This window comes from Staurois parvus, unplaced genomic scaffold (assembly GCF_062004578.1).
Source record: "Staurois parvus isolate SC_StPar_1 unplaced genomic scaffold, SC_StPar_1.0 ptg001316l, whole genome shotgun sequence".
Taxonomy (NCBI): domain Eukaryota; kingdom Metazoa; phylum Chordata; class Amphibia; order Anura; family Ranidae; genus Staurois; species Staurois parvus.
This window is the reverse complement of record NW_028319112.1, coordinates 2,040,899-2,617,614: the sequence shown is the minus strand read 5'-3', so window position 1 is coordinate 2,617,614 and position 576,716 is coordinate 2,040,899. Positions and strand designations below refer to the sequence as shown.

The 576,716-nt window shown below is 42.4% G+C and overlaps 3 protein-coding genes and 1 long non-coding RNA gene across 11 annotated transcripts; 2 read left to right on the top strand and 2 right to left on the bottom strand.

The window, feature by feature from the left end:
* The first annotated feature begins 23,861 nt into the window (after positions 1-23,861).
* NAA30 (N-alpha-acetyltransferase 30, NatC catalytic subunit) lies at positions 23,862-60,877 on the top strand. The gene is made up of 4 exons (XM_089661140.1): positions 23,862-24,493; positions 51,451-51,574; positions 55,174-55,229; positions 58,723-60,877. Exons 1-4 carry the CDS (start codon positions 24,023-24,025, stop codon positions 58,858-58,860), a joined length of 789 nt encoding a protein of 262 aa, XP_089517266.1. The 5' UTR covers positions 23,862-24,022; the 3' UTR covers positions 58,861-60,877.
* Positions 60,878-119,453: 58,576 nt separating this feature from the next.
* Positions 119,454-178,415, bottom strand: CCDC198 (coiled-coil domain containing 198). 3 transcript variants are annotated; one of them, XM_089661137.1, is made up of 7 exons: positions 162,805-163,224; positions 154,846-154,931; positions 148,289-148,375; positions 139,513-139,611; positions 134,578-134,755; positions 131,137-131,353; positions 119,454-119,732 (listed from the first exon to the last, which is right to left on the bottom strand). In XM_089661137.1, exons 1-7 carry the CDS (start codon positions 163,010-163,012, stop codon positions 119,729-119,731), a joined length of 879 nt encoding a protein of 292 aa, XP_089517263.1. In that variant the 5' UTR covers positions 163,013-163,224; the 3' UTR covers positions 119,454-119,728. The 3 variants fall into 3 exon arrangements, with proteins under 3 accessions (XP_089517263.1, XP_089517264.1, XP_089517262.1); XM_089661138.1 differs by lacking the exons at positions 119,454-119,732; positions 162,805-163,224 and adding exons at positions 163,563-163,652; positions 177,947-178,415 and having other exon boundaries at positions 130,509-131,353; XM_089661136.1 differs by lacking the exon at positions 119,454-119,732 and having other exon boundaries at positions 130,509-131,353; positions 162,805-163,219.
* On the top strand, positions 177,971-323,639 carry LOC149437096 (uncharacterized). 2 transcript variants are annotated; one of them, XR_016308183.1, is made up of 5 exons: positions 177,971-178,299; positions 306,737-306,868; positions 322,631-322,725; positions 322,870-322,942; positions 323,052-323,639. It is a non-coding gene; the product is annotated as an uncharacterized LOC149437096 (long non-coding RNA). The 2 variants fall into 2 exon arrangements; XR_016308182.1 differs by having other exon boundaries at positions 177,974-178,317.
* Positions 201,522-575,593, bottom strand: SLC35F4 (solute carrier family 35 member F4). Of its 5 annotated transcripts, none has more exons than XM_089661131.1 (8): positions 573,325-575,593; positions 316,497-316,676; positions 289,331-289,625; positions 272,661-272,880; positions 223,675-223,800; positions 220,878-221,070; positions 207,789-207,878; positions 201,522-201,941 (listed from the first exon to the last, which is right to left on the bottom strand). In XM_089661131.1, exons 1-8 carry the CDS (start codon positions 573,425-573,427, stop codon positions 201,700-201,702), a joined length of 1,449 nt encoding a protein of 482 aa, XP_089517257.1. In that variant the 5' UTR covers positions 573,428-575,593; the 3' UTR covers positions 201,522-201,699. The 5 variants fall into 5 exon arrangements, with proteins under 5 accessions (XP_089517257.1, XP_089517258.1, XP_089517259.1 ...); XM_089661132.1 differs by lacking the exon at positions 573,325-575,593 and adding an exon at positions 365,780-365,938; XM_089661133.1 differs by lacking the exon at positions 573,325-575,593 and adding an exon at positions 365,521-365,687.
* Positions 575,594-576,716: the final 1,123 nt, after the last annotated feature.

Genomic DNA, 576,716 nt, shown 5'->3' with positions numbered 1-576,716 from the left:
ATATGCGCTATAAACAAAAAAATACCAAAAAACAGTATTTTTTAACTTTTTGTTATAAAACATATCCAGTAAAAACACTTAAAGCGGAGGTCCACCCAAAAGGGGAAGTTCCGCTTTAAAGATTGGTCACCCGCTCCTCATTAAGGATTGGCACCTGTGGGGGGCAGGGGGGGAGCGGGTACTCGAATTTGACAAGTATCCACTCCCACTTCTGCCCCCATAGCCTAGGCGATCGGAAGTGGAAGGTTTCCTCCCTCCCTGTAGTCTTTTGGGACACATGACAGGTCCCAGAAGACTACAGGACCATTCAGGAAGTGCAGTGCTACTCGCGCAAGCGCAGTGGGCACCCGGCTGTGAAACCACAAGCTGTCACAGCCAGGTACCCACACTGAAGATGCCGGCGTATATATACTAGAATATTATTTTTTTTTAATACTAGTAATGGCGGAAATCAGTGACTTATAGCGGGACTGCGGCAGGCATTCTGACACTGGGGGGGAACTGAGGCAGGAAGGGGTTAACATCTGGGGTGATCAATGGGTTAATTGTGTGCTGTTTTACTGTGTGCTGTGTGTGTTTCACATTATGTGCTGTTTTACTGTGTAAGCATGCTGCTTGGGATTGCTGTGCTATACAGAGCAATACCAAGCAGCGTGCTGCTGCTGCTGACAGAGGAGAGATCTGTATTGTTTACATACAGACCTCTCCCCCATCAGTGTTCCTCGGCGTTCGCTGGTTGCTGGTAGGGAATCTCCGGCCAGGACCCGGTGAATGACAGCTTTAGCCACCAATGGAAGCGTGGGTAGGGCAGCCTGCACGCACCCCCTATCCAGAAATACAAAATCACTTTTATATATGTGATGTTGCGCAGCCCTGCCACCCTATAGCAGTAGTTCTGCTGTAGGACAGCCGGCAAGCTGTTAAAGAATAAAAAAAAATGTGCATTGGGCAGCACAGTGGCTAAATGTTTAGCACTTACGCCTGGCAGTACTAGGGTCGTTGGTTCGAATCCCAACCACGGCACCGCCTGCCTGGAGTTTGCATGTTCTCCTTGTACCTGTGTGGGTTTCCTCCAGGTACTCTGGTTTCCTCCCACACTCCAAAAAAATGCTGGTAGGTTAATTGGATCCTGTCTAAATTGGCCCTAGTATGTGTATGTATGAATGTAAGTTAAGGACCTTAGATTGTACACCCCTTGAGGGTTAGGGACTGATGTGAATGTTCAATATATACTGTATGTAAAGTGCTGTGTAAATTGACAGTGCTATATAAGTACCTGAAATAAATAAATAATACTTTTTTTTTTTTTTTTTAGGAGCCTGGAAAATATTGCACCAGTGACCAGATCGCTGGTGGCATGCAGGACTCTTGCAGCCTATCATTATAATCTGTCTGCCAATACATTGAATGGGTAGGCAGGTACACTCTGACAAGAACAGCTCCGTGGTAGTTCATTGAGAACTACAAGCCATCAGCCACAAAGATGTTGGTAATTGAAGTGCATTCATTTACAGATGTCTGTGAAAGAATGATGCGGCTGTGTGGCGGCTCGCGTCCGATCATGCATAAGTACCCCAGAGCAAGCAGCAAGGGCCTTTAATATCACTTTAAACCAAATGACCCTTTGTTTAATCAGAATACAATAAAATTCCTTTTTACAGGTTAGGATTTTTCATTAGGCATAATAGGCTGTGTCAAAAGTTTTCTTTTTATCCTTTGCACTTTTCATACATTTTGATGTCTCATCATTAGGAGAAATACAGTAATCATATTTATACATTTTCACTATTTTCTAAGCCAGATAAAAATCAGTTAAACAACTAAAAAATCCGACTCTGCTCTTTTCTATCTAAAAATTGATATCTAGAGATTGTGATACAGAACACAGGATTGCACGCTGACACGTCACTCTACAGCCTGCTGCATGGGGGCACTAGAGAGACACCTGTGAAGCCATACACAAAGCATGCAGGGTATTGTAGTTTCCGCCTTGCAGCTGTCAGAAGAATGCAAGTGACAAGTCTAATAGGATGGCGAGCACATGTCACAGCGTGAAGCCATATTTGTAATTACTTCCTTCCCACATAACTACAGCCTGCTATTAGATTCTGCAATAGTAACTCATGTCAACCTAAAAACATGTGTGGCATGCCATATACTCAAAGTAGTGAAATAAAATAGTGTGTCACTTATGCTGTGCTCTGTTCTGCATATATAAGCAATAAAACAAATGATCTGTCCAGTTTTGATTTGAACTAATTATTGCCTCACACAGATCACTGTCAGCCATGGATTGTAAAGTAGAAGCAGCTACGTAGGAACTGTAAGTCCCATCATGTCCCAACAGTTCTGGAACCACAAGTCAAAGAGTACTCTGACAGTGGTACCTCCCCAGCTCCTAAGGTACTTATCTCTGTCCTAAGGCCCTGAGCCCAAATCGCATGGTAATCGCAGCACAACGTGCTGCATGCGTTTGGGTGCCATTATCACTTAATAGCACCCCAAACGCAATATGATTCTGCCATGCGGCAAAATGCGCCTTTAAAAATTGTGCAGGGCTTGTCACCAAAAAGGAGAAGGAGCTTCTTTATGGGTGACAAACACATAGGGCAGCCCGTTCAAGTGAATGAACTGGCCCCTAAGCAAGACGCAAAACTGAGCGTGAATCGCTCTAGGAAAATCGTGTAACAAGAAAGCACATTTCTGCTACACAATACGAAAATACAAGGGCCTAAGTGTTCTGTAACTTTACTATGAGGTGATATTTAAAAGTTTTGAGACTAGCTCTGTTTACAAGAAAGTACTTTATCTACGTTTACACACTATCACCTTCAAAATACAGCAATACAGCACCCCTTGAAGACGTCATTCATGACGAAACTAGTAGGGCTTACTGGATGCTGACGTTTGTGGAGAAAATTAAGTCACGAGCGCTGTAGTGAGTGTACGGGGAACAGGAGACTGTTATACCATTTGCTGTTTTATGCTGTTATACTGGTGTCGGTGAAGACACCCTTTTTGTGAGTGTAAATCTTTATTAAATTGTTGGATACTTTTATAAAAAAACTGGCTGCACCATGATTTTTCTCTTTCATTCCCAAACATGACCTCGGTGGAGAGATATAAAAAGAGAGAGTGATATAATGCTCCTGGAACCATTATATTGAGTGGTGGATACCTACCTTATGGATGAATGTGTAGCTATTGATCATCACACCTGAGAAGTTGATTCATTGCATCTGCTCCCAGAGCAAAAAGCGTTTTTTGCTGATCTAGAGATTGATCAGCATGGAGCTCTGGTGAGTTACCCAACTTTACTTTTGGTGGTGGATTTTGGCACAATTTCTTTGAGAGCACCTGAATTTGAAAAGGATTTGTTTGGACATTTGAAGACATTCAGAATTGGACATTTTTGTTTTTTTTTTATATTCACAAATTTAATTATTTAAATTACTTATGTTTTGCACATAATTTTGATACTTTTTGATATTAATTGATAATAGATATATATATTTTTTGCACTAATGTTTCTACACTAAATTAGGAATAGTTTGTGGTTTTAGCGCATTCCTTGATTTAAGTTATAACATCTTGATGTTTGCGTACTGTTTGTGCTGTACTCATGAGATGAACTTGTACCTTTATTTACTTTTTGATTATAACACTTACCTTTTTATATATTAAAGCCTTTAAAGGATAATGCACTAGGCCAGTGTGCCCTTTGTTTGTTTATTATTATTACATGTTCAAATCACACTTGAGGATTGCCTGGACTGTTCTGTATGACACACCAACAATGGCAGCAATGTTGTGGATTGTTCTCCAACAATCATCATGCACAAGTTGCTGAATGGTTTCAACATTTTTGGAGGTTGAGCTCATTGAAGGTCTTCCCGATCTCTCGTCATCGTCCACTGATGTTCTTCTGCTCTTGAAGCACGCATGCCACTCAAAACACTTCCAACGACTCATTGCAGCATCACCGTAAACTTGCCGAATCGTGACAAACATCTCTGTGGCAGATTTGCCCAGTTTCACACAGAATTTCACGTTTGCTCTTTGTTCTAACTTGCTGTCCATGATGAAATAGCAGACGTGGTAATGCACAAGGTCAGAAGAGCACCAGTTGCACAGCTCCCAATGTACAATAATGTCTTTTGCCACACTGACTTATGAAGGTCAGTGCTCCCTGTGACTGTGTGTGCAGCCTTGCACTGCCATCTGTTGGCGTGTTAAAAAACTAGTCTTGAAACTTTTTGATATCACCTCCTATCCTTTGCAAAGTGGCTCAATATTTAGCACATTTGCCTTGAAACTCTGATCCTCAGTTCAAATGCAAGCCAGGAGTATGCATGTTCTCCCTCTGCACACTGTCTTTGTTTGGGGACACGTACCCTCATGACTGTCAAATTGGAATCAGTGGCTGTGTGTGTGCAGCTACAGCGTCTGTACTGCATGCATGCAAATGCATGGAAAACCTGTGCAGGCAAAAACAGCCCTTCACATAAATGTACAGATAGGTACACCAGTGTGAATGAGGCCTTAAAATTACCCTCAATTTTTAAAGTTCTTTCAGCAACGGATTTAATCACTTATCAAGTATGCCGGCCCTTTATCCTTGCCTATATCCCAGTTGAGGCTGGTGCCATGACTGATGACCCAGGTTTCCGGTTTCAGGGTGGCTCCTTTTACTTTCAGCTTCCTATGGAACCAACCTTTAATGCAGGGACTAAGGTTGTGTCTCCGTACACTATGTGCATCAATAGAAATTTACAGCCCTACGGTGGCAAGGCACTCCCCTGCTCCTCCCCCATCCCTTCTCCTAGCTAACAGTTAATGGTTAAACAGCTAATGGTTCTGTCCAATGTTAACTTTTAACTATGAAGACGAGAAGTTCAGTGAAGTAGCAATGGGTGAGCTGTTGCCATCAGCATTGAAAATTGTATACTGTGCATGCTGGGGTAATTTGAACAAAAGGTTTATTGGGAAATGTTTATTTTATTGTGCTCAATGTATTAACCACATCATGATCGCCTTATAGCAGATATACTGCTAAAAGGCGGCAGGGGTGCGCAAAATCACGTATATACAGTTGTGTTCAAAATAATAGCAGTGTGTTGAAAAAAGTGAATAAAGCTTAAAATCCTTCTAATAGCTTTTATTTCCATACACACAAATGCATTGGGAACACTACAAATTCTATTCCAAATCAAAACATGAAGAAAAAAATATCAAATTTGTGTTGTTCCTCTAAAAAAAATTGAAGAAAAGTGAATATTAGACTGTTCAAAAAAATATCAGTGTTTGTATTCTTCTTTACAAACTCAAACATTCACTATATAAACTGAAAAATGTTTGAAGATGTTGCTTTCCTTTGAATCACTTAATGAATATTTAGTTGTATAAGCACTGTTTCTGAGAACTGCTGTACATCTGTGTTGCATGGAGTCAACCAACTTCTGGCACCTGTGAACAGGTATTCCAGCCCAGGATGATTGGACTACATTCCACAGTTCTTCTCTATTTCTTGGTTTTGCCTCAGAAACTGCATTTTTGATGTCACCCCACAAGTTTTCTACTGGATTAAGATCCGGGGATTGGGCTGGCCACTCCATAACGTCAATCTTGTTGGTCTGGAACCAAGATGTTGCACATTTACTGGTGTGTTTGGGGTCGTTGTCTTGTTGGAACACCCATTTCAAGGGCATTTCCTCTTCAGCATAAGGCAGCATGACCTCTTCAAGTATTCTGATATATTCAAACTGATCCATGATCCCTGGTATGCAATAAATAGGCCCAACACCGTAGTATGAGAAACATCCCCATATCATGATGCCTGCACAACCATGCTTCACTGTCTGCACAGTGTACTGTGGCTTGAATTCAGTGTTTGGGGGTCGTCTGACAAACTGTCTCCGGCCACTAGACCCAAAAAGAACAACCTTACTTTCATCAGTCCAAAAAATGTTGTGCCATTTCTCTTTAGGCCAGTCAATTGGCAAATTGTAACCTCTTCAGCACATGTCTTTTTTTCAACAGTGGGACTTTGCGGGGGCTTCTTGCAGATAGCTTGGCTTCACATAGGCGTCTTCTAATTGTAACAGTACTCACAGGTAACTTTAGACCTTCTTTGATCTTCCTGGAGCTGATTGTTGGCTGAGTCCTTGCCATTTTGGCTATTCTTCTATCCATTTAAATGGTAGTTTTTCGCTTTCTTCCACGTCTTTCAGGTTTTGGTTGCTATTTTAAAGCATTTGCGATCATTTTAGCTGAGCAGCCTATCATTTTCTGCACTTCTTTATATGTTTTCCCCTCTCCAATCAACTTTTTAATCAAGGTACGCTGTTCTTCTGAACAATGTCTGGAACGACCCATTTTCCTCAGAATTTCAGAGAGAAATGCACTGTAACCAGCATGTACAACATTTGCTGCCGTCCTTCCTTAAATAAGGGCAATAATTGCCACCTGTTTTTCAAAGAATGAATGACCTCACTAATAGAACTCCACACTGCTATTATTTTGAACATGCCCCTTTTAATTAGTGATTCAATTACACAGAATCAGCAGCATGCATGTCATGACTGTTGGGTCTGTTGGATTTCTATTACTCTACTACACCTGCTAGTAAATTATTTGCCATGTAGAAATATCATTTCTACCAAAAACAGTGATTGATCAGGTTAGTGATGTCTGACTGCTATTATTTTGAACACAACTGTATGTGATTTTGTATTTTCGGGTAGGGGGCACACGCAATCTGTGCGTGCGTGCCCTACCTGTGCCGCCGTTCGGTGGCTGGTGATTACCGAGGATCTCCGACAGGGAGTTGGGCTGGTTTCTTTACTAACAGTCCTCCTCCCTGTCGGCTCAGGCACACTGCTCTGGATGGCTGTGCAAAGCATAGCCATCCAAAGCAGTGTGCTTACAGTGAAGTACCAACACACCGCCCCCTAGTAAAACACTCCCAGCACACAGTTAACCCTTTGATTGTCCCTCATGTTACCCCCTTCCTGGCCAGTGCCATTAGTACAGTGTCAGTGCTTTTTTTTGCAATTATCACTGTATTGGTGTCATTGGGGATGTCATCAGTGTCACCAAGTCAGTTCCCCCCAGTGTCAGAATGCCCGCTGCAGTCCTGCTATAAGTCGCGGATTTCTGCCATTACTAGTGAAAGAAAAAAAAAATCCAGTATATATACCGCCATTTATAAATGCTATAACTTTCACGTAAACCAATTAATTTACACGTATTGGGATTTTTTTTTTCTAGCAAAGACATGTAGCAGAATAATATTGACAATATGATGCAGCGCTAAATATACAGCTGGCTGGTGGATATACCCACCCTATATAATGGAAAGTAACATAAAAACCATACGATACAATATTCTACATATGGTGTTAGATCTAATCGGATCTGATTCAGTGATAAACAAGTGATAATCAGTGCAAAGTAAGAGGTTCTATAGAACCTAAATAGGTGGTATAAATTTACTTCCCTTCTAGGGATTGATTAAAGCAGAAATAAACGTGATACAACCACAGTGAATCCCTATACAGGGATAAATGCTACCACATAGGTGATACGTGCAATGACCCGTATTAAAACAAACCACAATAACACATAACAGTCCATATGAAACTTTCAAAATGCTGCATGGTCACTCCAGCCATGCGTTTTCATGCGTGCTCCTGTGTTTGGTGAGAAAGTGAAGTGAGAATCCTACACAGCAGGCATGCACGCTCACTTTCCCGTTGCGACCCGCTAGGGACACAACGCCTTTTGGATCACCCTGGATCCTGCTCGCAATCTCCGGGTGGGACAGGCTCCACAGCCCCTACTGGTCTCTCCTTCACTCCCTCTTACACCTCCATCCACAGGCGTCAGTATGTAAGCTCATTAAAGCACATCATATGGGACCATAAAACAGACTCCATAGTGTAATACTGTTGTTTATTGCTAAAATAGGATAAAAATCACCAAAGTGCCCACTCACATTTCTGTAGAAATCAACAGGCTTTTTACACCACTGACATGGGTGTACTGGATGCACCCTGGTGTACCAAGATGGCGCCTACTGGAAGTGCGTCACCATGTTGCCTCTACGTGTTACGCCACGCCCACGTGGCTTCCTCTGGATGGCGTCATGGTGCTTAAAGCTAATATATATAGGGGAACCAGGACGATGATTGGTTGGCCAATGCATTTCAGGCCTGGTTCGGAAAAAAAAATACAAAATCCAATGCAGTTTGCATTTTGTCCGTTTCGCAGTTCGCAGTTTTTTGCAGTGTGCTTTGCATTTTTGCATGTGCGTTTCTAGCAAGTTTTTTTATGCATTTTTTTGGGGGGGGGCAACGTGTTGCTGGGCAGATTAAAAACACAGATCAAGACTCCATTCACATTAGGGCATTTCAAATCATGGGTGGAACCCCTGCGATTCTGCCTGTGATTTAAAAATGCGCTGTGAAAATGTGTGATCGCATGTTCAGGTGCTATTCATTTCAATAGCACCTGATAATGCGGTGTGTTTTTACCATGATGGCTGCACTTTTTTACCAGCAACAAACGCGCCACAATTGCGCAAAGGTTCCGACCATTTTTGGGTGTCACATGTGCCATGAGTTTGTGTAATCACAGCACATTTGTTGTGCAGAAAAACGCACCATGATCGCGGCAAAAACACCTTGCATTTTCAGGTGTCATTGAAATGAATAGCACCTGAACATGTTTTTGTGCGGTTTCACATTTTCACAGCACATTTTCAAATCGCCGAATTTGAAAAGCCCTAGTGTGAATTTGAAAAGCCCTAGTGTGAATGGAGCCTTAATCTGTGTTTTTAATCTGCCAAGCAACAAGTTGGCCAAAAAAAAAAACATTCAAGAAAACTTAAAATGCATCAAAAACGTGCATGCAAAAAAACAAAAAGTACTCAAACGGACAAAATGAAACAGCCTTAGTGTGAACTAGGTCTGAAATGCATTGAAAACGCTTTAAAACACGTGTTACATTTTTACATATGTGTTTTGTGGTTTTAACCTGCCCAGCAACCAGTTGGCCAAAAAAAAAAATGTAAAAATGCAAATTGCATAAAAAAAGTGCCTAAAACGTGCGTGCAAAAATACAAAAAGCACTACAAAATGCAAAACTGCATTGGCGTAAACCAGGCCTGAAATGCACTGAAAAATGCAGCATAAACACACGTGCTGCTGTTTTGATGCGGTTTCTGAGTCACATGACCTATGAGAAACACACCCTAAACTTGGTAAAATCACGGGTGAAATTGTGGTAAAATTTTGGGTAAAATCGCTGCAAAATGGTGGTTAAAACTGTGGAAAAATAGTGTGTAAAATTGCAGCAAAATTCTGGGTAAAATCATGGCAAAATTCAGAGTAAAATTGCATCAAAATCGCAGGTTAAATTATGGCAAAAACCGGAGTTAGACTGGTAACTCTATTTTCAGGAGTCTTCCAGGACAGCCCATGCAACTTAGAGCTCCTCCCATGGAACAGGAAACACGTTACCCCACATAGAATAAAAGGCGGTCCTCCAGGCTCCAGCCTCAGTAAATCTCAAGTACCGAAGGACGGACCTGAAAAACACAGCACAACATAGCATAACATAATGCATCGGGTGGAAATCCAGCTGTCTTGGAAGACTTCTGGAAATAGAGTTACCGGTAAGTCTAACTCGGTTTTTCCCAAGTCGTCTTCAAGGACAGCTCATGAGACGATAACCAAGAACTTACCAACCTAGCGTGGGACCACTGCCTGGAGGACCTTACGTCCCAATGTTTGCTCCTGACTGTTCAGGAGATCCTCCCGGTAGTGCTTGATAAATGTTGAGAAGCTCGATCAAGCTGCCACCTTACAAATTTGATCCGGGGAAGCACCAGCTCTCTCTGCCCAGGACATTGGTAAGGCCCTACTGGAATGTGCATTAATGAAAGGCACCGATAGCCCCCTTGTCTGGTAGCAACAAGAAATGGCTTGCTTGATCCATCTGGCAATAGCTTGCTTAGAAGCCTGAAAACCTCGACATTTGCCGGCAAAGAGGATAAATAGAGCATTAGACCTTCTGAATTGTTTGGATACCCCTAAATAATGCAAGAAACATTTCCTTGCATCCAGCCGACTGAAATGTTCTTCCCTTTCATTAGAGGCAGAGACACAAAAGGAGGGTAGCACAATGTCTTGTGACCTGTGAAAAGTCGTGGCTACCTTCGTAAAAAAACCCAGGTCTGTTATTAGAATAATACTGTCATCAAAAACATGCATGAAAGGTTCTCTGATTGATGGAGCTTGCAGCTCACTTATTCTACGAGTTGTACTGATAGCCACCAAAAAAAACTGTCTTCCACAAAAGTAGTTTAATGGAAGCTTCTGTCAAAAGTTCAGACAGACTGGACGTCAACACCTGTAAAACTAAAGATCCCAAGAAGGGCAGGACTTTGAAGGCACCAGTCTCATTCTAGCTACTGATTTAAAGAAGTGGGAAACTGTAGGATCTCCCAGGAGGGAAACTTTCAGAAAAGCTCCCAAGGCTGCTGCCTGTACCTTTATGGTGCTCAAAGATAGTCCCTTGTCTACACCCTCCTGAAAGAAATCTAAGATTATCTGAATGGAAGTCTCTGTATACCCCATCTCCGTCATCCAATTTTTTTTCCAAATCTTAAAATAGATGGCTCTGGTAACCAGCTTACGATAGTTGATCAACGTCTGGACTACCGTATCCGAAAAACCTTCCTGTTTTAACAACTGCTCCTCAGGTACCACGCTGAGAGGTTTAACATGTCCAAGGCTGGACAACGAACCACCCCCTGTGACAAAAGATCCTCCCTTGCTGGGAGCATCATTGGAGGGCAAACTGTTAGAGATTTCAGGAGGGCGAACCAAGGGCGTTTCGGCCAATGTGGCACTATCAGGATGAGATCCAACTTCTCCAGCTAAAATTTTCGAATTACTGCTGGGACTAATCTGAAGGGGGGAAAAACGTAACCCACGGATTTGCCAGAGCATTTAAGGCCACTGCTGCAAACCCTGAATTCATAGAGAAAAATCTCTGAACCTTCGCGTTTGCTTGAGAGGCAAACAGGTCTATATCTGGTTGGCCCCACATATCCATGAACCAAGAGAAAACCTCTTCAGCCAGCGACCATTCCTCCTCGCGCACCGCCTGAAGACTTAGAAAATCAGCCAATACATTTTGGGAACCCTTCAGGTGTAAGGCCTAAATTGATGCTAGATTTACCTCTGCTCACATCAAGATCTTCTTTGCAATTGCCTGCAGTCACGGACTTCTGGTTCCTCCCTGTTTGTTGATATAAGCCACCGTCGTACTGTTGTCTGAGAGGATTTGAAAATGATGACCCTTCAGTTGCACCTGAAAACTTATCATTGCCTTTTCCACAGCCAAGGGTTCCTTTTGGTTTGAGGAATATCTGGCCTCATACCTTGACCACTGGCCCTGGGTCAACCTTTCTTGTGTGTCCCCCATCCCCATGAGGAGGCATCTGTCATTATCGTTCAGGAAACCGGCCAGACCCACTCTAGCCCTTTGGAGACATGTGCCTCCGTTCTCCACCACCAGAGACTGCTTGTATCTTCTTGGAAGGAGAACTCTGAGGTCTAGGGTATCCCTTGACCCATCCCAGGCTCTGAGAAAAAAAAAGCTGTAGAGACCTTTGGTGAAAACGGGCCCAAGGTACTGCTGGAAAACATGCTGTCCTAATACTGACAAAATCTCCCTCAGGGGAACCGGAAATATTTGATTGCAGCTGCGCTACCCGGTACGTCACTTTGTCTAGTTTGTCTGCAGGAAGAAATACTTTTTGAGTCTATGATGTACCCCAAGAATCTTATCTACTGACATGGCTCCAGATTCGATTTTTCCCAATAGATCACCCATCCTAGTGCCTGAAGGTGATTCTGGGTAAACTTTAGATCTATCCACAACTGCTCTACGGAGGGAGCTGCTAATAGGAGATTGTCTAAATAAGAAACTATCAAAATTTCCCTTAATTTTAGTGGAGCCAGAGCTTCTCCCAGGACTTTGGAAAAAATCTGTAGGGCTGAAGACGGCCCGAAAGGGAATGCTCTGCACTGCCAGTGCAGAACTTTCTCCTTCAGCCTGATGCCCATTCTCAGGTACCTCTGACAAGAGGGATGAATGAGTACATGCAGGTATGCATCCTTCAGCTCTAAGGTCACCATAAAACAACCCTGCCACAGGATGTTCCTGAGAGAGTATATTGACTCCATACGAAAATGTTTGTACTTTACTGACTTGTTGAGTGGGTGCATATTCAAGATCAGGTGAAATTTGCTTGAGGGTTTTTTCACCATGAAAACGTGAGAATAAAACCCCTGACTCCTCTCATCCTTCTCAACTGGGACTAAGACCCTCTGATCTACCATTATTATTATACATCTCGCCTATTTGCAAGCACAATGCACTTATCTTCTCCCGATTCCGAGGAAGATTCGTGATCAAGAATCTTTGGAGGGGCAAGGTATCGAATTCCAGCCTGTACCCCTGACTTATCAGAAGAAGGAAAAACAGACTAGAGATGATAGACTCCCAAAGTGGGAGGAAGGCCTCCCATCTTCCTCCCACTGGGAGGAAGGAGTCATTGGGACTAAGAGGAGGGTTGTGGAGGATAAAAACAAGATTCCTCCTTTAGCCTTACCTTTGTTGCCCGCTCAACACTTCCTTGGCCTGGCCTATTACCTTGTTTGGCTTGCTGCCTTTGTCCACGAAAAAGTCTCATAAAGCCCTGCGTTCCTTTCTTTTCAGGGAAGGCCTTCTTCTTATCAGCCATGCGCTGTAGCGCCTCCTGCAAACTGGGACCAAACAGGTTATCTCCAGTAAAGGGCACCACACGCAATCGAGCCTTGGAGGCGGAATCACCGGACCAAGTTTTAAGCCAAAGTGATCTCCTAGCGGAATTTACCAGAGCTGATGATCTAGCTGCCATTCTTACTGCTTCCGCAGAAGAGTCTGCTGGAAACCCAACAGCTTTAAAGAGCATAGGGAAAGACCTTAAAATCTGGATGTACCACCACTTAGGTGAGACTTCAGCTGAGACAGCCAGAAGTCCAGATTTCTGGCTACACATGTAGAAGCAAGGATGTTTGTGTAATGCTCTCACCACCGCCGGAAACCAAAAAATGGCGCTCCCGCGTCACTTCCGGTTCAGGCGTCACTTCCGGTCACCATACAGCCTTAGCTGACGCGTTTCGTCACTTCCGACTTAGTCATAGGGATCCCTATGACTAAGTCGGAAGTGCCGAAATGCATCAGAGGAGGCTGTACGGCGACCGGAAGTGATGTAGGAGCGCCATTGTTTGGGATCCGGCGGTGGTGAGAGCATTACACACGCATCCCACTACAGTCTATTTAACAGGCATTTTTATGAGTTTCTCTTGTGAGTGGCTGTCTATTCATTTTAATAAAAGGTGTTATTAGTACTACACCATTGGAGTTTGTCTCTTATCTTTACATGCAGTGGTGTATTTAGGTTTTGTGCTGCACTAGGCAACACAAAAATCAGATGCCCCCCCCTCCCACAGATTGAGCCTGACATTGAACAGCAACACACCTGCCCCCACACCTGAGGGAGCCTTGCACTAACACACACCCCCCCCCCGACGAGAGAGAGAGAAAGACACTCACTTTCACAGCTCCAGACGTCCCTGGGAATGAGAGTCAAGCAGCCCGAAGCCTCTCTCGGATCCTACCTGGTGCGCATGCCGTAAGTGTCCCATCTTCTATCCTTTCTTCCAGGGAGCAGTGCTGCCCCCCCTGAAAAGTGCCGCCCTAGGCAAATGCCCTTTTGCCTTGTGGTAAACACACCCCTGTTTACATGGTTATTACATCTGGTGGAAAGGAATAAGGAGACTAGTGGAGATGTTGGAGCTCATATATTAATGCTGTATTTGGAGATTTACAAGCAATACATGCCGACTATGAGAGTGGAAGGCATGTAGGTTCGGTGGGTGCATACCCAAAAGGGTGTTTGAGCACATGGTGGTTTTGGTTTTGGGAGCATTAGAAGAATATCACATTGCAACTGATATCTATGTTTCATTATGGAAGTTCACATTTTATTTTTAAAGTTTATTATATGTTTATATGTATTTTCACAGAGCCACTGAGCTGTTTATGTATATTTGCAAATAACCTGCTCTGAAACTCCCCCTGACTCTCCACATATTTAACCCAACATAACAAAGGTGAGGTAATTACCTTGTGCATAAATCAACATAGTAAGGTGTCCTTATTCTATCCTTGATATGAAAAAATGCAGTTCGTCTGGTCCGCTATGAGTGCCAACTTCACATACAGTTGTGTTCAAAATAATAGCAGTCTGACATCACTAACCTGATCAATTACTGTTTTTGGTAGAAATGATATTTCTACATGGCAAATAATTTACTAGCAGGTGTAGTAGAGTAATAGAAATCCAACAGACCCAACAGTCATGACATGCATGCTGCTGATTCTGTGTAATTGAATAAGGGCAATTATTGGAAGGCAGCAAATGTTGTACATGCTGGTTACAGTGCATTTCTCTCTAAAATTCTGAGGCAAATGGGTCGTTCCTGACATTGTTCAGAAGAACAGCGTACCTAGATTAAAAAGTTGATTGGAGAGGGGAAAACATACAAAGAAGTGCAGAAAATGATAGGCTGCTCATCTAAAATGATCACAAATGCTTTAAAATGGCAACCAAAACCTGAAAGACGTGGAAGAAAGCGAAAAACTACCATTTGAATGGATAGAAGAATAGCCAAAATGGCAAGGCCAACAATCAGCTCCAGGAAGATCAAAGAAAATCTAGTTACCTGTGAGTACTGTTACAATTAGAAGACGCCTATGTGAAGCCAAGCTATCTGCAAGAAGCCCCAGCAAAGTCCCACTGTTGAAAAAAAGACGTGCTGAAGAGGTTACAATTTGCTAAAGATCACATTGACTGGCCTAAAGAGAAATGGCGCAACATTTTGTGGACTGATGAAAGTAATATTGTTCTTTTTGGGTCTAGTGGCCGGAGCCAGTTTGTCAGACGACCCCCAAACACTGAATTCAAGCCACAGTACACTGTGAAGACAGTGAAGCATGGTTGCACAAGCATCATGATATGGGGATGTTTCTCATACTACGGTGTTGGACCTATTTATCGCATACCAGGGATCATGGATCAGTTTGAATACATCAGAATACTTGAAGAGGTCATGCTGCCTTATGCTGAAGAGGAAATGCCCTTGAAATGGGTGTTCCAACAAGACAACGACCCCAAACACACCAGTAAACGTGCAACATCTTGGTTCCAGACCAACAAGATTAACGTTATGGACTGGCCAGCCCAATCCCCGGATTTTAATCCAATAGAAAACTTGAGAGGTGACATCAAAAATGCAGTTTCTGAGGCAAAACCAAGAAATAGAGAACTATGGAATATAGTCCAATCATCCTGGGCTGGAATACCTGTTCACAGGTGCCAGAAGTTGGTTGATTCCATGCAACACAGATGTACAGCAGTTCTCAGAAACAGTGCTTATACAACTAAATATTAATTAAGTGATTCAAAGGAAAGCAAAATCTTCAAACATTTTTCAGTTTATATAGTGAATGTTTGAGTTTGTAAAGAAGAATACAAACACTGATATTTTTTTGAACAGTCTAATATTCACTTTTCGCCAATTTTTTTAGAGGAACAACACAAATTTGATAAATTTTTCTTCATGTTTTGATTTGGAATAGAATGTGTAGTGTTCCCAATACATTTGTGTGTATGGAAATAAAAGCTATTAGAAGGATTTTGAGCTTTATTCACTTTTTTCCAACACACTGCTACTATTTTGAACACAACTGTACATGAATGTATATACAGTGCATTTACTCATATTTTATATATTTAATTATATCTATGATACACACATTTTATATGCCTACAGCAAGGTCAGATTTTTTTTGGAAATTTTTGATAAGGGTGTCTTATCCCTTCCTCAAAGGGGAATCTTCTTTTGAGGCTGTTGGAGAAAAAAGCTTGTGTCCTGGTTCCTTCCATTCCAATTCAATAGCCACGTTCATGGATTTATGGACAGGAAAAACCTTGCACTTGTTACCCTGAAGACCCTCGTACGTTAAGTCATGTCTGGAGGGCTGGACCCTGTCTTCTTCTATTTCTAACGTTTCGTAAAGGGCTTTCAGCAAGTCATCTACTTCATCCAGAGAGAGCTTGTATCTCGATGACCTAACACCCAAGATCACTCCCTCCTCTTCCCCTATCCTCAATTTCCAAAGATGATGAGGAGTTCACCCCCGAAGCTCTATCTAGGACCTCCCGCCTGGATTTAACCAGTGTAAGGGTCTTGGCTGTGGAAGGGCTGGCTTCCTCTGAGGAAAGGGGAGGTGGGGTTGGCTATTTAAAATCCTCCAACGGAGTCTTGAAGGAACTGAACATGGTTACCAACTTGTTCTTTACTGACAACAGCAATTTGACACAAGCTGAGGTAGATTTCTCCTTGACAAGACTATAAAGGGCTTGCTCCAAGTAGATCCCAATGTGGCCGCACAAACTGCACATTTTCTTCTCTTGGGGCCAGGGTCTGGACCCTTGTCCTGAGCTTTAGTCTACAAAATAACAGCAGAAAAGAAAAAAGGACCCCATAAATCTTACTAGACAACACACCTTGTGCTCTAGCAAAAAGGAGGAAATGTGTTTTGTTTAAAACAGCCTACCACCCAAGGAGCTGTAAGTGACAGGATAAAACCTACATAGGCATACATGTGGGAGCCCACCCCATTGTATTTACCTGTGAGGAGCTGGTGCTTTCTTGCCCAGAATCAACCCACGCTAGAGATGCAGCCATGGGAGGATCAAAAGCCACAATCCTTTCCATTCCAGCCTCTGCTCTTGAAGACTGCTGCACCAGCAGACCGACCAATTTGCCCTGTGCATTAGATGGGGATCGGAACTGGCATCACCAGCACCCGGAGATGACCTTACCCACCGCCAGAAGTGATGTCACTACAGCTTCCAGAACCAGCATGGAACACAGAGGCCACACCCCCCCACTGCACGGGGAAGAAGCCTGGGCAGAAGCGGAATCCAGCCACCACTGCTGCCCCATGACACGATCTCCGAAACCCCAGGTAAGCGCCTCTTCCTCCACAGGCAGGGGGACACTAGTCAAGGGAGGCCACCACCGCTCCGGCCCTGGGAAGGGACAGACTGTCTCCAAACACCCCTAGAGGAGAGTGCTGCTGGGCTAGAAGGCAGGGAATCTCAAGTGAAACTCCCCCCCCCCCCCAACTGAGCTTCCAACTGGCCCTGGGGAGAGGATTTTTCCCTATGGTTCCAGGAAACATGTTACCCCCGTCCAGCGGCAACACTATTATGAGGCTGGAGCCTTCGAGGACTGCCTTTTATTCTCTGTGGGGTAACGTGTTTCCTGTTCCATGGGAGGAGCTCTACATCTTATGGGCTGTCCTGGAAGACGACTTGGGAAATTCCAGGTAAAATTGCAGCAAAATTCCAGGCAAAATCGCATGTAAAATCATAGGTAAACTTGTGGCAAATCAGGGATAAAAATGCTGCAAAATTGCAGGTAAAATCGCTGCAAAATCCTAGGTAAAATAGCAGCAAAATCATGGGTAAAACTGAGCTTTTGGTGGCCATTATTTTCCTATCGGCAAACTGCCGATAACACTATTTTTGTCCATTGATGTACCGATGCATGCCTAGTATGTACACTGTTACTAGCAGAGGAGGTGCAGAGACTCCTAACTGAAGCTATGAGAGGTGGGACAGACCCAAAGTGTCCTAAGCTGTCATTCTTAGAACACTGCCTGGGTGGGAGGTACAGAGCAGGAGTCTGACTCCGCCCACTTCAGTGAGCAGGGAGGAAATACATCACTGCTTCCTGGAGGAAGAACTACAGAAGCGATGTGCCAAGACCAGCGGATGGGGATATAGGAGGAATAGCAGCCATCGGTCTTACAAACAGGAAACCACAGGGGATTAATGGTTTTATTTGAACATCATCAGCTTATTTCAGAGCAACTACTAAGAGAACCAGAGGAAGGAGGACATAATCAGTGAAGGTAGGAGATCAGCAGCAAGGACATGGATAAATGTTTTTGCCCAGAGTTCTGCTTTAAGCTGTGGACCAGTGCACACTGGCATTCACATTTTTCCAACTACTTGCTTATCCTTTTAAAGAGTACTGTGTGGTGAGAAATATGGAGGTTGCCCATGCTGACCTCCCTCTGAAATTGTTCATCTACAAGTTTTGAGTGCCGCAGTACTAACTAATCCAGATCCAGCACTGCTTGGCAATGTGCTAGCTGCATGTTCAATCTGTGTCAGTGATTCAGATTTTAGCTATTGGAGTAGCGACATCCATGTTACTGCCCTCAGTCAGACAGCAGGCCGACCCTAGTCTGAAAGACTAGTTTTCCATCAGGTCTGCCTTCCTTTTGATTGACATCAGACAGCAGTGGGAAAATTCCAAAGCTTCTACAGAGCCCAATAGTGGCTATAAAGACTGCTCACTGCTGTCATCTGTCAATCACAAGAAAGGAGGACCTGATGGGAAACTTGGAATCCCCATCAGCCCCCCCTCTTCTCTCCAATAACTTGTCTCTACGCTATAGATAGATCGAATCTCGCCTGGTTCAGCAGGGACAGCCCAAGATTCAATCCAAAATATAAAGTTCTATGGCACAACCCTGGTCCACATGGGACATAGGAACTAATTCAATGTACAAGTCCAAACTTCTAAGAGTCCATAAAATAATTATGCACAAAATAGGCAGCTCCACCAAGAAGACTAGAATGGATCTGTTCTGTATAGAGAAGAAAAAGCACAAGGGGGCACCTCTAAATACAGCATAAAACGCTTGCACTCACATGTGTGGATGACTAGAGCACTCAGTCTTTTTCTGCCATCACTTTTGTATGTTTCTGTTCACTAGGTTCACTTCCTTAGGCCACTGTTGGTCAGTCCTGACCACTGCACACTGGGAACATCCCACAAGAGCTGCAGTTTTAAAGCTGCTCTGACCCTGTCTACCCATTACAATTTTACCCTTGTCAGAGTCACTCAAATCCTTATGCTTGCCCATTTTTTTTTGTTTCTACAACATCAACTTCAGGGACAACATGTTCACTTGCTGCCTTAGAATACTTTCACACTAATCTGTTTTCCTTCTGTTTTTGCGCTAAAAAAAGCAGAAGAAAAATGCGTGACTATTAATTACCATGGAACTGTTCACACTGGTCAGTTGCGGGTCCCTTGCTTTTTTTAAAATCCTGCTAGCTGCTTTTCTAGTGCTTGTTTGGTCTGGTAAGAAAAAAAATGCACCACAAAAGCATCCCTCCATTGAAATGAATGGAAATCGCATCAAAAACGCAACACACCTGGTGGAAGTGGTCAAGCCCAGGTTTACAGAATTGCATGACAAGGGAAATCACATTATATTGAATGGTGCCCTTCTAATCAATGTGACTCAGCACAGCGTGATTTTGGAAAAGGTTCCTGGTGGACTTCAGTGCAATTTCAGCCCCATAGACTTCTATGTTATCTTACAGAACTCGCATCAGCATAGACTCATTGCTATGCAACTTTGATGAGTGTTTTTTTATTTAACCCTCACCTCTCCTCCCAGGTCATCCTTCATACATGGATTTTTATACAGCTGTGATTTTGGATCCTTCCTTCAAGATCGACCCTTGCTTGATTGATCGATCATTCCTTCCTTTGATCAATCAAGCTTTCCTTCAATGGTCCGGTTGACCCTTCCTTTGATCCATTCATCTTTCCAGCGATTGACGGACCTTTGCTTTGAACGATCATTCCTTCCTTCGCTGGTTCGACCCTTCCACCCATCGATGGAATCTTCCTTCAATTGGTCAATCCTTCCTTCGATTTATTGACCCTTTCTTCGATTGACCCTTCCTTCCTTCAGTCTATCCTTCCTTCAATTGTTTGACCCTTCCTTCAGTCAATCAATACTAGATCTCTCTGCTGCCTTTGATACTATTGTCTACCCGCTCCTTCTCAATAAACTCCACTGCCTTGGTCTCCGAGATTCAGTTCTACCATGGTTCTCCTCCTACCTATCGCAGCGTTCCTTCAGTGTTACCTATAACTCTGTCTCCTCCTCTCTACTTCCTCTTTCTGTAGGGTCCCTCAAGGCTCTGTTCGTGGACCCCTTCTCTTCTCTATCTACACCTCCTCTCTTGGTCACCTGATAACCTCCCATGAATTCAAATACCACCTGTATGCCGATCACACCAAATCTCTCTACTCCTCACTTCACTCCTTCAGTCTCCTCTTGCATCACTAACTTACTAAGGTGTCCTTTTATGACACAGAGAATAGCTGCGATTCAACAGATCTCAGCTATTCTCTGGTCATTCACAGTTTATGACACTCAGGAGATCATGTCAGCCCTTCTCTGGAGATCTGTGTTCTCCCTCCAGATTCTCCAGCCCAGAGCTGGAGAATCAGAGGGACCGAAAACTAAGCAGAGATAGTTTACCTCTGTTTAGTAAACTGATCTTTTATTATAATCTCGAGAGATTATAGTAAAATGAGCCGTTTTTCAGAGTTTGTAGACCGTTTTCCAGCGTTTGGAGATCGTTCTCCCTTCGTTCGGAGAACTGCTTCATAAACTGCATTCACAGGAGAACTGTGTTCTCCGAGAATGCCGGAGAACTGAGCAGCGATCTATTACCGCTGGTTCATAAACGGACACCATACTGACACATCAGCATGGATGCTGCACCACTTCCTTGAACTAAATCTCTCTAAAACCCTCCCCCTCGTGCACTCCTACATGACTTTTCCATCAAGATCAATAATACAACTATCAGTCCCTCCCCTCAAACCAGGGTGCTAGGTGTAATCCTAGACTCTGACCTATCCTTTTGGCCTCTAATCCAATCACTGTCAAAAGCTTGTAGATGTCACCTCCGTAACATCTCTAAAATTCGCCCCTTTTTACCAATGAAACCACCAAGCTACTTGTTCACTCCCTTGTTATCTCTCACCTTGATTATTGCAACTCCCTTCTCATAGACCTATCTCTCCATAGGGTATCCCCTCTTCAGTCTACCATGAATGCTGCTGCCAGGATCATGTACCTTACCAACTGCTCAGTGTCTGCGAGCCCTCTCTGCCTCTGCCAATCCCTCCACTGGCTTCCGATTGCCCAGCAAATTAAATATACTAACAACAATATACAAAGCCAGCCACAACTCTGCCCCGAGCTACATCTCCAATCTTATCTCCAAGTATCACCCAAACCATCCTCCCCACTCCTCTCATGATCTCCTGCTCTTAAGCTCCCTTGTTTCCTTCTCCCATGCTTGTCTCCAGGACTTCTCCAGAGCCTCTCCTTTCTTTGGAACTCTCTACCTCAATCTGTCTGGCTATCCCCTACTCTGGCTGCCTTTAGGCAATCCCTGAAAACTCATTTCTTCAGGGAAGACTATCATGCCTCTGAATAGACATTTATCACTTTTATCAGCACATCCCCCACAGTTATAACCTTTTGTACCACTTGCCCCACTCTACTAGATTGTAAGCTCTTATGAGTAGGGCCTTCTTGATCCTCGTTTTAATTGTATTGCAACTGGACTGTTTCCCTTTACATTGTAAAGCACTGCGCACCATGTTGGCGCTATATAAATCTGGAATAATAATAATAATCAATCAGCCCTTCCTTTGATCTAACTTTCCTTCTAACGGTCGAACCTTCCTTCAATCAATCCTTCCATCAATTATTCCTTATTTTGATCAATCAATCCTTCCTTCCTTCAATGGCCCGACCCTTCCTTCGACTGATCGAACCTTCCTTCAACTGATCCTTCCTTTGATCGATCAACCATTCCTGCCTTTGATTGGACCGACCCTTCCTTCGACTGATCGATACTTCCTTCAACTGATCCTTCCTTTGATCAATCGACCCTTCCTTCAACTGTTCCTTCCTTTGATCGATTACATTACATCGAGTTTATATAGCGCCAAAGGGTTTGCTCAGCGCTGTACAATAGAGGGGGGGACAATACATGAAACATTACAGCAACTACAAACAGCACACGAGGGGTTATAGGGCCCTACTCTTTCGAGCTTACAATCTAGGAGGGAGGGGGTAGTGGTACAGGAGGAAGTGGCTTTGGGGGATGGAGTGGTAGGAGGAATGAAGGAGAGCAGCAGTTAGGTGAGGGTGGGGTAGGCTTCCCTGAAGAGGTGGGTTTTCAGGGAGCGCCTGAAGGTGAGGAGGGAAGGTGACAGTCTGATGGATTGGGGTAGTGAGTTCCAGAGGATGGGGGAGGACCTGGAGAAGTCTTGCAGACGTGCGTGTGAGGAGGAGACCAGGGAGCAAGATAGAAGGAGGTCCTGTAAAGAGCGAAGGGTACGGGTAGGGTGGTACCTGGGAATCAGGTTGGTGAGGTAGTTAGGGACAGTGTTGTGAATGGTTTTGTAGGTCAGAGTGAGTAGTTTGAATTTGATGCGTTGGGCGATAGGGAGCCAGTGGAGGGATAGGCAGAGGGGGGTGGCAGAGGTGGAGCGGTTGGTGAGGTGGATGAGTCTAGCCACTGAGTTCAGGATGGTCTGATCAACCCTTCCTTTAATTGATCAACCCTTCCTTCAATCAATCGATCCTTCCTTCGATTGATCATTCCTTCCTTCCTTTGATGGATCATCCCTTCCTTTGATCGATCCTTCCTTTGATGGATCAACTTTTCCTTCAATCGGTTAATTGATCCTTCCTTTGATCGATCAATCCTTGTCTCCTTCAATTGACCTTTCCTTCTTTCCATTTATCCTTCCATCGATCGATCCTTCAATTGATCAACCATTCCTTCCTTCGATCAACCCTTCCTTCAATCGACTGATCGACTCCTCCGTTAAATGACCAAGGGATCGATTGTTTGAAGGAACGATTGAAGGAAGGATCAACACGGCTTCAGTTTCGAACCTAGCCTTAGGCAGCAAGGATGAGGTGAGGTTTAAAAAAACACTCATCCATCAAAGTTGCATAGTAATGCTTCTGGAAATCACATGACAATCGCATTAGAATAGTGGGAATTGTTCTGGGTAAAACACAATGCAAATGCATCATGCTTTGTGTAAATTTAACACAACGTGCCAAAAACACATATGCGTTTGTGATACAGAACAGTCGGAAAGTAGCCCAATACATCCCACTAACATTCAGAAGCCATGGTAACCAGAAAATCCATGTTATTCATGTTGCTAGTCAGGGTCCATAATGTTCTGGCTTTGGCCTCTGTTTAGATCCTGCATACTGGGAATGGGCCTTCCCACTTGTGATTTGTAATAAGCGATTTACACGTATTTCCACGTCACGCAGGGGGCAGCCGATTCACTTCAGTGGGCTGCCCTACGTCAGTTTGTCACCCAAAAGAAGCCCTGCTCCTTTCTGTGCGCCGTGCAATTTTTGAATGCGTGTTTTGCCGTGATTCTGCTGTGCAACAATTGCGACAAAATAGCACTGCATTTAGGGAGCCATTAAGTGCGCATTTTAACGTGGTTTGGATTTGTGGGCACAATCATGGCGACTCCAAGGTGTGAATGAGGCCTTAGGTGCTACCCTCCAAATTCCACAGGCCCCCCAGATATGACTACACCATGACCAGGCCCGGCCTCCCCTGTATTGGGCCCCCTCCTTAGTGAAATGACACTAAAGACGACTGTAAGTCCCAGCCACCCTCTCCAGGACTTCAGGCCTAGTAGCCGCACACAGCAAGGAGACAGCCGGCCGTTGCCATGACACCTAGGAGGAGTCTACCAGTGCGGCTCCAGCCTCCTGACTTCCCCCCACCGCCCGGAGGCCCCGGCCCAGCGCTGCCGGAAGTGTCGTAAAAAGCTGTGTGCCGGCGGCAGCGCTTTACGGGCGCGGGTGAAACGGGGCGAGTGTGCGGGGCCAGGGATGAGGGCGGCCCGCGCTGTGCGACTATAAGGAGCCCCGTTGGTCTCTCCTCAGGATGGCGGACGCACCGACTGGGCCCGGAGTGCTCTCCCATTACCCTAGGGCCGGCCTGGCCCTGCCGGGGGAGCAGCAGGAGGAGGAGGACGGCGGAGAGGAGGAGGAGGAAGGTCGGGAAGACACGCCGGTTGGGAACGACGCCTCAGAGGGCCCCAAGGGCCACCGCCGCCGCCATCACCCCCCTCACCGCCAGCTCAACGGCCTGATCGGGCCCGACCTCCGGCACCTCAAGAGCCTGCAGAGCAAACTGCCCCCCGACCCACGGACTGCCGCCCCCAATGGACTGGCCGAGGAGGCCCTGCCTGCCCTGCTCTCCGCCTGCACCGTGCACGACATCCGCTACGAGCGCTACGAGTCCGAGCTCCAAATGCCCGACATCATGAGACTCATCACCCGGGACCTGTCCGAGCCCTACTCCATCTACACCTACCGCTACTTCATCCACAACTGGCCGCAGCTCTGCTTCCTGGTAAGTGGGCACCACAGGTCCCAGCATTCCCACTGTGTACAGACAGGGGACTGCTGCACTGCAACCAGAGGGACTACAGGTCCCAGCATTCCCACTGTGTACTGACAGGGGACTGCTGCACTGCAACCAGAGGGACTACAGGTCCCAGCATTCCCACTGTGTACTGACAGGGGACTGCTGCACTGCAACCAGAGGGACTACAGGTCCCAGCATTCCCACTGTGTACTGACAGGGGACTGCTGCACTGCAACCAGAGGGACTACAGGTCCCAGCATTCCCACTGTGTACTGACAGGGGACTGCTGCACTGCAACCAGAGGGACTACAGGTCCCAGCATTCCCACTGTGTACTGACAGGGGACTGCTGCACTGCAACCAGAGGGACTACAGGTCCCAGCATTCCCTCTGTGTACTGACAGGGGACTGCTGCACTGCAACCAGAGGGACTACAGGTCCCAGCATTCCCTCTGTGTACTGACAGGGGACTGCTGCACTGCAACCAGAGGGACTACAGGTCCCAGCATTCCCTCTGTGTACTGACAGGGGACTGCTGAACTGCAACCAGAGGGACTACAGGTCCCAGCATTCCCTCTGTGTACTGACAGGGGACTGCTGCACTGCAACTAGAGGGACTACAGGTCCCAGCGTTCCCCCTCCTGTACAGAGCAGGGTCCACTATGTTTACAACTAGGGGGACTACAGGTCCCAGCGTTCCCCCTCCTGTACAGAGCAGGGTCTACTACATTTTTACCTAGAGGGACTACAGGTCCCAGCGTTCCCCCTCCTGTACAGAGCAGGGTCTACTACACTTACAACTAGGGGGACTACAGGTCCCAGCATTCCCCCTCTGTACTGACCAGGACCTACTGCACTGCAACTAAAGGGACTGCAGGTCCCAGTATTCCCTCTGCCCTGAATTCTACAACTAGGGGACTACAGGTCCTAGCACTTCTCACCAAGCCAGATCTAAAATCCCAATGTGTCTGTAGATACTTCATCCACTGACTGCAGCTCTGCACCCTGGTAAGTACTGTCCTTATAATATGGGGGACTTTATTCCCAGCATTCATGTCACCTAAACAGGGCCTACTATACAACAGCTGTGGCAGCATGTCTTCCTGGTAAGTCCTGTCATTGTATTCTGCCAGGGGAACTACAAATCCCAGCATTCCTGTTGCCAAGCTTACTACCCCTATATGTACAGATGCTTTCTCCACTACAGGTGTGTTCTATATGTTCTTGCATTGAGTCTGTTGGTCAAGGCAGATCAAGACAGCTCAGCAGACATGGGGTGTAAGTGAGTTGTTTGGTAAGTCCTAGTATACTTGTATCTGATATTCCATCTACGATTGGTTGCAGTCCTGCTAAGTGCTTTTATTGTACCCTGCTGCCGGTGAACTACAAGCCCCAGCATAAACTGTCGGCTAGCCATGGTCATTGTATGCTTGGTCTAAATGCTTTGGCACTATCACTTATCCAGGTGAACTACAAACCCCAGCATAAACTGTCGGCTAGCCAAGCTGTACCTGTATGCTTAGTGTAACAAGGCAAAACTTTTTTTTTTTCTTCCATTTTTTTTGATTTTTTTTTTTTTTTTTTTTTTTTTGCCATCTGGGTCTCATTGGGGAGATTTCCCTTCTTGTCCTAAAACAGGAAGTGAAAGGAAATGCCTCCATAGTGCGGGAATTCCGGGGTGTCGCCAGAACTAGTGTCCCTATGGGAAGATTCTATTAGTGTTCTGAAGTCAACACAAAATGTGATTTCTTTTTTTTCTTTTTTTCATTCTGTTTCATTGAGAACTGTAAACTGGACAAATTGTGACACAGCGATAAAACCTGACAAGCGGTATGATCCCTCTCCTCTCTATCCAAAACTAAAGAATTGCCTTTAGTTACACTTTAATCCATCTACATCTGGCAGTGGGGCTGCTTCCTGGTAGGTCCTGCCATTGTATTAAATTGTTTGGATAGTCCAAGCCTTAGCATGTCATCACCTAGTCATGGCTAGGTACTACACCCATATATATATATATATATATATATATATATATATATATATATATATAGAATCTTTATCCAAAGCTGGCTGCTGCACTTGTGCCTGGTAAGTCCTAGGATGGTAACGTATGGCAGCTGCACGTCCCAGCATGTCCTGTAGACTGTGCCATCCCTGTACAGATGCGTCATCCCTGGATAACTATATTTACGTGTATATTTTAGTTTGATTTTAAACACACCTGTGTTGTGCCTGTGGAAGGTAATAAAATCTTTCACTTTATTTGCGTTCCTGCAACTTGTACTTTCCCACCATTCCTTCACTGCACTGTATCCTCAAAGGAGAGAAGTTGCTGCTTCCACAGAGCGGAGGACTCTCTCCTGTGACAACTTTGGGTGCCATGCTTCAGCACTGTCATGTGGGGGAAGAGGACTGAGGCACATGTTCCCCTATACCCAGAGGTACCAAGTGTTTCCCTTTCTATCTGGCAGCTGAGTTGAGTATGAAGGAACAAAGTGAAAAGAAGTACCGTATATGATCTCCTTCAGGAGCTGGCAATAAAGTGAACCTGTGTCTTTTATGCTGCATGGGTAAAGCAAAGCTGCAGGCCTCCTCCATACCATACTGTGCATTACCGCAATGCACTTTGGGCGAGATTATGGCAAACCACAACTACAGAGTGCTCCAGCACTGGTATCTGGTTGTGCTTTCTCTGCAATGTCTGCACCTTGAAGATGAATGAATGGGGGACCTACCTGTGTGTGTGTGTGTGTGTGTTGTCAGCCTAATTAAAATGAGTGGGCTGCCTAACACAACGCATGTCAATTCACAGAAGCACACATATTGCAGTGCACTGTGTTATGGTGTGAATGGATCCTAAGTTGAAGCTGACCTTCACACCATCATCGTTGCATCGTTCTATCCCCTCAACTCAAGTTCTCATTTATACTTGTGACTGGGAAGCAGTAAATACCAGCGTTTGAGCTATGTTTTTACCACCTCCTAACTGCTGTCCCTTTTAAACTGCAAAGGGAGTAGAGGGGGTATACACATGTAACAAAATGATCCCCCTGTCCCACAGGGTGGGCAGTGCTGCCTGCTGAAAGTGGCCCATTTTACCTGAATGGGCAGATGTGAAGGTTTTCAGGGGTTAAAACAGGTGATGAGGTATTGACATAATGCTTATCAAATGCCACCACAGCTCATGCTTCACAGGGCATTGCAAGTGTAAACTAGCCTTAGGGGAAAAAGGATTTCTTTTTTTATGCTTCTTCCTTTTTTGATTTCTAAGATCTTATTGGTTGGAAACATTTAGACCTGGTTCACACTGATTAATTCTATGCAGATCAGATCTGATAGTCAGTAAAATTCAATGGGAAGTGGGGCGGGTCCGAGCCTCTGTCTATGGACGCAGGCAGCGTGGCTGGAGATAAAGCCTGTACAAGTACCCCCATAGCAAGTGGCTTTCCATTGGGGCAATCGAGGAGGTGGGGGAACACAAGACAAGGAGGTTTGGGGCTGCTCTTTGCAATACCATTGCACAGAGCAGGTAAGTGGAACATGTTTATTTAAAAAAAAAAAAAAATGAAAGGATAGCTTCAAGAGTTCGGAAAAGTGCATCACACTGCATGGAAACTGTAGAGCTGTAGATTCTTCTTTACAATTCCAAAAATGTTTATGTAAAATCTACATAAAAACAGAATGCAATGATTTGCGAATATCAAACCCATATTTTATTCACAACAGAAAACATCCAATATTTGAATGGAGAAAATGTACTATTTTAACCACTTGCCATCATTTGAATACTTTGTCCCTTCGGGAGGACGTCATATAGCAACTTTCCCGGATCGCACTTTGCTCATGCCTGCAGGGCTGCGCTGTGGCGAAATCTGTCACCGGCCATGTACCTCAGACCCAGCCGATGACAGATCTGTGTACCGGCCCCGTTGCCAATACCATGTGACTTGCTGTGACCAATCACAGCAGGTCACATGACAGTTGTATACAATGGATGGCTTTCTTTCACGTCATCCTTTTGTATACAAGTGTGTCTAGCTGTGAATGGTCACAGCGATCACATGCACAGGCTGGGCCAATTACAGCCAATCTGTGTCATGTGATTAGCCATGGCTAATCACAACAAAACCTGAATTAATCGATTTTTCATTCAGTTAAATGCTTGCGTTCTAGCAAATTCTTTCTATAAGCGAGCCTTTCAGCAGGAAAATGCTAAACTACATACTTCATCTGACAAGAGCATGGCTTTGTAGTAGAAGATGCTGCAGTCTAGACTTTTCACCAATTGAATATTATTGGCTCATCTTAAAAGTAAAGATCTGACAAGACCAAGGACTGTTGAGCAGTTAGAATCCTATATTAGGCAAGAATGGGACAACATTCCTCTCCCATACCTCAAGCATCTGGTCTCCTCCATTCCATGTTTAGAGTGTTGTTAAAAGAAGAGGGGATACTACTCTGGTAAACATGGCCCTGTCCCAACTCTTGAAATGTGTTGCTGCCATCATTTTCAAAATTACCTTTTTTTTTTTTTTTAGCTTATTTTCTCAGCTTAAAGATTTGATGTTTTTTATTGTGAATGAAATGTTGGGTTTATGAGATATGTAGATCATTGCATTCTGTGCTTTTATCTAGATTTTACCTAGCATCCCAACTTTTTTGGAGTTGAGGTTGTAGTGTACTAGGCAACTCGGTAAGACAGAGGTGCTGAGTGTTCAGTCAGTTGGGGGCCACTGCTAGCAATGCTCTTGGCACATCCCAGGAAGTGACTAAAATCCCAGAAGAATAAATATTTTTATCTTTCTCGACAAAATTTAGGAGTATTTTGTGTCCAGTCGGTGTTGAATGTTACGAAAGTCACAGATCTCTGTGTCTATGCTAAGAGAGAACCCCCTACATGCACTGGGTATAGAAAAGAATCTCCCTCTTTTAAATCCCATTTTGTCGCTTTGCAGCCTGAAATGAAGATACACTATTTTTGTTTTACCAAGCTGAAGTTACAACCTATAACATCCCAAGTAACGCCAACATGTCAGGGAAAAAAAAAATTTCAAAAACCGAATCGCTGAGCAGGGAAAAACAAAATTGTAAACGCAGTCAGGTGTAGCTAATCACCTTTTCAATGGCACACAAAGCCATTTGACTTTCAACTTAATTTTGATTAGCTCAGCATGAAAAGAGCTTTTCTGGAGCATTTCAGTCCTTGCTAGTGCAACTGAAGCGACAACTATGGGTGGCAAGGCACTGTCAAAAGATCTCTGGGATAAAGTTGTGGACAGGCACAAGTCAGGAGATGGATAAAAAAAAAAAAAGTTCAAAGGCTTTCTCAATGCCTAGAAGCACAATAAAGTCTATTAAGAACTGGGAAGGTATTTGGTACAACACAAAGCCTCCCTGGATCAGAACATTGCTCCAAACTGGATGAAAGCCAGGTGGAAACTGGTCAGAGAGGCTACCAAGAGGCCTACAGCAACTCTGAAGCACTTGCAGTAGTTTATGACAAAAAGTGGTCACTGTGTGCATGTGACAACAATATCACAAATTCTCCGCAAATGTGGATGGGAGGGTTGCAAGAAAAAAGCTGCTCCTCAAGAGAGGCCACGTGCAGTCATCTCTGAGCTTTGCCAAAAACACACCCTGAATATTCTGAGGCCACATGGAAAAAGGTGTTCTGGTCAGAGAGACTAAAATTGAATTTTTTGGCCTCAACGCTAAACGATATGTCTGGCGGAAATCTAATCCAGCTCACCATCCAAATGACACCATTCCTACAGTAAAGCACAGAGGTGTTAATATCCTGTTATGGGGATGTTTCTCTGCAGCAGGGATTGGAGCACTTGTCAGTATAGAAGGAAAATGGATGGGGCAAAATATTGTCAAATTCTTGAGGAAAATCTGCTACCCTCTGTCAGAAAGTTGTCAATGGGAAATAGGTTTACCTTCCCGCATGACAATGACCCAAAGCACACAGCAAAAATGACCACACAGAGGTTGGAGAAAAGGGTGAATGTCCTTGCATGGCTTAGTCAGAGCCTCAGAGTCAGAGCCCAGACGTGAAAGGACTTGAAGAGTGCAGTCCACAAACAGTCACCATTAATTTTTACTGAACTTGAGTAGTTCTGCAAGGAAGAGTGGGCAAATATTGCAAAGTGTAGATGTGCAACGTTAGTAGAGACAACCCAACAGACTAAAGCATGGAATTAAACCAAAAGGCAGTTCAACAAAATACTGACAAGGGGGTAATCCCTTTTCCAACTCATTGATTTCTGGTTTTTGATTTTTTTTTTTTTTTTTTTTTCCTGTCATTTCGGTTTTACAGCTTTTACTTGGATGTTCTGGGTATACAGCTGGATAAAACAAAAACTGTCTGTCTTCATTTCAAAGCAACAAAATGTGACTATTTCAAAGGGGGTGATTCTTTCTATACCAACTATATGTTACATCTGTACTTTAACATGTTCATCATTCTGTTTCCTGGTAGGTCTTATTCCATACTGCTGTGAAAATAAAGGTCTCTGCATATACTGCCCCTTGTGTGCTGCTTGTGTGGTGTTTTTAAAAGTGGGGAAAAAAAGGGGAAAAATTGGTCTTGGAAGGGAAGTCTGAGTCTGCATTTAGTGCACAACAGTGAGGCCAATTGCTGGGGCTGACTGCTTTCACATTGCAGTGGGGAAAGGGGGTGCTTGCTTAGCCCTGTGAAGTATTGACTTTGAGAGAGAAGAAACTTGTACTGGATTTTCAGGGGCTCAGGTGGCAGATTTAAGGCTAGGGGAATATGCACAGGGTAGGAGTAGGCATCTTACAATTTATCTTGAAAGTCTTGTGTTTTTGAACAGTTTGTGCCTGACTGCTCTTAGGTTGGAAGGTTGCCACTCTTAAATACTAACTTCATGGAAGTCACTGGGCCAAAGCATTGCCGTATGAGATTAAAGTAGATGTGTTTTTTGAGTAGGTCCCCCTTTTGCTGCCAAAACCGCCCCGACCTGTCGATACAAAAACTCCAAAGGAACATCCACGTTGCCCCAAGTATCACACTGACTCTGCTGTCATGCCTTCTTCCCATAGTGCACCCTGGCACCATCTCTTCCCCAGGTGGGTGACCTCCATGCACCCAGCCAACTACATGATGTAAAAGAAAACTAGATTCCTCAGACTTGGCCACCTTCTTCCATTGCTTCAAGGTCCAGTTCTGATGTTCATGTATCCGTTCTGGGCACTTTTGGCTGTGGACATGTGTCAATGGGGGCACCCTGACTGGTCTGCAACTACTCAACCCCATCCCCATCTAGAATGACCTTTTTCATAGGGATGCACCAAAATTTTGGCCACCGAAACATATCGGCTGAAAATAGCCCATCGGCATTTAGCGATACGGGTGCCGATACAAGAGACTGTGTACTGCAGACGTGAGGGGGGGGGGGGGGGGGGGGGGCGGGGGCAGCGGAGGAGAAAGGCAGGAGAGGAGCAATGTATACAGTGACTGGCTATCACTATATCAGTGCTGGTTTTTAAATGTAATTACCAGCTTCCCCCCCCCCCCAGCTAGAAGAATCGTATCCTTTTTAGTTTCTTTCCCAAGATAAAAGAAACCGTTTCCTTTAGCACCGGAGAAAGTGACAGATAATTCTGGGAGCGATAGTGAAGGAAAAAAAAAAAGCCTGCAATTGCATTTTAAAATTGGCACCAACATATAGTGACAGCCAGTGAGGGAGCCTCTCTGTATACACTGCTCCTCTCCTGCCCCCTCCTTGCACACACACTGCCCCTCCTACAAAGAGGACCTGTCACTCATATGCTATCACATAGGGCAGGGCTTGAAAAAGCCGCTTGCCAAATGCGAGGAGAAATTCTCGAGCGGCGAGCACAGATGATGGAGCGGCTGTGCTCCAAGCCTCATTGTGAAGCACAGTTCCAGTTTCCGGCTTCTTCGGCACTGCCGCTGAGGGGACAGGAGCAGGAGAGGTCCGCTCTCCTCCGCTGAGAGGAGACACCCTCTCCACCGCCACGGGGACTCAAGGAGTAAGTACTGTATACATGTCATATCACTATAATGGAGTACAGGGGAGGGGGGATATACATTACTGTATACATGTCATATCACTATAATGGAGTACAGGGGAGGGGGGATATACATTACTGTATACATGTCATATCACTATAATGGAGTACAGGGGAGGGGGATATACATACTGTATACATGTCATATCAGTATAATGGAGTACAGGGGAGGGGGATATACATTACTGTATATATGTCATATCACTATAATGGAGTACAGGGGAGGAGGATATACATTACTGTATACATGTCATATCACTATAATGGAGTACAGGGGAGGGGGACATACATTCCTGTATACATGTCGTATCACTATAATGGAGTACAGGGGAGGGGGGATATACATTACTGTATACATGTCATATCACTATAATGGAGTACAGGGGAGGGGGATATACATACTGTATACATGTCATATCAGTATAATGGAGTACAGGGGAGGGGGATATACATTACTGTATATATGTCATATCACTATAATGGAGTACAGGGGAGCTGGGATATACATACTGTATACATGTCATATCACTATAATGGAGTACAGGGGAGGGGGACATACATTCCTGTATACATGTCGTATCACTATAATGGAGTACAGGGGAGGGGGGATATACATTACTGTATACATGTCGTATCACTGTAATGGAGTACAGGGGAGGGGGGATATACATACTGTATACATGTCATATCACTATAATGGAGTACAGGGGAGCTGGGATATACATACTGTATACATGTCATATCACTGTAATGGAGTACAGGGGAGCTGGGATATACATTACTGTATACATGTCATATCACTATAATGGAGTACAGGGGAGCTGGGATATACATTACTGTATACATGTCATATCACTATAATGGAGTACAGGGGAGCTGGGATATACATACTGTATACATGTCCTATCACTATAATGGAGTACAGGGGAGCTGGGATATACATACTGTATACATGTCATCACTATAATGGAGTACAGGGGAGGGGGATATACATTACTGTATACGTCATATCACTATAATGGAGTACAGGGGAGCTGGGATATACATTACTGTATACATGTCATATCACTATAATGGAGTACAGGGGAGGGGGATATACATACTGTATACATGTCATATCACTATAATGGAGTACAGGGGAGGGGGATATACATACTGTATACATGTCATATCACTATAATGGAGTACAGGGGAGCTGGGATATACATTACTGTATACATGTCATATCACTATAATGGAGTACAGGGGAGGGGGATATACATTACTGTATACGTCATATCAGTATAATGGAGTACAGGGGAGGGGGATATACATACTGTATACATGTCATCACTATAATGGAGTACAGGGGAGGGGGACATACATTACTGTATACATGTCGTATCACTATAATGGAGTACAGGGGAGGGGGGATATACATTACTGTATACAGTTTTATATTTTGGACTCTTTATTCTAAAAAAAAAAAAGTAATTTCATAAGCTTTAAGGTGGTGTGGTTGGGGGCGGGGTGGGGTTGGAGGCAGACCTGGGCAAGGTTGGGTGGGGCAACTGGTGGAGAGTAAGGTTTGTGCCTGGCTAGTAGGTCTAGACTCGAAATTTTAAGCCCTGACATAGGGGACTATTTGTCCCCTATGTGTTAGTAATAAAATAAGTTTAAAAAAATGTGTGTGTGTGTGTGTATGTGTGTATATATATATATATATATATATATATATATATATATATATATATATATATATATATATATAATTGAAGCCTCTCCACCCCCACATACGCAGATGGTTCGGTTTTTGGCCACATGCATTCTGAATTTTTGGTATCGGTTTTGGCATACAATTTTCATTTCGGTGCAGACCAGGAACATCCCACAGAAGCTGAAGTTTTGGAGTTGCTCTGACCCAGCTATCTAGTGATTACAATTTTTGGTCACAGTTGCTCAAATCTGTTTACTGTGTTTTCTGTTTCCTATGTATCTGCTTCAGGGACAAGGTGTTAACTTGCTGCCTAATGTCTCGCCCACTGTCAGATGCTACTGTAGTGGTGATGATGCAATAGCTGATCACTGTGTGTAATATATATTACGAAGGGCGTTCAAGTCAATTGGGACTTTTAATTGTACAGGTATAAAAAGGGATGCTAATGTGGCACTACTACACGTAGTAGTAAGTGGCAAGTGTGTCCTGTTACTGATAGGTGGTGCACATGTTGTGGGGCAGTCCAGAAGCTAAGATGACAGCCAACTGTGTTAGTGCATGCATGGTGCCCAATGACAGCTGTGATGACACAGGCAGGCTGGGGCAATTTTCCCTCCTAGCAGAGGTGATGTCACCACACCTGGTAATAGTGACAGACTGTAATCCTCCCTCTCCAGGAGGAAAAAAAAGGCATGAAGCTGGGACGGGGAAGAGTGTGCTGATTGGGAAGGGTGGGGGCACTTGCCGTCCGAGGACTCTAGTTCTCAGCTTCGTGTAAGGTTAGACTGCACTGCTGGTGGCTGCGTGTCATCATTGTGTTTGGGAAGGAGGAGGAAAGGACATGTGGAAGTAGCCGGGACCGAACCGGGGCAGCAGTGCAAATGCATTCATGACTCATTTTCCTTCATCTACTGTAAAACTATGCTCGGTGATGCTGCCATATGTTGTAACTTTGTCTTTTACAATACTGTATAAATGTTGTGGGTTTTTTTTTTTTTTTTTTTTTTTTTTTACATCCTTTAAAACCTTTTTCTGTGTAATTTGTGCCCCTAAGGTCCCATTGCCAAGAGGGTTTCTCCACTGTTTTCTTATAGGATGATGGAACTTCTTGTATCACGCCCATTTCTCTTTCCAGTGTCTGGCAGTAGTCATTTGTTTGACAGGGACCTGGTTTAATTTGGGGGAGAAGTCAAGGTACATGTAAGGCCTTCATTTAGGATTCAAGGTGCTGCTTAGGAATTCTGGATTGATTGAAATACTTAGAGGCACTTTTGCAGTGTATTGGACACTTTCTAGTATCTTTGGTCAAACCTTTTAAACTTTCCTAGCTTTTTTAGGGAGGATAACTATGCAGCTTGCTGAAAATCCATTTTTAACCTGAGGTGCTGTGTTGGTACTGAAAGGAATCTGGTAAGAATTCAAAATTTTTAAGATGCACCTCTGGAAGCACAGTTGTTAATTTATTTTCGTAAATCTCACCAGTCTGCATTAACCACTTGTCTTCTGGCCATTATATATAAATGGCTGGGCAGTGCATCCTAAGTGGGCAGGAAGCTGGTTTAAAAATGGCCTTTCCTTTTTTAGGGTCTCGTGCTTGCCAGAGATTAAAATGTGATTGGACAATTCATTAGATGGTGTAGATCAATGGTGGTATAGAACCAGTGAGCGTGGCTCTGTACCGCAAGACAGCTGTGCCCAATCATGTTGGTTTACAGTGGATGCAGTTACCATCAGCTTTAACACAGTGATCGCTGTGCGAGATGAAAAGGAAGTTCCTGATACCAGACAACACTCAATTTAAAATAAAAGTGTAACCAATACCAAAAACCTACACCCCAACACAGTATATTTTGGCTGCATCTGGTCTGACCTAATTGTATATTAACCCCTCATTGTCCTTAGTCCACACATCTAGACTTTAACCCTTCATCTTCATCCTCCCTCTGTGTATGACCTGTACATTTGATGAATGTAGTGCATCATCCCCAAACTTCATTTTCTATTCCCCCCTCCAATCCAGCATGTATGCTCATTTCCAAAAAAAAGTGGTAAAAACCATCACCTTGGGATGTCCACTTATGGGGGAAAAAAAGCGGTAATTTTGTGGGTTTTCATACCATTCTGGCATGTTTTATAGTAGAAAGCAAGGGAAACAGTTTTTTTTTTATGTCAAACGTCTTTCCTTTTTTTTTATGTAGTAAAAAAAAAAGTTATCAAATACCACCTAAAGAGACCTTGGTCTGTCTTATAAAAGTGTGTGTGTGTGTGTGTGTGTGTGTGTGTGTGTGTATATATGTATGTATGTATGTGTGTGTGTGTATATGTATATATATATATATATATATATGTGTATATATGTGTGTGTGTGTGTATGTATATATAATTTTTTTCATTTGGGTACAGTGTTGCATTTTGAAGTACAGTAGTACGGTTCCATGAAAAAGTATTAATTTTTAATTTTTTCTACATTTTGTCATGTTACAACCAAGAACGTTCATGTATTTTATTGGGATTTTGTATAATAGACCAACGCAAAGTGGCACATAATTGTGAAGTGGAAGGAAAATAAGCGTTTTCAAAAGTTTCACAAATATCTGAAAAGTTTGGTCAATAAAATATTTGTTTTTTGGTTGTAATGTGACAAAATGTGGAACATTTCAAGGGGTATGAATACTTTTTCAAAGCACTGTAATTGTTAAAGTATCACAGCACTGAAAGCTAAAAAATGGACTGGACAGAAAGGGAGTGTAACATTCCAGTCCTCATGTGGTTAAAGATGTACATTCAGATTAAAAAGTAGAAGATGCCTTTTTATCTGGTCAGTGTGGCAGAGTTGTTAATACTTTGTCATATGTGTCATAAAAGTATCAGACGTTCATCATAAATGCTTGTATGCATGTAATGTTCAACCCAAACTAAAATGGGTTAACAAACAGTATTTTTGTAAGTATCTGTTAGGGTGTGTAAAGACAGCTATTTAATAAGCTGCCCAAGCCCCACCAGGCTGTCCACCCTAGTTGTACTGCACACAAAAATACAACCATCTATTTGCCAGAAGGCCTTATTCACAGTGTCTCTGTAGGCTTAGTACACACACTTTTGGTCATGTTAATGATGTGTATGCAGTGTGTTTAGGGGAGGGGGGTGTGGGTTTTTTTTTTTTTTCCCCCTTATGCAGTTGCAGCATGGTAAAAGGTTTATGGCAAGTTCAAAATTGCCTACCAAGCACCTGAAATACCAGATGATTGACCCCTTTCAAAACCCTGGTATCATGTGGAGGTAGGCCAGGTTTTGAAGAAATCTTTGGGGGTGACTCAATATTGGCTTGAGAATTCCCCTTTTTTGTTTTTCGCTTTATGAATTAATTAATGCACGGTAGCAATTTATGACTAATTCCTTCTGTCCTAATCGGCCATCTGTTAATGGTTTTTATTGAAATAAATTAGTTAACAAATAGATTTCAAATGAAGCAGCCTTGAATAGTTTGCAGTTTACAAATTAAAGCTTGTTCATGCAGGTGCTGGTTATAGCATTAAATGTTTCCCATATATCCATAGTTATGTTTCCTAATGTTGATGTTTTCCTCTTTGCAGTTACAATGAAGGTGGTTTTGAATTTGGAAAGCTGTAAGAACTGGTAATCTTACTGCCATTTCTAAGTGTTTTTCGAAACCTATGACTAATATTCAGAATTTGTGTGACTGTGTATATCTACAGTACATGTACAGTACTGTGCACAAGTCTTAGGTGTGAAAAAAAAATCTCTGTCTCTGTTCTTGAGGAAAGTTTATTTAGGTATGATAAATTCTGGTAAACCTCTAACTGACCAAAAAAATGGAAGAGGATCAGCAAGCAGTGAGTGATTTGATAGCCCTATTGGATGAGAGAGGTGAGTATAGTGAGGATGATGATGACACTGAGGTTTCTGATGTTTGGAAGAGGAAAGCTAATCTAAAGATACATTCTACAATAATGCCCCAAATTAAGGAAAATAAATGGTTGGGTCTTTCTGGACTTAGTCCAGGAAGACCTAACCAAGGGAAAATGAGATATTAAAACTCCTGATAACCTCACTTCTGCACAGAGACTAGCTTTACAGGAAATAAAAGAAGCAAAAAACATAGTAATTAAAAAGAGTAACAAGGGGTAATGTGGTTCTCCTCTCAGAGTAACTATAAGCAAAATTCACAGTGCTTTTAGAAATAGAGGTGTTCATAGTTTTATTTTTTTATTTAACAATATGAAAAGTAAATTAACAAAATAAAAATCCAAATCATTATTTAATGTGACCACCCTTTGCCTTCAAAACCGCAACAATTCTTCTAGACATGCTTGCACGCAGTTTTTGAAGGAACTCAGCAGGTAGTTGTTCCAAACATCTTTGAGAACTAACCACCAATCTTCTGTGGATGTAGGCTTCCTCAAATCCTTCTGTCTTCATGTAATCACAGACAGACTCCATGATGTTGACATCAGGGCTCTGTGGGAGCCAAACCTTTACTTGCAGGACTCCTTATTCTTCTTTACATTGAAGATGGTTCTTAATGACATTGGGGCATTGGCTGTATGTTTGGGGCCAGTCACACACCTCCCTGATGGTATGTCATGATGGATAAGCATCTACCTGTATTTCTCATCATTGAGGACCCCATTAATCCTAACCAAATCTCCAACTCCATTTGCAGAAATGCAGCCCCAAACTTGCAAGGATACCTCCACCATGTTTCACTTTTGCCTGTAGACACTCATTATTGTACCGTACTGCAGCCCCATTTCCTATGTTTTCATGCACTAGACAGGGAAAAAAGGTTTAGTGACTCAACTATGCATGAAAACATAGGACATGGGGTGCAATAAAATGGCAGGACTGATGAGTCAGAACTTTTAACTTTTTGGCCATAGCAGAAGGCAGTTTGTTTGCCAAAGTGTACGAGAGCAGTACAATAGTGAGTGTCTACAGGCAACAGTGAAGCATTTTGGAGGCTCCTTGCAAGTTTGGGGCTGCATTTCTGCAAATGGAGTTGGAGATTTTTTTTTTCTTTTTTTTTTTAAGGTATTTACCAAAACCTATTCAAGCAATAGTTCTATATGGGTTGAAAGTGCGCACACTCAGGTTTAATTTGAGGGTATGTACATCCAAATTGGAGGAAGGGTTTAGGAATGACAGCTCTTATGAATAGCCATCCCCCCCCCCCTTTTTTTTTTTTTTTTTTTTTTTTTTTTTTTTTTTTTTCCAAGGGACCAGAAGTATTTGGACAATTGAATCAAAAGCTGTTTCATGGCCAGGTGTGGGCTACTCCTTTCATTATTTTTTCATCAATTAAGCAGGTAAAAGGTCTGGAGCTGATTCTAAGTGTGGTATTTGGAATCTATTGCTGTGAACCTACATCATGCATTCAAAGGAGCTGTCCATTCAAGTGAAACAAGTCATTGTAAGGCTTCAAAAACTAAACATCCATCAGAGAGATAGCAGCAACATTAGGAGTGGCCAAATCAACAGTTTGCTACATTCTAAGGAAAGAAGAACGCACTGGTGAGCTCAGCAGCATAAAAAGGCAAGGACGTCCATGGAAGACAACAGTGGTGGATGATCGCAGGATCCTCTCTATGGTAAAGAAAAACCCATTCACAACATCCAGACAAATGAAGGACACTCTCCAGGAGGTGGGCGTGTAATTGTCAAAGTCTACAATCAAGAGAAGACTTCACAAGAGCAAATACAGAGGGTTCACCACAAGGTGCAAACCATTCATGAGCCTGAAGAATAGAAAAGCCAGATTAGACTTTGCCAAAAAAAATCTAAAAATAGCCAGACAAGTTCTGGAAAAGCATTCTTTGTACTGATGAAACTATGATTAATCTGTACCAGAATGACGGGAAGAAAAAAGTGTGGAGAAGGCTTGGAACAGCTCATGATCCAAAGCACACAATGTCATCTGTAAAACATGGTGGAGGCAGTGTGATGGCATGGGCGTGCATGGCTTCCAGTGGCACTGGGTCATTGGTGTTTGATGTGACAGAAGCAGCTGGATGAATTCTTCAGTGTTTAGAGATATACTGTCAGCCCAGATTCAGCCAAATGCAGCAAAGTTGATTGGACGGCGCTTCACAGTACAGATGGACAATGATCCAAAACACACTGTAAAAGCAACCCAGGAGCTTTTGAAGGGGGAAAAAAAGTGAAATATTCTGCAATGCTCGAGTCAATCACTTGATCTCAACCCAATTGAGCATGCATTTCACTTACTGAAGGCAAAACCAAATGCAGAAAGACCCACAAACAAATACTGAAGACAGCTGCAGTTAGAGCCTGGCAAAGCATCAGAAAGGAGGAAACCCAGGCTTTGGTAATGTCCGTGGGTTCCAGACTTCAGGCAGTCATTGTCAGTAAATACTCAAAATATTAAAAATGAAAATTTTTATTCGTTTTTCCAATTACAGTTGAGCCCCTGAAAATGGAGGGACTGCGTATAAAAATGGGTGCAGTTCCTAAAATTTGTACTTGATATTTATGTTCAACCCCTTGAATTAAAGCTGAAAGTCTGCACTTCAAATTAGTTTGGATTGTTTCATTTTAATTTACTCTGGTGGCATACAGAGCCAAAAGTATGAAAAATGTGCCCGTGTCCAAATATATATGGACCTAACTGGGTGTGTGAAATGGGGGTTGGTTAGCTCAGAAGTGTTTTCGAGCGTTTTTAAAGCAAGTCTACTTCAGTCAAAACTGTATTTAAGGGCATGGCAGCCCATGCAGGGGTTTCCGGTTCACTCGCAAACATCATTATTACAAAAATGCTGAACCACCTGGCTCTCCTGTCAGCAGTACTGCTGCTCTCTTGTCTTCCCGACCATGGCTTTTCAGGCTCACAACACCTCATTTCATAGGCCCACGTCTGGCCTCTGGATAGGGTCCTCCCAACACCCCTGCTCTCCCAATCTTGAGACTTTACAGATCCCCCTCCTGAACTCTGTAGTTGCCTCAGCTCTTGGCCTTTTTGACGATCTGCTGAGCTGTTCCAATTCTCCCAGTCCTGCGGATAAGGGAATTTTTCCAACATGGAATCTTGGCTCTCATGCAAGATCACCATTCCTGACTGGAGCACACCTCACACAAAGGCTCTCTCTCCCATTGGAAGCCACTGCACTGATTTCTCATCAGTCCTTTTATTATAATTATGCACCTGCGCACACACATCTTGCAGGTTTTCAACATAACCTGTACACTAGTTTGGAGATTTTGTGTCTTGGGAAGGTGGAAACCACTAAACTACAAAGCCCAATCTGGGAATACCAAATCTGGAGAAAGCTGTAAAAACAGTTTTCACCGCTCAAAAAGTAACATTTTGTATGGGACACTATATTACAAAATACTCCCATAAATGTGGGCCATTGATTGTGTGCGCAAATTAACGAATCTGGTTTGCAAAGTATTTTTCCTAACATTCACTCAAGACCATGTTGCAAAAATGAATACACCCTAATGAAAGTCTTAGGAGCAAAGCTAAATTTTAGACACAAAAAATCCTAATTAACCAGAATTCAGATACAGGTGAGTCCTATTCATTAAACAGGTGTCCAGCAGACAGTTGATTGTAAAAGGGCATTACTTAACAAAGAAAACTCCTTCCCATTTCAGGCTGTCAGCAATGGCACCACATGGAAGAGAAATGTTACAAGGCCTGAGAAAGAAAAAATAATTTCTTTACACAAGGTGAAGGCTACAAGAAGATCAGCAAAGCTTTACTTATCAGTCAGAATACTGTAGCAAAAGTGATAGAAAAATTTAACAAAGATGGAACTGCAACCATTTTATAGAGATGTCCAGGCCGTCCACGGACATTAACACCTCGACCGGAACATCTTCTGATGAGAAGGGCTGAAGAAAATCACCATGCAAGTTCACTGCAGTTTACTAAAGAAATAGCCAAACTGGGGTGATTGTTTCCCATGGCACAATACGGCTTATGCTGCAGAGGAATAGCATGCATGGGTGTCATCCACGAAGAAAGCCTGTCCTAAGCTCATGCACAAAAAACAATCCGCCTAGAATTTTGCCAGGGTCCATGCTGAAAAACTACTGGGACTCTGTACTCGGGAATGATGAGAGCAAGATAAATGTTTTTTGGAATTGTTGGCTTTAAAACGGTGTGGCGTCGCAAAGGTGAGAAGTACAAAGAAAAATGCGTGGTGGCAATGTCCTTCTGTGGGTCTGCATGAGTGTTGGGGAGCTGCATTTCATTGATGGTGTCATGAATTAACACGTCCTGCTCTATATTGAAAATGATCTAAAACACACATCTAAGGCCACTGTTTGCATTTGTGAAGAACAACAGGGTGATTCAGTGGCTAAGTACACTATATTGCCAAAAGTATTGGGACACCTGCCTTTACATTCACATGAACTTTAATGGCATCCCAGTTTTACTCCGTAGGCTTCAATCTTGAGTTGGCCCACCTTTGCAGCTATAACAGTTTCTACTCTTCTGGGAAGGCTGTCCGCAAGGTTTAGGAATGTGTCTATGGGAATGTTTAACCATTCTTCCAGGAGTGCATTTGAGGTCAGGCACTGATGTTGGACGAGAAGGCCTGGCTCGCAGTCTCCGCTCTTATTTATCCCAAAGGTGTTCTATCGGGTTGAGGTCAAGACTCTGTGCAGGCCAGCCAAGTTCCTCCACCCCAAACTTGCTCATTAAAGTCTTTTTATGGACCTTGCTTTGTGTACTGGTGTGCAGTCCTGTTGGAACAGGAAGGGGCCATCCCCAAACTGTTCCCACAAAGTTGGGAGCATGAAATTTGTCCAAAATGTCTTGGTATGCTTACGCTGTCAGAGTTCCCTTCACTGGAACTAAGGAGCCAAGCCCAAGACACTACTACATCCAACGCTTTACTTGGCGGTTGTACAGTTTGGATGCAGCTGCTCGGCCATGGAAACCCATTTCATGAAGCTCTCTATGCCCTGTTGTGCTAATATGAAGACCACATAAAGTTTGCAGGTCTTTAGCTATTGACTCTGACAATTGGCGACTTCTGTGTGCTTCAGCATGCACTGACCCTGCTCTGTCATTTTACGTGGCCTACCACTTCGTGGCTGAGTTGCTGTTGTTCCCAGTTGCTTCCACTTTGTCATAATCCCACTAAAAGTTGACCGTGGAATATTTAGTAGCAAGGAAATTTCACGGGTGGACTTATTGCACAGGTGGCAACCTATCGCGGTACCACGCTTGAATTCACTGACCTGAGCGCCCCATTATTTCACAAACATTTGTAGAAGCAGTCTGCATGCCTAGGTGCTTGCTTTTATTTACCTGTGGCCATGGAGGTAATTGGAACACCTGAATCCAATGATTTGGAGGGGTGTCCCAATACTTTTGGCAATATAGTGTATGTCTCCTGATCTAAACCCAAACAAGCACCTATGGAGAATTCTGAAGAGACAAGTTGAGCATCACTTCTCCATCCAGGCTCCAAAAGAGGTCATACTTGAAGAATAGAAAGATTGATGTTGCAACATGTCCTCAATTTGTTCATTCCATGCCTAGAAGACTTGGTGCTGTTCTTACAAATCATGGAGGTCATACAAAATACTAGATATAGTAGTTTGTTTTTGTGGGTGTATTCATTTTTGCATCAACTAATTTGAGTAAAACCTGAAGATTTTGTAATCTGAGTTATTTTACTAACCTTACTTTCATGTAATGAGCTAAACAAATGTTCTATAAAACTCAGGTTTGTTAAATTTTCATGTTCATTGAGATATTAAATTCTTACTTTTCAAAAAGGGGTATACTTTTTTTTTTTTTTTTTTTTAAGCTGAGCGCTGTGTGAAAAGTTCACTTCTAAGACGTGGCCAGAATAAATTGTTCTGTCCAATGAAATGAATTGGTCACACAAGCACCTGATGCCTGAAAACGCGCCTTAACTCTTATAAAAGCTTTAGACACTTTTACAAGAGCCAATAGGAGGAGCGTTTTTAAACCCTTCTGTGTACATGAGACCTAAAGCTTAACCCACATGGGTTTACAGAAGCTACAGCATTTAGTCTGTATTAGTTTTTCTTTTTCAGACCAAGTCCAGGAAAAATACATGTTGAACTTGCCAAAATTCCAGTGTCCTTGTGATTTTTCTGTGCCCTGAACTGATGTATTAAACAATGTTATCAGTTTTCCCAGCTATCTGTGGACTACAGTACACTTCAATATACAGTGGAGATGAGTAGAGACAGGGTTAATGGTCCAAATCAGGAGAGCAGCCTAGTGACATCCAAGTTTCCCTCCCCTCCAAAGATATAGTGGAGTGAGTGACCGTTGCCACCTAGGGCAGCAAGTTTATTTACTAGATTACCAAGTGGAATATGGGGAAAAACTAATGCAGCCACTACATCAAGGACTGATACATTTTTGGTTATGAGGTTTAGATTTGCTTTAAAGGTTAAGTCCATGTTTTATACCATGTCTCACATTACATCTTTCCTGAAAACCTAAAACATTTCCCCAACAGACCCTCCAGACACACATACACAAATCGTAGGGTACATACTCCAGCAGAATCCTTTTTTTTTTTTTTTTTTCTTTATTAAATTGGCGTTGCTCTGACCGCACAGCCACATCATCCAGACCTAGCATTGTTTACAAAGACCATGTTCCATCTCCACTGCAGAAAGCATCGCTGATCCCTCCTTTCTTTTTTTTTTTTACTCCTCCAGCCAAGTCCCTACACTTTTTTTTTTTTTTTTTTTGTACAGATCTGAAGCTGGGAGAAAACTTTGCCAAAGCCTATGTGTTGCAGCAACGATGCACTTTTTGTGAATGCAATACTCTGCAGGCTTCATTGCAAAAAAAAGGCTATCTATACATACCCTTGCACATATTTACAAATTACTGTTTTTTTTGTTAACCCAATTTAGCATGGGTTGAACATTATATGCACGCAAGTGTTTGTCATGTGTCATAAAATATCAGTACTTCATCATAAAAATACAACTCTGCAGTATAAGGGCATTCTAAACACTCCCAAAGTTACTAACCTTATTACCATTGGGGGCTAAGAATATGCATGTATCATACATACTAGGGGGGTACAACTGGGGGAATCAATGGTGGTGAAGGATCTGGGGGTTCTGGTAGATCACAAGCTTAATATTGGCATGCAATGCCAAGCTGCAGTTTCTAAAGCGAGCAAAATCCTCTCTTGTATTAAAAGAGGTATAGACTCCAGAGAGAGAGATATCATATTACCCCGGTACAAATCATTAGTAATACCTCATCTGGAACATGCAGTTCAGTTTTGGGCACCAATTCACAAAAAGAACATTGGGGAACTGGAGAAAGTACAGAGAAGGCCAACCAAACTGATAAGAGGCATGGAGGAGATCCGCTATGAGGAAAGACTAGAGGAACTGAATTTATTCTCTCTTGAGGAGATTAAGGGGGGATATGATCAACATGTATAAATACATCAATGGTTCATATAGTAAACTCGGTGTAGAGCTATTCACCTTGAGGTCATCACAGAGGACAAGGGGGCACTCTTTACGTCTGGAGGAAAATAAATTTAATCTCCAATCATGGAAAGGTTTCTTCACAGTGAGAGCTGTGAAAATGTGGAATTGACTCCTTCAACAGTTGGTTCTGGCCAGCTCAGTGGATTGCTTCAAAAAAGGCCTGGATTCTTTTCTAGATACACAGAATATAACTGGATACTAACATTTATAGGTAAAGTTTATCCAGGGAATATCCAATTGCCTCTCGGGGGATCAGGAAGGATTTTTGTTTTTCCCCAGCAGGAGCAAATTGGATCATGCTTTGCTGGGGTTTTTTGCCCTCCTCTGGATCAACTGTGGATACAGGATTGTAGTGTGTGTTGTCTTTTTTTTTTTTTTTTTTTTTTTTTTTTTTTCAGCCAGACTAACTATGTAACAATTACACACTGACCCACTAAAGGCATCTTGTACTTGAATATTCCTTTTCACATATCACATCTTTCGAGCTGCTGAGACATGCTAGAGCATGTGGGAGTAAAAAAAGCAGGGGGCTAGCTTGCCTATGATAACCTACATCAGCCACATGAGAGCAAAATATACAATTTGTTTGGGGTTTCCTGTTTGTGTTCCATTTTGTTGGTTGAAATATTGCCGTTCTTCTGAAGTTTACTGCTTTAAATTGACAATGTGCCGCCAGTTTTATAGTGTATTGCCAGAAGTGATATGTAACTTAGTGATGAAGTCATTGGCGTTTCTTATTTATTATTCCCAAAGCTGCCCAGGGATAGTCCTAAATCAGCAACCCGTGAGTTAGAAATATATGGCCATAGATAAAAGTTAAATTTTATGCTCTAGTATTTTCATTTTTGTAGGAAACTACAAGGTGGTATCAAAGTTTCGAGAACATGCTAACCGCTGACAGCAGAAGGCTGTGTGCAGTCACAGGGAGCACCAATCTTCATAAGTCAGTGTGTTAAAAGACCTCGTCCTGTGTACATCGGTAGATGTGCAACTGGTGCTGTGCATTACCACGTCCATTTCATCATGGACAGCAAGTGAAGTCCCAGGCGCTGACAACCCACGCCACACTATGCTAAAACAACAAAACAAAACTGGCTCCTCTTTAACTTTTTTTAGCTAGCTTTTAGGTTCAAAGCAAATTTTGTCAAGCCCTGGTTTATTCATATGCTAATGACTCTGCCGATTGCCATATGAATATGTCCCTCTTCCCACATGAAAACACTGTGCCCAGGCTTGTCATGAGACTGAAAAATCCCAGAGTGTCTTCTCAGTTCTTTATGCCAAGAACACGACCCAAGATGTGTGTGGCTGTGAGTTTTTCTTTACAAAAACTACAACGTTCACTTTCAGGATATTAGGATTAGTTACACTATTGTCACAATTTCCAGGTGTGTCAGAGGTTGCTGAGGGGACCCATCACAATATTGCTGTGGGGCCCCAAGTGTTGTGGTTATGTGCTTCAATTTGTGATATGGAGCAGGACCTGTTTTATGTGAGCTGTGGTACAATGACAGTCTGCAAAATGAATATGTTTCCTACCACACCATGCCTCAACACAGAAAAATGTGTTCTGTTGTGCATGGCCCCTAAAGTTTAGGAACATTATGATTTTGCTTTCTTGTTTTTACATTAAATGTTGCAGCTCTCCTAAAATCGTAATGTTCTGATACATTGCTATGATGGACAACTTTAGACCAAAATGGCATTTATTGATATTTAATCCCTCTTAATAACCTGCTGTTCCCTCACCTGTAACCAACCAGACTGTCCACTCATGGCCTAACTGGAGTCTTGTGTGCCAGAAGTGCAACTATGAAATATTCAATTAAACAGAAAATTGTTTTTTGCTGATTTATTGCACATGAATAGTGTTCACATTTCTGCTTGTAATAAGGTTACAGTCCATCAGTTTTACGCCCATTGTGATGAACAGAGAAGCTTTTCAAAATTTGTCCGAAAGTACATCCAGGAGCTCCGTAAACTGCTGTTGCTCCTAAGTCAATGGTGCAATTCCTCTCCTAAAGCCCTGTTCCATCCAAACCAAGTTTTTTTTTTTTTTTTTTTTTTTTTTTTTTTTTTTTTTTTTATTTAGTTTCAGATTGAATGGGGGAAAGGTTAGAACTTTTTGTTTTAAATTTGTTTGTCCCCATAGAGGAAACCTCCCATCCTGTTTAGCACCTACACTCTTTACCAAGGGTTATGGTTCCAGTTCCTAAGCATTAATTCCACCCACAGTCCACATTTCGTTCACCCACTTTACCAGTGGGTGCGCCCAAATCACACCCACTTTCCAGACCCCACTTTTAAAAAGTGATTATTGCCTTTACTAGTTACTGTACATGTGCAATAATTAAAAAAAAAAAAAAAAAAAAAAAGTTATTCTGTGATCCTGGGACATGGACCAGGGCACAGCATTGGCAATACAGAGTGCCAAGATGCAGGACTGTCCTGTCAAATCTGGGATGTTTGGCATGTATACACCATCACCTAGACAGTGAGAGAAATATTCCTGTTGAGGACCCACAGCAGTACCATCCTTCCAGAGGTTCTATATTTTCTTTACTGCAGTGTGCTTGTATGCTTCATGGTGTCATCTCCCTAACTTCATGTTGTCTTACACTTGTCAAACAGGAAGGAAGTGAAGATAAAGATTTTCCAGATGGGGACTAAAAACTAAAATAAAAATTTGGGCTTTGTGTGTGGAGGTTTTTTTTCCCTCCAATTAAAGACTGACTTGCTTGTTTTCTGTTTAAAGTGGCCCTATCACTGCCTGGAAAGAAGGTGGTGGGGAGCTGGACTTTGACAGCTCTGACAAATGGGGGTATTCCCCAGTGCAGTCCAGAGCATATATAGAAGGATGAGATCACCATAAATTTAAAGTAAGTCCAGAAAAATGTTTAATTCTCAAAAAAAAGGTCCAATGATGTTTTGATGGCTCACCAGTCGTCCTTCATGTACCGCACCTACAGCTCAATACACCATCCATACATGTCAGTGAGTTGCCTGTGAATGTGTGAGGAACAATGCTTCAAGGGACATGTAGTCCTGGGCAGGAGAAGGAAGTGATTTAAAGTGATTCTAAAGGCAAAAGTTGTTTTTGTTTTGTGGGTTTTTTTTTTTTCTTTTCTTTTTTAACCTTTTCTATAGGGGCACTCTCTAACTGTACTTTGCAGCTTGCTATGGGGGTACTCTGAAGGCAGGAGGAGCCAGAAGCGTCTTTGGGGGACCCCAGAACAGGAGAATCTGGGTTGCTCTGTGCAAAACTTTTGCACAGGGCAGGTAAGTATGACAATTTTTTGTTGTTTAAAAAAATAAAAATAAAATCACTGTAAGGGCTCTGTGCAGGGGAGATCAGCATCTGAACCCAGAGAAGCTGGATGTGATATAAGGCATAACAATTAAAGAAGACCTCCAGGCAAATTGTTTTTTCCCATGCAGTGGGTCTGTGTCCGCACTGCATGGGTTAACTGCTAGTTTTGTCCAGGGGCGCAAGGAAAAGCTATACTTAACCAATCCTCCAGAAAACCATGCTTCCCCCACGTCCAGCGGTACACTGTTCCTGCTGTTTACACATCCAGAGCCGGTCTATGGACGTGATGACGTCAAGAACAAGACTGCTAGCGTGCCGGGGGCAGGAGCGGTGGGGACCGGTTTTGCACTCTGAGGATCTGAAGATTTAGGCAAGTATACCTCTGCTGTGCAATTCCCTAGACAAAAACGAGCAGTATACCCATGCAGTGTGGGCACAGCACAGGGAACTAAAAATTTTGCCCTGAGTTCTTTAAAGTTTTCTATTCTGCTCTTTTGAATTCTGTCACTGTGGTGAAAAGCAAACGTTGATTTGATCCCACTAATTAGAAATTTGAAGGAACATTCTTAAAACAAAAAAAAATTTACTAAAAATTTGTGGTGTGTGGGTTTTTTTTTTTCTTTACATACTGTATTAACTGAATTATACACCACCAAACTTTTTTCTGAGGTTTTTATCCAATTAATTGAAACCTTAATCGGCCAACTAATCAATTATGATAATAATTGTTAGTTGCCACCCTAATACATTCTTAAGATATCACAATATACAGCAAACAAAATCAAGTTTAGAAAAGATCTACCTTTTATCAATAAATAGCCATCCTTGAGCTCCAGTCCAGTGTATTATTTAGTCTTTGTGAAAGTCTACAAACTATGGTGTGTGTATACTTAAAAATGTATCAGTCCTGTTGTACTGACTGCTTGTCTTAATTCTTGAAGCCCTAAAATGCCAGGACAGTACAAATGCCCCCCCCCCCCCAAATTACCAAATATTTGAAACTGAATACTTTTTGTTTTTCACATAGTTGTCATTTTAACAGGTTATTTCTCACACACAGCAAGGGCATACTTACAATTACGCCTCCAAAACATATTCTGCTGTGAGTATGAAGATATCATATGTGAGACGTTTTCACAGCCTAGATGCATAGAGGGGTCCAATGCGCCATGGGCTCTCAGGAAAAAACACATTCATCTACTCCTCCTGAGTATGGCAATACCACATGTATGAAGCTTTCACAGTCTAGCCACATAGAGGGGCCCAAAATCCAAGGAGCACCTTCAGACCTTCTAGGGGATAAATCTTGCGTTTAATTTCCTGACTACCTATTATGTTTTGGAGTCCCTGGAGTACCAGAACAGTAGAAACACCCACCAAATTACCACATTCTAGAAAACAAATGCCCCTAAGTATTTTTAGGAGGCATTGGTTTTATCTTTTGAAAACTACAGATGTTGCTCTGGGTTTTTGGGAACTGCAGAAAGAAAGGGAGAATTCAGTTGTTTTCAAGTTAATACAATATTTTTCATATACAGCATCCTTAGAATTGCTCTCCAAAACCCTTTCTGCTACTCCTGAGTATGTGAGAGACTTTTTCACTTTCTGGACTGATTATATACCAGACATTGTTGGCTGAGTGCAAAATCTGGTGCAGCTCTGTTTAGAAACCACTCAGTTTCCAGTTTTTTTTTTTTTTGGCCAAAGCTTCATTAAACAAGCTGAAGTTAGTAGCTGATTGGCTACCTGCCATGCACAGCTGCACCAGATTTTACTCACTCCAGTTTTAGTAAATCAACCCCATTTGTATCTTACAAATCAACAAATTTTATCAAAACCAATGTATTGTAATAGTGGCCTCCTATATGAGTGGTCATGGAATATAGCTCCGTGTAGCATCCACTATAGCAGTCACAGTTCCTAGTCTACTGACACAAGGCTGCCCTCAGGAATATCGTGTTCCACTGACCAGGAAGTACAGGAGGATGAAGAAAGGAAGCACAAAAGTCCCTGTGGTTCCAGGAGTGCAGTTGTCTGCGGGGGATGATTTTAAAACTGCTTGTGAGGCTACTCATAGGAGGTGGTACTTTTGATTAATGGGGCACATAGTCCAGAGGAGGAAATGGAATTGTGAGCATAGATAAAAATGGAAGTTCTGGAAAGCGGCGCATAGTGACTAAGAGGCTGTGTCTGCAATAGCTTTGATAAGTGTTTCTGGATGTTTTTTTTTGAGGAATAATTTATAAAGTTCTGCAACATTTGTGAATGATGATGTATTTAAAAAAAATAAAACATAAGGCCATTGTATTATAACTTTGTGTTTTAGCTATTGTGCCTACACAATTCTAAAACCTAAATGTTTGCAATGTTTGTTTTTCAGGCCATGGTTGGAGACGAGTGTGTAGGTGCCATCGTCTGCAAGCTGGATATGCACAAAAAGATGTTTCGCCGAGGTTATATAGCCATGTTAGCAGTGGATTCAAAGTACAGAAGAAAGGGCATTGGTAGGTCAATTGTATTGGATTATCCCTTAGAAATAAAATGAAGGCATTTCTGCCCAGGTTGGGGGAGACATTGGATGCCCAGAAATTGAAGGGGTAATGATGGAGTAGAGATGAGCTGTAGTATACACAAATTCAGTTGTCACTATTATTTGGCACTGTATTTGCATATTGTGCAATGGGGTGTTTGGATTAAGCCCCCATGCATTTTAAATAGACTCTCAAACACACACATTAACGGCACCCCAAATGCAGATTGCAAATGCAGTATTTACATCCGCAGCAGAAGATAGTGTTTTGAACGCAGGATAGGAAACTCACCGAAGGTGCCTTTTGTCGCACAGCGTTTTAGTTTGAACTGGCCTTAAAGGAGTAGAAGCTGTTTATTTGGCAAGAGGGAATTATTTACATTGTAACCCCACAGGTTTTGACTCAACACCTTACTAATATTAGTGGGAAATCCCCCTGCACTCCACAGAAAAATATAATAATATATAATACAGTGCCAGCTGCTATCACCTCTTCCCTATACCCCAGAAAATACGTAAAAATCAATCAAAATGGTGAAGCGCTATGCTTAAAATCATCAATATGATTATAAAGTGCAATAGATGGATAGATAAATAAAATATAAAATCATACTGTAATATTCTATGTGCAATACTATAAATGATGTGCCACTAACAAAGTCCCCATATCTCAAATATAAATCATATAAAAAATTGGAATGAACATGATATAAACAAGTGTAATATGAATCAAAAATATAATGCAGCAGTAATAAATACAATTTCAGTGATACAGTGTAAATAAACCACACTTGTGATAATGTGCAAACACTTATTAATTATATCTGATATGCCAATCAAACGGCTAACCAGACCAACCATGTGAAATAAATCAGTGATGTGCCACTCAATCTACTCAAACAAAGTGACTAGTGATTCAAAATATATATATATATATATATTCATATTCACAAAAATGCAGTCCACAATAAAAGTGCAAACCAATGTGTACAAACAATTTGTGTGCAAATAAGGTGCTTCACTTCTCCACTGCAAGCTTGGTGTGTGCTCCGGTGACACTCTAGTGTATCCTTAAGTGGCTAGAGTGCCTCCTCCTTAATTCGACCCCTAGGGGCCACAGCTCATTTGGTTAACAGATGTTCCACACCTGGAGGGATCTCAAACACCTGGCTCCACTAAGACTCCACTGACAGAACTGGTACTCCTCTACACATATGATCAGCGTAGTTGGACTCAGACACATACGGTGATTACCAAGGCCATAGAGGGATACACAAAGGAGATCTCCATAGTGTAATGCTGTTTATTTTAGATACCATATAACGCCAAAAATAAACACTCACATTTGTACAGGTACAGATCAGCGGTGTCCCATGTGCTATGGGTGTACTGTGGGACAGTGGGTGTATAAAGATGGCGTGAACTGGAAATACGTCAGCGCGCACCGCACAGCAAGCTCCCAGCACAATGACTGGGGTGTCAACGGGAGCCCAGGGTCCTGTTCTAACAATTGGAACCCAGAACTCTTGATTCTGGGTCACCTGATCGCTGTGATTGCCTCTAATCACAATGATCAGTCACTGTGAAGCCCGCCCCCCCCTTGTTTTCTCTTTTTGAATGGAGGAGAGAGATGCATTGTATCTCTCTGTCCTTTTCAGAGCGAAAAAAAACAAACCTGTAAAAGAAAAATTAAAAAAAATAATAAATAAAAATCTAGGTCTGTGCCAGGGTTAGTGTTTGGGTCAAGTGTCCGGGTCACATTTGTGGGTTTTTTTTTATTTATTTTTTTTTTTTTGGGTCAGGGTTTTTTCTTAAATTAGTATCCATGTAAATTCATGGCAGGATTTAAAAAGGGAAAAAAAAAAAAAGCAAATTGCACACTATTTGTTTTTGGGCTTGCTACGTGTACAAACGACTAACATACACATATGTGGTATTGCTGCGATCGTCAGAAGCAGGAAAAATAATTTTGGGTTGTTCTTTGGTGGTAGGTTATGGTAGTAGCAGGAAATATACAGCTAAATTTAAACAAAAGATGTATTTGTGTTTTTTGTTTTACTATTTTGGACCAGTTTTCCTTTGGTAATAAAAAAAAAAAAATCAGATATCCATTACCGTTTACCACCAAATGAAAGCCCAATTTGTCCTGAAAAAAGCAAGGTATAAGCCACTTGGATGCACAAAGTAGTGGTGATATGTACGGTTTTGCGAACACATGTCAAAATTGCAAAATTGTGCTTGGGGATTAAGATTTGTTTTACCCTTAGGCACGAAGGGGTTAAGGAGCCTGCAGAGCATTCCATCCCCAATCAGCAAATTGTGGGTGCAAAGTCAGTCTCCTGCAAACTCTCAGGATAGCTGTCTGCCTGTATCTCATGGGTAGGCACTTATTTGAGATCAGGAAGATCAATGAATTAGGAGAGCGCTCACCAGTGCCCTCGTAATTCATTGAGAGCTATTGGCAGTCATCCACAATGGATGATGGTACTTGTAGTCTGTTCTCTCACAGAAAACTGTGAATGAATGATGCAGTTGAGTGGGCAGATCCTGCATGGCTGTGCTATTTTCAAAATTGTGAGGGGGTGCTGGGGCAAGATCCCCTGCCTGCTATCACAGGAAGGGGGGTGCACGCTGACCATACATCTTACACCCAAAATACAGTCGTAATGAAACATGTTCAGAAAGGTGAGCGTCTGCTATTAATGTTGTATGTATAGTCAAACTTTTTTTCTTATTGGTTATTGTGGAATGGGTAGAAAGGCTTTCAGGTGTTTAATTGCCATCTGCGTCCCTGCTGGGAAAAGATTCATCCTCTTTGTCCTGGTGCCAATTATTGGCTGTGCCAAATGATATAAAACGGCAGTCGCAATACAAAGCCTTACACCAGCTTTCTGTCACTTTTTAAAATAGTTTGTTTGATCCAAGCTGGTCCAAACGAATGATTACCTACACTAAAAGTTGCACCCGTCTGAGCACTGTATAAACTGTGTGTGGCATTAGCTATGTACAGTATACTGCGCTGTGTACCGGCAGTGATATGGTAACTTCCTGTCTCGCTCCCAGGACTAAGCTGAGTTTAAGTGCTGCATAGCCATTCCCAGGAAGCCTCGTATTTTCTGAATGAATACAAGGCTTCCTTTGATTGGCTGAGGTGATGACGCAAGCTGTCCAACTGTACCTAAATTTTCATATTCCATAGGCACAATTCATGGCCTGTGTATATATAATGAACAGATATCATTGTTCATTTACTGAATTTGAAGGTGTATGGCACTTCATTCATATATGACTGATCAGTGTTTATCAGCCATTCAGTGGACATGTGTCCAGTGGGTTAAATTCCTGCAAACATGGAATGAAATCAAGCCTCTGTTAGGGTATCTGCCTCTGATCCACTGACCGTTGCCAACGGGATGGAACAAACTCCTAGTGTTGCGGGAAGCATCCTATGTGACATCATCTCTGATGCACTATATAAAATATGAAGTCACGTCTGATAGACTATAAATAATATGAAATCCACTTTTGACTTCATAGCTAAAGTTAACTATATTTTTCATTTTATTATTTCAGGTACAAATTTGGTTAAGAAAGCTATTTATGCCATGGTTGAAGGGGATTGCGATGAGGTAAGACCTGTCATTGACTAGTTCAGTTTTATATTGACCATGTTATTGTTACGAAATATTTGAATTGAGTGGTTAGACCTGTGGAGGGGCTTTTCTGATATACCATCCGCTTTAGGGATACCTCTACCTAGGTTAGAACTCCATAAATCGCTTCTAAAACACAAGTGTTTTAAGTAGACAAGTTCTCAAACCGTCCTACACCGTCTTAAACAAGGGGCGGTCAGTTCTGGCTGAATATTTTGCTCAACTTTATTTTGCTTTGACATTTCTTACCCTACCCAGTGCATCAGCACTCCTGACTGTACCCTGCCCATTTTGTCAACACCCCCCCTTCCTATGGTTGAGTACATGGACTGAAATCGGCACTGCTGCCTTACTTTAACCACATCCTTGCCACGTTATATCCAAATGACGTCTACAGCACGGTTTCCAGATCTGGGAGGACATCATATGACGTCCTCCCAGAATGTACCCTTCCACACGCCCCCAGCAGCGAGCGCTCAGTGATCTCCATGACACAGCTGATCACGTCATGAGGTAAAAAATCCAATCACAGCAGCCTTTTACCACGTGATCAGTAAATACAGTTGCTGGTTATCGCCAACACTTTCCTCACGCTGTGACTGCTTGAGGAAAGTACTGCCGATAACCGGCAGTTGTCACAGAGCAGATCAGTGCAGCATCATCTGTGCCTCATCAGTGCAGCCTCATCAACTCACATCAGTGAAGCAGAAAATTACCTGTTTGCAAAATTTTATAATAGAAACAAAACTTTTTTTTTTTTTTCTTTTATAGTGCAAAAAATAAAATTCCCAGTGGTGATTAAATACCACCAAAAGAAAGCTCTATTAGTGTGGGGAAAAAAATATAAAAATTTCATATGGATACAGTGTTGCATGACTGCAATTGTCATCTAGTGCAGTGTTTTTCAACCTTTTTTGTGCAAAGGCACACTTTTTTCATGAAAAAAATCACGAGGCACACCACCATTAGAAAATGTTAAAAAAATTTATTGAAAAACTTTTTGACTTGAGGGCCGCAATGGGTTCATATATTGGACCCGGGGGCCGGACCAAGAGTAGATGAATGATGTGTATGTGTCATCCATAGTAAGTATAGTAATATTCCCCCATAGTAAGCATAGTAATTCATCCCCCCTATAGTAATTCATCCCCCCTATAGTAATTCATCCCCCATGTAGTAATTCATCCCCCATAGTAATTCATCCCCCATATTAAGTCCCCAAGCCCCCCCCCGTGTCAATTCACTTACCTTTGCTCCGCGCGTTCCTCTCGCCGTTCCGGCGTAGCATGAAAATCTGTCTCCTATGAGGATCTGTCCCCTTTGACGTATCTGCGCATGTGCCAGTTTCAGGCATTAGCAGCCGATCGGCGATCTCCGGCACATGCGCAGATACGTCGAGGGGGACAGATCATCCTGACAGTATCACGCTCCGCGGGCCGGATTAAAAGGTCCGCCGGGCCGTATACGGCCCGCGGGACGTAGTTTGCCCATTGCTGTTAGAATGATTGGTCTATTTGTGAGCCGAGGCCACATGTTACGGATGAAATTGCAATTTTTCCCACGGCACACCAGACAATATCTCACGGCACACTAGTGTGCCGCGGCACAGTGGTTGAAAAACGCTGATCTAGTGTGCAACAGCGCTGAAAGCTGAAAATTGGCCTGGGCACTAAGGGGGTAAAAGTGCCCGGTAGGCAAGTGGTTAAACACCCACTTAATCCGTAGCATGATTTGTTTATGTATGGTTATGGTGGGCAGCATGGAAATGAGGAAAGCTTTGTGAGATTGGTGCACTGATCAAGTATTGACAGCCAGTTGGTGCACCTGCCTTATGGTCTTTGGTAGCATGGACACAGCCAACATCCTGTCAACAATTTGAGATGCTTCTGATATAATTTGGAAAACGATAACAGGCTCATTTAGCCTACAGCTGGCCTCCTTTTTCACCTGCCTTGAGTGGGTTTTGCAGCGTTCTGATAGGACTGCAAAACTTTTTTGACACACTTGCCTGTCAGCACAGGCCTTTGCACAGATTCTGGTTATGGCACCAGCACATACATGAGGACAGCCCAGTATCATCCAGCCTATTTCTTGAGAGCCAAAGTGTATCATCGCAGCAGCATGAGCTCAGTACTTTTGGTTAGCATGACACTATCCTGAAGGAAGGTCCACCCAGAAGAGGACGGTCCCATGCAGTGGTGTATTTAGGTTAGGGCAGCACAAAAATCGGATGTCGCCCCCCCCCCAATCCCTGGCAGAGAGAGCCTGACACCTGCGACAGACAGACACTCGCCTTCACAGTTCTGGACATTCCTAGGAATGACAATTGGGCTCTGCATACACCATCAAGCAACCCGCAACCTCTCTCGGATCCCTCCTGGTCCCCATGCCGCATATGTCCCTTCTTCCAGGGGGCAGTGCTGCCCCTCTAAAAAATGCCGCCCTAGGCAAATGCCTTGTGGTAAATACGCCTCTGGTCCCATGGACTCAGCAGGCTGGCCAGAAGACTACAGGAAAAAGTTAAGTATTTTTTGGGTGAAGAGTAGTTGAGCTGGGCCTTTAAAAGGCTGAGAATTGCATCTTGCAGCTTCTCACCACCGGGTGTAAAGCAGGGGTGTCAAGCTCCATTTCATTGCATCAGCATTATGGTTGCCAGTTGTGACTGTAGGACTATAAATCTCCTCTTTATCATATTAAATAAACGTCTCTGCATTCAGTTATTGCTGGCTTTAGTAATGCCTTAAGAATTAAGCTGTGAAGGGCAGGTGGAGACTGGCATTGAGCCCATTCAAACGAATGTAGGAGATGAAGCAAGTCTGAAAAGTCGCACACGGCTGTATTATTCACAGGAAACGTTATTGGAGAACATGGTTCTGCTATAGTGTTCTGTCTGCTGTCACCAGTGAAGTTGTGGATGATACCAGCATTGTGCGACCCTCCTCTTCAACTGGCATAAAATTGGAGTATTCGCAGAATTCTAATCAGATGCAGATGTCTAGAACCCCCATCAGAACACAAAAGTTCCCTACCCTCCCTCACATCAGTTCACCCCCCCTTCCCCACTTACCTTGTGCCGGGGGTGGAGCTGGGAAACAAAGTGTGAGGTCTTGAGGCAGGTCAGAGGAAGGCTGGAGTCAACTTGCTGGGTTTTCTGAATGCTGAGACCAGGGGAGGCAGAGATGAGGGAGTGCTGCAGCTGCACAGAGGCACAGGATCTGTAGTTGTAGTTCTGTGGTTCCTCTCAGCTTCCGACTGCTGAGACGAGGGGGGGTGCCACAGCTGCAGGAGAGGTGCAAGGGCCACATGAAATGGCCAGATTTGGCCTGTGGGCCTTTTGTTTGTCACATGCTGTGTAAAGTCAGAATTGTTTTAGTTGGGAATGTCTTAAATGTTGGCTGAATAATTCATTTTTTCCTTTACTCTTTCAAACAAATTCTGATTGCCTGCTTTCTTGTTTATTTTAAAACAGGTTGTCCTTGAAACAGAAATCACAAACAAGTCTGCTTTGAAACTTTATGAAAATCTTGGTTTTGTGCGAGATAAACGCCTGTTCAGATACTATTTAAATGGAGTTGATGCACTGCGTCTTAAACTGTGGCTGCGTTAAAACAAGCATCGAGGAACAAATCCCCAGCCGTCATTCGTTCAGGACCTTACTTCCATGCAGCTGTCCTGTCAATATCCCGTTTTGAGTGTCGCACATATTTGTTGCACTAAGGCATGGCGTGTGTCCTGAGTTCAAACCGAACCTTTCGATAACCATCAAGAAGAACTTTAATTTGGTACCAGCGAGAAGTGCCAGTTGCTAGCCAAGACATATTCATTCATTTTGCAAATCTACTGACTGTGTTATATTAAAACAAAATGAACATTTTATCAGAGAACCTATGTGAGAACTGTAATCTTAAGGTCTTGTGGGGGAGGGGGGGAGAAATTACAGCAGCCATTGTAAGTGAATAATATATAATTGCTAATGTTGCATACAAACCTTGCCATAGTTTTCTGAGAAAAGCTTTGGAAAAGAAAACATTTTTGGTTTTATTTTTTGAATTTTCCATTCTTGAAATATTGGTACCTCGAATAATAATTGGAGGAGAACAAAAAAATGTTAAATGTTTAAAATAAGGGGTGTTAATTAAGTCTGACAGTGCCTGTAAAAAAAAAAAAATAAATAAAACAAAGTGTTTCCTTCCCCCTCCGGTAAAATGCATGCTTACCATGATGTAATCTTTCTTTGCGTCTACAAAGGAAATCCATATTTGATTTTATTTAAAATTATGGAAGTAAATTATTTCAAATTTTTATATTTTGAAATTTTTTTTTCCTTGTCCTTTTTGACTTCAAATTTTTTTTTTTTTTTTTGTTTACGTTGAGAAAGTGTAAGCTATCTTGGTAATTAATCTGATCATTAGCTGCTAAAAAGGAAACCTTATTAAATCTACGCTGGTTCCAAATGCACTTTTCTTTAGGAGCGAGGGATTTTAAAGAAAATATTGTAAATTGGTATGATTTTATTTAAAACAAACTAAAGCTCTACTATATTGTTTCTCTTATATATATTTTTTTTTTTTTCTTGTCCGTTTTTTTTTTTTTTTTTTTTTTTTTTTTTTTTGCATCCTGTACCAAAATAATTTAAAGCCTCTTTAATACTTGATCTAGGAAATAAAATAAATTATAATGCAGCTAAACACTTGATTTTTCAAGGGAGGAAATATTTACGGATGCAGGGTTTCTAGTCATATTGTGCATGAACAATTTTTGGAAGAAAAAAGTTAATTATACTCTTGATGGGAATCTGTTAAAGTAAAACCCCTTTTATGATTAGGGGTTTCGTTAAAGCATCCTCTTCTGGACTCAGTTACTGTATACAGGGCAGGAGGTTTAGCCACAGAGTTGGTATACTTCACATGGGTTGGGGAACAGTGGCTTTAGATGCCTAATTACACAGGTCCTATTCTTTGACAGATTCCCTTTTAAGTCAGTTTTGTAGTATTTGTACTTTGTCCATATAGATTCTCTGTGGCAAAAATCTTTATGGAGTTAATTCCTTCCAGTCTTTAGATCATTGTTACATTGGCCTTACTGCTGTATTACAACTTTCTATTTTTTTTTTTTTTAATATATATATATATATATATGAAATGTGAAAATCATTTCCCAATACAAGTTTGTAATATTTCTTTGTGTGTGACTTAAATTTTCGTAAAATTATTCCCATTTTTTTTTTTTTTTTTTTTTTTTTTTTTTTTGCCTCACTACAATAACTGGCAAGTAAATATCAGAATATCAGCTGTTCTTTTATAGGGGCTTATTTGGTTAACAGGTATAACTTCTTTATGTCAGTCCACAAAATGTCCACAAAATAATGCACATGTGCAAATTTGCATTTTCATTCTCAAGCCTCTGAGGCTGTTTTCTATGGTGTGCTGCAGTCTAAGTGCTCCAGGGTGCATTTGGCATTTACCATTTTGAAATAATTTTTTTTTTTTTTTTTTTGTGTGGGTTTTTTTTTTTTTTTCTTTTCTTTTAGGCTTGTTGCGTGTCCAGCTTTGGTTGACTTGTCTACAACGGAGTTTGTACTGTATGTTAGTGTCTTGAATAAATCATGGAATACAATCATTTCACACCTTGCTGACAGAGTACAATCACTTTGGTTGTTCGCTTTAAAAGTCTTCGGGGTTTTTTTTTTTTTTTTTTTTTGGATAGCTCTGTAATGTCCTGGGATTTTAAAGAAGAACATTACAGTTTTTTATATTAAAGACTGTCTTGGAGATGCCATTATAATTAAAAAAAAAAAAAAAATTCTTTCTATGCCCATGTTTAAAACTGAACTGGCCACCAATTAGTGCAGTTATGGGTACGTTACATTCTTTAAAGCGGAACTAAAGTCTGCAGAATACTCGCTGCTTTTCCAGTAATGCTGCCTTTGGATCCCTTGCCTGCTGCTGCTGTCTGCTCCCAGGGCTTCTTCAGGCTGTTGGGTTTTCTACCTCCTCATTGGCTGGCGGGAATGATGTGACCCCCCTCATTCATGTGCACAGTCTTTGATCCTGGTACTGTGCCGAGATTGTATGCTGAGCTGTGCATGGGCAGCTGAGTGGTACATTCAAAAGACTGAACAGGCAGGTAAGGTGTGTGTTTTTGTTTTGTTTTTTTTACTGGTAAAAAGTTTTTTTTTTTTTTTTAGACTTTTTTTGTAATAAAAATTAAAGTAAAATATATGCAAACACACACAACACCTTGCATATACATCATTAAACCGCTAAATGGAGTTGGGCACAATATGAATGTCTGTGTATGGACCACAGGGTTGCTGCATCATCGCCAATCTAATCTTCTCAGAGCGAGCAAATCGTGTATGCAGGCCTAAGCCAACACAGTTATCCCAAGCAAAAATTACCAACTTTTATATCAGAGTTGTGCAGATTCAATTGCCATTTTCTCCTAGTAAGGCCAACAAAAAACAAAAGCACCTCATAAAGAACCCTTATGGCGTGGTTTACCCTTTAGGTGTTCCTGTGCTTGACTTAGTGCTGTCTTGTAGGGACTTGGGCATACTAGGGCTACTCACATGGGATAAAACACCACTGGCCAAAAGGTAGGTTATAACCTAAGCTGGAAGTCATGGATAATACTGTACTATGAGACTACTGTTCACGGATTACATTACTCCATGCTGACAGCTCAGTAGAAGTCTTAATACAGAAGCACACAACATATAGCAACACTGAATGTCAGCTCCATGGGATGTTTATAGCAACGTAAGTGACTACAGCACAGAAAACTTGCATTGGTTTTTCCATTAAGAGGCAGACACATCACATATTCCAATGAGTACCTACCAGCTGTATTCTTTAGTGGAGTTATTTGCCTGTACCTATATCTGGGTAAGACTATACATGGACTAATTGTCTGCTATAAGTGAAGGGTTGAGTATCCACTATATAGCAATTAGACGTGTACACCCCCCATGATGAAGGTCCTTGTATGCAAGTAACCATCTTTTGTAATTCGCAACAAGGATTACAGCAATTTGGCTCCTGGGGGTGACTACGACATGGCTAGTGATACAATACCCACAGCGTAGTGTCATCTATCAGCGCTGTCCATCTGGAGCTATCTATATGTTGCTAGATTAATCATACTCTGTTCTTGTAGAGCTAGTAGCTTAGCACCAGTGGTCATTTTTATCTGTGACACACCATTTGGCAAAAATACCCTGCGTGGCCTGATGGCATCTCTGAACTACTTGCTGCAAGATCCATCACATATTGGCCTGGAACACCCACGGGATACATGGGCAAAGTTGGAGGGTGACGGTTTTGGAACAGTAGTTTCATAGTACTTGTAGTATCCAATACTATTTGGGGTTTGGTATCCCAATGAAGAAATTCAACCTTTCCAGGTCTTCTATTGGGAGAAAGAGGATACCATATGACACCAAACCTTCATTTTGTGATAAGACATACAGCCGTTATGTCTTGCTTTAAATTGTTTTTGATGATGTACTTGATTCTAATAATATGTAATAATGTATTTTGTAATTGTAACCCAGCCAAAGGTTATAATTGCATTTAAAGTCCCATTTTCTAGATTTGGGGGTTCGCTTTGCTTTCTATAGAATCACAATGTTGGCAATAATTGACTTCACTGGATGGATTTCTAGTTAAAGTCCCTACATGATGGCACTAAGTCAAGTGGACAAGGCACAGGAGCACCTAGAAGAAACTTCGCCCTAAGAGTTCTTTATGAGGTGCTTTTTGTTTTTCCTTAGCCCTTCTAGGAGAAAACGCCAATTACATCTGCACAACTATGATATAAATGCTGGCCTGGGATAACATTGTTGGCCACTTAAGGCAGCATACACCATTTGCTCTATCTGAGAGGATTAGATCGGTGGTGGTGCAGCAACCCTGTGGTCCATACATGGACATCCATATGGTGCCTGATACCATTTAGCTGTTTTTTAATGATTTATATGAAAGGTTTTTGCTTTTATTTTCTTTTTTAGACTTTTTTTGTAATAATAAAAATTAGACTTTTTACCAGTAAGGACTATTAAGGTCCTTTTAAGCCATGCTTCGCACCAAAAGTAACTATCTTTTTTGCTTTGGCCTCTCTGCTGAAGAATACATCTTGTATGTTCCCCCTAGTTACGTTGACAGTACTGTTGGCATACCATCAATATATTTCAGCATTTTTTTCTATTGATAATAAGGGTTTTTGTTTGTTTTTTTATTGTAGAGGAGAAATATGCCTCCTTTGCAATAAAAAGCTGCTTGCTAATGTTTTATTCACTTTAGTTCTACTTTAGTATATAGTATTTAGTCATACCTAGTATAACTAGTTAAATCTTTTTAGATTGGTTCTCTATAATCCCCTACCCAAGAGTGGTAACCTCATCTATGGGGTAATGCACCTTCATGGTATTGGATTGGTGACCAAGCCAAACTGGTTAACTGCAAGGGCAGACTGTAAAATTACAAAGCTGCACTAGGCTGACGGGTGCTTGGATGAACGGGACTGCAAATTGTTTATGTATTTATAGCTTTTTTTATATGGTGCACACATGGTTTTTAGTCACTTTATGCATTTCTCTACATTAGAGGAGCTATTGTACTCACCTCACTGGTGGCCTTTGTCTACTGCCTTCACTCCGTTCATGCGCTCCAGCCTCTGCTCCTCTCTGGTTCCAACCTCTGGCTCTTTCATCACGGCTTTGAACTGCTGTCATTTAGGGGTCAGTAAAAAAACACAGCACACAATGGGGAAATGGGAACCCTGGAAGTGTCAAATACTGAAAAGTTGAAAAGTCTGGTGGAGGCTGCAGTGCTGTAATGAAGTGGAGGTAAGAGACAGGTCACTGAAAAGGGATAAAATAGTTCCTGTTTTGAAGGAACTGCCACGTAGGATTTTTTGTTCTTTAGCAAAATGACACGGTTGTTTTAACATTCATTTGTTCATAAAAAGTGTATTACAATGAAAAGAAAAATGTATTCTATTGCAGATTAACAGTTCTTAGCAGTGGTGTCTGCATTTATCATAAAAGGAAAAAAATGTTGCTGTAACTGCTTTAAATGGAAAGCCAGGCTTTTCCTAGCCATGCTTAAACCTGCTCCATACACCCCCACCCCAGATCTCCTATCCCTAACTACCCTGTGAAAGGACTAGCGGCCTTTTCTCAGAGTGGTCTAGTCATGTGATCCCTCCAGTGGCTGGCTTCAGGGGAGAGGAGAGCTCACAACAGTGATTGAGGTGTGTGGTGATGACAACCATAGGCTTGCTATGGGGCTTCTGTTGTTGACTGTGCCTCCTCTCCCCTGAAGCTTCCTGTGATCGGACCATAGAGTCATGGATGGATGGGGGGAGTTTGCTTTGAATAATAAAAATGAATTGAATATCGTTTTTGGTTTGTGGCGTTCAGATGCAGTCTAGTTACACTTCAACTTCTTTAAATTTTCTGGCATCTTGCTCTCATACTGCCATTTTGACAGACTGGTCTCAAGAATGTCATTTCATGTCAGACTGATAATTACATGTTGTTTTTTTGCACTACCTTAAGCCAGTTCAATGCTGAAGTTCTCAGTAGTGCAGTGCTCCTCCTGTGCATAATTGGTGTGGCCCGTAGCATCCAAAGCCTTCCATTTTCAAAACTTCTCTGGAATCTGGCTGCAGACGGTGACACTTCTCCTTCCCTCTAGTTTTTATACACAAAGGAGAATGTGTCCAGCATCCACTGTACAGAGTCCTTTTCTAGCTCTGACATATCTTTAGTGCTACAGTAACCTACAAAGCACCATGTTTCCTTTAGCACTGAAGGTCTACATAACATTTTTAAGCGGGTTTGTTTACTGTGTGAGCTGTTCAATAAAATTTTTTCTTTTATACAGTATGTTCTGTGCTCTAGAAAAGCTTTTGTTTCATTTTGTATTTGCACATTTGCTGCCTGCCTTATGCTAGCCATGCACGGGTTGAACAAAATAAATCAATAGATTTCCCTGTCCACACTAAACGGTGTGGATGGAGGACTCTCTCCTGCCAGGTCTGGTTCTAAAAATACCCAAACAGCAACTCTACCTGCCTGGGTGCATTCCTTGTTCGGTTGAGAATTTTCCACCCAGCATCTTCAGCATTGCTATCCACAGCTTAAATTTTGACCATCTCAACCGGGATTGCCTGAAATTTGAGCCCTGTATGGCCAGCATTAGATATTGGTATTACCTGAAATGTTGGAGACTACATTTTTAAGAAATATTATTATTTTTTTTTAATTCATTACTAGACATATGCACGCCGGGAATTTGTGTTTCCTGACAGACTCCATGGCAGCATATATATCAAATACTTACTGTAATTTTCCTCTCCCAATGGACTCCAGTGCAGTATATATATGGATTTAGCCCTGCCCTCTCCAATCCTTTAGGACCCCAATCCCATAAATGTTTGCTCAGAGCCAGAGGCTTTGTTCCTTTTTTGTCCTTCATCTAGGACCCAGTGTGTTTTGAAATCTTACTTTGTTCTTCTTCTCAGGATGACCACATTTGTGGCCAAGGCCTAGTGGCTCAGAATGCAAACCTCTTTGGGAGACATGAGGAGATGAGCCCCTTGTCAGTTCCAGTGGCCCGCCATCTATTAGCAGGGTGGAAAAAGGGCGGAAGGATGCAGTGCCATGAAGAACTAAGTCCCTGCCATTGGCGGGCAAACGGCAATTTGGGCGAATAGCCCTTCTATTAGCAGGTGGCCATGTAACGGCCTTTACGGATGCTGCAGTCTCACTATTCCAGGCAGGCTTGGGCAAGTGCTGTGGTATTGGTGATTTATATTTTGCCTTTTTTTTTTTTTTTTGTTCTTTCTCTCCAAGGCAGCAGTCTGTGTGTGTTTTTTGTCTTTCTTTTGTCTGCTCTGAGTCTGTTTTTTCCCTGGCTCTAGCATTTTGACCTCTCATGGTGGCTGGAGTGCATCTTCTCTCCACGCCATTGCTTCTTGTTCCAGCTGGCCCCCTCTGATGTACAGCGCATGAGCGGTCTTTGGCCGAGAGCGAGGCCTAGTTCACCCATGTTTGGTGTGGTCAAAATGGCAGCGGCTACGTGTGATTGCCATGGAGTGGCACCAGGGTTCCGGCACATGTGCGCTGCGGCAACATCAGCACCGGCGTGGAATTTAAGCAACTGTCAGAGCTGTTATATTGGGATTCCTTGCGGGCTTCATGCAGCAGCTTCCCCAGGTGCTGTGGTCTCCTCTATGAGGTATGTGCTGGCTATTCACCCTCCCTGTGATCTGCTTGCTGTGGCCTGATGCATTTTATTCATGCCTTTGATCCTATGTCCCTGCAGCCTGGTTCACCTGTAAAGCTGACCTTATCATGGATGTGTCACCGCCTCCTTGTGGCTAGCCCTTGTGCAGCAGGTATGAGTGGGTCCTTTTTAACCCTTAATCTTCCTTGCTTGCCAGACTCCCCCATTAGTTTTTTGTTTGTTTTTTAACTCTGTCTTTCCTGTTTGATTAACATTATACGGCATGTGATGATGGAGCTTTCCTAGGTCGTAACATCGTCACTGCTCCTCCAGATCTGGATGCCACAGGTCACCATCTAGATCCATTCGTCACAAGAGAAGTTCCTCCAGGCACCACACTCACCACCATTCCAGCCACTCTGAAGGGAAAGCGTGTTGGGCATGTGGGGATGTAGGTCCCTCAGGGCAAGTCGCTGTGTGATCCATGTTATGCCTGAACGGTTGGTGAAAGAGAAGGTGTCAGTCAACAAGTGGGAGTCTCTGGTCAGGCGGATGGTTCAAGAGTCCCTTAAGGAACTGGGTACTAGTTACACCTGTAGCCCATCGGCCAGTCTGGTATGTTCCCCTCCTAAAGACCTTCAAGACATGCTGGACCCTTCCCAGCCGAGTCACTCATCGGTCAAGACCTTAGACAGCGAGGCAGAGGGTGAGCTTTCCTGTGTGGATTTTGATTTCCCCTGGTTTCACCTCTAGTGAAAGCAATCAGAGGAGCCTTGAAGTGGGAAGAGCCTGTGAAGTCTCCCTCCAAGCAAAGAAAAATTTTCAAGCATCTCAAAAAGGAGCGTTCAGATTTCCCACACCTTGAGGAACACGGCGAGATCAGTACTGAAGAGTGGAGCTAGGTTGACAGGAAGCCCTCCTTCCTAAGCAAGACTCTATCCTTTCAAGGACGAGGATATAAAGCATTTAGGGTCTGCCCCCCTGATAGATGCAGCCCTGATGAGGTTAAACATGTCACCCTTCCTCTTGAGGATGCGGTGTCCTTTAAAGACATCCTGAAGAGGCAAATTGATAGTGATCTGAAACGGATTTACATGGCAGCAGGTATGGCCTGCAAGCCAACTCTGGCCCTCGTAGCCATGCGCAAAGCAATGGAAGTTTGGACGGATGTTGTGGATACGGTTCTGAGGAGCATCTTGGAAGAGGTATCCAGGAATGAAGCCATTCAGGAATTGAAGCTAGTGTCTACTTTCCTGAGTGAAGCCTCCTGGTTGAAGCCTCTATTGACATTATCTGCTTAGTGGCACAGGTTATACTTTCCTCAGTTAAAGCCAAGTGGGCACTTTGGCTTCGGCCATGGTTGGCCGATCCTGCCTCTAAACAAGCATGGCGAATGAATTCCCTTTGAGGGCTCTTCACTGTTTGGTGAAAACTGGACAGTATTATAGCCCAAGCCACGGGTGGGAAGCCTGGGTTCTTGCCCCAGGACCGGCGTCTGCTAGGCAGGAAGAGGGTGCAGCCCAGAAGACAGGGCTCAGAACGTGGGATGTGTGCTTTTACAAGCCAGGTCATGAATTTAAGAGAAACTGAAAGAGAAATCAGTCATCCTTTCAGAAGTCATCAAAAAGCTTGACCTCAGGTGGCCAGGAAGCCACTAAGTCTTTTTGTGATTGACCAGGCATACCAGGTGCATGTCATCTCCGCTTCTGGCATGTCTGGGCGGCTTCAATCCAGGACTTTTGGACTATAAAAGCAGTCTCTTCAGGGCATGCTTGGACATTCAGAAGTCTCCTTCATCTCAGGTTCATTCCCACAGCCTTACCGCACTCCACGGAGAAGAAACAATTCCTCTTATCTCTTATCCTGCATGGATTCTCTATTAGTTCATGGTGCTGTCGTGTTAGTACCACAGTGCAAAACGTTTAAGGGTATGTACTTGCCCCTCTTCATAGTTCAGAAGAAAAACTGTTCGCGGAGAGCCATCTTAGACCTCACACATCTGAACTCCTTCATCAAGAAGGAAAAATTCAAAATGGAAACCCTGTTCACAATTCAACAAACAGTACAGCCAGGGGACTGGATTCTGTCTATAGACCTGAAGGAAGCCTATTTACATGTGCCCATAGCGGAAGGTTTCCAGAGGTTCCCTCAGTTTGCTGTAGGTCAACTCCATCTCCAGTTCACATCTCCCCTTTGGGCTTTCGACATTTCCTTGTGTGTTTCCAAAGTCTTGCTAGCTGTTGTGGCCCTGATCAGAACAAGAGACATGCACCTGCACCATTATCTGGGTGACCTGCTCCTGCTACCTGGGACAGAGGGCAGCTGCTGGAGCACAGGGCTCAAGTCATCCTAACATTTCTCTGGTTCGGGTGGCCGTTTAACCTGACAAAGAGCCACCTGGAGCCCATGCAGTCTCTGGTGTTTCTCAGGCTCATTTCGATAGTCAGAGCTATCATCTTTCTGTCCTTTCCAGTGTCTGGAGATTCCAGTCATCCGGAGCAGGATTCTACTAACCATGTCCTCCTCACATCTTCAAGACCTTCAGTTATTAAAAATCATCGGCACCATGGTGGCCTCAGCATTCATGTTAAAGTGCGCACACTAGAGGATACGAACCTTCCAGAAGGGTTTTCTTCAGCAGTGGAGTCTATGAAACGTGGACCAGGTTATCTACATTACTCTGACTGTGAAGTAGAGTATTCCTTGGTGGCTGTTATGAAAAAAATCTACTCAACTGCCACTTGATTCCCTCCATTCCCTGGGTCACAATCACAACAGATGCCAGTAACACTGGATGGGGTGCTCTCTGCCTGTCAGAAATAGTTCCACACCGATGGAGTTTTTTCCTTCTCACAAGACCGTTTCAAATGCTCTGGAACTACGGGCAGCATTCTGAGCTCTTCGAGCCTTCCAGCATCTAATGCATGGGAAACCAGTTCTCCTAAGGTTAGACAATACCACGGCGGTCTCCTACATACAGTGGGGAAAATAATTATTTGATCCACTGCCCATTTTGTAAGTTTGCCCACTTACAAAAAAATGAAGGGTCTATAATTTATATCATAGGTGTATTTTAAATGATAGAGACAGAATATCAACCAAAAATCCAGAAAAAAAAAACATGATACAAATGTTATAAACTGAGTTGCACTTCAGTGAGTAAATCCCCAAGCAAAAAATGATTTAGTACTTGGTGGATAAACCCTTGTTGGCAAGCACAGAGATAAGACCTTTGTTGTAGTTGGTTATCAGGTTTGCACACATCTTAGGTGGGATTTTGGTCCACTCTCCTTTACAGATTTTCTCTAAATCCTTAAGGTTTATTGGCTGTCGCTTGGCAACTCAAAGTTTCAGCTCCCTCCATGAATTTTCCACAGGATTAAGGTATGGAGACTGGCTAGGCCACTTCATGATCTTAATGTGCTTCTTCTTGAGCCACTCCTTTGTTGCCTTGGTGGTGGGTTTTGTGTCACTGTCATGCTTGAAGACCCATCCTTGACCCATCTTCAGTGTTCTGGCTGAGGGAAGAAGGTTCTCATTCAAGATTTTACAAGACATGAGTTACCAATGGTTTGTTTGGTGATTGTGGTCCCAACTGCCATGAGATCATTCACAAGCTCCTCCCATGTAGTTCTGGGTTGATCCCTCGCTTTTCTCCACATAACGAGTTGTTGTTAGGCGCACCTTCATAAATTGACAGGACTAATCTGTGTACCACGTGAGCACATAGCCAGTCGGTGAGAGCCAGAATTATTGTTGGTTGGTAGGGGATAAAATACTTATAAATTGAGTTTCCGTTCAGTGAGTAAAATAACATTTGTGTCATGAGCTTTTTTCTGGATTTTTGGTTGATATTCTGTCTCTATCATTTTAAAATACACCAATAATAAAAAAAAATATAGACCCTTCATTTCTTTGTAAGTGGGCAAAGAAGGGGATCAAATAATTATTCTCTCCACTGTAAAAAGGCAGGCTGAGATCGCAATCTGACCCTCATACGGGAGGAAGAGCTGATCATGTCCTGGGCTCAGAAAAAACCTATCCAGTATATTGGCAGTGCATGTTCCCGGAGTCCAGAACTCTCAAGTGGATTTTCTATCCTGAGTCCAACTAGATAACAATGAATGGTCTCTCCATGTGGGTGTCTTCAAGTGGATTGTGACCCTTGGAATCAGTCCAGAAGTCAACCTGTTTGCTTCTCCATGCAACAGCAAACTAGAGAAGTATTACACGAGGAATCACGTGCCCGATGAAGGGGTCCTGCGAAACTCCGAAACGTGGCCTTGCTGTAACTATGTGATCGTTCATGTCATATTCCTGATATGTGCCTGCTGTACCATGTGCTTGTATGAAAAATATCCTGTTCTGTTTGTATTGCTTCCTGTGTGTGAAATCCCTGGTGTTCCTGTAAGTCTCCCTGCTTTACTATTAAAAATTGACCACACTAGGAAGGTGAGCACAGCATGGTCACTTTTCTAGCCATGATGTGTGCTAATCCATTGATCAGGCATGTACTGACATGCCCCCACACACATAGCCATGCACTAGGAAGACCATTGAGTTGCTGTTTCTCCTCTCTGAGCTCCTTATGCAGCTATGAACAGAGGAAATGTGATCATTTTTATAAAAGGGGAAAAAAAGGTAATGATAATATTTTTTATATATATATACACATGTTTTGTCTTTCATTTCTATTTTAAACTGCATTGGTTGTTCCACAAGGTGAGGGTTTACAGGTACTCTAAGAAAGAAAAAAAAAAAGGAGTAGCTGAGCCACGCCTACACTGATTAAGTTCTCTTGGTCTCTGGACAACACATAATATAAGTTGGCCTTAACCTCCTGCCTGAAAATAATAGTTGCTTGGCTGTCTCACCTGCTCCCCAGTCACTGACCTACGACAACTATGCAGCCAGTCCTGATCGCTCTACTTGTTCTGGTTTAGTGACCCAAAATAATTGAAGATGACAGCTCAGCAGCTCGCATTTTCTGAATCAAGGTCAAAACTAGCAACCTATTTTTTTTTGTTTTGTTTTGTTTTTATTAAGGGGAGTTTCAGTTGCCAGGCACCATTTTGTGAATTTTTTTTTATCAATCTAGCCTACATCCTCTGTGCGCAAAGCTCTTTTTCTCATATAGGAAAGGTTGAAGACACTATGCCAATAGCCATATGGATATTTCCTCTGCTGGAGATTCATTGACCAGCTCCCCAGTCACTTACTAGCCTAGGGGCAGAGAAACAGCAGAGACTGAGAGCTAATCAAATCCGTCTATAGCTGGCAGGTGAAATTGACATTAGTGGGGCAATGTAATGATCAAAGATTAGCCAACACTGGGAACCTAACTATAAACTGTATTAGCAGCATAAAGTGGTTGTAAAGGATCAAGGTTTTTTTTACCTTTGTGCATTCTATGCATGACGGTAAAAACCTTCTGTGTGCAGTAGCCCCCTTAATACTTACTTGAGTCCCCTCTGGATCCAACAATGTACATGAGAGCCTGGCTGTCCGGGGACTCTCCCTCCTAGTTGGCTGAGACAGCAGTGGGAGCCATTGGCTCCTGCTGCTGTCAATTACAGCCAGTGATCCAATGAGGAGAGAGAGGGGGCAAGGCCAAGTCGCGGCTCTGTGTGTGAATGGACGCATAGAACAGTGGCTCGGGATTGAGCCTGCTTGGGTGCTGAGGGCAATAGGCAGGAGGGAGGAGCCAAGAGCGCCTCCTTTTTTCCCTCCTTCCTTGTTTCCTTCCTTTTATCCCCTTCTTTTTTTCCCTCCTTCCTTTCATTCCTTCCTTCTTTTCCTCCTTTCCCTCCTTCCTTCTTTCCCTTTTACTTTCCATTTTTATTTCCCTCCTTCTTTCTTTCCCACCTTCCATCTTTCTCTCTTTCTTTCCTTCCTTCTTTTCCCTCCTTCCTTCTTTCCCTCTTTTTTTCCCTCTTTCCCACCTTCCATCTTTCTTTCTTTCTTTCCTTCCTTCTTTTTTTCCCTCCTTTTTTTTCTCTCCTTCCTTTTTTCCCTCTTTTTTCCCTCCTTCTTTCTTTCCCTCCTTCGTTGTTTCCCTCTTTCTTTTCCTCCTTCTTTCCCTCCTTCTTTCTTTCCCTCTCTTTTTTCCCTCCTTTTTCCCCCTCCTTCCTTGTTTCCCTCCTTTTTTCCCTTTTTTCCCTCCTTCCTTCTTTCCCTCCTTCTGACCTGGTGACCTACTGATACGGGTGGCGGAACTCTTTCTCCCCTTCTTTCTCTTTCTCCCTTTCTCTCTCTCTCTCTCCCTTTCTATTTCCCCCTCTCTCTGTTTCTCCCTTTCTTTCTCCTCCATTTCTTTCTATTTCACCCTCTCTCCCTTTTTTTCCATTTCTCTTTCTCTCCCTTTCTTTCTATTTCTCCATCTCTCCCTTTCTTTCTATTTCTCCCTCTCTCTCTCTTTCTCTCCTTTCTTTCTCTTTCTCCCTCTTTCTCTTCTTTCCCTCCTTCTTTCTTTCCCTCTTTCTTTCTCTCCTTCATTATTTCCCTCCTTCCTTCTTTTTCCCTTCTTCCTTCTTTCCTTCCCTTTTTCCCCCTCCTCCCTTCCATTTTTTCCCCTCCTTCCTTCCATTTTTTTCCTGTAAAAAAATTATAAAATATAAAATTGTAAAAAATTACATAGAAATAAAAACCTACTGACACTAGTGGCAGAACTAACAGGGTCACAAAATTTGCTCTTGCTACCGGGCCCTAGATTTCCGCAACTGGGCTCCGAGGAAAGGGTCCCTGGGCTTGGGGCTGCTCAATCTAAAATGCCCGAGCCTATTTTTTGATTTTTTTTTTGTCGCATACCGGGCCTGGTCATAAGCTTCTAATGTTGGCCTTGAAATGCCAGGATAGTAGTAGCAATCCCCCAAATGACCCCTTTTTGGAAAGTAGACAGTTCAAGTTGGGATGCACCGAAATTTCGCAGCTGAAACATTTCAGCTGAAAATACCACTATCGGCCCTTGGCCGATATGAAAATATGCATTGATACAGGTGCAGAAAATAGCCCCGACCCTGCCACCCCGCCTCTGCTTTCCGGTGGTTCTCACCTTACCTGAGAACCCATCCAACAGTCCCAGTGTTGGGAATAGAGATCCGTGAAGAAAAGTTGGTCTCCACTCATCTCTATGCCCTTTGAGGACTGGAGCGATGTCATTACGTCATGACATCTGTGGCTGGAGGACACATTGGGAGGACACAGCAGGAGGACATAGGGGGATCGCAGGACAAGGTAAGGATCGGGGGATCGCAGGACAAGGACTACAGTGTAATCCCGAGTGTGGCGCTTATGGTACTGTAAATTAACCCAGAGTCACACTTGGGATTACCGCCAGGGAGGTTAAAGGAGAAGTTCACTTTCCATAACATGTTAAATGTTACACCCATATGCAGACATATAGTGTAACATTGGAACTCCACAGTGATCAACACACCACCACCAACACTGACACAGATCAGCAGGCACTAGAAGAGCAGACTGTGGGATCATTGCATATGTGATGGATGTCCGGTCAGCCGAATCACATACACACAGACACGAGACATCAGAGTCAGACATTACCTTCCTCCACAGGTGTAGCCCTGCCTCCGCTGATGAATGGGAAGAGAACGGCTGGAACTCTACAGTGATCCTCAGCTGCCAGCCAGCTTGCAGTAAGGGACTGAGTCTGAGAGGAATATTGGAGGGAGCAGCAGTTCAGCTTCTACACTGGCCCCAGACACCCGACATCTTCCTCTGTCCTTTCTTCCTCCTCTCTGCTGCCCCTCCTCTCAGCTGGAGGATCATTAATGACGTAGCAGTGTCCCATACAGAGAGATTGTCTGCCTGTGCTGCACCCAGGCATCTCTAGGTGGCAGTGCACCCTAGGCGGCCACCTAGTTTGCCTAGTGGAAGCACCGACCCTGCCGATGCTTCCTGGAAGCTGATTGTTGTTTTTTTTTTTTTTTACATCCAATGGAAATGCCACAATGCAACCACAAACCTAGCATTTTGGCTTGTGATTGCAGTGCAGCCCTATTCACTTCAATTGGCAAGGCCCCTAATAAGGCAGGAGAACTGGTCCTCCTATACCGGGCCCCATAAGTTCAATAGGGGAGCTCAGGCACTTGACAAGCAGGAGGGCTGGTTCTACTGCTTTACCAGCCTAAAAACAAAATCTCAAACAGGGAGCGCTTCTAGAGCAGGCAGTTGTGTAATCCAAACATGAAACAATGTACCTTCCTCACCATTTTCATTAGCTGTCACTTGTTTGACAGGACAGCATAGTGCTGTAGTTAGAAGTCTGATGTAAAACTCACCAGCACACACAGTCCTAGATGCAGCCTGAATGCTGGTCTGTGTCAAGTGACAGTTAATGAAGATGGTGAGAACATTACATTGTTTCATGTTTGGGTTACATAAATGGCTACTCTAAAACGCTCCTTATTTTATAGTTATTTGATTGGTATTGTTTCTTTGGATTTGTCTGGTGCAGCTGCTGAACAAAAAGGGTCAACATTATCTGGCAACGTCATCTCTAGGCCGGTTTTAGCTCTTCACTGTACACTCCCAGCTCCCCTGCAAAACACAGGTTATTTATATATAGATTTTGCTATATATATGTTGAATAACTGCCATATTGGTGGCCCTGGTAACAGGAATAAATGTGTTTTATATCTGATAAAGTATTCTCAACATATAAACACTGTGCATTCTTTGTTTTATTCTATGAAACAGATCCCCCTGCAATGCAGCCGACTTCTCCTCCTCTACTTCACTCCCAGTTTTCAGCTGCTGCAGGAGGAGCCACAGGGGGATTGGTTACAGGCATTGCAACAGGGGGTATCATTTCTGCCATTGAGCACGAAGCAAAGCATCATAACCATGGCATGTGTACCCTCCCAGCTGCTGCTTCTGCAGCTAAAAGAGATAGAGGTTGGGGGGCGGTAGCACTGGGTTTTACGGCCCCCAAATGCACAGGTCCTAAGAGCTTATTCACATAGGTACATACTAGGTGGTTTGTTCATGTGGTTGAAGCCACCTGCTACTCTATGGGAACAAAGCAACTGTACAAACACAACCACAGGTCCTAATTTGACAGATGTGGGTGAGTGACCCCGAATGCACACTGTCTGTGTTCAGGGCCATACACCTGCATCCACATGCCTGTCAAATTAGGACCTGAGGCTGTGTTCATACAGCTGCTCTGCCCCCATAGTGTAACATAGGCTGCCTGCACACAGCTCCAGGTGGCTCCAACCACATAAACAAACTGCTGATTCACAATATACAGGCCACAGCACCATATGAATAAGCCCCAAGAACTCATTCACCCTAGGTGCACACCTATGGGTTTTCCGCAGTGTTTTGCAGAAATGCACTACAGTCCATTTAACGTGATTTCCTATGGGACAGGTTCACATTTCCACGTTTTCACCCAGTGCGTTTTTTGGAAAAGGTCAGGGACTTTCTTAAGAGCAAAAAGTTGCATTTTTGGTTCTATAGACTTCAATGGGAATGCTGGAGAAAAGCATGTAGTGCATTTTTGCTACGTTTTAAATCTGCCTTGCAGCAAGGAAAAAAAAGCGCAAAACACATAAAAAATGCATCAAAAACACATATGCAAAAACTCTAAACACACTGCACAAACAGATCAAACACAAACTGCATAGGTCTGAGCTTAGGCTTACACACAGAGCTTTATTTTTTGACTCATTACAGATTTAGCAGGAATTTTGTAAGTTATGTTGTGTTTGTATCTGCTAATAATGATTTCAGTGTATTTTTAGTGAAAATATTGTTTTGATATTATCTGGGGGGCGTCAGGTAGGCTGTATGGGGCCCTGTGATTTCTAACAGCAGCCCTGTCAATGGGTGTTGTTTTGTGACCCTGATGGGCTATACATTTTGCTGCACTGTGTGGCAAAGTATCAAGGTCACTGCATATGTATAGCTATGTCCAGCTGCCTTTTCAGCTTACGTAGGCAGGACAGGGGGCAGTAAAACCATAGCTCAGCCTTCTATATGTACCTCTCATAGATTGCAAGTGTAAATGAGCCCTTAGAGCAGGGGTCTCCAAACTTTCAAAACAAAGGGCTGGTTTACTCTACTTCAGACTTTAGGAGGGCCGGAGGGCCCAGTGGAAGTAGAAAATGTCCCAGCGTCAGTAGGAGTAAAAAAAATGACATTGTGCATGTAGTCAGTGGAAGGAGGAATAATGCCCAGTCATTGGTATCAGTGGGATGAATAGTGCTCCATTATTGGTGTCAGTGGGATGAATAGTGCCCCATCATTGGTGACACTGGGAGGAATATTGCCCCATCATTGGTGACACTGGGAGGAATATTGCCCCATCAGTGTCTGTGGGATGAATAGTGCTCCATCATTGGTATCAGTGGGAGGAACAGTGCTCCATCATTGGTATCTGTGGGAGGAATAGTGCCCCATCATTGGTGACAGTGGGATGAATAGTGCCCCATCATTGGTGACAGTGGGATGAATAGTGCCCCATCATTGGTGACAGTGGGATGAATAGTGCCCCATCATTGATATTACTAGGAGGAATCGTGCCCCATCATTGATATTACTAGGAGGAATAGTGCCCCATCATTGGTATTAGTTGGAAGAACAGTGCCCCATCATTGATATTACTAGGAGGAATAGTGCCCCCATCATTGGTATTAGTTGGAAGAACAGTGCTCCATCATTGGTATTAGTTGGAAGAACAGTGCTCCATCATTGGTATTATTAGGAGGAATAGTGCCCCATCATTGATGTTACTAGGAGGAATAGTGCCCCATCATTGTTTTTAGTTGGAAGAACAGTGCCCCATCATTGATGGTACTAGAAGGAATAGTGCCCCATCATTGGTATTAGTTGGAAGAACAGTGCCCCATCATTGGTATTAGTTGGAAGAACAGTGCTCCATCATTGGTATTAGTTGGAAGAACAGTGCTCCATCATTGGTATTAGTTGGAAGAACAGTGCTCCATCATTGGTATTAGTTGGAAGAACAGTGCTCCATCATTGGTATTAGTTGGAAGAACAGTGCTCCATCATTGGTATTAGTTGGAAGAACAGTGCTCCATCATTGGTATTAGTGGGAGGAATAGTGCCCCATCATTGGTCCTAGTGGGAGGAATAAGTGCCCCATCATTGGTCTTAGTGGGAGGAATAAGTGCCCCATCATTAGTGTTAGTGGTAGGAATAGTGCCCCATCATTGGTGTCAGTGGGATGAATAGTGCCCCATCATTGGTAGCAGAAGAAGGAATAGTGCCCCATCATTGGTAGCAGAAGAAGGAATAGTGCCCCAACCTTGGTATTAGTTGGAGGAATAGTGCCCCGCCCTTGGTATTAACGTAGTTGGAAGAATAGTACCTAATTGTTTATATCAGTGAGAGGAATTGTGTCTCATCATTGATGTCAGTGGAAGGAAAAATGCTCCATAGTTGGTGCCAGTGGAAGAAATGGAGTCTCCTTGTTTGTGTCAGTGGGAGGAATAGTACCCCGAGGGCCAAATAGAGGCAAGCAAAGGACCGTAGTTTGGAGACCACTGCCGTAGAACTCAAAGCTCCTTTTGCTGCATGTGCTGATCATTTTCTACCACTAGGAGGCGACATACTCCACAGTCTAGTCCTTTCCCCATAATGCAATCTCTGCGGCATTATAATCTTGTTACAGAACAAACTAAAAAAAAAACTAGTAATAACAGGGAAACACAATTTAGAGCCGCTTGCAAATATCTGTACAGAGTGTAATTATATCAGACAGTTTGGGCCATAACAAAAGCTTAGATTTACACCTTTCCATTTCATGACGGAAAAAGAATATTTATAATTTCCATACAGACAACAAGGATGATACAAACCAAGGCCGTTACACTGATATCTATTTTCTAAATGTACTGCTGAATGGAATAGCACTCCTTTTCATGAAGGAACCAAATCCTTTACAATTTGTGAATTCTTCCATTATGGCCTTTTATTAGGGGAACATTTATTTATTTTAGTCTGTTGAAAGAGAATTAAAAAGAAAAAGGAACGCCTGTCCTGAATGCCCTGGGGGTGATACTACTTACACAATTTAAGATTTCTTTTTATTTTAGTAGTAGATAGGTGTGTGTTAGTGATTGTGTATCTGGGAGTGACACTGCAAACAAAAATACATATCTTTGTCACTACATTCCAAACTGTGCAAGACATTGAGGTACTAAGATGCAATACACAGTCAGCCAGAAGTAACAAAAAAATCAGAGTAGAAGATAGTCACTTTTTGAGAAAATAAAAATTTTGGTGATCCTAAAAAAACCTGTAATGAGATACATGAAATGTGTAAGCTGGATGGAATGCGTTGAGTACTGTGTTAGTCTTCCCTTGGATAAAAAGATTCTATGACAGGACATAGGACATCCCTGGCATGACTTCTTTAACCACTTGCCCTCCTAAGGATTTACCCCCCTTCCTGACCAGGCCATTTTTTGCGTTACGGCACTGAGTTACTTTAACCTCCCTAGCGGTCTGATTATGTCAGTATTTCTGTGCTCAAAGCGGTACATTTTTTTGCATGGAAATATGTTGTTTTTTTATTGCAGGCCTGTAATTCTTAGGAATAACTCACTGAAATCTGTCTGAACAAGAGTCTAGTAAACATCCCAGATATGATAAAATTTGAAACACGAAATCATAAATTATAATATAATAAATAATAATAAAAAATAATAATATAATAACTAGAAAAGCTACAGTTTCTGGGGAAATTGTGTGAAGTGTTCTTGCCTCCACCAGTAGTCTACAACTGGAGTGGGAGGAATAACTGGGTGGAGTGGCTTGAGTAACTGCTGTGTGGTTGGAGTGGCTGGAGTAACTGTGAAAAGGTTGGACTGGGCAGAGTGACTTTTGTCACTCTGCTGCCTGCTCACACACCTGGGTTCCTATGGCAACGCACTCTACAGCAAGGGCAGATAAGAGCAGTTAAAAACAAACTGCTCCAACTTGCTCACTTCACTGGCGGTTGGCATCTTCAAACAGTTGTAGTTTAAAAATTATAAATTCTACACTGAAGAGCTTTATATTGTGAGAATCACAAGACCTAGACCTACAGTTTGATGTATAGTATGTCTCTGAAATATTAAAAATGAAGGCACAGCCGCAATTTAGAAATTGCCCTTCAAATTTGAGGTGGCTAGAGTGGAGTTTCAATGAATGTCAATGGGCGGCGTGAGTTGCAAACAAATGGTCATATTGTGAAAACTATCAGGACTATGGTTTAGCCGTGGACATTTTTAGTGGCAGCAGGGATAGTTGAACGTTTTGATATAACATTTGTGTAGGTGGGCTTGAAAATGAGGGAGTGATGGCAGTTTAGAAATCATGTCCTGATTTTTCAGCTCACACTCTAGCTTTTGTCAGCTCCCACTCTAGTTTTGAACATTCTGCCATTCATTCCTATGGGACCAATTTCACCATAAAAACGCCGATATTTCGTGAACCATTCGGCGAAACGTTCCACAAAGTAATAGCACACCAATCGGGAACAATCCGCACGTTTCGGTATATTACTGTCTATGTAGTGTAATAACTGTGGGAGGAGTTAGGGTGGTAAATTTGGCTATAATAATAAGAATATATATGTGAGATAACAGTAAGTGGTCTTGCCATGCAAGAACACTTAATACATTTATTTCAATAATATAATCAAACCAAAAACACTGAAATTTGAAATATAGCGCCAAGTTCGCACATCACTGAGCAAGTCGCAAAATCGTTTTCAGTGTCTGATGATGAATTTCCCCACAAATCATTATCACTTAATTCTGCAAGTAGTTCTAATTTACTATCACTGTTCTCTAGCTGGTCTAAAACCGCTTTTGACCTAAAGGGACGCTTTTTGGACTCCATGGACGTTTCTCAGTTTCCAGGCAGAAAGAACAGTAAAAGTGCAGGCAGGGCGCAGGACAAAGCACTCGGGACAAAATGTATGTGAAATGGTTTGATACAGTAATGTTTTACTATGTGATTTTAGTGTATTAGTGAATGTCACTTTTTAAAAATTTTAATTTTCCCGCCGGTTTTGTCCTCCATACGTCCCGACGCTCGCAGGGACCAAAACCCGGACGGATGCCGGCATCGGCCGGAGGAGATGGCTGCAGTGCTGTCTTGTCTACAGCTTTCCTGTGCAGCCTGTTGCTCTGCCTCTGGCTATGGTTACCAACCCGGTTTGTCTTACATGCGCTCAGGAATGAATATGGCATATGTCTCTATATTTGGTATGTGTATAAATGTTTCAGAGTCTTTATTATTTGTTTTTTTAACATAGTTGCGTCTCTGGTAACAGAAAATTTCTCGATGAAGCCAAACCAGGCGAAACATGTAGAAGTTAACATCTGAGGTGATGTAGCTCAAGTGATGGATCCTATATTGTATTTTATTTATCCAGTCTTTTGGACTGAAATGTTTTTGTGCTTTTTGTTTTACCTATGGACTGCAATACAATATAATTTTAACAGCTATAGCTGCTTTATTGTTGGAACTGTTACAAGTCTTACTTCATTTGGCGATAATTGTACTCAATGTATGGGATGTGGTCAGGACCAGTGCTTCCACTAGGCAAACTATGCGGCTGCCTAGGGCACCCTACCACCTAGGGGTGCCTGGGCGCAGCTCAGGCCTGCACTTTCTCAGTGTGGGACGCCGCCATATCATGGCTGATCCTTCAGCTGAGGGAAGGGGCAGCAGAGGGGAGGAAGCAAGGATAGAGGAAGATGTCGGATGTCTGGAGCCAGTGTAGCAGCTGAGCTGCAGTTACTTCCAGTGTTCCTCTTAGACTCAGTCCCTTACTGCAAGCTGGCTGGCGGCTGCTGATCACTGTGGAGTTCCAGCCCTTCTCCTCCCATTAATCAGCGGAGGCGGAACTGTGCCTGTGGAGGAAGGTAATGTCTGACTCTGATGTCTCGTGCCTGTGTGAGTGTGACCTGGCTAGCCGGACATCCATCACATGTGCAAAGTGTCAGTGAGTGATGACATCATCATGATCCCACAACCCGCTCTTCTAGTGCCTGCTGGGCCTGCTGATCTGTGTCAGTGTTGATGGTGGTGTGTTGTTTCGGATCTATCACTATGTGGGATCGCTCAGTTCAGCTGCCTGCCGCTGTCACAGCATTTTATCCCCCCCCCCCCCCCCATTGCCTTGGGAATTCCAGCCTGGGATCTGTCAGAGTGTGGATCCATCATCCTCCACTCACTGCAACTGTCACCCTGCCACTGCCAGCCACAGATACAGTCCATCCGTGACACTGATGTTGTCTTTAATATTGGTGCTGGTGGCATCTCATGGCACTTATTTTTGCCAATTAAAAGAAATGTAGCAGTTTCATGTTTTGTTGATTTAATATTTTCTACTTTTTGTTTTTTGTTTTTTTTGGGGGGAGGGGGTGCAAGTAGTTGGCCTTGCCTAGGGCACAAAATAGTCTAGCACCGGCCCTGGATGTGGTGTCCATTGACCTTCCCGCTACACAACACAGAATAAAGTAAAAGAAGCTTGAAAAAATAAAACTGATGTAGCCTGTAGCCACCACACCAAGGACTAGTAAGCTGCATTCTAATACATTTTTATTTTGCATTTAGATACACTTTAACCACTTGACCTCTGGAAGGTTTTACCCCCTTCATGGTCAGGGCTATTTTTTTCTATTCGGCACTGCACTACTGAATTGGAAATTGCTCGGTCATGCAACCCTGTATGTAAATTAATTCCTGGAGACACAGAGTAGCCTATAGCAGTAATACCTCTTCTATGAAGCGCTCCTTGTGCTTGTAGGAGCCTGTAAGTCTACACTGTATTGCTTGTGTGAAGAACGACCTTCTTGATGACCAGTACCTCTCAGTCTGAACAAGTTATATCATTTGGCATTCAAGCAGTGCCAATGTGTAACCTCAGTGTAATTCACCTTTCCATGTTGGGTACCATTGGTAAACGTTGCCTACAGGATACACTGAAATCCTTGTGTAAACCGGTTTGGCTCACGCTGCTCTCCCGCCCTACTTGTGTCTTGGCAGCCTTTCAGCCTTCTAATCTCTAATGTGAATATAGAGCAGGTGCACAAGAAGAGTGGAGCACTATGCTGAGAGATCCAGCTCTGATGTATAGTGCTGTATATCTGAACTTTGAGGATGAACTAGTCCACTGTGAATACAGCTACTAAAGACCGTCATGACTTGTTTTAAAGTTAATTTAAAGTTGTTCTAAAGGCTGCATTCTCTGCAGTAAGGTAAAAAAACTTCAGCTGTGTGCAGCCCCCCCCCCCCTTTACTTACCTGACCCTAATCTCGATCCAGCGACGTGCACGAGAGCAGAGGCTCTCTTAGATATCTCCCTCCTCATTGGCTCAAACACAGCAATTGGCAGTGAGAGGAGAGCAGGGGGGTGGGGCTGAGCCATGGTCTGTGTGTCTATGGACACACATAGCGTGGTTCGGAAATGAGCATGCACAGGTGCTCCAATGCAAGCAGCTTGCTATGGGGGCACTCAGTGGGGGGGGGGGAGGAGTGCTGGAAGGGACCCCAGAAGAGCAGGTAAGTATAACGTGTTTGTTTGCTTTTTTTATTTATTTTTTTATTGAATGTTTACAATCACTTTAATGATTGTGAAAAATATATAATTATTTGAATGTCAATAGCTTAGCCACAGGTTCTCTTTCAGGTCTAATGAACAGAGCTGTGTGAAATTTATGGCATTGACTCTCTGACTGCTAGCATGCTTATGATCCCAAAATCTGATCAAGACCATTCCTCTTGGGCAATTACAGGCCAATTTCTCTTATTAACATCGACATGAAAATCCTAACTAAAATTGTAGCTATTCGTTTGAATTCTTTCCTTTCTCGTCTGCTTAAGAAAGATCAGGTGGGTTTTGTCCCCCATAGACAAGCGGGGGACGCCATCATACGCATTCTGCAGTTACAACATCTGGCTCATACTTGCAAAATTGATATGATGCTCTTATCCTAGGACTGCAATAAGGCTTTTGACACTTTATCCTGGCCTTACCTCATGTCGGTCCTTCATCATTTTGGTTTCGGACCCTTGTTTCTGCATTCGATTTCTTTGCTATATACATGCCCCCAAGCAAAACTCAAATATTACGGTTTTGAGTCTCCAACGTTCCCGATTGGTAGGGGTACTAGACAGGGTTGCCTGCTTTCCCCCATACCATTTATTTTGGCTTTAGAACCCCTGTCAGAAGTCATTCGTATGCATCCTGATATTAAGGGAATGGATGTAGCCGGTTCTCAGCATAAATTATCCCTGTTTGCTGACGATATATTGTTGTCAGATACGAATCTGGGAGTTACTCTGCCAAACCTACTCACGGTTTTGGTTTCCTTTGCTGCTCTCTCAGGCCTTCATGTCAACCCTGCCAAATCTAAGGCCATGTCGGTTACCCTTTCACCGTCGGTATTGGCAACTCTGCAACATTTGTTCCCTTTTCAATGGCTCTTGGCCTTGCCGTATTTAGGGATTAAACTCACTCCGACTTATGAAGGACTTTATTGGGCTAATTTCCCCGCGGTTTTTAAGGATTTGACAGCGATGTTGTTCTCCTGGACTCACTTTCCATTTTCATGGTTTGGTAGAATCAATGCAATTCGCATGACTTATCTTCCCGAATTATTGTACGTGTTTTGAGTTTTACCAGTCCTTGTTCCTTCACATATATTGCGCATTCATCAGCGGAAACTTCTGTCTTTTATCTGTGGCTCCACTCGACCCAAAATCACAAATAGATTTTATTTGCCCGCAAAAACTGAGGGAGGACTGTCTGTCCCGAATCTTCAGGCTTACTATTTGGTGGCTAATATTGCTATTTGGTGGCCTTAGATTTAGCTCATCTTCATGCATCTTGCAATAGTCCCTTGTGGGCTACTGTAGATCTGATGGACTCCCACCCAATACCACTCATTTCTTTGCCGTGACTTCCCCCTATTTATCGCCCTTCACCTCTTAGTCCAATGATGACGCACACTCTTCGACTTTGGGGTTCTATTAAATATTCCGCTGGTCTCATTTCCGCCTATCTGCCTTTGCTGCGTTTGCTCCATAATCCATTATTTCCCCCAGGCCATGACAATCCCGGACAGTTTGCATGGTGGCTAGCCCATGGCTTCCACGACGTACATTCTTTGCTCTCTCCCACTCAGATACTCACCTTTGAGACTCTGCATTCCTCTTATGATATCCTGTTGCGGGAGCACTTTGGTTACCTTCAATTCCGCCACTTTATCAATACATTAATACTGGCGCATTCGGGACCCTACAGGTTGACCCCCTTTGAAAGTCAGTGCAGACATAGACCCCATGCTCTGGACTTAATCTCTCTTTTCTACTCCACTATTAATTCTTATAGAATGCCCCCGGTTCGTTCTTATCATCAGCATTGGCAGTCGGAACTCGGGGGAAGTCTGGATCAGCAAGACTGGTGGATCATGATCCAAGCATTGTCTAAATGTTCAAGGAATGTTATTATTTTAGAAAAGGCCTATAAGGTCCTTTATAGATGGTATTAAACGCCTGCCCGTCTGGCTTGTTTTATCCCCGCATACTCCCCGACTTGCTTTCGGGGTTGTCAACAAATACGCACCATGTTCCATATTTGTTGGACTTGCCCCAAGGTTTGCAGACTGTGGATCAGGGTTTATGCCCTTCTCTGCACTATGTTTCACACAAACATTAAGCGCAACCCGTATGAGGCGCTATTATTTAAATCATTAGTGGGCCTACTTCGTCCTGAGCGGCAGCTGGCATCGCATCTATTCATGGCTACCAAACTAACGATTGCGAGGGCTTGGAAGACCCCTCTCCTCAGCTTCGAAGCAGTCAAAAATCGGATTAATTTTATAATGGTTAATGAGAAACTGACGCCTATGCTGTTTGACTCCCAAACAAAGTTTCTGCAGACCTGGCGTCCCTGGCTTGATATAGCCCAAATGTCGAGATTTGACCAGACCCCTTTGTCGATATAAGATTTATTTTATTTTTTTTCTTTTTCCGTTGCGATCCCCTGGAACCCTTTCTTTGTCTTTTGTCTCTTTTTTCTTTGTTTCTCTCTTTCTCTTTTCTGTTCAGCCTGTTTTCATGATATTTGCGCTGATTGTAACTTTTGTTTTAAGTACTGTACCAGCAATACTATATGTACCTGTTGGATTTCATTGGGAGTCCTGGGTGAGGAGTACTAATGTGCATCCAGCGAGGCTCCATGTTCTATTTTTCCTGCCTTCTGTATGCGGATTTTGTGATAATCTTTTATCTTAGTTTATTAATTCATTGGTCTCTAATTGTCTGCCATTTTTGCAACTATTTTGTTTTATTTTCCCTCTTCGTATGCTGCACTTGTGTACTCAGTTTGTTTCCTTGTCTATATATCAGTGCATTTATTGTATTATTCATCAGAAACTTTTATGTTTTATTTTTGTTGGTCAGTGCTTCTGTTTATGACTGTTTCTCTGATGTTATCTATTCTACAATAAAATTCATTGTAAAAGAAATTTATGGCATTTACGTACTGTACCTATCATGTTCTTTTTTTGTTTCTGTGTTCTTGTCCGAGGGATTGCCCTCACTTCTTTTCACTCTGAGCACGCAGGAAATGAGGGAAAATATGCCCAATGGGAATAAAGGCAATACAAACTTACAAAAGTACTATCTTCAAACAAACATTAACATTCCTAACTGTCTTTTGTGCACTACAAAACAACTATTATAAAAAAAAGAAAGAGAACGAATGCAGCCACCACATCTAAGAACTGGTAAGCTCTAATATATTACATTATTGGTTTTGGGTTTAGATACGCTTTTTGTCACTGTTAAAAACTGAGAAAACCGTTCCACCTTAAAGGGTTACTAAACCCAGGACCCTGCATTCACTATATCCGATCTTCCACATTACACACAACATGGAAATACAATTATTTTAGTAATTATAAACTGCTAAATACCTTTTCCCATCAGCAGTATATATCAGTCTAGTGACTTTTTCATGTGTCCAGCCGAGTATTGGTTAAAGATTGTAGGAGGAGTTTTCATTCACCTCTGACTGTCCTATTAGGCTGCATGACCCCTGGCCTCTGTCTGGACAGTGCTGATTGGCCCTGTGCTGATCACATGCACCCTCCCATAAAAAAAAAAAAAAAAAAAAAAACTTTCTATGAATACATAACAAACTGAGCAATGCAGAGTGCCTCCTACAGCTCTGTACTAACAGCAGGACAGGAGACAGTAGAAAAAGTGAAAACAGGACCAAACATCCTTTTTACACAGTGGGAAGGATTAACCCCTTAGGTTCCACAGTGAGTATAACAAGCATGCTTTACCGCATATACAGACTGATTTTACTGTTGTGGGTTTAGTAACACTTTAAATGATCTTTGCTTTGCAAAGTGTCAATATTGTGCTGATGCAGACCTTTGAAGGCATCCATAAGGGTTTGCATACATAGGTACTTACAGTATGCATAAGTCTCTGTTGCTACAGGCCACTGTTGACAGGCTTGTGACAGAGGCCCTAATAGCCTTGCAGTCTTAAAGTCTTGTAGGCCCACAAGTGCTTTATGATAAATAGAGCCCAAAATACAATTGCATATATTCTGCTTGGCCTGTGTTTAAATGTTTCTACAAGCATTTACACTTGGAGGACGTTTCAGAGGTTCCTGGTAAATGGGGCCTGTAGATGGAATTGCTGCGCTCATTTGTTATAATTATTTGCTGCTGTACAGATGAATAATCAATTTTCTCTGTGCTACCCTTGGTAATTGCTCTGTGTTAAAGTGGCAAGTGAAATCCAAGGTCTTTGAAAACAATTTTAAACTCTAATTAATGTTTTTGTTCAATGATCTGGTTGGAGGACATGAAATGTATTTTTTTTTGATTATCAATTGATAATGTTTAGTGTTTAGACATGATGACATGATGGTGTTTAGATAGATAGATAGATAGATAGATAATGTAGCGCTACCCTCTTGAGGGCTACTGTGTTTCTGGGTCCCCCTAAGCTTCGCACAGCCATGTAACGCATTTTCCACACACTTGCATCCACAGTTAGTGAACAGTCCATGAGTTTGGTTTTTGTTATTTTATTAGGGAAAATAACTTGGATAGGGTAATAGGGATTATCGGATGCCCAACTTGACTAAATCAATGCATGGGGACAACTTCCTTCCTATTTACAGAAAAAGATCCTGAACTGTTCTTGAATGTGGTCAGTCTTTGCAGATCAGTAGCAAAAGCCCCTTACTGGTGAGAGGAGCCCCTCTGAAAGTTAGCACAGATTGTTGCAAACTACATACAAAGGTATCTCCTCTTCCCTGTAGAACTGCTTTCAGCTCCACAGCCTGCAGACACGATCAACCCTCCTGGCTGCTCTAAAGATCTCCCAGGACAAGGATAAAGGGATAAGCACAGCGCTGTCCTTTAAAAGCTTGCTACATGTGGAAGTTTCTCCCCTTGTGAATCCCTGGGTGTGCTGTTGTACTCATGCTGTCCTCCTTGCTCCCGCTGCTCTCAGGCAATGATCCTGTTCATATCGTGATGCTGAATGGATCTTCCTGAGCCAGCCTGAGACCAGCATGGAAGCCAAGCCCCCCCAGACATTGGCGATCCCTCCCAGGCCACCGACTGCCTCCTCAACATTTCATCTTCTACCCGACTATCCTGCTGGCATGACTCTCCCATATTTATGGGTTAGCTTTACCACACTACCAGGGCCTCCAAACCTGAGATTGGTTAGACTCCCATAAACATGCAGATTTAGGTCTCCACCCCTTCCGCCCACTGGCTTCTGGAAGCTTCCATGGTCCTCCAGAACCAGGTGGAGGCAACAGAGTCCCAACCTGCTGAGTCAACCAGCCTGACCTACAGTAACCCGATCTAATTACAGACTCACACTGTGATGGGAGTGACTTTTGGGGGTGGGGGGACCCCTGTATCATCTACCCAAATCCCTCTTATGTCTAAGGCACCCTGTGCCTGTTAGGGGGTACAGGGTGAAATGTTCTAATATGGGTGTGGGGGTTGTCCATTGTTCATTGCCATGTGGTTGTTCCATTGTTCATTGTTCACTGCCATGTGCTGCATCCCATTGTTCTGTGTCTTGGTTTGGTGAGGGGTGTTTCCTGCAGCCCTTCCCCCTGCTGGGAGGGCCTGATGTGTTTCCTGTTCCTGGTTGTATTTCCCCGCCCTGTGTATATATCTTGTGTTTGTGTACAAATAAAGCAGCTGACTTCCTATCTTAAGAAGAGTCTGGTGCTGTCTTATTTCCTGCATGATCGGCGGTGGTGTCTGGGGATTTGTGTTCGGACAGGGAAGCTGGAGTCTAACGGAAATTCCCAAGTGCGGTCTGGGTCCGGTTCCGTTACACACACAATTACCATGGTTCTTACCACAATAACGACCTACACTAACACTAGTAGCACACTAGAGGATGTCATAGATGTCAGGATGTCATAGATAGATAGATAGATACACCCTGTTCCAAATTATTATGCAAATTATTATGTAAATTCTATTTAAGTGTCACAAAGATTAAATATTTTGTTTTTCAGTTTAACTCATGGATGGCATTGAGAAAGATTTCTGCCAGATCCATGCATCGGTTCAAGAGAGTAGCTGCTAAAATACCATTACATAGCAGCAAACAGATATTTGAAGCTGCTGGTGCTTCTGGAGTCCCACGGACATCAAGGTGTAGAGTCCTCCAGAGTCTTGCAACTGTGCAAAAACCTTCTATTTGGCCACCACTAACCAATGCTCACAAGCAGAAACGGCTGCATTGGGCAGAAAAATACATGAAGACTAATTTTCAAACAGTCCTGCTCACTGATGAGTGCCGTGCAACCCTGGATGGTCCAGATGGATGGAGTAGTGGATGGTTGGTGGACGGCCACCCTGTTCCAACAAGGCTGCGACGTCAGCAAGGCGGTGGTGGAGTCATGTTTTGGGACGAAATCATGGGAAGAGAGCTGGTCGGCCCCTTTAGGGTCCCCGAAGGTATAAAGATGACCTCTGCAAAGTATGTGTAGTTTATGACTGACCACTTTCTTCCCTGTTACAGAAGGAAGAACTATGCTTTCCATAATAAAATCATCTTCATGCATGACAATGCACCATCTCATGCTGCAAAAAATACCTCTGCATCAATGGCTGCTATGGGGATAAAAGGAGAGACCTCAATCCTATTGAGAACCTTTGGAGCATCCTCAAGCAAAAGATCTATGAGGGTGGGAGGCAGTTTACATCCAAACAGCAGCTCTGGGAGGCTATTCTGACATCTTGCAAATAAATTCAAGCAGAAACTGTCCAAAAACTCACAAGTTCAATGGATGCAAGACTTGTGAAGCTGCTATCAAATAAGGGGTCCTATGTTACAATGTAACGTAACCTGTTAAAATGTTTACAAAGTTAAAATGTTGTTAAAAGTTTGATTGAAATGGCTTTTGATTTCAGTAAATATGCTGCAAACACAACAAATGACAATTTTCAGTTCTTTACAACCTATAAAGTGTTTTGAAACTTACTGTGCGTAATAATTTGGAACAGTGCATTGGAAGTGTTTTATGTTTAACAAAAATCCTGTTATCATTAGGAGTAGAGATGAGCGAATCGAACTTGGCGAAGTGGAATTCGTTTCGAAGATCAGGAAAAATTCGATTCGCGCCGAATCCGAAAATTAGCAAACTTCGGATGCACGAATCGAATTTTCCCAAAAATGGCGGCGACATGTGTAGCGACGGAGCGGGGATCTCTGGGAAGGCGCGCAGACAAGGCGCGCTGACCCATAATGCATTCATTCATGACATGTGATCGCATTAGCCAATCAGCAGCCAGCCAGCCAGCACTGTGTAATGGTGGAGCTATAAATTGCGGCCATCTTACAATTCTCCATTAGCCTCCAGTCATTCAAGAGAGACAGACCTGTCTGTATTAGGGACAGAGTTAGGGCCAGAGAGACTTTAGGGCCACAGAATCGTTACTTAGGGACACAGAATCGTTATTTAGGGACACAGAATCGTTACTCAGGGACACAGAATCGTTACTCAGGGACACAGAATCGTTACTCAGGGACAGACACAGAATTGTTACTCAGGGACACAGAATTGTTACTCAGGGACACAGAATCGTTACTGAGGGACACAGAATCGTTACTGAGGGACACAGAATTGTTACTCAGGGACAGACACAGAATTGTTACTCAGGGACAGACACAGAATTGTTACTCAGGGACACAGAATTGTTACTCAGGGACACAGAATCGTTACTGAGGGACACAGAATTGTTACTCAGGGACACAGAATTGTTACTCAGGGACACAGAATTGTTACTCAGGGACACAGAATTTTTACTCAGGGACAGACACAGAATTGTTACTCAGGGACAGACACAGAATTGTTACTCAGGGACACAGAATTGTTACTGAGGGACACAGAATTGTTACTGAGGGACACAGAATCGTTACTCAGGGACACAGAATCGTTACTGAGGGACACAGAATCGTTACCCAGGGACACAGAATCGTTACTGAGGGACACAGAATCGTTACTCAGGGACACAGAATTGTTACTCAGGGACACAGAATTGTTACTCAGGGACAGACACAGAATACTCAGGGACACAGAATCGTTACTCAGGGACACAGAATCGTTACTCAGGGACACAGAATCGTTACTCAGGGACACAGAATCGTTGAATTAAAGAGTATGTCAGACAACACGCAGAGGAGTGGCAGAGGAGGCAATGTTTCAGGAGCGAGCAGACGTGGCAGCAGAGGAAGGGGTCGAGGCAGCACTAGTCGCAGCCAGAGGCCAGTGCTCCCGGTGTCATCCAGCGGTCGTGTCTCCACCGACAACCCTGCCGTCATCGATTGGTTGGCTCGGTCGTCTTCCTCTTCCCAGGTCACCTCTGACACCTACAGCCAACGGTCGGTGGGTACGTCAGACACAACCGTTAGTTGGCATGGCCCGGGAGCAAGCCCACTGAAATCACGTGTCCTCTACCTGCCCCTGTCCTTTGGTGTTCCCTCACCAAGCGAAGTATCGCATGCTGTGGGCTCAGCCCCACTGTACAGTGAGGAAGAGCTAACAGAGGGCGGTCAGGAACGGGGGGAGACATCCGCCTCTTCAGCAGCCAGGCGAAGAAGTACTGGCGAGGAGAGTGGCTCGGTAGCCGGTCTAGAGACAGGTCTGTCTCCTGACCCACACGCAGCCGAGGGGGCTAGTAGTGAGGCGGAGACCCTAATTGATGATGATGAGGCTGATCGCACTTGGCAGCCTCGTCGTCATCAGGCTATTGCTTTCGCATCATCAGGAGAAGAGGGTGCCAGCTTGGCAGCGAGCAAAACAGTCGGTGGGTTGCCCAGGAGGCAGCAGGGTCGCAGCAGTGTCAGTGGAGGCAAACGGCCACGGAGTAGAGCACCAGCTCCACTGCAGCCTACCACCACGGCCAGTAGTGGTGCCGGTGTGCACGGAGGAAGTAGCAGTCAGCCAGTGAGGAGTAGCGGGGGCAAAGTTTCCTACTCGGCGGTGTGGCAATTTTTCGTCAAGCCGCCCGAGGAAGTAAACGTAGCCGTATGTCGACTATGTGGCCAGAAAGTCAAGCGTGGCCAGGGGGCCCATGTTGGGACTACAGCGTTGCGTCAGCATATGCAGCGTCGCCATTCGGTGGCCTGGGAAAACCGTGATAAAGATACGGCGGTTCTGCCTGCCCCAGCCCCCGCTCCATCACCCGCTCCGTTACTTGCTCCGTCACCCGACGTCAATCGCCCTCTATCAGCCAGTCAAGGCTCCAACACCTCTGCTGAGGGGAGTTGTCACTCGTTGGCATCTTCCGCTCGTTCAGATGCTCCTTCTCCTGCTACTCCTCTTCACGGATTCCGTCAGCAGTCTTTCTTGGAATCCGTTTCCAAGAGACAACAGTTTGCGAGCACGCACCCGACGGTGCAGAAGCTGAACGTCCTCCTGTCCAAGTTGCTGGTGCTGCAGTCCCTCCCTTTCCAAGTGGTGGACTCAGAACCTTTCCGAGAAATGATGGCTTGTGCCGAGCCGCGGTGGAGAGTGCCAAGCCGGCATTTCTTCGCCAAAAAGGCAGTGCCAGCCCTGCATTCACATGTAGAAGAGATGGTGGGCCAGTCTTTGAGCATGTCAGTCTCTGCCAAAGTGCACGGCAGCGCCGACGTGTGGAGCTGTAACTACGGTCAGGGACAGTACATGTCATTTACGGCCCACTGGGTGAACGTGGTGCCGGCACAGCCGCACCAGCAACTTGGACAGGTCACGCCGCTTTTGCCTCCACGTTTGCACGTCCTTGGTCCAGCAAAGATGTCCGCCTCTACCACCTCTTCTTCCGCCGTGTCCTCAGCCGCCACCCCCGTGCCAAGTCCCATTACCCGACCGGCATATCACATGTGCAGGGCGCAACGGTGTCACGCTGTGCTGCACCTGGTATGCCTTGGCAAACGTAGTCACACAGGGGAGGAACTTCTGAGTGTAATGAACAGAGAAATCAACAGATGGCTGTCTCCGCGCAAACTGAAAATCGGAACCATGTTGACCGACAACGGAAAGAACATGGTGTCTGCTCTGCGTCAAGGAAGGTTGTGCCATGCGCCATGCATGGCTCACGTGTTCAATCTGGTTGTCAAGCGGTTCCTAAAATCCACCATCCCACTGCAAGACATCCTTAAAATGTCACGTAAACTTTGCATGCATTTCAGCCATTCCTACACCGCAAAGCACACCCTCCTTGAGCTGCAGCGGCAGAACGGAATTCCACAGCATCGCCTGATCTGCGACGTTGCAACAAGGTGGAATTCAACCCTACATATGTTAGACCGCCTTTACGAACAGCGAAAGGCCATCACCGATTTCCTGATGTTACAAGCGGATAAAGGTACTCCCCTGTGTAACTTAGATGTCAGCCATTGGCAGCTCATGCGTGACACCTGCCGCTTGCTCAGGCCCTTTGAGGAGGCCACGCTATTCGTGAGTCGGCAGGACTATGGGATGAACGACGTCATTCCTCTGTTGCACGTCCTGGAACAAATGCTGTTAACAATGGCTGGTCAGGGTGCGGTAGACGTGGCGCACAGATCTCAACGCCACATGACCCCTGTGGGGGCAGGACAGGAAGAAGAGGAGGAGGTAGAGGAGGACATTGGTGCTCAGGAATTATTGAGTGAAATGGGTGGTTTTTCCACTCAGCGGACAGGAGTGGAGGAGCAGGAGCATCTGGTAGAGGAGGAGGAGGAGACAGAGGACCCAGACGCACCATGGCAGTATGCTGTGGAGATGGAGGCAGGGAGTCCCTCGCATTCCTTGGCACAAATGGCCCATAGCATGCTCGGTTGCTTGCGTAGCGACAGCCGAATAATAACCATCAGACAGAGGGATGACTTTTGGCTGTCCACCTTGTTGGACCCTCGCTACCGTTCAAAAATGGTGGCCTTTTTCACACCTGCTGAGAGGGAGGCCAAAATAACGTACTATAAAAACTACCTATGTAGTCAGTTGGTCTCTGCCTTTCTGCGCCAACGTCCATCCTCATACACTGTGGGCCCTGTGCGCTCGCGTTCCGCTGCCATGGCAGCAGGGGAGGGGTGGGGTGGTAGGAGCAGTGGCAGCTCCACCAGCAGCGGCTGCCTCAGTCTGCAGTCGATGATGAGTAGCTTTCTTCACCAGCGCAGTGAGGAAACTACTAACCAGCCGCAGCAGCAGCAGCATCAGGTGAACCTGGAGCAGGACCTCAAACAACAGGCTTGAGCCTACTTGGACAGCACCCTGCCAACCGAGGTAGACAATCCCCTTGACTACTGGGCAACGAAACTTGACCTTTGGCCCCAACTAGCTGAATTTGCCCTTGAAAGGCTGTCATGCCCGTCCAGTAGCGTGGCATCGGAGCGTGTGTTTAGTGCGGCAGGAGGTATTGTAACTCCGCGGAGGACACGACTGTCCACCCAAAGTGTGGAGAGACTCACGTTTGTGAAAATGAATCAGGCGTGGATTAGTCTGGATTTCAAACCACCAGTTCCTGACACAACTGACTAAATCCGCCATGAATCATGCCCCAAACATGTTATTTTTAACATAGGCCTCTGTATGGCCTTCAATTTAAGCTGCTTACGCTTCGCCACTCTGCCATGGGCCCCTGTACCGCCTCCTCTTGCTGCTGCCAGGTCCAGAGTGTGTCATGGGTCCCTGTACGGCCTCCCATTGCTGCTGTCTCCATCGCCACACTCTGCCATGTGCCACTTTCAGGTCTCCTCACACTGCTGGTGGGTTCCATTTTGTCATAGGGTGCTGGCAGATTACGGGCCTCCCATTGCTGCTGCCAGGCCCGTAATCTGCCATGGGCCCCCGTACCGACTCCTCATGCTGCTGCCATGCCCGTAATCTGTCATGGGCCCCTGTACCGCCTCCTCATGCTGCTGCCAGGTCCAGAGTGTGTCATGGGTCCCTGTACGGCCTCCCATTGCTGCTGCCAGGCCCGTAATCTGCCATGGGCCCCCGTACCGACTCCTCATGCTGCTGCCAGGCCCGTAATCTGTCATGGGCCCCTGTACCGCCTCCTCATGCTGCTGCCAGGTCCAGAGTGTGTCATGGGTCCCTGTACGGCCTCCCATTGCTGCTGTCTCCATCGCCACACTCTGCCATGTGCCACTTTCAGGTCTCCTCACACTGCTGGTGGGTTCCATTTTGTCATAGGGTGCTGTATGGCCTCCCATTGCTGCTGCCAGGCCCGTAATCTGCCATGGGCCCCCGTACCGACTCCTCATGCTGCTGCCAGGCCCGTAATCTGTCATGGGCCCCTGTACCGCCTCCTCATGCTGCTGCCAGGTCCAGAGTGTGTCATGGGTCCCTGTACGGCCTCCCATTGCTGCTGTCTCCATCGCCACACTCTGCCATGTGCCACTTTCAGGTCTCCTCACACTGCTGGTGGGTTCCATTTTGTCATAGGGTGCTGGCAGATTACGGGCCTCCCATTGCTGCTGCCAGGCCCGTAATCTGCCATGGGCCCCCGTACCGACTCCTCATGCTGCTGCCAGGCCCGTAATCTGTCATGGGCCCCTGTACCGCCTCCTCATGCTGCTGCCAGGTCCAGAGTGTGTCATGGGTCCCTGTACGGCATCCCATTGCTGCTGCCAGGCCCGTAATCTGCCATGGGCCCCCGTACCGACTCCTCATGCTGCTGCCAGGACCGTAATCTGTCATGGGCCCCTGTACCGCCTCCTCATGCTGCTGCCAGGTCCAGAGTGTGTCATTGGTCCCTGTACGGCCTCCCATTGCTGCTGTCTCCATCGCCACACTCTGCCATGTGCCACTTTCAGGTCTCCTCACACTGCTGGTGGGTTCCATTTTGTCATAGGGTGCTGTATGGCCTCCCATTGCTGCTGCCTCCACCGCCACACTGTTGCTCCACACTCTGGTTTTGGCCCCGTGACTGCCCAAATGAGTGAAGTGTGCGGTGATTCTAAGATCGACGGCACTCATCTGCATGTCATACTGACTGACAGTATTATTTCTCTTCCCCAGCAGACTCCAAGGGCATTTAAATTAAAGGTACAGTGTTCTGCACTAATATAAAGGCTCTCTGAAGCCTAGAAACACCCTTTTTATAAGTTAAATTCGCAGCGAATATATTCGACTCGAATCGAATTTATTCCGCGAATTCGCCGAATCAGCCGAATTGAATTTTTAAATAATTCGCTCATCTCTAATTAGGAGGTTTGTTCAATAAAATTTGAATTGTACTCTTAATAGTTGATAACATGAGAATTATGCAGACTGTTATTTACATCAATTATTTAGGTAAATGAGAAAAATATCATTTGCATAATAAATTGAAACAGGGTGTAGATAGATAGATAGATAGATAGATAGATAGAATGCATTCTGGAATGCAGAGGCCCACATTCACATCAGTGTCCCCTTCACATCAAAGCCCTCCTTGCACATCAGAGTATCCCCCTCAAAAGAGGGTTCCCCTTTGCACTTCAGAATCCCCCTTTCATATCAGAATCCCCCTTTCATATCAGAAGCCCCCTTTTTAAAAGGGGCCCATCTTCACATCAGAGCCCCCATTTACATCAGAGCACTCTATCCATTAGAATCCCTTCCAATCAGAGCCCCCAGTCCATTAGAGTTTACCCTCCATATCAGGCTCCCTCTTCACATCAGAGCTCCTTCTCACACCAGAGTCCCCCCTTGCACATTGAAGTGCCCCTCAGTCATCCGAGTCCCCCTTCACAACAGAGCCCCACCTTGCACATCAGAACCCCCCTTTACATCAGAGCCTCCTTCACACATCAGAACTCCTTTTACATCAGAGCTTCCATCATATCAGAATCATCCTTTACATTAGTGACCCTCCCTTGCACATCAGAGTCCCCTCTGGAACACCAGAGCCCTCCCCTTCACATTAGACCTGCTCCCTTGCACATCAGCTGCAGCTCATTTATATGCAAATCCCAGAGCTCATTTGGTGTGTTTTGGTGTGTTGGGGGGCAGACAGTTCTTCCTTAGGGGAAGAAAGTGGCTCCTAGTCTGATGCTGGAGAGGAAGCATTGAAAGAGCTGAGAACAAGAGGTGAAATGCTGTTCACTCACGCTCTGTATCCACACTGACACCCAGGCACGGAGGATCCTCTAGAGGGGTCTGTTACTCCACTCCCTTATACCAACTTGATTGCATATATACCCCCACTGACTAGCAGTATAGGTACAATATTACTGACCACTGCACTCTGTACCCAGCTCTGTATCTTACATAATCCTTCTATGTATACACTTTTTTGTGCATTTTACTCCTGACAACTGCACTCTGTATGCTAAATTGTAGATTATGCTCATGACCACTGCACTGTATACACATTGTTGTACATTACACTCATGACCACTGCACTTTATGCGCAATGTTGTACATTATACTCCTGACTTCTGCACTGCAAACACTATGTTGTACTTTATACTCCTGACTTCTGCTCTGTATAACCAACGTTGTACATTATACTTCTACCCCCTTACACTGTATACACTATGTTTTACAGTAAAATTCTGATCCCTGCATTGTAAATGCATTGTTTTACATTATATGCCTGACCCCTACACTGTATATGATATGTTGTAAATTATACACCTTACCACTTGTCAGGAGTTGTGTCATTACCTGGGCCACCTGCTGGTGGCACTGTTGTTCCTGGAGTGGAAGGGTGCAGTTCCAGCAGGTGTCTCTCAGCAGCCAGGCTTTCCAAGTAATTGGGCTACATCTGGCATAGGCTGCTGGGAGGTATTTAACCACTTGCCCTCCTGAGGATTTACCCCCCTTACTAACCAGGCCATTTTTTGCAATACGGCGCTGCGTTACTTTAACGGACAATTGCACGGTCATGCAATGCTGCACCCAAATTAAATTTATGTCCTTTTTTCCCCACAAGTGGAGTTTTCTTTCTGTGGTATTTGATCGCCTGTGCATTTTTTATTTTTTGCGCTATAAACAAAAAAATGCCAACAATTTTCAAGAAAAAAAACAATATTTTTGACTTTTTGCTATAAAACATATCCAATAAAAAAGTTAAATCAAATTTCGTCATAAATTTAGTCCAAAAATGTATTCTGCTACATGTCATTACTAAAAAAAAATCCCAATACGTGTAAATTAATTGGTTTACATGAAAGTTATAGTGTTTACAAATGGCGGAATATATACTGGAATTTTTTTTATATACTAGTAATGGAAGCGATCAGCGACTTATAGCGGGACTGCGGCGGGTATTCTGAAACTGGGGGGGGAACTGAATAACTGTCACTGACATCCCCAGTGACACTAATACAGTGATCAGTGCTAATAAAAAGCACTGACACTGTACTAATGGGAAGGAAGGGGTTACCATGAGGGGCGATCAAAGGGTTAACTGTGTGTGCTTTACTGTGTGCTGTGTTTACCAGGGAGGCATGCTGAACAATACAAAGCAGTGTGCTGGAGCTGACAGGGGAAAGAACTGTATTATTTACATACAGACCTCTCCCCATCAGTGATAGTCGGCGATCGCCGGGTGCCGGCGTGGAATCTCCGACCAGGACTCGGGGATTGACAGCTGTAGCCGCCAATGGCCCCCTACCCGAAAATACAAAATCACGTATATATACGTGATTTTGTGCAGCCCTGATGCCCTGTAGCAGTATTTGTGCTATAGGGCGGCAGGGAAGTGGTTAAGGCTGCCCATAATTGAGGTTCAGTGCTTCACATATGTGCGGGCTGCATTTTGCACGGGCACAAGAGCCCATTCATTTGAATGGACTCCCGTGCCCCGTGACACCCATGGAAGAAGTCCCTGCATTTCTTCTGAAAAAGCAGCCCCGGTTCCCAGTACGGTTGTGTTTTCCAGTGCAGGTGGCGTGCCATTAGAACTAATGGCACCCACCCACGGGTCCGCATTCCTCTCTGCGGGTGGTGCAGCTGCATGGATTTTCGTGCCGATCCGCAGCAGCACCATCCGCACATAAGTGAACCTTGCCTTATTCCTGCAAGCCGTGTCCCTGCCTGAGTCTGATCCTTGAACCTGACCCTGAGACCTGCTCCCTGTATCCTGCTTCCAGCTCCCAGTACCTGGCTCCCTGCTCCCCTGGTCTCCTGTCCCTGTCCTGACCTTGTCTTGTTCATGTGTGTTCCCTCCATTTTATACAGTCATGGCCGAAATTGTTGGCACCCTTGATATTTTTCCTGAAAATCAAGTATTTCACACAAAAAAGGTATTGCATTAACACATGTTTTGCTATACACATGTTTATTCCCTTTGTATGTATTGGAACAAATATAAAACAGAGGCAGAAAAGCAAATATGACATAATGTCACACAAAACCCCAAAAATGGGCTGGACAAAAGTATTGGCACCCTTAACTTAATATTTGGTTGCACACCCTTTGGAAAACATAACTGAAATCAGTCGCTTCCTATAACCATCAATAAGCTTCTGACACCTCTCACCCGGAATTTTGGACCACTCTTCCTTTGCAAACAGCTCCAGGTCTCTCTTATTGGAAGGACACCTTTTCCCAACAGCAATTTTAAGATCTCTCCACAGGTGTTCAATGGGATTTAGATCTGGGCTCATTGCTGGCCACTTCAGAACTCTCCAGCGCTTCTTTGCCATCCATTTCTGAGTGCTTTTTGACGTATGTTTGGGGTCATTGTCCTGCTGGAAGACCCAGGATCTTGGACGCAAACCCAGCTTTCTGACACTGGGCCCTACAGTGCGACCCAAAATCCTTTGGTAATCCTCAGATTTCATGATGCCTTGCACACAGTCAAGGCACCCAGTGCCAGAGGCAGCAAAACAACCCCAAAACATCATTGAACCTCCACCATATTTTACCGTAGGTACTGTGTTTTGTTCTTTGTAGGCCTCATTCCGTTTTCGGTAAACAGTAGAATGATGTGCTTTACCGAAAAGCTCTATCTTGGTCTCATCTGTCCACAAGACGTTTTCCCAGAAGGCTTTTGGCTTACTCAAGTACATTTTGGCAAACTGTAGTCTTGCTTTTTTATGTCTCTGTGTCAGCAGTGGGGTCCTCCTGGGTCTCCTGCCATAGCGTTTCATTTCATTTAAATGTCGACGGATAGTTCGCGCTGACACTGATGCTCCCTGAGCCTGCAGGACAGCTTGAATGTCTTTGGAACATGTTTGGGGCTGCTTATCCACCATCCGGACTATTCTGCGTTGCAATCTTTCATCAATTTTCCTCATCCGTCCACGACCAGGGAGATTAGCTACAGTGCCATGGGTTGCAAACTTCTTGATAATGTTGCGCACTGTGGACAAAGGCAAATCTAGTTCTCTGGAGATGGACTTGTAACCTTGAGATTGTTGATATTTTGCCACAATTTTGGTTCTCAGGTCCTCAGACAGTTCTCGTCTCCTCTTTCTGTTGTCCATGCTTAGTGTGGCACAGACAGACACACAATGCAAAGGTTAAGTGAACGTCTCTCCTTTTTATCTGCTTTCAGGTGTGATTTCTATATTGCCCACACCTGTTACTTGCCCCAGGTGAGTTTACAGGAGCATCACATGCTTGTAACATTCTTATTTATCCGCAGTTGTGAAAGGGTGCCAATACTTTTGTCCAGCCCATTTTTGGAGGTTTGTGTGACATTATGTCGAATTTGCTTTCTTTCCTCCCTTTTTTTGTTTTGTCCCAATACACACAAAGGGAATAAACATGTGTATAGCAAAACATGTGTTAATGCAATACGTTTCGTGAGAAATACATGATTTCCTGGAGAAATATCAAGGGTGCCAACAATTTCGGCCATGACTGTATATACTGTAATTAGTTAGGTTTGATTTGGGGTTTTGTGTTTATTTTTCACTTGCATTGTTTATGCTTTACTGGTGTTGGCAGTGTGTCATTTGTCTTAATAAACTCATTTTAACCTTATTCAGCCTGGTTCCTGATTCCTCAAGGTACAGCCCACTGATCTGATCACCCTTGCTGGATGACTGTGGTATCCCTGACACCACTGCACTATATGCACAATATTGTACATTATTGCCCTGACCCCTGCACTGTATACTGTATGTTGTACATTATATTAGCCCTGGTTCAAACAACTGCGGCTCTGTGACCTGCATTTTGCATGGGCACTGCAGCCTCTTCCTTTGAAGCAACTGCTGTGCTCCTGAAAATGCAGGGATAAGGTCCCTATATCATTTTTGAAATAGCAGCCTTCACAGAAACCACAAATGCAGTGCGGTTCTTAGTGCAGGAAGCGGCTGCTGCGATTTTCAGTGTGTGCTGGTGCCATTAGAATTCATGGCATTCACACTCATCTCCTGCATTGTTCTGTGTGGTTGTTTGCGGCTGCTGGAACAGGTGCGGACCTGCAGCAGGAACCACCCACACAAGTGTCAAACTAGCCTTAAGCTGGGTGACTGCTTTTATTACACAGGGTTTTTGCTACCTGCAGAAAGCTTTAAGGGAATTGTAAACAATCCTACCTGTATCTTCTGTTTTTCAGCTGCATAGGATTTGCTTTGATCATGTCGTTTCATGGTGTCATTTGTTGCCAGTAAAGAAGTAAATCTTCACATTCCTGTGTCAGTGGTTTCTCTTTGTGTAGAAACATGAAACATTCAGCGTGGCACACTGCACAGACTAGAGCATGAATTCTGTCTGTAGTCTGAGAACTGACATTTCAAGTGAAAAAAACTACATATCCCACAATCCCCGGCTCTCCCAGTCTAGTGCTAGTGCAAATGACAGTTACATAATAAATAGATCTGACACAGAAATTTAATAGAGCAATCTATAGAGATGCTTTGTTACCCAGAACAAGACGTTGTCTTGTCTCTTTGGTGAATAGGGACAGCTTATCATCCATGGCACCACAAACATGTGAGCCTATTATTACAAGATCAAGGCAAACAAACAGCACAGGCAGTATATCTATACTAATACCTATTTAAAACTATATAAATATTTGAAATGATACAATGCCTTTACCCATCAGCAGCCACAACAGGTATCTCAGTTCTCACTAAAAATGTCAGTGTCAAATGATGTTTTCTATTCTGCCAAATGTGTTTGCAGTGTAAGACCCCTTCCACATGGGGTGATTAGCTGAATGCCCCATGCAGGGCCATCTTTTTTACTGGCACAGAGGTGCACAGGTGTTGCAAGCATCTCAGTGTCAGCAGTCCTATAGATGTCTATTGGGACATGCAGCTGTGCCCCAATGTGTTGGACCCAATTGCTACCTGGGTACATCTATGGGACTGCCATCACGGGGTTCCACGCAACACCTATGCAGCACCGTGCCATAACATACAGCCAAGCACAAGGCATGCAACTAATCGCCCCGTGTGAACGGGGTCTAATTTGTGTTTATCACTGTTTTGCTATTGAACAATACAGTTGCATTTCTGTCCTTATTATGATAAATTTTCCTGTATATACAGTATTTTAAAATTAAATTTTACAAACGGTTAACAGTGTGCCTCTTGTAGAACCGTGCCCATGTTAAAGGAATGCCATTTCACTAATTAAAGTACATTCTCTACCTACAATGACTTGCTGGACACATAGCAAAAAACGGTGTTTCGGAATTATTTTTTTTTTTAAATGTTTGCAACTGTGGTATGGGGGAACTAGTGGCTCACCTATCCTCTTCCTATGTGAGAATCAGTACCTGGTGATTGGCTGCTCAGGCAACCAGCACTGGAGATTTCTACTTTCAACTTACAGCGAGCTTCTTTATTTTGTTCCCATAGATGAATGAAGTAACAGTGGAATGAAGGGAAAGTATAAGCTGCTACAGAAGGCAGCATTAGAGTGACCCTGTTGCTTTTCCCTATATTGGCCTAGTACAGGTTAATTTAGGGGTTAAGTCACATTGTGGCCTTTTCCAATAGTGTTTGGGAATTTTATTGCCAGTTCCAGCCTATGCCAAGTTTCCACGCAGATGCCAGGTCTAAACATACAGTGCATTCAGAAAGTATTTTGACCCCCTTCAATTTTGTTATGTTGCAGTCTGATACTACAGTTGTTTAACCATCTCCCACCCGCCATATAATGAAATGACGGGCGCAAGGCGGTTCTCTTGTTCTGGGAGGACGTCATATGATGTCCTCCCACTCTAACCGCACATGCACGGCTTCGGGGGCGTGCAGCGTGGCGATCGGCAGTGCGCTGTGTCCCTAGGACACAGCGGATCACCGATCAACGGAAAGAGCCAAAGATGTCGGCTCGGTCATGTGATCAGCTGTGTCCAATCACAGCTGATCGCATATAAATAGGGAAATGCTGGTTATCGGCATTTCTCTCCTCACAAGCTGTCACGCTGACAGCTTGTAAGGAGAGGAGAGAAAGTAATCGGCATTCCTCAGAGGGGACATCTGATAATGATCAGTATGCCCTGATGATCAGTGTAGCCCCAGCAGTGCCACCTGTCAGTGCTCATCAATGCCACCTGCCAGTGCCCATCAGTGCCACATCAATGCCACATATCAGCGCCTACCAGTGCAGATCAATGCCACATATCAGTGCCCATCTGAGCTGCTTTTCAGTGTCACCTATCAGTGCCAGTCAGTACCACCTATCAGTGCTGCCAATCAGTGCCACCTATCAGTGCCAGTCAGTGCCGCCTATCAGTGCCAGTTAGTGCCACCTATCAGTACGCACCAGTGCTGCCTATCAGTGCCACCTAACAGTGCTGCCTATCAGTGCCACCTAACAGTGCCAGTCAGTGCCGCCTATCAGTGCCACCTATCAGTGCTGCCTATCAGTGCCATATGAGTGCTGCCTTTCAGTGCCCATCAGTGATGCCTGTCAATGCCCATCAGTGCCACCTACCAGTGCCACCTCATCAGTCCCCATCAGTGCAGCCTATCAGAGCCCATCACTGCAGCCTCATTAGCGCACATCAGTGTAGGAGAAAAATCACTTATTTACAAAATTTTATAACAAAAACTAAGAAAAAAAGTTTTTTTTTTTTCAAAATTTTCAGTTGTTTTTGGTTTGTTTAGCAAAAAATAAAAAAACCCAAAGGTGATTAAATACCACCAAAAAAAAGCTGTATCTGTCTCAAAAATGATAAAAATTTCATATGGGTACAGTGTTGCATGACCACGTAATTGTCATTCAAAGTGTGACAGCGCTGAAAGCTGAAAATTGGCCTGGGCAGGAAGGGGGTATAAGTTCCCTGTAGGCAAGTGGTTAAACTCATTTTTTTCTCATTAATCTAAGCCCAATAATGACAAATTTTGTCAATAATGACAAATGACAAAAACGACAACTTTTGAAACTTAGCTCAGGTGCCACCCATTTCTCTTGATCGTTGCTGAGATCTTTCTACACAATGATTGGATTCCACCTGCGGTAAATTAAATTGATTGGACATGATTTGGAAAGGCACACACCTCTCTATAAAGGGCCTCACAGCTGACTATGCATACTGTATCAAAAGCCATGAGGTCAAAGGAACTGCCTGCAGAGCTCAGAGACCGTATTATTGCAAGGCACAGATTTGGGGAAGGCTACAAAAAAAAATGTATCTGCACTGAAGGTTCTCAAGAGCACAGTGGTCTCCATAATTCTCAAATGGAGGAAATTTGGCACAACCAGGACTTCCGAGATCTGGTTGCCTGGACAAACTGAACAATCGGGGAGAAGGACCTTAGTAAGTGAGGTGAGGTGACCAAGAACCCGACTTTGTCCAATCTCCAGAGATCCTGTGTGGAGATTGAACAAAGTTCAAGAAGGGCAACCATCACTGCAGCCCTCCACCATTCTGGGGTTTATGGCAGAGTCGCTAGATGAAAGCCTCTCCTCAGTGCAAAACACATGAAAGCCCACTTGGAGTTTGCAAAATATTTCATCAAAACACCACTTCGAAATGTCTGAATTCAAAGCAAGATTTTACTCCAAACATTACTTAGGTATTAAAGTCAACATGAATTGGGGTCACACATCTCCCTTTTCATCAGGTCTACAACATAGCACGAAGAATGTAAAAAAATAGTCATTTAGATATGACGTGCTGTGTTTATAAGGATGTTAGGTGCATCATTTTGGAAGTGTTGTACTTGTGGGATATGTGTCTTGTGATTGTTGGATGTTGGGGTGGGGTTGGCAGAAGGCTTTCTTCTTCCACCAGGGTCAATGAGTTAAAAGCTACATCTCTGTAAATCTGTAACCAGGGAGCTTTTTTTTCTGCTTAGCATAAAAAAAGATATGTAAAAAAAATGAAACCCTCAATAGCATGCCCACAATTCCTCTGGTTACATTTTTCATTATGAGAAGATTGGAATCTCTCTGATTACATTGCTGGCTCTAGGCTTTTGTTCTACCAGTGTTTACAATTCGATGGAAACTGTGAAAATGTATTAATCTTAGCGTCACACCATGCCTAATGGGTACACAATTTGGGAGATGAGTACATAATAAATGTAGTTATTTTTTTTAGTGCTTGGGGCAGTGCACTTCTGTACGCATAAAGAATAATATTGATTAGACAGGGATGTTAATCGATTTTTTTGTTTGTGAATCTTCACCCTCACTGCAGATAAATATAATACCTTCACACATGCTGTTGTAGGCCAATGCTGCAATGCTCAGTAAATACAATTCCTATTCGGAGGAAATTTCCAAACAATAAAAAAATCTCTAATATCGTTAGTGGAGGGGCCCCATGTATGCAATACACCAGTAAGGAACAACAGGCTCCCTGTTGATGATACAGTGGCATCCTACCAGGATAGAACCATTTATTTAAAGCCCAATTCCTAGTTCCTTTCCCTGCACATTGTATTGTTTTGTTGTTTTACATACATTCAAGGCTGTGGATAAGAGTAGAGATGAGCGAAGTATTCAAAAATTCGATTCGACTGATTCGGCGAATTCGTGGAAAAATTTCGATTCGAGTCGAATATATTCGCTGTGAATTTAACTTAAAAAAGGGTGTTTCTAGGCTTCAGAGAGACTTAATATTAGTGCTGAACACTGTACCTTTAATTTAAATGCCCTTGGAGTCTGCTGGGGAAGAGAAATAATACTGTCAGGCAGTATGACATGCAGATGAGTGCCGTCGATCTTAGAATCACCGCACACTTCACTCATTTGGCCAGTCACGGGGCCAAAACCAGAGTGTGGAGCCACAGTGTGGCGGTGGAGGCAGCAGCAATGGGAGGCCATACAGCACCCTATGACAAAAATGGAAACCACCAGCAGTGTGAGGAGACCTGAAAGTGGCACATGGCAGAGTGTGGCGATAGAGACAGCAGCAATGGGAGGCCGTACAGGGACCCATGACACACTCTGGACCTGGCAGCAGCATGAGGAGGCGGTACAGGGGCCCATGGCAGATTACGGGCCTGGCAGCAGCATGAGGAGTCGGTACGGGGGCCCATGGCAGATTACAGGCCTGGCAGCAGCAATGGGAGGCCGTACAGGGACCCATGACACAATCTGGACCTGGCAGCAGCATGGGGAGGCGGTACAGGGGCCCATGACAGATTACGGGCCTGGCAGCAGCATTTGGAGTCGGTACGGGGGCCCATGACACACTCTGGACCTGGCAGCAGCATGAGGAGGCGGTACAGGGGCGCATGACAGATTACGAGCCTGGCAGCAGCAACTTGGACAGGAGGACGTTCAGTTTCTGCACCGTCTGGTGCGTGCTCGCAAACTGTTGTCTCTTGGAAACGGATTCCAAGAAAGACTGCTGACGGAATCCGTGAAGAGGAGTAGCAGGAGAAGGAGCATCTGAACGAGCGGAATATGCCAACAAGCGACAACAGGGGCCCATGACAGATTACGGGCCTGGCAGCAGCATGAGGAGTCGGTACGGGGGCCCATGGCAGATTAGGGGCCTGGCAGCAGCTATGGGAGGCCCGTAATCTGCCAGCACCCTATGACAAAAAATGGAACCCACCAGCAGTGTGAGGAGACCTGAAAGTGGCACATGGCAGAGTGTGGCGATGGAGACAGCAGCAATGGGAGGCCGTACAGGGACCCATGACAGACTCTGGACCTGGCAGCAGCATGAGGAGGCGGTATAGGGGCCCATGGCAGATTAGGGGCCTGGCAGCAGCTATGGGAGGCCCGTAATCTGCCAGCACCCTATGACAAAAAATGGAATACACCAGCAGTGTGAGGAGACCTGAAAGTGGCACATGGCAGAGTGTGGCGATGGAGACAGCAGCAATGGGAGGCCGTACAGGGACCCATGAGAGACTCTGGACTTGGCAGCAGCATGAGGAGGCGGTATAGGGGCCCATGGCAGATTAGGGGCCTGGCAGCAGCTATGGGAGGCCCGTAATCTGCCAGCACCCTATGACAAAAAATGGAACACACCAGCAGTGTGAGGAGACCTGAAAGTGGCACATGTTTGGGGCATGATTCATGGCGGATTTAGTCAGTTGTGTCAGGAACTGGTGGTTTGAAATCCAGACTAATCCACGCCTGATTCATTTTCACAAACGTCAGTCTCTCCACACTTTGGGTGGACAGTCGTGTCCTCCGCGGAGTTGCAATACCTCCTGCCGCACTAAACACGCGCTCCGATGCCACGCTACTGGCCGGGCATGACAGCCTTTCAAGGGCAAATTCAGCTAGTTGGGGCCAAAGGTCAAGTTTCGTTGCCCAGTAGTCAAGGGGATTGTCTACCTCGGTTGGCAGGGTGCTGTCCAAGTAGGCCTAAGCCTGTTGTTTGAGGTCCTGCTCCAGGTCCACCTGATGCTGCTGCTGCTGCTGCTGCTGCGGCTGGTTAGTAGTTTCCTCACTGCGCTGGTGAAGAAAGCTACTCATCATCGACTGCAGACTGAGGAAGCCACTGCTGGTGGAGCTGCCACTGCTCCTACCACCCCACCCCTCCCCTGCTGCCATGGCAGCGGAACGCGAGCGCACAGGGCCCACAGTGTCTGAGGATGGACGTTGGCGCAGACAGGCAGAGACCAGCTGACTACATAGGTGGTTTTTATAGTACGTTATTTTGGCCTCCCTCTCAGCAGGTGTGAAAAAGGCCACCATTTTTGAACGGTAGCGAGGGTCCAACAAGGTGGACAGCCAAAAGTCATCCCTCTGTCTGATGGTTATTATTCGGCTGTCGCTACGCAAGCAAGCGAGCATGCTATGGGCCATTTGTGCCAAGGAATGCGAGGGACTCCCTGCCTCCATCTCCACAGCATACTGCCACGGTGCATCTGGGTCCTCTGTCTCCTCCTCCTCCTCCTCTACCAGATGCTCCTGCTCCTCCACTCCTGTCCGCTGAGTGGAAAAACCACCAATTTCACTCAATAATTCCTGAGCACCAATGTCCTCCTCTACCTCCTCCTCTTCTTCCTGTCCTGCCCCCACAGGGGTCATGTGGCGTTGAGATCTGTGCGCCACGTCTACCGCACCCTGACCAGCCATTGTTAACAGCATTTGTTCCAGGACGTGCAACAGAGGAATGACGTCGTTCATCCCATAGTCCTGCCGACTCACGAATAGCGTGGCCTCCTCAAAGGGCCTGAGCAAGCGCAGGTGTCACGCATGAGCTGCCAATGGCTGACATCTAAGTTACACAGGGAGTACCTTTATCCGCTTTTAACATCAGGAAATCGGTGATGGCCTTTCGCTGTTCGTAAAGGCGGTCTAACATATGTAGGGTTGAATTCCACCTTGTTGCAACGTCACAGCATGAGGAGTCGGTACAGGGGCCCATGGCAGATTACGTGCCTGGCAGCAGCAATGGGAGGCCCGTAATCTGCCAGCACCCTATGTCAAAAAATTCAACACACCAGCAGTGTGAGGAGACCTGAAAGTGGCACATGGCAGAGTGTGGCTATGGAGACAGCAGCAATGGGAGGCCGTACAGGGACCCATGACACACTCTGGACTTGGCAGCAGCATGAGGAGGCGGTATAGGGGCCCATGGCAGATTAGGGGCCTGGCAGCAGCAATGGGAGGCCCGTAATCTGCCAGCACCCTATGTCAAAAAATTCTACACACCAGCAGTGTGAGGAGACCTGAAAGTGGCACATGGCAGAGTGTGGCGATGGAGACAGCAGCAATGGGAGGCCGTACAGGGACCCATGAGAGACTCTGGACCTGGCAGCAGCATGAGGAGGCGGTATATAGGGGCCTATGGCAGATTAGGGGCCTGGCAGCAGCTATAGGAGGCCCGTAATCTGCCAGCACCCTATGTCAAAAAATTCTACACACCAGCAGTGTGAGGAGACCTGAAAGTGGCACATGGCAGAGTGTGGCGATGGAGACAGCAGCAATGGGAGGCCGTACAGGGACCCATGAGAGACTCTGGACCTGGCAGCAGCATGAGGAGGCGGTATATAGGGGCCTATGGCAGATTAGGGGCCTGGCAGCAGCTATGGGAGGCCCGTAATCTGCCAGCACCCTATGTCAAAAAATTCTACACACCAGCAGTGTGTGAGGAGACCTGAAAGTGGCACATGGCAGAGTGTGGCGATGGAGACAGCAGCAATGGGAGGCCGTACAGGGACCCATGACAGACTCTGGACCTGGCAGCAGCATGAGGAGGCGGTATATAGGGGCCTATGGCAGATTAGGGGCCTGGCAGCAGCAATGGGAGGCCCGTAATCTGCCAGCACCCTATGTCAAAAAATTCTACACACCAGCAGTGTGTGAGGAGACCTGAAAGTGGCACATGGCAGAGTGTGGCGATGGAGACAGCAGCAATGGGAGGCCGTACAGGGACCCATGAGAGACTCTGGACCTGGCAGCAGCATGAGGAGGCGGTATATAGGGGCCTATGGCAGATTAGGGGCCTGGCAGCAGCTATGGGAGGCCCGTAATCTGCCAGCACCCTATGTCAAAAAATTCTACACACCAGCAGTGTGTGAGGAGACCTGAAAGTGGCACATGGCAGAGTGTGGCGATGGAGACAGCAGCAATGGGAGGCCGTACAGGGACCCATGAGAGACTCTGGACCTGGCAGCAGCATGAGGAGGCGGTATATAGGGGCCTATGGCAGATTAGGGGCCTGGCAGCAGCTATGGGAGGCCCGTAATCTGCCAGCACCCTATGTCAAAAAATTCTACACACCAGCAGTGTGTGAGGAGACCTGAAAGTGGCACATGGCAGAGTGTGGCGATGGAGACAGCAGCAATGGGAGGCCGTACAGGGACCCATGAGAGACTCTGGACCTGGCAGCAGCATGAGGAGGCGGTATATAGGGGCCCATGGCAGATTAGGGGCCTGGCAGCAGCAATGGGAGGCCCGTAATCTGCCAACACCCTATGTCAAAAAATTCTACACACCAGCAGTGTGTGAGGAGACCTGAAAGTGGCACATGGCAGAGTGTGGCGATGGAGACAGCAGCAATGGGAGGCCGTACAGGGACCCATGAGAGACTCTGGACCTGGCAGCAGCATGAGGAGGCGGTATATAGGGGCCTATGGCAGATTAGGGGCCTGGCAGCAGCTATGGGAGGCCCGTAATCTGCCAGCACCCTATGTCAAAAAATTCTACACACCAGCAGTGTGTGAGGAGACCTCAAAGTGGCACATGTTTGAGGCATGATTCATGGCGGATTTAGTCAGTTGTGTCAGGAACTGGTGGTTTGAAATCCAGACTAATCCACGCCTGATTCATTTTCACAAACGTGAGTCTTTCCACACTTTGGGTGGACAGTCGTGTCCTCCGCGGAGTTACAATACCTCCTGCCGCACTAAACACGCGCTCCGATGCCACGCTACTGGCCGGGCATGACAGCCTTTCAAGGGCAAATTCAGCTAGTTGGGGCCAAAGGTCAAGTTTCGTTGACCAGTAGTCAAGGGGATTGTCTACCTCGGTTGGCAGGGTGCTGTCCAAGTAGGCCCAAGCCTGTTGTTTGAGGTCCTGCTCCAGGTCCACCTGATGCTGCTGCTGCTGCTGATGCGGCTGGTTAGTAGTTTCCTCACTGCGCTGGTGAAGAAAGCTACTCATCATCGACTGCAGACTGAGGCAGCCGCTGCTGGTGGAGCTGCCACTGCTCCTACCACCCCACCCCTCCCCTGCTGCCATGGCAGCGGAACGCGAGCGCACAGGGCCCACAGTGTCTGAGGATGGACGTTGGCGCACAAAGGCAGAGACCAACTGACTACATAGGTGGTTTTTATAGTACGTTATTTTGGCCTCCCTCTCAGCAGGTGTGAAAAAGGCCACCATTTTGGAACGGTAGCGAGGGTCCAACAAGGTGGACAGCCAAAAGTCATCCCTCTGTCTGATGGTTATTATTCGGCTGTCGCTACGCAAGCAACCGAGCATGCTATGGGCCATTTGTGCCAAGGAATGCGAGGGACTCCCTGCCTCCATCTCCACAGCATACTGCCACGGTGCGTCTGGGTCCTCTGTCTCCTCCTCCTCCTCCTCTACCAGATGCTCCTGCTCCTCCACTCCTGTCCGCTGAGTGGAAAAACCACCCATTTCACTCAATAATTCCTGAGCACAAATGTCCTCCTCTACCTCCTCCTCTTCTTCCTGTCCTGCCCCCACAGGGGTCATGTGGCGTTGAGATCTGTGCGCCACGTCTACCGCACCCTGACCAGCCATTGTTAACAGCATTTGTTCAAGGACGTGCAACAGAGGAATGACGTCGTTCATCCCATAGTCCTGCCGACTCACGAATAGCGTGGCCTCCTCAAAGGGCCTGAGCAAGCGGCAGGTGTCACGCATGAGCTGCCAATGGCTGACATCGAAGTTACACAGGGGAGTACCTTTATCCGCTTGTAACATCAGGAAATCGGTGATGGCCTTTCGCTGTTCGTAAAGGCGGTCTAACATGTGTAGGGTTGAATTCCACCTTGTTGCAACGTCGCAGATCAGGCGATGCTGTGGAATTCCGTTCTGCCGCTGCAGCTCAAGGAGGGTGTGCTTTGCGGTGTAGGAATGGCTGAAATGCATGCAAAGTTTACGTGACATTTTAAGGATGTCTTGCAGTGGGATGGTGGATTTTAAGAACCGCTTGACAACCAGATTGAACACGTGAGCCATGCATGGCGCATGGCACAACCTTCCTTGACGCAGAGCAGACACCATGTTCTTTCCGTTGTCGGTCAACATGGTTCCGATTTTCAGTTTGCGCGGAGACAGCCATCTGTCGATTTCTCTGTTCATTACACTCAGAAGTTCCTCCCCTGTGTGACTACGTTCGCCAAGGCATACCAGGTGCAGAACAGCGTGACACCGTTGCGCCCTGCACATGTGATATGCCGGTCGGGTAATGGGACTTGGCACGGGGGTGGCGGCTGAGGACACGGCGGAAGAAGAGGTGGTAGAGGCGGACATCTTTGCCGGACCAAGGACGTGCAAACGTGGAGGCAAAAGCGGCGTGACCTGTCCAAGTTGCTGGTGCGGCTGTGACGGCACCACGTTCACCCAGTGGGCCGTAAATGACATGTACTGTCCCTGACCATAGTTACAGCTCCACACGTCGGCGCTGCCGTGCACTTTGGCAGAGACCGACATGCTCAAAGACTGGCCCACCATGTCTTCTACATGTGAATGCAGGGCTGGCACTGCCTTTTTGGCGAAGAAATGACGGCTTGGCACTCTCCACCGCGGCGCGGCACAAGCCATCATTTCTCTGAAAGGTGCTGAGTCCACCACTTGGAAAGGGAGGGACTGCAGCACCAGCAACTTGGACAGGAGGACGTTCAGCTTTTGCACCGTCGGGTGCGTGCTCGCAAACTGTTGTCTCTTGGAAACGGATTCCAAGAAAGACTGCTGACGGAATCCGTGAAGAGGAGTAGCAGGAGAAGGAGCATCTGAACGAGCGGAAGATGCCAACGAGCGACAACTCCCCTCAGCAGAGGTGTTGGAGCCTTGACTGGCTGATGGAGGGCGATTGACGTCGGGTGACGGAGCAAGTAACGGAGCGGGTGATGGAGCGGGGGCTGGGGCGGGCAGAACCGCCGTATCTTTATCACGGTTTTCCCAGGCCACCAAATGGCGACGCTGCATATGCTGCCGCAACGCTGTAGTCCCAACATGGGCCCCCTGGCCACGCTTGACTTTCTGGCCACATAGTCGACATACGGCTACGTTTACTTCCTCGGGCGGCTTGACGAAAAATTGCCACACCGCCGAGTAGGAAACTTTGCCCCCGATACTCCTCACTGGCTGACTGCTGCTTCCTCCGTGCACACCGGCACCACTACTGGCCGTGGTGGTAGGCTGCAGTGGAGCTGGTGCTCTACTCCGTGGCCGTTTGGCTCCACTGACACTGCTTCCACTGACACTGCTGCGACCCTGCTGCTGTCTCCTGGGCAACCCACCGACTGTTTCGCTCACTGCCAAGCTGCCACCCTCTTCTCCTGATGATGCGGAAGAAATTGCCTGATGACGACGAGGCTGCCAAGTGCGATCAACCTCCTCATCATCAAGTAGGGTCTCCGCCTCACTACTAGCCCCCTCGGCTGCGTCTGGGTCAGGAGACAGACCTGTCTCTAGACCGGCTACCGGGCCACTCTCCTCGCCACTACTTCTTCGCCTAGCTGCTGAAAAGGCGGATGTCTCCCCCCGTTCCTGACCGCCCTCTGTTAGCTCTTCCTCACTGTACAGTGGGGCTGAGCCCACAGCATGCGATACTTCGCTTGGTGAGGGAACACCAAAGGACAGGGGCAGGTAGAGGACACGTGATTTCAGTGGGCTTGGTCCCGGGCCATGCCAACTAACGGTTGTGTCTGACGTACCCACCGACCGTTGGCTGTAGGTGTCAGAGGTGACCTGGGAAGAGGAAGACGACCGAGCCAACCAATCGATGACGGCAGGGTTGTCGGTGGAGACACGACCGCTGGATGACACCGGGAGCACTGGCCTCTGGCTGCGAATAGTGCTGCCTCGACCCCTTCCTCTGCTGCCACGTCTGCTCGCTCCTAAAACATTGCCTCCTCTGCCACTCCTCTGCATGTTGTCTGACATACTCTTTAATTAAACGATTATGTGTCCCTGAGTAACAATTCTGTGTCCCTGAGTAACAATTCTGTGTCTGTGCGAGTAACAATTCTGTGGCCCTAAGTAACAGTTCTGTGGCCCTCAGTAACAATTCTGTGTCCCTGATTAACGTTTCTGTGGCCCCAAGTAACAGTTCTGTGGCCCTCAGTAACAATTCTGTGTCTGTGCGAGTAACAATTCTGTGTCTGTGCGAGAAACAATTCTGTGGCCCTAAGTAACAGTTCTGTGGCCCTCAGTAACAGTTCTGTTTCCCTGAGTAACAATTCTGTGTCTGTGCGAGTAAGAATTCTGTGTCTGTGCGAGTAACAATTCTGTGGCCCTAAGTAACAGTTCTGTGGCCCTCAGTAACAGTTCTGTGTCCCTGAGTAACAATTCTGTGTCTGTGCGAGTAACAATTCTGTGTCTGTGCGAGTAACAATTCTGTCTGTGCGAGTAACAATTCTGTGGCCCTAAGTAACGGTTCTGTGGCCCTCAGTAACAGTTCTGTGTCCCTGTGTAACAATTCTGTGTCTGTGCGAGTAACAATTCTGTGGCCCTAAGTAACAGTTCTGTGGCCCTCAGTAACAATTCTGTGTCCCTGATTAACGTTTCTGTGGCCCCAAGTAACAGTTCTGTGGCGCTCAGTAACAATTCTGTGTCTGTACGAGTAACAATTCTGTGTCTGTGCGAGTAACAATTCTGTGTCTGTGCGAGTAACAATTCTGTGGCCCTAAGTAACGGTTCTGTGGCCCTCAGTAACAGTTCTGTGTCCCTGTGTAACAATTCTGTGTCTGTGCGAGTAACAATTCTGTGGCCCTAAGTAACAGTTCTGTGGTCCTCAGTAACAATTCTGTGTCTGTGCGAGTAACAATTCTGTGGCCCTAAGTAACAGTTCTGTGGCCCTCAGTAACAATTCTGTGTCTGTCCCTGAGTAACAATTCTGTGGCCCTAACTAAAGTTTCTGTGGCCCTAAGTAACAATTCTCTGGCACTCAGTAACAATTCTGTCTGTCCCTGAGTAACAATTCTGTGGCCCTAATAACGTTTCTGTGGCCCTAAGTAACAATTATCTGGCACTCAGTAACAATTCTGTCTGTCCCTGAGTAACAATTCTCTGGCACTCAGTAACAATTCTGTCTGTCCCTGAGTAAAAATTCTGTGGCCCTAAGTAAAGTTTCTGTGGCCGTGAGTAACAATTCTCTGGCACTCCGTAACAATTCTGTCTGTCCCTGAGTAACAATTCTCTGGCACTCAGTAACAATTCTGTCTGTCCCTGAGTAAAAATTCTGTGGCCCTAAGTAAAGTTTCTGTGGCCCTGAGTAACAATTCTCTGGCACTCCGTAACAATTCTGTCTGTCCCTGAGTAACAATTCTCTGGCACTCAGTAACAATTCTGTCTGTCCCTGAGTAAAAATTCTGTGGCCCTAATTAAAGTTTCTGTGGCCCTAAGTAACAATTCTCTGGCACTCAGTAACAATTCTGTCTGTCCCTGAGTAACAATTCTCTGGCACTCCGTAACAATTCTGTCTGTCCCTGAGTAACAATTCTCTGGCACTCAGTAACAATTCTGTCTGTCCCTGAGTAAAAATTCTGTGGCCCTAAGTAAAGTTTCTGTGGCCCTGAGTAACAATTCTCTGGCACTCCGTAACAATTCTGTCTGTCCCTGAGTATGAATTCTGTGGCCCTAACTAGCGTTTCTTTGTCCCTAAGTAACAGTTCTGTGGCCCTGAGTAACAATTCTGTGTCTGTGCGAGTAACAATTCTGTGGCCCTAAGTAACAGTTCTGTGGCCCTCAGTAACAGTTCTGTGTCTGTGCGAGTAACAATTCTGTGTCTGTGCGAGTAACAATTCTGTGGCCCTAAGTAAAGTTTCTGTGGCCCTCAGTAACAGTTCTGTGTCTGTGCGAGTAACAATTCTGTGTCTGTGCGAGTAACAATTCTGTGGCCCTAAGTAAAGTTTCTGTGGCCCTAAGTAACAATTCTCTGGCACTCAGTAACAATTCTGTCTGTCCCTGAGTAACAATTCTCTGGCACTCAGTAACAATTCTGTCTGTCCCTGAGTAAAAATTCTGTGGACCTAAGTAAAGTTTCTGTGGCCCTGAGTAACAATTCTCTGGCACTCCGTAACAATTCTGTCTGTCCCTGAGTAACAATTCTCTGGCACTCAGTAACAATTCTGTCTGTCCCTGAGTAAAAATTCTGTGGCCCTAAGTAAAGTTTCTGTGGCCCTGAGTAACAATTCTCTGGCACTCCGTAACAATTCTGTCTGTCCCTGAGTATGAATTCTGTGGCCCTAACTAGCGTTTCTTTGTCCCTAAGTAACAGTTCTGTGGCCCTGAGTAACAATTCTGTGTCTGTGCGAGTAACAATTCTGTGGCCCTAAGTAACAGTTCTGTGGCCCTCAGTAACAGTTCTGTGTCTGTGCGAGTAACAATTCTGTGTCTGTGCGAGTAACAATTCTGTGGCCCTAAGTAACAGTTCTGTGGCCTTCAGTAACAATTCTGTGTCTGTGCGAGTAACAATTCTGTGTCTGTGCGAGTAACAATTCTGTGGCCCTAAGTAAAGTTTCTGTGGCCCTAAGTAACAATTCTCTGGCACTCCGTAACAATTCTGTCTGTCCGAGTAACAATTCTCTGGCACTCAGTAACAATTCTGTCTGTCCCTGAGTAACAATTCTCTGGCACTCAGTAACAATTCTGTCTGTCCCTGAGTAAAAATTCTGTGGCCCTAAGTAAAGTTTCTGTGGCCTTGAGTAACAATTCTCTGGCACTCCGTAACAATTCTGTCTGTCCCTGAGTAACAATTCTCTGGCACTCAGTAACAATTCTGTCTGTCCCTGAGTAAAAATTCTGTGGCCCTAAGTAAAGTTTCTGTGGCCCTGAGTAACAATTCTCTGGCACTCCGTAACAATTCTGTCTGTCCCTGAGTAACAATTCTCTGGCACTCAGTAACAATTCTGTCTGTCCCTGAGTAAAAATTCTGTGGCCCTAATTAAAGTTTCTGTGGCCCTAAGTAACAATTCTCTGGCACTCAGTAACAATTCTGTCTGTCCCTGAGTAACAATTCTCTGGCACTCCGTAACAATTCTGTCTGTCCCTGAGTAACAATTCTCTGGCACTCAGTAACAATTCTGTCTGTCCCTGAGTAAAAATTCTGTGGCCCTAAGTAAAGTTTCTGTGGCCCAGAGTAACAATTCTCTGGCACTCCGTAACAATTCTGTCTGTCCCTGAGTATGAATTCTGTGGCCCTAACTAGCGTTTCTTTGTCCCTAAGTAACAGTTCTGTGGCCCTGAGTAACAATTCTGTGTCTGTGCGAGTAACAATTCTGTGGCCCTAAGTAACAGTTCTGTGGCCCTCAGTAACAGTTCTGTGTCTGTGCGAGTAACAATTCTGTGTCTGTGCGAGTAACAATTCTGTGGCCCTAAGTAAAGTTTCTGTGGCCCTCAGTAACAGTTCTGTGTCTGTGCGAGTAACAATTCTGTGTCTGTGCGAGTAACAATTCTGTGGCCCTAAGTAAAGTTTCTGTGGCCCTAAGTAACAATTCTCTGGCACTCAGTAACAATTCTGTCTGTCCCTGAGTAACAATTCTCTGGCACTCAGTAACAATTCTGTCTGTCCCTGAGTAAAAATTCTGTGGCCCTAAGTAAAGTTTCTGTGGCCCTGAGTAACAATTCTCTGGCACTCCGTAACAATTCTGTCTGTCCCTGAGTATGAATTCTGTGGCCCTAACTAGCGTTTCTTTGTCCCTAAGTAACAGTTCTGTGGCCCTGAGTAACAATTCTGTGTCTGTGCGAGTAACAATTCTGTGGCCCTAAGTAACAGTTCTGTGGCCCTCAGTAACAGTTCTGTGTCTGTGCGAGTAACAATTCTGTGTCTGTGCGAGTAACAATTCTGTGGCCCTAAGTAAAGTTTCTGTGGCCCTCAGTAACAGTTCTGTGTCTGTGCGAGTAACAATTCTGTGTCTGTGCGAGTAACAATTCTGTGGCCCTAAGTAAAGTTTCTGTGGCCCTAAGTAACAATTCTCTGGCACTCAGTAACAATTCTGTCTGTCCCTGAGTAACAATTCTCTGGCACTCAGTAACAATTCTGTCTGTCCCTGAGTAAAAATTCTGTGGCCCTAAGTAAAGTTTCTGTGGCCCTGAGTAACAATTCTCTGGCACTCCGTAACAATTCTGTCTGTCCCTGAGTAACAATTCTCTGGCACTCAGTAACAATTCTGTCTGTCCCTGAGTAAAAATTCTGTGGCCCTAAGTAAAGTTTCTGTGGCCCTAAGTAACAATTCTCTGGCACTCAGTAACAATTCTGTCTGTCCCTGAGTAAAAATTCTGTGGCCCTAATTAAAGTTTCTGTGGCCCTAAGTAACAATTCTCTGGCACTCAGTAACAATTCTGTCTGTCCCTGAGTAACAATTCTCTGGCACTCAGTAACAATTCTGTCTGTCCCTGAGTAAAAATTCTGTGGCCCTAATAACGTTTCTGTGGCCCTAAGTAACAATTCTCTGGCACTGAGTAACAATTCTGTCTGTCCCTGATTATGAATTCTGTGGCCCTAACTAGCGTTTCTTTGTCCCTAAATAACGATTCTGTGGCCCTCATTAACAAGTCTGTGTCCCTGAGTAATGGTTCTCTGTCCCTAAGTAACTTTTCTCTGTCCCCAATTATCGTTTCTGTGGCCCTAACTCTGTCCCTGTCCCTAGTACAGAGCGGTCTGCCTCTGTTCAATAACTGCAGGCAAATGAAGAATTCCAAAATGGCCGCTATTTATAGCTCGACCATTACACAGTGCTGGCTGGCTGGCTGCTGATTGGCTGATGCGATCACATGTAGTTGAGGAATGCATTATGGGTCAGCGCGCCTTGTCTGCGCGCCTTCCCAGACATCCCCGCTCCGTCGCCGCACATGTCAGCCGCCATTTTCTGAAAAATTTCGATTCGCGCGTCCGAATTAGGCTATTTTTCGGATTCGGCACGAATCGAAATTTTTCCGATATTCGACTCGAATTCCACTTCGGATACTTCGATTCGCTCATCTCTAGATAAGAGGGTACCACCAGTCCTCCTGTACAGGGCCCATGCCAGCAGGGCACCCCATACAGCTGGGTGAATTGGATGTGGGCAGAGAGGGTGATGGACATGGCAGGGGGACAATTACTGGAACTGATCCCCTGTACGGCTCTCTCTGCAGCAACTGAAAGCTGGCTTCTTCTCCTCTCCCTCCAACTGGGATTCAGCTGCTGCAGAGGGAGCCATACAGGGGATTGGTTTCAGTAATTGCCCCACCACCCTCCCACCATACATTTCCAGCGCCCCTGCAGTGCTGCTGGCTTCCCTCCTCTCCTTCCCATCGGCAGCTGCAAGCACACAATACAATTCTTCAGGATGGAGAGTGGGGGAAGGGTCTGGTAAACACTGTATGTCACATTTACCAGCCTCTTCCTTTCCTGAATGAACACAATGAGTGATAGACACTGATCACTCACTGTGTTCATTCAGAACTGAAACATAGTAAACTGTGCTTTTTTTGGGGGGGGGGGGGTGGCTGTATGGGGCCCTGTGGTTTCTAACAGTAGCCCTGCATACATGACCCATGATTCTTGACCCGTCAGCTTCCTCTGGGTGGAGTACGACAGCATGAGGCAGCGATTATAATTACCTACACCTCTGGTTGATTACATCAGAGGACTACAGTGGTGGAGCCATGAATACATGAAGGCCAACTCCTATTTTTATTGAGGATGGATGTCATTTACTCTGGAAATAGGTTGGCAGCTATTGATCTCAGCTGACTTTCTGTAGGGAACATCACCTGGGACAAGAAGAACATTCCAGTGAAAAGTGAACTCTCAGCAAATTATAAAATACACCATTTAGTATTGATTTAAATAATAATTTATTTTTTTTTACATTCAGTTATCAAGGCTTAGTGAATTAATTCTGAAAGTCCAATCTCTTAGAGAATGTGGGTTCACTGGAAAGAGATTATTTGCTGTACCGATGAACCTGTTAAATGGTCATCAAGATTAACCTTCCAGTTTTGGCAGGAGCAGAGGATATAGTCGCCACCCCCTCCCCCCCACCTAAGCCCTGGATAGCCAAGTAAATGGTAGGGGTAGCACAGGTAGGGGTGTCACTGAAAACTGTCATCTTGGATAAAGTATTAATCCTTTATAAAGTCATCTTGGATAAAGTATTAATCTTTATCCAAGATCTTTATCCAAGATGCATCATCTGAATATCTCTTCTTTCACCTATGGTGCTTTCAGCATCCACCTCACTTAGACTCATCTATAACCATGTCCATATTATTGTGCTTTATTATTGTCTCACCTAATTTATGAGCTGATCTAATGCAGGCCATAGACGGGTCGAAAATCGGCCCATTTTTCTTTTAAAAAAATGAAAAATCGGTCGTTCAAGCGGGCGATGTTACCAGCAACAGTAAAAAAAATCAGCCGATTTTCATCCCGTCTACAGCCGGCAAAAAGTGTCCCTGCAGAGAGCTCCGCTATTTCTTTGACAGTTCCTTGACATTTATAGTGGTTGCAACAATGTATCTATTTGTATCCATTTAGGATACAGATGGTTGCAACAATGTATCTATTTGTTTCCAAATAAAAACATCTGTATCCTAAATGGATACAAATAGATACATTGTTGCAACCACTATAAATGTCAAGGAACTGTCAAAGAAATAGCGGAGCTCTCTGCAGGGACACTTTTTGCCGGACTGGAATTCCTCTTCTGCTTCATCCTCTTCTTCTTCTTCCTCTTCTTCATCTTCTCCATCCTCTTCTTCTTCATCCTCTTCTTCTTCATCCTCTTCTTCTTCATCCTCTTCTTCCTCTTCTCCTTCATCCTCTTCTTCTTCTTCATCCTCTTCTTCTTCTTCCTCTTCCTCTTCTCCTTCATCCTCTTCTTCATCCTCTTCTTCCTCATCCTCTTCTTCATCCTTCTTCGTCTTCCTTCTTTTTCTTCTTCCTCCTTCTTCCTCTTCTTCATCCTCTTCTTTTTTCCTCTTCTTTTTGTCTTCCTCTTGCAGGTCACTGCTCATGCACAGATTTTTTTATCGGTAAAAGATCGGCTGATTTGCCCATCATTGCCGCGAAAATCAGCCAATCGGCAAAATCGGCCGATTTTTTTCCAACTTTACCGATAAAAAAAATCTGCCAAAATACCGAAAAACAGCCGAACATTTAGCCCGCTAACGATCCGAAAATCGGCCGATTTTATTTTCGACCGAAAAATCGGCCGATTTTCGACCCATTTATGGCGTGCATTAATCTTTACAACTCTGCCCTCCTGCTCTCTTGTAGTCTGGCTTTGGTGTGAGAAGTCTGCTAGCCATGTGTCCCTTATGAAATCCTAATTGGTTAATTGACAAGTACTACCCCCACCCATCTCAGTAAAAAATTTAGATTGACTTTATGGAGAAGCTCAGGCAGGGGTAGCAAGTGCAGGAGTGACACTGGCCACTTTCATCTTGGATAAAGTATTGCACTTCATCTAAGGCAGCCCAGCTTCTATCATTGACCCTGACTCCTGTCCTCTCCTTATTTCTGTACTCATCAGCCTCTGCTAATTCTGAACCCACATGCTAAGAAAGCCTCCAGGACACTGGCGCATGTCCCTTCAAATAAACCACACAATTAGTGTATTACCTCCCTTACCCTTCTGCTTCTCTTAATGTCTGGTAATATATACCCAATTCCCAGGCCTCTATGACTTAACTTTGACCAACACACCCAGAACCCCCCATCCTCTGACAGCAGCCACAATCCACACAATTTAGTTTCTATACCTCTTCTCTCCTTTTCCTGTGCCCTTTGGAAGGTCGGCTCTGTCTGTAACAAACTCACCTCTGCCCATAACCTTTTAATAACCAACTCCTGTAACCAGTTGCCCTCCTGAGGATTTACCCCCCCTTAATGACCAGGCCTCTTTTTGCTACTCAGCACTGCACTAATTCAACTGATAATTGCGCGGTCATGCAATGCTGCACCTAAACGAAATTTATGTCCTTTTTTTCACACAAATAGAGCTTTCTTTCGGTGGTAATTGATCACCTGTGCGCTTTTTATTTTTCACGCTATAAACAAAAAAAGACAAAACATTTTGAAGAAAAACAATATTTTTTACTTTCAGCTATAAAAAATATATAGTAAACTCAAAGTTGGTTATAAATTTAGGCCAAAATGTATTCTGCTCCATGTTTTTGGTAAAAAAAAATCCCAATAAGTGTATATTGATTGCTTTGTGTGAAAGTTATAGCGTCTACAAACTATGGTATAGATACTGCAATTTATGCCATTTTTTTGCTATACAGCGCTGCACTAGTTTAACGGACAATTGTGCGGTCATGCAATATGGTACATAAATGAAATTTATGTCCTTTTTTTCACACAAATAGAGCTTTCTTTCGGTGGTATTTGATCGCCTGTGCGGTTTTTATTTTTTGCGCTATAAAAAAAAAAAAGGCTGACAATTTTGAGAAAAAAAAACAATATTTTGGACTTTTTGCTATAAAACATGTACAGTAAAAAAAATGTTAAAATCAAATTTAGTCATAAATTTCAGCCAAAATGTATTCTGCGACATGTCTTTGCTAAAAAAAAAAAAACCCAATACGTGTAAATGAATTGGTTTACGTGAAAGTTATAGCGTTTACAAATGGCGGTAGAGATACTGGGATTTTTAATTTTTTTTATACTAAAATGGCGGCGATCAGCGACTTATGACGGTGATCAGCGACTTATGGCGGTGATCAGCGACTTATGACGGTGATCAGCGACTTATGGCGGTGATCAGCGACTTATGGCGGGACTGCGGTGGACATTCTGACACTGGGGGGAACTGACTTGGGGTCACTGACATCCCCAGTGACACCAATACAGTGATCAGTGCAAAAAAAAAACACTGACACTGTACTAATGGCACTGGGGAGGAAGATGTTAACTTTTTTATTTACTGAAAGGGTTAACTGTGTGAGGGGGATTGTTTTACTAGGGGGCGGGGGGGTGTATTGCGGGGGGGGGGGGGACATCTGATCGGGAGAGATAAACTCTTCTCTCCTGCTCAGCATGTCAGGAGCTGACAGGGAACTGACAGAGAGCAGAGCTACTGCAGCCCTGCTCTCTGTCAGTGATTGCCGCTAATCGGCGGGACACAGCCGGTAACGACCGGCTGTGACCTGGCAACTGACATCCGCGGCCGTGATCGGCAGGACAGGTAGGGCGGTGGCGCGCCTCGAGTGCGCCCCCTACCTGTTTTGCAAACACACGTTTTAAAACGTGGTTTTGCCCAGCCGTGCTGCCCTGCCAACGTATTTCTACAGTGGCTGGGCGGCATGTGGTTAAAGTGGTTGTAAACCCTTACATATGCCCAGTGAAGTGACTGGCCTCAGGTGATACACAGAGATGAAATCTGCATAAGCTGTACCTGTTTATCTGCAGTCTTCTCTTCTCTATGTCTGTTCAAAGTCCAGAATTTATAACGCTTGTCTGAGCTGTCAGAAAGAAAGGGGACAGAGAACTGAAATTACATTCTGCAGAGCTCAGTGAAGAGAGCTCTGAGAGTTGATTGGAGGGAAGAGTGAAGGGGGGGGTGCCCTTCACACTTCACACAGGAACAAAGCTGAGGCTGTCAATCTCAGGCTGCGCCCTTCCCTATCACTATTTTTCTCTTGGTGTCAGGAAAACATTTTAGAAGTGATATATGCTGATAGCAGAGGAACAAAGCAGCAGAGAGAGATGACACTTAACTCAACTAATTGAGACAAGCACACACTACAGAGGGATATACTTATTACATTATATATTTCATTTCTGATGTTTATAACCATTTTAACCTACTTGCTATCACTGAAACCTGGCTTCAAGAATCTGCCTCTGCCTCTGTTGCTGTTAGCCTAACATCCTCTTTAGGCCTATAACAATGCAAACATGCTTCTACACACTCTTGACCTTCTTCCCTTGGCCTTCTCTACCTTTGCACTTGTCAGGGGTCATCAGCAGAGATGACCAGATATATGTAGCTACATACAGAAACTGGGACCAGACCATGTATATCTATTTCTTTAAAGTGAGATATATTTACAGTGAACAATAAACACACACCAACAGTAATAAACATGAAAATGCATGAAGGTCAGAACTGAACAACCAAAATACAGAAACCTAACAACTAACTAAATATATAAATATATACAAGTGTGAAATATGCAAAGCAGGGAAAACCTAGAGGAGCAGATGTGAAGGGGGGAAACAAGACTGAGAAAGGAGGAACAGGGTACAAGGCATCAAGGTACTGGATACAGGGCAAGAGTAAGATCAAGAGTTAATGATCTGAATCTAGCAGCAACACGGCAAACAGGGTACAAGGCAGGAGCAGCCAAAACACTGAGGCAAGTTGTCATAGCAGAAGTGGAACTTATGTACCCTCCCAGCAGATTTGGCCAGGTGGAGCTGATTGCTGGAAGACACCCACTGGTGGACACTAAAACTGCAGCTTTCCGCCCAGGAAAGCACAGTGCCACCAGCAGGTGAACCAGGTTGTGAGAGTTCACTTACCTTAAGGAGCGGCCTCCAGGCACTCCACCATGCCCCCAATGCCGGGGTCTGGAGGCTGACTGAGTACCTCACCTCCAAGGTCTAGAGGCTGACTGAGTACCCCACTGCTGGGGTCTGGAGGCTGACCGAGTACCCTACCTTTGAGGTTTAGAGGCTGACTGAGTACCCCGCCACCGGGGTCCAAAAACTGGCTGGGATCCCTGTTGGTCAGATACGTAAGGAGAGCCAACACTGAAAGCTTATAATTCTTTAATGCAGCATGAATCCCAATGCTGGGATTCTGAAGGCAACCTGAAGGGTTAACACCGGAGTCCTTTGCCCATACAGATACTCTGACACCAGGGTGTCCCATTACAGCTGGACCATCTCCATCTCTGATGCTAGAGACAGCTCAACTTTTTACCTGCCACTCAGGTCTACCCAAATGCATAGGTTACCCAACCCAGGTCCCCAAATGGACCAGTGATCGCAGAAATAACATCTGTGTCAGGACAAGGTTTGTTTGGAACTCTGCCCTTCCCCAGAGCATAGGAATGGACCCCATCAGCAGGCAGCATGTACTATAGTAGGAATGGACCTCATCAGCAGATAGCATGTACTGTAGGAGGAATGTACCCCATCAGCAGGCAGCATGTACTGTAGGAGGAATGGACCTCATCAGCAGATAGCATGTACTATAGAAGGAATGGACCCCATCAGCAGGCAGCATGTACTGTAGGAGGAATGGACCCCATCAGCAGGCAGTATGTACTGTAGGAAGAATGGACTTCATCAGCAGATAGGATGGAATTTGGAACTGGCTGAATAACGGTTGTGGCAGCAGTGGATAGTGGCAGGATTGAATGGGCAGGAGAAAACTGTTTCTTTTTAGATACTGGAGTCCTGCAAGCAGCTGCATGGCACTGACCAGAGTGTACTGCTGATGGTGGAACAATGGTAACAGTATTGGGAGGCTTAGAGGAAAGGGTAATAGAAGTCTGCAAAGCTGGTATGGGTAACGGTACTGCAGGGGGAGCCTTCAATGGATCACATGCAGGGGAACTGATAGTGTGGTTACTGATAGAGGAGGTAAAGAACACTCACTAGCAGCTGCGGTTGCTAAAAGTAAAGGAAGACATTCTTGATGTTTAGCAGCAGATCTGGGAATCATCTAACCCTTAGGATAGGATCTCCGACCAGGCCTGGAGGAGAGGCTGAACCAGGATCAATTTGCCTTTCACTTGCTCGGGGCGCACAGCAGTAATACAATCTAACAGCACCTGTTGTGAACAGGCTGAATACTGCAGGGAAAAGGAACCTGTACAATGTTTCAGTAGCCATCCCAAAAATCCAGCCTGAAACCTAGAAAATGAAGGAGTGGAAAGATCATGGCCCTGAGAGGTGAGCGGAAATAACAGAACAGACCCAGATCAAAGGCTATACTTCACTGAGTGAGAATCTGCCCTCATCAACTAAAGCCTGTGCTGTCAGAATGCTTCCCAACAGTTCCATGTCAGTGCGGTCCCACCACAAATCTTCATTTCCTTCTGCAAATTTGCACACAAACAAAAAACCTGCACTGGAAGCATCCCGACTCAAAGCAAATAGTTTCCAGCTCCCAGGTGTAACTGATCTGGTCACTGGTGGGTGTCAATGTTATGTAAGGGGCAGGGGTGGACTGACCATTTGGAAACTCGGGCACTTCCCAAGGGCCCGGGTCAGTAGGGGGCCCCATGAGATGCCCCTGGTATCTTTTTCATTGGCTTTTTTGAGTTTGGGCAAGGACAGAGGGGCCCCATGATCCCCTATTGCCCGGGGGCCCCATGAGTTGTCAGTCCGCCCCTGGTAAGGGGTCAGCAGCAGGGATGACCAGATAAATATAGCTATACACAGAAACTGGGACCAGACTATGTATATCTATATATTTAAAGTGAGCTTCATTTACACACATCAACAGGAATAAACATGAGAATGCATGAAGATCAAAACTGAACAACCAAACAACCAAAATACAGAAACCTAACAACTAACTAAATATATACAAATATATACAAGTGTGAGATATGCAAAGCAGGGAAAACCTAGAGGAGCAGATGGGAAGGAGAAACAAGACTGAGAAAGGAGGAACAGAGGACAAGATTAAGATCAAGAGTTAGGGATCTGATTCTGGCAGCTACACAGCTAAACAGGGTACAAGGCAGGGGCAGCCAAAATACTGACGCAGGGAGTCATCCCAGTAGTACCCTCCCAGCAGATGTGGCCAGGTGGAGCTGATTGCTGGAAGACACCCACTGGTGGACACTAGCGCCACTATCAGGTGAACCAGGTCACGACACCACTCCTTTCAACTTCTCCAACAATTATTTTCCCATTTCTTATCACTGCCTTAGACTACCTCTTTGATGAACTCTCACTCCTCTCCTGCCCTAAAAGATAAACAAACGTGACCAGCGCTCCAGTCTTCATATAACCAAGAAGATGCCAAAATGCCAACCGAAGAGGTGCAGCCCTTCTAAGATCGGAAATCTGAGCACTAGTGAAAAAGAACAGACAAGGGCGCACTCTCATCGTGCATTACAGTGGTAAAAAACGTGTTTATTGAAAAAAAGAAGATATATACTCACAAACCAGCGTGATTAAAAGTAGTATATGTGGTCCACAAACACAGTCACAGTACATCTGTGTCTAATGATGCGAATGAGCTAACGCGTTTCGGGAGCTAAACCCCCTTCCTCAGAGCTAAAGATACTCCTACTGGCCACAAGCCTATATACTGATGGAATATCAGAAGGAGGGTGGAAAAAGCCCTCCTACCCAGCTGATAGAAAAAAAAAATATATATATATTCATATTTATATATATATATATATATATATATATGATTAAAAAAAAATTAAAATAAAAATGAACATACAACTAAAAATGAAAATGAATGAACTGATAAATATAAATAAATAAATAAAACTGCAGATGCATAATACATAGTGTATAATGGAACACTAATGAATGATGGAACACTAATGAATGATATATAAATATATTATATATTATTATTATTATTTTAATCATATATATATATATATATATATATATATATATGTTTTTTTTTTCTGTCAGCTGGGTGGGAGGGCTTTATCCACCCTCCTTCTGATATTCCATCAGTATACTGTATAGGCTTGTGGCCAGTAGGAGCATCTTTAGCTCTGAGGAAGGGGGTTTAGCTCCCGAAACGCGTCAGTTCATTCGCATCATTAGACACAGATGTACTGTGACTGTGTTTGTGGACCACATATACTGCTTTTAATCACGCTGGTTTGTGAGTATATATCTTCTTTTTTTCAATAAACATTTGTTTTACCACGGTAATGCAAGATGAGAGTGCGCCCTTGTCTGTTCTTTTTCACCTGTCCTGCCCAACCTAGCCACTTTGGTCTTCAAGTGTCTACACTGTCATCCTCTCTGGACACTCTAAGACTCCATTCACATCTGAGCGTAGCGGTTTTCAGCATTTTTGGCACTTTTTGTCGCACATGGTCTTTGTGCGTTTTCATACAGCGTTTTTAGGTGTTTTTGAACTTTGGCGTTTTTATAATTAGCCAATAGAGAAAATATCATCTGTTACATCATATGTTGCTAGGTTTTTTTTTTTTTAGTTTTTCCATCAGCTTTAGTTTTTTAAATTATTATTATCATTATTATTAATTTTTTATTATTTTGTTTTTTGTTAGGGTAAGGGGTTAATTAAGGTTAGGTTAGGGATAGGATTGGGTTGGGATTAGTATTTTATTTATTATTTTATTATTATTTATTTATTATTTTATTTATAGTATTTTACTTATTATTTTCTCTTTATTTATTTATTTTTGTTAGGGTAATAATAATAATAATAATATTAATAATAATAAAATTAATAAATAAATGTAAAATAAATACACAACTAAAACAAATTATCATAAATAAATACTAGGTATAAATAAATAGATAATAATTAACCCCTAACCCTTCAAAAATCTAATAAATTATTATTATTATTATGATGATTATTATTATTATTATTAATAATAGTAATAATAGATGCCTAAACCTAAACATCTAAACCCGAACATAAAAATATATTATTAATAATAATAATAATAATAATAAAAAATAAATACACGTAAAATAAATACACAAATAAATAAAAATAATCATAAATAAATACTTGTAATAGTAAATTAGTATATTAATAATAATTAACCCATAACTTTAACCCCAAAACCTAAAAAAGTAATCAAATAATAATAACAATAATTTATTATTATTATTAATAATAATGTATATTTTTGTTTGAGTGTTTATGTATTCGTACTACTACTATTATTATTATTATTATTATTATTATTATTAATAATAATAATAATAATAATATTATATTTAGTTTTTTTAAGGTTAGGGGTTAATTTTTATTTATTTATGATTTATTAATCATGATTTTTTATTTATATGTGTATTTATTATACATTTATTTATTCATATACTATTACTATTTTTATTTTACATTTTTTCATTTGAGCAGAAAATCACACAAAACTCATGCATAAACCCGTATAAACGCATCAATCGCTCATTTCTATTCTTTTCTATGGGAATAAAAATGCACCAAAAACGCATGAATCTGCCTGAATGGAGCTACAAAAATAGCTCCAAAACTTTTTTGAGCTTCAGGTGACTTGGAGTGGAGAACCATCTCCATAGAGTAATATTGATTTTTTTTTCTCCTACACATAGAATCAGGGCCTCACAACTACAACGTTGGACCTGGGGAAGGTTGGGTGGGGCAACTGGTGGAGAGTAAGGTTTGTGCCTGGCTAGTAGGTCTAGACTCAAAATTTTAAGCCCTGATGTAGATAATTAGGTTTTAGGATTTAGTAGCAAGGGGATATATACATTTTCTTCATTCTACTACATTACATAAAAATAGCACTAATGTGATATCAGTTTAATTAGCAGACTTTGTTGATTATTTTTTGGGGCAAAAACGAGCGTGTGCAAATTACGTAAACTGTGCTTTGGGAAAATTGCAGAAAAATTTTAATATTTTTCTAATCTTTTGCTATTCATTCTCAATAAATTTTAAAAAAATAAAACTATATGTATCCACATTTGCTACCAAATGTTAGCCCTATTTGTCCTGAAAAAAGCAAAATATATTACTTTAGGGTAGACTAAAAACCTAAAAGATGTATTTTTTGGTACTGAACCATCGCCACAATGGGGTCTTGCTACTTCTGAGCCTAAATGCAATACGGTGCCAAAAAACTGACATGGTGGTTTTCAGCCGTTGACAGCCAGAATGCACTCTTTTGGTTCCTGCTGCAGCTGTGAGTGGCTAGGTGTGGCCATCGGCCCTGTTCACTATAATGACAGGTCACTAAAGGCCACAGCTATCCACAGTTCTCTGCACAGCCAGCAATTACCTGCCAGCTGCATTGTGGAATATTCCCGCTGCTGCAATTCACAACGTCCTAAATTGCTGATGTCAGTGTAGCCCAAGGCACACTTATATGATATCCTTGTGCACAGGAGAGGTAGCTGAACATACAGTATTGTTGGATACAGTTTTTCACCATACCATCACTGTGTTTATGAAACCCATCACTTACTTTGTGTTTGTTGAAAATTTTGTATTTATGTTTTTTTCCTAATTGTTCTGTCAATTGCATTCTGAAAAATTGAAGTTCAAAGTCCAAGTTATACCTCTTGCCAAAAACCACAAGGGATCTATTTTTCTAAATAGAGTCATTTTTGGGTAGTTTCTGGGGTCCTACCACACCTCAGCCACTTTAAATGCAACATGGTGCGAAAAAACGGACATACCAGTTTTCATCCATTGACAGCCAGAATTCCCTCGTTGGGTTTCCGGCCCTGCCTTGTCCCTACCATGTGACTAAAATATACTTATGTGGTATTCTCATTTATAGAAGTAGTCATTTAAAGTATTTTATAGCATTAGTACCTACTTACTGTATATTTAGAAGAAACAGAAAAAAACAACTAAAAACAGCAATTTATCATTTATTTTCATATTATTAATATATATGCTTTAATTTCAAAAAATCGGAATATAAAACTACTGATTACAAATATTCAAAACATTTACAGTCTAACACGTCAGACTTGAAAGTAAGGAGCAAAGACCAGGAAACTCATCCTTCCAAAGAATGACTTCATTACATTAAGTAGAATGTACAGGTAAACCTGGTTTAAACGTTTCAGGAATACGCTTTAATCGTAGCCATAACACGTCAGACTGTTTTTTGTTCAAAATGGTGCAATTGAGGGGGTGGGGGGTTGCAGTATATTCATGAATACAAAGCGTTCTCTGATTGGACAATATGGAGAGGAGGGGTTATAATGTCACAATCTTCACCTTGTACAAGCCTTGTCTACAGTGATTATCAACTTCAGCAGAGGTCTCTCAGGTATGAGATATACATACATGCTGTACATTGTTCCAAGCTGGACCAATGTAAGTATGCAATTAAGATTATAACTGGAGTTCAGCTTTAACTCTTTATATCCCAACAGCTGTCATTAATTACAAGAAAGAAATTCCTTTAGTCAAAAAAATGACAGTTATCAAACTAATACTAGACTTAAAATTCACAATCATAGAACTCATCAAACCTAGGGATTTTCTCAGTCCGTGTCCTCACTAAGGGAGGTCTCCGACAACTCCGTGCATCTTCTCTGATCCAGCTGTCCAGGGAATCACTGCTTGAACTGTCATAACTAGGTTCAATCCCTTGTTTATGGAGCTGAAACCACAAATTCAGCTTGTTCTTCTGCAGATGGCAATCTGGTGTACCATCAACGTCCCTCATGGTCCAATGCCAGGTATTCCCTAAATGGGAAGATATATTAAAACTACATCAACAACCTCTTTCTGAAGTAGCAACTGAACTATACTGAAAATGAAATGTACAGTAGATATGAACAATAGTTCCATGTTTATTAAAGTTGGAATAAATTCCAGTTAGTAATCAGACATTAAGAAACAAGCTCACTCAATACGGATACCTACAGTACTTTAGACGCTAGGTTCAGAGATCCTACACTAATGACTTAGCTCTCACTTATTTTAAGCTATGGTATTCTTTTGATGAATTTGGTATCTTGTGTGTGGTGCCACCAGTCAGTAATATTTTGGGAAGAGGAGCCCGTATTTTTGGAGATGACAGCTCACCAGTGACAGAATTACTGAAAATTGTAGAGAAAGCAATTTCCATGTGTTGCTCCCTTGCCAGATAGTTGAGTGTGGCATTGCTCCATTGCTTATGGAAACTCCTCAGAATGTAAGTTGTCAGTGATGAACAATCCAACCAGCAAGGGGTGGCCTGGGCAAATAGGTAGCCAGTTCTCTGTCCTGCCCTTTCCTGTCCTCAGTGAGCCTGGTGACAATGTGCCAGCAACATGATTAGAGATGTGCACAATGGAAAAATGTCTTTCATTTCGGATTCGTGCTTTAAGTTAATAATTTCATTTTGTCATGTTCGTTATGTTACAATGATTTATTTTGGGAATTGATTTTGTATATTCGGATTCATTCCGTATATTTGTTATTTTCAAATCGATTTGAAATTCAAATGTTGAAATTTGAATTTTGGAAGATGGCTATATTCATTCTATTTTATTCTATTCTGTTCTATTCTAAACTATTCTATCCTATTCCTTTATTTTGTAATCTGTTGTTTTTATTTTCTAATCTATTCTATTCTTTTACTTTCTGTTTTATATTATTCTGTTCTTTATTTTCTAATCTAATCTTATTTTCCATGCTTTTATTTTCTATTCTGTTCCATTCTATTCTATTCGTCAGCCTAAGTAGGAATCATCATCTTATTTCACTTTGATACCCTACTGTATTTATTGCAATACATTTCCAGTTTTAATTCAAATTAATTTTTGAATTGGAATTAATTTTCAAATTTAGATAATTTATTTTGTTATAATATTCGTTGAAATTTGTTACTTTTGTAATTTGGAAATTTGGATCCATCCGAATCTCCAAATAACAAAAATATCATCTGAATTTTGATTTCATAACAAAACTAATCACACATTTCCAAACGTGATCACATATGACATAGGCCTGATTTCAGCAAGAGAACTGTTTAAGGAAGGGATGTATTAGAAGAATCAGAAGGCTCTTTACAGTTCAGGTAACATGAAACCTACTCTTCTTTCTCTTGTTTGCTAAGTAAAAAAGTAGCTCAGCATATAAACCAGTCTCTGTGCTGCCTCCAATAAAACATTCTAGTAGCAGTTTAAATGAAAAAAAGCACTTTACACAAGGGCCAGAACTTGCTAAAAAAAAAGTATCACCATTTAGGTGTGCCTTACAGCCCCATGCAATGGTGCTATTAAACCTGACCAAGTTCCACCCACCTGTACTACACGGCAAGACCCTGTATGGTGCAGTAACTTGAGTAACTTCTGCCTTGAGACAATTATTATTATTATTATACAGTATTTATAAAGCGCCAATGGTTCGCTCAGCGCTGTACATTACAAAGGGGGACAGAACATGTGACAGAACAATAACAATACAATGCAAAACATGAGGGGATCGAGGGCCCTGCTCTTTCGAGCTTACAATCTAGGAGGGAGGGGATAGTGGTACAGGAGTAGATAGCTGTGGGGGATGGAGTGATAGGAAGAGTGGAGGAGGTCGGCAGGTTAGCAGGGGGTGGGGTAGGCTTCCCTGAAGAGATGGGTTTTCAGAGTGCGCCTAAGGGAGAGGAGAGTAGGTGATAATCTGATGGGTTGGGGCAGGGAGTTCCAGAGGATGGGTGACACCCTGGAGAAGTCCTGGAGGCAGGCATGGGAGGAGGAGACCAGGGAACTAGAGAGAAGGAGGTCTTGTGAGGAGCGGAGTGTGCATGCTGGGCGGTACTTGGATATTAGGTCAGTGATGTAATTCGGGGCAGTATGGTGGTCGGCTTTGTACGTCAGTGTTAGGATTTTGAATTTGATCCGTTGCGCAATCGGAAGCCAGTGGAGGGATTGGCAGAGGGGGGTGGCGGAGATGGAGCGGTTGGAAAGGTGAATGAGTCTGGCAGCCGTATTCAGGATCTACTGAAGCGGGGATAGCCAGCAGCGAGGCAGGCCAGTGAGGAGGGAGTTGCAGTAGTCGAGTCGTGATATGATGAGGGAGTGGATGAGCTGTTTAGTGGTTTCTGGGGTTAGGAACGTGCGGATTTTGGCGATGTTGCGGACAATAGAGTCATTGGTTCAAATCTCAATCAGGACGCTACCTTTAGGGAGTTTGCATGTTCTCTATGTGCTCCCACACTCTAAAACAACTTGTCTCAACCTTTTTACCCCAGAGGAACACTTGAAATCATTTTCGGTTCTTGGGGAACTCGTGCAAAAAGTAACTCATCATGGGTTAATGGGAGGAATGCCATTTACATTGGTGGTCAGTAAGAAGAACTTAATTTTTACAGTGGTGGTCAGAATGCCACAAGCAGCTAAATGTTGGTTGGAATTTTACCTATGGTTGTGCCAAGTGTTGTTTGACCAGGAACCATGGAGGCACCATAAGATGGGGGGTCAATCAACAGCTCAGGGAGCCTCTAATAACCTATGGAGAAACCATGGTTGAGAATCCCTGCTCTGAAGACATGCTAGTAGATTAATAGGCTCCTGTCCAAACTATCCCTAGTATGTGTGTGCATCTGTGATAGGGACCTACAATAAGTATACTGACAGAATATTATCAGCTCTGCAATATCCCCTGGAACACATTCCAGTCCATGCTTACCAATAGCAGCTTGCAAAACTGAGTATATTCTGCTGCATAGCAGTACAGAAATCCTCAGCTCTGCAATGTCCCACCTACCATGAGAGCGTGAACAACCTACAATGGTCCTAAACATCTCACACTTTTCGGAAAAATTGATTTACAGCTCATTATAACCAAATATAAATTAACTCCAACAATCAGCTAACACAGCAAGCATCAGATTGAATGTTTATCAGGGGAACGGTGAACGATATATTCAGCACTGCAGTGAAAGTGCTCCGAGTCTAGGTTTAGCAATATATTTACACTGTAAATCTCACCATGGTCCATATTAAAAGTGTCATCATGTTCCACCGGCAGGAAATCTTCATCTTCATGACACCTCATTGCATTTCCTCTCACTTTGTTAGCCTTCATTTCCCTCATTTTATGTTTATTGATCTTGCTCTCTCGGTGGATGTTCCTCTTCACTTCTGCCTGAGACTGTAAGTGATTCATCTGTACAAGCAAAAAGACACCGAGAGATGTCACTGCAAAGAGGCATAGCTGCCAGATGAGTGCTCATGTCCGAGCTTTCCTCTTATTGCCCTATATAAGTAGCAATCATTTCAAGTTCTTCTTTCAATTATTTTATTAAAGTAACAATAACAGAAACTTCAGGCAAATAAACAGTTGGGATAAAGCGTACATAAAAAGTCTACACACCCCTTTTCAAATGTCAGGTTTCTGTGATGTAAATAAAGTAGACAAAGATAAATCGTTTCAGAACTTTTTCCACCTTTAATATGACCTATAAACTGTAAAACTCAATTGAAAAACAAAGTGAAATCTTTTAGGGGGGAAGTAAACATAAAAAGATAAAATAATGTGGTTGCATAAGTGTGCACACCCTCTTATAACTGGGGATGTAGCTGTGTTGAAAATTAAGCAATCACATTCAAAATCATGTTATAGGAGTCAGTACACCTGCCATCATTTAAAGTGCCTCTGATTAACCCCAAATAAAGTTCAGCTGTTCTAGTAGGTCTTTTCTGACATTTTTGTAGTTGCATCCTAGAGCAAAAGCCATGGTCTGCAGAGAGCTTCCAAAGCATCAGAGGGATCTCATTGTTAAAAGGTATCAGTCAGGAGAAGGGTACAAAAGAATTTCCAAGGCATTAGATATCCCATAGAACACAGTGAAGACAGTCATCATCAAGATGAAAAAATATGGTACAACAGTGACATTACCAAGAACTGTACATCCCTACAAAATTGATGAGAAGAAAACTGGTCTGGGAGGCTGCCAAGAGGCCTACAGCAACATTAAATTAGCTGCAGGAATATCTGGCAAGTACTGGCTGTGTGGTACATGTGACAACAATCTCCTGTATTCTTCATATGTCTGGGCTATGGGGAAGAGTGGCAAGACGGAAGCCTTTTCTTATGAAGAAAAACATCCAGGCCCAGCTAAATTTTGAAAAAACACATCTGAAGTCTCCCAAAAGCATGTGGGAAAAATGTGTTATGGTCTGATGAATCCAAGGTTGAACTTTTTGGCCATAATTCCAAAAGATATGTTTGGTGCAAAAATACCACTGCAAAATCACCAAAAGAACACCACACCCACAGTGAAGCATGGTGGTGGCAGGATCATGCTTTGGGGCTGTTTTTCTTCAGCTGGAACTGGGGCCTTAGTCAAGGTAGAGGGAATTATGAACAGTTCCAAATACCAGTCAATATTGGCACAAATCCTTCAGGCTTCTGGTAGAAAGCTGAACATGAAGAGGAACTTCATCTTTCAGCATGACAACGACCCAAAACATACATCCAAATAAATAAAAAATTGGCTTCATCAGAAGATGATGAAAGTTTTGGAATGGCCCAGCCAGAGCCCACACCTGGATCCGCTCGAAAATCTGTGGGGTGATCTGAAGAGAGCTGTCCACAAGAGATGCCCTCACAATCTGACAGATTTGGAGTGTTTTCGCAAGGAAGAGTGGGCAAATATTGCCAAGTCAGGATGTGCCGTTCTGATACTCATACCCAAAAAGACTGAGTGCTGTAATAAAATCAGAAGGTGCTTCAACAAAGTGTTAGTTTAACCATTTGCCCTCCAGAGGATTTACCCCCCTTCCTGACCAGGCCATTGTTTGTGATACGGCGCTGCATTACTTTAACTGACAATTGCACAGTCTTGCAACGCTGCACCCAAATTAAATTTATGTCCTTTTTTCCCCACAAATGGAGATTTTTTTCAGTGGTATTTGATCGTCTCTATGTTTTTTATTTTTTGTGCTATAAACAAAAAAAGACCAACAATTTTGAAAAAAAAAACAATATTTTTGACTTTTTGCTATAAAACATGTCCAGTAAAAAATAAAACAAAAATCAAATTTCATCATAAATTTAGGCTAAAATGTATTCTGCTCCATGTCTTTGCTAAAAAAAATCCAAATACGTGTAAATTAACTGGTTTACGTGAAAGTTATAGTTTCTACAAATGGCGGTATATATACTGGATTTTTTTTTTATATTACTAATGGCGGCGATCGGCAACTTATAGTGGGACTGCGGGCATTCTGACACTGGGGGGAACTGACTTGGTGTCACTGACATCCCCAGTGGCACTAATACAAAGATCAGTGCTAATAAAAAGCACTGACACTGTACTAATGGCACTCGGCAGGAATGGGTTAACATCTGGGGTGATCAATGGGTTAGCTGTGTGCTGTGTTACAAACTGTGCTGTGTGAGCTTTACTGTGTCAGGATGCTGCTTTGTATTCCTCTGCTAAGCAGAGCAATACAAAGCAGCATGCTGTGCTGACAGTGGAGAGGTCTGTATTGTTTACATACAGACCTCTCCCCTGTCAGTGTTCCTCGGCGATTGAGGAATCTGCGGCTGGGACCTAGTGCTCGACAGCTGTAGCTGCCAATGGCAGCGCGCCCCCCCAACCCAGAAATACGAAATCAAGTATACATACATAATTTTGCACAGCCCTGCCACCGTGTACAAGTAGTTCTACTATAGGGCAGTCGGGAAGTGGTTAAGGGTGTGCACACTTATGCAACCATATTATTTTTGTTTTTTATTTTTACTTTCCTCCACCTAAAAGATTTGTTTTTCAATTGAGTTGTACAGTTTATAGGTTACATTAAAAGTGGAAACAAATTCTGAAATTATTTATCTTTGTCTCATTTTTTTTTTTTACATCACAGAAAGCTGACATTTTAACAGGGGTGTGTAGACTTTTTATATCCACTGTACATACAGTATATGGGAACTTTTTTCCTCCCAAAAGATTTCTATTTCTGTTCAGCTATTCTTTTGATCAAGGCAACCCTGCCATACAGCAGAGGAAGGTTGGCGATTTATTTTTCTCGACTGAATTTAAAGTGTTACTAAACTCACAACAGTAAAAGAAATCTGTATATGCAGTAAATCATGCTTGTTATGCTCACTATGGTACCTAAGGAGTTAATCCTTCTCATTTAAAAAGGCTGTTTAATCCTGGCTTCTCTGATCCTCCCCTTCTTCTACTGTCCGCAGTCCATCTGTTGATAGTACAGAGCCCTAGGTGACACTCTGCACATGCTCAACTTTGGTGTGTATTGCTAGAGAGGATTTTTTTTTTTCTTTAATGAGGGTGCATGTAATCAGTACAGTAATCAGTAATCGGCACTGTCCGGACAGAGGGCCAGGTGTCATGCTACCTCATAAGATAGAGTCAGAGCAGAATGAAAACTCCTCCTACAAGCTTTAACCAGTGCTCAGCAGGACACTGATAAAAGTCATAAGACTGCTCTAACTGCTGATGAGAAAAGGTATTTAGCAATTTATATTTACTAAAATAATTGCATTTCCATGTTGTGTGTACTGTGGGAGACCAGATATAGCGAATTCAGGGTCCTGGGTTTAGTAACACTTTAAGGGCATTCTACACTTTGAAATGTTTTAGTTGGTTTAACTAGCTATTATTGTATATTGTATATCCTCTGTGTTGTCTGTTTGCCTTACTTTGTAATAATGGGTTCACATTTTGTGACTGCAGTTTGTAGTGTCATAGCTTATCGAATCCCCATGTGCATGTATTTCTTTGGCTAGCTGGTCCTTATGTACCAAAAGGACAAGAAAGCATCCTTTTCCGGGTCATACAGAATCCAAAGCATGCCTTGCTACCCCTTCTGTGTTGTATCACAAATGTGGGAGTGCTAATCTGATACAACACTGCATGGTGGTGAGCTCTCAGTGTCTCTGTGAATGCTTGTGTTTGTGTCAGATCCAATTACTGTGTCCTCCTTATGTTTGCCTATTCTGTTTGGTCATGAATGTGGTCATGTTGTTGAAGGACCACAGGTTAAGGTTTTTAATACTCTTTGTTAAATAATCCACAGGAAAAAAACTGAATTATATCCTTCAGGAACTAGAGAGCGAGGGCAAATTAAAAGCTGAACTCAAGCACTACCATGGCTCTTTCCTCCCTGGCCAAACTATCTGTGGCCCGCCCCTTTCATTTGGTGGACTTCAGCATCTCATGTGGGCATTACCTAGACAACCTGCATGCCAAATACAGCCTGGCTAAGAACCTCCACATTGGCATCCACCCATCAAGGCCTTCTGATATTTGAATAACTCCTCCCACTGCTTGCATCGGGGCTAAGGGTTAAAGACTCTTGGCAGTACTGAGGCAGGGTGCTGTGTTTTTTTCAGGGCACTATGTTTAACACCCTGGTGGTTCCACCCACCAGCCATGATCTGCCCATGTTGCCTAGAGAAGCATAGAGGCCCAATGACAACATTTCCAGGGTCTAAAGTTAGGAACAGTATTATAATAAAAATGTAAAGGTTTTATTTAAAAATGTAATTAGCATGTTGATGACCGGGGAAAGGATTCTTCCAGAGAAGGCAAAATAAAAGCAGATTAAACTTCACCTTTAATCATTTAATTTCACTGGAGTCCTGCTTTCACTGCAGTACATATGTGTGGCAAAATTTAATATTTCTTACTTTTTAGATACGATTATGTATTTACTGGCCAAATATGGGAACCAATATTGTACTTTTTAACAAATAGCAAGAGTGCTGTAAACCTTGGCAACCAATCAGAAATGATCTTTCATTTAACATTCTACAGTAAGCAGAATTCTGACTGGTTGCCATTGGTGACCACTCTTTCCCTTATCAAATAAATCTGTATAAAGAGAAGGGGTTCTCGTCTACTCTGGACACCCAAAGTTTTTCTACTCTGTATTTTCCACCATTGTTTCTCCCACCTCTTCACGTTTGCGGCTTATTTCTTGCATTTGCATCTTGTGGATGTGCTGTCTCCTCGCTGAAGTCTGTTTGGCCATCAATGCTTTCTTTTCCAGCACCTAAAAGACAACAATTATTATTCCTCTTATTCTCTATAAATCAGTAGCCAACCCAAAACTCACTATTAAGCACAATAATCTTCATCGTCATCAGCATCATCAAGCACAATTGAAATCTCAAATTATGTTATGATTTTGAACAGATTTTTGCTTGAAAATGCCATGAAATACCATTTTACCAATTAAAATGCTGAAGCTTTCTTCATACTACAGTTCCCAGTGATGGCAGAGGTAAGGAACAGCACTACACCCTTCAGCACAAGTGTCTTCAAACAGACTAGAATTGGAGACGAGGATGGGTGGGTTAAACTAACTCAGCTCAGTGGATTGCTTCAAAGAAGGCCTGGATTCTTTCTTAGTTACACAGAATATAACTGGATACTAACATTTATAGGTAAAGTTGATCCAGAGAATATCCGATTGCCTCTCAGGGGTTCAGGAAGGAATTTTTTCCCCTGCAGGAGCAAATTGGATCATGCTTTGCTAGGGTTTTTTTTGCCTTCCTCTGGATCAACTGTGGGTATAGGATTATAACTTTTTTTTTTAATGGTTGAACTGGATGGACTTTTGTCTTTTTTCAGCCAGACTAACGATGTAACTACAGTCAGGTCCATAAATATTGGGACATTGACACACTTCTAACATTTTTGGCTCTATACACCACCACAATGGATTTGAAATGAAACGAACAAGATGTGCTCTAACTGCAGACTGTCAGCTTTAATTTGAGGGTATTTACATCCAAATCAGGTGAACGGTGTAGGAATTACAACAGTTTGCATATGTGCCTCTTACTTGTTAAGGGACCAAAAGTAATGGGACAGAATAATAATCACAAATCAAACTTTCACTTTTTAATACTTGGTTGCAAATCCTTTGCAGTCAATTACAGCCTGAAGTCTGGAACGCATAGACATCACCAGACGCTGGGTTTCATCCCTGGTGATGCTCTGCCAGGCCTCTACTGCAACTGTCTAAAGTTCCTGCTTGCTCTTGGGGCATTTTCCCTTCAGTTTTGTCTTCAGCAAGTGAAATGCATGCTCAATCAGATTCAGGTCAGGTGATTGACTTGGCCATTGCATAACATTCCACTTCTTTCCCTTAAAAAACTCTTTGGTTGCTTTTGCAGTCTGCTTTGGGTCATTGTCCATCTGCACTGTGAAGCGGCGTCCAATGAGTTCTGAAGCATTTGGCTGAATATGAGCAGATAATATTGCCCGAAACACTTCAGAATTCATCCTGCTGCTTTTGTCAGCAGTCACATCATCAATAAATACAAGAGAACCAGTTTCATTGGCAGCCATACATGCCCATGCCATGACACTACCACCACCATGCTTCACTGATGAGGTGGTATGCTTAGGATCATGAGCAGTTCCTTTCCTTCTCCATACTCTTCTCTTCCCATCACTCTGGTACAAGTTGATCTTGGTCTCATCTGTCCATAGGATGTTGTTCCAGAACTGTGAAGGCTTTTTTTGATGTCGTTTGGCAAACTCTAATCTGGCCTTCCTGTGTTTGAGGCTCACCAATGGTTTACATCTTGTGGTGAACCCTCTGTATTCACTCTGGTGAAGTCTTCTCTTGATTGTTGACTTTGACACACATACACCTACCTCCTGGAGAGTGTTCTTGATCTGGCCAACTGTTGTGAAGGGTGTTTTCTTCACCAGGGAAAGAATTCTTCGGTCATCCACCACAGTTGTTTTCCGTGGTCTTCTGGGTCTTTTGGTGTTGCTGAGCTCACCGGTGCGTTCCTTCTTTTTAAGAATGTTCCAAACAGTTGTTTTGGCCACGCCTAATGTTTTTGCTATCTCTCTGATGGGTTTGTTTTGTTTTTTCAGCCTAATGATGGCTTGCTTCACTGATAGTGACAGTTCTTTGGATATCATCTTGAGAGTTGACAGCAACAGATTCCAAATGCAAATAGCACACTTGAAATGAACTCTGGACCTTTTATCTGCTCATTGTAATTGGGATAATGAGGGAATAACACACACCAAATCATTGGTGGCACCATCGGATTACAGAACGAACAATGTTTTCGATCGATCGAAAAATCATTCGGAATTTGACCCAAATGGCCTGCTTTAGAGTCAGGTGTATGTTTGTGAAGAAAAGCAAAAACAGGGCGCACTCTTCGTGTATTACCATGGTGAAACACATGTTTATTAAAATGCATACAAGTGCATACTCACAAACCAAAGGGGATTAAAACAGAGACAAGGAGTCCGTGGTGACAGTCCCAAGTGACGTGAGACCCTTAATGAGAATGAGGTAGGCTGGTGCGTTTCGGGAGTCGTACTCCCTTCTTCGGAGATCTTCCCAGGGCTGCACCTCAGTGAATGACAGTTACAGTATCCCTAGTCAGCATGAAGATTTGAGTGCTGGTTTCATTTTTTTAGTCAGGTGCCAATGTTCATCAATTTCATGTGGAGGTTGAAACACAGTCATTAACTGAAACAGAAAAATCTGTGTAGGAGGTTTAAAACTGAGTGAGGAACAGCTAAACTCTGCTACTATGGTGAGGTTGTGGAAGACAATTTTGTGTCACAGGTCATACACCATGGCAAAACTGAGCACAGCAACAAGACACAAGGTAGCTATACTGCATCTGCAAGGTCTCTCCAAGACAAAGATTTCAAAGCAGAAAGGGGTTTCAAGATGTGCTGTTCAAGCTCTTTTGAAGAAGCACAAAAAAACAAGCAATGTTGAGGAATGTAGACATAGTGGTTGGCCAAGAAGACAATTCAGCATGCTTATGTCCTTTCAACAATGGAAGATGTCCAGCAGTGCCATCTGCACACAACTGGCAAAAACCAGTGGAACCCAGATACAGCCATCTACTGTCCGGAGACGTCTGGCCAGAAGTGGTCCACATAGAGGAATTGTGGCAAAAAAGCCATAACTGCAAATGAAAACATAAGAGCTGGGGAGCAGAAAATGGCAGCAGGTGCTCTGGATTGATGAGTCAAAAATTTTTATATGGTATATGGCTGTAACAGGAGGTAGTTTTTTTGCAAAGGGAAAGAGAGAAGTACAATAATGAGGGTCTGCAGGCAACAGTGAAGCATGGTGGAGGTTCATTGCAAGTTTGGGGCTGCACTTCTGCAAATGGAGTTGGAGATTTGGTCAGGATCAATGGGGTCCTCAATGCTGAGGACCCCATTGATATACCATCAAGCAGGTGTGTGATTGGCCCCAAGTTTATTCTGCAGCAGGAAAACGTCTCTAAACATGCAGCCACTGAACTATCTTCAGTGTAAAGAACAACAAGGAGTCTTGGAAGTAATGGTTTGGCCCCCACAGAGCCCTGATCTAAACATCATCAAGTCTGTCTGGGATTACATGAAGAGACATGAAGGATATGAGGCAGCCTACATCCACAGAAGATCTATAGTTGGAGAACCAACCAAGATATTTTGATCATCCTATGGATGGTCACACCACACACACACACACACACACACACACACACACACACACACACACAGTATGTTAATAAGATCTCTGCATGCACTATTATCTATTCTGAAAAGCTTATACAGTGGGGCAAAAAAGTATTTAGTCAGCCACCAATTGTGCAAGTTCTCCCACTTAAAAAGATGAGAGAGGCCTGTAATTGGCATCATAGGTAGACCTCAACTATGAGAGACAAAATAAGAAAAAAAATCCAGACAATCACATTGGCTGATTTGGAAAGAATTTATTAGCAAATTATGGTGGAAAATAAGTATTTGGTCACCTACAAACAAGCAAGATTTCTGGCTCTCACAGACCTGTACCTTCTTCTTTAAGAGGCTCCTCTGTCCTGCACTCATTACTTGTATCAATGGCACCTGATTGAACTTGTTATCAGTATAAAAGACACCTGTTCACAACCTCAAACAGTAACACTCCAAACTCCACTATGGTGAAGACCAAAGAGCTGTCGAAGGACACCAGAAACAAAACTGTAAACCTGCACCAGGCTGGGAAGACTGCATCTGCAATAAGCAATCAGCTTGTTGTGAACAAATCAACTGTGGGAGCAATAATTAGAAAATGAAAGACATACAAGACCACTGATAATCTCCCTCGATCTGGGGCTCCACGCAGGATCTCACCCCGTGGGGTCAAAATGATCACAAGAACGGTGACCAAAAATCCCAGGACCACACTGGGGGACCTAGTGAATGACCTGCAGAGAGCTAGGACCAACATAACAAAGGCTACCATCAGTAACACACTACGCCGCCAGGGACTCAGATCCTGCAGTGCCAGACGTGTCCCCCTGCTTAAGCCAGTACATGTCTGAAGTTTGCTAGAGAGCATTTGGATGATCCAGAAGAGGATTGGGAGAATGTCATATGGTAAGATGAAACCAAAATAGAACTGTTTGGTAGAAACACAACTCGTCGTGTTTGGAGGAGAGAGAATGCTGAGTGGCATCCAAAGAACACCATACCTACTGTGAAGCATGGGGGTGGCAACATCATGCTTTGGGGCTTTTTCTCCGCAAAGGGACCAGGACGACTGATCCATGTACAGGACAGAATGAATGGGGCCATGTATCGTGAGATTTTGAGTGCAAACCTCCTTCCATCAGCAAGGGCATTGAAGATGAAACGTGGCTGGGTCTTCCAACATGACAATGATCCCAAACGTACCATCTGGGCAACGAAGGAGTGGCTTTGTAAGAAGCATTTTAAGGTCCTGGAGTGGCCTAGCCAGTCTCCAGATCTCAACCTCATAGGAAACCTTTAAAGGGAGTTGAAAGTCTGTGTTGCCCAGCGACAGCCCCAAAACATCACTGCTCTAGAGGAGATCTGCATGGAGGAATGGGCCAACATACCAGCAACAGTGTGTGCCAACCTTGTGAAGACTTACAGGAAACGTTTGACCTCTGTCATTGCCAACAAAGGATATATAACAAAGTATTGAGATGAACTTTTGATATTGACCAAATACTTATTTTCCACCATAATTTGCAAATAAATTCTTTCCAAATCAGCCAATGTGATTGTCTGGATTTTTTTTCTCATTTTGTCTCTCATAGTTAAGGTCTACCTATGATGCCAATTACAGGCCTCTCTCATCTTTTCAAGCGGGAGAACTTGCACAGTTGTTGGCTGACTAAATACTTTTTTGCCCCACTCTACATGATATCTTCAATTCTGCTGATGATGAAGAGAAAAATGTGTGATTGATAACTATAGTAAGAAAAATTCACGTCTTTGTTTGACTTCTGCACACCAAAGTCTACTTTTGCTAATGGAAAATCAAGCCAAAACAAACCTGTGATTTTGTCATGTACATTAAAGGGATTAAATCTTGTGATGGAAATGTAAGACTTTCGTCTTTATTCCAAAGATTTTCCATGGGCAGTGCAACAGGGGCTGCCATCCTGATAATGGTTTTTAGGGTCTGTTTCAATGGGCTTTAGGCTTGTGTTGATGGCATCAGTTTGAAATTAGTATGAGACTCTAATTCAGAATTCAATGACAGGCGAATTTGACCTGACGTTGATTTCCTTCTGACCTGCATTTGACTTGCTTTCAGCAGGTTTTGAATTCCCATATACTTATAGTTCCCATAGACCTCCTAGTACCCAGTACTGGGACTGCTACATCACTTTATGTTAGCAGAGTGGATTCAGTTTTTCTGACAGCAGAGGATCTTGGGACCTGTAGTCCTATAGCCAATACATACTGTATTCCTAAGTACTGATTGAACTACAACTACCAGAGAGCTGGCAAATGAGAAGGATGGTGGGATAGCAGATATATTCTACCGCATGGGGATTCAGAGCTGAACAGAAACAGATAGCTGGCCTACTGCTGCGGGACTCGCAACTGCACATCAGTTCATCAAAAAGGTGAATCCGATCACAACCCAGGGATCACATCAGCTTCTCTGCATTGGGACTGTCACTATTCAGTCTTCAGTCAATCCTCTTTGCTTACTGCGCTGAAAGGCCGTCAGGCGATAACTCTGCACATCCCTGTAAACAGCCAAGAGCCTTTGCAAGAACTCTTGTTCCTAGGAGACTGCTATCCATAGGACTGGTGAGTGAGTGGATGTCCAACCTCTTTCTGTCATCACTCTGGAGACACTGCATGCAGACACCTTTTACCCTCAGTTACCAAGAGACCTTTGCTTTGAGCATTACCACAGCTTATCTGTTTAACGTCATAGAATTACAAGTTTTCACTAATGCTTATGGGCCCTACCATTGCTAGCAGAAGACAATGGATACCACCATATCAGGAACTTTAAACAGAGTTGCAATCTCTAGTTAAAGGGACATTTTCTCTTCTAAGGCCTTTGATATTCAACTTAGAGTACTTACTGTATATCTATTTATGCCAGAGTACACATTTACATAATTCTCTGTATGCCTTGTTGCAGGGTTGGTGGCCTAGAGGGAGTTGATAAGTTAACAAGTCTTTTCTTCCTCCTCTTACTGCTGGTGTTGCAATTAAATAGTTGAAGCTTACTACTCATGACTGCTGTTAAACATTGCTAATTGGTTATTCCTTTTTTGCCAGTGTTCTTTTATGTGTTAATTGCGGGTTGCATATCCTAAACCTATTGTTCCTGTAGCCTAATTTTTTTGAACAAGATAATATAGAAGTGTTACTAAAGAATTATGTCTCTTGTATTATTATTCTATTTCTCAACAAGGGTGTCAAGGTCCTACCTTTTTACCAGAGGTTATGTTACTCCATGTGCTGGCATCCATCTTGGATTTCTGCAGAGCATGGTGGGAATCTTTTATGCCTTCAGGTCTCTGAGGTCCATCCCCCAGAGGGGTGTGGCTGATGACATATAAGCCTGTGTTCCACACATGCTCTTTGCACTTGTGTCTTGTGTCTTTGTGTTGCTGTTACTCTGTTCTGACTCTCGTGACTCTCCTGGAATCTGACTCGGCTTGTGACCTGACCATTCTTTGTGTTCTCCTTTGATCTGACCCTCCGTTGCTGAACCCGGCTCGTGACCTGTGATTCTCGTCTGCTGTCCTGTACCGTTTTTGTCTCGTTGTTGTTGACCCGGTGTCAGGAATCAAGGAGTGACCAGAAAGGTGTGGACTGACACAGGGAAACGCAGGTTTCAGGTATAGTATAATACAGGTTATTATTAGCCACCCAGATATATATATAAACGCACAGTGAGCAAACTAACCTTCCACTAATCTTAGGAGGTGCAGGAACACAGGCGTAGTCAGGGCTGGAGAGGTGGAATGGTCAGGCCGGCCGTAGGGTTCTGTAACGACTGCCTGGTGGTACCTCTAGCGGTCCTCAGGGCAGGATTCCCCAGGGCGCGGAGTCTAAGTCCCAGTCTGCTATTCACCAGGGCCCCTAATGGTGGGGATGGACTTGGAGCAGACAGGAACCAGGTCGCGGCCTCTGAGTACACCTGCTAGTGATAGAGGGATCCGCCAGAGGTATGTGCAGGTACGGCTGGATCCGTGCAGGATGGATGGATGGCAGAGTAGTGAGCGTGGTCAGACGGGCCAAGTCAGCAACGTGCGGGCAGCAAGGTATCAAAGGAGCAGGCAGAGAATGGTCAAGGTCACAAACCAGGTTCAGTAACTCACGGACAGCGCAGTACAGAGGATCAGGCAGAAGGATGGTCAGGGATGAGCCAGTAGTCAGAACAGGAGACGGTCAACAGGAATCAGGATCAGGCAGGGTCGGCAACCAGGTATCTTCTCACAGGAACTAGGAACAGGATACAGGGGCTCATGGGAAAACATACACCAAGGCCCAGAGCACAGGCCTGGCCATGCCTTATATACACCTTTCTGTAATCAGCCCCAGGTTTGGCTGATTGTGAGCTTCTGGCTGCTAAGAGCACCCGCTGGTCAGCTCTGGTACTGCAGCCCACACGGCAGGAGAGTCCCACCACCAGTGCTGAGAGCACCCGCTGGTCAGCTCTGGTACTGCAGCCCACACGGCAGGAGAGTCCCACCACCAGTGCTGAATCCATTCCTGACACCCGGCCTGTCTGACTACTCTATTGTCTTTACCACTAGCTACACGCCATTGAAGGCGGCCATTACCACAGCTGGGGTGCCTCGGGGGCCGCGACCTGGTTCCTGGCTGCGTCAAGTCCATCCCCACCATCAGGGGCCCTGGTGAAGGGCAGCCTGGGACTTAGACTCCGCGCCCTGAGGGACTTCGGTCTGTGGGTGGTGGTCGTCGTCAGCCTGTGCGTTACATTGATATTAGGCCTGCCTGTCCGTTTCCCAGCTCCTGCCCTGACAAAGGGTTCCTCCAGGAGTTGCTAGAGGGTAATTCTTCCCAATGGCCACAAGTGTTGAAAAGGTTGAGAAAGGCTGTTCTATACTGTTGAAATGAATGTCAAAGGTGTCAGGAGGCTTGCAAGGTCAGGGAAACCACCAGGGACAAGCATTTTTTAAGCCCCCTAAAGGGTAGCGCTACACTGTTACAAAGCATTGTCATAATACTAAATAAAACTTAGTTTAAAAGCATATTATCAAAAATGCAAAAGTGTGAATCCAGCCTGAATGCATGGCTAGAGGGTTTCCAAAGCAAAGTGGGCTAGCTAAAGTGCCATCACAGCAGTACTAGTTAATTAAAGCACCAACACAGCAATATATAGAAATGACAAAGCTGGCAAAGCAGTATTGGTTAGCTGAAGAGACGGCACAGCAGCCTGTCTGATTACCTACCTTTCCTTTTCGTGCTGCTGCAGCTTCTTGCTTACTGATAATGGTCTCTGCAGATACTAGGGATGGCAGTAGTGCTGGTTCAAGTTTCTAAAGATCGATAATATAGGACAAAAAAATAGTCAACTCAAGCAAGACCAATTTTCAACTGTTAGTATGTATTTAACAACATTGGTTACACTTTAAAAAATGATGTTCAAAAGCTTGTGTTGCCACAGAGAAATTAAAAATCATACTTTACATAAAATTTTGAAGCCTAAGCCACAACCAAAAATACACTGAGGTTCTACTTCATTCTGTGATCCTATTACTGTCCCAGAGATGTTTGTGAAAGGGTGGTTGTCACTGGGACAGGCAGGCAAAGACAGCAATGAAAACAATGCAAGAAGTTCTAACCCTCCCCCACTCCAATAAAATAAGATTTTGCCTGTGAACCCTTTAGAGAGAACTCTAACTTTCTCCAAAAGAGGCATAGGCAGAAACAAAGGATGTAACCCTTCCCTGCTTTATCCAAGACTAAATTAAATGTTTTGGCAGGCTAACTGATAAAAAAAAAAAGGTGTTGGTTGAGTGTTAACCACTTCCTTACAGTGCCATAGCTGAAAGACGGCTACAGTGTGGCTCTTATTCCGGGAGGGATCCCTTGGACCCTGGGGGCGCACATCGGGAATTAACTGATCACTGTGTGCATTGGCCAAAGCACATCACAGATCATGATAAAGGGCCAATCACAATAGCCCTTTACCACGTAATCGCTGTGTCCAATGACACGCGATATCAAATGTAAACAAACCAGTTTGATGGTTCTCCATTCCTCACACGGAGACGGAGTGTAAGGGAAGGAGATGATCTGTACCAGAAACAGTGAGTGCATTATTACACACTTGTTTTACACTGCCACACAGTGCCCATCAGTGCTGCCGCATTATTGCTGACTCACTAGTGCTACTTATCAGTGCCCATCAGTGCTGCCGCATTAGTGCTGACTCACTAGTGCTACTTATCAGTGCCCATCAGTGCTGCCGCATTAGTGCTGCCTCACCAGGCCCACCTATCAGTGCTGCCTCATCAGTGCCCATATCAATAGAGCCTCATCAGCGCCCATCAGTGCAGCCTCAGTGCACTGCATTAGTGCACATCAGTACAGCCTCATTAGTGCACATCAGTGCAACCTAATCAGTGCCTATCAATTCAGCCTAATCATTGCTCATCAGCACCCATCAGAGCAGCCTCATCAGTACCCACCAGTTCAGCCTTAGCAGTGCCCACCAGAACCCATCAGAGCTGCCTCAGTGCCAATCAGTGCAGCTTCATCAACGCCCATCAGTGCAACCTCAATAGCGCACCTCAGTGCATCCTCATCAGTGAACATCAGTGCAACTATACCTGTACCAATGTCTCCATCACAGCAGTGTATCGCCACAACACACAGTCATCACAGTCGTCTAAAAAATTATTTACCAGTGAGAAGACATACCAAATCCAAAATGAGGAAAGACAAAACAGAGGGCGCACAGGCCTAGTGCATTACCATAAAAAATGTTTAATAAAAAATAAAGTAGGTGTTGTACTCACAAACGACAATATAGTCAAGGCACATCATAAAGAACAGCTGGGTCAACACCGCGCTGAGTAACAGTCCGCAATAGGGAGTTTAGACATCCAAAAGGCTGACGCGTTTCGAGGACTTGCCTCTTCCTCAGAGCCCTCAGGGTACAACACCTACTTTATTTTTTATTAAACATTTTTTATGGTAATGCACTAGGCCTGAATGTGTACATGAGTAGAATATGTTCATGGGATGAGTTGATTTTAACAATCAGATGATCCAGCCCTACCTTGCAACAAGAAGAACCCACCACTGATACAATAAAGTGTCTATCTTTTCAGTTTGGCAATATATAATTCTTATGTTAACTACTCTAAATCCACTGAAAGACCTAAACCCTTTCTCCGATACCAAGAGGAAATCATCATTGCCCTTGTGTACCAGGAAAGACCCCCACCAGTAAGCATTCACTCAGATGCAGTGAGCAGACTCCACAAATGCCATTTTCCCAATAAAGCCCCTCCCAGAGAAACTTCCAAAAAATGTAGGGGTAGGGCATACTCCAGAGGGGGAGTTAGACGAGACACAACTTAATATTGTCTCCATTTTCCTTCCCAACTAGGCCTATGCATAGGAGAATGTTTCCGGTGTTACCATACTTCTTTGTAATATTAGTGAAGTATGGTGAGCATAGTTCAGAATTCTTGTCATTTCCCTGTAACTGACCATTTGTCTTCACACTCATGCCGCTGCCCTGCTCCTGTTCCTTCTACCGACCCCTCCCTTCCTTCAACCCCTCCGTTCCTTTCTTCCACCCCTCCCTTCCTTTCTTCCACCCCTCCCTTCCTTCCTTCCTTCCACCCACCCCTCCCTCCCTTCCTTCCTTCCACCCACCCCTCCCTTCCTCCCCCCTCCCTTCTCCCCTCCCTCCCTTCCTTCTACCCCTCCTTTCCTTCTACCCCTCCCTCCCTTCCTTCTACCCCTCCTTTCCTTCTACCCTTCCCTCCTTTTCTCCCTCCCTTCCACCTCTCTCTCCCTTTCTCCCTTCTTTCCTTCCACCTCTCCCTCCCTTTCTCCCTTCCTTCCATTTGCTTTTTTCCTTCCTTTCCTTCCCATCCTTCATTCTGCATAAAACATTTAACAGTGCCATCTCATTAGATAATTTACTAGGGCATGTTTAGGGGTGGAATTAAGGGCTGGGCAGGGTAGAGGATGGGTGGGTCAACTGGTGGTGAGCAACTCTTAAGTCCTGGCTAGTAGCTCAGGACTTGAAACTTTGAGCCCTGTCATAGAATATACCTTGGGATGTTTGCTTCCCAAAATGGGGTCATTTTGTAGGTGCTTCCACTGTTCTGCTGCTCCAGGGCCTTCAAAAATGTGATAGGTAATCAGGAAATTAAATGTGTAATTTATGCCCCTAGCATGCTTGAAGGTACTACTTGGATGTTGGGCCTCTGTATGTGGCCAGGCTGTGGAAAAGTCTCACACATGTGGTATCATCATACTCAGGAGAAGTAGCAAAATGTGTTTTGGGGTGTACTTGCAAGTATGCCTATGCCATGTGAGAGAAATAACTTGTTAATATGACAATAAAAAGATCATTTCTTTATTTTCCAAAGAATTCTGGGAAAAAATTACAACTTCAAAAAACTCACCATGCCTCTTACTAAATACCTTGGACTGACTGCTTTCCAAAAAGGGGTCATTTGGGAGTATATGTACTGTCCTGACATTTCAGGGCCTCAAGAAATGAGATAGGCAGCCAGTACAGCAAGACATCAATTTTCAATGATATGTAGCACAGCTTGTAGACTCTATAACTTTCACACAGGCTATATAATATGCACTTATTTGGGTTATTTTTACCAAAGATATTTAGCAGTATAAAATTTGGCCTAAATTTAGGAAGAAAAATTACTTAAAAGCAAACTTTTATAATAGAAGCCAAAAAAAAAAATTTTCCCAAACAATTTGCTGTTTTTTCCCCCTATATCACAAAAAAAAATAAAAAATAAAAAACCCAGTGTTGATTAATTACCTCCATAAGAAAGCTCTATTTGAGTGAAAAAATGATAAAAATGTTGTTTGGGTACAGTGTAGCATGCCTGAGTAATCGTTATTCAAAGTGTGACAGTGTTGAAAGCTGAAAACTGGCCTGGTTAGGAAGGGGGGGAAAGAGCCCAGTAGGCAAATGGTTAAAGTGGAAATGAACCCTCAGAAATATTAATCCTCACCTTCCAGCAATGCAGCAGTTACATCCCTCACTGGCCACCCCTTCTTTCCTTCCACCCCTCTTCCTCTGTTAGACAGGGATTCTTGGCTGCCCAGATGGGAAAGAGTTAAGCTGGGTTCTGCTGTTTTCTGGGCTTTTCTGGGCTCTACCCTCCACCCTATGCTACTTATAAAAGAAGAAGACTCTGCTCAGGGGTGCTCATGCTCGCTCTTTGCTGTGGCTACATAGGAAGAAGAGCCAGAGGCTGACCATGAAGATGTAACCACTACCAACTTGCCTGCTAGGGGAATCCACCTGTGTTAGGACTCCTTTCAGAACATGGACTCTTACCTGGGGAAGGTATGTTTGGGGCAGCCTGAGAATAGTTAGCTAGGTACGTCTGTTCATGCACTTTTGGACTGTAATGTCGAGTGTGTCCAGTAAAATTGTTAACCGTTCAAATACTGGTCTGAAGTTACCATAAAGGGGTGCATGGTGGCAAAGGGCATATGGTAAAAAACTGGACCTGTTACACACACATGGGGTGAAGAGGAGAACATGTCATTGCTAAGAGCAACCAGCTCAAGGGAATGATTTCAAAGCCAGACAGCGGAAGAACAATACTGGCAAGGGTGACGGGATCTCTGCACAGGAAGGTGCACGGTGCTCTGTTTCGCTCTCTAGTGGTCTGTGCCCCAGTTAACTGAGACCGAATGCATGTGGTGGAGACCTCAGAGACCTGGCTTCATATGGAAGGAATTAACTAAGTAAAGGTATGCACGCAGAGAGGTTCACATGGGTATTGGGCAGTAACCCTATGAAATCACTGGGAGTGAGGTAATAGGAAAGCTGGACTGTTGGAATGGAATACAAGCTCAGCAGCCTTCCCTTTGAAATATAGCATTCCAAGGCACAAGGTGTGGTATCAAGAGACAAGTACACAGTACAGAGCTACAGGTTACAGTACAGTTGCACTGGGGGTATGGCTCACTTCCAATACAGCCTTAATGTTGAGTTCACATGGTCAATCATGATGCCTGCTGCCGCTACCTGAAAAAAAGAAAAAAAAAAAGGTTCCACTCCCGACACAGCCTCCTGGCCATTTGACTGCTCCGCTGGCTTGACAGTTCTTAAATATGTAAGAGGTGGGGCCACCCAGTGACATCATGCATGTGGCCCCACCTCCTTGTGACATCATTGACCCAGTATGCCCTATGTTGATGATGCCACAAGGGGCGGGGTCACACACCTGAAGTCCCCAGGTGGCCCTGCCCCTTACATATTTAAGAACTGTCAAGGTCAGATGGCCGGGAGCCAGCGTCGGGACAGAGCTTTTTTTTTTTTTTTTCGGGTAGTGGCTGCAGTGGGCATCGTGATTGACGTTGGATCTACTTTGGGGACATTCTTTTATTTTTCTTCTTTTAATAAAGGACTTGTCAAACACTGTCTCCTGTCTTTTTTCACACTACGCTTTCTGGACCTCACTTTTGTAAGTGTTTGTACAAAGTTCCTACTGTCAAATCTAATGCAACATTTAATTAGCTCCAGTTATTTACAGCCATAGCCTCCATTACCAGGTAGCTGCATGTTTCTCAATGGTCTGTAAAAATGCCTGGGATATAGTTGTAAATGCGTTAATGAAACATTTTATGTTACTGTTTTATATTTCTGGAGGAACATTTATACAGACGGTTCACATATAACTGAAATGCACATCTTTCAGCTGCTAAGTGTTTTAGATCTCTACAAAGACCATTAAAAGAGAAGCATGGCCAAAGTTTTTTTGGCCATTCATCTCTTCTGGGTCACAGGAGTGCACTTATTTCTACACTCCTGTGACCCAGCTATCAGTGGGTCAAAATCTTCTGTTGACTGATGTCACAGAGCCAGTCCCAAGCTCTGGAAGGATCCTGACTTCAAGGTCAGGATGCACTCAGATACCTGATAACCAGCTGGCTCAGCCTTTCAGCGAGCTGCAGAGAGCCTGGACCAGCTGCTCCCACCCTTTCCACAGCTCAGTGCTCAAGTAAGTGCTGGAGGGACAGAGCAGAGAGTGGTGACTGACATTCACCTCTTTCTTCTTAATGAAGACCAAGAACTGAGTGATCAGCAGTCATGTTCTTGATCTTAGAGCTGGCAGGGGACACATAGGTGAGTATGTATTTACCCATATAGGTGAGTATGTATATACCCATATAGGTGCTTCTTTTTTTATATCCTACTCTTCTTCTTAAATTGGCAATATTAAACTAGATCTAAACCCAATCAGTAAAATGTGATATAAACTTTAACAGATAATATAACTTTAAAAGTTCTTTTCAGTTGTTTAAATCTGCACCTTTCTTTAAATAATATCTAGTGATCCTGCAGTATAGGTCCTTATTCAGACACTTCCTGCTATATGGTGACAACTGCCAATTGTCCTACTGCATTGTCACACTGTGCAGGCATGGCCCACTGTTGTCACCATCTGGAAACTAGTGCAGAGCAATGATAGGTAGATGAGTGAAAGTGCAAGAAGACAGAAAGTGGCTGGAAGAGATCTACAGTAGAGGTGCAAACATTTTTATAAAAAAGGGTGACAAGAATATTTTATGAAACAAAATGGTATTGCATAGTGCTTTAGCAAACTAAATATTGCCCAGTTAGGGTTTAGATCTACTTTGATCTAGGGGTTTTCCTTACTGCCAGTCCCATATCACATTGGCAAACAATTTACATGGTAGAAAATTCAGACAGAATTCAGGCACAAGATGAAAGCCATGAAATACAGGAAACAGCCTTGTAAATTCATCTTACTTGGAGTCGTCGGGGAGGATGCTTCTTTATTATACTAGTTGTATTACCATTTTCCAGTGGAACATCAAAAGAAATTGGCCTGGGTACTTTAAGAAAGAAAACAAATGTTCAGACTATTATTGCTTAAACAAGATCATTCACAATACAATTTAACATAACTGACTGCTGCCCAATTTGCTGTCATATATAAAGGAAATTTTCACCCAAAGTTGATTTTTTGGTTTCTGATAGGCAATGGTGAGCTGGATCATTTTCTGCTATTGCTCAGACAAGGGCTGAGACATAAAGCAGTAAGGGCTCATTTGTGCAAGACAGACAAATTTGTTATGTTAATAATTTTGTTTTGTCATATTTGTATTAGAATGATTTGTTTTAGGAATTTGTTTCATATATTCACACTTGTGCTGTGTATTCTTTATTTTAAAATCAATTAGAAACTTCTCATTTTTCAAATCGATTAGAATTTTCATAAGACGGCTATATTCACTCTATTTTATTCCATTCTATTATATTCTAATCTATTCTATTTGTTCTATTGCATTGTATTGCTGTCTATTCTATTTTGTTATATTGCTTTATATTCTGTTCTGTTTTTTTTCTGTCCTGTTCTGTTCTATTCTTTCCATTTTATTATGTTGTATTCTGTTCTATTTTTTTCTATTTTATTATATTCCAATTCTTTATTTTCCATTCCATCCTATTCTATTTCATTCTATTCTATTCTTTTATTTTTCATTCTATTCTATAACACTTCCTAAGTAGGAATCATCATCTTCTTTCACTTTTACACCTTACTGTATTTATTGCAATATGTTTCCATTTTGAATTTGAATCCATTCTCGCATTTTGAATTTATTTTCAAATTCAAATTTGGATAAATTTGTTTTGGTATAATGAAAAATTTGTCCGAATTTCGATTTGCAACTAAACTAATTGCACATGTCTACTCATTTACACGTAAGTCGTTCTCTGAAAATATACATACATACACACACACATACAAACACTGTATAATGTGTATACAGGGCCACCCTCAAAAAATCTCCATACCTCTATGGGTTCTAAAAGTTGGGGACCTTTAACCCCTAAATAAATTACCCATATACTTAGAGGACTGGGTATTTTCCAGTTAAAAATGTTAACAAAACACCTGTGAAATTAACCATTCATAAATAATTGTGTTTTTACTTATATATTCCTGTCAAAATGTCTTGATATGCAAAAAAAAAACAATAATTTAGGAAGGGCCCCTTTCACAGAGGTCTTTTACTAACTTTAATTTTTTCAACTTTTATATTTTACTTTTCATTGAGGAGTATTTGAGCCCCTAATCTAGTAAGATCATGGACACAAATCTCATTTCTCTTCACACTACACATTGCGGCCATTCACTGTATATTTCCATTCACTTCTCTCTTCAGTCAAAGAACAGAAGTATAAATGTTGATGAACAGGCCTTTACCTGATGAAGAGCAAACAGGCCCTCCTCTGAGGGCTTTCTACCTGATGAAGAGCAAACAAGCTCTCCTTTGAGGGCTTTGTACATGGTGAAGAGCAAACAGTAACCCCTCTGAGATCCACAGTGAAGAAGGGAATCTTTGACTTTAGATTAGACTCTCCCCCTTTCAGTTTCACTGTTACAAGCAGTGTAATCAATGAAAGAACTTTTCTCAATGGAGGAGGAGGAAGTAGTTGATGTGTCCCCATCAGACCATCTGTACTGCTGTTCGTACTGCTGTTCTGCCTGAAGAACCAAATCTGTTAACCCCTGCAATGATGCAAGTTCCGAGACAGGAAGAGGATGGGGCATCTCTGCAGTTAAGATTTCTTTAGCATCCAGCTGCCTGCACAAGATGGAACACACTTCATCACAGGTAAATGTTCTGTCTAAATCTGTAGGTATTTTTTTTAGCTAAAGTTCAGCTTTAAGTAGTACTGCTACTAGCACATGCATCTCATCTATAGAGGTTTTAGATGTCTCATATACTGTATATAGCTCAATGGAAGGCTGAGCCATTGTGCTAAGTACTAGCAGTGTTGCAAAACTAGTAGGGTTGGGCTTGATGCTTGAGTCGAACACACAAATGGTAAGGGCGTTCGACGGGCTGTTCACCCGCCGTGACCCACAATGCACTGCACCCTGACAGTTCATTGTGATTGGCCAAAGCAATGCACCTGACCACAGGTCAGTTGTAATGCTTTGGCCAATCACAGCGCATGATGACATCACAAGGGGGCCGGGCCACCTGGTGATGTTAACCGGGTGACCTGCCCCCTTGTAAAGTCATCACAGTATTTAAGAACTGTCAGGCTGGCAGACGGTGGGAGCCAGCGTCGAGAGCGTAGTGTTTTTTTTTTTTCTTTTTTCGAGTTGGTGGTGGCGGCGGGCATCGTGATTGACATTGCATCTACTTTGGGGGACTTTTTTTAATTTCTGTTTTTAATAAAAAGACTTGTCAAAGACTCTCCTGTCATTTTTTACACTTTTTTTTGTGATTGAGAAGTGAATACCATGTACCCCATACTCATTCAAATGGGGGGGCCAGGATCTGGGGGCCCCCTGGTTAAAGGGGGCTTCCAGATTTCAATAAGCCCTCCACCCACAGGCCCCACAACCACCTGCCACGGTTGCGGGGAAGAGGCACTTGCCCCCATCAACATGGGGACACGGTGTTTTGGGGGTTCAGCCCCTCTGCCCCAAAGCACGTTGAAGGCATGTGGCCTGGTATTATTCAGGGGGGGGGGGCGCATGCTCATTCCTCTCCTCCTCCCTTCCCTGGGCTGCATGCTCGGATAAGGATCTGGAGTGGATTTTGCGGGAGACACCCATGCCATTTTTTTTTATTATTTCGGCATGCCGTTTTTCAAAACATTTTATAATTGCCAGCAATTCTTTTTACATTCAGTTGACAGCAGGGAACCCCACTGACAGCTGAAACATTTACAAAATGCTTTCACTACTAAAATACCTCACGGCTTATTAATATAACTCATACGGTATTTTAGTAAGTGTGCGGTACCTTACCGGATACTCAGATGCGGTAAGATACCACTTAGTGAATTGTCCCTGTTTGAATTTCATGGTCAAACTTTCATTAGGTTCGAATGTTCGTCTGCAAACTGAACAGGGGGGTATTCGACCCATCACTGATTACTAGACTTAAAATGTATTTTTATTAAATCTGAGTCTGGCCATAATTGGGCAGATATCTTTCTGAGAAAGAAAGCTGGAATGATATTTGCCTACCCCACAAGGCTACTAGGTGCAGAGACGACCCGTGACTCTCATCTAATGCTAACAGTGGCACATGAATAGCAAATTAAGTTTAAAAGTTGTAATTATAATGGTTATCATTGACACCCTTTCTGGTACTATAACCTTACCTTTGAATGTTAATATTTATAGGGGCACTGTCAGAAAAGTTCAATTAACTGGCATGGTCACCCACCAATGCATAGCCCTTCAATTGAGGTCATGGCTGTGCATGCCTCTGCAAGCCTGGGTGCACACATTCATGCTTCACAGTGTGTGTGTGTGCCTGGCATCATCAGTAACTGGTCTGCTTGAAGCCTGGCTTGCCTAAGTGTTTTTCAACTACATCCCTACCTGATACGCTGATTCTGTGCTTCATTCGTGACCCTCCTTGATGTTTCTGACCTTCTTTGAATTTTCCTGCTTTGGATTAGGACTTTGAACTTCATTTCACCATCTCTGGCCCTTTTCTTCAACTTTATCTCTACTGCTGCTTGCAGTGGTGTGTTTAGGTTTTGTGCTGCCCTAGGCAACACAAAAATTGGACACCCCCGAGAGGAGAGAGCCTGACATTGACCAACAACACTCCTGCCCACTTGAGGGAACCCTCCACTAACACACATCCCCCCCGGTGAGAGAGAGAGACACTCACCTTCACAGCTCCGGATGTCCCTGGGAATGAGAGTCGGGCTCTGTATACACCATCAAGCAGCCCGCAGCCTCCCACCTGGTCACCATGTCACATGTATCCCTTCTTCTGTCCTTTCATCTGGGGGGCAGTGCTGTCCCCCTGAAAAATGCCGCCCTAGGCAAATTCCTTGTTTGCCTTGTGGTAAATACACCCCTGGCTGCTTGCCTTTTGATAACTTGAGCCAGTCCTGTGACCAATCTCAGATCTGATACTCCGCTGCTCATCTGTTACCAGCCCTGGTCTGTTCCTTGATTATGCTGTGTGACCTGCTGCCTATTACTGTACCTGACCCTTGATCCATCTATTTATACCACAGCTATCATGTTTTTGCGGACCTCCACTCTCCAGTGGTACCAGTTACTTTTACCTGCCACTTACACTGTCCTTGCACTACCTAATGCTCCTTTCAGGGGGGCTTGGGCTAAAGAAGCTGCCATTGTCATATTGGTCTTCACCAGGTATATAGCAGCCCCTCCATAGATACATAGTTAGTCTGGCTGAAAAAAGACAAAGGTTTATCTAGTTCAACCATTAAATAAAAAAAAAAGTTATAATCCTATACCCCCAGTTGATCCAGAGGAAGGCAAAGAAAAAACCCAGCAAAGCATGATCCAATTTGCCCCTGCAGGGAAAACAAATTCCTTCCTGATCCCCCAAGAAGCAATTGGATATTCCCTGGATCAACTTTACCTATAAATGTTAGTATCCAGTTATATTCTGTGTATCTAAGAAAGAATCCAGGACTTTTTTAAAGCAATCCACTGAGCTGGCCAGAACCAACTCTTGAGGGAGTCTATTCCACATTTTCACAGCTCTCACTGTGAAGAAACCTTCACAATGTCCATACAGACATTGCTTGAACCAGGCAACAATTATTAACTGCTTTCCATTAAACATTAACACTAATTCTGTATTCATAGTGGATGTTTTCATTGCGCAGTTTGGAATTCACTTCATGTTGAATAGTTACGTGTTGTCATTAACCTCTGTTAATGATTTAATGACAGCAGAATCCCTGAGCAACTGAGAATGACATGAGATAGAGAATGCATATATGAAATAAATCATTATTCAGCGTATATTATTTTATTCGTGTGTGGAATAGGAAGATTTGATATTAAAAGGGGTTCAGTAGGTTATGAACATATACATTACCTACTGGGAGGCATAGGTTGCTGCAGGAACGTTCTATGCTGGTGGCAGTAGGGGAATACCTGGGAAGTCAGGCACTGAGATCTTGATGCTGGGGCACCATGAGTCACTCATAAGAGCCCACTCCCAGCTGAAAAACAGTTTAACGTTTGGTTCACGACACAATAAAAGTGCCCATGCTATGGCCATAGTGGCTTCCCAAATCAGTTCTAAAAGGACAGAGCAAAGTTTGCATGTAGCAAAAAAAGTCCATAATGAGCAAAAACAGGCACCACTTGCCAGTTCAGGCAACTTTACAGTGAGCCTGCCCTTATTTTCACTTGTTACCCACACAGCTCCATTCAGCCCCTGACAGTGAAATCAAACTCTTGTGTAAGCTATGAGTCCCTTGGATGGAGAAAGCACAGGTTTGTTTTAAGGGCAACACATATGATCTGGCAGGATCAACAGGTAATAAACAGTTACAGAAGGAACACAGAAAACAAAGACTGCTTTGACAGACCATGCAATGGGCTTTATTTACTAAATGCAAATAGACTCTGCACTTTGTAAGTGCAGTTGCTCCAGAGCTTAGTAAATGAGGTAAAGCCTCACTTGCAAGGAATACCCAATCACGTGCAAGGAAAATAAAAAAAAAAAGTATTTTTTTGCCTGCACATGATTGGATGATGGAAGTCAGCAGAGCTTCCCCTCATTACTAAGCTCTGGAGCAGGGGCGGACTGACAACTCATGGGGCCCCCGGGCAATAGGGGATCATGGGGCCCCTGTGCCCTTGCCCAAACTCAAAAAAGCCTATGAAAAAGGTACCAGGGGCATCTCATGGGGCCCCCTACTGACCCCGGGCCCTCGGGCAGTGCCCAAGTTTCCAAATGGTCAGTCCGCCCCTGCTCTGGAGCAACTTTGCAAAGTGCACAGTCTGTTTGCCTTTAGTAAATCAACCTCTACATGTGTAATTTTTTATTGTTTGCCCATAGTTACAATTTAAAGGTGAACTCCAGGTCAATGGCTACAGTAAATATACAGATAAAGTACTTACTGTATATAAGAGCTGTTGTTGCTTTCCAAAAAAGTTGTAATTTTGTTCATCTAGTCCTGATATATATGCCCCTGTCAGGCAGGGAAGAAGACCTATTTTTTCCTTGCTGCAGTTGTAGTATAACTATGGTCCCCCAAAAATAAATAAGTAAAAATAACACAGTATTTAGAAGTGCATCTAGACATACATTTTTCTCTTAGTCTCCCTGCAAAGCCTCACAAATACTTCTTGATCCTGCCAGCTAATGCAGCTTCCTGTGATGCTGTGGCAATGATGCTGCACTGCTCCTGAATTCAGAGCAGAGTTGCCACTCTCATATAGGCTGTGCCTGCTTGCATTATAGTGGGATTATTATTATTATACAGTATTTATAAAGCGCCAATAGTTCACTCAGCGCTGTACATTACAAAGGGGGACAGAACATGTGACAGAACAATACCAATACAATGCAAAACATGAGGGGATCGAGGGCCCTGCTCTTTCGAGCTTACAATCTAGAGTGATGAAAAATGTTGTATGATGCATGGTTATTAACAGGGCCATGGATAAGGGGGTACCACCAGTCCTCCTTTACGGGGCCCAGGCCAGCAGGGGGGCCCAGGCAGCTGGGTGAATATGATGTGGGCATGGAGGATGATCAGTACAACAGGGGAAAATTAGTGGAACCGATCCTTTGTTTGACTCTCTGCAGCAGCTGCAAGCTGATTTCTTCTCCTTTCACCGCTGGCTTTTAGCTGCTGCATACAGGTGAGCCATACAGGTAATCGGTTCCAGTCCCCCCACCGTTGCACCCATCAACCTACCCTGTGAACCGGGACCCAGGCTTCTCTCCTCTCCTTCCCACCAGAAGATGCAAGCACACAATAGGATCCTTTAGCATGGAGAGTGGGGAAGGGTCCAGTAACTATCTCACATTTATAAGCCTCTTCTTTTTCTGAATGAACTCAATGAGTGATCAGTACCAATCACTCACTGTGTTTGTTCATAACTGAAGCATAGTAAACTGTGTTTTTATTTTGGGGAGGGGGAGGCCTATCAGGTTAGCATTGCCACTACTGATTCTTAAGACTGTAGCTTGTCAATCATCACCTGGCCACACCCAGCCCCACCCACTACTTTCTAGATTGACAGCACTGCCTTTGTTGCTAAAACCCTTCTATTGTGAGCTGCAGTGTCTGGGGGTGTGTCGGACACAAACAAAGGAGGATTTGGCTCAGTCAGGGAAGGTAAATGAATAGTTTTGTAAGCCGTGTGTGGCTTGTGCATCACATAGTGCCCAGATTTGGTACTTGTTAAAACTATCTTTAGGTGTACTTTTAGTATCACATACAGGCCTTGTCCCTCTTCCAGTCTGACTGTACAATGAAAGAAAAAGCAGTAGGCAAACTAGGGTTATCTCTGTCACTCTGTTCTCTCCTCCTATCAAAGTGCTTCTTGTGCTGCAGCACAACTGACCGGCTTCAATAAGCTATTGCTTACAATTACGGTTGAGGGGTGATAGGGGATCCACCACAGATCGCTCTTCAGAGGGCACCCCAAGTGTATACAAGCCCTTTGACACCAAATGTACTAATACAAATCAACAGAGTCTGTGAATTAAAAAAAAAAGGAGAAAAGGAAACTGCCTGTGTTGGGCACAGTTTCTGTCATTTTTCTAATACGGGTTATTCTTCCATACATTTTTCCATACATTAGATCTGTTGGCTGTTGCACTCAAAAGGTAAAACCTGGTCAACAACTCCACTTTTGCTCCATTTTTTCGTAACTTATTCCACTGCACCTGTCCTATGACTCAAATACATGCAACAAACATTCACAACTTTTACCTATTGGACCTCTTCCACACAACGTCTCTCTGAGAGGTGGAAGCTGGCGTTCATGTACTGGGCTCCTGTGATCCATCTTCCCAAAGTCAGAATATCTGTTCAGTCCATTAAATCCTGATGAGGTTGTTGGTGACATGAATACATCTTTACCGTCAAGAGGAACCACCTTCCTCACCTTGTGGTTCAACCTAGAACTGTTCAGTCCCATGGCAGGAATAGCCAATTAAAATATTCATCTGAAACTAAAATATATCGATGTCTCAAAAAAGAGTTTGTGCTTGAAAGTACAGTCTGTTTCTGAAGTTGGAAGTCCCTGGATTCCTCGCTCCCTAGCTGTCCTGCTAGAATTCCTGGCCTGCTCTAGAGTTAAACATTTACGTGATGGAAGAGCGGAGGAAGAATAACAATCAGTCAGTAAATATCATGAGACTACATTTACCAGCCTGGGGGTAACAGACACAACAGTGCATGTTCACAGCACAATTCAGAAGACATTCCCTGATACAAAGTCATATGCTCACCCGTTGGGATCATTGACTCAATGGGGTTGATTTACTAAAGGCAAAAAGATGGTGCACTTTGCAGGTGCACTCTTTTTTTTCTTAGTAAATATAATGTGGTGAAGCTTCACTTTTTAACCTCCCTGGTGGTATTCCCGAGTGTAGCTCGGGGTAAAGTTTCAGTACCAAAAGTGGTAACCCCGAGCTACACTCGGGCTTACCATGCGGCGTTGCACAGGGATTCCCTACAGCGCTTACCTTGTCCTTCGCTGCCGCGATGTGTCCCCTGCAGCATCCCCGGCCATCTCCTCCGGCCGATGCCGTCATCTGGCTTCCGTGTTCCGGGCCCTGTGACGTCGGGACATACGGGCGCCGGAACCGGCGGCAAATTTGAAAATGTAAAAAAAATGAATTTTTTTTTAAAACTATTATTTCATAGCAAAACATTCCTGTATCAAAGCATTTCACATACATTTTGTCCCTACTGCTTTGTCCTGTGCCCTGCCTGCATTTTGACTGTTCTTTCTGCTTGGAAGCTTAGAAAAGTCCACGGCGTCCAAAAAGCGTTCCTTTAGGTCAAAATCGGTTTTAGACCAGCTAGAGAACAGCAATAGTAAATCAGAACTACTTGCAGAATTGGGTGATAATGATTCATGCTTTCTCATCAGACACTGAAAACGATTTTGCGACTTTGCTCAGTGATTTGCGAACTTATATTTCAAATTTCAGTGTTTTTGGTTTGATTATATTATTGAATTAAATTTATTATTAATATTTTATTATTTTTTATGAGTATTTATTAAATTATAATTTATGATTTCGTGTTTCAAGTTTTATCATATCCGGAATGTTTACTAGACTCTTGTTCGGACAGATTTCAGGGAGTTATTCCTAAATTACAGGCCTACAATAAAAAAAATACATATTTCCATGCAAAAAAATGGTACCACTTTTGGTACAAAATTCCTGACATAATCATACCGCTAGGGAGGTTAACCACTTGCCATCCTGAGGATTTACCCCCCTTCCTGACCAGGCCTTTTTTTGCTATTCTGCGCTGCACTATTTCAACTGGTAATTGCACGGTCATGCAATGCTGTACCCAAACAAAATGTATGTCCTTTTTTCACACAAATAGAGATTTCTTTCAGTGGTATTTGATCACCTGTGCGCCTTTTATTTTTTGCGCTATAAACAAAAAAAGTCCAAAAATTTTTAAAAAACCAATATTTTTTACTTTTGGCTATAAAACATATATAGTAAACGCAAAGTTAGTCATACATTTAGGCCAAAATGTATTCTGCTACATGTTTTTGGTAAAAAAAATCTCACTAAGTGTATATTGATTGCATTGTGCAAAAGTTATAGTGTCTACAAACTATGGTATAGATACTGCAATTTACGTCATTTTTTGCACTAGTTTAACTGACAATTGCACGGCCATGCAATACTGTACATAAATGAATTTTATGTCCTTTTTTCACACGAATAGAGCTTTCTACTGGTGGTATTTGATCACCTGTGCGCTTTTTATTTTTTGCACTATAAATAAAATAAGACCAAAAATTTTGAAAAAAAACCCCAATATTTTCTCATTTCTGTCATAAAAAATATCCAAAAAGCTCAAACTTCATCATAAATTTAGGCCAAAATGTATTCTGCTACATGTTTTTGGTAAAAAAAATCCCAATAAGTGCATATTGATTGCTTTGTGTGAAAGTTATAGCATCTACAAACTATGGTATAGATAATGGAATTTACACAGCTTTTACTTTCTGACTGCCTATCATATTTCGTGAGGTGCTAAAATACCAGGACAGTACAAGCACCCCCAAAAGACCCCTTTTTGGAAAGTAAACACCCTAAGCTATCTGCTGAGAGGCATATTGAGTCCATAGAAGATTTATTTTTTTCCCACAAGTTTTTGGAAAATGACAAAAACATTTTTTTTAATAAATTGTTTTATTGACTCGACATGCCTTTCAGCAAATAGTTTGCGGTATCTACTTTGCAAAAAGGGGTCATTTTTGGGGGGTGGGGGCATTTTATGCCCAGCATTAGAAGTTTATGACACACATTACTCACTCTTCTAACCACCTGAAGACCAAGCCCTTTCTGACACTTTTTGTTCACATGAAAATAATCAGTATTTTTCATATTCATATTCATATTTTTCCCTTCTCATAGCAACTTCAGCTTTTTCTTCTGAGCGAGTCAGGCGCCTCGCTGAAGGTTCCAGTGATCCCGAAGTAGCGCAGAGTTGTCATCGCTGTGGATTGCATGAAGAAATCATAGATTTTCATGATTTCATATCTCCTTGACCTGAAGAAGTTGCTATGAGAAGGGAAGTAGTGAATCGAATTCAGATGGTTATAAAGGATCTGTGGCCTTCAGCAGATTGATATAGATCTTGTTGTGTTTGGAAAGTGGGATCACCCTCCTTTACAACTGCTGGAGCAAGCACTACGCAAACAAAATATTGCAGAGCCTCATTCCCTCAAAGTTCTGGATAAAGCAATGGGTTTCAGATTCACAGCAGCAGTCTTTCAGTTCATCTATCATCCAGAGGAGGGAACCCATTCATCTAGGCTGTCCATTCGCTCTTGAGGAGATCTCTGAGCCCTGCTGTGCATTACTTCACCCAAGGCTGATGCTTTACCCCTGAGGGATGTACCACCTGCTGCCAGCCATTCGGGTTGATGGTCACTTATATGCGCATTTTTAATGCGCGGTCCGTGAGTGCGCATTTCTGCTATATGATTTTTTTTGGCATCAGTGTATCTCAAAAGAGGAAGCTCTTCATGATTCTGCACAAGATTTTATGAACATTTATTGTCAAATTCAGGTACCCGCTCCCCTCCCTCCCCAAAGGTCTGCAGTCTCTCAGTCATCCCCTGTACTGTCTGCAGTCTCTGGTCATCCCCTGTACTGTCTGCAGTCTCTTGGTCATCCCCTGTACTGTACGCAGTCTCTGGTCATCCCCTGTACTGTCTGCAGTCTCTTGGTCATCCCCTGTACTGTCCGCAGTCTCTTGGTCATCCCCTGTACTGTCCGCAGTCTCTTGGTCATCCCCTGTACTGTCTGCAGTCTCAGGTCATCCCCTGTACTGTCTGCAGTCTCTTGTCATCCCCTGTACTGTCTGCATTCTCTGGTCATCCCCTGTACTGTCCGCAGTCTCTTGGGCATCCTCTGTCCTGTCCGCAGTCTCTTGGTCATCCTCTGTACTGTACGCAGTCTCTGGTCATCCCCTGTACTGTCCGCAGTCTCTTGGTCATCCCTTTTACTGTCTGCAGTCTCTGGTCATCCCCTGTACTGTCTGCATTCTCTGGTCATCCCCTGTACTGTCTGCAGTCTCTTGATCATCCTCTGTACTGTCCGCAGTCTCTTGGTCACCCCCTGTACTGTCCGCAGTCTCTGGTCATCCCCTGTACTGTCCGCAGTCTCCTGGTCATCCCCTGTACTGTCCACAGTCTCTTGGTCATCCCCTGTACTGTCCGCAGTCTCTTGGTCATCCCCTGTACTGTCCGCAGTCTGTTGGTCATCCCCTGTACTGTCTGCAGTTTCTGCTCATCCCCTGTATTGTCTGCAGTCTCTGGTCATCCCCTGGACTGTCTGCATTCTCTGGTCATCCCCTGTACTGTCTGCAGTCTCTTGGTCATCCCCTGTAATGTCCGCAGTCTCTGATCATCTCCTGTAGTACGCCTGCAGTCTCTTGGTCATCCCTTGTACTGTGTCCGCAGTCTCTTGGTCATCACCTGTACTGTGTCCGCAGTCTCTTGGTCATCCCCTATACTGTCCGCAGTCTCTGGTCATCTCCTGTACTATGTCCGCAGTCTCTGGTCATCTCCTGTACTATGTCCGCAGTCTCTGGTCATCTCCTGTACTATGTCCGCAGTCTCTGGTCATCTCCTGTACTATGTCCGCAGTCTCTGGTAATCTCCTGTACTATGACCGCAGCCTCTGGTCATCTCCTGTACTATGACCGCAGTCTCTGGTCATCGCCTGTACTATGTCCGCAGTCTCTGGTCATCCCCTGTACTGTGTCCGCAGTCTCTGGTCATCCCCTGTACTGTGTCCGCAGTCTCTGGTCATCTCCTGTACTGTCCGCAGTCTCTGGTCATCCCCTGTACTGTCCGCAGTCTGTTGGTCATCCCCTGTACTGTCTGCAGTTTCTGCTCATCCCCTGTATTGTCTGCAGTCTCTGGTCATCCCCTGGACTGTCCGCAGTCTCTGATCATCTCCTGTTGTACGCCTGCAGTCTCTTGGTCATCCCTTGTACTGTGTCCGCAGTCTCTTGGTCATCCCCTGTACTGTGTCCGCAGTCTCTTGGTCATCCCCTATACTGTCTGCAGTCTCTGGTCATCTCCTGTACTATGTCCGCAGTCTCTGGTCATCTCCTGTACTATGTCCGCAGTCTCTGGTCATTTCCTGTACTATGTCCGCAGTCTCTGGTCATCTCCTGTACTATGTCCGCAGTCTCTGGTAATCTCCTGTACTATGACCGCAGCCTCTGGTCATCTCCTGTACTATGACCGCAGTCTCTGGTCATCGCCTGTACTATGTCCGCAGTCTCTGGTCATCTCCTGTACTGTGTCCACAGTCTCTGGTCATCTCCTGTAGTACGTCCGCAGTCTCTGGTCATCTCCTGTAGTACGTCCGCAGTCTCTGGTCATCTCCTGTAGTACGTCCGCAGTCTCTGGTCATCTCCTGTAGTACGTCCGCAGTCTCTGGTCATCTCCTGTAGTATGTCCGCAGTCTCTGGTCATCTCCTGTACTATGTCTGCAGTCTCTGGTCATTTCCTGTACTGTGTCTGCAGTCAATTGGTTCAGAATATTTTTTTTCTTGTTTTCCGCCTCTAAAACCTAGGTGCGTCTTATGGTCAGGTGTGTCTTATGGAGCGAAAAATACAGTAACATTTTTTGTTTTTTTAAATTTAAAATTTTGGGGGGAATTTGTACTTTTTACTTTTTATGCTTTTTAAACTTTAACTTTTTAAAACAGATTGTAGGGTCTCTCAAAATGCGGTAGCCATCTTTCGAGACCCTGTGAAAATATGTGCCCTGAACTGTGCCGTGCTGTGCCCTATACTAATACTCCACTAGTGTATGGTAGCAATGGAAGCTGTCCTTGAGGCAGAGACCAGGTTGGCCAGGACAAGAGGGAAAAAAAAATCGGGTGTCATGCCTCATTCCATGTCTGCTAAAGACACAACACCTTTTTTGGGGTGTCCTTTGGGTTGGGGTACCAGGAATGGCATCGGGAAAATGCCTCTCATGCAGCTGGCTAACTGCATCTGTGTTGGGGGTTTGGGCCACAGCACATTCTGGATACAAAAGGGCTGTGATGATCTCTTCCTGAAATTTTAGGAAGGATCCACTTCGTCCAGTTGCTTTATAAAGCACAAAACCATTATATACTGTAAAGCCAATTGAAATAAATAAACAGACACTTTTTTGTACCAGCATTTGGCTTTTCGAGAAACTAAGTATGGCTTCATCATCTGGTCGTTGAAGTCCACCCCTCCCATGTTAATGCTATAGTCGTGAACACAGAGGGGCTTCTCAACATTGCCAGCTGCCATGGCAATTTGGATGGTAGTGTCTGCATGAATGGAAGACAGGATGAAAACATCCCGTTTGTCCTTCCACTGTGAGCAATTCCTCATTTCTCAAGCAGACTTTTTCCCCCTTTCTAAGATGGGTATTTACAAGCCTTTTGGGGAAGCCCTGTGATTAGGTTGCACGGTGCCACATGCACCAATTCCAAGATTGTAAAAATATCTAAATAGTGGCACGCTTGAATAAAAATTGTCGATGTATAAATAGTACCCCATATGGAAAACGGATGACACCAAGTCCCAAACTATCTTGCCACTGCTCCCCTTGTAGTCTGGGCATCTGGGGGGCTCCACGTGACTATCTTTCCCATCGTAAATCCAATTCTTATATGTATAGCCTGTTGCTCTCTCACAGGTCTTATACATCTTGACCCCATATCTGGCACGTTTGCTGGGGAGAAATTGTTTGAATGCAAGGCAGCCAGAAAAATTGAGGGGCTCATCTATGCAGATGTTTTTCTGGGGAGTATAGACATCTGCAAATTTTTGGTTAAGGTGATTTACGAGGGGCCAAATTTTGTGGAGCTGGTCAAATTCAGGGTCACCCCAAGGATGACAGAGTGTATTGTCGTTGAAATGCATAAAACACATTATACTCTCATATCTATGCCTGGCCATGGCAGCAGAGAACACAGGCATATGATGAATCGGGTCTGTGGACCAATACAACTGCAATTATTTTTTTTTTTAGTAATACCAATGTTGAGGGTTAGGCCGAAAAAATCTTTAAATTCGGAAACCGTAATGGTCTGGCAAGGTTTAAATTTGTGTTGGCGGCAATAAACTGTTGTGCATATAACTTGCTTTGATCCACAATCAATGCATACAGATCTTCTGTGAAAAACAGCTCCAAAAAATCAAGGGGAGTATTTAAATTTGCTGTATCCACCTGAATTCTGGGTTGGGTAGTGTCAAGGTCCTACCTTTCCTTAGACCTTGTGCTGCTCCATGTGCTGGAATCTATCTTAGGTGTCTGCAAAGCATTGTGGGATCCTTTATGCTTTCAGCCCTCTGCGGCTCCTCCCCCAGGAGGTGGCGGCTTATCACATATAAGTTTGCTGTTTGTGGCTGTCCTTTGCATTCGTGTCCTGTCTGTTGCACAACAGCAAGCTCCTGTTTAGCTACTCATTTCTTTCCTGGATACCGACTCGGCTTTGACTAAGACGCCTCCTGGCTTCTGACCCCGGCTCTGGCGACCATTCTTCCTGGCTCCTGATCCCGGCTCTGGCGACGATTCTTCCTGGCTCCTGATCCCGGCTCTGGCGACGATTCTTCCTGGCTCTTGACCCCGGCTTTGGCTACAATTTCCGCTGTTGGACTTGCATAGACTCTTGTCTTATTTTTATATTAATAAACCTACCTTTAAGTGCACCTCCTTGTGTGTCTGGCTCCCCGCTCCCTGACACTACACGAATGCCATGAATCCTGACGGTGCAGGTACGCCCCCGCACCCTATGTTGGTTGCCAGACTTGATCAGCAGGATCTCTTGTTGGCTCAGTTCGCTCAGGCGTTGCAGGCGCTGCTTGCATGCACAGCGCACCTTGCTCCTGGTGCTATTAAGCCGGTTGTCACTCCTGTGGTCGCTCCCGTTGTTGCTCCGGTTGTTGAGCCTACCTCCGCATCTGCTGCCGCACCTGCGGTGCCTAGAGGTATGACTGGTTTAGCCCCCCTTCCAGAGCGCTTTGGGGGTGAACCGAGTCAGTGTCGGGGTTTCCTTAACCAAGTGGGCATATATTTTGAATTGATACCCCACGCTTTTCTTACTGAGAGGTCAAAGGTAGGCTTCCTAATCTCGCTGCTCTCGGACAAGGCCTTGGCCTGGGCAAATCCCTTATAGGAGAACAATAACCCTGTGATTCACGAGTTTGACGGTTTTGTTGCCTCCTTCCATACGGTATTTGATGTGCCTGCTCGCTCCGCCTCTGCTACTAAGCTGCTCATGTCCATGCATCAGGGTTCACGAACCGTTGCCGAGTACGCCATTGAATTTCGTACCCTGGCGGCAGAGGTGGGTTGGAACAACGAGGCTTTGGTGGCTGCTTTCTCTCATGGTCTCTCAGATGCGTTGAAGGACGAGATTGCAGCCAAAGAACTGCCTGTGGAGCTCAAAACACTCATTTCCTTCCTAATCCTGATTGACACCAGGCTCAGGGAGAGGCCTTCACTTAAGGAGCGACTGCGGAGGCCTCCTAACCGATTGGCGCCTACGTTTTCTGTTCCTCCCATGCCTCCTGGGGATGGCTTGTCTGGCGGTGAGCCCATGCAGCTGGGGTTTGCTTGCCTTTCTGAGGGGGAGCCGGCCTCTTGGCGTCAGGAGGGTCGCTGCCTGTACTGTGGTCTCTGTGGGCATTTTCGGCAGTCCTGTCCGGTCTGTCCGGGAAACGCTGTCGGGGGCAGATCTTGGGTGGAGTTTCCTCACCCCCGGTTTCCCGCAAAGATAAACCGCTAATCACCGTTGTCCTCTCTTGGGTGGAAGGCTCGGTGACGGCCCAGGCGTTGGTAGACTCTTGTGCTGGCGGGTTATTTATGGACAGTTTGTTTGCTGCCCAGTACTCAGGCTCGAGTTACTCCATTGGTCCTCGAGGCAATAGATGGCAGGCCCCTGCAACTGCCACAGGTTACCCACGAGACCCTGCCGGTTGAAGTAGCTATTGGGGCTGTTCACAGGGAGTTGGCCTGTTTCCAGGTAATTTCTTCCCCGCACTACTTCGTGGTTTTGGGCTTAACCCTGGCTTCAGAAGCACAATCCGGCCTTTAATTGGCGGTCGGCCGAGATTCTCTCGTGGTCTCCACAGTGTGGGGCTGGTTGCATCCGTGGACCTGTTAAGGTACTGTGTGCCTCCTCAGACTCTGTGTTGCCCACTGACTATGGGGAGTAACTGGACATGTATGACAAGGTGCGCGCCGGTGCTCTGCCTCCTCATCGTCCATACGATTGTGCTATAACCTTACAACCCGGTGCCACTCCTCCGCGTGGCAGGGTGTATCCTCTTTCGGTTGCGGAGAATCAGGCCATGGAGGAGTACGTTGTGGATGTGCTTTCCCGGGGGCACATTCGCAAGTCTACTTCTCCAGCAGGAGCTGGCTTTTTCTTTAGAAAAAGAAGAGAGGTGAATTGAGGCCTTGCATTGATTTTAGGGGTCTCAGTCGAATCATGATTAAGAATGCTTACCCAATTCCGTTGATAAATGAGTTGTTCGACCGCCTAAAGGGAGCAACGGTCTTTACTAAACTCGACCTTAGGGCTGCGTACAACCTCGTACGGATCAAGGAGGGCGACGAGTGGAAGACCGCGTTCAACACCGGAACTGGCCACTATAAATCTCTGGTTATGCCCTTCGGGTTGTGTAACGCGCCCGCGGTCTTTCAGGAGTTCATTAATGATGTCTTTCGTGAATTGTTGCAGCAGTGCGTGGTGGTTTATTTGGATGACATCCTGGTTTACTCTGCTTCCATGGAGTCTCATATCCAGGATGTTAAGCAAGTGCTGCAACGATTACGTGAGAACGAGTTTTTCTGTAAGCTCGAGAAGTGTGAATTTCACTGATCCCAGGTTGCCTTTTTGGGCTACATCATTTCTGCTGTGGGATTTTCCATGGACCCTCAGAAGGTTTCGGCGGTTCTGCAGTGGCCTCGTCCCAGTGGTCTTCGGTCCATTCAGTGCTTTTTGGGATTCGCCAACTATTATCGGACGTTTATCAGGAACTTCTCCACGCTGGCCAAGCCTCTCTCAGATCTGACCAAGAAGGGCAGTAATCCCCACGAGTTGTCATCCGAGGCCATCTTAGCTTTCGAAGCTCTGAAATCCACCTTCGCTTCGGCTCCGATACTGTCTCATCCCAATCCTGGGTTGCCTTTTGTCCTCGAGGTTGATGCATCTGAGACGGGAGTAGGCGCCCTCCTGTCTCAGCGTCGGTTGCCCGATGGACACCTACTTCCCTGTGGGTTCTACTCCAGGAAGTTTTCCTCCGCAGAATGCAACTACCAGATTGGAGACGGAGTTGTTGGCAATTATTCAGGCTCTCCAGGAATGGAGGCACCTGCTCGAGGGTTCTGCGGTTCCGGTTCTCATTCTCACTGACCACAAGAACCTGACGTATCTCTCGGAAGCTAAGAGGTTGACGCCCCGTCAGGCCAGATGGGTTCTGTTCTTGTCGTGTTTTAACTATGTGGTCTCCTATTTGCCTGGCTCCAAGAATGTCAGGGCTGATGCCTTGTCGTGGCAATACTCTGAGCTGTCCAGGGAGGACTCTGAGATGACATCGGTCATACCTCCGGATCAGATCCTGGCTGCCATTCGTACCAGCCTGACTTCTCCCCTTGGGGAGCAGATTTTGGCGATCAAACTGATGCTCCCTCTGATAGACCGGCTGGTAGATGTTTCGTACCTGAGGGATTGCGCATCCGCTTGCTGCGTACCTACCATGATTCCAAGACCGCCGGTCATCAAGGGAGAAACCAGTTGTCCTGGGTTGTTTCTCGTTTATTCTGGTGGTCATCTCTCCGTTCCGACATCGCCTCATATGTAGCGGCATGTTCTGTCTGTGCCCAGAATAAATCTCGGCATCTTCCATTGGGCCTTCTGCAACCCATTCCCAATGGGGAGCGTCCCTGGTCACACCTGGGCATGTATTTTATTGTAGACCTCCCTGCGTCTCGAGGCCATACGGTCATTCTTATGGTCATTGATCGTTTCTCCAAGATTTGCCATTGTGTTACATTCAAGAAATTGCCGACTGCGCAAGAACTGGCTACAGTTTCGCCAGGGAGATCTTTCTCTTGCATGGGTTGGCTAAGCTGATTGTCTCGGACCGTGGGAGCCAGTTTGTGTCCAGGTTCTGGTGCGCCTTCTGCTCCCAGTTGGGTATCAAGCTCTCCTTCTCTTCGGCTTACCACCCGCAGTCCAATGGGGCTGCGGAGCATTCCAACCAGGCCCTGGAACAATTCCTTCGCTGCTATATCTCTGACCATCAAGACAATTGGGTCGATGTCCTACAATGGGCAGAGTTTGCGAGGAACTCGGCTGTCAACTCCTCCTCCGGGATGTCTCCCTTCATGGCCAGCTATGGGTTTCAACCCGCTGTATTGCCACAGGACATTCCCGCTGTGGATAACCATCTTGCTGCCCTGCGTTCCTCGTGGGGGCAGATCCAGAGGTCCTTGAAGGACTCAGCTCAGCACCAGAAGCTCCAGGCTGATCGTAGACGGTTGCCCGCTCCTTCATACCAGGTCGGAGATCGGGTGTGGTTGTCCACTCGTAACCTCAATCTTCTGGCTCTCTCCGTTTTGTTGGTCCTTTCCGCACCCTCCGCAGGGTGAACCCGGTTGCCTATGCCCCTGCTCTTCCTCCTGGGATGCGTATCTCCAATGTCTTCCACGTATCCCTGTTGAAGCCTCTGGACTGTAATCGCTTTACTGCCTCTCTGCCTCGGCCTCGTCCTATCCGGGTCGACGGTCATGAGGAGTATGAGGCGAGCCGCATCCTGGACTCTCGGTTGGCCCGTGGTCGGGTGCAGTTCCTGGTCCATTGGCGTGGTTATGGTCCAAAGGAGCGTTCCTGGGTTCCTTCCGCGGATGTTCATGCTCCTGCCCTCCTCCGTGCTTTTCACGCCCACTTTCCACAGAAGCCTTATGTTGAGCCGAGGAGGGGGAGGGGCCCTTGAGGAGGAGGTACTGTCAAGGTCCTACCTTTCCTCAGACCTTGTGCTGCTCCATGTGCTGGCATCCATCTTAGGTGTCTGCAAAGCATTGTGGGATCCTTTATGCTTTCAGCCCTCTGCGGCTCCTCCCCCAGGAGGTGGCGGCTTATCACATATAAGTCTGCTGTTTGTGGCTGTCCATTGCATTCGTGTCCTGTCTGTTGCACAACAGCAAGCTCCTGTTTAGCTACTCATTTCTTTCCTGGATACTGACTCGGCTTTGGCTAAGACGCCTCCTGGCTTCTGACCCCGGCTCTGGCGACCATTCTTCCTGGCTCCTGATCCCGGCTCTGGTGACGATTCTTCCTGGCTCCTGATCCCGGCTCTGGCAACGATTCTTCCTGGCTCTTGACCCCGGCTTTGGCTACGATTTCCGCTGTTGGACTTGCATAGACTCTTGTCTTATTTTTATATTAATAAACCTACCTTTAATTGCACCTCCTTGTGTGTCTGGCTCCCCGCTCCCTGACAGGTAGTGAATGGGGGAAGTACAGGTGCTGCAAAATTTGTGGCCTGCCAATCGGGATTTGCAAGCATATTCAGAAGGATACTAGGGGCTCTATGGACCTGTGTGCGAATTCTTCGTGGCTGCGAGACCATACTTGTGCTCACCACCGCACAAGCTTGTACTGCACTTATGGGACTTGCCACGTCGCTAAGTGATACTGCAGTGCTGGTATGTGAAAGACCAGGATGTACTTGGCCGCTGGTGCTCGCCAGTTCACCAAAAGGTAGAGCGGCACTAGTACTGGCACTCTGCTGCATATGAGAGTCATCATGCGATTGTAACATCTCAGCAACCTGGGAATGGGGTCGGGTATGCCTGATCTTAGCAAGGACCTCTTCTCCGTTGTCTGAGCTATCTGTCAGGGTGCCTCTGCTGTCTACAGGTTCGTATTCTGAGGCTGATTGTGTCAGGGAGTCTTCCCCTTCACTCTCACCTGACATGTTCAGAATCCTGTAGGCCTCTTCATTAGAGTACCTTTCCATTCACATTTTGGCCACTAAATTTATAGGTACCTAGTGCGATTCATGGGAAAAAGAGCACCTGGCTGTCAGAGACTGCTTGAACCTCTACAAAAAAATTTACTGGCAAGTGCTAACAGAGATCAGGCCTGATTCTGCGAACACTGTTGTTTTGTGTGCAATGTATCAAGTGACAGTGACCTACTGACACTGCACTTGCTGGGGGAGAAGGGGAGGGGGAGCGTAGGGGCTAAATGCAGGTGCTGGCAGGTGATGGGGGTGATCCCCCTAATGCTGCATTTTTGGGAACACTATACTAATGTGAACGCTGGTATAGTGCTGATCTGATCAAAGATATTGATTCGTTCAGACACTATACTAGCAACGAAGGTTTATTGTGTATGTGAGCATGTTCCTGGCAATTAAGGGGTTAAATGTGGTTACTGGTGTACTGAGGGGCAATCTGCCGCTATCTGGGAGTGGCGCTGATGCTAACACTATCTGAAGTCGCCGGCGACACTAATACAGTGATCAGCAAAAAATCTGTACACTGTACTAATTAATGACACTGGTGACAGGGCAGTGAAGGGGTTAACTGGGGGGGGGGGGGCATCAAGGGGTTAAATATGTCCTAAAGTGTTCTGTGAAAAAGTGTGCTACTTTTACTCACTGTGTGTTGATTCTTCTCTCTCTGGGACGAAATGTGCCCAGAGACAGAAGATGTCATCATTTTCTGTACCTGTGTAACTGTAAACACATCTACAGGAAGATCCCTGATAGGACAGGGATCGATCACCTGACTTAGGCCAACCATCACTGGCCTAAATAGGATGATTGATCCTTGGGGATCAAATCACAGCACCTTCAGTCGGCAAGTGTGTGTGCGCACCCCCCCCCGGCCCATGAAAACCGCAGGAGCACAAATTACGTATATATATATATGTGATTGTGCGCACCCGTACCGCCCTTTAGCAGTATTTCTGCTATAGGGTGGTGCAGAATTGGTTAAAGAGCACCCAACACGATGCAAGAAAAATAAAAGAAAAAAACAGCATTGCACATGACTGGATGATGGAAACCAACAGAGCTTCACTGCATTTACTGAGCTCTGGGGAAAAATGCATTTAGTAAATCAAACCCATTGCCTTCAACTACTGGAAACTAGCTCTCTTTTTACATAAAATGTTGTTATTTAAAGGCATAGTAAATCTACATTAGTTCATATAAAATAATAAGCTGTAGCATTTTAGAACAGAATAATATTGTGTGGAGAGACTTTGTTGTACATATAGTTAGCTATTAGATGCAAATATTATTTAACCACTTCAGCTCCAGAAGGTTTTACCCCACTTCATGACCAGGCCATGTTATGCAAATTAGCACTGCGCTACTTTAACTGATAATTGTGTGGTCATGCACCGCTGTACCCAAATTACATGTTTTATCACAAATAGAGTTTTCTTTTGGTGCTATTTGATCACCACTGAGTTTTTCATTTTTTATTATGTAGCACCCTCCTAGGTAGCTAGGGGGAGCTAGACTCCAACGGTTAGACAGGGTCTGAGCAGCAGCCTAGGTGTAATATACAGATTGGGGTCAAATTATGGGCAGGCCAGCCCCTCTGGAATTTTCCCCTGCCCTGGAGCTTTGGAGGGAGGCTCTAGAGGCAGTGGGTGGATCTGAGGAGTGGCTGACTACACTCTTGAAGGACCTCTACCAATCCCCAACAGTCGGGGGGGGGGTTGCGGCTGAGCCATCCTCCAGCTGCCCAATTAAATTCTAACATTGCATCCAGATGGGACTGTGCACATTTAACTTGGCTTGCAGAGTTTGATGGGCAAAACCATCTGCCAAACTTGACCACTGAGGTCAATGGGAGCACACCACATCCACGAGCCATGCTTGAGCTTTGCACGTGTTAGCATGTTAAAGCTTATGTGAAATTGAACTTAATTGGTTTACATATATGTTTAAAATGTCTTTAACCTGACTGAGGTTGGATACTCCCAGTGACAATCTAGTTTGATCTCCAGTGTTATTTCCCATCTCCCATCTTCTGCTTGCTCCTTGTTGTCTCCCGGGGGTTTGACCCTCTGGACCTTTCTCTTGTGGGGGTATGTATTTTTTTTATTGTACTTGTACTTGTTTGAGGAGTTTTCGTCCCTCCCACTTTTACAGATCTGCTCTTCATAATGTTGATATTGTATTTCTATCTTTATAGATCAAAACAGGATATTATTTCCAAAGCTTCAAAAACTATATTTATATTCCACTGCAGGTACTCTTCTGTTCTTTTCTGAGGTATAATATTAGTTCTAGGCTCTCAGTTGTGTGTTTGTATAAGCCGTTATAACTCACCACTTCCCGCTGCACCTCACCACCGCCTCCTCCTCTCCACCTTCCCGGCTTCACTGCTCTGCTGCCACCAACATCTGTTATGTGAGATGCTGCATCCACTCTCAGTCCTCCTCTCTTGGGGGGTCCAAGATGGTCTGGGGGGGTCACCCTCTGTGGGTGCCTATCAGCTCCGGTCTTCACCGAGTTGGCTCCTTTCCTCCTCTCCCTAGTCAGTGTCTCCCAGAGCCCCTTTACGGCGGTCACATGACTTCTCCCAGTGTTCACCGCTCCATTCTCGCCGACACCTGCCTCTCCTCCACCTTAGAGCTGGATCCTCCTCTCCCTTCAGGGACAACTCGGGGACACCGCTCCAGGTAAAGGGCACACTCAAGGTAAGGTAGGGTTGAGATCCCGCACTTAGCTCAGGCTCTCCTGCACATTATTTCTGGCGGGCCCCGGGAGTTCCTATTCCATGTACCCTGACGGCGCCATGTTCAGGCCCCTCCTCCCCTGAGTTTATATATAGTTAAAGTTTTTGTTTAATCCTTTTACTGCCACCGAACTAAGGCTTACAGTAAGTCAGTGGCAGCAAGGAGTTTTGCACACATTAATGGCTGCATACAGCTCTGTGTATCTTTCACAAGCTGACTGTTGACTTTCTGGATGTGATGTCTCATTTAAGAGCACCTGTCACAACGAAATTGTGATATAAATAAAAATATAACTCTTTTGAAAAAAAATGTATAAAAAAAGTTACTCCCATGCACTTAAACCCCCCTGCCCCCCAAAAAAAATTTGAACCTGCCCTGCCCCTACATACACACATATCGACATAAACACACCTTTCAGGGCACCTACATATACATAAATCACATGTGCTACATATTTTACATATTGCCAAGCATGTTGTAATGAGAAAAATAATTTAGGACCATTCAAGGTTAACTCTAATTGATGACCTGTGCCTGTTGAAAATTTGTTGTTTTACAAGCGCATGCAATTTGGATATCAATTTACTCGGCAAAACCTCATCTTTTATATTTTACCAAAAATGTGAGTAATACTGTATATTGCATCTGTGTGCACTAAAATGAGCTTTAGTGTATTTTTTACTGAAAATTGCCACTTTACTGAGTATTGTGCAACATAAAAAATGGAACTACCACTATTGTGTTCTCCAGGGTGTCTGCTTTTAGAAAATATAATAATAATGTTTGAAAATTTAACTAGTTTGGGCCTAAAATTATTTTCCTGATGGCTCCATGTCACCCCAGCTGGGTATGCCCCCCATGCTTCCATGCTTTGTCTGTTCACACATGGCATTAACCTGTTGGTGGGTTTTCATGTTTGCTTTACTATTGTGCCATTATGCTAAAAAGACCAGCATTCCCAGGGAAGGTAGAGGAGTCGCCTGTGGATGACTACTGTAGCCAGCTATTGCCTGTTGGAGTATAGGACATCCTTTTATATTGGTTTGTGCTCAGTTTCTCAGCCAAATACACACACACACCAAAAAAACAAACAAACAAACAAACAAACAAACAAACAAACAAAAAAAACCCTTTTCATAATGTACTGATTCCTGGCAGTGCAAGGTTTGGTTCATTAACATCTGGTGAATCTTAAGGCTGTGGTTGGAAGCTGCAATATCAACTTCCCTCTAGCAGTAGTTAACCCTTTACGGTTTGTTACTGAGCAAGCTATTTTCTATTGCATTGAAATTTTTTTTTGATCTGCTTTGTTAAACAGCAGGCAAAACCCTGTGAAATGATTAGCTATTCTGACAATGAGCAATCTCAGAGGTTTCCAAAGCAAAACAGCCCTCTGCAGGTGCTTCAAAACAGAAGAAAATGCGGATGAACACGACTGTATGAATCTTGCTTTTGTTCAAGCAACCAGAAATGAGGATGATGACACCTAACAGGTTGTCACATTCATTAAACAAGTGACCAATACACTCAAAAGGAGTGGTTTCCACTCATCCTGTGAAAGGGTTATATGAGCAGTCTCATAGCCTTCCCAGGCAAAACAGCCCTCTTCGGACTGATGAAATGTCACATTCAATAAACACATTGTCAATACACTCCAGGAGTGGTTTCCACTCACCCTTTGAAAGGGTTATCTGCTTTGGCAGTGAGAAGCAGCCTATCCTTCCAAGGTGAAACAACCCTCTTCAGAGTTTCCAAAGAGGATGATGCAGATGGACATGAATGCATTAATACTTCTTTGGTCAAGCAACCAAGGATAAAAATGACAAACTAAATGACAACTAATCGGTTGTCACATGTGTCTAATGCACTCTAAAGGAATGTTTACACTCACCCTGTGAAAGGATTATCTAGTCTATCAATGAGAATTCTCCTAGCCTTCCAGGCAAACAATCCTCTTCAGACTCTTTCAAAAAGATGATACTGATCAGCATGACTATATGAGCCTTGCTGGTTCAAGCACCCAGGGATAAAGAAGCTGAAACCTAACCGGTTGTCACATTCATTGAACACATGGTCAATACATTCTATAGGAAATACTTACACTCACCCTGTGAAGGGGTCATATATTCTGCCAATGAACAGTCTCAAAATCTTCTCAGGCAAATCACACCTTATCAGATTCTTCCAAAGACGATGTTGCTGAACTGTATGATTCCTGCTTCATTCAAGCAGACAATAATTAAGATGGTGGTGACCAAGTTGTCACAATTAAGTGTGTGGTCAAGACACTCTTACGGAATTGCTGAATTCACCTTGTGCAGGGACCATCTATTCTGGCAATGTCTTCCTTTCAGGGCCTTTAAAACTGGTCTAAGAGCCTGCTTAAACCAATCAATCCTCTTCAATCTCTTCTGAACAAGAAGATGAGGACGACCTTTTGTCCATGTTTTTGATTCCCCCTTTGTAAGGTTTGTGAAATGCCTTTAAATAGAAGCATTGCTGTGCAAGTATTCCAAGTGTCTCCAGAGGACAGCTTGACAATTCCCTGGTGACTGAATCAAGTCTTCGTTCTACAAGATTGAAGCATGTTGTCACAGCAAGATGTCAAAATTATGCCCTTTTGAACAGAAAGAGGTCCAGGGTTTGGAATCACCCAGGGTTGTTGTGGCCTTCAAGGTGCATTGTTCTTGATCTTAGAAGGTGAAGCCTAAATGAATAGCGGTCAGTTTGGCCACTGCCTCAAGATGAACATCTGTTGAGTTAAAGGAGACCGAAGTTCAAGAGTCAGTTTCCACGCTTACTCCATTGAAGGTAGCTTCTGCATTTCTGGCTGGGAGTCCAGGATAAACTGGTAAGCCAGCACATAATTCAAGAGGCCAGCGAAGAGCTCCATGTGAGGATGCTTTCAGGTATTTTTGGGATTGTGCCACCCATACAAGTCTTATGGGCACTTGGTGGCTTCTTTTTGGACATAGGTACAGCCTTTGTGACAGACACATGGTCCATCAAGGCAAGCATTTCAGATCATATTTGGGAGATCTTTCATCCTTCACGTCTCAGATTGGGTCTCATAAATCACCTTGCTCCAGCAGATCAGGTAGACTCAGTTGAACTCTTGCCCCCTTTCAATTCGGGTTTCTGGACCAGTGGCAATCAGAGGGTCTAGGTCAGAAGATATGGATTACGCCTTCTATGAAAGCGATCCTAAAATCTTCTGTGATGTCATTCCCATCTGATGACCAGGGGCCTTGGTACCCTCTGCTCCTCCTAATGGGAGTCAAGGATCCACTTCCTCTGATTGAATCTTCTCCAAATTTCCATTTGTCCAGCACTGGACAGGCTCAAGCTGATGGCTTGGGTCTTGAGAAGCAGAAGCTAATATATCTTGAGTGCTCTGTAAAGATTGTGAATACTCTTATGAAAGCAAGGAAGGACAGCACTAACAGTGCCTATAGTGGAATATGGCATAAATTCACAGGACTGCTGCTGATCAAGGTTTTACACTGGGCTCTTCACAAGTTTATCACGTTCTGAAGTTTCTGCAGGCAGGGCTTGAATTAGGTATATCTGTGAGTAAGCTATAGGCCTACATTTCAGGTATCTCTGCCTTCACCAGCATACAGCGGGCATCCAATACTTAAATATACTGTTTTTCAAGCTGCAATTTGGCCTACATTTTGAGAGGGTTGGCTGTGCCAGGGGGATCAGGTCACTCTCCACTAGAAGGGCCTCAACCTAGTGAGCGGCAGCAGGCCAAGTGCTACCAGACACTATCTGCAAGGTAGCTACGTGAACGGCAATATATACGTTCATGGCTTATTACTGTAGGGAAGCAGTCTTAATGACAGTTGAGTTTGGCAGAAGCATCCTGACTTCTGCTTTTAGCCAGAATTAAGCAGTGTGTAGCATTATCCCTCCCCTGTGTGGCTAGTTAGTTCCTAGCTGTGCTGACATGGAACTGTCAGGAAAACGTAAAATTGAATGACAGATTCTTACCATAATTTTTCTTTCCTGACAAGCTCCATGTCAGCACAATTCCCACCCAGATTGGTAGGACTAGTTACAGAACGCCAATGCTGCAGGTGGACTTACATTTATGAGATAGGTCCTGGAAGCAGGGGAGGAAGGCTTGTCAGGAAAGGAAAATTACCGTGAGTATATGTCATTCAATTTACCCTTTTTTTTTAAATGTTTGCAAAAAATGCAAAAAGGCTTTAAAGGCAGAAGGGTTAAAGTTTTATAATCAACACGTTTTGCATAGTTCCTTTTTTTTTTAAAAAAAAACACAATATGAATATAACTGCAAAAAAACAAAACAAAACAAAAAATAAAATGAGTAAAAAAATATAACAACGTTGGAAATGCCAGACGCTAGGATTGCAGTTGATCAAAAGAAAGGCAAAAACCGTTCTGAAGCATTTCCCAAGTAAAACCCTAATCCCTGGAACTTCAAGCAAGTATCAAAACTGCTTACAAGGAAAGGTTACAATTATAACCCAGAAGGCGTACATACTGAAAACAATGTAGTTTCCTTGTAATGAAAATATGAGGCAGTCTCCTTTGGCATAAAATGGCTAATAGCCTAGAACAATAGGTTGCACTTTGCTTCCTAGCAGCCATTAATTGGAGGCCAAATATCTAAAATTTTGCACAGATGCAGGGAATTTGTCATAAATATTTATATGTATTAGTAGCTCATTTACATAACAGTAGTTTGTATTTTATGTTCAATCTATTATGTGTAACTGCTGCAATGCCGCCACATAGTTTACACAACAATAATCATTCCTACTAAACCAGCTATTTTTCATAAACCTCGATGGAAGAAAGTTAAAGCAGAACCATGAGCAAGTAGGAAAACACTCTTTAGTCCCATTTTATACTCATACAAAACTTACTCAGTGCTAGTATAAACACATGAAATCTGCTAACGTTCTATAATTCCTTAAACATCAGTAATCAGACTGACAGTGGGGGTACCAGTGCTGTGATACATTGAACTACATGAACTACGTTGAACTACATGATCTATTGAACTTTCATCATTCCAACATGTTTCAGGCACAGGGTGCTTGAAACAGAAGTATTAGACACCTTGCAGGAGAGGATGCCTTTGAAGAACCTCACCCGTGCTTTAATGTGTATTCATTGCTCAAGGAGCAGGATGGCGTTGGTGAGGGGACCCAGGAAGGTGTAGAACTTCCAGTTCAGAATAATAGTGACACCATCTGTCTCACCACCTGTGTGGGCTAAACCAAAGAAATCTTACAGATTCCTCCATCCATGCTAAACAGCATGGATGGACAAATCAATTGTTGTGGCTATTGTATTCTGACAGGGCACCACCAGCTATCATAATACTCGAACAATGCCTGCATCTAGATGCAGGCATTGTTTGACTAACAATTTACCTTTGATTTTTTGAAGGATGTTGGGTGGTGTGGTGCCAACAGGGCCACCCATTGGTCAAATTTGAGCTGATTTATTGATAACCAGCCCAAATTTGCTCAGTGTGTGTAATCTGAGTTTTAACTATTGAGCAAACAACAAGCTTTTTTTAAGCAAAGCAGCTAAGATTAGTCTACAAACATCTGAAAATGAGGCTAGAGCTCCACCTGTTGGTTGGAAAAGTATAAATATGAAATATATTGTGATTTATATATTTTATAGTCCGAAACATACTGTGAGCTGGGGATTGGTAGCCGGTACATAAGCCACCTGGGGTAAGCAGTCTCTCAGGCACAGATACCAAATTCAATGAGGTGGTGCCATACAGTGTGGTGTTTATTGGTGATATTTGCACTACTATTTCAGGTGCTGCACAGTGGTTTAGAAAATGAACAAGGCAAAAGAAAATACAAAAAACAAAAGCCTTGTTGTATCCTGGCACTAATTACACAAAAACACAGGTCCTAAAAGGCTGAGCTAGCCTACCACTTGTCAGCCTTCACATGTACAGCTTGTTAGCTTTTACCAACCTTTCTGCTCTCCCAGACAGGACTTGTCTGATTCCCAGGTCAAGAGCTCTGGCTACAGTATCCAGGTGAGAGTAAATTAGGCCAGCACAGTGGCTAAATGGTTAACACTTCTGCCTAGCAGTACTAGGGTAATTGGTTTGAATCCCAACCATGACACCACCTGCCTGGAGTCTGCATGATCTCCCTGTACATTATGTTAGATTGTACGCTCATTGAGGGTTAGGGACTGATGTGAATGTACAATATATATGTGTGAAATTGATGGTGTTATATAAGTACCTGTAATAAATAAATTACCAGTAGAGAGAGAAATAAACTCTGCACTGGACCACAGATCAGAAATCCCTAAATGTATATGAGAGGAACCTGGAAGACCTATACATTTCAAACAGGACTTTCCCATGCTATAAACGAATATCAACATTTTATATTTATCACAGGTATTTATATAGAGCTGACAAATTACACAGCACTTTACATATGTATATTTTATTTACAGTCACAGTCCTTATCATCTAAGGTCCCTAACTCACATTCATGCATACGTATACTAGGGCCATTTTAGACAGGAGCCAGTTAATCTACCAGCATGTCTTTTGAGTGTGGCAGGAGATTGGAAAAAACCCACACAGGATTAGGTGGAACATGCAAACTCCAGGCAGGTAATGCCATGGCTGGGATTTGAACTGACAACCCTAATGCTGCCAGGTGGATATGCTATCCATTTTATCTATGATGTACCGTATTACATAATTGTCCTCAGCAGGCCACATCAGAGTTGGTTGAGGCAATCTGAACTGAGGGCAGTCTGGAAATTATACCAGTTGTGTATTTAGGTTTTGTGCTGCCCTAGTCAACACAAAAATTGCCCCCCCCCCCCACCACAGAAAGAGTCTGACATTGACCAAGAACACCCCTGCCCTCTGCCAGAGTCTTCCACTAACATTGCTCCCCATACACCAGCCACCATCCCCCTAGGTAAGGGAGAGAAAGACACTCACCTTCATAGCGCCGGACATCCTCAGGCTGTGCATACACCGTCATGAAACCCACAGCATCCCTCGGAACCCACCAGGTCCCCATGCCGCATGTGTCCCTTCTTCTTCATTTTATTGATACACACACAATAGAACCATTTTTGACATCAAATTGTATAACTAAAATCGCAGTTGCCTTGAGAGCAACAGCTCAAGATACATTACAAATCACAAAATACAGATGTAGATTCCCTTAAAGCTCAAAGTGTTTCTTGGATTTTATCCACTTCACCAGGAGCTAGAGATGATTTAACACTAAATCTAAATGCATCCAAAAGGTAAAGAGACCTTAACAGAAGAGCCAATGTCAGAGGTCTGGGAAGGGAGGCACATGTAAATGTAAAAAGTCATCAACTCATATGCTTGTTGAAGGACATTGAGCAACCATGTTGTAATGTATCTTGAGCTGTTGCTCCCAAGGCAACTGCTATTTTAGTTATACAATTTGATGTAAAAAATTGTTTTATTGTGTGTATAAATAAAATGTGTATTTTATGAGAATGGTTGTACTGTGCCTTGAAAGTCCCACCATGTCAAATGTTTGAATATTTGCATTGAAATCCTGATCATGATAATATTCATCTCTACATGAATGCTAGTAATATTTTATGGAGTTTTTAGGATGACATTGTCACGTTGGCTCTAAGAGCTCAGGCATCTCATCACAACACTTTGTAGAGAGTGTTCCTAGTACAGTGTGTTCTATGATTGTAGTGATCACGGGTTAATTCCAGTATGAAGACTTCACATAATGACAGTTCTATAGACACCTGACCTTGGATTTTTTTTCTCTTCCTCTATTGATCTCCACTCTTCAGGGTAGTAAACCACTTTCCCCGTGTCACTGTGAAAACACTGGATTTGTCTCCTTGTACAGGGAGAGAGACTGACATAATAACTCTGGCCTTAACCTCATAATGCAAGGTCTGCTGTTCTGTGCAACTAAAATAAAACATCTGCTAAAGGGTTTTTTCCCAGATCCACTATGAAATCCCTGAAACTCTGATAGCTATCACTGTGTATTGTAAATGTCTTCATGGCTTATATTTTATTGCTCCTAACTCATTTTTATAAGGTAAAACATTGTAAAAAGCTATTAATTATTTAAAGCAGAAGTCAAGCTGTCCTTTTTTCCCTATATCTTTAGTGTAGCACCCTCCTAGACAGGTGCTAGATTTAGATAGATAGATTTAGTTTGTAGTTTGATGGGTTAATTCAGTTGTCACTCTGTAGACAGTGTGGTTGTGATTGTTGTTAGGTAAAAGCAAAACATGAACACTCTAATCAGTGCTACTGTGTTCTGCTAGTTATGTCTGCTCAATTTGCTCATCTGCAGCCAGCCTGATAGCTCCCTCTGCATCCAGAAAGCTTAAGAAGCTTCTAGATAATAGTTGTGGAGCCATAAAAATAATAATATTAATAGTGTTGCGCTAACTCATAGCATTAATGAAACTGACAAAAATAAATACCAAATATCATATAACAAATAAGTGTCCAAGTAAAAATATAAAAATAAATAAAAAGCCCTTGTGATATAACAGTCCTAAAACAATAAATGATGTGCTTGAATAAAAATGTGCTCCACAACTCCAACTGACAGTGCTCCACCGCAAATAAGTGCACCACCACCTAGGAATAGGATGGCCACTCACCTCATATAATGCACCTATATGGTAACTTAGGTCAAAAAAGCATGGTAATTCAATGACTAGGCTCCAGATGGCAGCAAGGAACTGGTTAAGGCAATAACAGGGATGATAATGCATGACCATTCTTATAGGGGTTAGATGCCGATATGTCACACATTACACAATATACAGTACAAATTGTTAAAATTTCTATGAGGAAATAAACATATATTTTCATTATTTCTACAGTTTGAACCATGAAAGTCCTAAAACCAAATAAGCCCTAAGATCCAGGGTCATTTTTAGGTTTCTGGTTCCATCAGAGACATTCAGTTTTTCTCAACTGGAACAGTTTAGTCAACAAATAAGTTGTGCACAGTTAATTAAAGTCAAGGTACTTGTAGTCTCTGGACAATCGGTTTCTGGTACTCCCACAACACCTGAAATCAAAGACAAACTGACCAATATTTACAAGGACTTCCAGGTCTCATAAATGTATATTGTGAAGACGCATCGTATGTTTGACCAAACAGAAGTCCACTGCATTATGTTACTGTGGACCAAACAATTAATCGCCTGATTATCCATTGACTCACCATTGTCTCAGCTTTAAGAAAGACAAACGCAGGACAAGTCCTGAACTGTTTGTAACAATCTACTATTTCACTAGCTCAAAGTAGTTAAATAATATACAGGAATATGTTCTCAAGCAGGTCCCAGGTGGGGGTTGCAAGTTATTTCTCTTACCATAAAAAGACTTTGCAAGTGAGAGAGTTCAGGGTGTATAGAGAGAAGTGGGCCAATGACCTGTGTCGGCCGAGAAATAAACCAGCTAAGTAAAAGTTTTATTGCAATAATAATATAAATGATCCAGTCTGTTTCATTATTTATCCACTAGTTAACATTAGCTGTAGACTAATTAGCTGCCCTGATACCTCTTTTGGCAGTTGCTGTGTAAATGGGTTCTGCTGCTGACATCTGATGTGCATGTGCGAGCACGTGTAACGTCATTACGCACCGTGTGCGTGATGTTACCGCACGCTATTTTTGTGCATGTGACATCATGATACAATGTGCATGTGCCCATGTTAAAGCTTGGGATTGTGTATGCCAAACAATTCAGCCATATTCTGAGCAGCCGGGTGATCCAGCGAAACCAGTCAGGATGGCGTCTTCTCTTCCATCAACCTCAGTCTAGATGCCTTTCTGATGGATGGATGCATTGCAACAATAAGTATTTATTCACTCACTTGGCCATCATGATTTAGATTGGGACAGTTCCCTTATTGGAATGAATGACTGTCATTATCACCTAATGGATATTACATGACTCCCATGGTGATAATTTCTCCTTTGGATCTATTTGCTGTCTTTACTCAGTGATGCTTTATGCACCAGGTGGGGACATTTGCACTTTATGTTGGACTTGGTCATCAGTTATCCAGAGGACTCCCAACTGCAGATCTTAAGGCTCGGTTCACACTGCTGCGATTTGGGATCCGACTTGTGAGACCCCAAGTCTCAAGACATGTGAAATCCCATGTTAGTCATTGAGAGCTGTCTTAATTAGCACTACTGAAGTGACTGACTTTAGAAAAGGTTCCTGTACTACTTCAAGGCGACTTCTATCCGTCTTGTGCCCATAGACCTTAATGTAAGTTGCCTCCAAGTTGGATCCTCATCTGTATTGATGTGATTTGGATCTGACATTGCAGGAAGATTACTCAGGCATTCCCTGAAAGTCACTTTAAAGGTGCTTCAAAGTCACATCAAGTCACATCAAAGTAGTACTCAAGTCGCCAGAAAGTTGCCTGGTAAAGTCGTACTGTAAATCGACTTTCAGGTCGCAGTAGTGTGAACCGAAACTTACCTGCAGTGTTCACAAATGACTTCCTGGATGGAATCTGATGCCAGACATAAAATTCCATATTGATGAACTGGATTGAAAGGGTTTCAAGCCATGAAGGAAGGTGCATGCCCTTTGCTGGAGTCATACACTCTTGAAATTGATATATAATGTATGATATTGATGATCTTTATAAGTCATGCAAACTGTTGGTGTATTTACAATGTTTAGAATAATGAGGTCCTTATAATCGGTTGCTAAAGTGCCAGAACATACAGCGCTCTGTCACCTGTAGCAAAACGCTTGTCGCTGAAAGAAAGCTACTGTTCAGGCAGATCTGAGAGTTTTGTCCCCATGAATGGACTTGAATGGAAAACTCCTGAGAAAAAAAAAAAATACCTGAGAAAAATGCTCATCTCAGTGTAAATGTAGCCTAAAGTTGTTGTAAACCTCAGACATGAAATATGAACAAAGCATATCCCTCTATAGTGGGTACTTGTCTCAATTCAGAGCACTAAGGCTCTCTTCACATAAAGGAGTTTTAAATAACGAGCAGAATCGCCCCATTTCTCCCTGCGATTTGAAAATGCACTGTTAAAATGTGAAATTGTGCATCGGCATATTCAGGTACTATTAATTTCAATGGCCCCTGAAAACGCGAGACATTTTTGCCACGAATGCCACGCATTTTTTTGTACAACAAATGTGCCGCAATCTTGGAAACAAAATTGTGTGACATGGATTTTGGAAATCTTTTGCATGGCCCGCTTTGCGTGGCCTGCATCATTTTCCAGACACCAAGAGAAAAAAGTGTGATGGGAGGGACCTCCAGCACACAGCCTGTGATTAACAGCCTCAGTTCTGTTCCTGTGTGCTCTGTGAATGAGGGTTTATCCCTTCCTTACAATCAGCTCATAGAGCTCTCTTCACAGAGCTCTACAGAGTCTCTCTGGCTCCTGTTTTCTAGAAGCTCAGACAAGCTTTATAAATTCTGCACTTTTAACAGATGTAGAGAAGAGAAGACTGCAGATAGACAGATAAAACTTATGTAGGAGGATTTATTTTATCTCTGTGTCATGTCACTGGGTATATGTAAGGGTTTACAACCACTTTAAGCCATTATACAGCTGCACAAAGGGGAATTGATAAGTCCTTCTGACCATCTAAGGTGCCCAAATGTGTATGGGACACAGTAGGAGTTCCAGATGAGGTGTATGAGAAACAATAGGGGGCCCTAGATGAGATGCATGAAAAACAATGGGGGGTCCTAAATGAGGTGCATGAGAAACAGTGGGGTGTCTTAGGTGAGGTGCATGAGCAACAATGTGGGGGGGGTCGTAGATGAAGTGCATGAGAAACAATGGGGAGTCCTAGATGAGGTGCATGAGAAACAGTGGTTTGTCGTAGGTGAGGTTAGTGAGCATCAATGTGGGGGGCGCGGGTGAGGTGTACAAGAAACTGGGGGGTCCTAAGTAAGGTGCCTGATAATTAGTGTGGGGTTGTGGGTAAGTTGTGGGAAAATGTGAAAAACAGCAGAAGAATCAGTGGGCAGATATATTGCACCTGTGCCCAATGTTTTATGGGGAGACATCAGCATACCTTATACAGGGAAAACCATTAGGGAACTTTTTCCTTTTCTAGCTGTGCTGTATCTTGCTAAGTCAGGATTAGTAACATGTAAAAAGGTTTGCTTGGCTGTCTTCAATATTTGTTCAAACCACCTTGACACAAATACAATTAAGAGATTTCTCAAGTGAACACTCTGTATTTTTAGAAGGCACCGCCAGTAGCATTTAAACAAGCTTGTAGTATTTATATTTAATCATACAGGCTGGCAGCATTGTATGATAGCACCAAAGGCATTTAATGTTGAAACAGAAAACCAGCTGGGATTTCATCCTTTAGGCAGGAACCTTCTCCAATCAAAAGGATCGGACTGAGCAAATAGTGGCTGATACAGCACACACAGGAGCCTCTGGGGCTTGTTGGATACAGGGAAAACAAATTACTGATCAGTGTGAAAAGTATTAATAGACTTGTTCTCTGCTAGTGTATTAAGGGTGACATTACTGTGTCCTTTCGGTGCCTGCAGGCAGTTGTTGGGTGTCAATCTGCTGCAACTGCGAGTCTTACAATAGCTGAGGACTACTTGGTATGTATCTTGGCCTTCGGAAGTCATACACTTATAACAAGGCTGTCTTGGAAAACAGACATGACTTCAGTGCTGATGAAAGAGACAACCTCCAAAATGTGGTGACGTTCACTATAAATTATGAATTTGTATGCATCAGCCTCCCAAACCCTTTTGTCACAGTTGAATGCTGGTCCGTTCTGACAGGCAAAACTTTGACAATTCCTGCCAAAGGTTAAAGTGGAGCTCTAGTCTCCTGCCAAAGGTTAAAGTGGAGCTCTAGTCTCCCCCCCAAAAAAATTAAAAGTCAGCAGCTTCAAATACTGGAGCTGCTGACATTCAATATAAGGACAGTTACCTGTGCAGGGATCCAGCGCTGTCCTCACCAGAGCCAATTCTTCAAGCAGCTTCAGGTGCCGTGCCAGCATCTTAACTAAGGGAAACCAGCAGTGAAGCCTTGCAGCTTCACAAATGGTTTCCCACTATGCATGTGTGAGCCACGCTGCGCTTTGTGAATGGTCCCACAGTCTTATGGGACCTGTGATGTGTTCCAGAAGGCTGTAAGGGAAGGAGGGGGAGCCGAACTTCTGCTCAGATCACTTAGGCGATCGGACTGGAAGTGGAAACAGTTATCTATCAAAACCAGTTACTGGCTCCCCCCCCCCCTCCACCCAATAAGTGCCAATTCTTAAAGAGGAGGGAGTAGGATGCTAACAAGCAGAACTTTCTTTTTTCCTCCTGAACATTCCTACTGAACTCTGAGGCTGCCTATCACATTGGTGGGTTAATAGTAAAGCTGGCCATACACTAAGGCCTTAATTTGCACTAGTGTTTGGGGGGGGGGGGTAAAAACAAGTTGTGAGCCACATATATATACGGCCCCAAACCACTCCCCCTTATGCTGAAAAGGCAGAGGAGGGGACAATACATATGGCTGCAATGCTGTGCAGTATGGCAAAAATAATCCCCACTATTGCATTCAGCGGGCAGTACCACCCACGGAATGTAACCAATTCAACCAAAAGGGGTTGCAGAACAAGTGGTTGCAGGCGCTAGTGCTGGGTTTAAGGGGTTAAAACCGGAGATGAGGAGGCGATACAATGCCTCCCAACTACCTGTCAAATTTCCTCTAAAGAGCAATCTTAATGTGGATGGTTCTTTAGAGGATAATATTATATAGCACTGGATGGATCAATTCTGCTGAAGCAATTGTATTCTGACGGCCAACAGTGGCAGTTGTCAGATTACATTGGGCACTGCCAAACAGTGACTGCAGCTGATTGTCTTTCAATCACTATTGGTCTGAGAATTATATGCCCCGGCTACTTTGATTTATGGATCAAAGGATGTTGAACAGTAAGGTGCCAATAGGGCCACCCACTGCTCAAATTTTGGATGGTTCATCAGAATCAAGTTGAAATTTAATCAGTGTATGGCCAGTCTGAGTTTAGAGTCAGAGCTTAGCTACAAGATCCAACACTATTCAGAAGTGTTGTAACTTTTCAACTCAAAACGCTACACCATTCAGTTGTGACAGGGGGGTTTAGGAGGCCTCTGAAGGTCTGTGCATGCCCTTCTAGGTCCTTGCTTTGTATACCCACAGCAGATTTGGTTTTTGATCACCATCACAGAACTTCCTTAATGTTTGAAAAAAATGTTTCCTCTTGACCTGTAACTACTAAACTTTGGATCATGGCATTAGAGTATGGATATACAGGATACATTTTACCTGCTTCAGTAGCCATGGCCTGACCACACCATAAGCAATCTATAATACCTAATTATTGTTGGCTGCCATGGGAGCTGTAGACATACTGTAAGACTCTAAGAAGGCTGTATAGTCTAAGGAGTATTTGGCCTTTACTGCTTCCCAACTGTACTTGGGTTCTGTTTGACAACTGATAGGCAGGTGGGAGGCAAGCAGCATCAAGTACTAAACCACAAGGCTTAAACAGGTACCAAGTACAGAAGTCCTGAAGACAAATAGGCAAATACAAGGAGAATATAAGAGGTAAAACAGAATGACAACCTGAAACGTCAGACAGAATACTGAAGCTCACATGATCTGGCAGAGAAATGACGTGAGTTTTTGAGTTGGTACAATGTGATGCACTGAGCAGAATGTAACTCGGAGTTTGGGTGATTCCTGCCTCTGATCAGCATGCAACAGCATACTAATCAGAGGGCACCCCCTATTTGACCTTACTGCTGCCAGTCAGAGGGCAGTAGCTTCTATTGGGTCAATTGGATTACAAGCACATGTGCGGGGCACTGATGGTCACTTGAAACAGTGATCCTGCAAACCACAATACTTTATATATGACCTATGGCTTGATTGGTTGGTAGTCACTGCTTATAGTTATGCAATGTACACAACCTAACTGCCCATGAAGAGTGTGGAACATGCCATACCTCCCTACATTCTCAGTACAAGTTCCCTTTTAAATAGATGTAAGCCCTAAGTGAAAGTTAGGCCCAAAGTGAAAGAAGGAGAAGCCTAGATGCAGGGCTGACATGATTGGGTTAAAAGGGGTTTGGCATAGTAGGAGTTGTTTGTTGATCAAATGAACAGGATTCATGAGTACTCACCAGATTGGTGGATAGGGCTGTAGTAGGTCGGGTTTCAGGGATTTGGGATGAAGGAGGGTTTGGGCAGTCTTTATTCGGAAGAAAGCTTGGCCCGGACAACTTCCCACCCTCCCTCCCTTGTTATTTTGCTTGTGTTGCTTTTTTGAAAAGTTACAGGTGCTGTGTATTTTACGTCATGGCAGCCGGCGGGATACAAGGTCCTTGGATGTGTTTTTATTATTGGCAAAAAGGTACAGCTGTAGGGTCCTGTCTGGGGTACGGCTCCCATTATTCTGGTTGGTGGTACCTGCGATTATTGGCTTGTCTCAGAGTCTGTGTTTCTGCAGCTGGAGGCCTAATTCTGGTGTACGCAGGTACTTGAGGTAATTGCCCAACAAGGACCTTATGAACCCCTTTATTACTGTACTGAATGTTAATATGTTGATATGTTATTTTTATTTGGTTAATAAAAGGCTGCTATGGCCATTAAACTCTTACTGGTGTCATGTGTGGTAAATTAACTAACAGTAGTTGGTGTAGTGGTGGTCAGGCAGCATTGTCAAAACATCTTTTATACCCTAGTCAAGATATTTAGTTTGATAAGGTGCTCTGTATCATAAACAAATAGCATTATAAAAAATAACGTTTTATCTTTTTTTTATCCTTTGTTGCATCTTATCACTAACTTGACTTTAGAAGTCAAATAATCATAAAAATAGTTAGAGCTAGAAACAATTCTATCTAGGCAGCTTTCAAAAGCCAGCTTGTATACAAAGCGTCCAAAGTGTAATTGACATTGGCACAAAACACGTTGGGTGAAGCCTAAGTGCTGACGTCACGCTGCCGCTTCCAGTTCTGGGATCGGCGGCCATTTTAGTAAGTGTTGTTTACATACTGTGGCTTGATACTTGGATATGATGGAAAACTCTGCTTTGCAATTTTAATGGATGGATGTATATTCATTCTATGAATAAAATACTACACTATATACCATTTCTTTTGGCTCCATGTGGTTCCAGCCTTGGTATATCATCAGTGGTGTGGAATACTATTACAAGAGGTTGTTTTCCACACTGTGAAGCCTTTTGCTGGCTTATGCGCTGTTTGCTGCTTCCTTTATGCAGCTTGAAATCTGGTGAGTGTGCAGAGGTAGCAGCATTTGTATGCACATGGTGAAGCACTTTATTAGTGGAAGATTACATCTACACTGGTGAATAATATGAGGGCCGTTCAAGTTAAACCGCAACTTTTGAGTATATATAAGAAAAGAACACATTTCAAGGAGTAGAAACTGCATTTATTTTTCAACATACTCCCCTGCTACATTTATACACTTATCCCAACGTTTAACTAATGTCCGGAAAGCTACGGCATAGAAAGATTTGTCAGTATGCCTGAATTCTCCTAGGACAGCCTGCTTTACTTCATCATCAGTACTGAAATGACCTCCGAGGAACTCTTTTAAGGGTCCAAACAGGTGGAAATGTGGCAATACCTCCCAGCCGAGTTGCTGTAATGTTCATGTAGTACGATGAGCAGTATGAGCTTATGTGTTGTCCTGGAGAAACAGGATGCCCTTAGTGATCAAATAGGCAGTTTTTTCCGCAGACGCGTATGCACATCACTCAAAACTTGACAGTAATATTCACTGTTCATAGTGGCACCACGGGGTAGAAAATCCTGGGAACCACCATGCCCAGGATCGTCAATGATGGATGTAGATCTTTGAAATGTTTAGACCATTTTTAGACGTCAAATGTTCATAGCTAATTGTCCAATTGGCTGGAATTGTCATTTTTCTTTTATTAATTATGCTGTCATCCAGTAGAAAAAAATGAACCAATAACAACCAATAATACCCAATAGCCAGCAAGAAAAAAATCAGGGAAGTCATTGTATCTGGGCATACTTTATTCCCATCTGATGTCTCCCATGGACATTTTGAAGTTGAAATTGATTTTTTTAAACAGGTTTCACAGCCACAGAGCTGAGACATAAATAATGAAAAGATGAAAACAGCCTCTATGTACAGTACATGGTTTGCTAAGATGTCTGTTACAGGGGTGGAAATGAGAGCACACGCTTATACATTTTCCCCTAAATTGAATGAACTAAATGAAGCTTTAGAAACTGTGAGAGTTTAGGATAGATTTGGCCTTTAATTATAAAACATTAGTTGTATGTGATGAGGTTTGCATTGCTTGCACAGCAGAGCTCACAATCTAATTTTCTTTATCATAGGTCAGTAGAAACAGGTGAAGTATGTATATAAACCATGAAAGGAAGTCTGGAGAGATTATACAGCCCCAGTACATGTACCAGTGTAGTTGGGACTGAGGCCAATTTTCCAGAGCAGGAATGTACCCACCATGCCACCACGTGAAATGCAATGTGATCACAGCTGGCTTTGTTTGTCTCTGTTATTCATATGTGCCTGTGAGCAAAGACTACCTGCTACTGTGCATCTGGGTCTCAGCTTCAGGCTGCATCCTGGGAGCAGGTGTCATACAGCAAACATTTACATATTACAATTAGACAATAAAGCTTTACAGATGTTACAAAATTGCTGTGAACAGTGATAATATATATTATGTGACTGCAGTATCAAAGCTAATTCATTGTGAATGTACTGGGTACAATTCAAGTAAATTAATTAAAGTGTGAAAACGTTAGCTGTAACTTACAAAAACCCAAACTAATAGCTCCAATTAGGAATATCTTGCAAAAACACTATTTGCAATATACTTGAAAAAAGATATGAGGGAAAACATATTTTGTCACAATCTGTAAACATTGGATTTTACAGAAGGGAATGTAAAAATATAATGTATATATATAATTATATATGGTAAAATTTATATAGAAGTCATTTTGCGCTTTAAAGCAATAAAACTGCAAACGGTGTTGCATATCAATACAAAGTAATCTGAAACAGTAAATAAATTCACCTCTTCCACTGCCCACCCTGACAAACAATTATCTCTAGAAATCTCTTTAGAAGTCAAAAATTCAGGGAGAGTCGATCTTCTGGTGCCTTTGCTGGGCTCCTCTCACCCACTCCCAGGACACAGTAGGTGGCACAGGAGATCGACACTCCAGGAAGTGTTGGCTTCTAAAAAGACTTTTAGGGACGATTGATCTTCAGTGAAGCAGCATTTGAAGATGCAGGCAGTGGCAAAGGTAAGCATCCTTAACTTCTTTATAGGCACATCATATAAATACATTTTCAGTTTAGTGAGAGAGTCTGTTTATTACTATTTATTATTATTTTCTAAAACTGTCAATACACACATACAGTAGGTTTTTTTGCTCATCCTGCAGACTAAATAAAAAAAATCTAACAGATTCCTCCCTTAACACTAAGGCAGGCCATACATTGATCTTTTTCTTTCATTCAAATAGCGGGTTGAATGAAAAAAATGACCTGGTCCCCGACCCCCCGTTCACACATTCGATGTGGATTGGGGAATCACTCCCTCTGTGCTATTGTAGTCTGACAGGGAGAGACTTATTTGCCATCAGAATGGAGAGTGGAATTAAAAAAAATTACTTGGTATCCCCATCCACATATTCGATGTGGATTGGTGAATCACTCCCGCTGTGCTATTGTATTCTGACAGTGGGGAGACTTCTCTGTCATCAGAATACAATGATCAGTGCTGCTAACTATAGCCCGTGGCACTAATTATGCAGGAAAAACCCTATCATATGGTTATACACAAGTCAACGCATAGAGCGACTTGTGTACAACCAACCTTCCCATAAATTTCTGCTGATCCGGCCGAATTGTGGGCCATACATGGCTGCCCTAAGTAGAGTAGATGAATCTGCATCTGATTGCATGCATGCTCTGTTTAGCAGACAGTTTTCTGCCAGGCTTCTCCCTTTTCATCACTCAAAGGTTGTCAGATAGGAGGGTGTTGGCAAGGCCACCCACAGAGTGAATTTCAGCTGGTTTGTTTGCAACTGGCTGAAATTCAGTCCATGTATGCAAGATTAACTACAATGCTTACCATATTGTATATCCCATAAGGTGAATCCCTGAGCAGGGGATCCGGTGTCTGCCACATGAATAGAGAAAAGTCCTGGGTGGCAGGCTAATCCAGCTTCCCACTAGAGTGCCTCCTTTACCTATCTGGCCCAGGGGGTGCAGGTCTACTTACTCAGTCCTTATGTGTGGCTGGTGGGTTGTTGGCTGATACCAGGCTTTTTAGCTGGGCCGATCCTTTCCTCCTACACAGGTGGTCCTCGCTCTGGGGGCCGGTGAAGGTCTGAGCTTTCCTCCTTCCAAGCTCCACTGCCTGTAGATAAACCCCTCTCCATCTGGGCCCCCTCCCAGGCTCCCCTCTCTAGCCTCATTCCATCTCCAGTTTTTACCCAAACTCCTCTCCTCCTCTTCCTCCTTCTCCTTATGCAATCTCAGTTACTCTTAAAGGTTGTCCTGGCCCCTTGCCAAACCTCCTCTAAAAGTACAAACTAGCCACTCCTCAGATCCACCCACTGCTTCTAGACCTTTCTCCAAAGTTCTAGGGCAGGAGGAAATTCCAGAGGGCTGGTCTGCAGAGCCTCCCAGCTCTGACCACAATTTGACCCTGCTAGCTATCACACCCAGGCTGCTACTCAGCCTTCCTAGCTAACATTTAGAGTCTAGCTCTCCCTTACTGACTAGGAGGGTGATACATTTCCAAGAAGTTTGAACAGAAACTGAGGTCAAATTAAAGGCATCTCTTGTAGCTGAAGTACAGTATTTCTCATCTCAGCGCTGAGAAGGGCCATGTATTTATAGTGAAGGCAAGCTTTCCTATTTATTAGTCTATTATAGAGGGTATGACCAGGTCTATGTCACTATATCCAAAAGAGATGCAGTATAGTTAAGGTAAATACAAACTCACTAAAATCTCATCTACGCTTTTATATGTTTTTTTCAAAATATTTTTTGCAAGATATGTAGCTTAGTTTAACCACTTGACCTCCGGAAGGTTTTACTCCCTTCATGACCAGGCCATCGTTTGCTATTCAGCACTGCACTACTTTAACTGGCAAATGCATGCAACACTGTACCCATATTGAAGTTTTTTTTGGTGGTACTTAATCACCGCTGGTTTTTTTTATTTTTTATTATATAAATGAAAAAGGGCTGAACATTTTGAAAAAAACAATTTTTTACTTTCAGATATAAAACATATTCAATGAAAAAAATTTAAATTACATTTCTTCATAAATTTAGGCCAAAATGTATTCTGCTACATGTGTTTGGTAAAAAAAATCCCAACAAGTGTATATTAAATGGAATGTGTGAAAGTTATAGTCTAAAAACGATGGTATATATACTGGAATTTGTGCAGCTATGATGCTATACTAGTAATGGAGGTGATCAGTAACCTATAGTGGGACTGTGATAGTGCGGTGGGCAATCCTGTGCTAGCTGATGCTGGCTGAGAGGTACAGTGACATTAATAGTGACACTAATACAGTGATCAGTGCTAATAATACTGTACACTGTCACTGTATTATTAACACTGGCTGGAAAGGGGTTAACATCTAGGGACAATCAAAGGGTTACCTGTATGCCTAACAATGTGTAATGTGTGCTGCTTTTACTTTACTATCTGGCTGTTTTACTTTACTATCTGGAGAAGAAACAGCCAGATTACTGTTCCCTGTACACATAGTTCTGTGTTTTTGTAAAATCAGCTGACTTCACCTGAAGTCATTAGCTGAAATCAGCTGCCAAACTTGTGCTGTGTCCCATCAGAGAATGGGTCGGCAGGGGATGTGCAACTCAGAAGAAGACATGTATGTGATCATGCCTGCACCCGCCTCTTGCTTGCAGTATATTTCCTGTGAGCAGTTGGCAGTTGCTTAAAGAATGCCTGGTGATCCTTCCATGAAGGTCCTTGTTTAGCACTTGCTGTGTTAAGAAGTTCTAACCCTTCTTCACAAAAGTGTGTTTTGTCTGTGTCTCTGTTGGAGAGCATTCCCATCACTTCCTGTCATGACAGGAAGAGGGAGAGATTTTTGTCTTTTCCCAATGAGGAAAGAGATAGCATGTACTCTGGCCTGAGTCTTTAACATGGAAAGGTGTATCATGCTAATCTGTAATTTCCTTTTACTGGCACCAATCCATAGCAGCATACATGTGGTAGTAGCCCAGCCTACTTCTGCCTACATGGCCAGAGCATAGTTTAAATTAGTCGTAAACCCTCTAAATCCTCTAAATCCCTGTAAACCCCCCTACATAAGTTTAACTTGTTTATCTGCAATCTTCCCTTTTGTACATCCCATTAAAAATGCTGATTTTAGGTCAAATCCTTCTGCATTTCTCAGCATCAGCAGTATCACAGGGGGGGGGGGGGCAGGGAGCCACAGTTACAGCTGATTGAAGGAAAGGGACAAACACCCTCCACACAGCACAGCACAGCACAGGAGCTATGTTTTGTGAATAGACAAGCTGCCTGCTGAGCTCTTCCCCCCCCCCCCCCCTCCCTCCTACACAAATTTATCTCATGTGTTGGAAAACTTCTCAGAAGTGACACATGCTAATAACAGAGGAAGGAAGCACCAAAGAGCAATGACACTTTAGAAAGAGACAAGTAAACACATAACTGAGGTTTACAATCACTTTAAGAATGTTGACATCCACACAAGTGCTTATTATTTCATGATATACCTATTATCATGAGCTAACCAATGCAATCATTGTGTATCATACTTATCCAACATTTTCTTTCCTGGTGCCATTTTATGGTAGCATACTGAGCCCACCCATTTTGTTCATAACGTTTTACAGGAAATGTGTGAATATAAAGATAAAAATTTCATATGGGTACAGTGTTGCATGACCGTCCAATTGTCATTCAAAGTGCGACAGCACTGAGAGCTGAAAATTGGCCTGGGCAGGAAGGGGGTAAAAGTGCTTATTATTTCATGATATACCTATTATCATGAGCTAACCAATGCAATCATGTATATCACAACCCAAACAAAAATTAAAAAAGCAATAAATAGGAATAGAACAGTCCCATGGTTGCATATATATCAGTGCATATTATATAAAAGATATCCTCTATAAATATGAACTTATATATGCAACTATGGGCCACCACATTTATAGCTAAGTATTTATGGATTAATATATTTAAGTATATGGTATAGAGAATACATTAGAATTAGGAAAATTAATATAATAATGGGTAAACTGGTGACAGATAGTTTTTAAGTAACTTTTTCTGTCAATTTTGTATGTGTTTTATTGTTTAATTAACTAAAGGTTTACAATTGCTTTTATTAATCAAGTGCCATCATCCAGTATATTTCACAAGTTTTCTTCAAAGGAAAGGAAAAGCGAAATAAGAGAAATGTATATTTTTTTAAAACTAGGGGGCAAAGTTGTGCCCAAATCCATTTCTTCTTTGAGTTTTTGATAATATTGTGTTTTATTGAGAGCTCCTTTGCCTGTTTGATAGTTTACAGGTTAATCACAGATCTAGTAGAATGAGAGAGACTTTTTTTATTTTATTTACTAAAAAAAGGTGTATGTACTATTTTTGTAACATAGTGCATTACCATGTATTGTGGTGTTCTGCACTGTCGGCAAGGTGCATTGGGCTGCCATTAAGAATAAATTGCACCGCAGCACTATACATGTTTTTGTGCATTACGGTAAGCTTTGTGCATTAGTGCATTGCAGCAGTGTGAACCCAAACTAAGAGGAGATTTACCTTCACTTTGTAGACATTTCCTCTTTTACTATGTCTCTGGGACAGAAACTGAATAGGAAATCTCTTCAATGGGATGCAGCAAGTAAAAACAAGCTGCCAGAAGTTTTCTCCCTTTTTGTAATCTAATTCTGAATTCGCTCAAAGCTATTATTGGACAACCACTGTCTACTGTCTATAATTACTTTCACTTCACCCTGATTGAAAAAGTCTAAAATATCTACAAAAAAAAAAAAAGAAAAAGAGTCAAGAACAGAAGTTTTCCATAAAAAAAAAATCTTTATTGTGTTTATTTACACTTAGGTGTATAAATGTAAACATTTTTCATGTATAACTTAGAATTCTCTGTAAATTAATACTGTGATTTTACATTACAATTAGTGAAATAAATTATATTCACAGAATATACATTCACGTGCATTCGAATTATGATGGATTTAAGACAGTGGTATAGACACTGTGCCGTTCGCTCTGCTCCTGCTCCTTGTGTGCACACCAGCATCCGCTACGTCCTCTGCATGCTCCTCTGTTTTCTTTTCTTTCAAACTGTTGATGAATCTCAGTGTGATCTCATCCCATTCCTCTGGAAGCAACATCAGCAGAAATCCAATACAGATGATGATGGTGGCCCCGAGTCTCACAACACTGAAGATCACTTCATGCTTCAGAAGGTCAATAGCTGCATGGAGGTACAGAAATCATTTTTATTTACTTTCAGGAAAAAATCATCTCAAACATTGAGTCATTACTGAAAGGGTACTGTAGCAAATTAATGTATTGCCATAAAACATATTGGAAGCATTTATGAAAAATTAACTCTGGGAATTAGACAAAATCTAAATCTACCCTTGTAGTGGCGCCCCCCTGCACTGATGGTGGTAAATGCTCCTTTAGTTTAGGGGTGCAGGGATAAGGTGTATTACTCACCCTATCCCCTCAGTCTGGCAGTCCTCAGGGCTGTTCTCTTATGCCCAAGGTTCCTGACTGTGGTTGGTCCCCGCAATCATCACATACAATGCAGGGTTATTAGCCCTGCATTGTACGTGTTGGAGGCAACCATGTAACTGTGGCTGAGAGCACATTAGAGAGGCAAAAATTATCAGAGAAGTGGCTCTGGAAACAGCTGAATCGAGAAGTAGTAGATGGGTGTAAATTACAGGCTAGCTGAACAGAATTAAAAATGCATTGTTAAAATAATAAATATAATACATGATCTTGTTTTTGTGATATTGTTTGTGTTATTGAAGAGCACTGGGGGAGTGATTTTTATTAGTTGCTGGCTATATTGGTTATTTGGGGTATTTAGAGTATTTACAGCATGGTTTATTATAATAATACATATACTGTGTTTTCAGAATTCTGACACAGGTCACCTATCTTTCAGGGGTTCAGGGGTTAGATGCCGATATGTCACACATTACACAATATACAGTACAAATTGTTAAAATTTCTACGAGGAAATAACAATCATATTTTCATTATTTCTACAGTTTGAACCATGGAAGTCTTAAAACCAAATAAGCCCTAAGATCCAGGGTCATTTCTAGGTCTCAGGGTCCATCAGAGACATTCAGTTTTTCTCAACTGGAACAATTTAGTCTACAAATAAATTGTGGACAGTTAATTAAAGTCAAGACTCTTGTAGTCTCTGGACAATGGGGTTCTGGTACTCCCACAACACCTGAAACCAAAGACAAACTGACCAATATTTACAAGGACTTCCAGGTCTCATACACTAAATGTACTGTATACTGTGAAGACACATTGTGTGTTTGACCAAATAGACAAGAAAGGAATCCTTGTCTACAGAGAAGACCGCTGCATTGTGTTACTTGTGGACCAAAGAATTAATAGTCTGATTATCCAGTGACCCACCATTGTCTCAGCTTTGTGAAAGACGAACACAGGACAAGACCCCACTCACAGAAATGAACTATTTGTAACAAGTTACCATTTCACTATTTCAAAGTAGTTATATAATATAAGTCGGTTTATTGCAAGTCATAAGGCTAAGCCTTATACAGTATCTATCTATGCCCGCTTACAAGCCAATGGATTATAAATTCTTTTTACAGAAAATACCTATAATTATCATGGACATATTTTAATTTGTAACACAATATTGCAAGGTATCTATGGTGATCAGATCCAAATATATTTTATCATTACAAACTCTCCCATTATCAGAAAAAGATGATTTTCAATATGAATAAGGTTGTTAAAAACATACGTGTGTTATAGGTCAGCTATAGTCAATAAGTGGTTAAAGTATACACATTTTTTTTTTATCTTCTTTGCTCTGTATGTGTATAACTAATGTTTTAATTGTTCTATATGAACTGCTACCTCCTTATAGTTAAAATTTCCCATTTAATTGTTGCTACGACAAATTAGATGCCAGACTCTTAATGACATATTATGTTTGTAGGTAAAATCACATAGTTGAATCTTTTATAGTAGGAGAATACTTTATCCTATAACAGAGTAATTACCAGAAAATATACAGTATTTCCCAGATAAACTCAGAATAGAAATTTCTGGTCTTAGGGTGTCATGTGGTGGCCAAGGGAGAAAAGTAAACACGTGGTTGATGATTATCCTGTCCACCAATGAGAAGGAAGATTACACCCTTTGCGTGGGATTTTAATTGTATTATTCATAACTGAATATATGACAAGTCAATGTATACGGGGGGTGGAGCATCAGACCATCATGGGAAATCAGACACACACATCATCTGAATGAGACTCATACTCACCAGCAGGACACATAATTTGAATCACTTCATCTGGACAAGACCATCACACATCATCAGACTTCACCATCAAAGGGGAGACATGGCCATCATCTGACACTTTATTGACGCTAGGACACACAGTTCCAGCCTAACTAGACACCATTTTGGGAAGATCAACTCCACCCATTATTCGAAAGCCATTTTAGGAGATACTGGCCAAAATAGCCATATTATTGATTTTTCTATGTGCAAATATTTCATGCTAGTTGATTTGCTACCCCATTAGGTCTCCTAACACACCACAATTTAGTCACTTTAAGTTGCATTACTGGCATAACTCTAGACAAACTTCACCTGGTAAGTCTGCAGCATACTAACTGGTCAAACGCAGATCATTATCTGCTAAATTATATAAATACAAGTTAGGAGATCTATAATTGGGGAAATTAAATATTTAGTTTAATCCAACAGATATATCAAGGCTTTAGCAATTCATTGTAAATTATAGTATCTATGTCAACCTATTACTCAAACTGTTAGTGGTGTTTGTATGTGACTTAATGTAATAAATATTAATTTATTTTCCATAGCCTCAGTCTATACTTACATCAATCTTGTTGGGTTATTTAAAGAATTCTGCTTGGCAAAATTAACTCAAAATAATTAAATAAGTCAGGTAAATTATTTTTATAAATTATTTTTTTATAGGAGGCACTGTGATTCAATCTATTTAGCTGACTAAATCAATTGTTCAGGCATTCCCTGAGAAAATACATACATAAGAATGTTTTTACACAGTATATATCAAAGGTTTATAATTCTGTTCAACCAGTCCTATAATCTAGGTGAATTCTACTGGACAGCACAACAAGGCTATGTCGACTTTTATCCTTCTGCAGGGTTGTATGTGCAGTGAGGCAAACAAGACATTTGCCCCCCAGAAGAAGGGACACACAAGAGTCAGGCTCTGCCTACACCCTCCTTCTCATGCAGTGCCTCACCTTGTCCCCATCCTCAGGCTGCTGGAGGGTGTAGGCAGAGCCCAACTCTCGTTCCCAAGGATGTCTAGAACTGTGAAGGTCAGTCTCTCTCTCTCTCTCTCTCTCTCTCTCTCTCTCAGGCATTGTCGGGCTGGGCAGCACAAAAACTAAATACACCACTTTCCCTCTGTTTTCCTATCCTGTAAGAATGAACTTTACAAAGCAATAGGACCCTGGTTGGCTCACTGATGACCCTACCTCTCCACAGTCTAAGGGCCAGAATTGACTGGCTTTTGAGGTCATATAGCTTAATATTCACAGCAGTTGGAGCTACTTCTGACATAATTAAGAATCCACTAGGTGCATTTGACCCCCAGCTAACCTTGTTTTGACCTGCTTTAAGATGGTTTGTATTCCTATTGACTTGTATAGGGAGAGAGGCAGTTCTGATGAGAACAGACACAATCGCTAAGCACTACTGTACAGTGGAATGTAGAAGACTGATGCCAAGAGAGATTCATATACAAATACTAGCTTTATGCAAAATTATATTTATTCATTTTCTAATGAAGTCATGACTGGATTAAACCGTTTTTTAACATCTGCCTGGATTTTGGCCTTAGAGCTGAACTCCAGGTATGATCTTTATAACATACTTACATTGGTTCAGCTTGGCACAAAATATGTATACAGATAGCATACCTGATGGGCCACTGGAGAAACTATCACTGTAGTAGTTGGCCCTGCTACAGTGCTAGCCACTGTCTTCTGGGTCCTGTAATTGTATCATTAAATACAAGGTTTTCTGTGATGGGGGAGATAGAGAAGATGGGTGGTGTTGTCACAATCTCCACCTCATCCGATCAGAGAATTCCCTGTATTCAATTAAAAAAAATACATGGTGTTCTATGAATGGTGAGCTTTTCTCTCACTTCCTGCTTTGTTTTACAGGACAGGAAGTGAAAAGAACTCTCCCCAATTTAACACAGATGGGAAAAACTAACAGGAGTCTTAACTATTCCCTACGCTATCCAGAATGAAAAAGCAAGTGAGTGCTCCTTCTGTGGTCAGTGTGCAGAGTGGATGCCACTCACACAGAACCCGGAAGATCATGGCTATCAATGTACTCACATCAACTACTACAGTGACTGTCAGCTTCCCCAGCAGCCCATCAGGTATGGGATGTAGGGCCTTGTTCACGAAGCAGAATGTATTGCTTTAAGATATGCGGTAAAATCTTTTGGCGTTTTTCAAATTTTTTTTGCAATTCACTAAAAACACTACTAAAATACTGAACTAGCTGTTTTTAAAGTGATGCAGTATTTTAGTGGTGAAAACTAGCGATATTTTAATGCTGGCAGCCTCCGGAATCCTTAACTACAAGTGAATAAATTGTTGCTAAGGAGCCAGCACCTGTTGCGTCATTAACAACTATGACTCATCTGCTGTTAGTGGGATTTCCAAGAGCTGGCATAAAAAATTGTATGAAAAAAAACAGCGTGGGGTTCCCCCCAAAATTTTGAGGGGGACTCCATGTAATAATGTAGAAAAAAAAACTTCCAAAATCCATACCAGACCTTTATCCAAGCATGCAGTCCAGCAGGCCAGGAAAGGGGGGACGGGCTGGACTTTTGTCTTTTTTTCAGCCAGACTAACTATGTAACTATGTAACATATCAGGGCACATGCCCACAACTTGAGGGGTGTTCTGGGGGGACTCCCCCCCAAAGAACCGTGTCCCCATGTTGATTCCCACAACCCTGACCAGGTGGGTGACCAAGCCCACTTGTGATGTAATTGACCTCATTCACATGGGGGGGGTGGGATCTGGGGGCCCCCTTGTTAAATGATGTTTCCAGATTTCAATAAGTAACCCCACAACCACTGTGCCACGGTTATGGGGAAGAGGTCCTTGTCCTCATCAACATGTAAACAACTATGACCCCTCTGCTGTCAGCTGGATTCCCTGCTGTCATCAGAATCTAAAAAAAAGACGAGCTGGTATTAAAAAAGTAAAAAAAAAAGCATGGAGGTCCCCATAACAAAATTTGGCCTTTTTGTGTGGCCTGGTATGGTTCGCTCTTCCCCCCACTTTCCTGGCTTGCCAGACTGCATGCTTGGATAAGGGATGGGTATGAGTTTTGGAGGTATCCTGTTTTTTTTTAAATTTGTTGTGGGGACCCCCACACTTTTTTTTTCTCCTTTTTATACCAGCTCAACTTTTGTTTAGATTCTGATGACAGCAGGGAATCCAGCTGACAGCAGTGGGGTCATAGTTGTTAAGAGTGTGGCGGCTGCAGGCTCCGTAACAACCGGCTATTCACTGGTTGTTAAGGATGCTGGCGGCTGCCAGTTCATAACAACCAGCTCTTTCCTGGTTGTTAAGGGCTTCAGAGATGTCATCTCCTTGACAACCAGCTGAACTAAAATACATTATTTATTGCATGCCTGAGATACTTCTAAGTTAACACATATGTATTTCCTTTAGTGAATTGACTTTGCCATTTTATGTTGCATTTACCAAATGTTTTTGAGGTAAATAATGCATTAAGGGATCGTTTACATTTTAATTTTTAAAATTTTCAGCATTGCATACAATATTTGGAAAAAAATGTGTCAAATCACCTAAATACCGCATGCAATCTGCTTTAGTGAATGTAACCCATTCATATTTACTGTATGTTAAACAAGCTGTACCAATGTGAACATGCAATAAGTGGAATTCATCTTTACACCAATCACATTTATGGATGAATGTTGGGCTTGTATCACTACTACAGCTGTGAATGTTTTTTTAATCAATTACTTACCTGCATTACCGGGAACACTGAGAACTGTGCCAATAGAAATGAGGATTGGATATGTAAGGACAACCCCAACATTCACTAGTATGTTGAAAGCTGAAAAAAAATAAGACTGTTTATATTTTGTATACATTAAAAGTATTTTAGTACTCTCCAAATAAAAGGAAATTTCTTTGACTGATCAATGTGGCAAGAATGCCTTCCACCCTTTTTGCTTATACGTATCTTTCACCCTGCTGTCCTGCCGGAGACCTGAGACTAATTCCTTTTATAAACCCAGTGCTGGTGTTGGTGCTTTCACAGAGTTCTCCTTCAGCTGCAACATTTACAGCAATAAAACGTTTACTAGGGATTCAGATAGCCCAAATCACCAACTGCAAATACACCTTACAAATAATCTTAATGAAAATAAAAATAGTAGCCAATTATAAACACTGGTCCATCTACTATAAATTGTATGCAAAGCCAAAAGGGTATTTAGCAATGAATAAAATAGGGTATGGGTAAACTTCTATCAGATTTATTTTTTTATAATCTCTCATTGAGAAGATTTCATTTCACTTCTTGTCATGAAGACACAAGAAATGAGAGGAAATCTCAACAAACTGAGGGACATTCCTATGAAAGCCTTTGTCTTCCTATACACAAACTTTAAGTTTGTCAAAACCTCTGCCTTTACATACACTTTAAATTTTTACCAGCGGACTGATTATGATTTGAAAGAAATTAGAGTTGGGTTAAAACCATTATCTCTCTTCTAGTAATACTTTACAAAGTTTCTGACTATTTTCCACTCTATCCAAAACTTTAAAAAGTTTAAATACACTCTATTGACTTTCTCCTCCCCCCCCCCGTGACATGGTCAGACCTGGCGATTGGCCATTCAGGTGCTGAGTACTGCATTCTGAGAGGAACAAGAGAATGTCACATGATCCCCCATATGTGGAGGTGCCAGGTATGTCAATAACTCCAACAGAGAAACGTAGAGGCCAGAAGGCCCAATTCCAGTGGGTGGTTTGTTGTTTAGATAGGATCCTTTTTAAATCTGTAAATGTGTAAGCATGCATTTACCTGTAGCCTAAATATTGACAGCTAGCATTTTCTACTCAAAGCTTTCAGGCATCATGTAACTCACCTTCAGAATAGCAAATAAAAGGAACACCACAAATGTGACAATCAATACAACCACGGGACATAATGAAAACATAATATTTTAAGATGAAGATTTCAGTGAAAAGAGCAGTAACCCCAAAAAAGCAATAAGAAACAATTATTTATTGAATTTGGCTGGTAGAATTATTCACCTTACCAACTGCCCAGTGGTCATACCCCTCTCTGCCACTCACTCCGCTGGCTTCTGCTCAGCCAACAAATAAAATTCAAAATTTTAACAACACCATACATAGCCATCCACAGCTCTGCCCCCCAGCTCAATCACCAACCTTATTTCAAAGCATCACCAAAAGAGCTCATACTGGTCCTCCCAAGACCTCGTGCTCCCTAGTTTCCTCATCACCTGCTCCTATACTCACCTCCAGGACTTTTTCAGATCCTATCCCATCATCTGGAACCCTCTAAATCCCACAATCCCACAATCTGTCCAGCTGTCTCCTACTCTTGCCTTTAGGCAATCCCTGAAAATTCATCACATTAGAGAAGACTATTCTTCCCCTACTTAAAAACTGTTCTCTTACTTTTGTCCATCAGTTCATTCCTCAAAGTTAAAGGACAACTATATCCAATAACAAAATGTAATATATTGCAGTTTACAGTTCTTAGATTTTGTTGCTGCATTCAGTTTATTTTTTTTCAAGCTAAGAAGATTTTTTACAAACATAGTTGATTTGGCCAGAAATTCAGTGTTCTTTTCACTTCCTGTTAGCTGTAAGGAAGAATATCTTCCTTTCTAGCTATTTTCTGTAATCTACCAATTTCCTGCCCCCATGCAATGTGCAATGTAGAGTTATGGACTTGTTTGTTGTCCATATCAAGAGAGCAGCCAAGGGTCACAGCCATGGCTTCCTCCATCCAATACAGCCACCACACTAAAGACTAGTAACCCACATGGAAGAAAAATATATCTGAAATATATTTTAAAAATATTCTTCCCAAATATATTGTCATAATGCTACAATTTTCAAATAAGTTCAATAAATATTTACAATATATTTTAAAAAATATATATTTTTAAAAATATAGATTTTTAAATATATTCTTCAGATTTTTTTTAACATATAAAAAAGTCATTTTAACATATATTTGTACATGCATTCCAAAAATGTAGATTTGTATTTTTAAAAGACGTACAGCATATTTGAAATGTATTTTCGAAAATAGTTTTCATATATTTTGTAATAAAACACATTTCAACATGCAGAATATATATATATATATATATATATATATATATAATTTGAAATATATTAAATATGGCCAAAATTGTAGCATTTCAAATATATGGCAATATCTTTGGGAATTATATTTTAAAAATATATTTCAAATATATTTTTCTTCCACATGGAAAGCTGCTCTATATTGCATTTTTGGTTTTAGATACACTTTAACACCTTTTGTATCTCTTGTTCCTCCCTTTAGATTGTAAGCTCTCCAAAGCTCTGTCCTCCTAACCTTCCTGTATTAAATTGTATTGTAACTGTACTGTCTCCCCTACTTTGTAAAGTGTTGTGCAAACTGCTGGTGCTTTACAAATCCAGTATTATAATAATTCTATAAAAATACTAAATGTTGAAATCTGATTAGCTGCTCTGCATTACAAATGGCATCACTGTTGTCTGCTCAGTGGATCTTATTTATTCACAGATTGATGAGAGGAAAGAAAAGCAGATGCCCAAGATAAACAAACTGAATCTTCATTTGTCAGATGGAGCCTGATTGGTCACCCTGCAGCTGTTAAATTTTTCTTCAGGTTTCTTTGTAAATCAGCCCAAAGTAATTTGAATGGCTGCTATTGTATGAGAATCACCAATTACATTCAGATTTGTATTTCTTTTTTATGTTATTTTTATGGGGTCAAGTTAAATGGTGATCCTACGGTACTACAAATTGTGAATTAGACCCTGTCCCTAGACCTTCATTTTTATTTTAGGCCTTGAAAACATACGTCGTTACAGGATTTCTTTTTATATAAATCATTTTGTAGCTTTTCAGTACCAATCATGATAAGATTTACAGTAATTTGACACTTCCGGCAGTGTCGGATTTCTGTGTGTGCCTGTCACAGCTGGTGTCACTCAACTCTTTTGCCTCTTATAACGCACCATCCATGGGTCAGTTTTTTATTTAGCCAACAGGCTCAATAAAAAATTGGAACCAAATCCCTCATTCACACAATCAAGGTAGATGGGTGAATACTCCCCGCTACACTATTGTATTCTGACAACAGGACTCCTCCACTGTCATAATTCACAGATCAGTGCTGCAGCCGCTGATCAAGCGACTTTTCTCCAACAGGTCCATTTAACAGAAACCAGTCAACCATGCATAGATCTAAATTCCTGCTGAAGTGGATGAATTTTGATCCATCTATGGCCACTTTCACTCCCCCTGTTTCTGGTGCACATTCGGTTATTTGTGTTGGAATTCCCACATGGTTAACAGGTATTTCTTAACCCTTTGTTTTCTAGAAATGGCAACATATTTGCAGTTGCTTTCAGATATCCTTGAGCAAAGCCGATCCTGCCAGCAGAGTGTAGTTACAGGAAAACTGCAGATTCCTTGCATTGCTGCTGCCATCTTTCCTCCCATCTTACGGGGTCAAACAGCAGGGCCATAGATAAGGGGGTACCACTGGTCCTCCTGTACGGGGTCCAAGCCATCAGGGGGGCCCAGGCAGCTGGGTGAATCGGATGTGGGCAGGGAGGGTGATCGGCACAGTGGGGAGGGACAATTACTGGAACTGATCCCCTGTATGGCTCTCTCTGCAGCACCTCCTGCTACACCATACATTTCCCTATGCTGCTTAAGCCCCCCCCCCCCCGTGTGCCCCTCCACGCCTGCAGTCTGGCTTCTCTGCTCTCCATCCCACCAGCAGCTGCAAGCACACAATAGGATCCTTAAGATGAAGAGTGGGGCGATAAGTAAAATATGTAAATATGTCACATTCACCAGCCCCTTCCTTTCCTGAATGAACGCAATGAGTGATTGGTACTGATCACTCACTGTGTCCATTCATAATTGAAGCATAGTAAACTGTGTTTATTTGGGGGCCCTTTCACGTTGGCTGTATGTGGACCCATGGCTTCTAACAGCAGCCCTGTCAACTGGTGCCTAATACAGTATGATACAGAATGCATATGCAGCTTTGCTTTGGCTCTGTTGAGGTTGCTTCCAAGGGCTCCATAATATTCCAATATAAGATATGTTGCTGGATCATAGTTGAAATAGTTTGGCACAACTCTTCCGCGCACTAAAGGTTGAAAGAAAGATTTGGATAGAGATACACTTTAAAGTGACACTAAACATATCCTTAGTCTCCAAAATAACCATACACATCCACAATTTAATGGCCCTATGGTATATTTTTCATTAAAGAAGAATCCCGGGCAAATAATTTTTTCTCCCATGCAGTGGGGCTGTGCCCTCACTGCCTGGGTTACCTGCTCGTTTTTGTCTAGGGGAATTCAGAGCGGATATATACTTACCTAATCTGGCAATCCTCTGAGCGCAAGGCTGGTTCCTAACACTTCTGCCCCCCTGCACGATAGTGGTCTTGTGAATAGACTGTTCTGACGTCATCATGTCCATAGACCAGCTCTGGAAATGAGGATGAGTGCTGGATGTGGGGGAGCACAGTTTTCTGGAGTATCAAAGGATAGAGTAACTACTGTATAGCCTTTCGGTGCTAGAAAAATGAGAGGTGCATTTTTTTTTCATAGAGTTCTGCTTTAAACAATTTCTTACTGTGTTTTTCTGCCCCCTCACTTCTGTTTTTTTGGAACAAACAACGCATAATAGTCACAGTAATATGCATTGCACTATGTATACTACAGATCCCATAGTCCCTAGTCCAGGAGCGAGCAAGGGAGGGGTGGCTATACTCCTACATATAGTGGGCCCCTGGAAAACAAACATGGCCACCCTCTAACAGAAAGTCAGATCACAGCAGCAGGAAAAAAAAAAGAATTAGGAGATTCTGAGGAGGCTGACTGCAATGGAAGGTACTTTTTGTATTAAGAATAAATATCTGAATATAATTTTTTTTTTTTAAACCAAAGTCTAGTGTCACTTTAAATAACACTATACACATTTTTCTATACATTTTCTATTTTTTTAGTTTCCAGAAAGGCAACTGAAGTGACATTACTGCATGCAGGTTTAATAGAAAGTGTCTATATGATGGCTACCCTTTGAATTCTGACCTGCTTTATCTCTCAAGTGCTGAGCTGTGCTCATCTTTTTTAGTTGGTTGTGGTTGAATAGACACACACAATGAGAAAATGTCCTTGGGAACTCTGTATAGATGATTGAAAATATGACTCAGTAGAATGCACTAAAGTTACTTTTATCCTTTTTTTTTCCCTCCTGTGACTTTCATTGCTGTACTTGTGTCTTTATTTTCACAGGGTACTGTATCTAAAGGTGAACATAGACATGAAAGGATTAGGTTTAACTAAACAGATAAGGGGGGAAGGAGTTTGGGGGGGGGGGGTGCAGACAGAAACCTCCTAGAAGGAGCTAACATCAGGAGATTTACTAGTATCATAGAAAGCTTTCAAACCTGTCTAATCAATCTTTCTCATGAAAACAGTTGAGTCACAGGTGTCTAACCTGCAGCTAACCTACAGTACAAACCAGCCTAATGGCTGTCAAATTAGTGGACAGCGGTGTATTAGACTATAAAGATGACTTTATTTCTGTAGCACCTTCCTAGTTTAGCTAGAGGGAGCTAGATCCTAATGGTTCAACATGAGCTGAATAGCAGCTCAAGTGTAATAGCCAGAGGGGTCAAATTGTGGTCAGGGCTAAGAGGCTCTGCAGGCCAGCCCCTCTGGAATTTCCCCCTACTCTGGGGCTTCTAGAGGAAGGCCTTGGAGGTAGGGGTTGATCTGAGGAGTGCCTAGCTGTACTTTTGAGGGGTCCTGACCAATCCCCAACAAGAGGTTGGCAAGAGACTGGACACCCTTAAAAAGTGTTGGCACCTGCTCAGTGTGGAGTGTGGTAGAGTCTGCTGGAAGAGTGAGAGAGGAAGATGTGAGGCTGAAAGCAGGAGGCTGCCAGGAGATCTAATGGGATGGGGTCTGCCTGCGAGCCTGGAGGTGGAAAGGCGGAAACCTTGGATCTCACTGGCCCCCTGAGAGAGGACCACCTGTATGGCAGGGAAGGAGCAGCCCAGCTGATAGACCTGGTAGCAGCAGCCAACTCTCAAGCGGCACAGGAGAGGGTCTGAGTGAGTGCACCTGCACCCCCTGGGTGGATAGGGCAAGGAGCACCATATTAGCACGCTACTGGTGACTGTTCACCTATTTAAAGGTATCCCCTGCTCAGGAAAAAAACTTCTTGATTGCTGGGTGAAGAGGAGAATTTCATCTAGGGTTTGGGGTGGTATGCTAGCTAGCTCTCCAACAGAGACTGTGCTACAAAAGAGACTCTTTATTGCAAGTCAGCTCATCATTTTTCTTGCATTGCATTTTTTTCAGCCTGGAAAGGTTTGACCAGATTCCAGTTATGTAACTTTAGTCCATTTTGCATTGTAATTTTATGCCAAAAAATCTTTGTGGCTACATGGGTGCAACACCTTTTTATATTTCAGAGTAACTTAGACCACATGCAAAGTAAAAGCAAGGAAACTTGTTAAGTGACTGTATATGTAGTCAATAACCAAGGTGTTATCCATGAAAAGGTGTCAGGGCCTGGACTTGAACCTGGGACTTCTACTGTGTCAGGCAGTAACTCTTCTCACTGAGCTACCTAGGATGCTGGACAACACTCTGCCTCTTCTATTGGATAATCCTGCCTTGTGCCTTGTTTGCTCTTGAACCTTGAACTCCTTGCTCCTCCCATGAACTTCCTATATAAGCCATGTCCTTGGACTTCCTCCTTTCCAGATTATTGTGCCTTTCCAGCCAATATCCTGCTACTGTTCCTGCTGCTGTCTACTCCTCCGCTACTGATCTTTGGCTTGTTCCTGACCATGATTTCGTCTCATCCTAACGTACTACGATTGATCTGCTACCATTTGTGACCGACCCTTGGCTTGTGACCGACTCTGCTTTCGTCTGATCCCTAACCTGTTGATCCGCTATTGGTTCCCAGTCTGCTCATTCCCTGGTGGGGTGATCCTGAGATCTGCGACCTGGTATTAACACGCAGCCCAATCCATCTCCACCATTAGGAGCTCTGGTGAATACCGGATAATACTTAGACCCCGCACCTCAGGTGAGCCTGCGTCATTCCCAGGGGGATCCGCTGGTGTACCTATCCTGCTGGTTCCAGGTAAGCCTTTTACTGCTATAGCAACTGGTCTCTGAACCTGACCTTACACCGTGACAAAAGGACTAAGTATTGGGCATCTTTGCTCAAAATGGATCAACTGGAGAAGTGATGGTAAGGTGAATATAAGCTGATGCAGGGACTGGCAATAAAGTGAACTTTCTAGGAAGCAAATTGTGCATATCCAACAAGCAAACATGGTTACCACTGTGCACATACTGTATAGAATTACAATCTATAGATACAAACTAGTGTATAAAGACATCGACACATACTGTTAAGGGGTAAGCTTATTCAATTTAAAGCAAACTTATTCTTTGTTCATGCAGAGGAAAGCAACAAGATTGTTTTGATTCCCCTATTCTCAGCAACACACCCTAACCTTTCCATTGCTTCCAGAGCTTACTATTCAGCTGCCAGGAGCAAGTACCTGTCCAGGTATGATGGAGCATGTGACTCACTCCTTGTGACTGTGCTAGGCCAAGCACCACTGTTGTCATATGCAAGGAGTCCATAGCCCTTTTTAAGCTATGACTGGAGCACCTCTTATCTTAAACAAGGTGGCTTTTAAATTCGCGAATTGGGAAGCCACACTGATGTTCTTGAAGATAAGATGGATGCCGCAGCTACTGTGATGAAAAATCATGAACAGGACCTTTCAGATCTGAGAAAAGAGCTTGACGTGGCTCTCTTGCATCTGGAAGATTTTGAGAATAGGTCCCATAGGGGTAATCTTTGCCTGCGTGGCCTGCCTGAAGCCATTGTTGACCTCACGTCCACTGCTACCGCTATTTTTCAAGAGTTAGATCCGGTGATACCGATAGACCGTCTGGAGTTTGATCGCATTCATCGGGCCCTAGGTCTGAGGGTTCTCCCAGGGACATCATAATTAAATTCACCTATTACCGTACGAAAGAATCGCTCCTTCGCTCTGCGCGAGACAAGCAGGATCTTCGCTTTCAAGGTCAACCATACCAGCTGTTCACGGATCTGGCACCATCCACCATACAGAAACGTCGACAGATGAAACCCTTCACGTCAGTCCTCTTGAACTGTGGCATCAAGTACCAATGGGGCTTTCCACTTAAGCTTACGTTCACGTACCAAGGTCGGAGCCATGTTGTCCACAATCCGGAGGAGGCCAAGTCGACCCTGGAGGCGCTACACCTTCTGCCCTCGCGGGATACCTCCAACAGCCCGGTGCGGCCCTCCGGTTCACATCCCAGCTGGGGCATATATGGGAGAAAGTTGGCAGCCGTAAATGCTCTCTCCCTATTACCCATCCGTTGTCCGGATCCTCCGACTCCGATCCAGGTTGAGTACAGTTGGATGGGTAAGCTTTTTCACTTTTCAGATGGCTTGATCCACTGTCGTGACTCTCAGAATTTCTGTTGGGGCGGAGACCTTGACTGGCCCTTGTTGGGCGAACTTTTTGTATGTTTTGTATGTTGCTTGTTTTTAGTTTTACAGTTTGAAATGTTCTTCTATGCAATACTGGTCTGTACTGGTGGTGATCCTCGGCCCCCGCCGGCTCCTCACAGTCCAACTTTGAGTTGAACATTTTTTTTGGGGGGGTAGGCGATATGCTTGTCAGCTTTGTGTCCTATCCCCTTGTTTTTTTTTGTTTTTCTTTGTTTCCGCTAATTTTACTGTTATACTAGGATTTTGTTTATGTGGATCCCCGGCTCCTGCCGACTCCTTGGATTTTTTTTTTTTTTGAGGGGAGGGGGGTTATTGTGCCTTTATATATATATATATCTCCATATATATATATGCCTTATATGGTTGGTGCCGGCTTCCTTTCTAATGGGGCCGTGACCCGGGAATGCCTCATTTCTATTATGCTGGTATGTCTGTGTACCTGTTTACAGTCTTTTTATATATTATGGTGTCATATTATGCATTTCTTAAGGTAATGTACTTGATATTGTCTTTTTGCCTGTTATGTCCCCCCCCCCCTTTTTTTTTTTCCTTCCCTTCCCCTTTTTTCCCTCCTTTTCCTTCCCCTTTGCTAGGTCGCATGCATAAACCTGTTCAACTCCAGAAGAGGGGCGGTGGCCTTACCTCAGACCCTGTGAAGATTACACATAGATTTGTGGATGTTTTGTCCTCTCTTTATCAAAAACCAAACACCTTTGTCGCTGAACATGCTAATAGTTTTTTCGCTGAGCTGCACCTACCCTCTTTATCCGTTGCCCTGAATGCGGATATCTCTGAATCTGAACTCTAACAAGCCATCAAATCTTTGAAGGCCTCCAAGGCTCCAGGTCCAGATGGGTTTTCTGGGCTCTACTATAAAATATTTGCCACCGTTCTGGTTCCTCACATGACGGCCTTTTTCAATTCTTTGAAGCAAGGTTCCCGACTTTCTTTGGAGTCTCTTCAGGCGCATATTACTATGATCCCTAAGAAGTATGAAGATGCCTTTGAACCGCAAGCTTTCAGACCAATCTAACTAAATGTGGACTTGAAGATTCTTGGAAAGGTTCTGAGCACCCGAATTAATAAGTATCTACTCTCACTTATTCATCGAGATCAGGTTGGCTTCGTTCCGGGGCGACAAGCTGCTGATAACATCCGTAAAGTAATCCGTCTCATTCATAACTTACATCGCTGCAGAATACCGGGGTTTCTTTTATCCCTGGACATTTATAAAGCGTTCGATTCGTTTTCTTGGGATTATTTGACATATACGCTGTCTAGATGGGGGTTTGGTGACGCATTTCTGGCTTGGATCTCAGCTTTATATTCGTCTCCCTCGGCCTCTGTTAAATATGCAGGTTTTTTCTCATCTTTCCTTATTTTCAGGGGGACGAGACAGGGATGCCCATTATCACCTGCTCTTTTTGTTCTCGCTCTTGAACCTCTAGTTGCAGCCATGCAAAATCACCTGGATATTTCTGGCGTCCCCTATGCTGGCACTCAATACAAGGCCAACTTTTGTGCGGATGATGCTCTTTTGGTTTTAACCAATCCTCTTATCACTCTCCCCAATCTCCAGGTTATATTGGACCATTTTTCGACTATATCTGGCCTTCGCATCAATTTGTCTAAAACCACGGCATTGAATATTATGCTCCCTGCTGACCTGGTTGAACGGTTGCAGACACAATTTCCCTACCGTTGGGCATCCCATTCCCTGGCTTATCTTGGCATTACACTTACTTCCTCCTACTCTGCCTTATTTTTGGCTAATTATTACCCCTTATTGCGCTCTGTTACTTTCATACATCATTCTTCGCAGTTTCCTTCTTTATCATGGATTGGCTGCCTACATGCTGTCATGATGACTATCTTGCCGAAGACCCTGTACTTATTCCGCACTCTCCCTATTCAGGTCCCTGCGTCTTTTCTTTGTGTACTGCAAAGCCGGATTCTCCATTTTATTTGGGCTCATAAACGTTCCAGAGTGCTTAGAGCCACTCTGTATACTCATAGATTACAGGGAGGTTTGGGAGTTCCACATATTTCTAGATACTACTTGGCGGCTCAGATTTCCCAGTTGTCTATGCTTCATACCACGACAGATATCCCGTTATGGGTACTCTTGGAATTACCCAACTGTGCTCCGCTTTCCTTAACTACATTGTTTTGGCTCCCATCTAAGTTGCGCCCTCCGGATTTAAGGCTTCACAGTTTACGAACCTGGGATTCTGTTAAATATTCTGGTAACTTGATATCATCGTTTTTACCTCTTTTGCTGATTACGAATAATCCTTTATTTCCACCAGGCCTAGAACATCCCCCTTCTTTCTCTTGGTGGCCCTCCCATTGCTTTGTTATTGTACATGATTTTCTGAGTGCTCGCATGTCTCCATCATGGGAGTCTCTTCAAGAATCAAGGGGGGTCCCGCCACGGGAATATTATCGGTATTTGAAATTGCGCCACTGGGTCCTATCCCTCCTTAGTACTTCTACATATCCTTACCGCAAAATGCCCTTTGAACATGTCTGTCAGCATTCCCCTGGGTCCCCTGGTCTAATTTCTGTAATTTATGCCTCTCTTAACAGTAGGTCCTCCTCACCACCCCTGTCTTATGTCTCTCAATGGGAGCGAGATCTGGATTTGTGGCAGAGGATTGGAGTAGGGCCTGGGGGATGGTGGCAAAATGTTCATTCAATACAGTAACTCTTGAGGCAGACTACAAAGTTCTCCTGTGGTGGTACTGGGTCCTGGCTCGGACTACTCACTTTAATCCGACTGGAGGAGATAGGTGTTTCCAGAACTGTGGTCTACTTGGGGACATCTTGCACATTTGGTGGTCATGCCCGCGATTGATAGGCTTCTGGTCTAGGGTTTTTGGTTTGCTGCAAACGCTATTTCATATTACAGTCCGTAGGGATGCAAGGGTGGCCCTCCTGCATTGCCAAATTTTGGGTCTGTCTAGGTCTCAGCAGAAATTGGCATCCTACCTATTTATTTCGGCCAAAAGTGCTAAAGCTCAAGCTTGGAGAATCCCTTCAGTTGTCTTCCAGGGGGTGAAGACCCGGGTGAATGCTATGTTGATGAATGAACAGATGTCTAGCGTTCTTCATGATTCTCATCCGAGATTTCTTAAGGTTTGTGAACCTTGGATACGTTATTCCTTGCCATCCCTGCCTCCTACTAGTTATGGCCTCTTATAGTCGTTGCCTGTGCTAGCCCTGGATCCGTGATTCTTCTAGTTTTCCTTTCCTCCGTGTTTTCTTTCTGATTCTTTTTTTTTCCTTGTTTTTCTTTTCTCTCTATGTTTTTATATTTTCTTTTTACTTCCTTCTAACCTGTTTTTTTTTCTTTCTGATTATTTTTCCGGTAATATGATGGATTGCTGCTGCTTTTATTTGGTTCGGCTTTTTGCCGTCCCTGCTTGATGTCATTGGACATTCCGTTATTTGGCTAATACAAGTCAGCAGGATGTATCTGTTTATGTGTTATTGTTCTGCTCTGCCCCATACCTTGAGCTTGTTGTATTCTTAAAACAAAACTTTCTTAATAAAAATATTGAAACAGAAACAAGGTGGCTTTTTCTCTTTATTGCTGAACAGATATCAGAGACGCAAAAGAATTATCTATAGTGCTGGGGAAGGGAACACGTGAAGCTGTTGTCTTACCCTGCACAAGTGAAGCACTGTTTTGCATTAAAACTACCCTGTTACGAATCTGGAATTCCAAAAAAGTTGCAACTTGTATATGAAAATATAAATACTTACCTCTCCTGCTGTCTAAGCTGCTCATTTGAAGAGGAATAATCTCCTGAAGGGTGCTGGGAAACTAACAGTTTCAGGAGTATTTAAGTTCTTGTGTCCCCTGCTATGATCGGTGGTTTCTCCTGCTGAACTCCATGTCACACAGTAGTGACATGGAGGTCGACAGGAGAGCCCAGTGAGCACAGCAGGGGAAACAGAAGACTGACACTCCCAGAACTGTTGGATTTCAAGAAGAATTTGGAGGATGATTCCTCATCATTGGAGTGATATTCTGCCGCATTGGCAGTTACATATTATTTAAGAGTTACATATTACACTCTTCTTTTCAGTTACCAGGGTCACATCGTTCATATGATATTTGTCTACCCTTTGCTTACATGTATATAGCCTTTTAACATATTTAGGTCTAGAAAAGGGTTCATAAAGAGATAATATGTAGCAGTAAGGATTTCTACTCACCTAACCAGAGACCAGCGACACCACATAGATAGCCCCATGGCAGAGCTGAGAATGATGGCCAGTGTTCTACTTTGGTAAAATAAAGAATGATTGGTGTGCATGAGATGAAGATTAAATTGAAGAAGCCTACAGTAGAGAAAAAATGTGCCGCTTCACCAAAGTTTGCCGTTCCCAAAAACATCTTAAATAAGACCTGAAACAATAAACATAGGTCTGTTTTGGATGAACTTAGCATGTTGCTTTTTAGGTACAGTATATTCAGTAAAAATTGTAAATGGTGAAACTGCAAGAGGAAAGAAAAATGGTAGCCAACTGGTTAAATCTCAGTCTATTAGCCAATCAATTATTACTATTTATTTATAGAGAACCACTGACATTTAAGGTGCTATAAGTCTCACAACATAAATGCATAAGAAATTAAAACAATAAATGATATGTAGTTTATGACCTAATAAGCTAGAAAATGTAAGGTTTAGTGATACCTTTTGTTGTGTGAGCATTTTACACCATGTCTGAAGAAAAGACCCAACATGTTGCAGAAACACTGCAAATGTAAACCAAAAAGGGCTAAACCAATAAGTGATATAAAATAACTTTACCAAAATGTACTATGTGTGACTTCTACGATAGCAAAGGAGGAAGACAAAACAGATGGATTCAGCCTGAGGGTTCCAGTATAATAGCATTTAGCAAAGAACTGATAAGTGCCAATAAGGCTTTTTATAGGTTAAAGTCCAATTCCAGGTAAAACTTTTTGCATAAAGCATGGAAGGGCCTCCAGAAGTGATTTGAAATCTCTATAATGCAGATCCAAACAAAAACATTTTTTAGTACGTTGGAGAATGGTTCTGACAATGTTTTTATTGCTTTATATGCCTTCCTGTGTAGGTCACAGAGATAGGAAAAAAGGAAAAATATTCCCAAATGGGTCACAGACAGAAATAATGACTTCATGGAGATTTCAATGCTTCCCCACATTATGAAAAAAAAAAGAAGCCAGATTTGGACTTTGAGGCGAAAACATGCTTTGCCAATTTAGGGTATATCAACAGGTATCCTCTAATCCACGCCTTCCTAGCAGTGTGTTATATTTTCTTTGTTGTTTAATGGCTCCATTCATTGACAAAAGCTGAAAGAAATACCCATCACTTTTGGGTATGGAAGGACATATGACAGTGTAGGGCCAATTAGCATTGTCTCACATGGAGTCCATAGCTCTGTGTAAGATATGACTCTGGTGACCTGTAGCTTACAAGGGACTTCCCATTTGTTCTTAATAGCTGAATGGATCAGTGGTGATGAACAGATTATTTGAAACCGCTGATTTATTTAAAGGCTATGTTATTTAAACATTTAAGGGTTATACCTTTAAAAATGGCCGGGATTCTTTCGTGAATACACAAAATATAACTGGTTACTATTTATAGGTAAAGTTGATCCAGGGAATATCCGATTGCCTCTTGGGGGATCAGGAAGGAATTTTTTCCCCTGCAGGAGCAAATTGGGTCATGCTTTGCTGGGTTTTTTGCCTTCCTCTGGATCAACTGTGGGTGTAGGAATATAACCTTTTTTTATGGTTGAATTGGATGGACTTTTGTCTTTTTTCAGCCAGACTAACTATGTAACTATGTTAGATATTTAGAGAGAGAGAAAAATATGTAAGGTATCATTGTAGACCTCTATCTGAAAATGCTAGCAGACAGGTTGCTATACTGATCTTCACTGAACAGGAATAAGTATGACAATCAGGAAAGTTAGAGGTCCTCAAATGCATAGTTTTTAAAGTGGGTTTCTCAGTGCATTGGAGCAAAAGAGTCAGCCAAGAAACCAGCATTTTTAAAAGGAGAGATCAGCAATTGCAACCTTCGCTGTTTTATCAGTCCTAGAAATGCTGGGTTCTATGGCAATACAGTGCACGCACTGGGGCTATCTAAGAGCCACACTCTGTTGCTGGCAACACTTTGCCAGTGGCAGATTCACTGAGAGTCAGCTTCTGTTATCCATAGTGAAAGTTAAATTTCCACTGCTTGAAACAATGCTAAAACGTAGTCATTGGAGAAGGAGCAGTAACTCATCACTGGCTTCATGCCAAGAATTTGCAACTCCATAGGACAATGTCGGTTGAATTTTAGCAGTTGTGATTCTGGCAGACATTTTGTTTGATTCAGTAGTCTGTATTGGGGACATGTAAGTCTGGGCTAGCCATGAGCTGGAGGCTTTGAGAATAGGGTTGGGCTAGATGTTCGAGTCGAACATCGGTTGTTTGTGTGTTCAGCGAACACATGAATGGTAAGGGTTTTGGTGGGCTGTTCGCCCGCCATGCCTCACAATGCACTGTGCCCTGACACTGCATTGTGATTGGTAAAGTGCAATGCTTTGCCCAATCTCAGCACATGAAGACGTCACAAGCTGTTGCAGCTGTCAGATGGCAGGAGCCAGCGTTGCTGTCAGATGGCAGGAGCCAGTGTCGAGAGTGGAGTGTTTTTTTTTTTTTTCATTTTTTGATAAAAAAAGAAAGAGGTAAGATACCACTTAGTGAATTGTCCCTGTTCGAAGTTCGCAGTCGAACTTTCATTAGGTTTGAATGTTCGACCACGAACCAAACGGGGGTGTTCGGACCATCATTATTTGAGAACACTGGATAGGAGAGGTGCATGGTTGGAGGGGATGTGAAAGTTAAAGTTACAAAGTTAACCTATTGTGGGTCAAATATTTAAGATACTTGCATAAATTACAGTAATAAATCTATGTATATGAACATCAACAGAGTTTTACTTTCTTTTTGTTTCTTTCTTACTTTGTAAAGTGCAGATGCTGATGCAGATCCAACAGCCAAAGCCACTCCAATAATTGAGTCACCATGGAAACCATCTGCATACGCCATCATGACAATTCCTGTTATCGCCATTATTGTAGCAACTATCTGTGTCAAATAAAAAGAAGGAAACACTTTGAAATTTTTTACTGACATTCGTGATATGGAATCTGACATCAATAAAACAAGAAAACTAATTTGATATAAGAAAGGATGATTTCAAAGCTACAGCATTGCTGAGTTATCTTTGGTAAAATGCCAATGGTGATTCAAAAATTTTCAGTTGACCCATGATGATTAGATTATTAAAGAGGAATTATAGAAAGCAATATTTGTACATACAGTAGTAATTTATTTGAAATAAATTTCCTGTAAAAGCAAAGGACATTTTATGGTGGAACAAGAAGACAAGAAGGAAATTCTGTCCTTGTGTGTGGCCATGCCTCTTTTTCAGGCCATGCCTCTGCTTCTGTCCTCTTCATCCTAGACCTATAGCAGATATGTCTGGACCAGGAAAAAACTCCATTCCCATGATGCAATGCAAGCTTTGAATGGATCAGCATAGAAGCAAATATTTTCTGTTTCAATCTTTTTATTGGATTTTAACAAGAGAAATACAAACATCTAAGTCTATAAAATTCAAAACACTAACAATAACGTATAAAGCCATTTATAACTCTGCCCCAAATTACATCACCGAACTCGTCTCTAAATATCACCCAAACTGTACTCTCCGCTCCTTGCAAGACCTCCTACTCTCTAGCTCCCTTGTCTCCTCCTCCCATGCTCGTCTCCAGGACTTCTCCAGAGCTTCCCCCATCCTCTGGAACTCTCTACCCCAATTTATCGCCTACTCTGCTCACTTTTAGGTGATCTATGAAAACCTCTCTCTTCAGGGAAGCCTATCCTGCCCTCAGCTAATACTGGAATCTTCTACTCTTCCAACCAGTCCATCCCCCACAGTTACTACCTTTTGTATCACTAGCCCCTCCCTCCTAGATTGTAAGCTCCAAGGAGCAGGGCCCTCAAATCCCTCTTGTATTGAACTGTATTGTTACTGTATTGTCTCCCGTTATATTTTAAAGCGCTGAGCAAACAGTTGGCGCTATATAAATCCTGTATAATAATAATAATAAAGTCAGGCATATGGATCGCCCAAGCAGGGGCTGACTGATGGATAACCAGTACAAACTAAACAATACAATTCATTCAAATATATCAAGAATCAAAAATAGAAGAATTCTGGAACGTTGGGATGGTACTAAGGGATGGAATATGGAGGGAAGCCAGGTTCCAAAATTATTTTGCAGGCCCTGAAGGGGAGGCTTTGCACCTGAAGCCAACGCCAAAAGTTGGGAAAGAAGGTAAAGAAGGAAGTATAAGAGATGGAGAGGGAGAGGGAGAGGAAGAAGGAAGTTAAGAGGGTAACTCAGATGTGGAGGCCCCAAAGGGGGCAGTTAGACAAGGCCTAGGCATGATGGGTAAAGTGGTGGGAACTCGTATGGGATCCAAGGTTCCCAAACCTTATGAAATTTAGCGTTGGAGTCAGTCAAGATACTAGCCATTTGTTTGTGGTGCATTATACTAGTCAGTCTTGTCTTAACCCTCTGAAAAGCCACCCGCTGGGTCTTCCAGGCTTCTGCTATGGTCTGTTTAGCTGAAAAAAAAAAAAGGTACGTGGCCAATTTCTGTTGTGAAGCATTGAGTAGGGTAGTGTAAAAGGGCCAATTTGCATCCTTGCTGGCCAGCAGATGAAAAAGGGTCTGGAGTAGACCAAAAACTCTAGACCAAATCCCTACTAGCCTGGGGCAGGACCACCAGATATGTAGAACGTCCCCCTGCTTTCCACAGTTACGGAAGCATCTGTCACTACTTCTGGGGTAGGCATGGGCAATTTGGGTAGGGACCCAGTACCATCTGAATACAACCTTATATGCCACCTCAAGCGTGTTTGTATTGAAGGAGCATTTGGCCACTATTTGCCACGCCTTATGCCAATCTTCTAAGTCTAAAGGGGACTTATGGTCCCGTTCCCATTGGGACATGTAAGAGAGGGGTGTTGAGGATGGGCATTTGACGCAGGACACAAATCCAATGTTCTAGCTGCAAATAGCAGAATTACTCACTAGCTGGGTCATCGTGCATTTCCCTGATAGCCTCCCAGGATGGGAAGGAACGGGAGGAAAGATAATTCTGAACCTGCAAAAATCCCTGGGAAAGCCACCAAGAGAACGTCGGAGGTTTCTCCAGGCCCGGGGGGGAAGAGAGGATTGTGGGTGATTGGAAGTAACAGTAAGAAGGGGGACATTAGGTTGCCTGAAGAGCAGACTGAGTCCCAAACCTACAGGCTATGTAACATCGAGGGGCTCAAAGATGAGGGGCGTAATTTATGAGGGAGCCAAAGCAAGGCACGCAGAGAGGTTGGGTCACAATTGGGAAGTTCAAGCAAAACTCAAAAAGAGACATCTGAGACCGCATGAGGCATGGCTAGAGAGGAAATCTGAAATTCTACATAATACCTTGAAATATTAGGGACTCCCAGGTCCCCTTGTAGTTTATGGACGTAAAGAGTCGATCTCGGAACTCTAGCATGTTTTTGGATCCAAATGTATCAGAGAATCCGGGTTTGTAATGTGCAGAGAAAAAAGGGAGGGCACGCTCACTGGTAATGTGTGGAAATAGTAAAGAATCTTGGGTAAAATTGTAATTTTCACCATGGAGATCCTCCCTATCCAAGAAAGAGATGGGTATTGCCAGGAATGCATAATTGAAGTCAAGGTTCATAATAGGGGGTAATAGATAGAGAGAACAGAGAAGAATCGGAGGAAGTCCATTTAATGCCCAAATAGTCAATCAAATGAGACGCCCAATGATAGGGAAAATGCTCCTGGAGGAGTAACACAACATTGGCAAAAACAATATTTTCAAGGATGACGGCCATTGCAAGGAAACAGGCAACAATTATGCACAGATATGTGATCAGCTGCTCATTTTGAAATCATATCCTCCTTTTTTTATTACAAACTCTTAAGTAAACTCAGCTGCTATTAATCTAAATAAACACTAGGACAATACGTTAAGTAATCACAATGCAGATTGCTTTATTATCTCCCAAAAAATATATAATTATAAGTGTTTTTATACTTATTGTGTTTTCTTTGTATGCCAGGAGAAGCCGGTGCCATATTGGGTCCCCTATTACGCATCTAGGCTGCTAATACTTTTGCCGTCTCTCTATGATAATGGCCCATAATATTGCGCATGCACAGTATGAATTGGTTAAGCCTCATTTTCATTATCACTTACTTTGGAGTGTTTCAGGAACGCGGCCAAGGATCAACACTCTCGTAATATTGCACTACAATGCTGCGAGTGCTGATGACAATGGAATGGAAGGAGGTCATCTTAGTTAACGGCTCACAGATCATGCCATGAATGACGGACTAATTGCACATATGCCAATAACGTCACTAAAGATGAAATTGGGCTATATCTACTAACAAACTGCAGTGAGGAAGGTGTAAAGGACAAGGGCCAGTAAGTTAAAGCACACTACTTGTAATGAGAGAATTTATATATTTTGAGTTTACTATCACTTTAATGTCATCCTATCCATGAACAGAGTTATTTGGAGAATGGGAACATTATTTCATGTGTCGTCGTTTTGTTTGTGTGTATTGTGTAATAAAATATAGTTTACTAACTTCCTTATAGTATACCAATCTAGAAGGGAACAAGCAGGAGATTTTGAAGCCTTCCCATCTCCACCTACTACACATATTCCAGTCTTTCAACCACTCCCTCTTTTCCTGGTTCTTAGTTGGTATTTGTTTTTGTTGACCATGCACAGCTGTATCTAGCAGACAAATCTACGACTTACAAGACTATGTTAACGACATTGCAGCCTACAGTATGGCCTCTTTACACCAAAGTCATCTTCTTCACAGGCAGTGTACCTTCTATAACTTTAGAACATGAAACAAGCCATGTGAGGAAGTCAGAAATTAGGAAATGCGGCGGGTTGTGGTTACGTGGCAACTGGAAGTGACGTTAGGATTGGAACTGGAAGTGATGTTCTGATTTAGTCCGAGTGTTCCAGAAGTGGTGAGGATTCACTGCTTAGAGTCTACCTGACGCCATTTTAATTGATGAGGTTTGTTTATATTTTAATGTGAGTGGCTTTTTTATAAATAAAAGGATGTGAGTTGATGAACTATACATTGGAGGTGTTTCTCTTTCTTCCACAAGTTTATTGTCATTGATTTGCCAGAGAGAGGAGTAGTGAGCTTTTTTGAGTGTCAAAGGCGGAGCTGAGATTCCATCGTAAGCGCATTATGTCAATCATGAGAGTGGGTGGCATTTTAATCTGGTGAGTGATGTCCTGAAGGGAGAGGGACCACACAGACACTTGGTGGAATGTCTCTTCTATGAGAAGGAAGTAAATTACATTTTTCTTCTATTTGCACTTCTTTATGGACACTTTCCTTAAGTAACTTTTTGTGATTTATGATTTTCATTTGTGCTACTGTGAAATATTTTTGGTGTATATAATTAATTTGCGCTAATTTTTTCACTATTTGTTTGGTATCTTTTTATGTTGAAAAGTAGCAGCAGTGATTATATGTATTTGGCTGACTATTATTTTTTCCAGAGCACAATGTTTGTTTAATTAATACTATATTACTGTCTATTACATATTACTTACTGTACATACAGTATGTTGAAAACATAAAAAAACATTGGAAGAGTGTCGTTATGCGTTATTACTTGATTAATCCAAGAATCCAAGTGAAGAAAACTGATCACAGCAGGTAGGAGTGTGTGCACAGATTGAAGCAGAGAAGGATCGTAATGGTAGAATAGAAAGTGGTTGTGGATAAGAATGACCAGAGGGAAGGAGAATGATCTCGAATGAAGGAAAAACATAAAGATCACAGGGAGAGAGAGAGAATGAAACAGAATGACAGGAGAGAACATCCATAGATGGAAAAGGAAAAAAATGATCATAGATGGAAGAACAATGGACACAGATGGAAGAGAAGGAGAATGATTATGGATGTAAAGACTGTGGGCATGGTTGGAAGCTGACGACAATAAGTACAGATAGGAGAATAGTGGACATGCATGGAAGAAGGGGAGACTAAGAGCAAAAAAGGAGAATGATCATAGGAGCCATTAGATTGCCACCTATATAAGCCAAAAGTGGCAAGACTGAGATTACACAATGTGGAACACAAAGTCAGGAAAAAGAGGAATCCACTGTAAAGGAGTGCATATATAGAAAATACTGAGAATACGAACATAGAGTGATGTGTTTCCAGCTCCCTGAGGGAATAAATCCAGAATCCTTTAGTACTGCTAACAAGTTCTCTCATTATACAGGAAAAATAGAGGTTTGTTTAGACAAAATACACTGCTGTTATAGGCTCAGCAGCTAACAAATTATTGTACTGTAATCAGTGTATGAAAAGCTATACTTCTTTTGGAAATTGTACAAGCTCATTTCTACAAAAGACCTTATGTGGTAGTTCCAGGAACTTGTGATCTAAATGCACACTTATTATGCTAAAAGCAAAATTACTAAAGAAAAAAATAATAGATATAAACTTCTAGAGAATACAATCCCAATGTAATCTTTGGGACTGACTATTTTAAAAATAACTATAATGAAAGCTGCTTGTTTTCACCCTGCACAAAAACTCCTGTCTGTCCCAGAATCAGCACCACAGCATTACCAGAAGTGGTGTTGTGTACAAATAGAGCAAAAAGTGATGTAGCGCTTAAAAAGGAATAAATAAATAGTCTGATAAAATTAATAAATCATACTAAGCACATGGTCAGTACAACAAAACAACACACTCCTTAGTGTGTGAAAGGAGAAAATAGTGCGTAATGGAACTAGATATGTTAGATCTTAAACACATGTGAAACCACTGCACACAGTGCACATATAAAAAAGTCCAGTGATCCGTGTCACATTCCTTCCGCTCATGCAAAATCAATGGACTGTGTGTAATCCCACACACCCCGAAGTGCAATCCAGAACCGGCTGAAATGGCCTCTCACCTCCTATCTGCGACCCTGCAGGGCCACAGAGCATATAATATCACCACTGGATCAAGATAACCTTCCTCTTGGGTAGATGACTTGAAGATATATCCTCAGTACACTGATTCCACCTCTCCTATAATATCCTTAATGGTCAGATGAGCAGGATGGATCCCAACTCAGATCCCAATAGGATAAAAGAAGAAGACATCCTCCATAGTGTAAAACCGCTTTAATACTGCTTAAAAACTAAGTCAAATGCAAACTTACATCAGCAAGATGAAATACAGCTTGTTTCCATACCATGGGTGTAAACATGTGGCTGAAGGGTGTTCCAAGATGGCGCCGGCAGTCTGGAAGCAATGTTTATGATGGACTGGAGGGGGGATAGCCAATTCTTAGATGTGATGGCTGCATTTATTTTCCTTTTTAGGTTTTTTTTTTTTCACCCAATGATTCTGCCAGTAAGTCTGTTATTTATCAGCTGATAAATAACAGACTTACTGGCAGAATCATTGGGTGAAAAAAAAACCTAAAAAGGAAAATAAATGCAGCCATCACATCTAAGAATTGGCTATCCCCCCTCCAGTCCATCATAAACATTGCTGCCAGACTGCCGGCGCCATCTTGGAACATCCTTCAGCCACATGTTTACAGCCATGGTATGGGAACAAGCTGTATTTCATCTTGCTGATGTAAGTATGCATTTGACTTAGTTTTTAAGCAGTATTAAAGCGGTTTTACACTATGGAGGATGTCTTCTTCTTTTATCCTATTGGGATCTGAGTTGGGATCCATCCTGCTCATCTGACCATTAAGGATATTATAGGAGAGGTGGAATCAGTGTACTGGGGATATATCTTCAAGTCATCTACCCAAGAGGAAGGTTATCTTGATCCAGTGGTGATATTATATGCTCTGTGGCCCTGCAGGGTCGCAGATAGGAGGTGAGAGGCCATTTCAGCCGGTTCTGGATTACACTTCGGGGTGTGTGGGATTACACACAGTCCATTGATTTTGCATGAGCGGAAGGAATGTGACACGGATCACTGGACTTTTTTATATGTGCACTGTGTGCAGTGGTTTCACATGTGTTTAAGATCTCACATATCTAGTTCCATTACGCACTATTTTCTCCTTTCACATACTAAGGAGTGTGTTGTTTTGTTGTACTGACCATGTGCTTAGTATGATTTATTAATTTTATCAGACTATTTATTTATTCCTTTTTAAGCGCTACATCACTTTTTGCTCTATTTGTACACTTTATTAGATCTATTGGTACAGGATCAGATGTTAGCAGCTACAGGTGTATATTCACTGATTTAACATAAGAGTGCAAGTAGATTTTGTACATCAGAAGTGGTGTTGTGCTTCCACCCCTGGGCCAGAAGCACAATGTACCTAGAAATTTGTGTTCCCATCAACAGGTTAGCACAGCCTTTGCAAGTTAACAAATTAAGGAGTAGGGAGGTATCTCATAAAAAGACATGGTATGACAATTAAAATCTTATGTACAGAATACCTGTGATGTCCTCTCTAAAATAGCTGAATTGGAAGTAGAAGGGTATTTCTGGCAAATTGGAACAGATGTGAAGTCTATTTACATGTTGATTTCACATCATTGCCGAATACAAGCAGATGAATTCTTTTTGAATCTCTTCTTCCATGGAATCGGCCCACAAAATGAATTGATTTTAGAATTGTTGGAGTTTGCATTAAATAATAACTTCTTTCAGTTTTCAAGTAAATACTACTAACAGATACGGGGGACCTCAATGGACGCACCATGGGCCCTGGCCTACGTGTGCCTCTATTTGGGTATGTGTGAAGAACAGGATGTTTATACCTCATCAATGTACCAATGCCATGTACATACATGACTGAAGTACATTGTTGACATGTTTATCATATGGAGAGGAGATATCTACATCAATTTATAGGTTATCTAAATCAGAATGATAGGAATATCCACTTGACTTACTCCAGATATCAGATCTCCTATCTGTCGATTTCGGTTGAGCAGGGATCTTTAGTGACCCGTACTTTCCACAAGGAGACTGCTGCAAATACTTTATTACAGGCTGACAGCATTACCCAACATGGCTCAAATATGGAATACCGTTGGGTCAGTTTCTCTGCATAAAACAAAACTGTACTAAGGTCAGTGATTACAGAAAGGAGGAAAGAGATCTCTATTCTCAGTTTTGAGAATGAGAATAGACACACAGACAAAGAGCTGCCAGCTATGATAAGAAGAGCCTCCTTGGGAAAAAGAATTTTGAAGGAAAAATGAATACTCTCGGCCCTGTAAGGCTAATTACTCCTTTCAGTTCCCAATGAGATAAAGTAAGGGGGATACTCCAAAAGCACTGGGTTATCCTTACCAATTGTCCAGTACTCGCTAAAATTGTGGGTGAGTTCCCCCAAATGGTAGCTCGGAGGGCACAGAATCTTGGGGACATCTTAATTCCTTCTGAATTTGTTAAAGCACCAACCAGTGGTTTTGCTCTATGACTATTCGAGAACCAAGGGGATGTTCCTTTGTGGAGGATGCCAGATGTGCCAGTATGTAGAGCAGACCAATATGTTTGTGGATTCCATTAGGGATCTAATTAATTGTTAAACCACTGGAATTATATATATGATTACCTGTCCAATAAAATCTATTTTGGTAAAACCAAAAGACAGTTACAATCCAGACAGAGAAAGTTATGAGAGAGATTAAAGAAAGAAATCAAAAAAATCTAGAGAAGCCACTAGCCAAACACAAATTCCATGGGGGGAGTTTGGATGGTATGAAAATTAAAGGTAAATTAAAGGCTAAACTGTCTCAAACATGAGGTGACTTCAATACTGTCCTGCTTAGGAAAGAAAAATGGTGTATAAATAAGTTAAGGTCACCGGTCCCACTGGGTTTAAATACTAAGATGAACCTCCAGGTATTCTTAGAGGAATAAGATTATATGGTTGGTTTCACAGTTCTCCTGTTTAATTCTATAAAACATTCAATTAGCATTTGTCGAAATTAGACAACGGATTGGACAGTTTAATCTATGTACCCAATAGCCACTGGGATTTTGAAAATGCTTAATTATTATTATATAATTTACTATGATTATTACTTTTTTGAGAAGTCCTAAATATTGAAAAAAAAAAATCTATACAGAGATAACAAATTAAAATCTGTCAGAAAAAAATATGACAATGTCTCTTTAAGAAATGCACAGTGTGCAGCAATGGCTTTGATAGCTACCCTATATAAAGAGACACTACGTGAACTGAACTTTGTCCTGAAGAAGCTACACTTGTACTCAAGCGAAACGTTTTGACATCACAGTGCATCACATGACATCACTTCACCATGCCCCCAATGCCCGAACACCATGGTGGTGGACCACGAGTAATGAGAGTTGCAGCAAGTGGATGGTGTCACACAATAGGAGCTGCAATGCTGTGACTATCTGCCAAGTATTAGAGAGATGAAAGAGTGCCAAGTTCAGTAAGATCTATGCACTGACACGAGCAGTACATCTTTGAATTGGCCTGGAGAAACTTTGAGTATGGTATCATCTAACTCTAACTGATCTGTTGATGGAATAAGCATTGGGGACTGATGACCCTGCTCCCCAAGTGGACTTCTGTGGAACTAGGCTGAGCTATGGTAGGAGGTCAGAATGACAAGATGCAATTTATACTGCTAAATAATGCTCAGCTGCTTATAGAAATTGAACTGCTTTTGGTTTTCAGTATCTTCCATCCATTCTATTGTTTGGCTTGCTTAATTGCTCCTTTTACATTGGCTGCCTCTGCTGGTGCAATGTGATATTTGGCCATTCATTGGATATGTAGTTTGGCTATATTGTCCATAGCCAAGCTCTATTGGGATAGTGGTGATCCTACACAGTTTGGATGAATGCTACCTATTGAGTTTTCTTGGCAATTGCTATTGCTCATGAATGACTCTAATAATCACAGGGACCATTTTCTGCTGCCCTGTAGCTTTACCTGCTAATGCATATAGTCCAGGATGATATGAGAGCACTAATACAGATCAACCACATTGGTGGAATTCAGTGAAGAATATAGGTGTTCTCAATCCACAATATATTTACACCAATATAGGATGGATGTATTCTCCAGTATAGAGGGACTAGATAGTTAGGTAGCTGGTTTTGGGCCCTGGGGCATAAATATGTTGCATTACCAACTAGAAGAAAAATTCGGGTAGTTATAAAGCAGCTACTTGTCCGTGCTGGAACCAGTGCAGCATATATATTTGATTTGACATCTGGACATTCAATTGATGACATTGTTTTTAATGCATATTTTGGTGTTATGTGCACTATGGGTTATAGAGCACTGTGTGTTTATGAAGTACATGTAACTGTAGATTTTCTCATTTTGATACTAATAAAATTACATGTTTTTTTCTATAGGAAGTCTAGTTTGCTGCTCATGTAACCGCTTTAGCCCATCCAGGGGGGCTCTACCTGGTTGGTTGGTATTTTTTTCTTTCTTTGCAAATTAACAACCTACATCACCAACTCAACATCAAAAACTCAATGGAAAGGTTCAGCTGTGGTTCAGCAGCACACTGTGTCTAGAAATGTCCTTCACTTCCAACTTAGCACCACATCATCCCTGACTCAGCAGCAGGTTGTATTTGAAAAATTTAAGTCCACCATTTATGACTCAGCAGCACAGTCAGTAGCCCCATACTCACTATAACATCCTTAGAAATGTCCCAGAGCCTCTACCTCTGGCTCAGCAGCACTGTAGCTTGAAACACCACTATCCCCATTCTAGCAATATAGTATCCCTGGAAATATCTATTTTAAGCATATTATTGTCCTCCCCATCCCCAGCTCAGCAACAGAATTGGGTTGATTTAATAAAGGCAAACAGGCTTTGCAAGGGAATTTTCCTTTAGTTTAGTAAATAAGTTTAAACACTTGCAAAGTGAACAGTCTATTTGCCTTTAGTAAATCAGCCCCAATGTCTCTGAAAATCCCACCATCTTCATCACTAAACTAGCAGTGTAGTGTTTTTGGAAATACATAATTTTCCCTCATCTTTGTCTAAGCAGTGCAGTATACTTGGTATTATCCCTCTGCCTGTCCTTACTAAACTCTTTGAGGGCCACTTGGTGCTAAAATCCTTCCTGAATGTCTGTTCCTCACTCAAGAGAAGAAAAAACAAGCAGTAAATCAGCAGAACAATGATAATCTGCACACAGCAGTAACCAGGGCTTTTTTTCAGCAGGACCGTGGGGGAACGCAGTTCCGGCACCTCCAACACTGAATTTATGTAAAGGCAAGGATGTGCTGGGGTGTGCTGGAGGGTCTATTGATGCTGGCTGATAGGAGATCTGTAGTTGCCGCAAGGATCTAATATTGTGTCGGGGTCTATTGTTGCTGGTGGGGAATATATTATTGCTAGGGGGGACTTATGGTGCTAGGGGATCGGTTGTTGCTGGCAGGGATTTACTGCTGAGGGAGAGGTCTATTGATGCTGATTGTTGGAGGGTCTTGATACTAGCTAAAGGGAGATATGTTGTGGCAGCCTGGGGTTTATTGTTTCTGGGGTGGTATTTTGTGTGAGGGGTCTATTGTTGCTGGAGGGTCTATTATTGTGTTGAGGCATCTATTGTTGATGGGGTTTATTGATTCTGGTGGGGGGCTGTTGTTGCTGGCTGCAGGAAATCTATTTTACTGCTTTTCTTACTATCATTAACAAATTCCATACTCATAACTTAGCACTACAAAATATTACTTGGTTCTGAATTCTCTAAAAGAGGTGGTACTGGGAAGTGGGTAGCGGGTGGAACCAAGGGATGGTGCTCAGAGGTGGGTAGGGGGCAGAGACAAGGGGTGACTCAGAAGGAGGTAGTTCCTGCACCTATTCTGTGAGAATACTGCCATAGGCACTGGTTATTGAATAAATGTGACTTGCAGGTGATAATGGACTGTTCCTAAAAACTGGATAAGATTATATAACTGATTTAAAGTATAACTAAAAGAAAAACGCTTTTGAGTGGAGATGGATTAGAACACCAGTTTTTATTGCTACCTCTGCTCCCATTATGGGGATGATTCACCTTCTCTGTTTGTCCTGTTTATCATTATCTACAATAGAGAAAGAAAAAAAATCCCACATTTTGGGTAGTCCCCAGAACAGTAATAGAGGGGAAAGCTTCCAATGTGGGGGGACACTAATTCTGGTGACATGGGAGCCCCAATGGATTCCCTTAATTTGCATGTATTTCCTCTCACTTCCTTTTTTGACTATGGAACAGCATATGAAGGTAAATCTAGCCAATGGGACACAGATGGCAAACAAAAAACTGGCGGGAGTTATAACCCTTCAAAATGAAAAACAGTTTTGCCTATAGTTCTACTTAAGTTACAAAATGTTTAATTAGTTCCAAGTATATTGTAGGCCACACATTGACAATCTTTTTTTTTTTATTCATTTATTGTTCATATTTTTTTGTAACCATTCAGCCTAAAATGATTAGATATGTGCAATAGATTGGTCATACAGTAAAACAGGCCACACATGTTACAATCTATCTGTAAGGTGAGTGGTGCAAAGTGAGAAACCTGGATTAAGTGGACCTAAAGCGAAAACACATTTTGTCACTGAGCACTTTGGTAATCCAGAGAGTGAATCGTTTTTTGTTTTTTTTTTCATTTTAATTAGACCAAAACACTCCTTATTTAATCAGTAAAATAGCTGTTATAATGACAGATGCTGTATACAGTACATACATACATACTGTACATAAATACATTTATACACACATTGCAAAAACAATACATTTTTTTTGTATTATTATTAATAATAATAATAATAATAATAATAATAATAAAAAAAAGTTTTATTAATGCCCAAGGAAGGAGAAGCAGTAGACTGATAATCTCATAACTCTGTCATGCTGCTCTCCTTTTTTGTTACTATCTTGGAAGCACGTGCACGCTGCAGGACAACTGACTGACTCCTTGTGGTGCTTCTATCTCTCCCAGTGTGAGCTTTGCCATTAAGGGATTGAAGGAGACTGACATCAAATCCGATTTAGGAAAAAATACTAATTATTTTTTTAACGAAAACACATGCATGAATCTGTGTTTTTATCTACCTGAAGTTCAATTTTAACCACTTGCCCTCCAGAGGATTTACCTCTCTTCCTGACCAGGCCATTTTTTGTGTTACGGCGCTGCGTTACTTTACCTGACAATAAATAGAGCTTTCTTTTGGTGGTATTTGATCACCTCTGCAAGTTTTTATTTTTTGCGTGATAAACAAAAAATGTTTTTTGACTTTTTGCTATAAAACATATCCAATACAAAATTTTGTCATAAATTGTGGCCAAAATGTATTCTGCTACATGTCTTTGCTAAAAAAAAAAATCGCAATACGTGTAAATGAATTGGTTTACGTGAAGGTTATAGCTAGAGATGAGCGAATCGAAGTAGGCGAAGTGGAATTCGTTTCGAATATTAGGAAAATTTCGATTCGCGTCGAATCCGAAAATAAGCAGACTTCGGATGCGCGAATCGAAATTTTTCCTAAAATGGCGGCGACATGTGCGGCGACGGAGCGGGGATGTCTGGGAAGGCGCGCAGACAAGGCACGCTGACCCATAATGCATTCATTCATGACATGTGATCGCATTAGCCAATAAGCAGCCAGCCAGCCAGCACAGTGTAATGGTCGAGCTATAAATGGCGGCCATTTTAGAATTCTCCATTTGCCTCCAGTCATTCAACAGAGGCAGACCTGGCTGTATTCAGGGAGAGAGTTAGGGACAGAGAAACGTTACTTAGGGACACAGAAACGTTAGTTAGGGCCACAGAATCGTTACTTAGGGCCATAGAAACGTTACATAGGGCCACAGAAACGTTTACTTAGGGCCACAGAATCGCTAGTTAGGGCCACAGAAACGTTACTTAGGGACACAGAATTGTTACTCAGGGACAGACAGAATTGTTACTGAGGGATACAGAATTGTTACTGAGGGCCACAGAATCGTTACTTAGGGCCACAGAAACGTTACTTAGGGCCACAGAATTGTTACTTAGGGACAGACACAGAATTGTTACTGAGGGACACAGATTTGTTACTGAGGGCCACAGAATCGTTACTTAGGGCCACAGAATTGTTACTTAGGGACAGACACAGAATTGTTAGTGAGGGACACAGATTTGTTACTGAGGGCCACAGAATCGTTACTTAGGGCCACAGAAAAGTTACTTAGGGCCACAGAATTGTTACTTAGGGACAGACACAGAATTGTTACTGAGGGCCACAGAATCGTTACTTAGGGCCACAGAATTGTTACTTAGGGACAGACACAGAATTGTTAGTGAGGGACACAGATTTGTTACTGCGGGCCACAGAATCGTTACTTAGGGCCACAGAAACGTTACTTAGGGCCACAGAATTGTTACTTAGGGACAGACACAGAATTGTTATTGAGGGACACAGAATTGTTCCTGAGGGCCACAGAACCGTTACTTAGGGCCACAGAAACGTTACTTAGGGCCACAGAATTGTTACTTAAGGACAGACACAGAATTGTTACTGAGGGACACAGATTTGTTACTGAGGGCCACAGAAGCGTTACTTAGGGCCACAGAATTGTTACTTAGGGACAGACACAGAATTGTTATTGAGGGACACAGAATTGTTACTGAGGGCCACAGAACCGTTACTTAGGGCCACAGAAACGTTACTTAGGGCCACAGAATTGTTACTTAGGGACAGGCACAGAATTGTTATTGAGGGACACAGAATTGTTACTGAGGGCCACAGAACCGTTACTTAGGGCCACAGAACCGTTACTTAGGGCCACAGAAACGTTACTTAGGGCAACAGAAACGTTACTTAGGGCAACAGAAACGTTACTTAGGGACACAGAATTGTTACTCAGGGACAGACACAGAATTGTTACTCAGGGACAGACACAGAATTGTTACTCAGGGACACAGAATTGTTACTCAGGGACACAGAATTGTTACTCAGGGACAGACACAGAATTGTTACTCAGGGACAGACACAGAATTGTTACTGAGGGACACAGAATTGTTACTGAGGGCCACAGAACTGTTACTTAGGGCCACAGAAACGTTACTCAGGGACACAGAATTGTTACTCAGGGACAGACACAGAATTGTTACTGAGGGACACAGAATTGTTACTGAGGGACACAGAATTGTTACTGAGGGACACAGAATCGTTACTGAGGGCCACAGAATCGTTACTGAGGGCCACAGAACTGTTACTTAGGGCCACAGAAACATTACTCAGGGACACAGAATTGTTAATCAGGGACAGACACAGAATTGTTACTCAGGGACACAGAATTGTTACTGAGGGACACAGAATTGTTACTGAGGGCCACAGAATCGTTACTTAGGGCCACAGAAACGTTACTTAGGGCCACAGAAACGTTACTTAGGGCAACAGAAACGTTACTTAGGGCAATAGAAACGTTACTTAGGGACACAGAATTGTTACTCAGGGACAGACACAGAATTGTTACTCAGGGACAGACACAGAATTGTTACTCAGGGACACAGAATTGTTACTGAGGGACACAGAATTGTTACTGAGGGACACAGAATTGTTACTCAGGGACACAGAATTGTTACTCAGGGACAGACACAGAATTGTTACTCAGGGACAGACACAGAATTGTTACTGAGGGACACAGAGTTGTTACTGAGGGACACAGAACTGTTACTTAGGGCCACAGAAACGTTACTCAGGGACACAGAATTGTTACTCAGGGACAGACACAGAATTGTTACTCAGGGACACAGAATCGTTGAATTAAAGAGTATGTCAGACAACATGCAGAGGAGTGGCAGAGGAGGCAATGTTTTAGGAGCGAGCAGACGTGGCAGCAGAGGAAGGGGTCGAAGCAGCACTATTCGCAGCCAGAGGCCAGTGCTCCCGGTGTCATCCAGTACAGTGAGGAAGAGCTAACAGAGGGCGGTCAGGAACGGGGGGAGACATCCGCCTCTTCAGCAGCCAGGCGAAGAAGTAGTGGCAAGGAGAGTGGCTCGGTAGCCGGTCTAGAGACAGGTCTGTCTCCTGACCCACACGCAGCCGAGGGGGCTAGTAGTGAGGCGGAGACCCTAATTGATGATGATGAGGCTGATCGCACTTGGCAGCCTCGTCGTCATCAGGCTATTGCTTCCGCATCATCAGGAGAAGAGGGTGGCAGCTTGGCAGCGAGCAAAACAGTCGGTGGGTTGTCTCCATCGCCACACTCTGCCATGTGCCACTTTCAGGTCTCCTCACACACTGCTGGTGTGTTCCATTTTTTGTCATAGGGTGCTGGCAGATTACGGGCCTCCCATAGCTGCTGCCAGGCCCCTAATCTGCCATGGGCCCCTGTACCGCCTCCTCATGCTGCTGCCAGGTCCACAGTGTCTCATGCCATGTGCCACTTTCAGGTCTCCGCACACACTGCTGGTGTGTTCCATTTTTTGTCATAGGGTGCTGGCAGATTACGGGCCTCCCATAGCTGCTGCCAGGCCCCTAATCTGCCATGGGCCCCTATACCGCCTCCTCATGCTGCTGCGAAGTCCAGAGTCTCTCATGGGTCCCTGTACGGCCTCCCATTGCTGCTGTCTCCATCGCCACACTCTGCCATGTGCCACTTTCAGGTCTCCTCACACACTGCTGGTGTGTTCAATTTTTTTGACATAGGGTGCTGGCAGATTACGGGCCTCCCATAGCTGCTGCCAGGCCCCTAATCTGCCATGGGCCCCTATAGCGCCTCCTCATGCTGCTGCCAGGTCCAGGCGAACGTAGTCACACAGGGGAGGAACTTCTCAGTGTAATGAACAGAGAAATCGACAGATGGCTGTCTCCGCGCAAACTGAAAATCGGAACCATGTTGACCGACAACGGAAAGAACATGGTGTCTGCTCTGCGTCAAGGAAGGTTGTGCCATGCGCCATGCATGGCTCACGTGTTCAATCTGGTTGTCAAGCGGTTCCTAAAATCCACCATCCCACTGCAAGACATCCTTAAAATGTCACGTAAACCTTGCATGCATTTCAGCCATTCCTACACCGCAAAGCACACCCTCCTTGAGCTGCAGCGGCAGAACGGAATTCCACAGCATCGCCTGATCTGCGACGTTGCAACAAGGTGGAATTCAACCCTACACATGGTAGACCGCCTTTACGAACAGCGAAAGGCCATCACCGATTTCATGATGTTACAAGCGGATAAAGGTACTCCCCTGTGTAACTTCGATGTCAGCCATTGGCAGCTCATGCGTGACACCTGCCGCTTGCTCAGGCCCTTTGAGGAGGCCACGCTATTCGTGAGTCGGCAGGACTATGGGATGAACGACATCATTCCTCTGTTGCACGTCCTGGAACAAATGCTGTTAACAATGGCTGGTCAGGGTGCGGTAGACGTGGCGCACAGATCTCAACGCCACATGACCCCTGTGGGGGCAGGACAGGAAGAAGAGGAGGAGGTAGAGCAGGACATTTGTGCTCAGGAATTATTGAGTGAAATGGGTGGTTTTTCCACTCAGCGGACAGGAGTGGAGGAGCAGGAGCATCTGGTAGAGGAGGAGGAGACAGAGGACCCAGACGCACCGTGGCAGTATGCTGTGGAGATGGAGTCAGGGAGTCCCTCGCATTCCTTGGCACAAATGGCCCATAGCATGCTCGGTTGCTTGCGTAGCGACAGCCGAATAAGAACCATCAGACAGAGGGATGACTTTTGGCTGTCCACCTTGTTGGACCCTCGCTACCGTTCAAAAATGGTGGCCTTTTTCACACCTGCTGAGAGGGAGGCCAAAATAACGTACTATAAAAACCACCTATGTAGTCAGTTGGTCTCTGCCTTTGTGCGCCAACGTCCATCCTCAGACACTGTGGGCCCTGTGCGCTCGCGTTCCGCTGCCATGGCAGCAAAGGAGGGGTGGGGTGGTAGGAGCAGTGGCAGCTCCACCAGCAGCGGCTGACTCAGTCTGCAGTTGATGATGAGTAGCTTTCTTCACCAGCGCAGTGAGGAAACTAGTAACCAGCCGCAGCGGCAGCAGCATCAGGTGGACCTGGAACAGGACCTCAAACAACAGGCTTGGGCCTACTTGGACAGCACCCTGCCAACCGAGGTAGACAATCCCCTTGACTACTGGGCAACGAAACTTGACCTTTGGCCCCAACTAGCTGAATTTGCCCTTGAAAGGCTGTCATGCCCGGCCAGTAGCGTGGCATCGGAGCGCGTGTTTAGTGCGGCAGGAGGTATTGTAACTCCGCGGAGGACACGACTGTCCACCCAAAGTGTGGAGAGACTCACGTTTGTGAAAATGAATCAGGCGTGGATTAGTCTGGATTTCAAACCACCAGTTCCTGACACAACTGACTAAATCCGCCATGAATCATGCCCCAAACATGTGCCACTTTCAGGTCTCCTCACACTGCTGGTGTGTTCCATTTTTTGTCATAGGGTGCTGGCAGATTACGGGCCTCCTATAGCTGCTGCCAGGCCCCTAATCTGCCATGGGCCCCTGTACCGCCTCCTCATGCTGCTGCCAGGTCCACAGTGTCTCATGCCGTGTGCCACTTTCAGGTCTCCTCACACTGCTGGTGTGTTGAATTTTTTGACATAGGGTGCTGGCAGATTACGGGCCTCCCATAGCTGCTGCCAGGCCCCTAATCTGCCATGGGCCCCTATACCACCTCCTCATGCTGCTGCCAAGTCCAGAGTCTGTCATGGGTCCCTGTACGGCCTCCCATTGCTGCTGTCTCCATCGCCACACTCTGCCATGTGCCACTTTCAGGTCTCCTCACACTGCTGGTGTGTTGAATTTTTTGACATAGGGTGCTGGCAGATTACGGGCCTCCCATAGCTGCTGCCAGGCCCCTAATCTGCCATGGGCCCCTATAGCGCCTCCTCATGCTGCTGCCAAGTCCACAGTGTCTCATGCCATGTGCCACTTTCAGGTCTCCTCACACTGCTGGTGTGTTGAATTTTTTGACATAGGGTGCTGGCAGATTACGGGCCTCCCATAGCTGCTGCCAGGCCCCTAATCTGCCATGGGCCCCTATACCACCTCCTCATGCTGCTGCCAAGTCCAGAGTCTGTCATGGGTCCCTGTACGGCCTCCCATTGCTGCTGTCTCCATCGCCACACTCTGCCATGTGCCACTTTCAGGTCTCCTCACACTGCTGGTGTGTTGAATTTTTTGACATAGGGTGCTGGCAGATTACGGGCCTCCCATAGCTGCTGCCAGGCCCCTAATCTGCCATGGGCCCCTATACCACCTCCTCATGCTGCTGCCAAGTCCAGAGTCTGTCATGGGTCCCTGTACGGCCTCCCATTGCTGCTGTCTCCATCGCCACACTCTGCCATGTGCCACTTTCAGGTCTCCTCACACTGCTGGTGTGTTGAATTTTTTGACATAGGGTGCTGGCAGATTACGGGCCTCCCATAGCTGCTGCCAGGCCCCTAATCTGCCATGGGCCCCTATAGCGCCTCCTCATGCTGCTGCCAAGTCCAGAGTCTGTCATGGGTCCCTGTACGGCCTCCCATTGCTGCTGTCTCCATCGCCACACTCTGCCATGTGCCACTTTCAGGTCTCCTCACACTGCTGGTGTGTTGAATTTTTTGACATAGGGTGCTGGCAGATTACGGGCCTCCCATAGCTGCTGCCAGGCCCCTAATCTGCCATGGGCCCCTATACCACCTCCTCATGCTGCTGCCAAGTCCAGAGTCTGTCATGGGTCCCTGTACGGCCTCCCATTGCTGCTGTCTCCATCGCCACACTCTGCCATGTGCCACTTTCAGGTCTCCTCACACTGCTGGTGTGTTGAATTTTTTGACATAGGGTGCTGGCAGATTACGGGCCTCCCATAGCTGCTGCCAGGCCCCTAATCTGCCATGGGCCCCTATAGCGCCTCCTCATGCTGCTGCCAAGTCCACAGTGTCTCATGCCATGTGCCACTTTCAGGTCTCCTCACACTGCTGGTGTGTTGAATTTTTTGACATAGGGTGCTGGCAGATTACGGGCCTCCCATAGCTGCTGCCAGGCCCCTAATCTGCCATGGGCCCCTATACCACCTCCTCATGCTGCTGCCAAGTCCAGAGTCTGTCATGGGTCCCTGTACGGCCTCCCATTGCTGCTGTCTCCATCGCCACACTCTGCCATGTGCCACTTTCAGGTCTCCTCACACTGCTGGTGTGTTGAATTTTTTGACATAGGGTGCTGGCAGATTACGGGCCTCCCATAGCTGCTGCCAGGCCCCTAATCTGCCATGGGCCCCTATACCGCCTCCTCATGCTGCTGCCAAGTCCAGAGTCTGTCATGGGTCCCTGTACGGCCTCCCATTGCTGCTGTCTCCATCGCCACACTCTGCCATGTGCCACTTTCAGGTCTCCTCACACTGCTGGTGTGTTGAATTTTTTGACATTGGGTGCTGGCAGATTACGGGCCTACCATGGCTGCTGCCAGGCCCCTAATCTGCCATGGGCCCCTGTACCGCCTCCTCATGCTGCTGCCAGGTCCACAGTGTCTCATGCCATGTGCCACTTTCAGGTCTCCTCACACTGCTGGTGTGTTCAATTATTTGACATAGGGTGCTGGCAGATTACGGGCCTCCTATAGCTGCTGCCAGGCCCCTAATCTGCCATGGGCCCCTATACCGCCTCCTCATGCTGCTGCCAGGTCCAGAGTCTCTCATGGGTCCCTGTACGGCCTCCCATTGCTGCTGTCTCCATCGCCACACTCTGCCATGTGCCACTTTCAGGTCTCCTCACACTGCTGGTTGTTGAATTTTTTGACATTGGGTGCTGGCAGATTACGGGCCTCCCATAGCTGCTGCCAGGCCCCTAATCTGCCATGGGCCCCTGTACCGCCTCCTCATGCTGCTGCCAGGTCCACAGTGTCTCATGCCATGTGCCACTTTCAGGTCTCCTCACACTGCTGGTGTGTTGAATTTTTTGACATAGGGTGCTGGCAGATTACGGGCCTCCCATAGCTGCTGCCAGGCCCCTAATCTGCCATGGGCCCCTATACCACCTCCTCATGCTGCTGCCAAGTCCAGAGTCTGTCATGGGTCCCTGTACGGCCTCCCATTGCTGCTGTCTCCATCGCCACACTCTGCCATGTGCCACTTTCAGGTCTCCTCACACTGCTGGTGTGTTGAATTTTTTGACATAGGGTGCTGGCAGATTACGGGCCTCCCATAGCTGCTGCCAGGCCCCTAATCTGCCATGGGCCCCTATACCGCCTCCTCATGCTGCTGCCAAGTCCAGAGTCTGTCATGGGTCCCTGTACGGCCTCCCATTGCTGCTGTCTCCATCGCCACACTCTGCCATGTGCCACTTTCAGGTCTCCTCACACTGCTGGTGTGTTGAATTTTTTGACATTGGGTGCTGGCAGATTACGGGCCTACCATGGCTGCTGCCAGGCCCCTAATCTGCCATGGGCCCCTGTACCGCCTCCTCATGCTGCTGCCAGGTCCACAGTGTCTCATGCCATGTGCCACTTTCAGGTCTCCTCACACTGCTGGTGTGTTCAATTATTTGACATAGGGTGCTGGCAGATTACGGGCCTCCTATAGCTGCTGCCAGGCCCCTAATCTGCCATGGGCCCCTATACCGCCTCCTCATGCTGCTGCCAGGTCCAGAGTCTCTCATGGGTCCCTGTACGGCCTCCCATTGCTGCTGTCTCCATCGCCACACTCTGCCATGTGCCACTTTCAGGTCTCCTCACACACTGCTGGTGTGTTGAATTTTTTGACATAGGGTGCTGGCAGATTACGGGCCTCCCATTGCTGCTGCCAGGCCCGTAATCTGCCATGGGCCCCCGTACCGACTCCTCATGCTGTGACGTTGCAACAAGGTGGAATTCAACCCTACATATGTTAGACCGCCTTTACGAACAGCAAAAGGCCATCACAGATTTCCTGATGTTAAAAGCGGATAAAGGTACTCCCTGTGTAACTTAGATGTCAGCCATTGGCAGCTCATGCGTGACACCTGCGCTTGCTCAGGCCCTTTGAGGAGGCCACGCTATTCGTGAGTCGGCAGGACTATGGGATGAACGACGTCATTCCTCTGTTGCACGTCCTGGAACAAATGCTGTTAACAATGGCTGGTCAGGGTGCGGTAGACGTGGCGCACAGATCTCAACGCCACATGACCCCTGTGGGGGCAGGGCAGGAAGAAGAGGAGGAGGTAGAGGAGGACATTGGTGCTCAGGAATTATTGAGTGAAATGGGTGGTTTTTCCACTCAGCGGACAGGAGTGGAGGAGCAGGAGCATCTGGTAGAGGAGGAGGAAGAGGAGACAGAGGACCCAGACGCACCGTGGCAGTATGCTGTGGAGATGGAGGCAGGGAGTCCCTCGCATTCCTTGGCACAAATGGCCCATAGCATGCTCGCTTGCTTGCGTACCGACAGCCGAATAAGAACCATCAGACAGAGGGATGACTTTTGGCTGTCCACCTTGTTGGACCCTCGCTACCGTTCAAAAATGGTGGCCTTTTTCACACCTGCTGAGAGGGAGGCCAAAATAACGTACTATAAAAACCACCTATGTAGTCAGTTGGTCTCTGCCTTTGTGCGCCAACGTCCATCCTCAGACACTGTGGGCCCTGTGCGCTCGCATTCCGCTGCCATGGCAGCAAAGGAGGGGTGGGGTGGTAGGAGCAGTGGCAGCTCCACCAGCAGCGGCTGACTCAGTCTGCAGTTGATGATGAGTAGCTTTCTTCACCAGCGCAGTGAGGAAACTAGTAACCAGCCGCAGCGGCAGCAGCATCAGGTGGACCTGGAGCAGGACCTCAAACAACAGGCTTGGGCCTACTTGGACAGCACCCTGCCAACCGAGGTAGACAATCCCCTTGACTACTGGGCAACGAAACTTGACCTTTGGCCCCAACTAGCTGAATTTGCCCTTGAAAGGCTGTCATGCCCGGCCAGTAGCGTGGCATCGGAGCGCGTGTTTAGTGCGGCAGGAGGTATTGTAACTCCGCGGAGGACACGACTGTCCACCCAAAGTGTGGAGAGACTCACGTTTGTGAAAATGAATCAGGCGTGGATTAGTCTGGATTTCAAACCACCAGTTCCTGACACAACTGACTAAATCCGCCATGAATCATGCCCCAAACATGTGCCACTTTCAGGTCTCCTCACACTGCTGGTGTGTTCCATTTTTTGTCATAGGGTGCTGGCAGATTACGGGCCTCCTATAGCTGCTGCCAGGCCCCTAATCTGCCATGGGCCCCTGTACCGCCTCCTCATGCTGCTGCCAGGTCCACAGTGTCTCATGCCGTGTGCCACTTTCAGGTCTCCTCACACTGCTGGTGTGTTGAATTTTTTGACATAGGGTGCTGGCAGATTACGGGCCTCCCATAGCTGCTGCCAGGCCCCTAATCTGCCATGGGCCCCTATACCGCCTCCTCATGCTGCTGCCAGGTCCAGAGTCTGTCATGGGTCCCTGTACGGCCTCCCATTGCTGCTGTCTCCATCGCCACACTCTGCCATGTGCCATTTTCAGGTCTCCTCACACACTGCTGGTGTGTTGAATTTTTTGGCATAGGGTGCTGGCAGATTACGGGCCTCCCATTGCTGCTGCCAGGCCCGTAATCTGCCATGGGCCCCCGTACCGACTCCTCATGCTGTGACGTTGCAACAAGGTGGAATTCAACCCTACATATGTTAGACCGCCTTTACGAACAGCAAAAGGCCATCACAGATTTCCTGATGTTAAAAGCGGATAAAGGTACTCCCTGTGTAACTTAGATGTCAGCCATTGGCAGCTCATGCGTGACACCTGCGCTTGCTCAGGCCCTTTGAGGAGGCCACGCTATTCGTGAGTCGGCAGGACTATGGGATGAACGACGTCATTCCTCTGTTGCACGTCCTGGAACAAATGCTGTTAACAATGGCTGGTCAGGGTGCGGTAGACGTGGCGCACAGATCTCAACGCCACATGACCCCTGTGGGGGCAGGACAGGAAGAAGAGGAGGAGGTAGAGGAGGACATTGGTGCTCAGGAATTATTGAGTGAAATGGGTGGTTTTTCCACTCAGCGGACAGGAGTGGAGGAGCAGGAGCATCTGGTAGAGGAGGAGGAAGAGGAGACAGAGGACCCAGACGCACCGTGGCAGTATGCTGTGGAGATGGAGGCAGGGAGTCCCTCGCATTCCTTGGCACAAATGGCCCATAGCATGCTCGCTTGCTTGCGTACCGACAGCCGAATAATAACCATCAGACAGAGGGATGACTTTTGGCTGTCCACCTTGTTGGACCCTCGCTACCGTTCAAAAATGGTGGCCTTTTTCACACCTGCTGAGAGGGAGGCCAAAATAACGTACTATAAAAACCACCTATGTAGTCAGCTGGTCTCTGCCTGTCTGCGCCAACGTCCATCCTCAGACACTGTGGGCCCTGTGCGCTCGCGTTCCGCTGCCATGGCAGCATGGGAGGGGTGGGGTGGTAGGAGCAGTGGCAGCTCCACCAGCAGCAGCTGCCTCAGTCTGCAGTCGATGATGAGTAGCTTTCTTCACCAGCGCAGTGAGGAAACTACTAACCAGCCGCAGCAGCAGCAGCAGCAGCATCAGGTGGACCTGGAGCAGGACCTCAAACAACAGGCTTAGGCCTACTTGGACAGCACCCTGCCAACCGAGGTAGACAATCCCCTTGACTACTCTGCAACGAAACTTGACCTTTGGCCCCAACTAGCTGAATTTGCCCTTGAAAGGCTGTCATGCCCGGCCAGTAGCGTGGCATCGGAGCGCGTGTTTAGTGCGGCAGGAGGTTTTGCAACTCCGCGGAGGACACGACTGTCCACCCAAAGTGTGGAGAGACTCACGTTTGTGAAAATGAATCAGGCGTGGATTAGTCTGGATTTCAAACCACCAGTTCCTGACACAACTGACTAAATCCGCCATGAATCATGCCCCAAACATGTGCCACTTTCAGGTCTCCTCACACTGCTGGTGTGTTCCATTTTTTGTCATAGGGTGCTGGCAGATTACGGGCCTCCCATAGCTGCTGCCAGGCCCCTAATCTGCCATGGGCCCCTATACCGCCTCCTCATGCTGCTGCCAAGTCCAGAGTCTGTCATGGGTCCCTGTACGGCCTCCCATTGCTGCTGTCTCCATCGCCACACTCTGCCATGTGCCACTTTCAGGTCTCCTCACACTGCTGGTGGGTTCCATTTTTTGTCATAGGGTGCTGGCAGATTACGGGCCTCCCATAGCTGCTGCCAGGCCCCTAATCTGCCATGGGCCCCTATACCGCCTCCTCATGCTGCTGTCAGGTCCAGAGTCTCTCATGGGTCCCTGTACGGCCTCCCATTGCTGCTGTCTCCATCGCCACACTCTGCCATGTGCCACTTTCAGGTCTCCTCACACTGCTGGTGGGTTCCATTTTTTGTCATAGGGTGCTGGCAGATTACGGGCCTCCCATAGCTGCTGCCAGGCCCCTAATCTGCCATGGGCCCCCGTACCGACTCCTCATGCTGCTGCCAGGCCCGTAATCTGTCATGGGCCCCTGTTGTCGCTTGTTGGCATATTCCGCTCGTTCAGATGCTCCTTCTCCTGCTACTCCTCTTCACGGATTCCGTCAGCAGTCTTTCTTGGAATCCGTTTCCAAGAGACAACAGTTTGCGAGCACGCACCCGACGGTGCAGAAGCTGAACGTCCTCCTGTCCAAGTTGCTGCTGCCAGGCTCGTAATCTGTCATGCGCCCCTGTACCGCCTCCTCATGCTGCTGCCAGGTCCAGAGTGTGTCATGGGTCCCTGTACGGCCTCCCATTGCTGCTGCCAGGCCCGTAATCTGCCATGGGCCCCCGTACCAACTCCTCATGCTGCTGCCAGGCCCGTAATCTGTCATGGGCCCCTGTACCGCCTCCTCATGCTGCTGCCAGGTCCAGAGTGTGTCATGGGTCCCTGTACGGCCTCCCATTGCTGCTGTCTCCATCGCCACACTCTGCCATGTGCCACTTTCAGGTCTCCTCACACTGCTGGTGGTTTCCATTTTTGTCATAGGGTGCTGTATGGCCTCCCATTGCTGCTGCCTCCACCGCCACACTGTGGCTCCACACTCTGGTTTTGGCCCCGTGACTGCCCAAATGAGTGAAGTGTGTGGTGATTCTAAGATCGACGGCACTCATCTGCATGTCATACTGACTGATAGTATTATTTCTCTTCCCCAGCAGACTCCAAGGGCATTTAAATTAAAGGTACAGTGTTCTGCACTAATATAAAGTCTCTCTGAAGCTTAGAAACACCCTTTTATAAGTTAAATTCGCAGCGAATATATTCGACTCGAATCAAAATTTTTCCACGAATTCGCCGAATCAGTCGAATCGAATTTTTGAATACTTCGCTCATCTCTAGTTATAGCGTTTACTAATGGCGGTATAGATACTTAAATTTTTTTTAATAATAGTAATGGCGGAGATCAGCGATTTATAGTGGGACTGCGGGACTGCAGCGGGCATTCTGACACTGGGGGGGAACTGACTAACTGCCACTGACATCTCAATGACACTAATACAGTGATCAGTGCTAATAAAAAGCACTGACACTGTACTAATGACACTGGGCAGGAAGGGGTTAACATCTGGGGCGATCAAAGGGTTAATTGTGTGCTGTGTGCTTTTTTTACTAGGGAGACATACTGTACAGAGAAATACAAAGCAGCATGTCCATGCTGACAGGTTGTTTACATACAGGTCTCTCCCCTGTCAGCTCTCCCCAATGATCGGTGGGTACCAGCGGGGAATTGCTGGCCAGGACCCGGTGATTTACATCTCTAGCCACCAATGGCAGTGCTGGTAGGGCGGCGCATGCCCCCTACCCGGGAATGCAAATCACGTATATATACATGATTTTGCGCAGTCCTGTCGCCCTGTAGCATCATCCCCCTCAAGTAGTACAGTGTCACTATGGTGACACTGTACTGCTAGGGTGACAGTATGTTAAAAAAAAAAACATAAATAATAATATAAAAAAAAAAATGTAAAAAAAAAATTTTGAAAAATTTTAATTTTTGGTTATAAACTAATTTGGGTTATTATCTTTTTACTAAAAAGATAACTGAATAAATGTTGGCCAAGATTTATGAAGAAAGATTATTTATTAATATAAGAAAAATATGTTTTTTAAAAATTTTTGGATTTTTTCATTTATATAGCAAAAAATAAAAATCCCAGTGGTGAATAAATACCACCAAAATAAAGTTTTATCTGTCTCAAAAAAATGCGAAAAAATTCATATGGGTACAGTGTTGCATGACTGCGCAATTGTCATTCAAAGTGTGATAGGATACAGATAGCCTGAAAATTGGCCTGGACAGGTCAGGGTTAAAGTGTGCTGACTTGAAGTGGTTAAACATTTAAAGTGGTTCTAAAGGCTAAAGGTTTTTTACCATCATGTATTCCATGCATGAAGGTAAAAAATCCTCTGTGTGCAGCCGCCCCCCCCCCCCCCCAATCCTTACCTGAGCCCTCTCCAATCCAGTGATGTTTACAATAGTCTCGGTTCTATGGGGAGTCTCCCTCCTCATTGGCTGAAACAGCAACAGGAGCCCATTGGCCCCCCTATTCATTCTTTATTGAACTGTATTGTAATTGTACTGTCCCCCTATATATTGTAAAGCGCTGCATAAACTGTTGGTGCTATATAAATCCTGTATTATAATAATTGGCTCCCACTGCTATCAATCACAGCCAGTGAGATAATGGGGAGAGAGCGGGTGGGCGGGACCAAGCCGCTGCTCTGTGTGTCTTATGGACACATAGAGCAGCAGCTTGGGAGCGAGCACATAGCTGTGCCCCCAGGGCAAGAAGCTTTCCCTGGGGGCACTGACCGAGGGGGGAGGACCCAGAGTGCTGGTGGGGGACCTGAAAAAAAGAGGATGCTGTGTGAAAAATTACTGCACAGAGCAGGTAGGTATGCCATGCTTGTTATTTTATATATAAAAAAAAAAACTTTAGTATCACTTTAAGCTCTGGAAGATTTTACTCCCTTCATGACTAGAGCATTTTTTTTTGCTTTTCAGCATTGTGCTACTTTAACTAACAATTGCGTGGTCATGAAACACTGTACCCAAATGAAATGTATAATTTTTTTTCACACAAAAAGAGCTTTCTTTGGTGGTATTTAATCACCACTGGGATTTTTATTTTTTATTACATAAAATGGAAATAAAACAAAAAATGTAATTTAAAAGAAACAATAGTTTTTACTTTCTGCTATAAAACATATCCAAAAAAAATTAAAAAAAATCCTTCATAAATTTAAGGTAAAATGTATTCTGCTACATGTGTTTGGTAAAAAAAATCCCAATAAGTGTATATTGATTGGTTTACATGAAGGTTATAGCGTCTACAAATTATGGTATCTGTACTGGATAGGGAGGCGGGCTACCTGACACTGGGTGGGAACTGAGTAACTGCCATTGACATCTCCAGTGACACTAATATAGTGTTTAATGATAACACTATACACCGGCGCTGTACTAATGACACTGGCTGGGAAAGAGTTACTATCTAAGGGAAATCAAATGGTTAACTGTGTGCCTAACAATGTGTAATGTGTGCTGTTTTTACTAATAGATGTGCCTCTGTTTTCTCCCTGCTTTGCTTTGCAGGGAGAAAACACAGCCATATCACTACTCTGTGTACAGAGCCCTGTGTTGTTTTTTTTTCAATAATCTTTTTTTTCTGATTAATCTACTCTCAGTACCCCGTAATGAAAAAGTGATAACAACATTTTAGAAATGTTTGCAAATTTATGAAAAAATTAGAAACTTAAATATCACAATGCTATGAGTATTCAGGCCCTTTGCAACAACACTTGGAATTTAGCTCAGATGCCTCCCATGATCATTTCTGAGATGTTTCCACACCTTGATCAGAGTCCACCTGTGGTAAATTAAATTGATTGGACATGATTTGGAAAGGCAAACACCTCTCTATTAAAGGCCTAACAACTGACAACTGCCTGCAGAGATCAGAGACAGGATTATTGCAAGACACAGATCTGGAGAAGGCTACAAAAAAAAATATGTTGCACTGAAGGTTCCCAGAAGCGCAGTGACCTCTATCATTCTCAAATGGAAGAAGTTTGGTGCAAACAGGACTCTTCCAAGAGCTGGTCGCCCAGCCAAACTGAGCAATCGGGGGAGAAGGGCCTTAGTAAGAGAGGTGACCAAGAACCCGATGGTCACTTTGACTGATCTCCAGAGATTCTGTGTGGAGATGGGGCAATGTTCCAGAAGGAAAACCATCACTGTAGCCCTTCACCAATCTGGGCTTTATGGCAGAGTGGCTAGACGGAAGCTTCTCCTCAGTGCAAAACACATGAAAGCCCACTTGGTGTTGGCAAAAAAAAGCCTGAAGAACTCTCAGACTGAGGAATAGGATTCTCTGGTCTGGTGAAACCAAGATTGAACTATCTTGCCTTAATTCTAAATGTTATGTCTGGAGAAAGCCAGGCATTGCTCATCACCTGCCGAATACTATCCCAACAGTAAAGCATGGTGGTGGCAGCATCATGCTGTGGTGGTGTTTTTCAGCAGCAGGGACTGGGAGATTGCTCAGGGTATAGGGAAAAGCTGAATGTAGCATATCCTCAATGAAAACCTGTTTCACAGCACTCAGGACCTCAGACTGGGCCAAAGGTTCACTTTCCAACTTGACAACAATCCTAAGCACATGGGCAAGCCAACACAGGAGTTGCTTAGTGACAACTCTGTGAAGAGTGGTCCAAACTGTCTGAGTCCTGACTTGAATCCTATTGAACATCTCTGGAAAGACCTGAAAATGGCTGTCCACCGACAGTCCCATCCAACCTGACTGAGCTTGAGAGAATTTGCAAGGAAAAATGACAGAAAATCCCCCAATCTGGTGTGCAAATCTAGTCGTGCCATACCCAAAAAGGGCTGTAATTGCTGCCAAAGGTGGTTTAACAAAGTAATGAGTAAAGGGTCTGAATACTTAAGCACGTGATATTTCATTTTTTTTTCTTTGTAATAAATTCACAGACGTTTCTAAAATTCTGTTTTCACTTTGTCATTATGGGGTGCTGAGTGTAGATTAATGAATTCAAACAACTGTAGTATCAGGCTGCAACATAACAAAATGGAAAAAAGTGAAGGGGGTCTAAATACTATATGAATGCACTGTATATATACCAATATACAAAAAAACAAATATTATATTCCCAAACTGTAAACAAATAAAAAATAAGGTTACTTTGTAATACAGCCCATGGCACCCCTTAAAGACCATGGCAGCCACTGATTTATAGCTAATAGAATCCTCCCATTCAGTGACTGTAGCAAACCACTGAGCTACTTGCCACCCACCCACAGCTTGTGTTAAACATTATCACTGTCCATAGTCAGGGATGACCAAGTGAAGGGAGAATGGTTCTAAAAACCATATTTGTTTTCCAAATAAACCAATTAAACATGTTTGAGTGCACACTTGTAGATTATACCATGCCATGTAGTAATCATGACATTATTACCTTGTTTTTATTAGTTGTACACTGTAATTGGTTAAGAATTTAGATTTTATCAATTGTGATTGCTTAAGAATGGATGGTACTTGTTTCCTTTTAGGGTTTATAATAGGGGCAATGCCCAAATCTTCTGTTTAGCCTCATGACAGGTTTACTGTAGAGGTAAGTGTCTGCCTGACGTCATCCATGCTAAATGCCAAAATAGTCAAACAAGCTTTTTGACTTCTCAAGAATATTCAACTGTAGCTACAATTATATTTACTTATGCAGCTATTTAAATAAATGCTTGCCCTAATACTTTGTGTCTCAGTCGATTCATCTTTTTACTGATTGGTAAGAATCTTAAATCTACACATAACATCAAGTAATAATCACCTAATTACGTTTGCACTAACCACCTTCTCACACACTTACACACTTGCTGTCTTTAACAAAAAAGTCCTGGCCATGGCTTGCTCATTTTTTGCATACATACTCCATTTGTTCTTATGGCTGGTCCATACTTATGGTGGTCACAGCTATCCAAAGGTACAAGGAAACACTCTATGGGACTAGCAAAAAAGTTTTATGGGACATTGTGGTGAAGTTTTATTTAAATAGTGTGGTGGCTTTGGGATGGAGGTAAGTTCACGCAGTATGTTAGGAGGTGAAGGACAAAAATAATGAGTGCACTTTTGGTGCAAGCGACCTCATTCTTTATGTTGCTATGGATTACTTCATACCCTGCTCTTTGCATTATCATGGACAACTAAAACGCACACAGAACTTCACTCGTCTCAGAGAATTGTGGCTAAGCCCTGAATGGGGGAGTAGATTGTGCACCAATGTCAGGCTGGTCTAACTGATATCCACAGGGATATTCGCTGCTTGAAGGCACACTAAAAAGCACTATTTCTCTGTCTATGGATCACTTAAAAATGTCAGGGAATATGAAATGGAGGTTGGTGGTTGCATAATATGTGCAATACATTGGGGTGCATTACTGGCCAGCACTTCAGAGGAAAAGGACTTGGGGGTACTTATTTCAGATGATTGAGAAATGAGTAAACAGAGTGGCCAGGCAGTGGGGAAAGCAAATATAATTCTAGGATGTATCACTGGGGTCACCAGCAGGAGGAAGGAGGTCCTGATTCCTCTATATTGATCTTTAAGTAGACCTCATTTAGAATACGGTGTCCAGTTCTGGAGACCTCACTTACAAAAAGATATTGATAAGATAGAATGAGTCCAGAGATGGGTAACAAAAATGGTGAAAGGTCTGGAGGATAAAACATATCAAGAGTGACTTCAGGAACTTAACTGGTACAGTCTGGAGGAAAAAAGGGAAAGGGGAGACATGACTAAAACTTTAACATCTAGGAGGTGAATAAGGTTCAGGAGCGCAGTATTTTCAACATGAAACCAAAATCAAGAACACGGAGACATGACCTTAAATGGAGAAAAGTTCAAAACTAATCTCAGAAAGTACTATTTTACAGAAAGAGTAGTTGATGCTTGGAATAAACTTTCAGCAGAGGTAGTGAGCCAGTCAACAGTAAATAGTCTCAAACATGCTTGGGACAAGCATAGATCTATACTAAGACAAAAAAAGTTAACAAAGAAAACCACAACAAAAAACAAACAAACCAAACAAAAGCAAAGCAAAAAAAGGGGCAGGCTCCATGGACCACTCTGTCTTTTTCTGCCATCGCTTTTCTATGTTTCTATTTATGTTTCATTTGCATTCTTATCATCATCAGCTGCTGGGAGTAAGGATAAAACATATTTTCATGGAAACCACTGTGACTTGGGCTCCTGGAGGTGCCTGGGGGCCAGCCTCCTTGCCACCGATTATGGACCCAGGACTAAGGAGACCCCCATCTTGGGGTTACAAAGAACCTTTTCCCCAATAGGATTATATCGCTTCCCTGGGTACCTGGCTGGTCATGAATTATACCAGCTACTCTTTCCATGCAATTAGGGCTGAAGGGACTGTTACCCCTTGGCATACTGTGCATAGCGGAACTATTATCCTGGAGTGATGTGTTATGTGCATGGGGGTGAATTCCAGCATATGTGGGGTTAAGAATTTTCTATTTTCTGTTACAGGTTTCCTGGCATAAACTTTTGGGTATTAGGTCTAGTTAAGCTCTCACTTTATTTAATCACCTCCAGAGTCCAGAGTGCTAGGTACCAGGAAGGAATCCATTGTTTTCTTGTGTTTGATTGTTTATTTGTTTATGTAATGTAATTTTCTCCTGAGACTGGTAAATATGGACCATACCTGCCTAGGGGTATTTTTTGTATATAAATGTTGTGCTGTTTGTTAATAAAAAGTCATTCCTTGTTTTACTCAAACATTGGTTCTATCTGATGCTTGGCATAAATTTGCTATATTCTAGTTTCAGAGTGGAGGAAGTCGTAGTTTGGCAGAAATACCCAGTCGAGGTGTCAGGCAGTTTGTCACACCTATGTAAGCTACAATTTACCAAAAATGCTGTGGTCACTGTTCTGGGTATTTCCTTTAGCTACCAGTGCTTAAAGGTGCCCTTAAGGAAGGCTAACTATACCCTAGGGATCATCGGGAATTAAACAAATCTGTTGTTTTGCACTGAATGGACAAAGCACAGGTTTGCCTAAGGCCAGTTTCACACAAGTGGACCCCGCCAGTAGAACCGCCTGTTCAGTGGGGTATCTGATCCCCGCTGAGCAGGCACACAACAGGTCCATGTCTGCTGCGCTTATGAAGAGCAAACACAGACACAGCCTTCTTTCCTTTTTGGGCAGTCTGTCCGTTTACATCAGACTGTCATCCGATCTGCCCAGACAGAGGGGAACGGATCTTCCATCCATCTGTTTTTAGCAGATAGGATGCAGATGGGTATAAACGGACACAGTCTAAATCCGCCGTTCCATAGAGGACAGTGGATGGTCCAATCAGGTCTACCCGAAAAACTGACAGGCATACCCAATCAGTCCGCTCATGTGAAAAGGGCCTTAAAATAAAAGGGGTTCATAGCTGTACACAAACACAAAATCACTTATCAACCAAACAGAAAGGGAAATGATCATATTGTAGCAATATATTTTATTGTATTTTTGCGATTAGGTATTTCACTACTGTGATACCAATGTTGTAATTAAACTTGCTTTTTCTTTATTCATTGTGAGTAGGGAAGAATTTTTTCAAATAGGGCTTGGGTATGAAGTTGGAAAAAAGCTGTCATTCCTGGGCCAATGAACTGTGGGTTGGGGAATTCCTGCTCTGCTGCTAACATACACAAATGACATCACTGACCTAACATGTGCCAATGTGAAAAAAAAATTCTGTACAGCAAAGGGTCTCTTCATGCCGTTTTGAGGGCAACATTTAAAATACACAAATCCCTCAAATTTCATGATTGGGAGGATGTCTTAAACCAGGGGTATTGAATTAAAATTCACCAAGGACCGGGCAGTAAAATTTGAATGCATCAGAGGTCCAAATCTCATGTAGGCCCCTGTGGTGCATTTTCGTGAGCGCCAAGCCACATATTGCTGCAATGCGATTTTGAAAAAAAGGCTCGGAGACTTCTTCAGGTTTCTAGAAGGTAGTGCTGACCTACCCACAACGTGTGCACCAAATCTGAACCTGTTCTCACATCAGTGTCCTCAATCCCCACTGCACATCACAGTCCCCTCCTCATTCACAGCAAGATCCCTCTTGATGAGTGTCTTCAGCTCCCCCTTCACATCACCCCCCTCCACCGCTTTCACAGTAGTGTTCTTACACTTCCTTGATATCAGCCCCCCCACAGTACTGTCCTCTGCCCCCTTCACTAAAGAGTACTCTGCCCCTTTTTAAATCATCCCCCCACATTACTGTCCCCAGACCCCCCCCCATGTCTTCTGCCATCACATTACTGTCCTCAGCTCCCTCCACATTACTGTCCTCAGCCCCCCTCCATGTTACTGTCCTCAGCCCCCACATTACTGTCCTCAGCCCCTCCCACTTTAATGTTCTCAGCCCCCACACTGAGCTCTGATGAAGAAGGTCTGGCCTTCGAAACGCGTCAGCTGAACTGAGTGCTTACCCCCATGATGGGACTCGCACTGGCTCTCTATCTCTGAAGTCCCTGTGAGGACTTACATGCCTTATTTTATTCGCTGTTTGTGAGTACCTTTCTTTTTAATAAACTTCTGTTTACTGAGGTAATGCGCAAGGTTTGTGCGCTTCTCGTTTTTATTTTGCTTTGCAGTGTTGGTCGGGCTTCCCCAGCCTTGTTTGGAGCTGCACAACCTTTGAAGCACTGGTGGTCGCTGTTTTTCCAGTTTTGGTTCCATCTATTTGCCACCTGCCTGGGTCCTAGAGCGCAGAAGAATTCGTGTTTGGTCTCAGCCCCCACACACCAGAGTCCTTAGCAACCCACATTAATGTCCTCAGTCCCCCCCGCATTCAGTCCTCGGCCCCCCTTCACACCAATGTCCTTAGCCCCTTTAACTTCACCCCCCCCCCACTGTCCTACCTTACACAGACAGTGATTGACAGACAGTGTTTGATTGCTAGGACTGTCCTTTATCCTAGCAACCAATCACCTGCTTGTTAACATCGGGCAACTCCCACCCTCCATCCAGAACTGGCCTGCCTCCTGCTGTCAGCTCTGTGAGGATGACCATGAGACAGATGGGGGAAGAAAAGGCACTTAAATGGCAGGACTGCATGGATCCGGATGGGACAGTGAGTCAGTCTGCATCCGGACCCTGGTCCGCCATTTAGTAATGCCTGTCTTAAACTGTACATGGTTTTATGGAACAGTGCTATTTTTACAGACAATATCAGCAATGGTGTTCACTCTCAGTGCATATTTGGCTGTGTAACTGATATTTTTTGTACAATTAGCTTGGCTTACATAGAAGCAGTGGTATCCCTATATGACTCATTCTAATTTGGAATTCCCTGTTCTTACTGGCGCAATACTGTTCTATTACTGGCCAAGTTCTCTCAAACTGTAATTGAGAATTAAAAGACTGCCCATGATATTTGTAAAACTGGCCAGTAGTAGGAGATTTTCATGAGGGAAAATTTGTCAAAATGTACTAGAAAAAGAGTACAGGCAGGTGATTTATTACTCAAATTAAAAGACTGGAAATGATGCAAGGCTAGGCCCAAATTTACTAGAGACAGGCTGAGGCTTTACTACAAGCATGAAAATCCTACAGAGGATATAGCAGTGTAAAACTGGTCAGCAGCAGGACAGTTTCAATCAGGGATAAAAGGCCCAACCAGTGTATGCCTAACTTTTATTTTATATATGGATATAGAGGAGGGCAGTGAATACAAATAATATAATATGAGGTGGTTTAGATCACACTGTTCTTACACAACATTTCTTTTCTTGCAAACGATGGAAGCAAAGAGAGCTCCAAGAACAGATACTGAGCGCTGATCACCCAAAAACAAAAAACATATAAAACAAAAAACAGCAGACATGAAACCCTCAATACTACCCCTGAAACAAAGAACTCACTTTTTTACGGGAAGCCTTGCTGAAAAAAAGTTTCCTATGGACAAGACAGCAGCTAAAGCTGAACACAAATAACAAATAAATCCTAATATAAAATTAAAAACAAAAAGTAACCATTAAAAAAAAAGGCAGCAAACAGGTTGACAGCCTGAAAAACAAGAAATTACATTTTTGTAACTGAGCCTAATCTCCCCTTATGCTGTTTGTCAGCTTTTCCTAAAGTGTCTTCTAACACAATGATATAATGGGGGTTATTTATTAAAACTTCATGGTACAAAATCTGGTGCAGCCCCGCAAAGACATCATCGTCCAGGTTTTATTGCCAAAGCTTAATTTAACAAGCTGAAGTTAGAAGCTGATTGGCTACCATACACAGCTGCACCAGATTCTGAGTGCTGCAGTTATAGGAGGTCTGCCCCAATGGCTGCTCTGTGTCATTCAACATTTTGGTCCTTTTTAACCCACTGGACAAAGCCCAGTCTAAAGCCCATTTAGCAGGGTTGCAAACCATCAGTAAATTTACTTACAGTTTGTAAAATCAGTGATTTTTACAAACTGTACAAAATACCCATAACAAACATTTTCTGTCAGTAAAAATCAGGACCTTTTGCAGAGTACTGGCGAGCACCTTTGCCAAAAAGACACTGCAAGGGTTGAGAAGGTACCAGCCTAGGAAGGACCAGGTAACCACATTTGCTGATACTTCTCCTCTAGTCCAGGCTGCACCCTTGTCGAGGCAGGGTGATCTACCCTCTGCCTCTTTTCACTTCACTTCCACTGGGTGCTGCCATTGTTGTGTCAGAGCATGCTGGGAGTCTAGAGCCTGGGCTCCCGCTGTCTGCTTCCTTGCCCCTCCCCCAGCCCTACTGTGACAGTATCCGATCCCTTCACCAAACAGCAAGCTCCTCATGCTGTCCTGTGCCTATACCGTCAGGCCCATGACCAACACTTGCCTGCTGCGGAGAAGGAGAGGTGAGCCAAAATAGGTGGTCACCTTAACTCGTACACTTCCAGGGGGAGCACAGTGTTCATGCACTGCTGTCATTGTACTCTGCACTGATTTTCTTTCCTCAGGGCTTTCCATTCTAATTTCACCCTACAACAGGAGGGCCCCTGGACGAGAGGTAGCAGTCTCTCTATGGAGCAGCCCCAGGACTGGAGGTAGCAATCTGTCTAATGAGGTCCTCCATAGGCAGGCTTCTATCTCCAGTCCTGGGGCCCTCCATAAAGAGATTGCCATGTCCAGTCAGGGGCCCCTCCATAGACAGACTGACAATTTCAGTTCAGGGGCCCCTCCATAGAGAGATTGCAACTTCCAATCCAGGGGCCCCTCCATAGAGAGACTGTCACCTCAATCCCTGGGGCCCCTCCATGGGATAGATCTTACATCAATCAGTCCAGGGGTCCCTCACATTAACTAAGCAGATAGAGGTAGGTGGTCAGGGGGTGGTTCTGTTTAATCATCCTCTTTTAGGTCACTGCCACTGTTAGATGCAATCTGGTCATGCCCATTGCTCTGAGTAGCATGCAGAGACTAATTCGTTTTTCAACTGTATCCGGGGGGGGGGGGGGGGGCAGATAGTTTGTCATGCTTTGTTGACTTTTTAAGTGTAAACCAGGCAAATTACTTTTTATGGGTATTGTCAGTGTTTCCATATCATGTTTATACTTTTTAAATATCATCTTAGTTTTTAATAGGAGTTCTGTAATTTTTCAGGTTGTCGTTAAAAAATCTACTCTGCCATTAAATTTTCAATGTTTTGTCAGTGAAAAAAATGCAGAAGGTTGGCAATCCTGCCATTCAGTACATTCTGATTAAGGCACCATGCACACGAGGCATTTCAATAACGCTGGTAGCGTTCGCTGTGTAAAGTAAAAAAATTAAAAACTTGAGTTTTTCAGCGTTTTTGTATTAGCATTTAGCCGCTTTTTCTTTTGTATTTCAATGATTTTTATTAGTTTATAAACATTTAAAAAAAAACAGAAGCAACAAGACATGCCCACGCAAAGGCCATCAATTGCACATAAAAAAATAAAGAAAACAGTGCTCTAACACCAACAGAGCAAAGGGTGCGCCCACGCAGGGGCTATCAATGGCACATAAATGACAAAAACATTGGTATAACATCGACAGTAACTCAAACCAAAGGCAGCTATCCACTGCCACACCAAAAATAAACAGAAAAAGAAAAGGAAGGAGTATAAAAGAAAATAAAAAGACAAGACCATGACCAGGGGTTCGGGAACGCCAATACCGAGCAACATCACAACCCCAGACTAGCCGGGGGTAGCGTGGGAAGGGTATATTGCAAGCACGGCTCCCATATTTTAAAAAATTTCCATTGGGAGTCGTTACAAATACTCAACATCTGTTCATTGACACATGAGACCAAACACATGAGACCAAAAACCAATCAGTTTTGGGCATGACCACCAGATATGCAGTACATTACCACGATGGCCACAACCTTGAAAGCATTGATCACTGCAGGCAGGGTTTGCCTGGGCCAAACGAGCCGCAACCCAGTACTAACGAAACAATACTTTGTATGCCGCATCCAGCGTGGTCGTATTAAAGGAACATTTAGCTATAAACGACCAGGTCCTATTCCAGTCCTCCAGATGCATGACTGCCCCCAAGTCGCGCTCCCACTGACTGACATATGAGAGAGAAGTATGCATTGAGCGTCTGTTCAAAGCTGCAAAAAGAAGGGAAATAAGGCAGATTTCCGATACAGGAAGGCAGAAGTGCCCCGCAGTGAGGTCAGCCAATGCCGCAGTTGAAGGTAACGAAAAAATTCAGCTGGAGGGGCATCCGTGACTCCCCAAGAGAATTCAAGATGGGGAAGGGCCGAGAAGTCAAAAATTGGCGCACCTGAGTAAAAGAGAGTTTAGCTGCATTTTGCTGCATTTTTTTTTACCAAAAAACTTTTTTTGCTAAAAAAAAAACCAAAAATGCTGGTTTGCCATGTTTTACTGAGTTTTCACTGTTAGAGCATTTTTACAGCTAAAAACCTCCTCTAGAAACCCACTAGTTCTGGGTGTTTTCCAGCCAAAAAACGCCCCAGCCAAAAAACGTTTATTACAGCCTATGTGTACATGGACACATAGGATAAAATGCTGGGGGGTTTACTAGCTGTATAAAAAAACACTAAAAGCCATAAACAGCAGTTGTAAAAACATCCAGTGTGCATGAGGACTAAGAAAAATTCTCCTGTTTGAATCTGCACAAATCATCACCGGGATAGTGTATCTTGAGCCTGCAGGATTTGCCTCAAACCTGTGCTAGCAGAAAACTTGAACCCTATTCCTAGTAATGCGTCTGGATTTCTACATGAAAAAAAGACTTGCAAAAGAATGGCTATACTTGTCACACCATGTGCAAAATTCCTGAGTTTGCGGGGAAATGCTGAGTATTTATAGAACGTTCTCCTTATTTTACCATTCTAAAAATTCAGCTTAAAGAATCTGAAGCTGCACATTCCCTGACCTGTTAGTATTTTAGTGAATGGAATCATAGAGTTGTAGCAATCACCCTGTGAACTTCATGCACATTTGACTGCTGCTGCTCATAGTTGCAAAATGTAAAATATTATAATAATCCTAACAGACTAATCCATCTGTAAAAGGTTACTGTACTGAAAAGAACATGGAAGTTGCCACTGATGACATTATTTGAAAATGCTAGTTGACTGGCTGCCTCTAAAATCAATATATCTGAGGCCACTGACATGGCCTAAAGCATGCTGATCTAAAAAGTCAGAGTAACATCAGAAATACAAATCTGCATAATTGTTGCTCATCTGTCACAAAGAAAGTACACAAAGGAACGTGATGATTATGAGACTGTGTATGCCATACTGTTGGAGAGGAAGTAAGTACTCTGACTTTAGTTCTGCTTTAAGTGCTTCACACATTGAAGTAGAAACTGTGTAATTACAATGATGCCCTGCAGTTTAGTAAAACAATTATTCCTGATCCTACATCCTACTTTCAGTACAGAGTGATATCAAGTTTTACATTTCAGCAAAAGGCCAACTAGGATAATAGGGAAAAAAAGGAGAAAATGTATAATCCTAATGAATAAAAATGTAAAGAATTACAGCCAGGTCAGAGGATAACCAACACCAAGTGCACCTCTCCAGCAACAGATTTTAGAAAATGAAAAAAGATGTGTTGGGATCTGCTGCCCTCTACTGTCAGCTGCTAATATCAAATGTATAATTATGTATTTGCACTTCCTGTGTCTGGGAGGCTGGCTTTAACCACCTCCCACCTGCCATATAAGGAAATGACGGGCACAAGTTGGTTCTCTTGTTCTGCGAGGACGTCATATGACGTCCTCCCACTCACAGAGCGTCAATCGGTGGTGCGCTATGTCCCTGGGACACAGTGGATCACCAATCAGCTAAAAGAGACCCGATGACTTTGGCTCTGTCATGTGATCAGCTGTGTCCAATCACAGCTAACCGCATGTAAATAAGGAAATGTAGCTGCTGACTTTTAATAAACATACACTTACCTGTTGTAGGGTTCAGCGATGTGCTCACCCGCACCATCCCTTTTCTCCTTCTTTCCTCCACAGTGCCAGCATCTCAACTGTGGGCGAAGAACAAAAACAAAGCGCACCAAACTTGTGCATTACCTCAGTAAGCAATTGGTAAATTTATTGATTTAAGAAATATACTCACAACAGTAGCAATATAAAAGGCATATAGAATTCAAAATCAAAGCACTGGATTAGGAGACACATTGAGGAAGAAGGGACCCCTCTTCGAAACGTGTCAGCTTTACCCTGAGAGTCTCCCCTCTCGATGGGATGCGCACGTGTCTCCTAATTCAGTGCTTTGATTTTGGATTCTATATGCCTTTTATATTGCTATTTTTGTGAGTATATTTCTTAAATCAATAAATTTACCAGTTACTTACTGAGGTAATGTGCAAGGCTGGTGCGCTTTCTTTTTGTTCTTCACTACAGTTTGTTTTGAGCTTCCCCAGCTTCATGTTAGAGCCATACAACCTTTGATTGCTTTTGGACAAACTTTCATATATCCTAACATATATTGTTCTATTGGCCCTCTTCTGATCTGGGTCCTTGAGCGCTGCAGGTGTTGTATTTGTGTACTGATCTCAACTGAGGGCACCAGCCTGTGACAGCTTGCGACTTGACAGCCTGGTGCACACTGCGCATGTGCAAATGGCGCTGCGCCTCCTGATTGGTCCGGCAGTCTTCTGGGACCTGTGAAAGTTCCCAAGAGACTGCGGGAGGAAGGAGGGGAACGAACTTCCATCTCACTTCTCTGCGGTGAACTGAGCTAGAAGTGGGAGTGGGTACCTGTCAAAACCAAACAAGCGGAGCTTCCTCCATTTTTGGGTGGAACTCCGCTTTAACAAATCCTGATGATGAACATTCTCAGTCTTCTGGTACTTACTGTGTACTTACTGTACTTACTATAAATCTCTGTGTAGGGCGAGGGTGAGAGTGTAACCATAGCATACATAGTCTGAGTACTGGTCCACTTGAAGCTCCCATAATAGAAAAGGGAAGTTCAATACAATTATTAATTTGCAACACAGCCAGTCCCTTTGCAGCTTGGACATTTGCAACTTCCTACAATGTTGTTTGTGGCAAGCCTAATTGGCAGTTTTATAAAGAGATGGCCATGGAGAAAGGAATATTGTAGCTGGGACCAGTCACCTGTGTTGCTTTTTCGCATGCTCAGACACAGAGCTTATCTTCCTAAAACCAAAGCATACACTGGCAAGAGTGTGAGGACAGTCTGCCCGCTTCTTAAGATTCATTGAACCACTGTGGCATGTCTTCTTTGTTTTTTTAAACATAGAACAATCATGGCAGAAAATAAAACCATATAGTCCATTTTTTTGTTTGTTGTTTTTCTTTTTTAACCTTTTTGTCTGTCATGTTATGTATGCTTGTTCAAAACATGCTTTAACTAACTATTGTTGATTAACCTGCTGCCTGCCTATAATGGAAATCTGTTCCAAGCACTGCAAAAATAATACTTTCAAAAGTTAGTTTTGAACTTTTATCCTGCTAGTTTGAGGTCATGTCCCTATTTCCTTAATTTTAGCTTCATATAGAAAATACAGAACTAAAGAAATAAAGAACGCAGAAATAAAGAACACTGCAACATGCTATTTCCATTGTTTGCATGTTCTCCCTGTGCCTGCGTGGGTTTCCTCTAGGTACTCCAGTTTCCTCCCACACTCCAAAGACATGCTGGCAGCTTAATTCACTCCTGTCTAAACTGGCCCTAGTATATATATGTACTGTATGAATGTGAGTTAGGGACTTTAGAGTATAAGCTCCCGGAGGACAGGGACTGATGTCAATGTACAAAATATATATGTAAACTGCTGTGTAATTATTAACTTACCAAAAAGAAATTTTAAAAAATGACCCTTTCTGTTAAAAAAAAAAAAGTGCGTGGTATTTCTGTACTTTCTGCAATCAGCCTCATTTGGAAAGGTTTCAATAATAAGTGCTGTGTAGCAAGTACGTTTCCTCAGCATGGATGAGACAATCTAATCCAAGAAAATAGTTATTTAGCTTCTATGATGCAGTAGGTTAGTCAGCATGATACAGTGGGGGTGAACAGGGGCACAACAGCATAATGCAGTTAGACAGTTCGACAGCTCCTAATTAGGCCATATTCACACCATTGTCCTGTGGCAATGCAAGCATTATCATGATACACTGTAATGCGCATTACAATCATTGGTGCTACTTGTACCATTCCTTGTCAATGGCACCCAACACACCTTACTGACAGACATTCGGCACCACAACACTTGGTAGTGCACTACTGTGCATTGTAGTGTGTTGCCATACAAAAATAGTGCTTGCACCTTCTTTGGTTCATTAGGCAGCCACTACACATGAATGAACTTCAAAACAAGAAACAAATGGGAAATAAATAGTGGGAGTATGTTACAGGCCCCCCACCTGAGGGATGAAGAGGAGGCTGATCTCCTTTCACAGTTAAAAATGGTGGCGAGGAGGGGCAATGTTATCATCATGGAGGACATTAATTATCCTGATATTGACTGGGAATATGGAGCTGCTCTCTCCCCTAAGGCTTGGCACTCAGGGCTGGTGCTAGAAAAACTAGGCGACCACCTAGGGTGCACTGCCACTCAGGGGCACCTGGGTGCAGCACAGGCTGGCACTCTCTCTGTGTGGGACGCTGCCATGTCATGAATGATCCTTCAGCTGAGAGGAAGGGCAGCAGAGGGGAGAAAGAAAGGACAAAGGAAGATGTCGGGTGTCTGGGACCAGTGTAGCAGCTGATTTGCAGCTCCTTCCAGTGTTCCTCTCAGACTCAGTCCCTTACTGCAAGCCGGCTAAAAGCTGCTGATCACCGTGGAGTTCCAGCCCTTCTCTTCCCATTCATCAGCGGAGGCAGGGCTGCGCCTGCACGGGAAGGCAATGCCTTACTCTGATGTCACGTGTTTGTGTGAGTTTGACCCAGCCAACTGGACATCCATCACATGTGCAATGTATCAGTGAGTGATGGCATCATCACGATCCCACAGTCTGCTCTTCTAGTGCCTGCTGGGCCTGCTGATCTGTGTCAGTGTTGGTGGTGGTATCTTGTGTTGGATCTGCACTGTGTGGGATCACTCAGTTCACCTGCCTGCTGTCACAGCATTTTACCTCCCCTCATTGCCTGGGGAATTCCAGCCTTAGATCTGTGTGGATCCATCATCCTCCACTCACTGCAACTGTTACCCTGCCACAGCCAGCCTCGGATACAGTCCATCTGTGACACTGACTTTGTCTGTAATCGTGGTGCTTATGGCACTTATATTTAAAAATTAAAAGAAATTTAGCAGTTTCATGTTTTGTTGATTTAATATTTTCTGCCGTTTAAAAAAAATTTTTTTTTGGGGGGGGCGCATGTAGCTGAGCTGGTCTTGTCTAGTACACAAAATAGTCTAGCACTGGCCCTGTTGGCACTTCCTAAATGTTTTGCAGGACAATTTTATGTATCAGTTGATAGATGCCCCAAGTAGAAACAAAGCTATGCTTGACCTACTAATCACAAGCAACCCAGAGCTAATAGAGGATGTGGAAGTAAGGGATAACTTAGGAAACAGTGCTCACACGACAATTACTTTCAATTTAAAAACAGACACAAGAGTAGGACAAGCACATTAAATTTCAAGAGAGCAAACTTTACTTAACTGCGCTCCATACTGCATGACATTAAATAGGAAATATTCTAGAAACAAAAAACACAGAGTAAAAGTGGGAATGCTTTCAGAATATTTTAATTAATGACATTAGCCAGTGTATTCCAATGGGCAGCAAATATAAAAGAAGTACTGCTAAACCTAGGTGGCTAAATTCAAGCATAAAAAGGCACATTAAAAAGAATAAACTGTCTTTTAAAAAATATAGAAGGTCGAGGGGACACTGTCAACATTCCAGCACTACAAAGAATACAATAAGAAGTGTAAGAGTGCAATCAGGGCAGCAAAAATAGACCATGAGAAACACATGGCGGAAAGGAGTAAAAGAATCCCACATTTAAAAAATATATACCGTATTTGCCGGCGTATAAGACGACTGGGCGTATAAGACGACCCCCCTACTTTTCCTGCTAAAATTTAGTTTGAGCTATACTCGCCGTATAAGACTACCCCTCTTCCAATGCACACCAGTGGCAGGAATAGTGCCCCATCATTGGTATCAGTGGCAGGAATAGTGCCCCATCATTGGTATCAGTGGCAGGAATAGTGCCCCATCATTGGTATCAGTGGGAGGAATAGTGCCCCATCATTGGTATCAGTGGCAGGAATAGTGCCCCATCATTGGTATCAGTGGCAGGAATAGTGCCCCATCATTGGCATCAGTGGCAGGAATAGTGCCCCATCATTAGTATCAGTGGGAGGAATAGTGCCCCATCATTGGTGTCAGTGGGAGGAATAGTGCCCCATCATTAGTATCAGTGGGGGGAATAGTGCCCCATCATTGGTATCAGTGGCAGGAATAGTGCCCCATCATTAGTATCAGTGGGGGGAATAGTGCCCCATCATTGGTATCAGTGGGGGGAATAGTGCCCCATCATTGGTGTCAGTGGGAGGAATGGTGTCCCATCATTGGTGTCAGTGGGGGGTGGAATAGTGCCCCATCATTGGTGTCAGTGGGAGGAATGGTGTCCCATCATTGGTGTCAGTGGGGGGTGGAATAGTGCCCCATCATTGGTGTCAGTGGGGGGGGGGGAATAGTGCCCCATCGTTGATGTCAGTGGGGGGGAGGAATAGTGCCCCATCGTTGGTGTCAGTGGGGGGGAGGAATAGTGCCCCATCGTTGGTGTCAGTGGGGGGGAGGAATAGTGCCCCATCGTTGGTGTCAGTGGGAGGAATAGTGCCCCATCGTTGGTGTCAGTGGGAGGAATAGTGCCCCATCATTGGTATCAGTGGGAGGAATAGTGCTCCATCATTGGTTTCAGTGACACCAATGATGGGGCACTATTCCTCCCACTGACACTTGCTGACCCTGTTCTCGTATGGTGCTGCTGCAGCCAGCATATGTGGTTGCAGCAGCACCTCTACACTGACCACTTACCTGCTGGTCCTGCACTCGATTTTCGCGGGGCCGCTCGGCTCCACCCCCTCGCCGGTGATTGGCCGCCTGTGTGCCTTTCCTGAGCTACAGTTCTGGCGGCCAATCACTGGTGAGGAGGCGGAGCCGAGCAGCCGCACGAACATCCAGTGGCCGAACTGAAGGCGCAGCCGCGCTTCCTGGACCGGATCATCGTGGGACCGGAACCAGGTAAGAAACAGCCGCTGCCCACCCCTGTACTTAGTGTCCCTTCCATTGGGGGAAGGGGGGGGCGGCGGCGGCAACGCGCCGCCCCCCTAAAAAGTGTCAGTATGCCGTATACCGGCGTATAAGACGACCCCCGACTTTTGAGAAGATTTTCAAGGGGTAAAAAGTCGTCTTATACGCCGGCAAATACGGTAGTAAAAAAGCATAGTCAACGCACCTTGGCCCCATAAAGGATGCTCAAGGGATGTTGGTTACAAGTGACAAGGAGAAGGCAACTGTGCTAAATACATTCTTCTCCTCAGTTTTTACTATGAAAAACAAGGGGTATATTAGATAAGTATTGTTAGCAACACAGCAGGGAGTATGCCCTTGTGGCAAAAAAAAAAGCCAATGATCTAAAAAGACTAGAAAAGCCTAATGTGAACAAATCATCAGGACCAGATGGCTTACATCGGAAAAACCTCAAAGAACTCAGCCAGGTCAATGCTAGACCTGATTCTTAATCTTTAAGGAAAGCTTACTGACTAGAATGGTGCCAGCAGATTGTCAAAAAGCTAATGTGGTACCAGGGGTGGACTGACAACTCTTGGGGCCCCCGGGCAATAGGGGATCATGGGACCCCTGTGTCCTTGCCCAAACTCAAAAAAGCCTATAAAAAAGGTACCAGGGGCATCTCGTGGGGCCCCCTACTGACCCCAGGCCCTCGGGCAGTGCCAGAGTTTCCAAATGGTCAGTCCGCCCCTGTGTGGTACCAATATTAAAGAATGGGCTAAGATATGTACCTGGAAACTACAGGCCAGTCAGCCTAACATCAATAGTTTTAAAACTACTGCAGGGGATGATAAGGGGCCATATCCAAGAAGTTTCTAATAAGAGTAGCATTAGTAGTAGTAACCAGCTTGGATTTATGAAAGATTGTTTTTGCCAGACCAACATATTACCATTCTATGAGGAGGTGAGCTGTAATATGGATAAAGGAAGGCCTGTGGATGTGGTATATCTAGACTTTGCCAAAGCATTTGACACGGTACCCCATAAGTGCTTAATACCAGAGGCGTCCCTAGGGTTGGTGTCACCCGGTGCGATAACACTTGGTGACACCCCCTCCGACGATCCCCGCAAAATGGATCGGACTGCGGATTGAGCATAATGGATCGGACTCCGATCCATTATGCTCAATCCGCAGATCCGATCCATCCTGCGGGGATCGTTGGCTTGCTTTACATCTTACCTTTTCGTGGAGCGGGTCCAGTGTCACCCCGTATAGGTTGCATGCCGCCAATCCCATCAGGATGGATTGGATCTACGGATTGATCATAATGGATCGGAGTCTGATCCATTATGCTCCCCAATCCGCAGTTCCAATCCATCCTGCGGGGATCGTCGGCGTGCTTTACAACTTACCTTTTCGTGGAGCAGGTCCAGTGTCACCCTGTGCAGTAGGTGTTACCAGGGGAGGCGCACACCCCCGTACCTGCCTAGGGATGCCACTGCTTAATACACAAATTGAGGTCTATTGACATTGATGATAGTATATATACCTGGAAAGAAAACTGTTTAGAACGGTTGGGCCAGAGAGTGGCAATAAAAAGTGCACCTTCAATGGTGTGGAGTTACAATTGGGCCACTCCAGGACTGGGACCAATCATGCTAACTTGTTCATAAATGAAATAGAGGTTAGAATAAATAGTTCAATCTCAGCGTTTGCTTATTATAGCAACTTTACAGGAACACCTGGATAAAATAGAGGGGTGGGCAAACACATGGCAAATGAGGTTCAATGTAGGGAAATGAAAAGAAATGCATTTGGGGTGTAAAAATTTGAACACAAGCTACACACTAGGGGGTGAGCCTGTTGCAGAATCAAGGATGAAAAAGGATCTGGAGGTTCTAGCTGATAACAGACTCAGCAATAGCCTGCAATGAAATGCTGCAGCAAGCAAGGACAGTAGAATATTAACATGCAATAAAAAGGGTAATTACTCAAGAGATAAAGCTATAATTCTACCACTTTACAAAACTCTGGTTCTACCTCATCTTGGGTATTCCCTCCAGTTCTGGTCACCACAAGATGTGCTAGAATTGGAGAGAGTCCAGAGAAGGGCAACAAAACTAATAAGGGCCACAGTAATAAGAAATTATTACAAACATTACATGTATTCCTCTTGGAAAAGAGATGCTTATTGCTGATAGCAATATACAAATATCTTAATAGTGATTCCAACATTGAGAGGACACTATTCAGTCTCTGGTTACTCAAGAAGACACGTGGCCACTCAATGAAGTTGGTTGAGACGCAGTTTAGCCTTAAATGATGTAGTGGTTTTTCTTTTTTGCTGTTAGAATAGTAAATATGTGGAACTCCCTTCCACGATCGGTGGTCTAAGTGGGAACTGTCGCTCATTTAAAAAAAAATTTAGATGGGCATCTTAATGAACACAATATACAGGGATATGGGAAGTGGTAGACACACCCACCCACACAGATTGAACTAGATTGACTGGAGTCTTTATTCAACCTTACCAACTATGAAACTATGTAACACATTGCACATTAATATGAAGCTTAACATGCAGTATTCACATGGCGCAGTTATTGTGCTAACAATACCAAATTTTGTATAGGTTTCATTTAGGCTGACCTCGCACTTGTGTGTTGCCGTAACTTCCAGTACAATGAAGTGGTATCAAAAAGTTTTGAGATTAGTTTTGTAACACGACAACAAATGGCAGCCAGGTCTGCTATTTCATCATGGACAGCAAGTTAGAACAAAGAGCAAATGTGAAATGAGAAAAATGTATCCATTCATTTAAATTTGATTTGTTAATTTATAAAGCTGATTTTTTTTTGTGTGCAAAGCTTTGTAAAGTATATGATGTGGCCCCCATACTGTTTTAAGGATACAACATTGCTGAACTTTCTGAGTAGGAAGGATAGAAGCAATGATAATGTGAAAAATGTAGCAATATACAGCAATTTCACTATATTGAGGCCAGCTCAGTATACGACAATAACGATTGGTTAATAAGGGTTAATGCACTTTTCAGATTGCTTACTGCTGTATTAAATAAGCCAAAATTAGTACAGTAAATTGAAAAATGAGAGGTCAGTGGCCTTACCCGTACTCCCATGAATTTATCTTTCAATACAATCCAGGAAAGTAGGAACATAAAGGCCTTGTTGCAGCAGAAGAGAGCTGACACATCTGTGGCTGTCAGTTTCTTGAGTGCCAATAAGTAGAGGTAATTCGTCAAAGTCCATAGGATAGAAAAAGGAGCAGTCCTTTTAAGAAAGAGTTTCAGTGTCAAACCATCTTCTCCAAATATTCGACTACATTCCCTGCAGAAGAGTAAAAAAAGTTTTTCATTGTTGCGTCTTTATTTATAGTCATACATTGCTGGTAAATTAGACATTTGCTTGCGGTCTTTATAAGTTGACATCTTTATTAAGCCCTCAACTGACTATATTTTTGGATCTAGAAAATGTTTTCATATACAGTTTTCACTGAAGGTACCCTCAGCTTGTACAGTTTTCATCATATGCTTGTTTTGAATTGCCTAGGTTTGTAACAGGTTTACTTTAAAGCTGAACTCCAGGCAAACAGCTAAATAAACAATTAATATATATATATGAAAAGTCTTTAACCTGCCAAAGGACTTTATATTTTTGACCATCCAGTCTTAAGATTTTCAAGGTCCTTAAAATAGACCCAGGTCAGAGATGTGCCTTTTCTCAGCTGCAGCTAAACAACAACGAAACTCACCCAAGCTCTACTGCTATATGAAAGGAATGGGAGTGCAAAACCGGTGCTCAGGCTGAGACGTTCACTTCAAGGTATGTAAGAATGTAGCCAGCAACTCGGTCACTTCTTCAGAAAGAGACTTTATTAGCACACATTAGGAAATTCAGAATCCATAAATACTAACGCATTTCAGCCAAAACCTTCTTCATAGCATAGAAAAAATGAATTAATTAAATTGGAGATTGATGGGAGCTGGAGAGATACTAGGTCTCACCTGTACTTGTGTGAAGGTTTTACAGGTACCATGCCCCTATTAGAACAGTGAATTAAAATCAAAATCAAAATAATAATGAATTAAACTCCAAGAATATATAACATGACAACCCCTCTAGCTAGCTAGCTCACCCTCCTGCCCCTAGCCTGTAATTGGGCAGTAACAAAGCATAGTAGTTAACCCATCTGCACTCCTCCTGTCAGCATTTTCCTTGCCAGAACATGCATACAGCAGATGTGATTGGCTCCTAGAGCTGCCCCTCCCTCTACCAGTCTGAGCACTACTGTACAGGGGATAAAAGGAAGCTCATAGCATGTCACATTCAGGAAATTACCTTAGTTGCATTTAATACATTTGATTCTTTTAAATAAATTCATAACTGAATGAATTGGGGTGCTTATATCTGCCTTCAGGTAAGCTAAATATTTATAGCTAATGATTGCACATGGCAAAAGGTAGGCAAAAAATGGCAGTTTGTTTTGCTCACAATTATTTTACATTGTTTTGTAATCATAATGAATTGAAGTGAGGCATGTAGAATGTTCATGTTCAATGAGGAATAATCTTGCAGAATAGTCTTGATGTAATAGCAGCCATGTACACACTGTAAAAAAAGTGTATGATGTGGTATTATGGTTAACATCACAGAATTCCAGGCACTGAGGCATTGCTTAAAAAAGAGCCATGAGATTGAACATTTCACCAGGTGAACAGCTTTCCATATTGTGAGTGTAGAGATTAGCTGATAGAGTGCTTCAATGCTTACAGGGAGCTAGCCTGACACATACTGAACTGTCAATGTCATTGAAGAAAAATGTAATGAGGATACGCTATTCACAAGCAATTTAGATTTCATTAATATACCTACAGTATGAATTTGCCTTGCTAGATCTGTGTCTGAGTGATACCATACTTTCAAAAGATAGGTTAAAGTGCTTATCTGGGGCCATTGGCATAAATATAGCCTGAAACATTAAAAAATATAGCAACATGTAGATTAAAACCTAAAATATCTATATAACAATGTCTTTATATATATAGAAGAATAGGCCAAGAATTATGAAGTGTAGAATGTTAATCTCTATGAATCTTAAACTTCTGGGAGTGTTCAATCTCCTTGATCTCCTTGACCTCCAAGTCATTACAGGGACATGGATGTCAGCAGGAAGAACCAGTGGGTTCAGTGGGGCTCCCAGAAGGTCAACACTTTTTCGAAGTGTTGGCTTCCCATAGGGCAACAGTGAGCCACTGTGCAGTACTGGAGCGTAGTTCACCAGTGGAAGCTGTAGGGGACGTAAGTATTCAGTCTCTTCTTTATTGCTATGTGTTTTTTTTATATTGCCCACTTAAATGACAGTGTTTCTTTAAATTGTACAAATAGATAATAGTGTAAAATTGTAAAAATTCTGGCTTCTCACTTTCTCTTTGGTAGCCAGATTACTAATTTATCAATAATGCATGTAATTTAAATAGAAATAATAATAATGATATGCATAATATTTTTTTTATAATGCTCATGAGCTCCCCAACCAAGTAAACAATGCATTTACATATGGTAAAATAATCACAGTAAAGCACATACAAATACATAAAAAATAGGAATAATGTAAAGACCAGATATATCGTATGTCAGGGTACTGTACGCAACAAAGGCTTCCGAAAACCTGGCATTTCTGGTCTTTACAAGGCCACAGGAATGCACGCTAGTGCACAACAGATATGTGAAAATGCAAACAGATGCACCCCCGAACATGCATGTGCACTGGCATATGGCTGTGCACGCTCCCAGCCCAGATTGGAAACAAAAAGCCCTTATAATGAATCCAGTCACCTTCTGTGACTGCTGGTTGATCTGGTTGATCTTTGGCTCTCCAATGCATTTGTTTTTGTGAATCCCTTTCATCTGTGGATATTCGTTATTGACTCAGCTTGCCTCTGGACCTATCTGCTGCCTGCCTCCTAATCTGACCCCGGCTTGTTTAACAGCCTGTCTCAGCCTGCTCTCCTGTGTATTATCCTCCTGACTACGCTCCTGACTATGCTGGAGGCCAATGGTGAGAGGAAGCCCTCTCACCATTGGTTTCCAGCACCAGGTATGTGATAACATGCATGGCAGCAAAAGACATTTTGTAGACAAAGCTTTGGGTTAAGATTACACAATGTTCTGCCAGAGTAGGTACTTGCAAAGGCTTCTAAAGCTGATAGACATCCGATACCAAATGAAAGGGAGTGGGACACAAGAGAAGCCTTAGAGACATATGTTAGAAGTAGTGGCCAATTTAAAAGAGACAACAAGTTGATGAGATAAGTTAAAGTTCTCCTTGTTTTTTTATTTGGACTAAAGAGGAGGTGCAAGAATACGGCAGACTGTTGATGCTTTATATGTTAGAGATAGGACATAGAACTATGGAGACCAACTTGGAGGTACAGAACTGATTTGCAAAGATACTTAAGCTTCACTGTTCAAACTAGGCTGGAGAGGGTAGTCTACACTATTTAGGAGAAGGATATAAAGGAGAGATTTACTGTGGTCAAAGTAGGATGAGTTTTGACCATTCGTCAACATATATGTCAACATATATTTCTTCAACTCACGATTAGAACCTTACCATTTCATCTGTGCCAGTTAGCCTGTGGATCTGTGTAAATTGTGAGTCTTCATCAAATCATATTATTCCAGTTCACATAGCTTAAAACAACACAACCCAAAGGTACAATAGGAATGTCAAATGACATGAGCCCATTATTATTTTTTATAAAATAATGAACAGTGAATCACCTAATAAATTACCAGTATGGATTCTTTAATGAGATGCCTGCTGAAGAGGTCAGCTTGAGCCTACAGAAATCCTACTCATAATCCAGTGACAGTCATACAATATCTACAGATATTTTCTGACAAGTGCAAGTGCACCATGCATTTCACAGTTATAAATGTTACAAGTTCTACTGAGCAACCAACTCATTAATCAGACAGACAAAACAAAGAGCATGGCCACAGCAGATTCATCTGAGTATAACTGAATGATTTGTATTTGTTATCTTACATTAGCAGCTCCACAAAGCTATTGATGGAAGTATCCCTCTAGTACTGCATGTTGACCAAGTATTATCCTAGTGTTGCACTAAATGGAAACCAACAACAAAATACATTGGCCTGAACAATTTGTGTACAAACAATAATACTTTTCAGCAATTAACCACTTGCCTACCAGGCACTTATACCCCCTTATTTACCAGGCCAATTTTCAGCTTTCAGCGCTGCCGCACTTTGATTGACAATTGCGCGGTCATGCAACATTGTACCCATATGAAATTGTGATCATTTTTTTCTCACAAATAGAGCTTTCTTTTGGTGGTATTTAATCGCCACTGGGCATTTTACTTTTTGCGCTATAAATAAAAAAAGTGCAAAAAATTTGAAAAAAAAAAAAAGTTTCTTTGTTTCTTTTATAAAATTTTTCAAACAGGTATTTTTTCTCCTTCACTGATGTGCGTTGATGAGGCAGCACTGATGGGCACTGATAGGCGGCACTGATGGGCACTGATAGGCGGCACTGATGGGCACTGATAGGCCGTACTAATGAGGTGGCACGGATAGGCGGCACTGATAGACAGCACTAATGAGGTGTCACGGATAGGCGGCACTAATATGCAGCACTGATAGGCGGCACTGATAGGTGACACTGATGATGGGTACTGATAGACGGCACTGATTGGCATCACTGATGGGCACTGACTGGCGGCACTGACTGGCACAACCCCTGGGCACTGACTGGTGGCACTGACTGGCAGCACTGCTGGGCTGCACTGGTGGGTGGCACTGGTGGGCAGCACTGGTGGGTGGGCACAGGTGGGTGGCACTGGTGGGCACAGGTGGGTGGGCACAGGTGGGTGGCACTGCTGGGCACAGGTAGGTGGCACTTCTGGGCACAGGTAGGTGGCACTGCAGAGTGGCACAGGTGGGTGCACTGCTGGGCACAGGGGGCACTGCTGGGCACAGGTGGGTGCACTGCTGGGCACGGGTGGGCGGAGCTAGTGGGCGCACTGCTGGGCACAGGTGGGCAGAACTTGTGGGTGTCACTGCTGGGCACCGATCATCAGGGCACTGATCATCAGTGCCCTGATGATCGGTGCCGATCCCCGCTCTGACAACTGCCGGTTCTCGGCAGTACTTTCCTCACGATCTGACAGCGTGAGGAAAGTGCAGCCGAGAACCGGCACTTGCATTTCCCTCTGATCAGCGTGTCATTGGACACCGCTGATCAGGTGGTAAAAGGCCGCTGTGATTGGCCTTTTACATCACGTGATCAGCTGTGTCCGTAGGACACAGCGATCACGGAGATCGCCGGGTGCGCGCCCCCTGGGGCGCGCAGGAGAGCGCGTTCTGGGAGGACGTCATATGACGTCCTCCCAGAACTGGCCGGGCAGCCATCATTCGGCTATCTGCGGTCGGCTACTAGTTAACCTGGTGAAACCCTATTTGATTATCTGATGAATGCCATTTACAGGCCAACCATTTACAGCAAATAGTTATGCGATCTTTAGTTAAATAATATTAAAGCACAAGTATATTTGAATGGTAAAAACTGCTGTGAACGGTAGAAAAGGTGGATACTGTGCCAGGTCTTCCAAATTTTCAGTTTCAGCATTTCAGTGTTAAATTTAGAGTGGCTTTGCACTAAATAATAAGTTTGCCTATTTAGTATGGGCCCCTTTGTCTTCCTAAAATGCTGGATTCAACTGCAAAAAAAATCTGTTGGGGGAATAATTTTGCTATTTTAACTAGCTTTGACCTGGTTTACACCTATGACACCTATGGAAGGGTGACATCATCCTATGAGGAAATCCCAGGGAATGCTGAGTAGACAAATTCTGAAAGAAGATGATCCTCCATTGTGCTGCAGCATCTTCTCTCCAGATTTGGAATACTCAGCATTCTCTTGCAACTCATTGGCAATATGGTGACATCACACTCTGCAGTATGTAAGCTGAGTGAAAGGTACATATAGTACAAAAAATGGCCACTGCCCCAGTCTATAACTGGCCTTCAAAGCAAGGAACACATGGAAGGGCGACGCATGTCAAACAACAAAAGAGAAAAGTTCCCAGCTCAACTTGCCAGCCAGCTTACAAACAAACCAAATTAACCTGTCTAACAGTATGTGTTAAAAACAGGGGTTTAGTTAGCACACATTTGCAAATACATACGTAAGCCACAGAGCCACATCACGGCACCCTGATATTCTGTAGTCCTAACTCTACAAATTTTAGGAGCCCCCCATAGTAGAGGCACATGTATTTAATGGACAGACCAAAAGCAGGTGAACCTGAGGGAGCCCACCCCTCCTTAAAGGTACAGGAGCGCACCAGACACCCAGCATGTAGCACAATGGCAGCTATGGTGTACATTGCGCCACCTCGACCAACAATTCAACAGTACAAAACATGGCCATTGCCCCAGTCTATAACTGGCCTTCACAGCAAGGAGCACATGGACGGGCGACGCATGTCAAACAACAACAAAAAAAAAGTTCCCAACTCAACTTGCCAGCCAGCTTGCAAACAAAGGTACATATAACTTTTACTCCAACAGGTTTTATTTTCATTTCACAGCAGTGTTTTAGAAAGGGGAGGGGGCCCACACCAAAGAAGCAGACCTTGCTTGGAGTGCAAAGTCCACTTTAAAGTCCACGCAAACATTCTGTGCTGCAACAGGCAGTGGGGATTAGGGGGATCCCTAGAGGAAAGGTCTTAAAGGATCCCTTTACCAGTGTTAACAGAAATAGCTTCTAAATATCAATAATTAAGTTTATAAGCACCTAACTGGCGTATATAGACCAAAACTTCATTCCTGTAATGAAGTTTGTCCCACGTCATGCAGGCTTGTGGATCATGTAGAAATTTTCTTTGCAGGATTGCCAGTCCTCTTCCTGGGCTAAACTGCATTAGCGTTTCCCTCCCTCCTCCATTGAGAAATGTTCTTTCACTATTTACACTGAAAGGCCCCTTTTAAACAGGACGGACCTGTCAGCAGATCCGCTTGCTCAGTGGGGGATCTCTCCGCTGATTCCCGATGAACAAGTGGATGACAGGTCCCTATCCACTCCGCTGTTGCAGAGTGGACAGAGACACAGCCTACTGTGCTCTATGGGTGGTCATATGGAAACTGACCGCCTGTCCATTTTCATCTGACTGCCATCCAATTCAACGGACAGAAGGGGAATGGATCCCCATCCATCTCTTTTTGGCGGATCTGATTGGATTGGTTTTTGGTGGGTGTAAATGGGCACATATCTGTTTACACCCACACCTCCATAAGGGAGAATAGAGGTTCCAATCAGGTCTGCCTGAAAAATAGGCAGGAGGACCTAATCGGAACTGAAAGGGGCCAAAAGAGTAAGAACTCTGAATGTGGAAGAGCATTTTGTAACTCATCTGACCCTCACCCATTAAGAGATAGTTACATTCTGTATAAACAATGAAAGAACTTTTCTCAATGGAGTTGGATGGAGGAGGGGTGGGTACCCATCAGACCATCTATAATGAAGTTCAGCCTGAGGACCCAAAATTACACTACTCAAAAAAATTAAAGTAACATTTTGAAAACATCAGATCTCAATGAGGAAAAATAATATGCTGGATATCTATACTGATATGGACTGGGTAATGTGTTAGGAAAGTAAGGATGCCCCATTGTTTGATGGAAATGAAAACTATCAACCTACAGAGGACTGAATTCTAAGACACCTTGAAAATCAAAATGAGTCCATTTTGCTGAAATTTCATTGCAGCAACTCAAAATGGTACTCAGTAGTTTGTATGGCCCCCATGTGCTTGTATGCATGCCTGACAACATCGAGGCATGCTCCTAATGAGGTAATGGATGGTTGTCCTGGGGTATTTCCTCCCAGATCTGGACCAGGGCATCACTGAGCTCTTGGACAGTCTGAGGTGCAACCTGGCAGTGTCAGATGGACTGAAACATGATATCCCAGAGGTTTTCTATTAGATTTAGGTCAGGTTAGCATGGGGGCCATTCAATGGTATCAATTCCTTCATCCTCCAGGAACTGCCTGCATACTCTTGCCACATGAGGCCGGGCATTTCATGCACCAGGAGGAACCCAGGATCCACTGCACCAGCGTAGGGTTTGACAATGGGTCCAAGGTTTTCATCCTGATACCTAATGGCACTAAGGGTACCATTGTCTAGCCTGTAGAGGTCTATGCATCCCTCCATGGATTTGCCTCCGCAGACCATCACTGACCTACCACCAAAATGGTCATGCTGAACAGTGCTACAGGCAGCATAAAGTTCTCCACGGCTTCTCCAGACCCTTTCACATCTGTCACATGTGCTCAGAGTGAACCTGCTCTCATCTGTGAAAAGCACAGGGTGCGAGTGGCGGACCTGCCAATTCTGGTGTTCAATGGCAAATGCCAATCGAGCTCTATGATGCCGGGCAGTGAGCACAGGGCCCACTAGAGGACATCGGACCCTCAAACCACTCTCATGAAGTCTGTTTCTGATTGTTTAGTCAGAGACATTCACACCAGTGGCCTGCTGAAGGTCATTTTGTAGGGCTCTGGCAGTGCTCATCCTGTTCCTCCTTGCACAAAGGATCAGATACCTGTCCTGCTGATGGGTTAAGGACCTTCTACAGCCCTGTCCAGCTCTCCTAGAGTAACTGCCTGTCTCCTGGAATCTCCTCCATGCTCTTAAGACTGTGCTGGGAGTCACAGCAAACCTTCTGGCAATGGCACGTATTGATGTGCCATCCGGGAGGAGTTGGACTGCCTGTGCAACCTCTGTAGGGTCCAGGTATCGCCTCCTGCTACCAGTAGTGACACTGACCCTAGCCAAATGCAAAACTAGTGAAAAACAGTAGATGAGTAGGGAAAAAAATGGCAGTGGCCTCCACCCTTTAAAACCATTCCGGTTTTGGGGAGTAACGACCCCCTCTGCTACTTAACTGACCAGATCACTATCCCAGGAGGTTCATTGACTTGATGCTATACTCTGATTAAAAAGTGTTCCTTTAATTTTCTTGAGCAGTGTATTAACCGTTGCAGCATAAGCTCAGTGCCAGAAAGAGGATCAAGCATCCTTCAGAGATTTCTACAGGGCCAAGAAGCCTGCAAAATGAGGGACAGTTGGACTTCACTGAAGGTAATTTCACTAAAGCTGTAAAGAAATAAAAACAATTAAACTTCAACTTTAAGCATGCTGGGAACTCCAGGGAGGTTTTCTAATTCACTGCATTAGATACAAACAAAGTGGTATTATCAGATATGTCACAAGCACCGCCCAGGGAGAGACCTCCCCTGAGTTCCTTTTGCCTTTAAACCGTTCCTCAGCAAAGGTTCCCTGATAGATTCTTTTTGGAGTGTTAACAGTGAATACATATATCTGAAGATGGAAATTGTTCTAAAAAATACACTGCTGTAGTTATACATATTACATGGCAGACATTTAGTCATAGCAGGAGTTTACTAATGGAGTGTCAATGTGTAATCTTTATTTGGTGGAAAATCAAGCTTTCCATGTGGCCGGTATTTCACAGCAGTAAATTAATAAAGCACTCATGAACCAGCAATACACAAACAAGGCTTGGTGCATGAACCAGACACAGTAGAAACAGCAGTTCGAGTGCTTCAGATGAAACTGCAAGTTCTAGCAAATATTACAGTGCTAACAATCATAGCAAAGGTCTGCCAAGGGTAAAAATGTGTTCAACTGCTCTAGCCTTCAGTCTATTGGGGACTTATTAAATATTGTTTTCACTTTGTAATGCACACAAAAAATATCTCAACATCATTGTAATCAGGGCACCTCATGTTTATGGCTTTATGCTGTTGTTTTGCTGTTGGCCATCAATTTAATAGCATTGTTTTTACTATGATGTTCTTTCTATACTGGTATGCTTGGTACTATTCTGTAAGAGTCTCAAATTTTTTATTAGGTGATTGGGTTGTTCAGTTTGCCATGGCAAAGAAGATTTAAAGTGACCCTATTAATTAGTAGCAACCTGTAAAGAAACATGATGCGCACTGCCTTTTTGTTTTTTGCAGATAACAAGTGAAATCTTCACTGTTTTAAATACCTATCAGCACTTCTACAATTACATCATAGCCATTGGGAGGAACCCCAGTGTCTAGCAGGTGACACAGCAGGAAGTGTCAGATAGCAGGTAAGTATGCACAGTTTCTTTACAGGTCACTGTAAAATTCCTGATATTGCTGACAGGTATAACTTATAGTGACAATGCTTGAAGGTAACAGGTCCTGTTTTCATGTCCTGGTGTTTTGTGTGTCCTATGGATCAATAAATATAACTATATTCATCAATCCTCTGGTGTGCGGCTGACCCTTTTTCCTAATGCTTGAACGTAGCCTTTGCTGACATCTTGTGCTAAAAAATTAGAACAATGTGCACCCCAGACATTTTCATTTATTTTCATTTAAGATCCATTTGTTCATTAAAGAATTTAGTTTCATCATCATCATTATTATTATATATATTATATTATTCGTTATGTGGAACCAATTCATTTTCTGGAATCATGTTGGTATAGTCGGCATTTGAATCCGAGTGGATTTGAAAAATTTTGCATTTTTTTCTGAAAATTGTTATATATTTTGGGTAGATTTGATATTTATATATCAAAACTATTCAAAAGGATTTGATATTTTCAGAAGCAACGGAATAAATAATGCAAAATTTGTCAGCCCCAAATTTTTCAAACCTAAGAATTACATTAGATTGTGGAACTAAACTTACTGACTATGACAAATATAAATTCAATTGAAATCGCAAGTTTACTCAAATCCAAATAATTGAACAAATTCGAAAACTGAATTCATTTCCTTATGGGCCTGAACTACTATCGAATCAAGTGACGTCATCCAAATGAAACAAATGCATTTATTCATTTCATTATAACTTTTTTGGATTTGTTTACATTCGTTACTATGCACATTGAGGGATTCGTAAACATCCAAATCTCCAAAAATCCAATTTTTGAAGGAAAATCGATTTGTGGTTAACTGAAAGGCACATGTCTACTGAAAATAGTAATTCCCTGGCTATCATGCTTACCCAGTGGCTTTTGTATTTTCAGAATTACCATCTAGGGAGAACAAAAGAAGTCTTCAGATTTGAAACTATTGGGGGTCATTGACTAAAGGCACATAGGCTGTTCACTTTGCAAGGGATTTTCCCCAGAGCTTAGGCCTTATTAACACCTGAATATTTTGTAGCTCGAAGCTCCAAGATGCACAGCAAGCAAAATCTCATTCATTTCAATGACCCCTGTACACATCTCACCATTTTGTTGGCCTGTAGCAAAATGCCTGTGACTTGAAAAAAGTACATAGGATTCTTTTAGGACGATTGGAGACAGATTGGAGTGTTTTTGGACCCAAAGACATCAATTGGAACTCCTGGAAAATGCGCAACATGAGCATTTTATAAACAGCACCTGTCTGCCCCAGATCTCCCCACCCCTCACCCAGTGCCTTCTATTGGCTAAAATGAAAACACCTGAAGCTTGAATACACATATAAACCTCTTGTAATGCACTTCTAAAATGCTTGTATATGTTGGAAAACTGTCAAATAGCAATGCCTGAAAATCTGCTCAGGTGTGAATGCAGCCTTAGTGAATATGGTGATATTTCTCTTTTGCCAACAATACCCAATCAAAAAAAAAGAAAAATTTAAAAAAACAAACTTTTTTTTGTTTGTATATGATTGGATGATGGAAATCAGCAGAACATCACCTCATTCAGTAAGCTCTAGGGAACAGTCTCCTGCACAAGTGTAACTTCCCTTGCAAAGAGAAAAGTCAGTAAACATATAAATGCAGCAAAGAGAAAAGTCTATTTGTCTTTAGTAAATAAGGTTTTATTGTGCTTTTTAAATTTATATCTGAAAAGTGTTCTGTTTACATTTTTATTTTATTTTTAAAAAATGTTCAGTTCACACAGCGATTTTTAGGTTTTAGTTATCCTTTCTTATGTTACATTATACATTATATTACAACCTCCTCGATCCCATACAGTCCGGCTTCCATCCCCTACACTCCACCGAAACTGCCCTACTCAAACTCTCCAACCGCCAAAGCTAATGGCCACTATTCAGTGCTCCTACTCCTTGACCTCTCCGCTGCCTTCGACACAGTTGACCACCCCCTCCTCCTCAAAAAACTTCACTCCCTCGGCCTCAGAGATTCTGCTCTCTGCTGGCTCTCATCCTACCTATCACAACGCTCCTTCAGCGTTACCTATAATGCTACCACCTCCCCCTCGCTCGCCCTCTCTGTTGGGGTCCCTCAAGGCTCTGTCCTCGGGCCCCTTCTCTTCTCCATCTATACCCCCTCCCTTGGCCAACTCATACACTCTCACGGCTTCAACTACCACCTCTATACCGATGACACACAAATCTACTTCTCTACCCCTTGCCTCACCCCCTCTGTCTCCACCCGAATCACAAACCTACTAAACGACATATCAGACTGGATGTCGCTCCACTTCCTTAAACTGAACCTCTCCAAAACTGAGCTCCTAGTCTTCCCCCCAGCTTGCACACCCCCTCCATTGACTTCTGCATCAGGCCCACCCCGCAGGCCAGAGTACTTGGTGTCATTCTGGACTCCAACCTATCCTTCCAGCCCCAGGTCCAATCACTAACTAACTCATGCAGACTCCACCTCCGCAACATCACCAAAATCCGCACGTTCCTAACTCCAGAAACCACTAAACAGCTCATTCACTCCCTCATCATATCACGACTCGATTACTGCAACTCCCTCCTCACTGGCCTGCCTTGCCACAGGCTATCCCCGCTTCAGTCGATCCTGAACACGGCAGCAAGACTCATTCACCTTACCAACCGCTCCATTTCCGCCACCCCCCTCTGCCAATCCCTCCACTGGCTTCCGATTGCCCAACGGATCAAATTCAAAATCCTAACACTGACATACAAAGCTGTCCAAAGCTGTCCACCATTCTGCCCCAAATTACATCACCGACCTAATATCCAAGTACCACCCAACATGCACACTCCTCACAAGACCTCCTTCTCTCTAGTTCCCTAGTCTCCTCCTCCCATGCACGCCTCCAGGATTTCTCCAGGGCGTCACCCATACTCTGGAACTCCCTACCCCAATCCATCAGACTATCACCTACTCTCCTCTCATTTAGGTGCACCCTGAAAACCCACCTTTTCAGGGAAGCCTACCCCACCCCCTGCTAAATGATCATGAGCTGTGACCTGGAAAGAAAAGAAAATTCTTGGCCATGAAAATTCTTTTCTGTAGCAATATGTGAAATTGAAGGCTTGGTTGGTTGAATTTCAAAATCATTGGTGGCACCACTGGATTACAAAACGCTCAAATTTCCAATTTGCTAAAGAATATTCAGTCAGAATTCGACCCGTGTATGGTCTGCATAAACTTTGACAACAAAACCTGGAAGCTGATTGGTTTCTATGTAGAGCTGCACCAGATTTGCACTCTCCAGTTTTAGTAAATAACCCATGTGTTTCAGACATTACAAAAATCCCCTTCATGAGGACTGAAAGACGCTTAAACATACTGTATAAGACATTATTATTATTATACAGTATTTATAAAGCGCCAACAGTTCGCTCAGCGCTGTACATTACAAAGGGAGACAGAACATGCGACAGTACGAAAACAATATAATGTGATACACGAGGGGTTCGAGGACCCTGCTCTTTCGAGGTTACAATCTAGCCAAACAGGAAGTGAGAGAAAATCCCTTCAAAGTTAGGTAATCCCAGGTAGTTGCCAGAACTAGTGTCCCTATTTGAAGATTTCCTTTCTATTCCTGTTCTAGCGACTACCCAAAATGTGGGATTTTCTTTCATTTTCATGCTCAGTGAGAATGGTATACAGGACAAAAAGAGAGACTGAACCCCCCTATTAGGGGAACATACCACAATGAAAACCTGACCAATGTTCTAATCCCAATCTATTCTATCTAAAACTAAAAAAGGATTTGCGTTTAGTTATACTACAAAGGGCAATAAACTGCTTCTTATTGGTCCTTTCTTTTGGAGCTAAATGGAGAGATTGTGACAAAGAGCGGAACCTAACTATATCAAAGATGCATATTTAGGCTCTTGTAGGCCTAAAAGTTAAAGTGGTTGTAAGCCCTTACATGTACCCAGTGAAACAACTGGGTACACCTGTAAGAATCCTCCTACATAGGTTGTATCTGTTTATCTGCAGTCTTCTCTACATCCAGTCAAAGTCCAGAATTTGCTTGTCGGAGCTTTCAGGAAACGGGGTGGAGAGCTGAAATTACACACTGCAGAGCTTAGTGAGGAGAGCTGATTAGAGGGAACAGACCCCCCCCCCCCTCCTTTACACATCACACAGGAACAGATCTGAGGTTTTCACTCTGCTGGAGGTCCCTCCTCTGTCACAATTTTTCTTTTGGGGTAAAAAACAACTGTCAGAAATGATAGCAGAGGAACAAGGCAGCATACAGAAAAGATGTTTAGTGCTCTAGATTGAGACAAGTACACATTATAGAGGGATATGCTTTGTTCCTATTTCATGTCTTAGGTTTAAAACCACTTTAACAATAACTGTTTAGGGTTCTTTCTGTGTCATGAAACATATATAGAAAGAAAGATACGCTTTCAGTGTTTGAGAAAAAAATAAAAAATTGTTTTATGGTCATGGATGTATTTCTGGGAAGATAACAGGGCACCTTAAAGCCTAGGTTTAGCTAAAAACAATAACTTACAGTTAGGTTGGTGTGTCCCTTGTGCTGGTTCTACTTCTTTTAGGAGAACTCTGTTTATGTCTGGGGGTGCCATCACATCCTTAACAAATTGGTTGGAGGTAAATGTACTAACAAATTGTAATCTCTTTTTATTAATAATATATTTCTAATAATGCTTCTACTGATAAAGAAGAGTGTTCATGCACGTGCATTAATAATTTTCCTAATTATTCCACCCTAAAGCTAGTCTCCAGGCAGATGTATACAAAACAAACAGTTACAGCCCTGTACTCAAGAATACATCATTAAATGTATTTTATCATTGAAAAAGTGTACGTGCCTGAATTTGACCCCTACATCGAAGGGGTGAACCTCACTGACGAAAGAAGTGTGTTTGGAGCTTTTGTTCCTGAAGCAAGATAATGTATTTAAAAACCCATAATTTATCAAAAGAATGTTTATTTGTCTAGGTAATAAATAACACACAAGATTTGGAGCATATAAAATGTAGCCTGTTAGTAGCAGTTATTGGCATAACAAATTACACGGTCTGCCACTGGCTGACCATCGCCTGAAAATGGTCACTGACTAACTGTCATAATGGTCCTCTAGTTTCAATATTTTCACTAATCCAGTCACTAATCAAAAATAAGCCTGCTTCATATCAGAACTCCCAATCTGCATACTGAAGGTTTTTGGATCTGTGAGTTACAAAGGATTGAAGACAGAAGAAGGTCACAATCCATGAATTTTCTCATGACAGGTTCTCTTTAATAAAATATATCATCCCAAGACAACACATATGTCACAAATATATTAAGTTCCCCAAATCTATATCCATTTCATATATTCCTATACAGGCTATTAATTGTTTTGTTTATTTTGAGTTTCTTGGTTGTGCTATGAACGTTAAACTGGAATCTATGCTTTAAATAAAAGTTGTCCATTGTTCCTTTGTTACAGAAACTTTGTGTGTTATAAACACTTTCCAATATGCTCCATAACACACAGGGCATCTGTAATTTGGAACAATAATGTAAAATGGAAAGCCTTTTTGCTGTGCTATAGGACTTTTTTCATTTTGATTGCTAGGAAGTATTCTTACACTATGATGACCAGGGCTTTTTTCTCAGCTGGCACTTGGAGGAACTTGGTTCCAACTCCTCTGGCTCAGGCCCTCTGCTCCTTGCTCACTACTATCACTTGTAAACACAGAAGTTCAGCTTCTGTGTTTACAAGTGACAGCTTGACTCCCAAAGGTTCCCGCAGATCTGATTTCCTGAGCAGCTCTCACTGAGTGCCCGATGGGGACAAGAGAGATGCCACTGTCCAGGGTGCAGTGCAGATGCTGACACCTCCACTGGACGATCTCCCTACAAGGGAAGGTACTAGAGTCAGCTGGGTTATTCAGCTTAATACAGCAACAAAAGTAAGACATGTGGAAGATGGTGGAGCTTCTAAACAAAGTGGGGAGAAGATGGGGGCAGTGGAGGGGGAGATTGCATGTAGAGGTCAGAGCTGAAGAGGGGTGAAAGTGAGCTGTGGATGGGGGATGCAGAGGTAAGCTGCTGTGGAAGAAAGCTGAACTCTGCACTGTGTGTAGTGCACCCCTAAACTCTGTACCGTGTATACAGTGCATCCCTGAACTCTGCACTATGTACGCAGTGCACCCCTGATCTCTGCACTCTGTGTGTATTCCCCCCCCCACACTCTGTTTGTAATGCACTCCTGGTATTTATTGTCCCTTTAAGACCCTCCGTTTGTAAAATGTGACAGCACCCACTAATTGATGTAGTTTGGAAGGTGTTTGTGTGTGGGGGAGAGGGAAGGTGTTATGGGGTGTTATGGTTGAGTTCCTGCACCTATGTTCAGGGGGAAAAAAAGCCCTGATGATGACATTCTATATTGTATCAGTATAAAGGTTTTCAAACACAAAAGCAATAAACTTGGAGACCCAGGGGCATCTAACACAATATGTTCAATTCATTCACTGGAGAAAAATGAGAATTCATACCTAATTTTTTGTATTAGTGACTGTTTCTCTTGTGCTGTTGCTAGATGACCCGAGTAGTACACTGGGAAAAACATAATATTCCAGTTGGTTGAGAACCATGTCATAAAGAACGGGCAGTAAAAGTTCTTGTATGTGATCTTTACTATCTGTGTAGTTCCGACCCAAGAGGATGAAACTGATAAGATTATCAGAAAGCCCCAGACGACTTTAAGGAATGTTGATGTACAAGACTGACATCGAGACTTCTCATGATTTTCCTGTTGACTTTCCTGATTTGACTGTCCTCCTTCTCCTCCTGAAAAAGAACAGCAAAAATGTAGCATAAACATTTTTTTTTTCATTTCACTTCTTCCTTCCTATTTTGAAGCACAACTATACATAAAATAAAGAATGACATATGATTCAGTCTGTCACTAGAATGAATATGTATAATCAAAACTTTTTTCAAGCTTTGACTGGAGTAGAAAGTCCAAATGTAGCAATGGAAAGTTATATTAAATCTCTTGTGAGGGGGATATCCCTCTTAGTTGTTCTCTGAACAGGTGTCCCCATTGGATGATATCCAATTACCTTTTATTTTAGGGATAATGCTAAAGTTTTGGATTTGCCCTCTCTTTCTTTCTCAATGATAATGGTACCCAATACAAACAGAGGTATGATTCTCCTCAGAACACAGAGAGCAATAAAAACTTTTTGAGCCTTCCCCTCTGTAATCATAATTTTATCAAAATGTTTTACCTATAGATTAGATACACTTTGCAACAGTTGTTTTTGTTGTTTTTTTTTTTTTTTTAGTCACCTAGTAACATTGTTTTAATATCTAATGTTACTGCCAGTAGATCCATTATTTTCCAGTTCCTCTAACAGGCTGACAATACTGTTCATTTTGCATTGAATTCATACAAGATCATTGTCACCCCGTGGACAGGGTAGTCTTAAGCTGGCCATACACTGATAAAAATTCGGGCAGTTCAGCAGGGGCTGTCCAAATTTAGATCAGTGTGTGGCCATCCCTGTCTAACAGAAGTTGATCGTTTGATTGACTTCGGTTGAAGGGACATGCTGGAAGACTTTTGTCGATCTGTGGTTGCAGCCGCTGGTCAGTGTATTCTGAGAGATGGATATTAAGTATTAAATGAGGTTTAAAGTATAACTAAATTGAAAAAAAGATTTGTTTGTATATGTATATAAGGAACATCTTAAAATGTTAATTATGCCTAAGCTGTACCATGAAATATCTAAATTTTGTCTAGGATTTATCCTCTAAAATAGTAGTATGCTTTCAAATTTGTGAGTGTGCCTAGGTACTGCCCTATCCACACCCGCAGTGTATGATGTCTGGCACTGCTGCCCCTGACTGCTAATCTCAAGAGATTTGGAGTGAGATCTGGTGATGTCACAACTCAGCTGCTCACTGTTCTTGCTTGAGGCTCTGCCATGAGGAAGCAAAGCCTTGCCTCTACCAAGATGGCTGCCTCCACAGAGCGACACAGCTCAGTACAAGGAATGCGGAAACATCAACTACAGGAAGGCTACAGACAATAGCGTTGACTAATAGTTTCCCTTCTACCTGCCATATTTAGGAACAGCTTTGAGGGTTCTTTAAGTTTCTTTTAAAGTAAAAGATAAATACATTAAAGGCCAACTCCAGCTAACATTTTTTATGCAGTTACAGCATTGTCTTTAAGAAAAAAAAAAGTTTAAGGCCCCTTTCACACAGGTGTTCTGTCTGTCCATTTTTCCTCTGTCTATTGATGGATGAAAAATGGACTGTAATGCATTCCTATGAAAAAATAAAAAAAAGGTGTGCTGTTCAGTGGGCGGAGTCTTCTGTGACATCACCACTTACTGGCTGGCTGAATGACACCGCGGCTGTTTTGAATTAGTGTACTGCCTTCATGCACCTTATCTATGTAAGTGCAGTGTTTTATTAAATAAAACCTTTATTTTTATTGGGTTGCACTATGAAGTCTCTTCTGTTTTAACCCTTCTTACAGTGTATGGAAAGTGGTTTAGTGTGAGGAATCCATTCCGGGTGAGCCTGCGACTCTCCATCCAGCCCTTTTGAAATTGATAGCACGAGTGTCAGTGTGGAAGCAGGACACTATCTGCTCATTCTATCTCTTGATTTGAGGGTAATTTGATCTGGTAAGAGACTGATCTGTTTTTTGTGGAGAGCACCTGTGAACACCATAGCACCTTGCTGGAAATTATATTCAGCCAGCAAAACGTTTCCTTTTTTCAAATTGGATTTGGGACTTATTTTGTACATTTGTGCCATGGACCTTGATTTATAGCACTTATTATGTTGATTTTTGTATGTATTTACACATGTGAGTTTGAATTTATGGTCATGTTTTATCTATTGTGTTAGGACATCACCAGTGAACAGCACACCTTTATTATTTTTGTTGTATTTTTGTTCTGGTATTCAGGAAGAGGGTAGAGGAAGTTCACTGTATTTATTCATTCATTTATTCATACATATTTTTATTTGTCTATTTATACACTGGTTCACAATATACATTGGGTTTAGCACAGGATTGTTTCTTTATACACAATGTATTCCTATGGGCAAACAGATTTAAACATTGTCTGTTCACATCAGTTTTCCAGCCGCTTCTGTTCAGGTTCATTTTTTTTGGGTGAATCCACACTTGTCAGCCGTGAAATCACAAAGTAGCCAAAATGATTCTGCGCTCCAGCCACTCTGCATTGCCCGCTAACAAGGGGGCAGTGTGGTGCACGCTTTCTTAACCCCTTCACACCTAAGGGTAAAACAAATCTAAATACTTAAGAACAATTCTGCAACGTTGACATGTGTTAGTAAAATCGTACATATCTTCACAACTACTTTATACATCCAGGTGGATTATACCGCGTTTTTTTCAGGACAAATTGGGCTTTCATTTTGTGGTAAATGGTAATGAATAGCTCCTAATTTTTTTTATTATCAAAGGAAAACTGGCCCAAAATAGTAAAAAAAAATAGTTTTTTTTATTTAGCTGTGTGTTTCTTGTTACGACCATAACCTACCTCCATAGAACAACCCAAAATAAATTCTCCAGCTCTTGATGATCGCATTGATACCATATATGTGTATGGTATTTGTTGTTTGTACCCGTAGTACAGCCCAGAAACAATAGTGCGCATTTTGTTTTTGTCTTTTTTTTTTACCTAAAACACACTGACACTGACATTAATGCTAACTGACACTGATACCAATTTTTTTTAAATCCTGACCTTTGACCCTGACCTTGACCCAACCACTAACCCTGGTACTGAACTAGATCAAACCTTGATCTAGGTATTTTTCTTTATTTTTTTGTTTTATTTTTTAATATTTATTTATTTATCTTTTTCTTTTTTTTTTTTTTTTTTTTTAACAAACATTTGTTTTATCTCGCTATGCCAGGAGTTAGAGAGATACAATGTATCTCTCTTCTCCATTCATAGAGAAAAACAAGGGGGCTGGGCTGCACAGTGACTGATCACTGTGATAGCCAATCAGAGGCTATCACAGCAATCACGTGACCCGGAATCGGGAGTCCCGGGTCCCGATCGTTAGAACGGGACCTGGGTCTCTCAGTGATACCGCGGTCTCTGTGCTGGGAGCGCGCCGAGTAGCGCGCTCCCAGCACAAAGACAGGTACGCAAGGCGAGAAGGGAATCTCTCTACCGAGGTTACGTGCTGACTATGTCATTCCCACTTGGTGGCGGGGTCACTCCGATATTGAGGGGTCTTGAGTATAGAGCCAATCACCACACGTATAAAGACAGGTACGCAAATATGTGGCCCCACGGAAAAAAGCCCAGTTCCGTGAGGCAGCAAATTTGTGTGCCGTCGGCGTCAAGGGGTTAAAGAAGATGTAAACCCAACATTTCATATTCTTGATATGTGCCTGCTGTACCATGTACTTGTATGAAAAAGTATCCTGCTCTCTTTGTATTGCTTCCTTTGTGTGAAATGCCTGGTGTTCCTGCCAGTCTCTGCCTTCCCATTAAAAATTGACTACACCAGGCATGTGAGCACAGCATGGTCAGTTTTCTGGCTGTACTGGGAGCCAATCCTATGTTCAGACTTGTGCTGACATGCCCCCCCTCCCCACTTATACAGCCATTCACTGGGAAATTCAGTGTGATGCTGTTTCTCCTCCCCCAGCTCCTGCAGCAGCTGAGAACAGAGGGTATGTGATCACATAAAAAAGGTATTTATAATGTTTCTTTATATGTATACACAAATGTTTTGCCTTCCCTTTCTCTTTTAAACTTTGTTTTCAAAGGGGAGGAAAGAAAACACTGCTTCTGTTTCTGGCAGTAGGTGACATGTCTTCCATGGTCTCTGCTGAATGGGAGTACCTAGTGGTTTTCCAATTCCTCATGAACAAGCTTCTTCTCTGGCATATTTGGCATAGACAGTGTCAGCAAATTTTCACAGGACCTACTACTGGTGGTAGCTTAGAACACAGGTTTCTTTTGGAAGACACTTATTTTTTTCTAGTGATCCCTTAAATTGTATATACTATAAACACGTGGCAGCCATATTTGCTCATTGGCATAAACTTTCTCAATAGTAGCCATCTACTGGGAAATATGGAATATTCTGTGTGTGAGATTAGGTTCACTTCAGTGTGAATAACAAGCCACTAGAGGGAGAACTGTATGCTAAACCAGCTTTTCTCATCCTTTTTAATACATTGGAACCCTTTAAGAAGTTGTGGGGCACCTCTGCATAATTATTACATCTCTAGGTCACGGCACAGTTGTGTGGTCAGCAAGTTGTAAATATAGTAATACAAAAAAGAATTGTAGTGACCCTTACATTGGCTGTCATTGAAAAGTTGTCCCGTTCATTGGTGGTCAGTGCGAGAAGGACACTTTTACATTGTTGTCCAGTGGGAAAAATTATCTCACATCTAAATATATAATTATATTAGTAGTTAGTTGGAGTTAGAAAACCATTGTTTAAGGAACCCTTCTCAACCTCTGGAGGAACCTCAGGTTTTCATGGTTGAGAAACCCTGCTTTAAACCATTGGTAAAAAAGTGTTTACTACTGTGGACTTTGTTCGACATTTTGGAGATACCACTGTCATGGAACCACATATTGGACCCACATATTGGACCCCACAGCAGTCTCAATAAGAATACATTTTGACATTAGTAGATATACCAGCCTAAATTAGGAACTAAACAGAACATTGCCAATTAAAACTACAGGTGAAAATAGCATGGTTGCGATGGTGTAACATGACCAACTACAATATTAGAAGTAATACTGTATAGGAAAAATGTCAATCAATAGTAGAATTTCAGTCCAATAATATGAGGTGGTATCAAAAAGAGACTAGTTTTGTAACATGCCAACAGATGGCAGCACAAGGCTGTATACACAGTCACAGGGAGCACTGACCTTCATAAATCAGTGTGCTAAAAGACATTGTCCTGTGTTCATCGGGAGCTGTACAACTGTTACTATTCTGGCCATGTGCCTTACCATGTTTGCTATTTTATCATGGACAGCAAGTTAGAACAAGAGGACAGCACGTTAGAACAAGAAATAAAAGAAAATGTGAAATTCTGCATGAAACTGGGAAAATCTGCCACAGAGATGTTTGACTTGATTCGGCAAGTTTATGGCAAGTCTGCAATGACTTCTTTGAGGTGTTTTGAAAAACATCACTGGAAGATGATAGATCAGGAAGACCTTCAACAAGCTCAACCCCTGAAAATTCCCTCTTCCCAAGGATGAAGATCCAGCTCAAAGGTTGCAGTTTTGACAACACTGCAGAGAACCAGCGATTTGCCCAGTTTCATGCAGAATTTCATGTTTACTCTTTGTTCTAATTTAATGTCCATGATGAAATAGCAGACGTGGTAAGGCACTTGGTCAGAATAGCATCAGTTTGACAGCTCCTGATGTACACAGGATGTACATGGGGACAAGGTGGCTTGCAACAAGGGGTGGGATGGGTTGGGATGGGGGACTTTATTAACACATATTACAAACACACTGGCTTTAAATAACAAAGATACATATTGTGCTCATGATGTCAGAAAGAACTGATGCCTTCAAATGTCTCTCTCTCAAAACCAGGGGAATCAAGCTTGAGAAAGAGGTGGAATTCCTCAAACCATATTACCTGGTTACACTGATGCTACCCAGAAGCAGACTTTGCAGCTAATGAAGTCATTGCTTGGTTAGGAGGATGCTGCCTTTCTCCAGCTCTAAGTGGGTCCCTGTGCCTCTGTGCATCTACAGTCTGCCCCTGAACACTGACTATGAGAAGAAATGAATGCACATCTTCCTGAAATGTTACATGCCATGTTCCCAGTTGGCTTTCCAATCCTTGCATGTGCAAATATTTTGCCACATGAATCATTCTCCTGATTTTGAGATCCTAAATCTGGAGTTCCTATCCTGATTGCAGAACCTGCCTGGGTCAAAATAACTTTCGATCACAGTGTGTTAGTAATGCCTGAGGTTGTTTTACACCTTTTCTGTTTGGTCTTTTGGTTTCAGTCATGGTTCTTCCTCTGCTGTTTTCTGGACCTGCAAGACCTTGTTACCCCTACCATTTTAGATTGTGAAAGACCTTGGTTACCACAAGACCTTTTACGTCTGATATTGTCCATTTGTAGTGCACCAGTACATATACACACATCATTTATACTTGGATAGAGCTCAGAATTGACTTTTTTGGAGAACTTAATGTCATTATTTTGTATTTTGTTTTTTAGTATACAAAGAAAAAAAAAAGGGGGTCCCTCTTAAAATCCATACAAGACCTTCATCTAGACATGCAACCCAAGTGGTGAGGTTTGAGAAAGGTGCCAATTGAAGCCCCAAAACATGTTACCATAGCAACCAGCTGGCCCATAGTGTGACATCACATCCAGCTCTGCATTGGACCTGCTCCAGTATATTCATCCTGGTTGTAGATAAGCTCTCTCTGTCTTATCCTTGTGAGTTTGCATTTGGCAGTTTTATTCCAATAAATACTTATTAATATTGCATTCAGTTGGCACCCCCTTGTGTTCTTTCTGATTTTCCTAGGTGGGCTGCACTCAAATTGGAAAGGGGGGTATTAAAGGACAACATCACTAAAGATCAAGTATATATGACTTTTCTGTTTTGCTTAGAGAGAAAACACTGCAGCAACTGTTTGCTTTCAGAATATCTGTAATATCTGTATTTAAATGTCTGTATGAAGCTGCAGTGATGGAGCTCTGTAGACAACAACCATTGTTCAGTAAACCAGTTAGCATTAGCCAGGTAAACTTCTGAGGGAAGTCTAGAGCTCTCTATCCTAGCTAGAAATATAATTTTAAAGCATTTCTTTTTTTGGCCTAACATTAAAGAAAATACAAACAACCAAACTTCATTTAATCCTGGTATTGTTAAAACACTCAAATGAATGCTGATTCCAAACACTTCATTTATATTATACTCTAGGCAGAAAAGTTGAAATGACATTATTGAATTACTCCTGTATGCTTCATTCATCTAGAACAATATCAGGATCATATTTAATTGTATTCGTGGAGTCCACAGATCTCCTTATCTGGCAGGGCACCTGACAACTTCACATTTTTCCCATCTCAACAAGCTCCCTCTCGTCTTTATAAAGAGTTGCTTCCTGTAATATATGTGCATATTTTGTTTGTTTGGAGAATGTCTCCAGTTCTGCCAAAAAACGTTGGTCGCGTTTGCAATAATTTGTGTACCAGATGTGTTTTAACAATAAAGGGGTTTTCTGATTCAACAATAGAGAGGAAATCTCCACCTCTGCTCAGATTGGTATGGCTGTCCCATTTTAAGGGGGGGGGGGGGTATCCTGTGTCTATTGAAATAGTCATATTCCTACTGATATACTCAATATACTGTACCTAAATTACTTTATAGTTAAGATATATCTAGAGCTATTTTAGTAGTTTTGGACAGGGCAGGAAATGGGGAAAAGCAATGTCATTTTTTCCTGCATATGTCTAATTGGGGGGATTACCTTTACTTCCTGTCCTGTAGACACAACAGGAAGTGGAAGGACATTTCTACATACTCAGATAAATTACCTCTTAGACAGTTGTCACCAGAAAAAAATATCCCTATGGCAAGATTTCCCCTCTGCTCCTAGCTTGGTGACAGCATTTGGATTTTATCCTATTCTTACTTGAATGTTGGTGTGCTTTGTGCTGTTCTTCTTTATCTGTGTAGTAATCCAGCATAAAACCTTTACTCTGTGAAGCTACTTCTTGTAGTTCAGACCAGACACACCTGCTTTCTCCCCTTGTGCAACGTGACTGGTCTTGTTCCGCCCCCACCTTTAGTTTACTGTAGACAGCCTGTAGTGGGTGGGGCCTACTGGGTCCCACCCACACCTCTGCTCTCTGCACAGGTTATGCACCGAAAAAATATGATGGCACTGCAACTTTACAAGGTGTCCTGTAAATGAACAAAGGGAGAGTAAAGGTAGGGTAAACGACAGGATAGATTCACAGCTTTCATAGCTCTCATAGCCATAGCGCAGGCTGTATTATCGGGGTGGGTACACATCAATGAATTCTACAGTAAACCATCAGATGTGAGCATTTTTTCCTCTTATAAATTTGTTTAAATGTCTGCAGCTGGGTTTTAATGATAATAACAACATACAGTGCCAATCTGTAGCTTCTAAAGTGAGCAAGATACCTTCTTCAATAAAAAGAACTGGGACTGGAGAGAGTGCAGGGAAAGGCAACTAAACTAACAAGGGGAATGGAGGAGATCAACTATGAAGAAAGGTTAGCTGAACTGCCCCTGGGAAGCCTTACTCCACAGACCAATCTCTGACTTCACTGCGAAGGAAAGAAAGCTGACTGCCTTTGTCTTCCTAGCTGCTCTCCAAACCATAGCTAAAACATGGAAGGGAAACTCCAACCAGGTCCCCAATAATCCTCTCCCCTTCCTATCCACTTAATTCCTTTTCTCTCTTCTACTCCATTCCAACTTGTACTACCATTTGCATTTCTGCCAAATTTATGCCATCCTCCCCCTCTTACCCTTACTTCCCCACCTGTTGTAGTCAAAAGATCTCTAAACCTTGTCAGAACTATACCTCTTATCTAGGGCAATATCATTAAGAACTGCTGTTTCTTAAATCTTCCTGTTTCTGTTCCCATGATTCCATAAGTAGGACCACGCACTTTGATATATATTTTCAGTAGGGAATGTTTAATGCAGATATTGTATCTGTATACGCCCCACAAACACATAGACACCAGAAATGACATAGCAAATGATCAAGCAATAGCAAGTATGGTACATTGCAATAAGGTAAACAATAGAAGAAATATACTGTAACAGAGAAACAGTAGGAGAGGTATAAACAGTTAAAGCAGTAGGAAAAATGTGCTGCAGAAATCCAACCATTTCAGTGGAGTACTCCCTTTAAGAACCGATGCAGGTACTGGCACTGTATTTGTAGCGCTTACCCCTGGAGGAGCCAGCACAGTGTATTTCCACAGCCAAATACACTCACACACGCACACTTCAGCTCATTGTCTTTAATGATCAGTCTAGCGCAATGGTGGCAAACCTATGGCACGCGTGCCACAGTGGGCACGCAGAGCCCTCTCTGTCAGCATGCAAGCCAAGTCACCCCAGCATCGCCCCAGCAGCTGAGCATCGGATAACAGTGCACATAGGGGCCATGTGCATGCTCAGAAAGCAGTAGTGGCGCCAGACGATGATGTCACGAGCGGCAATTCATTAGCCACGACTCATCCGAGCTTTCACATAGCCGGTTAGTGCGCTGCCAAGGATATATATATTGGACTGGCTGTGAGTTTTAATACATCCGTTTTTAGTAAAACAAGACTTTAGCTTGTGCTGGTGGTCAGTAGAACTTTGTCCCCTTTTGCTGGTGGTCAGTGGAACTTTGCCCCCTTGTGCTGATGGTCAGTGGAACTTTGCCCCCTTGTGCTGGTGGTCAGTGGAACTTTGCCCCCTTGTGCTAGTGATCAGTGGAACTTTGCCCCTTGTGCTGGTGGTCAGTGGAACTTTGCCCTCTTGTGTTGGTGATCAGTGGAACTTTGCCCCCTAGTGCTAGTGATCAGTGGAACTTTGCCCCCTTGTGCTGGTGGTCAGTGGAACTTTGCCCTCTTGTGCTGGTGGTCAGTGAAACTTTGCCTCCTTGTGCTGGTGGTCAGTGGAACTTTGCCCTCTTGTGCTGGTGGTCAGTGAAACTTTGCCTCCTTGTACTGCTGGTCAGTGGAACTTTGCCCCGTTGTGCTTGTGATCAGTGGAACTTTGCCCCCTTGTGCTGGTGGTCAGTGGAACTTTGCCCCCTTGTGCTGGCGGTCAGTGGAACTTTACCCCCTTGTGCTGGTGGTCAGTGGAACTTTTCTCCCTTGTGCTGGTGGTCAGTGAAAACTCTGTTATTGTGTTTTTCTTTTAAGACAAAAGATATTAATGTATGAGTTGTTTTTTCTAAACTAAAACCTCAGGTTTAATTGCAGTGTTGGCACTTTGCAATAAAAAAGTGGGTTTTGGGTTGCAGTTTGGGCACTCACTCTCTAAAAGATTAGCCATCACTGGTCTAGGGGATGTTTTGTTTTTGGAGTTGATTGTAGAACTGGGGATAGGGATGGGGAATGTAGTAGGATACTCCAAATCAGTACAATTCACACTGAGAACATCTAGCTGATCTCCTAGCTGAACACAGTAGAAGTCTTGGCTGACAGTAGATAGCAGACTTTCTTGTAACATATAGCAGCAAGTAGTTTTAGGAGTGAGCAAAGTCCCTTTAGCAGTAGTAGTAGATACAGGGTATACTCAGGCATAAGCCGCTATGACAGACTGCAACAGCCCAAAGGTAACGTAGTTGAGCAAAGTCCTTTGCAGTAGCAACACTTGGACAAGCTCTTCAGAACACTAGCCAGTGTTCCCTTTTTCCAGACCCACGCTGACTATTAAGTACCAGGGGAGGTGGCAAGCACACAGCTTTCCCAAATTCCTCAATGGCAGTACTCACAAGGCCTAAGGACAGAATGGTTGCCTCCTTCCAATCGGCTAAGCACAAACCTCCAGTGATACCAGACAGAGCTTTGGCAGACAGCTCCTCTCAGCAGCTTACTGATGAACCCAGGGTCACTCTCTCTAACTTCAGGCCCTCAGGTCGACCCACCTGAGGCCGCATGGCAGCAGTTGCCAGGCGAGGCAGCCTGCCTCCAGATTTGGCTGGTGCAATCCACTCCCGGGAAAGACACTGAACTCATGTGCTCTCAGAATGTAAATGCCACTTCCAGCAGTCCATGGGGCAACCCTCCACTACAATTGGCCAAGGCTGTATCCATATTTATGCTATGCTTTTGCCTAGCCCCTACCCATGTTCTGGAAGGCTCTCATAGCTTCCTGAAGGCAGACAGAACTCAGACAAACTTAAACAGCACCAGAGCAACATGAGCAGACCTAACTCATCAATCACAGCACTCTGTTAAGCAGAATAGCACGCTGAATTTACCTGACAGTCTCTCTGGTAAGCAGACAAACACAGCTATGCCTAACCTAACTATACTTATCCTAGCACCTGACTAGGAGGGTGCTACAAATTCTTGCAGACAACGCTGTCCCTCTTTTGCCAAGGAGTCATGCAGGGTTGCCCAGCAGCCTATCCCCAACACTGCATCATCAGGGGGTCTCCTTCTGCTTACTGTGTAAAATTCCACCACTCAGTATCCTGCTCCTTAATCAGACAGTAAGCTCAACCAGCATCTAGGGAATAACCTGATGTTCCTGAATGTCTGACAACTTTTTTTGGTGCAGAGGTAAGCAGTCTGCTCGCAGCCTCAGTTCCTCCACAATTTGTTCCCTCTTCCTCTCCTCAGCCTGGGAAAAATACCCAACTCCTCCTACCCCCTGCCCCAGGGCATTTTGGGATCTTAAGTCAACTCAGTCTGTAGCAACTACATCTCCCACAATCCTCCACACTTCTCCCTGGAGTTTCTGGCAGTCCACATCCTCAATTCAACTGGACCTCTAGAGGCAGAGGATGGCATAAAATTTGCTGCTCTATGTTCTGTAAAAGCAGCCTCTACTTTCAGCTATGCCTGTAAACTGTCTCTGTCACTGAACAGACACAGAACCATCTCCACCAAAAGTGAACAAGGGCAGCACTGTAAATAGTAAACTGGTAGTCAGGCCCATGATGTTACTCCTCTTTTGCAAACTGGATACACCAGATTACAGCTAAGATAAACTATCTCCCTCTGCCTTTCCCTCCTCCCTCTATTGTGTCCAAGCTATCCCAGGTACAACTATATCACTCGATCCCTATTGCCAGCCTTTGTGTACATTATGACACCTCAAAAAATCATGTGATTTTCCGTTTTGCTCACTTCTGTTCTGATGTAATGTACAGTATTTATGTACCACATTCTGACTTATACTAAAACCTTTAAAAAAATCAATAAAATTATTGTGAAAAGATTAGCTGAACTGAATGTATTCTCCCTTGAAAAAAGGCATTTAAGAGGGGATATGACCACCTTGCATTTATACATAAATGGACAATATACTGTATACAGTAAACTTGGTGCCAACGTGTTCAATTTAGGGTCATATCAAACGAAAGGGGGCATTCCTTGCATCTTGAGGAAAGGAGGTTTACCTCTGCATGCAGAAAGGCTTCTTTACAGCAGGGGCGGACTGACCATTTGGGAACTCAGGCACTGCCCGAGGGCCCGGGGTCAGTAGGGGGCCCCATGAGATGCCCCTGGTACCTTTCATATGCTTTTTTGGGTGTGGTTTGAGTGTGGGCGAGGACACAGGGGCCCCATGATCCCTTATTGCCCGGGGGCCCCATGAGTTGTCAGTCCATCCCTGCTTCACAGTAAGGGTTATGAAAATGCACAACAGTATTTCACATGAACAAGTTCCCGCCAACTCAGTAGGTTTATAAATGCACGAAATATAACCTGACTATTAATATTTATTAGAAATAATACTGCAGATTGTTTATCCAGGGACTATCTGACTGCCTTGTGGGATCAGGAAATAATTTTTCCCCCCACTTGAGCAACTACCCTTCTCAGCACATGACAAATCCTGGACCACACTTCATAAATGCAAAGCCCCACCCTAATGTGTATACTTGTTTCGGTGAGTAATTCTGAAGTTTCTGAAGTCAGAGGCAGCTAGGGAACTAGTATTCTTAGAAGGAGCTCATGAATGGCAGCTACCGTTTTATTTTTCATACAGATTACCTATAAGAAAACCCTAATACTAGAAGGGAAGCAGCTGCATATATGAAACGCAAGCCCCTAAACCCGAACCAGCCTTCCAAACCTTTCTATCACGATTGAATCTCCGGCCGTTCACAAAGGTCTCACAGTTTCTGAAAACAAAGAAGCTTGACTTAATTTCTGCACATTCCATTTGGCCAGTGAGGCTGTGCATCATACCATCGCACCCATAAGAGATTTATTACAGAAGTGCTGGAGGTCTGCCTGCCAAAACTGACCAGAATTTACCATGGCAGAAGGGTTTGGGAGGCTGCTACAAGTATGTTTCTTTAAAGAAGTGTGGCAGAATAACTACAACTGCACTCTTCTACACAACTAAACTTTTATTTTCCCAAGCCCAGACCTACTTGACCTTTTCACAAATCCAGGATTTAGCAAATATAGGATCAAATTAGCACTTCTAAGCTTCAATAAGGCAATGAAAAGCCAGTGGGAGATTTGTGGAGTGCAGTAAGCTCCAGTAACTGCTCATGTTTTATTTTCATGAAAACTGATCAGTAAAAGATGATTTGATCAATCACTGTGGAATTCTGGTTGGTTACCTTTTGTGGCACATTGCTCTTTGTCCTATTGAAACAGGCTGTATGGATACTAGCACACGGCTCAAAGTCATACCAGCAACAAGGTCACATAAAAAGCATCAGTACTCAAGTCACATGCTTAAACTATCACTTTGTCATCCGAAAGCACCCTCTATTATTCATCTATTATGTCAAATTATTGTTCCACCATCACAGCTGTAGCCCGGTACGCCTTGCCTGATTTTTATTCAGCTCCGGTACATGCTAACATTACCAAGTGAGCCAATACTGTGTATTTTACCATGAATCATCTCATCAGCACTTTTGTAGAGCCAGCAGACTACTAACATGCAATCTAGCTATTATGTTTCCACCAAGGTCTTATATTATATTCATATTTATACAGAAAATCTACTCTGATTAAAATGAAGGCAGTACTGAAATGCTACTGCATTTGTACAAACAACTAATGGTAAAACACAGCAGCGTTTTTCAGCTTTATTAGAATATGTTCCCCTCTGCCAAAGCCAGTTTTAACAAATACACTCCCCATGATGTTCACTGGTTCATCTCAACCATCCCTTGGCATGGATAAATGAATTGCCTAATTCTACTGTTTATACTAAAAAAAAAATCTTAGGTCTGCTGCATATGTGAAATTTCGAAAACTCTAATTGATTAATGGTAGTATCATATAAGGTATGCATGCCACTGGTTGATAATCTATGAAATACAGTATTGGGATTATATATGGGTTTCTGTATGTTATAATTTTTTAGGTGGCTATGTCACTAGCTTGTCTTTTTGAAACTGTAGATAAATAGATACGTAGATAGATAGATAGATAGATAGATAGATGTGAAGAGTTGCAAATTTCCTTGAATCTATATTATGCTATAGGAGTCAGACAGTAATTATCTGCTTCACCTGAGAAACCTTGGAAAAGCATTGTCCATGTTCCAGTGCTGGTCCTACATCTTGTGTGAACGGCCACTAAATTCTAGAGGGCCCCTGTACACTGTACAGTTTATACAGAGGTGCTCTTGCCCGTTTCCATTGCCTGAGAGACGGCTGGCTTTGATGGGAATAAAGCATAGCTGGGAATTTTTGAAAAACTGTGGGCCTGAGAATATGGTTATGGCTAATGGTGGTGATAAACTGGAAAGTTGAATAGTAGTGTAAAATATTGGTTAACAGTGGCAAAGGTAGAAATGCTTTGGTATCAGCGTAAGGAAAAATGTTCCTGTAAGGAATGCCTTGGCATTAGTGTCAGTGGGATGAGGGCAGGAAACTTGGACGCTGGGGTGGGAGCTCTTTGGTGTGCATTAAAATAAGGCGCACTATGTGGTTCTATGGGAGGGAGGAGGCTGAAAGGTTCTGCATCAAGTAGGGTGGGTGAAGGGCTTTTAAGGGCTTTCAATGGTAGAGGGATGCAGTTCTGGGGTAAGTTGCTCTCCCCCACCGATCACCACCACGCTACATGTACTCACAGTTCTCAAAGACCTCCTTTCCAGGACTCCGCCAACCCAAGAACTTAAGGCAGAATCTCCTTCTTCCAGCCTCTGCACATCTGATATATATATGAAACAAGAAAAAGAACAGTCCAGCCTCACTCACCAAAGGGCATCTGAATAAGAATCAGGTCTGTTTTCAGAGGGCACCCACTCTTCCCGCTCTCTTCTACTCACAGTGGACTTCCATTGCAGGGAAGAGAGTGCACAATCCTCCATCCAGCAGCAATCCTGGTCCCTACTGTGCCTGATTGGAGTAACACTGCAGTTACTTGTCACAATCACCAAAGAGTCAGAGAACCAAGCCCAGTGCCAAGCGAGCCAGTGAGATATGGAAAAAGTTATCATCTCTGGGAAACATAAAGGCAAAAAAAAATTGTGCGCTGCCAAATAATGAGAATAATAATAGATAAGCTGCTTCAAACACGTGTCATGTGTGTAAACATAAAAACAAATGAAAGTGTCGCGCTACTAGCATGAATCAACACATGTAAATATACAAACAAAAAGGTGACTGATAGTCCCAAAAAGATGATAAAACATAAAAATAAATGCAATTCTTCAAAAAAAATCCAAATAAGTGAAAAATCCCAGTGCTGTAAATCTTCAATATATGTGAATCACCACAGTGAACATAGACTTCCAGGTGGACTCTCACCTTCTCGCATGGACTTTTATGTGGACACAGGTCAAACAAAGCATCTCCCCTATTAGTGGGGGTAACACATAACTTGCTCCTCTGTGCACTCTTCCCCTTATGAATCACCACTGGACCTTCACAAATGGCACCCAATTTCAGTACAGCCAACTCTGTGGATATAGCTCGACAACCACAAAGTAGACCATAATACAGTAGACTTCTTTAAAAGGCAAAATCTGGTGCAACTCTGCACAGAAATAAATCATCTTCCAGGTTTAATTATCAAAGCTTAATTGAACAAGCTGAAGTTAGAGGCTGATTGGCTATTATGCATAGCTGCATCAGATTCTGAGTGCACTAGTTTTAGTAAATCTCCCCCACTGTCATCTTACCCATATATGTCATTGTAAAGGTCTCTTTCCACTGGCCCTCTAGTGCTCATCTTGCAGTGCTCCCTCACCACCTGGCACTTAAGTCTCCAGCGTCAGTTGGTGTACAGTGCTAAAGAGGGGGCTTAGTAATTCCTCTACTCTGATCATTGACAATATTTGTGCCTCGTGATTGGGTCACATGCTCTTCCTCCAGGCTGCGGTGGAGGCAGCAGCAGTAAAGAAATTCTGGAAAGGTATATGAGGAGTTGAATGGACAACACGTATAAGACCTCCTTGCTTGTATGTTTCTCAGGAGAGGGTGTTTTAGCTGACTGCAAGGGTTTTTGAACAATGTTAGAGTGAGCCTGTCCTAAGTCTGTCCTTATCAACATACAAGGCAAGAAGTGCAGCCCCTACACCTTTAATCCAGAAAGTGTTCAAATCTAGTTACAATTGATAATGAAGATCTGCCTGCACAACACAGACAGGGTTAATTATGATAAGCACAGCTGCCCCCTCCCCCCCCCCCCCCCCCCAAAAAAAAGACATAACTATCTATGAATTTTTCTTGTTCAGAGTAGGGTCCAGAGCAGAGGACCTAATAAAAGGTGAGCTGCAATTTTTAAGGCTTTTTAAGTTATGCTATGCAAATGGAGACATGTAACAAAGATAAAGTAGGTGTTGTCCCAACTTTCCTGCAAAAGTGGAAACACGCTTTAAGGTCAGGACTTACAGAATACAATACTAAAATACAATCGTAAAAAACATTCTTCTCTTTTTAAGATACATGTAAGATATTGCATATGGAGTAGTAAGCAAAGAAAAAAGGAGAAAATCATGTCAGACAAGACATTCTTATAAATGCAATATTAATGTTCATATTTTACATACTAAATCCTGATAGAACCATTACTAACCTATAATGGTTATTATTGGTCATTTTTCTTTATGTACTGATAACCTGGCCCTTCCTGCTACCTGCCATTCTTTATATATTCTTTATTTGATTTTTAATGCATTGTTACTAAATACTGGCCTTCTACTCACACACATCTCATTCTTTTCTTTTTTACTGCTAACCAGATTGATGTTCCTTGATTTGCCATCTGATTTCACCAGTGGGGGCTGATTGCTAATCAGCAGCTACAAGAAGCAGATATGGATAATACGCGGTATGCCAGATAATGAGCAAGCAAGGCTGCGATCTGTGCATAGGTATGAAAAAAATGTAATTGTACCAAGACACTCTATAGTTATTTTTAAAGGCTTTGTAAACCTTCCTACATGGACTTGGTGTTTTGTACCTGCATAAGATGTGCATTGATATGTAGATTTATGATGTCATTTATTGCCGCATACACACAGCCTATAGTAGAGTAAAATGTTCACATTTTTGTGTCAGCACTATCTGTTTGTGTAAAACATGAGGTATTCAGCATGGCACAATGCACAGGCTAATGCATGACCTTTGTCTGTAGTCTGAGAACTGACACTCTATGTTAAGGAAACTATATATCCCACAATCCTCTCAATCTAGTGTTCTGCAGGTGAAAGCTAAATAGTAATTTGATCTGATATAGACACAAAAAGGTAGAGCATTCACACACACGGAGAACTCACTGATGCAGCTGGAAGATATTTTTTTTCTTTTCAATAGTGTTTATTAGTTTTTTCATAAGAAAGAAGCTACAAACTGGTACAGAGAAGATATACATCCATTCCTCCCTCCCCCCCTCCACCCCATACAAACTGCAGCCCTTTCAGGCTGGAACAAGCAATGCGCAAAATACAGTGTTTCAAAATAATTATCTGTTGATGGTGACCAAAGGGGTCCCTTAGGGGCCTGTAGATGAAAGATCTGCTACAACCAGGTAACAGAAAAAAAAAATAAAAAAAGAAACAACTGAATCTAATGTAAAACTATTTGCCAGGTCTGGTGTCTCAGAGCCATATAGAGTGGGCAATCGCCCTCAAATGTTCAGCGGGTCATAAGGGGATATGCCCCTCATGGCCCTTGGTTAGTTAGTTAATGTTCAAGACCAGGGAAGGGAAAGAGAAGGCGAGTTAAAATGGAAAGAGAAGAGTAAGAATAGAGATAGAGGAAGTAAAGAAAAAAAAAAGAAGTAACAAAGGATGCTTGTTGGAGAAGGGTCCGGTCAACAGTCAGGTGCAGGGAGCAAGATGGTTAATGTTTACCGACATCCCATGTCGACTATCCTCCATCCTAGGATGATGCTGAAGATATTTTTTTATTACATTAACACTCCTACATTTGTGAAGCAACACAGAGAGGATATTATTGCATGCATTGGATGCTGTGCGATTTGGAACAAGAATTTGTCTTGTTCCTTTGGCGAATAGTGACAAGCTAGGTGGATGAATAAATGGACATAGGGGATTTATAGTTACACCAATATCTAGTTACAACAAAGAAAACCTTTGAAAGTGCAGAATAGCAACAGTAATGTGTTTAATTAAGTTGTACTTTTTATCATATTCTGGCAGCTGAATTCGGCGTTATTGGAGTTTTTCAATATACCCATGTGTGTGAGTCTTTTAGTCAGTTGACTCTGTCTAGGTCTAGTTGATATCATGGGGTTTATTTACTAAAGCTGGAGAGTCCAAAATCAGACTCCCTTCTGCAGAGAAACCAATCAGCTTCCAGGTTTCATTGCCAAAGCTTCATTGAACAAGCTGAGGTTAGAAGCTGATTGGTTTTTATGCAGAAGGGAGTCTGATTTTGGACTCTCCAGCTTTAGTAAATAAACCCCCATGAGTCTGTAGCAGGAGGCAGGAGCAGTATTTCCTCAGTCTTCTCTTCCCATTGATTAGGATTCAACATTGTATCTTTAGGGCCCATTCACACCAGCGGGTGTACAAAATGCAAATCTAAGTGTGCATTGTGCACATATGCTGTGATGCGCTGTTACACCACAGTTGCTTTACACATTTTCTTTACAACGGTCATTTAAACTGGGCTTACTGGACAATTCCTGATAAGTTTTGCAGTACAGAAAGAGTCCTTCAAAACAATGCCTTCTACAACAGACATAACACAAGCATGTCTTGCCCTATGTGTACCTGTTAAATCACGCAGCTAAAAGATCACACAGCGAGAAACCGCAGTGAATCATTAGAAAACGTGATAAGTTTTAAGTCAACATAAACAGTGGAAGTGTTTCATTATAATGTAACAGCCATTCCAAAGGTCTCCATCGAATGGATGTGTCTATGAGGTCCAATGCCAATGACGGCAGACATGTCCTTTTTTTATAATCCTTATTGTTCTTAGTCTGAGTCTGTTTGCGTTATGCTCAGTCAGCTACATTAAAGAAGGCATGCTCATTCAAATGTGTCAGCTTGATAATGTTGCAAAACTGAGGATGGGAAAAACAATCTTTTGAGAATTGGCCACTTGATCTGGATGAAAGAGACACCGAAGGTTGATCTGATTAGCTGGGACAACTTGGTCATGGTGTTAGTATTGCCTATTTGCAGCAGTCTTCTGAGAGTTAAGGCTCTTCATTTCCGCATTCTTCTAAGGCTGCTCAAGTCCGTATTGCTCTTGTTTTTGTTTTGTTACTTTTTAAGGTGCTTTCTGTTTTATTGTAAGATTATTGAACATTTTGAGAGATGGCAGATAAAGATGGCAGTTCCAGCAACATTCAAGGCTTATCACTTGCCCTAAATGTCACTTTCCAATCTTGTGTATGTTAATTTTGTAAAGCTATAGGGTGAGTAGCTACAAGACATGTCATTGAGCAAGATCCAGACCACAACTACATTTCTTTATTTTATTTTCAATATTTATTTAACGCCAACACATTCTGCATCACTTTAATGGGTGCACAGAACAACTCATGTCAATCTCTGCCCCAAAGGAGCTTACAGTCTAATGTCCCTACACACAGAAACATACACCTTTGAGTCAAGTGGCAGGTGACAGGGACATATAAATATGTCTTTTAAATTCAAAATGAGAAAACCTACATAAACTGGGCATATAAACTCCATGCAGATAACATCCTTGATTGGAACTGAAGTTAAAATGTTGGCACTACAAAGCAAGTGTTATCTATCTTATGTTCCTAAATGCACTGCTCTGCTTTCCTCTTGTGCATGGTGTCAGACAGGACCGCTAAAAACAAAATCCTTATTGAGAGAAACATCTAGGTTGTTATGCCTACCTCCTTATAAAAATGCTAGATGTCTGGTTGTAATGCTGAGGTAGTGGCTTCAATACATGCTGTGTGGCTGACCTAAAGCAAGTATGCAGGTCAGAAATTCAGAAAATAGACTTTACAGCCAGGCAACTAATATTTTTAGAGATGGCAGCTTTCACCCCGAGGAAGTCACGAGTTGTACGTGACGTAACGCGTAGGTTTACGAGTGCGCAGTCTCCGGTGCGCGGTGACGCACTTCCGGCGTGTAACGCCATCTTGCTACACCAGGAAGTCCCGGTTTACATGCAGTGTACCCACACATCGGTGAGGAGGGAGGACTGCTGGAATATGTGAGTTCTATCACTTTGCATTTTTTTGAAATAAAAGGAGTCGTTAATACTACACTTAGAGGGTGTTTTTTCTTTGGCTCACTGGATTGGTGAGCTATTGTTCTCTAAGGCACCTGAGCTGCGTAAGGGAAATAGGAGTCCCACCAGGAAAGAGAAAGAAGGAAGAAAAAGCGGTTGGCTTTCTTTGATTCTAGGATCCAGGTTGATCCTACAAGCCTGCTGGCCCTTAGGGGTCGCAGGGAGGAGGTGAGGAGGCACTTCAGCTATTGTTTGGAGAAGATTTTGGCACAAATCACTTATCGATTATCACTATTTATTGCATGAACTTATTTATCACGTGAAGAATATTACTTTCGATTGGTTTTGAAGGAACGGACATTTATATATCCTTGGCACTATTATTTGGCACTTTCACACTTAGTATTAAGTTGGTATTGATTTTTATTAATTATAATCATGTGATTCATTTTTAGTCACTTGATACATTTTAGAGTGTGAACACTTGAGTCATTTATTGATGCACTTATTTATTTGATACACTTTGATATTTTAGAGTGTGATCACTTGAGGTATTATTGGTATTTTATGGTATATTTACTTATTAACCAGTTATTGATTGTTATATATTTATTCTGAGCGCCACACTATATATATATTTATTCAAGCTTTCAAGTTGTCCTCATTAGAGCTTTCCTTTAAAATTCTACATCTTCACAATTTTTCTTAAATTTTTTTTGTCTTTATGTATTGTGAGCCCGTGGGGAAAGAGGGGTAGGGGTTACCTAATGCAAGACTGCACAATCATCCAGACACACGCTTGAGTTTGTTTTTCAGGACAATAAGCTACAGAGCCACTGACAGAAAGTACAGGGCCCCTTACATCATGTCTCTAGCCTCTTGCTACTACATATTGTACAAAGGAAAATAATGCCATATAGATTTTTCATTACTCACAATTACAACCAATGTAAATTTAACAATTGTCTTAATTGTACTTATGTGATGTTTACCTCTTTTTATTAAACTTCAAATTGCACTTAAGATACTAGATTCTGGTCAACAAGGATAAACCTGCTTGTAGGGTTTCTCACATTTCTTTCAGCTGACCTAAAAGTCAGAATACTGCATAAACTGTCAGTCTGAGTTCTACTGTACTATTCCTTTTCTCAGCAACCTAAAATGTCAGTCTGGCTTAGAATCAGCTTTATCCCACATATTTAGTTTGCCCCTGACAGCAACTGTGACCTCAAAACAGGTGAAGTAAATTCTTGATGACCAGCTCCCAGCATGAAAGATTTATGCCCCGGTACAGTACAGAAGCAATGCCTTTACTGCTTTAGAGCAGTATTGAACCCAAAACTAAAAAATCAATATAGTACAGTTTATTAATCCTAATTTTGGTGGTTACATATGTTTTTATGTTTTGTTTTGTTTTTTGCTTTATTTTGACCTGATGGATCTGGCCAGTAACACACTTCCGGCCTTAGGGTGTCTCCACTCCACTGGAAAAGCCACCCTTGTACAACAACTTTGCCAATCTGGGGGGAGGGCTTTGTTAGATGCACTAGCAAATTTAGATTGAAAAATTAAAGTCGAACTCCAGCTAACATTTTTTAAACAGTTACTCCAACAGTTTTTTTTTTAGTTTTACATAAATTAATAAAAGCTGACTATTGTAAGCACCCATGTTAGTGTTAAATGGTTTGTCTCAACATTCTAACTACCATACTTTCTTGACAGCTTGGTGTGTTAAAAGAAGATAAAAACAGACTGTCTGGTTGTGTCACCAGGTGAAATTAAAGCCAAAAAGGCTTAAAACAAGAAAATAATACAGCCACCCCAGTTAGGATTGGTAGGCTGCAACAAGATACATTTTTGTTTTTGGGTTTAATACCACATTAACATGGTCAAAATGGTAAAGGGACCTCTAATAGGCAATTAAGCTTCCATTTCTCTTTAAGTTCATTCTGAAACCAGGATGATAACAGATAGAATTACTCACCAAATAGAAGGGAGATGTATAAATGAGAAATCTGGCTTCCTTGAAGTACCGAGGTTCTATTTATTAATCCGTAACTACAGCCTGCACTTACTCTTTTTACTGATAATTAAATACATTCAAAATTCCTAGATTCCTTTCCAGTGTTTTTATCGCAACGGAACATAAAACTGAATTGGAAAGTACCCTAGAGAAACCTGCTTGCAGAGCTGTCTGCTTTTTCTTTATAGCTCAAGATGTTTCAGAGATGTAAAATATAAATCCCTGAGCAGGCCAATCTGCCTCTCTGATGATGTCCAGAGCAAGACTTAGACTCCCAAAAATGTACTGAGAAAATATCTTGTTTTAACCTATCGAAGGTGGTTGAGCATTGACTTGCTGGCATCTCTGACAACTTCTAGAGGGGTTGAAATGTCTGAGAGTATTGGTGGGACATTTTTGGGGACTATCTAGCCTCAGCTGCTTTTTATTTATTAAAACAACCCAAATCATGTCAGCCTTAACACATTAGGGCTAATTTATGAACTATAGAGCAAAAATTAGAGCTGAGGATCTAACAACCACATTTCTTTTTTTCTATAATTTAAAAGATGAATCTTGATACATTTTAAGAGGTTAAGATTCAAATTTACCCTTCTTTTCTTTGATCTAGATTTGCTATGCAATATACTGTATCTGTCTTTGAACCCCTAATCACCCCTTGCAATGACATTTATTCTCCCATAGTTGGCTGAGTATCTTCATAGCTGAAGCTCAATTGATTTCAAGCTTAACTCCAGGCAAATAGCTAAAGAGACAGATAAAATGCATAAACTGGAGCTGTTTACCTGCCAAAGGATTTGTATTTTTGTCCATCCAGTTCTGAGATTTTAACAGCTCTACCACACACCATAGGCCTGTTTTCTTCTACTGCAGTTAAAGGAAAAGTATGGCCAAAGCTATTTGGGCCCTACTTCTGCTATGGATCACAGGAGTACAGTTCATTCTGCACTCCCGTGACCTGTTTTCAGTCGACAACAGGTTAAATCTTGCTGTCGGCTGGCATCACAGAGTTGGTCCAGGCTCTTGAAAGATCCCAACCATATGGTCAAGATCTGACCCAGCAGCATGACTGGCAGCTGGCACAGCCTCTCAGCATTCCGCTGAGAGCTTGAGCTACTGAAAATATTTGCCGACACACCATTGATCTTCACATTCCAAAGTTTTTTTATTGAACAATGATCACATCACAACAAGAGGGCTCCTACATGACTGTGATTTGTGATGTGATAATTCTTCAATGAAATCCATTTGGACTCAATCTGAAGACCTGTGTTGTGCTGGCATACTGTATATCTTCACTGTGTTATGTATGATCCTTTCTCCAGCTAGTAGTTGCACCCAATATCTTAGAGCCTCCTCTCCAGCAATGTGCGCAATGGGAATATTGATAGTTACATGCGAGAGCCCGAGCTAGCTGGTCGCACCTGCAAGGCCTGGTGCTCTAGTGAGCTCTGGAGGGACAAAGCAGAGAGTCGGTGACTTAGAGTCTCCGGCTCCCTGTAGACTGAAGATTGAGAACTGAGTGATCAGTGGCCTTTGATTGCTCAGCTCTCAGTCTTAGAAGTAGCGGGAGAAAGATGCAGCATCGGACTGATGCTGCATCTACCTAGGTGAGTATATATATTTTTTTTTTTTTAACAACCCCATATTTCTCTTTTAGGTAACACTTATAGGTCTTGTCCTTCCCCCAGCCTGTAACTGGACAGTTATAGAAGCAGTACACTTCTGAGCTAGTTTCTCTGTCACACCGCACTCTCCACCTGTCAGTATGCTCCTTGTTAGCATATGAGCTCTGAAGAACTACTCCTTTTTTTGCTTCTTCCTCTCCCACTCTGAGCCTTCTTCCATGTGTAACTCTCTAACCAGCTAAATGATGTTACAACCAGGGGCGGACTGACCATTTGGAAACTCGGGCACTGCCCAAGGGACCAGGGTCAGTAGGGGGCCCCATGAGATGCCCCTGGTACTATTTTCATAGGCTTTTTTGAGTTTGGGCAAGGACACAGGGGCCCCATGATCCCCTATTGCCCGGGGGCCCCATGAGTTGTCAGTCTGCCCCTGGTTACAACACATACAAGCAGGTGAGTCCTGGTATTGACAAGTCTGCAAGTGTCACATGAGTTTACACTGTTATCAGAATCAATTGCAAATGATTCTAAAACACTCACTTCTCCTTTATGCTTGAGTATATTTGGCGGCCTCTTGAGAGCCTGTCTGAGTTCAGTAAACCACATGTCAAAAGAAGAAGAAGGGCTGCACCCCAATGATATCACTTTGGTTAAAGCAATTTAATCATGACAGGGGCAGGCTCAGTCACAGAGTACTTATGATTCAGCCCACAAGGGCAGAACACATTGGAGGGGGGTAGTATGATAGGGGGCATGTGACAAAGTGGATGGAATGACCTAACTTCATTCATTTTAGCACAGTGATGTCACATTGGTGTTCAGTTCTTTCTTCTTCTTTTGACACATTGGTTCTACATTGCTTGCATTAAAAAAACACTAATGATATATTAATGAATCAAGAGCTGTATATATATATATATATATATATATATATTTCAGCTTTAAACAAAGTTAGGTAGCTATTATAGGCATCAGGCTATTATAATGCAAATTACAAGCTTTCCAAATTACTGTACAACAAGCAGAACTGCCAATTAACCCAAAATACAGAGGAACAAGACCATCATTTTAATCCAAGATGCACCATCAACTGGGACTGTGGTCAACCCATAAAGTGCAAAAGACGCCATACATGTGCAAATGGTTAGACAAGCACTCATCAACCTGCACATTAATGACCGATGAGTTTTCTTACTCAAGTGAAAGATATATTTTATTTGATTATTAATTCTATAAAAAATAAATGCCATATAAATAAAATATTAGAAGTATTGCATCTTTAATTGCATACAAATATATAAGAGGGCTCAAGTACATTGAATCTTATGCCCGTATGGAAAAAAGTTAGCACTTGGTGTCAGTTGCAAGTTGATAGAGCAATAGAACACCAAGGACTCTTGTATATGAGTCCCAGCAGAAATATAAAAGATGCAATATTACTCTTTTGAATGAAAAATATTTAAGTGTTGTTTTGGTCGAGATGTTTCAAGTCAATGAAGTTGTGCAATTTATGTATTTAATAGCGCATTACAAAAGTGCAATAGTGAGTAATTTAAAACATAAAACTAATTTAGCAAATGTGACGATTGTGAGCAGGAGAATGCTCTATATTGTGTCAGAATAATCTGTCATCTGCCAAGGCCATCAGCTTAGATAGCCTTGCTGAAGCTCAGCAAAACAAATCCAACACCAAACAGGCAAAGGATGGGAGAATATGAATTGCTCCCAGGTTCCAGTACTTTTTCCCTTTTTTTTTACATTTTTAGCGTTGTGCAAAATTAAATTTGCTCAAGAATGAGTTGCCTGTAGAGAAGAGACCATATTTACCTCACCTACTGCCCACACAACTGAATGCCACTCTGATACAAAGCAGTCATCCTCTGAAGTCTGCTCAGAAATGAACACATCTGGAAGAGTGATTTTCCTGGTCCCCCACTGAGCTTGATGGCTTCTCCTGCCAACCCCAACATCTGTACAGGAGACAGTAGTGACGGGAGAAATATTGTAGGGGACCAGGTGATCAATAGCCCTGGAAATGTCGGTTTCTGAGCAGATTTCAGATGATTTCTATATCGGAGGGTCACTCAGCAGTGTGGTCATTGGGAAAGGTAAGTATTTACTCTTCTTTTACAGACGATTCTTTGGACAAGGTATTTTAGAATGTGGGTCACTTTAAAAACTCTGCTATTCTACAAATTTCACTGGTTCAAAGTCATGAAAGGTAATACATGTTCTATTATAGTCTGTTCTTTCAGAATCCATTGGCATTGATCATGTGATCTCTGCTGAAACAGAGCATCAGGATTCAACTAGAAACTCTGTTTCGACAATCATCCTTTTAGCAGAAACCATTTGAGCAATGGCTAGGCTGCTGTGGAATCATGGAATAGCATTTTCTGCAGCAGAGGTATTTAATACTATCTTTTAGCATTTAACACATTAAGGGAGTACATCAGGGATTGTTTTTGAAGGTTTACTTCAAAATTTTCCTAAAGTTTATGAAAATGTACATTAATCTGTTTACCTTTCATTTCTGGTTATGTCATCATGCCATTAAAATGCTGACAGATAATAATAAGTTGCAGGCAATGATAATACGTTCCACAAGAATCAAACACGAGAATGTCCAGTTTAGAATTCCAGTACTTTTATAAGCCATACCTGAACTACTTTCAATTCTGTTGGATTTGCTTGACTGGGAACTTCTACTATCCATCTCAAAAATTGGAGAGGAAGAGTCTTCAGTTGATGACATATGGAAGAGCTTCCTTCTTGTGCTATTGCATGAGTTTGAGTATGTCATTCCGGAGTGACATCGAGAAACAGAAGAATGCGTGGTATCTGAGAAGAAAGAGTCGGAATGAATTTGGCCCAGCAGATTATGAACATCCTTCATAAATGTGACAATTCTAAAGTCTCCTATAAACATCATCTTGAAAATATCGACCCCAACAAGTAGGCTAAATATGTCTCTGGCATCTTGTTTAGTTCACGCTACTGAAAAAATTGTCAGTGGATACGCAGGATGATATCAATTTCCTTTTTCCAAAAAGTTCAAAAACAACTACTGGGCCACTGCAAAGTCTGAAGAACCCGAGGGTCATTAGTATAGTCCAAAGCTTGACACATTTTTTTTAGAACCAGATGAAGTTTGGTCTTCTTAGGACTGATGCCATGCAAGATAGGTAGACATCCAATTGCCATAACACAAAACAGATTTCCATGTTTCCATTTCATTCAGTAGAATCCATGCCAAAAGGCCACTATTAGCAAGGGCTGCAGCTACATATGTTTACTGCAGGCAAAGCCAAGTTCTGACTCTTCACAATCTTCTTTCTTCAAGTCTCATACTGTGACTGAAATGGCACAAGTAACCTTTGTTCTGAAGAAATTGCCTTAAGTCAGGAACAATAGGGTGTTTGCTATAGCCACCATGCTTCCATGGCACCCGCATAAGCACTTTCTTAGTCGTAACTGGTTGGTTATAAATATAAGAAATAACATTTTAAAGGAATACACTGCAAAATAACTACACATCTATTGGTTTCTCTCAACTTTAAGTGATACTAAACACACACGGTTTAATTTACATTATCCCTTCCATTTTTGTATTTGGGTGATGGCACTGAAATTATTTTAATAAAATAAAAAATCTAAGTACCTTTCTTCTAATCGACATACAGTTGTCACATGACCCAGCTCTTTCCCAGCCTGTCTGCAGGGAAACATAAGCAGGAGGAGCTTCTAGTCCTCTGCTGCTGCTGGCTGTTCAAAATAAAAAAACAGCCTTTGCGATACAGTGTAAAAATAAATAATAATATCAATAAACTTTTTAAAATTGTCATACAAACATATATTTAAGATTAAATCTTTATTATTTTTTGGCAATAACATTGTTTGGTAGGATTTCTGCCAGTCGCAGGCTGTGTCACGCCCCTCCAGCCTGTGTCTTAGAAGCACAAGGAGGTGAAGCCTCCATCAATCTACATGTAATATTCCGCCCCCATTGTGTTTAGCTGGTTAGTAGGCATGAAGGAGGAGAACGGGAGTGGGCTGTCATTTACCACTGTGTAAACACCCGTGTGTGACTCTATAATCACATGGAATGTGTAAAGTGGATCTGCGCAATGGTATTGAACTACTGCTAACACCTACCACAACTTATTTGGAATGTGTACAGTCAAGAGTTAAAATAAAGGTGTTGCGCTGCTCCTAGCAATTAAATGTGTATGAGTACAACTCCCCCACTTAAATTAGATAGGGGTACTGAGTGTGAATGGTATGAATCCAGAAGTGACGGTTTCCGGTTCTTCGGTTGTGGAACGCAACAGAATTCAGGTTTTAAAGTGCCTTTACTTCTAGTCATTGTAAGTGCGTTTTCAGCACTTTTACTTTTAATAAAAAGGTTTTATACTATGGAAGTTTCACTTTTTCTTTGGTACATCCATTAATGGCCTGTTAAATGGAATACCAGTGAGTCTGAGATTGGAGGGATATACAGTAGATACGCACAGTCCTCGTGCAGTGGAGTGGAGAGCTACATAAAGCGTGTTAAACCCACTGGAAACAGGGGTCAAACTTTGCATGAGTGCGGTGCAAAAGGGGGAGCACATGTGGATGCTCTGGTTGTTGTTTTTTTTATCATCTCCCACAGCACATTGGAGCACAGGAAATGTGCTTTCTGGACTATATTTGTTCTTAATTTTGGAATGTTAGGTTTCTTCACAGTGAGAGCTGGAATAGACTCCCTCAAGAGTTGGTTCTGGCCAGCTCAGTGGATTGCTTCAAAAAAGGCCTGGATTCTTTACATTTATAGGTAAAGTTGATCCAGGTAATATCTGATTGCCTCTTGGGGTACCAGGAAGGAATTTTTTCCCCAGCAGGAGCAAATTGGATCATGCTTTGCTTGGGTTTTTTTTGCCTTCCTCTGGATCAACTGTGGGTATAGGAGTATAACTTTTTTTTTTATTTTCAATGGTTGAACTGGATGGACTTTTGTCTTTTTTCAGCCGGACAAACTATGTAACTATGTTTATATATGCACAGACACTTTATATGTCATATCCTTGGAATAGAGTTCACTGAAGTATTTTACTCATATTGTTTATTCATAGTGCTTATTTGTATATTTGTATTTGCAAGCATCATCACTTCAGTATATTTATAGAACTTTTTTACGGGGGAGGTGCATTATAGTACCAGCCCTATATTTAATTTATGGTCACTTAGGAGGGGAGGTGTTTTGTAGCACCGGCCCAGCACATTGTACTTTGTTATATGTCGCTCATTATTTCTATAAGGATGAAGGTGTTCTGTAGGACGGAGTGATTTCTACACAAGTGTTTGTTCAGGGAGTTACACTCAAGTATCCATCGGTCATTTTATTTTGCCACATATACTTAGCAGGAAGGGGGAAGGTGTTTAATGTTAGATAGAAAGAATTCATACTATTCACACTCAGTACCAGTATTTAATTTAAGTGGGGGAATTGTACTCATACACACTTAATTGCTAGGAGCAGCGCAACATCGTTATTTTCGCTATAGTCACACTGCTCCGATGTGATAGGGAGGAAATGTTCAGCAAAGAAACTCACTGAAAACTGAGCATGTGCAGTAGCTGCCAACACTGCTCTGCAAAATCCCTAGCTGCACTGGGGACTTAGATAGAAGGGGAGATGGAGAACAGCAGAATCAACCAGGTTTTTCACAGAATACAGAAAACAAACCTCATAGTGAATGAGATGTAATATAGCATTTATTGCTAGTTTTTTATGCTGTGGGTTATGATGTGGGGTTTAAAATGACACCTATGTTTATCTATCTCTAATTACACAGGGTATGAAAAAAGCACATTGATCTGTATATAACCATCTGGCCTAAAAGCACAGCAAACATCAATCCCAAAAAATTGCAATGTCTATTGCTATTGGATATATTAAAATGTTGGACTATAGAAGCCCAAAAAAGGGCTTCAATGATGAAATGGGTTTGCAAGTTTTCTCTAATAGTCAGAATAAGCTAGTGGACGCTAATCACTGTAGAAGCAGCGCTGGCTACATTATTTCTTGCTTCCATGAACATGCCACAGGTATGGTATATACACACTAACATTGTGTTCAACCTGGACCAATGTAATTATATAAAATAGCCATACCTAGAATTCTGATTTACATATTTTTGCAAAAAAAACCCAGTCTCAGTCACCTTGGCTTGTGACAAATTTTCAATATGACTGCAGGAAAGTGGTTCATTAAATATTTGCATTTATCTTTAATAAAATTGGAAGTTTCACCTTTTCTGTTAGATGTGTTTATCTAATTTCAGTAAATTTTTTTATTAAAAATCATCCTGCCTGTCTGTCAGACAAAATAAAAATAAAGTAATCCTGCACATAGCAGTAAAACAAATTATCTTGCAAATGATGTAATTAATATGCACAGAACATGCACAGAAATCTGTAAAATGAATTCATACTTGCCATTTCAGCACCTTGACATTGAGAAGCTGTACAACAATGTGCTGCGCATTCAAAATCCATGCCAACAAACTGTGAACAAATATAATGCCCTTCAAGGATACTTTAAAACTGATAGTGAGAGTTTGGACAAGATGAGATGATCACTGACCTGTGTGCATGGCAACACAACTATTTGTCTCCTGGTTCTGCTTACCCCTTTCTCGCTCTGATCCCTGCTGTACAGTAGATTGCTATTACCAGGCCAAATTAGTTTTTTTTTAAAAACTGCTTGTATTAAAAAAATACAGTTAATGATGTGCTATTAAAGAGCTGTCGTATTGTGTGAGTATTATAAATGCCAGGTGTTCAGCTTTAAAAAGGAAAGTTCTCCACCGCAAATTATCAGTATTTAGATATGGTGGCTTAGTGAAATAAAATTGGCAGACATGCAGGATTTTTAATGCAGAAGAGACATGCTCGGATCACCTCTGTGAATTACAAACACCTTCCAGCCAGGGTTGTCAACCGTCCGTAGATTTACAGACAGACCATCAATTTTAACCATTTACGGACTGTCCGTACATATCCAATTACGGATGGTGGGCATCAGTGGAAAACAGTGGAAAAATCATTATTCGCACTGGGCATGTGCAGTGCGGGAGATGGCCAATGATATTCGGCTATCTCTGGCGCGCATGCGTACTTGTGGTGGCAAGTAAGGTCTGCGTACGTGCACTGACTATTTCTATAAACCACGCACGTGCTTCCCACCTGCCGCCATTTCTCAGCTGGATTTTGAAGAAAGAGGATTGGCCTGCCACTTCAATCTCCTCCACCAGCACGTTTACCTGTGGAACTCTGCTTTATCAGGCCACAGAAAGAATCGGTATGTTTGCTAGACTAGTACTACTACTCTGCCACTGGTATTTTGGCCATTTTTGTGTGCACACAAAGGTTCAGTTTGACTCTGAGAATGCAAAAAGACAGCAGCAGCACCACTTCCGTGCCTATGCCTGCCTAAGCCTAAGCCTACTCTGCTCGCGCAGACCACGGAAATCGCTGTTTGCCAGTACTACTCTGCCAAGGAGATTATTTTGGGCGTTTTTATGTGCACTAAGTTCAGTGTGAGAGCGTAAAAAGGTCATGCTGCTTGCCTGTCTATACCTAAGGCTTGCCTTTGACGTGTCTGCTCACACATGCCACAGCCACATGTATGTGATTGTGAATGTGTATCGTACACTTCTGCCACCACCACTGACATTATTTTAGGCATTTTGTGTGTGCACTAAATTTAGTTTGAGAATGCAAAAAGTCCATGCTGCTTGCCTGCCTAACTCTGCTGGGCTGACACATACCACATGACATAACATGTGATATTGTGAATGAATGTGTACTACTACTACTACTACTACTACTACTAATACTACTACTACACTATGGCCACCACTGAGATTATTTGGGGCATTTTGTGTGCACAATAAGTTCAGTTTGAGAGTGCCAAAGGCCACGCCGTTTGCCTGTCTAACTCTGCTGATACAGGCGAGGCCACATGTATTATGTTATTGTGAATGTGTACTACTACACTACTGGCACCACTGAGATTATTTTTGGCATTAGTTCAGTTTGAGAGTGCCAAATACCACACCACTTGCCTGCTTAACTCTGCTGACACAGGCAAGGCCCCATGTATGTGATTGTGAATGTGTATGTACTACTATACTACTGGCATCACCAATATTATTTTGGACATTTTGGACTACCCTGTCTGTTCCGGCTCCACCCACTCAGCACACCTACGTAACTCTGCTCCTACAAGCCACAAACTCAGTGTGTATGCTCGTAATACTGAGCCACTGAGATTATTTTGAGTATTTTGTGTGCTCTAAGTACAGTCTGAGAATGGAAAAAGACCACACTACTTGCCTGCCTAAGCCTGCATCTGCAGTGCTGGCACAGGCAACATGGATGTGATTGTAAATGATTGTGAATGTGTACTGCTACTGCTGGCAGCACTGAGATGGATATGGGGCATTTTGTGTGCACTAAGTTCACTTTGCTTGGCCAGGAGGGTGAAGGAGAAAAACAAACATAATAGTGGACACTTTTTTCCTTCACTCTCCCTTCTTCCATCCTTTTTCCTTGTGCAGTTGGGTTGGTTTTCACGCCAGCTCCCATACGATGGTGCCCCCACTGCCACTACCATCAAGAAATAAAACCTGCCTGCTGCAACTCCTGAAGCATTCCCTTTGGCTTCAATCCAGTAAGCAATTAGAGAATGTTTTTGCTGTGTACTTTCTCAAAGAAATTTTATCCTTGTATCCTTTTTGTGCTGTTAGGTTCTCCTGGAATGACGCCACTCACTATTGACCAGCCACTGGCACTATCTCCAGTCCATCTGGATCCCTTTTCTTGCAGCTCTGTCCTCTGATAGGTATGGAAGCCTGTTGTTTTGGAATGTCTGTTTATGTGACTTACTGTGGGGAAGGGAATTTGGGTGGGAGGAGTAGGAGTCTGTGGGGACTGAGGTCATATAAAACTAATGTTTTAGTTTCTTCTTCCCTAACAAACTCTACAGGATTGAGAAAGCAGCTGTAGGGCTCTACAGACACCAACACCACCACCAAATTAGACAATCAGCTCATCTAACTGTAAGTCCTTATCTATCACACCAATGCACCACACACACACTTTGTCTTTGCAACCTACTGTAGAGGGCAACATAGACAAAGCTACATTTTTTTTTCTTTTCTTTTTTAGATACCTTCCAAGACTCCACATCCACAACAATCTTCATGTGATGCATCTCTGTCTAACTGCAGCTAGCATGTTTTATTAGTAGAATTCTTCAGAAAATTCCTGAAGATCAGTTTTCATTAACTATAGCTTTCGTGACTTCCCTGCACACATACAGGCATCTGCAGCACACAAGGCATTATTAGTACAGGTTACACAGTCAGTGTCAGTTACTGAAATGTAAGAGGGTTTGTTCTGGGCTGGTTTGACCATAGTTTGGTTCTTTGATTCAGGGTGCTGAGATTTAAAAGGGCTCATTCAGGGATGGTTTAGCAGTAGTTTCACTCTTTGGTGGCCAATTGTTTATGGGACTGAAATTGAAGGAAAATCTCTCCAGCTGGATGCAGGTGGCAAAACTGCTGGGTTATATTAACCTGCACTTCATGGAAATTTTGGGAAATATGTTTTTTTACTATTCTTATAACTTAAAACACATTAATGCCATTTAACAAAATGCCATTTGATGTACTTTTTTGAAGTATCAGTAAAAAATGTGGCTCTATCAAAAAATCTCATGATTTTTGCCAGTAAAAAATTGGTGCTGTTTGCAAATTTTGAGTCTCCTGTCAGTGATTTTCATTTCGGGGGGTTGACAACGCTGTTTCCAGCTATGCAAATGTTTTACATTAAGTTTGCCTGCATCAGTCTCCAAAATGTTGTTATAGCTGAAAAATAGGCTGTTCTGACAGACAAAGCTTAGATGCTCCTGGGTGGTGTTGGAGCTTGCCAATACATCCTGCTTCCACACATTCGTACAGGCCACCCATCACTAAGAGTTCTCAGATGATCAGAATCTCAACAAAAAGGGTGGTTTATCAGACTGGTGCAAAGCCTGTACAAAAACCTGGAGTGCTGAGCTGTTTCCCTTATACTTTTTAAGACTTAAAGCATGTCTAAATCCAAAACCAAACAAAAATAATATTATTTTTCAGCTTACCAGTCATTAGCTGTGGCTGCATTGGTTTTCATTGTTTTAGTTTTTTTTCCCTATTTTCACCTGGTGATCCTGCCAGAAACAAAATTTCTGTCTTAGGGTTAGAGATGAGCTTGGGCTTCCTCCAAACTCATTTCTAACTGAACTTTCTATTTTCTGTACTCCAATGAGCTGTGGGCCTGGTGGGTCCACATGTGGGTACACATGTAAGCAGGTTCAGTCTGCCACACTAGATGGCTCTGTTATGATCATAACATGGTAAAGGGAAAAGTTATTAGCAGATGCCAGCTTCCCTAACCCATAGTGAGCTAGGTGCCCATATAAAAGCCAGGATGGGAGGAGCCTTAAGCAAATGGAACATGGGAGCCAAACACCCCACACCTATACGGATGTAGTCAGCTACTGCACAGGCCCTGCATAGGGCAGAAGGTCTTGGGTGAGATAGTCCAATACCCAGAAGAGCCAGCTGTAGTTATCCTGTCTCCTGAAACATGGTCTAATTGGATTGGGTGCCCATGCAAAAGGCCTTTTAGGCCAGGCCAGTGTTCTCCAGAGTGTATATTAATGCTCCTGGCACTTCTAGCGACACCTGTGCAAAGTGTACATAATCTAGAGGTGCAGCTACAGCAGTCCTGTCTTTGGAATAACCTGAAGGGAGCCATGAGGTGGATGCACAAAACCTAATGGGCAAATTAAGGCCCTCTAAGTGAGTACTGATGACCCAGGGGAGTGAGAGAGTAACATCAGGGAGATGGGTCTCAACACTGTGGTGCCCCCATGGAGAGGAGAGGGACATAAAGGGAAGATGGCTAAACAGTGATGTGCAATGTCTGGCTTTCACATTTAACTGCTGCAGACTGTCCACTACATGTGACTGGAGAAGTATGCCAAGTGACACTGAATAGTGGGAAGGCCTATGGCAGGGAGTTGAGCACAATATGGCAAAGACTATCCAAAAAGAAGCGGGGCAGGAGCTTGAGTGATTTGGCTCCAACAGTCAGTCAATCAGAAGCTCCCTTACACCCGCCATGTAGCTCATGGAAGCTGAGGGCCAGGGAACAACCCAATCCGCATCCCATTGCCATACAAAAAATTGCAGTTTGGTGTTTGTGTTAGATATTAGTTTGGAGAATGTCTAGACTTGTTGGTACTTCGGGTGTCTCTTCTATCTATGGAGGAGCAATGGACACACTCTTGGACAGCAGCATTGTCTGGAGAGGGTAGTGTTAAATGGACTAGTATATTTAGATGGACTTTACATAAGTGGCTAACAAATTAAAGCCTAACTAAAGCTAACACTTTTAAGCAGTTACAGAAACATTTTTTGTCCTTTTGGGATAATGGTTTTACATAAATAAATAACAGCTGACCATTGTAAGCACCCTTGTCAATGGTAAATGACTTGTCTCAACCCTCTAACTGACACTTTTGCTGGACAGCTTGGTCTGTTAAACATGAAAAGTAACAGACTTACTGGCAAGAAAACCAGGTGAAATAAAGGGGGAAAGCCTAAAATGTTTTGATTGGAGTGTACATTTAGGAAGCCTTTAACAGAGACAATTTATTAGCTAAAAACATTTCTATTGCTGCCATCCAGTACTCTGACATAATTTGAGTATACAGTGAACATGATGATGGCAGATCTCATCCAAGTATTGGAAGCAAACCTGCCTGAATTGTAAAATTTCATCTAATTCACCATTGTTCTCTGGAAACAGAGCATAGCCAAAGCTGGCTGTAGGCATGACAGAACAGTTGGCGAGTATACTTGACTTCTCCCAGACAGGGATGTTTTAGACACATGAGTGCCCCTGTCTATGGCATTGGAAGAGGAAGGGGAACCACAAGCAGACAGTCCTTGTGGCAGGGAACACAATATTCAAGCAATGCTTTCCAAAGCTGCATTGATAACAGTCGTTCAAATCTGTTGGGTGCTGCTCCATGGATTCATGATGTTGTCTAAAGCAGCCAAAAGGGCTGGACTGAGAGACAGCTTTTCAATGTTTATAGGCACCATTATAGCAATACAGTGCAACACAATGCACAGTATAATCATTGTGGTGTGCTGATATATATTGAACTCCACCATAACATTAAAGTTCTATTCATAATGAATGACACCACAAACAAACTGGGTGCCATGTATTGAGGTAGAGTACAATAATATATTCAATTTAGTGCATGTTACCACAATGTAGTGTGAATGGTCCTCAGTCCACATCATTTATCTTACTTATAGTGATACTAAACACACCATTATCCCTTCTCTTTACGTATACGGATGATGGCACTGTATTCATTTTACTTTAAAAAAAACTCAGTACCTTTTTTCATAATTGCTATACAGCTGTCATATGGCCCAGCTCTTTCCAGCCTGTCTGCAGGGAAACATCAGCGGAAGGAGCTTCTAGTTCTCTGCTGCCGGTCACATGTTAAAAAAAAAATCTTTCACATTACAGAGGAAAAATACTTAATATCAAATAAATGTTTAAATTGTTATACAAATATGTATTTGAACTCAAATCTTTGTTATTTTTGAGCAAAAACATGGTATGGGCTATCTAGAGGGAGGATCTGCCAATCAGCCTGTTTCATGCCCTCCAGTCTGTGTCTATTGTTTGTATGCGCATAGAATTACAGGTTTTGAATCAATCAACATGTAATATCCCTTCTCTATTGTGTTTAGCTGGTTAGTGGACCTGGAGAAGGAGGGAGAGGACTGTAATTTATAAGGAGTCTATACATCTACATGTGTGAGTCTATAGTCACATGGGCTGCACAGATAAGAAAAAAGAGGTAATGTATAGCTTAGAAGGGAACTAAAACTGGAGCATGCTCAGTGGCAATTGCTGGTCTACACAATCTCAGGCTGCAGCGGGAACACAGACAAGGAGGGAGGGACAGTGAACAGCAGAAACAAACAGTTTTTTTGCAGAATACAGAAACTGAATTTCAAAGTGACTGAGTGAGTATGAACAGCTTGTAATACAGCATGTACTGACAGTTTTAATGATGTGGAAATAGTGACACTTTATAGTGGACCTTGACCTAAAGAAACAAGGTCAACTTATTACAACAAGCTCACCCATATTAAATAGCAGCTGTGGGGAAACATGTTTGTAAATATAGTTACCTTACCCCTGGCCTCTGCACACAGCATTTTGACAAGGTTAATGTCACAAGCCTGACATCGAGGTCCTGGGAATGCTGAGCATCCAAAATAGTCCAAGAAGATGGTCCTGCACTGTGTTAGAGCATCTTCTCACAAGATTTGGGATATTCAGCATGATCTTGTTGGAAGAATGATAACATCATCTACTGTTTTGCTTACACCTAAAATAGGGTCAGTACATTTATTAAAAATGTCTAATATTGTCTGGCGCCAAAGTCTATGTATACGTATATAATCCTGGGGATGAATCCTGTGACGGGAGTGACTTTGGGTGGGGGGCCCATGGAACACAGTCCCCTTTGGAGAGGTGGGGAGACCCCTGTCTCAGCTCCCCATATCCCTATTATGTGTAAGTCACCCTGTATCTGTTAGGGGTACAGGGTGAAATGTCCTGCTATTGTGTAGACATGTATAGGTGGGGTGTGGAGGTTGCTCATTGTTTACTGCCCATGTGGTCCCATTGTTCTATTGTGTGTCTTGGGAGCAAACTATTATGGGATGTATGTGTCTATGTGTATTGGCTTGGTGGGGGGTGTTTCCGGCAGCCCTTCCCCCTGATGGGGTTGTCTGCTGGTGTGTCTCTGGTTGCTAAATGTATTGCCCCACCCTGTGTATATATCTTGTATATCTTGTAAAATAAAGCAGTCTGTTTCTTGTCTTAATACAAGTCTGGTGCTGTCTCATCTTGTATGGTCAGCGGTGGTGTCCGTGGATCTGTGTTCGGACAGGGAAGCGGGAGTCTAATGGAAATACCCTAGTACAGTCGGGGTCCGGTTCCGTTACAAACCCCAATTAGACACCAGGTTTGGATTCTGTTTAGCTTTTCTGTGGCACACTTGGAGACAGTGATTCATTACATCTGGCACATCACTTTCAGTGCGCACGGCCCTAGTCTGGAGACACCAGTACTTGCCAATGGGAATTAATGCTACATCATGCGGTACACTCAGATGCCAACCATTCCACAGCATCACCACCACACCAAGGATTTTGTAAGTGGAGGCCTTCACCTCACGTGTTTGCGGGGTTTCTGAATTATTTTACTCAATTTTATATCTTTTCTGAGACTGAACTATTGGCCTTGTTGGATGTGAATAAAACTTTGTATATGGTTAAGCTGATGGCGTTTGCGGTTTCTCAATATTAGCCGGACATGCAGATTGTTTTAGTGAACTATAGATCTACTCAGGAATCCTAAGCACTTTGGATAATCAGTACATTTTTGTTCTCTGCAGAATTCTTTTTTTACTTCAATGCAGCGATTTTTTAAGACGGAATGGAGGAGAGGGTCCTGATGTATTAGGCAGACCTGCTTGAAGAAAACCTGTCATGAGAAAAATATGAGAGCTGCTATTGTAGATCTTCTGAAATGCTTGTTGCCTAACTGTAATGTTTACCCTATGACTTCAATATTTTCTGGATCACTCATTGAGAACAAGTATGTATACCAGGAAAGTCAGGTTTCCTGGGGGTAATAGCCCAGTGAGCATTGTTTAGTATTTATCTGTGTTGGGTGCAAAAGGGAAGTAAGTAAGTGTTGAAATCTAACAGATACATCCAAACCAGCTCATTTCTAGCTACTATCAGACAATAAGGCTTCACAAAGTTAATAAGTGATTTCCCTAAGTATCTAATTTGTGCATTTATCATTGCACTCAGTTTAGAATTGTCTGCCAGCACTGGGACAATACTTTCCCTGCACAACTGCGGGCTATTAATAAAACTAATTAAACAGAAGTGGATAGAATACAGAGGCTTCATATATTCAATTTATTAGATTCTAAGCCAGCGCACTCAAAATTCAGCAATGTTTACAACTCTGTGATCCATTATTATGCTTGAGTGAATTATTTTTACACATCTTGGTTTGCATAACGAATGTACAAATTGCCAAGCAAAATATATCAGATGGTCCATATACTTATATTTTCATAAACAGAAATTTGGAGTGCATGGCAGATGACAGCAGATTAAAATAAAAGTGAATTTGTATTGTTGTCATATATAGCTTATTTGTATTAGGTGTTGGATAAATGCGAAGTACTTTGATCTCTGTGACTGGTCATCCATATCCGTAAGTGTTGCTTGTTGGGGAATATTAAAGCAGTAAATGTGGAAATCACAGATAGTTAGAAGTTTAGTTCATCTTGTTACAAAACATGAAAAGGTGAACTAACCCACAACACCCTTCCCACATCCCCGTTGCACCTACCTCCATGGATGGTAATCTTTCACTGTCCTAGCTAGCCGATGTAGCAGTCTGGGCATTTGAAAAGCATGCTCTTCTGCACCCTCCGTTCTTCTGGGATGGTCTAGAGCAATTCTCATTGGTCAGCGTAGTCTCAATCCAGTGCTGCCCGCTAGCCACCATGATGTTACACAGCCTCTAGGCATTTTTCAGATGTCCAGACCACTACACTGGCTGTGTGGGCAGCAGAAGATAATCACGGAAGGAGATAAGTGAAGCGGTGACTGGGGATGTGGGGAGGGTATGGTGAGTTAGTTCACCTTTTCATTTTGTGAAAAGATGAACTAACTCTTTAAGCATTCAGTGCTGGATTACCAAATAGGCACAGTAGGCACCAGCCATTGGGTCCCATGCTGCTTAAGGGATCAAAATAATACAACGTAAAGTACATAAACCATAGACATGAGGTTCACATTACAGTTTGTCTCTTAAAAGCTCATTTTTCAACTGTCAGTTTGTAAAAAATGTTGGTTCAACCTATGTATGTGTAATGTATAGTAGTGATGGTCATATCCATCTAGCGGCCGACATGCACACTACTTAGTTCAAAGTTATCCTATTAGAGCCAAACGAAACAAAGCCTTCTGATAGTTAGTGTGTCGCAAGTTCCCATTGACTCAAGATTCTGGTATTGTTTGGTAAAAATAAATACGTATTAGGAGATAATTTGCAAGGAGGGTGCCAAGTTTCGACTGCCTAGGGGGCCACCAAAGTGTTTAACCCAGCACTGCCTGTAATCTAAAACAAATGCACTAGGAAGAGTCACCTACAGTGAATATTTCATGAATGTCACACTCCCTGCTTTATAAATATACAACTTACACATTACTTCGGAATTGAAAAAGCATTTGTCAAGCCAAAGTGAATTCAGAACTCCTGCATACTTCTCAGGGACTTAGAAAGCCATTGGATAGTTATGACCAGGGCTTTTTTTTTCGCAGAAAATAGGTGCAGGAGCTCAACCATGACCCCCCTACACACATACCTTCCAAATGGCATCAAATAGTGGGTTTGGTCAGATTTCATTAACATCAGGAAGGTCTTAAAGGGGCAGTAAATACCAGGAGTGCATTATGAACAGAGTGCAGAGTTCAGGGGTGTGCTATGTACAGAGTGCAGAGTTCGGGGGGGGGGGGTTACACACAGCAGAGTGCAGAGTTCAGGGGTGTGCTAGGTACAGAGTGCAGAGTTGGGGGGGGGGGTTACACACAAAGTGCAGAGATCAGGGATATGCTATGTAATACCATCGTATTAAGCCCAAACCCCAAAATATAATACATTGCAGCTTACCAATCATTAGATGTGGTGGCTGCATTAGTTTTCATTAAGGTCTTTTTCTCTGTTTTCACCTGGTGATTTGACCAGTAACACACCTCCTGTATTAGTGTGCCCTTATTCTAGATGAAAGAGCACAGGGGACACAGCAGACAACAGCATTGACAGCCTGGGCGAAAGGAAAGTGTTATAAATGTACTAGCAGATTTAAATACACTAAAAGATCGAAGCCAAACTTCAGCTAATACTTTATAAGCAGTTACAGCAAACAGTTTTTTTCCTTTTGGGATAATGGTTTTACATACATACATACATACATAAATAAATGCTAATCACTGTAAGTACCCCTGTCAGAGGTAAATGGTTTGTCTCATCTCTGTAACTGATACATTCTGCTGGAAAGCAAGTTCTTTTGAAAAACAACAGGCTTACTGGCTGGATCGCCAGATAAAAATAGAACAAAGAAAGCATAAAAAAGAAAAATAATGCAGCCATCACATCAAAGAATTGGTAAGCTGCAATATAATAAAGGTGTGCTTTTGCGTTTAATACCACTTTAAGTTCTCTGTTGGTTACAGAACACCTTCCATTAATTTTATAGAGGTGACAAGAGGGGGGAGTGTTCTGTAGTCCAGATGGGTATAACTCAGGTGGGGCTGAGAACACTGCTTGGCATTCTAGTGCAGCAGAGGCAGGGTTGTAAGCTCACTACTGTAAACTATGAGCTCAATGAATTTCTGGCTGATCAACAAGTATTTTTTGTACTTCCAGAAGACATACAGTATATAAAGTATACTTTAAATGAGAAGCAAAATGATCCAACAACTTCATGTCTCTACCTAGACAATGGCACTTAAAGCTGGCCATACACTATACAGTCCTATTGTACAATCTTTTTTAGCGTTTCCAAAACTATATCTTTGGGGATAAACCTAAACAATCAATTAAATTTGTACCCAATTAGTGCTGCTGCACTACATAGTTGATGATAAATCAGAAGGAGATTGTACAATCAAATTGTAAAATGTATATTGTATGGTCACCTTAAAATCTCTCATTAAGTGACTCTGAATGCTGGACTAGTAACAGCAAGATGTTTCCAGGTAGCAGAGGACAGCAATATTTTAAAGCTGAATTCTAGAGACCTAAAAAGTCCTTCCTTGAAGTGGGGCTGCCCCAGCACTACAAGGATTACCTGCTCATTTAGTCAGAGAGATGTGAAAAGCCATTTTACTTAAAATATTACCTACAATGTAAAAATCCATTCACAACATAACCCTCAGCTACATCACCAACCTCATCTGCAGATATCACCCTAACCGTCCTCTTCGCTCCTTCCAAGACCTTCTGCTCTCCAGTTCCCTTGTTACCTCCTCCCACACTCACCTCTAGGACTTCTCCAGAGCCTCTCCCATCCTCTCTCCCTGTCTCAGTATGTCCTGTCAGCTCCTACCCTGTCCTCCTTTAAGCGATTATTGAAAACCTATTTATTCAGGTAAGACCTCCACCTAAGAACTGTACTTGAGTCACCTCTAACAGATCATCCCCTGCAGCTATTACCTTTTGTACCTCCTTTAGATTGTAAGCTCCATGAGCAGGGCCCTACTATTCCTTCTGTATTGAACTGTACTGTTCCTCTATATTGTATATATGTTGTAAAGTGCTGCGTAAACTGTTGGCTCTATATAAATCTTGTATATAAATAATACTTACCTGATCCTCCACTCCCCCAGCTAATAACACTCCCCTCCACTCCAGCAGTATATTGTCCCCTGGCAGGGCTATGGGCCCTGCATTGGTCTGACATCTCAAGACCTTAGAACTCCGGGGCGCAGTTAAGAAGATGCTGCAGGAACCAATCTAGCACTGCAGAGGAGCCTGCGGGAGCAGAAGATCGGGTAGGTAAAAGTGCTGCACTCGAACCCCCAGGCATAACGAGCAGTTAAACCCTTACAATGCAAGCACAGCCCTACTGTAAGGGAGGCCTTTTTTAGCATTCCGGAGTTCAGCTTTAAAAATATTGGATTGTATTTATTTCTCTACAGCAAAATAGGTTAAACGAAATAGCAAAACAGACACCCACTCCCACTGAGAAGACTGACTAATGCAGTTAGTCACCCTCTATAGAAAAGTGGACAGCTAAGCCGTGCCCCAGCTTAAGAAAAAGTCACTCGCAGCTTCAGCCAAACAACCAAACGCCGGAGGTCTACTCACACCCATTCAAAAAATGACATTCTTTATGCTTTCCTCCTGTACCACTACCCCCTCCCTCCTAGATTGTAAGCTCGAAAGAGTAGGGCCCTATAACCCCTCGTGTGCTGTTTGTAGTTGCTGTAATGTTTCATGTATTGTCCCCCCCTCTATTGTACAGCGCTGAGCAAACCCTTTGGCGCTATATAAACTCAATGTAATGTAATGTAATGTAATGCTCATGATTTGGAAACCGGTCTAATCTATTTCTCCTATGATTATAGACGTCAAGTTTATGATTTTTAAAATTGTTTCTATAAAATGTATACACACATGACTTCAGTGTCACGGAGTACTAGAAGTGAGAGAAGTGGACATTTTTTAATAAAATTCTGTACAGAGCTATACAGGGGATGGGAATGAGCAGTGTTGTATTTAGGTTCCACCCTGCCCTAGGCAACACAAAAATTGCCCTCCCCACGGAGAGACCATGACACCGACCAACACCCCCCTCCCCCACAAACTGAGACATTTCCAACAACACCCCCACCCTCACCCGAGAGAGCCTTCCACTACCACTGCCCCTCATACACTGGCAAACCCCCCCGGCAAGAGATAAGACACTCACCTTCACAGCTCCAGACATCCCCGGGATCAAGAGTCAGGCTCTGCATACACCATCTAACAGGGGAGGACTGACAACTCATGGGGCCCCTGTGTCCTTGACCACACTCAAAGCACACCCAAAAAAGCCTATAAAAGGTACCAGGGGCATTTCATGGAGCCCCCTACTGACCCTGGGCCCTCGGGCAGTGCCTGAGTGCTCTAATGGTCAGTCCGCCCCTGCCATCAAACAGCCCGCAGCCTCTCTCAGATCCCACCTGGTCCCCGTGCTGTGTGTGTCCCTTCTTCCTTTCCTTCTTTCGGGGGACGGCGCTGCCCCCCCTGAAAAATGCTGCTGACCCCTAAAAAATGCCGCCCTAGGCAAATCCCTTGTTTGCCTTGTGGTAAATACACCCCTGGGAATGAGTCAGCTGTGTGAGTAATCTGAGCTTGATTCATTGAACTGTTTTCAGCAAAGCAGTTAAAGCTGAACTTGGGGAAAATGACAAACTACTCTTGCAGTGGCACCCCTATAAAAAGAAGCTGTCAAAGGGGTTCGTCACCAATCTCCAGGGAGGGCTACCTGGGAAGCCCCCCCTCCCCCACACTCCCTCGTTGCGGCCTAAGGGCTCATGTACACGGGACGTTTGGAAAACTCTTCTGAACGATGGAAACTGACTGCTGGAAAACGTAGATTAAAAAACGTCAGTTTAGCCGCGTTTGCATACCGCGTTTATGCACGTTTAGAAGCGTTTTTAAAAGATAACCTCAGGAGACCTTCCCAAATGCCCAGAATGCACTGAAAAATAGTAAAAAATTAACTATTTCAGACATTTTGAGAAGAATAGAGAGAGCAGAAGCAGAGAGATCAGTATGTGTTGAGATTACCTGTCTTTTTGGTTGTATTTACTATGGATCCCATCAAGAGCATAATGTGGCACGTTCTACCATTTTTTTCCTTCACGTGAAACCTGCAACTGACTGCGCTGGTGTACCGGGTCAATTTGAATACATGGAAAACGCTGTGCATGCATTTCTGATGATGAAAAAAAGCTCTGGACAGCATCTGGACATGGAACAGTTAAAAACGCTTCTAACCGCAAACACATAAACGCGGTCAACCGCGTTTACAAGCATTTACAAGAGTTTGGCATTTGAAAAGCAGGTAAAATCTACTCCTGAACGCAAGTTTGGTGCGTTAAAAAAAACAACTGTATCAACTGACTGTAAACGACTATGAGTGTACATGGACACATAGGAAAACATTAGGGAGGGTTCAGGAGCTGCTGATAAAAACGCAGAACAGCTCGTGAACGTCAGTTTAGGAGCTGCAGTGTACATGAGCCCTAAATGTTTGTGTGGTGGGTTTCTTTTGTATTCACTACAAAAGGGGACAATTGAAATCATTTATTGCAAAGGCTTTTGATGGCTCAAGTCTCAGTGGCGGAGCTAAGTTATAGCTATGGTGAAATTCTGCTTGGTTAAATGTTTTAAAGTTGTTTTAAGTGATGTTCATTTATTTAAACCAACAAACAAGGCCGTAGCCTATATTAATCCAATAAGGTATGGCGTAGTATTTTTTATTTGACGTGTTTGGAGTATTTAGCCTGCTGCTTATGATCCGATAACAGTGTTGCACTGGGCACAATGACTACAGGGGAACATCCGTTGTGGTGATTAGTAGACAGTGAGCCAGTTCTAGCATTATTGTGTGTTAACTACGATGGAATTCTGCCGAAATAATCACATTCCTAAAAGAGTATGATTGTGTGTGTGAAAAAATAGATGGATCATTAATTGCATCCATGCATTTGGGGTCATTTGCTAAAAAACCTAAATGCTTGCTAATAAACTGCTGAATCTGGGGAGTCTGTTTGGAATATGTAAGCACAAATGGAACATGCTTAAATGGTCCATTAAGTTAAAAGTTTCCCAAAACACTTATATTCAATGTATTTTGTGAATGAAACCTGTCACAGTTGCTTGTGCTCTCCACTGAACTGTCAAGCCATCAAATGGCTGGCGGCACAGCTGATCACATATGCAGCACCATGGCAACTGCAGATCAAACAGAGGCTAAGATGGCATGCTTGTTAACAATGGAAGGTTTAGTTTCATCTTCAGTTTAGCCATTGGATGCTCAGAGATTGTTCAAGTTCATCATGTTCATAATCATCCAGTTTTACAAAATGTCCAGGTGGACAGGGTTAGAGTTAGAATTTATGACAGAGAGATCTCATTGTTTTGATAATTAAGATGTATAAATAACCAGAGCTGACTCAAGCATCACTTCTAACTAGAATACCACATTTGAGTGGACTTGATCACTGCCATAGTGTCTGCACAGGCCACACTCTGCATATTCAGCCAATGTACATCATTATAACATGTTTCTGTATGAAGATCGTACAGTAAGGCAGTATATGGGATTTTAGTTTTCAGTTTAGTCTTATGGTTACCTTCAATATAAAAGGATCCTAGGGTGCTCAGCACGAATCCAGCCTCATCATGGGAGTAAAAAACTGTTATTAGCCAAAGGTACCACAACTATTACTGGATAATCTTCACAAAGCTGTGGATTCTAACACACGAGCAATGGAGATGTACACAGCCAGGACTGCTTTTCCTCAGACAAGCCAATATTAGGGATACCATTCTCAAATTTAACAAAAAAAAAAAACTTGGAGTATATTTAGATCTGTTTTTGTGTCTCATTTCTGTTTGCTGTTTTCCACTATGCTGTGGACAGATGGCTCACCTTTACAATTGTGGCCGGGGCTTAACACGCCCAATTGGGGACACATTAGTGGCACTCGCTAATGCTTGTATTTTGTAGGTGGAGGCCTCAGTCACATCAAAACATCATTAAGTTGGCATTCCAACTTAGCAGCAAGCAGACTTGACTTGCACAATTAACCCTTTGTGTACATCATACTTCTCAGTGATTCACACTTTAACTGTAAAGATACTTTAACTGTACTCCCAATGAATGTAGCATTTCCAAGGCAGTACTGTGCAGCCTTTACCCCACTCCATCAGCACAGCCTGACATCTCACTCCCAATGACATTACAAGATTTTTACCCGACACAGTGAGATCATCTCTTCACATGTTCTTGAGCTTCTCCACTCCAAAAGGCCCTGACTCTATCTCCTCTTCCCTTCCATGACCTCTAAGGCTAGGTGCATAGGCTACCCTGTTCTATGATACAACATACATGCACCCAACTCTAAGGAACTTCAGACCAGGCACTTTCTTGGAACTTTAGAACATTTACTTGAAGAGTGTGCAATATAAAACAGTCTCTTGCAGATTCCTCCATACACAGCTCTAGTTCATTCTAGCTTCAGGCTGCTCAGATATAGCTCATAAAGCATCTAAAGTCCATTGAATAAAGTCCACGAATCTGTCTTTAGTACTCCTACTGGATACCCAACAAGGGGAAGCCCGAAAAGTTAGAACAGAGTTACAAGTAGCTAAAGTCCTCCTTGCACTTCCCCATCCAAGAACCCAGCTAGGTTTCTTTCCCTTGTATTTACAGCCCACCACAAGGGGGCAGAGCCATGAATATGTGAAAATCGACACATTAACCCCCTCCTGCCTAATAGACAAGAACTTACTAAACATGTTTTAATCAGTAAAAACAGGTCAATATTAACAACATGAGGTAGAACATGGTGACGTATGTACCCCCAAGTGGGCACCTGCCTACACACTAATAGTCAATGGGATGTAATGCATTGTGTGTGTTCTTTTGAGCTCACTGAACTCGCCCATTTCAGAGTTTGAATTATGATTCCTACAGTTGCATTGCTCATGATGTTGGCCTTTGTCTACACGTTATGGTGAAGGTTTCAAACAAAAAAGTAATGTTAGCCTTTTCAAGGTCAGTGACTCCAGGTAGTAAAGGAAGTATAAATTATGTTAGCCCTGGAGCTTGCATCTTCAAACACAAGTCTGAAACTGCAGCTGGCATATCGCTATCTTAATAAGTTTCGTTTGACCCTATCCTCCCCCTATTGCCTATCTAAAGCCATTATTTTGTTTGGGATAGAGTGAGATTCAACCTCTCAGTTTGTCTGGCATCTACACAGGAAACAATGGGGAATCCTAAAACTTATAGTTTTCACCAGAACAGAAATGGAGGAAAAATCTACCAATGGGAACAACCATTCTGGTGGCAACTGTCTAAGAGGGAATTTCTTCTCATTTCCTATAACATCTATGGGAAGGGAAATCTCCCCAACACGATACAGACAGAAAATAACTGACAAGGGTTTTTACATTTGCTCGCTCATTAAAAAGTAGTTTTGGATATATTGAGCGCTACCCTTACATTTAACACATAAACACCATTTATCTATAAAACCTAACCTAAACCTAAACAGTAACACTTACCTTATATATAAAACCTGGCAATGAGCTTCTCTTATTTCAGAAGTCCATTCAGCTTGATACAGCCAATAGCTCTCAGGTGAACACTCCAGACCTTTTCTGAAGAAGAGGAGTCCATTCAGCCTAATACAGCCAGTAGCTCTCAGGTGAATACTCCAGACCAATGCCAACCAAAAGGAGTTCCTTCACCTTGATGGAGCCAAAAGCTCTCAGGTGAATACTCCATATCAGTACCAACCAAGAGTCCCTTCAGCCTGATAGAGCCAGTAGCTCCCAACTGAAAACTCCAAACATTAACTTAAGAAGAGTAGTCCATTCAGCCTGATAGCACCAATAGCTCTCAGGTGAAAACTCCAGACCAATACCAAAGAAAAGGAGGAACTTCAGCTTGATGGAGCCAATAGCTACAGTGGGGCAAAAAAGTAATTAGTCAGCCACCAATTGTGCAAGTTCTCCCACTTAAAAAGATGAGAGAGGCCTGTAATTGGCATCATAGGTAGACCTCAACTATGAGAGACTAAATGAGAAAAAAAATTCAGACAATCACATTGGCTGATTTGGAAAGAATTTATTTGCAAATTATGGTGGAAAATAAGTATTTGGTCACCTACAAACAAGCAAGATTTCTGGCTCTCACAGACCTGTACCTTCTTAAGAGGCTCCTCTGTCCTGCACTCATTACCTATATCATTGGCACCTGTTTGAACTTGTTATCAGTATAAAAGACACCTGTCCACAACCTCAAACAGTAACACTCCAAACTCCACTATGGTGAAGACTGAAGAGCTGTCGAAGGACGCCAGAAACAAAATTGTAGACCTGCACCAGGCTGGGAAGACTGAATCTGCAATAGGCAAGCAACTTGGTGTGAACAAATCAACTGTGGGAGCAATAATTAGAAAATGGAAGACATACAAGACCACTGATAATCTCGCTCGATCTGGGGATCCACGCAAGATCTCACCCCGTGGGGTCAAAATGATCACCAGAACGGTGAGCAAAAATCCCAGGACCACACGGGGGGACCTAGTGAATGACCTGCAGAGAGCTGGGACCAACGTAACAAAGGCTACCATCAGTAACACACTACGCCGCCAGGGACTCAGATCCTGCAGTGCCAGACGTGTCCCCCTGCTTAGGCCAGTACATGTCCGGGCCCACCTGAAGTTTGCTAGAGAGCATTTGGATGATCCAGAAGAGGATTGGGAGAATGTCATATGGTCAGATGAAACCAAAATAGAACTGTTTGGTAGAAACACAACTCGTCATGTTTGGAGGAGAGAGAATGCTGAGTTGCATCCAAAGAACACCATACCTACTGTGAAGCATGGGGGTGGCAACATCATGCTTTGGGGCTGTTTCTCCGCAAAGGGACCAGGACGACTGATCCATGTACAGGACAGAATGAATGGGGCCATGTATCGTGAGATTTTGAGTGCAAACCTCCTTCCATCAGCAAGGGCATTGAAGATGAAACGTGGCTGGGTCTTCCAACATGACAATGATCCCAAACATACCGCCCGGGCAACGAAGGAGTGGCTTCGTAAGAAGCATTTCAAGGTCCTGGAGTGGTCTAGCCAGTCTCCAGATCTCAACCCCATAGAAAACCTTTGGAGGGAGTTGAAAGTCAGCGACAGCCCCAAAACATCACTGCTCTAGAGGAGATCTGCATGGAGGAATGGGCCAACATACCAGCAACAGTGTGTGCCAACCTTGTGAAGACTTACAGGAAACGTTTGACCTCTGTCATTGCCAACAAAGGATATATAACAAAGTATTGAGATGAACTTTTGATATTGACCAAATACTTATTTTCCACCCTAATTTGCAAATACATTCTTTCCAAATCAGCCAATGTGATTGGATTTTTTTTCTCATTTTGTCTCTCATAGTTGAGGTCTACCTATGATGCCAATTACAAGCCTCTCTCATCTTTGTAAGTGGGAGAACTTGCACAGTTGGTGGCTGACTAAATACTTTTTTGCCCCACTGTATAAGGTGAACACTCCAATCCTACACGAGAGAAGAGGAGTCCATTCAGCCTGATGGAGCCAGTAGCTCTCAAGTGAACGCTCCAGACATATCTGAAGAATAGGAGTTCCTTTAGCCTGATACAGCCCATAACTCTTAGGTGAACACTCCAGAGCTACACCAAAGAAGAGGAGTCCATTCAACCTGAAGGAGCTGAGTGAACATTCCAGAATACTACCACCTTAATAGACAGGACTTGTAGTTTCTTCATTCACAATTGCAGTGAACAAATGATGCAGCTGTGCAGGCACAGCCGTTAATTCAAGAAAGGAGTAAGTTGGGAGAGGATATTGGGTGGTGCTAGAGCATATAACATGTTGCACTCTAAATACGGGTGTAACATGTAACATGCTTCAAAGGTGAAGTTTAAACGCTAAAGCCCTAGGTGATCCCTCCTGGGAACTAGCCTGCTTTATTTAATTGATTCCTGTGTACCAACTACTAGTCTTGGTCTTGGTCTACTGGTCTAAATTATATAGTCATGAGTAGTAAGCTTCAACTATTAAACTGCAACACCAGCAGTGAGAGGAGGAAGCAAGGGCTTGTTGACTTATCAGATCCCTCCAAGCCACCAGTGCCACAATGATGGTTGCAGATTATTATGTAAATAAACACTCCAACATAAATAAATAAATAACTATATATATATATATATATATATATATATATATATATATATATATACCCTGTTTTCCCTAAAATAAGACCTACCCCGAAAATAAGACCTAGTGCTATTTTTGGGAATTGCTAAAGAATAAGACCTACCCTGAAAATAAGACCTAGTTGTGATCAGGGCTTTTTTTCAGCTGGAACATGACGGAACGCCATTCCGCCACCTCCGGCACTGGCCTTGCGCACACCCATATCTATTGTCTCTTATAAACACAGAAGCGCAGCTGAAGTGACAGCACCATCTGCTCCCACAGAACCTCCCTACTTCTGTACTCGCTGTGGGACAGGGAAGGAACAGATATCTGCGGGTGCAGTATGCAGTGTGTTTAGGGGAGGGGCATCTCCTCCTGCAGCCTAATGCATGGAAGCCGATGCCCCAGGGGTCATCACCGGCCAGTGGGGAAGAGGTGGAGCGGTAAGTGCACTTGGTGCACTGTGTGGGAAGATAGGACCCAAAACGGGAGTTACTATAGAGAGGAGTCGGCTGCTGACAGCTGTGTTTTGCAAAGCTAGCTAACCATATGAGGGCAGTGGAGGGGTAGGGGAGGATGTGCAAAGGTGAGCTGCAGTCAGGTGTTGCAGAGGTAAATTGAGTTAGGTGAGTTCCAGGCAGGGTGCATAGGTGAGCTGCAGCTGGGGGGGATGCAGAGGTGAGCTGAGTTGCAACCCACCTTTGCACCCCCCAACCACAGCTCAGCTCTGCACCCCCCGGCCACAGCTCAGCTCTGCACCCCCTGGCCACAGCTCAGCTCTGCACCCCCTGACCACTGCTCACCTCTGCATTCCCCGTCTGCAACTCACCCCTGCACCCTGTCTGTGGCTCATATCTGCACCCTGTCTGAAACTCACCTGTCAAGTCACCCCTGCAACACCTGACTGCAGCTCACAACTGTCATCAACAGGCCCTCTCCATAGTAACCCTCATCCACAACTGCCTGCAGCTCACCTCTGCACCCCCTGTCCACACCTGGACATTTAAAAAATAATACCTACCCTGAAAATAAGACCTAGTGTGTTTTTTTTTGAGCCAAAAAAAATATAAGACAGTGTCTTATTTTCAGGGAAACACGGGTATATATATATATATATATATATATATATATATATATATATATACAGTGGGGATCAAAAGTTTGGGCACCCCAGCTAAAAATTTGTATTAATGTGCATAAGAACCCAAGGAAAGATGGAAAAAATCTCCAAAATGGATCAAATTACAGATTAGACATTCTTATAATATGTCAACAAAAGTTAGATTTTATTTCCATCATTTACACTTTCAAAATAACAGAAAACAAAAAAATGGCGTCTGCAAAAGTTTGGGCACCCTGCAGAATTTATAGCATGCACTGCCCCCTTTGCAAAGCTGAGACCTGCCAGTGTCATGGATTGTTCTCAATCATCGTCTGGGAAGACCAGGTGATGTCAATCTCAAAGGTTTTAAATGCCCAGACTCATCTGACCTTGCCCCAACAATCAGCACCATGGGTTCTTCTAAGCAGTTGTCTAGAAAACTGAAACTGAAAATAGTTGACGCTCACAAAGCTGGAGAAGGCTATAAGAAGATAGCAAAGCGTTTTCAGATGTCAATATCCTCTGTTCGGAATGTGATTAAGAAATGGCAGTCATCAGGAACAGTGGAAGTTAAAGCAAGATCTGGAAGACCAAGAAAAATATCAGACAGAACAGCTCGCAGGATTGTGAGAAAAACAATTCAAAACCCACGTTTGACTGCACGATCCCTCCAGAAAGATCTGGCAGACATTGGAGTTGTGGTACACTATTCCACTATAAAGAGATACTTGTACAAATATGGTCTTCATGGAAGAGTCATCAGAAGTAAACCTCTTCTACGTCCTCACCACAAAAATCATCGTTTGAACTTTGCAAAAAAAAAAAGTACGTTTGGAGAAGAAGGGGCACAGAATTTAATGAAAAGAACCTCTGTCCAACTGTTAAGCATGGGGTTGGATCAATCATGCTTTGGGGTTGTGTTGCAGCCAGTGGCACAGGGAACATCTCACGAGTAGAAGGAAAAATAGATTCAATAAAATTTCAGCAAATTTTGGATGGTAACTTGATGCCATCTGTGAAAAAGCTGAAGTTAAAGAGAGGATGGCTTCTACAAATGGATAATGATCCTAAACACACCTCAAAATCCACGGGGAATTACATCAAGAGATGTAAACTGAAGGTTTTGCCATGGCCTTCACAATCTCCTGACCTCAACATAATTGAAAATCTATGGATAGACCTTAAAAGAGCAGTGCGTGACAGACAGCCCAGAAATCTCAAAGAACTGGAAGACTTTTGTAAGGAAGAATGGGCAAAGATACCTCAAACAAGAATTGAAAGACTCTTGGCTGGCTACAAAAAGCATTTACAAGCTGTGATACTTGCCAAAGGGAGCAGTACAAGATATTAACTCTGCAGGGTGCCCAAACTTTTGCAGACGCCATTTTTTTGTTTTCTGTTATTTTGAAAGTGTAAATGATGGAAATAAAATCTAACTTTTGTTGACATATTATAAGAATGTCTAATCTGTAATTTGATGCCTTTTGGAGATTTTTCCATCTTTTCTTGGCTTCTTTATGCACATTAATACAAATTTTTAGCTGGGGTGCCCAAACTTTCGATCCCCACTGTATATATGTATATATACATATATATATATATATATATATATATATATATATATATATATATATATATATATACACTAATTTGAATAACAATTGTATTTGAAGAGAAGAGGTCCCTTTAACTAGAGATTGCAACTTGAGTCCTGTGATTTTTTAAAGTTCCTTATATGGTGGTGTCCCTTCTCTGCTGCTAGCAATGGTAGAGCCCATAAACAGCAGTGAATACTGGTAATTCAATGAAGTTAATCAGATATTCTGTGGTAATGCTCAAAGCAAAGATCTGATACTGAGGTGGAAAGATGTCTGCATAGTGTCTCTAGAGTGATGAAGAAATTGGGCACTCGCCCGCTCACCAATCCTATGGATAGCACAGCCTCCTAGGAACAAGAGTTCTTGCATAGGCTCTTGACTGTTTGCAAGGATGTGCAGAGTTGCTGCCTGAAGGCCTGTCAGAGCAGCGAGCAGAGATGTCTGTGTGAAGACCGAATAGTGAGAGTCCCGCTGCAGAGAAGCTGATGTGATCCTGGTGTGACAATCAGCGTCCATGCTGTGCTAAACTGATGTGCAGAGTCCCGCAGCAGTAGCCAACAATCTGTCTATGACGGAGAATGGCAGTCCCCCTGTGTTCAGCTCTATATCCTGCACTGAGAGAGTGAGCCATTCCCTTGATGTAGAATAAATTTGCTCTCCCAGCATCCTTCTGATTTGCCAGCTCTCTGGCAGTTGTAATTCAATCAGCACTCAAAAATACAGTATGTATTGGCTATAGGACTACAGGTCCCAAGAGCCTCTGCTGTCAGAAGAATTGGACACACTCTGCTATCAGGAAGTTAGAGTCCCAGTACTGGGCACTAAGGGAAAAAGAATTAATCATAGCCTCATCTGTAAAAGTCCCTAAAAGGCATAATGATATAGCTAGCACCTAGCTACATAACCCTGAACAAGAACAAAGGTCAAGGCAGGCATTAGACTTGGATAACCAGGAAGAAAGCCAAAGATCAGGACAGGCAGCAGACTCAGATAACCAGGAAATAAAGCTAGGGGCGGCGCATAGAAATCAATGAAACAAAACAGGCTTAAATACAGGTGTAATGTGTAACACGCTCCAAAGGTGAACTTCAAACTTACTGCAGCTCTTGGCCACCACATTATTGGTTATGGGGCTGCAGCTTCCTTCAAAATGAGCCCCTATCATAAGGTGACCATATTTTCAAAACATGGCTATGGCATGTCTATGCCTGCAAGCTGATTAGGATCCAGAACAACAGCAGCATGTTGGTCTGTTTCTCTCAGATATACTATATTCAAATAAAAATATTCATACTTAAATTATTGGCATGAAACTCATTCTTTTCTAAATCTCTTGAATTTTATCTGAAATACCTCCCAGGGGCCTCTTTCTACATGAGAGCAGTCTAACCTGGGACACTTCACTCCACTTCATATAGTCAATGCTTCTAACCTATTCCATCTCAAGGTCTTCAGTGTCATCTGTGTCCCTAAAGGGTAGAACTTCCATCAAGCCACTGAGATAGGAAGTGAGAGGAAATCTCTCTAGTGAAGAAACAGAAAGCAACAAAAACACATTTGTTTGAATTGGGGAAGGGTATTGCCTATATCAGGTTTTTATTTCCCTCACTGACATTGGGGATATTTCACTTACATCCTTAGTCAGAGACAGTGGCCACTATTTTATAACCAAAATTTTCCATAGAGGGATAGCGGGTGCTAGCGAGTTAAGGCAACCCCACTGGGACAGAACTATTTTGGAGAACCAGGAAATAAGAGAAATCAATGGTCAAAAGGCTTCTCATCACTGTAGGCACTCTCTGAACTCCAGGCATTTCAATGTAAGTTTGTGAAAGGGTCCTTCCTCACAAGCTAGTGCCCAGCAGTAATAACCAGTGTTCCTCTCCTAATGTTCAGAGGTCTGCTGATGGTCACAGTCCCTCGCTGCATCCAGCAAGTAAAATACTGATCCCCAGTGTGGGTTCTTAGGATCCATGTCCCCTCACATGTAGCATTGCACAGAGCATGATGGCAGCAGCAGTCTCTGATCAGCACTCTTCTCCTGGACAGCTCAGTATTAGATAGCTCCAGCAAACTCTGTCTACACACCACTGTTTCCCCTTCACTGCAAGCTTGTGGTGCTCTCCCTCTCAGGTGATCACCCCTTCCCCATGCTTTGTTGCCTCTGCCAATCACCATCCTTCCAGGGTTGACCCAGACCCAGCCAAGATGGCTGCCTACTGCACTGGAGGCACTCCATAAATGAGCATTGCAAAGCAGTCTCCTTAAAAATGGGTTCCGCACTTCTGCTTTCAAGAATATTCAGTTTAACCCTGTCCACAATGCATAAGGAAGTAGCAACAAAGGAAGAAGTTCTGCAGCAGTTATCAGATTCAATCCAGGTTACATCAGGAATCCATATAGTTTAATACAGTTATCAGTACAACAGACATGATGATGAAACGTGATGGGCACAAACATTGGAACATTTTACTGTTCATGTGAACTTAATAGCACATAGACCTCCCCCATTCTTGCCTTCCTAGTTCCACCCTGTAATCTCCAAGTTCTGGTGCTTCTGATCACTAGGAAAGCCTATACCCATGTGACAGTGCAGGACCCAGCCATTGGCCTCTAAAACACCCAGAGCTGCATTGTGAGACCAAGAGAAGTGGCAAGAAGTAATCTTTCCAAGGTGAAAAGAAATCCTGTTTTACACAGTTGTCATCAGAACCAGTGTCTTTAATAAAGGATTTCCCCCATCTGTTACTTTGATAATTGTGAAGTTTGGGATTTACCATCTGTTTCTATCATGGTGAAAATGGTCAACAGGTGAAGCAGAGGGATTGAATCTTCCTTGATCACCTTGAATCTTCCTTGATCACATTGACTTCTTCAAGGGGATTGAAGAAGTCACATGTGTGGGTGACGAAACACGTAGGGGCAGGACCTTTGGATGATGTCACAACATTCAGAAATCATAGCGGTGAGAGCAGTATTGCACAGGACCACTGTATCTTATGTACACGCTGTATATCCAGGTGAGATTGGGCACCCTGAACAAGTGAATGCAAATGTATCTGTTTTATTGGAAATAAAATACTTTTAACTATTTTAAGTTTCAATTTGCATGAGACAAGTGGTGATTTGGGAGAAGGTAAGCAGAATGCAGAGCTATATAAAAGCAACATCCATGATGTCAATGAAAGGGACAAAAAGTATTTTATGACTGAGCATAACATGTGAGGTCATAAACAGGAGGTGCGCAGACATCTGGTGGCGGTGTGGTCACTTACTATTGTTAGATGTAGCACGGATGGTGGCATTTAGTGGAAAAAGCACAGCATGATGTTATGAAAAGGACTTTATGTTACATTTTATCACTTTCACTGTTTTTCATTGGATTATGTTTCAGGGGTTGATATTGCACCCAATAGAACAGTGTTTTGTGATTCTTAAGCTTCAAGCAAGTCTCGATATTCTTATATCTAACTGAATAATTCCAGTAAAACCTGGTGGAATGGAATTTGTCTTCTATATGATTCAAATTACTGTAAGGTTCTCCATATTAATAATCTCATTACTATCACAATCTACATACCTGTAGTGGTAGGAGGTTCTATTTTAATGCAATGAACAGGTAGTAATTAGCCTTGGCAGAAGCAGAAAACGCCTTTAACTGTTGTTTCCTATTCAGCATTATGGCCGGATCTAGGTGGGTTCTGGGGTGGGCTATGCCCCCCCCAGATTTTAGTTGTGCCCCCTCAAAGCCAACCCTACCCTGCCACTATATTAACCTAACCTGCCATTATGCTGCCCTAATCTGACACTATACCACCCTAATCAGATACTTTACTGCCCTAGTTTGACACTATAATGCCCTAGCCTGACACTATACTGTCCTTGATTGACTATACTGATCTCAGTTATGCATTGTGTGAAGAGGATGAGCTCTACTGCCTGTGCCAAGGCTGAGTGCAGTGCAGGGATAGCTGTGCTTCTTTCCTCTGCCCTGTCAGCAGTGACCCCTGTCCTCTGCCCTCTGACATTTTTTACTGCACCCCCACATCGGACAGGCTAGATCTGGCCCTGTTCAGCATATTCTATATTTTATAAAAGTGTACTGAATGATAACTTCAGAATGCACTGAATCTGACTTTGAGTGTCCAATAAAGCACTTTCTTTGATTTACTTGCTATATCGTCTTCTGAGGTCTCCCCGTCTTTCCCTAAAGACTGTGTTACACCATATTATTGCCAGGAAGACCAACTGGATACTAGACCAAAATGGAGACGTACATTTTTTACACTGTTTAAACAGGGACTAAGAAATAAAACATACATAGTGGGACCTAATGCAAACCCATAGTGGTCACTGGAGGGTTTTTCCATATTATACATAAGCACTATAATCTACCATAGTAATTGGCCAACATACAATCACCCTAAGGAAGCATTGTGAACCCTCTTGTGATTCTAGCTGTCTATCATCTGATCTTTGCATTCACAGATTAGACAGTGCACGTCCATTTCTCCTTTCCGTCAAGATGCAGACTTCAGATTTACTGTCTCAAGACCAACAAATGACATTCCCGAAGGCTTTCTAGCTCTGTCGGTACCAAAGAGCGTTGATGGATTACCGCATTTCCTGCCTTTTCTAGAATCCTCAATTTTTTTTAAGCCATAGGGGACCTCATAAGTGTTCTGGAGTGTTTTACGCTGTATGGCCAGCAGGTAAAAGGAGATAGTGACTAATATTGAATTAAAGATTATGTTTAGTGCAACGAAAGGATCAGGCCCTGCATTTCATGCAAGACACGTCAAATAATCATCATTTGCAATGCTGTATTTAAAATGACGATGTCTTGTGGCATGCATTTTTCATAAGCTGAATGGCTTCCAGTACTTAGCAACTGTCACACATTTTGGGTGATTTTCCAAAATGTGTTAGAACACAGAGGAGTCAAATTTGATGGCATTTAAAGTCCATTTAGTCTGTAAGTTTAGCATTCAGCTTTAAGGTCAAACTTGTACAGGAGAGAAAAATACATTATACATTATTTTATCTGCGTGATCGGAGCGATAGCTGAGCAAATCCACTATACTGTGAGGTGCTTATCTGAAAAGCATACACATCAGGACTTGAAATAGAATTGTTCACACATAATGAACTCATAAGCAGCTGCATAGACAAAAAGAACATAATAACTAAAATCTGGCATCATTCAACTAAAAGCAGGTGGTGTTTGTACAACACGAACAATGTATAGTGCTTTTTATATAATTTCTTTCTTATGTTTAGGACAAAGAAATACATTTAAAATGTTTTTTTTTTTTAATTTAGTTCACTCTAACAAATATGGAATACTGCACACATACAGTTAATATTTCTTTTCGCAGGCCAGCAGGGGGGTGCATACAGCACATTTTACATGTTCTACTGGATAAATCTTAACGTGATAATGATTTATTTTTAACCACTTCAATACCGAGCACTTTCACCCCCTTCCTTCCCAGGCCAATTTTCAGCTTTAGGCGCTGTTGCACTCTGAATAACAATTGTGCAGTCATGCAACACTGTACACAAATGAAATTTTTCATTTTTTCACACAAATAGAGCTTTCTTTTGGTGGTATTTAATCGCCACTCTTTTTTTAAATTTTATTGCTAAGTAAATGGAAAAAGACCAAAAATGTTGTAAAAAAAAAAAAGTTTTTCTTCGTTTCTGTTATAAAATTGTGTAAATAAATAAATGTTCTTCATACATTTAGGCCAAAATGTATTCTGCTACATTTTTTTGGTGAATAAAACCCAAATCAGTATTTATTATTTAGTCTGTAGAAAAGTTATATATTCCATACAGTTTCTGAAAATTGATAAATCCTGATGTACTGATGGCCTATTTCATTTCTTGAGGCCTGAAAATGTCAGGACAGTACAAATACCCCCTAATGACCCCTTTTTGAAAAGTAGACAGTCGAAAGTATTTACTAAGAGGCATGGAGAGTTTTTTGAAGTTGTAATTTTCTGTCATAATTTTTGGGGAAAATAAAGAAAAAAAAAAAAAACATTTTCTCCTGTTTTTTTTTTACATACTGTCACCAGTGCAGTACGGCATCATCATATAACTGGTCTGGTAGTGATCAGGACACTGACTGGTGACAGTATAAAAAAAAAAAAATTAATAACTTTTTTTAATGATTTTTTTTAAAACAAATTCTGACCAAAGCAATACAATGGTACCATAGTAATGCTGTACTACTCTGGGACAGTGATCAAGATTTTTTTTTATTGTTTATAGCAGTAAATTTAATTGCTATAGGCAAGTAAGTGATTCATATTGTGACTAGCTGTGATTTGCTACAGTTAATCACATGGTACATACTGTATGAGTTGTGATTGGCCCTGTCTGTACCATGTGATCACTGTGATCAGTCAGCTAGCAACATAATTGAACACAATGAATGGCATTAAAGGAAGCCATTCGTTGTGTACAATTGAAATGTGATCTGCTTTGATTCGTCACAGCGATCACACGGTACCGGCAGTGATCAGTGTACAATGATCTGTCATTGGCTGTCCTACAGCAAAAATTTTGATAGGGATTTCATCAGTTGGAGGCAACTGTTACTGCAACCCTATTTATACTCCCTTATGTGGGGTTGTCAGAGGTGGCTAGTATATAAACTGTCTCTTGGTACAGGTGGCCAGACGTGGTTGGGCTATAATGGGCCTATGGAATCCTTTTGATACCCCTTAAAACTAGTGGTTTCTAGAATTAAACACTTTACAAGTAGCCAGAACATCTAAATGGGTGACTTCACAGTCAGCAGTCAAGAAGAGATAATGCTGACCTTGTTCTGGGAAAGGCGGTTTTCCTTTTTGGTCAGCCAGAATTTAGCTGCCTCGGACACTTTGATAAAAGAAGAGAAATCAAAAGCGATCTTTCACTGCTGGGGGGAAGCTGATGAACACGGAATACAAGCAACTTTTTTGCAATCCTTTTTCTGATGTGTACTGTACTGGCCCCCTTCTGTCCTTGGGTCCCTCTGCACTCAGGTGCTTAGAACAACAAAGAAACACTGCAATTATTTTATGGTTACAGAATACATTTGTGTGCCTTGTACATGTAAGGTTTGACTAGAAGATCATGCTTGGGTATTATTTATATCTGTTTATTCATCCATCTATTAAGTGCATGTATGCTCATATTTTAAAATGTTATTTGTATTACCTCTACAGACACAAACATATGCTCACTGATGAGGATGCACCCATTGTCCTCTAGCAGAGCTGGCTGCTTTGAAAACTCTCTCTGAGTGCTAATACAGCCATTGGGTGCAGCGCAAATCTAACAGGAAACAATATCAAGGCATTGTGTAGGTAAATAATATCTAGAATGCTGTATGTAGATACAATACAATGAACAGACGTTAAAGCCTCATGTAAGTGGGTGCTTACAGAATACCTGGGAATGCTTTGTTTTGCCCTGTCCACACATTGGGGGGGTTTCCTGTATTAATTGTACTGCTCCAAGTGTCGTGAGTTGGGCTAAGGTGATTCTCTCCTTTTCCCAGGTATTCATGATCCTGCCCTTGCTGTGGACCCAAAAATACAAGGGGAGGGAGCTATTGGAGAATTCGGCCAGCTTTGGGTCCAGAGCACCCTCATAAGACTGGAGGGGAGGTTCTGCTATGCTATGTAGTCCCTATGGAATACGTGACCCCATTACTGGGTTACCTAAATGGGATTCTTTCTGGGACAGAGAAACTACCAGCCATGGACTTGACTGAAGGACTTTACCTAGTGAAGGTATGAACCTGGGCAGCCTATGTTAATAAGATCAGGACTGTTATTATGTTTCTTGTCAAATTTTTCTGCATGGACTGTGTTGTTGGCAGTTTCAGTGCTATTAACTGTCTCCTGCCTGGTCTGAAGTTACTACAAAGGGGTGCATGAAAGTACATGGCGTATCCAAAGAACAGGGCCTGCAACACACACATGGGGAAGAAGAGGAGAAGCTAGAGAGCCACCAAGGAGGAGTAACCATACTGAGAAGATGGTGAGAGGTCATGTCTAACATGCAGTTGCTATGGGTAACCAGTAATGGTGGGAATGCTATAGAAGCCAGCCAGCAGGAGAGTGGCACTGGGCATGGGTGACGAGCCCTCTGGTAGCGGTGGTGGTCAGTACTCGGACTCCCTCCCTAGCAGTCTGTGGCCCTTGTGTATTGAGGACTGAATCTGCGGCACAGATTACCTTTTTTAGATGTTCTGTTCTGAAACTTCCAGCACTGGAAATTCCTAGGCATTTTTCTTTTTTTATGAGGTGGCTGGGCAGCTGCGTCTGCCATATTTACCCTGACTATAGACTATTATCAGTTGTACATCTAGATTTGAACAATGTGAGGGAGATTTACTAAAACTGGTGCACTCAGAATCTCGTGCAGCTGTGCTTGGTAGCCAATCAGCCTGTACCTTCAGCTTGTTCCATTAAGCTTTGCCAATAAAACCTGGAAGCTGATTGGTTTCTGTGCAGAGTTACACCAGAGTTTGCACTCTGCAGTTTTAGTAAATCCCCCCTGTCTATCCTAGCAAAGGGAGTTAAAGGTGTAAAGACTGGGCATTGTATATTAATGAGGACAGACTTAGGACAGGCTCACTCTAACCTTGCAGTCAGCCATGACATTTTCTCCAGAGAAACATCTAAAAGGTAAGAAATATTTTAAACACTTTTTTTAGATATGCTGTGCTAATGGGAACACACAAAAAACAATTTGAGGTTTTCTCAAATTTGACGACAAAAGTGGAAATACGCTTTAAAGCTGACCTCCAGGCAAACAACTTAAACGCATCTGAACTACAATACACGTATGTGAACTGTATTATCTACCTGAAGATTTGTATTCTTGTCCTGCACCTTGAGATTCATACACCCCTACCGGACAGCACAGCCAAGGAGAACACCACTTTCTCTGTAAAAGTAAAGGAATAGAGTGATGCCAGCTGCCCACTTCTGGGCTGCTAAGTGGACTAAAAAGGGGCATCAATACACTGATAATTTAATAACGATGCCAGTGCAGCTTTCCCCATCTGTCACCACCACATGTACACATGGAAGAGCTTGATTGTCAACTAGCACTGCACCATGCCCTCTCCCAGGCATTGAGGTTGATTTTCTAAAACTGGAGAGTGCAAAATCTGGTTAGAACTTCAGCTTGTTCAATTACGCTTTGACAATAAAACCTGGCTGCTGATTGGTTTCTATGCAGAGCTGCACCAGATTTTGCACTCTCAAGCTTTAGTAAATCAACCCCATTAGCTGGCTGCTGTGAAGATAAAGACGGGGAATGGTATTAAGACAGATTTAGGTACATTTGCCTTTTTTAGGTAAATCACATTGAATTATGTTTATAGTCATACATCACAACATAATTAAATTGTATTTTTAATACCTGCCTAAGGTTTAAATTTCAGTGGTACAAAGGACAAAGTAAGAAATGACCCATATGGTGAGGTCTGTCAGTAACATGAACAAAGCAGTCTTCCCCAGTAACTTAGTTTTTTAGACCAGTGAAGAAACCGACTCAGGTGAGGATGAAGCTGGATCTTTGGACAATGAGTGTCTGTTTATTAAAAGTCTGGAGCTATAGTTTTTGTAGCTGCTAATTTTTAATTTTCACACATCTGACTGAAGAACCACGTTAACAGACCAAACTGTCCAACAAAAGTGGCAGTTGGAGGGTTGAGACAAACCATTTAAACACTGACAGGAGTGCTTACAGTAGTCAGCTTTTATTCATCATTATGTAAAACCTTCCCAACCAATCCCAAAAGGAAAAAAATGTTTCTGTAACTGCTTAAAAAGTGTTCACTGGAATTCTGTTTTAATTAGTTATTCACTTATGAAAATCTAAATCTACTAGTCCATCTAACACTACCCTCTCCAGACAGTGCTGCTGTCCAAAGGTGTCTCCATTACTCCTCCATAGATAGTGGAGACACTCTAAGACAGGAAATGTGTTACTGGATGGATTATTAGGTGGAAAGAAAGGTACAAAAAAAGCCTAAAATATAAAAACAAATGCAGTCACCACTATTAACCACTTGTCTACCAAGGTACTTTCATAAATGTAGACAAGCAGTTAAATCAAGCTCAGAGCTGCTGCTGTGAGCTTGATACCAGCTTTAAAAGCGGACAAAGGGCTTTTCTATAAAAAATGATAAGGTTGCTCTATAGTGCCACTTTCATTTTTACGGGGCTCTAAAAGGGTGCCTTCGGCAGCAGCTTTCTGCTAAATTGAGAGGGGTTGTGATTTCTCCTTTCTGTCATTAAGTGGTTTTCTCACCTCTGGTATTAGTATGAGAAACCACAGTAAAACATACTTATGAATATTCATTCTTCCCCTAGCCAAACAGTGGGAGGTTTATGGTAATTGGAGCATGCTGGAGGAGAGTATACATTTTTGGGGAGAGCCATTATTATTATACAATATTTATAAAGGGGGACAGAATATGTGACAGAACAATACCAATACAATGCAAAACATGAGGGGATTGAGGGCCCTGCTCTTTCGAGCTTACAATCTAGGTGACATCTGATCTCTCACATACCCTAGGCTCTGGCCTGGGGTGAGTCTGAGAGGAGCAGCTGAGTGAATAGGCCTGATGTCTGAGGCCTGCACATGGCCAGTGAGTCCTGGTACTTGAGGAACAGATGATGTTTGAGATGAAGTACCAGAGGTCACTCTGCCACATGGATCCTGGAAGTTTCTCTGAACCATTGACGCCGAGAACTTGTGGAGAGACTGGGAAGGCGTCAAGATGGAAGACTACTGTTGCTGCCACTTGGAAATATTTGGTTTCTACTGGAAACAACTGCTACTAGGAAGGTACAGCAAAAATGAGTCTCCAGGCCAGTAACGGGTGTTCTGAACTCCCTACCTCTCTCTCTGGAGTTTTAGTGTGAGCGATAAACTCCTTTTGTTTGTATCTTAAAGTGACTGGCGCCCATCTCTTCATATCCCACTATTGCCTAAGTAATCTACACCCTGAGGTGAAATGTCAGCCCACCCTGTTACTACCATACCTTCGGAGGTCAGGGAGGTGCTACACTTCTGACCAGTTGCATTGGAGCAGGGTTCTCCAAACTATGGCCTAAGGGCCTCATATGAGCCTCTACAAGATTTTACTTTGACCTCAACAACTCTGATGTGATGGGGGACTTCTGATGTGATAGGGGGCTTCTGATATGTTGGGGGACTTCTATATGAAAGGGGGAATCTGAAGTAATGGGGAGGGGGCTTCTAATTTGAAAAAGGGAGATTTTATGTGAAATTCTGACTCAGATGGTAGGAGAGGGGAGGGGAGCTCTGATGTGATAGGGAAGCTTATAAAATGAAAGTGGAATTCTGATGGAAGGGGGGGGGGGCTCTAATGTGATCGAGAGAGCTTTTGAAATAAAAGGGGGGCACTGACAGAAGGAGAAGGGAGGGAGGCTCTGATGTGATAGGGGAGCTTCTGAAATGAAAGGGGTACTCTGATGTGATGGAGGGATTCTGGTGTGATAGGGGGGGCTTCTGATATCATGGGGGACTTCTATATGACAGGAGGGATCTGATAGGGGAGGGGGTCTCTGATCTGATAGGGGAGCTTCTAAAATGAAAGGCAGACTCTGATGGAATGAGAGGGGAGTGGGGTTGTGATGTGACAGGGGAGCTTCTGAAATGAAAGAGGAACTCTGATGGAAGAAGAGGGGAGTGGGGCTCTGATGTGATAGGGGAGCTTTCGAAATGAAAAGGGGACTCTGATGGAAGGAGAGGGGAGGGTGGCTCTGATGTGATAGGGAAGCTTCTGAAATAAATGGGGGACTCTGATGTGATGGAGGGATTCTGATGTGATAGGGGCTTCTGATATGATGGGGGACCTCTATATGACAGGGGTAATCTGATAGGAGAAGGGAGTGGGGCTCTGAACTGATAGGGGAGCTTCTAAAATGAAAGGGGGACTCTGATGGAAGGAGAGGGGAGTGGGGCTCTGATGTGATAGGGGAGCTTCTGAAATTAAAGGGGAACCAATATGGAAGGAGAGGGGTTCTGATGTGAAAGGGGAGCTTCTGAAATGAAAGGGGGACTCTGATGGAAGGAGAGGGGAATGGAGCTCTGATGTGATAGGGGAGCTTCTGAAATGAAAGGGGGACTCTGATGGAAGGGGGCTCTAATGTGACAGGGGGAGCTTCTGATATGAAAGAAAGACTCTGATGTGATAGAGGGACTACTGATGTGAAGTTATTTTCTTAAAGTGTGTTTTGTAAAATACAATTATTTGTAAAATATACAATATGGCCCTTGTACTCAAAATAATCCCTGACCCCTGCTTTAGCTCAACACTGTCTAAGTCTGTATGAGCTAATTATTCACATTACATTTTTGTAGCACCATCCTAGTCAGATAGGGGGAGCTAAGAGCCTGATTGTTAGCTAGGAAGGCTGAGTAGCAACCTGGGTGTGATTGCTCCAAGCTGAGAGGCTCTGTAGGCCAGCCCCTCTGGAATTTCCCCCTGCTCTAGAACTTTGGAGAAAGGTCCAAAAGCAGTGGGTGGATCTGAGGAGTGGCTGGCATGTACTCTTGGGTCCTGGCCAATCCCCAACAAGAGTCTTGGCAAGGGGCCAGGACAACTCTTAAAAGAGAAAGAGCCTGCTCAGCTGGAGAAGAGAGAATTTGGATGGAAGACAGAGAACAAGATGCAAGGTTGAAGGCAGAAGCCTGGGAGGGGACCCAGATGGAGAGAGGGGGGTCACTTACAGGCAGTGAAGCTGGGAAGATGGAAAACTTGGGACTCCACTAGCACCCCCCACCCCGAGAGAGGACCACCTGTGTGGCAGGGAAGGGGCAGCCCCGCTAAAAGACCTGGTAGCAGCCATCGACCCACCTGTATACCTGCACCCTCTGGGCCAGATAGGGGAAGGAGCAGTCGGGTGAGAAACCAGATTTGTCACCTACTGAACTGTCTACTCTTTTAAAGGGACAGGCACCAGATCCCCTGCTCAGAGATACCTCCAGAGAGTTGGCTAGAGGAGAAGGAGTTTATCTAGGATCTGGGGTGGTACAGTAGGAGATGCTGGCTAGCTCTCCAACAGAGACTGTATTGCAGCGGAGGGTTGAAAATCATTCCAGGAAGTTGTCCTCAGTTCACCTCTTCCATTGAGCATCCTCTACACCCCTAACCCTATGCCAGTTCAAATCCCGCTAATAAAATCACAAAAACAAAGCTCAAGGACTGATCTCTGACTCCTGGATGCAAGTCAGCATGAAAATACGTGTTTCCTGGCTGTGCGGGGCTATAGGGGGACCCGAAATCATTGCAACTCATATGGGGGTAGTGTTACATTTCTTTTTTGTGTAAGTATTGTATGACAAACACAAACTAATAGGTGCTCTTTAAAAGGCACATCATTTCTCTGACTATTTTCTGCACCAACAATGTAACTTTGATTTTTAAATTTCATATTTCTCAATGTAATGTGTAATGGGAATTATTCAACACTAGAGATTATTTTAAGAATCCAGTTGTCCCGTTTCAGAGCAAGGCTTTGAAATTGAAATGATGGAGTCTTCACTCTGTTAGTGGCACAGCAAGGTAGAAATGTTTTTCGTGACATCCCTGAGGCAGAAGTGGGCTATGGATTCTTATACCTAATGTCTAAAAATAGTTTTATAAAAAATCTATTAAATCAGACAAATGAGCTGCTATATTTAAATTCATACTACAAACACTGCCGATCATTGATCGATATTTGGCTCTACATATGAGATTCTTTGCAAAGTTTATTCTTCCCTGTCCTGTCTTCTACAGAAAAACCCACACATTTACTATAAGCAAATGTATCCAGGCATGACTGCCTTGTCCTCCCTGTACATGTCATAGGAAGTAGTTTATAGAAAGGTAAGCCCTGAAAATCCACCTGTCAATCTACCTTTAAAGCGGAACTTTGGTTAAAAAAAATTCAGCTTAGTGTACAATTTCAGCATCTGCCTGGCCAATCGAAACTGTCAAAGATCGGACAAGAAGAAGACTGGCCAAAGATGTTAGCGGCCTTTGAGGAAACTCCGATACAACGCCAAACTGGATTGGCCAATCAAAACTGTCAAAGATCGGACCAGAAGATGACTGGCCAAAGATGTCAGTGGCCTTTGAGGGAACTCTGAGACAATACCACACTGGATTGGAGGTGGGTATAGTTCCGTTTTAATGTAATTACAACTCAACTTGCACATGAAGGAACAAGGTTTACATTTTAAAACAGTTGCCTAAGCTGCAAAAGTCCAAGGCATCTTGGCAAATATATGCAGAGATGTATAATTTTGTGACAGTATATTTCACTCAACCTGACTGATATCCAGAATAAATGGCCTAAAATGCACATTTGTATCATAATCTATTTTTTATTTCCACAAAATACCATTTTCTCCTTTTTACCTCTCAGTGATGTTGATCCATAGCACTTTGGCCATGTACTAGTTCCCATTGCCTCCCATTCCGTTCATCACTACCAGAAAATGTAATGCTTATGTAGCACCCTCCTAGGTTAGGTGCTAGGATTAGTAGAGAGTGTATATAGTTATGTTTCCCTGCCTAACAGGAGGACTGCTAGATAAATTTAGTTCAGCTCTCTGCTTAACAGAGATCTGCAATTATTCAATGAGGTTTGCTCAGTGTGTTTTAGTGCTGGGAGTTCTGCCTCTGACTTCCTCTGTATGTAGGTAACCTAGGAAGGTTCTGGGTGCATAGGTGGAACTCATGCAGAGTACAATGTGAATATTAATACCCCTCCAGCCAAATACAGGAAGGATAGCCCTGGAGAATTCTGGGAGAGGGTATTTATTCTTTAGGCATACTGAGCTCTAGGTCTTTCTAGGAGTGGATTGTACCAGAACAGGGGAGTGCACGCTTCCTCTCCTGGCACCTGCTGCCATGTGGCCTCGTGTAACCTGAGGGCGTGAAGAGAGTGAGAGTGTGCCCTGGTTCTGCAGAGAGCTGGCTAAAGGGGTGTCTATTGAGGATCTGGTCTGGTATCACAGAGAAGAGGCTGCAGGCTGTTCATTTGGGCCTTGTGAGTACAGACATGCTTAAGATCTCATAGACTGTTGCTGTTAACCCCCTGTAATGCTATAGTCAGCTAAGGGTCCAGCCAAGGGAACACTGGCTAGTCTTCCAAAGAGCTCTATCCAGCTTGCAAAGCTACTCAGGGTCTTTGTTCAGCTTTGCTGATACTGTTGCTGCTAACTACAAGGGGAAGTCATCTATCTGCTTTCAGCAAGGACTTCACCTAAAGCTCAGCCAAAGATCAGATAGAGTCCTCAGAATTATTGTATTCTTGGAGAATCCTACTAAATCCCCCTCTCCCTATTAAAGTTCTCCAAATATAAAACTACAAAACAACAACCCCTAAACTAATCATTTAAAACAACAATCAAATGCATGTGTGCACCTGGCTGTGAAGATACTTTGTGTCTACCAGCTAGACAAAAGTGGGGAAGACCTGGACAAAATCCTAGTGCAGGGGTAGCGAACACGCGGCTCTCGAGCCGCGTATGGCTCCCGGCCAAAATGAATGCGGCTCTTTGCCTCTTATCATATTTTGTATACTGTGGCTCTTTGCCAAGTTTCATGTTTCTCTTATTTTTACCTGTTCCTCTATCCAGCGGCGTGCTGTCTTCCGGCTTCTGTAGTGTGGGCACTGGGCATGACAGCCGGGTGCCAAGTGCGCATGCGCAAGAAGCGGTGCTTTTTGTGAATGGTAAGGCGGCACCTGGGACACATGACAGATCCCAGAAGCCGCCGGACCAATCACAAAGCGCAAGTGCTTCTCGCTCATGCGCACTGGGCACCCGGCTGTCATGCCGAGCGCCATTACAGAAGCCGGGAAGACAGCGCGCGGCTGGATCGAGGAACAGGTAAGATCAAACAAAAACTCTGCGGAAGTAAGAGCGGGTACCTGTCAAATTCAGGTACCCATCCCCACCTCCCCAAAGGTCAGCAGTCATCTGTACTGTCCGCAGTCTCTGGTCATCCCTGTGCTGTCCGCAGTCTCTGGTCATCCCTGTGCTGTCCGCAGTCTCTGGTCATCTCCTGTAATGTGTCTGCAGTCCATTAGTTCAGAATTTTTTTTTGTAAACTTGTGTGTTAGAGTGAGAGAGAGAAGGGAGAGAGAGAGAGACAGGTGCCACAGCAACCTCCAGGGTAGTTGGTGTGTTAACTCTGGCTAAGTTGCATTTGATGTGTGTATTGAGGGTGGACACTTACCTTGAAATGAACACATTGTTGTTTTGTAAGGGGAAGAAAGTGTTATGGTGAATAATATGGTTTTAATTATGTGTTTTTGTGTGAGTGTTTGTCTGTTTTGGCAGGTCACTGCGTGGTGTGGCTCTCTGACTTTCACAGTTTAAAATTTTGGCTCTTTGTGTCTAACTTGTTCGCCACCCCTGTCCTAGTGGCTCCTACAGGGGTGAGGCTACACTTACTAGCACATCAGTATTCAGGACAGTCAGCTAAAGACTGCATATTAACATACATGCAGGCTCCATTTGAAGTCAATTAAGTAGTTTTATGTTTCCAACAGGTATATATCTGATCACATATGCAGAGATTCATCCAAAACTGATATATGCTAACATATTCGCATTTCGTTTCTGATACAGGAAAATGATTATGCATATGCAACAATAAACTAAAAACAAATCTAAGTACTCAGTTGGTGCATATTCCTACTTTAACAGAATTGGTAATCAGCTGAATGATCATAATTTGGAGTTTAATAAATGGGTGAAAACTTAGAATCAAAAATGGAAACCTGGCTGATGATGGGAAAAAGCATGCATACACTGCAGAACAACTACAGGTTATGAAAGCTGCACAAACATGGTCTCTTCATAGCAATGTCTCTGTGACTTAATCGGGGTATATGTGGTTGCACAGCATAGCCTCTAAAAGACTATATAACACAGAGTCTAGCTGGAAATCACTAATAACTGTTGATAGCTGTTATGACAGCTCTAGTAATATAGATGAACAAATGGAGGGATCCAAGGCTCAAAGACAAAGGTCCACCCCACTGGATTTGCAGTAGCTATTGGGGCAGGATTCCACACAGTAGAGTCTTCCCTCACCACAGAGACTTCAGAAGGAGCTAATAAACTCAGGTCCAGTGGCTTGCATGCCAGTTCTGACAGTAGAGGGCCTCTCATATGGCTGCAGATCATTTGTCCAGCTTCCTCTACCTCATCAGATGTGGCCTCTCTGGGCTGCTGAAGAAGGACAGCTGGGGAATATAAAACCCACGGGTCTACAGAAGCTCAAGGAGTTGTGAGAAAGAGTTAAAAGGGACTGCACCTGCATCTGAGCGTGGTGAGTAAATAGACATTTCACTACACTGCTAGCTGTGTTTTGTGCTTTAGAATGAAATAGTATAGCTGGCAGCAGTTATTTTTAAGGGAAACATTTTCCTGCTATATATTCTGTAAACATCCGCATACTGAGTTCCATTTAGCCGACTCACAAGCTAAATGATATGTTTTTTATGACCATTAGCGAACTGGCTGGTTTATAAGTTTATTTCATGTCTCGCTTTTAGTTAAATGTTTCTCCTTAGGTTAACTAGAGTTTCATCCTGAAATGTATAAATGCAACACAAGCAAAAGTGCACCCCATTATTATTTAACCCTGTATTGTTATTATTGAAAAGCTGATAGACACACATTCAAAAATAGAACGGACGTACAAACTGCAATATACTTTAAGCCCAAGTAGGGAATATATATATATATATATATATATATATATATATATATACTGTATATATATATATATATATATATATATATAAAATATATACAGGGGTTAGACAAAAAAATGCAAACACTAAGATTTGTAAGTGTGAAAGTGACGACATGTTTCATGTTGAAATTGGAAGTGATGTAACATTTCTTTTGCTTCCACTGTGTGATGAGACACCTAGCTAACAGGTGGGAAGTCTCACTTTTGTCATTCACTGTATGTGCCGCTACTAATATGGAGCACATTCAACGTGGTCAACTGACTGAAAGAGGCAAAAGGACATGCGCAGGATTGTGACTCGGAATAAGAAAACAACTGCTGCAAAAGTGACTGTAGAGCTCAATCTCAGTCTTCCAAAGTCTGTATCCACAAAAACTGCGTGAAGGGAACTTCATAAACAAAACATTCACGGGCGAGCTGCAAATGCCAAACCACGAGTGACCAATATTAATGCCCAGAAGAGAAGAGAGTGGTGCAACACCCATACATTGTGGACTATCAATCAATGGAAGACTGTAATATGGTCCGTTGAATCAAGCTTCACACTGTTCCCAACCGCCGGACATGTTTAAGGCAAACACCTTCCCAAGCTTACGACCAGTGCTGTCTTGTGCCAAAAGCTAAAGCATGGTGGTGGAAAAATAATGGTTTGGGGAGCCATATCTTGGTATTCTGCAGGCCCCATCATCATTTTGAAAGGTACAGTCACTGTCAACGACTATGTACAAAATGTGGCCGACCATGTGCACCCCATAGTGCAGACATAGTTTTCTTGAAAACAGCACCATTTACTAAGATGATAATGCTCCGATTCACACAACTGGTGTTATCAAGACGTGGTTTGACGAGCATGCAGATGAAGTCTCGCACCTTCCCTAGGCACTACAATTGCTGTACCTCAATATCATAGAGCCACTACTGTCAATTTTGGAGAACAAGGTTCAGGCTCGTTTTTGCCTCTGGCATCTCTGTAACGATTTTTGCATGAAGAGTGGTATCAGATTCCATTATCCAAGACTTATATTTTTCAATTCCCAAGAGAAGTCAAGCCATCTTGGATGCCAAAGGTAATCCAACACCATATTAAGCAACGATTTCCTTCTTTTACCTGGCATTTACATAATTTTGTTCAACATCTATGAATATATATATATATATATATATATTACACACATAGTCCTTTTTTTTCCTTTGCAGATTGCAGTGTCGTAGGATATTCATTTCACCAAGTCAACTCCTTAATATCTTAACTGCTGTGGACTCCAGCAAAAAAATTGTCCCAACTACACATTACCCTATGCTTAAGTAGACCTTTGCTGGCTGTCAAAGAGATGATGCAACAGTCTGCAGCAGTCTGATAACATGCAGGTGCGACAGTCTTATATGGTGCAGGGGATACAAGAGCCTAGGTACAGTGGTTGCAGCAATAACATAAGGTACAGAAGGTGCAACAAACTGATAACATATAGGGTGTGAAAAAGTCTATTATAGTGCAGGCGGTGCAGCAATCTGACATGGTGCAGGGAATGCAGCATTCTGATGGCCATCTATCTTTGCAGGCTTAGCAGCATCCCCCACAATCTTAATAATTCTACATTTTACATTTTCATACATTTTAAACCATTCATACAGATGGGTTATAACTCTTTAACAACAGCAAAGGGACTTCTCAGCAACTGATCCTTTTTTTCCTGTAATCTTCAATGCAAAAATGAAACTCAAAGGTGATTTTGAAAAAGGTGTATTTATTACCCACAGCTACCAGCCAGTTTCCTTGTGGCAATAATGTAAATCCTGACTTTTTCAGCCGTGTTTTAAATCAGCAGCTTAGTATCTGATAGCTTCCTCTAGGCAACATCTTTTTGGATCATGTTTATAAATCAGCCCATATGAATTGATCTGCTCACCAAAATGGAACCTATTCAAATGTCTGTACCTTGTGGGAAAATATATTTCGGCACTCATATCTGACGAGTGGAAACCCAAGCTGTCCAGCCTTGGACTGCACATGGCTCCATGATGATTAGGTTAGGAAAATTACAGTTTTCAATGTGCAATGACCGATAGCAGCCAATCATAATTCATTGAGCTGATTTCCAAAATCTGATCATTTCCCATGGGTTACTCTACTGTGCATATTACCATTGTTCCATGCACTTTCTTGATGGTGATATTGAATAAAGCCTGTACTGAGAAAAATACCTTTCTTGTTGATATATCCTTCGAAAATGCTGGTTGCCTGGCTGCCATTATTATCCTGCAACTTTAATACTTGGAGTCACTGACCCAGAACAAACATGCAGATTGGGGGTTCTGATTTCTATCTGTTTCTCCACTTCCTGCATGTTTATTCCTGATCTACGACTCAGAAAGCATGGAATCAAAAGGCAGCGAGCTGTCTAGCATTTTCAGCAATGGCAGCCTTCACATTTTTTTCAGTACTGGTCTCCTTTAACATTTCAGATTTAAAACTGAAACAGATATACAGCTTTTCTCCATAGCATCCAATTCCTCATGTGCTGATTGGTTTGAAGATGTATCAGCTGCAGTTCTCTTGCCTCCAGTTGTCACACCAACACTTGCACAGCATAGGCTTGCAATAAAATTCCTGTGTGAAAGATATTCCGCATTATTTTTCTGCACATCCTTTCAAGTGCTGCTGACAAGGTTATCCGGACAGCCATGTATTAATGCTACAGTTTAACAGTCGCTATTTCCCCCCCTTCTCTCCCCCTCTCCAAGCCATAGGGCTGACGTCAAGTTTGTTGTCACCACAGACAAGACTTGAATATTGCCAGTGCAGTTAGTGCTGCAGGATCAGCGTATCCTAGCCTGACAGGGCGATCTTGGAGCTAAACCGGCGTCCCTCGCCTGCAACAAAGACTACACACCGCAGCCTATTCCCCAGCACATTCCCCACTAACAACACTGGCTAACTGTGACCATGAGATCCATTACCAATCCTCTTAGTGCTTATTATATGCTGCTAGTGGAAAGGTAAATGGCAGACTGCAGTGAGCACAAGTCTCTGGACCCAGCGCTTATCTGGCCATGACTGCAGTCAATGATGGTCCACTTTTATCTACAGAAAACTTATACCTCCTATAGACAAACTCTTGTGTATCAAGAAAGCCCAAAATGTCTCTGGATCTTGTATGCTGGTACATATAGGACTGCGGTAAAAAGGTATACGCACAAGTAACACCCATCTAATATCCAAAGTTCCAGCAGTACTAAACTTACGACAATAAGGGCATAGGTTTCTCGGTTTTTAAAGCTTCAATTAATTGAATTGATCAGTATATTAACATATATTTACAGTGTACTTATTATGATATGTACACACACACACATTATAGTATAGTATTTTGTAAAAGGTAACAATTGTAGTAATAGTAACATACTGTAAAACAAATGCTTTTGAGATTTTGATATATATATCTTGTTTTAATAATGGATAGATCGATAGATAGATAGATAGATAGATAGATAGATAGATAGATAGATAGATAGAAGTTAGTAGTTGTATTAAGTGACAATTGTATTGTAAAGTGGCTGTCTTGATATGTACACACATATGCACTGTATATATCCTATACTGTTAGTAGATAGATTAATAGGTAATGGAGTAAGTGCAATAAGTAACAATTGTATTGTAAAGTGGCTATTTTTGATGTGTAAATAGATAGTTATCTAAAACAGATAGATATATGGATAGTCATTGCAATAAGTAGCAATTGTGACTGTAAAAGTAATATATTGCTAATCAGCTCTTCTGGATATGTATATAAGATAGATAGATAGATAGATAGATAGATAGATAGATAGATAGAAAGATAGATAGTAATAAGGAACAGTTGTATTGTTAAATGAATAAGAGAAAGAAAGAAAGAAAGAAAGAAAGAAAGAAAGAAAGAAAGAAAGAAAGAAAGAGTGTAATAATTGTATTGTTAAAGTAATATATTGTAAAGTGGCTGTTCTTGATATTTATTATTTATATATATATATATATATATATATATATACACATATCTAGAATGATAGATAGATAGATAGATAGATAGATAGATAGATAGATAGATAGATAATGTGTAATAAGTGACAACTGTATTGTTAAAGTAATATATTGTAAAGTGGCTGTTCTTGATATTTATTATATATACAGACCTATAAAGATAGATATCTAGTTATATAGATAAAGCTACAGACAGTAATTGTAATAGGTAACAAGTATGTAGGTAATATGTATGTAGCAATCATAAGAAAAAGTAATATGATGTAAAACATGTCTTATGGATATATATGGACATATATCCCCATATCTAGAGAGACAGACCGATAGAGACCTACAGATACTATACAGTCACTCAATCAGCTCTAATATGCATAACACGTGCACACAGATACATGTACAGACAAACACACGCACAGACTTCGATGCATATTCAATAGTATTTCAGGTCATCTCCTAGTGCTGCGAGCTGTAGAATGTGCTGGCACTTAATAAATAGCAACCATCGAGGATAACGTGAGCCCCCCAAAGTGTGCACCCGCAGCACAAGCCCCCCGAGCATCCTTGAGAAGCAGGATGGCATTGATGTCTCCTGCAATCAGCAATGAACTTGAGCGGAGAAGTTAGAGGTCTCTGCAGTGATTCTAATCAGGCAAGCTACGGCGATGGCAGTTACCGTCTATGATAGCAGCGTGCAGTTCAGAGACACTGAAGGACGACACGGGGGCCACCTTCGCCGAGTGCTTCTTCATGCTGTCCGCCTGTGTGGCTGCTTACACTCCACCAGTCATCACTACGTCTCCTCTCCCCGGCTCTGAGCTCTGATCGTACCTGCCTGTCGTTTTTGGAAGAGGCAGCACTGAGCCGGAGCTCCTGATTTGCTGTTGCCCCAGGAAACCATTTGCAACACATTCAAACAATTCCTGACCTCTGCCAGCACTTACCGGCGTTCAATTGTTGGGCTCAGCAGTGAATGTGCAAGGGATGGATTGAACAATCCCACCTTCTTAAATCCAATAAACTCGACCTGCATTAGCCGAGAGGTTTTTTTTCTTCTTTATTTTGTACAGAATTAGCAGCAGGGGAAATTGTAAAAAGATATAGAAATATTGTGTGAACATGCTGTGGTTGGGGGATTAAATATTAAAATCTCTGCATTATGTCATTTTATCTACAAACTTCCTCTCTTAGGCCTGGTGGACACTTGTGCAGTTAAAGAGACCCTGTCATCAATGTAGCGGTTGACTTACTAAAGGCAAATAGACTGTGCACTCTGCAAGTGCAGTTGTTCCAGAGCTTAGTAAATGAGGTAAAGCTTCACTTTGCAAAAAATACCCAATCACGTGCAAAGAAAAAAAAAATTGCATTTTTGCTTGCACATGATTGGATGATGGAAGTCAGCAGACCTTCATTAACTAAGCTCTGGAGCAACTGCTCTTGCAGAGTGCAACTACACTTTGCAAAGCGTACAGTCTATTTGGCTTTAGTAAATCAACCCCTATAAGCGTATGTTACCATACATATGTATTAGTTTTCTATGTGTGTGTTCACATCTGTATTCTATCAATCGTGGTCACTATCAATTTCATCGTCATATACTCTACTTCTTCCATCTCAAATACCTGGATAATCCTGGATAATAACAGACTATGGAATGAAGACACACAGTGTGTATGCACAGTGTCCTGTATCCTCATCCCCCATTAGCAGGAAGAAGAGATGCATGGTCACATGACAGAACAGTGTAAAAAAGGTAAGAAAGATCATTTTTGAAACTAAGGAAAGCAGTTATACCTGCATAGTTATACCTGTATTAGAAAGTGCCTATAACACTGTATGTTCCCTGTATGTACACAAACAAGAAATGAAAGAAAAGTAAAATTACAGAAAAAGTAAACATTTTAATGTTGTTTCCTTCTTTTCATAAATTAGTTTTTATTTCACTTGCAATGTGTCTTTGAACTTGCTTGAACATTTGACTGATCCAGGAGAGTAAATTACCCTGCACAGCACCCCTATTTCTGGATAACATAGCCCTCTCCTTTTTGGGGAGTGCCTAATTACTGTCCAGCTCCTCTGACCCTCTCTTCACCATCCTACATAATCATAATTTTGCAGCTGCCAGTGGGGGGAGCAAAGGTGAATACCATAGAGCAGCCTTTCTCAATCTTTTTAACCCAAAAGAACCCATAAAAAAATAGGACTCAAGAAACCCATACTAAAAATATTTATTCCTGCAGCCCACATTTTTGTATAATCCTAATTGATAGAAAGTTTTAAATAAAAGAATAAAGAATCTGACATACCTAGGGTTTTTTATATCCAGGGCAAATGTTTTTTATATACTCACTTGCTGTATAGGACAAAATTAATATCAGTAATAATCTCAAAATTTAATGAATAATAACAAAAAAGAAATACAGATAATGAAAATGATGGTGTCCTCTAAGATTAGTGGCCAGTGGAGAAGTAACCCCTTACATTGGTAATGGAAACTACCTCCCTTACATTGGTAGCCAATTGAAAATTGTCCCCTTACATTGGTAGCCAGTGGAAAATTGCCCTGTTATACTGGTAGTTAGCAGACACTTGCTCTCTTACATTGTTAGTCATCTGAAATGTGCCCCCTTGCTATGGTAGTGAGTTGAAACTTGCCCCCTTACATTGGTGGTCAATGGAACATTGCCCCCTTACATTAGTAGTCAGTGGAAACTGCCCCCCTACTTTGTTAATCAGCGTAAGCTTGCCCCTTCATATTGGGGGTCAATGGAAAACTGCCCCCTTACATTGCTAGTCAGTGGAAAATTGTCCCCTTACATTGATAGTCAGTGAAAAATGTCCCCTTCATAGTGGTAGTCAATGGAAACTTGCCCCCCCACATTGGTAGTCAGTGAAGGTGGGAGATCAATTCATCTCTGCTGAAGGAATCCGTAGCATGCTCTGGTAAAACACTAAGACTGGCTGCTATAGAGCATAACTGGGGTGACAGCTCTGAGTTTGCTAGGACTGCACATCCAAGATGGCAGCACCCAACAGCAGTATCAGGACTTTTGGAAGTCTGCAAAAGTGAGACTTTTATAGGTAAATAAAATGGATAAAATACACTGAATGCAAATATCTTATGGGAAGAATATTTTTAAAAAAGAATGGTCTGGTGACAGGGTGTCTTTAAGGAGAAACTGTATTTTGCCTCTGAGAGGTAAAGTAACTAAATGTACGAGATGGTATCAGAAGGTTTCGAGACTAGCTTTGAAAGCTGCCTGCATAGTCATAGGGAGCACGGACTGTGACAAAAGACATCGTCCTGTGTACATTGGGAGCTGTGCAACTGGTGCTATTCTGACAACATGTATTACCACGTTTGCTATTTTATCATAGACAGCATAGCAGAACAAAGAGCAAGTGTGAACTTCTGTGTGAAACTGGGCAAATCGCTGGATCTACGCAATGTTGTCAAGATGGCAACCTTTGAGATGGATCTTTATCTTCAGGAAGAGCGCATTTTTGGGGGTTGAGCTCGTTGAGGGTCTTCCTGATCTCTTGTTGTTTTTGAGTGATGTTCTTCCGCTCTTGAAGTGCTCGTGCCACTCAAAACACCTTGAACGAATCATTGCACCATCGTCGTAAACTTGCCAAATCATGTCAAACGTTTCTGTGACAGATTTGCCCAGTTTCACACAGATTTTCACGTGTGCTCTTTGTTCTAACCTACTATCCATGATGAAATTGTAGACGTGGTAACATATGTGGGCAGAATAGCACCACTTGTACAGCTCCCAATGTACACAGGATGATGTCTTTTGGCAAACAGACTTATGAAGGCTGGTGCTCCCTGTGACTGTGCATGAAGCCTTGTGCTGCCATCTGTTGGCATGTTCCAAAACTGGTCTCAAAACTTTTTGAAACCACCTTGTATTGTAGTTTCTTGCAAGCCTGATCCATTTTTGGAGTTTTAAGAAAGACGTGGCACTTCTGGGACAGGTCTCGAAGGATTCTTTGCAGCATCGCTATAAACTTGCAGAATCATGCCAAATGTCCCTGTGGCTAATTTGCCCAGTTTCATGCAGCATTTCACACTTGCTCTTTGTTCTAACTTCCTCTCCATGATGAAATAGCAGACGTGGTCAGTGGAGAGGAAGAGAGAGTGAGAGGCAGGGAGGGAGAGCAATAGAGGGCAAAGAGTGATGATCCTGCCTGTGTCCCCGCTGAGTGTTCGGCATGTAAGGGGTTAATTGATCCCTTTGGCTGCAGCAGCTCAGCTTGTTCTGTCTGAAGCCAGCCGGAGCATGCACAGTTGCTGCCACCGCTACCGGGTCTTGGGATACAGATTTTGCTGGAACATGCAGCAGAGCCCACTCTGCCAGTGGCTGCTCCACCATACCACCGACTGTCCCCTTCCCTGGACTGTGCCCACTTCCCCGGGCCAGCAACACTTACCTGCTCAGACAGAAAGGCGTGAGCAAGTGACTGCACCTGCGCCGACCATGATCACTGTACTTGACCCCGTACAGCCAATCACAGGGTGCCCTTTGCTGAACTCCTGGCAGGCTCAGAGCCTCAGACTACTATGGAGAGTGGTGGTAGGAGTGGGATCGCAGTGTCAAATAGACAGACAAAAGTTAAGGATGAAAATGGATAGCAGGCGCGGGACTTTATGCGCCCTTCTAGATTTTGCGCTGCCCCCTGAAAATGCCACCAAAGGAAAATGCCTTGTTTGCCAAACCAGCCTAAGACCAGCCTAAAGGATCTGAGAAAAAAAATGTATGTATAGGATTTTTCTTAACTGATGGGAGCCTTAGGGGTAAGCGAGGGGAGTTGCATAGTGAACAGTTTGATTAAGCTGAATTTCCATTTTAAGCTTTCAGAGATTTGAGATTTGCACAGGAATTTTAGGATGCTCTGTTAGTGGTTTAGGGAATCTTTTTGTCTGGCTGGATAGCTAATGTGTTGTGAACCACCTCCAGCCAAACAAATTACTCATCACAAAACTGTTTTTTACCAGTTCAATAAAATGTTGATGTATGCCAGTCTCGCACACCTAATCTAGGAGACTGCCTGGAGGTCACCAAATGAATTAACAAAACAGTATGGCTGTAATTATTGCTCGGTCAGCACATGGTCTTTATAGATGCATTATATAATCAATTACACAACTAACCATATTTGGACTTCCAGTATTGATGACATCAAGACTTGGGGTGTATTACAAAAAATTACATAACTTTTTGTCCAGTAAATGGGCAAAATGGAATGTTCTATTTTCTCTGTCGGTTGAATATTACTCACTATTTTGTTAAACTTTGGTTTGGCGAAATACCGCATTGGGCTGAGATGATAACAACAATCAGTGAGTCCAAAGACAAAGAACCCAAACAAATCAGGATTGCCTTGAAAGTTTGTGGCTACCCAGACTAGGCCTTTATTAAAACATCTTCAAGGTCAAGCAAAAACTACGGACCATCGAACACAGGGGAGGAGCAGAACACAGAGTAATTTAGTCATCCTTCATGCCATTGAGGGCTTTTAACAAACATCACATCTCTGTGTCCTTCATGCCCAGTAATACACTAAGACAGAAGCTTGTACATCCTAAAGACCCATCATCCAAACACAACCAATCTAACTTGGTATATGCAGTGCAGTGCAGTGCAGTGAAGAATGGAAAGACCTGTACATTGGAGAAACAAAATAACCTCTCAACAAATGAATGGCTCATCATAGGAGGACAAATTCTACAGGTCAAGACTCAACAGTTTTTGTACACCTTAAAGAAAGAGACATTCTTGTGAGATGTACATTTTGGACAGGGAGGACAACTGGTTCGCAAGAAGCGTGAAAGAGACAATCTACATTAAACTGGAACAACGATCCCATTGTTCCATATGTAATGTTGTTATAACATCTATACCTCAGTGTTTCTGTAGCAATTCACACCTTTATCCAAGTAAATAGAGAAACCAAAACCTATGCAGGCTTCCTGACACAAACAATGGGGTTACATAGTTAGTCAGGCTGAAAAAAGACAAAAGTCCATCCAGTTCAACCATTAAAAAAAAAACATTATAATCCTACACCCACCGTTGATCCAGAGGAAGGCCAAAAAAAACAGCAAAGCATGAAGCAATTTGCTCCCGCAGGGAAAAAACTCTTTCCTGATCCTCCGAGAGGCAATCGGATATTTCCTGGATCAACTTTACCTATAAATGTTAGTATCCAGTTATATTCTGTGTATCTAAGAAAGAATCCAGACCTTTTTAAAGTAATCCACCGAGCTGGCCAGAACCAACTCTTGAGGGAGTCTATTCCACATTTTCACAGCTCTTACTGTGAAGAAACCTTTCTGTGTTTGGAGATTAAATTTCTTTTCCTCCAGACGTAAAGAGTGCCCCCTTGTCCTCTGTGATGACCTCAAGGTGAATAACTCTACACCGAGTTCACTATATGAACCACTGATGTGCATCTGTGAAATTTCCTTGCTACTTAATATTCCACTGTCAACTGTTAGTGGTATTATAACAAAGTGGAAGCAACTGGGAACAACAGCAACTCAGCCACGAAGTGGTAGGCCATGTAAAATGACAGAGCGGGGTCAGCGCATGCTAAAGGGCACAGTATGCAGAAGTCGCCAACTGTCTGCGGAGTCAATAGCTAAAGACCTCCAAACTTCATGTGGCCTTCAGATTAGCACAACAACAGTGCGTAGAGAGCTTTAGGGAATGGGTTTCCATGGCTGAACAGATGCATCCAAGCCTTACATCGCCAAGTGCAATGCAAAGCGTGTGGTGTAAAGCACGCCACCACTGGACTCTAGAGTAGTGGAGACATGTTCTCTGGAGTGACGAATCTTACTTCTCTGTCTGGCAATCCAATGGATGTGTCTGGGTTTGCCGGTTGCCAGGAGAACAGTAATTGCCTGACTGCATTGTGCCAAGTGTAAAGTTTTGTGGAGGGAGGATTATGGTGTGGGGTTATTTTTCAGGGGTTGGGCTTGGTCCCTTAGTTCCAGTGAATGGAACTCTTAAGGTGTCAGCATACCAAGACATTTTGGACAATTTCAAGCTCTCAACTTTGTGGGAACAGTTTGGGGATGGCCCCTTCCTGTTCCAACATGACTGCGCACCAGTGCACAAAGCAAGGTCCATAAAGACATGGATGAGGGAGTTTGGGGTGGAGGAAATTGACTGAACTGCACAGAGTCCTGACCTCACCCCGATAGAACACCTTTGGGATAAATAAGAGATGACTCTGCAAGCCAGGCCTTCTCGTCCAACATCAGTGCCTGACCTCACAAATGCGCTTCTGGAAGAATGGTCAAACATTCCCATAGACACACTCCTAAACCTTGTGGACTGCCTTCCCAGAAGAGTTGAAGCTATTATAGCTGTTGTAGCTGCAAAGGGTGGGTCAACTCAATACTGAACCCTATGGACTAGGATTGGGATGCCATTAAAGTTCATGCGCGTGTAAAGGCAGGCGTCCAAATACTTTTGGCATAATAGTGTCTATATATATATATATATATATATATATATATATATACAGAAAAATGTTAAAGTGAGCTCTATCCAATCAGCAGCTTGAACACTCAAGGTAACCAAAAGAAAAATCTTGTCATAAACATCTAATAAATAAGTGCAGCGCTAAAAATGATAGATGAAAAAATATATATCCCACATAAGAATTAGCAATAAAGTATTATAAATAATTGTATATAAAAGTTCAATAAAAGTGACAGTCTGTGTGGATATAAGGTGCAAAATGGTAATGAAATCCAGTGTTGGTGCTCCAAAATGGTGTGGTAGAATTACTCACTCACCAGATGCATAATTTGGATACGCTATAAATGTAACAGCAAGGGTCTCCTTAACAGGTAAAGGTCTGGTCAGGGGCGCGGATAATCCTCCTTCAGGGTGGTGATGTTATAAGCCCAGCAGAGAGTAAGTAGATCCAGGTAGCCAGAGGTCCCTTTAAGGGATGAATGGGTATAGATGCCTGCTTACAGGAACTCCCTTCTCTGGATTCAGTGGATGGATGACTGGATCAAACGGGCTCTATAAACAAAATGCTCTTGATTGCAGTCTTGCGAGAGCTATTCGTGGACCTGGCCTCGGTCAGGGTTAACACCAGCAGAAAGAGGAGGAGGAAGGTGCCGCTGTCCGTTTTGGGCACCATTTATCCTCCGTTCATCCTCTCGCCAGAGCCACGGAAAGCAGACCCTCTCCAAGGAAGGGGAGCGTTGCGGACGTCGGTCCTAGAACTCTCACTCTGCCGCCGCAGTCACATACGAGCCCCTAGGCTTCCATACAATCTGCCGTGCCCCCGTTTCCTTCGGTTCCAGGAACACAGCAGCAGCTTCTAGGACCCTCCATAAATTTTCTTTAGGATTAAGGTCTGAAGACTGGCTAGGCAACTCCACAAGCTTAATGTGCTTCTTCTTGAGCCACTGCTTTGTTGCCTTGGCGGTTTTGGGTCATTGTCATGCTGGAAGGCCCATCCACGACCCATCTTCAGTGTTCTGGCTGACGGAAGAAGGTTCTCATCCAAGATTTTAAAGTACATGGCCCCGTCCATTGGTCCCTCAATGCGGCAAAGTTGGCCTGTACTTTTAGCAGAGAAACAGCCTCAAACCATAATGTTTCCACCTCTGCACTTGACTGTAGGGATGGTGTTCTTAAGGTCATAGTCAGCATTTTTCTTCCTCCAAACACGGCAAGTCGAGTTAATGGCAAATAGCTCAATTTTGATCTCATCTGACCACAGCACTTTCTCCCAATCTTTCTCTGAATCATTTAGATGTTCATTGGCAAACTTCAGACAGGCTTGTTCATGTGTCTTCTTGAGGAGGGGGACTTTGCGGGCACTGCAAGATTTCAATCCATGGCAGAGTATTGTGTTACCAATGGTTTGTTCTGTGACTGTGGTCCCAACTGCCTTGAGATCATTCACAAGCTCCTCCTGTGTGATTCTGGGCTAATCTCTCACTTTTCTCATGCTCATCCTTACCCCATGAGGCAAAATTTTACATGGAGCTCCAGACCAGGGGCGTCTGATGGTTATTTTGTATTTATTCCATTTGCAAATAAACTCTCCAACGGTTGTCCCCTTCTCACCAAGCTTCTTGCTGATGGTCTTGAATCCCATTCCAGCCTTGTGCAGGTCTACAATCTTGTCCCTGATGTCCTTTTACAGCTCTTTGCTTTTGTCCATGATGGTGCCCAAGAAAGAGATTCTGTGGACAGGTGTCTGTTATACACATAACGAGTTGTCATTAGGAGCACCTTCTTAAATTGACAGGACTAATCCGTGTACCACATGAGCACATAGCCAGTCTGTGGGAGCCAGAATTATTGTTGGTTGGTAGGGGATCAAATACTGATTTTACTCACTGAACAGCAACTCAATATATAACATTTGTATCATGTGGTTGTTCTGGATTTTTGGTTGATATTCTGTCTCTAACATTTAAATACAGCTATGACAAAAATTATAGACATTATAGACAAATTATAGAAATTATTAATTTCTTAAGTAAGCGGGCAAACTTCCAAAATCTGCAGAATATCAAATAATTATTTTCCTTACTATATATATATATATATATATATATATGCATGTGTGATTGAGCTTTGAGATGCACACTCTAATGCAACAGACTACGCACACCTATGATGTATGCATACTTATAAAGGTACTTATATGTCCAGTCCATATCTCTTTACTGCTTTATTGCAGCAGTTTTAGACAAGCTATTCTTTGTTATCTGCCAGTCTGCACTGAAATGTCAAATCCTTAGAAGCCAGATGAAATCCTATATACAGTTGTGTTCAAAATAATAGCAGTGTGTTGAAAAAAGTGAATAAAGCTCAAAATCCTTCTAATAGCTTTTATTTCCATACACACAAATGCATTGGGAACACTACACATTCTATTCCAAATCAAAACATGAAGAAAAATATATCAAATTTGTGTTGTTCCTCTAAAAAAATTATGAAAAGTGAATATTAGACTGTTCAAAAAAATAGCAGTGTTTGTATTCTTCTTTACAAACTCAAACATTCACTATATAAACTGAAAAATGTTTGAAGATTTTGCTTTCCTTTGAATCACTTAATGAATATTTCGTTGTATAAGCACTGTTTCTGAGAACTGCTGTACATCTGTGTTGCATGGAGTCAACCAACTTCTGGCACCTGTGAACAGGTATTCCAGCCCAGGATGATTGGACTACATTCCACAGTTCTTCTCTATTTCTTGGTTTTGCCTCAGAAACTGCATTTTTGATGTCACCCCACAAGTTTTTTTTTATTGGATTAAGATCCGGGGATTGGGCTGGCCACTCCATAACGTCAATCTTGTTGGTCTGGAACCAAGATGCTGCACATTTACTGGTGTGTTTGGGGTCGTTGTCTTGTTGGAACACCCATTTCAAGGGCATTTCCTCTTCAGCATAAGGCAGCATGACCTCTTCAAGTATTCTGATGTATTTTCTGATCCTTTATGACTAAGTCCCGGATGTGACGAAACGCATCAAAGGAAGTGACGTCGGACGCAGAGCAGGAACCGGAAGTGGTACGGCGGCCATCTTAGGTCTGGGAAACTGCAAAGCAATCCACCTGGGAGCTGTCTGGTAATCCCCTGAATAGGGAAAACACCTACCACGCTCGTTTTTTATGGTTTTTATGTAAGCAGATTGATTAAAAGGTACTATTCAAGTTACCATACGGTGTCACACTATCATTGCTTTTTACCCATATATGGTTTGGAGGAATCTGTATAAGATCGGTACAAGGCTCCCGTGGGACCATGAGGGGAAGGTAACCAGAGCGGAAGGCTTCAGGAGTAAAGGAGAGGAGATGAAGCGTTTCTGATGATACCTTCTACTAACACATAAGGCGTTGTTTCTTATGATTTCTGGTAAGGGTATACTTGCCGATTACAGTAGAGGTGACACATCACTGGAGTTGTGTTGAGCACAGAGTGGAGCACTTCACTGATTTTTGCACAGTGTTTGTTAATTTTGTTTTTGTATTTGGGTCTGCACAATTTTTGGCACTAAACTTAGAGTGATATGGAATATTGTCATTAAGATAATGCACTATTGTGAGTTTTGTTTTGTTTGAGGTATTTCCTAACCTTTGGGAGCCAGAGGCAAGGCTCAAACATCTGCAAACAAATATAAAGTTGGAGTCTGGACACTGTTTTATTTATTTATTTTTTTAATTATTTTTTGGACTTTGAATGGCACTGGATATTATAGTTTGTGGGAATGACTTTTATTATATCTTAATTTTTACACATTTTGTTATATTTTTTTTTGGAGATTTATGGTAAATTAATTCTGATTGTCACTAAATGTAGGGTGGGTAGTGTAGAAGGTGGGGATCCATTCATATTGTTATTGTATTATTTATCACTTTCAAGGGTGAAAGTTTCTTTGTGAATGTTGGGATAGTCTTTTGGTACCGTATTTTCACATTTATATTCAAACTGATCCATGATCCCTGGTATGCGATAAATAGGCCCAACACTGTAGTATGAGAAACATCCCCATATCATGATGCTTGCACAACCATGCTTCCCTGTCTTCACAGTGTACTATGGCTTGAATTCAGTGTTTGGGGGTCGTCTGACAAACTGTCTCCGGCCACTAGACCCAAAAAGAACAATCTTACTTTCATCAGTCCACAAAATGTTGCACCATTTCTCTTTAGGCCAGTCAATGTGCTCTTTGGCAAATTGTAACCTCTTCAGCACGTCTTTTTTTCAACAGTGGGACTTTGCGGGGGCTTCTTGCAGATAGCTTGGCTTCACATAGGCGTCTTCTAATTGTAACAGTACTCACAGGTAACTTTACACCTTTTTTGATCTTCCTGGAGCTGATTGTTGGCTGAGTCCTTGCCATTTTGGCTATTCTTCTATCCATTCGAATGGTAGTTTTTCGCTTTCTTCCACGTCTTTCAGGTTTTGGTTGCCATTTGAAAGCATTTGCAATCATTTTAGCTGAGCAGCCTATCATTTTCTGCACTTCTTTATATGTTTTCCCCTCTCCAATCAACTTTTTAATCAAGGTACGCTGTTCTTCTGAACAATGTCTGGAACGACCCATTTTCCTCAGAATTTCAGAGAGAAATGCACTGAAACCAGCATGTACAACATTTGCTGCCTTCCTTCCTTAAATAAGGGCAATAATTGCCACCTGTTTTTCAAAGAATGAATGACCTCACTCATAGAACTCCACACTGCTATTATTTTGAACATACCCCTTTCAATTAGTGATTCAATTACACAGAATCAGCAGCATGCATGTCATGACTGTTGGATCTGTTGGATTTCTATTACTCTACTACACCTGCTAGTAAATTATTTGCCATGTAGAAATATAATTTCTACCAAAAACAGTGATTGATCAGGTTAGTGATGTCTGACTGCTATTATTTTGAACACAATTGTATGTGCACTCTCCTAGCTTGTGACTAGCTGTTGTGTCTATCAGTCAAAAGCCAGGATGGCAAACAGGTCACATTCACTAGATCTTTTGTGAATAAACCAATACCATGGAAAACTGCAGATTGAAAAGAAATCAGTTGCAACCAAGCACCTCCAGATACAGTATTGGTGCTGGTGGTTTCAACGACATGCAAAAGCAGGTCAGCTAAATAATTCCAGACATGGGTCCCTTTACATACCTGATGTGCTCATTACAGAGTCCAACTAAGGTATCACATGGTTCTGATAAATGTTTCATAAATGAAAAATAAGCAAATATTTGGGGAGTCCAGCTACAAGACGGCGATTCCTTTCTTATGACCTTGTGAATGGGAACAAAATGAATGAAGTATCCCTTTTGGGTGGAGTTGGCCTTTAATCCTTTTCATGATTCTGGCTATTTTCCATAATTAATGAATATCATTTTCCATGACCTCCATTGGGATTTGTTTGTTTATTCATTCGAACGATGAATATCCTTGGATCTTTCATGCCCTTAGGGCACTCTGTCTGCGCAGCACGGAACATATTGGCGTACAATATACTGCAGTCCATCTCTGCATTCAAAGAGAAGTATGGAGCCACCCTCTAAATAATGGAGTGAGTTCTATTGTTATGTCATATGCTCCAATATGCTAATGTCACAAATGTTTCTACAGAGCAAATTAGAATTCAGCAGCTGCAAAATAACTCTATACACTCAGCGGTGTGTGAGATAGTGCCGGCTGTCTATTATTCGCCCTTACAGAAGCAATTCATTTGTGCAGCTACTATCTGAGCCTAATGACTGATTGGTAAGCACTGGCTTCATATGCAGAATTAGAGACTGAAGTCTAGATTCTGTCCATAACCCAGATAAAGTGTGCACTGAGCCAAAAAGAATCACCTTTACCTGTAAAATGGAAGATACATTTTCAATATGCTGTTTAGAGCTACTGCATGGCCTAATTTTTTTTGTCTACTGGTATATTTAGCAAAGAAGTACAGTGTTCAAGCCTCTTTAACAGGTCACTGACATTTTGCAAGTCAAGTGGCGGTATACAGTTACAAGGCAGAAAGAGCAGTTACTTCCCACATGGAAGAAAATATATTTGAAATATATTTTTAAAATATTCTTCCCAAATATATTGACATATATTTGAAATGCTACAATTTTGGACATACTCAATATATAAATATATATATATATATATATATATATATATATATATATATATATACTGTATGTTGAAATGCATTTTTATTACAAAATATATGAAATATATTTTTAAAAATACATTTCAGATATACTGTATGTCTTTAAAAATACAAATCTACATTTTTGGAATGCATTTACAAATATATGTCAAAATATATGTTAAAATTACTTTTTTATATGTTAAAAAAATTTGAAGAATATATTTAAAAATATATATATTTTTTCAAAATATAAAAAGTCATTTTAACATATATTTTTACATATATTTGTAAATGCTTTCCAAAAATGTAGATTTGTATTTTTAAAGACATACAGTATATCTTAAATGTATTTTTAAAAATATTTTCCATATATTTTGTAATACAAATGCATTTCAACATACAGTATGTATATATATATATATATATATATATATATATATATATAAATATATTGAATATGGCCAAAATTGTAGCATTTCAAATATATGTCAATATATTTGGGAAGAATATTTTTAAAATGTATTTCAAATATATTTTTCTTCCATATGGGTTACTGTATGCACCTGCAGGCTATAGCATTACAGGTGATGACATCTAATGACAACCCAAATCTAAACACCATGCAGACATAAAAGACACAACATTAAAGCCTTTCTGTATTTTTAAAAACATCATTCATTTTAATTTTTTGCAAGCAGTGTGAGTGCCTAAACTTAATTTTTTATCAGCCTCTTGCAGTTCCTGTACAGCAGAGCTTAAAGTGGGAGAGAAAGAGGAAGCACTGGGAGCCGATCAGGGTCATGTACAGACAGAGAACATGCTGACAGGAGGAGAAAGCAAAGCGACAGATGGATGATCTCATCACTGTGCCGCTGATCCTTACTTGTTGAATCACAGGCAGGGGCGGACTGACAACTCATGGGGCCCCCGATCAATAGCGGATCATGGGGCCCGTGTCCCCGCTCACACTCAAACCACACCCAAAAAAGCCTATGAAGGGTACCAGGGGCATCTCATGAGGCCCCCTACTCCTCAGGCAGTGCCTGAGTGCCCGAATGGTCAGTCCGCCCCTGGTCACAGGTCGAGGGCGTGTCCATGACAGCCTGGGCTCAGAGGAGGTGCATGGAATGAGAGTGACTATTGTTCAACATGAAAGGCTTCTTTTATTTTTAATGGGTCATTATTTATTTTTTGCTGCAGTTCTGCTTTTCAAAATGAATTTCAGGCAAACAGATATTTACACATATATGTGAACTGTCTTATCGGCCAACAGATTTGTAATTCTGTGCAGCCTTTTTTGTGAATCATATGCCTCTGCCAGACAGTACAGCCAGGAGGGTGACACCACCATCTCTATTACAGCTAAATAATACAGCGGTGTCATTTACACTCTACCTAAACCTGCTGATTATGAAGAAGAAGCATTACTCTGATAAGTTATGCTCACTCTATCCTTTTCTCGTAACAGCATGTTCCCTGCTAGCACATGTGCATGAAGTACAACCTGATTGGCGTGTTTCTCCTCTCCCAGTCTGAGGGCTGCTGTGCAAGGGATGACAGGATGATATCAAGGGGTTCAGTTATGTATTATAGCTGTATGTAAAAGTAAAGTGGCGTTCCACCCAAAAGTGGAAGCTCTGCTTATCTGCCTCCTGCCCCTCTCTGCTGCCACATTTGGCACCTTTTGGGGGAGAGGGGGGAGCGCGTACCTGGTTTTGACAGGTACCCATTCCTACTTTCGGCTCAGTTCGCCGTGGTGAACTGAGATGGAAGTTCCCCCCCGCAGCCCTCTGGGACACTTCACAGGTCCCAGAAGACTGCAATCCATTCACAAAGAGCAGCACGCTTCATGCATGTGCAGTAGGAGACTGGCTGTGAAGCCACAAGGCTGTGTAAAATCCCCCCCCTCATTGTGTTTAGCTGGTTAGTGGACATGGTGGAGGAGGGAGGTAGTGGGCAGTCATTTACCATTGTGTATACACCCACATGTGTGACTCTACAGTCACATGGGCTGTTCGGATGATGTGATAGGGAGGAAATGCTCAGCATATAAACTCACTGAAAATTGAACATGTGCATTAGCAACCAACACTGCTCTGCAAAATCCCCAACTGCACTGGGGACATGGACAAAAGGGAGAGATAGAGAACAGCAGGATCAACCAGGTTTTTGCAGAAAACAAATCCCATAGTGACTGAGTGATGTAGCATGTAATACAGCATTTATCAATAGTTTTCATGATGTGGGTTTAATGTCACTTTAAATAGCGTTTTTATACCTGTCTGAAGTTCAATGTAAAGCAGACCTTCACCCGCTGGGTGGACTGGGCATCACTGCTCTCCTTCCTCCTCCATGATGTAAAACTGCCTTTTTTTTCTTTTTACATTCTAACAACCCTGTTTAAGAAATATAGCAGCTGGCCCACACTATAGCATTCCCATGCCTGGATTCCTATTTTGAGGTGAGTCCACCCCTGTATCTACTGTATAACCTCACAAGGGAAATTATTCACACACAGAGAAGGATATGACTGAGCACAAAACCCTTAACCCACGCAGCACCAATTAACAGTTCTAAAATAGAATTAACAGAAATTGTACCTGCAGGGTACAGGGGATGAGTAAAGCATACCTGCAGGGTACAGGGGATGAGTAAAGAATACCTGCAGGGTACAGGGGATGAGTAAAGGATACCTGCAGGTTCAGGGGATGAGTAAAGAATACCTGCAGGGTACAGGGGATGAGTAAAGGATACCTGCAGGGTACAGGGGATGAGTAAAGAATACCTGCAGGGTACAGGGGATGAGTAAAGAATACCTGCAGGGTACAGGGGATGAGTAAAGGATACCTGCAGGGTACAGGGGATGAGTAAAGGATACCTGCAGGGTACAGGGGATGAGTAAAGAATACCTGCAGGGTACAGGGGATGAGTAAAGAATACCTGCAGGGTACAGGGGATGAGTAAAGGATACCTGCAGGGTACATGGGATGAATAAAGGATACCTGCAGGGTACAGGGGATGAGTAAAGAATACCTGCAGGGTACAGGGGATGAGTAAAGGATACCTGCAGGGTACAGGGGATGAGTAAAGAATACCTGCAGGGTACAGGGGATGAGTAAAGGATACCTGCAGGGTACAGGGGATGAGTAAAGGATACCTGCGGAGCACATGGACCTGCCTACTTAGCTACGCTACTAACAGAAAGTATTTATTAAGGGTAGAGTGTCAGAATCACCATATATATACTGAAATGTATTTTACTGAATTGTAAAGCACATTTGATGTCACTGATACATTTTAGGAGGCCTTTTGACCAACTTTAAAAAATTGTTGGTAAAGGTACAAAAACTTCAAATATTTTAAAACTTTACTTGCAGCGTTTTTCCTTTCCATAAATAATTGCTTCTTGACTTTAAATGGAACTCTGAACTTGCTAGAAAATGTGACTACTCCACGAAGAGGCAATTTCCAAGCTCAACCTCCTTCCTTCTTGCACATCATAGTCCTCTCCTTTTCTAGATGTGTCTATTTACTCTCTGTTCTGTCCCAGTTCCTCTGTCCCATCCTTTGCCTACTTGCATAACCTTTGTGAGAACTAGCATCATCCTAGGTGGAGCTCTCCTGACTCCTGGGCCATACCTCCTGTCTGCCAGGGTGATGCCCAGAATCATGGTCAAGTCAACGCTAAAAGCCCAGCACACGCCTGACCAATTAGTGTGCTGGCTGTTCACAAAACCTGGATTGGAGATTTCATACTTACTGAATCACTTTGAAATCTCCAGGCTCCAGGTCCCAAAACCTACTATACTAAGCACTGAGGAAACTGAAAAGTCAGTTTCCTCTTTATGATACTCATTCGCTGGAGCCCCTCAACTTGCCTAGATGAGAATCCTGGGTCATAACCTCTATTTAGATCCTGACAGGGTGCCACACTGCCACACCTTTTATTTATTTGTTGGGAGAGGAGCAAAAGGGAAATACCATAGCATGTCACTTGAGCCTGCTTGTGTAATATCCAGCAACAGGCACAGGACTTTCGGATGTCTACACAAGGGAGGCTTTTACAGGTAAATAATATCAATAAAATATGCGTAACACTCTCTATTGTGCAGGTAAAGTTAAGAAAATGTAATGGCACACAGTAGTGTGGTGAGCCTGGGGAATTGTTTTGGGTTTACTTTAGGTCAGGCTGGAGGGCTCTACAGGTCAGGCCTCTGATTTCTCCCCCCAGTTCTAGAACTTCCAGAAGATTCTATAAACTAGTGAATGAATCAAATAGGTGGTGATCTGCATGTCTGTAGGAGTCTGACCAGTCCAAGGCAGAAGGCCTTGCAGTGTGGTAAGATTAGCCTATAAATATTAAAGAGCCTAGCCAGCAGGGAAGTCTAATGATTGGGTGAAAGATGGAGTGCTGAGGAACATGGGGCCTGAGAGGGGACCCAAGGAAAGGGGGCTCTGCCTCCAGGTAGAAGCTGAAGAAGAAGAAGGAAGGAAAGAAAGCTGGAAAGAGGAATCTCCACTGCCCTGCAGTCTAACGAAGGGGATAGCCTACCTATCCAGGGTAGACTAGCACAGCAAAAGGTCTGGAAGTAGTCTCATCCATTGCAGCAGGATACAGGGGACAGTGTGAGTAAATCTACACTCCCAGGACCTATAACAGAGAGGGCTGCCAGATGCAATACCCAGCAAGCTTTCATTAGGACAGCTACCTATATCCCTTTCTCTGGGACACTCTTCAAGGCAAGCAGGTGAGCTGGTGGTATCGTTTACTTGAGCCTTGAGAGTTCACTCAAGGTAATACAGTGATCCTTAAAGTAGCATTGCTGTTGATCCTTAAAGGACTGATACCATCCATTTTTCTTTTACTTTGTATAGGAAGTTTGTCCTCAAGTTGTTTCACCAGTTCAAGTTGGGCATCCCATAATCTCCAATCCCTATCCAAGTTGTTTACCTTTAATAAAACAACAAAAACAAGCCCAAGGATTGGTCAATATCTTTGCAAGAAAGTTGGGAAAATGTGTGTTGCCTGGCTGTGTAGGTAAGGGAACCCTAAAATCCAGTGGCTCCTTAGGGGGGAGCGCTACATATGGAAAATGTACATACAATGTCAAATAAAGATTTTTGTTTAAATAAATGGCCTGGTGCAGGGTCTCTGATTCACCAACATTTGTGCTTGTATTTGTAGCGGTACCTGCTTGCAGTATTAAAAGTATAAAAATGTTCCTTAGGTCTTTTCCCAAAATTGCCCTGGAGCCAGGCACACACTCTGATGTTTTATTTTAGAACTTGAACTTAGGTATGTTCAAGGTAACTGTGGTATACTCCAGTGAACCGCAGACATGTCACACATGTCCCTGATCTCCTCAAGATATCTCTGTTCCAGGTCTCTGAGTATTTATACACACTCCCACCCACCATCTGGGCATCTCTCTCCAGATATTTGCCAAGGCTGCATAAATATTCAGCCGCAGATTTGACTCTTCTTGCCTTTTTCTAGAATTCTCCAGACAGACAGGGGAAGCATTCAACCCTGCAGCTGTGAAACATTCTATGTTCTATGGGGCTGCTTTACAGAGTGTGAATGCTACTGTTCTGCCAGAGACTGCCATCTTTTGTTTGTTTTAACATTCTGAATCCACTTGTAGCAGGGTGTTACAATTTAAAATGATGTACTGCAAGCTACAACAAATTAAGCACTCAGGGCGCAAAAAGGTTATATCACTCATGTTTTGAAATAAATGATGTATTATATATTATATAATTCTGCTAATGTCTCTGAAAGGCATTATAAACCTATCTACTTGTATCTTGTGTTTTTCGCTACAAAAGATTTGCATTGATCATGTTGTTTTATGGTATCATTTGTTTCCCTGTATGCACAGCCCATAGTAGAGTAAATCTTCACATTCTCTTATTAAAAATTTCTGTTTGTGTTCAAACATGAGGCATGCCGCATGGCACTACACAGGTTAATGCAGCGCTTCTCAACCTTTTTTCAGTCAAGGCACCCTTTAAAGTTCTGCACAATCTCGAGGTACCCTTTAAAATTCTGCAAAATCTCAAGGCACCCTTTAAAATTCTGCACAATCTCGAGGTACCCTTTAAAATTCTGCACAATCTCGAGGTACCCTTTAAATTCTGCACAATCTCGAGGCACCCTTTAAAATCCAGCACAATCTTGAGTGACCCATTACTAAATATAAAAAAGCTAAACCAATAGTTTTACAAAACACAGAAACATCTGCACATGTGGGACACCCAATGTTAGAGGAATATATTTTTCCAAAGCAAATACACCTTTGCACACTGGTACTAACTAGTATTCCATTGTTTCTCTTCTCCCTCAGTTTCTCTCTCTCACTCACCTAATGTGACCCCAGTGCTGATGGAGAGGGGCAGGGGAGAGGCAAGCAAGGATGCTGGGCTGGTGCCCGATGTCCTTATCAACTGATGACATCATTGATATTATGTCACTGCCAGCCAGAAAGTTTTAATGGAGAAAAGTGTAAAACCTGTTGCTTTGTGTAACTAAAAGGCAGGCAATTTTTAGGCATTTTGCCAAGGCACTCCTGAAGAAACCTGAAGGCACCCTGGTTGAAAAAGGCTGGGTTAATGTATGAGCTTTGACTGTAGTCTGAGAACTGACACTTCCTGTGAAGAAACTACACATCTCACAATCCCTGATTCTCTCAGTCTAGCACTGTTGCAGGTGAGAGCTAAACAATTAGATCTGACACAGACACAAACGAGCAGAACAATTAACAAGAAATCACCATTTGTGATGCAACACAAAGGAAATGGCGAGTTATACATTGGACACTGTGTGACCCAGAACAAGAAGTTGCCTGTCCCTGTAGTGAATAGGAACAAACTAACTGAAGCAATAAATAGATATGGGGGATTGATCAACTATGACAGTACAAACTGCATCTGCACATGTGAACCGATCATTACAAGGTGAGGCTAACTAACAACACAGGGAATATAACGACACTGATACTCTACCTTAGGGGTCTCCAAACTTTCTAAACAAAGGGTCAGTTTATTGTCCTTCAGACTTTAGTGGGGCCGGACTGTGGCCAGTAGGAACAGGAATTTTTTTTCCGGCGTCAATGGGAGTAAACAATGTCCCATCTTTGGTATTAGTGGGAGGAATAATGTTCCATTGTTGGTGTCAGTGGGCAGAATAGTTTCTTGTATCAGTTGGAGGAATAGTGCACCAGATAAAGGCAAGCAAAGGGCCACATTTGGCCCCTAGGCCGCAGTTTGGAGACCACTGCTCTACCTAGTCAAAAACAACAAAAACATTTGAAAGTGTGCAATTGTCTTTAAAGTCTAACTCCATGCTTTAGTGAACTTTAAATAGTAAAATAGTTCATTCGGACCAAGCTGGTCTAAACAAACTATTTCCAGTTTAAAGTCTGTTATTGTATTATTTTCTGTATGTCCTGTTTTTGCATCTACACTAAACTTAGTTCAGGACAAAAAAATACCAGCAAATGTTACTGCCAATTGTCAGCAAATGTTACTGCCAATTGTCAGCAAATGTGCAGCAAATTCAGGGAGTTGAATGTGCCTGAATCCATCCTTTCTGGATAAATAGACTTCTTAGTAAACTCCAATCGCAGTAATGACTTGTGGAGTCATTACTGAATTCTGGTACTCTACAATTATTTTAATTGAAATCTGGAGATGGTCATTAAAAGACCAAGTTTAAAAGTTCACACTGAAAATGAACACAATCTCTTTCTATTGCTAAGGATTATAGCTGAGCTTCAGGCAGATATTAAAAAAAATGTAATTTATTCCAGTTATGTATTCATTTAAAAAAATGAAGGAAAACTATAATAACTTTGGTTCAGTTTTATTTATTTGATTTATGTTTTGCAGCCATGCAGCATAGGAAGTCAAGTCTGAACTCCATATTTGGTGTATGCCAGTCAGTCAAAACTAAAGTCAGTGGATCTACATGTCAACCAGGCAAACGGCATTTTCAACAGCTGAGGTCACATTGGCAGCCCACTTATATCCCTCTGTAAAGGTTTTCTTTAATCTCTTAATGCCTGCACTCCGTGTGTTGGGAGAACATTAAAGTAATTCTAAAAGCAAGACATTTTTTTTATCTTAATGCATTCTCTGTATTAAGGTAAAAAAAATCTCAGTATTTGTATCACCCACTCACCTCCCTATATATTTATCTGTGTCTTATCTCAATCCAGCACTGTGCCCATCTGCAGTGGCGCTGGTCTCTGTTCCTGTGAAGGTGGAGCAGGGGCAGGGGTGGATTGACCATTTGGAAATTTGGGCACTGCCCGAGGGCCCGGGGTCAGTATGGGTCCCCATGAGATGCCCCTGGTACCTTTTTCATAGGCTTTTTTTGAGTTTGGGCAAGGACACAGGGGCCCCATGATCCCCTATTGCCCAGGGGCCCCATGAGTTGTCAGTCCGCCCCTGAGCAGGGGCAAGGCTGAGCCATCTTATGTGTGTCTGTGGTTCAAACAGCCTGGCTCGGGAGTGTGCCCGCATGTGTGCCACCATAGGAAGTGACTTTCTATAGTGGCACACGCAGAAGAGGAGCCAGCGGACCAGCTGTGAACCCCAGAGGAGAGGATAAGGGGGTGTACTATTCAATACCATTGCACAGAGCAGGTAAGTATAAAATAATGACTTTATAACTACTTTAGTGTACAATCCATTTTGGAGCTAGAAGCCTGCAGTGCTTTGGGTTCCTGGTTCTAAATCCTTGCTGTTAGGGCAGTAAGAACAGGTGACTGCCGCCACCTGGCCACCCACCCAAATGTTAACATTACAGCCTGGCAGGGCTGTACACATGCTGTGAGCACAATTATTTGTTTTGCAGCCGCTGCATGTTTAACAATTAGAAGACTAGGCCTTTTCTGACAATTCTCTCCTACATAGAAAAACAGTATTTTTTTGCATGAGAATTACTTAGAAACCCCAAACAGAATATATTTTTAAGCAGAGGCTCTAGCTAATAAAATGGAAGGAGGTGCAATTTTATATGTCAAACGGTGTTTGCACAGCAGTTTTTAAACACAATTTTTGGGGAAAAAATACACTTTAATAAATTTTAATGCACAAAACACAATATAATACACAATTGTTTGTTAAAATATAAAAGATGATGTTACGCCGAGTAAATAGATACCTAACATGTCATGCTTTACAATTGCTATGGTACTTAAAATGGTTCTGAAGCCTCAAGGTTTTTATCCTGAATGCATTCTATTCACCTCTGGTGCGAGCACAGGGACGCTTTAACATTTTTTAAAATTATTTATTTTATTAAATGTTTTTATTTTTTACACAATCCTTTTAATCTTTTTTAACCACTTTTATTAATATTACAAGGGATGAACAACATGATAGCATAGGCAGTGACAGGTACTCTCTATACTCTACTTAGACCCCAGATCTTTCCTCTGCCCTAGATCGGTTTGACCAGATGCCTTCCCAAGCCAAAAATGACCTTTTTACACTCTAGAGAAACCAAAAGTGACAAAATACGCATTGCTTCCGGTTTCTTATACCATAGAGATGATCGGAGAAGATCTGATCTCCGTTCAGCTCTATGGTAAGCAGAACTGCCTGCTTCAGTCCCAGGCTCCCTGGTAGGATAAGAGAGCCCAGGAAGGCACCAGACTGTGGTGGGAGGGGTGGGCATTCCTTCCGCTGCTTGTAAAAGTGATCCAGCAACTAATTAGCTACTAGGATTCCTTTCAACTGGCAGCAGTGGCTGTGTTTGGCAAGCTATAGTGTCTGAATTGACATGGGTGGGATGCAAGGAACACCTGTGCATCCTGTGCAGCCAAAACATGACCCTCACACAGGTGTATGCCTAAGTACGCTTATGTGAACAAAGCCTACATCTACAGATTTGGGTAAATATAAAACCGTATCTGCAGCGCAACATCTTTTTTCTGTTTTGATTAAAATGGGGAGTTCAGATTTCTGTCCATTTTTTTCTGTCTGTAACTCCACTTGTAGAGATTTTCCAACAATACCTACCTTGTGACACCCATAAAGAAAAGTGTTTGTGTGTGTGTGTGTGTGTGTGTGTGTTTGTGTGTGTGTGTGTGGGGGGGGGGGGGGTTCGGTTGTCCCAAGAAAAAGAAGGTACAGTATGCAAGAAAAAGAATGCCACAAGTCATAGGCCTCACCTTGTGTAGGCAGTCCCTTTCATGTCAGTTGGAACACAATGGCTGTATGGACACAGCTGCTGGTCCCAATTTGACAAAGTGCATGTCTGTCCCATAATGCATACATCATGCATCTCATGCATGTGAATATGACTCTTCGCACGGGTGTACAGGTAAGTAGGTACACCCAGGGGAATGGCACCATAGCAGGATTCTAAGGCCACAGCATACACTTTGATTTTATTACATCAGTATTGTAATAACAATACAAACAAAAGTTACGTATATTTGACAATCCAATATAAGCTTAGTAGAAAAAGCTCCTTTCATGTTGTGAGTTCTGCCTGTCTGCTGGCCATCTCAGGCCAACTGTTCCGATCTGTCCGGGACACTCACAAATTTTCAGCAGCTGTCCCGACACAAAATCATGGTCTGATATGGACAGCTGCTGAAGTGCATTCAACCAGCTGTTGTGTACTGCTGGGAGGGATCACAAACACATGTCTATAAAGAAAACTATCATTCTAGATGGGCAGCGTGGCAACCAATAGCGCTGCTGATCTGAATGGGAGGGCAGGGCTGCTGAGGAGTTGCTCTGCCTCCCGCTGGCTCCTTAGCCAATCAGCACAGCTCTGTAACCCACCTGGATTGGGGCAAGAGGAAGAGACACTTGGGCCTGCTTCTAGAAGAAGGTATGGCACCATTTATACCACATCGTGCAGCACACAGGACTCTGGCACAAAGCTCTGTACAAACAGCTGAAGATGATCACTAACACTGTGTCACATACACTTAATGCTGGCTGCAGAAGTCTAATCATCATCATCATCATCATCGTGCTCCCCCGTCCTGTGAGCAGATTAGGCACTGCTTAGGAAATGATTTCCCTCACTCTTCTCACACTTCTTCTTACCTTTTTATTTCCCTCCCTCCCCCTCTTTCTCTCCCCCTCTCTCCCCTCAATCCCTCTCTTTCTCCCTCCCTCTCCCCCTCTCTCTATCTCTCTCTATCTATCGCTCTCCCTCTCTCCCCTCTCTCTTTCTCTCTCCCCTCCCCCCTCTCTCTCCCTCCCCCTTGCTCTTTCTCCCCCCCCCCTATTTCTCTCCCTCTCTCCCCCCCTCTCTCTTCCCCCATCTCTATCTCTCTCTAACCCCCCTCTCCCTCTCTCTCCCCCTCTCTCTCCACCTCTCTCTCCCCTCCCCCCCTCCCCCCAACTCTCCCTCTCTCCCTCTCACCCCTCAATCCATCTCTCTCTCCCCCTCTCTCTCCCTCCCTCTTCCCCCTCTCCCTCCCTCTCCCCCCTCTCTCTATCTCTATCTATCTCTAACTCTCCTTCCCTCTCCCCCCTCTCTTTCTCCCTCTCTCTCTCCTCTCTCCCCCTGCCTCCCTCTCTTTCCCCTCTCTCTTTCTCCCCTCCCCTTCTCTCCCCCCTCTCTCCCCCCCTCTTTCTCCCCCTCACTGTCTCTCCCTCCCCCCTTTCTCTCCCTCTCCATCCCTCTCTCTCCCTCTCCCACCCCCCTCCCCTCCCTCCCCCCTCTCTATCCCCCCTCTATCTCTCTCTAATGTCCAATCCCTCTCTCTCCCCCTCTCTCTCCCTCCCTCTCCTCCTCCTTCTGTTTCGCTCCCCCCTCTATGTCTCCCTCTCTCTTTCTCCCCTTCCCCCCATCTCTCTCCCCCTCTCTCCTCCCTCTCCCCCCACTTTCTCCCCCCTCTCTCTCCCTCCCTCCCCCTCTTTCTCTCACCCTCTCCCCTCCCATCCCTCTCTCCGCCTGCCCCCCTCTCTCTCCCTCTCACTCTTCTATCTCTCTCTGCCTCTCCCTCACTCACTCTCTCTCTCCTTCTCTTCCTCTCTCTCTCTCTCCCTCCCTCCCTCTCTCTCTCCCCCTCTATCTCTATCTATCTCTAACTCTCCTTCCCTCTCTCTCCCCCCTCTCTTTCTCCCTCTCTCTCTCTCCTCTCTCCCCCTGCCTCCCTCTCTTTCCCCTCTCTCTTTCTCCCCTCCCCTTCTCTCCCCCCTCTCTCTTCTTGGGGGTGTAGAGGTACTCACACTGTCCTTGTCCTGTAGCTGTGGATAGAAATTCTTTCAAGCCTTCTAGCTGAGCTGGCTCCTCTCCAAGCTTTGCAGGCTGTCCTTCCCCCGTGGATGGCACGGCAGTGGACCTCCCTCTTTCAGCTTCTCAGCTTCCAGTCTTCAGCCTGGAAGCAGAGCCCACCTCCTTGGAGGCTCCCTCTCAAGCCACACAGCAATACCTCTCAGCAATCCATCTTCCACCCAACATCCCTGCTAGCATGGCTTTCTCATATTCAAGGGCTAGTCTACCACACTATCAGGGCCTCTTAGCCTGGGATTGGTCAGACTCCCATGAATATGCAGATTGAGATCTCCACCCTTCCGCCTACTGGCTTCTGGAAGCTTCCATAGACCTCCAAAACCAGGTGGTGTCAATAAAGTCCCAACCTGCTGACTCAGCCAGCATGGCCTCACACTGAACCCACAGAAATTCAGGCTCACTCACTACCATGAGCCAAACATAAATTTACCTTACACTAGCACCACCCAGTGGGCCCTACATTTTTTTTTTTTTTCTTACATACTGTCACCAGTCCCTGATCACTGCCACACCAGTCACATGAATGTAGTGCACCAGTGAGAGTGTGTAAAAAAAGATTAGAAAAAAACTAATTTTATTTAATTTCTTAATTTTCCAAAAAGTTATGAAAAAAAATACAACTTCGAAAAACTCGCCATGCCTCTTACTACCGTATTTTTCGCCGTATAAGACGCACTTTTTCTTCCCCAAAACTGGGGGGAAAAGTTGGTGCGTCTTATACGACGAATAGAGAGAGAATCCGTCAGGCGCGGCCACGGCCGTAGGAAAGGCCGCGGCTTTGGCCTATCTCTGGAGCGGTCGGCCATCTTAGTACACCCGGCGGTGCGCGCTGACGTCATCACCCCCTCTGCTCGTGGATCAGCCCTGAAGACCGGAACGGCGCGGGAACACGGCGAGAGGAACGCGCGGAGCAAAGGTAAGTGAATTGACACAATATGGGGAATGAATTACTATAGGGGGCATGAATTACTATAGGAGGGATGAATTACTATATGGGGGATTAATTACTATGGGGGATGAATTACTATATGGGGGATGAATTACTATATGGGGGATGAATTACTATATGGGGGATGAATTACTATGGGGGATGAATTACTATATGGGGGATGAATTACTATATGGGGGATGAATTACTATATGGGGGATTAATTACTATATGGGGGATGAATTACTATATGGGGGATGAATTACTATGGGGGATGAATTACTATATGGGGGATGAATTACTATATGGGGGATGAATTACTATATGTATTGGGTTCAGAATCTTTTTTTCTAGATTTTCCTCCTTTAAAATTGGGTGCGTCTTATATTCCGGAGCGTCTTATATGGCGAAAAATACGGTAAATACCTTGGACTGTCTACTTTCCAAAAAAGGGGTCATTTTTATCCATATGCATCTAAATTCAGCATTTTGTTTGCCTGTGCGAATGAGCCCATAAAATGTACATAATAAACTAGTAAATTTGCTAAAGACAATGAAATGGTAGAATTTTCTATTCCACTCTATTCAATATGAGCATAAAACTGTACTAAAGTAATACATAACAAATATGTCTTAAAATTCACCCACAACTGATCAGGTTGTCCTTTCCATTATCCAACTGCAAAACGAGTGTAGAAACAGAATCTGACTGGCTGCAATGAGCAACGAGACAATTCTAAGACATCGGCCCAAAGTAATTCATCTCATGTCAGACTGCAAAATCTTTAGAAAGCCAAAACTTTTTTTTTGTTTAAATTTTGGATAGAGTGGTGATAAGTTAGAACCCCTGTTGTTAGATTTACGCGCTCTGATTGCTCTAATGGCCATTCTCATTAAGGTGTCCGTTTATGACACAGAGAATAGCTGCAATTCAACAGATCTCAGCTATTCTCTGGTCATTCACAGTTTATGACACTCAGGAGATCATGTCAGCCCTTCTCTGGAGATCTGTGTTCTCCCTCCAGATTCTCCAGCTCAGAGCTGGAGAATCAGAGGGACCGAAAACTAAGCAGAGATAATTTACCTCTGCTTAGTAAACTGATCTTTTACTGTAATCTCGAGAGATTATAGTAAAATGAGCCGTTTTTCAGAGTTTGTAGACCGTTATCCAGCGTTTGGAGACCGTTCTCCCTTCGTTCGGAGAACTGCTTCATAAACTGCATTCACAGGAGAACTGTGTTCTCCGAGAATGCCGGAGAACTGAGCAGCGATCTATTACCGCTGGTTCACAAACGGACACCTATATCTGAAAGTGAAGGAAAATCCAGAATTCTGAGTTGCCACCAGATATAGGGTGGAAATCTTCCAGTGGGGACCTTTGTTCCAGTGACAACCATCTAACAGGGCATTTACCTCACTTTGGAGGGTGGTTCTGTCACTTCATTTTGCACCTCCAGGACTGGAAATGAAGTGAAATATACTTAATGTTATATAAACAGCAAATGATAACCTGACCAGGGATTTAGCTCATTATTCAAGATAACCAACTAAGGCCTAGTTTACACTTGCAGTTGGGGATGGTATAAACATTCAGTTGAGCCGCAATTTTACCACCCACCAAACACTCTCTCTCCCCCCCCCCCGCTTAAGCTGCAAAGGCAGTGCGGGGTTGGACAAATGCCACGGCATTGATGCTTTAGCAAGAAATTTTTGCTGCTGACATAGTAACATCCACTGAACATGCCTATTCAACTGAATGGGAGTGACCCATAACCATCTCACAACTGCGGGGTTTAAGGAGTTAAAATAGGCAGTGAGGAGGTAATATAATTCCTCTTCACTGCCTGTCAACTGCCCTCTGAAGAGCAACCCAACACAGATCACACTTCAAAGGGAAACGTAAGTGTAAAAGTCCAAAAACAGTTATTTCTATTTTTTTCTAGGACATTGCTTTCTTTTGGGACTTTGGTTTACAAAAAAATATTCTATTTTTTATGCAATCCAGTGTTACAGCAGATAAAAGGTATACATGTTATCCTATCATTTGTCTCATTTAAAATGACACTAAAATTATGATTCTGGTACAGAAGATTGCAAAGTTATTTACAAATTAAAAGTCTTTTTTTTTTCTTTTCTTTTTTAAAGGTGATAGTGAAAAAATGAACAAACAAAATAAAAAAAAGGAAAAAAGTTTAAACATTACAATAATACAGGGCTTTTTTTCAGCTGGAACATGGGGGGACGCATTTCTGGCACCTCCAGCACTGAATGTATGTTATGGCAAGGGGTGCTGGGGTGTGCTAGAAGGTCTATTGATGCTGGCCGCTGCGGGATATATTGGCACTGGAGGGGATCTATTTTTGTGTGCAGGTCTGTTGTTGCTGGTGAGGAGGGTCTATCGTTTGTGGGGGGTAAGTTGTTGCTGGAAGTGATCTACTGCTGAGGGAGGGGTCTATTGTTGCTAGCTGCTGGAGAGTCCATTGATGCTGGCTGCCGGGAGATCTATTGTTGCTGCTGGAGGTATACTGTTGCTGTTTTGGGTCTATTGCTGCTGGCTGCAGGGGATTTATTTTACTGCTTTTTTTGGCATCATTAACAAATTTAAAACAAATTAATTAACACGACAAATTGATACATAGTATTCTCTGTATTCTGTAAAAGGAGCTGTAACGGGAGGTGGTGAGGGGGTGGAGCCAAGAGACAGTGCTGAAAGGTGGGTAGGAGGTGAAGAGAAGGGGTGAGTTCCTGCACCCATTCTCTGAGAAAAAAATCCCTGCAACTAAATAAATAAATAAATATATTTTTAAATATAGATAAATAATCATTAAAAAATATATATATATACTGTTGGTGGTGTGTATATGTGTGTGTGTAATAATAAAAACTAAGAAAGAAGATCTGCAGAAGGGAAAGAAAGAGTTCATTGGGGCTGATTAGGGTAAACCAAAGGTTAATAAGGGAACACATTTTAATGAAAACAGGAGAAGGGGAAGAAAGAGTCATTTGGGGCTGAGTAAACTAATGGTTAATAAGGGAACAAATTTTATCTAAAAAGGGAAAAGGGGAGGAAGAAGTTAATTGGGGCCAAGAGTTAAAAAGGAAACACATTTAATTTAAAAAGGGAAAAGAGGAGGAAGGAGTTAATTGGGGCCAAGGATGAAAAAGGGAACAAATTTAATTTAAAAAGGGAAAAGGGGAGGAAGGAGTTAATTGGGGCCAATGGTTAAAAAGGGAACAAATTTAATTTAAAAAGGGAAAAGGGGAGGAAGGAGTTAATTGGAGCCAAGGGTTAAAAAGGGAACAATTTTTATTTAAAGAGGGAAAAGGGGAGGAAGGAGTTAATTGGGGCCAAGGGTTAAAAAGGGAACAAATTTAATTTAAAAAGGGAAAAGGGGAGGAAGGAGTTAATTGGGGCCAAGAGTTAAAAAGGAAACACATTTAATTTAAAAAGGGAAAAGGGGAGGAAGGAGTTAATTGGGGCCAAGGGTTAAAAAGGAACAATTTTTATTTAAAAAGGGGGGAGGAAGGAGTTAATTGGGGCCAAGGGTTAAAAAGGGAACAAATTTAGTTTAAAAAGGGAAAAGGGGAGGAAGGAGTTAATTGGGGCCAAGGGTTAAAAAGGGAACACATTTAATTTAAAAAGGGAAAAGGGGAGAAAGGAGTTAATTGGGGCCAAGGGTTGAAAAGGGAACAATTTTTATTTAAAAAGGGAAAAGGGGAGGAAGGAGTTAATTGGGGCCAAGAGTTAAAAAGGGAACAAATTTTATTTAAAAAGGGAAAAGGGGAGGAAGAAGTTAATGGGGGCCAAGGGTTAAAAAGGGAACAAATTTTATTTAAAAAGGAAAAAGGGGAGGAAGAAGTTAATGGGGGCCAAGGGTTAAAAAGGGAAGACATTTTATTTAAAAAGGGAAAAGGGGAGGAAGGTGTTAATTGCGGCAAAGGGTTAATAAGGGAACAAATTTGATTTAAAAAGGGAAAAGGAGAGGAAGGAGTTAATTGGGGCCAAGGGTTAAAAAGGGAACAAATTTAATTTTTTTGAACCAAAAACTTTTTTTTTTACCTTGTCAGTTTGCATTAACTGACATGGTAATCGAAGCTCATTGCTTTGATCTAGAGATGAATGAAGGAGGGTATTACATTGTATGTCTCTATCTGACATCGGAAGAGTTTATAGCCGTCGTATGAAGACAGTTGTATTTCACAGCAGAACCTATTACAGCTGCTACATTTACACGGTATCTCCATGAATGTGGAGGGGTACAGGATCGGCAGGACAGGACGTACTGTACACCTCCTGTGTACTTTTATGACATTCTTTGGCATGCGTAGCACATCCAGTGTCTACAAATGGTTAAAGTAGTAATTTAGTGTGGTTCTTGGGTATATTGCTAGTGTCATATGTGAGATTTCCTGTAATCGTCTGTGCCTCTGTACTGGTTGCCTGTTTCCATGACAGGTGTAGGCGAAAATACTGAGGAGGTGTTGGGTATGACTCAGCATCTCAAGGATAATAGGTGACCTGCTGGTTTTATTGTTTTATTACATGGGTGGATGTGCAGTGTCATCCTGACAGGGCACCCGCAGTTGCATCCTTCTTCATTTAACCAGATATTCAAATGTATCATATCATACTAAACAGTCCAGTACAGTCTATTAATATTGCATAGTGCTGCACCACGCTATGCCAATCACATCAGTATCTTTATGGTAAATATGATATAGCAGCATGGGCCTGATGGAAGCTGAAATAATACCATCAGATGCTCCTTGGGGTCCATTTCCCATGTTAATGTAGCTTTAAAGCTGGACTCTGGGATCAGCAAATATTGTCGTAATACAAGAGCCATGAATATTCTTACTTGAATCTTGGTGTGCTTTGTGTATTTCTGCCAGATCTGGGCTCCCAGATATGGGAAATCTCTGTGCAGGAGCTTCCTGTGTTAAAGACCAGTCACTGCTGCTCTCTCTGCTTGTGCAGGGTGACTGGTCTTGTCTCCACCCCTTCCTGTAGTTTTCCGAAGGTAGCCTGTAGTAGGTGGGGCTTGATAAGCCCATCCCACAGCTCTGCTCTCTGAACAACCATGTGAAGATATTACCACTACTTTTTATATGTTAATATCTGGGTTTGCAAAGGCATTTGGCATAGTAGATTTATATCCTTTGTGGCTGTTGTGGAAGATAAAAAATAAAGCGGTTGAAAACCCTTACATATACCCGGCGAAGGGATTCACCTCAGGTGATACACAGAGATTAAACAAATCCTCCTAAATAAGTTGTACCTGTTTATCTGCAGTTTTCTCATCTCTACATCTGATCAAAGTACTGTATTTATCATCTTAATTCTTAACATCAAGGTTTATGATTTATTCACTGGTTGAGTGCTGCACTCTGTTTTACACTATTTATAAGCTTGTCTGAGAGTTCAGAAAAGAGGAGGCGGAGAGCTGAAGTTACACTCTGCAGAGTTCAGTAAGGAGAGCTCTGAGAGCTGATTGGAGAAAAGGGACACACACCCCTCCATACAGCTCACAGAAACAGAGCTCAGGCTTTCAATCTGCTGGAGGTCCCTCCCCTGTCAGAAATGACACTTAATACTTTGGACTGAGACAAGTACACACTATAGAGGGATATGCTTTGTTCGTATTTCATGTCTGAGGTTTACAGCCACTTTAAACGAGAGCTTTTGTGCCCCAGAGTTCAGCTTTAAAAGTATAGATAAACCCAATCATTAAAAACAAATATAAGCTTTCTAATCTTAATGTATTGTAGATGTTATTTTATAATCTATTTTTAAATCTGCAGTTTTCATTAAATAATAATACCTGGGACCCTGCCATGGGGTCCTTGTTATATAGATATGCAAAGATATGCTATGATTAAGGCTCACTGAGGGCTGAAACATGCAAGCATGGAGGACATTATGTTGTATTTGATCAGTGCATGTGTCTGGGAAGCGATGCCGGCTACATCTGTCTGCATGTAGAATGGAAGTGGCTGAAGGAAGCTGGAGGAGATAGGAAGTGCTAAGATGAAAAGAGGATAGAAACGTGTAAAAACTGTTTTTTCTCATACAAAAATATATCAATTGTTTCCAGTACTTGGTGCTTTAGAAAACGAAATGTGATTCAGTTAGGGTTCACATCTACTTTTATTGTAACAGCAGACACTGGGGTTTCCCTTCTACGGTAGTAAGGGCTGTTCACATTCATTTTGGCTCTAATTTTTTAGTAAATAAACCCCATCAGATGAAAAATGTTTATTCAATCTAGATGATATCCATGGGTACCTGTCATCAAACAGGTTGGATTTCATTGGCTCATCACCACCACCTGCCTAAGATATTACTTGGCACCAGGGGTACCTGCTTATGGAATTGACCAACATAATGGATGAGAGTGCAGTAATAAAAGAAAAATATCTATTCATATATTAAATATATACTCATTATATTTGAGTTATGCATGCACATCCACCCCATGTCTACCAATGACTGTCATGGTTTCATAACTCAGTTTTCTGCTGGAGGTTTCTTTATTACTGCTAAAAACTGATTGGCTTCAATGAAAAACACAGCTGCCACCTCCTCCCATTTTTATGCACGACTTTAATATTTGAACTTTCTATAAAGAAAATGTGGTCTGATATTTTGCTGTTGTCATCTATTTTATCATGCGCTGAGATGATTTCCTCATTTTCATTATTTATTCATGTAATATCTGTGTGTTTAGAAATCCGTACATCATCGCTGGTAGCTAACCAAGCGTGTCAGACTTGTACATTGTGGATATTTATCCTGCAGATTACTTCTTAATGACTCTTTTCTACAAAGATTGTTTGTTTTATTAATCATATTTGGAGTTGCCATCAGGGCTGTTTCTTCATGAAGCACTGAAAAGATATCGGACATTGTTTGCTTCAGTTTCCTTCTGACGTATACAACAGAATTTTCGTACAGCAAGGTGCTCATAGATCCTTGTGCCCAATGCTGGCCTGCTGGCTCTCTGAGTGCAGCCCATCATGTCCTGGGCTTGGTCCTCCACTTGATGGGCAACTATGTGTGACTTTGCAGGGAGGCTTATGGGACTGAAATAGACAGTACTGTCATGCAGAGTGATTCTTGCCCAACAGTACAACTATAGTTCCTGCTTTGATGAAGAGAGAGCGCGTCATGGGAGCATGTGATCAGGTAAGTAACCACTGATCACCAGTGCTGGGGGGGGGACATTTCACTGCTTCTGCACTTAAAACGAATGTGGCGAGGGGGGGGGTATTTAAACTTCACTGCCACTGTATTGATCACCTATGTTGGAAGTTACATACTTACATAGTTAGTCTGGCTGAAAAAAGACAAAAGTCCATCCAGTTCAGCCATAAATAAAAAGTAATAATCCTATACCCACAGTTGATCCAGAGGAAGGCAAAAAACCCAGCAAAGCATGATCCAATTTGCTCCTGCAGGGAAAAAATTCCTTCCTGATCCCCTGAGAGGCAATTGGAGATTCCCTGAAAGTAAGTCTATTTGACACTGCTCTGACCATCAATACAGAAAGGTTTCATTTCACTGCCATAGCACTGACCCCCAACGCTGAGGGGTTGTATTACACTACTATTGCACTGACCGCCAGTGAGGAATTGGAGGGGGTTAAATAGAACTACTAATTCAAACCATTGCAAGAAGGGGGAGTTAACAGCACTGCCACTGACACCAATGCTGGGGGTAATATTGTGGTCACTGACACCAATGCTGGGGGTAATATTGCGGTCACTGATGCCAATGCTGGGTATAATATTGTGGTCACTGATGCCAATGCTGAGGGTAATATTGTGGTCACCGATACCAATGCTGGGATAATATTGTGGTTACTGAGACCAATGCTGAGGGTTATATTGTGGTCACAGATGCCAATGCTGGGGGTAATATTGTTGTCACTGATGCCAATGCTGAGGGTAATATTGTGGTCACTGATGCCAATGCTGAGGGTATCATTGTGATCACTGATGCCAATGCTGGGGGTAATATTGTTGTCACTGATGCCAATGCTGAGGGTAATATTGTGGTCACTGATGCCAATGCTGAGGGTATCATTGTGATCACTGATGCCAATGCTTAGGGGAATATTATTGTAGTCACTGATGTCAATGCTGGGGTCATATTGTGGTCACTGATGCCAATAACTAGGGGTTATTATTGTGGCTACTGACACCAATAATGATTCTAAATTTCCCTTTCTTTCTATGTGTATTGTGGTACTTTGAAAAAAAATTGCAACAGGGCTGAAATTTTTGAAGCCCTCTATTATTTCCAAGTTGTCTACCATGACCACAGATGGTCAATACCAGAGTTGGTAAGATGCATCACCTATGTGCTCAAAATTTCAGTAAATAAATATTGGTGTTAATGTGGTTGTAAACCCTCACATATGCCCAGTGAAGTGCCTGGCCTCAGGTGATACACAGATATTAAACAAATCCTCCTACATAAGTTGTACCTGTTTATCTACATCCATCTTTCCCCTACATCCAATCAAAATGCAGAATTTACACAGGATCTCTTAGCTCTGAAAAGCAGGGGTTGGAGAGCTGAAGTGACATCAGTGAGGAGATGTGATTGCAGATTTTGTCTAATTCCCAGAGTCCAGGTTTAAATCCATCTAAACCTTCATGTCCATCAAAGGCTACCCTGTCCACAGGATGACAACGCTGCGGTGATTACTCTGCAGAATGATTAGTGTGGTCACCCTATCAACTGATCTACTGGGAGAATGATCATATTAAAAAAAATTGATACAAAGTGACAGAATGACAGACTAGATAATATATGCAATTTTTTTTTATTTTGCTCACAGGTGTACTTTAAATCTTTGTCTGGAAGTTCTCTGCACCTAAACCAGTGTTTTTCAACCTTTTTTCAGTCAAGGCACCCTTTAAAATTATGGACAGTCCCGAGGCACCCTTTAAAATTATGGACAGTCCCGAGGCACCCCATTCTAAAATGTGAAAAACTATTCTAATAGTTTTGTATAATGCAGTAACATCCACACATGTAGGACACATTACAGGTGATTTATTCTTTCAAAGCAAATATACTTCTACACACTGGTACTGAGTAGTATTCCTATGTTTCTCTTCTCCCTCAGTTTTTCTCCATTACTGAGCTAATGTGACCCCAGCCCTGATGGAGAGGGGCAGGGGAGGGTCAAATTAGGATGCTGTGTAGGCGGCTGACAACCTCCTTATCAACTGATGATGTTATTGACTGTCAGGACGCCTGTGGCTAGAAGGTTGTAATGGTGCCTGTGTGCCGTAATGAAAACCTGTGGCTTTGCGTAACTAAAAGGCAGGTTTGTTCCACCCGCTGGCTTGTATACAAGTTTTGGCCAATTTTGTGGACATTTTTCTAAGGCACCCCTGAAGAAACCTCAAAGGCACCCCAGGGTGCCTGGGCACCCTGGTTGAGAAATGCTGACCTAAATATTCAGTGTATCCTGCCCATTGCAGACATCATCATTACCTAAAGGTTTGATAGGGTCTCCAGTACCACTTTCACAGATGTTTTGTGTGAAATCAAAAGATCAGTCACTTGTATTGTTTATCTTTTGGTCAGTCTTGACCTAGTTTCAAACCTTTTCTAAGTGTCTAAAAACAATGACCAGATCCCAATGTGTGCACTGCATAACACAGCTTCTTTTTAACCACCAGTTGCTTCTTGTAATTGAACTGAGCAGTTTTCTGTCATTTTTTGTATGACAGACGTTGTCTTCATTTCTACTGTTCCCCCACAGTACCTTATATTAAACACAAAACTCTGGATTTTATGCCAAGGCTTTTATTTCACTTAGTTTCTGAATTCAAAACCATTCAAAATAATTAATAAATGACAGCTGAAGTCCAGCTTTAGAAAAATAATATGCAGCCAGCCAGCTAAAAGTAAAATAAATAAATACTTACCTGCTGCAATACTTACCTTTAGTCAGGAGATGTCCCTTGCAGTACTTCTTCTTTGCCAATAATTGCCACCAGTCATCCAGGTTAAATGGTGTCCAGCATCATACAACCCAGCCAGACGATGGGGAAGATTTACTAAAACTGGAGCACTCAGAATCTGGTGCAGCTGTGCATGGTAGCCAATCAGCTTCTATCTTCAGCTTGTTCAATTAAGTTTTGACAATAAAACCTGGAAGCTGATTGGTTTCTGTGCAGAGGTGCATCAGATTTTGCATGCACCAGTCTTAGTAAATCTCCCACAATGATTGGGTCTCCTTAGAAAGGAGGGAGTAGCCCACAGCCTCCTAAGGTGGGCACACAAACCCTGTGGCACTATAGGCCAAAAATGGTTCCCTGTGTTTAGGGCCAGATTTAGACCTTGAGGGCCCAGGGTACTTCAGGTTTGAGGGGCCCCTCATACACAGAGTTGGTTTACATTCTCATTGTCAGTCACACATTTTCAAAAAGCATGAGACGTCATTCTGAGGTCACATGTGCACACGAATGGACGCAGTCATAGGCCACCTTCCTTAAAAGCGTAAGCGCTCTATGTGTGGTTTGCTTGAGCTGCCAAAATTCAGTTTAAAAATGATACAATATACCAGTCCTGAATACAACCTTTTACAGAGGATGGCCCGTAAAATATTTATTTCCAAGATACATATAATAAAGGAATAAGAAAGGAATTTTTTTTAATTATTGTAGATTTTATATTATTTTATTGTTATTTATTTTTGTATGATTTTATATGTTTTATATTATTTATGTATAGAGGGGGCCCCTTCTGTCAAGGCAGTTCCCCTTTTGCCCCCTTATAAATCCTGCCTGTGTTCCTGCAAGTCATGGGCAGGGCCAGGGATGAACTTTAACCAACAGAGATTTTGGAGTATGCACTAAACTGAAAAGAAGCTCAGAAGTGGAAATCCCAAATCATTGCCCGTCCAAAGCAGGTAAGAGGCCCGCCTCGCCGCTGGCTATCCCCACTTCAGTCGATCCTGAATACGGCAGCCAGACTCATTCACCTTTCCAACCACTCCATCTCCACCACCCCCCTCTGCCAATCCCTCCACTGGCTTCCGATTGCGCAATGGATCAAATTCAAAATCCTAACACTGACGTACAAATCCGTCCACCATACTGCCCCGTACTACATCACCGACCTAATATCCAAATACCACCCAAAACGCACTCTCCGCTCCTCACAAGACCTCCTTCTCTCTAGTTCCCTGGTCTCCTCCTCCCATGCCTGCCTCCAGGACTTCACCAGGGCGTCATCCATCCTCTGGAACTCCCTACCCCAATCCATCAGGCTATCACCTACTCTCCTCTCCTTTAGGCGCACCCTGAAAACCCACCTCTTCAGGGAAGCCTAGCCCACCCCCTGCTAACTTGCCGACCTCCTCCACTCTTCCTACCACCCCATCCCCCACAGTTATCTCCTCCTGTATCACTATCTCCTCCCTCCTAGATTGTAAGCTCGAAAGAGCAGGGCCCTCGATCCCCTCATGTTTTGCATTGTATTGGTATTGTTCTGTCACATGTTCTGTCCCCCTTTGTAATGTACAGCGCTGAGCGAACTATTGGCGCTTTATAAATACTGTATAATAATAATAATATTAAAGCAGAACAAAATGTAATTTATTGCAGCCTACCAATCCCTTGATATGGTAGCTACATTTTGCAGAAAATATCTGTTAGTCTTTCTAGAAATGCAGAGTGCTGTCAGCTGACTTGGAGGCAAAAAATAATGTTGTCTTATTTGTTTAACACCTTCCCGCCTGGCCTATAGCAGATTGGCGGGGCACTCCTCCTTGTGACTGGGCGTCATATGACATCCTATCAAAATGAGCCACGCACGGGACCGCTCGGCGGTGCGATCTGTCACCGGCTGTGTCCACGGGACAAAGCCGATGACATACCACTACAACGGCCCGTTGCCAGTGTCATGTGACTGCTGTGACCAATCACATCTGTATCATGTGATCAGCTTTGCCCAATCACAGCTAATCACAACAAAAGACTGAATGAATCAGTTTCTTTCAGTAACAATGATTGCAAATATCAAAGAAATACATTGGTATTAGCAATCATAATGTGTTAAAAAAAAATCACTTGCCCAGAGTTGTTCAATGTTACTATGGTAACATTGCATTGCTTTGGTCACAGTGTACTGAAAAATAAAATAGTAAAAAAAAGAAAAAATGTAATAAAATATAAACAAAAGAAACATTTGAAATAAAATACAAATTAAATTATTATTATTATTATTATTATTATTATCACTGAAGACATGTAACAGAATACATTTTGACCTAAATTTATGAAGAAATGTTATTTATTTGCAAACTTTTATAACAGAAATGAAGAAAAGTACGGGTTTTTTTTCAAAAGTTTCAGGTGTTTTTTGTTTTATTTAGCAAAAAGTAAAAAAGCTCAGTGGTGATTAAATACAACCAAAAGAAATCTCTATTTGTGTGAAAAAATTATAAAAATGTAATATGGGTACAGTGTTGCATGACCGCGCAATTGTCATTCAAAGTGCTGAAAATTGGCCTGGGCAGGAAGGTGAGTGACAGCCATAGCTCCCTCCATGGATATAGTTGGAATACAACGTTCATGTATTTTTTTGCAACAACTACACCATCAGTATTCAGTACAGATATATTCTTCAACCACTAGATGGCAGTTTTTTTAAGTTTGTAATTGCATCTATGGTTAAATTCTATGTCTTTTCTCTATAATAAAGTTCCTGTTTCCTGTTAGCAGAGAAGCAGCAGATAAACACACGTGGACTGTGCACTGTCTGTTCTGTAGGGCTATATACAGACTCTCTAACATATACAATGGACAGACAAGTTACCAAGATTACCAGGTGAAAGTGAAGGAAAAAAATGTATATTACATGTTTGTTTTTGAGTTTAAACACACTTTAATGTGATTATTTTTACTCTAAAGGAATACAGAGGGCCAAGGAGAGCCTTTTTATTTCATTTGTATTATTTTAATGGTGCATATACCCTCTAGGCTGGGCATTTACTTTTAAATATTATAAATGGAGTAGTGTCCACTTTAAACATTTTGTTTTATGGGTTAAGTATTAATTTTTAGTTAAAAATATCAGCTTACTGGAAGGTTTGAGGATCATTGTGTTCGATTTTAGAGACAGGCCAATTGTTACACATTTCATTTCAGATTCAGGCTTGGGATTTCATTTGAAGCCCAAATCTGGATTCTGCCTTCCACATCCCCTCAACCTTTTTTTTAATACTTTTTCTAGATGTCTTCAGACTTGTTGTGTGACAAATGGGATCCTCTACTTCTTCAGATTTTCTACATCAATGGGTAGTCCTCGATGATGCAGAGGTGATTACTCCAGAACTCTCCTCTGTGTCTTTACTGGGTGAGTGAAGTTGCTCTGGGGACTTCCCTCTAAGGGGGTGTGTCCATGACGCCCTGTACTTACAGTATATCCTTAGTTTTCCAGCTTGAAAGATGCTGAACCCAGATTACTGAGGACATCTTGTGGTGAAAAGGAATCACCGCATGGGTTGCCTCTGACAGTCAGAGGTGACTGTTGCAGTCTAACCTGAAGATTTTTAAGCTCATTGGGAAGTGTTAAAAAGGATCAGCTGCTGGAGTTTAAGGGCTCATGTACACTGCAGCTGCTAAACTGACGTTCAGGAGCTTTTCTGCATTTTTTTTTCAGCAGCCCCTGAACTCACCCTAATGTTTTCCTATGTGTCTATGTACACTATGTCGTTTACAGGCAGTTGAGTTTACAGTCATTTTTTTTAATGCACCAAACTTGCGTTCAGAAGTAGATTTTACCGGCGTTTCAAACGCTTGTAAACGCGTTTAATCGCGTTTTTACGCGTTTGCGTTTAGAAGCATTTTTTAACTCTTCCATATCCAGATGCTGTCCAGAGCCATTTTTCATCATCAGAAATGCATGCAAAGCGTTTTCCATGTATTCAAATGGACCCAGAACACCAGCGCAGTCAGTTCCAGGTTTTGCATGAAAAAATGGTAGAACGTGCCGCATTATGCTCATGACGGGATCCATAGTGAATACAACCAGAAAAGACAGGTCACCTCACCACATACTGCTCTCTCTGCTTCTGCTCTCTCTATTTCTCTCAAAACGTCTGAAATAGTTAATTATTTACTATTTTTCATTGCATTCTGGCATTTGGGAGGATCTCCTGATGTTATCTTTTAAAAATACTTTTAAACGCAAATGCGCATAAACGTGGTATGCAGACGTGGCTAAACTGACCTTTTTTAACCTAAATTTTCCAGCAGTCAGTTTCCATAATTCAGAAGAGTTTTCCAAACGCCTCGTGTACATGAGCCCTTAGTGTTACTGGGAAGGTTACATATTCATTTTAATAACTTTCCACTGAATGCCAAGCAAACCGCTCAATACACAGTTGGCCTACATAGTGCATATAGGAGGTGTTTTATTTGCCAAATAATTTCTGTTTCTGGCCAGCCAGTTCTGGGGTCAACACATCCCTCTGAGAAAATTGATCTAATTTTTTTCTGCTGCAGTTAAAGGATAAGTTCACCTTTGGAACATTTACATGTTCCATCAGTTTTTAGGGTGGAACGTGTAACATGTAACATGTTCCCATAGCCGCTGCCCCCCTCCTTGTAACAGATAGTATGAGGAGAAGCTTCCCCGCAAATCTGTCAGATTTGAAAACAGCATGGCCATGCAGGACTCCTCCCACACGGCCGCGTCACTCATTCACAGACTTCCATGAATGAGTGCCTACAAGTCCCAGCAGCCTTAGCAGCTGTGGGATTGTAGTTTTCAGTGAACTACCACAGTGCTGTGGAGTGCCCTGGTAGTTCATTGAAGCTTCCTATCAGAATATCTGCTTGGCCGTACATCTCCTGCAGCTAGCAGATATTCTGATAGGTCTGCAGGAGACCTGCATGACATCAGGGACCTACTGATCGCTGGTACAATGCTTTCCAGGCTCCTTTTGGACAAAAATAATAAATGCACATTTTTTTACCTGCAAAAAAATGTACATTTATTATTTTTGTTCAAAAGGTGAACTTATCCTTTAACCCCTTGATGCCGACGTCACACAAATATGCGGCCTCACAGAACTGGGCTTTTTTCCGTGGGGATGCATATTCGCGTACCTGTCTTTGTACTGGGAGCGTGCCGCTCGGTACGCTCTCAGCACAAAGACCGTGGTGTCACTGAAACCCCCGGGCCCCGTTCTAACGATTGGGACCCAGGACTCCCGATTCTGGGTCACATGATCGCTGTGATAGCCTCTGATTGGCTATCACAGTGATCAGTCACTGTGCAGCCCGGCCCCCCTTGATTGTTTCTCTCTCTATGAATGGAGAAGAGATATACATTGTATCTCTCTAACTCCTGGCATAGAGAGAAAAAAAAAATGTTTGTAAAAAAAAAGATAACTAAATATTAAAAAAATAAAAGAAAGAGAGCTAGAGCTGTATGATCCACTCTATTATAGGGAGGAGGAGGGTTGTTAAGCCTGCAGGCTCTGCTTGTGCAGTATAATCACTGCACGAGCAGAAAGAGGGATGTGAGCTGTCTGCTGACAGCTTCTATCCTGTACCACAAGGTCATACCTGGTGGGAATCGGGATCAATTTTCTATTCACACTGTCCATACTGTTCAGACTTGCGCCCATTTCTTTTTCACTGTGAAACAGAAACTGGCTCAAGGGGCACAGATAGACCTGAAACAGGTCTATATGCTTAGTTAATGTGGTGCACACCACTCCCCACACTATTATAATGGAAGCTTAGTTAATTCTCTGGAGAATGTTGCCCTGCTCCCTTTCTCAGTCCTTTGAGTTTTAAAGTGACTGCAAATCCTTACATATACCCAGTGAAGCGACTGGATTCAGGTGATACACAGAGTTAAAACAAATCCTACTACTAAGTTGTACCTGTTTATCTGTAGTTTTTATTCTCTACTTTCCTTCAAAGTGCAGAATTTATACAACTTCTCTGAGCTTTCAGAGCTGTATTAACACATTGCAGCGCTCAGTGAGGAGTGCTCTAAGAGCTGATTGAAGGGAAGGGACACACCCCCCTCCACACAGTTCACAGGAACAGAGCTGAAGCTATCAATCTGCTGGGGGTCCATCCCCTGTCACCTTATTTCTCTTGGTGTCAGGTAAAGTTGTCAGAAGTGACTCATGCAGATAGCAGAGAAACTAGGCAGCAGACTGAAATGACACTTAGTGTTCTGAATAGACACACTACAGAAGGATATGCTTTGTTCATATTTCATGTCTGAACTTCACAACCACTTTAATGTACAAAGAAGAATAAGAAGCTAATACCAAGTCCCATTAAGGTACATACTATATACTAGCTGCATTTATAAGTTCATTTAACTCCTTCCCACCCAGCCTATTGCAAGATGACAGCCCGAGCAGGAACCCTATTATCCTGGCAGATCACCATATGACATTCTCTCAGGATCGCACCTTGCGTGCGCCCCACGGGCCGCACTCCAGCACAATCTGTCACCGGTTGTGTCCACGGGACATGGCCGAAGACAGATCACTACACCGGCTCGCTGCCTGTGTCATGTGATCAGCTATGGCCAATCACAGCTGATCACAACAAAAACTACGGAATTAATCAGTTTCATTCAGTAAAAATGCTTGCTTATAACAATGAAATTCATTGGTATATGCAATCATAATGTTAAAAAAATAATCCTGATCACTTTCCCAGATTAGTATAGTGTTATTATGGTATTGCTCCGGTCACAGATGTAGAAGAAAAATAATTTTAAAATTTTTTTATAAAACATTTAAATTAAATTAAAAAAAGACTGTCTACTTTTCAAAAAGTGGTTATTTTGGGGGTATTTGTACTGTCCTGGTGTTTTTGGGCCTCAAGAAATGAGATCAGCAGTTGGTGCATCAGGATTTTTTAATTTTTAGATATATACCATAGACTCTATAACTTTCCTATCAACTAAATAATAAACACTGATTTGGTTTAGTTTCACCAAAGACGTAGCAGATAACATTTGGGCCTAAATTTGTGTAGAAAAATTATTTATTTGCACACTTTTAATAACAGAAACAAAGAAAAATGCATTTAAAAAAAAAATTGGGGTCTTTTTTCACTTATAGCACAAAAATAAAAAACCCGGTGGTGATCAAATACCACCAAAAGAAATTTCTATTTGTGTGAAAAAATGATAAAAATTTCATATGGGTTCAGTGTTGCATGATCGCTCAATTGTCATTTACAGTGCAACAGTGCTGCAAGGTGAAAATTGGCCTGGACAGGAAGGGGATAAAAGTGCCTGGTAGGCAAGTGGTTAACATCCATAGCGGTCTGATTATGTCAGTATTTTTGTGCTCAAAGCGGTACATTTTTTTGCATGGAAATATGTATTTTTTTATTGTAGGCCTGTAATTTTTAGGAATAACTCACTGAAATCTGTCCAAACAAGAGTCTAGTAAACATTCGGGTATGTTAAAATTTGAAACATGAAATCATAAATTATAATTTAATAAATAATCATAAAAAATAATAATATAATAATAATAAATTTAATTCAATAATATAATCAAACCAAAAACACTGAAATTTGAAATATAGGGCCAAGTTCGCACATCACTGAGCAAAGTCGCCAAAACCGTTTTCAGTGTCTGATGACGAATTTCCCCACGAATCATTATCACTCAATTCTGTTCTCTAGCCGGTCTAAAACCGATTTTGACCTAAAGGGACGCTTTTTGGACGCCATGGACGTTTCTCAGTTTCCAGGCAGAAAGAACAGTAAAAATGCAGGCAGGGCACAGGACAAAGCACTCGGGACAAAATGTATGTGAAATGGTTTGATACAGTAATGTTATACTATGTGATTTTAGTGATTTTAGTGAATGTCACTTTTTGTCATTTTCAAATTTCCCGCCGTTCCGTCCCCCGTACGTCCTGACGTCGCAGGGGACGGAACCCAGAAGACAGATGCCAGCATCGGCCGGAGGACATTACAGGGGACACTGCAGGAGGGACATCGTGGGAGTGCAGGACAAGGTACTGTAAGAGAAGAACAGATCCTGGAGCAGCGCCGCATGGTAAGCCTGAGTGTAGCTCGGGGTTACCGCTTGTGGTATTGAAACTTTACCCCGAGCTACACTCGGGAATACCGCCAGGGAAGCTACTGGCTTTAAAATTAAAATGTTTGATATTAATTTTTTTAATTATTTTTTTTAAATTAATTTTGGAGTGCAGGTCAGGGTATTGTTAATTGTTGGGATCATGTAAGGGAATAATGAGGACAGGCATGGTCTCACAGGTAATTATTCAGAATTGATCTTGCTACACAAAGCCTTTCATTGAGAACATCTGTTGGTGCCAAAAATCAACGCACTAAAGTAAGGAGGGTGTCGCTACAATCAGACAGACTTGCTTGCACGGAAATCCCTTTTAATATCTCTTTTACATACTTTATATGACAATTTATGTTCGAGGTTTGCTTCTCCTTTGAAACAGAACATAACAGCACACTGACATATTAATTTCTCTTTAGCTGCTACATTGGTATTTTGGGCTACAAACAGAATGTGTAATGTGAATAGTGTAACAGTATGTCAATTTATTATAGAACATCCATCCAAAAATCTGAGCAAGTTAATTGTGTCAGAAAATATATAGTTTTTCCTTTTTACTGCTCTTTTTGAAGTGTGCAGGTTGCAGAATTTATAAAAAAGTCTAAAGGCTCACAATATTCAAAATCTTGTATTCGGATAACTATGTGGTTAATACTTGAATAATAGTATTCAGTATATAAATTCCTTTTTCATTTCACCGTGCCTTTATTTATATTTTTCTCCACCTTCATTTGCAGACCAAGCTGCGCAGCAAAAATGACAATTTCAGAGGTTGGGACAAGCACACCCATTCTAGTCACTATTTATTCATGGGGTTAAACTTTTTTTTTTTTTTCCCAAAAGAAAAAACCATGTTGCTATAACTGTTTAAAATACGTTAGAGTAGGGTTGTAATTTGTTTGAATCTTTCCTAAAATCCATCTGTAGCCAGGTGATGGCATTATCATTATGCCTTTTAGGGACATTTACAGATGAAACTATGATTAATCCTTTTCCCCCTAGTGCCCAGTACTGGGACTGGTACCATCACACCCGGTTAGCAGAGTGGATCCATTTCTTCTGGCAGAAGAGGATCTTGGGACCTGTAGTCCTATAGCCAAATCATACTGTATTGCTGAGTGCTGATTGAAGTACAACTACCAGAGAGCTGGCGATCCAGAAGGATTCTGGGAGAGCAGATATATTCTACAGCAAAAGACAGGCTCGCTCTCTTGGTGCAGGATTCAGAGCTGAACACAGGGGGCTGCTACTACTCCTACTGCTGCAGGACTTTGCACATCAGTTCAGCACAGCAGTGACACCAATCACCGTCCTGGGATCACATCATCTCTACATCGGAACTGTCACTATCCAGTCTTCACACAGACTTCTCGGCTGGCTGTGCCGACAGGCCATCAGGCAGCTACTCTGCACATCCCTGCAAACAGCCAAGAGCCTGTGCAAGAACTCTTGTTCCTAGGAGGCCGTGCTATCCATGGGATTGGTGAGCAGGTGGATGCCAAACCTCTTCCTGTCATCACTCTAGAGACACTGCATACAGACACCTTTACACCTCAGTATCAGGAGATCTTTACTTTGAGCAGTACCACGGCCTATCTGTTTAATACCATTGAACTACCAGTGTTCACTACTGTTTATGGGCCCCACCATTGCTAGCAGAAGACTTTAGACACCACTATATCAGAAAGTTTAAACATCACAGGACTCAGGTTGCAATCTCTAGTTAAAGGGACCTCTTCTCTTTTAAGGCCATTGTTATTCAATTTAGGATACTAATATCTATTTATGCCGGAGTATACATTTACATAATTTCCTGCAACCACCATTGCCGTGTCGGTGGCCTAGAGGGAGCTGATAAGTCAACAAGCCTTCTCTTCCCCCTTTTACTGCTGTTGTTGCAGTTTAATAGTAGAAGCTTATAACTCATGACTGTATAATTTGTTAAATGTTGCTGATTATTCTTATTTTACCAGTATTCTATTTTTATGTGTTAACTAGGACTGTGTATCCTTAACCCATTATTCTTTTGGTCTACTCTCTTGAACAAGACTAATATAGAGTTGTTACTAAAGAATTTTGTCTCTCGCATTATTATTCTATACTGTTGAAACATGTCTGAACCCAGAGCGTCAGAGTTGTCGGGTGGCTTGCAAGGTCAGGGCAACCACCAGGGACAAGCATTATCAACATTGCAGTGAATTCACTGCACATCATGCAGCATTGTCACCAGGGGCGGACTGACAACTCATGGGGCCCCCGGGCAATACGGAATCATGGGGCCCCTGTGTCCTTTCCCAAACTCAAAAAAAGTCTATGAAAAAGGTACTAGGGGCATCTCATGGGGCCCCCTACTGACCCAGGGCCCTAGGGCAGTGCCCGAGTTTCCAAATGGTCAGTCCGCCCCTGATTGTCACCAAGTTACATGAAGTGCAATATCAATTGATCTATTGGCAGGATCAACCGAAAAATTAAAATCATTTTATACGGGGAGACTCTGAAAGACGATATCTGCATTGTTTATGTTAGTGAAAGACTGTATAATATATACAGTACCATTTTTGATTTTGTACATAGTTCCAATTTAAAGTATAACTCCACCTTCGAGTCAATAGTAATTTTACTATAACCACAGTCTGACTTTCACCAGCTTAAAAGTAACCTGTACTAAGAGGAAAATGGAAACCACCATTGATGACCTCCTTAAAATTTAAATGTCTCTGGTTTCAATACTTTTAGAGGTACTTCTCCAAAACAAGCATGCAAATCACAAAAGTTACTGTGAATCAGTACTCCTAATCTGCACACTTGTTTTGGGTCATAAAGAACAGAAGCCATTAGATGAATCAAAATCAGGGATCTAGAATTTGTAGAAGGGAAGGTCAACAGCAACAGGCTCCTCACTTCTTTACAGTTTTTCTTTAAAGTGGTTCTAAAGGCTCAAATGTTTCTTTAAAATAATAAACACAGCCCCTATCTTCCTCTCCTCAGGTCCCCTGCCAGCGCTTCTGGCCCCTCCCCCCCGAGTGCCCCCTAGAGCAAGCAGCTTGCTCTGAGGGCAAGGGCAGAAGTCATCTCTGTGTGTCTATGGACACACAAAGTGTGGCTCAGTCCTGTCCCCCACTATGTCTTCATTTGCTGTGATTGACACTGGCCAATGACTCCTGTTGCTGTGTCTCAATCAATGAAAAGAGGGAGAGACCTGGGAGAGCCGCTGCTCTCATGCACATCGCTGGATTGAGATCGGGCTCAGGAAAGTATTAGGGGGAGCTGCACACTGAAGGTTTTTTACCTTCATGCATAGAATGCATGAAGGTAAAAAACCTTCAGACTTTACACTTTAGAGCTGAACTGAGCAGGTAAAAAAAAAAAGACATAAAAGATAGCATATAAGCACTTCAGAACACCTGACTGGCTCCTTGTGCAGTTTCTTAGGGGGATGCCTAAGGTTCAGCTTGAACATCCTCTACACTAAAATCCCTGTAGCTAACATACTTATCCCATTACATACTGTATCTAAAACAGCCAGACCTCATAACCCCTTCTGCACATTTACTTTATCCCCATAAATGCTATAACCCCCTACTTGCACAGTATGTTACTCCTCATTTACTGACAATATTTCACATTTACAGACACCTTAAAGTATCATTTTTCTATATTTATAGATGAACTCTAAGCATATGTAAAAACATCAATAATGTAATGATGCATTAATTGGAAAAGCGATACATGTACACTCACTGGCCACTTTATCATGTACACCTTGCTAGTGCCAAAAACATATCCCCCGCATCATTACACCATCACCAGCCTGAGCCAGAAATACAAGGCAGGATGGATCCATGCTTTCATGTTCTTTACTCCAAAATCTGACCGTACCATCTGAATGTTGCAGCAACCAGTCTGCCCATTCTCCTCTGACATCAACAAGGCACTCTCGTCCACACAACTGATGCTCACTGGATAGAATACTCTGACCAGCTCCTCTGGCACCAACAACCATGCAACACTCAAAGTCACTTATATCCCCTTTCTTCCCCATTCTGATGCTCGGTTTGAACTTCAGCAAGTCATCTTCATGACATTTAGATGCCTAAATGCATTGAGTTGCTGCCATGTGATTGGCTGATTAGCATTTAATTTACAAAGCAATTGAACAGGTGTACCTAATAAAGTGGCCGATGAGTGTATGTAGCCACCCTGCCCTAAACAGAAGTGTCCATTTAGAGGAGATTGGCTGTAGTCAGCTTAAGCCTGACTGATAGTTATGTTTCTGTGGATCTCTCCTATGATCTGGCTATTGTTTTCTGCTGGGGAGTTTCCTTGGTAATCGAGTCGGAAGCTGCAATTACCTGGGTTATGAATATGTATTTCTCCCTGTTAAAATGCTAGCAGGTTTATTGCCAGTGGCAAATACAGTTTAAATATTCAGGAGTAACCTTGGAAAGTAGTTTTCCCTCTGGGTTTGATGCCTAGCATGCTGGGTTAAGGGGATCACAGCACCATGGAGGAACTTGAGTCTAAATAGTGTACTGGAGAAGCCAAGTAGAAACTTGGTCCTTGACTGAAGTTTTGTGGCATCTCCGCAAGGAGTCGTAAGTTGGACTTTCCAGTGATTTGCTGCCTGGAGCTGATTTCACAGAATGCCATGTTGGCTTAAATCTGAAATCAAGGTATGGCAATGTTATAAGGTATGTTACATTGGTTTGCCCTTCTGTACACATTACTCTATTGTCAAGGATCAGACCTAGCCCACCAAGGGGTTGCTACATGTATTATACATACAGTATGTCTAGCATAAGTATATATTTTGATATCAACCTCCTGTAATACTCTGTACAGCAGCAATGTGAGTCATTCAGGATCTGTTGGATGCATATATGCTTACAGTAAGCATGTTGGTAGGAGGGAAGAGCACAGCCAATCAGCTGCCAGGTTTTATTGCCAAAGCTTAATTGAACAAGCTGAGGTTAGAAGCTGATTGGTTTCTAAGCAGAGGTGAGCCTGGTTTTGCACTCTCCAACCTTAGTAAATTATTATTTAATGTATATATATAGCACCGTCAATTATGCAACACTTTTTACATATATATTGTAAATTCACATCAGTCCCTAACCCTCAATGAGCATACAATCTAAGGTCTCTATCTCACATTCATCCATACACATACTAGGACCAATTTAGACAGGATCCAATTAACCTACCAGCATGTCTTTGGAGTGTGGGAGGAATCCCACACAGGCACAGGGAGAACATACAAACTCCAGGCAGGTGGTGCGCTGGTTGGGATTTGAACCAACAACCCTAGTACTACCAGGTGGAAGTGCTAAACATTTAGCCAGTGTGCAATAAACCCCACTGAACACAGGAATTACCTCATTAGAGCCAGTGTACAGGCTTAGACTCAGAACTGCTACTCTCCCCATACAAATCTATGAGAATGCAAAAGCAGCTTAAGGGCCTATTCACATAGGTATCCAGGGCATACATTGCCCAGATCAGCATAGATCTGCAATGGGCATGGCCAGGTGCATCAGCTGCAGACAAGAAGCCTGTACAAGTTAATGACAAGTTCCAGAGTTGTTCATATGTAAATGCACAAGAAGCAATTACCTGCCCTTATGCACGCCATACATGGCTCGAATTCCGAACTAATTTTCCTTCGAAAAATAAGAAACTTTGTGCATTTTGTAATCCAGTGGTGCCACCATTGATTTCAAAATTCGACCAACCAAGCCTTTCATTTCACTTCATGTTGCTACAGAAAAGAGTTTTCGTTGTCAAGAATTTTCTTTGTCAAGAATTTTCTTTTCTTTCCAGGTCACAACTCGTGCTCATTTCTTTTTCGATTACATTTCTCACACAATTGTCCCATCATTGATTAGAAATTCTTTCATTTTTAAAAAAATTTCCAACATACTTGATCACTCAAATTCAATGGTTGCTCAAAAATCAGCTGTTGCTGTGGCCTACTAATGATGCAAAATTCGAATGAGAATTCTTAGAAAAGATTTTTGATAGAAAATTGTTTCAGAATTCGACCCGTGTATGGCCGTCTTTAGGTACAGGTGACCTGTCGGTGTGCAGGGTTGCTCAGCTGTCCCTAATTGCATATGACTCCTGTTACATGTGAACAGCTGCATTCAAAATCAACCTGTGATTGATTTGCACAGAATTCCTGTCTGCAAATACCTAGTTGGCTTTGTGAGTAAACCCTAATGCAGGCCATAGACGGGGAGAAAAACGGCCGATTTTTCTTTTAAAAAACGAAAAATCGGTCGTTCAAGCGGCCGACGTTACCAGCAATGGTAAAAAAAAATCGGCCGATTTTCATCCCGTCTACAGCCGGCAAAAAGTGTCCCTGCAGAGAGCTCTGCTATTTCTTTGACAGTTCCTTGACATTTACAGACGTTGCAACAATGTATCTATTTGTATCCATTTAGGATACAGATTTTTTTATTCGGAAACAAATAGATACAATGTTGCAACCTCTGTAAATGTCAAAGAAATAGCGGAGCTCTCTGCAGGGACACTTTTTGCTGGACTGGAATTCCTCTTATTTTTCATTCTTCATCATCATCATCATCATCCTCTTCTTCTTCATCATCATCATCATCATCCTCTTCTTCTTCATCATCATCATCATCCTCTTCCTCCTCCTCCTCCTCCTCTTCTTCATCATCCTCCTTCTTCTTCTTCTTCTTCATCATCCTCCTTCTTCTTCTTCTTCATCCTCCTCCTTCTTCTTCTTCTTCTTCATCATCCTCCTTCTTCTTCTTCTTTTTCTTCTTCATCCTCTTCCTCTTTTTCTTCTTCCTCTTTTTCTTCTTTTTGTCTTCCTCTTGCAGGTCACTGCTCATGCGCAGATTTTTTATCGGTAAAAAATCGGCCGATTTGCCCATCATTGCCGTGAAAATCGGCCGATTTTTTTTCCAACTTTACCGATAAAAAAAATCTGCCAAAATGCCGAAAAACGGCCGAACAAATAGCCCACTAACGATCCGAAAATCGGTTGATTTTATTTTCGGCCGAAAATTCGGCCGATTTTCGACCCATCTATGGCCCGCATAAGTCTTCATGCACACTGGACATTTTTAAAAACGTGGTAAAACACAGCAATCCAGCTTTTTGGACTTTTTTTTGACCAAAAAAAATTTTTTTTTTTTGGTTAAAAAAAAAAACGCAGATCTGGAAAAACGCAGGAAAACACTGCTAAACACTAATGCAAAAACGCTACAAAAAGCTGAGTAACTCATGTTTTTAACGTGACTTTACACAGCTAACTTTACCAGCGTTATCAAAACATCCAGTGTGCATGAGGACTAAATGAGGTTGAATGCAGGTAAGAAAAATGTATAGACATTTGTCCCATCTGCCCAGCAAAGATTTCTGAATATTCTCAGAATGATCATCAGACTGATGTCAAAATCAAGTTGCATTTTCCTATTGACACACACTTAACACGCATTGGCACATGCCCTTAGTGTGCCTTTGCTCCTTCATTCTCCAATATGCTGGGGGGAAAGGGGTGGGGGCTGTCTGGAACCTGGTTTGTAGATCATGGGTCTGGCTATGCTTTTTGGTAGGGGTGTCACACAACTGGCTGTACAGATATTTTGCTTCATTTCCATATTTCAGCTTTAATAAGCAGTCTATCAAAATGGAAGAGAAAAAAAAAGAAAGTTATTTCCAGACGCTGAAACGTTCTATCACAATGTTCATTTCTAGTTAATTTAGGCATTTTAGTACCTAAGCTAATTGTTCCCTGCTAATGGATGCATTTGTTTTATTTGCACAATCAATAACGAGCGAGCATTGCGAAGAGATCATACATTTGATGTTTTTACTGCAGCCACAAACCATTTCATTAATATTAAAGTGGTATTAGCAATTGATTTGAAATTAAGTTACAAAACCATAATCTAATCACCTCAGCTGTTTCCCTTTTCATTTGCAATATTCACTTGCAGAAGGGATGCAATTTCTTTGCTGATTGTTCAAGTTTTTCCAGCTCAATTTAGAAATTAGGTTCATAGAACATTTGAAAAGCTTTTTGGGAAGATAAGGAGCTGTTGAATTGCAGCATGATGCATATGTGTACACTACTCATCTTAGATTGTAAGCTCCAAGGAGCAGGGCCCTCCTAACCCTCTTGTATTGAACTGTATTGTTGCTGTATTGTTTCCCTTTATATTGTAAAGAGCTGAGCAAATTGTTGGCGCTATATAAATCCTGTATAATAATAATAATTACTGGTACTTAGCTATTTTGTAAGGTATTTATTGCTGTCTTTGCATAGCTGGGGAGATTTCCCTTGACAATACCATGACAGGAATCTCCCCAAAGAGATTCCCCTCACCTCCTGTTTCAGTGACAACTGTCCAATTTTGTAATTCTTGTCACTTTCGGTCATAGTGAGGTTAGTTTTCCAAAGGAGTATAGGTTTATCACTTAGCAAAGTGAATTTTCACTTTGCAAGATAATCTCCCCTTAGCTTAGTGAATAAGGTGAAGCTCTACTGACTTCAGTCATCCAATCACATGAAAGCAAAATTCAATTCTTTTGAATATTCGTTGCTGGTCATTGGGCATTCTTTGAGTGAATTTTCTCCTCCAGTGCCATTGTTCTCTTCTAATGGTTCTGAATTGAATACCTTGAAATCAATAAAAACTATTAAAATTAAAAAAATAATTTTCACTTCATTGACTAAACAAAGTGAAAATTTTGTTGCAAACTAAAAACTCACTTTGAAAAGTAGACATTCTCTATGCCTTTACTAAACCAACTCCTGTGACAGCAAACACCAGGATAGGAAGTGAGGGAAAACTCTTTCTACTTGGCACAAAGATATCAGAAAAAATATCATTTCACTACTTTATCCAAAAGATATTGCCACCTTGTCTGTGCAGGTGACATCATTATCCAAGTACCAACATTTCAAAAATATTTCCAGGAATGCCTTTTTTTTTATGTGCATCAAGCAAGCTATTGTAGGCAAAGAATGTATTTTTATTATGGGTAGGGCGTATATATAAAGCAGTAGTATACTCCGCTTTATGACTTCGTACCTACAGATACGCCTATATTAAGGTTTACTTGTAGGTACAGTGAATATCTTCTAAACGTATTGAGTTTATATTCACATCTGTAGTGGCCAGTGACATCACTGGCGCATGCGCACTGCACTCTGAATGGATGGCACACTGGAGTATGCCGTCCATTGAAAGCACTGTGCCATGACCATGACTCATCATGGTCTTGCCATTCAAACGCAAACCAAGAAGAAAGACTGGGTGAAGAGCGCGGCTGGAGGGTTTGTATTAAAGTAAGTTTGTCATAATGTGCTAGCGCGTGGTGCATACTAGTACATCATTACCTAAACCTCCTGGGATTTTTTTTTTTGTTTAATTGAAGGACTTTACTAGCACTTTAGCAGGGACATGGTTCTGCAAAAAGCATATTGTTATGTAGCACTCTTACCATGTCAAGGACATTGCAAATTCTACATTAACTCATTAACATACAGTTGTGTCCAAAATTATTCAACCCCCAATGCTGTAAAGGGGTTTAGGGACTATAGTGTACATTTGGAATTGTATTCAGAATCAAATCCTACAAGGACGTTGTAACTACCCAAATGCAACTAAAATGACATCAATTGTTTATGTAATACAGTAGTAAATGGTTCTTATGTGGTTTCTTCATTGCCACAATTATTCAACCCCTTAAAGACTACCACTCTGAAGAACAGAGGTTCATACAGGTGCTTTCCATCAGGTATTGAAAACACCTGTGGATGTCACCGAGCAGCAATCAAGCATAATAAGCACCAATTAGGCAGCTTTAAAATGACTGTGATACTCAGCTCCTTCTAGACATTTACTGGTGTGGTTACAAACATGGTGAAGGCAAGAGAATGGTCCAGGAAGACAAGAGAAGAGGTGATTTCTCTTCACAGGAAGGGCAATGGCTATAAGAAGATTGCAAAGATGTTAAACATACCAAGAGACACCTTAGGAAGCATCATTCGCAAATTCAAGGCAAAGGGCACTGTTGAAACGCTACCTGGTCGTGGCAGAAAGAAGATGCTGACTTCGACTGCTGTGCGCTACCTGAAGCGTAGAGTGGAGAGAAGTCCCCGTGTGACTGCTGAGGAACTGAGAAAAGATTTGTCAGATGTGGGTACAGAAGTTTCAGCCCAGACAATAAGACGCACACTGCGTAATGAAGGCCTCCGTGCCAGAACTCCCAGGCGTACCCCCTTGCTGTCTCCAAAGAATAAGAAGAGTCGACTGCAGTATGCCAAAAGCCATGTGGACAAACCACAAAAGTTGTGGGATAGTGTTCTGTGGACTGATGAAACAAAATTAGAACTGTTTGGGCCCATGGATCAACGCTATGTTTGGAGGAGGAAGAACAAGGCCTATGATGAAAAGAACACCTTGCCTACTGTGAAGCATGGTGGAGGGTCAATCATGCTTTGGGGCTGTTTTGCTTCTGCAGGTACAGGGAAGCTTCAGCGTGTGCAAGGTACCATGAATTCTCTTCAGTACCAGGAGATATTGGATGGAAACGTGATGCAGTCCGTCACACACCTGAGGCTTGGGAGACGTTGGACCTTTCAACAGGACAATGATCCCAAGCATACCTCCAAGTCCACTAGAGCATGGTTGCAGAGGAAAGGCTGGAACATTTTGGAGTGGCCATCGCAGTCACCAGACTTAAATCCGATTGAGAACCTCTGGTGGGACTTAAAGAAAGCAGTTGCAGTGCGCAAGCCTAAGAATGTGACTGAACTGGAGGCCTTTGCCCATGAAGAATGGGCGAAGATACCCGTAGATCGCTGCAAGACACTTGTGTCAAGCTATGCTTCACGTTTAAAAGCTGTTATAACTGTAAAAGGATGCTGTACTAAGTACTAAGATTGAATGTCACTTGGGGGTTGAATAAAACTGATAATGCTGTGAGCACAGAAAAGACATTTGTGGTTATTTCATTATAACTGTTATGTTATATTTGTCTGACCTACAAGTGCCTCTTTAATGTAAATGTAAGCAAGATGACTGAATGATCAAAAGCAATGTCAAACTGGCCAAAACACTCAATTTCAGTGGGGGTTGAATAATTTTGGACACAACTGTATGTCCTTAAATTGATTGTGCATACATTATAATTCACTCTAAACCAGATTCCACTGTAATGATTTTTCATCAACGATGCTCTTTTTTGCAATAGTATTTGTACTAACATGGCCTATGCTTACATACACTGCTCAAAAAAATTAGAGGAATACTTTTTAATCGGGGTATAACATTAAGTCCATTAAACTCCTGGGATATTGATCTGGTCAGTTAAGTAGCAAAGGGGGTTGTTAATCAGTTTTAGCTGCTTTGGGGTTAATAAAATTAACAGGTGCACTAGATGGGCAACAATGAGACAACCTCCAAAACAGGAATGGCTTTACAGGTGGAGGCCACTGACATCTATTTCCTACTCATCTTTTCTGACTGTTTTTCACTAGTTTTGCATTTGGCTAGGGTCAGTGTCCCTACTGGTAGCATGAGGCGATACCTGGACCATACAGAGGTTGTACAGGCAGTCCAACTCCTCCAGGGTGGCACATCAATACGTGCCATTGCCAAAAGGTTTGCTGGGTCACCCAGCACAGTCTCAAGAGGATGAAGGAGATTCCAGGAGACAGGCATTACTCTAAGAGAGCTGGACAGGGCCATAGAAGGTTTTTAACCCATCAGCAGGACCAGTATCTGCTCTTTTGTGCAAGGAGGAACAGGATGAGCACTGCCAGAGCCCTACAAAATGACCTTCAGCAGGCCACTAGTGTGAATGTCTCTGACCAAACAATCAGAAACAGACTTTATGAGGGTGGCCTGAGGGCCCGATGTCCTCTAGTGGGCCCTGTGCTCACTGCCTGGCACCCTAGAGCATGATTGGCATTTGCCATTGAACACCAAAATTGGCAGGTCCACCACTGGCGCCCTGTGATTTTCACAGATGAGAGCAGGTTCACCCTGACAGACGTGAAAGGGTCTGGAGAAACCATGGAAAACATTATGCTGCTTGTAACATTATTCAGAATGACCGTTTTGGTGGTCTGTGATGGTCTCGGGGGGCATATCAATGGAGGGACGTACAGACCTCTACAGGCTAGACAATGGCACCCTGACTGCCATTAGGTATCCGGATTAGGAGAGGCCAATACTGGCCTCTTCTCCGCCCATGGACTGCACACACACCACCGAAATGTACACCGGTGACCCATCTTAAGTGAGCTTGACAGGAGAAGCTCTCCACCTACTGAGGAAACCCTGTGAGGGGGCACAACGCATCTAGGAAGGAGGAGACGGTACTGTGTTACCACGCCACCACTATCTTGCCAGCAGAGCGGTGTGCTGGATGTGGATACACATTTTATGCTTTTATATCTGTAAGTGTTATTTTAGTGGGGAAAGTGTTATACAGAGAGCACTATGCACTATGTTTCGGTCTTTCTGTTGCATAAGATCAATTTTGGCCTGATGTCAGAGTGAGTGGAAGGCGAGAGGCGATAAGAAGATATGTCACTGTGACTGAGCAGTTGAGTACACCCAGATGAGCGCATATTTTCTTTTCTTGAGGTGAGCAGGTTTTTCCCCTGGTGTGGTGGAGGATCACTGAATATTACTAAAGAAGAAGTTATTCATGTAAGTGATACACGTCACTAAGGGAATTGTTTATGGACTCTTTAGTTTATTACTTGTATATGTTTTCCACAGGAGTATTCATGTTTTCTAACAATTATTAATTTATAGAGTTGCTCTGCACTAGTAATTTGTGAATATATTTAGATCGTGAGGTGGAATTCACTGTTTTTGTGTTCAGCAAGCAACAAAGGGGCATTTAATAGTATTTTGGATTTAGGTGGGGAGAGTGATTGAGCTGATTGATCACAGTTTGTTATAGCCTTATGTTTCTAACACATTACCCAGTACATATCAGTATAGATATCCAGCATGATATTTTTCCCCATTGAGATCTGTTGTGTTTTCAATGTGTTCCTTTAATTTTACTGAACAGAGTACAATCAAGAAATTATTCCTTTTCCAGGGGGCTTGTTAAATTGAGAAACCCCATGAGGTAACACTGTAGCTTTCCTTTCCATTTCTGTTTCAGTCATTTTATTTCATCCACAAAGTTTATCGACCGATCCGAATTCTGAGGGAAAAAAAGCTGGTTGTAAAGGAGAGGGCCAGAAAGCCAGCTGCCGTGTCCTTTACAACTGATCACTACTCAGCTGTAAGTGGTGTCTCCACTGACAGCTGAATGTAGAAAAAAGGATTGCCAGCAATGAAAAATTAAGTAAAAAACAGTGTAGGGTCTCCCCCCCCCCCCCCCCCCCCACTATCCATACCAGGCCCTTTGGGGCTGGTATGAATTTCAAGGGGAACTCCATGCCAATATTTAAAAAATGGTGTCCCTTCCAAAATCCAGACCCTTGTTTGAGCAGGCAAGTCAGGAAAGGGGGGGGGACGACGACAAGCGAGCTCACTGTGAACTCAGTGAACACTGACATTCTTCTCATGTCTGCCAACTTCCTGCACAGTTGCAGGCATTTCATATAGCTAACACATGTTGTGGCCTAGTTCCCACGACCGCTACTTTTCAACATATTTTGCAGCACAGTCCAATCATCAGAGCTGACCGCAGTGTACACCTTCTGCAGGCCAAAACCACATCAGTGCTCCCTTAACTATTGACCTTTCCTCTTAGAGGAACCTCTACCACCATTGCCATTGGTTACTGCAGCCCGGAGTGGAGATACCCTTTTTACCAGCAAATGCTTCTGCTAACTTCAGACACCCTTCTGCCTAAAATTTGTAACCTGCTCAGTGCATTAAAGGAATACCACCAAAGTCAAGTGCCAGTTAGAGGGATAGTACTTATCCTTCTTTTTTTCCTTGTATTAATCCTTTAAGGGACTGTCACCTTCATCTCTTCCCACTTGTGCACTAACTGGGCCCCAACGAGTGCACAGAAGATGCCTCATTGCACTTAAAGAGAGATTGACTACCCAAGTTAAAGAGCTCTTTCCTATCTCAGGATTAAACCTTGCCATCAGACCCTGAGGGCCCAAAGTGAGCTAGTTCAACCGTTTATTCTTCCTCACTAGGAACTAGAAACACCGCAGGTTGGAGGTATTTGGTTAACTTCTGAAAAGCAGGCCTGCTAATACTGATTGAGATTCTGCTGTATGTGTTGTTTCTTTGCTTAGAGTGACGATTGCCATTACACACGCGTATACCACTTTGTGCTGTTTAACCAAGCTTATATTGAAGTTTAATATAAACATCATATCAGTTTACTTCAATGTGAGTCTACTTTCTGGTGGTTATTCACTCTGATTAAAAGAGTACTGTGGTGGCAGCAGGGGTTGGGCTTCCAGAAAGGGGTCCAGAATGGCTGGGAGCCAGTAACTCAGCGACTTCTAAGTGGGTAGTGCTACATATAGTTATGGGGGCTGTTTTATCTGCCAGATGACTTGTAATTTTGTCCAGCCAATACTGAGATTTACACAGCTCTGCCAAAAGTCGCAGGCAGGTAGTTGATCTTTAATGTGGTTAAGCACTATACATCCAGCCCATAGCCTGTGACTGGACACAGTGAAGTTCATCAAAGGACACATGTGCAAGAACAATTTTTGGGGCCTCTTTGAACTACTGAATACAACCACTTATCCACTGTAGATAGATAGATAGATAGATAGATAGATAGATTCCAGTTCAAATGGAAGTCCAATACCACTTGAATATAACAAACCAGGACCATGGTTAAGGAATCCAGCTTCTCCCCTTGATGTGAACAAATTTCTGGTCTGCATGACATCGACAATGGGTCCTGGCACTCAATCTTCATCTAGTACAGGGTTCCTCCAAAGGAGGTTGCTAGGGGTTCCTTAAGCAATGAACAATCTCTGCCTCTCAGATAAGTTCCCACTGACACCACTGATCTTTTTAGCTATCTGTAAGCGGTAATTCTTCCCAATGACCACAAGTGTAAGGAGCATTCTTCCCACTGCCCATCACACTAATGTATCATGAGTTGTAGATTTAGTCATTTGTAGCAGGAGTTCCCTGAGACCGGAAAGTGGTTTAAAGGGTTCCTCTGTGCTGAAAAGGTTGAGAAAGGCCAATCTAGTATAAATGGGTCCATATATCTCAAAGGGCCATTGCGCAATGTACAAACATGGTTTGTCTTGCCCTAATTGGACAGTAATAGAGCATCAGCAGACTAATGTGGTTTCTTCTTTCCCTTTTGATCAGCATGTTTCTCATTAACACATGTGAATGTAACAGAACCTGATTGGCTTAGAGCTTCCCCCTCCCTGTCTGAGTGCTGCTCCCTCCTTCGAAATGCTTTGCGTATTTCTGTCTTTTATACAAATATTATTGTCAACAGATATATGTGAGATACTGTTATTCATACTGTGTTGCATATATACAGTTGCAAGAAAAAGTATGTGAACCCCTTGGGATTACGTGGAGTTTTGCATGAATTGGGCATAAAATGTGCTCTGAACGTCATCTAAGTCACAACAATAGAAGAACACAGTCTGCTGAACATAATACTACACAAACATTAGATGTTGCCATGGTTTAATTGCACATAACATGTAAACATTCACAGTGCAGGGAGGAAAAAGTATGTGAACCTTTGGACTTAATATCTGGTTGACCCTCCTTTGGCAGCAATAACCTCAACCAAACGTTTCCTGTAGTTGCAGATCAGACCTGCACAACGATCTAGAGTAATTTTGGACCACTCCTCTTCACAAAACTGTTTCAGTGTAGCAATATTCTTGGGATGTCTGGTGCAAATCGCTCTCTTAAGGTCATGCCATGGCATTTCAATCGGGTTGAGGTCAGGACTCTGACTGGGCCACTCCAGAAGGCGTATTCTGTGCTGTTGCAGCCATTGGTTTGTTGAATTACTTGTATGCTTTGGGTCATTGTCCTGTTGCATCACCCATCCTCTGCAGAGCTTCAGTTGGCGGACAGATGGTCGTACGTTTTCCTGCAAAATGTCTTGATAAACTCTGGAATTCATTTTCCCATCAATGACAACAATCCGTCCAGGCCCTGAGGCAGCAAAGCAGCCCCAATTCATGATGCTCCCTCTGCCATGTTTTACAGTGGGGATGAGGTTTTGATGTTGGTGTGCTGTGCCTTTTTTTCTCCACACATAGTGTTGTGTGTTCTTCCCAAACAACTCAATCTTGGTTTCATCTGTCCACAGTATATTTTGCCAGTAGTGCTGTGGAACATCCAGGTGCTCTTTTGCAAACTTCAAACGTGCTGCAATATTCTTTTTGGAAAGCAATGGCTTCCTCCGTGGTGTCCTCCCATGTACTCCATTCTTGTTTAATGTTTTCCTTATTGTAGATGTGTCAACAAAAATGTTAGCATGTGCCAGAGATTTCTGTAGGTCTTTAGCTGACACTCTGGGATTCTTCTTTACCTCATGCAGCATTCTGCGCTGTGCTCTTGCAGTCATTTTTACAGGACGATCACACCTAGGAAGAGTAGCAACAGTGCTAAACTTTCTCCATTTGTAGACAGTCTGTCTTACCGTGGACACATGAACATCAAGGCTTTTGGAGATACTTTTGTAACCTTTTCCAGCTTCATGCAAGTCAACAATTCTTGATCGTAGGTCTTCTGAGAGCTCTTTTCTGCGAGGCATGGTTCACATCAGACAGTGCTTCTTAAAACCAGTAAACCCAAAACAGGTGTGTGTTTTTTGAGGGCAGGACAACTGTCAGCAACACATCCAATATCATCACATTGATTGGAGTCAAGGTTGGCTCACTCCTGGCTCCAATTAGCTCTGGGAGAAGTCATTAAGCTAGGGCCTCACATACTTTTTCCTCCCTGCACTGTGAATGTTTACATATTATGTGCAATTAAACCATGGTAACATCTAATGTTTGTGTAGTATTATGTTCAGCAGACTGTGTTCTTCTATTGTTGTGACTTAGATGACGTTCAGAGCACTTTTTATGCCAAATTCATGCAAAACTCCACGTAATCCCAAGGGGTTCACATACTTTTTCTTGCAACTGTATGTAACTTTAAGACTCCAAATGTTCACTTTTTAACTTTTAACTGATTGTTTGTGTATAAATAAAGTTTTGGATGTTCTGATAAGAGGCATGGAGGAGATCAGCTATGAGGAAAGATTAGAGGAACTGAATTTATTCTCTCTTGAGAAGAGGAGATTAAGGGGGAATATGATCAACATATATGAATACATCAGTGGTTCATATAGTGAACTCGGTGTAGAGTTATTCACCCTGAGGTCATCACAGAGGACAAGGGGGCACTCTTTACGTCTGGAGGAAAAGAAATTTATTCTCCAATCATGGAAAGATTTCTTCACAGTGAGAGCTGTGAAAATGTCGAATAGACTCCCTCAAGAGTTGGTTCTGGCCAGCTCAGTGGATTGCTTCAAAAAAGGCCTGGATTCTTTCCTAGATACACAGAATATAACTGGATACTAATTTTACAGGTTGATCCAGGGAATATCCGATTGCCTCTAGGGGGATCGAGAAGGAATTTTTTTCCCTGCAGGAGCAAATTGGATCATACTTTTCTGGGGGTTTTTTGCCTTCATCTGGATCAACTGTGGGTGTAAGATTACAACTTTTTTTTTTTAATGGTTGAACTGGATGGACTTTTTGTCTTTTTTTTTTTTTTTTCAGCCAGTCTAACTATGTAACTATGTAACATAAAATATCACTTTTGCCAATTATAGTCTCAAAATATAGAGGGAATTGTTCTATATTGTACTGTATGGGAATGATGGCATTCCTCAGAGCATCCTGCCACATAAATTGTGTCTTGAGTGCTGCTGTGCAGGGAATTACAGATTCATAATTGTATTAAAAGGTTTTTCTGTATAAACTGGAAGGCAGCTGAAAAAGTGATTTATTTTTAATGCAAAACTCATCCATAACTGTATATGTTTATCATAGATGAGGCTTTCTATCAGTATAAAATACATCAGGGCTTTTCTGACAATAGTTGTACATCAGAATTCCTTCTGCAGCACTGAAGATCTTTTGCTGAAATGACTAACTGATTGATATGAAGCTTGATAGTGTTTATTGTACTAATAAATCTAGCCAGCGTAGTCAGTGAGTGATGGACAGAAACAGCACTAGAAGCAAAGGGACCACTCTGGTTAATAGAAAATCAATTTGAGTAAGACATAGCCTATAATTCAACCAATGACTAAAATAAACAGTGATCACGCTGGCGTTTTTGCAGATAAAGTTGCCTAGTTTTCTTTTATGAGGAGTTGTTTGAATCTAGCTTTACATATGACAGACCATCCAGCCATTAACTTTGCTTACTGTTTAGGAAGACTACAGTATCATGTCTCAGGAGAAGGAAACGCTGTCAGTTGGTTTTGGTTCAATGACTATTGTAATGACTAGACAGTTGTAGGGTCATTTCTGGTATGCATTCATGCCAGGAAGCACATCTTACTACTTACTGTTTTTCCGATGACAACAAACCTCAGTAGGTTGCCTCCATTTACCATAAACTGTAAATTCTGTTATTTTAGATTTTTTTTTTTTGTAGGAGAAGCAAGTGCAACATGTTTTTAAAACACAAGAAAATGTAACATTGTAAGGAATTTATAAAAACACGATATGAAGTCAGTGCTTGTATGCTAACATTTATAGGTAAAGTTGATCCAGGAAATATCTGATTGCCTCTCGGGGGATCAGGAAGAAATTTTTTTTTTTCCTGCAGGAGCAAATTGGATCATGCTTTGCGGGGTTTTTTGCCTTCCTCTGGATTCACTGTGGGTATAGGATTATAATTTTTTTTTTTTAATGGTTGACCTTGATGGACTTTTGACTTTTTTCAGCCAGACTAACTAACTATGTAGCTTGTAAATAGTTGGACTAGAAGTGATTCTCTTATTTATAGACTGTTATCTTTGCAAATTTTGTTTTGCAGCAGCTGCTGAAGTGGAGGTCTCTTTAAGCCGCCCAGCAGAGCATTGCTCCCTCACTGCAAAGCCTGCTGCTCCCTTTCCTGCTTGATGGTCAGCTGCAGGGAAAGGAAGGGCAGAAAGGATCTTTAATGGCTAGTGCTGCAGCCTGGGCATGCCCACCGATAGCAGTAAGAACAGCTTTTAAGGTGGTGTTTGCCCCACCAGAAAATAAGATCTGCTAGGACTCACAGGCATGGTGGGTATACGTGTTCAGAGTTACAGTTAGCCTGGGAGCCTGTGTACAGGCTTGGGGGCAATGTCTGCTGGTGTCAGCATATCAAGAGCCCAGGGAGAGCTGCATGCAGGCTGGGGCAGCTGGTGGAGCCAGGGGAAAACACATGAAGAGCTGCACATTGTGCCATTCAAAGGGTGCACTATTGTATTTTATGCACACTACCATTCCAGTGCTACTGTGTAGGACCATGATTGCTGAGACTGAGCTGCTGTCCCTCAAGAAGGAAGCAGAGTGCAGAGAGACCAAAAGACCCAGGTTTGAAAGATAGCTTTAAAGTGTTACTAAACCTACAATAGTATAATCAGTCTGTATATGTAGTAAAGCATGCTTTTTATACTGACTGTGGTACCTAAGGGGTTAATCCTTTGCATTGTACAAAAAAAAACCAATTTGATTCTGACTTCTCTGCTCCTCCTCTTGTTCAAATGTCCATGTCTTATCTCCTGATAAGACAGACTGAACTGTAGCCATTCTGCACATGTATAATGTGAAAGAAACTTACTTCTGCTTATTGTGTCAGTGTCATTCCTTCATACTGGCCTTGTTTGTGTTCAGGGTTGGGTTAGTGTGTATTGCTAGAGAGGTTTTTTTTTTTCTTAGGAGAGTGCATGTGATCAGCACAGGGCCAATCAGCACTGCCCAGACAGAGGTCAGAGGTTTTGCATCCTCCTAGAGCAGAAAGAACACTCCTCCTACAAGCTGTAACTAGTGCTCTGCTGAACACTGAGAGAAGTCACAAGACTGCTGTACCTGCTGATGAGAAAAGGTATTTAGAAGTTTATGTTTACTAAAATAATTGCACTTCCATGTTCTGTGTACTGTGGGAGACCAGATATAGCGAATGCAAAGTCCTGGGTTTTGTAACACTTTAAAGCATGACGGGTTACCTTTCACCTGATTACACTCAGGAACTGTGATCTAGATCTGTCTTCTTCCTCCTGAGTGTGAGAGCAGCCATTGCCTGATCAGATCTGCATCAGGGAGGACTCTACCTTAACACAAGAGTAGCCCCCCTTGATGTACTGTATGCTATTGTACAGTTTGCTTTGGGAAGTCTATGTGCTGGAAGGGACTTTTTACTTATTTTCTTTCTCTGTGGATTGTGGGGTAGTGAATGCTCCACTGTTAGTAAAGGAAAGGGCAACAACACTGGAATGACTGAGTTCAAGTTCCACTGACCAGTGGTTAGGTAGGGCCTTAAAGTATTAGGTAGGCTGCACTACTCTCGCTGCAGGTATTTGTACTGCCATCAGTAACCTTACTTGTGTACTGTTCTACAATGTGAAAGAAACTTACTTCTGCTTATTGTGTCAGTGTCATTCCTTCATACTGGCCTTGTTTGTGTTCAGGGTTGGTTATTCCATGGGTTCGGAGAGTTACCTAACAATACAGTGTTTCCAATATTGTTATCTTCTTTATTGCCTAACCCAATTCTCTTTGTAGGGCTTTTTCCGTCAACAAGGCTGGCCATACATTATACAATTTTCTTGAGATTTTTCCTTTAGATTTACCAAAAACTATATAATATGAGGTTAAAACGTGAACAACACTTTCAATTGTATCCAATTAGGCAGGCCATTGCACTACATAGTTGAAGGTAAATCTAAAGGAAATTGGGCAGAAAGTTGTACAGTGTATGGCCAGCCTATAGTCTATTTAAACAGTTTCAGGTTTGTTGGTGTTATTTGGGTCCAGGTACAGGATGGGTCATGATTGGAGCAGGGCAGAAGGACTCAATCAATCCAGAGGCTCTTCTAGGGATAGGATTACAGGTTCCAACATTTCACTAAACCTTTATGTATCAGTACTGCTTAAACCTATAGATTAGCATGTGGGTAGTACCCAGGCTGCCACACATGTGACCATCATGAGCAGCTGGGTTACTGCCTAACATAGAGGTTCCAGGCCCCCCTGAGTTTTTCAGACCAACCTATTACTATCCCTTGCATGGATGGTGGCCAGAGGCCAACGCTTCCCATCCTCCTAACCTCTGTCCTGTTAATCCCCTGTTCCTAGATGTACTCACACACTTGGTTCAGGCGTACATTTCCAGTACTCTGGCAGACTAGGTTGGCACCAGTAGACGTATCTCTCACTCCACTCCCTAGTCATTAGCTATAATAAACATTTCCTCAGTCATTCATATGGAGGTTCCAGTTGTAGTAAAATAGACTTCTTTACTTAATTAGGGCAAGGATAAAGGCAAGACATTCCAGATCATGGTGTAGTAACAGTCAAGGTAATGACAGTGCAGTAATCCAATGAATGGTATAAGATGACAGATGAAATCAACATGAAGGAGTTTGTAGTATTTTTGGTATCCTGCATGATCTTTCTCACATACATTTACCAGCCACTTTATTAGGTACACCTTGCTAGTACCAGGTTGGACCCCCTTTTTACTTCAGAACTGTCCTAATTCTTCATGGCATAGATTCAATAACGTGTTGGAAACATTCCTCAGATTTTGGTCCATATTGATATGAGTTACTATTGCCTTTCTATCATCTCAAACCAGTCTGTCCATTCCCTTCTGACATCAACAAGGCATTTTTGTCCACACAACTCCCGCTCACTGGATATTTTCTCTTTTTTGGGACCATTCTCTGTAAACCCTAGAGATGATTGTGTGTGAAAATCCCAGTAGATCATCAGTTTTTGAAATCCTCAAACCAGCCTGTCTGGCACCAACAATCATGCCACGTTCAAAGTAATTGTGCACACAGTGTATACTTTTGTTTCTGGTAGCCTGTGTGTTAAGGCTCTGCAGTGTTTCTGAATCCTGTCCACCGCAGGGATTTGACATATCTGGGTGTGTGAATATCTGCTCCTCCTGCTGCATGCCATGGTTCCTGCCAGCTTGTACATCACTACAGGGAGAGAAGAACCACAACATGTAGTGGGAGAAGTGGTTTTCCATACACCCCAAAGTGTGAATAACTTGCTGTGAACTGGATCAGCAAAACCGTGGTGTTTTAACACACATCACTGTAAAAGCAAATGGCTTTTACAGGCATGGTTTACGTAACTTGACCTTGTGATGAGGGGGCACTTTTTTGTCCCATCACAAGCTCAGGCAGGTCAGTGACCAAGCTGTATGGCTTAGATGTAGTGGAAAAAATTTCAACCACCTAGATATTCTGGCTGTCTAAAGTACCATGATCAAAAAGTGATTGACCATATGGCCTCTTTCACATGAAGGGTCTGATCAGGCCCGCCAATCAGTTTTTCAGGTGCACCTGATCAGACCGTCCATTCAGCCCCATGGACCGGAGTGTGTAAACAGGCTTGTGTCCATTTACACCGGCCTACCTCCAATCTGATCTGATCTGGTCTGCTAAAAAAGAAAAACGGAGGGAATCCATCTCTCTCCATCTAGGAAGATTGGATCAGAGGGCAGTTGGGTGTAAATGGACAGCAGAGTCCATTTACACCCGCTGGTCTATAGAGCAGAGCAGGCTCCACTCTGCATACACTGAGGGACCTGTCATCCGGCCTCTTTGCTCTGTTCAGTGGGGAATCAGCGGGCAGATCTCCTACTGATCATAACGGAGTCTGCACCTTGTGAAAGGGGTCTTACTGTAAACCTTTTGGTAGGTAAACAATTTAATAAGAAATATGATGATTCCTACGTAGGCTGCTTTATGAAATAGAATAGAAAGGAATAGAATAAAACAGAAAAGAATAGAATGTAAAATAAAAGAATAACATATACAGTTGCAAGAAAAAGTATGTGAACCCCTTGGGATTACATGGAGTTTTGCATGATTTGGGCATAAAATGTGCTCTGAACGTCATCTAAGTCACAACAATAGAAGAACACAGTCTGCTGAACATAATACTACACAAACATTAGATGTTGCCATGGTTTAATTGCACATAACATGTAAACATTCACAGTGCAGGGAGGAAAAAGTATGTGAGGCTTAATCCCAGGGCTAATTGAAGCCAGGAGTGAGCAAACCTTGACTCCAATCAGTGTGATGATATTGGATGTGTTGCTGACAGCTGTCCTGCCCTTAAAAAACACACACCTGTTTTGGGTTTACTGGTTTCAAGAAGCACTGTCTGATGTGAACCATGCCTCGCAGAAAAGAGCTCTCAGAAGACCTACGATCAAGAATTGTTGACTTGCATGAAGCTGGAAAGGGTTACAAAAGTATCTCCAAAAGCCTTGATGTTCATGTGTCCACGGTAAGACAGACTGTCTACAAATGGAGAAAGTTTAGCACTGTTGCTACTCTCCCTAGGCGTGGTCGTCCTGTAAAAATGACTGCAAGAGCACAGCGCAGAATGCTGCATGAGGTAAAGAAGAATCCCAGAGTGTCAGCTAAAGACCTACAGAAATCTCTGGCACATGCTAACATTTTTGTTGACACATCTACAATAAGGAAAACATTAAACAAGAATGGAGTACATGGCAGGACACCACGGAGGAAGCCATTGCTGTCCAAAAAGAATATTGCAGCACGTTTGAAGTTTGCAAAAGAGCACCTGGATGTTCCACAGCACTACTGGCAAAATATACTGTGGACAGATGAAACCAAGATTGAGTTGTTTGGGAAAAACACACAACACTATGTGTGGAGAAAAAAAGGCACAGCACACCAACATCAAAACCTCATCCCCACTGTAAAACATGGCGGAGGGAGCATCATGGTTTAGGGCTGCTTTGCTGCCTCAGGGCCTGGACGGATTGTTGTCATTGATGGGAAAATGAATTCCAGAGTTTATCAAGACATTTTGCAGGAAAACGTACGACCATCTGTCCGCCAACTGAAGCTCCACAGAGGATGGGTAATGCAACAGGACAATGACCCAAAGCATACAAGTAATTCAACAAAACAATGGCTGCAACAGCACAGAATACGCCTTCTGGAGTGGCCCAGTCAGAGTCCTGACCTCAACCCGATTGAAATGCTGTGGCATGACCTTAAGAGAGCGATTCACACCAGACATCCCAAGAATATTGCTACACTGAAACAGTTTTGTGAAGAGGAGTGGTCCAAAATTACTCCAGATTGTTGTGCAGGTCTGATCTGCAACTACAGGAAACGTTTGGTTGAGGTTATTGCTACCAAAGGAGGGTCAACCAGTTATTAAGTCCAAAGGTTCACATACTTTTTCCTCCCTGCACTGTGAATGTTTACATGTTATGTGCAATTAAACCATGGCAACATCTAATGTTTGTGTAGTATTATGTTCAGCAGACTGTGTTCTTCTATTGTTGTGACTTAGATGACGTTCAGAGCACATTTTATGCCCAATTCATGCAAAACTCCGCGTAATCCCAAGGGGTTCACATACTTTTTCTTGCAACTGTGAATGAATAGAAAAGAATAGAATAGAAAATAAAATAATAGAAAAGCATAGAATAGAAAAAAATACAATAGAATAGAAAGAATATAGCCATCTTCCAAAATTTGAATTTCGAATAGAATATAGCCATCTTCTGAAATTTGAATTTGGAATAGAATATGAGAAAATAGAATCTAGCCATCTTCTGAAATTAAAAATTTTAATGGAATAGAATAAAACAGAATATAACTGTCTTCAAAAATTTGAATTTTGATTCAATTTGAATATTGAATATACCAAACTAATTCCGAAAATGATTCATTCTAACATACAGAATATGATGAAAATGAAGGTATTAACTTAACAAACAAATCTAAAATGAAACAAAATACATTTTTCCATTGTGTACATCTCTACTCATCACACAGTTCGGTTAAGAACAGAGCCGGGCTTAAATAGTCTACTTCACTGTGATAAAAGTATCAACATAGTGCCATCTGGGATTTCAGAAGCACCTATAAACACAGGTACAGTACAGAATACAAATGCATTTTATAATACTGGCACTACCCTACTTATCTCTGCAGTTCCTATTTGTGTATTATTCTTTTCTAAACCTTCTTCACCTTTTCTTTCACTGTTAAAAAAAAATTAACTATTTAAGCTGTTCCTAAAAATGGCAGGCAGAGGGCAAAGGTCTAGTTACCAGAATTTCTCCACTGCTGACTTACCATTCCTTGTTCTGCACTGCGACTCTGTGTGCTGGGAGCCATCCTGGAACAGACAGGGTTTTGCTTTCTCATGCAAAAACCTCCAGCAAGGAGAACAGTGGGCACAACAATAGTGACATCACCCCATCTTATTTCAAATTTTCAAGACTAGCGAGTTGATTTACTAAAGGCTTTGCAAGGAAATTTAAGCTCTGCTGGTTTCTATCACACACTTATGTACGAGCAAAAACACTATTATTTTTTTGTTTTGTTTTGTTTTGCAAGTGATTGGGTATTTTTTGCAAAGTGAATTTTCATGACATTCACTAAACAAAAGGAAAATCCCCTTGAAAAGTGAACAGTTTATGAGCCTTTAGTAAGTTAATCACTGTAGTCAGAGACATTAGTGTCTTAGACCTCACACTGCAGATACATAGCTATGAGGTTGTCGGATCGTTAAGTGAACTGCTATTTTTCAGGAGTATTCCCAGACAATAGGTACATTTATCAGGGTACTGTTTAGGCAAAATTAACATTCCTAGATGTTCAACATTAGTGATGGGCTGCATGTTTGAGTCTAATGAAAGTTCGACTCCAACATGGGCTGTTCATGTGTTCATTGAACACATGAACGATACCTGGTGCCCCCCACAATGCAGTGCACCCTGACAGTGCATTGTGACTGGCCAAAGCATTGCACCTGACCACAGAAATGTGGTTTACATATTGAGGTGCCCTTGTGGTCTAGAATATGTTGGATGCACCACACGGGCTCTACACATTTGATTAGGCGAACACATTGCTAACATAAAAAAGGGCTATAAAGAACAGTGTTTCTAAGCACTATGCTTTGAAACATGATAATAATCCTGGGGGTACTACCTATATAGCTCTTGAGAAATACATACCCAACTGGAGAGGCAGTAATGCCAAGAGGACTATTTCTAAAGCTGAAACTAGCTGGATTTATTGGCTTAACACTTACACTCCTTTTGGCTTGAACATTGAGTAGGATATTAACTGTTTTATTAATACCAGCTAATTATATAACTTTGTGCCAATGTCATGATGATTTGGTGGCTATTGTACCTCATAGGCCTCCAATATTGACTAATGTATTTTTTGGATTTATATCCATAAGTCTTTTTAGCAACTAATTGTGGTTAGATTAATCTCTTATTTCGAAAATTTTAATATTTTTTAACTAATTATTTTTATAAAGTTTTCATTTTAAATTTATATGCATTTAAAAAGCCCATTTCTGTTTTTATAATCTTTTGCCGCAGGTGACGCTGTGGTATATTCATGGGCTGAATATATCATTGGTAATTATTACCATTGGTTTTGGTTTCTTTTTTTACCACAAGATGCCACTGTTGAGGACTCCTACTCTATGAACATCATCTATTAGTGATTAGGTGGTGGGCCTCAGGTGTCCGGTCACTCCCTCTTGTGATTTGTCAGCCTATGCCAGCGATCCTCCATGGTTGCTTCCCCTAATTATGTATGTGGTGCAGCTTGTGTGCCTAGCCCTGATGACGTCACGTATGACTAAATGCCTAGGGAAGAGCCACGCACACACGCTAACACGCATGGGCAACCGGCTGGTGGCCATCTTTGTTGTTGGAAATTCTCCTTTGGCGTTTTTGTACATGCTGATTTTAATCTTGACTATGTAAGTGCAATTTACCCAAGACAATTCTTAATATTGGTGGTTTTACACTATGTGTGGGCAGCACAGTGGCTAAATGGTTAGCACTTCGGCATGGCAGTACTAGGGTCGCTGGTTCGAATCCCAACCCCGGTACCACCTGCCTGGAATTTGCATGTTCTCCCTGTGACTGCGTGGGTTTCCTCCGGGTACTCCAGTTACCTACCACACTCCAAAGTCATGCTGGTAGGTTAATTAGCTCCTGTCTAAATTGGCCCTAGTATGTATATATACTGTATGTATGAATGTGAGTTAGGGACTTTAGATTGTACGCCCATTGAGGGTTAGGGACTGATGTGAATGTACAATATATGTAAGTAAAGAGCTGCGTAAATTGACGGCGCTATATAAGTACCTGAAATGAATAAATAAATAAATGTGGAGCATTTCTCTATTACGTGTATTTTACTATGAGTTCCAGCTTTACTGATTCACACTGGAGCTTCTGGAGACATTATTTAAGAGTAATTTTGGATGAATCTTTGCTACTTTTTCTGAATGTTTTGGAGAACCATCCATAGTTATGATGTTACCAATATCATATTAAAGAGCATTGATTGACCACTCTTAGTAAGGGGTCACAATCCTTCCGGTAAGCCTTGCATGCGAGTGGATGGTGTCACACTGGTTATACAAAGTTTTCTGGTTTCATCACGACACGTGGGACTGATTTAATTTGACTCTATTAGAGGCTTTTACACTGTATTATTATTTATCATGCATAATTCCATTTAAGGTTTATGCCTTTTTTACACCACATTTTTTTTTGTGAATGGGTAGCAGTAGTATATACCACATACTCATTCACATGGGGAGGGCCAGGATCTAGGGTCCCCTTTGTTCAAAGGGGCTTCCAGATTCCAATAAGCCCCCTGCCCACAGACGCCCACAACCACTGGCCATGGTAGTGGATAAGAGGCCCTTGCCCCCATCAACATGGGGACAAGGTGCTTTGGGGGGGAGCATCCCTACCCCAAAGCACCTTCCCATGTTAAGGGCATGTGGCCTAGTATAGTTCAGGAGGGGGGGGGTGCTCGCTTGCCTCCCCCATTCCTGACCTGCTGGGCTGCATGCTCAGATAAGGGTCTGGTATGAATTTGGGGGACCCCATGCCATTTTTTTTTTAATTTTGACATGGGGGTTCCCCTCAAAATCCATACCAGACCCAAAGAGCTTGTATGGATAGGAGGGGGAACCCTATGCCATTTTTTTTTTTTTAAATTGTCAGGCAGTGCCAACAATTCTATTGACATTCAGCTGTCAGCAGGGAACCCCGCTGACAGATGAAACACGAATGAATGTTTCACTACTAAAATACTGCATGACTTAATAATATAACATATGTGGTATTTTAGTAACTGACCACATATTCAGATGCAGTAAGATACCGCTCAGTAAATTGCCCTGTTTGAAGTTTGCAGTAAAACGTTCGGTAGGTTCGAATCTTTGACTGAGAACCGAACAGTGGGGTGTTCAGCCCATCACTATTCAAAATTGCAAATCTTTACATTTTGAGTGTAGGTCCACGTTAATTAATGTTGGCGTGCCTTGTCTTCATGAATGTCCCAGAACCATTAAAACCAAACTCTAGGTTTACTTTCATTTTAAATAGTTTTTTTGGGTCAAGCTGGACCAAACAAACTATTCCCATTACTCACCATGGATGCATTCAGGGCTGTGCATCCACACTCACATGGATGTCGCATTAGGACACAGCATCTGTGGGACTACCGATATGGAGATGCACACAATACCTGTGCTTCCCCGTGCCAGGAAAACACGGCCCTGCATGGGGCACGCAAGTATTCACCCATGTGAATGAGGCCTTTTTGATGCAGCTACTGTACTGTATGTCAGCAGTGTATACATAGTTACATAGTTAGTCTGGCTGAAAAAAGACAAAAGTCCATCCAGTTCAATCATAGAAAAAAAAAAGTTATCCTGCATGATTAGCATGATTCAATTTGCTCCTGCTGGAAAACAAATTCCTTCCTGATCCCCCGAGAGGCAATAGGATATTCCCTGGATCAACTTTACCTATAAATGTTAGTATCCAGTTACATTCTGTGTATCTAAGAAATAATCCAGACCTTTTTTGAAGCAATCTACTGAGCTTGCCTGAACCAACTCTTGAGGGAGTCTATTCCACATTTTCACAGCTCTCACTGTGAAGAAACCTTTCCATGTTTGGAGCTTACATTTCTTTTCCTCCAGTCGTAAAGAGTGCCCCCTTGTCCTCTGTGATGACCTCAGGGTGAATAACTCTACACCAAGTTCACTATATGAACCACTGATGTATTTATACATGTTGATCATATCCCCCATTAATCTCCTCTTCTCAAGAGAGAATACATTCAGTTCCTCTAATCTTTCCTCATAGCTGTATAGCTGCATACAGTATTTCAGTCTGTAATCCATCAGTGGTTTGGGAACTTCTTAGTCAGGTTGAATGCTTCTCAACCATTCACAGGAAGCTTTGTATTTTATCAATGAATACAGGGCTCCTTCTGAATGGCTAAGGTGCAGATCGTGACATCATGCACCTGTCCACCTCGGCCATTCAGAAGAAGCCAATTATTCACTGATAAAAATACAAGGATTCTGGAGAATGGCTGAGAAGCACTCCACCTGACTCAGCAATAGACAAGAATTCCCAAAACCATTGATGTATTTCAGAGTGATATACTGTATGCAGCCGATGCTACATATAGTGTATACAGAGCTGACAGCAGCCGCATCAATAAGGCCTCCATAAGGCCGAAAAATTGCATGCCCCATACAAGGCCATGTTTTGCTGGCACGGGGATACACAGGTATTGCATGCATCTCCATGCCAGCAGTCCCACAGATATTGAGTCCCTCTCTATAAAGCAAAGCAGGAAGAGTACAGCTAAAAAGGCAAGAATAATATTAGAAATCTGTTCTCATTCTAAACCAAATCTGATTTTTTTTTTCGGTAAAGTTCTTGTTTATAGTGATGTGAATGAACATTTTCATTCTCCTGTTAGATATATAAATATGGGTTGATAACCTTATTATTAACATAAACACTTCAGATCATAGCAGCGTATAAATTCTTTTATTGGCATCTGGCCTGATTAGTGTGGCGAAGATATTGCTTGACCCAGTGACAGTGGTCTTTCAGTACTCTGCCAAACACAAGGGTATGTGATTAAGGGAAATTAATTATGGCTGAAGTGAGCAGTTAAGACAAGAGGCAGGAATTAACACAAGAGCAGACTGCACTAATTCCCCCTAATTACACATCATTCAAGTGTGCTCAGTGCATAGAGGAACAAGTTAAGCCTCCAACAGAGACTGGATACTCAAACACATAGTCATAGAACAAAAAAAAAAGCTTTTGTGCTCTTCTGTCATACATAAGCAATGGCCACAGAATATGAAAAGATGAAAAGCAGTAGTTTGCTGTAGAAATAGAATTTATTTTGAAATTTTATGTGCATTACTTTAATTAAAAGTAACTCCAGAACATAGGTAAAATCAATCAGCTATAAAACTTAGCAAATGTACTAATAGGAGAAAAGCAACTTAATTTACATTTATCTGAATGTATTATATCTTTTTAACAATCCGATGCAAGCTTTTCACTGTGCCTCTTACAAAACTTGCTGCCAATCAGTGTCAGGCAGCATACCTTTTATTAAAGGATAACTAAATCTAAGCAAAAAAATTCAATATATTGTAGCTTACAGTCCTTAGACGTGGTGACTGCAATTCTTTTTCTTTTTTCAGGATAGCAACATTTTCAGCAGATACAGAATATACCTGTTGATCTTGCCAGAAATACAGTGGCCTTGTCATTTAGTGTGAGCTGCACCGGACAATATTTTCCTTCCTATCTTTTGTAAACTTCCAATTGCCCTGCCGCCATGTGTAACACCCTCCTGGTTAGTGAATAGGCTGCTTGGTAAATTTAGTTTGGCTCCTCTGTAGTTGGTGAAATAGCTGTTGATTGCTTTAGCCTGCTCAGTGTTTCACAGGATGATGGTCTGATTGTTTCCCCCTGCATTCTAGAGGGTTCTGGAATCACAGCAGCCAGAAAGGCAGTCTGAATATTTATGGGAACTCAGCCAATCCCTGGGGAGCTGTGCCCAGTAGGTTGCTGCTCATTCTTTTCCCCAGTACAATCCCCCAGGTCAGTCTTTTCACCAGTACATGCATTTGTACCAAGAGCAGACTGGCTGCTCATGGGGCCCCCGGGAAATAGGGGATCCTGGGGCCCCTGTGTCCTCACCCACACTCAAACCACACCCAAAAAAGCCTATGAAAGGTACCAGGGTCATCTCATGGGGCCCCCTACTGACCCCAGGCCCTCGGGAAGTGCCCGAGTGCCGAAATGGTCAGTCTGCCCCTGATGCATACAGTCCCCCAGGTCAGTCTGTTCCCAGTACATATGTGCATGTATATGGGAGGGCTCAGATTGTTTTGGGGGCAGGATTTCAAGTACTTGGGTGTAAAGTACACTTTTTTTTTAAATAAATGTATTTTTTCAACACATAAGGGACAAAAAGTTCCCTATGTGATACACTTTTGGTGACCAGTTCTCTTTAATGAGACATCAGAGGTCTAAAAGACATCTGATGCCTCATCTGTCCCCCAATGAAACTAATGCAGTGCAGAATGCAGTGCATTAGTTCCTCCCCCAGCCTGGGGAAATGACATAGGGACCTTGAAGGGACTTTTACACATCATCTCAGGGTTCAGTAACAAGAAGACATTTGCTCCTCTCCCTCCCCTCTACCTGACAGCACCTGCCACACCAGTCCTGGATCCACTGATGGGCATGTGAAGCCTGGGAAAATGGTGGGGAGGGGATGCGTGCAGGGGAGGGGCCCACAGTAATTGTGGTGTGTGTAAACAGATCATTACCATCTGAGAGTCCTCAGTCAGCTTGTCACACTTACACCCCCTCCTTCCCCGTGCTGTCAATGGAGTACAATGTACATGAGTGGTAGTAAAAGGGTTAAAGTCTAACTCCACAATTATTGTCCCTTTTCATTAGTTCTTTTGGGCCAAGCTAGCCCAAACAAACTATTTACTGCACTGACTGGTGCGCTCCCTGGGCATGCTGTATTTACTGTATATGATATCAGCTACATACAGTATATAGCCTTATGTTCCAGCCGCTGGATAGGGACTTTCTGTCCTGCCCCCAAAGCAAAATAGGGATGAACACTCACAGGAAGCTTTGCATTGAGCTATGAATGAACACAAAGCTTCCTCTGATTGACTGAGGTGGCGTATGTGATGCCATCTACCCGCCCACAATCAGAGGAAGCTTTGTATTCATTCAAATTAAAACAAAAATCATTACATACACTATATTGCCATAAGTACTGGGACTCCTGCCTTAACACGCATATGAACTTTAATGGCATCTCAGTCTTAGTCCGTAGGGTTCAATATTGAGTTGGCCCACCCTCGGCAGCTATAACAGCTTCAACTCTTCTGGGAAGGCTGTCCACAAGGTGTAGGAGTGTGTCTACAGGAATATTTGACCATTCTTCCAGAAGCGCATTTGTGAGGTCAGGCACTGATGTCGGACGAGAAGGCCAAGTTTGCAGTCTCTGCTCTACTTCATCCCAAAGGTGTTCTATTGGGTTGAGGTCAGGACTCGGTGCAGGCCAGTCAAGTTCCTCCACCCCAAATCATGTTTTTATGGACTTTGCTTTGCGCACTGGTTCGCAGTCATGTTGGAACAGGAAGGGACCATCCCCAAACTGTTCCCACAAAGTTGGGAGCATGAAATTGTCCAAAATGTCTTGGTATGCTGACGCCTTAAGAGTTCCCTTCACTGGAACTAAGGGGCCAAGCCCAACCCCTGAAAAACAACCGCACACCATAATCCCCCCTCCACCAAACTTAACACTTGGCACAATGCAGTCAGGCAAGTACCGTTCTCCTGGCAACCACCACACCCAGACACATTCAAGTTCACGCAGAAGGTGTGATTCGTCACTCAAGAGAACACATCTCCACTGCTCTAGAGTCCAGTGTCAGAGTGCTTTACACCACTGTATCTGACGCTTTGCATTGCACTTGGTAATATAAGGCTTGGATGCAGCTGCTCGGCCATGGAAACCCATTCCATGAAGCTCTCTATGCACTGTTGTGCTAATCTGAAGTCCCCACGAAGTTTGTAGGTCTTTATCTATTGACTCTGGAAACAGTTGGTGACTTCTGCACACTGTGAGCTTCAACATGCGCTGACCTCGCTCTGTCATTTTACATGGCCTACCACTTGGTGGCTGAGTTGCTGTTGTTCCCAGTTGCTTCCACTTTGTTATAATACTAAATATTCCACATTTAACTGTTAGTGGTAACAAGAACATTTCACGGATGGACTTATTGCACAAGTGACAACCTATCACAGTACCATGGTTGAATTCACTGAGCTCCTGAGAGCGACCCATCCTTTCACAAATGTTTGTAGAAGCAGTCTGCATGTTTAGGTGCTTGATTTTATATACCTGTGGCCATGGAGGTGATTAGAACACCTGAATCCAATGAGTTGGAGGGGTGTCCCAATAGTTTTGGCAATATAGTGTAAATTCTCCCTACCTTCTCCTGCCTTTAGCAGAATATACTGTAGGGAAGGCATTGGAGGGCAGGGAAGAGCTTTAGGGCCAGTTCCCACCATGAATTGTACAGGAATGCACAGTGTATTCCTATGTGATTTTCATGTGATGCAGTTGCAGGTTATTTGAATAGACTGAAATTGCACCGGACAGCAGAAAAAGTAGTGCATGCACTACTTTACAAAACACACAACAACTAGATTGCATGGTAGTTTTGTACCATGCCATGCAGTGCAGGAAAATGCACTGCATTTGCGACCTACGTTTATGGTGTCCTTAGCATTGCACTGGCACCCACTACAGATCACAAATGCAGTGCGGTTTGAACTCAATGCAGAAAACACTCACATGCTGAGTGAGATGATTCTTCATAGAGGTTGTGTACATTTTGGGGATATTAACCTCCCTGGTGGTATTCCCGAGTGTAGCTCGGGGTAAAGTTTCAGTACCAAAAGCGGTAACCCCGAGCTACACTCGGGCTTACCATGCGGCGTTGCACAGGGATTCCCTACAGCACTTACCTTGTCCTTCGCTCCCGCAATGCGTCCCCTGCAGCCTCCCCGGCCATCTCCTCCGGCCGATGCCGGCATCTGGCTTCCGTGTTCCGGTCCCTGTGACGTTGGGATGTACGGGCGCCGGGACCGGCGGCAAATTTGAAAATTTTAAAAAAATGACATTTTTTTTAAAACGATTATTTCATAGCAAAACATTCCTGTATCAAAGCATTTCACATACATTTTGTCCCGAGTGCTTTGTCCTGTGCCCTGCCTGTATTTTGACTGTTCTTTCTGCCTGGAAACTTAGAAAAGTCCACGGCGTCCAAAAAGCGTCCCTTTAGGTCAAAATCGGTTTTAGACCAGCTAGAGAACAGCGATAGTAAATCAGAACTACTTGCAGAATTGAGTGATAATGATTCATGGGGGAAATTCGTATTCAGACACTGAAAACGATTTTGCGACTTTGCTCAGTGATGTGCGAACTTGGCGCTAATTTCAAATTTCAGTGTTTTTGGTTTGATTATATTATTGAATTAAATTTATTATTATTATATTATTTTTTATGAGTATTTATTAAATTATATTTTATGATTTCGTGTTTCAAGTTTTATCATATCCGGAATGTTTACTAGACTCTTGTTCAGACAGATTTCAGGGAGTTATTCCTAAATTACAGGCCTACAATAAAAAAAATATATATTTCCATGCAAAAAAATGGTACCGGTTTTGGTACAAAATTCCTGACATAATCATACCGCCAGGGAGGTTAAGAACACCCATTTAGAGACAGTTTGCACCAGATGCAGTGTGGGAAACCCACCTCCCGTGGGTGACCTGTGGCTGCAGATAGTGTCTTCACTGTATACTATTACTACCCCTGTCAGTAGTAGTAATAGTATGCAATGCAAACACTGTCTGCAGCCTGTGTTACTGTAGATTCCTCCTTCCTACTGAACACAGAAGTGCCACTGCCACCACATGATGGGTATATTCCCGTTCGGAACCTCTGAGACACTGCCAGCTACAGCCCCACTATCCGCCTGGTGACATAGCTCAGCCAGGGCTGCAAGGACAACATGTGCAGAATGAAAAAATTTGTTTCTTTCACATCAATTTATTCAGTTACTAATTTCATTTCGTTGCTCATTTTGTTTCATTTAGTTTATTCATTTTCAACCAGATTTCAAATTTTTTTCAATGGATTCAAAGTATTCAAATCAAATTCAAATTGAAAATATCAAATCAATCTGAATTCATTGTGAAGAATAGCTGGTTCTATTCTAATCTAAATTCGAATTTCAGAAGACGGCTATATTCTATTCTATTTTTTATATTCTATTCTTTTATTTTCTATTTTATTGTATTATATTCCTTTCTGTTCTATTCTATTCTCGTCTGTTTTACTCTATTCTATTCATTTCTATACTATTTCTTCTTTTTCCTGTTATTTTAATTTCTCTTCTGTTATTTTATTTTCTATTTATTCTGTTTTATTCTATTCTATTCTTTTCGAAATACGAATTTTGGAAGACGGCTATATTCTAACACTATTACACACATTCTTTGAAGGAAATCAGCAATAGTCAGCAATATGTTTACATTTTAATTTGTATTTGAATTCAAATTCGATTCAAATTCAATTCATTCACTATTTTTGACAAAATTTTGTTTCATTATTTTAGATTCGTTTACATTGTAATTCTGAAATTCAGATACATCCAATTCCCCAAATAACAAAAATGTTTTCCAAATTTTGATTCAGAATGAAATAGACTTCACTTGCCTAGCAGGAAGTATGTGGTTGGCTGGAACTACATACAGTCCTAGCATCAACAAATGCGGTACCAGCCATATCCGCCTGATAACCGAAAATGTTAAAAAAGTGCATCCTTACTATTATCTTGGGCTCCTCTGACCAAAATGATGGGGCTCAAGGACATATTTAGGATTTACTTCTATTTGTTTCATGTGTGTTGTGTGTGTCAGGCCCCCCTTCTCTCAGGGTTGCCCACATGGATGATACACCACTGTGTACGCCCTTTGGTGTTCATACACTCAGGAAGCAACTCATGTAGATCTGTGGTAGACCTTGTTGAAGCACTGGACGGGAATGCCTTAGAAGTCACTATGGTTGGCCAGTAGCTCATTGGGCTCCTGAACAGAGATCTCATAGTCTAACATATTCAAGGCCAGGTATTAACGACACATTATCCAAGTGGTCTTGCTGCCTGTGACCTGCCCTCTTTAGCCAGGGTAGTCGAACTCCCAGTGCAGATCTGTAGCTGGAAAAAGCTGTAGGTGTTCTCTGGTATCACCAGCGGGTGCAAGTACTCAATTCTGCAATGGCAGATTTCTGCATCAAGAAACCTCAGAAGAGGAGCCCCTCCTACGCATAAGACTTTTATTAAGTAAGGAAATGTTCTCTTTATTGCTACTTTTATAAAGCACAAATATATTGCACAGCCAATTACAAAAATATTGCACCATTCACATTAGTGACGGGTTGTTGCCATATAATGCCCCATTTAAAGCAAGACACGCATATTCCAGGAACAATTCAGCCATAAACCAATTACACTACCAACATTATTATATGAATAAAAGCAGTGGTGCGTCCATTATGGATACTTAGGAAAAGTAATCAGTAAAAGTACGAACCACAAAATTGTATCTATCATTTTAGGTAGAATAACCAGACGGCATAAACACAACTTTATTCACTGTTTTAATTATGTTTTTAGTATGCCTTGATTTCTTACAGCAGAACTTCACTCTCTCAATCATCTTTGACTATTTTTCATCCTTATGCTGCTAGCATTAGTAAGACAGAAAAGTATATCATGTTTACTTTTTTTAAACTTAAAAAAAAAACGAATTTCAATGACTTCCTGGTTTCCAGGCCTAGGCAAATGATGCAGTGCTGCCAACTGTCAGTATTTTTACTGGCAGCCAGTAAAAAAGGGGCACTTTTCTCCTGCAAGTAAATGCCAGTGACATATTTTTGATATACTTTAACCCAGGGCCATGGATAAGGGGGTACCACCAGTCCTCCTGTATGGGGCCCAGGCTAGCAGGGGGGCCCGGGCAGCTGGATGAATCAGATGTGGCCAGGGAGGATGATCAACACGGCAGGGGGCAATTACTGGAACTGACCCCCTGTATGGATCTCTCTGCAGCCAGAAGCTGGCTTCTTATCCTCTCCCTCCTGCTGGCAGCTGCTGCAGAGGGAACCCCACAGGGGAAAAGTCCCAGAAATTGCCCCCCCCCGCCACACCCATCACCCTCCCCTTGCACTATATACATTTCCCCTTACTGCCCAGGCCCCCCTGTGTGCTCCCACCTCCACAGTGCTACCAGCTTCCCTCCTCTCCCTTCCATTGGCAGCTGCAAGCACAATAGGATCCTTGAGGATGAAGAGTGGGTGAAGGGCCCCGGTAAATATGTTACCAGCCCCTTTGTTTCCTGAATGAGCACAATGAGTGATCAGTACTGATCGCTCACTATGTTCATTCATAGCTGAAGCATAGTAAACTGTGTTTTTTTTTTTTAAAGGGGAGGGCCCTGTCAGGTTGGCTGCATGGGGCCGCGTGGTTTCTATCAGCAGCCCTGCTTTAACCACTTGCAGCCCCCTCCAGAGTAAAATGTTTGCAGGTGGGCTGGATCAAGTACATACCAGTAATGCTTAATATGGCCTGCCTGTATAACAATCTATCTCAATAGTATTAGCACTTAGAAATATTTTTTGATAACTTGAACTAGAACCTTGTTCAGATTGCTATGAAAGAAATTAGTATGATGCCGTATTAGCAACTGGTTTAAAACAGAAAATGTCTTTCAAAATGGAAGCTAGAAAATGGGGGTCCCATAGAGATACCGTGACGGAGCTCCAAGATATACAGTTTCATCTCTGCTCTTGTCTGACATCGCCCTGAACACATATTATTTGTATCTGTCCTCCTGATTTTGTTAGTATAACATTGCCACTAAATGGACACCTTCACACGTTGCACTGAAGTTTTTTAAGCTCCATTGGTGCTCATAGGCCATATACTTTCTACTGAAGACTCTACCTGGCCAACGCCAATGACCTTTATAAACGTAAAATATGCAAATGTTCTGCATCAACATCCAGCTGCTGAATTAGTCTCAGAGCTCCTTCTCCTCCACTGTAGCAGAATAGTTAATCTATTAGGGACAGATGCTTAAGTGGTGTGCAATGCACACAGAAACAGATGCACAGCGAAGCATATGGCAACAATAAGCTGAGCTGTGCAGAGGAAACCTGGTTAGCTCCTTCTTGTCAACAGAACCTACAAAACATTGCAAATCATTGGGACCGAGAATATTCCTATAATGAAAATTAAAAATCTTACTTGTGCCTTACTATTCAACTTGTTTGCCTTTCTTCTTTGTAATTGAGAACTGCACTGAAACCACTTCCATGGAGCAATGACTACACTATGGACATACCAATGGAGCAATTTTTTTTTCTGGCTTGGTGGAGCTGCTGTCTTTTCATGCAACCAATCACATTGAGAAAAAAAAACTGAATTCCCACATGGATATGATTGAATGCTTGAGAATGCAGCTTTGTTGGGTCACTATAAAAAATACTCTGGTGGTGAAGTGCCCCTTATGAAAAAAGACCTGCCAGACAACAAGAATTGAGGAGTGATCCAAGGTTTGACGGTGCAGGAATTGGGGTGATTTAAGGTCTGACGGTGCAGGAATTGGGGTAATTTAAGGTCTGACGGTGCAGGAATTGGGGTGATCTGAGGTATTAAGGTAAGGAATTGGCCTTATTTGAAATCCCAAGGTGCAGAAATTGACTCTGATCTGAGGTGTAAAGGTAGAGGAATTGGGGTGATCTGGAGTGTGAATGTGCAGGAATTGGGGTGATCTAAGGTGTGAAGGAGCAGGAATTGGGGTGATTTAAGGTCTGACGGTGCAGGAATTGGGCTGATCTGAGGTTTGACGGTGCAGGAATTGGGCTGATCTGAGGTATGAAGGTGCAGGAATTGGGCTGATCTGAGGTCTGACGGTGCAGGAATTGGGCTGATCTGAGGTATGAAGGTGAAGGAATTGGCCTTATTTGAAATCCCAAGGTGCAGAAATTGACTCTGATCTGAGGTGTGAAGGTAGAGGAACTGGGGTGATCTGGGGTGTGAATGTGCAGGAACTGGGGTGATCTGGGGTGTGAATGTGCAGGAATTGGGGTGATCTAAGGTGTGAAGGTGCAGGAATTGGGGTGATTTAAGGTCTGACGGTGCAGGAATTGGGTTGATCTGAGGTCTGATGGTGCAGGAATTGGGCTGATCTGAGGTCTGACGGTGCAGGAATTGGCCTGATCTAAGGTATGAAGGTGCAGGAATTGGCCTGATCTGAGGTATGAAGGTGCAGGAATTGGGGTGATTTAAGGTCTGATGGCGCAGGAATTGGCCTGATCTGAGGTATGAAGGTGCAGGAATTGGGCTGATCTGAGGTCTGACGGTGCAGGAATTGGCCTGATCTGAGGTATGAAGGTGCAGGAATTGGCCTGATCTGAGGTATGAAGGTGCAAGAATTGGCCTGATCTGAGGTATGAAGGTGCAAGAATTGGCCTTATTTGAAATCCCAAGGTGCAGAAATTGACTCTGATCTGATGTGTGAAGGTAGAGGAATTGGGGTGATCTGGGGTGTGAATGTGCAGGAATTGGGCTGATCTGAGGTCTGACGGTGCAGGAATTGGGCTGATCTGAGGTATGAAGGTGCAGGAATTGGCCTGATCTGAGGTCTGACGGTGCAGGAATTGGCCTGATCTGAGATCTGACGGTGCAGGAATTGGGCTGATCTGAGGTCTGAAGGTGCAGGAATTGGCCTGATCTGAGATCTGACGGTGCAGGAATTGGGCTGATCTGAGGTCTGAAGGTGCAGGAATTGGCCTGATCTGAGGTATGAAAGTGCAGGAATTGGCCTTATTTGAAATCCCAAGGTGCAGAAATTGACTCTGATCTGAGGTGTGAAAGTAGAGGAATTGGGGTGATCTGGGGTGTGAATGTGCAGGAATTGGGGTGATCTAAGGTGTGAAGGTACAGGAATTGGGGTGATTTAAGGTCTGACGGTGCAGGAATTGGGCTGATCTGAGGTCTGATGGTGCAGGAATTGGGCTGATCTGAGGTCTGACGGTGCAGGAATTGGCCTGATCTGAGGTATGAAGGTGCAGGAATTGGCCTGATCTGAGGTATGAAGGTACAGGAATTGGGGTGATTTAAGGTCTGATGGCGCAGGAATTGGCCTGATCTGAGGTATGAAGGTGCAGGAATTGGGCTGATCTGAGGTCTGACGGTGCAGGAATTGGCCTGATCTGAGGTATGAAGGTGCAAGAATTGGCCTTATTTGAAATCCCAAGGTGCAGAAATTGACTCTGATCTGAGGTGTGAAGGTAGAGGAATTGGGGTGACCTGGGGTATGAATGTGCAGGAATTGGGGTGATCTAAGGTGTGAAGAAGCAGGAATTGAGGAGTGATCCAAGGTCTGAAGGTGCAGGAATTGGGGGGGGGGGGGATCTAAGGTGTGAAAGAGCAGTAATGGGTGTGATCTGAGGTGTGAAGGAGCATAGCATTGATTTCCTACTATTATTCAAGTGGTTTCCAGCATTTGCTTTATAAAGATTCCTTTTCATGATGGTGAGTGTGTTATTTTACAGCATGAAGCAACACGACACATGTGCAGCAGGTATCAGCTTATGGTCACCTAGTTAAAAATACAGGAATATGGGTAGCATTACAATGAGTGTTATTAGGCGTGGTTCACACTAGCCAAAGCTCTGAAAAGTGATCTGCAGTGGATCGCTTTTCAGTGTGCAACTAAGCGGCTGGAGGCCAAATAGCAGTTTATAATGTTGCTAATGTACTGAGGGGGTGATCTGGGAGGATGGGTTGTACTGAGGGGGAGGAGATCTATGCTGATGGATGTCTTCCTTACTGACAATAAATTATTTTGTAATGGGGCTTGGCTCATGTTTGTGGCATAACAATATTGACTTGAATTGAATTGAGTTTGACAGTCATCATGATGTGCCACGTCCAATTTCCTGTAGCTGAAGGAGGCACGTGAACAGCCTTCTTCAGCCGTATTTTAGACTTTAGATGGGTGCCCAGGGGGCAGTAAAATTGGGGCTCAGCCCCTATGTAAAGAGCCTGACAGACTGACCTTTTTAGAAATCAGACGTTGAAGCCTAACTCCATGTTTACTATTTGCGTCACTAGCAGATGTTCCTGCTGGGAGCACTGTGTTCTGGCAGCAGGATGGGGACTTTCCACCCCATTCCCGGAAACAAAATTCAGCTTGGGCGCTGCTCAGCCATTCACAGGAAGCCTTGAGGCAGGCGGATAACATCACTATGTATGTGTTCATAAAAGACAAAGCTTCCTGTGAATCAGTGTGATGATGAGAGGCTTTCAGCCACCCTTCTTTGTTTCATAATTGTTTGCTGTCACAGGGATTTGCTGCCACCAGTAGAGTTCTGCCTCAAGGCGATTGCATATGTTAGGCAGTGTATGGCATACTCCTGACCCCTGCATTATTGATGCTATATATACAACAGATGATGGTTGCTCAGCAGTTACTGTTAATGAAGCTCTTCTTTATAGCAGACTGTGTGCAGAAAAGGAGAAAAGGAGATGTAATGGTAGAGCTTCATATTTTACAGATTAATGTGCTGAAGCTTGTCTGTTAGATTCTCACTTGCAGCACAGTCATTAAAGCACATTTATTGAGTACAAGGATTGTCATGTTACTGTGGACACAGGGAATAGGGTCAAGTTTTAAGTGCAGTTTGTCACACCCACAATGTGTCACATCATGGCAGGCGTGCTGTCAAATTATTGTACCTTGGGTGCCCAAGGCTGACCCCCCCTTTCCCAGGAAAAAAAAAAATGATCTACGGCCCTGGCCAGGATATAACCAAAGGTGAAGGCTTCATTGCATCAAACCCAAGGGAAATGCTGGAGGTGTCTACATTTTTAAGGCTACATTCACACTAGCATTGTGGGAAGCGTTTTTACCGCTTCCCAAACGCCTCTGCCAATTATGCACATTACAGCACATGGTGCTGTTCTAATGGGAGCGTTTGCGTCTCGTTGCGTCGTGGCAAAACGGACGCCTCTGGTTGAGTCAGGAGGCGTTGAAGCCTCCTATTCTAGTCTATGGTGCCGCTCCGCAAACGCCCAGTTGCGACGCGGTTGTGGGGTGTTTGCGGAGCGGTAACACCATTCAAACTGCATTATAGGCATTTGTGGGGCGTTTTTAACGCTCGGCAAACACCTAGCAATTGCTGCTAAACCGCGCATGCGGCGTTTGCGGAGCGTTAAAAAACGCTCCACAAACGCCAGACCAACACTTGCCAAACGCTATAGGGGCGTTTGGCAAGCGTTGGTAAAACAGCCAAGTGTGAATGAGCCCTTAATCAGGCCAGACAGAGTAAATAACACGTCAATTGGGGTTTTACATTCCTATGCCAGTCTATGGGAATCCAAACACAGCATGAAGCAGGTTAGGTGGAGGTCAGCTGCAGGCCAAATGTAGCTGTTAGTGAATTCTGAACTCAAACTGATCTGTCACCCTGATGCCATCAACACAAGTCCAAATCCCCTTTCTGGGAACATTCTGTACACAAAGCACAGGACACCCGCTGCAGATATCTGCAACACTTGAACATTTCTTATCTGTCTGAAAACTTAAATAGAAAGGTATATTTTTTGATCAAATTTAAATCTGCTTACAGCTAAAACATTTCCTTTTATCATTGTTTTGTGTCAGGCATTTGTCACTGTGTGCCAATAGGTGTAACAGATAGCTATATTCTTTCCATTCGATTCTATTTTTTTATCTTCTATTCTTTTCTATTCCATTCTATTTTATTCTTTTCTATTTATTTATTTCCTTTTTTATACTATTCTGTTTCTATTCAAAATTCGAAATTCAGATGTTGGCTATATTTATTCTATTCTACTTTTTTCTATTCTATTCTTTTTCTATTCTTTTATTTTCTATTACTTTCTATTCTATTCCTTCTTTTTCTATTCTATTCTGGTTTTTTTTCTGTTGTTTTTATTTTTTATTCTATACTTTCCTTTTATTTTCTATTCAATTCTATTTCTTTTGAATTTCAAAAGAGAGCTATATTCATTTTATTTTATTCTATTCCTTCATTTTCTATTCTATTCAGTTTTTTGTCTGTTGTCTTTATTTTTTTTCTGTTCCATTCTTTTATTTTCTATTCTGTTCTATTCTTTTCAAATTTCAAAAGAAAGCTATATTCTTTCTATTTTATGTTATTCTATTCCTTTCCATTCTATTCTATTCTTTTATTTTCTATTCTGTTTTATTCTATTTTATTCTTTTCAAAATTCGAATTTCTGAAGAGGGCTATAATCAAACGCTAATACACACCATTTTTGATGGAAATCAGCAATATTCAGCATTATGTTTATATTTAGAAATTGTTTTCAAATTCAATTAGAATTTGGATAATTCGTTATTTCGGACAAAATTTTATTTTGTTTTTTCGATTTGTTTAAACTCGTTATTATTGTAATTCAGAAATTCGGATACATCCAAATTTCCAAATAACGAAAACTTTGTCCAAATTTCGATTCAGAATGAAATGAAACACAAATGTCTAGTGGGATCCTACGGATTGCCAGCTGGCATCAGCACACAGCCAGATCTATGAGGGGGTCTCTAATGGAACACTGGCTTGCCCTTAGAATCTGCACCCTAGAGGATAAGAATATAATGTCAATATTCACATTGCACATGTACCTGGAATGGGCTCAGAGGTAGTGGGTGCTACATCAACAGTCAGCTGGAGACTGGAGACGTCTCAGGTCAATGCACATACTGTATTTGCCAGCCCCCCCACGAATTATCAAGTATCATCCAATAGATTTATTGAAGAGTGATCACATGCCTGTAATGACTTTGTCACGTCTGATGAAGGGGCCCTGCGCGTCTCCAAAACATTGTACTTTGTCAACTATGATGTGATCATTCTTCAATATAACCTTTGCATGATCTGTGGTGTGTTTGCAAATTTGTATATTGAACAGGAGGATAACAAGTCGCCTGCTCACACGTGAGCTCACTTTGAATTTCCAAGGTGTCCAGGGTGCACTACAAAAAAGTATATGTAAATCTAATCAATCAAATCCTATATAATCTTTTACATGTGAAAGTAATATCAAAAGTAAATTTTAACCTCTTCCTGCCGGGCGCACATATATATGTGCCCTCTCGGTGGGTGGGCCTTAATGCAGAGAGGCCGCATATATGCGTACCCAAACAAAAACAGATCTATGTTGAGAGCGTGCACTATACACCCCCCCCAGGCACAATTACCTGCGGATAACGGAAAAATCCCGATTGCTACTTGCGAGCGGGAGCTTTCCGATCATGTGACTGCTGTGACAGCCAATCATGGTGGTCCCATGATCACAAACTCCACCCCGCCTCCTGTTCCCTAAAACTCCCTAAGGCTAGGTTCACACCTATGCAGTTTGCGTTTGATCCCTTTCTGCAGTGCATGGATAGCACTTTAGCAACCTAAATTTAATTGGTAAAACATTTGAAACATTTGTAATTTTGTAAAAATATATATCCAAACTAAAGCCTAGTACACATGATCAGAAAATTGTACGAAAATTACTGCTACATTTTGCTGTGCTTTTTGCATTTTTGCACTTTTTTTGATGTTTTTTTTCTGCATTTTACTTTTTTTTTATTGTTGCTTGGCAGATTAAAATGCAAATTGCTTCCAAAATGCAGCAAAATTACACTACATGCTTTTCTGCAGCGTTTCCATTGAAGTCTATAGAACCAAAAACGCAACTTTTTGCATTTAAAAAAGTTCCTGATCCTTTCCAACAACTGTACCAGTTGAAAACATGGAGATGTGAACGTGTACCATAGGAAGTCATGTTAAATGGACTGTGCTGCATTACAGCTAAAACACTGCAGAAAACGCTTAGGTGTGAACCTAGACTAAAGGGGCGAGAGGCATCGGAGTTAATATATGTAAATCTAAAGCTATCATTAAAATGATACCTAGTGATCCTGCAGTGAAGATCTTTGTTCAGCTCATTCCTTGTATAAGGTGGCAGTGCTCTCCTTCTATCTACTGTGCTCCTACATTATCACCCTGTCACACTGGCTTCCAATGGAGATGACAAGTGGCCAGTTCAATACACATTTTGCAGGTATGGTCCACTGTTGTTGTCACCATCAGGAAACCCGACCTCGAAAAAGCTGGAGTGCATGTAGACAGGAAGTGGCTGCAAAGAGGCTACAGGAGATCAGTAGCACTGGGATGTAACAAAATTTAGCAAAAACTGAAAAAGTCTTAGAAAATGGCCATTATTTAGGATAGCACTTTAGCAATCTAAATTTAATTTCGTAAAACATTTGAAACATTTGTAATTTTGTAAAAATATATATCCAAACTAAAGCCTAGTACACATGATCAGAAAATTGCTTACTGCTTTTTGAAGCGATCGTACAATAATCTGATTGTTAGTACACAGCATTCGTCTGAAATTATTCAAAGGGACAAGCACGAAAGTGTTTCTCGTACCATACCAGATCGTACGATTTTTGTCTAATCAGTACAGTTTTTCATCTGAAAATACAATACAAATACATTCCATCACTTTTGAATTTTTATTCTGTTGTACAAGAATTTTCATAACCTCTTCATTTTCAATATGAGACTAGCATAAAAAAAAAAATTGACGATCATTCATCCGATATTCTCATTGTGTGTACGGGGCTTAAACGGGTCCCAAACAGGGGTGGACTGACAACTCATGGGGCCCCCGGGCAATAGGGGATCATGGAGCCCCTTTGCCCTTGCCCAAACTCAAAAAAACCTATGAAAAAGATACCAGGGGCATTTCATGAGGCCCCTACTGACTCCAGGCCCTCAGGCAGTGCCCGCGTTTCCAAATGGTCACTCCGCCCCTGGTACCAATTCATTATAATAATTTTCCCTTTAAACTGGCAAGTGGAAAAAGATAATCCAAGGGTGAAAATTCTCCACTTTTTATGTACTGTGTTTATAGAATAATCCCGCTGGAACTTGTCATGAGATGCACAGAACAATAAGAATTGTAAAGTGAAATCATTGTAATCTGAAAGGAAAGATAAACAAGGGATTTGGTTGCAAAATGCAACAAATATAATGAATGTGTTGTCGCATGTTTTTATAAATGATCAAAAGCCAACAGAGACTTCAGGCAAGCTGTTACAAAACAAAAGATAAAAAGCTGCAAATGCCATCACTGTATAAAATAAAACTACTAGCTATTCTCATGAAACTATTTTCACTGAAATGTTCCTGAGAGCTCAAGATTACATTTTCTTTTTTTTCCACTAGGTGGCTCTCTGTCATTTTAAACAGAAAATCCATTTTTGGCTGAACAATGACAATTGCCATATATAAAAGTATCTTTTGTGGAAAGATTGAGAGGCTGGAAAAAGAACAATTGGTTCTAAAGCTACAGAAATTGTAGATCGGGGCGACTTATGCTGAGGGTCCGATTATTTCTCAGCGGGAAAGCAGATTGCCGCTTTTCAGGTTTTATTTATAATTGATAGCATTGGGAGTAAAAAAAGAGAAAGCTGTCAGACGTGCAGCTGTGTTGTCTAGGAAAAAGCTTTAGGAAGATGTGGAAAGAGAAAAAAAAAATCACTGATACATATTTGGAGTTTTTCAACAGAACCAGGCCCCCTATAAAAAGGAAAAGTGGAGATCTGCCCATGGCCCATGGAGATCACTGCCATGACATGGGACTCTTGGGTAGTGCCCTCTAGAGGACAGTATGTGACTAGATTTTTGAATTCTTCAGTAGAAACACAGGGGAACACAGTTCCGGGACCTCCAGTATTGAATGTATGTAATGCCAAGGGGTGCTGGAGGGTCTATTAATGCTGCCTGCTGGAGGATCTATTGTCTCTGGAGGGGATCTATTTTTACGTGGCAGTCTATGGTTGTTGTTGGGGGATCAATTGTTGCTTGAAGGGATCTACTGTTGAGGGGGGTCTATTGTTACTGGCTGTTGGAGAATCTTTTGTTGCTGGGGTGTCTATTGTTGCTGTTGGGGGTCTACTGTTGCTGGGTGGTGTCAATTGTTGCTGTTGGGGGATAAGTTGTTGCTGGGGGTCTATTGCTGCTAGGGCATGCAGCGCTACACCCAAATGAAATTTACGTCCTTTTTTTCCCAAGACTTGAGCTTTCTTTAGTTGGTATTTGATCAAATAAAGCTTTCTTTAGGTGGTATTTTATCATCTTTGCGTTTTTTTATTTTTTGCGCTATTAAAAAAAAGACCAACAGTTTTGAGAAAATAAAACATATTTTTGACTTTTTGCTATTAAACATGTCCAGAAAACAAATAAAAAAAATAAAATTTTGTCATAAATGTACGCCAAAATGAATTCTGCTACATGTCTTTGCTAAAAAAAATCCCAGTACGTGTAAATTCATTGGTTTTCATGAAAGTTATGGCGGCAATCAGCGACTTATAGTGGGACTGCGGCGGGCATTCTTACACTGGGGGGAGCTGGCTTGGTGTCACTGTCATCCCCAGTGACACCAATACAATGATCAGTGCTAAAAAAAAAAAGCACCGACATTGTACTAATGGCACTGGGCAAGAAGGGGTTAACATGAGGAGCGATCAAAGGGTTAACTCTGTGCTGGGAGTGTTTTACTAGGGGGTGGGATGTGTATGATTCACTGTAATCAAACTGCTGTGGATGGTTGTGCTGTGCACAGCCATCCACAGTGTGCCCGAGCTGATAGGGAGGAGGACTGTTAGTAAACAAATCAGTCCTCCTCCCTGTCAGAGATCATCGGAAATCACCGGGGGGCGGCGAGTAATTACCGGCTGGGGTCCGGTGATTGACATCCGTGGCCGCAAATGGTGGCTCAGGTAGGGTGCGCGCCCCCTACCCAGAAATGCAAAATCACGTATATATACATAATTTTACGCACCTGTGCTACCCTGTAGCAGTATTTCTCCTATAGGGCAGCTGGGAAGCGGTTAACAAATGCAATACAAATTATTTAGCACCCAAAAATGATACTTGTCTGAGTAATCTCTATAATGAGGAGTACTGGGAGGTTGGTAGGGGGAAGGGGAAAAAAATCTAAAGCGCAAAGGATGCCTTTGACAAAGTCGTAACGACGAAACGCGTCAGTAAGGGACATCAGACGCTAACTGGAAGTCCAGCAGCGACCATCTTAGTTGAGGTCCATGGTAGGAATTGTATACCAACGCTGACATATTTTTACTTGTAAGTACTTTTTACATATATTAAAATTCAATTGTTTGGTTTGCTATGCGATGGTTGTCTATTGTGCTTCGATTTAGATACCGGCATGGAGATGGAATTGCCAAGAGTGACGATGGTCTGAACTGTTGCAAAGAGTTTATTCAAGGCTTTATTCATATGTAGTTTGGTAAGGTGCATGAGCCGTGTGATGGTGGGTCACCTTATTGACTCACACGGATTGGTGGTTACTGTTTTGGTTTAGGGTGCCAGGAGTGGCACTATATGATATTTATGTATTTAAATTACTATACTATATGAATTTCGTTTTTCTAGAGGGTCATACATCACATATGAAGAGGAATGTTGAAGGAGGAATTCACGGGATTGATCTCCCTTTATACAGCAAACAATTTTTGACTGGAGGGTAAGAATAAGAATTATGGATACAACACGGGGGATCTTAGTGAATGTTTTTGGCACTTTTTGAACACTTTCATGTGTGTAACTTAGTTTGCATTTTTGACATGTGAAAGAGATAATGCACTATGTGCGGTTTATTTGATATTTTTTGAGGGATAAAGAGGAAGAGGATGACATCACTGTGAAGATATAAGAACTGAGCACTTAGAGATCCAAGGTGAAAACCCAAGCAATAAGAACTTACCTATTGACACTTTAAGTTTAAATACTTTTTTGATCAAATTGGGATGCTGAGCAACAGTTAAATTCCCATAGATACACTCCTAAACCTTGTGGACAGCATTCCCAGAAGAGTTGAAGCTGTTATAGCTGCAAAGGGTGGGCCACCTCAATATTGAACCCTACGGACTAAGACTGGGATGCCATTAAAGTTCATGTACGTGTAAAAGCAGGCATCCCAATACTTTTGGCAATATGGTGTATGTTACATACAGACACACACTCACACTGATGACCTGTAGGGGCGTTTAAAGCTTAACCTATGAAAAATATGGAGTACTGAAGTTTGTTTCGATTTCAGGGGGGCACGCAGTTCTAAGGCTTGATATATTTGATGTTTGGTATCTATTTACTTGGCACAACTTCAACTTTTTGAAAAAATTGGATTAACTTTTGTGTTAATGTAGCACTACCCTCGTGAGGGTTGCTGTAGTGTGTGTATCGCTAAGCTTCCCAGGCAGGTAACAGGTATTTTTCACACACACTTGCATCCAAAAACAGTGACCAGTCCATGAACTTTATTTATTGTTTTATTAGAGGAGTGCAACCTAGATAGGGAAATAGGGATTAATGGATGCCCAAATTGGCTGAAACAATGTAAGGGGGATGCTTCCCTCCTATGTACAAAGCACATCTTGGACTGTTCTTTTCCTGATAGCCATCAGTCATTGCGGATCAGTAGCATCTGCCCCCTTATGAGTGAGGAACTAGCAGCCCCTCAAAAATCACTTCACATGCTACACGCAGTGACAACTTCTCTCTCCTTATGGAGCTGCTCCCAGCTCCACAGCCTGCAAGCGCTACCAGCCCTCTTGGCTTCTCTGAAGATTTCCAGAGTCAAGGATAAAGGATTTAGCTAAATGCTGTTCTTGGAAAGCTTTCTACGGTTGGCAGTATTTCCTCTTGTGGATCCCAACCTGTGCTGCTATACTTACACTGTCCTCTTTGCTCCCTGCTGCTCCAGGCCTTGATCCCATCCACGCATCTCCTCCTGAGCCCAGCCAAGAGGCCGCACCCCAGACCTAGGAGACCCCTCCTAGGCACCGACAATCTCCTCAGCACACTATCTTCCACCCAACTCCCCTGTCAGCCTGACTCTCCCATATTTATAGGCCAGTTCACCACTCTACCAGGGCCTCCAAACCTGGGATTGTCCAGACCCTCAATGAAACTGCAGATTGTGCCTCCACCCCTTCCTTCTTACCTTTGGAAGGTTCTATGGTCCTCCAGAGTCAGCAGGAGGTGTTAGAGCCATAACCTGTAGAGTCATCCAGCTGACCTGCAATAAACCAACTTTAATCACATGACCCACACAACTACCATGAGTCACACAATGATTATGCCTATAGTACACTACAGTATTCTAGTAGCACACTAAAGGGTGCTACATTAATATTGTGCAACATAAAAAATTGCTACCAATATTTTATTCACTGGGGTGTCTACTTTCCAAAAATATATAATGTTTTGTTGGAGATTTGTCCAGTTCTCAGGGCTAAAGTTGTTATTTAAACGTGTGCAAAAAATGCAAAAATGGCTCTGGCAGTGAACGGGTCGAGTTCTTTTTTATTCCAAGCAAGCTTGACCTGCTGCATTCTCTATCTCATCCTCAACTGACCAGGACTGGCATTGCGAGGTATCCCTTACCACTCTCCTGGGTGGAAGCCCTTCCTGTACAGCCTCTAAATGAGTTATAGATTCTGGTGCTCTGGGGAGCATGGCTTGTCAAGAAAGATTTAAACAAGCTTTGGAGTGAGTGGCAGCATTTTTTCTTTGTTTTGGCCTTCTTTTCTCTACTTGTCAATGTGTTTTTTTTTTCCTGCACCTTTTTGTGTTGTGGGTGTTTGCCATTTCCAAGATGGCAGCAGCAATGGAAGTACATTTTGAGAATTGGTGGCCGGAAGTAATGAGAACACTGTTGGCAGTTTTCCCTGGCTTGCCCTTTTCTGTGATGGTGCCAGGACTCTTTGAGCCGCTTCTTCTTATCAAACAAAGGTTGGTCCCTCAGCTAGAATTTTCAGTCATTTAACTCTGAAACTCCTCAGGTGAATCTAGTAACAATTACCTGAAATGTGAAATGTGGCTGATTCCTAGCAAGAGCGTCGTACCCAACAGTGGAAGGTGTAGTCTTCTTACACTGCCAGTGGAATGTCCAGTTGAGGTATAGTACATCTGTCTCCTAACACTTTTGATATCCAGACTATTAGCCAGGCTCAAGCAGATTCCAGTAAGGATAATTGCAATGATACCATTTTGGTTGAGGAGGCTCTGGTTTCCGTCTCTTCTACAGTGGAGCATTGAGTCACCACTGCCTCTGCTAGAGATGCCAGCTCTGCTCTGACAAGGCCAGTTTTGTCATCCAGGCATAAGAGACTACATTTGATGGCATGGAAGTTGAGAGGTCAAGGCTACTAAGTCAAGGGTGCTCAGTGGAGGTAGTGGGTACCTTTCTTCAAGCCAGAAAGATCTCCATGATTAAAAACGTAACAGAAAATATAGGCAAAATTTTCAGACCTTGTGGAGCAAAAAGCCTGGAATCCTTCATCACCATAACCAGCCCAGGTTCTGCAGTTCTGACAACTGGGGCTGGACAAGGGCCTAGGTTCAATGGGTTCTTAACTTTTTAGTGATGTAACTCTTAAAGGCTTGCATGAAATTAAGACCTCCCAGGAAACCATTGTTCTCTAGGTGGGGCTTGCCTATGGTCCTTGAAGCTCTATCAAGGCCTCCTTTCTATCCTAAAAAATTGGCTACACTCTGGAATCTAACCCTGAAAACCATATTTTTGGTTGCCACAACCTCTATGAAAATTGTGTTAGAGCTGCAGGCTTTGTACACACCGAAGTGAGCCATTTTTTACATGCTATTGATGCTGATGTATTTCCTTAAGAGGTCAATGCATGTATTAAAGTAGCAATCATTCTATGTGCACTGGATTTAGTGCACTATACTTGTGAGTGCTATTTTATCTTGTTTTAATAAAGGGGGAATGTTTTAATACATACTACACTATGAGAGCTGTTCTGTTTTCCTTGAGTGGATAAGGTTGGAGGAGGAACTGGCGTTTTTTTACAGAGAATGGTGCATCTTGTGAAGGCAAGACTACCAGCCCTAATTAAAGGGCAAAGCACAGACAGACTTTACTTTACAGTGGGTCAAATATATAGGTTGTGCAGATGGTGGTGATTATCACAACAAGAGTCTTCATATACAGGCACTTGAAGGTAGAGGACTGTGGTATAATATATGGTTACATTGGAAGACACGTACATGTGGCGATATATGGACACGTACTGATTTATGAGATTTAAGCACAGACTCTTTAGGTTTTATATTGATACATGGAAATATATATGGTATGGATTGTAATTTGGTGATTTATTTTTAATGATAAAAGTTGTGCTGCACTTATTCACCCATTCAATAAGGTGTCCACGCTTCACGATTAATAGTGGAATGATGTGCCTAAATCCATGATATCACTAAATAATAATAAATAATATTCAGCTGCAGTCGTTATACAATTTTGGTGCAAGATTTAATTTTTTTCACACCCATTCAATAAACTGTTTATCTAAAATGTATCTCTAAGGAGAACAAAAATGTTCCCTTCCAGTGGGACTGTTCCTGCTTTCAAAGGTTAAATACTCCTTTAGTCTATGGAGCCACAAAAAAGTACTTTTACTTATCTGATTTTCTGCTCCCCCAGCAGCTGGCACTCTCCTCTACTCCCCTACGCTCCAGCAGTGGACTACCCCTCAGTGCTATCTCATACAGTGCAAGACTATGGGCTCTGCATTGGACTAAGGACATGCAACTGCTGGAGCATAGGGGAGAAGAGGATGCAGGGGCCTGTCAGGGAGGGAGAAGAGGAAGAATAATTGCTTTTTGTACTTCCCTAGACATGAACAAGCATTTAACCCTTGCCTTGCAGAGGCAGCCCAAATGCAAGGGAGTATTGTTATTTTTTTCCAGAGTTCAGCTTTAAGCCATCTGTAGATTAACATTCTCAGGCATGGTGCGCTATGCTGAAAGAATGTTAATCTACATTACTAACTGTGCTGATCTTACACTACTGATTGGGAATCAATCATCATGGTTCCTGATCCAGTAAATACTTCAGCTAATCTTGGGTGCAGCTATTAATGTGCACAGCAACAAATTATATCCTGTAGGATACAAGTTTCACAGCACAATACATGTGTTAAAGAAGAGCACAAATTCACTTTTATCCTGCAGCAGCTCTTGCTGCAAGATTTACCTTCACTCCAGAGGTTTCCCCTGTTGTACTTTTCCTCTGCCACTTGATGTCCTCAGTCTGATGGCCAGCATCTTTAAATCTGAGTCCAGGTCCTCATGGACCCACCCCAGACTGTGACTGGACAGTGAAAGGATAAACCGGTGACCCCATCTCTCTATCACTCTGCTCTCTCTTCCTATCAGTGTTGCTTCTTGTCAGTACATGAACTGATTGGTTTCTTCCTCTGACACTCCAAAAACTGGTTCAAGTCAAAATTGGTATACTTACACTGCTTTCTTTTAAGAAATACAATTAATTGTATATTAATGATTACAAAGCTGCATTCATTTGTATTTTTTATTTATCTAGAGTTCAGATTTAAAAACTAACACAAATGCACATTTTAAAAAACAATTTATGTCAATTATTTTGCTTATAATAAAAAATATGGGTGGGTTACATAAAAAACAGTATATGAAATAAAAGCCTTATAAGTGTTTACCAAAGAATATAAAATTTATGTAGGTATGCAAATTTATGGTAATGTTATTGTCAGATCAACTGATGAAGCTGCTAAATTTCGTCTTAGCACCTAGGCCTAAATGGCCTCTGGTCATGAAAGAGTTAATAAAGAGTGATAATTCCTAAGTGCCGAGTTAATAAAAAGTGCTACAATGGTACTGTAGTTTAAAAAAATACGAACTTGCAGTTTTTTCTGGCATAATATGTCTTTTCCGCATTAAAGTTTCTTACCTGGCTATCTGCAATGAACACCAAGCTGTGCACAGTTTACACTTTTGGCATCTGCCGAGGCTAATGAAGTCTGAGTGATTTTATCTTGGACCAGCCAATGAAAATAGCTGAAGCCTGGTACCCGAAAGAAAACCTGCCGAAGATGTCAGCAGCTGGTGAGGGCGCTCTGGGACACCACAGCCCTGGAGTGGTGGTGAGTATAGTCTTGCTTAAAGAAGTATTAAATCCAAAACCAAAAATATTATATGTTGCAACTTACCAATCATTAGATGCAGGAACTACATTTGTTTTATTTTTGGGGGCTTTTTCCCCCTCTGTTTTCACCTGGTTATCTGGCCGGTAACACACCTCCTGAATTACAGTGCCCCCACTCTGGATGAAGGAGCACAGAGGGGCACCTTTGGACAGCAGCATTATTGGTTTGGGTGGAGGGAAGTGTTAGATGTACTAGAAGATTTAAATACAATAACAAATTGAAGCCAAGCTCCAGACTTTACTTGATAAATAAATATGGGTCACTGTAAGCACCCCTGTCAGTGATAAACGGGTTGTCTCATCCTGTAAACTGCTACATGGATTTCGCTAAAAACACTCAACAGAAACTGCTCTCCTAAAACTCACAAACGGCTTACTAACAGCTAAAACCAACGGTCACTATTCCGTACTCTTACTCTTGGACCACTCTGCCTCAAAAAAACTCAAATTACTTGGCCTCTGTGACTGTACTCTCCTTTGGTTCAAATCTTACCTATCTCACCGCACCTTCAGTGTCACTTACAGCTCTACTTCCTCCTCTCCTACTCCTTCTAACGTCAGGGTCCCCCAAGGTTCTGTCCTCGAACCTCTCCTATTCTCGATCTACACTTCTTCCCTGGGTCAGCTGATAGCTTCCCATGGTTTCCAATACCATTTCTATGCGGATGACTCACAAATCTATCTCTCTACTCCTCAGCTCTCCCCATGAGTTTCCTCATGTATCACTGATTTACTAACAGACATATCAGACTGGATGTCACAGCACTTCCTAAAACTCAATCTATCTAAAACTGAGCTCATAATATTTCCTCCCCCATTTGCTTCTTCCCCTGATTTCCGGTCAAGATCAATAGCACCACTATCAACTCATCCCAGGGGTAACCCTGGATTCTGAACTATCCTTTCAGACCCACATCCAATTCCTGTCCAAATCATGCCGCCTCAACCTCCAATCTCCAGAATACGCCCTTTTTAACCAATGATTCCACAAAGCTTTTAATTCACTCCCTGGTCATCTTTCACCTCGACTACTGCAACTCCCTCCTCATTGGATTACCTTTACATAGGCTATCCCCCCTCCAGTCCATCATGAATGCTGCTGCCCGGCTCATCCACCTTACCAATCGTTCAGTGTCTGCTACCCCTCTCTGCCAATCCCTTCACTGGCTTCTACTTGTCCAACAAATACAATTCATAATACTAGCAACAACTTACAAAGCCATGCACAGCTCTGCCCCCAGCTACATCACCAACCTGGTCTCACAATATCAACCAAACAACTCTCTTCGATCCTCCCAAGACCTTCTGCTCTCTATGTCACCTCCTCCCATGCTTGCCTCCAGGACTTCTCCCGAGCTTATCCCATCCTATGGAACTCCCTACTCCAATCTGTCCAACTATCTCCTAATCTATCCACTTTTAGATGATCCCTGAAAACCCTTCTCTTTAAAGAAGCCTATCCTGCTGCTAACTAGTAAACTGCTTTTTATTTCCTCCATCAGCTCATCCCCCCCCCCCCCCACAGCTATTACCTTTTGTTTCACTCAACCCTTCCTTTTAGATTGGAACGTCTAATGAGCCGGGCCCTCTGTTTCCTCTTGTACCAAATTGTACTGTAACTGTAATGTCTACCTTCATTTTGTAAAGCTCTACGCAAACTGTTGGTGCTATATAAATCCTGTATAATAATAATAATAATAATTCTGCTGGAGAGCTTGTTCTTTTAAAAATAGACTTACTGGCTGGATCACTAGATGAACATAGAAGAAACCCTAAAAAAGAAGATGCAGCCATCATATCTAAGAATTGGCAAGCTGCAGTAACTCATAGTAACTAATGAGAATCCTGATTCTCACCTGACTTCAGCAGAGTCAATTCTGGCTTGCTGGTATGGCTTATTGCATTTTAAAAATTCCACTAAAGACTTAACACTCTTTATTAAAGGGTAACTCCACTTTAATGGAAAAAAAAATGGCAAATAGAACAAAATATACTGTATAGCATACACAATTCGACACAAGTCATATTGTAACTAAATGTTATTACAAATGACCTTTTCTTTTCAATCTCCAGAACTAAACTTTTCTATAAAATGCAATGCTATATGGCTACCTGGAGGTATTCTGTACACAGTTGGATGTTTTGCTTTGATGTTAGTAAGATTGCTTTGTGGTATAAGCAAGGAAGCGTAAACCTCTGTGGTATATTAATGTGCTTTAACTAAACAAACATTCTGTACATACAAACAATTGTAATTATAGGAATTCAATACAAGACTGACAGATATATCTAGAACAAGCAAAATGCTACCTACTTACTGGCGAAACTATGTTCTGTATACAATAGCAAAAGTTACTTAGCTCCAATTATAGAGGCTTTACAATCTCTATAGGCAATGCAGACCCCAGGCTTGCTCTAAAACAGTTGCAGGAGATTGGGCTAAATCTTCCTTGGTGTTAAGTCATCATAGAATCCTCTTTTTCAGTATCTATTGTAGGCTCTTTATTTGGAAAGTTTTACTGTCCTGCATGGGTGTCCTTTCGCAACATTGTGTTTCAATGGAAGAAACATTTCCAATTCGACCTCTAGACAACACTGTTGTTTCCTACATGCCATATATCATATATGTCAGAAGGTCAAGCTATTGTTAAACATTGATTAATTTGACTTGTTGATTTCAGTTACATCATTAAATGTAGAACAATAGAAGAGCCCAACATACAACAATGGTATATAGGTTCTCATTGTTGTAGAAGGTAGCTTGTGTAATTATTACCAAGGCATTTGTTTAAGAAGTCCACTCAAACATTCAAAAGTAATCTGGTTTCTGTTTCTAAGACAAACTAGCAAACAGATCATTTAATGTAAGTCTGAGAAAAAAATCATAAAACAGACATATATTTTTATCAAATGCAACACAATGGTGCACAAAATGCCCCCCAGATATGTAATTTCCTGCTTGTGTGATTGGCTTACAAAATTTCCCAGAAGTCTATACTAAGATGCAAGTCAGATTTTGAGCACCCACTGCTATAAAAATGACATTTTTGGTATAAAAAAATGACACTCCAAAGGGGAAATCACATCTAAAGAGATGCAGACACTGCAGCTTTCCTCATTAGAGCCCTTCAGGTGCAGCAGCTGATAGATAATTATGAAGTCCTCCCCATACAGACTCACTCTGCATATGGACATAGACAAACCACTATTTCTTCAGAACAACAAAAGGTAGGAATCTACAACAAAGTTTGTTAAAATCTCTGCAAAGTACATAGATCTCCCAGAGGGGAATATTTTTCCCTCTACAAGTGAAGTTACACTCGCAAACCCCAAGAATTAGACAAAATCTACCCTTGTAGTACACCTTCCATACACTGCAAAGGTTAACTGCTCATATAGTCTAGGGGTGCAGGAATAAAAAGGAGTGCTACGTTTCTTGCTCCAGCAGGGTGCCTCCAACGGTGTGACCAGTCCTGCCTCCTTTTTAGGGCACTCCAGGCTGAAGTCTCATGCCTGCCTCCCCCAAGTACATTGCAGGGTTAATAGTCCTACATTGTAAGTGATGGTGCCAAGGCAACCCAGAGAAAGCGAAGTAGAGTCCTAGAGCCAGCTGGAGCATGGGTTAGGTAAGTAATGCAGCTTATTCAGCTCTCCATAGACCTAACAAGCATTTAACCCTTGAAGTGTGTGTTTGTGTGTGTGGAGGGTGCACTGCAAGGGTAGATTTTGCCAAACTTCTGAAGTTAGGCTTTCAGTAAGGCCAAAAGCAATGAGCAACATTCAGTTTTGCATTAGTAAAAACTGCTTATTGTAAAGAAAAAAAACCCTGTAAAAATAGTTACTGACTTCTGCATTTTTGTGTTGGGTTTTATATCTAAGTTCTGCTGTTGCTTTTTTCTTCACAATCCTGATGTTTAATTCTAAAACCAAAGTCACTGTACCATTGTACCCGATTACTGTACTACACTTCTACCTTCTCTAGTCTACTTCAAAGGATTTTATGTTATGGTTAAGGTCGTTAATTTTAATAAGAGATACCTTTGCATGGCACTGCAGATCCCTCGACTTATTAAGCCCAAATAATGCTGTAAAGGAGCGTTGACAGTAAAATGAATATATTTTTTCCTGCAGCTGCCTATGCCTGTGGCACCTCATTCACATCCCAGAAATATAGCCCTGTCTCCTTCCAAGTCCCTCCCTTATGCAACATATCCATGTCCAATCAGTAAGCTGGGACTAACGAAGCACACCTCAGTAATTATTCACTCCGGGTCCCCGACAGTAATAATTCCTGGAACTTCCAGCTTGTACATTTCATGGCTCTCTAAAGCATTGTGATACATCGGCAGCTGACAAGTTATGAAATCCAGAGATGTCTCTGCATTTATTACTCTAGAAGCGATATCTCAGTCTGGTAAATCCATGTTTATATGTTTTAGCATATGTAAAGTGAAGACAGTGAAGACAATATTACATATTTCATTTAAAGTAACACTGCAGCCAAGAGAGAGTTTCAAACATTAATAGCAGACATTGCATACCTATAAATGTATTTAAAGTGATTATAATTGTATTGTTTTAAAATAACAAATATGTAATATTTACCTGCTCTGTGTAATGGTTTTGTACAGAGCCCCCCAATCCTCCACTTCTAGGGTCACCAGCCAGTACTCCTGGTTCCTCCCCCCTACCGAGTGCTCCCATAGCAAGTCATTTTCTATGGGGGCACTCATGGGGCTCGATCTTTATCTATACTCTGTGTGCCCATAAATACACAGAGTGTGGCTCAACTCTGCCCCCTGCTCTCTGCTCACAGGCTGTGATTGACAATGGCAGGAGCCAATGGCTCCCTCTGCTGCCTCCCTGTCCAGTGAGGAGAGAGAGCCTCTGCTCTCATGCACAGCACTGGATCTAGATCATGCTCAGGTAAGTATTTAGGGGGGCTGGGAGGGGGAGCTGGACACAGAAGGTTTTTTAGGGTCTGGTTGCCGCACCCTAGGGCGTGACAGTGCGGCAACCAGAAGTGAAGCAGGACCATAACCGAAAGTAATGCAAGTGGTTGTTCTAGAGGTGGTGAGAGCACCTAAGTGATCTCCGCTTTCCACACTGTATTTGGGCTTGGTTTGTCTATATTGTGAGTGCAATTTTAAAAGAGCAATAAAGTATTTGGAATATTTCTACTACACCATTGGAGCGGGCCTGGTTCCTTTTCTATTTACGTGATAGGGTTGTACATGGAGTGACATCGGATACCGTGTGAGATCCTTGGCTACAGGTGGCTGAACAAGTGAATACTGGGGACTCCTTTCACCTCCTGCATTAACGAGAGAATATAACGCTTACCAGTAAAAGCCCTCTTTTTTCATCTGCCAAAGCAGAGGACAATAGAGCACTGTGTCACAGAGTCACCTTTTATCTCTAGATTGCACTGTGGTTCTAACATCACAGTGGCTCTTCTTACACGTCTTCTAGCTACCACTGGAAGGGGGCACACCATCTCCTGACAAGGGGGAATAGTGACCCAATGACAGGTAAGGAGGCAGGTGACCCCAACTTTCTCTGTAAGTTTGTGACTCTGTGCCATTAAATTTAGGGATCGGTGTCAAAGCTGCTCCATAAGGTGCCATGGTTAACCCTCTAACCGCTGCCTCCGCTGTGGATGATGGCTCTGAAATTCTGCCCATTATGTCAAAATGTAGGCAGACTAAAGCGTGGCTCTTTGATAGAGGGGATCACATGGTGTGTTATTGCAAACAAAGTAGCTTTAATTGCTGGATAGGTAGCAGTTAAAAATACTCTTTACAAAAGTGCAGATAAATGGTTTTCTTATAGGCTTATAAGGCACAGGTGCACAGTACATTCACAGAAGATTTAGGTTGCAGCTTAATTCTGCTGGCACTGCGATATCCTCGCTACACGCACAGATGTGTTATATATGGTACATAATGCTAACTTGCCAGAGGCTGGTGTACATAAGCAGGTGACACCATTGCAGCAGTCTTGGTATAGCAGGGAAATAAACTGAGTCTGATAGTCTTTCTTCTCAAATGCAGCAACAGTGATGAAAGGCAGGACTCCAGAGGATCCCTGTTCTGTCGCTGCGGCTGAAAAAATGTCCCTAAATAAAGCCTAGCTTGCCCTAGCAAGGCTGGGTATCTGTCCCTCTCTATATACACACAAGAACTCCTCCAAATGGTGACTGGGCTCCATTTATATAGGAGAGTGGCCGCTCAACTCTTGAGAGAGTTTGTGCCCAATCAGAGCACAAGGCTTCCCCAAAATGGCTGCTGGAGAGAAAAACGGGTTACCACAAAACAGCAAGAACCAGAAACAACTATTTGCATAAAACACAACATTCCTGCATGAAAAGGTGAGTGTGATACAATTACTGTCCCACTTCTTTTCACAGCCAGCAAAGTTATTGCTGACACTGTTAATTGCATGTGAGGGGACTGCCTATGAACTCATTGTTCAGAAAAAGAACATTGATGGTTGTGGTTAACTGTTAAAGAAGATCATGCAGGAAACAAAGACTAACAGCTTCCATTGGAGGTAACTCACACAAGTTGGCTGAACTTATAAACTACCCTTTTATAAATTATTTTGAATTCTAAAAAGTATCTGAAAGATTAACATATTTATATTTCTGCCACTATAATGTGTTAATATTATGTGTTAATATGTGTATCTATATTATTATTGCTGTCCATGTCCCCACTGGGTAGATGTACCCATTCTATTTGACCACTTGTCACCAGCACTGAAAATGATGGCAAATCCCATGTGTTACAGCCATCACTGAAACAGGGGATGGGAAGAAATTTTCTATAGGGGACATCTGTTCTAGTGGCACATGTGTAGGAGGGGATTCTCCCTTAATATGGAGAAATCTCTTCTCCCTTCCTATAGTGTTTGTGTTATGATCCGCCATGTGGTGCCTCCGGCTGCCCACTTGACAGACCTACCCAAAGCGTGGAGTCTAAGTCCCTGTCTGTGCTTTCACCAGGGCCCCTGATGGTGGGGATGGACTTGTAACAGACCAGGACCAGGTCACGATCTCTGAGCAGGCCCACCAGTGGCAGAGAGCACCTCCGGGGATGTATAGGTACCGGGAGAGCCAGATGTGAGGAGGACGGCGGGACCTAGCAGGATGGGTCACGAGCAGTGGTCCTGTGGGGTAAGCGAGGTACAGAATCGGCAGGCGGAGAGTAGTCAGGTCACACGCAGGGTCAGCAGGATAAGTCAGTCCGCAGATAGGTCAAACAAGCCGGGAGTCAGGAGGGGAGAAGGCAGAGTAGTCAGGGCAATCCAGGTCAAACACAGGAGAAGGCAGCGTAGTCAGGACAATCCGGGTCAAACACAGGAGAAGGCAGAGTAGTCAGGGCAATCAGGGTCAATATTACAGGTACAGGAACTAAGGGTCACAGATAGACCTTGCGGCAATCTGTGACAGTGCAGGGCATCTTTAAATATTGCGCCCTGCACTGTCATTGGCCATCCAGGACGCGCCCCCGGGCTGTCATTGGCCGGCCGAGGCGCGCCTGCGGCTCCGACTGTGCATGCGCGTCGTCCTGTCAGCTGCGGCCCGCCGGGACCTGGTGCTTGTGTCCCGGCGTGAGCCGCCGCTAGTGCGCGTGCGCCGGGGGAGGCGCCGCAGCGATCCCTGACAGTTTGTGGGGCAGTAAGAAAAGGGAAGCAAAAAAAACTGACAGGGTTTTTGGCCATCCCCTATTCTTTTCCAAACCAAAGAAAACATTTTGACCTTAGATACAGTTTAAGAACAAATGTGTTATATACACTAAAAAATGAAGTAAGGGGCTTAAAATTGAAGCCAGGATTGAGTTTGTCCATGCGCTGATTGATGAAGACATCTGACTTCGTAAGATGTGGGCCTTAATGCCCTTCCTTGCCCCCCCACATGCTGGTACCCTATGGTTTGTAACAGAGTGCATGCTGTGACACTTTTAAATGGTATGCCATAGCCAAGGAGTGGGAATATCAACATTTTAAATTTGGTGTCCTTTTTAGCCTTCTTCTGTTGCACGATCTGACACACAGGCCACCCTTGTGTATATACAGCTTTAGTCTCCCCAGTCCTACTGTGCATACACGTGCAATATTCTTTCTTCTTGGCATGCTCCCTCCATTTCTGTGACACTGCGTCCAGTCTTATTCTCTGCCCTCCTCCAGGAACTGCATTGCTCCCTTAGGCACACACCTCTCTTCCTACCTATCTAGAGAGAAGTTTTCTGCCACCAGGTCTGACTTTATGGGTGGAATCTTGGTGTTATTGGAGGCTGTAGATCGTAGGGCCTACAAGCAAGCCCCTTCAGTTTCTCCTCCTGCTTTGGTTTCTGGTGTTACCTTTGTGACTCTTGTGCATAGATAAAGAAAATTCCCCCTCTGCTTTTGAGCAATTAGATTAGGGAAAAGATGCATTCTGCTTAGATCTCACCAAACCTTAATGATACCATTGCTACCCTTATTGCTGTGGTGCACCCATTCCTGGCATTAAAGCATTTGGAGTGTGCTCACCCTAAGAACCCTAAAGAACCTATGCATGGGCTCTTTAAAATTACAAAAACCTGCTAAGACCTTTCCAGTTCACTTGCTCTTAGACCCTTTCTTGTACATTGACTGGGCTCACACTGAAAACTGTTTTGTGCTAGGGATACCCTATTGTGGAGGCGTTTTTTGAGAAATGGACAGTCTTTTTGGATGACCCAGGCATTTCCTGTCTTGACAATTTCTGTGGAAGATATCTACAGTTGCATCCTCGGCTGCCTGACAAACCCATGCTATCTGGACTAAGCACATGGCTGGAGTCACTGGCTCCATTTTATTGGTAGGCTTTCAGCTCCTGAGATCATGAAACATTCCTTTTGTCCCTCACAAGCCATGAGCTCCAAGTTAAAACCTGTAGCACAATTCCATTAAAGATGTGGATCACCAAATCAGCCAAGTCTGGATCCAAACCTGCTTCCCAATGAATGGGCACCCACACTTGTCAAAGTAAGAGGACATCTATTGGCCTTCTCAGCCATCGGGTCCCAAGAAATCTCACATATTTGAGCCCAGATGCTATAAGCTAGAGTTTCAAGCTCTGCCTCCCCCTGCTTCGATTTTACTTGAAGCTGCTCACTGTTCCCAAGGCAAATTAAGGCACCTGCTCCATTCTGAATTTGAAACCTCTCAACATGTTCCTGCAAATCCACATAGGTTCAGCCAGGTTGCATCTCTTTTATCAGGGGACCCTCTGGCCTTTGTAGACATCAGGGATTCTTCTTACACATCCCCATCTTTCCTCCTTTTCACCAACGCTATCTGCATTTTGCTGTGGGCACACATTACCAATTACTCCCCTTTGGCTTGTCCGTGGCACCCTGGGTGTTCACCAAGATACTTGCCCAATCCTTGCTCTACTTGCAAGGACCAGTCCAGGCAAACCCTATTAGCCAATATTCAATGGATAGTACAGCCTCTGCAGACATTCGGATCTTCAGCCTTAAAAAGTTACAGGTTCCATCCCCTGTTCTTTATGGTCTCCCCATTGCTTGCTACAAAACTGAGGCTTGTCTAATTGCCTGGAGGTAGCTGCATACAGTCATGACCAAAAATATTGGCACTCCTGCATTTCTGTCAGATAGTGCACCACTTTGCCCAGAAAATTGTTGCGATTACAAATGTTTCGGCATTCTCATGTCTATTTGTTTTGTTTGTATTGGTATGACACAAAAAGTGGAGAAACACAAAGCCAAATCTGACACATTCCACACGAAACCCCAAAAATGGAATGGACAAATGAATTGCTTTCTGTAACTATCAATGAGTTTCTTATATTTTTGACCATGACTGTATAACTAATGGAAAAGACTATGGATGATTACTATTACATGATTACAAGAAAAGGATTTTACAGGCAAGTCAAACTTCCTACTGTATAACAAATAACTAAAGATTAAAACAGACAAATGTCTATACATTCCCTTTAAAGCTAGGTATGCGAAGACCAGTGTTTTATTGCACTAATAATGTATCTTTAGTTCATTGTTACCTACTTATGCTGCTGAATTTTACAGAACTATTTTAATAAGCTGTCACTTTATGTACAAAAAAGAACGAAGCTAAAAAAAAAAACTAAACTTTTTTTAACTGCTTCCCCGCCACCCTATAGCAGAACTACTGCTACAGGGCCGCAGGGCTGCGCAAAATCATATATATATATATATATATATATATATAGTGAGAACTCGCTTCAGATGGTAGAGCTTTTTTTTAAAGCACACAGCAACTCGCTTCTTATTAAGGGCCTTTTTGCCCAATTTTATTTGAAAGAAGAAGTTCCTTAAGTCTTCCCACGCAGGGGTATCCACATCAAACAAATGCAAATGATATTCAGCCTTCTGGCTGGTACACCAATTTCCGTCTGTCTCCTGCAGACTCTATCCAAAAATGGCTTTCCCGCACACAGCTAGCCAATCGCACACAGCTTGTCTGGATTCCACCTCTACTAGGTGAAGCCCACCTGACTCCAAGGCAGAGACCTCCTGTCTGCCAAAGTGGAGCCCTGCTGTCTGCTGGGGTGGAGCCCAGAATCATGGCCTGGCCTCCACAAAAAGGCCTGCACACACCTGTGCATTCAGCACGCTGGCTGCTCTCAAAACATGGGCCCAGGATTGGAGATTACATCCCTCCCAAATCTCTTAGAAATCTCCAGGCTACAGGTCCCAAAACAGGCCTTACAAACCAAAGAAGAAACTTATAAACCAGTTTCCTCTGCATTATGAGAACTGCCTGGAGCCCCTCAACCTGTATGGTTGAGAATCCTGGGTCTCCATCATGATTTCCACCGTGGCAGGATACTGCACTGCCACAATATATATATATATATATATATATATATATATATATATATACCACAGAATCGTTTTTTTTCCTGTAAATTGGACATTTTGTTACCACATGCAATAATTTATGCAAATGAGTCACATGACCATGTTATTGCATGCAGTAACCTTTAGTGAATTGACCCCATATACTTTAAACGTGAAACTAAGGTAATCCATCCTACTTATTTGTTCTTTCACCTTGTAGATTTACTAATGAAACAAGTGCAAATGTAAGCAACTTTCCTACCAGTATCTTAAGAACAGTTGTGCCTTGCATGAAGATTGTTTTGTTTTTTTTTCTCACAAAGAATGATTTATGATGTTACCAGTCTCGCTGGCTTTGGCATCCTGCCATTTTTGCTTTCCCAAGTGCAAAGCACATTGCAAAAAGTATGATGGCATTATTGCTTGTAGAGTTTAGCAAACCATTTTGGGTGAATCGTGCTTTAATCCAGATTGCATCAATCCACTTAGTGCAGACAGCAAACGTTTGCCCATCCTTGCAAAAGAATCCACTTCCTCAAAAACTCTGGTGGGCATCTCAACACCAGATATGTAGGGATATTGTAATTTTATATATACAGTATATTGAAGATATTGAACCGCATGCTGTTCATTCTTGGACAGGCCAGTGACAAGACCACTTTATACATCAAAATAAATCTTTGCTATGTTAATTTTATGCAAGGTCACCTTGGTATTTAGGGAATAGTCTGTTTATCTAATTAGACATTTCAAAGGGTACATTGTTTACATGTTTAAGGATGATAAAGAATGTGACTTGACCATACAAGAAGTATTTATTGATGGTAATTAGGGATATGGTGAAAGGGTGACTTGATTACCTGGTAAACACTATAGTGACCTTAATTGTTATCAATAGTAATGACAAGTGAAGTTTTTTCATGTAAGACCAAAAGTGTTTTGTCAGAAACCCCTCCTTGATCTAGTAGCCCCTCAAATTGGGGCCAAAAGAGGAAGTACCAATAGTGTAGTGTAACAGCGCTGTTAGCCTCCCCTCTGATGATGTGCCTTAGTACAAAAGGCCTTAGGAGGAGCTGACAGCGTGTGACGCCTTCTGCCGTCGGGACCACGAGGAGGTCCGGCGGCCATTTTATTTGAGGTCTGTACAGCACGTTTTGCTATTGAGTTCTCTGGCTCTAGCCAGTGTATTACTGACCTGCAAATTTACTTCATTAATACTGCAATAAAGTTTGGGAATACTACACTATTGGTACTTCCACTTTTGGCCCCAATTTGAGGGGCTACTAGATCAACATACACAGCCTTCACTACATACAGCATCCAGAGGAGGGAGCCCTTATCCAGACGGTTCATCCTGATCCTAAGGAAGTCCTCTGAGCCCAGCTGACCATTGTCTGATGACACCTTTCCTTGAGGGAAACTGCACCCGCTGTTATTGATATACTAATGCGCATTCCCTATGCGCGGTCGGTGAGTGCGCATTTCTGTCATTCCCCTGTCACTGGCTTTATGGGATATCTACAGCTGTGTTAGTACTCGGTTGGTACCACATAAGAATTGACATACTGCACAAACTTTTTTGCACAAACTTTTAGTTCGATGATTTAGCGCTGCACTTTATATATTTACCATTTGTAGGTGCATATTATAGATTGGACAAACGCTGGATGGTGTAGTATCTCTATGCTTGATATGAAGTATCTTAAATGGGACTCTGAGGGCTGTTGTTCATTGTAATATTTACAAGTATTCAGCTGGATTTCTGTCATCTGTTGCAAATATCTTTATCCGAATAAATGCATCTCTCTGGAAAAGAACTGTTGGACTAGTTGCTGCGGGAAAAATACATTTTTTAAATATACACTCATCATTAGTCCTCTTCTATTGATATAAGACAACACCTTCCTCTTGCCATCATGCCCTCAACCATTCAATTAGTCAGTCTATATAATAGCATAGCAGTAATGGCTATATATTGATAGTGCTGAACACTGTCACCTAAAGTGCATCTCCAGCCAAAACCTTTTACAGTAATTTAGTCAAATGGGGAATTGTTAGAATCATTATTCGTACTGGTCACTCTTTTCCTATTCAAAAGATTAGCCCTTACAGCCTGGCCCAGAGACCACACTGTTGCCTGGATAGGAAGTGAGAGGAAATCGTCACCAACGATAAAGATAAAAAAAAAAAGGGGAGATTAGGTAAGAACCCTTACATAAGCTTTTTACTGCTGTCAGGAAGTGAGGGGACATCACCTCAAACAGTCTGCAGACAGGTTTAAAAAATTCATGAAGGTTCTAATCCTTTTTCACTTTGTCCAAAACTGGAAAAAAGTGTAGGCTGGAATTACACTTTAATTATACTTAGTGCTACTATCAGTCATGGTCAATGACAATGAACTGAGGGATGCCATGGCATCCTTATCATTCATCACAACATTGCATTAATCAGAAATCACCTGTGAGTTTCCATCACTTTCTCAAAATGGTAGTCAAGGACTCGGGGTCAGAGTATTGTCACAGCACTGCCATTGCTCAACCTGATGATTCCATTCTCAACGAATGTGGTGGTGAAGATTTAGTTTAGTGGTGCTGAAATCCCTACTGAAAAGCCATCATAGGGTTGAAAAAGCACCAAGGCATGACCAGGAGAGTTTGCACCCTTATAAAGACAAGATAGAACTAAAGCCCAAGTTCTTGCTTGTCATTATACAGTAAATTAGCCCAGTAACCTGTATAGAGGAGATGGGTATGGCAAAGAAAGTAGTGGAGGAGGGTGTGTTGGGCTATCAATTCCTGGACATTGAAGACAAGGGAGAAGAAGTGATGTGGCTCATGATACATCCTGGAGCTGAGACTGACCCCTTTTATAAGAGTCTTAAATTAAGTTAATGATAATGATGATGAATATATCAGTGGAAAAATACAATGGTTGTGCATAGAATGATTAATTGTAAGTTCAGTTCAGAAAGCGCAGCATGCTCCATTAGTGCTTCTTTTTAGAGTGGCAAGCATTTAAATATTAAAATTGGGCAGCACAGTGGCTAAATGGTTAGTACATCCACATGCCAGCACTAGTGTCATTGGTTCAAATCCCAATCACGGCACCACCTGGTTGGAGTTTGCATGTTTTCCCTGTGTCTGCATGGGTTTCCTACAGTTACTCCTGTTTCCTCCCACACTCCAAAGATATGCTGGTAGGTTAATTGGATCCTGTCTAAATTGTCCCTAGTATATGTATGTATGAATGTGAGTTAGGGACCTTAGATTGTACGCCACTTGAGGGTTAGGGGCTGATATGAATGTAAATACTGTATGTAAAGCACTGCATAAATTGACAGTGCTATATAAGTACCTAAAATATATAAAAGGGAACTATACTCACCTCCACCCGAGCAATGCAGTGTTCACAAGCACCCTCGTCAGTCACTGACCTCTTCAGCTGGTTTTCTTCCAAGTTCTCATTATTATTATTATTATACAGGATTTATATAGCACCAACAGTTTGTGCAGCGGTTTACAAAATTAAGGTAGACATTACAGTTACAATACAATTTGGTACAAGAGGAAACAGTGGGCCCGGCTCGTTAGAGCTTACAATCTAGAAGGAAGGGTTGAGTGATACAAAGGTAATAGCTGTGGGGTGATGAGCTGATAGAGGAAATATATGGCAGTTTTACTAGGTAGAAGCAGGATAGGCTTCTTTAAAGAGAGAGGTTTTCAGGGATCGTCTAAAGGTGGATATATTAGGAGATAGACAGACAGATAGGTAGGGAGTTCCATAGGATAGAATAAGCTCGGGAGAAGTCCTGGAGGTGAGCATGGGAGGAGGTGACATGGAAACTAGAGAGCAGAAGGTCTTGGGAGGATCAAAGAGAGCGGTTTGGTTGATATTTTGAGACCAGGTTGGTGATGCAGCTAGCTGGGGGCAAAGTTGTGGATGGCTTTGTAAGTTGTTGTTAGTATTCTGAATTTTATTGGTTGGGTTAGTGGAAGCCAGTGGAGGGATTGGCAGAAAGCAGACACTGAACGGTTGGTAAGATGGATGAGCCTGGCAGCAGTATTTATGATGGTCGAGAGGGGGGATAGCCTATGTAAAGGTAAGCCAATGAGGCTAACCTTTTTGATTGGCCAGGCCAGCATGACATCCCTCCCACACTTGCATTGGAGTTCATTTATCTCAGCAGATCCCAAGATTGTACACTGAGTTGCATGTGCACAGCTCAGGGTACACTGTCAACAATTGGTTAGAAAAACTTTAATAGAAGAGACACAGTATAGTTACATAGTTAGTCTGACTGAAAAAAGACAAAAGTCCATCCAGTTCAACCATTAAAAAAAAAAGTTATAATCCTATACCCACAGTTGATCCAGAGGAAGGCAAAACAACCCAGCAAATAATGATCCAATTTGCTCCTGCAGGGGAAAAAATTCCTTCCTGATCCCCCAAGAGGCCATCAGGCCACCTATAAATGTTCGTGTCTGGTTATATTCTGTGTATCTAAGAAAGAATCCAGGCCTTTTTTTAAAGCAATCTACTGAGCTGGCCAGAACCAACTCTTGAGGAAGTCTATTCCACATTTTCACAGTTCTCACTGTGAAGAAACCTTTCCGTGTTTGGCGAATAAATCTCTTTTCTGCAAGACGTAAAGAGTGCCCCCTTGTTCTTTTATATGGACATTCGTAATAAGCTCTGCATGGTCTGTGTTAAGCACCGCCTGGCGGCGTCTCTAGCAGCCCACAGCACGGGGTTCCTCAGGGCGCGGGGTCTAAGTCCCAATCTTCTTATTCACCAGGGCCCCTGATGGTGGGGATGGACTTGGAGCAGACTGAGACCAGGTCACGACCCCTGAGTACGTCCGGCAATGGTAGAGAGCGTCGTCAGAGGTGTGCGGGGAAAGGAGCCTGACGTGAAGAGGTTGGCAGACCTGGTAACACGGACAGATCCGTGCGGGATGGATGGATCGTCTGGGTAACATAAGGCGTAGTCAGATAGGCCAGGTCAGTAATGTGCAGGCAGCGAGGTACCGGAGGAGCAGGCAGAGAATGGTCAGGGCCACAAGCCGGGTTCAGTAACTAACGGGCAGCGCGGTACAGAGGATCAGGCAGAAGGATGGTCAGGCAAGCCAGGGGTTAAACAGGAGACGGTCAGCAGGGTCAGGAACAATGCAGAGGTCGGCAACAAAGATTCACAGGATCAGATATCAGGAACAGAGCAGATAAGACCAAACGGCAATTTGACATACCTCCAGTCCTGTTTAAATAGCCCGCCATGCGCTGTCATTGGCGCCAGGCGCGTGTCCGCGATCGCGAGTGCGCATGCATGGCCGTCGCGATCGCCCAGGTCCCGCTGCTCACTGGCTAGGGTGCATCAGTGTTCTGCGCATACGTCGCCCAGCGCATCGCGGCAGAACCACCGATCCCTGACAGTTTGAGATTACCAGGTCCAGCAGAGCATCATTCCTAGTAGGGACCGCTATGAACTCTTAAATTGTCCTGTAGTAGGTTTAATGATTTTTGCCCTTCAACTGTTCCTGCAGTACCATTACTCCAGTTAATTTCTGGATAGTTAAAATCCCCCATTATTATCACTGTCCCAGCCCTTGCAGCCCTTTCGATCTGTGCAAGGAGCTGAGTTTCCACCTCCTCATAAACACTGGGAGGCCTATAACAAACTCCAATGATTACCTTTGTAGTACACACCCCCATGTGCAGTTCCACCCATAATACTTCAGCCTCATCACACTCACATCAACTAGATCCTCTTTCACACTCGCTCTGAGATCACTTCTCACATAGAGACAGACATCACCACCTTTCCTTTTTACCCTGTCTCTCCAAAAGAGTACATAGCTAGGAATATTAATGGCCCAATCATGTGAAGAATGAAGCCAAGATTCAGCAATACCAATTCAATCATAGTTCTCTTCATGCTCCAAAGCTTCCAACTCACCTATTTTGCTTGTATGTCTCTTCTGCATGAAAAAGACTGCCTGCTTACAAATATTTATATATTTATATGAAGTAAAGTATGTTGACTGCTAAGTAGCAATGCTTTTGAAGCCTCAGTATGAAAGCTCGCTACTTCTTATGGAAGTCTTCACAGAGAACAAGGGCTACTTTTTACTTCTGGAAGAAAAAGATTTAATCTCCAAAAATGGAAAGGCTTCTTCACATTGAGAGCTGTGAAAATGTGGAATAGACTTCCTCAAGAGCTGGTTCTGGCCATCTCAGTAGAATGCTTTAAAAAAAGGCAAAGTTGATCCAGGGAATATCCAATTGCCTCTGGGGGGATCAGGAAGGATTTTTTTTCCCCACTGGAGCAAATTTGATCATGCTTTATTGGGGTCTTTTTGCCTTTCTCTGGATTAACTGTGGGTATAGGATAGTGTATATGGAGATTTTCTGTGTGTGTGTGTCTTTTTTTCTCTCTGTTGGTTGAATTGGATGGACTTTTTTCAAGCAGATTTAGACTGCTCTCACACTGATCCATTTTTGTTCAGTTAAAAAAGTGGAAGAAATATACATCCCTACAAATCCTATGGAGCACTTCACACTGGTCCTGCTTGCTGCATTTGTGGTGCATGTTTGTATAGTTTAAAAAAATGCACCAAAAACACATCCCTCCATTGAAATGAATGGTAACCACATCAAAAACGTATCAAAAACACAACTCACCTTTGGGAAATGGTTTTCCAGTGGGGAAAAATGCAACACAAACACATCAAAAATGCAACATAAACACATTAAAAACACAACGCACCACAGAAAAAATTGCGTATGCGTTTTTGATGCATTTTTTCAGCGGAGCAATGTTTAAGTAGTCTAACTATGTAACTTTGAAGTGTGCAGAGAGCTAAACTTCCCTGCCAAAGTTTAATATGCTGATATCAAGATAGATTCAGATCCTTATTTATACCAATTGCATTTAAAATTACAATTTAAGTGTATGTCCAGCCAATGTAAGTATGTATGTGCCATACCTGTGGGATTCTTATGGAAACTGGAAATCACTGTAGTAGTTGCCACTACTACAATAATCTCCACTAGTTTCCAGGTCTCACGCCAAGTAGCTGCCCTGCTACATTGTGTAGACAGGAGGTCACTCATTCAGTATGTGTGCCGCTCAAGGAACACTTTGCATTTTCTCAATGAATGCAAACCATTCTCTGATTGGACAAGTTGGGGAGATGATGTCATGATCTCTACTTCATCCAGTCAGAGAACACTGTGCATTAATTGAGAAAATGCAGTTTTCTCTAATGGCGTCCATGCCAAGAGAGTGACCCGCTGTGTTCAGAATGGAGCAGTGCAGCCACTTGGCATGGGACCTGCAAGCTTGTGGGTATCACTGTAGTAGCGGTGACTGCTGCAATGACTTCCGGGTTCCACAGGGATCCCACAGATATGGCACATACATACTTATATTGGTCGAAGCTAGACCAATGTAACTATGTAAAGATCGCCATAAGTGGATTCAGTTAAAAGCTTTGTTTCACTTTGTGTTGCACACAGTTCACATGGAAGGTGACATAAACTTATTTTTTTCTTAATTCTTGATACAAAATCTGGTTTGAAATACTGTAAATACAAAGACATATTCTCTGATATCATACGTCCTTGTTTTATTTTGTCCAAATTTAATTTTCCTTTTTCATCCTCTGCTCATCTCAGCATAGCTGTCAAATACAGATATCTGATATGCAATTTGTGTGTTACACATATTCATAATGAAGCCAACCTAAGGAGTTTCTAGAACCATCCACTATCATGATAATCTCATCCCATGGTAATTTTAAATTGTATTGACATTAATCACATTATACTATAAAAGGAAGATACTTCCTGCAAGTGCACACCTTGGGGGAAATTACTGACAGGCTTCTTTTTTTTCCCAGAGATAGCACCCTAGATACATTTTCAGTGAACTCATCCTCATGTGTATTTCCTCACACTGGGCTTCATGTGTGTTGAGATTATATGAATGTTTGTATATTCATACATTAAGAATTTGAGTTGAACCATTAAATGTACAATATAATGGTTCTAGGCTAAAGTCCATCTCTAGAGAAAGGACAACCCATGCCATCCCTTCTCACAGTCCTTATAAAGCCTGTTTTACAACTATCCAACGCCATCATCCACTAAACAAAAATGGCAACTGTTACAATTCAATAGTGTAATTTATTCTTCTGGTTGGTTAGCTGGTAAGTGTGCTTGTAAAAATGTTTGTTTTCTATGCTCTATGTAAAGTCCTTCCATGTCCATCTTACTCTGAACCTAGTAATAAATGGGGGAGGTTGCCATTTTTGGTTAATTTGCTGGAACTAGCGTGTGGGCACATTGGGCACCTTTAGCTTTCATTGTCCTCTGCTGGGTTTCTGGTTTGTCCCTTTACCTTTAAAGAGGAATCAGAAACCTCCAAGCAGACCTTCCCGCAATTTATCTATTGTTACATACAGTATGCTCCAACATGGAGACTCTCATAAACTAGAGATAGTGACCAAACTTCACAGAGGAACCTTGACGAGGCAGTGTGGCTTCCTATCTATTTGCGAATGTTGTCTAAATAAAGCCTATGTTTGTAATGCCAATTATTAGACAATGTAATTTGTATTTATTGCTGTCTATTTGGTAAGCTACTTTGCGTGCCTTGTCTGCTTTGTGTGAACCAGTGGATCCAATGCTGCAGTCTTTGAATCCTCCAACCAGGTGCCTCATCATGATGCCATCACTTTACTTCAGGTTTAAGCTGGCCATAGATGGGTCAAATCTTGGCCAGTTCCGCAAGGACTGGCAGAAATATGAACTATGTATGGGCAGGCTGAATGTACACAAGTTGATCGATCAATTGATCAATTTGAGTACAACAAGGCTGTCGGATTTTACATTTTTTCTAGTGACTATTATAGCTGCTAGCAGGAATCACTGTGTTCTCCCGACAGGGATGGCTCCCCTTACCCCCAGCCAGGAGAACAAAATGGCTCCACGGGAGGGATTCCCCCATCATCATTGAATCAAGCCATTTTCTTTCCTGCAACCCCTGATTGCAAGAAAGAAAATTGCTCCATCTAAGGCCTGCTTTATGGATCAGGAGAAGACCCCTCCTTTAGAGAGACAGTAGGAAATGTCTATGTTAATCAGGCAGTGATGAGGGCCAGAAGAAGGACTTTCCTGCTCTACAGGGCAGAAAGTAGGAGACTCGGGACCCAGCATATCATGTGACTACATACTGTAATTGATAAGTAAATAGGGCAATTTAAGTTCGCTTAAAAAAAACTAATTCAGCAATTAGGCGGGGAGAGTGTGGTTATGTCTAGAGTTAAGCTTTAACTTTACACTTTTTTAACCTTATCAATTTTTAAACTGTGGCTTTAGATCTGTTTTTTTAACTTTCTGTATGGCATCTTTGTTTAAAACGGTAGTAAAACCGGTAGTAAAACCAGCCTCCCAAATTTTGCAAAATAGCTTTTTAAATCATTCCACTTGATTATTTATCCTCTTCTGTATTTTCTTACAATTTTGCTTCTAACTTTTATTTCCTGGTTGAAGCCAGCACCATGTCTTCTGTTGTCTTCCGCTTGTAAACCGCTTGTATGTTACTTTCTACCCTTTCTGTTGGTAATGGTCGAAATATTGCTCATGTGCATTGAGTATGTCAAGAAGTTGAGAATGGAGATATATTCTCATGAGATTGTAAAGCAAGGCCAGTGAGAGTGGATGACACAGCCACAGCATCATATGGAAAGGACTGATGGCACGAAGAGCTTGCCATAAATGGGGGCAAATATGCAATGTGCCAGTGACTTCAATAAAGTGAAGATTGCTCGATTACTACAGAAACAGAAAGATTAGGAAAATTGTAAAAACATTACCATGTACATTGTTTACGAATGTTTTTATGGAGTAAAGTTTACTACCATTTTGCAAAAAAATCTGATAAAAAACCAAAGGCATTATGGTTTAACTAAAGAGACAGCACAGCAGTAAGTATCTCCTTTCAGGAAGGCTGGCTCTCATTCAAATCCCTTTCTAAGCTGTCCAGTAAGGGGATAAGTCACTGCTATCAGTCACTGCTCTGACTCTCTCCCTTGAGTGTGGACATTTCATATTGAGCTACTGAGCTGTGTAAGGTACAGATCTTTTAGCATACATTTTAATATGATGTAGTGTCCCTGCAATTGATGTCTAATTTTCCTCTCACTCCTAGCTGCTAGCACGCTAGTGATTCACTTTACAAAATAAAAAATAAATAAAATTGAAATAATGTGCAGCACTTATTTACTATAAATCAAATACTAAACCATATTACTATAACAATTATATGTAGAAAAATTGTGCATATAATGCCACTTTTTTTCCACATACTGTATAATTATTATATGTGGTTTAGTATTTGATACAGTACAAAGTAGATACGCGTTACACTTTAGGTCTTTTAGTATAAGTTAATAGGAAATTGAAAAAAACAGACAATATAGGAAATAAAACTCCCCATTCTTGATCAAAGGGAGGTACACAACATATAAAATGCAAATATGCAACATTTCAAATTTACATAATTAAACACAAAATAAAAAGCATTTTAAAATGTTACTTTTTAGTCCTGACCGTAATAAAAACAAAAAGAAAAAGTGTATAAAATCGCTACACAATCCCTTTTTTTTCAGTAGCATGAAATCTAGTTGTATTTTCAGAATTTCCTCAATCAGATGTTTTGTTTTTTTTAAATTTACATTAACTCTTTCTTTTCCCAATATATTCAGCTTAAGCTCAGTAAGCAACCAGGGGCATTCCTACCATTGGGCAAGTTGATCTAGCTGCCTTAATCCACACTCACAGATGGGGTGGCACTGAGGCTGGTCAGCAATGCTAAGCCTGGTAAAATCTCAGTCTCAGCATTATGGAGCTCCCTGCCAGCTGCTACACCTGTCACACAGGCAAACGCAGCAACTGAGGCTCCTCAGTGGACTTGATTTACTAAAGGCAAATAGGCGGTTCAATTTGCAAGGGAAGTTGCACTTTGTAAGGGCATTTTCCCCAGAGCTTATGAATGAGTTGTTGAGCTCTGCTGATTTCCATCATCCAATCATATGCATGCAAAATGCTTTTATTTTTTTAATTTTCTTTGCATATGATTGGGTATTCTTTGCAAAGGGAAAATAACACATTAACTAAGTCCTGGGCCAAATTCACTTGCAAAGTGAGCAGTCTATTTGCCTTTAGTAAATTAACACCAGTGTGTGTGTGTGGGTGTGTGTGGGTGTGTTGCTTGCTCCTGCTTACACATCCTTGCTTGAACTGAACATTGTGTTGGGGGGAGCAGTGACAGTGCCTGGAAGAGGTGAGGTGCAAGCTGTTATTAACCACCTTTTGAGGACAGTGAGGTGCACAACTTCTTTACCCCAGTGATGTGATCTTTAGCCATGTAAATCAGTGAATTAGCACCTTTGGACCTTCTTGACACCAAGGATGGGATTGTGTAACTACTGTATAGCAGCATGGTTGCACAATTGTCACACCTTCCATTCTGTTTTTGGAAATTCAACATCTACACATTCCATGGCAATTAGATAAAGGGGTATGTAGATGCAGTAAAAATGCTGAAAATATGGCTTGGAGAAGCTATGAAATGTCTTCAACATTATGGAACAAGTTTACCTGATTGTGACTACTACTGGCCATACCATGACCACCATAAATGAGAACCTTCACAGATGTAATGCAGCCATGGCACATCAAGACTGGTGAGCTACAATTATTACATGTTTTGGTTTTAAGGTTCGGATATGCTTTAAGAACAGACTTTTACTTACTAATCTGCTGGTGACCCCCCCCCCCCCCCTTTCAACCTGCCAAAGGATAACAAACCTTTTCCCCCTTTATTAACACAGCTCTTTGTTACAACACTTTGTACATACTGTAGCTCTTTATCTTACTAAATAAATGCTATATAGGAGTCATTTTCTTTACACTTCCTAAATGTTCACTAGTTTGATGCCAAATGTACTTTGGCATCTAGTCCCCAGGTAACAGTTAGTATTCCACTTAAGGGTAAATGTAATGCTCCCCTGTAAAGGAAGCCAGGCCCGTGGCAGCAGCCTTGCTGAGCACACTTAAACAGTGCAGTTAATCCATCTATTTAACTGAAATTGATGGATTGCTTGCACATAAGAAGTTTGAAACCACTTTATTTTTAGGTTCCTGTGGCAGAACTGCAGCGGTGACAATGAAAAACATTGCAGTGATTTACTGACCACAGCAATAGGCTGGGCAAGGAACTTGCTGACACTTTTGTCTTTAAACTGCAAAGCTCCAGTGCTTTCTCCTATGATGACTTATATAAAAAAGCATCAATAGCTGCACTCTAAATAAGTAGGTATGAAAGCCAGTTGGAAGTACACAACAAAGCAATTCTTACTCCTTATAAGATTAAAAAAAATAAGCAGAAACATAGGTAGGACTTTGTATGCACAAGTTAACTTTTGCTGAAAAAGTCAAGCTTGTGCCACTCTCTAGGCTTCCTATGGTCCCTTAATGCTATGGGCAGTCTCATTTACAATGGAGAGACATGGCTGGTTGGAGGAAGCAAGGCTGCTTTTGAACCCCATACCAGTTCAATTTTTTTTATTGCCGAATCTGTAAATGAGTCTCTCCTCCCACCTACAACTCTCCTCAGCAAATAAATGAGGTAACACCGAATCACAAAACAGCAGTTCACAGCATATTTTGACACAAGAATTCTACTATGGAGTCCTTGTTTGATTTATATGCCCTCTTACCTGTTCAGATTGTTACCCTAGAACTACTCTCCCATATGGAAGAAAAATATATTTGAAATATATTTTAAAAATATTCTTCCCAAATATACTGCATGTTGAATTGTGTTTTTATTACAAAATATATGAAAAATATTTTTTAAAATACATTTCAAATATACTGTGTGTCTTTAAAAATACAAATCTACATTTTTGGAATGCATTTACAAATATTTGTAAAAATATATGTTAAAATTACCTTTTTATATCTTAAAAAAAACTGAAAAATATATATAAAAAATATATAGTTTTAAAAATATATATTTTTTAAATATATTCTTCAGATTTTTTTTAACATATATATTTATTGACATATATTGAATATGGCCAAAATTGTAGCATTTCAAATATATAGCAATATATTTAAAATATATTTCAAATATATTTTTCTTCCTGGTGGGCTGCCTTGTAAAAGGGATTAAAAGTGAATCTTAAAGTATATCTAAACTCAAGTCAGCAATAAAACATGACAGGGTTGCCAACCCTTTTCCACTCTATCCAGCACTGAAAATAAAAGATTTAGATACAAATTAATAAATTTGTGCATCACTAATTACAGTGTAGGTGCAATTACATTGGGGTTCTCCACTTATTTCTTTACTCCACATTCTGAAATATGTATCTAAGGCATGTGACACCACCATTTGGCTTTAGAATTGGTTGGGTAGAACTAAGGGATTCTTTCTGGTGAGAAGAACACATGGGTGATATAGGAAGGCTTCACCATACCAACAGCTAGACTCAAGAAGGGCTAAACCCCTGTCAATTTAACTTTTGCTTACTGTTATCATTTGGGGAGATTTCCACTGACAGACAACTGAAATTACATTTCTACAAAGTGAGGAGGCTTTTCGTCTTAGTTGTCACTGAAACAAGTGTCCCCATTTGAAGAATACCCCATTGCCCTTGTTCTGGTAGCCACTGTAAAATTTTGGATTTCCCATCCCTTTCTGTCTCAGTTGACAATGATAAATATTCAGGATAAAAGTACCTAGCAAGGACACAAAAAGCAATAGAAATTGAACAGGGGTTCTAATCTTTTATCACTCTATCCAAAATGAATGAATACATATCTTGCCTATACAAACACTTTAGCCACATAATGCTTTTTGTTTTCCATTGTGTTGTACTTTTTCCCAGCACACTGGTCATTGTCCCCATAGGGAATATATAACCTATAAATCACTTTCATTTTTCTGCTCAGAAGCTATCATTTTTACTACAGATCGTACATCACATTGTTATACTGTCAAAATATAGTTACTCTCTGTCTATTATAAAATCACTACTGTAAAATTTTGATTGAAAGCACACATTTACTGTACCCATCAAAGGTGTTCAAAGTGTCTGACCAAAGCATTTCTGCAAAATATAGTCTGCATGCCAAGAAATGGTAGTCGATTTCACTTTCCTTACATGAATGACTGTATATACTGTATGGTTTATGGAAAACTAAAGTCTCACAAACCTAAAGTGGAACTAAGCTCGCTCAATTAACATTAACTATTTTAATCCTTACTCTGCCATTATTACTAAATAGATAGGAAGGTATATTATTTTTGCTTGTTTTACATTTTTCTTTTAACATTTCTTCAGTTGCTTCCTGGTATTTGGCCTAGGTCAAAATTAGATCATACATTTCAGGTGTCTTAGTGAGCATTTTTTTCTTCCATCTGGAGGATAAGAGGAGGAGCTTTCTCAGCTAAGCACATCCTCTTGCCTGCATGCTTGAATCCAGGAAGAAAATGCTACCTAAATCATCTGCCCTTACTCAAGATGGCCATGGCTAGAAATGCTAAAGGGTGTTTTTTCAAAGTGATTTCTCAACAAAATAAAGCATTGAGACATGAATGGATGGGTGAGTTTGCTTTGAGTATTAAAAATTAATTACATAGCTTTTTCAGTGTGTAGTGCTCATATACAGTTTAGTTCGTCCCCGCTTTGTCCCAGCTCCCCATTAGGGATTGACACCTTTGGGTACCCGAATTTAAAAGGTACCCGCTCCCACTTCCGCTGCGATCACCTATCAGAAGTTTTCCTCCCTCCCTCTCTCCCCATAGTCTTCTGGGACACATGACAGGTCCCAGAAGACTACGGGGCCATTCACAAAGCGAAGTGAAGCCGCGAGCTGTCACAGCTGGGTGCCCACACTAAAGATGCCGGTGCCAGGGAGAGAAGATGGCTGGTGAAACCAATGGTGGTGAAACCAAAGACCTAGGGCACACCAAGGAAAATTGTTCTAAGGCGCTGTGGTTAGATTCTACTTAACAATGGGAGTACTTGGCCTAAAGGAGGTTAAGCAAACAGAACTGTGTCTATTCCCTAAACACACTGCACACGCATGCTGCAGTCCTTGTTGCACAGTGACCTCAAAGCTCATTTCTGGACAAAAATAGTTTTCTGTAGTCAAATTCTTACTTTTTTACCCTCATCAAAGTACACATTTCTAGCAGCATTTTGTTATATGCTTACACAAAGCATTCAGAGTGTTTCTCTCCCCTATATCCTATCTTTGTGCAGCAGGGTGACTGATCACCTCAACTCCTCCAACAAAGTTGCACCTATAAATGAAGGCCCCTTGAACCTCCTTTAGGGAAAGGGAGCCTTGACTGCTGGAATCATAGCATCACTGTGGGCGTGAACCTAAAAGGGCAGTTAAGTGGCTCCATTTAGGATTGACTACAAAGAGCTGAGGTGGCTGGGTGGAACCTGAACTCTAGGAAAAGGCTACGCTAGGGCACGTCTAACTGCCCTGAGTAGATGCAGCTGTCAAAAGAGTTGTCTTTCCCCAGGATTCCTGTATCATCATGGACATGGATCTTTTATCCAGAGGTCAGATTCACTGCCTCCTTATTCTTCTTAATTGTGAGACTGTCCTACACCTGCAGCTTCTACACCTTCTGACTCATCCCCTGCTGCCAGACCACTCTCTTTCAGAATCATTAGGCACATTTTCCCTCTATCTGGACTGAGTTTCAGCCTTCCAGAGCCAATACTAATACAGCCAGACACAGGACCTACTCTGGAGCTACTGGTGCTGAGGGCACTAGCTCCACTCCTTCTCTTCTAGTCCTTCACTTTGTCCACATCCCCCTGAGCTCTTCCTGCCCCAGTCTTGCCTCTAATACAGCATCTGCCTCTGGTAATGGATACCACCTGCCCCATTCTAGGATTCCCAGAGCACTGCCACCACATGTGAATGGACCTTGGATGCCTGCAGCATCTCTTTCTGTGCCTGCCCCAGATTCTGTCAGTAAAACTCAGCTCCCAGTGCCCTGCAGGGCAAGAACTGATTTCCACTGTCAGCTCTCATGCCTTCCAACATTCCACTCAGCTCCTTTCACTGCCAATGTGTGGGGTCATGTTTAAGTACATCAGGAAGCATTAAATCTTTGCAACCCTGCCTTAGCCTGCATTCTAGCTAGCTCTCCTCTTCTTCCTCAACAGGTGCTTTCAGTGTTTCAACCTCCCCAAGTAACCCCACTTTAGATTCTCTGACAGTGCATCTGTTTCACTTGAGGCAGGAGGCTCCTTTTTATTATCCCTGCATGTTTCTGGTCTTTGCTCAGAGCAACCTCTGACACACAGGATCAACTTTACGGCTCCTGGACTCCAGGCACTCCCTCCAGCTCTTTTTGAAGGCAATCGTTGGTCCTCCTACTCTACCTCCTCTGGGTGAGTATGATTATGGGGTGGTTTGAGATAGGTCAAGTGTAGCTGTTGTAGGGCCACTGATGACTGCATTTTTGCAGCAGTCATTTCAGTTTTTACTTCATTTGGGTGTCATGCCAACTGTGACACCCATCCCATCCCCAGGGGCACTGGTTCTCCCCTTGGGTGGCACTCTATTGTTAATTTTTCCCCATGGATTTGCACTTTGCACAGGAGGTTAAATAAAAAAAAAAATTGGCACCGTGAGTTCATTGATGTGCTGACGTTGGTGCCTTTTGATACAGAGATAGCCGACAAATCAATACATTTTGATGTTAATACTGACAGTGAAAAATCAAAGCAGCCAACCAGCGCTCCATCGACCTGCTCGTCCAGACCTGCGAGGACTTCGGCCAAGCTTCGGGGGCAAAGGTCAACTGCGGGAAGTCGGAAGTCATGCTCTTCGGAAAGTGGTTCCTGCCTTCTTCTGCATCCATGCCCTTTGGCATCAAGACAGACTTCATGAAAATTTTGGGAGTTTGGTTTGGTGCCGAGGGCGCAGCCCTGAAGTCTGGACTTTGGAGCCTCAGAGACCTCACCATCGAAGGGAAGACACTGGTACTCCGCAGCGAGATTCTCCCTGTGTTGCAGTACCTCGCCCAGGCCTGGCCCCCACGGGTCAACACCTGTAAGGCCATCACCAGGGCGGTGTTTCACTTCATCTGGGGCTCCAAGATGGACAGAGTGAAGCGGGCAGTCATGTTCAAGGAACCCCTCAAGGGCGGTAAGGGCGTGCCCGACATCGCCACCCAACTGAGGGTGTTCTTTGCTTGCAACTGCATTCGCAGAACTTTGCCCAAAAGGATTATGGACTCTGGCGGGAACGCAATGTCTCGCTTCTTCCTGCTGCCTCTCTGGAGGTCCCTCGGATAGGACAATTGGGACAGTTCCATCCCCTACAACTGGGACGCCCCTTGGTACTACTTGGATACCTTCAAGTTCATCAAGGAGCAGGGGCTGCAGGGAGTCAAGCCTGACTTGTGGAAACCAAAGACCATTTACAAGCTCATCAGAGCAAGCGACATTTTGGAGTCGGTTCCAGGCCTGCCTTCAGACACCTGCAAGGTGGTCTGGAGGAATGTTTCTTCCAACATTCTCACCAACAGGCACAAAGACCTGGCATGGATGGCAATCCAAGGGGGGTTGCCTCTCAGGACATTTATGCATGCCAGGAACCTGAGCAGATACAGACACTGCCCCTTCTGCATCATCCATGAGGAAACGTCTCACCACGTTTTCTGGGAGTGCTCATTTGCTCAGGCCCTGTCGAGGGCCCTGGAACCTGAACTCAAAGACTTTGTACCACAGACAGCCATCACTCACTTTGGGGTGTTGAATGGACTGTTCTGTGGAACTTTTTCTCTGGAGGACAATGACGGCGCCTGGCGGGTGCTGTGTTGCTTTAAGGACGCTTTATGGTGCGCCAGGAAGCGCCTCATCCACCAGCGGGAGAGGATGTCCATTGAAGACTGTCGCAGACTGATCCTCAGTCTGCTCAGAGACTATACCTTGATGGACTTTAAGGAGGAAGAGGACGTCTGAAGATCTCCCCTTCCCCCTACCCCCCCTTGCGTGTCTTTTTCCCTTCAATAAAGCTTCGGACCTGTGTTTCCCCCTTTCTCTCCCCTCCCCCCCCTCCACACACCCAATGCTTGTCGTATAGTGTAATATTCGGCTTTCGTTTTTGCATGATTTCGTGACATTAGCAAAAGTATTGTGTATTAGGATGCTATGGTTTTTGGGGTAAGCGGCGTTATGCATGACGTGTTGGCCCGGGGGATTCATCCTCCACGCACATCTCGTCAGGCATCATACCGCTGAGCGAATGTATTTATTTCTGAATGTATTTATCGTATGCTTGGAACTGTATTGCAATGTGGTGCGCTGCGTCGCAGTACAGGGTGAGATGTACCCCGATTACAAGTATCATGTTGTTTTTTATACTTCTGTAATAAAAGTATCTTTTCAATCAAAAAAAAAGCAGCTTCCTGGCACTTTGGGAACTAGCTGCAGGGCTTCTCTGCTTATGCAGGGGTGCTCTGTAAAAATAAATAAATAAATACATTTCTGGAATTAGCCCTTTCCCTATTCAGTTATGTGGATTTCATTTGGGGGGGTCTACAAAATATATGGAGGGTAGTGCTATTTATTTTGATACCCAGTTTTGTTGAAAAATGGCTGCCTAGAAAGAACTGCTTTTGACTGCTGATATGTTAGTCTATTGTTATTACTCATGTGCCTGCATAGGCTGACTTCCTTCCAGTCACCTGCGCAGAGTGCCAGCTATATTCAGATAGGAATCTGTTGGCTGTTTAATGAGAGCCTCTATGAGTGGTACACCACATATCACTTTAAACACAAGTGTTCCCTTTGCTATGGTGCCACTCAGCTGTCGACTCTGAATGGGGAATATACCACCTGGCAAACCATGTTCCAAGGTCGATCCTCCTAAGACTGAGAACATCAGTGCATGTCTCAAGGATGTTGCACTTGTTAGACCTGTACCCCCTCTTTAGGGAGGCTTGGATCTTACAAGTGTGATTTTATTTGGGGGTTCGGGATCCCCTTCATGCCATCAGAGGAGCCTACTATGTCTGCTATTGAAAATTGCCACTGCAGTTTCATCGGTAATAGCTGGTAAAACTGAGAAAGAATTGGACTAAGGTCGAATGGCAGGCCCATTTGGTCTGCCTCCCTAACACCCTCTGTGGGTTTCCTCACTTGGTGAGGTATCCAAAAAAGAATAATAAAAATTCCAACTTATACAACACTTTTCTTTCCCTGCAGGCTTGTAGGTTAATGCTGGTTTTGATCAGGAAAGAATCAATTTTCAGGAAAAAACACTTTTGATACAATACTTTCTTTTCTGAGTTCTGCCGGTGCTTCTGCAATTCTGGTGAATGCTGCCATTGAGTCTGCTGTTTGCCACCTTCCTGTACAACTTGACTGTTCCACCTCAACAACACGAAAGGTCCTGCACATCTTCTGTCTTTTTTGGGCATTGAGATTGACATTTTGGAGATGATCTGTCGACTTCCTGGGGTTAAATTAGATTCTGTTCTTGGTTATATTTGCAATGGACTCTGGGAAGCTCCAGCTGTAGCAGCTACAATCTGTTTTGGGTCATCTTGTTTTCACATTCCGCATACTTCTGAATGGGCAGCGCCTTCTATGGGCATCTATAACGGGCTATGTAATGTATATCAGATCCACTTCAATAAGTAAAAATGATCAGACTCATGCGTGATGGCTTGGAAGCGTGGTTGTCCTTTCTGCACACCTATAATGGTCATTCATGTTGATAAATGGAGGAATTGCTGAGCTCACAGCTGGAGTTTTACACAAATGCATCCGGCTCCTTTAGCTTTGGCATTTTCTTTCAGGGTGAGTGGTCTGCTGAATCTTGGCTGGTCTTATGGGCCCAACTCTATTTGTTGCATAACATGACGCTGTTAGAACTCTTTTCTATTGTGGTGACAGAGTAATTATCAGTGGAAAAATAGCAGAATAGGCAAGTGTTTGGGTTTTTTTGACAGATTGTGTGTGGTACAAGCAGTTAACTGCCTCTCTGCATGTTCTCTACCTTTGTTCTCCCTATTGTGTTTTTTTCTGATGCTTAGATGTTTTCATTTGACTGGTTTCAGGCAACTCATGTTTCAGGTGTAGCTAATTTCATTGCTGATTACTCCTCTTGTCCAGTTTGATCACTTCTGCTCTTTTGCTTCGACGGATGTAATGCAGGCCATAGATGGGTCGAAAATCGGCCGATTTGTCGGCCGAAAATAAAATCGGCCGATTTTCAATCGTTAGTGGGCGATTTGGTCGGCCGTTTTTTGGGATTTTGGCCGTTTTTTTTTTTTGGTGAAGTTGGAAAAAAAATCGGCCGATCGGCCGATTTTCGTGGCATTAATGGGCTAATCGGCCGATTTTTTACCGATAAAAAATCTGCGCATGAGCAGTGACCTGCAAGAGGAAGAAAAAGAAGAAGAAAAAGAAGAAGAGGATGAAGAAGAGGAAGAAGAAGATGAGGATGAGGAAGAAGAGGATGAGGAAGAAGAGGATGAGGAAGAAGAAGAAGAGGATGAGGATGAAGAAGATGAGGATGAAGAAGAAGAAGAAGAAGAAGAAGAGGATGAGGATGAAGAAGAAGAAGAGGATGAGGAAGAAGAAGAGGATGAGGATGAGGAAGAAGAAGATGAGGATGAAGAAAAGGATGAGGATGATGAAGAAGAAGAGGATGAGGATGAGGAAGAAGAAGAGGATGAGGAAGAAGAAGAAGAGGATGAGGATGAAGAAGAAGAGGATGAGGATGAAGAAGAAGAGGATGAGGATGAAGAAGAGGATGAGGATGAAGAAAAGGATGAGGAAGAAGAAGAAGAAGAGGATGAGGATGAGGAAGAAGAAGACGAGGATGAGGAAGAAGAAGAAGAAGATGAGGATGAAGAAGAGGATGAGGATGATGATGAAGAAGAAGAGGATGAGAATGAAGAAGAAGAAGAAGAAGAAGAGGATGAGGAAGAAGAAGATGAGGATGAGAAAGAAGAAGAGGATGAGGAAGAAGAAGAGGATGAGGAAGAAGAAGAAGAAGAAGAGGATGAGGAAGAAGAAGAAGATGCAGAAGATGAAGAAGAAGATGATGAAGAAGAAGAGGATGAGGATGAAGAAGAAGAAGATGAAGAAGAAGAAGAAGATGAAGAAGAAGAAGAAGAAGAGGATGAGGATGAAGAAGAAGAGGATGAGGATGAAGAAGAGGATGAGGATGAAGAAGAAGAAGAAGAGGATGAGGATGATGAAGAAGAAGAGGATGAGGATGAAGAAGAAGAAGAAGTAGGATGAAAATAAGAAGAATTCCAGTCCAGCAAAAAGTGTCTCTGCAGAGAGCTCCGCTATTTCTGACAGTTCTCTGACAGTTCCTTCATATTTACAGCGGTTGAAACATTGTATCTATTTGTTTCCGAATAAAAACATCTGTATCCTAAATGGAAACAAATAGATACAATGTTTCAACCGCTGTAAATATGAAGGAACTGTCAGAGAACTGTCAGAAATAGCGGAGCTCTCTGCAGGGACACTTTTTGCTGGCTGTAGACGGGATGAAAATCGGCCGATTTTTTTTTTACCATTGGTGGTAACGTCGGCCACTTGAACGACCGATTGTTCGTTTTTTTAAAAGAAAAATTGGCCGATTTTCGACCCATCTATGGCCTGCATTAGTCTTCCTTGTCTGAGGTTTTTGCAGACTCTCATTTCACTCTCCTATTGGACGCTGTCCATGCCTCCCGTCCCAGAACTCTTGGCAAATTTTAGATAAATGGATGCCACCACTTGGCCATGAGTTCTCTCTTTCCTCCCCATGGGACAGGCACCTGGCTCTTTTCTTATACCTCATCTACCTGCATGGGATAATGTTGTGGTTGGTTTGACGGTGGGTACTGCTCTCTCTGCTGTATTGTTTTGGTCCAAACTATTCAGCTGGGAGGATATCTCCAGGATTTTTATATTCAGGGGGTTTTGAAGGGTTGGAAACATCTGACTAGCTTCCCTGGTTCTCGGCACATCTTAACTGACTTCTTCTCCATTTGCCCCCTGTCTGTTTCTGCATTTAAAGCTCTCTTGTTTCAAGTTGCCTTTTCTTGGGCATTTTTTGGCACCTTTAGGATTAGTGAACTTGTCACCAAGGAAAAACGCTCAGTTGGTGGTAACTCGGCAGAATATGTACTGATCAGAATCCTTTGTTTTGCTATTGCTGTGTTTTCTGAAAAATGATAGGTTGTCAAAAGGGAAGCAAATTATTTTGAATGCTTATGCCCCCCCCCCCCCCACACACACACACACACACCTTTTTTTGCTTGGTGCACTTGGCTTCCAATTTTCCTGCTATTCTTCCTCCTTACATTGTTTTTTCGAGGTTCACAATGATTCTTCCAATCTCAGCAAATTCCAATTTTGACGGGTTTTCTGCCTTTTACTTTCTCAGCTTGTCTTACCACCATCTGATTTTTTTTAAAGTACTCTTTCTGCATTAGGCACAGCCATTGCTGCCCATGGGATGTTTTTTTTTCTCAGATGAGAGATTTTGCATTTAGGTAGATGGGAATCATCTAATTTTTTGGTTCATATGTTCATCCTCACCTTTTTGTTCTCATTTCAAGTTCCTTCCCAGCGTTTCTTTGGATCATCAGTGACTCCTTTGTTTATTGGACCTCTTGCCATGCTGTATTTTGACACCGTGGGGAGAACCTAGCATTTTCAGTTGCAGTTGGCAGAATTTGTTGTTGCAGTTTTTATGGCCTCCGCTGGTATTACCTGAGCTGCTCCACCTCATACTATTTGTTTCAGATCCCTTCTTTCTTATCACTCATGTATTGGGTAATGATGTAGGTCATTACCAGTCTGTAGATTCAATCTCCTCCATTAAGCGTGTTATTGTTCAATGTCGTTCCACTTTTACCAATCAATATTTTGGTCCAACATTTTCCTTTGTTTGGTTTAGGCCCGTAACATTCTTTGTCTTATTTTTTGGTTCTTGTTCGGAGCAGTGTTGCCACAAGATGAATACCTCGGTTTGCAAATTTGTCCACAGGATTGCTTGCATTGTTGTCCACCACAAGGGTCTCGAAGGAGATAACAGTATTTTGTTGAGGCCTTATGGGAATCATTTAAATGATTGGCCTTGATATGTTTAATCTCAGCCCACAATCTGGTGTTGAGCAGGAGCTGTCTTCAGTGGGGTGCTTGTTAATGATTGGAGTTGCTTTATGGGCTTGGCCCTCAAGTTAAATTCTGGGGTCAGCCTAATGCCTGTCTGGCAGTGATGGTAAGGACTGTCCTCTTAGACTATGAAAGTTTATGTTTTATGGGTGCCCACAGTATAAATGTGACTGGCATTGTTGTTTGGTACATTTGGAAACTTTTTACATTTGGAAAGTTCAGTAAAGCTGTGGCCTTGCCGTTTCCAACTTAATCAGCTTCTGTGTCCTTTTGGGAGGCAAAGTATTGGTTTATTGGTCATAAATGAGCCTATGCTTCTCAGCAGTCATGGAACAGTAGATTAATTTATTAGTATTAGGCAGCTTCTTCTATTCTATTTTGTTGTGTCTTTGCACAAGTCTGCCCACTGCCATCTGACTCCCCCCCCCCCCCCCCCCCCCGACAATGCTAAAATCAGTGACTGAGTTTGCTGGTATTTCTGTGTAGGAGTTTGTGCAGTCATATAGAAATAAAAGTGGAGTCTAGCTTCATCTGGCCTGAAGGTGCTCTCTTCATGCTGCTCAGCTCTCCAGAGCCAGTGATATTTTATAAATCCTGATATGAAAAATTACACTAATAACAAATGTTCACACAGATGTATAAGAAAATACTAAACAATTTAAGCTGAAACATATATAAACAAGCTATACCATACTGGAGGCTACTTTCTTTAAGAGGGTTCAGATGCTGAGAGGCGGAAGTGGGCATTTTTTGGTCATGTGACTGCCATGATCTATTTTTGTAATATCTACTTCAATAAATATTTTTCTTGCACCATTATTCTTGTTTCTTCATTAAACAATCTCTTTAGCTTTATCTGGAAATGCTCCAATCCAGAACTTCTAAAAAAACTTCTGCCTGTCAGGGTTTTTCTGAGAAATTATAAATAATATGGAATAATAATGGAAGCACAATTGAACTTCAGATGCACTCACAATCACAGGTGCACAAATCTTAAGGCCTTGGAGGACTGAGATTGCAAGACACGTAGGATACTTAAGTGTAACTTAAAGTGAGTTTCTCTCTATTCGTGTGTTGTTTAAATTGAAACTGTGTGTCTATTTGCAAGGCATTAGAAAACAACCAGGTTATCACTGAGTCTATTTATCTTGCTGGTTACTTTTTGCATAGTGTTAGCTTCTTGCATTGTCCAAGCATCAAAAAAATCATAACAACTGAAGTGTAATACTCATTAGCAAAATACAAACTTATGAAACTTATGAAACCTCTCTACAAATGAAATAGAGCAAGGTAAAATGAGACTGAACTGAATGTATTTCACTATTTTATAAAATAAAACAGTTACCTGATGCACACTATTAAAAAAAATATAACAATATCTGTAAAATGTTAAAAGACTTTTCAATTTATATATATACTGGACATCATACTATCGAAAAGGACTCAATGATCAAAATAATTATGTTACCATCTATATGTATTATTGTAAATCTTAAAAATAAGAGACAGTTTTGATTTTGTAATTCAGAAGTGAGATGGACATGATAAAGTGATACTTATCCAGATATCCTTTGAAGATTAATATTTAATACCTCAAAATTGATCAAGGATAAATCACACATCTTTAGCAATATGTCACATGATTAAAATGAAGAAAAATTAAATATTAAGATCACACATGATATTATCCACACTGGGGACTTCACCCAGCCACACTATGAGGAGGATAATATATCTAGATTTAACCCAGGGATACAAATTTAATGTTACAGAGGGGGTCAATTTAAAAATCCAATTTTATTTCCAGAAGACCTAAAACAGGAATTTCCAGTCCTAGCACACCATCTGGTGGACAGGTACAGTCAACATCTAAACAAACATTTAGAAGTGCCGTCCACCTAGATGCAGGTAAATATTCTGAAATACACCTTCTAGGCTAGTCCTTAGATAAAGGAATTTTGGGGATAAAAAGGGAAGTTCAGAGAGGAGAGGGAATTGCGCTGAATCTTCTAACAAGATGACACTCCATCGATAGTCAAACATTATGGTGTCTTAAATTAAGGCTCTGGCAATCAATCTCCTTGGAAGCCCTTCGCACACCCTCTACAGGTTGTCATATGCGTGGCTTTGCAAATCCCAATGTAGTTTCATAACCCATCACAAATATAGTTGTTGGTAAGGTACTATTTAATAACTACCCTGAAAAATTTTCTCTCACTATTGAATCAAACTGAATGTTAGCGATGGGCCCCTGCTCGATTCACAGTCAAACAATCGAACCTAATGTAAGTTTGACCGCGAACTTTGAACAGAGGAAACAATTCACTAAGCGGTATCTTACCATATCTGAGTATGCAGTAAGATACCGAACAACTACTAAAAACATTCTTTAATGTTTTGGCTGTCAGCAGGGCTACCTGCTGACAGCTGAATGTCAAAAGAATTGCCAGCATTGCCTCATTTAAAAAATGGCATGTTGGTCCCCTGCAAAATCCATACCAGATCCTTATCTGAGCATGCAGCACGGCAGGTCAGGAAAGGGTTGGGAACAAGCGAGTGTCTCTCCCTGAACCATACAAGGCCACATGCCGTCAACATGGGGGGGGGGGCGCTTTGGAGCAGGGAGGGCTTCCTCCCTACAACCATGGCTGCTGTTTGTGGGGTCTGTGGGCAGGGCCTTATCAAAATCTGGAAGCCCCCTTAAACAAGGGGGCCCCCAGATCCCGCCGCACATGTGAATGAGTATGGGATACATGGTACCGCTGCTCATTCACAAGAAAAAAAAGTGTAGTGTAAAAAATGACAGTAGACAATCTTTGACAAGTCCTTTATTAAAAACAAAAATAAAAAAGTGTCCCCTGAAGTAATGTCCAATGTCAATCACGTTACCCGCCGCCACCGCTGACCCGAAAAAAAAAACACCCTGCATTCGACACTGGCTCCCACTGCCTGACAGCTGCGCTGGGATGATAGTTCTAAAATACTGTGACATCACAAGGTGGCAGGATCACCCCATCTCCTTGTGACATCATCATGCGCTGTAATTTGCCAAAGCATTGAACCTGACCTGCATTGCTTTGGCCAATCCCAATGCACTGTCAGGGCGCAGTGCGTTGTGGGGTGTGATGGGCGAACAGCCGATGTTCGAGTCGAACTTATGTTGACTCAAACATAATGCCCAGCACTACTGAATGTGTATTATATTTGCTGTGATAGATCTTTGGCATCATATCCTAGTCAAAGATATATTCTCCACCCTAGGTCAATCAGGTTAATCAGGTAATTAAGTCAAGCATAGGCTCAACCCTCACATTCTGCTGCAGAAGAATTTGCGGGGAAGGTCTGATTGGGTGGACTTTATTGTCTGCTACTTTAGTTGGGATTATTGACATTCTGAGACAGTGGTGATTATACCTAATTAATGAAAAATAGTTTTCTAATTTCCATTAAGAGCTTCAGCATATATATATTAATTATTTAAACAATCAATAGTTCTGACTTGATAAATTGTTCAAACTTCCTGACATGCCTTTGGGAACTTACATTATACATGTGGTGTAAACGCAAGTACCAGCATTTACAGGTATACACCCATGTCAATACAGTCCTATGGACAGAATTATGTATCAGCTAGGACGCCTTTGTGCAGCAAATACAGGTGTGTCTTGTGCTGTATTGTCAGGAGAGACATTGGCATTCCCGCAGGCACAGAAGAACTCCTGTCCATGGCCATGTAACAAGAGATCACAAGCGGGTGCGATTGTGCATTAATGGCAGGCGGGCTATTTAAACTGTGCTTGTCCTCTGTATCAGTGCCGTTTGGTCTAATACTCTACTGAGCATCTGTGCATCTGTTCCTGTGTCTGATCCTCTGTGCCAACTGCTTCTGTACCTGACTCTGCCTGAACACCACGTGAACTGAGCCCTGGCTTGTCTCTGGACTATTCTTCTGCCTGCTCCCTTGATTTATCTGCCATGCTGTTACCAATCCCAGCCTGATTCCTGACTCATACTGCACCGGCATTAGCTGACCCGTGCCTGTCTCCGGCTGACCCGTGCCTGTCTCCAGCTCTGGTCCTTCCATCTGTGTGCATCCAGCCAGTCTTCTCTGTGCACCCTAACGCACATTTGCACCTGCTTGCAGAAGACTTTACAGGAACTCGAGCCTCTGTGCTCTGGTGTCCCCTGTTACCTTACCAGGGCTCCTGAGCCAGAGCTGGAAGAGAGGCCTACCTCTACGCTGCGGACTCCATCACCAGGTACGTTACATGTATGCTCATACCTACGTATTTTCTTCAGTGTTCATGAGCCCTAAAAAGGGAGTTCTCTGTTCCATTATCATCACCCACATAACCACCCCAAAACCAGTGCCAAACATTCTTTCTGTTCTCTGCTGACCCTTCTCACAGGCTGAAGTAGCTGTTCTAAAAGAGACTCTGTGATAATACACAGGGTGTTCAAAATGCTATATTTGCAAAAAGGAGCCAGGCAAAAGTGGAAAATGGAAACATTATGTGGCATGTGTGTCTCATTAAATGAACCTGTCCCTGGAAAAACCTTTAAAAGAAAACATTAAGTACTTCCCTGCTGACAGTCTTCACTCTACTGCCCAAGCAATCTTCTCATCCGACACTTCTTGGTATGCTGGATTCCTAGTCACCCTCTTCACTCTATGCTTTCTCTTGCCAACCTCCATGCCACTACAGGAAAACAGTAGTGATATAGAGATCAGCAGTAGAAACCACAGAGTGCATGCAATGGGAAACCAAGCATCTGACTTTGGTGAACACGAGTTTTTGGCAGGGTTTAATGCTTACAACCACCCTTATTGGTGATCAGCAATGTGTGCCCCTAACTGGTGTTTGGTGGTGTTCACCCCTTTCTGCTGGTCAGTAGTGTGTGCCCCCTACTGCTGGTCAGTAGTGTGTGCCCCTACTGCTGGTCAGTGGTGTGTGCCTCCTACTGCTGGTCAGTGGTGTGTACTCCCTACTGCTGGTGAGTGGTGTGTGCCCCCTACTGCTGGTCAGTGGTGTGTGCCCCCTACTGCTGGTCAGTGGTGTGTGCCCCCTACTGCTGGTCAGCGGTGTGTGCCCCCTACTGCTGGTCAGTGGTGTATGCTCCCTACTGCTGATCAGTGCTGTGCGCTCCCTACTGCTGGTCAGTGGTGTGCGCTCCCTACTGCTGATCAGTGCTGTGTGCTCCCTACTGCTGGTCAGCAGTGTGCGCCCCCTACTGCTGGTCAGTGGTGTATGCTCCCTACTGCTGGTCAGTGGTGTGTGCTCCCTACTGCTGGTTAGTGGTGTATGCTCCCTACTGCTGGTTAGTGGTGTGTGCTCCTTTACTGCAGATCAGCTGTGTGTGCACCCTACTGCTGGTCAGTGGTGTATGCTCCCTACTGCTGATCAGTGGTGTATGCTCCCTACTGCAGATCAGCTGTGTGTGCTTCCTTACTTGCTGCTGGTCAGTAGACACGTTTCTTTGCTGCTGGTCAGTGTACAATTGTCACCTTGTTGCTGGTCAGTGAAGAAGTGCCACGCTTATTGCTGGTAATTTGTTTTTAATGGGCTTCTAATGTACCACAAACCTAAATACAAACATCTATGCATTGAAATGCAGGTTTTCTTGTGATACATTGGTGATGTGTGGTGAGCTGCTATTCAAAATAAACGGCACCAGTGAAAAACCGCAATGCAAACATACAATAATGCATCACAATTCCGCAAGGCAGCAGTCCCCAGACAGTGACCCTAATTACAACTGAATATATTTAAAATGAAAGTGAAGAAATATATTTGGCAGGATGCAGCTGGTTTCCTGTCCCAAAATCCCTCAGAAAAATACATCTTTCTGATTCTTTTAAACCTCCTTTATTATAAACCTGTAGCCAATGAAGAACAAACAAAGCTGCATGAACGACAAATATCTTATTTCCATAACAGCCGTGATTACAATTCCATACATATTGGTAAATGTTAATTGATCAATGCTATTTGCTCTTTACCATAACTGAACTTGTAGTTGTTTACTACGCTTTACAGAGCCTAGGAAATGGTCAAAGGAGAGACGTTCTTGTCGGCTGGCATTTTGCCATCATTGATTGTCAGTTGGCCCTTTTTGTGTGTTGTCATCAATATTCTCCATGATAGGAATAATGCTGAGGCACTTTGTAAACCAGTGTAGCTTACATAGAAACCTTCTAAAATTCCTGCAGCTATGTTAAACCAGCTGATATGGAAGCAGCTCTGGATAAAAGAGATAAATAGTCTTTATACACACTTGCTGGACAATCAGCAATACATAAGGGTTAAAGGAAAAAAAACAGCATAAAAATAAATTAAAAAACTACTAATATTATATAATTTAAAGCCAGGATTTTTTTCTTAAAGGTCATTTCCAGGAGCAGAGACCAGTGACCCAATGCCACGGTGTGAACGCCGACTACCGGTTCCCTTATCGTGATGTCATCACATCACTTCAGTTTTTTAGTGCCTGTTAAAGACCATATTGGACCATATAGGGATTGGTCTTATCAACATCTATGCAATGCTTTAGGAAAATGACTTTATTATTCTGTCAGTCCTGTGCTGTAGCTCTGTCTCTGTATGAAACCCAGATTCTTAGTGTTGCTATGGGAGGCTACAGCACAGGACTGAATCCCTGCCACCTTTCCCTCAGGCTGACAGTTTGTTTACTAATATGAATGAACTGACAGCACTGTCAGGCTGTGTCTGCCGGCTGCTAGTAAACATCCATAGTGCTGACAGATACATCACACAGCCCAACAATGCTGACTGATCATTTACTTTTGTAAACAATTAAGCACTGATTGTGTCAATGAATGAAACTCACTCCACCCCCTGGTGATATAAATGGCAGACCTCATCTTAGCTGCCAGAGACCAGAGATGTCAATCAGCCTTCACCAGTTGTTTGTCTCCTTGCTAGCAATGTGGTCAGAAAGCTGTAGGGGGAGGGGGCCTAGCTGTCCAACCACACTGTAACAACCAGGGAATAGATTGGAACAGGGCCTAGAGCTACATGCACTTGGTCCCCTAAAGCAGCCTTTCTCAACCAGGGTGCCCAGGGACCCTGGGGTGCCTTGATGCTTCTTTTGGGGTGCCTTGGCAAAATGTCTAAAAATTGGCCAAAACCTGTATACAAGCCAGCGGGTGGAACAAGCCTTCTTTTCATTACACAAAGCCATAGGTTTTTGACAACCAATGAGTTAGTTGATAAGGAGGATGTCAGCCGCCTGCACAGCATCCTAGTTTGCCCCTCCCCTGCCCCTCTCCATCAGCTCTGGGGTTACATTAGCTGAATGATGGAGAAAAACTGAGGGAGAAGAGAAACCCTGGAATACCAGTGTGCAAAAGTGTATATGCTTTGGAAGAATAAATCACCTCTAATGTTGGGTGTCCTACATGTGTGGATGTTGCTGCGTTATATAAAACTATTAGAATCGTTTTTCACACTTTAGAATAGGGTGCCCTTTAAAATTATGCATGGTCTTGAGGCACCCCATTTTACAATGGGGTGCCTCTGGACTGTCCATAATTTTAAAGGGTGCCTTGACTGAAAAAAGGTTGAGAAACATTGCCCTAAAGGATTTATTATTTTTTTAAACTTGCAATGATGCTTCTTTTTTTTTAAGGCAGGGTGGCTACACAATATTTTTACATATACTTATATGTAAAAGCACAAATTTTGTCCTACACTTAAAGAAACACATAGAAAGAGCACTAGGCATTTACATTTGGCATAACCATAATGTTATTTGTCATTCTAGACCAAACTTGGACAAACTGAGGCCCCAGAGCCACATCAGGCCCTTTGGCTGTTACTCCCTGGATGGCTTCACTGTCAGTATGCCTTTCTGAATGTCTGTGTAGAGACCTGCAAGAACTGGAAAGAGAAAGTCTGAGGAGCTGATCAGTACAATAGAGAGGCTCAGTTCTGGTAGGACAGCATTGCCTTGGAGATGTCCCAATGCTCTCCTGCAACTCTGCTACCAGGTCAAGGTCTTCCTGTGTTAGCACCTGCACATTGCAAACCACAGGAGCTGTGTACCTGTTCTTCATTCCAAGTCAGGATCTCCAGAAATCACTGCACCAATCTCAGGCTCTCCCTTTACAGTCACGCTGCTTTTCAGAGGGGATTTGACTGGCAGTGAGGAGGTGTTATTTCACATCCTCAACACCTGATTTAACCCTATAATGCCGCACTGCCATGCTTCAATTGCATGCATTGCACCCGGCTGCAGCTCAGCCCTATTGAACTCAATCAAGTTTAACAAGCAGTGCCGCTTATCAAACTCTGCAGCCCAAATTAAAACTGTGTACAGCCCCGACCAGCAGTTATTTTACAGTTTTGGTGGGTGACTGTGGGGACAGTAAAACCATGTCTCAGCTGCATGTTTTTATCAACACCCGAATGCCCATCTGAAAGAGACCTATTTTGTGAGCAGTTGTACCTATTATTTCTAGTGTCAGGTTTTTGCTTTCTAAATTTGTAAGTACTTACAGACCTTCCCAGGTCCAAAATTAATATTGAGTAAAATTTACTTTGGCCCTTCACAACAGTCCAAGTTTCTCATGTGACCCCTTGGGAGAATGAAATGCCCACCCCTGTTCTTGACAATAGTATCTAGTTTATTTGCTATTTAAATCATGATTTATTAAGAAGTCACGTAATAAGATTACACTGACTTTGGTTTTATCTATGCCTTTAATATCAGTAATATAATTTATAGATTGCTAGATGGTAATGGATGACAGGATTGTAGAATGTAAAGGAATGTATCTCATAAAAAGCAATATCCAATTTTCATTTTAGTATTCTGTAAAACTGCTCGAGTACACCAACAGGAGCTCTATGTTTAATTCTGTAAAATCTTGCCGCAAGCAAATGGCTTATTCAAAAAGAATAATTCTTCAACCTAAAAAAAGCAGAGCAAAGCTAGAGCATAACTCTTTTAGTGCAGATGAAAAAAAGACCATCAGACTTTTTTTTAGATATCTTGCAAATGCTTTTTTCCATTTCTTTAGGGTTATATAAATCAGATATATCTAAACACTTAAAGCTGAATGCTAGGCAAACAGATGAATATGGAGATGAACTGCCTTTTCTGCACTTATAACTCTTGCCTCCCCTACCAGTGAATGGACAGTGAAAGGAATGGCAGCAGACTTTTGAGCCAATTTCCTTGTCACTCTGTTTTCTCTTGCTATCAGCTTGCACCTAATTAGCACAGGAGCAGGGCAGAACACCTGACTGCCTCCTTGTACTGCTTTTCCCTCCTATTGTCTATGTTCTCCTGTACGGCAGGAACCTGTGGCCCATGGGCACATGTAGCCCAAGACGACTATGAATGTGGCTTAACACAAAATTGTAAACTTAAGTACTTAAAAATGTTGATTTTTTTTTTAATCTCATGTAAAAACGCATTTGCAGTACACTTGGCAAACACATGTGTCCAAAGAAAAATTTGACGGTGTCTGTTTACTGGACTTTTATAAGTTTTATCCTCACAATCACACCCTATTCACGTCATCAGTTTTCGGCAGCTAATGATGTGTTTGTTTTTTAAAAACAGTGTCAAAACTCACATTAGTTTTATGTTGCCCTCTTTTACTTATATAATGAAAAATATTACCAAAAAATGAAGTCTTATTACTCAGATAGGTACATTATCTATATCAGTGATTGGCAACTTGTGATCTGCCTGACTTTTTCTGCTCATCAGCTATCCTTATTGTTAGTGTATTTTATGTGTGACCCAAGACAATTCTTCTTCCTCCAATGTGGCCCAAGAAAGTCAAAAGGTTGGACAGCTCTGCTGTGGAAGGACTGTAAGAGGCTAATATTAAGTAAAATTCAGCTACTCCCTGCTTAATTTTTTTTAATGATGTATTGGCTTAAACTTCACACTTTTTTGAATCAGTAGAACAATTAGCATTTACAAATCCAGTTATTTTTTGAGTATATGAAAATTCTTTTTAACTATGAACAAAACACTAAACACACCTCCCAACTGTCCCTCATTTGGAGGGACTGTTTGTCTTTTGGAACCAAATCTCTCTGTCCCTCTTTTGTCCCTCTTCTTGGCCTAATGTAAGGATCTCTATAAAATATGCAATATTTAACTATCAAAAGTATTTTGCTGCACTAAGCCTTTTATCTAAACTTTAAATGATTTTTTTTGTTATTTTGGAAAGCCAAAATAAAGGAAAAAATATGATAAAAAATTGGATTAAGCTAATAATTTTTTGATTTTTAATTTGTCAAATACATACAGTATATCTATTTTTAAAATGAGCTTTTCTCCATAGTAATTGAATTAATTTCCCAAGAATAAGCCATTGTAAAAGATGTAATGCAGGGACATATCTGCATATTTCTCTCATGGAGCCTTAATCTTCTCAGTGGGTTCTGTTATTTAAGTTTGTTAGCAGAGGCATGATCAGGTTGTAGAATGGGATGTATTTTTAGTTACATAGTTACTGTCCACAAAACTGTGCAGAGGGAAATCCATAAGCAAAACATTCACGGGCAAGCTTCAATTGCCAAAACACTAGTGACCGATATTAATGCTCAGAAAAGGAGAGAGTGGTGAAACACCCATAGGTCATGGACTATCAAACAATGGAAGACTGTAATATGGTCCCATGAATTGAGCTTCACACTGTTCCCAACCATCGGGCGTGTTTGCACATGGAAAACACTGTCCCAAGCTTACGACCAGGTCTGTCTTGTGGTGTCAAACGGTAAAGCATGGTGGTGGCATAACTATGGTTTGGGCAGCCATATCTTGGTATTCTGCAGGCCCCATCATCACTTTAAAAAGGTAGAGTCACTGACAGCGACTATGTACACATTTTGGCAGACCATATGCACCCCATAGTGCAGAAATTGCCATTTACCAAGATGATAATGCTCCGATTCACACAGCTGATGTTTTCTCGAATCATGGTTTGATGAAGTCTCACACCTTCCCTGGATGCTGCAGTCTCTGGACCTCGATATCATACAGCCACTATGTTCAATTTTGAAGAACAAGGTTTGGGCTCGTTTTCCTGCTCCAGCATCTCTACAAGAACTGGAGTGATATTTACATGGAGGTTACATTATCCATCATTCAAGACTTATATTTGTCAATTGCCAGCAGAATTCAGGCATTCTTGGTTGACAAAGGTGATCAAACACCATATTAGGTAACGCTTTTGTTCTTTTACCTGGTGTTTCCATCATTTTGACCAACAAAGTTGACAAGGTTGAATAAAAACACCAGTTGATCCAGTTCAACCTGTGTTGTCACTGACTGAATGCTGGGTAATGCCCAAGGAGTTAATAGCAGAAAATATGGAAAGAAATATATAGTCTAAATTCTATCCTAAAAGGTTGTGTCACACTGTAAGCGTTTAATATCTGAGTGTGTTATAAAAACTGCATACATGCCTTGCCCTTTCTTGATATATGAATATTCTGCCTATTAGTGGAAGGATCTTACAATTACTATCTACGGTAGTTATTAAATATTTATCAGAAATAGTCTCCAGCTTTCCCAGAATAGCAGATAATTATTACTACACATATTGTATAGTCAGTTTTCACATATCCAATAGACTTATAGCTGAAACCCAGAAAAACAGCTAAATATTCTATTGAAATACAGCAGCAAAAGAAGAAGTAGTGTTGTGTAGCTCGGGAGCAGATCTGCTTTTTAAAATGGAATTAAACACAAAAACAGGTGGGCTTTTTATGACAGAAGCGACCCTATTGGTCTCTTCTGCCAAAATTGCTTCTCCCTGCCTATCAATGTTAATGTACACTGAGCCACACAGCTCAGTGTACATTTACAGCACCACTCTGTGAAGTGACAATGTGACTGCCATTGCAGCCTGGCCAAACAAGTGGCCAAATGGTCCAAACCCAGAGACCTGGAGAAGGTGGAAGAGCTCATGACCAGCGGGAGAGATGACAGCACAGTACAGAAGGTATCAGCATACCTGCACCATGTGATTGCTGCAGCCAATAACAGCTATCACAATTGCACACAATGCAACACATTGTGCCATTCATAAAAATGATTACTTAGAACAGTGACCATTATATATTATTTATATATTCTGATCACCTCCCCAGAGTAGTACAGTGTCATTGTGGTAATACTGCACTGATCTGGTCACAGTATGTAAAAAGATGTTTAAAAAATATTCCCTTTTTTTATTTATTTATTTTTTCTACATACTGTCACCAGTCAGTATCCCTGATCACTGACACACCAGTCATATGATAATACTGTACTGCTCTTGTGACAGTATGTAAAAAAAAATGTTTAATTTCTTAATTTTCAAAACAATTGTGGCAAAAAATTACAACTTCAAGAAACATATCATAGCTTTTACTAAATACCTTGGGCTGTCTATTTTCCAAAAAAAAGTCATTTGGGTGCATTTGTACTGTCCAGGCATTTTAAAGCCTCAAGAAATGAGATAGGCAGTCAGAACATCAATTTTCAAATATACAGAATATACTATAGTATATAGTTATAACATTCCTACAGACTAAATAGTATTCAGTGATGTGGATTATATCTTTTTTTTTCTTGTTTGTTTTTGGGCCTAAATTCATGAAGAAAGATTATTTATTTGCAAAATCTTATAACAGCAAAAAAGAAAAATGTGGGTTTTTTCAAAATGTTCAGTATTTTTCTATTTATATAACACAAAAAACGATAAAAAAACCCAGTGATGATTAACGACCACCAAAAGAAAGCTCTGTCTGTCCCATTACCTGACAAGAGAGAGATGTCCTACAGTCCCAGCACTTCCTAGCAGGAGGACGCAAACAGTTCCAGTTGTAAAAGTCTTAAGACTCCCACTAAGGGAAAGCTATGCAGTTCTAGCTTTCCACCTGAATGAAGCTCTGTATCCTGGCCCCAGACAGAGAATCTGGTTACACTTTCCCACTCGATGGACAACAACCCCCAAGAAGCCTCCTATCTTCCTATATATACAGTATATATCCCATACTATCCCAAGGGCCCCGCTTCAGGTGGTGGCAGGGTTACCATGTCATCCATGCAGCTCTGGAAGCCAGGGTTCTCTCTTTGCAAAGAGGACATCTTGTGGCTACTACACAACTGCCATACCCTACAGAATTATGCTCACGTGTCTGGAGGCCCATGTTTTCTACCTCCCTTTTGCACTCCCTTTTTCTGGCAACCACAGAATTAATATAGCCAAATATGTCTTTTAATGATCTAATAACGAATCTCTTGATTGCACAATATACTTTGGTCTCTGTTTTTTATTTTATTTTTGAATCAAGGAGAATACACCAAATCGACATGATCGTTTTCAAAAGAAATGATGAAAACATGTAACAAAGTAATGTAGAATACAATGAGGTAGACAGAGTGTATCTAAATACTAAAATATGAGCTCCAGGCAAACAGTTAAATACACAGATTTAGCACATAATGTCCATGGGAGCTGTTTTATTTGTTAAAGGATTTGTATTTCTGTCCATTCATTTCTGAGATTTACACAGCTTTGCCACATTGCACAGCCCTGTCTAGCACTTTTCTCTGCTTGCAGTTTCATTTTCAATTACAGGTCCCCTCTCCACCCTATGACTGGACATTGAAAGGAAAAGCAGCACACTGATGAGCTCATCTTTCTAATACACTGATGTCTTCTTATTAGCATGTCCTGTGCACGACAGCACAGCTAATTGACTGCTTGCACTGTTTCTCCCTACCCCTCTTTAAGCCCAGTCCAGCACAGACTGGACATAAAACTACAAGAAACTGATATCAAGATTAAAATAGTGGATGACCATACTCCCATAAAGTTTAAAGTGGTTGTAAACCTCTGAAATTTAAAATGAACAAAGCACATTCTTCTGTAGTGTATACTTGCCTCAATCCAAAGCACTAAGTATCATTCCTCTCTGATTTTTCCTCCATCTGCTATCTGCATGAGTCACTTCTGACAGTCTAGCTCTACACCAAGCATTCCTGGGGGATGGCCCCGCTGCTTCTCCAGCACAGGTGATTGACAGCCTCAGCTGTATATGTTTCCCTATGAGCCTGTGTAGTGGTGGGAGATCCATTCTCTCCAGTAAGGTCTCAAATTACACTCAGCTCTGGGCTCTATTATGTGCATTGTGTGATGTTTGATCCCCTCCCCCTGCCTTCTGGAGCTTCAAAAAAAGCCTTTTGATCTGTGTGTTTGGAAGTCTATAGAGGAGGAGTGCTGCAGATAAACAGGTACAAACTTTTATAGGAGGATTTGTTTCATCTTAGTTTATCGTTTGAGGTTAGTCATTTCAATGGGTATATGTAAGGGTTTACAACCACTTTAAATTACCAAAACAAAACAAGAACCTATAAGCATGTACACAAAGGAAAACTGAGAGACCTCTAACAGGTTAAAGGTTTCAGTCACTCCTTGTGTACCTGCTATTTTATATTCATATGAGTAAAGGAATATTTTCAACTTTGCTAGAAGTACGATCATTCACTATTATAATGCTGCTTCTTCTTAGGACTAACCTGGAATTTTTTCTTAACACTTCATTGTAAGAATCTGATACCGAGTCAAATTCTTAACCTCCTCGGCGGTATGATTCTTTCCGATTTTTTTGTGCTGAAAGTGGTACCATTTTTTTGCATGGAAATATGTAGTTTTTCATTGTAGGCTGTAATTTTTAGGAATAACTCACTGAAATCTGTACGAACAACAGTCTAGTAAACATCCCAGGTAGGATAAAATTTGAAACACGAAAACATAAATTTTAATAAATAATCATAAAAAATAATAATATAATAATAAATTTAATTCAATAATATAATCAAACCAAAAACACTGAAATTTGAAATACAGAGGCAAATTCGCACATCGCTGAGCAAAGTCGCAAAATCGTTTTCAGTGTCTGATGACAAATTTCCCGACGAATCATTATCACTCAATTCTGCAAGTGGTTCTGATTTACTATCGCTGTTCTAAAACTGCTTTTGATGTAAAGGGACGCTTTTTGGACGCCATGGACTTTTCTAAGTTTCCAGGCAGAAAGAACATTCAAAATGCAGGCAGGGCACAGGACAAAGCAGTAGGGACAAAATATATGTGAAATGCATTGAAACAGCAATGACAGCAAAAATGACATTTTTTTAAAATTTCAAATTTCCCGCCGGTTTTGGCGCCCGTACGTCCTGACGTCACAGGGACCGGAACACGGAAGCCGGATGCCGGCATCGGCCGGAGGAGATGGACGGGGACACTGCAGGGGACACATCGTGGGAGCGAAGGACAAGGTAAGTGCTGCAGGGACCCCCTGAGCAACGCCGCATGGTAAGCCCGAGTGTAGCTCGGGGTTACCGCTCTTGGTATAGAAATTTTACCCCGAGCTACACTCGGGATTACCGCTAAGGAGGTTAAACAACTTGCATTAAAAAAAATGTATTGATATATTGATAATTATAGATTGCATTAATGTGTGCCTTATATATTTGCCTGGAGTACAGCTTTAACTGTATGTCCCATTGCACAACATTAACTTTCTGTGTTATCCTCATGACAGTGCTGATTAATGATCTCTGAATGATGCAAAACAAAGTAATTCAAATTTCATGTACACACATACAGTATGCTTTCTATAATAGCTCTGCAGAACTCATTCTGCACCCAGGGAATATTGTAGAGATGCAATGCCAACTAGACCATTTCGTAGTATATCAGGATTACAGGTAAAAACAAATTTGCAGGGGAATACAGAATCATAGTACTTGGAACTCATAACAAAGCCATTATTATATAACATTAATTATATATAGATGTCTTAAAAACAATGCTGCAAATATCTGCTGTCTTCATTTAATAATATTTTGATTAATGAGGGCAGCAGGCCTGGAGGAATGGCGGTCTGAAAATGTAGCTTTTGTGCAGGGGAGGACTGACCATTCGAGCACTAGGGCACTGCCCGAGGGCCCAGGGTCAGTAGGGGGCCCCATGAGATGCCCCTGGTACCTTTCATTGGCTTTTTCATAGGCTTTTTTGGGTATGGGCAAGGACACAGTGGCCCCATGATCCCCTATTGCCCAGGGGCCCCATGAGTTGTCAGTCCGCCCCTGCTTCTGTGTTGCATGATATTTGTGGCCTTCTATTACTTTGTGGGGGATATGCCTAGGCAAACACCACTTAAATGTGAACATCAAAACTAGCTAAGGTCTTCACTTGGCACCCAATATTTCACAGTGAAACTGTGCATTGGTGAGCTTCAAGGCAGACCGAGTACATTGACTATATATTTGATGGTACCCAGTTGAAGTATGCACATAGATAGCAGTGAACTTTACAGTGTTATAAGTATAATAAAATAGGATTGACTGATGATAAACCTCTCCCATTTTATACTCTCAAACTCTCAAAACTGTTTTTTTAACAGTCCTGTCTCTGGTCCCTTTCCACTATTCAATTAATTTAAATAAAACCTAATAAAGATGACATGAACTGTGGAACTGTGCCCATAAAAAAGTCAAGCATAGGACAACAAACTAGTCACTAGTAATAACCATAGGTTGTACCATGCCTTGTTCTCCACTATGTCTCTGTATGGAGGGTGCCATCTTGGTTAAGTGTCAGAGCCTGGGTCGAAACCTGGTTCTTCTGTGGTGAGTGGCAATGTTTCTTCTTGGTGAGCCACCTGGAATGCTGGACAGCTCATTTGACAATTATTTGAATGATCCTGCCTTGACCTTGTTTGTCATGAGCCTTGAACCCCTTGCTCCTCCCATAAACTTCCTGGTATAAGCTCTCCAGCCAGTATCTTGCTCCTTGCCTTCTCTGCTGCCATCCATATTTTGCTACCACTTGTTATTGATCCTTGGCTTGTTCCTGACTACGCTTCTGCCTGATCCCAACCTGTGACTGCTCATTACCGACCTTGGCTTGTGTACTGACCACGCTTCCATTTGATCCTTACCTGCTTACTATGCTACTGAACCTCTGCTTGCTCACCTCCTGGTGGGGTGATCCTGAAGACCGCAACCTGGTGCTAACATGCAGCAAAATCCATCTCCACCATCAGGAGCTCTGGTGAACACCGGTTAGTACTTTGACTCCGCACTTCAGGTGAGCATACTCCTCTGCCACGGTGACCTGCCTGTGTACCTACCCTGCTATAGCAACTGGTCATCGAGCCTGAGCCCTGATCATGACATTAAGGAGCAGTTCTTTGCTTCTTGCCACCAACCCCTCACCCACCATGGCAAATGATCTGATGACTTGTGAAGTAAGAAGATGTCTCACAGGAGATATGGATCAATACTTAGCAAGAGAATGGATGAAAGCAGGGAGATGCTTACCCCACATGCCCTCTGGTACAGCTTTCTCTTCAGCAAGGAGAACAGTGAGCATCATGGTGGTGACATCACTAAATATAATGCTAAATCTCAGGAGACTAGTAGTCATAGGAACCAGTGCTGTTGATTTCTCACTGAAGATATACATCGATGAGGATCAAGGCTCAGGAAGACTACTTTTCAGGATAAAATCAAGATAAAAGGTACAGGATACTGCTTAAGCTGGCCATACATGTATCGAAATGTGGTTATTTCAGCAGGGCCCAGATGAATTTCAATCCATGTATGGGCAGGCTGGTTGTACACAAGTTGAACTACAAATCAAGTTGTGTACAACCAGCCCGTTGAAAAATTTTCTGTCTGCTCAGAATGCAATAACTCACTGGAAGGGATTCCCCCATCCACATCAAGTGTTTGGATGGGGGATAGAGTAATTTTCTTTTATTTAACCTGCTGGTTGAAGAAAAAAAAATGACTCATGTATGGCCAGCTATAGGGACCATTAACATTTCTAGATGTTCCCTCTAACATGGAATATGTTCCTTTCTGAGCTCAAGCCGACTTTAAAAGTAGTTCAGTGAGCTAACTTCAAACTAGTCACAAAGAGTATATGTCTATTTGACTGTGTTTGAGACACCAAGCTGTAAGCTTCCCTAGGAACTTGTTAAGTGTTCTTTGTAAAGTGCTGTGGAATATGATGGCAGAGTGCAAATAAATAATGCAAAAAAAATCCGTACACCATAGTGCTAATGTATAAAATTACCCTAGATCAGGCTACAAACATGTTTTATCTGTGCATACCTTCTTTTAAATACTATGCAATTTTTATAAATGACATTAGCTAATTCTAGATCTGTGTATTTGCAAAGCACAAGGCACATGTAGGATTGATCTGAGAAATATTGCTCTCAATGGGGCCCAAGAGGCTGAAAATATTTCCACTGCATGTTGGCACGGAAAAGCCCATCTATTTTTTCAGCGTTCTCTAGGAAAAGCAGCCTATGCAGCTAAAAGATTTGACATTCCCATTTTACAAAATTTACCCTAGTTCTGTCAGCAGTGACAGTTTAACATCTAAATATTAAGGGTTTAACATGGTTCTGGTACAGTTATTTTAAGTTCTAAAATAAACGATCCCCTACCGCCTATGTGCCTTAACCAAGGATGCAGAAGCTTCTGACATCTGGCATGCATATCGGCTGGTGGAGCTGATAAATAAAATGGAGCATAATACATACAAAGCCACAAGTAAAAACTGGCACATGCAGACTTATTAAATGGAACGGTGTAAAGAAAATGTGTGCAGTACAGTAACTCCTAGCAACCAATCAGATTTCTGGATAACAGTTTCATACCAGTAAAATTTGAATTTTGATTGGTTGCTACTGCTCATGGTTCTCTGTTCTCCTTCCCTCAGTGAATAAACTTTTTGCAGTATTGTAAACCTTTTAATTTTTTTTAAAGTGTACACCACTAGTATATTATATTGTATATGAATAAAATACTGTAGAAGTAAATAGAAAAAAATATAGAATAACGAAACAAAGAAAAGCCCCTAAAGGTGAAAAAGGACATGACATACTCCAACACAAGCAACTTCATGTTGTATTTTTTAATCAGCAGGTATTGTTGAAGTTGCTAAAATTATGATGTATCATTATTACAACACGGTCTATATAAAGAGCACCAATATCATACGAGAAAGTTATAAAGGCCCTGAAAATGTTTGATAGTGTCTGCCCATTTATTTAACTTGAGCTAAAGAAGATCTGGGTACTATCAAGGGTTAATTCAATCTAGTTTAGTTAAGTTCCCACACTAGGAACCCAAAACTTTGCTAAAGCCTAGACCTAGCCCAGACATATTCTTTAGTTTTGAACTGAGTGGGGAACAGGGATCAGTGAAGTTAAGAGTTTTTGCTTTACTTAAAATTTTGCAAAAAAGATCAAAAGTCTTTAGATTGGAATCAATGTAGAAGATTAAACTAAGGTAATTTTTTTGTGTTTTTTTAAGGGTGCACTTGGATTTAAAAGGTTTGTGATGGTTAGAGAAGCTTCTTTCAGCCATCTTTGACCTGTTCATGTTCCTAGTAAAGGGACCCTCGTTAGCTGGTAACATACCATTTGATATTGAGTAACAGAAGCATCCTAAACTTTCATACAAATGGTCAAAAACAGTAAAGGATATTTTTTTAAATAGAAAGTATTAAAATGTATTTTTTAAGTGGGTGTTGTCTTCTTTGATGTGCAACTTAGACAAATAGTGGCATTTGCCAATGGCATGGCTCTGTTTATCAATAAAGTCAAGGAAGCAAATTTAACCTAAACAGTCCATAATGACATTTGAATGGAATTTCTGCAAACACAAAATCAGAAATTTGCAGCAAAATCAATTTTGGCAAATCACCGTGCTCATGCCTAGTGGGTTATCCTTGCTGTCTGTGTTCCCTTTGGGGAGATTCCTCTATACTCATTTCTGTCTGACAGCCATCATCTGAAGAGAAAGTGTGTGCTGTACTGGAATAAAGACTTGATAAGTTCTAACCGTACCCTCATCTACATGCTTTTTATAGCTCTTTTGGTCTCTGTTGGAGATATTTTCCTTACTTTCCATTCTGTCTGACACCCCTTAGATGTTTGTTCATTATAGATGTAATTATTGATTATGTAAAGGACCAGATTTATACTTTCTGCTGCCCCAACTATTTTGTATGCTTTTTTAGACTGAAAATAAAATGATCAATTTTGCATTATACTTCAGTGAATTGCCCCCTGTGTTGTAATTTGTACATTACTAAACATTTTTATTTCTACCAAGAAACAAATTAAAATATGTTAATTAATTTAATACAACAGTGGCATTCTTTATACTAATCAATATAACTAGCAGGGCACTGGAAAGCTGAGATATAAATACATTCACAGCAACAGCAGTTACCAAATACATACTGGCTTGCGAGAACAAGGTGGGCTGTGTTATTTCCATGTATATTATCAATTGGATTATAAATCCTTTCTTCATTCTGAGTGCACAATTCATTATGTATAAACCAGCTGATATTATTACATGTCATACAAATGCACAAAATATTGCCAAGGTATTTTCTCAATATAGACACAATTACAATAAAGCTCAACTCCAGAAAAAAAATTGTATGTTGTTTGGATGGAGCGGAAAAGGGTTAGAACCTCTATCATTGTTTTTATTGTGTCACTGCTGGGAAATTTCCAAGGACCAGACACAAAATATTCATAGTACAGTGATGAGAACTGGAACATCTGGTAATATTTATATTGCTATCCATACCTTCCTATCCCGCTTACAACTGCCCCCTTCCCCCATCTCTTATGTAAATGCTACAAGAACAGAGTATTAAATACATTCTACCCAATGGGGTTACAGAACAAATAAAGATTATCTGAAAGTAAAAGAAAATAAAACTAGTAAGCCTAGAGCTCTGCTTGCTGGATTTTCTTTGGATATAAAAAAATTTAAAAGGCATACATTTATTTAGATTAAAATTATTTACATCTTAAAGTATAACTAAAGTCAAAAGGTGTTTTTAGATTCAGACAGAGTGGAGAGGGATTACAACGCCTATTAGGCTTTTTTATAGCAGTATGTGCCCTCGTTAGGGAGATTTGTACATCGATGTACAAAGATGTACATCGGGTCAGTACTTCAACTTCTATTCATTCCATACATTGTACCTAATCAGTATCTGTCTATGTGTGGGAATAAACATATCCTAAGACATATTGCACTACTGGCCTCCTCTGTTTTTTCTGAGCTCCTGTGGGAGCCAGGTACATTTGTAGAGTGGTGACCACCTAAGGAGAAGGCCGAGTGCAAGGCGTGGGATAAAGAAGGGGACCTGACCAGATTTGACCAGACCTCTGATGAGACATTGGAAGTCTCCATGTTATAGAAAAGCGCACAAAGGTTGCGCATCTGGTGAGTGCGTAATCTGTACCCTCATTGTTTCACCGTGCACACAGTCTGTGTCGTTTGGAAAGCCATAGATCGGTGTTGAGATTCTGTTCACATCTTCACGTTGGACTTACCTTTGGATATAACAATTCTTCCTCACGTCCCATTAGCCACAATATAGTGGCATATATTATCTTTGCATGAGTTTATACATGTACATACACGTTTGTCTATTTGTGTTTTAGCGCTGCACCTTTTTGTATATTACTGTGTATTGGAAGGTCTTATATGGTGCCTTTGGTGTACAGCTGCTGCTATTTGGAAGGCGCTCGCTTATTTATATGTTTTTAGTACATTGGATATATAAACACACTCATTAAAAAGTGTCAAGGGTCAAGTCTGAAGATCAATTGGATATCTTTGATCAAAGTGATACATATATATATATGATTTTTGTATCTTCATACTTAAAAAATTAAATACCAATCAAAGCTGAGAGCTCTCAGAACAAAGGAACTGTCATAGAGGACAGATAAGGATGGACAGAGTGGCCACAAGGTTTTGTTAAATGCACAGCATGCTGAACAGATTTTGATCCCCGGTCAGGCCTATATATAGTTGGAAAAGATGTATAATGATTGGATCCCTGGATCTCCAGATCTAATGGCATGTCATGGATAGGGGATGAATCAAAATAGTCCCAGTATGCTTTATACTAGAGTTTATATCAAGTATGCTTCCATTTTGCGATCTTGTTTATAGACAGAAATGTATAAGATGAAGTCACAAACATCTAAGCCAGAGAAGTATTATCTACACGTGGTCCAGAGGAGGAAAAGTGTACTATTATAAGGATATTCTAAGGATGTATGTTAACCCAAAGTCACCCCACATGGGCTTCAACCTCCCTCACACTTGTAACCGCTACTATGTAGTATACATATATACTGAGGCAAATGCAGACAGGAGGAACCAGCGAAACCTTTCAGGTGAGTCATCAGCTATGTCTGGATCAATATTGGACTTAAGAATGGACTGATAAGTCTACCAATCCAATATATTTTCTATCATCCACCTATATACTGTTCGAAGAAGGCCTCAATCTTTATACTGCTATTCTATCCAGGATCTATTTTTCCACATTTGAGCCAGCATATGCACAGGATATCAGTACCTGGCAATTAAGCTAGAGTATATATGTATGCTTCATATAGCATACATACTGTATATGCATGCTACATGTCTAGGCTCAACTCCAGCAAATCTACGCAGACCTCCTTACAAATTAGGCATGTCCTGGTTTGGATTGAGCCTAGGGTGGTGCTATGTAAGTGAAGGTTCTCTCTGGACATCTCTATGGAATTTTAATGCTTCTCTGCCAAACCCTACTGCACAGTTTCTTATAAAGCTTCTCAAAATTCAGTTAACCCAGCATTTACTTAGATCCCAGTAATGGCATCATCTTACACAACAATGTGTATAAAAGATAAAGGATGATCCAGTGAGAAGAGAGATATGGGTCTCCATGATGTGAAGCCATCCTGGGGTTATGGAGTTATCTAAGCGATATGAGAGGAGGGATATAAATGTTGCTGTGACAGCTTTAGGATTTCCCCCCAGTGATGCTGTGTTGGAGAGTGAAAGATGCTCCCCTGACTTCTGGCATATGGGTAGGTACTGTAGGTCCTGTCCTTGAGTGAAGATGTCAAAAAAGAAAAGGTTTGGAAATGTGGCATAGGTGAAGGAGAGAGAGTTCTGAATCCTGGGTAAAACAGATGGTTAAACGTTCTGTCGCCTTAAAGTGGTTGTAAACCTCAGGCATGAAATATGAAAAAAAGCATATCCCTCTATAGTGTGTACTTTTCTCAATCAAGAACACTAAATGTAATTTCTGTCTGCTGCCTTGTTCCTCTGTATGTATCACTTCTGACAAGTTTTCCTGACACCAAGAGAAAAATGGTGACACAGGAGGGACCTCCAGTAGATTGACAGACTCAGCTCTTTTCCCATGAGCTGTGTGAAGGGGGGAGGGGTGTCTGTTCCCTCCAATCAACTCTCAGAGCTCTTCTCACTGAGCTCTGCAGAGTGTAACTTCAGCTCTCCGCCCCTTTTTTCAGATCTCTCAAGCAAGCTTATGAATGGATATAGAGAAGAGAAGACTGCAGATAAGAACCAACAATAAAATTGGAATTTGGCTCAATCTCCTCCACTTCTTTTCCTTGTGTGCATTGAAAAGACTGTATTAACTGACGCTTATAAAAAAAAGACTTGAAACTTTGGGGGACCTATTTGTCCTGTGTTGCTATTGACACCAAAAGTGTGAAGGAGTCTGAGTGAGGCTTTATATTTTATCAAGTGGAGGACTACTAATGTCCCTTGGCCCACACTCCTCCTCTGGACCATGTTTATAGAAGCCACTGTGGACCACCATAACATGTGTTCAGGGCTCTATAATATTCCTATCTGCAGGAAAGGATTACGTAGATTCACAAAGGAATATAATTGATTTCCCAACAGCCTATTCATTTCTATTTGCTAATGACCCCCCACTTAATAATGGTTGCCTGAATATGTAAATATATGGCTTTAATTCATTCATCAGTTTGTAATGTATAATTTTGACAGCATGATAAGAACAAATACTTGTAATTTTTAAGGCACATGATGAGTAAAGTTAGCAGTTCTTTTTTGTTATGTGTTTTTAAGTGAGCATAAATAAAAAAAAACGTTTTGTAACGGCATCTGTCAGGAAATATTTTATAGAAATATTTTTTGATAAGCGTTAGTTAATACAATCTTTTCAATACACAAAAAGATAAGATGTCGAAGAGGTTAAGCCAATTTCCAATTTTACTGTTCGTTCTTGGTCCTAAGCTTTTGTTGCACAGCTATCACTCCTTTAATATATATCGGATTTTTTGCCCTGGTAGGTTATTTCTGCTAGATTTTGGGTCAAAACTGCAGATAAACAGGTACAACTTATGTAGGAGTATTTGTTTCATCTCTGTGTTTTACCTGAGGTCAGTCACTTCACTGGGTGTATGTAAGGGTTTATAACCATTTTATAGAAGAACCTAGTCACCGCATTACAATCTCATTGAAGAGTAAGAGTCTACAATGCTTAAGACTGTGTTATAGCTGGCCACTGCAGACAGTGGATTGTGGTCTAAAACACAGATGTTTTGGGCTGCAGATATACTATTTCATGTGAAGTCAATTTTAATCTGGAGTATGGACCTTTCTGCAGCTCATATCCCAAGGGCACAGAACTGAATAGACGTTTGCTGGGATTTTTCAATCCCTGGGGTTCGTATGTAGGACCTCTTGCAGTTTTAGCATGGTTTGTTAAAGTAATAAAAAGTGTATTTATTTCATATCCAAGCTTCATATGCTGCTGTATAAGAAAACACACAATGATCAGACAAGTCCTTTATGACCTTGCATTTTATGTCATATACTGGAAGACAATCCAAATGATAAATGGAAGTTTGTGGTTGCTGATTATTATTTTGTGTCATACATCTGTCTTTTCAATATTTTCTAGTGGCTCTTGGGGAGTCATTTATTGCCCATTTGTAAGCAGTGAAACTGATTCATCCATCGGGCTTCCTATGGGTTAAGTTAAAGCAATAGCCAGCTTCCAAAAGCATCAAAAGTGATTATCGCTCAATGGCTTTCTAAATCTATGAGGTTTCCTGGGGATTGCTCTCTATCTTAGCAAGGTATGGAAAGGTCCCTACACAGAGTATGCATTGTGTAAATGGGTTGGTTGAGCGAGGGATAGAACTGTCACACGTTTTTCAATAACAGATCTGTATTTACATAAGCACTATCTTTTCCCGTTTAAACTAATTTGATCAAAATTCAATATACTGTTCTGTTAGAGATAATCTAGCCCCACACCACTTTGATGGTACAATAATAGATGGTGATCCTGCCATGAAAATCATTGTTCAGGCACTTCCTGTTAAAGGGTGACAACACTTTCTCCCTTCCCTCAAATTAGCATCTGGATTGTCACCCTGTCACATGGACCTCTGATGGAGAGTACAAGTGACCTTTTTCAACATATACAGTATTATGCAGGCATGGTCCACTGCTCTTATCATCAGGAAACCAGTCCTGAGAAATGCCATGCAGCCATCACTGGAATGCATACATGAAGTGGCTTATAGTCATTTGGTTAATATGTGCAATATATGTACTAGTTTAGTCACTTATGATAAAACCTTCTGTCCAAAAATCACTCCAATCACAAAGGAAGACAATATCTCTGGATAACAGAATTGGGCACAAAAAAATCATCATGTAATTTCCTGTAGCAACCAATCCGATTGTGATTTTTGAGTTGGTCATTGTAATCAGACAAAAGAAAGAGATTATTTCTAATTGATTGTGATGGATTATTTCAGTATATATCTGCTTTTTTGCAGGCTACAGTATGAAACTTTTTTCCAGTTAATGAAAACTAAGGTTCTTAGGAGACAAATGTAATATTACAATAAATAATACATATTTTTTGAGCACATGCAACCTTGCTATAAATATGATTCTTTATATAAAACTGTGCATTGTACTGTATTTATTATTTAGTAGTGCAATACAATTACTTAATACAAAAATTCTATAGCACTGGTAAATAAACATTGAAATGCTTCCTTCAAGTCATTAACCACTAAAGCTCCGGAAGGTTTTACTGATGACCATTTTTTGCTATTCGGCACTACACTACTTTAACTGACAATTGCGCGATCATGTAACACTGTACCCAAATTAAATTTATGTAATTTTTTTCACACAAACAGAGCTTTCATTTGGTGGCATTTGATCACCACTGGGTTTTTTATTGTTTTTTTTATAAACAAAAAAAGCCAGAAAATGTTGAAAAAAACTACAGTGGGGATCGAAAGTTTGGGCACCCCAACTAAAAATTTGTATTAATGTGCATAAAGAAGCCAAGGAAAGATGGAAAAATCTCCAAAAGGCATCAAATTACAGATTAGACATTCTTATAATTTGTCAACAAAAGTTAGATTTTATTTCCATCATTTACACTTTCAAAATAACAGAAAACAAAAAAATGGAGTCTGCAAAAGTTTGGGCACCCTGCAGAATTTATAGCATGCACTGCCCCCTTTGCCAAGCTGAGACCTGCCAGTGTCATGGATTGTTCTCAATCATCGTCTGGGAAGACCAGGTGATGTCAATCTCAAAGGTTTTAAATGCCCAGAGTCATCTGACCTTGCCCCAACATCAGCACCATGGGTTCTTCTAAGCAGTTGTCTAGAAAACTGAAACTGAAAATAGCTGACCCTCACAAAGCTGGAGAAGGCTATAAGAAGATAGCAAAGCGTTTTCAGATGTCAATATCCTCTGCTCAGAATGTAATTAAGAAATGGCAGTCATCAGGAACAGTGGAAGTTAAAGCAACATCTGGAAGACCAAGAAAAATATCAGACAGAACAGCTCGCAGGATTGTGAGAAAAACAATTCAAAACCCACGTTTGACTGCACGATCCCTCCAGAAAGATCTGGCAGACACTGGAGTTGTGGTACACTATTCCACTATAAAGAGATACTTGTACAAATATGGTCTTCATGGAAGAGTCATCAGAAGAAAACCTCTTCTACGTCCTCACCACAAAAATCATCGTTTGAACTTTGCAAATGAACATATAGACAAGCCTGATGCATTTTGGAAACAAGTTCTGTGGACCGATGAGGTTAAAATTGAACTTTTTGGCCGGAATGAGCAAAGGTACGCTTGGAGAAGAAGGGGCACAGAATTTAATGAAAAGAACCTCTGTCCAACTGTTAAGCATGGGGTTGGATCAATCATGCTTTGGGGTTGTGTTGCAGCCAGTGGCACAGGGAACATCTCACGAGTAGAAGGAAAAATGGATTCAATAAAATTTTAGCAAATTTTGGATGGTAACTTGATGCCATCTGTGAAAAAGCTGAAGTTAAAGAGAGGATGGCTTCTACAAATGGATAATGATCCTAAACACACCTCGAAATCCACGGGGGATTACATCAAGAGGCGTAAACTGAAGGTTTTGCCATGGCCTTCACAATCTCCTGACCTCAACATAATTGAAAATCTATGGATAGACCTTAAAAGAGCAGTGCGTGACAGACAGCCCAGAAATCTCAAAGAACTGGAAGACTTTTGTAAGGAAGAATGGGCAAAGATACCTCAAACAAGAATTGAAAGACTCTTGGCTGGCTACAAAAAGCGTTTACAAGCTGTGATACTTGCCAAAGGGGGCAGTACAAGATATTAACTCTGCAGGGTGCCCAAACTTTTGCAGATGCCATTTTTTTGTTTTCTGTTATTTTGAAAGTGTAAATGATGGAAATAAAATTTAAATTTTGTTGACAGATTATAAGAATGTCTAATCTGTAATTTGATGCCTTTTGGAGATTTTTCCATCTTTCCTTGGCTTCTTTATGCACATTAATACAAATTTTTAGCTGGGGTGCCCAAACTTTCGATCCCCACTGTATATTTTTTTACTTTCTGCTATAAATATATCCAATAAAAAAATAGAAAAATAAAATTTCTTAATAAATTTAAGTCAAAATGTAATCTGCTACATGTCTTTGGTAAAAGAAAATCCAAATAAGTGTATATTGATTGGTTTGTGTAAAGGTTATAGCGTCTACATACTATGGTATACAGTATATGTTGGAATTTTTATTTATTTATTTTTATACTAGTAATGGTGGTGATTGGCAACTTATAATGGAACTGTGATAGTGCAGAAGGCAATCTGACACTAACTGATGCTGGGTGGGAACTGACTAACTGACACTGACATCTCCAGTGACACTAATACAGTGATAATACTATACACTGTCACTGTACTAATGACACTGGCTGGGAAGGGGTTAACATCTAGAGGCAATCACAGGGTTAACTGTGTGCCTAACAATGTGCAATCTGTGTAATGCTTTTAATAAGTGCTGTAAAAGCAGGGAGAAAAAAACAGCCACATCACTGCTCCATGTACAGAGACCTGTGTTGTTGTAAACGCAGGGCTCTGTACTGTGATTTGCTAAGCCGATCAGCAGGTCTTGGCCAGGGGTGGACTGACCATTTGGAAACTTGGGTACTGTCCGAGGGCCCGGGGTCAGTAGGGGGGCCCCACGAGATGCCCCTGGTACCTTTTTCTTGGGCTTTTTTGAGTTTGGGCAAGGACACGGGGGTCCCATGATCCCCTATTGCCCGGGGGCCCCATGAGTTGTCAGTCCGCACCTGGTCTTGGCCATAAATAATTGCCCGCTTTACCAAATGACAGTACAGATGGGGCAGCTGGCGTACGCATGCCCCCTACCTGGAAATGCTGGATCACGTACATGTACATGATCCAGTGCAGAGCAGCCACCCTGCTGCAGGAAAAGTAAAAAAAAAAAGCAATCATAGTTGCATCTTGCAGTGTTATCTTAAAACTAATGTTGTATATTTAATGAGTAGGGCCTGAAAACTCATGTTAAAATCCTGATATCCTGGGATATGATCTCCCAAACTATTTGAGACTAGGTTAGTTTGCTTACACCATTGTGAAAAAAAATGCTATCACTATTGTACCTAGCAGTTTTCCCCATCTTTGGTCATTATAACTTTTTAATATTGATTGAATTGGATTCCACCAGGTAGAAACACACAGAGATCCATACTACTTAAATCTTTTGTAACTTCACCTGCTGGTGAAATCTATAGAGCTCATCTATTCAATTGTATGACAGTCTATTTTTGTTGGTATTCCTAGCTGACCAGACTACGTCAAGCCATGAAAACAACATTAGTTTGAGGATCCCACTGCAAGAAATAATCTTTAATGCACCGTAAAAATAATGGGAGAAATATGTAGGTCACCATTGCTGACCTCTTTCTTAAATAGACCACTTAGACCAGTTGTCTAGCTGTCATAATGGTACTCTGACTTTAATTCATTCTGGATCACTGACCCAAATCAAGAGTACAAATAATTAGTCCTGACTTTGCTGTAAATTTCCTGATCATCTCACCTGTTCCAGGTCAGTGACACAGGTGTTACTATAGTCAAAGCATGATTAAGACAGCCAAGTAACAATCTATAAGGTCCCTAGCTTCATTGCCTCTGTTTGTTGGGTTTCACCTAAGCCCAGAACATTGCTTTTGCCTGCTGCTGTTGGTATTCTCCAGTAGTTAGAGTGAGAAGTTATACATTTTGGGTTATGAATATTTATTTTGCCTTGGCCAAAGAAAGATTCATGCCAGTTAAGTGGGCTGATGAAGAGAATAATTAATTGGGAGACCATCTGGAATGTTCTCTTCCTCCCAGGTTTTGCCTGGAGACATTGATTGTATCAAGGGTCCAGTATTTGCTTCCTAGGTTTAGCCTTGAGAGGATATAAGTCCAGAGGTCCCTTTCCCTCATAGGCATGCTCCCTGGGGAAGGTGTAGCTCCAAAAAGGTCAAGCTTGGCCTTTCAGACAATTTGCCTTGAATGGGGAAGCTAGAACCAAGGAACCTAAGCTGGCCTGTGTTAGCAAGGAAGGTGGCTATCTAGTGGAGTCTGCTAAGCAAAGGAATGTCTAGGAAAGCTTAGGGGAAGCTATTGCCAGATGGACATTGCATTATTACTCAGATCAAGGTACATGTGACCTCTCTCCTAGAGTAAGAAAATAAATTCCTATTGGGAGTCTGCTACCTCAGTATCAAGGGTCACCAATAGAGGCTCTGTGTTAACTGGGTGACTGCTACTGAAGTAACTAGATTTCCTTTAAAACCTTGAAGTGCATTTTTTTTTTATTTTATATGTATTTAATTTCCACTGCCACCCTGAGAAAGATGAGAGTTATTAAGATCTTATGTTTACTTATTATTTTCAATAATAAGTTCTTAGGTTCATGAATATACATGGCTACACAGAAGCATTACACAGAAAGCAAGATGGTATTACCTACAAGTCAATACATTTTGTTTTACATATTAGAATAGATTGCATTTTTATAATGTGAGTAAATAATAAGTTCTCATTTACTTGTAAAGCTTAGTGTGTGAGTGGGTCTCCTACTCCAAATCCTAATTGTCTCATTTGTTTTTAAAACTATGCACTTGAAATAAAAAAAAGAGCAGAAAAGAATACTATCCATTTCATCTAGAATTGTAGGAGACAACAGAAAAGTTGCTAATTCATCACAAGCATACATTGTCCCCTCTCACCACCATGTGTTCTTTGAGGTTAATCTTCCATATTTTACTTTTGATAAATGTATCCATAGACACATTATAAGTATCTGTCCTTCTCAAAAAGAGTTTTGATTGGAAGATTCTTCATTTGAGTGCCAGTACCCTGAACATAGAAGAAGCCCTGCCGCAAACACTCAACAAATGACTGATGTGTGTGATAGCACTGGATTGATAGAAGTAAAACTTGGTTCTGATGGACCTACCATAAAGTGAGTTTTTTCATACAAAGAAGCAGATCTGTGATGGAAATATAGTGTAGATGGACCCTGTCCTAGTCCTAGGCTGCTACCTCACTGATAGTGACAAAGGGAGCACTTGCCAGACAGTACATTCTTGGATGTGTATGGAGGAGCTCCTAGTACAAATGTTCCTCTCAATAGAAGGACTTTTTGAAACATTTAATGGTTAAGAGCATCACACACTAAACAGGAATTGATTTAGTTGAATATAACAATGAAAACAAAGCAAAGGACACAGAAAATGTGCAAACATACTGCATATTGAAACATTGGGCAAACTCAGATGAGCATTTTTTCTAAATGTAAAATGTCCTTTGCAGATTTTCCAAATCATTATGACAACCATTCTTATAGAATAGCTGCTCAATGGCAGCTTTGTATTTGCAATTGTCACCTCCTTACACTCCGGACTCCTTCTGAGTTCTCCTCTCCCTTGCTGAGCACACAGCCTGTCCTCTTTCCAACTAAACTCCGAATGAAACATCTAAATGAAGGCATCTACACAATAATGAAATAACACACCTATGAGATCATGTGTCACACCATCAATATACAGTCATGGCCAAAAATATTGCCACCAGTGCATTTCTGTCATTTAATTCACCACCTCGCCCATAAAATTGTTGCAATTAAAAATGTTTAGGAATTCTCATGTTTATTTATTTTGTTTGTATTGGTATGGCACAACAAAGTGGAGAAAAAAGAGCCAAATTCACACAAAATCCCAAAAGTGGACTGAACAAAATTACTGGCACCTTCTCAAAATTGTAAGAAATACTTGCATTCCAAGTTTTTGATGCTCCTGTAATTTGTAATTAAACTCACCTGTATCAATGAACAGATCTTAATGTTCCTGTGTCCACTGTGCACAACATTGTCCAGAAGTTTACAGCCTATGACACTGTAGCTAATCTCCCTGGATGTGGACAAAAGAGAAACACTTGATCAAAGATTGCAAGGAAGGATTGTTTGAATGGTGCATAAAGAACCTTGATCAACTCCCAGAAAAATTCAAGCTGACCTTCAGGCACAGGGCACAACTGTGTCAGCTCACACTATATGTCTCAATGAATGAAAAGGTCACTATTGTAGGAGACCCAGGAGAACCCCACTGCTGACACAGAAACATAAAAAAGCCAGATTGGAGTTTGCCAAAACTTACCTGAGGAAGCCAAAATCTTATTGGAAGAATGTGCTGTCGACAGACGAAACAAAATTACAGCTTTTTGGTAAAGCCCATCATTCTACTGTTTTCAGAAAAAGAGATGAGGCCTTTAAAGAAAATAATATAGTCCATTCAAACATGGTGGAGGTTCACTGGTGCTTTGGGGGTTGCTTTGCTGCTTCAGGCACTGGATGTCTTGATCGTGTGCATGGCATTATGAAATCTGAAGATTACCAAAGAATTCTCGGGTACAATGTAGAGCCCAAAGCACATGTCAAAAAGCACCGAGAAATGGTTTAAGACACTAAAGAGTACTGAACTGGCCAGCAATGAGTCCAGATCTGAATCCCATAGAGCACCTGTGGAGAGATCTCAAAATAGCAGTTGGGAAAAGGAACCGTTCCAATCTGAGAGACCTGGAGCAGTTGGCAAAAGAAGAGTGCTCCAAAATTCCAGTAGAGAGGTGTAAGAAACTCATTGATGGCTACAGGAAGCGAGCAATTTCAATTATTTTTTTCCAAAGGGTGTGCTTCCAAATTTTACATTGAGGGTGCCAAAAAAGTTGTCCAGTCCATTTTTGGGGTATTGTGTGGAATGTGTCAGATTTGACTTTCTGTTTCTCCACTTTTTTGTGTCATACCAATACAAACAAAATAAGTAAACATGAGAATTCCTAAACATTTGTAATTGCAACAATTTTCTGGGCGAAGTGGTGCATTATGTGACAGAAATGCAGGTGTGCCAATATTTTTGGCCATGACTGTAAAAAAACATTGTTATTGGACTTTGGCCAGTACTGGTCAACCTGAAGTTGTCTAGAGTATTTATGGGAGTGGGAATCAGTCTGTTCTGCCTCTAGCAGGGAAATTCATTATGCTTGTCCTGAATGTTGTATTAAATTTGTCTACTAGATGAAGCCCAGAATACATTTACAGTTTTGCAGAAGCCAGAAGCTGTTTAGTTAATAAAAGCTCCCATCATCCTTCATTCTAAGAAAAATAAACTGGTGCATTCTGGGAGCTCAGACTCCATTTTAAGAACTGAGGTAGAAGAAATCAGCCATCATCCCTGAAGCACATGTGGACTGAACTTACATCCCCTACATCTCCTGCGCGCCCCCGGGGGAGCGCACCCGGCGATCTCCATGATCGCTATGTCCTACGGATACAGCTGATCACGTGACGTGGTAAAAGGCCAATCACAGCGGCCTTTTACCACGTGATCAGCCGTATCCAATGACACGCTGATCACCAGGAAATGCAAATGCCGGTTCTCGGCTGCACTTTCCTCACGCTGTCAGATCGTGAGGAAAGTACTGCCGAAAACCGGCAGTTGTCAGAGCGGGGATCGGCACCGATCATCAGGGTCACTGATCGGTGATGATGATCGGTGCCGATCATCATCGGTGCCGGTGTCACTGATCGGTGCCCAGCAGTGCCACACACAAGTTCCGCCCACCTGTGCCCAGCAGTGCGCCCACCTCTGCCCAGCAATGCACCCACCTGTGCCCAGCAGTGCACCCACCTGTGCCACCCAGCAGTGTCACCACCTGTGCTCAGAAGTGCCACCTACCTGTGCCCAGTAGTGCCACCCACCTGTGCTCACCAGTGCCACCCACCAGTGCCCATCAGTGCAGCCCAGCAGTGCTGCCAGTCAGTGCCACCAGTCAGTGCCCAGCGGTTGTGCCAGTCAGTGCCCAGCAGTGCCGCCAGTCAGTGCCCAGCAGTGATGTCAGTCAGTGCCACCTATCAGTGCTGTCTATCAGTACCCATTATCAGTGCCGCATATCAGTGCCACCTATCCGTGACACCTCATTAGTGCTGCCTATTAGTGCTGCCTATCAGTGCCCATCAGTGCCGCCTATCAGTGTCCATCAGTGCTGCCTCATCAACACACATCAATGAAGGAGAAAAATTACCTGTTTGAAAAATTTTATAATAGAAACAAAGAAACTTTTTTTTTTCAAATTTTTTTGCAATTTTTTTGCTTATAGCACAAAAAGTAAAGTGCCCAGCAGTGATTAAATACCACCAAAATAAAGCTCTATTTGTGAGAAAAAAATGATAAAAATTTCATATGGGTACAAACTTGCATGACCGCACAATTGTCAATCAAAGGTCGACAGCGCTGAAAGCTGAAAATTGGCCTGGTAAATAAGGGGGTATAAGTGCCCGGTAGGCAAGTGCTTAAAGGGGGATATGATCAACATGTATAAATACATCAGTGGTTCGTATAGTGAACTTGGTGTAGAGCTATTCACCCTGAGGTCATCACAGAGGACAAGGGGGCACTCTTTACATCTGGAGGAAAAGAAATTTAATCTCCAAACACGAAAAGGTTCCTTCACAGTGAGAGCTGTGAAAATGTGGAATAGACTCCCTCAAGAGTTGGTTCTGGCCAACTCAGTGGATTGCTTTAAAAAAGGCCTGGATTCTTTCCTAGATACACAGAATATAACTGGATACTAACATTTATAGGTAAAGTTGATCCAGGGAATATCCGCTTGCCTCTCAGGGGAACAGGAAGGATGTTTTCTCTGCAGGAACAAATTGGATCATGCTTTGCTGGGTTTTTTGCCTTCCTCTGGATCAACTGTGGGTGTAGGATTATAACTTTTTTTTTTTCAATGGTTGAACTGGATGGACTTTTGTCTTTTTACAGCCAGACTAACTATGTAACTATCCTCAATTAAATTCAGTCTGGCGTATTGCAGAATAGGAGCACAGTGGCTAAATGGTTAGCACTTCCGCCTGGCAGTACTAGGGTCATTGGTTCGAATCCCAGCCACCTGCCTGGAGTTTGCATATTCTCCCTGTGGGTTTCCTCTGGGTACTCTGGTTTCCTCCCACACTCCAAAGAGATGCTGGTAGGTCAATTGGATCCTGTCTAAATTGGCCCTAGTATGTGTATGTATGAGTGTGAGTTAGGGACCTTAGATTGTACACCCCTTGAGGGTTAGGGACTGATGGGAATGTACAATATATATGTGTAAAGCACTGCATAAATTGACGCACCAATTGAAGTACCTGAAATAAATAAATAAATAGGGCGGTTTAGCTACACGTTGAGTTACACACAGGGAAACGGGTAGCAAGGACAAAACACAGTCTTTGAAATAGAAAATAAATGGGAAATAGAAGTAAACTAGTAAGGGGTTCATAGAAACCTGCAGAGATCTGAATAAACTGATTACATTTTTCTATTCATTTGATTGCTAGCTAAGCAGATCGAAGAGTATTTGCTTATCACTGGTTGTATTTATGTAGTTTGTAACTCTTACACTGACTTATATTATTTTCTGTTTTATAGCATCAAATACATTGTCAATATCTGCTCTTGGATTACCCAAACATTGTTGTATTTTTGCCTCTATCAATTACTTGTGGCATTGTCAATTCATTATGACCTATCTCACTGCCCCGTTCAGGTCTTAGTCTTGATTGGTTTCCCAAAATTAACTTGAGAGCTGCTAACCAAACACCACTTGACTATATTAGTCATTTAATAGATTTTCTTGACTGGTTTCATGTATAATTTACAAATGGGAATCTACTGAGGCAATTACTGAACAAGGCAAAAATCAATTACAATCTTACATAGCAGTAACAAAGACAGGAGCAAGAACCAGGCAAAGGCTGAGTAACAAATTAGCACTGCTTAAATGTGCTTGAAATGTGTTTTGTGAGGATGCATTAAAACGAGATGGCATATTCCTCTTTTTAAAGGAACACTTCCAAAAAAATCACCAGTACTTTTATATAAGGGTCTACGCAGTTGATTTTTTCTTTTCTGAATTGTAGACTGTAACTGCCTCTAAACTGTTACAAATTACTTCACAACAATCTCATGTCAAGGGAAAGAAATGGTTTGAATGGGACATTGTTGGATGGAGTTGCTGGAAATGAATTGCATAATTACTCACAATGCAGAGAGGTTTTGTTTTCTGCTATAGGCCCATACATTTTGGAACACTGTTTTTTTTTCTTCCAGATGATACATGTAAAGGGGAAAGCCAAATACAAATAAACACTTTTAACTTTAAACTCATAAGCTTCTAATGACTTGGACAGAATCAAACCAAAAAGCTCTCTTCAAAAACACTGAGAAGTATTGCATTGCCTTTTTACCCACTTGCTAACCGGGGCAATTTTGATATTTTTCACATATGTGTAAAAATCAGCATTTTTTGCTATAAAATTATTTATAACCCTCAAACATTTTATATTTTCTGAAAGCAGAGGTCCTGGAAAGCAAAATAGTCATACGGCAAATAATAATAAAGTCACACGACATTTGAACAGCGATTTATCAAATGCAAATTTTCAGTAAAAAAATACAGTTAAAGGATAAGTTCACTTTTTAGACAAAAATAGTAAATGCCCATTTTTTTGCAGATAAAATATGTGCATTTATTATTTTTGTCCAAAGAAGCCTGGAAAGCATTGTACCAGCGATCATGCTGTACGGGATGTACGAGCAAGAAGATGTTCTGACAGGATGCTTCAATGAACTACCACAGTGCTCCACAGCGCTGTGGTAGTTCATTGAAAACTACAAGCCAACAGCCACTAAGGCTGTTGGGACTTGCAGTTCATTCATTCACGGAAATCTGGAAATGAATGATATGGATGTGTTCAAATTTTACAAATAATACAGGGAGACTTCTCCCCGTTCTATCTATTGGGGGGGGGGGGGGGTAGGCTGCAGCTGAGGCTATGGGAACATATTACATGTTCCACCATAAAAATGGGTGGAACATGTAACATGTTCCCAAAGGTGAACTTATCCTTAAAGGAGTTTTAGTGCACACAAACACAATATAATACTCAATTTTTGGTCAAATATAAACGTTAATGTAAATAGATACCAATTTTGTCAAGATTTAAATTGCTCACATCTTTGAAATGGTGACAAACTATGGTACCGAAAAATAATCCAAAGGTGATGCTGTAAATGCCTTTATAGGTTATCAGTTTAGAGTTAAATCGTGAAACATCTCACTCCAATGTTTGTGGTGATAACTCATAAGCGGTGCAATCACCATTTAATCATGAGGTCCCATACAGCCTACCTTACAGCCCCTTCCCTCCCCTGAAAGTATTAAAACAATAATTTTGGTAAAAATTACACTAAAATCATTATTAGATGACACAAAATAATTTACAAAATTCCTGATAATCTCTAAAAGGTGACACTGTATTGACTTAATCCCTTGGCGCCAGCACTTCCTGGCCCTTTGAGGGGTTTCAGATGGCGGGTGGTAGGTTTTATAATCATGTGACTGCTGTGATTGGCTGTTACAGTGGTCACATAAACTGAATGTTCACAATTGCACGTAGCGATTGGGTGTTTTCCATTAGCCGTTGTCTACATCAGTGGTTCATTGTCAGCACCTGTGGTAGTGAGCCCTTGTAGATCGTCAACTTGGGGTTCCCCAGGATGTGGAGTCTAAGCCCCAGCCTGCTTCTTCACCAGAGCCCCTGATGGTGGGGATGGACTTGCAGCAAGCTGAGACCAGGTCGTGGCCCCCGGGTACGCCCAGCTGAGGATGAGGAGACTACTCACGGGAGCAGAGTACAATGGGAGGAGATAAATGGAAATTCAATAGACTAGCCGAGGTCAGGACGAGCAGAAAACAAGCACAGTCAGAGAACGAAGCCAAGGTCGGTACACGAGTAGTCAATGCAAGATACAGCAACACACAGGAGCTCAGACAACTAGGAAGTTGCTCAGGCAAAGTGGCCTAGACTGAGCATGTCTTATATAGGCAGGAAAACAAGGAGGCGGGCCAGGAAGTGATGGAAGGGAAGGACACAGACAAACACACATGTGAAAGGGATCAGGAACAGACATGCAGCAAGGAGGTAAGAATACACAAACAAGAAACTGCAGGCTAACTTGTGACAGTACCCCCCCCCCCCCCACGAGGTCTCCCCACTTTTTTAGGGCCAGGCTTAAGGGGAAACTTCTGATGAAAAATTTCCACCAGATGGGATGCAGAAACATCAGTAGAAGGAATCCAACACCTCTCCTCAGGACCTTATCCCTTCCAGTCAATTAGATACAAGAGCTTCCCTCTGATGAATTTAGAATCTAAGATTTGCTTGACTTCATACTGATCCTAAGTACTCACTATTGGTGAAGGGTGACGATGAGGACGGGAAAACCTGTTGATGATGTACGGTCTCAGAAGAGAAACATGGGAAACATTAGGGATTCTCAAATGTGAAGGGAGGCAAAGTTTAAAAGCAACAGGATTGACCTGGTGGAGGATGGTAAAGGGACCAATGAACTAAGGATCAAATTTCATAGAGGGTACCCATAAACGGATATTCTTGGTAGAGAGCCAAACCTTGTTAACAGGGAGAAATTTGGGACTCATGGCGATCTGCAGCTATTTTGTACTTGGAAGCTGCTAGATGTAAATTCTTGGAAACCTCTGCCCAGATGGAATTGAATGATCATTGTTCGTCTGCAGCCGTGGGCACCACAGAGGAGATGGGAAAAGCAAATGGCACAGAAGGATGATGACCATACACAGTGAAAAAGGGAGACTCACCAGTACTGGCACTGGCATGGTCATTAAGGGCAAACTCTGCCCAGGGTAGAAGGTCTACCCAATCATCCTGATGGGCCGAAATGAAGGCACGAATATAACGTTCCACGATCTGGTTGACCGTTTTGTTTTGGCCATTAGACTGCGGATGAAAGGCAGAGGAGAAGTCCAACTTGATTCCGAAGGATGTGGCCAGAGCCCTCCAGAAGTGAGCTGTAAATTGAACACCTCAATCAGAAACAACCGTGAAGATGGAAGATTTCCTTAATGAAGTTGGAAGCCAACCTGATGGCAGAAGGTAGTCCTGGAAGTGGAGTTAGGTTGCACATTTTAGAAAACCTGTCCACAACCTCCCAGATAACAGTGGAACCTGCTGAAGGGGGTAGTTCAGAAATAAATTCCATGGAAATGCAATGCTAAGGTTCATCTGGAACAGGTAGAGGTAAAAGGAGACCTGCTGGGGCAGACGTGGAGGACTTATACTGCACACAAACGGAGCAAGCCTGAACATATTCTTCATAATCCTTCTGCAGTGAGGGCCACCAGTAATGACGCTGCAGGAAGGCACAGGTGCGTTGCACCCCAGGATGTCCAGAGAGTTTAGAGTTATGTGCCCATTTGAGTAGCTTGGAGCGAAGGGCGGGGACCACAAAGGTCTTTCAGGGTGGGATGCATTTAGGCTGAAGATGAGTGGTGGCCAGGATACGATTGGCAGAAATGATAGGTTCAACATGATACTCAGAGTCAGCAATGTCAAATGATTTGAACAAGGCTTCTGCACGGGCATTTTTGGAACCGGGCTGGAAGGTAATGTCGAAGTTAAATCTGGCAAAGAAGAGAGCCCATCGCGCTTGTCTGGAGTTCAAACGCCGGGAGGACTGGAGATACTGGAGTTTCCTATGATCAGTATAAATCAGGATACGATGTGGAGATCCCTCCAGCAGATGTCGCCATTCTTGCAGTGCCAGCTTTATCCCCAGCAGTTCCCGACCACCGATGGAGTAATTCTTTTCAGCATCCAAAAACTTCTTAGAGAAGAAGGCACAAGGACGGAGCTTATCATCATGCATTTGGAGAAGGATGGCCCCCACTCCCAAAGAGGAAACATCTACCTCCAAGAAAAAAGGCTGGAAAATGTCTGGACGTATGGGAATAGATGCAGAGAGGAAGATGGATTTTAGTTTGTGGAATGCCTCGACTACCTCAGGAGGCCAGGTTCTGGCGTTGGAACCGGGTCAAAGAAGTGTTGGGGCCACCAGCGAAGAATAGTCAGGAATGAACTGGCAACAGAAGTTGGTGAATCCCAAGAAGTGCTGTGTGGCTTTCAAACCAGAGGGCTGAGGCCAGCTGGAGATGGCTTGGAGTTTGGCAGGATCCATAAGCAGCCCTTTATCCTTGACTATGTAGCCTAGAAAAGGAACCTGGGTTTGTTCGAAGAGGCACTTCTCCAACTTTGCCTACAGGCGGTGGTCCCAAAGATGTAGAAGAGCAGTACATACGTGCTGACGATGAGTTTTTAAATCTGGAGAAAAAATTAGTGTCTTCCAGATAGACAATGACACAAACATACAGAAAAATGTAATTAACAAACTTCTGAAAGACGGCTGGGGCATTGCACAAGCCGAAGGGCATTACAAAACATTCCTAATGCCCGTCTCTGGTATTGAAAGCTGTTTTCCACTCATCACCCTCAGGGATCCTAACCAGATTGTATGCTCCGTGGAGGTCTAGCTAGTGAAAATCTGAGCATCCCAGAGTCTTTCAAAGAGTTCGGAAATCAGAGGTAAATGGTACTGATTCTTAATGTTTATAGCATTGAGACCTCTATAATCAATGCAAGGCCGGAGTGTACCATCTCCACAAAGAAAAAGCCAACCCCGGCAGGAGAATTGGACTTATGGATAAATCCTTTCTGCAGATTCTCCTGGACCTACTCAGACATGGCTTGAGTCTCAGCAATGGAGAGAGGGCAAACTTTACCTCGAGGTGGAGAAGTCCCAGGTTGGAGGTCAATAGCACAGTAATAGGGATGGTGAGGAGGCAAACAGTCAGCAGCTTTCTTACAAAAGACATCTTGGAAGGCCTGATAATGCAGAGGGAGTATTGGAGAGGTGGTGACCTCAGCCACGGGTACACAAAGATGTGGAAGCACTTTAGGGAGACAAATCCGATGGTATTGTGACCCCCATGACAATACTTAGCCAGAGTTCCAGTCAAGATAGGGTGAGTGTTCTGCAACCATGGAAGTCCAAGAATGAAGGGACTTGAAGACTTAGGGAGGATCAGGAAGGAGATTTCCACACGATGAAGAACACCCACATGCATAATTATGCAGTTAGTTCGAAAGCGTAGAGGTCCTAAGGCCAAGGTAGAGCCATCAACTGCAGATACTAACAGGGGTGTCATCAAGGGGACACGAGGAATGCCTAATCCAGCGGCCAATGATTGTTCAATGAAATTTCCGGCTGCTCCAGAGTCCACTTAAGCCGAAACCTGATACAAGTTCAGAGCCCAATGGATGGAGACAGGTATAACAAATCAAGGGAAGGTGGCAGAGTTCAGATTCTGGTCTAGATAACCTCCCTCAGAGTGACCTAGACCCAAGAGTTTCCCGGATGGACCGAACAAGACTTAATTACATGACCCTCAGCCCCACAGTAAAGGCATAGACCAAGTCTTAGGCAACTCGATCGCTCTTGTGGAGTGAGGTGTGTTTGGCCTAACTGCCTAGGTTCCACAGATGTCGATACAGTTGCAGAGGTAGATCGATCAGGGGATTTTTAGAAAACAGGAGATAACGAACCCACTTGGGGGCGACGTGGACCAGACCTTTTCAGATCTCGCTCCTGGAAGTGGACATTGATTTGGATGCTGAGAGCAATCAAGTCATCCAGGGTGGTGGGTATGGTTCTTCCAACTAGTTCATCCTTAAAACGGTCCACTAGACCCCACCAAAAGGTTGCAGAAAGAGCCTCATTATTCCATGCCAGTTCCGAAGCTAAGGTGCAAAACTAAAATGCATACTGACCAACAGTCTTGCTACCTTGACGAAGCCGAAAATGGACTCCCGAAGCAGATGAAGTCCTGCCGGGCACATCGAAGGTTTTCCGGAAAGTTTCCTGGAAGGCTGGGAAACTGGAAATAGTGGGATCTTGATGCTCCCACAGTTGTGAGGCCCAAGCCAGTGCTTCACCCGAAAGGAGGGAAATCATGTATGCTACCTTGGAATGGTCAGTAGGAAAATGGTCGGCTCAGTGAATAGTGAATAGAGAATAAAAGTCCAATTAGTATATAATAAGAATGTAATAAGCCCCTCTTCATAGGGACATCTGTAACGTCATATATGCTTCAATCTGGTCAAATAAATATAGGGGATCCACCGTCATCAACACCAAAAAACTCTGCCTCTTACCAGAAGAAGTTGACCCCCAATTTTGAACGGGTCAAGATACGCAATGCGAATTCCCAAGGAAATGGCATAAACCAAGCTATATGTTAACTTGAAAGAAGCAAGGATGGACACCCGTTGTGCAAGGATAAGCACCCGTAGATCCAATTCCAACAGCAAACCGGGTTCAGAATATTGATAGCTGCCCAAAACTTGAACTTCAAAAGTAGATAAAAGAATTAAACCTGTAAAAGGTTAATTCTCCTCACAGAGGACAATTCAATTCCAGAGGCAGAAAAAACTTCATAGTGTAATATTTACAAAAAGATGTATTGCCTTAAAGCATAGTATAAAACCTACATCAAAAAAACAGCATGTCACCATAACAATGGATGGTATGTTTCAAACCATAAAGATGGCCACCACGTTCCGGTACGTGCTGACGTCATGCGTTCTAGCTTCCTCCTACGCGTTTCGTCATCCGTGAAGTCGTCAGGAGCATGGCCAGCATCGGGACGCAAATGCTTTATTTAGAGAGGAGGGAAGCTATCTCCATCCACAAGGTAGGCACCGGAACAATAGAAGGGGATGCCTAGCATAGAGGCCAAGCCCTCCCATCACAGGAACAGGAAACAGGGAATCCTGGCATAGAAGCCAAGCCCTCCCATACATATTGCCAGTACCTATATACTTAGAATAATAATTCATGTTGACACTAGGAAACATTATTATAAAAATATACGGAACAAAACAAAGGATAAAATATATTTTAATATATAATACAATTATCAGCACAAAACTAATCTAACATAACACAAGTTACAAAAATGATATAAAAAATTATATAAAATTAGTATAATTCACCCTAAAAATAAAATAAACATCTTTATTAAATAAAAAACTATTAACTATTGTTGATAAAGGCATTGCCATCCTATTCAATATTGAGACCATGGGCCCTCCAATTTGGAAATTTCTCACTTAATATGGCTACCCCTCCAGTTCTTGGAAAATTTATCAATTCCGATAAATAACGTGCCCTCAGGACTATTAATATGGTGAAAAGCAAAGTGTTTAGAAAAACTATGGTTAGGAAAACCTTTCTTTATATTATTAATGTGCTCATTTACCCTAGTTTGAAAAGTCCTAACTGTACATTCTATATATTTGAAACCCGCACGGACATTGAATCAAATAAACTACATTTTTGGTGTAATGAAGCTCTCAACCCTAAATGATTTATTAGTGATGGTGGAATGAAAATTATCAATTTTTATATTTTAATAGGATACCACCCAGGTTATTAATACCCTTGGGGTCTTGAATGGAAACAGTCATACATTTTAGTAATGGCTGATGTTGCCTCTCTATATATCACCATTTCCCATTTTCATGGTAGGGAGGCAGGGAAATATTTTTTAAAGGAGGATGGTATTTTACCTAACTCTCAAACTGAGTTTATCCTTTCTCTTTTGGATTTTGCTATGTGGCATAATTATTTTTGGTTCAATGATTCCTATTATTTGCAAAGTAGAGGAGTGGTCATGGGAGCAAAATTTGCTCCAAGTATGGCCAACCTCTTTATGGCGAAATGGGAGGAGGTCATTTATGAACAGAGTCATCCACAGTTAAAACTTTGGATGAGTTCATTTCCACCCTTAATGATATGATTGGGACATTTGTTCTCCAACACAAACATAGTAGGGAAGAAATACACTTTCTCGATCCTAAAATTAGAGTGGAAGGTGACAAGCTAGTCACCTCTACCTTTATTTAAAAAAAATTATAGAATCAGTTTTATTGTCACCACCCTCCTAGCTGAGGTCTGTACCTAAGAGTCAGTTCCTTAGGCTTAAAATAAATTGTTCTAATCATATTGACTTCATACGAGAAGTAGATAGATAAAAACTACAATTCCTTGAAAAGGGATATGATATTGATGCAGTAGATAAAGCATTTAGGGAGGCTGATGCTAGAAATAGAGATGAACTGTTAATTTCTGGCCTAAAGAAAAATACAGATGAGTCTTTTAAGACTGTGTTTGTTACTACATATTCCACTCAATACTATGACATTAAGAACATTTTTAAGAAACACTGGGGAATATTGCGTAATGACAACATTTTGGGCCCTCTACTCCCAGAAGCTCCCCCTTCATTTTTAGGGGGGCACCTCCTTTAAGACTATCTCTAGCCCCTAATGTCATAACTCCCCCTAAAAAGCCCTTTATATTTGAAGAAATGAAGGGTTATTATCCCTGCAAAAAAATGTACAGTTTGCAAATATAATGTGTGCAAAAATAGAAAAATTGATAATCTTCATTCCACCATCACTAATAAATCATTTAGGGTTGAGAGCTTCATTACATGTTCCACCAAAAATGTAATTTATTTGATTCAATGTCCGTTTCAATATATAGGACGTACAGTTAGGACTTTTCAAACTAGGGTAAATGAGCACATTAATAATATAAAGAAAGGTTTTCCTAACCATAGTGTTTCTAAACACTTTGCACTTCACCATAATAATAGTCCTGAGGGCACGTTATTTATCGGCATTGATTAATTTTCCAAGAACTGGAGGGGTAGCCGTATTAAGTGAGAAATTTCCAAATTGGAGGTGTGGTGGATCTACACTTTAAAATCTTATATGGCCCATGGTCTCAATATTGAATAGGATGGCAATGCCTTTATCAACAATAGTTAATAGTTTTTTATTAAATAAAGATGTTTATTTTATTTTTAGGGTGAATTATACTAATTTTATATAATTTTTGTAACTTGTGTTATTTTAGATTATTTTTGTGCTGATAATTGTATTGTGATTTTTGTACACAAGATGGCACCACTAACGGTACTGCAACATTTGTGTTCGCTTTTCCATATATAATTTTTTATATACATTCTAATTTTTCTATTTATATTAAAATATATTTTATCATGATTGATGAAGCCCCGACAAGCTTTGGGATCACCAGAGAAGTGAGGCGGTGGAGGCAGCTGGAATCTTGAAGGACTGTGTTCCACTGGGGGAACAGCAGGGGTTGGAGCAGCAGGAACCGGAGCAGGTGGAAGGACAGAAGCCGAAACAGAGGGTGAGGAAGTGGACACAACCTGCAGCTGATCCAACCGGGAGGAGAGTTCTTGCAGACAGTGCATAATTTGTTCTTGATAGGCCTGCTGGACATTGACTTTCTGTGCCAAACACTGAAGTTGTTCCAGGAGAGGCTGTGGTGTCTCCGAGGAGCTCATGGCCTGAGCAAACTGTCAGAACCTGTGGTAGTGAGCCCTTGTAGATAGTCAGCTTGGGGTTCCCCAGGCCGCAGAGTCTAAGCCCCAACCTGCTTCTTCACCAGAGCCTCTGATGGTGGGAATGGACTTGCAGCAAGCTGGGACCAGGCCGCAGCCCATGGGTACACCCAGCTGAGGATGAGGAGACCACTCGGTGGAGCAGAGTACAATGGGAGGAGACAAACGAAAATCCGATAGACTAGCCGAGGTCAGAACGGGCAGAAAACAAGCACAGTCAGAGAACAAAGCCAGGGTCGGTACACAAGTAGTCAATGCAGGATACAGCAACACACAAGAGCTCAGACAACTGGGAAGTTGCTCAGGCAAAGTGGCCTAGACTAAGCATGTCTAACAAGCAGGCAAACAAGGAGGTGGGCCAGGAAGTGATGGAAGGGAAGGAAATAAAACCCAGAGAACAGAAAACAATGCCCATAGGTTAGCACAGACAAACACACATGTGAAAGTGATCAGGAACAGCACTGTAGCAAGGAGGTAAGAATACACAAACAAGAAACTGCAGGCTAACTTGTGACATTCATATAGTGAACTCGGTGTAGATTTATTCACCCTGAGGTCATCACAGAGGACAAGGGGACACTCTTTACATCTGGATGAAAAGAAATGTAATCTCCAAACATGGAAAGGTTTCTTCACAGTGAAAGCTGTGAAAATGTGGAAAAGACTCCCTCAAGAGTTGGTTCTGGCCAGCTCAGTGGATTGCTTTAAAAAAGGCCTGGATTGTTTCTTAGATACACAGAATATAATTGGATACTAACATTTATAGATAAGGTTGATACAGGGAATATCCGATTGCCTCTTGAGGGATCAGGAAGGATTTTTTTCCCCTGCAGGAGCAAATTGGATCATGCTTTGCTGGGTTTTTTTTTTTGCCTTCCTCTGGATCAACTGTGGGTATAGGATTATAAATTTTTCTTTTTAATGGTTGAACTGGATGGACTTTTGTCTTTTTTCAGCCAGACTAACTTTGTAACTATGTACTGTTGGGCCAGAGAACCCATATGAATGAGCCCCTAATTTTGTAGAATACCATGTGTACACTAGTACAACCTTGAAATGTAAAGACAATCCTTACATGGGTCATTTATCAACAAAGAAGGTTTACGACATTGTCACAGAAAAGTGAACCACGTATTATGTATGTTAAAGTGGCTCTGTTGTGAGAAAATTATGTAGCCTGCTATCCTCCTTTGAGTTTTCTAGTTCCCTGGCTGTCATGCACATGCTTTGGCTTTAATGCTTTCTGAATCGCTGACCCAGAACAAATATAGAAATAAGAATTCTGATACTCAATTACAGCATCCAGGTCTATGACATAAAAGTATTAAAGCCAGACATAGGCCATTAATGGACATGTTCATAAAAAGGCCAGCAGTTGCAGCCCACATACTTTTAACATGACAGTCACTTTAAAAAAAAACTCATTACAAACATTACAATATGCATTTATCTTACTTTCCAGTAATTTCAAAATCATCATTTAGGCAGACTACAATGTATAATACTACAGAGAAATTACAAGGTAATTAAAATAATAACTCAAAATGCTTTTTCATAAGCCAACCACATTACATTGAGCCGTTAAAATTTATATTTTGTTTATGCGGATTGTAGAAATCATTACAACACTCCAAACTCATTTCTATTTATACAACTAGGTCAGTCCAGAGGCTGATGCGTATACTTCAAATATTCTTAATCTTAAGCATTGCACAGCATTATAAAAGTGCTCTGTAATGGTCTTTAATCAGAGGAGTGCTTTGTTTTCTTCATTATGTGGGATGGAAGTGCAAGATCATAATAGTTTTTCAGTACTTTGATTTGTTTGTTCCATATAGGAAGACAATAAACAGTAGAGGTTTCTCCAATAAAGAGAAACTAATTCTTTTTCATGAAAGCAATACAGATGCAACGCTTTATTTACAGTAGATGCATAGTACACTTGAATGATAAAAGTCTTTGGTAAAAGTTCCACCTTTTTTTCCATCTAATTATTTTGATAAAAAACTAAAGCCATAATGCTCTATTGGAGGCATCATGAAGTCCAATTTATTTGAAGGACTGCTTTGCAACTGCCCAGATCACTAAAAGCGATGGTTTCTTGTTTCCTGAGCTTCAAAGAGACATTTAACTGCTCTCAATATCTGCTAACCCTTACAGTTCACTTTCTTAATTTAGCCAGAGGCGAACAAAGCAAAGAAACAGCTTGAGTTACATAGTTAGTCTGGCTGAAAAAAGACAAAAAAGTCCATCCAGTTCAACCATTAAAAAAAAAAGAAAAATTAAAATAATCCTATACCCACAGTTGATCCAGGGGAGTTACAATGAAGTGTACATTTTGAGGCTTGGTGCTGCCCTTAAACTGGATTATTACTGTTTCTCCATAGGCCAGGTACCTTTGAGCAGCCCCTTCCACTTCCCCCTACACACACAGCATACAGAACTAAAACTAATTTAGCAAGAGTTACAGTAAAATATTGATAATATTTTAAAAATAGGACGATTATGAGGATAATTAGAGGAATTTATTAAAAACCAAATGAATACAATCCCAACTGGAATATGTCTGCAGAAATTCAATCAGTACCATGCAAAAAGGACCAGGAAAATATCCGCAGAGACCCAATTAGTACCATACTAGAGCAGGCAGAAATATGTCCACAGAGAAATTTTGTATAAAAGATGGGACTCACCACCACTACTTACTTGTCAATGTTTGGCCAGAAAAAGGTGTTTGTGTTCTTTTAAAATTAGATTACTGCTGAGGGGGTAGCTACTCACTTGCCCTCCATGACAGGGCAGGTATACAGGATGATTCCTTCCAAAATGTGTTTGGTGAATCCCATTGAGTCTTACTTGAAAGACTTAAAAGTATTTTCAATGGTCAAATTTGTAAAGCAGATCAATGACAACTACACTGTATTGGTACACAGTATTTTTCAGTGACACTTGCAGACATTATCTTTAAGTGGCAGCTTATGAAGGCCAAGAGCTAGCATAAAACATATCCACTGTGAACTTTCAAAACTTTTTGGGGAATGTCTAACAGCAAAAATCCAGAAGTGGTAATTTTTTTCCTGCATTACTGACAATGAACTTTTTTTTGTTTTACATTATTGTACTTTAATTTTGTAGGTAGTGCAGGACAGCTTTTTGGCATTTGAGTGCTCAATGCTGTGTGCAGACTGGCCAATTTTAATACATTATTCACTGACAAACTATATCAGCAGAGGAATGTGCATGTGCCTTATCAGGTGAACTACTTTTTATTGGGAACCTGAAGTGGATAAAAGGTACAGTATAACGATTTGGTTGAGGCGGGGTGTCCCAATCGGTTGGGGCACAAACAAGGACTGGGAATAAATTCAGCTTTAAAAAATTATGTATATAGTGTTAATTTAGAGGAAAATATTAATATTTCATAAGTAAATCAGCATTATTACATAATTGTTTACATTTAGATTCTCGGTTAAGCCTGTTTGTAATCAGTTCTCTTTAGGTTACCTTTTTTTGTTCACCTAGACATTTTAACTTATTTTCAGTTAAACTACTATATATATTGATATAATTGTTAGGCGGTAAGAAATGATCAGCAAGCTTTGCATTCAGACACTGGGGTGATGAACCATATCACATTGTCACCCAGTTGTGACATCTCTTTTGGAGTAACACCTCTGGAAGGTCTAATACTATTCAGGGAGCCTCAGGCTACCTATGCCTAGAAAAAGACATCTGTAGATGTTGCCATTGATAAAACCAGGCATTAGACTATCTTATCATATATCTAAAGCCCCATTTCTTTTGCTTTTAATAGAATGTTGGCAGGCTAAATGCCTGGCAAGTTGTTGTGTTGTTCTTTTTATGGGAATTCAACCTCATTATATGTTTTGGTGCCATTGTAACTAAGATAGAAAGTGGTGGGAAATCCAGATTGTTACAGTTGACACCGTTGCAGGAATATATTAAAAAATCCTCCTACGAAGACACCTGTTCTGTTAACAACAGACTAAGAGGGGAGCTGGGATTTCCTCCCATCTCCTGTTGTGTCTCTGGGAGAGGGTATGAAGGGAAATCTCCCCAGTGGGAAAAAAAAAGCAAAAATGAAAACACAAAAGTTGAAAGGTAATATTACAATTACCTATCCTATCCAAGACATAAAAAAGTGGTTTAAAAATATTTTAACTCTTAGTAATAAACTAGTAATAAACTAAATCTGAAACACAGAGGATGGTGTTCTAGCTAATAAAGAGATTTTAAAATCTGAGATGGCAGTTTACTTTTTTGCATGCTCTCATCTGGAACAGGTATTCAGCAAGAGGCGTTAGAGCTCCTGAGATACATATGTGTCGATGGAGGGACTCAGAAAGTACTGAAGTCACTGGAGCAGCATAAAGCCAAGTGCCTCTAATTTTAAAAGCAGAAGCCTTTACCTGGTTGTACATGTATTTCTCTAAGTACAGGTTTCCTTGACATTTTAATTTTTAATAAGAGAAACATTGAGGTTGCCACTTCTAACTGCTCACTCTGCAAATGCTGATTGCTTGGCTGTCATGCCATTCATTTTGCTTCAGTCGTTTGAGTTTCTAAACCAGAACAAGTATGCAGGTAAAGACTTATGACTTTACTATCAGCTCATTTCAGGACAGTGACTCAGAAAGCATTGGAGCATTACAATCAAGATACTTGCATTGTAGAAAGAGCTCAGCAATGGCAGCACCCATATTTCTCTTAGGAAAGGTTCCATTTAAAGAGTGACTCCACTTTTGCAGACAAAAAAAATACCATCTGTGTACAGAACGCCCCCAGGTAGCCATATTGCATTGCATTTTACAGAAGATTACAGCGCTGCAGATTGAAAAGCAAAGGTCATTTTTAATAACATTCAATTACAATATGACATGTCACAATTATATGTGCTATATTAGTTTTTTTTTCTTATTTGCTAATGTTTTCCCACCAAAGGGGAGTTACCCTTTAATGAGACTCTGTCACTAGCCCATTCATTTTCACAAAACTGTTTCCCATAGGATTACATGTCCATTTACCTTATTTTATGCATGTATCTGTAAAAACCTCCCTTGTGCATACATCCTAAAGACCTGAGACTGCTGTTGGGTCCTTTCTTTGATGTGATGTGAGCAGCCCTAGCAGACTCAGAACTACCACTCAGGTAACACTCTATAGCAGTGATGGTGAACCTATGGCACACGTGCCAGAGCTGGCATGCAGAGCCATCTCAGTGGGCACGCCAGGAAGAAGAGGAAGAACGCGCTCTCCTGCGCTCCCCCGGGGGCATGGACACAGCTGATCACGTGACGTGGTAAATGGCCAATCACAGCGGCCTTTTACCACGTGATCAGCCGTGTCCAATGACACGCTGATCACAGGGAAATGCAAATGCCGGTTCTCGGCTGCACTTTCCTCACGCTGTCAGATCGTGAGGAAAGTACTGCCGAAAACCGGCAGTTGTCAGAGCGGGGATCGGCACCGATCATCAGGGTCACTGATCATCAGTGCCCTGATGATCGGTGCCCAGCAGTGCCACACACAAGTTCCGCCCACCTGTGCCCAGCAATGCGCCCACCTGTGCCCAGCAATGCACCCACCTGTGCCCACCTGTGCCCAGAAGTGCCACCTATCTGTGCCCAGTAGTGCCACCCACCTGTGCCAACCCACCTGTGCCCACCAGTACCACCCACCAGTGCCCATCAGTGCAGCCCAGCAGTGCTGCCAGTCAGTGCTACCAGTCAGTGCCCAGCGGTTGTGCCAGTCAGTGCCCAACAGTGCCGCCAGTCAGTGCCCAGCAGTGATGTCAGTCAGTGCCACCTATCAGTGCTGTCTATCAGTACCCATTATCAGTGTCGCCTATCAGTGCCACCAATCAGTGCCGCATATCAGTGCCACCTATCTGTGACACCTCTTTAGTGCTGCCCATCAGTGCCACCCATCAATGATGCCCAGCAGTGCCGCCGGTCAGTGCCGTCTGTCAGTGCCTCCAGTCGGTGCTATCATTCAGTGCCGCTTATCAGTGCCCATCATTTCCTGCACATCAGTGCATCATCAGTGCCTCCTCATCAATGCTCACCAGTGCCGCCTCATCAGTGCTACCTATCTGTGCCGCCTCATCAGTGCTACCTATCTGTGCCGCCTCATCAATGCCCATCAGTGCTGCCTATCAGTGCAGCCTCACCAACGCACATCATCAAAGAAGAAATATTACCTGTTTGCAAAATTTTAGAATAGAAGCTTTTATGTTTTTAATTTTTTGCTCTTTTTTCATTTATAGTGCAAAAAATAAAACACCCAGTGGTGATTAAATACCACCAAAAAAAGCTCTATTTGTGTGAAAAAATGATAAAAATTGCATATGGTTACAGTGTTGCATGACTGCACAATTGTCATTGTTAAGTGCAACAGCACTGAAAGCTGAAAATTGTCCTGGGCAGGAAGGGGATAGAAGTGCCCGGTAGGCAAGTGGTTAATTCCAGTGTTGGCACTTTGGAATAAAAAAGTTGGTTTTGTGTTGCAGTTTGGGCACTCTGGCTCAAAAAGGTTCGCCATCACTGCTCTATAGTATTCACCTTTGATCTTTTCCTGGCAGCAGCCAAAGGTTATGTAGGGGAGGTGAGGGTTGTAGTAGCTGGGCCAGCACAGACAGTACTTCGACACTCCCATAACAGGAGAGAGCTAGATGTGTAATGAGAGAAGGGGGTTATGCTTGAGAAATAACTTTTCCAAACCAGTCAGATTTTCTAGTATGGTCAGTGGCACATTGCCAGTGAATAAAAAAAAGATTTATGGAAAGGAGAATGCTGTAAGTAAGCATTTGAAGTACTTCATTTTGCTGTGCTTTTTCCTTTCATTTTTGTTATTTAAGTTGAAAGTATAGTCTCTTTAATAAGGCTATAGCGTGCCTTCAAAGATCTGTTTTGTATTGACCAAGCACACTCTAGTAATTAAATCGCCTTCTACAAATGCGACATCTGCTATCTATGCTGGATGCTGATGATAAGCTGCCAAAACTGGTACTTTCCCTGAACACACAATAGGATAGCACATAGAATAAACACGGTTTTCTTAACAATAAACAGAATACACGGGACATAAAGGAAGTTACTCCACATCGACCAAACCGGTGCCCATAAATTTTAACCCTTTCCTGGCTCAGATTTCCTAATGTCCTTATGGCCAGATAACAATGCTGTAGTTGTTTCAGTGCCCTGTGTACCCAAGTGTGGGGTATATGGTATCAGGTGTGGACTGATCATTTGGGAACTCGGGCACTGCCCGAGGGCCTGGGGTTAGTAGGGGGCCCCATGAGATGTCCCTGGTACCTTTCATAGGCTTTTTTGGGTGTGGTTTGAGTGTGGGCGAGGACACAGGGGCCCCATGATCCCCTATTGCCCAGGGGCCCCATGAGTTGTCAGTCCGCCCCTGTACAGTACATGTGACTTTTGTGTTGGTTTATGAAAACACAACATATCTTAATAAAAAAGGAAAACTGGATCAAATGTGAAAGTATACTTTTCATTTCACAATTGCATTTAAAAACGCGCTAATATATTCTCCTAATCGAGCGAATGAGTACATCTCCAAATATATGTGATTAATTGCACAAAGATATTATATGACCAATCTAAACAAAGGTATACTTTAGCTCTGAAAATAGTAGAAATTACCCAAAGGAATTAAATTAAATGAAGCCAAATTATTAGGAATTATCCTGACTGAAAAATAAATAATTTACAAAAGAATATTTTTGGTACATAATATTTTATTGTTTGTTTCTTTCCCAGCATCTGGCTGTGTAACTGTTCGCCCATGATCCTTACACTGAATAATTATATTCATTACATGTCCACAACTTATATTAATTTGTTCCTGGTTTGGGATTCAAGCCAGTCATCTGTAGCCCAGTCTATTGGCAGTTAAAGCTAAACATCAGGCAGAATGCTAAACACAGATGAAATATGTAGATATATGTAAGCTTCTTTGCCTATCAAAGTATTTGTATTAATGTCCATCTACACAATCCTTCCAGACAGCACAGCCAGTCTGGTGACCTGACTTTTCTCTATTTGGGTTAAGAAATACAGGTCTTCTCTCTGCTCAATTTGCTTTTTGTTGGCACATTGTGTATGCAATGTGCATGATTTCCTCCCAATGCTTCCCCTCCCTCTTTCAGTCTGTCAGAGTTCTACCGTAAAGGGAATTACAGGTCAGATTCAGGTATTTCACTAGTAGCATTTAAAAATAGGCGTCATTATTATTATTATTATTATTATTATTATTAATAAATACAAAACTGAATGTGCAGTTAGATGCATTTGACTGCACTCCAACTGCATACAGTAGATAGTCCAAAATCCAGGCTATCCTATGGGCATATTACACACCGTTGCAGTACTTTTCAGTGCAGTGAAAAAAAAGTACAGCATGCTGTTTTTTTCCACACCGCAAATGCACAAAAACACTTGCAAACACATGCAAATGCACTGCAATGCATCACAGTGTACATAGGTGCCCAAGGAAAGAAAGAAGGAAGTGACCTCATAGGACAAATACAGATAGAAAAACACCAATTAAGTGCATGTAAACACGCATAAAACGCAAATCGAATGCACGTAAATGTGCAAAGACAAAAACATGCAGTAGATGCAGGGGCGGACTGACCATTTGAGCACTCGGGCACTGCCCGAGGACCCGGGGTCAGTAGGGGGCCTCATGAGATGCCCCTGGTACCTTTCATTGGCTTTTTCATAGGCTTTTTTGGGTGTGGGCAAGGATACAGGGGCCCCCTGATCTCCTATTGCCTGGGGGCCCCATGAGTTGTCAGTCCGCCCCTGAGTAGATGTGTAGTTTCTAGTGTGAATGGGCCCTTTATGTCAAAGTATTTAAAGCAGAGCTCCACCCAAAAGGGGAAGTTCTGCTTTAAGGACTGCTCCCCCACTCCCCATTAAGGACTGGCACCTTTGGGGGGTGGGGAGGGAGTGGGTACCCAAATTTGACAGGTACCTGCTCCCACTTCCAGTCCGATCGCCCTAGGCGATCAAAAACGGAAGGTGTCCACCTTCCCTGTAGTCTTTTGGGACACGTGACAGGTCCCAGAAGACTACAGGACCATTCATGAAGCACAGCACTACTCGCACATGTGCAGTGGGTACCCGGCTGTGATGCCGCAAGGTATCACAGCTGGGTGCCCACACTGAAGATGCCGGCCCCCTGGAATACAGGACAGCCGGTGAAATGGGCTGCGGGGGACACACCACGGGACCGAGGGACAGGTAAGTGGCTGTTTTTTAAATGTCAGAAACTACAGTTTTTGTAGCTGCTGACTTTTATTTTTTGACAGGGTGAGTGGAACTCCACTTTAAGTTATTTTGTCATTTTTGGGAGGAAGGCATGGGATGGAATCATCACATTTTACTTACTTCTGTGGAGGATGCTGGAATTGAATTGCTAGGGTGCTTACTAGTACATTCAGCAATAATTCATATAGCTTACATTTCATATTCCTGATAACTTTCTTTGTACCATGTACTTGTGTTAAAAAGTATCCTGGCCTTTTTGTATTGCTTACTTTAGGGTTGATTTACTAAAGGCAAATAGGCTGTGCACTTCAAAGTGCACTGAAAGTGCAGATGCTTTATATCTAAGGGGAAGCTCTCAAATATGGTGAAGCTCTGCTGGTTTCTTTCATCCAATTATGTGCACTCAGAAATTCAGTTTTTTTTTTCATTTTGCTTGCATATTCCCCTCAGATCTAGTGCAACTGCACTTTCAGTGGACTTGCAGTGCACAGCCTATTTGCCTTTAGTAAATCAACCCCTTTGTATGTTTATACCTGGTGATCCCGCCAGTCCCCTGCTCTCCTATTTCATACTGACCACTCTATTCATAGATGCACATTCATCCTTGCATAGTCTGGCTGTGCTGGGAGAACAGCCTGCCTGTCCTCCAATGATCATATTTACGCTAATCACTGGGAAGATACATTTTCTGTTGTTTCTCCACCCTAGCGCTCTAATGCTCTAAGCCCACTTTACAGCTGAGAACAGAGATTATGTGATCAGTTATAAAAGAAAAGAATATACTGTTTGTGTTATATATGTATGTGTTTGCGTGTGTATATATATATGCTACATGCACACACAAATATATTGAATTTCATTTCTATTTACAACTGAATGGGTTGTTTTACAAGGAAAGGGCTCATACTGTATATATTTTGTTTTTTTCTTTTTTCTTTTTTTCAAAAGAAAACAAGCTATTTCTGTAACTGCTTAATAACATTAGTTGGAGTTGGGCTTTAATTTGTTTATACAAAGTATAATACTGTGCATAAATTCCATTGACAACTGCATGTCAATCTGAGACTACCCCATCCACAGAGTGACAACGGCTCTGCCCAATTTAACTGCAGAACGAATGGCTTTGTCACCCTATTAAAGGAAAAAGAAAATAATGGATCTACTGGCACGATTAACAAATAATAAAACCGTCACATTGGGGACTCAAAAAAAAAAGCTGCTGTGATAATGCTAGTTGCAGACTGCATCATCTATATGTCATTTTTTATTTTGCCCATAGTTCCACTTTAATACGCTTCTAGCACTCTTCAAAGTTATGTTGATTTTATATGCAAGATGCATAAAATGCATAATGGGAGTTAATCTTTTGGTAGCTAACTCTAATACCCAGGAAACCCTTTCTCAGCCAGGGTTTCCAGAGGTTGCTAGGGGTTCCTTGAGTACTGAACACTGGAGAACTGATTTCCAACTTGATGGTGGCCGCATAGTTCTGGCATCAATATTACTTGGCAGAGTAGGACCAGTTGAGCTTCTCGTCTCACCTCTCAGGCAAGCAACCAATGACCTGTTTGTTTTTGTTATCTTTTTAACTGTCTGTAAAAGGGACCTTCTTTCCACTGACCAAGAGTATAAGGGAACCCTTCACCTACTGACTAACAGTGTAAGGGGACTTTTCCCCCTACTGACCAGCAGTATAAAGGAACCCTTTTCCTACTGATCTCCAGTGTAAAAGAGCTCTTCCACTAATGATCAGAGTTTAAGAGGACACTTCTCCTACCAACCACCAGTGTAAGAGAACCCTTCTCCTAGTGACCTACCTAACACCAGTGTAAGATTACTTTTATCTACTGACCACCAATGTAAGAGACTCCTTCTCCTACTGACCACCAAAGTAAGGGGGCCCTTCTCCTACTGACCACCAGAGTGAGGGGACCTTTCTCCTCCTGACCTACTGATTGCCAGGGTACGGGGGCTCTTCCCCTACTGACCACCAGTGTAAGAGAACTCTTCTCCTACTGACCACCAATGTAATAGAATTATTCTCTTACTGATCACCAGGCTAAGGGAACCCTTCTCCTACTGACTGACTGATCCCCAGCGTAAGATTACTTTTTTCCTAATGACCACGAGTGTAAGAGGACCTTTCTCCTACTGACCACCAGATTAAGGGGGCCCTTCTTCTTCTGAACACCAGTGTAAGGGGACCCTTCTCCATTTAGCCACTAGAGTAAAGGGCTCTTTTCCTACTGACCACACGTGTAAGGGCTTTTCTTCTATCGATCCACCAGTGTAGTAGCTTCCTTCTTCCACAGACAGCCAATATAAGGGGAAACCTCTGCTGGAGACACCAGTGTAAATGAGTATTTCTCTACTTAACACCATTGTAAACAGACATTGCAATTTTCACTATCCATATTTACTTTTTGGCCACAATTACTGTTTGTTTCATTTCATGATTATTACAGATAATTATGTTGCCATGGTCCACTCTGAGTGTAAAATATGCTTTGATGGATTGATCACTTTGTTTAAAAAATCAAATGAAAGTATAATAAAGTCACAAATCAACTAGCCAATAAAATGACATATTTTCCTTTACTAGTGACATACAGAATAATACAAACATTGAACTTTAAGGGAAAATTATAAAGCATTAATATATTTAGAGATATACACTATGTAGTGAAAACAGAATGTAAGTAGATACCCGTGGCACTGTGCCAATAATCTCCTGCTGGTCTAACAACATAATCCACCCACTTGGAAAATTCACCAAGCACCATATGCAGAAATTACAGCATTCTATTGTCTGTAATTTGGCTGAGGAGGAGAGATTTTGATGTTTGCTAATGGGAAAGTTCACATGAACAGTGAACACCCACAGACAGGAGCACATGTTCATGATGGTGAATGGAGATTAATTTTGCCTTCCACCATTTTCATTATTAAATCTTTGCATATTGACTAAAAAAAATAAATCTTTGCAGACATACTAGATATGTTAAACAGCCTTTATATAGTGTCCACGCTAGTAGAATTCTGAACCAGCACTACTAGAATGAATGAAAGATTCAAGGATTGAATAGAAAAAAATGTAATCCTCTATGCACAAAATGTAGTTACCCAGTGACCCACAAAGACCAACATTTACATTTGACTATAGTAAAGTGAATTCTCATTGGTTGCCTTGCAGTATTGTACTGTATACATGTATTAAAGATAGTTATTAAGAGGTTGTCAAATGAATTATCATGTCACCCAAGGTTTGGTCTCCATTCAGTAGCCAAAAGAGACATTCAAAAAAGGGGGTTTGTGAAAAGAAATTCACAGAAAAAGCGGCTACATTATGAACAGAACGTGACACTCAGAAAAATTTCCAAAAATTATGCTTTATTACACATATATAAATATGACATATGGGCATTCGCCCTGGTTTACCATCACCTCAGTATGAGACAATACACACAGACAGACCTAAAACCATATAAAATGACACCAAGACCGGTCTAAATGCATGTGCAACAGAAAAAATGACTGCAAGAGTCTAATGTCCCTGTAGCACAGACACAAAGGTGAACACTTCCCAAAAGAGGTGTATCCAAAAATTATACCATAGGCATACCATAATATTGAATTTTATAAATAGAACAATACCATTATGGTGAATCCCAGTCAGGGAATCCAAAAATTGTACTATGGATATAAATATCACATGTATGCAAAGCAGCAAGCACAATATGCGTCAAAAAGAGAACACCAAGCCTAGGCCTGTATGGAGGGAGACTTAAATGTCAAATATATGATGCAATACATTCCTGTGCCAGCACACGTGGTTGGGGCCCATTCATCTGTAATATAAACAGCTGTATCCTAGAGCTCTTGAATGAAAATATACCCCGTTTATTCCCAGGGTGGAAGAAAAGATGCAAAAAGCAACACTCTGCTTGAAATGGTATCTTCACCACTATATGTGGACTACACACCACCTTTCGTAGGGAAAACAGGACATATCCCAAGGGATCTTCTGCCTGTTGAAATATATGTGGTATATCCTGTATCCTACACAACGCACCATGATGTCCCCATCCTGTAGTGAGATAAATGATATGTGGGAAGTCACTGACAGAGTTTCCACTCAATAAGATATATAGGTGTCATATAGATCACAGAGGACCATATATCTAATGTCCAGTAACAGTCCACTCACCACCTGTGCTGTGGGTATTAGGAATGAAAGAGGTGTCCTTCATGGGTACTGCCATACACGGCCAAAAAGGCCTAGGAACCACCGCTGACATCCGCCGATATACCGCGGGTTCCAGCCCCTTCTTGGCGCTTGTGCTGCTCACACTTGCCTCATGACATGTGAAGATGGCTTCCTCCTTGTGGGTCAGCGTGCGTTCCACCTAATGCGCATGACCGGAAGTGACGTATCTGACGTATGACGTCAACGCGTTTCGCCGATGGGCGTATCTCACTCAGCTTCGTCAGGACCAATGAAACAACTGCATTTCAATTTCCTATTTATAGTGGGTAAAGACCCACCCATTTATGCAAAAAAGCTAACCTGCAATTGTTCCTAATGGAAGAAAAAAAGGGGGCTAAATACTTAGCACAGCTGCTGGTCTTTGTTAAATATAATTAAAAAGACAGACAGCTGGAGACCACAGAGAGGGGAGAGGCTTGGCAATTTTGACAATGCATATATTGATCAAAAGATCATGAATTAAATATACCAGTCAATTAAGGCTTTTATCATATTTTAACCAGAAGATGGCGATATAAATCAGAAAATCAACAATTCTATTCATTGAATCAGGTTTTTTAGGAGACAATGTGAATTACCAAAAGACACCACAAGATGGCTATATAACCTGAGAGTTCTCAAAAGGGTCATTTCAACAAAAATACCTCAATTCTCAGGCAACCATCCTATGGTGTGGTTATTGTTCAAAAAGAGGAGGTACTAAGGGACAATTAACCAGACAATCAATCCTTTTACATTTTTTAGAGCTATATAGAAGCTCATACCATAAGATCATCCATATTTTTGTTAATATTCCCAATATATATAGGTTTATTTTGGGGTTATTTAATCTAAAGTCCAACCCTTTATAAAGACAAAAAAAATGCCATAAATTGCCCACCGCATGGCAATAAGCAGGTATATAGTCCTAAAAACCTATTTTTCCAAAAACACTTGGAGGTCACATTCCACATTTAACCCCTTAGGGTACAGTGTATCAAGTTTATATATCCAGTGTTTCTCCTTTTTAAGCAGTTCTCTATCAAAATCACCTCTCCTTTGTGGGAAGTGCAGTGCATAGAAACCTTTTACTTTTGTACCGTCCAGTTTACCTCCATGATATTTGGCATAATGTTGGGCAAGATTACTGTCAGGGTCATTTGATCTAATATCTCTAAGATGTTCACCTATTCGTACCTTGAGTTGTCTTTTAGTCTTACCAACATACATCTTTTTACAGGGACAGGTTAAGATATATAATACTCTCACTGTGGAGCAGTTTATGAGACTCTGAATCTTATAATGAGTGTTATTTCCTGAGTCATAAAAGGAATCCGTACGATCCACATATTTGCAGATTTGACATTTTCCACATTTAAACATCCCCTTGGTACGTGATTTTAACCATGTTGTTTGTTTTAATGGTTGATAATCTGAATGAATAAGGAGGTCACCAAGATTTGGTGCTCTCCTTGCTACCATCTGGGGGCGCTCACCTACAATCTTACTCAACCTAGGACATTGAGTTAGAATCTTCCAATGTTTTTCTAATATCAATTTTACATCTTGCCATTGGGCTCCAAATTGGGTTATCATTCTAACAGGTTGATCACTCGGTTTAGCCTTTATATCCTTTTTAGGAGATAATAAGTCCTTGCGGTCAGTTTGATATGCTCGTCTCCGAGCATTTCTAATTTGGGAGTGGGAATATCCCCTTTCTCTAAATCTTCTATAGAGTTCCTGAGCCTCCATTCTAAAGTCATTGATGTTTGAGCAATTTCTCTGACATCTCAAAAACTGTCCCACTGGAATCCCTGAAATCAGTGAACGTGGATGATAGCTTCTTGCCTCTAGTAGGGTGTTGGCAGCAGTAGGTTTTCTATATGTCTTTGTGAGGAGTCTTCCATTCTCAAGTCTAATCTCCAGATCCAGAAAAGAAATACATCTTTCATCAAATATATACGTGAGTCCAATGTTGAAGGAGTTCTGATTTAACTCTCCCAAAAATAGTTTTAATTCCTCAGATGTTCCTCGCCACACAAGGAACATGATAGCTTCTTGCCTCTAGTAGGGTGTTGGCAGCAGTAGGTTTTCTATATGTCTTTGTGAGGAGTCTTCCATTCTCAAGTCTAATCTCCAGATCCAGAAAAGAAATACATCTTTCATCAAATATATACGTGAGTCCAATGTTGAAGGAGTTCTGATTTAACTCTCCCAAAAATAGTTTTAATTCCTCAGATGTTCCTCGCCACACAAGGAACACATCATCTATATATCTTAACCAGATCTGGACATTAGCAAGAAATCTTGATGATCTGAAGACAACCTGCTCCTCCCAAAACCCCAAGTGGAGACATGCGTAGGCTGGAGCCCACGGTGCTCCCATACTGGTACCTCTAGTTTGTTGATAAAAAGTATTGTTAAATTGAAAAAAGTTATGTTTTAATGCAAACTCCAATAACTCACTAATAAATTCGTTCTGTCCTCCCAAACTAGGATATGTTTTATCAAGAAAATAGGAGACTGATCTCACACCACATTCATGTGGGATAGAGGTGTAAAGTGATTCCACATCTATTCCCACTAGAATGGAGTTATCATTAATGATCATGTTTTCAATCTTAGCCAACACATCTTTAGTGTCCCTTACATAGGAGGGGAGATTAGGAACCATATCTTTAAGGAACAAATCTATATATTTCCCTGTTTTATCTAGGGGACCATTAATGGCTGAAACAATAGGTCTACCTGGAGGATTTCCTTGATTTTTATGTATTTTAGGGATAATGTAAAAAGCTGGCACAGGAATGTATTGCATCATATATTTGACATTTAAGTCTCCCTCCATACAGGCCTAGGCTTGGTGTTCTCTTTTTGACGCATATTGTGCTTGCTGCTTTGCATACATGTGATATTTATATCCATAGTACAATTTTTGGATTCCCTGACTGGGATTCACCATAATGGTATTGTTCTATTTATAAAATTCAATATTATGGTATGCCTATGGTATAATTTTTGGATACACCTCTTTTGGGAAGTGTTCACCTTTGTGTCTGTGCTACAGGGACATTAGACTCTTGCAGTCATTTTTTCTGTTGCACATGCATTTAGACCGGTCTTGGTGTCATTTTATATGGTTTTAGGTCTGTCTGTGTGTATTGTCTCATACTGAGGTGATGGTAAACCAGGGCGAATGCCCATATGTCATATTTATATATGTGTAATAAAGCATAATTTTTGGAAATTTTTCTGAGTGTCACGTTCTGTTCATAATGTAGCCGCTTTTTCTGTGAATTTCTTTTCACAAACCCCCTTTTTTGATTGTACTGTATACATACCTACTGGAAAGCACCCTTCTCACATAAACTTTTGTAAATATAAATACAAGACAATTTTATGGTACAGTTGATAGAGGCCCCGACTAGGAATGATGCTCTGCTGGACCTGGTAATCTCAAACTATGCAGAGCTTAGTACTAATGTTCATATAAAAGAACATCTGGGTAGCAGTGACCATAACATGATTTAATTTAATGTTAGCTGTAAAAGCTGCAGTTTACAAACAATGGTCTGTAAAAGAGAAAATATCCAGTGAGTGGCAGTTGTGTGGATAAAAATACCTTGTTGATGTCAGAGGTCAGAGAAGAATGGGCAGACTGGTTTGAGATGATAGAAAGGCAATAGTAACTCATGTCAATATGGACCAGAATCTCTGACGAATGTTTCCAACACCTTTTTAAATCTATGCCATGAAGAATTAAGGCAGTTCTGAAGGCAAAAGGGGATCCAACCCGATACTAGCAAGGTGTACCTAATAAAGTGGCCAGTGAGTGTATATAAGAATGACATAGCACGGATGGGCTGAAAGATCTTCAGCACATCTGTGTACATATGGGTTTCCATGAGCCAGTGCATGAAGATGGAGCAGTGAAGGAGATTTTTGACCTCTTTTCCTGCACATGCATAAACACAGCTCAGTGGGTGCCCAGATGCACCACAGGATTCTTACCAGGTCCCAGAAGCTAGAGCCCTTCAGCACATCTACAATTGCAGGACAATTGAAAGTGGTGGCACCCATGGAGGGGGTGGAGCAACAATCAAGGGGATTGAAGTTCTTGTTTAAAGTGTACCTCATTGTAAAACTATTTTTTTGATAGAGGAATGATAGACCAAGGTATGGATAAAAAAAGATCTGTTAATATTTTTATGGCTGTGAGTAGAATTCCCATAACTTCCTCCTGTTTCAGAATCACAACAGAAAGCGAGATGCAAGGATTTTAACAAACTTTGCTGCAGATTCCTACCTTTTGTTATTTTGAAGAAACAGCTGTTTGTTTGTTTGTTTGTGTCCATGTGCACAGTGAATCTCTATAAGTGGTTTCAGCCGCTGCACCTGCAGGGCTCTAATGAGGAAATTGACAAGGTCTGCTTCCCTTTAGGTGTGATTTTTTTGGGGGAGTATCTCACCAAAATGATTTTTTTTTTTTTTTGCAGGGGATGCCAATAATCAGACTTGCATCTTAGTGTAGACTTCTGGGAAAATCGGTAAGCCAATCACACAACCAGAAAATTACATTTTCAGGGGGTGTTCTGTACACCATCTGTGTACAGAATGCCTGCAGGTTGCCATATTGCTTTTTACACAAAACTACAGTGCTGCAGATTGAGAAGATATGGTAGTCTTTAATAACATTCTATCAAAATTGACTTGAGTCGCAATTGCATATGCTATATAGATTTTTTAATTAGCTAATTTTTTTCTCACGAAAGTAGAGTTATCCTTTAAATCCCCAATTAAACAGCTGCTAGATGTACCTATTGTATGATGTCCCTACTAAAAAAAACAGTTAAGTGGTAAACTGTATCTGAGCAACACAAACTGAAAATGCAATTTCATTATTTTTTTATTATTCACAGCAAACTTGTGTATCCATCCATTGAGAAATCACTTTGAAAAACATCCTCTAGCATTTCTAGCTATTGCCATCTTGAGTAAGGGCAGATGATTTATGAGCATTTACTTCCTGGAATCCATCCACTCTTAGCTCAGGCATGCAGGCAGGAGGGAATGCTTAGCTGAGAAACCCCTATTCCAGATGCAATAAAAAATTACTATGAAGTTTTCTGGGATGTATGACATCATTTTGGCTTAGGCCAGAAACCAAGAAGCATCTGAAGAAATGAAAAAAAAAAGCTTAAAGCAAGTACAATATGATATACTTTCCTGTCTATTTACTAAGATTTGTAGCATGAAGATTAAAATAGTTAATGTGATTGAGAGAGTTTAGTACTGCTTTAATCTAAGTCCTTCAAAGATCTGCCTCTTTCACCTTGATACAGATTTTGGCTTTATTTCTATATCTCTTAGGATGTGGTCCTGCTTTAAGTCCCATCCATGGTCTAAACAGAACATTAGTAATAGGAAAAAGCATTGTAGAAAAAGGACACTGATTTATTACACATCCTCAGGACAGCTTCTCCCATGATGCAAAATTCTTTTCAGGGACTCAAAGAGGGGCCCATTCACGGATTTTCCAACCTGGTCTGAAATTGATCACACATGTACGTCCCTGCACTGGGCTAACATGACAGTCTTGGGCTATTGTAGCAGAGCAACAAATCAGTACATTTGAAACACAAGGTGACAATTTAAAGTGGACCTGCAATGAAATATAATGGGCAGGGCTCCTGGAAACAAAGATGAAGGTACTTTATGCATCTAAGATCTTCGTGTCATTCACATTCAGATTGGACATCTGGTGACTTTACCCTAAACCCTAACAATCTTGGGTATTTGTTGACTGCTGTCAGCTCCTCTGGGCAGTCTAACCTCACTCTAATATTGTTTAAAGAAATATAAAAGATCATTGCAGGATATAGTCATTCTGCAACTGGCTGCATTCCTATTCATTTGTATTGTCAGTTATGTATCACTACTTGACCATTAGCATTAGTTAGAATAATTTGTGGAATAGTGCTTTTAATATGCCAGGGATGCTTTTAAGTGCCAGTTCAACACTGGCAGTCTTTGTCCAATATACAGTATGTGTAATATATTTTACAGCATCACTCTTTGCTTATTGTCTGGTGATCACTTTTTGTCAGATGGAAATCATAATTCTCATATGACAGTTGATTGATTGCACTATTGCGCCCAGTATTTTCTTTCAGCTCTAAAACCCGTTATTGTAAGATTTAAAGGGGCACTATCATGAATAATAGTCCCATGTACACTGTTTCAGTGAGACTGTAATCAGCGTTACAATACGTTTTCAGTACACCATTCACTCTCTGTGTTATTGATTTCAAATATTTGTCTGTTAAGGTTCTTTACTTGTCTGCCTGTCATTTTATACATTGCGTCATGCTCTTATGTTGGTAATCTAAAAGATTGTTACATAGTTACATAGTTAGTCTTGCTGAAAAAAGACAAAAGTCCATCCAGTTCAACAAAAAAAAAGTTATAATCCTATACCCGCAGTTGATACAGAGGAAGGCAAAAAAACCATCAAAGCATGATCCAAATTGCTCATGCAGGGGAACAAACTCCTTCCTGATCCCCCAAGAGGCAATTGGATATTCCATGGATCAACTTTACCTACACATTTTAGTATCAAAGTATATTATGTGTATCTAGGAAAGAATCCAGGCTTTTTTTAAAGCAATCCACAGACCTGGCCAGAACCAACTCTTGAGGGAGTCTACTCCACATTTTCACAGCTGTTACTGTGAAGAAACCTTTCCATATTTGGAGATTAAATTTCTTTTCCTCCAGGCATAAAGAGTGCCCCTTGTCCTCTGTGATGACCTCAGGGTGAATAGCTCTACACCAAGTTCACTATATGAACCACTGATGTATTTATACATGTTGATCATATCCCCCCTTAATCTCCTCTTCTCAAGAGAGAATAAATTCAGTTCCTCTAAGCTTTCCTCATAGCTGAGCTCCTCCATGCCTCTTATCAGTTTGGTTGCCCTTCTCTGCACGACTGAAACAGTATTTTTAATCACAGACCCTGAATCTTTTATAAATATATTAAAAAGTAAGGGTCCCAACATTGTACCTTGGGGTACACCACTGACAACCCTAGACCATTCAGAGTATGAATCATTAACCACTACTCTCTGAATATGATCTTTTAGCCAGTTTTCTATCCATTTACATACAGATTTCCCCAAGCCTGTAGACTTTACCTTACACATTAGCCGTGTGTGGGAACTGTGTCAAATGCTTTTGCAAAATCCAAGTATACCACGTCCACCGCCACCCCTCTGTCCAAGGTTTTGCTCACCTCCTCATAAAACTAAATCAGATTTGTTTGACAACTTCTGTCTTTCATGAATTCATGCTGTCTGTTGCTTAAAATATTTTTTTCCAGCAAGAACTCATCTATGTGGTCTTTTATTAACCTCTCCAGTAGCTTCCCTACTATAGAAGTTAAACTAACAGGTCTATAATTACTTGGTAAAGATTTTGATCCCTTTTTAAATATTGGCACCACATTGGCCTTACATCAATCCACTGGTACTATGCCAGTCATTAAAGAGTCCCTAAAAATGAGAAACAATGGCTTTGAAATGACAGAGCTCAATTCTTTAAGGACCCGTGGGTGTATGCCATCCAGTCCAGGTGCTTTATTCACCTTTATTCTAAATATTTTTGGATCATATCAATTGTGAGTCAATGTGGATCATCTGGAGCTGTGTCATTACCATGCCCATTATGGACATGAGCTCCCCCATGCTCCTTTGTGTACACAGAGCTGAAGAAGGTATATAATTAAGAAGATATATAATTTTAATGAATTTGCCTTCTCTTTGTCCCCAGTCACCAATTCTAGATTATTTTGTAATGGGACTGCATGCTCGGACCGGACCTTTTTACTATTACTAGATTTGGGGTTTGTCCTGCTATCTTTTGCAATCTGTCGTTCATTTTCAATTTTTGCGGCCTTGATTTCCTTTTTATATATTCTGTTATATTATTTGTAATGTTTAAACGATGATAGCATTCCTTCATTTTTATAATTATTAAACGCTCTTTTCCTATAATTTACAGCTTTTTTAACTTTATTCATAAGCCACATAGGTTTGATTTTTAGCCTTTTACACTTGTTGCCCATGGGAATATATTTTGCAGCGTGTTCACATACAGTCTTTTGAAGAACTCCCATTTCTGTGTTGTGTTCATCGATGCCAATATTGTGTGTTTTTAAAGCTGAATTCTGGGATTGTTATGAGTTTGGTCCATATTTTTCTGCTACTTGTGACATTACAAGTAACAGCTATGAGGAAAGATTCGCTGAATTGAATTTATTCTCTTGTGAGAAGAGGAAATTAAGGGGGGATATGATCAACATGTATAAATACGTAAGTGGTCCATATAGTGAACTCTGTGTAGAGCTATTCACTTTAAGGTGATCACAGAGGACAAGGGGGCACTCTTTACTTCTGGAGGAAAAGAGATTTAATCTCCAAATATGGGAAGGCTTCTTCATGGTAAGAGTGATGAAAAGTGGAATAGACTCCCTCAAGAGCTGGTTCTAGCCAGCTCAGTAAAAAAATTTTCAGAAAGGCCTGGATTCTTTTGTAAATGAACACAATATAACTGGATACTAATATTTATAGATAAAGTTGATTCAGGGAATATCTGATTGCCTCTTGGATGATCAGGAAATATTTTTTTCCCTGCTAGAGCAAATTGGATCATGCTTTATTGGGGGTTTTTTGTCTTCTCCTGTATCAACTGTGGATATTGGATAGTGTATGTGAAGGTTTTCTATTTGTGCGTGTTGTCTTTTTGTTCTCTCTCTCTCTCTCTCTCTCTCTCTCTCTCTCTCTCTCTCTCTCTCTCGTTTGAACTGGATGGACTTAATTCCCTAGTTTTTCACAATAGGAGATTTCCCTTACTTCTTGTACGAGTGAATAGATTTAATTGTAACAGGTGTGCCTATTGGAATATTTCTCCCCAATTCTAATCTCAGTAAACTGTAAAATCACCACAAATGGTACAAATTGTAATGCAAAAAAAAAGTTTGCTAGCTGTTCCCATAACTCTGTTTATACATCTCTGCTTCTTACAATAAACTGAAGTCGTATTGCTTGCTATGGGTTACTGTTTTCCCATGTTATCACTGTCCTTTGTATTGCTTTATTGTATAAGTCTATAACAGTTGACTTCTGATGATGATACTAATGATTCTATGCTGCAAAGCAAAATGTCTTATCCTATTAGGATCAAGAAGGTAACAGAAGAAATTGCTACATTAAACTAAACAAGAAAAACTGTAAAATTTGTGAATACATTGTTTTATAATGTTGTAGTTGCAGTCATTTTAAAAACTTAAAACTTTTCAGACACACTGTTGCAGATTTTGTTCGGGTCTTTTTCTCCCAATATTGTGTTCTGAGCTTTTTGAGTGCAGACATGGCATGTGATGAAGATGAATCTTTTCACCCCATTAATTATAATAGATGTAAACCCAAACCGAATGAAATAAAGCTGTGAACTTCTGCAGGCATTTGCTGTCTACATGAACCTCAGTGATGGTTCCATAGCATTTCTCAGGGCAATTTTTGTGATGGTGACAACAGTGGACCTTGCCTACTTAATTGTGTTGAAATGGCCACTTGTAGGCACCACTGAAAATCCCTGTAACAGGGAGACAGTGCACACAATTAGTGTTAGAGGGGAGAGCGTTATTACTTATGGAATTGTCTGAACAAGGACTTTTATGCATAACTCAAAATGGCACCAATACCCGGTCCAAGCACAGTAGGTAAAAAAGGTAAAAAACCTTTCCATGTCAGCTCCTCCCCAGCACCCTCAAAATACTTACCTGAGCCTGATCTTAATCCAGGGCTCTGCCCATCTGTAGCTGCACTGCTCTTCTCTCACCCTCTTTTACAGGAGGCTCGGCAGCTCAGGGGATTGACGTGAAAGTGCTGCTGTCAATCAAATTATGGGAGCAGAAAGCAAGGGGAGGGACTGAGGCTGTGTGTGTCATTACGTACACAGTGTGGCTTGGGATTGAGCCCTCATGAGTTCCCCCATAGCAAGCGGTTTGCTATATGGGTCATGCAAAGAGGAGCCAAAAGAGCTGGGGGGATCAAGGCTGCTCTGTGCTACACCATTGTACAGAGAACATAAGTATGATATGTTTGGTATTTTCGAAAAAAAAATTAAACCTTTACAATCACTTTAATTGTTGAGCTTTCTTAGTTCCAGGATCTACATACCTGCCATAGCGTAATGAGGGATTTCCACACTCACTGTTATATATATATATATATATATATATATATATATATATATATATATATATATATGAATATATATATACATATTCAAATAACTATGGATGTCACACCATTTCTTCAAACTCAAACTGAGCTTATAGTATTTCCTCCTTAACCTGCTACCTTAACCCCCTCAACATTTCCATAATTCCTCCTTCTTAACTAATAACACCACAAAACAACTTATTCACTCCCTGGTTCTCTTCTGCCGTGACTACTGCAATTCCCTTCCTACTGGCCTACCTCTACACAGGCTATCTTTACTTTAGTCTATCATGAACTCATACAAACTCATATACCTTACAACAGAACCATGGCTGCTGCTTTTCTCTGCCATTCCGTTCGCTGGCTTCCATTAGCCTAATGTATAACATTCAAAATACTAACCACAACAAAGACATCACAATTCTGCACTCAGCTACATCACCAGCCTCATCTCACGATATCACCCAAATCAGACTCTCCGCACCTCCTAAGACATCTTACTCTCTAGCTCCCTTGTTACCTCCTCCCATGCTCACCTCTAGGACATTTCCAAAACCTCTTCCAACCTTTGCAACTCCCTACCCTAGTATGTCCAGTTAGCTCCTACCCTGTTCACCTTTAGGCGATCCTTAAGAACTCCTTTAGGGAAGCCTACCCCACATTTACCTAAAACGGTATTTCTACCACTTCCATCAGATCATCCCCCACAGCTATTACTTATACAGTTTAAAATTGAGCGTCATTCTTATCTTACTCCAGCCAGAAGAGGAAGGTTCTCTGCTACCAAGTCTATGGAGTGCTGGAGGTGTTTTGCTCTCAATGCAGACTTCTGCTCATATATAAGTTCAGACCTCCATATTTCTATGACTATTGGAAGTGGGTACTGCCTGGTCACAGCAGTCAGGGTGCCCCAGGAGATGTATTACTGTTTGTTGGGCCTTGTTGACTCCCTGGATGCTGGGAAAGAAACCAAAACTTTGATTGGTGTTTTACTTTTTTACACCAGGAAAGCAGATGCTCTTCACTGGAAATCCCCTATATCACCAACTCTGGGTAAATGGATATCGATAGTAAGTAATGCTCCTCCTTTCTTGATGTATAGAGCCACGTACAACAGCAAAGGATGCCCTTCCAAATTTGATAAAGTGCAGTCCCCATGGCTTGGGAACTCCGATACTGCAATTACCATTTTACTTCCTTTTGAATACTGCTTCAGATAAAGGGCACTGCTCTACATAGTAGGGCCCATCACTAAGCATCCCCTTTTCCAAATTATGTTGAATTTTGCCAGGTCTCCCTCCAGAGGCTTCCTATGGGACTTTTGCTCTGCTGTTGGGGGCTTGATGTTTGCATTGTGGTGGTATATTTTTGTGTGATTACAACATGTTGTCTAGTTTATATAGCTCTTTTATATGTGAGGTCTGGGGGAGTACTGTATCATCTTTTACTCTGTGGATGATCCTGATGAGGATGAGTGGGGTACAATTTTTTGTTACTCTCTCTTTTGTAGATGAACTTTGTTTGTAGCTTTGTATTGGATTGTTTCTATGTTATTTTTGAAAACTCAAATAAAATACAAAATTAGAAACGGATATAGCGAGCGCTCACACAATCAGCTGCTAGAACACTCCAAGGAATCACCAGACCTTATAACATAAATAATAAAAAATATATAGTGCAGCGCTGTAAACCAAGTATATACCAAATAAGAGAGCATAAAGTTCATAAATTCTTCATGAGCGTGAAAAGATTGCAGAAAACTTGACGTGAAAATCTCCTCTATGTAAAATAGGTGACTGGAATTGTATAGATAAAATGCGCACTCACCAACCGCGCATTAAATATGCGCATGTATATGACCATCTATCCAGGTAATCAGCCAGACACACGGACCTACGGATCATCCCTCCCAGGTGGATCATCAACCTTGGGTGTAGTATGCAGAAAGGTCTAGAGAGCACTCACAACCAGTGCATGAAGATGGATGAGCTCCCTCTCCTGGACACAAGATGCACTAGGAACCAGCTGCTGTAGATCTGAAATCCTCAGAGAGAGCGTCCCCCCTCTGATAATGTGCCGTAGCACGAAAGGCCTCAGGAGGAGCCAACAGCACGTGTGACTTTCTGCACCGCCGTGACCACGAGGAGGTCCGGCAGTCCCTTACTGTGCCGGGTCAGTACGTTTGTTTTATCTCTCTGTCCACCTAAATGCTGGCAGTGTGTTTCTATGCATGTACCCCTGGTTGTTACTTTCTGCTTGTGACCAAATAAATCAGCTTGAACCTACTACACTATTGGCACTCCCTCTCTGTTTTGACCCTCTCTCTGAGGGTTTCAGATCTACAGCAGCTGGTTCCTAGTGCATCTTGTGTCCAGGAGAGGGAGCTCATCCATCTTCATGCACTGGCTGTGAGTGCTCTCTAGACCTTTCTGCATACTACTACACCCAAGGTTGATGATCCACCTGGGAGGGATGATCCGTAGGTCCGTGTGTCTGGCTGATTACCTGGATAGATGGTCATATACATGTGCATATTTAATGCACGGTCGGTGAGTGCGCATTTTATCTATATGGTTCCAGTCACCTATTTTACATAGAGGAGATTTTCACGTCAAGTTTTCTGTAATCTTTTCACGCTCATGAAGAATTTATGAACTTTATGCTCTCTTATTTGGTATATACTTGGTTTACAGCGCTGCACTATATATTTTTTATCAAATAAAATACAATTTATTAAAAAATCAAGATAGATTAATCCTATTTTCACATTTTCAATATTAAAAACATTTTTAACACAAAAGTTTAATCTTTTTGTTCCACTGTATAATTTATCAAAAATAACAGAAATCATTTAATGCCAAAAATGCCCAAAAATTAATGGATTGAAAGGACAAAAGGCTGATGAAAAAGCAGTCAAAATTGATTTATCATAAATAATTTTTTTATTGGCTGATCAAGAAATAAATTACTAATCATAATTGCCCCAATTGTTGCTGAACTTCTGGACTCTGCTTTAGACTTCACCAAACTCCTTTGTTCCTGTTGCTGCATTACTAATAGTCCCAGCATGCCCTGACACCTGCTGAAACTTATAGTTTCTCAACAACTGGCATACATCAAGTTGCCTGTGCCTGCTTTAGCTGTCTCAAAGTTCTACAGGAGCTCTGACAGCACAGCTGGATCACTGGATTGTGTCACTCACTGTTCTAGAAACTCATTTTAATGAAAAGCCGACTATTTCTATGAAGGGTTACATATACTGGAAAGAAGCCAAAACTCAGTGCCACCACTGACTTTGCAAATGGCAGTCTGCCATAAAAATGGATGACAAATGCCTGGGCTGAAAATGCGTGTTTCGTGTTTTATACAGAGCCCCATGAGCCACAAAAGTATAGTGAAGCCCAGTATTACATGGCAGTTTTTCATAGCTGCTAAATGTGCAAGCCTGAACTATTTTCCAACACTCATGCAAATCTATGATTAAGCAGCAAATTAATTAAAACTGTTCATTCCATCCTTGATACTCATTAAGTAATCAAAGTGTGAATCTGCATTCCTTTCTTTTGAACTGTGCTCTGAAAATTCTTTATGTGCTGCACATTAATAGCAATCATTTTTAAAGACAATTATCATCTAAGCCAAAATATAATATAGGGAATTGGCATTTAACCAGAAACCATTAATTAAATAAACACCTTGCACAGTTCAGCATAGGGGTTTCATTTCAGTTAGCAAAACAGCGGATGTTCCATACAGAAGACTTTGCTACAAATCTTTATGATCTGTGACTTCTTAGACTAGGGATACTATACACTTTGTGCAAATTTCCCAGAATGCACATTATCTATTGCCTTATGCTGGTATAAAGGGCACTGTTGTATGATCCGGATGAAAGAGCAAAATATATTAGGTGGCATTTATTATCGACTTGTAAAAATGTTATGTTTGGCTATCATGCTGGTTGTTTGACATGAGCACTTTCTGAGCCACTGAGATGAAACAAGCATACCATAAGACATTTGACTTCACTCATTTTTCAGGTCAGTGACTAAGAAAGTGATGATAAGCATGACAGCCAGGCAACTTAAACATTGTAACTATACAGGGGTAAGGGAATTGTTAGAGAATAGCAATCACACACATATACACACATGTAGGTTCAACTAATGGATCTTTGTCTCTTTTGAACCTTATATACTATGTAACTAGCAATTTCAGAATAATCTCAGTAATGACTACTTGTACACTTCTTTCATGACAGGTCTTCTTAAAAGGTTCCAGATGAGGGAACTGAAGAGCTACTACTGCTATTACTTTCTTGCACAGTAGTGCTCAATCCCTGAGAATCCAATCACTGTGCCATTGTTCTGGGATTCTGAAACATGTTTGCTATTTCTCTAGAACCCAAAGTATAAATCACCATTACCACAAATGGCATTGCTGGATCTCCAAGAAACAGATCTCATTTATGGTCACTACGCAAAATTTGTCCAATCCAGCAAACTTACAGTTTACTGTATGGAAATTTCAGGAGTTGAGATGACTTTATATAATATATAACCCCGCCACACACACACAAAAAAAAAATTAAAAAACATTACACCTACACAGCACATTATAACTGTACAATGTTAGCTTATTATCACTGACTGCTCTTAAATAGTACTTACTGAAGAGCAAATTATTTTTCCTGAATACAAATTAGCACACTTTAGCAAGAAGGGTGTTATGCATAAAGCTCTTACGCTTAACAAAAACCCACAAAAATCTGTTGAAATAAGACAGCACAGGGTATAAAGTTTTCAGTCATTTTCTGAACTTCTGATGCAGTAAGCTGAACAGCAGACAGAAAAAATGCTTTATATTTGGGTAAAGCCAATTAGCCATATACTATATATTAACAACAACAAAAATGTTTAAATGAGATGAGAGACATTGTATGAATGATACAAAATTAGAAAAATCCTAAACAAACACCTAAGATATAAAAAGTCATGCAAAACCATATTATAATAACAATAATAATCATACTAATAATAATACTAATAATAATAATAATAATACATTTTTTAAAAATGTGTAAATAAAGTGCAGATAAAGTGTTATTTTTCAAGTAAACTGATAATTAATGATGGTTATTAGGCAGATTTTATAAAAAGAAATTGCTGACATTACACCATGCCAAAACTCATTAAATTAGCAGAGGATCACTATGTTTTTTTCTAAGGTGGGATTTCCTGATGTTATCAAGCTGCAAGAATAATCATCCCTCACACACAAATTTGTATTTGTTTCCACTGTTTTTAGAATGTTGATCCTTGTGTGGTAAAATACAACAGCAGTTCAATCTTTTAGATAAAGAGCATGATAGGAGACTGTGACCTCCCCCAGGAGGAATGCAGCTCTCCATTATCTACATCGTCCTTGTTACTATTCAGCTCAGTTCTAGTGCTGCTGCTACTATGTTTCTAGAAAGCCATTTAAATAAATTCAGAAACAAGAGCATGCCATTAACTTAGTCTAGGAATGTGATTGCAAAACCAAAAGGCAGATAATAGTTGTCATGTCTAAAAGAATTGTAACACCTCCTGAATACTTCATCTTCTGCACAAAATATATTCATTTAAACATCCACTGCCTACTCCACATATATCATTCCTAAATATAGTTTCAGATAAGCAAATATTATAATCATTCTGCAAATGTTGCAGTGAATCTTACGTTTCTGACTGGAGTAACCCGGGTAATACCCATAGTAGCCAGTGATTCTGAGGATTCTGTCTTCTATGGTGGCCACACCGTTGGGAGCTGCTTTGACATCCATAAAGAAGGCTGCTTGGGATGGCAATGCTGGAAAGAAGGACTTGTTCTTAATGAGTCTGCTCTGCTCTTGTCTTACTATGGATAAATTGCTCTGTCCCAGGGACTGAATCTGTTCCTGTACCAAGGACTGACACTAATTGTTCCTGTCTCAGGTATTAAATCTGATTGTTTCTTTCCCAGGTACTGAATCTGATTGTTCCTGTCCCAGGTACTGAATTTGTTTGTTCCTGTCCCAGGTACTGAATTTGTTTGTTCCTGTCCCAGGTACTGAATCCGATTGTTCCTTTCCCAGGTACTGAATCCGATTATTCTTGTCCTAGGTGCTGAACCTGATTGTTCCTTTCCCAGGTGCTGAACCTGAGTGTTTCTGTCCCAGGTACTGAATGTGATTGTTCCTGTCCTAGGTACTGAATCTGATTGTTCTTGTCCTAGGTGCTGAACCTGAGTGTTCCTTTCCCAGGTGCTGAACCTGAGTGTTCCTTTCCCAGGTGCTGAACCTGAGTGTTCCTTTCCCAGGTATAGAATCGGATTGTTCCTTTCCCAGGTGCTGAACCTGAGTGTTCCTTTCCCAGGGACTGAATCTGATTGTTCTTGTCCTAGGTGCTGAACCTGATTGTTCCTTTCCCAGGTGCTGAACCTGAGTGTTCCTTTCCCAGGTGCTGAACCTGAGTGTTCCTTTCCCAGGTGCTGAACCTGAGTGTTCCTTTCCCAGGTGCTGAACCTGATTGTTCCTTTCCCAGGTGCTGAACCTGATTGTTCCTTTCCCAGGTGCTGAACCTGATTGTTCCTTTCCCAGGTGCTGAACCTGATTGCTGCAGTCCCAGGTACTGAATGTGATTGCTAGGTGCTATTCCCAGGTGCTGAATTTTATTCCTGTCTCAGGTTCTGGATCTGATCGCTGCTGCCACAGGTGTCAGGTCCTACTATTATTTTTATCCCAGGTGTTGAGTCTTATTGTTCTTGTCCCAGGTACTGAATTCTATTGTAGCTGTCCAAATTCCTGACTCTGACTGCTACTGTCCCAGGTGCTAAATTTAGCTGTTGTCCCAGATGTCGGCTCTTATTGTTCCTGTCCAGGTACTGAATCTGATTGCTGCTGACCCAGGCACTGAATCTTATTGTTCCTGTATCAGGTACTGAATTCTATTGCTGCTGTCCCAATTCCTACATCTGATTGCTACTGCCCCAGGTGCTGAATAGGAGAGCTGCTGTCCAGTCCCAGATGCTGAATCTCGTGGCTGCTGTCCCAGGTGCTGAATATGATTGTTCCTTTTCCAGATGTTGAACCTGACTGTTGCTGCTGTCCCAGGTTCTGAATTCTGTTGCTGCTGTCCCAGGTTCTGAATTCTGTTGCTGCTGTCCCAGGTACTGAATTCTGTTGCTGCTGTCCCAGGTTCTGAATTCTGTTGCTGCTGTCCCAGGTACTGAATTCTGTTGCTGCTGTCCCAGGTGCTAAATCTGATTGTTCTTGTCCCAGGTGCAGGGAAGACGCCAGCATGTAATAATGCGTTCAGGTCAATGGGCTGAGGCTCCCTAGTGTCACAGGTTGCAGCTTCCTATCGGCATTAGGATCTTGCTGACAGTCCCGCTGGCCACTAGTGATCGGCGCCTGCCACTGTCCGCGGTGCTGAACCCTGCTGCCGCTGTCCTGAACCCTGTTGCCACTGTCCGCGGTGCTGAACCCTGCTGCCGCTGTCCTGAACCCTGTTGCCGCTGTCCGCGGTGCTGAACCCTGCTGCCGCTGTCCTGAACCCTGCTGCCGCTGTCCGCGGTGCTGAACCCTACTGCCGCTGTGTCCTATTGCTGCTGTCCGCGGTGCTGAACTGTATGGCCGCTGTCCGCGGTGCTGACCTGTATCGCCGCTGTCCGCGGTGCTGACCTGTATCGCCGCTGTCCGCGGTGCTGCAGCCCACAAGTGCACGTAGTCCTGCCTAGCAGTCAGTGTCCTTCTGGTTGTGCTGCACTAGGTCCCCGCACATCTGTCTGTCCAAGTTGTGTTCTTCATCCAGATTCCCTGCCCCTTGCTCTGTCAGCGGCTGTACAGCACTGAGCACATTCCTCCAGGCTCTCAGCACTGTTGTTGCTGCAGCTCCACCACTGATGGTGTAGGACGGCTTCACATCACCGCATCAGCCACATGCGAGCCGGCCTCTGTGTCACTCAGGAGCACACAACTTCTCCTTGTAGTAGGTGAAGAGGGCTGCTAGGGGGCGCTCCTGTAAAGTCCCTGAGTCACAATAGGGATGGCATGCTGTAAGCCATCCTTGTAACACCTGGCTGGGAGATTTTACTAGTTCAGCATTACTGCATCAAAGGACAAGAGAAACTTCTGAATCATGGCAGGTTTTATGGCCTATTAAATATCCAGGCTATAGGTGGATGCAACTTATCAATGCGCTTAGCAAACTCAGCAATAATGGTAAGAGTACATTCATGTGGATCTAATGGGATGACATTTAGTTTGCTTAAAAGGTAACAATAGAAAAACAAACAAGGTTTGTCTACCTGCTGTTATAAAACATATCAAATCAAAAAATATAATGTGTTCATAAATTTAGGCCAAAATGTATTCTGCTATATGTCTTTGGTAAAGAAAAAAATCCCAATACGTGTATATTAATGGGTTTGTGTGAAAGTTATAGCATCTACAACCTATGGTAAATATATATGTATATATATATATATATATATATTGGAATTTACACAGCTGTAGATGCTATACTGGTAATGGCGGCAATCGGCGACTTATAATGCGACTGCGATAGTATGTGGGCAATCTAACACTAACTGACCCTGGCTGGGAGGGACGCTGTCTGATGTCGCAAGTGGTGCTAATACAGTGATCACTGATAAATACTGTACATTGACAATGTACTAATGGCACTGGCTGGGTGACAGAGGTGATCAATGGGTTAACTGAGGACAATCAAAGGGTTAAATGTGCTTAACTAGTGTGTGTAAGTGTAAATGTGCTGCTTCAGCTCAGTGATCCTGCTTTCTTCTCTTCCTGAATAGAAAAGGATTCAGGAAGAGAAGAACCGAGAAGATCCTGTGTCTGTGTTTTCAAAACAAGGCACAGGACCCTGCTGTGATTGGTTACAGCCAATCAACAAGGTCCTAGCCAAAATCATTGCCTGCAACTTGCTGACAAGCTTGTGCTGTAGCCTCTGAGAGCATAGGTCAGTAGACGGTGCGCACACATGCACCAGCAGACCTGCAGGAAGGCAGTTACATATGTATACATGACTCTACCTGGCTGCACCTGCCACCCTGCCTCACTAAGTGGTTAA

What these genes read in the sequence shown, in the direction of transcription:
- NAA30 (XM_089661140.1), top strand. Translation starts at nt 24,023, where the DNA reads ATGGCGGACGCACCGACTGGGCCCGGAGTGCTCTCCCATTACCCTAGG. An exon ending in GTACAGAAGAAAGGGCATTG is followed by an intron (nt 51,575 to 55,173) that starts GTAGGTCAATTG and finishes TTATTATTTCAG; the next exon opens with GTACAAATTTGGTTAAGAAA. An exon ending in TTGAAGGGGATTGCGATGAG is followed by an intron (nt 55,230 to 58,722) that starts GTAAGACCTGTC and finishes ATTTTAAAACAG; the next exon opens with GTTGTCCTTGAAACAGAAAT.
- CCDC198 (XM_089661136.1), bottom strand. Translation starts at nt 163,012, where the DNA reads ATGGGACTGAACAGTTCTAGGTTGAACCACAAGGTGAGGAAGGTGGTT. An exon ending in GTGTGGAAGAGGTCCAATAG is followed by an intron (nt 154,932 to 162,804) that starts GTAAAAGTTGTG and finishes TCTTTCTTAAAG; the next exon opens with TACCCAGGCCAATTTCTTTT. An exon ending in CAGCAGCACGAAAAGGAAAG is followed by an intron (nt 139,612 to 148,288) that starts GTAGGTAATCAG and finishes GTTGTCTTTTAG; the next exon opens with GTGCTGGAAAAGAAAGCATT.
- SLC35F4 (XM_089661131.1), bottom strand. Translation starts at nt 573,427, where the DNA reads ATGGATGTCAAAGCAGCTCCCAACGGTGTGGCCACCATAGAAGACAGA. An exon ending in GGGTTACTCCAGTCAGAAAC is followed by an intron (nt 316,677 to 573,324) that starts GTAAGATTCACT and finishes CTTTCTTCTCAG; the next exon opens with ATACCACGCATTCTTCTGTT. An exon ending in TGTCGCTGGTCTCTGGTTAG is followed by an intron (nt 207,879 to 220,877) that starts GTGAGTAGAAAT and finishes ATTTTTTTTCAG; the next exon opens with CTTTCAACATACTAGTGAAT.